This window comes from Engystomops pustulosus, chromosome 7 (assembly GCF_040894005.1).
Source record: "Engystomops pustulosus chromosome 7, aEngPut4.maternal, whole genome shotgun sequence".
NCBI classification, from domain to species: Eukaryota; Metazoa; Chordata; class Amphibia; order Anura; family Leptodactylidae; genus Engystomops; species Engystomops pustulosus.
In genome coordinates, this window is record NC_092417.1 from 147,609,201 (window position 1) to 148,158,529 (window position 549,329).

A 549,329-nucleotide genomic window follows, 5' to 3' on the forward strand; every position below is an offset into this window, starting at 1 on the left:
ACTAGGTCAAGACAATCTCCTGCAGTTCAAACCGAGCATCAGTATGGGGAAGAAAGGTGATTTGAGTGCCTTTGAACGTGGCATGGTTGTCGGTGCCAGAAGACTGGTCTAAGTATTTCAGAAACTGCTGATCTACTGGGATTTTCACGCACAACCATCTCTAGGGTTTACAGAGAATGGTCCGAAAAAGAAAAAACATCCAGTGAGCGGCAGTTCTGTTGGCGGAAATGCCTTGTCGATGCCAGAGGTCTGATGAGTCTCGATTTCTGCTGCGACATTCGGATGGAAGGGTCAGAATTTGGCGTCAACAACATGAAAGCATGGATCCATCCTGCCTTGTATCAACGGTTCAGGCTGGTGGTGGTGGTGTCATGGTGTGGGGAATATTTTCTTGGCACTCTTTGGGCCCCTTGGTACCAATTGAGCATCGTTGCAACGCCACAGCCTACCTGAGTATTGTTGCTGACCGTGTCCATCCCTTTATGAGCACAATGTACCCTGTAACATCTGATGGCTACTTTCAGCAGGATAATGCGCCATGTCATAAAGCTGGAATCATCTCAGACTGGTTTCTTGAACATGACAATGAGGTCACTGTACTCAAATGGCCTCCACAGTCACCAGATCTCAATCCAATAGAGCATCTTTGGAATGTGGTGGAACGTGAGATTCGCATCATGGATGCGCAGCCGACAAATCTGCAGCAACTGTGTGATGCCATCATGTCAATATGGACCAAAATCTCTGAGGAATGCTTCCAGCACCTTGTTGAATCTATGCCACAAAGAATTGAGGCAGTTCTGAAGGCAAAAGGGGGTCCAACCCGTTACTAGCATGGTGTACCTAATAAAGTGGCCGGTGAGTGTAGATATATATATATATATATATATATATATATATTGTGGGAGATTTGGCCCAGTAGAGACCGTGGTAGCGGGGTGCTGTGATGCAGTTCAAGACAGTGACACCAAGGTACAGTCCAAAACAGGTCTCGCCTGCGTTTATTGCAGCAGCAAAATAAAACAGCCTTTACATTCAGGCATTAAACAAACAAAATCCTACCCGTCAAGGTGCTAACTAAACAGAGTTTCTCTAACTCACCACTAGTACATAAAATAAGTCGCTGCTCCAGGCACAGAGGTCAGGGCTGTGTGCTCTCCAGCCTCCTTTCAGAGAGACAACACTCTCAGCTCTGCTCAGCCACTTTATGCAGACTGATTAGGCTGCTCCCATCACCTGTGTCCAAGGTGCTGGACAACACAACCTCAGTACTCAGGCCTTGCATAATAGGAAAACCTAGGGGAAACATACCGCCCATCCACAGTTAACCCCTTCAGTGTCTCACAATATATATAATTCTTGAGCAGTTTTTCTTAGAACTCTGCCTTGTTACGGTTCTGTTTCTTCCCTTTGAGAGGATGTTTGGTTGCACCTGGTTGTCAATATATTGATTTCTAGGACTAAAACCAAAAGGACTTTCCAGTTTATGGTTCCCGAAAACAGTTTTTTTTATTGGGAATTCAGATAATTATTTATTCAAACAGGAGAGGTGATGGTCCACTTTAAAGGAAACCTACCACTTGAAGTGGCAGGTTTCCGATGGCAATATCGGGCACCAGCTCAGGGTGAGCTGGTGCCGGAGCTTATTTTAGTTAGTGTTTTAAACCGCGGTATCGCGGTTTAAAACGCTTTTTAAACGTTGTAGCCGGCGCAGGCAGGTACGCGCTGGGCGCTTACCGTGCGCGCGGCTACATAGGAAGTGAATGAGAGCCGCGTGCACGGTAAGCGCCGAGCGCGTACCTGCCTGCGCCGGCTACAACGTTTAAAAAGTGTTTTAAACCGCGATACCGCGGTTTAAAACACTAACTAAAATAAGCTCCGGCACCAGCTCACCCTGAGCTGGTGCCCGATATTGCCATCGGAAACCTGCCACTACAAGTGGTAGGTTTCCTTTAAGGTTGTGACCAACACGTTCAGTTTTTCAGATGCAATTTTTGATGCCCAAACCTGGAATGTGGAGTGTAAAAGTAAGAAGAGGAGCAGCACCTTTCAATTATTTGTCTCCACCGATTATCATCCACACCTGTTTTTGGCTTCAAAAACTGCATCTGAAACACTTAACGTGTGGCTGCACCCTCAAGGTAACCTGTCAGGTTAAATTGGGACACTAAACCACCCACAGGTGGATGCGTGATGCTGCAAGTGTAAGGCCTCTTCCACACTAGCGTTGCGTTTCACGTCAGGGTGCAATGCGTGAAAAACTGACGTTTTTGGCTGCGTTTTTGTTCCATTTTTCCTTGGAGTAATTAGCGTTTTTGCGTTTTTCACGCGCGTGTTGTTAGCGTTTTTTTTGCGTTTTCGCCGCATTTTTCACGCGCGAGTCAATGGGAGAATCGAGCATTTTTCAAAGGGACCATGGTTTGGGATTAAAATGGGTTATTTAATTAAAAAATAATGTCTTCTGATAAGTTGCAAACATCTGCGATCTATTCTTCACTGTTCCGCGTGTATATTATCTCCCGACAAGTTAGCAGATGTGAAGAACAGTGAAGAATAGAATAAAACCAGTGAACACAGTGAAAACAGTGACCACAGGATCATTTAAGAGAAAAACACAGTGCAGAACACAGTGCAGAATAGATTACAGATGTTCGGCACATCTGCTTACTTGTCGGGAGATACGCGCGGAACTGCGCGAACAAAATAGCATGTGAAGAACAATATATATGTGTGTGAAGAACACATTGCAGATGTTTAAATACATCTGCAATGTGTTCTTCACACATATATATTGTTCTTCACATGCTATTTTGGCCGCACCGTTCCGCGCGTATCTCCCGACAAGTAAGCAGATGTGCCGAACATCTGTAATCTATTCTGCACTGTGTTCTGCACTGTGTTTTTCTCTTAAATGATCCTGTGGTCACTGTTTTCACTGTGTTCACTGGTTTTATTCTATTCTTCACTGTTCTTCACTGTGTTTTTTTAATTAAATGATCGTTCGCGAGCAGGGGAAATACTGTTATTCTGGTCACCTAGCAACCCTTACGTTTAAAACGCATTGCACTCGCATTGCACTTGCAATGATTGCGAGTGCAATGCGTTCTTGATGCATCTCCATAGACTTGAATGGGGCGTGAAAATTGCGCGTGACTCGCAAAAATAGAGCATGCTGCGATTTTGACGCGCGTGCAAACGAACGCAAGCACGCGCGTCAAAAACAACGCTAATGGAGAAAGAGCCATTGAATACAATGGGACAGAGTGCAATGCAAGTTCTGCGCGTCAAATGCACGCGCAGAACTCGCGCGTGAAAAACGCCAGTGTAGAAGGGGCTTAAGGGTAGGACTGTGACTTTGTGAAACTGGCCCAGTCAGTTTTACAATGTAAAGGGGAATCGGCTCCTGGAGTCACAGTATTTCCCAGGGGATCCTCTTCCTTCCTAATACTTATGTTCCGGACACTTAATTATAATATAATCACATAGTGCTATTGAGAAAATCAAGTTCAGCCAAGGAAGGGAGATAAGGGGTGTAACTACAGCAGTTGCAGCCATTGGGGCTACTATGGGGCCCACAAAGTTAGGGGGCTCAGGAATCAGACCTGATACACTAAATAATGGAGGAGGTGCACCATTATATACATATTATGCTGAATATAGTACACTATAAAATGTAACAAGGGGACTAGGAAACTCTCCTCACTACTTCCTGCCATCTACTGGAACAGTACTGTGTAAATGAATAAATGTGTGTAAGAGTGTATACAAGGAATATGTATATTTGTTGAGGGAGAAGGGGGTCCCATTCAGAAGACTGCTATAGGACCCTGCCGCTCCTTGTTACACCCATGTATGTAAGGGAACACAATTCTATATTATAACATAACCATCAATGTTATTTTGATATAAGGCGGCATTTTGAAGCGCTCTGCTGTCCCTGCCATGACCAGCTCCTGAGCTTTGCTATTTCACAGTTCTTATAGTAAAAAAAACCTTGTTTTCTCCAGACAGAGACAGCCCCCCCTTTTCTTTTGATGTAATTTATATAACTGTCACAACTTGTGAGCAGAGGAAAAATCTTCCTCTGCTGAGAATTGAGGCCACACATCCTCCAGCGTAGCAGTAAAGGACTCTGCACCGCACATGCACAGTAAGCTGCTCTTTCTTCACAGTTGTTACCCCTGCAATGTGACACTAGCTGCAGTCAGAACTGAGCACAGGGGAGGAGGGGATGCTTGGAGGTTCTGCTCTGTTCTGGGCTCCTCTTGCTGCCCTCTAAGAGATGTGCTCCACTGTTTTCCTGGGATGGAGGAGTATTGTGTGAGTTGTGTGTGTATATATACGTTAATAGCTCTCTTAGAGAAATGTATTATATCACGGACAGGAATTGCTGATTTTTTCCCCTCATGCCAGCTCAACACTAAAACGGCATGCCCGCGCCAATTTCTGCTGCAGGTTATAGTGCAATTCTATAGCAGGCAAGGGCGGCACTGCTTAGTTTATCCAGTGTGACCTGCGGGACCGTGTTGACAACAAGAACTTGATTAATTCCCCCTATGTGTGTAGAGGGAGCATGTTTGAGCATTTTGTTTTGTGTGAAAATAAGTAATATGCTTGTATGCAGAGGTTGCAATGACTCCTGTACAAGTGTCATAGATGCTTGTACAGACCGTTTTATGAATAGAAGAAAAATCTCATGGGTGGGGGTGGGGGGGCATTATTTCAGCTTTCTGCCTTAAGGTAAGCAGCCTTGTGCTTAGCAGTCTGGCTATGGTTTACAACACCTTGAGAGGGATTAATGCACGTCAGGCAGCTATAGCTACCGGCTCACATACGCTATATCACAATGACAAAGTCCAATACAATGTATCTGATTCACATTGCTATAATGTGACCCAGGTAATTATTACATGGCGTATCCGTGATAAAGAAAAATAATTACCACTAGCATCGGAGGCTGTAAAATAAAATAATTTTTCTCCCCTTGATTCTCTGCCCCATCATAGCCCCATAGCTCCCAGGGCCATCACAGGAGCTGTGATGTGATGCTTTACAAATGTAGAAGCAAGAAGAGTAAAAGTAATTTTTTATTTCACAGCCTCTCCTGCTATTGTTAACTTTTTTAACCATTTAAAGGGATTGGCTAAATTTTTACTTAGCATTTGCTGTGTTTTTACCTTGTTTTTTTGGACACGTCCAGCTTGAACACAAGGGTAGCTCCCAATGTATGTGTGAATAGACATATACCAGGGGGCAGAGCCACCCTTTTGGCTTCCATCTGCGCAGTATATGTTGCATAAAGCAGCAAAGATTAACCCCTTAACGCTCTGCGCCGTAGCTCTACGGCGCAGAGGTATAAGGGATGTATGAAGAGGGCTCACGGGCTGAGTCCTCTTCATACAAAGGTGGGGGTTTTTGCAAAATGCATAAAACCCCCACCGCTAATAACCGCGGTCGGTGCTAGCACCGATCGCGGCTATTAACTCCCCCGTTGCCGCCGGCAAAGTCACCGGCGGCATTTAAAAGACGGCGGCGCGTGGGCTCATCGGGGGGCGGCGATCGGTTGCCATGGTAGCCTCGTGTTTTCTTTTGACACGAGGCTATCTGGCAGCTGCAGATTCGTTACAATGAGCCAGTGGCTCATTGTAATGAATGTGCTGCAAAAATGCCATATATTGCAATACAGAAGTATATGGTAGCAGCGATCTGACCATCTAGGGTTAATGTACCCTAGATGGTCTAAAAGATAGTGAAAAAAAAAAGAAAAAAAAAGGTTTAAAAAATAAAAAAAATTAATAAAATATTAAAAGTTCAAATCACCCCCCTTTCCCTAGAACGGATATAAAACATAATAAACAGTAAAAATCACAAACATATTAGGTATCGCCGCGTCCCAAAATGCCCGATCTATCAAAATATAAAAACGGTTACAGGCGGCGGTGACCTCCGAGGCGGGAAATGGCGCCCAAATGTCCGAAATGCGACTTTTACACCTTTTTACATAACATAAAAAATGAAATAAAAAATGATCAAAATGTCGCACAGACCTCAAAATGGTAGCAATGAAAACGTCGCCTCATTTCGCAAAAAATGACCCCTCACACATCTCCGTGCGCCAAAGTATGAAAAAGTTATTAGCGTCAGAAGATGGCAAAAAAATTTTTTTCTTTTTTGTACACACGTTTAATTTTTGAAAATGTATTAAAACACAATAAAACCTATATAAATTTGGTATCACCGCGATCGCACCGAACCAAAGAATAAAGTAGGCGTGTTATTTGGAGCGAAGAGTGAAAGTCGTAAAAACTGAGCCCACAAGAACGTGACGCACGTGCGTTTTTTTTTCAATTTTTCCACATTTGGAATTTTTTTTCAGCTTCGCAGTACACGGCATGTTAAAATAAATAACATTACGGGAAAGTAAAATTTGTTACGCACAAAATAAGCCCTCACACAGGTCTGTACACGGAAAAATGAAAAAGTTATGGATTTTTGAAGTTGGAGAGCGAGAAAGGAGCCGAAAAACCCTCCGTCCTTAAGGGGTTAAATGGAAAATTTCACTGCATCATCCTGATTTCGGCTGCCAACAAAAAGTATTTGTCCCTCATTAAAGGCAATTAGGAATGGATGTCACTATATTGTATCCATCTCTGGCATCTGCTGACCGTATACTGTGGGTGTGTAAATGCTGCTGTCCATGTTCACTCCTCCACTAACAACTGCTGTCCCTCTCCTGTACTGGCATAGTGGTTCCCATTGCTAAGATATCATGCCAGAAGGTGCGTAATGTATGTCTTAAAGGGAACCTGTCACCAGGAGTCCCATTTTTAGCACTCCCCCAGTCCCCACAGAGCATAGTACATACACTGCCAAAGTGTTTTTGTATTAAAAATTGGTTTTACAGAAAAAAAGATATGTTATATTGTACCTTTCATTAGCATCTGCTGTGTGACTAGGCAGTTGCCAATTGGGAGGGGCTGGAAAGGAGCAGTTTCCCCCCCACCCTTGAGAAACATGTGACCTTTTCAAATACATGAATAACTACCCACACTCGGGATTGGCTGTAGAGGAGCAGGGGGCGTCGCTAAGCCAAGTGATGGGTGTTTTCATATATTTGAAAAGTTCACATGTTCCCCAAGGGTGGGGGGAACTGCTCCTTTCCAGCCCCTCCCAATTGGCAACTGCCTAGTCACACAGCAGATGCTAATGAAAGGTACAATATAACATATATTTTTTTCTGTAAAACCAATTTTTAATACAAAAACACTTTGGCAGTGTATGTACTATGCTCTGTGGGGACTGGGGGAGTGCTAAAAATGGGTCTCCTGGTGACAGGTTCCCTTTAAGCTTGGTTCAGTTGTTGTTTCTATGCAGTAGATTCCAGTAACAAATCTATAATAATCTTGGTACTGGTCTGGAATCTTTTTAGTAGTCTTTGTTCTGGTCCTGTATCTATTTAGTAATCTTGCTTCTAGCCCTGAATCTATGCAGTACTTTTGGTTCTGATGCTGAATCTAATTAGTAATCATGGTTCTGGTGTTGGATCTATGTATTAATCATGCTTCAAGTTCTGAATCTATGTAATAATCTTGGTTCTTGTCCTCTATATATGTAGAAATATTGGTTTGTGTCCTCTATCTGTGTGGTAAGCTTGGTTCTGGTTCTGTATCTACTGTATATGGTAATCTTGGTTGTGGTACCATTTTTTATGTTGTACACTTGGTTCTGCACTATGTTGTAAACTTGGGTCTGGTGCTATATCCATGTAGTACGATGGGTTTTGGTACTGTATAATATGTTTATTAGGTTATAGTTTCTATGTTTGAAGTTTTGCTTTATTATTGTTTTTATCCACTGTAGACTATTTCGGAGACCACAATCTATTTAGGTCTAAGTGCCTGTGATAGCCTTAAACTTATGACAAAAAACGAAACACAGATGGCGATTGGCCAGCTCACCCAGTGTGTGGATTCTCTGTATTCATGTTGCATGTTACCAAACCAAGAACCATCAGACACAATATGCACGTGAACAGGAGTAAGACAGTGCTCAATGGGACATCTTTGGATCGTTAAAACTAAGTCTTCTTTATTCCCATGTGTAACAGTGAACATAATGCAAGTACGATCAACACCTTTCAACGCTCCAGGTCGTGGTCATGATCCCTAGCACAAGTGATTACAAGTAACATTTAAATCTCCCGCTAATTCATCACACAGGGAGGCAGTTCCCTCTCCATGTGGTCACATGACTCGCATTGTTACTCCTACCACCTCCAGGAAGACAACGGAACGGGTAAATATAAAAACATTAAATAAAAGTTACATGCAACAAACATTAAAATGTCAGTGGGATACATTGTACATGATAGGGGTGTAACTACAGTTGTAGTGGTATACTGTGTGTGTATATACTTTGGGGTTATTTATATTACGGTCGTGCGCCGGCATATGTTAGTCCCTCCGGGACTCAGGCCTCTTAATGTATCCGGTGTGTATCTACGCCATGTCTTATTTCTATGCCAGGTCCTACGTGCTGGCTGCAGCGAGTGTGTCAGCATAAGGACAGGAACGCATGGAGGTGGTGGAAAGGGGACAGGGACAGGACGATTGGTTTCAATTGAAGAAAAGATGAATGTGGCCAAGTACAGAGATATCCTGGATGAAAACCTCTTCCAGAGGCTCTGGACCTCAGACTGGGCTGAAGGTTCATCTTCCAACAAGACAATGACCCCAAGCACACAGCTAAAATATCAAAGCAGAGGCTTCACAACAACTATATGACCACTCTTGACTGGCCCAGCCAGAGCCCGGACCTAAACCCAATTGAGCATCTCTGCCATGAAAATGGCTTCCACCAACATTCACCATCCAACCTGAGGGAACTGGAGAGGATCTGCAAGGAAGAGGCAGAGGATCCCCAAATTCAAGGGTTGAAAAACTTGCTGCATCTTCCCATGAACACTCCTGGCTGTACCAGCAACAAAGCTGCTTCTACTCAACACTGAGCAAAGGGCTGAATACTTATCACCATGTGAAAAATGTCAACATTTCTATTTTTATTCTGTCTGGTGCAGAGTGCACATTAATAAGCAAAAAAATCACTTTTTTTGATCTTACCAATTGGATGCAATTGAACAAAGTGGGAAAAATACTTTTGTACACCCAGTATATCACATTGTTGTTGTTGCAATTCAAATACATCCTAATGGTGGAAAAACTCTCTCCTGTAACTGATGAGCAGAATGTGGTGAGATGGTAAACTAATGATCGCAGGTTGGAGGGGGGACAGAAAGATCATCGGCCCCGAATATCCTAGTGATGGCCCTGGCTGTGCCTATTGACATACATGGGCTGGTGTTCTAGTGGCTTGTGTGCATGTAGCCTTAGAACAGGCTTTTGCATACCAATACCAATATTGCCTTTTCCAGCTGCATAGATCTCCATAACCCGTGGTCACTAGTCTCCTGAGTTTTGTTTGCCCTGATGCGTGTTCCTCACCAACCAGTGAGCGCCTGTAACACCCACAAGTCTAATCTCATCCCTGTAATAGAGACATCATTCCATAATTATTTTTTCAAAAAATCATTAACACAGAGGTTCACATACTTTTCTTACCCGTGGCTGAGGATAGTAAATGAATGTACTCAATGATAGACGTGAATATAAAAATAGATTATTATTATTATTATTATGAAAAAAACAATTGGATGTCTTCTTGTAGATACAATGGGGCATATTTATCAGGACCTCTGCGCACCGCCACTGGCGCAGAGGCCCTGAAATAATCGCAAATGCTAGCTTATTGCTAGCTTTTGCGATTATTTTCCCCAATCCGCCACCTTCACGCCAGTGGGGCGTGAAGGGGGGGCGCGGCGGCCGAGCGGGGGGCGCGGCCGGACGGGAGTGGGGCGGCGCGGGGCGTTACTGTCCCCGCGCCTGCGCACTCGCTGCTCCCGGCGACTTTTCATACGTGAAAAGTCGCCGGTTGCGTTTTTTTCTACGGAGGATAAACGCTGCGCAACTGGCAGCCCGATTCATGAAGAGGCAGAAGCCTCTTCATGTATCGGGCTGCGAATTTGCAGCGGCGGGGCTATCATACGCTGGCGCACGAGCGCCAGCGTATGATAAATATCCCCCATTGTTTCTATAATTGTGGCTCGCATAGTAATCACTGTACATTTTTTTAGGAATAGATTTCACATGGTTATGGCATAGGCCGGTGGCACGCATGACGTTTTGGACCTGTTTGTGGGCCGATTTTTAAGCAGTCCGTTAAAAACGCATTTGTTTTTGACCCATTTTAATTAAGATAATTGGTAAAACTGGTCAAAAACTGATGTGTTTTTAAACGGACTGCTTAAAAAACGGACCAAAAACGTTCACACTTGAAATTTACAATGTGTTTTGAACAACAGCTGAGGGAAGGAGATAACATTCCATTAACATTGTGTTTACAAAATGTTAACATAACACTGACATTGTGTTGACATTTTTTTTGTAAACACAATGTTAACGGAATGTTATTAGAAAAATCTCCTTTCCTCAGATGTTATATTGCGTTACAAAACGCATTGTAAATTTCAAGTGTGAGCACAGCCTCAGTCTGGTCACAGACAAGACGATTATGTACAAACAAGACAATTTATGGTAATATAACTTGAAGCATGGTCCAAGACCAAAATGTAAATGCAAATCTCCTCCCCTCAGCCTGTTTAAAACGCAATGTAAAAGCCACGTGTGAACGCAGCCTAAAGGGGTTGGCCAATAGTATTACGGCAAGTAACAGACTCTAACAGGGTCATATTGTACTTATCTTAGTAAAGATCCTTTCAGTCCCCGGGAGCTACCGACAGGGTCGGCTACAGGTTTCAGTAGGCCCCTGGGCAATAGAGCCTCTGTGGGCCCCTTTGCCGTGAACTCACCTGGCTCCCTAAAATATTCCCTAATTTATCATCCCAAACAGCCCGACATCGTTATTTTATACACAGCTCCCTTCACATCTTATAGATTCATTGGATACAACCCTCGGATACCTTATGTACAACCTTATGTGCTCCCCCCTCCCCAGTACTTGCCCAGGTATGCCCAGTGCTGGTGCTGGCTCTGGCTACTTGCAGCAGAACTCTGGACCTCCTGTGGCGCCCATATCCTCCTGGCTTCCTGGGGAAGGGGGGGTTGTAGTCATTACTGTAGGCACATCCCCTCCTTTATGACCCCTTGGTTGTAGGTACATGCCAAGGCTATGCACACCCCCCTCCAGCCACGCATTACAGAGGGGGTTGTACATACAGGAAAGTCTGCATGGTTCCCTCCATTCACCAGAAGCCGACATGGCATCACAGGAAGTCCTGCTGCCCGGGTGTCACTTGGCCCACCGTCGCTACAAATGAAACTAGAGAAGTTTTTACCAGGGTAACTACAATATGGGAGACCCTATTAGGGTCCTGAAGTTAACCAGGAAATGTTTCTTTTAGTGGCCAACCCCTTTAATTTGCATTTCAAAGGCCCTACATAAAGGGGCGGGGTCGGCAGTCCGTTAATATCCAGTGATGTTGTCTTATGTAAGGTGCAGCATAGCAATGTGTGTAGCGGCCATTAGGTAGGAGTGATCTGTGTGTCATTCTCTTACCTAGAGGGCTTGTCTGTAGATACCATCTATAGGCTATTACTTTCTGGCAAGTTAGGTGACTTCTCAGTATAGCAGTTGAGTCGGCCTTTCTTAAAAGGAATTTACTACATGATTTAACCTCTACAAAGCTCCACCATAGCAAGTTACAGCTTTTCATCCTGCCAAGCGACATAATATGCTCAGCGGAGGCAACAGAAGCCTAAGGACATGTCACTCAGCAGGAGCGAGGACGCTGGGGATATGGGGAAACCCCGTACATTGACAGCAGCCAATCACCCTCCACACATTCAGTGGATAGGAGGAGTCACCGGGCAACGTATTCCACCATATAAGTATACAGTATATGTTGTAAGGGTACGTCTGAGCAGATTGTACATAGTGTCCTATCTGCAGGCAGCATGTTATAGAGCAGGAGGAGCTAAGAAGATTGTATATAGTGTTATATCTGCAGGCAGCATGTTATAGACCAGGAGGGGTTGAGAAGATTATACATAGTGATCTATCCGCAGGCAGCATGCTATAGAGCAGGAGGAATTGAGAAGATTATACATAGTGATCTATCCGCAGGCAGCATGCTATAGAGCAGGAGGGGCTGAGAAGATTATACATAGTGATGTATCCGCGGGCAGCATATTATAGAGCAGGAAGAGCTGAGAAGATTATATGCAGTATCCTATCTGCTGGCAGCATGTCATAGAGCAGGAGGAGCTGTAAAGATTATACATAGTGCCCTATCTGCAGGCAGCATGTTATAGAGCATGAGTAGCTGAGCAAAATCTCAGTATGTTTTCCCCAGTATACGACTATTGAATAAGTGCATGCAGCCTCCTCTGTGGCCTCAGTCATACGGCACATAACTACTACAGGACTGATGTTTGTGCCTGGTAGTGAGGGAGTAGTAGGTCCTCCCCTGTGCGGGCTCACACATTCCCTGCACGTAGTGTAATTTGTACAGGCGGGCCCTGCCAGGATTGATGGTCCACTTGGATCGTAATTCTCCCTGCCAGTGTCCTTGCTACACCATCGCTTCTTTCTGCTCTGCTGCTGAGCAATCAGTTTCTCCGGCACTAATGCCTAAGGAGTTTAACCTCTACAATGCCATAAAGGTCCTGGAATAGCAATTATATAGAACAGTGTAACATAATTATAATCCCTTGCAGGCGCCAGCGTTTATGGAGCATGATGCAGCCGAGGGGGTAAGTTACAAAGCATTGGAGATACCAACCTGATGAGCTTACACTCTAATGTCTGCATATCAGTTTCATTTCCATGGATGATGAGAGCAGTGATGACAGAACATTTATACGTATGCTGTTTATTTCTGCTGGACGTGTGATATGACCCATTGGTTGCATTGGTCACACTCCGGTGGTTGGGATCTCCTCCAGAGCGTAGAATAGACTGGTCTATAAGGAACGTCTCATGTCTGTCATTTCTGCTTCAATGACCAGATGAAAGACTGTAGGAGAGAAATATGATGGGTGATATTGACCTAAGGTATGTATGCGCGAGAGACTCAACACTGAGGTCTGGTCCCGCAGCACCGGAACAGAGGAACCTATTGGGGAGCCATTTTTCTCTTAGTAGTAGGACATTTTGTTATTTGTAGAAAAATATAAAGAAAATCCTTTGGCATGTGAAACAGTTTCATCTTTACACTGATCTGTGTGTGAGCTGATTCCGACTTAAGGTGCGGTCACACGTGGCGTTATGTGAGGGTAGGGCCGTTCACAGATGTGTGATGAACAGCACAGGGGACATTTATATGAAGTCTGGAAATGTGTGTCTAGTTTTGGTGCGGTCAGTAACCAGGGTGCAATTGGAAACGAGGACCCTGGGTCCTAATAGAGACAATACAAGACACTGGGTTCTGGTTACCGATCAATTTTGTTTCCATAGAAAAGCATATGCAATCGGGCCGAGGCCTGTCTCTGTATGTAGCGCTAGCGGTATATTTGACCGCACCCTTAGGCTGGTGGGACATATGGCGTTATGAACCCGTTTTTGGGCCACATGTGCTGCCGGCCTTAGGGCGCTGTCACACTGGACGTTTTGGCTGCGTTTGCATTTGCAAACGCAGACCAAACCGCACCCATCGGGGCGGGCCGCGGCCCCATCGCTTCGGCGTTTCTATGGAAATGCCTGTCATCGGGACCGAGCCGCCAGTGTTTTGCATTAAAGTAATGGGTGGGGTTTGGTCTGCAGCCAAAACGTCCCATGTGACAGCGCCCTAAGGTTTTGGGATTGCCTGATTTATCTTAGTGGCTTATATATATATGAGGCAGGTGAGTCTGTTATGACTTTTGTTTGAAAAGTTGCACAAAATGCTCAGGACTGGAGGTTATTTGCACCAAAAATTGTGCAAAAATTTGTCTAAAGATTTGACCCTCCGGTATGTTTTTCATAGTTTATATGCAAAACATGAAGCTTGTTCCTGATCGCAAGCATTTCGATGGAAACGCATATACAATAGCGCAAGCAAACAAATGCTGTGTGTGAACACAACCTCAGGGCTAGTGCAACTCTGCACTAGCGCAATGGGGGCGTGCCTCGGCCTGATGTAGAAGGGTCGGACTCCACAGTCATATTCTGCACCAGATATATCGCTCTGGGTGGTGTATCTGGGGTGGTTTACGATTGTGGAGTCTACTTTGGATCAGCTATTAGTTGGTCTAGTTTGCAAATGAAATTTCTGCTGTTCAGACTGAATTTACTGGTGGCCAGACTAGGCCTTGCCCCTTTTTCGGACAAGTTGTAAAAACTCCCTAAACATGGTCTAAAACCTTAATAATTGTGCTGCCCGACATTTCAGGTGCAAATTAACGCAATGTGAAACAACTAGTTTCTGAATACACTCTAAGGCCCAATGCACATGTCCCCCATAGACGGCAATGGGCGCATGGAGCGATACGGTACAGCAACGTAGCGGTCCGTACATGGAGAAAAGATAGGACATGCATCGCTGTGGAGAGGGGAGGGGGTCACCACTCCTCCTTTCTATCATGGTGAACGTATGCCGTAGACCGGCGGCATACATTCCTGTGCATTTAGGGTGATGGCACACGTTCCATTTTGGCTGCGTTTTTAAACGCAAACGCAGACCAAGCCGCACCCTCCGGGGCGGGCCGTGGCCCGTTCACATCGGCAGCTTGGTCTACGTTTGCGTTTACAAATGCAGCCCGAACGGAACGTGTGCCATCACCCTTAGGGTGTTGTAACGGCCGATGCACTTGAATGCAAACACGTATGTGATCCGTGGCTCGATTGTAGACTGCATACAATTATAGCAGGGAAGAAAAATGGTTTGTATCAGTTTTCGTCTGCTTTCACACAACTGAACTTCAGCGTAAAGCACTGCATCCATTTCTGATGTGGATTAGGCTCAGTATTTTTCTTTACATAGAAGATGAAAGACATTGGTTCAGATACTGCAGCAAAAGAGGCCTCAAAACTGAATGCTGAGTCTAAACTGCAGCCTTCAGCCTCCGAATCGTCCTGTTGCTTTATATACTAGGATGTGTCCAGGTGCTGCAGCTCCTCATATTCTGTCCGGGCTGGAGCTCATCCCGTATTCCATGTGGATACAGACAAATGTGAAGAGCAGAATCTTCTCTGTGTACATAGTGAAGGTTAGCAGGAATAATGAGGCCTGAAAGCATTGATCACAGTGCAGTGTGAGGAGTTTGTCAGATGAAATGCATCTCAAACACACCTCGCAAACGTTTAATACGCCTGTCAGCCGCTGAATAAACATGTCTCCTCCAACCCAGAGGGATTCAGCACCTCCCTATGCTGCCAGTAACTCCTTCCCTCCTCCTCCGATGCAATGTGCCTTTCCAGGTGATTTCTGGGGAAAGTTTGGTTTAAGAGCAGGGAGGCAGCGACTTTGGGGTTAAAGCGCAGGTAGAAGAAAGGATTTGGTTTGTGCTTGACAAATATGCCGTCCAGATGGCTGAACATCCTCTATTTTCTGAAGCCTAAATACCACAAAGCTTTGTCTATGACAGCTTGTGCCCTATTTGTGGCATTCAGAATAAAGGCACCAGCAGGTCCCATTATTCTCCCACTCCTATCACAATGTTTCCGAACAAGTATTGTTTTCCCTGCAGTATCTACAATGATTCTAGCAGACGTGTTTGTCCTGTGTGAAGTGGAATACGGTACTGGTGGGATTCATGGATTAGTATTTTGGATCTTACTTGGATGTTGTGATCACAGACCCCCCCTCTCCATAAAACCCGGACATCACGCTGACTCGGCAGCCAAACTCGATAATGACGGTGGCGGGAGATCTTTGTGGACATTCTTCATTTTCCATCTTAGCGGCTTTTATTTATGTAGACGAGAATCCGCCATGGCACCCAGACTCTAGTGCCTGTATTTATAGAACTGGAAATAAATTAAAGGAGATCCGTCACCATATTTCGCAATAATAAATTAAGTAGTTTAATTATATATTCAACTATAAATTTTGTTAGCATTTCTTATACCTTATGAGGCCTTTGTATTTAGCAGCCTCATTCATGTCACGTTAGACGTTAAAATGAGCGAAACTCAGTTTCAGCCGACAAAACATCATCTTTTTTTCATCCGAGGGGTTTTTCAGGACTGTGAATGTTGTGTCCTCTCTAAGGAATAGGGCTTGAGTATTAGATAACTGGGGCTCCAACACCACCATCTCTGCCAGTTTTTAGCATGTGACCATTAAATGTGATATCACCGTCCTGAGAAGAAGGGGTTCATGCCCAAGTAACGTATCTTCACTAAACATGGTCATTTATATTTTGGCTTGAAATTGATGAAAAGTTACCAATATTTTAGTCGTGGACCTGACATTTATTCAAAAGATTGTCCAAAGTTTTTAAAAAGATGCTTCTTTCTTCCAAAAACAGCGCCAAACCTTACTGTGGTCAGTGCAGGTATTGCAGCTCAGTTATATAGAGTTGAATGGAGCTTAGTTGCAATACCACACACTACCTATAAGTCAGGAAAGGAGCTGTTTTTGTAAGAAAGCAGCCATGTTTTTAAACCTCTGGACAACCCCTTTAACCACCCTGACTAATGTTCTTGGCTGAGTGGTGACCCTCGTGATCTAGGGCACGTTTTCCGCCACCCTATGCTCTATGGCAAGAGATTTCTGACGCATGTCTGTACTGATGTGAATGGGAAAACCTGACTGATGGCTGCTGCTAGAATTTGTCATTTTTAGAAATTCACCGCCTGTTAGACCAAGATAATTCTAAAACTCTCCTGTAGGTAAAAGCACAAATATCTGAAAGGTTTTAGTAGCAGGTGAATACAATAGCAAAATAATTCTGTGGTTGGCACGGTCCAAGGACGGCATAATTGTAAGAACGCTGAACGCCAAAGTGGAATTAATAAAAGTCGGCAGCGTGGGAAGGGAAAAGGTTATCGAGAGTGGAACATTGCAGAACCGGATTTAGTGGGTAATACCAGCAGATAAACCTGAGCTGTGTATAATATGCCAATTCAGCCGCATTCCCCTGGATCTACCTCTCTGGAGTCAGCCCAACAGGGAGGAGAAGGCGGGCGGCTGCAGATCACTATCTTGGCAGATCATATCCTGCATTTACATCTCCTCTAATCCTTTCAGCTGCCAGCCTTGCATGTTTTGAATATATCCGCTCAGTTTTAATGTGGAACATAAATCTCTTTCTGTTTGATGTGTTTTAAGCTTTCACCAGAGAGTATCCCATGACTGGAGTTGGGTATTTCGTTCCCGGCCCCTAATAAGCAGTAAGATAGCGGAGGGCATAGGAAGGGTTTGCATTAATTCCGTGCACATAGGCACCGGGGTCATTATCATTGCCTGGTTTCACGCTGCAGACAAGACAGTTAAGTGCTGAGTGCACTGGGTAATTGGTGCGGCAGTATAAAGCCGTAATGAGAATATCCGTACCCTTCGCCTCGTGACATCACACCGGAACAGACTCCGGAGCGCGCCTTTTACTACCAATCACAGTATAGATTGTGGGATTTAGGAGAAAAGCTTCATATTAGATGTCTGTAAGCGATGCATCTATCTGATATCTGGCTGCGGCACGTTCCTCCTAGGCCTCCGCTCTGTACTCATTACCTGTCAGTAGTATTTACACCGCTGCCGCTTTCATCTCCGTACTGTATCCTCACTACAACTTCCATCTCAGCGAGGTCTCCAGAGGCGGCTCTCAGTAGATGTGGTTGTAAGTCCATTAAGTGCGGCTCCTTCACCACACTGACCCATGAATGTACAAGATTGAATAACCCTTTTCCCGATCTCAGGCACAGAAGATATCAGTATACGGGTGAGATAAATACAATTCACAATGTTTTCCCGTTGCAGTCAGTTGCCCCCATATTATTTTTTTACTGCTTCAAGACAAATCGACTGTAGTGCTGCAGAAATGGCTATGTCAGGGGTGGTAGATTTTAAGAAATGAGGCTTACTCTTGGTTAAATAGAAACATGTTCAAATTCACACTATAAAAGTCTATGAATTCTTCATGGTTTTTGTTGTGTTCAGTTCATTTTGGGAATCTCCTATAATGCAGCCAAAATCAGATCAATGTGGTTTTCCGGCCACACAGTCTATAAGGATGAGGATTATTGAAGCATGTGCTTCACCTGTTTGGCTGCACAGTCAAAAATGTCTCCTATGAATATACCCTTAGGATAGAAACACATAAATGTGCTCAGTCTGTTAGTCCAGGACCATGTAGTGGCCAGATTTCATGGAACAAACACGGTGCAAGAAGATTCCAAGCAGTTTATGTTGTCTGTAAAGTTCATCAATTCGGAAGTTATGATCAAAATCACCACTTGTGGCAGCCATAGTGTAGACTTTCCACACTGTGCTCCTAAATGTGGCCATAAATCCACTGTGAATCCCTCCAAACCTTTGTTGGATTCAACTGCATATTACACAGGAAATATCACTTCTGACATTCAGAAAAAAAAAATTAGCAAATTAAAGCTATCCACGATCTTGGAAACCTGGTACATGTGGTGGACGATTCGGAACTCCAAGCATCAAAGTAATATATGATACAAGAAGCCCAACATGACATTGTCTGGAGGTTTTGTGGTTTCTATTTGCATCATATATGATGCTTGGACTCTTGTCTCTTCCACCGTGTTTGGTCCATGAAATCTGGCCAGTGACAGGTTCTTATAGAGCCTAAATGACACTCTTCTTTTAGCCAAAAATTTATTCCCTTACATCCCCAAAAATCAACTTTATTTTATGTTACCTTCTTCTTCTCAGCATGTCATGTGACCAGGGTAATGTCATCTAAGGTCCTTTACTCAGTTACATTTGCTGCATCTACCCCATGTATTATCTGACAACATGGCGGTACATGGCATGATCACATCAGCTTCCATGGACTTCTACTCCTCCCCATCCTCCATGGAGGCTGCTGTTTTTTTCATGTGATCAGATATGTACATGAGGTAGACTGCGCAAATTTAACAGGACCTTAGATGACATCACCCTGGTCACATGACTTTAAGTGGCCAATGATGTAACAGAGCTGTCTCTGAACATTCCACGTGGCAGCCTGTTCTGTAGCAGTAAGACCTGTAAATCAGGAACAAGGAGTCAGGGCAATGCGGTAACCACTGAATATACAAGACCTCATTGGTCTTACAAACTGATTTTTTACCATTGCAGTAATGGAAAGGAACCATTTAGAGATTAGGGCAAAGCTTTTTAGTCATAGTTTTTAATGAAGTATTTATTTTGGGTTGGTTAATTTGCATGGCAGGTACTCTATAATGAAGAAGTATATAATGTAGCGGCTAATTCTGATGTCCAATGATTGTGGTATATCTGCAGCTCTACCAGGCTTCTTTAAATGTACTTACTTGTAGGCTGCATGTAGAGACCATGTTTTCTCAAGGATATGATATAACTTTATGATCTGTGGGGGTGCAATCTCTGGGACTGTTACCCCCTTATGCAGCAGCACTGGGCCTGTTGAAGTGAATGGGACCAGCTGCCGTACCCTACGTAGCCTGCTGGATAGGTGCACCCCTTAGAATAAGAGCCGCTGCTGAACCAGCACTACTACCCTTTCATGCATGAGCCCTTGGGCTGCTGCTACACTGCGCTGAGCAGAGTGTTCGTTGTAAGTGTACATTAGAGAGAAAGCTTACTAAGTGCTGAGTGTAATTTCCCTGTAGATCCACAGTAAATCAACCCTTGACTTCCATAGCTCCGCAGCAGCCAGCGATAGAGTCAGTCCATGCACTCAACACACACAAGGCGTCTGATAAACATTTTTATTAGAACAAATTTTCACTATACTTCTTGCATAAATTATGTATATAATTATATACACTGAAAATAGGGAAACAAAAGTGAGAAACTCTGCAGGGATCTTACCAGGAAGCAGTCATCATTGAACTCACAATGTAGGTTAAGGGAATGATGTTCAATGTAAGCCGTACCCCTCAAAAAAGGAGCGGTGATCTACTGTCTTGCTTGCGGGTGAGACAGGGTTGTGCCTTTATATAAACTGAATCATAAGTGCTCTAGTAAAAATGGAAACATTGAGAAGGAAGGGGAAGTCTCATGAGCTGCCTTTATGTGTCAGGATAGTGCTGTCTGCTGTCACTCCAGGTCTCCTACTGGGAGAGGTGACATCAAGTGTGAAGACTCTGCTGAAGGTGCAGAGCAAAGCTCCACAGATACTTGGGGAAGAGTCTCGGCAACAAACTGCATAGTCTTTTCTCTATTTTCTGTAACAATCTTTATACAGATGTCTCTGTTCTTTTGCTAAACTTTGTTTCTATGTACATATGTAAATCTGGCAGCCTCCCAGGGCGCGGACGCCTCAACAACTTCCTTTAAACTTGCCAACGCCGGCCAAAAATGCCTGTTCTAGTTGTATAAATATGTGATTGCTCATCACAGCCTATAAGGAAGATGGATATTTTAAGAAGGGGGAAAAAACTACTCAAAAAAAATTACAAAAGTAATGTTAAAGAACATAAGGGATGTTGGGATAGCTAGAGGAAGATGGTATGGTCCAGCCAATGGCTTTCCTATCGAAATCTTTCTCTGGGTTATCCATTTAGTCTTTACTCTCTAACAATCTGTGGATGAGTCACTGCATCTAAAGAATAATAGGACTTTCAATACTATAAATATTGTCCATCTGATCCATACATTTACCGCCATATGGCATGGCAGTGACTTTTGGTTAATTATTTGGCAGCGTTCACTTTTAAGCGTGACACATATTTGATTTCCCAATCTTGGAATACTAAATATATGGTAATGATTTATAGACCCGTAGTCCATACAAGTGTATATTCTTTTGGCCTTTTGTTATGTAAGCTTGTATAACTCAACCAGACGGAAATCACTAAAGGCAGTACAGTTCTTGTGTAACACGATATTGGCTGGAGAGAACAGGTAAAGATGTGCTTCCTTTGATCATGTGGTGATCAGTATAAAACCCGCTGCTCCCCCAAAAAAGCACAGAGGGCCCTCCCCCAAGTCTTGGCTTCCACAGACCACATGGCACTGTTCTGCCTCCATCGTCGGACTCTGTTGTAGGGTTGTCCACTTCCCACCCGCTGTCTGTCCTCCATACCTGGAGAAAGTCAGGATGTTTCATAGGGCTCTTGTGCTTTTCGAGGCTGTCTGTGGTGGCTTCAAAAAAGGAGGAAGAACAGAACTAAGGAAGATCTGCTTTGAAAACCACATAGGTTCCTCCCGGGTACATCTCAGTAATGAGAGCAGGGAGTCGACGGGATGGATGTCTCAGGCGTAGTATGTGTCAGTCTTTGCCATCTGGCAGTACATTGTCATGGCAAATGTAAGTCCAAGGATCTACAGGAAAGAGAATTAGAACAAGATGTTCTGTCATCATTCAATTTTGTAGTTAACATTGGAACCCAAAATAATTAACATTTCTTTGTATACTATGCAAACATATATTACTGAAATCTTGGTTCTTCATAATATTTATTGGGGTATTTTTAGGATATAATAATTTGAAACAGTTGCATGGGCCTAAAAAGATGCACATTAATAAGGTGGAACTGCAATACCAGACCTGGCCTTATGTGGCGCCATTTGTGGCTAAAATAAGATAATCTTTTTTCTTTTCCTTAGTTTCTATAACCAATTTAATCTCTCCTATTGTCAGAGATGTTACATTCATTGTTGGTGTTGTTATTGGAAAGTGTTGAGAAACTTTGATATACGAGTTACTTAAAGTGCAGAGCTGAAGCCTCCAATGTTTTTGTGTATTTTTGTAAAACTGGCTTGTTACTTGAATGCAAGCATAGCATTTCTGGGACAATTGGCAAGTGACATTATTGCCTAACATAAGCTGACAACCAATTTATGGCCAGTACTTGCCATATGCCATCACACTATACACTAGGATTTCAGCTTCCATAAGCGATCTGCTTCATACATAATACATCCATTCACTTTCATCCCCATCTCGTCTCCTGTGGAGGTCACATTCTTCATACCACATGTCTGCATCTGCTGTTAACCTTGTCTATAGAGGATACAGGCCCATTAGAAAGATGTCATTGCTGGAATGGACATCAGGTGAAGCATCTCATACACATTAAGTGCCTAGAGCGTGTTCTCCATATCTACCACTGACCTGTACAAGAGCAGTGCAGAGTCCAAATATCCCGACCGCCAGAAGATTCTCGTGTAGCCAGATCTTCACTGTCTCATAGCAAGGCTGGAATAAGGGAAAGCACATACGTGAGGAGTGGGACTACACCTACAACGACCTTGTGGATATATCATAGGATAGTCTTGACTTTTGATTAAAAAAAGGGGCAAAATAATGTCATAGGGGTTTTATTTTGTGATTTTTCAGTGGTAAAAATCGCAATGGCCTTTTCCCAACTCTTAGAAATAGTAGCTGAAACATAGGACCACTGCTAGTGCAAAGCCGTGTAAAGCCAGATTTATGACTTGAATTTTTTTTTTAAAAATCGCAGTCAGTCAAGCATCCTGCTGTATCTGCTTGCAATTTTTATTTTACCGTATATACTCAAGTATAAGCCGAGGCACTTAATTTTACCACCAAAACTGGGAAAACATATAGACTCGAATATAAGCCTAGAATGGGAAAGGCATTGCTCACATCCTCCACCCAGTATATAGCCAGCAAGCTCCCAATAGTATATAGCCAGACAGCCCCCCAGTAGTATATAGCAAGCCCATTTAGTATACAGCCAGCCTTCCCCCTGTAGTATATAGCCTGCCTGTCCCCTTTAGTATATAGCCAGCCCCCAGTATAGCTAGCACATAAAAAAAATCTGTGTCAGGTCCGCGCACACGGTCTGGTAGGCGCAGAAACTGTGATGTCAGCCGCCACTGAAAAAAGAGGAGCTGCCTAGGGTGTCGGAATGGTGTATACTCCATTTATTTATTTATTTATTTTTATTTACCTAGGTATAAGCCGAGTGGGGAATTTTCAGCACAAAAATTGCACCTTTTCTTTCCTCTTTCGGGTATTTACAGTAATCATCTTCAGAAAAAGTTGCAGACACTTTGGACAGATTTATTTCAGGGCCAACGCCACTTTAATAAATCTGTTTGTCTCCCACCCTCTATTCCTTTCTCCCACTACTTTACCACCCCCTTACCTTTCCATAATTTACCTTCCTGTTCTTACAGTTAGTGATTGCCCTGGGGAACCCTCTGTGGATACTCTACTGAGTCCGGGTACTTCCCGTGGCCTTGTTTTTTAAAATACTATAAAAAAAGGCAGGAGTGCAGGAGGGACTGAAACACGAGCTTGTAATAGTCATACCTGATGTGATTTTATGCAATGTGTATCATTCTATGTGACTCCTGTTTGATTTGTTTATTTGAAATGCGATAAGCACTGCGTTCATGTTCTTCTTTTTGTACTTTGGCTACTAATAAAAGGAATTTTAATAAATAAATAAATCTGACAGATAATGGAGCTCCAAAGGCAGTCGCAAGGAGGCGGCCTAACGATAAGTAACCCCAAATTACTCTATAATTCATTATTGGATCAGTCGTTATATATGGGGGAAGGGATAATATACTTGGATTGATTTTATGCTACAGCAAAATAGTTTCATCACAGCAAAACAAATCCCTATGGTGTTCAGTTCTCATCAACAAGGTTAAAGATGACGACCTGTCACCCATAAAAAAGTAAGCAGCTCCTAGCGCTATTCCATTTTTAGCAGTGTTAAACTGCTAGATTTATCGGAACCCTCCAATAAAACTAGCAGACACTGCAGCGCCATAGCCTCAGGACCCCAGACCAAGCTTACAGCGGTCCGGCGTATTCATGAGGGGGCGGTCCGAGGAGGCGGTGACTACTAAAGTAAGCAGCTCTTAGTGCCTTTTTTTACGGGTGACAGGTCCTCTTTAAGCTCTATGATAATTGTGACAATTACATTGGAAATTTTTTAGGAGGTCGTAGAGCCCATATGATTTGTAAATGGTGAAATTACATAAATCATTATGTAAGTGAACATCTCTGAATCAGCAGTACAGGTGTCAGCACTTCTCTAAATATCGGAGAAGAACACAAAGTCCACAGCTCTAAGAACTGGCATTTCCTAGTCTAAAATGGGATATGGAACAGGACTGCCCTGCCCAATGAAGAACCCAGGATCAATGGGGCAACAAAAGTCCCAAACTTGAGAAGTAAGTAAATGTTGTGAAGATACTGGGCTTGAGAAATAGAAGTGTTTGCTTGTAGGACAATCCCTATAATAACAGGATTCTATCTGAAAACGTTAATGGGTGGAGCTTACTTCAAGCCACTCCCATCGAAGTCACACTTTCACATATCCAAAAGACCACTTTACTATCCTGATCCTCTTGCATGGGCCAGAATTTGCTTCCTACTTGGCATCACCGTAGACCTGAATTTTGTGTGTTTTTTTGTTTTGTTTTTTAAAGGGATCATTGTATATCTGTATTCAGTAAATTCCCTTGCATGGAGCTTTGTTTCAGATAAATAGTGATTCAACTTCTGTAGAGAAAATAACCCGGGCCTCAAGTATAAAGGTAAAGGAGTATTCCTCAAGTTATAGGAGGTATTAGAAAACTCTTCCTCTATTCTTCAGGATCTGTTCATTCACATGTTAGAAAGACGTTGTATCAGTGTATAAAAGACCACATACCGCTTTCCACCATGTCCCAGGAGAGTGTAAGCCGCAATTCTCACTGAACTCCAAGCAACAGGAATCCGGGACCCGACTCGTGTTATACACCTCAAACCAGTCTGTGTAGTTTGCCACCCCACAGCACCGAAACTGCAGGAGCAAAGAGAATATTATATGTTATCAGCTTCTTAATCATCTCCATCACACTGGTATCTCCAGCCTGTAGAATATGCACTGTATTACCTGAACTGAACACACATAACCCAAGGATTTGAATGTGAAATGCTTTATTACACCTGGGGTGGCGCTACAGGGAAACACCTCACAACAGTCCTAACCAGGGCCGCCACTAGGAAGCTGGGGCCTTTGGCAAATTTTGTGATAATTCGGTGCTGTGTGCACAGTGAGTTCCCTGAACCTAGGAAGGGAGGAGAGTTTTCTGTGACTTGGGGCCCCTTCTCCTCAGGGCCCACTGAAAACAGTCACACTAAACCTTCTCTGATGGTGGCCCTGGTCCTTACGAAGGGACAGTTTATTATCAGAGAACCAATCTAATAAGTAAGAATTATTTAAAGTGGAGTGCCCCTTTAACTAGAAACTAGGGAAACCAACACTAGGCAGATGTTTGTATGCGGTGTAATGCCAGGAGTCCTGTTGTCAGTTACAGGGCAGGACAGTATCATCTCTCCATAAGGTGAAGATATCTGAACTATGGATGAGGATATTGGATACTTACATCAGTTTGGATGATGCTCCATGCGTTGGTGAGGCCAATGTTTCCTTCAGTTCCGTACAAGTGAAGACCCTTCTTCAGATCTTGTTGTGCGTACCTGTCAATCTGGGAAAAAACAACACCTCAGTGAACAGATGTAATGGAATCCAAAATCAAAGCTGTACCTTTCTGTGATCTGAGGAGATATCCTTGTGCGACTAATCTCCTGGAGTGATGAAATGTACCAGACAGCAAAAGGACGAGTTACCATGAGTCTGTCTGGTTATTAATGCAGGCCTCACATTAATCGCATGGGCTTCACACGGTGCCTGGACGCTAAGAGACCATCAATGCCTTCCATTATTTATCATACTCAGTACTAAGGGTATAACCTACAACACTTTACATAAATAGTGGTTCCCAAACTTTCTGAAATTTACTTTGACAAGACTCTTGTTTATAACAGCAGACAAATACCCATCAGAGAGTTAGTCCATGACCAATCAGCAATACCCGTCACTTACTAGTCCATAGTAATTATTTTAGAATTCTTTATTTCTATAGCACACACAGATTACGCTGGAGAACTCGGAGAAAACCCACGCAAACACAGAGAGAACATACAAACTCTTTGCAGATGTTGAACCCAGGTCCCCAGCACTGCAAGGCCATAGTGCTAACCACTAAACCACTGCGCTGCCCTCAGAAATCGCCGATGTTCGTCACATACTCAGTCCATAAGCAATCGGCGATACCCTTCACATACTCAGTCCCTCGGCAATCATTGTCACCCTTCACATAGTCAGTCCATGAGCAATCGGTGATACCCGTAACATAGTCTATCGGAGAGACCATTCATATACTCAGTTCATCGGCAATCGTCGATACCCTTCACATTACGTAGTCCATTGGCTTTTATTAATAGGTTGGGATTTTTCCTTTGCTTCGTCAATGGTGTGCAATTCACCGTTCATTATCCATTTATGTCAGTCCCCCGTCTAGCTTACATTATATACTTTCCACTCATCCCTTTATGTTTCATGATGCAGGAGAAGAGGGAGATTTCTTAAATGAGACATTTGGGAAAATGTTGTGAAGTGTAAATGGTGGACACACGTGCTGCAGAGCTGGGAGCACCACGTAGCTGTGTGGCCGCAGATAACACACTGTTATCATCAGGTAGGATGTACAGGTCTGATCCGAGCAATATCATCCAGAACAAAGGCCGCATGAAAGACAAAAGCTGCACGTGGCAGCATGAAGGGAAGCGGATCTGATGGTGATGGGGAATCAATGCGCTTTGTGTGGAAACAAACAGAGAACAACCATTTAACCACTCAGCCCTAATCTCCTGTCACATCTGACACTGAACTCTCTGCTATTATCAGCTCCTGGCCTTGGACCAGATCCACACTGTACTATGTATAGCACATCAGCGTATGCTTGTGATTTGCAGCGGTGCAAAATGGGCCTGGGATACTGTAGTAAACAATACATCCATGATCAGCTCAGCTACAAGTCAAAGGGCCACATTTATCAAAAGTAGTGCAAAAATAGTCTGTACTGTGCAGTTCCTGTGGAGGTGCAGGGACTTCATGAATCTGGCACCCCTGCACTGCTCGGGAACTGCACTAACTATTCTTGATGTACCTTTAAAGGGGTTTTCCCACAAATACATGTTAGGCCCCATCCACAGGATAGGACCTAACTTGCTGATCGGTGGGGGATGAGACCCCCACAGATCACGAAAACGAGGGGTCTGATTGGGTCCCGCGTACCTCAGTCGGACCCCTTGTTGCTCCATGAGAATAATGGAGCAAACAGCCATGCATGACCGACCGTTCTGCTTCATTCATCATTTCACTAGTTGATGCCTATTTAATATACTTATATTTGTAACTGTGCACAGGATATTTCTGTGTTTTATCACTTTATACATTTTATATTTTTTATTAGGGATCAGGGCCGGCGCCAGCACAGGGTACTACTGTGGGGGCACACATAAGGCTGTACATAAGGAATCCATGGTGGTTCGGGGAGCTGTATCTAATCAGTCCATACCATGTCGGAGGAATAAAATATATAGCAAGGGGCTGTTTGGTATGAGAAACTAGACAATATTTTAGGGAACAGGAGACTGTTGGTTTCTGAATTTTTAATGTCACCATATGAGTTCACTACAAAGGGGCCTATGGAGGCTCTGTTGCCCAAGGGCCTAGTGAAACCTAGAGCCGACCCTATTAGGGATGTAGGGCACCATTTTAATGGATGGTTATGGTTATGTTATGAATTAATGGATGGTTATGTTATCTCTTTGTGCCCCATGGAATTGAGGGGTTAGTCCTCTGTGTATGGGAGTGGGCGCAGTCCAACTTGACTGGTTCCCTATTGACAGTATTTCATTAAAGGTAATGTACCTATGTGAAGTTTTTAACTCTTCATAAGTGGTTCCAAATGTATATTAAACCTTAAATATGTGATCTTTCATATCTCAAATGCCATGAATGGTATAGAGGGGCATCATCTCATACCGTATATGCTACTACCATATACCTGCTACTACAACAACCACTGCACTAGTTCAAAGACATTATATATATACACTAGAGAGATTGAGAATGCTTATTAGGACACATTTATTCATGGTAAATTTCTTGCATAAACAGTTCCAAGCATGTGAATAATTCTGTTTCTGCAGCATGAACAAGGTTTCCTGCAAACCCCTTCTTAGGTCAATGGAGTCCAGATCCCTGGGGGCTTAGTCCACCAGTATGGATACTGGGGGGCTGCTTGGTCTTGGTCCCGGCTGGTGCCACGTTGCAATGATGTTGGACGCCATGTGCTGCCACTAGTGTAGGGACCCACTAAAGCCGTGAAGTGTTTAGTGGCTTATACAATTTGATCAAAATGTGAACTAAGAACCTTTAGTTTGTGTTGTTAATGTGGCCCTAGCGACAATCGATTATTGTATAATGTGTGGATGTGCAGTCGGTATATAACTTATACATCTTCCCTGTGATCCGACCTCAAAGTGTACTGGGCCAGCTCTTAGATAGATACTGTGACACAACAGTTTTGACATCACTAGAGGGTTTTTTGATTCATCTATTTCCTGGCAGGTGGGTTGTAGGTCTTACACTTCAGTATTATGATATCACAACATGTTGTGACATTACAAATATGTTACTGTACTATATAATAAGTTATTGTTACTGTACAACTGTGACGTCACAACCCTGTTTCTTCCAGGTAAGCTACAGTGACATCAGAAGTTCACATTATATCTGTGTTTCTGTGGCATTGTGAAGTTGGGTTCAGGCAGGTAGATGAGGGTGAGGATATGTTATAAATACATAATAGATGCAGGTCCCACCTCTAGGACCCAGACCTATCAACTGAACTTGGATCTGCATTTGCCGAAAATTGCATAGTTCGTTTTAGGACCAACTTTTTTTGTGGTAAAGCATGTACAGTAATCTCCTTCAGCCCACCCATGAGAAGTGGTTTAGTGGACCCCTGTTCCTGAAATAAGTGCGATTCCCAAAGGAGGAACCCACAACTATCATGTATTTATGACATATCCTATGAATATGCCATAAATACTAAAGATGAGAACACCCCTTTAGGGTTGTATGGAGAGAACCCTTTCCATACACAGCAGGTGTCTGCTCTACTATACCAGTCGCATAATAAAAATTACAGTGGAACTAAGGAGAATCAGAGGTCACTGCCCCAAAATGAAAACAACCGGTCACAAGATTCCAGCAAATGAAAAGAAATATATGCAGAAATATATTAAAACTTGTATAAATGTGGGATCTTTGTGATAAAACTGACCCATTTGGACTCCACGAAAACAGGTAAATAAAATCCCCTGTATTTGGATGTTTTGTTGCAGCTTCCCAGTACATTGTGCAGAATATTAAATAGTTTCACAAGGATGCCCCATTCCTCATGCCGATAACAAGCGCTTTTACTGTTACGTTAACAGAAAACTAAAAAATGTGTGGCTTTTGGAAGGTGGCAAGTTAAAAACTAAATCACAAAGCCAAGGCTGCAGCACTGAGGACTTTTGAACTTTAGGAGTTTTAAAGGAAACCTACCATTTCAGATCGTCGGTGTAAGCTGTAAACACCGAGCACTAGCTCAGGGTGAGCTGGTGCCGGTGTTTAGTTTCGTTAGTGTTATAAACCACGGTATCACCCTGAGCTGGTGCTCGGTGTTTACAGCTTACACCGACGATCTGAAATGGTAGGTTTCCTTTAAAAGTGGGATAATTACTTTGGCCTTTGCCAACTATCCCTAGATATTGGGAATATTATTGTCCTCTTTTTAGTCCTAATCTGCTATGATAAAATTCTTAGCACAACTTTGCAGATTCAGCTTTTTGCTTGGCCTTCAGCTCTGCTATTTATTCCTATCAATTGTATGCATAGGTGAACATGCCCCAAGCTGTCACGGTAAGCTGGAGGGCCCATCAAATACAAGCAGCTGCTGAGCATTACACACAATAGACTAAGCACAGCTCAACAGGCCGGTGAACCTGGAGGCAAGGGATTGCTGTCATAAACAACATGCACTTCAAATCTGACTAAGCGCTAAACACACATCCAAGACCCCGCGGCACCGACCCTTATGATTATATAGAGACATAAGGAGAGCACTTCATGCACAGCGTGGGAAAACGGTGGATTTTATACACATGCATTGTCCCGCTCCAAGACACAGCTCACTTCCATATACAAACAATGTGAGTGTAAACTCAGACAAGCCAAGTCCATGTACAAAAGATACAACCTCTGAGATTGTAATAGATTGTATGGTCATAAGGGCGGGTATACCTGTTCAGGGTTCACTTCCCTTACTACTGACCGTATAATGAAGTTATCAAAGGAAAAGGAGAAAAAAAAACAACTAAAATAGCCATTTCTTAAAAAATAGAGGAGCCCAGTTTGGCTTCCCCAACTCATCAGTCCTAGTAACCTACCCACTGGTAATGGTGCTATTCTCCTTTTAAAGGAGCCCTCAAACCGCAGGGTAAAATGGGAAGACACCTGGTGCCCATTTCCTTTATGCTGCCTCTTTGCTGTGCTAAACTTTGTCTAGTAAAAAGAATACACTGTGTTGTTAATTGAGAGGGTGCAAACACCTTAAAGTGTAACTACACAAAGTGTAACTACAACATTTTATTAATGACTAGTGCAGATGATTATAGTCAATAGATAACTTAATCATTAAGGGAAATCTAGGTATAGAAAGAGTTAGTCATTAGCCTCCTTATCTGACTGAAGTGGATGGAGCTCAGAAGGCTTTCAAATAAACTGCTCACTACAGGAGAATGAAGCAGAACTAAGGCACAGAAAATCTGCTTTACTAAGTGAAGTATATCACAAAGTTTACTTTTGTCACACAGGAGACCACTGCTATACATGATATGTCATAATTGATGGCCCAGTCACTTGAATGGGAACAAACACACTGAAAGCTCCTGAGAAATACAGAAATAAAATACCTACATCATTAACTGTCATTAACTTGAAAGGCTTTCTGTCTGCACACAATTGAAATATTATCAAGAAACAATAAATCTGCTTTTCTTTCAGCCTCCTAAAGTTAAAATGGCTAAAATGCCTATGTGTCATATAGCATTAATGGAGCTATGACTCTACAGGTGGTAGTTGGATGAAGACATTGGACCCAGGGTTTTAATTTGCCATAAATGAATATGCCAAATGAATATGATATGGCCATCTAGCTAGACATATACCTTAGACAGAGCACTAGCCTTAAAGAGGACCTGTCACCCCATTTATCGGCACTAGGAGCTGCTTACTAAAGTAAGCAGCTCCTAGTGCTTGAACAAACGCCGCAGTGTTAGAGTGATAGCGTTACCTGGAACCTCCGGTAACGCTATCTAACACTGAGCAGGGTAAAGTGTAATTGTATTCATGAGGGGGCGGGGTTGGGGCGTGACTAGGGGCGGTGACTGCCGCCTAGCGCGCGGCAGTCAATGCCGGCCTATGGAGCGAGCGGGGCGGTCCGGGGTAGAGGCAGCGCCTCAGACCGCCCCCCCTCATGAATACATCGGACAGATTTGCAAGCTGTCCGATGATTACACTGTACCCTGCCGCAGTGTTTGATAGCGTTACCGGAGGTTTTTGCGGCGTTTGATCAAGCACTAGGAGCTGCTTACTTTAGTAAGCAGCTCCTAGTGCCGATAAATGGGGTGACAGGTCCTCTTTAAAGCTTAACTGTAAAATTATAATGACTTTCCCAAATTATTATATGTGAAAGTTGTTTTACATCCCAATAAACTTTACAGTTACTTTTTAAATGAAGACCGTACAAGAGCCTAAACCCTAAATATATCCCTTTTAGGATTATATGAATATAGAGAGTATATAAGTAACCAGTTCACAGTGCGGCCAATGACTCCCCTTGCAAATATTAATCTTTCATCCGGAGCTTACATTCCAGAGGCCGAGGGCCATTCTGCAGAGGGCACCTTCCTGGTATGGGAACAAATGCACTGAAAGCTGCTTCTGAAACAAGGTCCATGTAGGAAACACTTTTAGTGCGCGATGATGGTGATCCAGGCTGAAGTGCAGTCAATTATTCATGGAGGTCATTTCTAAGGCAGCTCTGACAGACGAATGCCTCCTGCGGCTGCCGTGTGCTACCTGATACTCTAAGGGGGATTTTATCATGTTATTTCTTTAGAATTATTACTAAAAATATCTATTTGTAATTATTGTTAATGTAGAAAATACAGAATAATGCAAGTTGTAGCCAGAAATGTCTCTAAATGCAGAAAATATCGAGTATCAAATTCATGGAAAGAAAAAGCCTGAGGTCTAATCTCTCCCTCTGGAGTGGCCATTTTCCTTGGTGACCCTGTGTGATGTGTAATATAGTGATTGCCTGTAAGCAGGAAAAGGTAGCAACAATAGCCAGATGTCAGGGGGGAACTAGTGATGAGATACTGAGCTAAACACATCCTAAGGTATCACATACATAACAGTAAGCGCGCATTACATGTTATCAGTAATACTGTCCTCCTAGGGCTCCATGAAAGTGAACAGCAAGACATATGTAATAATAATTATGGAAAGAACATAGAAAAGAATAGGCTATTTCTCTCGCTGCACGGTGTGGAAGAGTTAATATGGATATTTTTGGAAAATGCTATTGTGCATGGATTACAACCATTTTTCAGGAATAGAAATTTTGCAGTAGGATTGACGGAGGGCTGGGGAGAGAAAAATAAGTTCCCTCCGAGCAATTGATCTCTGAGAAAATATTGTATTTCAACCAAATATTTAAATATTGCCCTTTTAGAACACATGAAGAAATTCTGAAACTTCCATGTAAATCTGGCTCCACACTGCCAGGAGGGAGTTTGTGTGGCTACTACTAATTGAGGGGATACTGCATCACAAAGAATTATTAGACAGTTTGGATTAAAATTGACACATTTGGACAGATGTATCATTAGTCAGGATATTACTGCAGTTTTTTAAAGGGGCTTAGGAGCTCTTTAGATGTCTTTTGCACATCATAATTATTATAGTGGCTTAGACAGCCTGATGATTGGGACGCATGAAATGTTAATGTCCGCAGTGGCTGTGTTTATTTTAACATGTTGCAAATTTGTCGCAAGTGGTTCCTAAATGTTTCCAACTTCAAAATGGAATTGAGTAGATTTGTGCCTAAATTTACGACTTTCTGAAAAGCCTCAGCTAATCTGTAAGGCCTCATGCACACGGCAGTATGGTCTTTTCTGTTCTGTATGTACGGCTGTATTCTGGCTGTAAATTCGGGACGTATTGCAACAGTATGGCAACTTATTGCACCGTATCCATATAAAATACGGTGGGCTGGCAAATGATGATTGGCTGACTATTGGCTGGCTGACAGAATGCACCTCCCACTGGTTCTGGATACTGCACGTATATAAGGAAGCAAGCGGTGCACAGCTGTATGCAGCAAGTACGGGCCGCACAGAACGGAAATACGGTGGAAAATAGTTCATGCTGTATATTTTTATACGGCTCGCTTATGGTACTGTGGACAATTCAGCCATGTACATGGATGGCAGTATTGCCCATTGGAAAGCATGGGGCCTAAAACTGTCTACCGCAGCAGAATTCACATGGTGAAACTGCAGTAGGTTGTCTGGGGTAAAAAAAAAAAAAAAAAAAGTAGTCGATTGGAAAAAAAAAGTTGCAGAAGGAAAAACAAAAATTGGGCAATTCGACAGATTTGACAATCATCAGACAAAATACAAACATTACTGTACTATTTTACATCTAATGGGGCCTAGTCTTAAAATGGACTCCATACACCCAGTCGATACTAGAAGAGTGTCCTTTCAGACTTGGCTTTGGTTGGGTGTTGATATATATTATACACACACACACTTGTACTGACAAGCAACTAACTAAAAGTAAACACAAAAACTATATAAGGTACAGGCATCATATGTTTATACAGGAACATTTCTGCACATACACATAAAATTTGCGTCCACTGACTGTAACGTAAAACCATATAGCAGTAAATATGGAGGTCACTGGCTTTGATCATGATACACTCTGAGCTAAATCCTAATAGGTGCGTATGGGGCATAATGCCGCCTTCTTGATTTTTCACAGTAAATCCGGATGAAAATGTGTAGAGTTACGGGAATGTTCAGTACAGAACAGCGCTGGTTAAATGTTGCGCTTTTCCACAGATATCATCTGGTAATTATCTAATGAAGAGAAGCTTAGTGATCCTGGTTATTAATAGTTATGTGGCTGCAGTAAATTGCACGCGTGTTCCTGAGAGGGTAATTAGATGTTTGGGATTTGTGTGGGCATGAAGTGGATGGGTAGCAGTCAGCCTCAGTCACACCGTGAGATAATATTTCTCCGCAGTGCAGACTGGCATCTCCACCGCAGATGGTTAGGCCCTGGCAGGTCCTCCAGCATAGAGGTCAGTCCGGAGAGCAGAGAGGGGTGAAAATCACCTTACATCTCACGTCGAAATCTGCGTCATCAGATGAGCATGACCGTGACTAGAAACATTATGAGGGGGCAGCGCGGTGACACAAGAGGCCACTTCACACACTACTCCAGTATCATGTCTAATAACATGCTCATATCTAAACAGTTCTACACCTTGTATACAAACTGTTTACAAATCCAGCTTCATTAATGAAGGTAATTTTGTAATAATTCCTTGACAATTTTACGTGAAATGTACAAATCCTAATGCTAAAGATCTGTCCTGATCATGTGTAGTAGACACAGGAGCCAGTCCTAGCGCCATAGCTCCCAACCATCCTGGATTCAAGGGGACAGTCCCAGATTTTTAGGTCTATCTGCATCCCCTGAAGTAAAAATGGTGGCGCCTGTTATGATTAATGGGATTATCCATCAATTTTGTGTTACTGGGTGGGTAAGGGGGGTACTGTTACATCTAAAGTTACCACAGATATTTGCCACAAATCTGCCAAGTGTGAATATACCAATACAAATTTTCTATACCCAAAGGGTGAAATTGCTTTCTGGCTGCAGACATCTTTGTCCTTCTAGAGCCATTTTATATAAAGATTGAATAATTATATTTTCTACTGGGGCCTCAGGTAGCCTTATAATCCGGATGGCTCACGTGTGACCTCTTCTACCCCCTGTTAAATGTAAGGCGATTAACTCCATGTCTGGGGATTTTCTTTATGTACCAGGTTGATCTCATTGAAAATAATAGATAATTGATGTGGATAATGGGATGATCCTGTCTAGAGAGGCCCCGGCTGCCATGTATTGTGTGCACTACATCCAAAGCAGAACAGGCTTTCATTGTGAGGTGGCTGTAAACAAAGGCCGCACTTTAGGGTTTCTATAGAAAGGATGTGAGCTGCCAGTGGTAAATCAGTACTATAAAACCCTCGGTCATTATCTCCAACACCTTACCTCACCCCCTCCCTTCCACCTTTCCCAATCTCGGAATAGAAACAAATCAATGTACTGTTTTTATTCCTGTCCCTGAAGAGGGGGCAACCTTGAAATGTTCTTCCCTGACAACAAACAGCCATGAGCCTGGTTCACACTACAGAGAGGGGTGTATGGGACACGCTCTACACCTGTATCAGGCCCCAAAGCCGTCCATGAGCCGAGTCCTCACACATTCCCCCTGCAGTATGCCTGTCAGCACATCTCCCATTGTTCTTTGCGCTGTTAATCTGCTTTCTTTATGCTATCCTCTACAGAGGAAACAAGCTGCTTTTTCTGAGCCGAACGCTTACACAGACAGGAATTCTCAGTACAATTACTTTTGCTTTTATCAACAATCGGTAGGAAGAAAACAAAAAATCTGCTGGAGTGAATAGGTGAATAGAAAATATCCATCCAAACCAGAATGCACTCAAGTTCAGATGGTTTGGATGTTTGTGAATACCTGCAGGTAATTGATGAATTTATTACATTTTCTTCACTGAAAATAGCTTGGGAGAAACAAGGGGTTTGATTAACAAATTCCTTAAAAATGATCACATATGTAGACAAAAGAATCTATAGTATAGACCAGCGGTGGCGAACCTATGGCACGCGTGCCAGAGAGGGCACGCAGAGCCCTCAGTGCTGGCACGCGGGTCCTTTGAATTTAACTTAGGTTTAAGCAGTATCGGAGCCGCGCTCCGAGACTGCTAAAATCCATGACAGAGCAGGGCGCTGACACTGCCTGCTCTGTCACACTGATGACTGCAGCGCACAGGCGGGAGGGGTCCCAGCGCTGGCAGCATAATGATGTCATTATGCTGTCAGCGCTGGGCACCTTACTGTGTGCAGAACAGAAGAAGCCGGAGGAACGCGGGTTTCCTGCCAGCTCCCGCCCCTCCCCTAAAACTTCGCCCGCAAGCCGCGGAAACTCCCAGAACACCCTGCCCACTACTGCAAATCCCACCGCCCGGCGGAATTCTGCCCGCTACCACAAAACCCACCTCGGCCCAAACCTCGCCTGCTACCGCAACCGACTCCGAACGCTACCAAATGGCCCCGCCGCCCATACTCCGGCCGCTAGACCCTCTGCCCGGACTCTGTCCGCTCTCCGCCCACTACTGCAATTGAACTCCGGCCGCTCTCGCTCCCCCCCCTCCCCAACTCCGGTCACTGCAACCCCCCATCACCCCCTCCCCTGGAACTCATGCCTCATAAACCCACTGCCCAGATCTCCAGATGCCGCATTACCCCCTCCCCCCCCCCCGCAGCCCTAACTCTGGCCGCCCACCCTTTGCCCATCTACCCTACCAACCTTCCCCCCCCTGGAACACCAGACACCTGAACTTTTGCCCACCTTGGACAACCAACCAAAGAGCAAGTAATATATGTATTTATATGTATGTATTTATGTATATACATGTTATATTATATATTTATATGTGCATTTATATATATATACCTGTGTGAGGGCTTATTTTTTGCGTAACTCCGTTATTTATTATTCCATGTCGTGTACTAGGAAGCTGTAGATTTTAATACTATCGCTGTGCGCTCCAAATCATTTGTCTCCTTTATTCTTTGGTTTGATGCAATCACAGTGATACCAGATTTTTAGGTTTTATTGTGTTTTAATACTTTTTCAATAATTAAAACAGTATACGAAAAAGAAAATAGTCTGCCATCTTGTGACGCTAATAACTTTAGTGCACGGAGCTGGGGAGGTGTGATTTTTTCTTAATGAGCAGTTGTTTTCATTGCTACCATTTTGAGGACTGTGTGACCTTTTGATAAATTTTTATTACTCTTTTATATGATGTAAAATGGTGTAAAAGTGGCATTTCAGTGTGTATAGGACTGCTGCCTCTTCCTCAATGTCACACGAATGAAACAAGTATAGGAGTTTTGAAATGCGAATAAAACGCAATGGGAGGGAAGCTGCCTCTGATTGGGAATGTATCATTTTATTGATTCTAAACTAAACCGTCAGTTTTCTGGTTAAATTGCCGTACTGGCACTTTGCGATAAGTAATTAGGTTTTGGTTTGCAGTTTGGGCACTCGGTCTCTAAAAGGTTCACCATCACTGGTATAGACAGTACAAATATTCTGGCGATTCTTCCAATTCCATTGGATGGCTAAGGTTGTTTTCCAGGATATATATTTTTATGACATTTCCTACAGGTTAAAGGGATTGGCCACTTTTACCTCTCTACCGGTCCATGACCTTAATCTTATATTAATGAATACTATCATAAGGTCCTGGCAGGGCGATTGTTCATGGACAGTTAGAGATCACATGACCCTCCATCTGAAGCCATTTTATGGACAGGAATGTCTGGCTGATGAGGTAAAAGACAGGAGGCTTCACTTCACATATCAAGAAAGCGGCGCAGAACTATTTATAGATGGATATTGGTCTATGACCTAATATCCTGCCCCACACTTACACACATTACAAAAAACATAAGAAAAGTGACTAACCTATTTAATAACCATTATTGGATTACAGGAGGACATACACCTAGTTCCATAAGATCAGCTGTATGCTTGTGGCAATTCCTCTATATGCAATTAAATTATTATAGTCACACAATGCCAGGACACCAAAGTTATTGCCTTACCAGTAAGCAACTGTATTTACACACTTAGGCTACATTCACACACATGTATGGGGGACGTATATACGGCCGACGTATATACGGCCGATATACGTCCCCCATACATCGCTATGGACTCACGGCCCTGTACGGGAGCGGTACGGTGCATCACACGTGCGGCACCGTCCTATATTTCCCCGTATTACGGCGCCGTGCGCCATTACTTCCTATGGAGAGGGGCGGGGGTGAGCTGTGCTCACCTCCTCCTCCTCTCCCGTGCTAAGGTGCGGCGGGCTCACGGCAGTGTGAATTTAGCCTTAAAGTGTAACTAAACCTTTGAAGCATTTTTTGGTTATTTCAGAAATGAATTGCGAAACAGTCAAAGGATAACTTTGTCAATATACTTCATTAAGTAAAGAAGCTTCTTTGTGGCTTTTTTCTCCTGTAGTGAGCAGTGTATGTACGCTTCAAACAGCATTTGCTGGTGGTCCCAAAAGTCATTGATCAGCTTGTAGTCCCCAATTATGAGCAAGAAGGGACTCCTCTAATAATATACTATATCCCTATCTACTGTCCCCAGCTTTGTGGTCGGTCTGTGAGATCCTGCCAGTGCCATTCCATTATTCATGGTCCAACCATGGTTGTATGTTTTAGCCCTAATGTGCACATTATTCACAAATCTACCATATTGCTTAATATATATTATGAAGATTGGGTTCTTTGGAGTATCTATCAGAGGTAAAGGGGTGTGGGGGGGGGGATGATACCTCGTGTATCCCCACTTTTGGGACCATCAGCAATCTGGAGAATGCTGACTGAAGCGTACATACTTACTTCACCATACAGGAGGAATAGCTACAGAGATAGGGAAACAGAGATAGTATAGACTAATATATTCATAAGTAGAGATGAGCGGTGAGCGGACCCAATGTTACCCGCTCAGGGTTTGGCTGGAAGGCCTATCCACTTTGCCGGATTGGCAGCCGAACAGCCAATTGGGAAAACTGACACTCCTAATAATCAGCCATGGCTATGATTGGCTGGAGAAGACCACTAGCCTTGGCTAGTTGCTAAGCACAACAGTTTGCCGGATTGGCAGCCTAACATAGAATCCCGCTATGTTTCCGGGTTGCATGGCCAGACCCTGAACAGGAACATTGAGTCTGCTCATCTCTATTCATAGACTACAGACCTTCAATGGTTACCTGTTACCCCCCCCCCCCCCTCCTCCTATAGGACTTCGGTACCACATATATGTTTATCAACTTGAATCTTCTTCCATCCTTTCTCCGTGTTGTATATGCACCAGTAATCTTTCACTACAACAGGGAATGATTATGGAAACAATATTACTAATGTGTACATCAGCATTCACACCACAATATGGCAGCACATCGGCCGTAAATAAAACCACACATTGGATTGGGCATTCAGATTAAAGTCAAATGACCTCCTGCCTGGAAATCTGCCGACTCGTCACTAAATTACCCAGACGCATCAATTTATAGTCTTCCAGGCACTTGTGAAGTAAATGTTGAGTGGCAGCTACTGATGTGCTCTGCATATTCAGATAAAGTGACGGGTCACTACAACCAGAGATGGGTGACGGGCCACCAACGTACCAGCGGGCGTCCTGCTGCACCTCACACGTAACTTTGTAAAGGGGAATTCATACTCAGCAGATTTGCCATCAACTCTATGGGAATTACTGCCAAATCTATAAAGTCATTCTACCACAAGTAATCGAGGACTTTGTGGATTTTACAACTTTGTAAACTTGGGCACCGAAGGGAAATTTTTTGTCTAATATATTCTGCGTAGAAAATATTCAGCCGAACGGGAGTGACTCACTTGTCTGAAAAATGAAATTCTTCATTAAAAATCTGATAATTAACATCTGTTAGACTAACCACATGGATAAATATTACTGGGGAAAGAACAATCCTCTGTGCTCAGTAGGGCGTGGAGAAGAGCGAGGAACAATAATGAATATACATATAGAACAGGCCGTCACGTCGCTTACAAACAACAACTTCCGATATGATTAGCAGAAGCAAATTCTCACAGCAGTCAAGTGAGGAGAGTAGCGACAGTAATATAATCTGCTCCGCCTCATCAAACCAGTAAGAAGTGAGCGTCATGGAACAGGACACATACATCTATACGCAGACATGTCACCGGGATGAGAAAAACAGCGCTGCCCTGTCATTGGATTGTGTAGTAACCGGTACTGTGCTGCAATACCACAAACAACCTGTGGGCAAGGGTGGCACCATTTCTAGAAAAAAAAGCTATTTTTTTTTTTAACGGACAATAAGCTGATGCAGATTTTTTTAACATCACTCTCAATTGGAAATTTTAAGATGGGACTTTTGCGTCTGGATTGCAGATTGCATTTGCATATGCATTTGACATGTGGATTAGTTATGGTGCAGGCAACTCTACACAATTGGGTACCCATTAAACGGGGTTGTACTAAAATATGAAGTTATCCTACAGGATAGGATAGGTGATAACAAGGTGGATGTTGAGGGTCTGACTGATAGGACCCCATAAATCCAGAGAATAGGGGACTTGTTTTCAATAATGGGTGGAACATGGAGGATGAGTTTACTGTGGGAATGGTTGGAATAAAGTGCTCCACCTATTTGTCAGAACAAGAACACATGTTGGATTGCTGGGGGTCCTGCTCTCGTCCTACCAATCAGACCCTCACAAAATGGTGATATGCAGGTGTCCGGTTTTTTGTGGACCGAGATTGCACACGTTCATTAAACTGATGACCAATGGAAGACTAAACCAGTTGAGGTTATGGCCCTCAGGGTCAAATGTTACACTGTCCCACCTCCTCTCCCACTCACTTTACATTGTAAGTTACTTAGCTCAGGCTTTCGTCTACTCTACAGTACAATAATTGCTGCTTATCCAATCTGCTAATATTTATGTACAGTATCTCCAAATCAGACATAATCCTTATCCTAATCCCAAATAACAAATCATACTACAATTGTAACCGGGTGTGAAAAATCCCGGAGGGGACCCGGCAGTCGTAATGCGTCTTTCATGGCCTCAGTCATTTACATAAACCGTTTCCAGAATTCTAAATCCATATCAGCTTAATGTAGTTAATAACAATAATAACGTCCCCCCTTCCCTCCTATTACTGCGGGTGCATGCGAAAATGAGCTGGTAATATGGGTCTGTACGCAGCAGGACGCGGGCGATGGTGAGAGATGGCCTGTCACTGGTAATGTCACAGAAAGGGCTCGTGCATTTGTAGTCAGAGAGGAAAATTAATGTTGTCTACTATGTCAGTCCATAATTCACAGCTGAATCCTTTACGTTGCGCAGCGGCAGATAAACCTGATGGATGTTTCGGCAGAGGGACCGAGGTCTATATGACACTAGAGGACTTTGTCTCCCCTGAGTTTAATTGCCAACAAAATATGGCTCCTGCCTCGGAGTGGCTGTCCTGCTGCCATCTGTCTTAGTTATACTGCAAATAATTGGAACAGGGTTTAAGGGCCGAGGGTCCCAAATTATCTTTACTATTTCAAAACTCTATGAGCATTCCAAATGGGAAAATGGAAAAAGCACAAAAACCTATACGATGAAATACAGAGCACACGGACATGCAAGAAGCTGTGTGGGCATGTTATCTTGACTCTCACAGAAGACCTAAGTTCAAGGCTAATGCCTGTCAGCAAGTTAATGACAGGACCCCAGGAAAATGTCAGTCTGTGGCAGAGGCTTGGAAGGTACCACTGAAAAAAAAAAAATGTCCGCTACATTTCCAGAGTTTGCACAATGGTGGGCACCAATTAAGGATTTATATGACTGTAGTACTGGGTGAAGGGTTACGTCAATATCTGTGCTTATTGTGTAGGGAAGGACTTTCTATCTCTGTAGAGCCATGTTACATTAGTTGTAGCATGTATTGCCTATGATTGTGGGGATCCACCAACTGAGACTGAGAAAAATCTGCAAGCCACACGTCCTGCTCCCTACCAATTAGACTTTTGAGTTTTGGTTGGCTTGTTATCCGAGTTTTATGAAAGTTTATCACTAGAGTGATAAACTGAGGTAGGTCAGGGGGACTGTCATTCTCCCCATTGTAATACATTTATCCCTTAAAAGGGTATTCCCACAAAGACAGGTTTCTTAAATGCATTCTGGATAACAATATAACACATTCTCTAGTTCACTGTAATTAACAAAAATACAGCATTTCACAGATATAATTCCAACCTGTCTCTATCAGTCCTGGTGTATACAATTTCAGTTGCCCTGACTTTGGGTCGGGGAAGCCATCTTGCCTCACTGTTACACAGACATGTGTGTAACTGACATGCAGCAAGAGCAGGAGAGTGTCATTGTGTGTAATGTGCATCTCATGGATCTCATCATCTCTCATCCATCTCATCTCTCTTTCTATTTGTCAGATGCTAGTACAATGTTCAGAAGGTAAATGGAATTGTATATAAACCTTGTACCCTGATAATCTAAGCACATTGTCAGCCCACAGCATCTCATAGCAATAGAAGGATCATAAAGTGTCTGCTTAGAGAGTCCCCGCCCACACCCTGGAATATTGCACTGACCATCACTAATCATCAATAATACTGAGTAAAATTGTAAAGTAAGGGGTTAAAATTATCTTTACTGTGTAATCATCACTACTGTGTAATCATCACTAGGGGATTGAAATATGAGACTATTCTTTCATATGCAAACCCCTTTAACCCTTTTATAGGGTATTATGGTTGGCGTGATTAAACCCTTGATAAACTTGCTACAACCCTATCAAGGGCAGTGAGGGCCATGTTCCTGTAAACCTACTTTATATACAATGGAAACTTTCCAACAATGAGACAATCTGGACTTTGACCATTTGCAAATGTGTACTTGTAGCAATCAGAAATAGCTTTGTCCAAATGGCTACAGATCCCTGTAAATGGAGAAATAGGCTCATTATACCAGGCTGAATGTGCTTTCCCTGCAGATATATGCACGGAGCACTTACCTGCCTTGTGTTTTATGATTTTTCTCTTTGCAGAGTAAAACTATTTTAATCCATCTGAACTTGGCTCACTGTTCAATAAAATATGCGTTATTGTGTTTCATATATTCAAGGCTTGATTCAATTTACTCCTTTATGTTCTTTTTATACCAGGGAAGGTACTTTCAGCAGTAATCCAATTCTGCAGGGTTTTTTTTTCTCATGTTAGATGAAGGGGGAGGAATATCTCCATCAGAGGAAAATAGGGAGGAAAAACACCTAACCTGTCAGCGAGGTTACAACATGCTATATGGGAGGCAGATCACATTTGCATCTATATATTGAGTAGATACACACACAATACATAGGATGAATGATCTTTCCTGCATCCAGAATTTTATCTGCATGTGATGTTATCACCATCTCTGATTTTTTATGATGGGATGGATCAGGAGAAATTCTTCCATGACCTTTAAAAATACACATGGATGAGTGCATATCAGGGCTTTAACTATTTCTATCTTATAAAGCCTCCTTCCTTTGAAGGAAGTTTTTTTTTACTTCTGAAATGAATAGAGCAGACGAGATTGTAATATACTTTATTATGGAAAGCAACTTCTTTATGTCTTTTCTGCTGCTTCTTTCTCCTGTAATAAGCAGTGCATCTGCAAGCCTTCAAAGCTCCTTCCGACAAACAGAGGGTAAAGATTAACTCTTTCCATACCTAGAGAATATCTTCCTCGATGATTCAGCTCTCTGAGTTGATAAAACTATCCAGAGACTGGAAAGAGTTATGTATCGGGCATATCTATCTCTTTGAGCTGATTAATAAAAACTTTTTAAATACAGAAGAAAGGCAGAGAAACAGATTTATTTAATAAAGTAAATTTCAAAGTTTATTATCCTACTCTTCACTATTAATTTACAAAATGGTGTGGAAAGATTAATTACGCTTGAAACATAAAATACTATGAATATTTATTAGGAAGTTCCACCACTTAAGGAGTTATCTAGTCCTAATCATCCAGAACCAATACCGAGTGTCTACTCGATGGATGGAGCTGGAAGAACACAACTCCATTGTATAGTGACATCCCAATTCAATACAGGCTCTGTTCTCATTCACTTCACTGAAAGAGGTGCCTGCAATGGGTGCTGCCCGCTTCTGCCTATGTCTGTAGTGTAAATCAGCAGATTTTTGTAAATGAATAAGATGGTGCCCTAATAGATCCATAACAAGCATGTCACAGCGCCTGCACAGTTTGTTGCCAATTTCCAGTTAATAATATAGTGTTTTGTGCCCTCCCTTGTGAGCCCCATGATGTGACCAGGAACTATTTTTATGTTCTTTCCAACTATCATGTGTTATTCATACTATTAGTCTCTTCCTATAGGGACGCCACAGCTTATGAGCCCCCCTCTAGTTCTTATCCACTTATTCATTGGATTATACAATACAGGTGGCCCCCTACTTATGAACACCTGATTAACTTACGACCCCTAGTTACAAACGGACATCTATATGCTGGTAATTTACTGTACTTTAGCCTTAGGCTACAATGATCAGCTGTAACAGTTATCAAATATGTCTGCAATTAAACTCTATTGTTAATCCTGGTTCTTATGAAAACCTAAAAGGTTTAAAATCCAATTATCAAAGAGACCAAAAAAATTGTAAAATATACAGTTCCAACTTACATACAAATTCAACTTAAGAACAAACCTAAAGAACCTATCTTGTATGTAACCTGGGGACTGCCTATAATTCATAGAGGTTTAGCACTAGGACTAGGACTATCAGGGCAAATACCCCAGATGCTGGTTGCTCAGTTCAGCATTAAGCCTGCCCAGGGTATTTATATACAGGGCAAGGAAAGAACAGAACCTCTGCCTTGGTAAAGGAAAGCCTAGCAATGGCTCAGTTACTTCCTACCCCTCTATCTTATTTGAGTCTTCAAAGTTTTCATTACACACAGCTCCATAAATAAAGGCACTGACAAAATGTCTCCATACATTAGGATAACTGCTCCATTCATCATCTGGTGTAAACCCAATGCACTCTCTCACGTAGTGAAATCTTTCTCCCAAAGCTGTACTCTGTGGCACTATAAGTCTCCTTCTGTATGTTCGCTGGCCTATATCACAGTATCCGCCGTCACAATGATGTATGTCTACACTGTACATCAAACCCATTTTACATTCCTCTTAAAGGAACACTGAGACGTATAAATATCCTGGCGCTCTTCTCTTCCTCCTGTCATCGTCTCCTTTTCTCAAGTACTTTCTTCTCTATTACAATTAAAACTGAGGTAGAAATGAGAATGGATCAGATGAGCAATTCTGCATATACCCCTTGCTACACGTGAAGCGTTCTGCGGCCAGAGCAAACACGGTGGGGCTCATTTACTAAGGGTCCCGCTACTCACTTTTGTCGGATTGTTTGTATTTTTCGGGGATTACACAGCTTGGACGGGTATTTAACGGTCTGCGCTGGGATTTTGGCGCACGTGATAGTTTTTTGCCGCACGGACTGATTCAGACTGAGTGCGGGATTTAACTTTCAAATTGTGTTGCAAGCCCAAGCACTTAGATCCACCACAAAAAAAAAAAGTGAACTCCATCGGATCTGAGCGGGGAAGCGACACATGCACGATATCGGACACACAGTGCATTAACGTCGGACAATGCACTTTCGGTGAACTCCAGCGGACGGGTAAGTAAACGTGCCCCAATGTGTGCAATCCAAGGAGAAGTTTCGTAGCTCCGCGTTTGCTGCCGGCCGGGGCGCGTTTAACGCCTACCGTTGTGAGTTTATCTCTACAATTCTATTCGGAGATGAAAATACCTACCTTCCAAATGGATACTTGCTTTCCTTAAAACTTGGAAGACCAATAGAAGGACCGTTTGTTTTCCTGTTTTGCTCACTAAACACGATTACATCGTCATAGCTACTAGATATTTCTTCATTAATACATTGAATATTAAAGCCGATAAAGTTATCTATTACACAACATTGACATATAAATATTTGGAAGGTCCATTTAGCCTTGTATATGTGACCATACCACTTTTAAATAATAGATGGTTTTATATACTGTTGGTTGCCCTACTGTCAGTAGTTAGTAAAAGATCCGCATGCTTTTGGTGGCCAATTGTTTACTACCTATAGTTATATTTGAGGGTAGGCGCAGGTGTTTTGTTATATACCGTATATACTCGAGTATAAGCCGACCCAAGTATAAGCCGAGGCCCCTAATTTTACCACAAAATACTGGGAAAACCTATTGACTCGAGTATAAGCCGAGGGTGGGAAATGCATGGGTCACAGCTTCCCCAGTATATAGCCTGCAGGACCCTGTCCCAGTGTATATAGCCTGCAGGACCCTGCCCCAGTGTATATAGCCTGCAGGACCCTGTCCCAGTGTATATAGCCTGTCAGACCCTGCCCCAGTGTATATAGCCTGCCGCCGCTGCCGGACAGATCGCACAGAAGATATACAGGGGTTGCCGGAAAGGTGAGTTTAGATATATTTATTTTTTTGACTCGAGTATAAGCCGAGTTTGGGTTTTTTCAACACATTTTTTGCGCTGAAAAACTAGGCTTATACTCGAGTATATAAGGTAATATATAAGGTCCACTTTGGTGAGTGATTTCTTGTATTTGGGTGCAGGTCACCAAATTACACCAGCGATTTCCCCTCATTATCACTCTATATCCCTTAAAGGGAACCTGTCATCAGGATCTCTTTTTCTGGCTCCCCCATGTCCCCATAGAAAATATAGAATATACACATTGATAAAAAGAGATTTTATAGTAAATCTGGCTTTTTCCAAACAAAAGTTAAGTAAACTTTGATCTAACTTATCTGTATGCAGTCCCTAGTCCCATGGGAGTGCCCCCCCCCCATTCTCGGGAAACTGCTCCATCATGCATTGGTTTCAAACTCCCATGTCCCCCATATCTCCCCCTTCCCTGTTGCTTCCCCCTTCGGAGGGTTTTACATGGCTGCTCCACTCCTTACTGACCACGCCCATGGGACTAGGGATACAGTACTAAATACAGAAAGGTAAACTTTCATCTTACTTCTCTTATTTTTGCAGACAGTTTTACTATAAAAACGCTTTGGCTATGTGAACACTATTCTCTTTGGGAAATTGAGGAAGCCAGAAAAAGGGCTCCTGATGATAGTTTCACTTTAAGTTGTGCCAGTATATAGTTTTTTCTATTATTATAATTTCATTATATCCCTGTACCCCCAATATATAAAATTCAGTTCTTTGTTTCTATCTGAAAATTCCTGGAATCCTGCCCTTCAGTTGGGCCTTGTGTTCTCATAGAGAACCCCTGTGGTTTTTCCATTGCCTCAGGGGGAATGGGTGCAGGGCTGGCGTCAGCACCCGGCATACATACGCAAGTGCCAGGGCCCAGAGCTGCTGGAGGGGCCCAGATGGCCCAATCTCAGTCCCTGCCAGCCTACGTGGGGCTTAATATAAAATAACCTATGAGGGGGCTCTTTGGGATGATAAGCTAGGGAATATTTTAGGGAACAGAGGACTATTTTAGTGTCTGATTTTTTAATTCTGCCACCTGAATTTTTAATTCCACCATTGCAAAGGGGCTCACTGAGGCTCTGTTGCCCAGGGGCCTACTGAAGCCTGAAGCCAACCCTAAATGGGGGGTTACCTTTCTGGTACCAGGCCTTCTGGATGATGTATTTGCTGTGATTGTACCTACTTGGCTCTTTGTAGGGGGGGGGGGCTTAAAACAGACGGCTATCACAGTTACCTCTGATGATCAGACAGGCTCCTGGCACAGAGTTGACTGTGACTGTGTAATAGCAACTGTTTCACTGCCCCATGTATTTCTATGGGCTCATGCACACAGCCCCATGTATGAGCCACGCATGTGCCAGAGCTGCACTTTTCGGGAAGGCTCATAAACAGGAATATAACAGTCAAGCCTCCATAATGAATACTTATGGTTTCTAAGATTTTTAGCTGTATATAAAGAGAAGGATAACAACATTGTCCTCCCAAATGGTTACAGTCTCTTTAGTTTCTATATTTTCATGATCCTTCTACCGAGGCTTACTGCCAATAACCCGGGCTTGACATATACTAACAGCCATAAAGGTCAGGCGTCCCCGCAACATGTTCACTGTCATTTCATTGCCACGTACTCTACTTGTAAAATAAATGTGTATAATAATCCGCGCCCCCGTCCATGAATGAACATACTGGAGCTACATGAGGCTCATTGACTATATATTGCATTATATAACATCCTCAGAGTCTTTCCTCGCTTGCTGACTCTGCACATGTTTTTCAATACATTTTTTGTGATGCTCAATTGGCCTTAAACTGACAATTTTCCTTATTTGTATCCAGCAAATGCCGGGCTTATTTCCATTTTCCTGAGGTTTGCTGAATTTATGCAGATCAGCCACTTATGTCTCTGTGTTTGACTAATGCCGGCTACATAATTACTTTGCAAACAATGAACGACATGAAAAAAAGAGAGGAAAAAAAAACAGCAGCAAAAAAACAACAACATCAATTTACCTGAAGAGGGGAACATAAGAGAGATGAAAAGGGACCTCAGTGCCGTGTAACGCATTAGTTTAAGGTGTCAGATACTGGAAGCCAAGGAGCTCGGAGCTGCAGCCTCTGCAGATTTCCACTGCTATAATGACATGTGACAGATGAAAGCTATTCCCATCGTGATGACATATGTCCAAAGCCAGAGAGCAAACACAGGGACTTAACACCTACTTTATGATGTCAAGTGAGAACATTCATAGGACGCCACTGCAAGGCACTGCTGTGGATGCCGGGTTATACAAGTCCCTATACTTCTCACAGATGTTCATAGCGTCTGTTTGGTGACACAGTCATTGGACGACAAGGGACCATGACTAGTTAATAAGATAAACCTTAAAGCTCTGAGGCCCCTTTGGTGCTGGAACCAGGAGACAGAGTCATCTTGTATATCAAGGAACCTAGAAGCAGCAGAAGACATCAGGGTATTGGCCATTACTTATGACCTTATGTTCTGTTCTCCACAATTCCCAAATATGGAGCAATATTAACATAAAATAATTCCATAAAGGTGGAAGGATTTTGCAGCGCCACCTTGTAAAATCCAAGATCTAGCGCATGAAACAGAACCTACAAGTCTGGAATTCACTTCCTACATACGGTACTAGAATAAAGGTTCTTGGGGAATGGAGGATGTGTTCCTTCTCATTGCTTTCAAACTGTGGATTCAGGACCAGTGACCAAGGACCCCCTAGAAGGTCCGGGCCCTGGGCTACCGCCAGGTCATGCCACTGTAAATTTAAAAGCTATCATACTAGGCAAGTGCTTGCTTGTTCTACGTCTTCTCCAGATCCAAGTTGAAAAAGGACCTCTGCCAAGGATAGGAATCCTCATTGTTATATGTTTACCTACAGTAAATACAGATGTATTGTCTAGGAAAACAGATAGCCAGAAGGAGTTTTATCTCCCCAAGTGTGAAGATCCATGCACATGGTTTTAGATTCACATATAACACATCTATTGATCTTTTTTTAAGGAAGATTAAATCTTTTATTCTTGTGCATTTGAGTTCATTTAAAAAGTTAACATAATTGTGACCTTAAAGGAAATCTGTCTACAGCGCTGGATGGGCAAGTTATCACGAACAAGTGGGACTGTTCCGAGCCCAGGCACATCTTATCACAGCGCTTGGGGTCAACAGAGAGAGACTGCCTTTAAAGATGCCCCTTCAGAAAAAAAATCCCAGAGGACCCTGTGCTTTGTCACCATTTAAAAAATTCTGACCAAGGTGATACAGACCTTTTCTCCATCGGAGACACTAAGTTTTTGACATAGTGATCACACACAGTCATCAAAACAATAGGGATAGTTTATCATTGGTTTTCCTGGGCTTTCTTGGCGTAAAAAAAGGAAATCTACCATTTGATTTGATGCATTATGAAGCAAACATACCTTGAGAATGCTGTAGCTACACTGATGCAGGATGATATCTTGGTTAATCCCTGTGCTGAGTGGTTTTGCTGTTCTAAAATTCTAAAATTATGATAATGAAGCTGTCTCGCTTCTTTGGCTGGTTCAGCGCTTTTCCTAGCACATTAGTTATTCAATGCAGGATAGGATGATGTAATCACTGGGTTGTGCCTGAAGGCAGAATCAATTGTTGCGCCATCCCCCAGCTGCTGTGCATAAGTCATCCAGCTCAGGTTGATTAGTCAAGTCTTGACTAACCTCTTTGTCTAATGACAAGCTCCGAGTGTGATGTGTTTATGTAGGCAGCCAGCCTGACCCAGCTTTTCCAAGGGACTGAATTTTATCATTTTTTTCAGCAAAACCACTCAAGTCAAGAATTAACCAAGATATGATCCTGCATCAGTGTAGCTACAGCATTCTCAATATATGTTTGCTTCATAATGCAACAAATCACATTGAGGGTTTTTGTGACTTTTCACTGATAAAAAGTCTCACAGGACTATTCCCACCTCTTCATTAATCTGGCATAAACATAGAACTATTGCTAGTGCAATACAGTGCAAAGCCAGATTCATGACTTGGGACTTTTTCTCATAAAAAGTCTTATAACTACGCCAGTCCCCTGCTGCTATATGTGCTGGGACCTTTTATGTATTTTGAGACTTTGTGAAAAAAACACGTTCCAAATTCACTCTTATTAACAAAAAATACAGCATTTCACAGATATAATTCTGACCTGTCTCTATCAGACTTTCAGTTGCCCTGGGATCCGACCCTAAATCAGAAGTCTAGGGTTAGGCAGGACATTTTGTTCTCCTGTCTGAGGCTGCACTGAGCTCCTCTTTGCACTCCAGCACCCACCCTTGCATTCCAAGACAAGCTCACACACACACAGACTTCCAGACAGCAAACAGAAGCATGAGGAGAGTAAAGCTACAGGCAGATAATGTCCTTATTCCGGGGAGGGGGAGGTAGGCACTGTATATGTTATGGCTGTGATATAGCAGAGCCGAGAATGTAATTGTGTGTTATATGCATCTCATGGATTTCATCATCTCTCATTTCTGATTTTTCTATGTTGCAGGTACTAGTGATATTCAGAGGGTAAATGAAAGTGGATATAAACATGTACACTTATAATCTAAGCACATTGTCAGCACTTACCATCTCATAGCCCAGAGGGCTCATGAAGTGTCTGCTTCAAGAGTCCCCACCCACACTCTGGAATTTTACACTGATCATCACTGAGTGATAGGAGCTAAAACCACAATAAAACTGAGTAAAATTGTAAATTAAGGAGTTCAATTACTAGGGGATTGAAATTTGAGAATTTTCTTTCATGGGCAAACCCGTTTTAAGAGGTTTCCAAGAATTCTAAAAAGCTCTATGGGGGCTTGGGGCAGTTTTAATAAACAGAATTGCTGCTCTGACTCCAGTGTTGTTTCCTAAGAACTGCTCACCACCATTCTTAGCTGGATGGGAAGTGTTGGCATCTATGGAACCCGCTATAACCAAGCAGTGGCTTTTATCATGATACAACTTATTTGATGTCATTGGGGATCGTTGAGCGTACTGATTGGCCACATTGGGTCATGTGACTGCAGACATTTGAGTTGTAGAAGACACTGTTGTTGAACAAGTAGAAGAAACCGTGCTGCAAGTGGGAGCAAGTACAAGGTAAGTACACGTTGGGGTGCATTTATCATACGTTCCGCCCCGGTGCTGTGCTGATGGGGCATTACTATTCCAGCTCTGACATGGTGAAGTTTTGCGCCATAGTCTGTGTTCACTGAACTAACGCCTACACCCCCTTTATAGCCCTTCCGGCCATTTGTCGTGGAGATGGCGAAAGGGGGAAAATAGGTGTATTTACCAACATACGCACAAGTCGTGATTAATGCACTAGCTCCTGTGAGGTTCTCCAGAATTCCTGGATATCCCTCTAATAGTGGCAAATGATGACTGATTATCTTCACAGCAATCCTCACTACCCCTACGGAGGATGCAACACTAAATCGTGTGTTAGTGCCATTACCAAGTGGAACAACTAGTATTAGGAAATTACATCAATGAGGGTCAAACACCTTGTGAGGGTCCGACACAGAGACAGAAAACAGCAAGGATCTATTATATCATCCCATACCTAAAACTGAACGTGGATTTACTGTACCTTGTAGGATTGATGGTTAATGCTTTTTTGTTGTCTTTTTATGCTATGGAGATAGAGAACAGCGCTGCCTCTGGCTCGCTTCTGCACCAGATGCAGCCGCTTACAGATGGTGTCAGGACCCCACCAAATTGATATTGATGACCTATCCTATGGAGAAATCATCAATACCAATAACCCAGAAAACCCTTTCAAATTGACCTTTAAAATGTTTGCTTTGCCTCATGGCAGAATTCTAGTAGGTCGGGGAAATATAAGGGAGGTTTAGTAAATGCCGGTAAGGATAAAATTGTTATGGACATTATCTTTGTGGGTAAAATATGGAATCAGTGACAGATCACTGTACTGCTCTTACTAGGTAAAAATAGTAGGGAGTATGGATTATACGATGGTGGACTGAAAATTGCATTGTATTTATATACAAAAGAACTGAACCACTTAGTGGGATGCACATTGAGTTATTGGGCATAACCACAGGCGTTTCAATAGGGCCCAGAGAAGATGGAGTCATGTCGCTCGGTTCATGGAGGAGACACCACAATAAGAATGTTAAACTCATTTTTGCTGTGGTCCACATCAGCCTCGTCGCTGCCCTTAAAGGGCCAAATGTCAAAAATGCCAAATTATTACTGTATAAATGTATCTACTGTTTAGTAGTTATATTTATACAGTGTTCCATTTTAGGGCCACCACAAAGCTTAACCAGCAACACAAGCATAGCCAGTATGTGCCCATAAAATAATCACGGTGCGAAAAGCCAGAAGTAATAGTGCCCCCACAGGAAAGCCAGACGTCACAGTGCCCCCACAAGCTAGCCAGTAGTCACAGTGCCCCCAGAGCAAAGCCAGAAGTCACAGTGCCCCCAGAGGAAAGCAAGAAGTCACAGTGCCCCCACGGGAAAGCCAGTAGTCACAGTGCCCACATGGGAAAGCCAGTAGTCACAGTGCCCCCACGTGAAAACCAGAAGTCACAGTGCCCCCGCACAAAAACCAGTAGTGACAGTGCCCCCACGGGAAAGCCAGTAGTCACAGTGCCCCCACGGGAAAGACAGTAGTCACAGTGCCTCCACGCAAAATCCAGAAGTCATAGTGCCCCCACACGAAAGCCAGTAGTCACAGTGCCCCCACGCAAAATCCAGAAGTCACAGTGCCCCCACATGAAAGCCAGTAGTCACAGTGCCCTTCCACATGGAACCAATAACAACAATGCCGCCATCAGAGGTTGCGATAACGCAATTTTACATGTTTGGAAGTTTGATAGAAAAGGACCACAGTTATTAAAGAATTCCCAATTTCAATGGCCTACTGCATGGACCTCCAGCAACCAACATGCCTAAAGATAGAGGTCCAGCCCTAACTCAATTTCATAATGATAAAATACATGACCAACAGTGGGGTCATAGAAGATAGATAAAAATATCATCAAATTGGGAGCACAGCTTACCTTATCTGTGTAGATAAAGAACAGGGTCACCACAATGAGCTCCAGTAAGAAGATGATCAACAACAGGATAAAGAACTGGAAGAAAAAAAAAGAAAACATAAGTTATGGAGATTTGTAAAAATTATTTTTACATATTTTAAATGGATGGTAATAAATTCTTATAATCTCATAATTTCAAACAATCATTCCTTCAGATTACTCTAGTACCTTTCTGAACATCATTGAGGAATTTTATGGGTTAAAATTATGATATAGAACGAGTCTTTAAAATCAGATTGTTGGTGGTCCAACTCCCAGCACCCCCACAGACCATCTGTTCTCAGCACCTGGTGACAGAGAATGACACAGGAAGCAGATAGCGCTGTTCTCTGTGTAGTGGTCAGACTAGGTAACTGCAGATCTATATGAATATGTGCTGAGCTCCAGTGCAGTGACTGGCTGCGTCCTACCCCATCATTCTTTCCGCCGCTGATACAAAGTGGTGCTCGGGTCTTGGACTCCCATTAATCTAGTTTTCAAAATTAAACCTTAGCGTAGGTCATCAATATTTTTATGCCAGAATACCCTTTTATGTACCTATCTCTCCACCTTATTAACCATCAATTTTCCAATGACCACCTAGAGCAGTGGTGGCACCCAGACCTTCATCCCAGCACAGCGTTTCCCAGAGAGGACTCAAGGCTTTCTCCCGTAGCCCAACACAGCGAGGACGCGCCATACTCAGTGCTCAGTGCTATTATAAAGTGACACATCCTTGGCTGCCAGGACTACAGGAGGAGCGAGAAGGTTTGATCAGAGATGGATTATCGTTGGAGTTCCTGCTCTGGGTCCCTTGATTGTTCCTTTTCAGGGGACCCTGGAAGGAAGATAAAATCCAAAGTTCTCCATCTTCTTTTTATTGTATTGATGTCCTCAGGATGGCAATAGGATACAGAAGGGATCAATACTGCTTAAATTGTCATGTTGGTACTTTGCGACGTAAAAGTGGGTTTTGGTTGTAGTTTGGGCACTCTGTCTCTAACAGTTTCTCCTTCACTGACCTAAAGGATAAAACTACGGTTTTATTAAGCTGCATTTCATAACAAACCGATATGTATACTGTATGTTCATCTTATCCTTCTGCAGTATGTATTTCTCAGTGTAGAGACTAAATATACACCACAAATGTCCTGTAGATATAGAGACAAAAGTCTTTTACCCTGTCCCTAGACAATGCTTTAGTTGTATAGTTTTTCATTGTACCATTGAAATACAATTGTGGGATGTGGAGGGGTTGTCATGGTAGCTGGGGCCTAACAATGGTCCCTGGATCTCTTACAATATGTAGAGTAGCGCTCACAGCGCATGGGCCTGAGATGAATGGCGCCTTTGGTTTCTGCTTGTGTCATGTCCTTTTTCTCTCTGCTGGTCATAGTATGTATTTGCTGCCTGTAACATATCTCCGAGGTGTAACTTGAGGCGTATGGTTGCCCATTGGCACAGAAGATTTAGGGGGCCCAAAAGGAATCTCTCTCCAACATGAAGACACTAATATGATAAACAATACATTATACTGTAGTTACATGTTACATTGGGGCCATGAAGCTTCAATTTACACCTCTGTCTATGGTGCTGATGATACCTCACTGTAAACTTCTGTCCATGTTACTTCTAATCTACTCTATCCATAAACCCCAAAATGGATCACCATCTCTACAGTAACTTGACATCATATAATATCTACGTCTCCGTGCCGGAGCTGTACACCCTCTCTCCTGGGGTTATGCATCTCGCCAGTCTTTGTTGACCCTTGTACCTGTACTTTCCAATTTGCAGATAGATTCTATGTATCTTCCCCGTTATCACAACCTTCCTTTCCTGTCCATGAAGAACCTCTTGTGATGCTCCTGTGCTCTAGAATGCACTTTCTTGCACAACACAGGACACTTCCACTATTCAATATTTTAGCTATGACCAAGGCTTTTAGGGACAAATCAAATGTCTTCAGCGCAAAACACCCCACATCAGATAATTACTACAGTTCTGTGTTTTTGCTTATTGTTATACAACTGAAACCAAACATGGATATAATGGAGTTACATTTTACAACAGGCTGGGGGGAGGGAGGTTTCAGGCAACCCAGCACAGTCTGTTCCTGGAAAGCAGGCAGGGGATTTTCTACATGATTATATTAGGTAAAAAAAGCAATAAAGACATAATATCTTTTCTCAGTACCCTTGTTCTCTTACTTCTTCCCTCTAGAAATTACATTTCCACAATGCGAGGAGTTTCATTAAGGGAGGAATGAAATCAGCAATGTGCTTCCTTAGTCCCAATAACTAGTGGTAGGCGATTAGATAGCTGGAGGTGCACACAAAAAGATCCTTCTGTGTAGAGGGGACAACTATTTATGAACTAGGAGAAAAGATAGAGGCCATTAAATGACCAAGAGCTTCCCTATTGTAGACAGCGTGGTACCGGAGGAAGACCTGCTGTGCCACACAATACATGTCATAGTGCTTATGCCATCCGACTTCCCAGACAATAAAGAAGACTTTGGAGGGTGATAATGAGGATGTTCCTCAGGGCACCGCTCAGACTTTATTGCCCTCCATTTCCCAACTCTACAGGAAATATAGATATGACTTTCATAAAGTTAATCGCTCTTGATAATATATTGAAGGATATAACACTAATGGCCAAGAAAAGGGATATTTTTAGGTACAGTAACTATACTGAAAGATCAATGGTCATAATGTTTAGTTCAAACTGAGAAAATAGAATGTATTCCCAGTGGGGACAACAGATTTTGCAGAGAAATCTCAACATTTAAGGTGTTTTCCCGAAAAACCCCATGGGGACTGGGGTATGTGGTGGCTTCAGCAAGCTCGGTAACATAGAACATGTAAAGTCACTGGGGCTCACTGAGATCACTGATAGGCCGCAGTGGGGTAGGTGAACCATGATTTTTGGGGTTTTATAACGTTTACAAGGCACTTTAAACAAATGGTGTTTGGTGCGATGAGGAAAGGCACAAGGAGTTATTATTACACACAGAGAGCAATTATTGGAACACAAAGGAAATTTTTTTTACTGTTGCGCAGGTGATTTCAAAGTAACGATTTGCATCAAAGTCCATACGCCTTTAGCTATTTCCCTGCACAACTCATATTTTACATTGATGGCTTGAACCCACAAGTGCCACGTTCTGCTCTTCAAGGGGAACATGAACAACGTATACATGTTACTGTCCTTCATGTGATCTTTGATAATGGGACCTCATCTATCAGTACAGCAGACCTGGGTAGTGAAGGTAGCAGCACTCCAAAACTTATCAAAAGCTACGGCACAGAGTTTCAGAAGAATTGCTTTGCACCATTTTGCTGGTGACCCTTTGCGACTCCTGTCTTGCGAACCGCTGAGAACAGAACTTTAGATTAGAAAATGACATTGTTCCATGTACTTTCTAACCACTGATGGCTTTGAAACCAGAAAATGAAATGTTTCACGGAGAATAAGGTGGAAACTGCGCTGTGGTTATTAAAAGATGTGTCACAAGTTATAATAGAAATGTGCATCCGTAATCCCCACCTCTTCCTCGGATCCATCACAAAATAACCGCACTGGTGCCGCTGCCATCTCTGCGGTACGTACAGAGATAGTAAAATCAATCTAAGTTCCCGCTTGAAGCCTCCTGGGCCAGCTGTAAAGTGTGTTTTTATTTCCTGCTCTTCCCTCAGCTCCTGACTTCTCCTCTGTAATATTTCATGCCGCAGTTGCTCGGCGTTTGAGCTGCGAGGATTGAATGTCACACAGCTGGCATCCTCTGTAAGATCACGGTTAACCTTTCTGCTCTCTGTGCTGACACACTGCAGCTAAAGGGGCAAACTTTGGGTAAAGGAGGACGATTGTCTCTTTTATAAGTGGATCAATACTGCAAAGATAAAGGACTTTATCAACCTGAACGAGCTACAAACCTCCAGTTATATTAAGAAATATTGTGCCGGAGGAGGGCGAGCGGTCTAGTTTTTGTGGTTCACAGAACTAAGGCATTAAATAAAAACAAAATGTTTGTAAATCTCTTAGAAAGGTGAAGATGTATACACAGGAAGGCATTAGTGCATCATATGGGATGATCCGAGGGCCCTACAGCGAAGAATATTTCAGTAGAGCTATGCTACATATAATGGATCCTATGAGACTTCCCATAGGGTTCTGGAATTTTGAATTTGTGCAAATTGTACTGTGGATAGAAAAAAAAAGAACCTTCACAGGAAAAAGCTGAAAAAAAGATGGCACAACTATCAAAAACGTTAAGAAATGTGCAATGTAAAGTAGCAGCCTTGATGCTCTCCTGCCATATGGGAAGTAGATTCAATCAGTCAGAGATTCATGACCTCTGTAATGATGGGGAATGTGACATCACAAGAAGCCACTGGAATGACATTGCTGTTCTCTTGTCCTCTGATCTGTACATTTTTAACCTGTCCAGTGATCGCCGGTGGTCTATAAAAAATAAGGTCATTAGAGACAGATGTCATTGTAAACTGAACACCATACATCTTACAAGGACAACAAGGCCCGGCTCCTAATGACCTCATTTACTGGATTGTCAATACAGGAAATAGATAGATTAGAAAAGAGAGCCACTAAAACAAGGTCACCATGAAAATTTAACCAAAATTTTATAACGTTTGGATGTGCAGTCCAGATCTCTTTTCCCTAAACACTGGCATATACTGAGATATTGGTGACCTGATGTGATGTATCAGTCTACTGATTCTGCTCTCTGTATCTGTCACCAGAATTCGCAGAAGAAAAGCAGACACCATCACACAACAGCACCTATCCTAAACACAAACCAGACCATATCATACTTCCAAACATAGTGGCCTGGATGGTAATACCATATAATACTTGGTAATACATAGTCATCGAGTGTCATACCTCCGTCATAATTATATTTCTTATGCCTCAGCCTGTATTCAGTTTGTACCAGCAATTACCAATAATTCAATACAGATCACCAGACTACAATCAGATGACCCGGTTCACATGCGTTGGCCGTGTATGCTGTTAATGTACCCACATACATAGGGCATCTAAGTTTCCATTCCTCTACTGATATTTTGGAGCCAATCAAAGTTTAATATAGGGTCTCATACACTTGGAGCTATTAGGAATCCTTGAAGCGTAACTCTGAAGTTGTAATAATTTTACCAAATTATCATATGATTTTTCCCTTTAGAAACAGAATGATGCTCATATTGTGTTTCTTGCAATTTTCTTTCCAGACCTAAGGATTTTTAGTTCTGAAAGTGTTTGATAAAAATCTTTTTCACAAGTGGTGGAGCGGCAGATACTAACCTCTTCCTGTATCTTTCCTGAAGCTGATTCCAATTCACTCTGCCCACAGATCCCATGATACATTGTGTTCTCTCATTGTGTAATTTAGCAGCAAATCTAGTGAGATTCCTACAAGTAAATCCACTGAACACTGCATAGTGTAAATGCAGGATGTACATGGGGAACAGCCTGGCAGCTTCCTTCACATGGAGGAGCAGGGAACATGTAATAAGTAGTAGAAATTGTAAGTAAGATAGTTACATGAAGTGTATAGTCTGTGCACTGAGTACTAAGGGTTAATAGCTTCTCTGCACCAACTGAAGACTACAAAATGAGTGAGCAGCATGAGGTGGAGAGAGAGAAAGTTCTGTAGAATCACAGACTGGCATGGAGGAACGGGTAGAGAACAGGGGAGATACCTCACTATTTTGTGTAGGAGACATCCGTATCCACAGTCCTGAACATATACAGAGAGCACTGTCACATGACCTCCTCCTCCTTCCTCCTCGTGGGCAGGGAGCAGCAGCCCCTTCCCAGCTGTGAGTCAGTAGATTTTTCAGCTTTATTTACAATAAAGGACTTACAGGACTTTTCAGCACAGGAAGGGGAAGCAGCTACTTCCGGTCTGTACTACACTGAGGAGGATAGCAAAAGAACTGCTGGGTATAGGTAACAAAGTAATTGGCAATGTAGTTCTGCATCCCAAGAGCTATTGATTTGTGAAACACAAATCTTACAGTTGTGCTTAAAACCCATAGAATTGATGCTGTAAGAGTCCTAGTTTACCGCTTTAGGGCTCATTCACATGGCCGTCTGCAGGGACATACATGCAGCCGCAAATTTGCGGCCGCATGTACGTCCCCATAGACGGCAATAGCGGCGTAGATACGGTGCCACACATGTGTGGCACCGTTCTGGCCCGCACACTGCAAAAAGATAGAGCATGCTCTATCTTTTGGCGTGTGTGCGGCCGTGCGCCGCTATTCTCTATGGAGGGGGGAGGGGTCACCTCCTCCTCCTCTCCAGCACACGGCGGTATGCCCGCACGGCGGGCATACCGCGTGTGAATGGACCCTTATACCTCCAGATCCTGATGGATCCCATTTGAATAATAGATCTTTTTTCATAAGACTATACTTTTAGCTGCTAATATTCTTATAATATGGTGCTATACCTAGTATTGGCTGTAGCTTAGTGTTATGGAGCTGTAGGCACTCAAATATTCATTTACTTTTCTATGTCAATGGACATTTGTGTGTGTGATACCAGTTTAGGTATATCCGAAATTTCAGTTGTACTCCTTGTTTTCCTCTATTACCAGGAAGCCCACTACTATACAACTCCCACAGCGAGACGTACTTACACTCAGCAGTAGGTATTTGTTCTCTTTAATAGCACCGATGCAGCCCAGGAAACCCACGATCATCACGATAGTTCCTGTAGCTATCAACAAGTTGGCAGCAGACAGTGACGGGAAAGAAGAGGAGAGCGTGGCAAAGTTCCCCTGGGTGACTGCCAACCAGATACCGACTCCAAGGATCCCACATCCTCCCAGCTGCCAAGACACAAGAGAGAAGCATGATGAGGAACAGCCAGAAACACACATTGCATAGTCATTGCACAGAAGCCTCTTTTTTAATCTTTTATAAGAGACAAGTCATCAATACAGAATTTTTTTTTTTTTTTTGAAGAGAAAAATACTGAAGCGTTATCATGTGAAGTGAGAACAGTGCTGCAGAGCAACATGCTAAATCCCGAGGCATGTGCCATAATATTTACTGCAGAACAAAGTGCCACAGGGACTTGGCACTCATGTACATGCACTTTCCAAGGGGTTTTTCCAGCTGTCTACTAAAAGTCAAGGTGATCGATACTGGGCTGTCCAGATACATAGCGAGGAGGACTGCTGACCCCAAGGGGGGGGGGGGGGGGGGGGTGTGGCTACATGAAGTTTTAGAGCGAGAAATAGAAATTCAAAATAAAGGCCGTAATGTTGTCATACAGCTTTCTACCCACTATGGCTCTACACAAAATTATATATATGAGCTGAGCAGATTTTACATAGTGTCCTATCTGTAGGTAGCATATTATAGAACAGGAGGAGCTGGGCTGATTGTACATATTGCCCTATCAGTAGACAGCATGTTATACAGCAGGAAGAGATGGGGATATTGTTCAGTGTCCTATTTGCAGGCAGCATTTAATAGAGCTATATGTAGAGTGTTATATGTACAGTCATCTGTGAAGAGCTATCATATCACTGATAGGACCTCCCCATAACTAGACGGCACGCTTTTACTGTCTTGTCAGACACAGTGCTGCCGCCACACAAAGCTGGCGGGAGCCAAAGATGTTCTTTCTAGTGTAAAGTCAGAATAATATATCCGGCCCAGTATCTCCAGTTTATTGTTTTATATCCATATTTACAGTACATTATGGATGTGCAACACCCCTGCCAATACATAGGCAGGCAGGTAGTTGCAAATAGCGCCCTCTCCAGGTCAGAAGCTGTTAGGGGGAGTTGCGAACCCACTATGAAGGTTCTGGAACCTGGTCATTATGTAATAGCAGCTGTAGATCCTGCCTGAACAGGCAATAGTTAAATGGGTGTAAGTTATTATCCAATGATGTGGCTGTATTTGGAGAGGTGCTACCACCTGACCACGAGGACACCTCGGTGGTCAGTACAGGTGGTCAGTACCTTCAGTACTGACACGTAAACTAATCCCAGGACCAGAATCAGGAGACTCAAATCCAGAGCTGCATCTTCCACTGCTTGGACACAGCTCCATCCCATCCTGCATCTACTACCAAGCTGGTGCACTATTCCTGAGGACCACTCTCTATGACCACTCCAGTACCAGAATCTGCTGTTGATTGTGTGGCCCGTTGCCTGCTACCTGTTAAATAAAGAACCGTCAGGTAATTTGCACAACGTTGCCTCCGTCTGATCCCTGGATACGGCTGTCTACCACCTCGGGCTCTCCATCCATTACCCAGAGACTTATCTACCAGACACTTAGGGGTTGCCCCAGGGAGAACCAGTCCATCAGCTTCTCCCTCCATATTTCTTGCACACACCACCTGCTGGAGACCTGCCAGGCTGTAGGACAACCCTTTGGTCTCCATACCAAGCACCGTGACATCAGTGTGCCGTAGGCCGCAACCTCTAAACACTCCGGTATTCTGGGCTCCAGCTGCCTCCAGGCCCCAAGAAAAAGCTAGGCCCTGGTGGGGGATGTTGCAGATGGCCCATAGTAAGCTCTGCTGTGTGCACACCCCAATACATTATGTACATAGATTACAAATTACAGAAAAACAAATTATGTGTTTACACAAACCATTTATCCCCTTCAAATACAGACAGCTGAGATACAGACATCGCTGACGGCAAGAAGAACAGCTAATTGCATGTGCTAACACCCGACGCATTACTGGCTAATCCCCCGAGGCTCCGCACAAGAGGACATGGCTACTGTCTGCATCTAATGCCAGGATTTCTTCTTCAGTGAGATTTTCATGAAAAGGATTATCGATAAATCCGAGATATAAGCAACTAAAGTAAGAGAGAGCCTTGGAGACAAAGTGGAGAAGAAGCTGCAGCAAACTACTAAAGACAAAGATGAGCGATTTGTCTGGGATGCCTAAAAATCACTTTGGAAAGCGTATAGCAGAACTCTTGATCGCTAGGCATCAAAATGTAATGTGCCTTCAAACAAGTAAAAAAGTGGGAAGTAAGAACATTATGCCCTAAGCTTTAAAAAATCATCTTTGGTAATCTTTATAAAGTGACTTTGCCAATGCGGAAGGGTAAAAGGAAGGGCGGAAAATTGGGAAATACAACAGGGCCTCCTGACTAGATGTGCTTAACAATATGCGTAAAGAGCGTGACCGTTCAGGGTGGTGCATTCCATAGAAACGGTGTAGCACATGAGAAGAGTGGAAGGTTTGATTATAGAAGATGATAGATTTGGATAGTTGGTGGAACATCAACATCATGGAAGGTCATAGATGGTGGTGTTGGACTACTGTGATTTGATGCTGAACAGGTCACCAGTGTAGTGACTGGCACAGTGCAATGGACGGACATATACATTCAAAATAAAGGGAAAAAAAAAAGAGTTTAGTGAGGAGAAGATAATTAGCAATGAGTTACTGAAATCAAGTGGAGAATAAATCTGAGGAACAGTATTTGACGTAGCAGACAGCACAGACATAACAGGTTTTATACCACTTAATAGCTGCAGTCATAGATGTGCCTAGATGACCACCGAGGTCAGTGATTGGCCACGGCAGTCATGGCAGCCTCATCGCTTATTCTATTGGAAGCAGAGTTGTGGTAAGGGAATTGGATGGATGGCATAAGTGGATGAGTATCTCATATTTTTTATTTCTCAGCTCCAAGGGTTTGTCTTGTCGGCTTGTAAATCACTTTAAGGGCTGTATGAGAATCCATGTCAATACATCTTTTGCATCTCAGCCAAAGTAGATCTACCTAAAGTGATCTTTATAAAACAAATAATGGTCAACTGCATCCATAGAATATATAGGGGCACTCATCATGGCATTATGGTGGGAGACACAAAGAAAGTGGACAGTGGACACCCCCTCACCCCTATGGATTAAATATATACAGCCTCCTTACTCCCCATCTCATGGAATAATTATGTAGAGCACGGGCCCCCCTCACCTTCCATAGATTAATTATATGCAGTCCCCCTCCACTATTTGCAGCCCCTCCTCCCCCCTGGATTTAATGCAGCCCCTACTGAATTCCATGGGTTATATGCATCCCACTCACCCCCATGGATTATATGCAGCTCCTCCTCACTCCCCATGGATTTTATGCAACCCCCTCTCATCATCCATGGAATATATGCCTACCCCTCAACCCCATGTATTATATGCATCCCCATTACCCGTGTGGATTATATGCAACCCCTCCACACTTCCCATTGAGTATTTGCAAACCCTCCTCACACCCCATGGATTATATGCATCCGCCTTCACCAATGGATTATTTACAGCCCCTCCTCACCCAATAAGGATTTTACACAGCTCCTCCTCAACCCCCCCCCCCCCCACATTGTTTATATGCAGCCCTGGTATACCGGGTGCTGGCCCGGCCATTACCTATGTTGCTACTGGTCCCTGGATCACTACAACAAGTCAGGTCTTTTAGGTTTTTACTCCTTTAAGATTTCCCACATTGTAAGGCGCCTGAGAACACAATATATTATTATATCAGTCCTATAACCAGGGAAGCAGATAATCAAATCAGAAAAAACACAAATTGTTAAATGAAGAAAAGCCCGATGGTACAAATATTGAACACATGGCACATAATGAAGTGAGAATTAGATGAAAATTAAATTAACTCGCTGGTTGAATTGCGAGCGATAAAATGTATTGATGTGCACTAAATGCACTAATTCTATGTCTCATGAAAGGTATGTGGCAGCATCAGAAAACAATCAGGTAAAATATCCAGGTTAAAGGCCAATGAGATAGAAGTCCTGCCTATAGACATTAGAGCGGTGGAAAGTGGATCAGTGGTAAATCAGGGATTAAGAGGCTAGAGGTTTGAGGCCATCGGGGCCCCATTATAAGAAACACAGGTCACCGAATCTCCTCTGTGAGTAGTATCATGCACTCACAAACCCTCCATTCACCTCTATGAGACTAACAGAGAGATTATCACTTCATTCCTATAAAGGACTCAGGAGCTTCTCATCGGACCTGGCCTGATCTGTTTGGTCTCACTATCCCCAATTCCATGAGTCATATCAGCATCCAAAAGTGTTGATAAGTGATCACAACTTAAAGCGTAACTGAACCTCTTAGCCTCTTTGTCTGTGATGGACGGATCTTAGGCTTTCAGATGCACTGCTCACTACAGGAGAAACAAGCAGGAAAAAGGGACCGAGAAGCTGCTTTACTTAATGAAGTATATCACACAAATTGTTATTTACCAAAGTATCTATGTTTTGTGGGGTTTTTCTAATTCCTATTATTTTGCTACGACACACAAAGCCAACTAACCTACCATTATGTATTTGGCTTTATATCCAGCTTCACAGGATGACCATGGGGGTGTTGAAATACCCTAACACTCACCAGTGTTGTGACTACTCACATATCAGAAAGGAGTTGATATATGATTAGTCCTAAATGTCTGGAAGTTACAGCAGGAGACAAATAATCTTCACTATAACATTCTGAATAGGTCAATATCTATTTTATTATCCTTATAAAACAGTTTCCTTTAGACAACCAGAAGCTCCTGACAACATGAACCCAACGTGGGTGCAATGCATCAGAATCAGATCATTGGCAGACAGGTAAAAACTATTCCTTTGTCTCCGCGCCTTCGCACAATACAAGGACAAAACCATAAACCAATGAAGACTACAAACTTGGCAGAGCATAAAAACATGGCAAAACTGCACAGACTCCGCTGCTGCCATGATTTTATTAGGACTGCGGTCAGGGTTTTAGAGAACGCTGTAGTGTGCCAGGAACCTGGGAAGTTGCACAGTATGAGGGCTTCTATTATCTGGATGTAAATCATGATCTTTCTATTCACTGACAGCAAGTCGAAGAGTGGTAACACTTTATGTATGTCATGCTTTATGTGAAATACATAACGCATCAAGGAAAATAACTGGGACCTGTCTGATCTGCTCCAGTATAATCTCACACACGGTGGCCGCTGTCCTCGGTACTGATCCTGATTCAGATTCATATAAAAACATTTCACTTATTGCTGAAAACAAAACCACTATAAAATTGTTTATGTTTCTTAAAGGGGTTTAGCATTGACAACACTTGTAAGTGTCAGGGTTTCCAAGTCCAGAAAACGGAACATTTGTTACAGGCCATGGTCAGGGAGAGCAGAATTTGTTATTAAGGTCAGAAGAAGTTGGTTTGGGTACGGTTATGTAGGCTAGGGTCTAAAGATGAACAAACATGGGAGGTCTACTTATGCAATAGAAAAGTCTGTCCAACAGACCCCTGTAGGAAAAGGACCTGCTCTAAATTATGAGGCTTGGACAGATGGATCTTACACGGGTAGTGGAAACCACAATCCCATCAAAAGACATGGGTCGATGTGCCATTCATGGAAACAACTGATAACACATGGCCAAAGACAACGCTTGTGTGCACGTAGCCTAAATGGATGACACATTTATGTAGAAGTGCTAGGAAGCTTCAATTTTCCATTTTCCCAGAAATAGTCTCATGGGATTCCTTATATAAGCCTTGATTGGCAGCAGTGGACTGCTCACTGGCCTGTTAAGATGAAACTGTCAATTCTAATTAATTTTTCTTACCATCCAGTGGTTATAATCCACAATTTAGCATTGAGTTTTAAGAAACAATCAGGTTCATCAGATATCTGACAGTGTATTAGCACAACCACTTTACAGCTGACAGTAAGTCAGAGCAGTGAAGAGAAGCTGACATTCCGTCTTTGAATGAAGGTGTTCCAGGTTCTTGGCCTAGTTCCTGCTTCCCTTGGAGCACAACCCTTTTATAGCTTACATCACATGGTTTTACAGAGCACCTTCTGCCAAACTTAAAGGTTTAGATAATTCACAGAGTGAAAATGCAAGCTGGAAGCCACCGCTGTACGATCACGGTAAGTATGGTTATGGGAGGGGGGACGTGGGCCAGAATTCATGGCGCTACATCATTTTTAGACAATTATAGTGGATGACCGATCAGTGATGATATATTAGGGGGAGGGGGATTTATTTTGCTTTCTCCGGCAGTTTTCTGGTTGAGAAGGCACATAAATCTCCCCATCCTTACCAGTTGGGATTATTTTTGGTTCGACACCCACCCACTGCATTTACTATGATCATAGCTGGTAGAGATTGCGTCTGGATCTACTGCAGAGCTGGACCCACTTAGGAGACTGATTTATCGAAATGCAAATATCATAAATACATAATGTACCCAGATACGTTAATATGTCACAGGTTGTGTCTGAGAAGACACTGGGTCTTGCCAAAAGGTGGCGTCATAAAAGTGCATCACCCCTTTCCCTATAGAAAGGCCTCAGAGGCTTTGTTTGGGCAGTGGACCTCTTGGTGAGAGATTGTTAACTACTGACCATGCCATTCAACAATACCGATTCAGAGATTGTTCATGCATTGAGCTTGAATTTAGTTCTAAATCCATCATTATTCGGAAGTAGCTCCTCCACAATGTACTTCACTAACGTTTCAAGCAAAACTTGTGAACGTGGCATTAAGGTGAGAAAGTAGGAATCCTATCAATTTGTACTTTTATCTCTTGCATTCTTCCACCTACACAACGTGGACAGAACTGTGGTGCCTCCTGTATTGCCCTCTTTTAATATCCCCACTCAACACTTTCTTTTTATCAATTCTGGTGCACATCATTACATCCACCATCTGACTATTTCATAGGTCCCATTGTGCCACCAAATTAGATATGAGCCATCAAGGTATGGACTCCCCAAGGCCCTGAAAGACTTTAATTGACTGTATCTGGTTTTCCAGAATATGGCAAAGATGTTCTGTTGAATTACTCTGTTATGTTCCTCAAACCATTCCAGAACACTTTTTGCAATGTGGAAGGATCTATTGACACTGCAAGTAGGGAATAAAGCTACCAGCAAGAGAACCTTCAGCAATGTTTATATAGGTGGTAGAAGTCTAAGTAGTATCCACATGAATGTCAGAGCTCAGTTTCCCAGCACAATGATGCACAGAGCATTACACTACCTAAGCCAATGTGGTTGCTTGCCACAGTGGTAGGTATATTACATATCTACCTGGCTGTCCACATGATATCAAAGAAAATATCATTCATCAAACCAGACCACATACTTCTGTTGCTCGACAATCCAGTTCAAATGGACATCTGAAGGTCGGCCATCAATAGCAATTCTTGGCCAACCCCTTTAAACTCATGAACTTCAAGAACTGATATCATTGATTGCATTCCCTTCAATGTTCTAGCTGATGGGTACAGTTTTGAGACATACAGTAGACAGACAGGTATGACATAAGATGTGTGAAGCATAATCAGCCACAATAATACAGTCCTAATTTCTCATCTATCGGAGCTGCACATTCATTAAAACCTTATCATTTGATTAATGCTTCCATCTATGACGGGATTTCAGATAACATCTGTATGCAGAATCTATGTTCTTAGCGAAGTCTCAGGGGAGACGTAGGATTCTTGCTTTCTCAATCTGTTCTGCACACCTCAAGGCTCTATAATTCCCAACTTCCCTGCAGTCCCCCCACCCTTCTAAGCGGTCTCATTCTTGTCTCTCCTCCGCTCTTCCTCCCTCTCCTTCTTCTTGCCTCCTCCGTATTGTCTTGCTCCCTCGTAGTAGTAGTCGTCCCTTACCATGATTAAACTTTCTGCTGCCTGCAGAGCTCCGAGGCTTCGGGAATAATATTTATTTATATGAGGTGGATGTCTCCACAGTCTGCGGTACAGAACGGGGACAGATACAGCTCCGAAAACACCAACAGGGGGAGAAGAATAGTTACACAGCGTCTGATGCATCCATATTCATGGCACCATGCTGCAAGGTATATTAGATTGTGAGCTCTGCAGGGCAGGAGTGAACTGTGTCAGGCATACATAAAAGGAATCAGATACTCAGGAGGAAGGAGGAGAATACTCAAAGTGGAACAAAAAAGCTGAAACAATATCCTCAGGTAAAAACAAAAATCTCAGCTCCTGATAGAGAATAAAGGTGACGGCTCATATACTATGTGTCCTCTTCACCCTTACAGCTCCATGATGCCTCTCTCTTTGTTAAGACTATTCAATAGGTTTCACTGCGGATGTATGACAAAAAACTGGGAACATCATTGTACAGGGAACAGATAAACTTAGCTCCGCTCTTTCTATATATTCAGCAGAGTTAAAGGTGCCAGTACCAATGCCTGCAAATTGTATAATCTGCTCAGCTCCCTCTGCTCTATAACATTTTGCCTACAGATAGGACACTATGTACAATCGGCTCAGCTCCCCCTGATCTATAACAGGCTGCCTGCAGATAGGAGACTGTGTACAATCTGCTCAGCTCCTCCTGCTCTATTACATGCTACCTTCAGAAAGGACACTATGTACAATCTGCTCAGCTCCTCCTGCTCTACAACATGCTGCCTTTAGATAGGACAATATGTACAGTCTGCTCAGCTCCCTCTGCTCTATAACATTACGCCTGCAGATAGGACACTATGTACAATCTGCTCAGCTCCTCCTGCTCTATTACATGCTACCTGCAGATAAGAGACTATGTACAATCTGCTCAGATCCTTCTGCTCTATTACATGCTACCTGCAGATAGGACACTATGTACAATCTGCTCATCTCCCTCTGCCCTGTAATATGCTGTCTGCATTTTTTAATTACTCCTTTAGAACCTGTGCCATGTCATGTAATGTGAGTGACACTCCACACTCTAGTCGCACTCATATATCATCCCTACACTGTATACTCGGCTTTTATTGCACATTTCAGCACCCGTCTATGTGTCAGAGGCTTGTACCGTGTAAAATCAATTAAAACTGTTTACTCGGAAGGATCGCTTATTGCATGAACACCAGAAACTTATTGTTAAGATGTCACCATTTATAGGAGAAATGGTGACAAAGAATTTCTCCTTTATAATGGATTTTTACAGTGTGAATGTGTTGCTCTGATACAGTATTAGGCTGGGGATTCATGTAGTGATTCTGATCTGATATATCCAGAACAGAAATGGATGTTATGGGTGAATAACTCTGCACGCGCAGCCTCTGATCCTCCAAACACCTACTTCCTTCTTTTACTCTTGCCTTTTCCTCATACAATTGTATTTAATGTTTCTTCTGTACATCACTCATGCTCTTGAGTGTGATACCCCAACACATCTGGCTGTCCCCCAGCTATTACAAACCTCAAAAGCCACTAAAATCCTACTAGAAAAGAAAAAGACGTTCCAACTGTACCTACTGTCACCTATTATTTCCCCAGGATTGGGAGGTAAGCTCAAAGAGGATTGACTTTTTTTGCTCTCAAATAGTTGATTCATGGAGGTTTCCAAACATCAATAGTTCAGTCCCACAAAATATAATATTCTTTATTGCGTCAATGGGGCAGTGGTATCTTGTTCCCCAAACATAGTCCAGTTGTTTTCCCCCAGCTACACCCCTGTCTGGGGAATTGGCGCCAATGTGTGAGGGTTGGGGCACTGACCATTTATTAGATTGTGGGTAAGTGACACTATCAGGGACAGTTTCATGTACTTATTCTGTCCCTCTAAAGAAAATTAAAGGGATGGGCAAGGGTGGCTAAGAAAAATAATACTTACCCAACTTTGTCTTCTGGTTCCTCCTGTACAGTTTTCAATCCTAATTTGGACGTTTAAGGGCCCACTTTGGGCAATGAGTGGCCTCCTCGAGCATGGTGACAACAAAGTAAGGGACTTCCCGTAGTCAGGGTAGATGCTGTCCCATTGTCCCAGGAGGCCATTGATTGGCTAAAGTGGGTGCTATATCAAACCACCTGCTGAGCCTCCAACACCGCTCAGGTCAAAAACCTGAAAACACCAGAACAATGTGAGACAAGGGAGCCGAAGCTGGATGAGTAAGCAGCATTCTTTATTTTTACCACCCAACTACCACAGGGTTTTTAAGAATTCCTGGAAACACCCTTTAAGAAGTAAAACAGAAACAGTCAGTATTCGAAGCTGGTGAATCTACCAGTTTCAAAGATGAGTCAGCATTACCAGATGTGTGAATAGTGTTCAATGGCAAGGGCACTCAAATGCATCGGGTGTTACTGAAGACTTAGTGTGTTGCTTCAGAAATAAGCAGATCAAAAATTGTAAAAAAAGAGACCAGAAAGCGGCACTCACCAAAAAAGTCTTCTTTATGTTGGGTCAGGGAGGCAAAGCAAGGCGCTAACATTGATGACGGACCGTTTCACGCACTCCTACACTTCATCTAGCCGTGTCACGTGCAAAATGGTCTGTCGCCGACGTTAGTGGCTTGCTTTACCTCCCTGTCCTATGGCTGACACAAAATAAAGAAGACTTTCTTGGTGAGTACCGCTTTCTGGTCTCTTTTTTACTCTTTAAGAAGTTATGACAAGCCACCTACCACCAATATATGTTTGACAAAGGGGGTCCGGTACGTTACATCGCCGCCAATCATCCATTGACGGATAAGTCAGCAATGTGTATATAGCCATACAATATCTATGGAACGGTCCTCCAGAAGGGGCAGCATTCCCTGACACATCCATTATTACCGAGGAGCCGCTGACCCCATGCCCTGTGCTTACAATCAGCATCGGTGATATATAGGTAAAGCAATGTCATTTTTACTTCTCGCTGTTTGCCCAACTCAGTGTGTAAAATTCTTCAGTGCTGCTTATTGCACAATTATCTTTGCCTGAACAATTTAACTATGAAACTGTTGAACTAATAGGATAATCTCCCGGCTCCGCAGCGTGTGTTTTCATTAAAGTACATTTGGTGCAGCGGTGGGCTCTGACATACCATCTATTACACGAGCTCCACGCAGACAATATATGACGGAGTCTCCTGAAGAAACAGTCGCGAGTAAACTGGGAAAAATTAAGCTGGCTTCCTTTGTTTGCAGAGACCAGACAAAAAAGGAGCAGTGATCCATCTGCAGTACCCTGTAGGGGCATTAATTCTGGCACATGGCAGAGGCGGCTTATAGCCGCGCAGTTATAAGGGAAGCCCTGTGCATCGCTGTTGTGGAGCTCATGAGAGGGCTGCACAAGGGAGTAACACATTGCTAATTTACACACTACTAAGCTATCGCTATTCAGAACAGGCACATCTAAAGGTAAAGGTCTGGCTGCTAAGTACATATTGTGTGTCCCTCTGTCCATATGATATTAAAGAACAACCCTGATAATTTTATTTTTCACAACTCAATATATCTTGTGATGTAAGACAGCTTTGCCTATTACTTTAATTACCTATGTCCAGCAGTTTCTTTGCTATCCTCCTCAGTTTATCCTGTCCCTGCTACAGCTGTCTCTCCTATTCTAACTGCTGAAGGGAGGGGCAACTACTCACTGCTTACTCTGGAGGTCATATGTCTGTTCAGATCTGTAGCTATAAATATTATGCAAATAATTGTGAATTATTATTGTGAATACAAGAGCTCAAGTGTTCCCTATCAGTCTCTCCATGCCAGACTGTGATACTGCACAATTTTCGGAATCGGAATCTACAACTCAAGCTGTGTTGTAGACTCCTCTGTGGTAGCCCATCACCAAACTTCTGCTTTTTGGACACTATCTACACAGCAAGTATTCTGTTTAGCCCTTATTCCATGCGCCATGTGATGAAAGCTGCAAGGCTAGTCTCTATACATTCCAGTATGTACACACCATGCAGAGCTCAGTAGATTTACTTTTAGAATCTCACTCTGCTACTACATTCCTTCATGAACACAAAGAATCATGGGATGTGAGGGCAGCTTATTACTGACTCAGCTTTAGGGCAAAGACAGGAAGAGGTTAGTCTCTGCACACTTAAATGGATTGTCCGATGACAACAACTTAGCTCTTATTCACAGGATAGGGGCTAACTTGCTTCCATCGGTGGGGGTTTTAGTGATGGAGCCCCCAAAGATCACAAGAACGGAGGTCCATTGCACCACGTTGTACCCCAGATGAACACAGCAGCCAGTTGCACATGAGTCATCTCTACAGCACTGACGGATATAGGTTTTTACGGTGCTTGACTATCTCCCTCACCACCACAGAGATTAATAAAGCAGGCAACACATGTACAAAGGAATATGGGCATGTTTGTGTTTATTTTTGAAAGGGGGAATTATATATGACAATTTGGGGAAAATCAGTATGAAATTGGAGTTACACCCGTTTTGAAGAAAATTTGCATAAATTCTACCAAACTTTCTGGTTCTAGGGATAGACACAATACAGACAAACCCAACGATTTTTTCCCCCAGCTTAAGTTTATACATATAAACTATTTATTTTTTCAGATCTTACTTTAACCAAACACAATGATAAGGACCAGGGAAGCAAATGGGGCACAGGTGTCAAGAAACAGGGGCAAAAAAACTTTTTTTATGTTATTTTTGCCATGGTTTAAGGAGAACCTACAGTACATCTCTGCCCAGACATGCGTTTCTTTATAAAAGAAAATTATTTTGATGTGATCTCCTGGTTTACTGTGGAGTTGATTTTGGGTTAGACATTAGGGCTCAGTCTAAGATATTGCTATGTATTCATAGAGGACCTGACAGATTGATTTAGGACCATATGGCAACTACAGGTCTGTATGAACCTGTGCTTTAGGGTCCAAAATCGACCTCCATGGAGGCTGTAGATGGGTAAAAATAGAAGAAATAAATGATTTTACTCACCTAGATGTCAGTGCGATGAGAAACATCAAACTTATATCTGCAGATCCCGTGCCAGAAGCCAGGGTGTAATAATTACACTCACTTACTAGAATGCGTCAGTAGAGGCCAAGGCAGACAAGGTCCAGGGACAATACTGTGTCACATGCAAAGAGCAAACACTTCTGTAAATACTAATATATAATAAATATTTTAGTCGGACACCAATGTATAGGAAAAATGTCTTAAATAAACTGGGAATTGTTTGGATAGGATGTGCTTTGGCACGTGCTGTTCCTCTAAAGTTCTCAGGAAGGGGACAGTGGCAATGGGAGGACCATGGCAGCTGTGGTGAATCTAAGGATCCAGCAGCAGTCAGTAAGTAGACAGCGACCAGTATTAATTGCATGTGTGTTATCATCATATATAAATAGTAATATACATTATAAGTGGACTGGATAATTTCCTTCTGGCAGGTTCTCGCCACATAAAATTGCTGTTGACAAAAGTCCTTTGACTTTGTTGACTTTCCATATTAGCCGCTTCTATGAATAAGCCACATAGTAATCAGGTAAAGAGCCGGATAAGTGACAGTGAAGGGGAAAGAGGTAAAATGCTAATTTCTGGCTAATCATCTCCTTTTGATAACACTCACGTCTGTATCATGTGAACCGGCCACACTAATAATTATAGCACACGTATGAAAAATATATGGAGATTTATTAATAGGAAAATACCCAAACCTAATTTGTATGGTAATGAGAGCTGTGTGTTCAATACTAAGCAGAGGTCCCTTCTGCCGGTCATCCTCTGTACCCTCTCCATCTGTGTGTCTTTTATGGATTATAGCAGAGAAACAATTTAGCCCTGGGAAGTCAAAGAGTGAACTTTATTACTAATCCCATAATGGGGCAGATTTATCAACAAGACTGCTTCATAGAACAACCAGTACTCCAAAGATGTTCTAGAATTAGGTGTGACTGTATGTGCTATGTGTCAGAGGACTGAATTTTACATATAATTGGAGCACATTTACCATGCATCAGGACTAGTAATTCCTAAGCAGGGAATTGGGATAAGCAGGGGCGTAACTTGAGGGGGTGCAGAGAGGGCTGTCGCATCCGGGCCCAAGAGGCTTAGGGGGCCCATAAGGTGTCACCAGAGAGTGCGGTCACATCCAGGCCCAAGAGGCTTAGTGGGCCCATAAGGTGTCACTTTCCCATATGAGAAGACTAGTACTATAAACCATGCATATTTGGGGGCCTGGCACAGGCTTTGCACCAGGGACCATCAGCTTCAAGTTACGCCACTGGGAGTAAGGCTTTCTTTCATGGGTTAATTTAATTTTTTCTTTGGGTCAACCCTAGCACAGGGGATTTTTGGAAAATGTATTTAATAAACAGAATGGACATATACTGTATACAATAGTTTATATCTTAACCCAACACTGCATGAAAATGTCTACCCTAGGATGAGCCACAATGTCTATCTCAGGGTGAACCACAATGTCTGCCACAGGGTCAACCACAATGTCTACCACAGGGTCAACCACAATGTCTACCACAGGGTCAACCACAATGCCTACCACAGGGTCAACCACAATGTCTACCACAGGGTCAACTACAATTTTTACCAATGGGTCAACCACAATGTCTTCCTCAAGATCAACCACATTGGGGGTTATTTCTCTTACACCGGTTCCTTTGCGCTGTTCTATGATAATGTCGCAGTTCCTCCTGCGCGACTCTGGCCTCATGATGTATCAGGTGGCCAAATGCCCACCTTTGAAAGTGTGCATGCTGAAGCTTGTGCACACTCCTCAGACAGCCTCACCCCCACCCCCTTCATGCCATTCCACACTCACTTAGCAGGTAGCTGGTGTAAGGGGGGAAATTATCATAAGCACTGATGGATTGATAGTTTTCCAGTGTAGAAGCATTGATAAATTATCCCAATTGTCTACCAAAGGGTCAACCACAGTAACATGTCTCACATCACCTACATTAAAGGTAACATTATCTTTTATTCAAGACATTCTCAACCGGATTACAGCCAAATTTCATCAGGTAGACATCCTTGTGGACACTCCCATGTAGGAATAAAGCCTTGAAGAGGTGCATCAATAACATAAGTGCTGGGTGCTTCTTCAATTTGCCTTCTGTAGCTACCAACTTTGACTTGAGCATACAAGATTTCACATGACCCATATTCACATTTCCACATCTCATAAACAGTAGCTACCATTGGCGCTGGTGTCTATATTTTTAAAGTAGTGCAACAATTTTCGGTAGAATACTACCATGATAGATACACTTGGAGGGTAGGCGAGTGCTATCGGAGAACATCTCCAGACAGACCTGTACATTGCACATACATTCTTTCATTAGCAGGTCTATGTGCACCAAGAGATTACTACCTTTAGTTTACATCTCCTCCGTTTATCTCTATGACAATTAGAAGCTTGTGAGGAGCTAACAAGGACATCACAGTGATATGAACATTCAGTACAGCCGGGGGGATGAATATGGGTGGTAATAACCTCATTTTCCCAAAAGAGATGATTTTATAATAATCTCTGGGATATTTGCTATTGTATTAATCTCTGTTCATTACTTGAACAATTGCATTTTAATTTGCACCATTATCTGACAGACCTTGCCAGCGAGTTTCTTGTTGGTTATTATCACTGTGTAATTGCTCCACATACTGATAACTAGAAATACGTATCGCAACGTGTAACACTAAAGGGATTTGAACACATAAAGCCCTATGCATTAGTAGGGATATCAGCTCAATGGGAACTATACTGAACTTTGTTGGGTTGCTCAGGGCTGTATGATTTAGGAAACCCATTTCTCAACAGTGGTCACTGTCTACTAGGTAATTGATAGAATATCCCATCACATGATTGATGGGGATCTCACCCAATCCGAAAAGTGAAGATGCAACAGCACCGCAGCCCCTATCACACACTTCAAGTCAATGGAGCCAATAACTTTTCTATTCTGCTGGGATACACTGTGCTTCTAGAATCAATGGCTTTCCAGGTGTCTGACCACCACAAGTGATTAATACTGCCATCACCACTGTTAATTATGGGAGTAATGAAAGACTAATGAACATCTCTCGTTGTGGAGCAGCAGGCACATCTGTGTTTATCAAGGACATCCTATTGATTTCAATGGTTACCATGTAAATGTCTCCATTTTCTTCACAATGTAACAAAAAAAAAAACATGGATATTTTGAAACAAATTCCTCAACACTGCTCTTTGCTTCCAGGCCATGCTGAAAACATGGGCAATCCTTGGCTGCAGCTCGGATCTTCAGAATAGGTAAGTAGTGTGGGAAAAGGGTCATTTCTGAATTACATGCCGTATACCCCACCCCCATCTTTTTTTGTTATATGTTTTGATTTTTTGACTTTAAGATTCTATTTCTCACCAACCACTACACCACTGAACACAAGACTACCGTCATTGTATAAACAATAATTTTAGCTATCTCATATATGAATTTGACTTTCAACCATTTGGTAAAAGTTAAGTTATGCAGTTTTGTGTCATTTAATTACATTATTACTGTTTTTCACCTAAGAAAAAAATAAAAATTTACATTTTTATCCATTTGTAAATCTACCTTTGGTTTTTAGATTAAAGCATTATTCCCCACCAAATTCTGATTCCAGGACTCTTCTACACTTCCCAATGTTGGAACATAGTGGTCAACTCACATGGGTACAAATACAGTTTTAGCTATAATTCTGTCCAAAAGTGTTTGATTGGGTTGAGGTATGGGGAATTTAAGGGTCAATCCAACAACCCAACATTTAAATATTGCTTCACCAGTCTTGTAATCGAGTGTGAGAAGTAACTGAACTTGTAGGATACACACATATACCCCAGCAATATGACCACCATCAATCTAGGTCAAGTATCCAACACCTTTGGCTGTGAAACAATCCCGTATCATCATATCTCCCATTGAACCTGACAGTTTCTTCGATTTCTAGACCTGTTAGTCCGTTTACCCTTCATTCTTTCAGAACCATTTGAGCCATCAGAGCCAAGTCTATCGACTTTAGTCTCATCGCTCTAAATCACCTGTTTCCAATCTTCTATTGTCTACGCTTCATACTCCTTTGCAAACTAGAGCTTCTTGTTATGATATTCACTTTTTTTCCGGGCCACCATTCCAGAGTTCTGTAATGCATGTCACATGATGTTTGAACGGACACCTTTGATCAAGCTATTATAAAGTTTACACCCCATCTCCATTGCCCTGTTTATGGCACCAAGGTGATAGACCTTGTAATTTGCCTGAATGTCCACCATTTGGCATTGAAATGGGTAGAGGGAGTTAATTTAATATTCTTAAAGCTGTCATGACACTCACAAGATACAGTTTGGCAATTTTCTTGGCTGAGATACCACTATGATAAATATGGTAGACCATCCACAAATGGCTTATTAGAAAGGACCTATCACCACCAACTATTTAAACTCTCTAACCGGAGTCTCATCACCACAACCAACGCTGTAAATTTTGGTAACCAATATGCTAATTGGGGGCCTCTACTGCTATTGAAGATACTATTTAGCATATTGGTTGCTGACAGAGTCGGCTCCAGGTTTCATTAGGGCCCTGGGCGACAGAGCCTTAGTGGGCCCTTTTAAGTGCATTCAAAATTCAGAAACTATAGCAGTCCCCTCTTCCCAAATATATTCCCTAGTGTATCATTCCAAACAGTCCCCTCATGGTTGATTTATATACAGCCCCATCACAGTTTAATTATATACAGCCCCACATGATTCTATTACATACAGCTCCCTTATAAGTTATACTATATACAGTCTCCCTCGACCTCCATGGTTTCATTTTATACAGCCCCCCTCAACCCACTTTGTGGTGCCGGGCATTGCCAGGCTGCTGGGTTTTGAGATTGGGATGTCTGGGCTCCTCCAGCAGTTCTGGGTCCTGGTATGCTTAGTGTTGGCATCAGGCCTGGTCGCCGAATAGAACTGTTTGCCTGGATGCAGAGTTGGTGGAGGTCTTGAATTGTCCCACTTACTAAAATATATATAAACAAGGCATACACCTACTATACACTTTTATAATAGCCTATGATGCACTGCATAAGCAAAAAAAAAGATTTGCCAAAGCGCTTCTATAACCTCAAGCCTACAAAAAAAAAAACTTTAGGCTTTGTCAACGAACAGGTAACTACGGGGGAACACAAGTGTTTTTCTCATCTCTACGGTTTCGGATGAAACTAGAGCAGCCCGCTGGGCAGCTGTGTCACAGAGAAGCATTATAATACTGTATGCCTATAATAAACCAAGCTGGAGACTGTCAAGACATTTGAGATGTCACGCAGGGGTGTTGATGTGTACATAGCTGTGACCCAGACTTCATTACTATTGATGGCAAAATATCTGTAGGCATTTCTTGCCAAATGTTAGTGAGCAGGAGCAAACTGAATGTTTTCACCGAGGCTGTGGTCCCACAGAGAATACACAGTCTAGTGCATGGATCACTGCATTGTAATTGAGTACAGGCAGGAAGACTGGATTTCCTTTAGGGGTTTGGATTGTATTATGGCTGCACCGAGTGCACACATGTAAGTACTATGTCACGGATTTTGATATGCAATAGATTAAGATACAGACCAATTGGTTGTAATGGGCACCATTGGCAGTTTTGGATATTGAGCCTCTTTTAGCTAGTTGAAGGGGGTGTCCAGTATTTTACAAATAGAGAGAGGAGAGCAATTTTCACTTTTAATGTTTTCTCTTGCTGACATACCAAGAATAGCGTCAGTGCCATTTTGTCCATTGGTCCGAGTGGTTACATGATTATGATCACCGGGACACAAGGTCTAACTATGGCAGCTCTTCACTGCCCGTATCTCACCCCTTCAGACAGTCATTGCCATCAGAATACTTGCTGCCTCAAGTGGGTAGCCAACATCTCACTATTAAAATTGCTGACTGATTCCTGAACTTTGAATTTTCTGGTTGTTTTAAAACTTGTGGGCTCAGATCTTATTTTTGAGAATTACTTTGTGCTGCCTGCCCTGACCTTGGCTTGTTCCTTGCCATTTTATGCCTAACCTTCTGGTGCTTCCCACTGGCATCACTATTCCCTGTTAGAGTGAGTCTAGATCCCAGGGGTGGGGGGATGAGGTATCATCAGGACATTGGGGGTCATTTACTAAGGGCCCGAGTCGCGTTTTTACGGCGGCTTACCCGATTTTTTCCGTTTTGCGCCGATTTTCCCTGAATTGCCCCAGGTTTTTGGCGCACGCGATTGGATTGTGGCGCATCGGCGCCGGCATGAATGCAACGGAGATGGGAGGCGTGGGCGAACAAAAACCTGACGGATTCGGAAAAACCGCCGCATTTAAAAAAAAAAGGGTCGCTGGACACCGCTTACCTTCACCCAGCAATGGATCGTAAACTCCGGCAGACCTGGGCGGACTTCAGCGCAGCAGCGACACCTGGTGGAGGTCGGAGGAACTGCCTTAGTGAATCGCCGGAAGACCCGAATCCACCGCAGAGAACGCACCGCTGGATCGCGAATGGACCGGGTAAGTAAATCTGCCCCAATGTCCTAGTTAATAGCCAAAAAACCAAACAGATAAGGTGTGTCCACGAAACACTAGTGGTATACTTTACACTAGCAGTTTCTAAAACAGTCAAACTATAAGGGCTTAAAAATATACCCTTACGTACAGAATATATATATATATATATATATATATTGGTTGTAGCCGTAAAAACTAATGTATCCGAAAAAAGACAGAGAGTGAACTAAGGTACCCTGTCCTCATCTTCTTAATGAACAAAGCCCAAAATACTATGATGCAAAATGCACTAAAAACAAGTGTCACCCCCTAATGTTTGGAGTTTGTAATGCAAGGCAATCTGGGAGCGTTATATTTTGGGCTTTCTGTAGTCAGATGCCGAGTGATGGGTAAATGACTATTCAGTGATGTTATTACGCGGCTCCTGACAATTACAGAACTTCCTCTCCGTTATCTTTTCATTAGATGGATGCAATGAAGCATAAAGTGTAGTCTTTATCCACTATACCTCATAGATCATAATCAGGTTTGTTTTCATTTTCCACTTGATGTTACATGACAGCCATGATGTGACAGCTTAGTTCTAGTTACAGTATATTTGTACACATGTCATTATTATAAAGAATACACCCCCGCTGTCTATAATAGTCTTATACCTGGGCTGTACAGTACTGGTATATTGCATAAAGGAACTGATTGTATAAAGGTGTCCATATCCGTTATGCTCTGTAGCCTATAGCTATCCCCTATGATTCCTCCAAGCACATGCATTCATGGCCGATCACTGTTTTAGGAAACGAGGAGATGAATGGAAGATCTTCTGTTCGATGTATGGAAGGTGACTTTCTGTTATTAGTAGAGGGACTGCTGCGATATTTTTTCTGCTATTTGATAACAGAAGGAGGAGCAGAACCTGAAGAACACAGGTGTGAACTTAGTCTAAGAAGGGCTTACAGTGGTAGAGGGCTATGCTTACAGACCTGGCTAAATAACATGACAAAGGTGTAAAAAAAAACCTAGGTTACAATCTGAAGCACACTGTAGTTTATATTTAGATGCCAAATTCTGGAGAATATGATTGGAGAAATTACATAATATTAGCATACTTTAGGGAACTTTCTGACAATACCTAGCAGATAAGTCATTGTTTCGAGAAATTGCGGAAGACAACAACAGCTGTCACGTTTATACCAGAATATGGCAAATTGCCTACTGGTGCTTAGTATATACAAGACAGAAAAAAAAAACCTTTAACCATTGTTTACTAAAATTCTATAGTAAAAACATTAGAATTTCCTGTAACTCTATTGCCTTTAGAATCATTGGCCCCAATTTCTAATACATAGCAACAGCACTTTCCTTATAAGAGCCCCTCAGGTCCATCCAAACAAAGAATGTATCCCGTCTGCTGGTCTGCAGTCCATTACGTGCACCTGGCTTAACTTTTGGTGCATTTTGATGTGAATTCCCTGTACAAAGTTGGTAGAGGACGATATAGGGGGTCGGTAAGCTCCAACAATTTTCTAAGTTTCTTCTAAGACTTCAAACGGCATTAACTTCTGTACCGTAACTTCTGGTGTCATTTTAAAGAGGAGAATCTCTCCTTTAATACTGCATAAGGATTTTGTTTGTAGGGACCACAGAACCACAGCTATACACTGTTAAATTTACACTCTTGACTGTAACACAATTCCCATGTGATATTAAAGGGAATATTGTCATCATTAAAACGACACCAGAACCATTTCCAGGTTCCACTTCTTGGAAGATATAGTTGTTTGTAACCAGGACTATATTTTCAGGGAAGAGCTTATATTTTATCCTTCATAGACTGTAAGCTCTTGTCAGCAGGGCCCTCACTGCTTATTGTTCTATATGACTGTGGTACTCTGTAATGAAATATATTTGTATGTGCCCCCTATGATTTTTAAAGTGCTGCTGAATTTGATGGTGCTATAAAAATAAAGATGATGATTATTATTATTATTACTCTGAAAAGGCATTCATTAAAGGTTTCATTTTTGGTCTGAGCCTTATTTTTTGAGAAACAGGGTATCAATTTGTGATAGGATATCACAAAAAAACATTCTCTTGAAAACCGGGCCAATCAATTGGGCAGGAAAGGAAAGTCACATTGGAAATATTTCCTCGGAATTTATTTTGTAGGAATAAAAGGAATTTTTTTTTTTCAGTCGGCAGAGGTATATTCTCTATACTCTCTCTATATATGCATGGGTGTATGTAATTTCAATCTATTCTCACTGTACAGGGTAAACAATAAATCTGAAGGCATTGTATTACCATGGCCAACAATTGCTATACGCTCCGGCTTCCTGTTATAAACTATTCCAGAGCCTTTTAACTGAAGGAAATGAATATGTTGAATATCTAAATGGATGAGACGCACAACGAGTCTCTGGTGTGTTAGAGGTCAATGTACAATGCACTTTTGGTAAACAATTTAATTTAGTCAGAAACATGCAGCGCTCCTATGCGTCTCATCATAGAGAAGGTCCTCAAGGAAGAGTAAACTCAGTCTGTGAACGTGGGGAGATCGGCTGCTCCCCCAGACGTGGGAGGATGGAGAATAAGGCACAGACATAATTGGGGAATCTACGGTGATAATGTCCTACGGCACCGTCTGCTGTAAGTCCTCTCGACCTCATCGTGTACGAGTTCTATGCCTGTTCTATGGAAGATAAATCAGTCTTTTCTTTTCTTCCTGAATAAATAAAAGCTTTGAGGATTGTTAATGAAATGGTGTGAGGGCCCAGATGACCCCCTTCTTATCAACGCAGCACAGACACTTTATTAAGAAAAGACAATAATTGGCGAAGGGTCTCCCTCAAACCCGTGGTGAGATATAAATCACTACACCTCTCCGCTGCACAATATAATCTGCTACATAATTTAATTCATTTAAAATCTGGGAAATTCGCATTAGAGTAATATCAGTACGAGACAGGTATCAACAGGAGAGGTATTAGAGATGTCTGATTTATCATTGGCTCTGGGTGGTTTAAAAAATAAAAGGACCCATAATTTCCAGTGTCTTCATCTCTGGTGCAGCACTGCGCCTCCCATTACCGCCAGTTTCTGTTCTTGTACTTATAAAAGGTCAGGAGGATTCTCATTTACTAAGGGTCCGTGGACCGCACAAACGTCGGATATTCTGACGATTTTGGATTTGCGCCGCATTCAAAAGGGTATTATGTCCCACGCGATCGGATTTTGCCACTGGCTTTCATGCGACACAAATTGGGGGGCGGGCCGCTGGACGATCCGACAGATTCGGACAAACTGTGGGATTTAACTTCAAAATTGTGTCGCAAGCCATGCACTTACATGCACCAGGAGGAAGATGCTGAACTCCAGGGGACCTGATCGGGGAAGCGACACATTCAGCAAGTCGGGTGCACAATGTAAGTGAACCGCCGCACAGTGCATTGTCGTCGGACAATGCACTTTCGGAATCTCCTCCAGACCGGGTAAGTAAATGTGCCCCAATATACTTAGTGTGGCTGATGGTTATGGGGTGAAATAAATACAAGTTCTTTTGTTTTGTTTTTTTAACACCCCAGCACCATATTAAAAAAAAAAAGATGATATCGGACAAATCCTTTAACAGAGACATCAAACAAGCATTCATATACGAAAAAAGGGTGTACCGGGGCGCATGCTTCACCGTCCACACCACCCATTAGTGAGAATAGGACTCTAATTCTCCGAATTGCTAGGGGTCTCGTTTTCATGATTAATGGGGTTTCAGCAGTCGGACTCTTTACAATCAGTTTGTTATCTTCTATCCTATGGATACGGAATAACTAAAATAGTTTTTATATCAGAACTACTGATGGAATGATGATTTAGAGTTTAGAAAAAGCTGATTGCAGCTTATATTTGTGAATGGACTCAAACCTTCCCTGTATGCTTATTCATATAAAAATGTTGGTCAGTCATTGGTTAGGACCGCCCACTGGACTCCAAAACAAACAAAAAGACGGAATGGCAATCCACAGGTGTACGAGCTGTGCTGATTATTTTCTGACAAAACTATGTATCATGCTCCGGCTCTATAACACGATGATGATAAATTGTATAGATTTTGTGGTGGTGGGTCCGTTTCCTTTTAAATCCTTGCAACTTCAGGTCATAATGATTACACGGTATTCCTGGGCCATCCAAATCATAAAAGCTAATCTGAAATACGATCTATTGAAAGAAAATACTCTGGGAGCTGAGCAATAATGCAACGTAGAATTAGAATTATTGATCAGAGTTCACATTGTGCTTCAGATTTATTTCTTTTAAATAATAATCCTTTTTATTGGGACGAGGCCAGAGCCAAATCCTGACTTTTATCGATTTTATGACAACTCTATGATGATTAAAGTACAAGTATAGGCAAAAAAAAAGTTAAAATATTCATACTTGGGGCCTATTGTGCACAACAAAAATCACACTAAAACTGAGTCTTGAATGTAGAATCCTGCAAGAGTGGAAAAGTAACATTGTAAACCATTAATGGTTCACTAAATGATTAACCTGTTGCATGAATGTTTCCCTTACATGAAATAACAGAGGTTCCATAATATCAATTACACATGTATAAGGCTACAAGGTGACCCAGTGTCCTTGAGATGACAAGGACTGCAGGGAGTCTAATGATACTGAATGAAGCTGTAAAGAAATCCAGCAGGAATAGATAATTTGTAGGTTGCAATGGAAACCACATTTACTATCAATGTGTGCAACGCAGTAAAGAAATCATAAATGGATCCAAAACACAGAAGAAATTCAATGTTCTACCTTTTCTCTATACATTCCTTTCCTGGTTTTGGTTGGGAAATCATGATGTTATATACTAGAGAACGTTTGGAGGTTGTATTGAGGAGATAAGCAAATCCATTCCTTATTGTGTAGATCTGGCATGGATCTGTTACTTTTTACGCATCTTATAATAAAAAGCTTTATTTATATAGCGCCATCCTGTACTGTAGCGCTTACAAATCATACAATACAATTTAAAAATGACATTACCAAGTAGAAACGTAAGCATATGGAACAATAGGAGTGAGGGCCCTGCTCACAAGAGCTTACAGTCTATGAGGATGAGAGGGACACAAGAGCTTACAGTCTATGAGGATGAGGGGGTGACACAAGAGCTTACAGTCTATGAGGATGAGAGGGACACAAGAGCTTAAAGTCTATGAGGATGAGGGGGTGACACAAGAGCTTACAGTCTATGAGGATGAGGGGGTGACACAAGAGCTTACAGTCTATGAGGATGAGGGGTTGACACAAGAGCTTACAGTCTATGAGGATGAGGGGTTGACACAAGAGCTTACAGTCTATGAGAATGAGGAGGTGACACAAGAGCTTACAGTCTATGAGAATGAAGGGTAACACAAGAGCTTACAGTCTATGAGAATGAGGGGGTGACACAAGAGCTTACAGTCTATGAGGATGAAGGGGGTGACACAAGAGCTTACAGACTATGAGGATGAGGGGGTGACACAAGAGCTTACAGTCTATGAGGATGAGTGGGTGACACACGAGCTTACAGTCTATGAGGATGAGGAGGTGACACAAGAGCTTACAGTTTATGAGAATGAGGGGTAACACAAGAGCTTACAGTCTATGAGAATGAGGGGGTGACACAAGAGCTTACAGTATATGAGGATGAGGGGTTGACACAAGAGCTTACAGTCTATGAGGATGAGGGGTTGACACAAGAGCTTACAGTCTATGAGAATGAGGAGGTGACACAAGAGCTTACAGTCTATGAGAATGAGGGGTAACACAAGAGCTTACAGTCTATGAGAATGAGGGGGTGACACAAGAGCTTACAGTCTATGAGGATGAAGGGGTGACACAAGAGCTTACAGTCTATGAGGATGAGGGGGTGACACAAGAGTTTACAGTCTATGAGGATGAGTGGGTGACACAAGAGCTTACAGTCTATGAGAATGAGGGGGTGACACAAGAGCTTACACTCTATGAGGATGAGGGGGTGACATAAGAGCTTACAGTCTATGAGGATGAGGGGGTGACACAAGAGCTTACAGTCTATGAGGATGAAGGGGTGACACAAGAGCTTATAGTCTATGAGAATGAGCGGGTGACACAAGAGCTTATAGTCTATGAGGATGAGCGGGTGACACAAGAGCTTACAGTCTATGAGGATGAGGGGGTGACACAAGAGCTTACAGTCTATGAGGATGAGGGGAGCACAAGAGCTTACAGTCTATGAGGATGATGGGGTGACACAAGAGCTTACAGTCCATGAGGATGAGCGTATGACACAAGAGCTTACAGTCTATGAGAATGAGGGGGTGACACAAGAGCTTACAGTCTATGAGGATGAGCGTATGACACAAGAGTTTACAGTCTATGAGAAGGAGGGGGTGACACAAGAGCTTACAGTCTATGAGCATGATGGGTAACACAAGAGCTTACAGTCTATGAGCATGATGGGTAACACAAGAGCTTACAGTCTATGAGGATGAGGGGGCGACACAAGAGCTTACAGTCTATGACCATGAGGGAGTGACACAAGAGCTTACAATCTATGAGGATTAGGGGTTGACACAAGATCTTACTGGCTATGTGGATGAGTGGGGGGCACAAGAACTTACTTTATAAGTGTACAGAATAAAAAAATGTAATAAATAGGTTGAACCAGCCATCAGCCGCCATCATATATACAAAGTCCAGGGTCAAAGAGACTACAGAGAACCCTGGAGCTTGGTATCTATCTGGTGGTTACTGAATAACAGTATACAGGATGGGTTAGTAAAGAAAGAGTTGAAGTTTTATGCAGTTTTGGGTTTTAAGAGCACGTTCGAGACTTTGGAGGTTTGGTATAAGTCTGATAGTCCAGGGTAGAACATTCCAGAGAACTGGTGCAGCTCGGGAGAAGTCCTGGAGACGTGAGTGGGAGGTTCAAATTTAGTAAGAGAATAATCTAATATCACTGGCAGATCGAAGAGCACGGGTTTGAGCGATAGACTGAGATAAGAGGAGAGGTAGGGAGGTGACGCATTACGCAGAACTTTGTTGACAAGGGTGATAAAAACTTTTTTCAGAAGCAGACAGGCAACCAGTGCAGTGACTAGAACAGACTGTTGGCATCTGTGTAGCGTTTGGTTTAAAGATTGGAAAGGAGAGAGGTTAGTGTGTGAAAGACCGATGAGTAGGGAGTTACAGTAGTCTAGACGAGAGTGATTAAGCGCAACAATTAGCATTTTAGAGGTTTTAATTGTGAGAAATGGGCGGATTCTGGAGATGTTTCTGAGATGTATGCGGCAATAGTGTACAAGTGATTTAATGTTACGAAGTGGCAGGTATTGCAGTTTTATTGGGATCAGCATGGGTAAAGCACAAGCCTGATCACATGACTTAAACAGGAAATAGGGGGCGGGAGCTTGCCCTTAGTGGCTCAACTATAGCTATGTGTGTCAGTGTTATTCTGACATGATTTTCTACTGCTGTCATTCATACCAGGGATGAACTTAGGGAGGGGTGACAGTCAAGGGAAAATTAAAATAAATTTGATGGGAGCTTTTCACGAAAAATTTGTGTTTTAGAGGATCAGAAGGTGTCACATACTAATTTCCAGTGCAACTAGAGCAACATTGGTTTGGACCAAAGTAATTCAGGCATAAGTCAAATGGCTTGAAAATTTTGGTGACAAATCAGCAAATTTGGATGACTTGCTCATCTCTAGTCTGCTTCGATTCAGCAGGTTTGGTGCAAAATAAATTTAAACCAACTGAACGAGATCTGCACAAAGCCATGTGCGATGTAAGATGAATGGAAGCAATCTTCAGTTTCCACAAGGCTACCTCGCTTTTAACTTTTGCACTAAAAAGGCTAAAGGGTAGGACATCAGTGCCGATTCCCACATATGTACCACAGTCCTCTTTTTGCGGCAAAAGCATTTGGCCAAGTTCACACACTGTAATTGATATGCATTTCCAAATGCAATTCAAGCACATTAGTTACTCCAAAATGCAGATACTTTTAGATGTAAATGTTTGTGTTCAGGAACTGGCAGCACAAGTTTTGCTGGTTAAAAGGTAAGTCCTAAAAGATAAGTCCTGAAGTCATAGTGGTTATAGTTTTTATGGTTAAAGCTGGTGTACTGTAGATAGCATTGATAGTATTATGGAAGACTCTGGGCTTATAACATACCTGGTTCATAATGAGACCATGGATGTTTTTATAGTCGTGATATACAGACAGTTCCCGGGTTACGTACAAGATAGGGTCTGTAGGTATGTTCTTCGGTCAAATTTGTATGTGAGTTGAAACTGTATACTTTATCATTGTTACCCCAGCCAAATTTTTTTTGGTCTCTGTGACAATTGTATTTAAAAAAATGTTTGGTTGTCATAAGAACCAGGATTAACAATAAATCTTAATTACAGACACCTGTGATAACTGTTACAGCTGATTATTGTAGCCTGGGACTAAAATAAAGCACATTATCAATATCCAGAGGTCCGTTTGTAACTAGGGGTTGTCTGTAAGTCGGGTGTTCTTAAGTAGGGGACCGCCTGTAGAGGGTACAATAGATTTACATTTCCTAAGGAACCAGAATATATGGTAGAACTCTGAGTGCAGAAAACTATACCTGCCTTATTATAACAATATGCAAAACCTCTCTCCAGATATGAAAAGTAAAGTTGATTGGTTTACCCAGATTTGGCAGCTCTTAGAATAAGCTGAAGTTTCTTCAATCCCCTTGAGAAGCTGCTGCTACCTATAATCAGATTGTCCCCTCGACAGCTTTAAGATGGTGTGTGTTTCCTCTTGGCAATCCTCGATTAGATTTTTTGTTTTGTTTTACTATTTAACTACTTTCTGGTTGTGTTTTATGATTCTGAAAACTTCAATGCTATATAAAAATCTAAAAACTCAATAAAATGTTTATGGGAAAATGAGATGATGGAACCCATAAACATTTGATGAATGACCAAAATTAAGACTCTGCTTTTTGTGTAGATCCTGAGAGTTACTCTTCGTTTTGTTAGGTAGAGATGAATGTGGCATGCGATAATCCTTCTGGGACCGTTCGTGGTGTTGTGTCATTTCGGTGCCAATTAAACCCAGATGTACAATGCATAAAAAAATAGTGCCAGTATATAAGATAACTGCAGGGGAATATCCATGGGAGGATTAATTAAAGGAAACTTCGAGAAACGAGAACTAGCGGGGGTAAAGGATTGTCTTGAAATGTGTCTTGGTTAATATTGCTGAAAAGTAGAAGTCTGTCTCTTCTGTATTCCAAAATCAGATTCTAGGCATCTAGCATTACCGTATTTTTCGGACTATAAGGCGCACAAAAAATCCTTCGATTTTCTCAGAAATCAAAGGGGCGCCTTATAGTCCAGTGCACCTTATATATGAACCGTACATACAGACAACAGCTGCCTTGAACAGTGCACAGGTCTGCCACCTGCTGGTCATTCATGCTTATAATAAGGTGCTCCCTATAATCCGGTGTGCCTTATACATGAACCTAGACGTTTTAACAGGCATTTATTGATGGTGCGCCTTATAATCCGGAGCGCCTTATAGTTCGAAAAATACGGTATATTATCTCCAAAATTTAAAGTGAAGATAACCTACAAAAATATTTACTTTTATGAATGGTGCTTTTGGATGATGCAAAGACTCAGGATCGGGTCCACATCTGATACATGACGATTTACAGCATAATTTAATGACAAATGATTTGTCCTTTTTGCATGTGTGGATTTAGGAATTCTATATTTACTGTCTAGTTTTAGTATCAGAAACAAACTGTGTTGTTTTCTATCACATATGCTGGGTTCCAGTAATAGTAGTTTTGTGTAGTAGTTATATATGCAGATTAAAAGTGATAGTACTCTACATTGCCCACATATATAAACAGAGTTATTACGAAGTAGTGCACATTTACTAAGGTCCACGGAACGCATTCCCGGCGGGTTTCCCGAATTTTTCCGTCTTGCGCTGCATTTAACTGGGGTTTTTGGCGCATCGGCGCCGGCTCTCACGTGACACAAATCGGGGGGCGGGCCAAAGGACGATCCGACATGCACTCACATACACCAGGAAGAAGGTGAACTCCGGCGGACCTCAGCGGGGAAGCGACACATGCAGGATCTCGGGCGCACGATCTTGGTGAATCACCCCGGACTTCATCTTTGTCGGACCATCCAGATCGGGGACCAGGTAAGTAAATGTGCCCCAGTTTTGTGCCACATGTGCAGCGTTTAATAGTAGTAGTTCTTCTTAGTGTCTGTGTTTGCAGTATAAAAGTAGTAGTACTGTCCAGTGACAATAGATACAGAACAAGAGTAGTAGTAATTTGCTGTGTGCATATATGCAGGATAGGAGTAGTAACAAGGAGATGTGCTGGGCTACATATATTTATTATTATTAGGATTTTATTCAAAGCTAAGAGTTTCAATAGTGTTACACTGTTATTAAAGCTTAATGCACTGGTATAGAGAGATGTACATTCTAAAAAATCTCTCTTTATGTGTCACTTCATTGTCATTTTATTTTCCTTTTCTTTTATTCATGTAGCATATAGTTAATGCAATTCAATGTAATTAATAAAAATGTATAACAATAAATTATACATTTTATAACGTTACCATGACAACCTTTACAATACAGAATAAAATAATATTTATTGCAGTTTTTTAAATTGAACATATAATAAACTGTGATAAATTAAAAGCTATGTTATAAAAATTAAAGCTCACCTCGCAAATCATGCAAAGATCTGTTCAAGTTGCGTAACAAAGGACATCTAGCATTAAATTTATTTCACCCGAGGCTCAGCCTCTTGCTTACATATGCACGCCCCCTCCATATTTATGGCGTCAGGCCCTGCCCAACAATTGTGACATCAGTGGATTGGTGGGTGGGCCAGGTGAAATGAACATTGAGAGGTGGTTTGCGTAGGAGGCAGAATCGAGAGAGGCCCTGATCTCCTCCGGCTCATTTGGATACATTTATAAAGTCTTTATTAGAACAATGGCAATGTCCCAGGACTTCATAAAAGCGAGATCATACCCTGACAGATGGGGCGAGCAAATAGGTTTGGGGCATCGACCATCAGGAGATCTGATGGTAGATGTCCATTAAAGTCAGATTTGCCGAACAAGTACTTCTGTGCTGCAAATATAAATCTATTCATGACAATCCCGTACACACATTGACAAATCAAAAAGCACTGATTTTTTTTATCTGTAGCAAATACTGTATATACTTGTATATAAGCTGAGCTTTTCCGCACAAAAAATGTGCTTAAAAACCTCACATCAGCTTATACACGAGTCAATAAAAAAAAAAAAACCTAACATACTCACCTTTCTTGGCGTGGCTCCTCTTCTGTCTTCTCCACGATGCTCCGGTCCCCGCTCCTCTTTTGTCTTCTGCTGGCTGTTACAGGAGACAGAAGACGAGACCGGAGCATCGGGGGCCGCACAGAGCATCAGGACGAAGGTGAGTATGTAAGTTTATTTTTTTAAGTGATGGGCAAAATGGAGGCTGGCTGTATACTAAAGGGGGCTGGCTGGCTATATACTACAGGGGTGTGGCTGTATACTAAAGGGAGCTGGCTATATACTAAAGGCGGCTGGCTGTATACTACAGGGGGATGGCTGTATACTAAATGGGGCAGGCTGGCTATATACTGGGAGGCTGTGAACAATGCATTTACCACCCTTGACTTATACTCGATAGGTTTTCCCAGTTTTTGGTGGTAAAATTAGGGGTATCGGCTTATACTTGGGTTGACTTATAATCGAGTATATAGGGTAAGTGACATGTCACTTATACCCAAAAATGCCTATGTAGACATCAACCTTTGCAATTGCAACGCAAAACTCTATGGATTTTCTGCATCAGAATCCAGCTGGCTGTGGGGTTACCACTGGGGTAAATCCTGCAGCCTTTCACTACTGTGTGCAGATACCCAAAAATGTTTTTCTTTTTCTTTCATGGCAAAGTATCGTCTTGGTACTGAATATTGTAAGAAAGTATCAGTATCGAATTCCAAATTCCCGTATTAGTGAAACTCTAATTGAAATCTGTATCCCCTGCTAGGAGAAGGAGCATCTCACACAGCACATGGAGCAGGAAAGCCAGCACTGAAAAGTTACATGAAGTAGTATTGTCTAGGTCTAGATGCTACATGTCACTATTTCTCTTCCCACTGTACTGTACTGGTTCCTTTACAGACAACCCCCAGCTACAGACAGACCTCTCTGACCACTGTGACGTCTGGTGAAGCTCTCTGGACTCTTTACTATAGTCTCGGGCTGCAATGAGCAGCTGTAAGGCATCTGTAATGGAGCTTTATTGATTACCCTTGTTCTTCTGAAATTGTGAAAATCTGATCGTCACAGAGCAAAAAAAAAATTATCGGGCATTACAATTAGAAAATATACCAAATTCAACTTAAAACAAACCTAAAAAAACCCACTATCTTGTTCTTAACTGTCCTTTGGGGGTTCACAGTTAACGCGGTGAAGCTACTTCCCTGCATCTTCCATATGATCACAGCTTCCACTCTCTTGGTGAGGTTATTCTTAAAGGGGTTGGCCACTTTTCATGTTCATGCACAGTCACATGTGTCTTTGCCTCCTGTGAGAGCTTCAGACTTCCCATGTTCTCCCCATGCTGCTTCCTGTTTCTCACTCATTCAAGGGGTTGTCCAAGAGCGTGAAAAAAACCATTGGTGGCTGGGAGGCGGCTGGTTAAAAAAATACAAACATTTACCTACCGTTACAGTCCCTCCTAGTGTCCCACGATGCCATCTCTCCGGTTCAGCTTCTCGCCATTCCGTTTCTGGCTGCCCAAGGTGGCCGGCCATGCCCGTTCCTATTCTCAGCACGGCTTCCGTTCCCCAGCTTGGCAGCTTGGGATACTGGGAGGGACCGCAGAGGTAAGTAGATGTTTAATTTTTTTTTGTAGCGACGTGGCAGCCAACAATGGGTTTTTTACGCTCTCGGCCAACCCCTTTCAGTCCATCCTAATGGCAGTCTCCAGTGTGGCACGTCGAAACAAGGAGAGGGGAGGGAGGAGCAGGATGAGTCATAATCTCCTGCTACTGGTCCCTCCTATTTATCAGTGTTCAGACATGTAAACAAAGATCCCACATAGTGCACAGAGAGTCTGCACACAGCACTAAAGAAAGCATCATGGATGATGAATCAATTGGTGAACTTTCAGGAAATATTATTAAGGAAGTAAAGGCATATTGGCATTTTACGTTTAAGAGTGGCCAACCCCTTTAACAACCAGTTGTACATTTGTTTATAGATTTCCAAGCAATGGGATTATAACTTCTCCAGAATCAATTTATGAGGAATACATTTATTTATTAAAATAAACATGTCCAGAGAGTTAACAGGTCTTCTTACATATAAAACCTAGTGTCCTCATGGAGCCATATTTTACAGAAGGACAGAAAAGAGTATTATTGCTGGTCTTTCTTAACATGTAGTGCTCTAAGATGGCGCGTTACTGCTTCCGGATGCTTTCTGATGGAAAGAAATCGACTTCTCTGGCTGCCATAAAATGGCACTTAGACTTTGAAAAACAGCTGGAATTGCTTTTTAACTATTCTGCACACAGACAGTAAAACAAGGAAGCCACAAACATACATAGATTACACCTAATGGATTGGCAGGATAGGGAAAGGCTGGAGATATATTCAATTTTCCTGTCACTGACTAGAACAAATCAACGTAAAAGGGGTAAATTTGTGGAAGATGCCTGAAGCGAGTGACATAGTGATACAATTCAATATAAATGAGCCTGGATAGTGAGAGCTGACAGTGCAAAGAGAACATACAACCAAAACCTAAGACAAACTGTGTTCTTGGGAGATGAGACCAGTAATTGAATGTGCTTATATTTCCCTACGAAAGCTTCCGAACCATATTCCAGCCGCTCATGCACTAAGTAAGGACATTGTCTGGATACAGAATTCCAACCACATCACAAACAATGACCAGCTGTATCTGGTTGTCCGTACGAGTGGAGATTAAGATCCGTAAAATATCTTGATAATAAGCCTGAAAATCAAAATAGGAAGTGTTGTCGTAGGGATGTTACAAGAGGCTTCAGACCTATAACAATCCTATCACAAATTATTTCAAACATGCTAAAAGTTTCCTAAATGCAAACTGTGGTAAGGAATTGGGCACCCGAACCATCATGTAGAAAAAAATTAATAAATTTTAATCAAGTAAAATAATGTATTTTTATTGAGGGTGCAAAAGTCACATTCTTGGCTTGACTGATGTTCCACAGGCCAAGTAATCCATCACAAGCCACATGCAATGTATATATAGTGATGCACAATGCAGTGACCCTGACTTCATGTGCACATAGGGGCAGATTTACTTACCCGGTCCATTCGCGATCCAGCAGCGCGTTCTCTGCAGTGGATTCGGGTCTTCTGGCGATTCACTAAGGTAGTTCCTCCGCCGTCCACCAGGTGGCGCTGCTGCACTGAAGTTCCCCGAGGCCCGCTGGAATGCCCTGAAATTCACCGGCCTATACCTGGTGAAGGTAAGTGCAATTTTCGCGCCACATTTTTTTAAAAAAAATGCGGCGGTTTTTCCAAATCCGTCGGGTTTTTGTTCAGCCCACCCCGATTTCCGGCGCATGCATGCCGGCGCCGATGCGACAAAATACGATCGCGTGCGCCAAAATCCTGGGGCAATACAGGGAACATTGGCGCATATCGGAAATATTCGGGTAACACGTCGGGAAAACGCGAATCGGGCCCTTAGTAAATGACCCCCATAATGTAAATGATCTCCAAATATGTACTCTTCCTACATTTTTTAGGTGCCCTTGCATGTAATATGTTTATTTCAAGAGCATCAGGAATGCTCTAAAAATGAAGCCATTAAAACGTCCAACTTGATAAAGATGATTAGTAGAATCAGAGTTTTAAAACCCTTTTTGGGTCTGGTCACAAGTATACTCATGCTTGTGTCTAGCAGCCGCCTCTTGGTTCCTCCTTTTTCCACTACTCTTTCCGATATCTCACTTGGCTGTCTCGCCGAATTTTCGCGCATGTGCATAAACCACTAGACAGCTGCTAGACTCAAGCGTATATATACGCCCAGTCCGATTCTATGGCAACCTGTCAAAATGCTCATTTTTTTTTCAAACAGCAGTGACAGAGTCCGTTTAAATAAAAAAAACAATAAAAGATATCAGCTTCCGCTTACAACTTATCTTTTACTTAAGCATAGTATGCCAGCATAAAAACATCTCATAGCCAAACAATTTGCGTATATTCACACTTGAGTCTAGCAGCTTATGCGCATGCGTGAGAATTCGGCGAGACAGCCAAGTGAGATATCGGAAAGAGGAGGAACCGATGATGTGCCGAGGAGGCGGCTGCTAGACTCAATTCTGAGTATACGCCCAGTCCACCTCGCTGGATTCTCTGCCTGGTTACCAGGCAGAGAATCAAGGTTCATTTTCTCCACTTGTGTCCATCGATCAACTAAAAAAAAGGGTCCCCCTAGGTATATAAGGCTCTGTGGCAACCTGTCTAATGCTCATTTTTTTCAAACAGCGGTGACAGGTTCCCTTTAACCAAAATTGGAAGGCCTTTAAAAGAGGTAAGACACCATTTCCCACAAGAAGGTGCCTAGGAAAAAGGGTCCCAGTCTTCTGGCCTTCGTGCAAGGTTATATACTAGCTGGCCTCATCTTTTCAATTTTAGACTTTGTTTTCAACCTGTTTAACGGCACACAAACCTGCCATGACAAATAAGCCAGAACTACACCTATACTGACCTTAGCTTATCCACTGACTATAGTAAGTTCCCACTTGTCTCTTCATCTGTACATCTATTATTTCATTTGGGATTTCTGCCACTAACCTAGGAATAACTAAGGGTGATGGTTCAATGCAGCAAAGTCTAGACACCTATATGTCACGCTCAAAGAAGCCCTAAGTGGATTCACACCGGAATTAACAATAGATTATGTTGGTAAATAACTTCATGTGAATCAAGAGGAGAGATTAGGGGATTGGTCATGTAAAACAGAACATTGTTTGGGAATAAAGATATTTTATGCTCTCCATATACTATCCCAATACAAGCTTTGAAAGAGGGGCATCATTTAGCGCTACACAGAGCTTGCCAAAGCAGTCCCTGTCCCTAACGGGGCTCACAATCCAATTGACCTACCTGTATGTTTTGGAGTGTGGGAGGAAACTGGAGGAAACCCCATGCGAACAAGGAGAGAACATACAAGCTCTTTGCAGATGTTGACCAGGATGGGAATTGAACCCAGGAACCCAGAGCTGAAAGCTGTTGTGCTAACCATTGAGCCACTATGCTGCCCTTTCTCTCTCAATGTGCATTCATTTTGCAGGAAAAATTGTTATTTGGGGATTACATATCTAATGTAGTATTGGAGAATATGAACTCTAGATGAATAGCAATTACATAGATCATTTATAAAGGAATAAAAGGTTGCTAGGAAATTTAGAACACATGAAAATTGAGAAAATGAAAATAAAAATAAAATGAGGTTTGAAAGGTATATAGAAAGCCCAGGTGGCTCAGGCAGTAAGGCAAAAGGGTAAGGTCAAAGCATTTATCGAGAGAACAAAGGGAGAATATCAGGGGCACAGACAAGAGAAGATATAAAGAATTAATGAAAGCATAAGAAATTCTAAAATTCCATGGATGTGGGCATAGAATAGGCTTGATACAAGGCGATAGATGTCAGTAGAGGTTAAGCTCTATACAGGTGAGGAGAGACTGGAGATGGATGTGATTAGCATATAATGACTATAGGACACATGTAAGCACAAAGCAATAGGCGAGCATAATAAGGAATATCAGGTCCGGTAGTAACCAGAAATGTGACTAAAAAGCAGAGAACTCACTTAGAGGATGGATGACAGTAACATTGTTATTCAATCATAGACATTACAGAGTGTTATATGCCTGACTACTGGACAAAAGGAGAGGGACATGAACTTTGTGCCTTACAATATAAAATATTCTCAGTTTTATTCTTCAGTAGAAACTACATTTCCTGCATCTTCTTTTGTTCCCATTACGGGAGTAGCGTAATAATCACAGTTCCTAATGCTAGAACATGGGCAGAGGGGCTTTGACATGTCTAGACAACAGTGCTGACTGTGCTTGTGATCTCTATGGCCTCTTAGATACCCTTTCAATTGGGCAGTAGGATGGCAGATGGACCGTCCAGGGAAGGGGACTATCCTGTAGACACCATGGGGCACATTTACTTTCCTGCCCATGTCACAATACCCGATCCAGAATGTCCAACGATCATGGATTGTGCCGCAATATCCTGCATGTGTCACTCTCCGCTCACGTCCGCCGGAGTTCAACATCTTCTTCCCAGTGTATGTAAGTGTATGGCTTGCGACACAATTTAAATGTTAAATCCCGCCCTTAATCCGAATCAGTTGGATCGTCCAATGGCCGCCCCCCAGATTTGTGACACATGAAAGCCGGTGCGATTGCGCCAAAATCCCATCGCATGCGCCAAAAACCCCTGCTGAATGCGTCACAAAGCGGAAATCGTCTGAATATCCAACAATAGTGCGGTCCACGGACCCTTAGTAAATAAGCCCCCATACGTGTTATCCACCACTATCAATAGCTAGTTTACACTTATATCTGTAATAGAAGCCATAGTTTTACTAGGCAAGGGGCACTTCTGCTCGTCTCAGAGGGACTACAAAAGAACATGATTCTATAGGGAACAAAATTAATTTTTGATGGTCCAATGCTAAAATTGGTGGGTTTTATGGTGAAATGAGCTTGGTGTTTCCCAAGACATCCAATCTTATTCCAGTTTAGATAAATTCTAAAATTACAGACAATTCAGGATTATCGGTAATTCATTCCTCTAGATAGGTATGGTTGGTCTTAACTTAAAAATAATTTTCAAAATATGCAGCTATTTAAGGGCTGTTATTATAATTTACATTTTTTTTTGTAGAATGCTTCTCAAAATTCTCAACATTTCCTGTTGAATATTCTGTCACCGAATACAAATGTAATAAGTCACTCTATAAATAAGTCTTTGTACAAAGATATCGGTCATGCTTTACTCTGAGTCATATCTGGAATATTTCAACAACCCGCAGAATTTGGTTAGACTATACTCGTAGTATTTAAACCCAGCAAGGCATTGCAGAGTCTCATATCTCAAAGTCATCTTCAACTGCGAGTAACATGTCAGGAATGAAGCTTTCAAGTAGAACAAATAAGTAAGACAACCAGGAGCCCATCCGAGAACAGAAAATGCACAGCACACAGGTTATATATTATGCATACAAAATACAGAGCTGCCTGAAGGAAGCAAAATCCATATGTTTTCCTAGTTCCTTTTTCATGAAATAAGAGAAGAGGATAGACCCGAGCGGTCATGCGTCTTATCGATCTGTATTTCAGGGGAAACAGACACAGGAAAGAGTAAAGTCAGCCTTAATCATGCACAAGGCTATTTGCTTGTAGCTGAGTAGTACAAGGCCATCAAATATTACCAATAAAAAATGGTAATGGTCCCTCTGAGGGAATAATGATGAGGGGACCGTTAAAATTCCATTTTGGCTAAACCCAAATTTTAAAATCCTGTTTACCCGTTATTGGTGTTTGCATGTAAACTACTATGTGCCACCGTTTTGGGGGGGGAGGTCGTCGCTCCCCCTGCAGAATTTGTGAATGGTATTTAAAGAACTAATGCCCGCAATCAGTGCGATCATGGGGCGTGACCACCAAACTCGTCCACAAACTTCTAATGAAGATCTGGATCCGCCGCGGGGGACTCGAAGTTCAGTACACATTAAAATTTTGCAGTTTGGGTCCACTCAACACTAATCACTCCAGATAACTTTATTATGAAAAAGTTTCTAAAAAGGTATTTGCCTTGAAAATATGAAATATCTTTACCGGTCTGTACTTTGCGCTCTTGCTCTATTATTCCACTGTCATTTCCAGACACGTCCCTTTATACTATGACATTGGGCGAATCCAGTTGACCAACAGCTTTCTGTGCGTGATAGGCTTAATATATATCTAATTTTTCAAAAAGCTTTGGCGAAATTATACAGAGCATCGTGTTTATCAAAACTAGTGCAGCCTGTACTATGTGCAGTTTGCTTGTGGCGTGTGCAGAGTGCGCCAGATTCATCAAAACTGGCACACAGTCTTCATTAACCTGGCGCCCCCTGCACTGCTCGGGAAGTCTGCACCATTTTATTTTAGTGCACTTTGTTCATGCTGCAGAATTGTGGCGCACATGAGTAATAAAGAAAGGCAGAGCAAAAATAAAGGAAACTACTTTTATCATCTGCGGTATTTATTTAAAGGACATCTTCTATCGGTCTTACTGGTGGTTTTAATAGATGGTAGTTGTGTCCGACTAACCACTTCCTGGGATACTGTTTTCCTCTTAAATTATAACTCTATACGCTGAGATTCCGGCAGTATAGAAAAATTATGTGAATCAGTCTGGGCCGCTCTGGCTACGTCTTTTAATCTATTCATTGCCCGATTACGATACAAGTCCCTCCTGGTCTCGCCTGTCCACATTGCATACAGCTGGTTACGTCAGGGACCAGACTGGACTAAAAATTTAGAAGACGAGTAGCACTGAGGCTCTCCAGTGACGTAGCTAGAGCCTCCCAGACTGATTGGTATAATTTTTATAATTCCACATTATACTGATGGTAGATGTCCTTTAAGCAATTTTGTCAAAAGTTTAGTTTAGCTTTAAGGCTATATTCACATGAGTCAATTGTTGGCTGTGCAAAATTATCACTGTCATCCATTTTCCTTGGCTGATTTGCATCTTTGTAGCATTCATTATTCACTGATTCTAGGTTATGAATGAATCAGTGAAAAAACATTTCACCCCTATTTTGAGGGAAACCGCCCAGAGGGCTGAATTAAGAAAGAAGAAAAAATACTTGCCTTGCTCCGACTCCCAATTCCATGTTCCAGTTTGGAGCCTGACTAGAAGTCACTGGGGAATGTGGGGTTTGTCAATAAAGAAAGAACATTGGAAATGTTCTGGTAAACGGAAATGATGTCCCACGTCTCCCATGTCCAAGGCAAGCACCGCAACTTCTGGTTAAGCAGTTACACCAGATGTATTGGAGTGACAACGGACCCGGAAACAGGAGCAGGTTAAGTATGAGGTGGTTTTTTTTTTTAATCACCCCCTGCTGATTTTCCATATTCATACACCTTTAAGCTACAAAGAAATTTAGTGTTCTGTTTTTATGGGAAGTGCACAGTACTAGTACTCTTATTCTTGGTTTCTGGGCACAGCACAGTACTCTTTTACTGTGTATATTGGCACTGCATAATGCTCTACTACTATTCTGGGCACTGTGCAGTTCTTGTACTCTCAATATGTATATATGGGCACTGCAGTACTAGTACTCTCATCATCTATATATATGGGCACTGCACAGTGATGTATACATGGGCAATGCACAGTGCTACTTCTCTCGTCCCTTTTTCACAGCATAGCAATCTCATTCTATGTATATCAACAGTATTAGTATTCTTGTCCTTTGTATATGAGAACTGCACAGTACTAGTACTACTCTCATCCTGTATATATGTGCACTATAAAGTACTGGTACTCACATAGTGTATATATGGGCACTGCACAGTACTAGTAGCATTTGCATCCTGTATATATGGGCACTGTATAGTACTAGTACTCTTATTTGTTAGGGGTACAGGATATTACAACTACTCTTTTCCTGTATATTTGGAAACTGTGCAGTACTAGTACTCTTGTCCTGTGTATATGGACACAGAAAAGTACTAGTACTCCTATCCTGTATATAGAGTCACTCCACAGTATCACTACTCTTATCCTGTATATATGGACATCGCACAGTACTACTACTCTTATCCTGCATATATTGGCACAGTACTACAACTTATATCCTGTATATATGGGCACTGCACAGTACCACTACTCTTAGGCCTAATTTACACTAATGTAAGCCCACCTGGCTACGTCCGGCGTGCTGGAGAGAAATGCACAGTGTATGCCCGTGCACACGGAGTAAGATAGGACATGTGTGTGGCACTGCATTGCTCTGTCCGGCCATTGCCATCTATGGGGGACGTATGTACAGCCGCAAGCTTGCGAGCGTACATACGCCCCCCCATACATTCGTATGTATTCTGCCTTATCCTGTATATATTGACACAGCACAGTACTAGTACTCTCTCCTGTGTATATGGGCATATCCTGTAAGAGAGGACCTACCCTGTACAAGAGGGCCCAGAAATGTGTTAAAACATCCCTGATTGTAAGTCTTCAGATCACACAAAGAGTTAGTTGGTCTGGTCTTAATAACATGTGTTTACTTTCCTCATTGAGGAGATATTTTGGACTACATTCATCATAATAGAAGGCGAGTCCTCCCAGTAATGGGTACACATTGTCCCTGTACAGAAGCTCTTAGCGTCCGGATCTCCATGTCTTACCTGTGTAGATGTGTGTAAGATGCGGCTAAGTGCTCCTGATGTATAATAATTGAAGAACCAGAAGCTGCAGAGTCTTTTGTGTTGTGCAGTAAGGTAACCTCCACAGCTTTTAATCTTGTGCTACATTAAGTGACTTGTTACTCAGTCATACTTCACTGTGACAGCGTCTTACGGCACATGGGTCTCTATAGAGGCATTATGAATGTGGGCTCTAGCGCTCACAACCTATACATTGTATGCGTGGTAATATGTTCCGTACAACGGAATGAGTAAAATGATAAAAGTTGTGATTGAACTTCATGTTGAACAGTTTATTTTGTCTCCTTTACACCATACAGGGACTAATATCCCCTCCTCCCACCGAAGAAGCTCTCCATTGGGTACTTAAAAGCTTTAAGAGTCAATTAAGCTCCACAATCAAATCAGTTGGCTTCATGTGTCACGACTCTCAGCAGGACGGGTGTATGGGAAAATCTCAAGCCATAGGGTGCATTCACAAGTGGCGTTGAACGCATGCGTTTCAAAATGCAATGGATCAGCTGAAGAGAGATTTGCCTAATTAAATGGATGTTAACATTTGTGTTTACAAAATGCAACTGCTAACGTGATGTTAACATATGTGTTAATTGTTGTTTTTTGTAAACACAAATGTTAATGGCTATTTAATTTGGCAAATCTCTCTTCAAGCGTTGAACGCCACGTGTGACTGCACCCTTAATGATTCCCGCCTGCTCATGTGAACTGTGGTTAGTACTGTTTTCAGCTGAATTTGTTGCCATCGAACCGTTATCAAACCGCTCTTAGTTATGTATCACCCAAGCTTGTTATTGTATTATTTTTGAAAATACTAATAAACAGCTATTGTGAACTATATTCCACCTTTGTTCACATCAGATCTGGCACAACGCAACAATAATTATGTGGTGTCACCTTGTACTTACAGTGGTGGTTTCTCATGAAATACTAAAAAAGCATAACTCAACATACTGCCCCCCTTGCAGAAGTGGATTATAGTACGGGAAGTTTGAGACAAACTATCCCCCTGGCTCTTCAGCCGTCAATCCGGTAATGTGTCCAGGTTGGGCAAGACGTATCCGAACCCGAACTTAGATTTACGCTCTGCTCATCTCTAGTCTCCAGTCCTGAATTCCTCATACATTAGCGCTAATTTTTGACACATATGTACTCAAAAACCCTCCCAGGATATTTGAAGGTCCTCCAAAAGTTCTTAAAGTGCACAACTGAAGGTCAAAAGAAAGGAACCTCCCTCCTTTCCCAAGAAAGTTCTGTTACTGTATGACAACCCTTATACAGCACAGGGCCATGAACTCTAAGTCTGGCCCTGCAACCCCTCCACTTGTGAGTACTGATCATAAGATCCCTACTTGACTCATCTTTCCAGTGCCACCCTGATACACATAGGAACTTCTTGACAATTTACTCATAGGTCTAGTGTTTTGCTAAAATTGAAGTCTGTATGTCTGTATCATCAATCTTGTGGATACTAGATGCTATAAAAGATTACTCTACATATTAATAAAACATGTTCTCCATTCACTCTTTGTTCATCTGATTTTACTATTTTACAGTTCAGCTCATTAATTTATTTTCCAAAATGTTGATGATTAATTTTGCAAATAGTTTATATTATGTTATATACAAAATGTACGGTATATTGACTGCTCTGAGTCCCTGCCGCCCGCAGAGGAAGCATAGCTTATTACAAGGCCTGCTGATGAGAGTTTGTCTACTGGAATGGCGGAGACGCACTTCATGTGAGCAATGGAGGGATGAGCGCCTGAGAGCAGTGTTCAGGCATTTGCTCAGAATTATTGCAGGTTTGCAAGTTGGCTTCAGCTCGCAATTGGAACTTAATGGATATCGATCGTTCCCAATGACAGAGAGACACGAGAGGTAATGGAGCTTGATGCTGCCCAATTGGGGGCGTGATATATAAAATATATATGACCTGAAGAGAGTTGTTTAGATTCTTTCAGGTATATTTAACATTTTACTTGGCTGTACCATCAATAACATGATTAAGACGTTATATTGCTATTAAACCGAACTACAGTCTTTAGTGACACCGTGCACAATATAAATCGATAGGAGGCTCCGGGGTGGAGGAGAATGACGGAAACTGAGTTTATCTACAATAGTATGACTGGAGGTGAGCCGCAACACAGATTTTTGAGGACATCGACAACCTGTCTTAAGGTTTATTGGTTTTATATAGGTTTATATTTTTTTTTAAATTGCTTATAGTACTGTAATATAAATACTTTAATAGTACCTTAATAGTATTATATATATATATATATATATAACACACACATGCACAGTGCCTTGCAAAAGTATTCGACCCCCTGAACTTTTCTACCTTTTGCCACATTTCAGGCTTCAAACATAAAGTTATAAAATTTACATTTTTGGGTGAGAAATCAACAAGTGGGACACTATTGTGAAGTAGAATGAAATTTATTGGATACCATAGATCCTGAAAGCAGACAGAAGGAACAAATCCTCTATTCTCCAATAAGAATGATTCTAATACAATATGTAGGAAGTGGCTTCGAGGCTTGTAGGGGCTGTAATATTCATACAGCCCAGGGCCCATTGCAGGCTTAAATCGGCCCCTGGCTGGTAATGTACTAAATAGATCAGTCATGTTACTACAAATTTTGTGCTCTGCCTCAACGAAGAATACTTTTTAGAAATGCTATTTTTACATTGCCAGAAAAAATTTGTGCAACCTCTGCACAGGATTACAAATACATACAAGTCGAACCCTAACTCATCATGTACGTCCCCTTATAATGCAACACAGCAGAATTAAACTACTATATTGTCACAATATTGGGATGAAAGCAGTGGCAGCCACACATCTTCAATCCTGTACAACCCCTTTAACCTATCAGTGGAAATGCAAGAATAGAAAGCGGAGAACCCAGAAGACGTTCAAGCAAATCCATTAGAGAATACAAACTCCAAGGCAACAGAGCTCGCCGCTGACATGAGATAACTAAAAAGCAATATAAATACTGTAACACAAAATATTAGCTAATTTACTTAAAATATAGAAAAAAGACAGCAAGTGACTGAGGCTGGGTTCACATTACGTTTTTAGCCTTACATTGTAAGAGCTCATTCACACGGATGTAATGGGGGCCTATATGCGGCTGCATTGTGACATCTATGGCGCCCGGTCACTCCGCGGTGAGCACACATTGGGGCACATTTACTTATTCAGTCCGTGGAGTTCACAGAAAGTGTATTGTCCGACAATAACACTGTGCCTAAGATTGTGCGGCCGATATCCTGCATGTGTCGCTTCCTGCTCAGGTCCGACGGAGTTCACCTTTTTGCTGGTGCATGTAAGTGAAATGTCTTGCAACATCATTTGAAAGTTAAATCCCGCGCTCAGTCCGAATCAGTCAGATCGTCCAATGGCCCGCGCCCCGATTTCTGGCACATGTAAGCCAACGCAGCTGCGCCAAAAATCATTTGTGTGTGACACATTCCTGGCACAAACACCTGTCAAAGCCGCACAAATCCCGAAAACGGCGAACAGTTTGACGAAAGTGCGATCCGTGACCCTTAGTAAATGAGCCCCATTGTCTCATTGTACCGTGACCATACATAGCAAAATATAGGACATGTCCTGTGAGGGAAAGGTGAGATACTGTAACAGGCTGTGTAGCTGCAGCATGGGGGAGTTCTGGTAAAGTTGCCCAGAGCCCTTCTTGCTCATTAGAATAATTTTTAAAGTTGATTTTTATTTAAAAAAAAAAAAACATTTTATTTGATTTTCAATATATATCAGAAAAAGGAAGCAGAGTTGACGCGCTAATATCGTTGATCATGATACATTCTCCGGTATAACAGGTGGAGAAATCATACAGAATAATACATGAAATGACATGCGATAACATGTAAGTAAAGACTGCGGATATCCCTGGGGGGGGGGGGGGGGTTGTTTTATTTGCGCTTATCACTATATTGCTAGGACCCACTGCTTGGTCTATCGTGGAGGGGGGGGGGGCGGAGCACTGTTCCTCTGTAATATGATCACCCTAAATATTATATTTGTAGAGCTCCCAATGTGCCTTTGAGAAATTGTGTGTTGTACCATTCAGTTAGACGGAATGGTGTGACTAATTCTATAATTTCTGCCCTTGACATATGTGTGGTAATAAACGTTTTCCATTTTCTGAAAAAACCTTTGGCCTGCTTTTCTTTATGCCGTAGGGTTTCCAGTCGGTCTAACCTAACCAAATTTCTCATTTGTGATACTACATCCGTAACAGTGGGTATGGACGATTGAATCCAATGGTTCATTATGCATTCATTTTGCTACTAATAGTAGGGCATGAATGTCTAAGCGGATGTTGTAATCCTCTTCTTGATCGTCCCCTCCCTCTTCAATATGCAAGAGAAAAAGCAGCGGGTCCATGGGTAAGTTAACTTTCCAGTGAGTATAGATATGTTCTTTGATTGATTGCCAGTAGTTTAGCGAGTGGTCGTATTGCCATAGGTCATGCCAAAGGCCTGTATTTGGTTCTGAACACTTCGGGCATGCTGTTTAAAAGTTGATTTTAGAAGAAAGGAGGCCATGGATAACAAATATAACAAGATTATCACAGTCACAGTGCTTGGATCTTTGAGTAAGTGTCCCTGATTTACCACAATGGATTTTGAGGTTAGATTTCCTTTAAGCATTTTAATATGCCTTTTTTATGCCTCTTCAACCTTTAGAAAACAGTGGTCTTCTGAGGTCAGTCCACTTCAGTGAGATAAGGAGGCTAATGATTAACTCTTTCCATACCTTGAGAATATTTCCCTTGATGATTAAAGGGAACCAGTCACTAGGGACATCATTTTCACTAAAGACAGGTGACAAAAGCCCATGGCACCTGCATTGCAAATATGCCTTTCGGCCTTCTCTAAGCATTTGCATTACAATATAATTGTGTGTTTTAACTTACCTTGCACCCTGACAAAATCCTCTGTGTAGTCACAGGGGCTGGGCTTTGGTTTGGATGCATTTCAAAAAACAACACGTGACTTGTCTGTGCTGCAGACTCCTCAGCTCTCAGCCCCCACCTTTGTGCTCCTGTACATCTCCTCCCTCCCCCACTGATGGCAGCTCACCAGGCTGTGAGCTCTGTTCCTGTGAAGGAGCAAAAAGGTGGGGGCTGAGACCTGAGGAGTCTGCAGCACAGACAAGTCGTGTGTTGTTATTTGAAATGCAGCCAAAAAAGGCAAACCTCTGGGACTAAACAGAGGATTTTGTCAGGTAGCTATGTAAGTTGAAACACACAATTATTTTATAATGTAAATGCTTAGAGAAGGCAGAAATACATATTTGCAATGCAGGTGTGATGGGCTTCTGCAACCTTTAGTTGTATTTAGTGCAAATGAGGACCCTGGAAACAGGTTCCTTTTAAACTCTCTAAGGTGATTAGACTATCCAGGGTCTGTCTGTGAATAGTTAAAGGGAACCTGTCACCAGGAGACCCATTTTTAGCACTCCCCCAGCCCCCACAGAGCATAGTACATACACTGCCAAAGTGTTTTTGTATTAAAAATTTTTACAGAAAAAAAGATATGTTATATTGTACCTTTCATTAGCATCTGCTGTGTGAATAGGCAGTTGCATTTTGGGAGGGGCTGGAAAGGAGAAGTTTCCCCCCCACCCTTGGGAAACATGTGACCTTTTCAAATATATGAATAACTCCCAACACTCGGGATTGGCTGTAGAGGAGCAGGGGGCGTCGCTAAGCCAAGTAATGGGTGTTTTCATATATTTGAAAAGGTCACATGGAGTAGCTGAATCCCAAGGGTGGGGGGGAACTGCTCCATTCCAGTCCCTCCCAATAGGCAACTGCCTAGTCACACAGCAGATGCTAATGAAAGGTACACTATAACATATCTTTTTTTCTGTAAAACCAATTTTTACTACAAAAACACTTTGGCAGTGTATGTACTATGCTCTGTGGGGACTGGGGAAGTGCTAAAAATGGGTCTCCTGGTGACAGGTTCCCTTTAAGTCATCAGACATTTTATCAGGTTCCTTGATCTCTCAGTAGATACAGGACAGAAGGCTTATTAACATAAACTGCTTAAAGAAAGGCAGGAGAAAAAGAAGGACACAGGTACACATTTATGTAATAAAAAGTATTTCATTGTTAACAATTATTATCTGCACTTTTGATTCATACAATTTAGTTGAAAGTTTAGTTGAATTTGAATTCTCTAATTATGATAAGAATTATCCATAAATCTTCTACAAATCTTTCCCGTTTTCTGCCTTAGGCTCAGTACACTTACCACATGATAGCGTTGTATCCTATAGCCGAATATGCATAAAGTCGTGAGTCATAAGCTTTTTGATAGACAGCTATGTTTCCACAGAGGACACAATCTTCCTACTGAAAAAGTCACATTGCTTTGATTTCCCATGTCTCTACAGGGAATTCTACAAATATTGCAGGTCTTGTCATGATTGTATTAGGCTTAGATGGCGCCTCCTGTTTCTGAACCAGTCTATGTTATTGGAGGACAAATGCCTTCTCACAAGCTGCAGAAGTTTTCAGATACTGTTTTCGACACAATGATTTTGTAAGCTTTACCCTTGAGCCTCGATTTTCTCTTTACGTTGAGGTGAGAAGGCCAGACAGACGCTAATGGGCAGATAATCCCATTCACAGCATTGCCAATCTGAGAGCAAATAGAGTCCTAATACTCTGGGGCTGAGTGAGACGATCTCTGAATAAGCCAAACCTTTTTGGCTCCATGTAAATGCAGTGCAACCGAATATTTTACCCAGTATCGATCCCCCAACAGTCCATTAAGATCTTGTATAAATTATTGTTGTCAGAGGCCATGAAGAGTTATGTAACTTTATATCAATTTAAGTTGTTTCAAGCCATAGTGTTAACCTATTGTGATACAGAACTTGGTAGGATTTGTTAAATTGTATTAACACTATAGAGTCAGTGATGTTTCTGCACAAAATGTAATTGCTGAGTTCTCCAAAATTATTATTGTTTTTTATGCACTGTGGCATCACTGCGTGTATTATCTATGTACTGTGGCATCACTGCGTGTATTATCTATGTACTGTGGCATCACTGCGTGTATTATCTATGTACTGTGGCATCACTGTGTGTGTTATCTATGTACTGTGGCATCACTGCGTGTGTTATCTATGTACTGTGGCATCACTGCATGTATTATCTATGTACTGTGGCATCCCCGTGTGTGTTATCTATGTACTGTGGCCTAACTGTCAATAATTGTCATAACTGTCTTTAGTATGTCTGCATCATGAAAGTGGGACTGAGGGGCTACCAATTACACTAATGGGGGCATGCACACTTTCGGTTTTTCTGTGCAAAGGGGTAAACCTAAACTCTCTGTTGTTGAGGTGAGTTATAGAACGGCGCCCCTCAGCCCCATCCTGTACTAATATATTTAGTAAGTGGGTTCCCCATGCTGCCATTAGGTGTGATAAAACACTTGCCCACATTTATCAGTACTAGTGCAGTCTGCACAATGGTTGTTTGCCTGTAGAGTGTGCACAGTGCACCAGATTATTGAATACTGGCGCAACGTCTTCATCAGGGGCATAACGATCGCAGCCGCAGGGGATGTCACCACGACCGGGTCCTTAGGGCGGATGGGGACGCTGATGCCACAGCTCTGTGCCGATACAGAAAGAGGACAGTATCGGTGCACTGAATTGAACACATTGGGGCAGATTTACTTCCCCGGTCCATTCGCGATCCAGCGGCGCGTTCTCTGCGCTGGATTCAGGTCCGGCTGGGATTTATTAAGGCAGTTCCTCCGATGTCCACCAGGCGCTGCTGCGCTGAAGTTCCCTGGAATGCACTGGAATACACCGAGCCGGGCTGAGTGAAGGTAAGTGCAAGCTCCGCAACACATTTTTTGTTTTAAATGCGGCGGTTTCGGAAATATTCGGGTAACACGTCGGGAAAACGTGAATCGGGCCCTTAGTAAATGACCCCCATTGAATTGTAACAGCCCTGGCCCCGCTGTCAGTGTGACACTGCTCTTGATGAAAGCAGTGGCAGAGCAGGTAGTAATAATATGTGCACTGTGACTGGAGCAATCTCTGGGTGAGCAGTCCTGCTCTCTCCCTCTCGCTGCCTTTCCGACACTTTCTCATACAGGACCTTCAGTGATGTAATTGGGTCATGTGACTGTCCAAAGTCACATGACCTGAATCTTACACTGGATGCCAGGTGAGTTATACTCACATTGGGGTATTTTACAGAGAGAATTAGCACTAATAGTGTGTGTGGGGAAAGGCTGAGCGAATATGGGGCTAATAGTGTGTTTGGGGGGGCTGAGGGAATGGGTAGTTGATGATGTGGGGGGGCTGAGAGGTTAGGGAGCTGTTGGTGTGTGGGGGGATTGAGGGAATAGGGAGCTAACAGTGTGGGGGGGGGGGGCTAAGAGGTTGAGGAGTTGATGGTGTGGGGGGGGGGGGGCTGAGGGGATGGTGAACTGATGGTGAGAGGGGGCTGAGGGGTTAGAGAGTTAGGAGCTGAGGGGTTAGGGAGTGCTGAGGGGAGCTGAGCAACGTGAGGAGTAACTGGCTGCATGATACATCCTAGCGGTGGCTTCTCTGTGAGCAGCCGGCTATGTGATGGGGTAACAAGTACAAAAAAAAGAAATGGTGCACACTTCCCGAGCAGTGCAGGGGCATCAGATTCATGCAGACCAGTGGCGTAACTAGAGTCCACTGTGCCCTGGGCAGAATTCCTAAAGGGACCCCCAACTACCAAATTTTAGCTAAAGGTGTTTTCCCACGCAGCAAAGTTAGGCCCCCGCAGACCATCGCTCCATCAGGTTAATGGAACAGATGGACGCGCATGACTGTTCTGCTCCATTAATCTCTATGAAGCTGACGGAAATTGCCGAGCGCCCACCCTCACCGGTCTCCGTCAGCTCCATAGAGATTAATGTAGCAGAACAGTCATGCGTCTTCTCCATTGATTTGACAGCGCAACGAACCTCTCATTTCCGCGATCTGCAGGGGTCTCAGCATTAAGACCCCACTGATCAGCAAGTTTGGCCCTATCCCGTGAATAGGACCTAACTTTTCTTTGTGGGAAAACCTCTTTAACTAAAATTTGGTAGGTGGGGGCCCCTTCCGGAATTTTGCCCCAGGGCCCAGTGGAGTCTAGTTATGCCACTTATGTTCATGAATCTGATGCCCCTGCACTGCTCAGGAAGTGTGCACCATTTCTTTTTTTTGTGCACTTTGTTCATGCGGCAGAATTGTGGTGCAGACAGAATTGTGCCGCACATCAGGAATAAATATTGCATATTCAATATTGCAAATATATAACTCCGACTAACCACTAGCACAAAAAATGGTTCATATTTTTTCATTCTTATGACACACAGTGCAGCTGCGAAACAAAACTGGCGCAGATACGTTATAAATACACGTGGAAGGAGTTTTCACATTCTTCAGTGCAAATTTACACAGAAAACTGGCGTAAACTCTTTAGTAAATGTGGGCCACTATTTTTAAGTGGCAGGTCCAGTTTTGTAGCTGGTGACTGTGCCCCTGATGCTGCCCCCATATTTCTACAAGAAGCGCTGTCTGAGGCAAAAGGCTTAACTCGCACCATGGCTGCTGCCTGTTTACCCTTGGAGCACAGTAGCCCTGAAGTTGGCACAAGCAAGAAATTAAAATTGCCAATCTTGGTTGCTATGTGATTTGCTGATGACAAAGTATGTAAAAAGAAACATGGGCACCAGCGATGATACCTGCCTGAGTAATAGTACTGTACAGTTCATTTGTAAATGACCTAGAAATTGGAATACAGGGTTGGGAAATACAGAATCCCTGTTGTGAATGGATTCAATCTGTAAGATGTAACATAATTGCATTGCTCGAGCTGCGGTGGATGACAGTAATGAGTCTCGGTGAGTCTATGACAAGTAGCCTTGCCACGTCCTCTGGTGTTGAAGCTTCCTGCATCTATGGGCATAGAGGAAACCTGCGTTTCAGTATAGTGCCAGCAGGCGTTAAAACATTTTAGCAGGTAAATTGCTTGCCTAAAAGGGCGGCAAGAAGCTCGGTGTGATTCTTTTATGGGGACTGTCAAAAAGATAAAAAATATTTAGAAGGGGGAACGCAGAGTGCTTATCTAAGCCTCAGGGGAAAGCGTCAGAGAAATGGCGAGGAGAGGACACGGAGACCGGAACGTGAAGAACGCTTACAGAATTATCCGTATATTCTGTGTATGTGCGGCCTCCTGCTGAGTGTCTGTCCCGGAGCAATATTGGCTAATGAACTGTAAGATGACGCATCTGTATAATATAAAATGCATGGAAAGGTTTTGTGCCATGTAGAACACATTTGGCAGAGCCATTTTCTGTCATTGCAAAATTTACCGGCGATAGTACAAAGTACAGAAGCGTGGGGATGGAGGAGAATCTGTAGTGGAGTATACTCACCGAAGCCTGAGATATGCCTTGATTAATAAAAATATAATATCTTTGATATATAAAGCTTCTCTGGCCTGGTGTAGGGTGTCTGAAGGTGTTGATTCAGAATATGGCGCACATTCGTTGTAAAGTAGGCACATACTTGTAAGAGATAAAATGATGCTCTTAAAAGGTGTGTCGCCTAAATACAAATTCCTAGGGCTGGATCCAGGTTTACATAGGACCTAAGGCAATATACTCTCACAGAGAGAAGTTAAAGGGAACCCATCATCAAAAATTTACCTAATAAACCACTACCAGTATGTTGTAAAGCAGCTTAATACCTTCTAGATCATGTTTTTTTCATGGCCCAGTGTGGTGGCATCCCCCAAAAAATCAATTTTGAAGTGAGACGTAAATTGCTTGTATAAAGTCATGGAGGCTGAGAGCTCTCCCTACCTCTGAATGCCTCCTCCCCGGTGATTGACATCATAATTCAGACTTCAGGAGATCTGGTAAGTGATGTGTTTGGATGTAGGACCATCAATTACAGTAAAGGGGTATTCTGAGGTGAGGAAAGCTTGACTTCAGTTTTAAACTCTCCGCCTCCTTGACGTCCAATAATCAAATTACATCTCACTTCAAAGTTGTCTGGATGATGCCACCACGTTGGGCCATGAAATAGACGTGATCTAGATGGTGTTCAGCTGCTTGATAACATACTGGTAATGGTTTATTTGGTCAATTTCTGCTGACAGGTTCCCTTTAAGGCTGTAGCTTACAATTCCTTTCCTCCGCCGTGGCATAACTACCGTGAACTGCAGGGGTCCAGGCAGCAGCACAATTACAATGTCTGTAGATTGCTGCGCTGCATGTTTCAACCCAGTTAGACCGCCGCCCGGGCCCTGCTATGCGGCGCAACACGGTAGAAACAATCATAACGCTTCCCCTTTCTGTTCCTGAGCACCCCTCTGTTCCTGACTGCCCCTCTGTTCCTGACCGGCCCCCCTGTTCCTGACCACCACTCTGTTCCTGACCACCCCCCTGTTCCTGACCACCCCCCTGTTCCTGACCGCCACTCTGTTCCTGACCGCCCCCCTGTTCCTGACCGCCCCCCCTGTTCCTGACCACCCCCCTGTTCCTGACCGCCACTCTGTTCCTGACCGCCACTCTGTTCCTGACCATCCCCCTGTTCCTGACCACCCCCCTGTTCCTGACCGCCACTCTGTTCCTGACCACCCCCCTGTTCCTGACCGCCACTCTGTTCCTGACCGCCACTCTGTTCCTGACCACCCCCCTGTTCCTGACCACCCCCCTGTTCCTGACCGCCACTCTGTTCCTGACCACCCCCCTGTTCCTGACCGCCACTCTGTTCCTGACCGCCCCCCCCTGTTCCTGACCACCCCCCTGTTCCTGACCGCCACTCTGTTCCTGACCGCCACTCTGTTCCTGACCACCCCCCCTGTTCCTGACCACCCCCCTGTTCCTGACCGCCACTCTGTTCCTGACCGCCACTCTGTTCCTGACCATCCCCCTGTTCCTGACTGCCACTCTGTTCCTGACCGCCCCCCTGTTCCTGACCACCCCCCTGTTCCTGACCACCCCCCTGTTCCTGACCGCCACTCTGTTCCTGACCACCCAGCCAAATGTTTGCTTTGGGGCCAACTCATTCCTAGTTACGCCACTGCTGCACCGTGACCATGCACAATAGACCTCATGAGCTAGCCGCAATTTGTGTGGCTAGCTCACAGCATCAAAATATATTCGTGTTCATGATGCCTAAGCCTGCAACTCCAGTCCCCTCAAGGACAAGGTTAAAGAATAAGCCTAAACTTATTGAAACAGATTATAAGGTCCTTTTCCCACTGTTTGTATGTCCAGACACAAGTCTAGTCACAAGTATGTAACTAGATCTCTGGCCTCTGCTTTTCTGTAGGACCAACGTCTATTTTGGCTGGGAATTCCTTAAAACAGAGCAATATCTTCCTGTTACACTTGTTGGTACCCATATTTGCCCGAGCTTGCATGACCACGTCTACATACTACACTGAATGTACATCATTAAGAGGTTACCACTGGAGGAGTGGTCCTTACTCTTACCCAAGTGACAACAGCTCTGTCACACTTTGTTTGCGGCCCGTGTGTCAACACCAAGTGAGGTCCTTACTCTGTATTCTGTTGTTATATATTACTATTCCCTTCCATTTTTCATCTAGCCTCAGATGAGTAATTGATGTAAATATTTAATTTGTATATTGTGCCATGAATTCCAACCCTGCCATTACCATTACACCGCGTTACGCAATGGTTTTATTACTTTATATTATTTTAGCAGTTCTTTGTGGAAGTACACAGAAAATTATCCAGTACTGCACTGTAGATAAAGATGAATAAGTTTAATGACTTTTTATTATGTTGACTATTATAGCTCATCTACTTTAATATACTTAGATGAAATTTTTTCTTTCAGCGGGCAGCAAATCTGCATTTAATATAAGTTCTGTATAAATGCACAATAACTTTAGAAAACATACATAAAAGAAATAGAGACGTACAAGAAGGCATCAGACTCTACTAGGTAGTAACTTCAGGCTGATTCAACATTGGTACTGAAGATGCCAACTAAACTGTGGGATTATAGGCCACGGCACATAACATTAATACCCTGTTTCCCCGAAAATAAGACAGTGTCTTATATTAAATTTTGCTCCTAAAGAGGCACTAGGTCTTATTTTCAGGGGATGTCTTATTTTTCTATGAACAAGAATTTACATTTATCGTTGAACAAAAAAAATCTACTTCTCTTACATCCTTATAACTCTCCAAACTCTGAATTTCATGCTGTATTTCTTTTGGCTCCATTTCTATTAGAATCATTGCCCCCAATCTCTCATATTTAGTAAAAATTATTTCCGTAAATGACCCTTCTTATCCTTCATATCCCCATGTCACAACCTTCTGCAACATCTAAAAGATTTCCTAATACTAGTGTATGACGTGGGGGGAGCCGCTGCAATGGCGGCCGCTAGGTCTTATTTTCAGGGGAAGCCTTATATTTCTAAGCCCGAACAAACTTGTACTAGGTCTTACTTTCGGGGGATGTCTTATTTTAGGGGAAACAGGGTATGTACCACAAAACAATATATCATATGGTAATTTGGGTAGACATTTGATGTTCACATAGCATTTCAGCATTTTCCAAAACTAAAAGTTGGTACTTCCATATCTTCCACCACAGAGAGTTCCTGGGTACCAATACCATACCTGTAACAGGCCCCCAACTACCATATGCCCTTTATTATGGGGGGCCCACACTGATGTCATCATGAGACCATTATATTAGACTTTTTGCTCTGCTATTCAGAGTGGAGCTACGCATTAGGGGGTCCCATCAAACACTGCTTTGTGTGGGGCCCCAAAAATACCAAATCCATCCCTGATGGAAAGTGACAACCACTGCTGCATACCATGACCTGTTTTAGGAGGATCTCTAGAACTATGACAGTCGAGACGAAAATAAATTCTAGGTAACACTGACTTAAAGAATGGCTTTTTGCACTCCATACATAATAACCAAAATTAAGGCCATGGAGGACACATACTGCAACATACCCTTGGTAACATTTAGAGACATTTGGTAAAGGTTAAACATAGGACACACATGACTTCTTTCCTAGGACACAGAATGGGTATATATGGGTCACCTGCAGTGTGGAGAGCTCAAAGCCAACTTGTATCAGTTTGTGGCGCTGCCCAAAAATCTTGGCCTTTAGTTTTCTAGAAGTCCAATGCGCTATCCATTGCGCCACAGAGCCGTGTGCTGTGTAATCTTGGCCTTTTGGAAACAGAATCAATTTGTTTGTACACATCTTGCATAATAATTCCCTTTTGATGCTATCTGGGTGGTCGTGGGTTGGACAGTCTGTGATAACTCTGGAAACAGTAGGGGTGATGCACATATACTACAGGTGGTGGTAGTGGCTGTCAGGAAGGCCAACAATTGGGGACTACTCATCAGCTCTTCCTGGTTAGACTCTCCGTTATTACGAAGATTGACTGGGTAGAATCAGCGCAATGTAAGGAAGTTATGTTCATAGACTATGACAGACTCTGGTCCTGTATCCAGCCAATGATATGGTACCAGGAGCAAATTCTTTCTGGGTCCCACTGATGGACAACCAAATCTGGCCATGTACATAGTCTTGGAGGGCGGGGGGAATTTTGTTTGGACTCGCATCTTGTTTTACTACGGGAACTTAGAATCATATGAGTTTATTGATTTCTTTTGCCCAAAGGAGTCCATAGCTTTTAATATAAAAGTCTATATTGGTCAACAAGGAACTTCTTTGTTCAGTTCAAGGTACTGTTCAAGGTAGTGGATTCATTTATAACTCAACTCAAAGCCAAAGGAGTCAAACCCACCTGTCACCCAGTTTAGTCTGTAATGTTGATGGCGTCATTTCTACAAATTACTCCATGGTCAACTGCTTTGAGGCATTGTGGCCAATTCTTTAGAATGACTGTTTCTAAGGTTATTTTCTTGTAAGACAATTCATCATATTTGACTTGTAGGAGTAATATTTGTGCCATCATCCCCTCAACAGCTTTATGAATCATGCTGCTTTAAGTAAACCACATGGGACAATGAATATGAACAGATTTGAAGCAGAAGTTGATGGACATATGCCATTACAACTGATGAGTCAACACATCTGTTCTTCAATGAAGAAGAAACACCAGACTGAAGACTTGAGCAGAATTCCTCAAGATGACTCAATACTATTTTCTGTGTATTCCCGGCTAAAATGATTGATAATGTACCCATAGTATAGAGCCACAATATCAGATAGGTGGAGTTCAAAATCAAGCCCCCTCCCCAAAGGTCAGCTTTTCTCAGCATCTGATAAATAGAAGAATTATCAGGAAGCTCCAGTCCCTGTGTAATGGTAAGAACAGGTTACAGACCAGCTCCCAGAAACCGGTGCTATACTCTTCATGCTTCAGGCTCGGTTTACCAACTTATATGTGGGGGGTTTCAGTAACCCCACCATTCAGACATCAATGATCATTCCTCAGGATAGGTCAGTGTTACTTTTAGGGAACCTGTCACCAGGAATGTGATTTGAGCTGGTGACAGGATCCAATAGTCCATGCTATGCTAATTTTAAAAATGCCTTTTTCAGCATTCTAAATAATTTCAGTAGTTTAAATAAGTTTGATTCACATTACCTGGTTCCCTGCCAGCACCATGTAGTGAGTCCCAGAGGGGAAGGGGGCAGCTGCAGCCTGTGTGTGCCTGTGTCTCAGTCTCCTCTCCTCCACACTCAGCTCCCTTCCCACTTCCTGTAATGTGCATTGAGCAGGCAGGGGAGGGAGGGGGATGGTGAGAAGAAGAGGAAGAATGCATGAGGAGATACAGGCACACACAGGGGATCGTCTCCCTGGGACTCATCACAAACAGTCAATGAAGTCAATGAGCCTTCAGCTTTACAATGATTTTTATATCTGAAGCCATAAAGAAATGTTTTCTTTTATACAGGCATTCCCCGGGTTACATACAAGATAGGGTCTGGAGGTTTGTTCTTAAGTTGAATTTGTATGTAAGTCGAAACTGTATATTTTATAATGGAAGTTCTAGACAATTTTTTTTCTTTTGCCCCAGTGACAATTGGAGTTTCAAAATTTTTGGTGTAATTGGACCAAGAATTATCAATAAAGCTTCATTACAGACATCTTACAGCTGATCATTGCAGTCTGGGACTATAGTAAAGCATCCAGAGAGCTTCACCAGAGGTCACAGTGGGCAGAGGGGTCCGTCTGTAACTATGGGTTGTCTGTAAGTCGGGTGTCCTTAAGTAGGGGACCGCCTGTATATGACCCAACTTGATTTGAACGTAGGAACCATATTAATATTCATTGTTTTCTTCAGAAGGCGGGATTCACACAAAGATATCCAGAACTACAATGTTGCCTATAGTAACCAAATCCCAACAGACAAGTAAGTAAAGTTTACAAAATGCAAGATATTCTCTCTGAGGTTTTTTCTTTGTGCTCAATCTAGTCGATAGATAACACATATATAGGTAATGAATTCACAGAACAAAAAAATTCGAAAGACATTTTTTTGTCCTTAAATCCTCTTATAATAAGAGGAAGCAATTAAGGAAATGGTTTATGTATTTTATTTTAGTATATACGGAGAAAAATAAAAAATACCTAAAGTTGAAAAGAAATAATGACACTATTCTGTCTTTTTAAAATGTTGGGAAAATGTAGCAGGATTGTGTTAGACAGAAAAAATGAATTTTGTGATGTTAGAGGGAACCTGTCAATTTGGGACACTAAACCACCCACAGACCTGTAGTTTAGTGTTATTTATCAAGCTATATGGGCTAGGTCTGTGACTGCATTGAAAAAAACCTTTTTACTCAGCTCAGTCCAGAACTCTTGCACCTGAGTGATTTTGGCAGCATAGTGCACCCCCACATAAATATGGCACATGCGTGATGAAGCCTGGGTACTATGAGAGGAGGCAACTGGGCCAAAAACTACAGATATGAGTCCGATGTGCCTCCCCCTAATCACGTCCAGGTAAGTATAAATGTTTTTTTAATTGCATCCATGGACAGAGCTCATATAGGCCAATTGGGGACCCTAAACCACAGGTTTTAACTATAAAGACAGGTTGTCATAGAACTCTTCTCAATGCTTCCCATTCAGTTTTTATTTAAAAAATCCATATCTTTATTTAAAAAAAATAAACAGAAAAGTATCTGGCTCCTTGCACGCAGAGTCACAATGGGCGTGTTTTCTCTTCTCCACCTTCTCCATTGGCTCCCTCATTCCTTGGGAGGGGATATTAGTGAGTCACATAGTGACTTAAGAGAAATTGCTGAGGGAGGGGGGAATGATGGAGTTGAGGGAGAGATGTTGGCAGAGTCACACATTGGGGCAGATTTACTTACCCGGTCCATTCGCGATCCAGCGGCGCGTTCTCTGCGCTGGATTCGGGTCCGGCCGGGATTTAATAAGGTAGTTCCTCCGCCGTCCACCAGGTGGCGCTGCTGCACTGAAAAGCATCTGCACGCGCCGGAATTCACCGAGGCCGGCTGAGTGAAGGTAAGCGCGTCCTGAGCGACACATTTTCCGTTTTTAAATGCGGCGTTTTTTCCGAATATGGCAGGTTTTCGTTCGGCCACGCCCCCCTGATTTCCGCCGCGCGCATGCCGACGCCGATGCGCCACAATCCGATCGCGTGCGCCAAAATCTTGGGGCAATTCAGGTACAGTCGGCACAAATCGGAAATATTCGGGTAACACGTCGGGAAAACGCGAATCGGGCCCTTAGTAAATGACCCCCATTGACTGCTGAAGAGAAATTGCTGAGGGAGGGGAGGTTGAGGGAGCTGAGATAGACACGTTGGTTGAAAATAAATTCCCGAGGAAGGGGGTAATAAGTGAACTGAGGGAGATGGCAGAAAAAAGTCTGTTGTGCAAGGTTATAGATTATTTTATAAAATTGAATTAACAAAATCAATAAAATAAAATGGATTTTTAAAATAAAGCCTGAATGGGAAACAGTGAGAGGACTTCTGTGGGAACATGCCACTAAGTTTAATGATGAAAACCTGATGACAGGTTCACTATTTTATTTATTGCCAACATCATTCCTGGGGTGGCCATATTGAAGGCAGTCAAATCCCAATTGCTTATATGACAAGTACAGTAGAAATTGAAATTAATGACATGTGTAATTCCACAGTCAATCAGAACTGAATATATCACTGAAGATATTCAGTGATTGGCTACAGTGGCTGTAAAGCACATCTTTGCTGCAAAGAAAGCTAAACAAAGATGGACAGGGTAAACTGACAGAAGTGATATTTGGTTTGCTACTTTCAGCTTCTAAGATGTGCCCTACAGGAAAGAGTTACAACATGAAAGTGTCCTGTAGGAAGCTCGCAAACACAAAAAAATGTGTCTAGATACAGCAGAATTTGTCAATTTTATGTAAATGACAGACTCAGAATACTTGGATATTCTCTTGAGTTCTCGTTATGGAATCTGGGCTAGATACTCATATACTCTGCTAGGTAATCACTTCCCTCTTCAGATCACAAATGTCCTGTTCTAATATTAAAAACAGAAGGAGAGGCGGAAAAGAATTCATTACCTGAATCTTGTGGCAAATATGTATGATTAGCAACTACAATGATCACATTGATGCACTGTACATACAGACGGTCCCCTACTTAAGAAAACCCGACTTACAGACGACCCCTAGTTACAAACAGACCTCTGGATATTGTTAATTTACTGTACTTAAGCCATAGGTTCCAATGATCAGCTATAACAGTTATCAGAGGTGTCTGTAATGAAGCTTTAGTGTTAATCCTGGTTCTTATGACAATCCAACATGTTTAAAATCCAATTGTCACAGAGACCAAAAAAGTTCTGGCTGTGGTTACAATTATAAACTATACAGTTCCGACTTACATACAAATTCAACTTAAGAGCAAACTTACATAACCTGATATGCAACCTGGGGACTGCCTGTATATACCACTTCTGTATGCACATACTGCATTTAATCCCTTAGTGACGCGGGCTGAAAAGGTTTTTCATAAGCGCCATAACTTTTTTTTTTTTGCGTGCTACCTTAGCACCTTTGTTTTTTTTTTTTGGGACAAATAGGGGCACATTTACTTACCTGTCCCGTCCCGACCACCGAGGTGCGTTGTCCGACCAGGATTCGGAGCTGCCGCGATTCACTAGGATCGTCCATCCAATTTCCTGCATGTGTTGCTTCCCCGCTTAGGTCCGCCGGAGTTCACATCTTCTTCCCGGTCTATGTAAGTGCATGGCTTGCGACACAATTTTGAATGTTAAATCCCGCGCTTAGTCCGAATCAGTCGGGTTGTCCGACGGCCACACCCCCGATTTGTGTCGCATGAAAGTCGGCGCGATTGCGCCAAAATCTGATTGCATGCGCCAAAAACCAGAGTTAAATGTGGTGCAAAATGGAAAAAGTCAGGAAACCCGAGGAAAGTGCGGTCAGCAGACACTTAGTAAATAAGCCCCATAGAGATAGTTAAAAAGGTAATAAAAGTTTAAACTTTTTTTTCCATTTTTATTTTTATTTAGGGTTAGAAGTGGAAACCCCTTTACACCTGGCAGTCACGTGACCGCCGAGTCTATGGAGCCGGTGGCTCTAACACACTCCTCAATGCATTGTGCTCATTCAGCGCAATGCTGTGAGGAGCGGAGAAGGGAGAAGCGGTAAAATAAGATCATGTGATCGTATCTGTCCATGAACAATCGTCCTGCCAGAAGGTCCTGGCAGGGAGATTGCTCATGGACAGTTAGAGATCATATGACCCTCCATCTGCGGCCATTTTATGGACAGGAATTTCTGACTTTGGAGGTAAATAATAGGAGGCTTCACTTCACATATGAAGTGGCGCATCATTTTTAATAGATGTATATTGGTAAATTACCTAATATCCTGCCCCCCCAACCTAACAATCACTACAAAAAAAAACGTGGCCAACCCCTTTAACATCATTATCTTCAGTAATTCTGTATATTATATATATTTTTTTTTAATCTTCAGTTTTATCACACAACAAAAATTGTTGGCTGTTTTTTCAAACATAGTAAACCTTTTGAAAGGAAATTTTGTTTTATTTAAGAAAAGTATAGAGCAGGCAGTAATAGTAATTTTTGTAATATAGTTCATAAAAGTAAAGCAGCTTTAGTCTGCCTTTTTCTGATTCTTCTTTCTCCTGCAGTGAGCAGTGCATCTTAGGTCCTGCAGACAACACACATATTTATAGGCTAAAGATGAACTCTTTCCATCCCTAGAGAATATTTCCCTTCATTATTCAGCTCTGTAAGGAAAATAAACTATCCAGGTACTGTCTATACATAAGTCATTACACATTTTATCAGATTCCTTTAAGTTTCCGCTGTCAGTGGATACTGGACAGTAAGTTGATTTACAAAAGCTGCTTAAATAATGACTAAAGGCATAAATTTCTTTAATAAAGTCTATTACAAAGTTTATTATCATCATCTGCACTACTGATTTATGTAATGTTAAAAGTATAGCTACACTGTAAGCATATTCCTGATGGGGCTGAATACCAGATACATTGCAAACAAGAGTGGTGCTGTTTCTGGGAATCAATAAATGAAATCTCACAATTTTAAAGGAAATCTACCATTTGCTTTAATGCATTATGAACCAAAAATACCTTGAGAATGCTGCAGCTACACTGATTCAGAAACATATCTTGTTTTATCCCTGAACTGAGTGGTTTTGCTGTAAAAACAATGATAAAATTATGATAATGAGTCTTGGTCGCTCCTGTGCCTGCCCTGGTGCTCTCCTCACTTTACTTATGCACTACTTCAACCTTGTCATGCCCAGCATAAGCCGAGAATACGTCATCAATGTGTTGTCCCTGACAGGCAGAAGTAGTCAATCACTGCACCATCCTCTCAGCTGCTGTGTATGAGTCATCCAGCTCAGGTTGATTAGTCCTGCCAGTCAGCCTGCACCCAGTTTTCCCAAGGTCCTGAATCTTATAATTGTTTTTTGAGCAAAACAACTCGGTTCAGGGATTAAACAAGATATGTCTCTGCATCAGTGTAGCTACAGCATTCTCAAGGTATATTTGGTTCACAATGCATAAAAACAAATGGTAGATTTCCTTCAATAATAAAAATTCTACCATTCACATAACAGGAGCTTCTCATCAACATCATGATGCTGTCATCAATATAATCGTGCTGATTGAAAAGCAAAAGTTAGCAAAAAAAATTCCAAATCATTTTGCTCAGAGGCCAAACATGCACAGTATGAACAACAGAATTTGAGAGACAAACATATGTGACATCAACTTAGTCACAGTTTGTGCCCATGGTAAAGGTTCTCTTGCAATCTTAAAGTAGTATTTTTCCAGGAAGAACACCAGAGGAATATAAACACATATGGTAATAGAGCCATCACTTTGAGAAAAGTCAGCCATTGTCACAGGTAACATTCATAAGGCAATAGTCCGTAGGACTTCCGATATGATCTTAGTCCAGCATTTCGTACACTCTTCTGCAGACCTAGGACCTATCATGGTAAGTGATACCCAGTGGATTAGCCTAAATTGATTTCTCAGACCATACAAGATATAGCGGATCAATTCACTAAGCTGTATTTCTTAGTATTGTTAAGTATTGTTAAGATTAAGATGGCTCAAGATACACTTAACTCCTTTGGGATAAACGATGTAGAGTCTGTACAATGTCCACAGATAGTGAATATCTGCCACATGAAATGATGCAACCAGTAATCTATACAAGGGGCTTCCATTATGTAAGTGATGTAGTTATCAGTACATATGTAACACATCATTAATAGAGATGAGCGAACACTAAAATGCTCGGGTACTCGTTATTCGAGACGAACTTTTCCCGATGCTCGAGTGCTCGTCTCGAATAACAAACCCCATTGAAGTCAATGGGAGACTCGAGCATTTTTCAAGGGGACCAAGGCTCTGCACAGGGAAGCTTGGCCAAACACCTGGGAACCTCAGAAAAGGATGGAAACACCACGGAAATGGACAGGAAACAGCAGGGGCAGCATGCATGGATGCCTCTGAGGCTGCCTAATCGCACCATTATGCCAAAATTATGGGCAACAGCATGGCCATGACAGAGTGACAGAATGAAGCTAGATAGCATCTAAAACATCCAATAATTGACCCTGACACTATAGGGGACGGCATGCAGAGGCAGCGGCAGCAGGCTAGAGAGTGGCATGGCGACATACCCTAAATGGACTCAGGCTTCAAACCAATGGGTGTCAGAGAGGAACCAAAGGAGGTGAGCAAGAAGCGCTCAAATAATATCGGTACATGATAAAAGTTTGCCAGTATATTTTGTGGATTACACAGCAGGGTGGCGACAAAGTTAACATGGAAGCCATGAAAACAACCCAAAATTCTGCCTGACACAGCTCGTTTGATAAGGGGACCATGTATGCTTACAGTTCATGCCAGTCGCTGCACTGGCTGCCAGTCTCCTTTCGAATACAGTTTAAAATAATAATAACCCTCATCCATAAAGCTCTGTATAATGCTGCACCCCCCTACCTCTCCTCTCTTATCTCAGTCTATCGCCCAACCCGTGCTCTTAGATCCGCCAGTGATCTTAGATTAACCTCTACCCTAGTGCGGACCTCCCACTCGCGTCTCCAAGACTTCTCTAGAGCTGCACCAATTCTATGGAATGCTCTGCCCCGGACTATCAGACTAATACCTAACCTCCAAAGTTTCAAACGTGCTCTTAAAACCCATTTCTTTAGGCAAGCCTATAACACTCATTAACTGCATGAAGTTTTAACTCTTCTACTAACCCGTCCTGTGTCGTCCTCCCATCTGTTATCCAGCAACCAACAGGCACCAGACTTCTCTGCAGTCCCATTCACCCTGGACCTGGTATATAAGATGACGGCTGAGTGGTTCAAGCGACAGCAATTCCATTTATTATATTTTTTTCTATTCCCTAAGAAGAATGGCTTGACCATTAAATATTCTTTTACCTCGTGTTACCCCATCATCTTCATAAACCGTAAGCTCTGGCGAGCAGGGACCTCACTCCTGTTGTTCCATACAAATGTTGTGCTCTGTTACATTACATTTGTATTTGTTTCCTATGATTTGTAAAGCGCTACAGAATATGATGACGCTATATAAATAAAGATTATTATTATTATTATGGAGGCAGTGAACTAGTAGTAGATTAAAGGTGCTGCAACTATGTTAGTTGGATCTTGGGATGGAGCTGGCGCTCTGCAGCCAGGCGAGCTTTCGCCAATCCAAGCCCCTGTCTCTAGGCTACTCCCCAAACAGCACTTCTAAGAACCTTTTGTATAAGATCAAGTGTAGTAGCGTTCTTATAAGTTTAGGATATGGCGGGTGAGGGGAATGTAAACAGATGCGCAAGAAGCGCTGAAATAATATCCCTAAATGGTAAAAGTTTGCCAGTATATTTTGTGGATTACACAGCAGGGTGGCGACAAAGTTAACAACTTTGATGTGGAATGCCCTGTAATAGCTCTTGGGCGGTGTGCCTTTTATCGCCTAGGCTCAGCAGTTTCAGCACCGCCTGCTGTCGCTTAGCGACGGCACTGCTGCTGTGCCTAGAGCTACCGACTGATGGCGCCATGCCCACGGATGGTAATTCGGAGGAGGAGGAGGTGGAGCTGCACTGAAAACCCGCTCGGACAAGACGCTAGCGGCAGGGCAGGCAAGAACCTCCAAGGCGTACAGCGCCAGTTCGTGCCACATGTCCAGCTTTGAAACCCAGTAGTTGTAGGGAGCTGTGTGATCATTTAGGACGATGGTATGGTCAGCTACGTACTCCCTCACCATCTTTCTGTAAAGATCAGCCCTACTCTGCCGAGACTGGGGACAGGTGACAGTGTCTTGCTGGGGTGACATAAAGCTGGCAAAAGCCTTGTAAAGCGTACCCTTGCCAGTGCTGGACAAGCTGCCTGCTCGCCTACTCTCCCTCGCTACTTGTCCCGCAGAACTACGCACTCTGCCGCTAGCGCTGTCAGAAGGGAAATACTGTTTCAGCTTGTGCACCAGGGCCTGCTGGTATTCATGCATTCTCACACTCCTTTCCTCTGCAGGGATGAGAGTGGAAAGATTTTGCTTGTACCGTGGGTCCAGGAGAGTGAACACCCAGTAATCGGTGCTGGAATAAATTCTTTGAACGCGAGGGTCACGGGATAGGCAGCCTAGCATGAAATCTGCCATATGCGCCAGAGTACCAACGCGTAAGAATTCACTCCCCTCACTGGCCTGACTGTCCATTTCCTCCTCCTCCAACTCCTCCAACTCCTCTTCTTCTGCCCATACACGCTGAACAGTGAAGGACTCAACAATGGTCCCCTCTTGTGTCTCGCCAACATTCTCCTCCTCTTCCTCCTCATCCTCCTCCACCTCCACCTCCTCCGATATGCGCTGAGAAACAGACCTCAGGGTGCTTTGGCTATCAACAAGGGAATATTCTTCCCCCGTCTCTTGTGACGAGCGCAAAGCTTCCGACTTCATGCTGACCAGAGAGTTTTTCAACAGGCCAAGCAGCGGGATGGTGAGGCTGATGATGGCGGCATCGCCACTGACCATCTGTGTTGACTCCTCAAAGTTACTCAGCACCTGACAGATATCAGACATCCACGTCCACTCCTCATTGTAGACTTGAGGAAGCTGACTGACCTGACTACCAGTTCTGGTGGAAGTTGACATCTGGCAGTCTACAATCGCTCTGCGCTGCTGGTAAACTCTGGATAACATGGTCAGTGTTGAATTCCACCTCGTGGGCACGTCGCACAACAGTCGGTGAGCGGGCAGTTGGAGGCGGCGCTGCGCTGCCCTGAGAGTGGCAGCATCTGGGCTGGACTTCCTGAAATGCGCACAGATGCGGCGCACCTTCGTGAGCAAATCAGACAGATTGGGGTATGTCTTGAGGAAACGCTGAACTATCAGATTTAACACATGGGCCAGGCATGGCACATGTGTCAGTCTGCCGAGTTGCAGAGCCGCCACCAGGTTACGGCCGTTGTCACACACAACCATTCCCGGCTTGAGGTTCAGCGGTGCCAGTCACAGATCAGTCTGCGCCGTGATGCCCTGTAATAGCTCTTGGGCGGTGTGCCTTTTGTCGCCTAGGCTCAGCAGTTTGAGCACCGCCTGCTGTCGCTTAGCGACGGCACTGCTGCTGTGCCTAGAGCTACCGACTGATGGCGCCGTGCCCACGGATGGTAGTTCGGAGGAGGAGGTGGAGGAGGGGTGGGAGGAGGAGGAGGCATAGTAGGCCTGAAACACCTGGACCGAGGTAGGCCCCGCAATCCTCGGCGTCGGCAGTATATGAGCAGCCCCAGGGTCAGACTCGGTCCCAGCCTCCACCAAGTTAACCCAATGTGCCGTCAGCGATATATAGTGGCCCTGCCCGGCAGCACTCGTCCACGTGTCCGTGGTCAGGTGGACCTTGTCAGAAACGGCGTTGGTCAGGGCACGGATGATGTTGTCTGACACGTGCTGGTGCAGGGCTGGGACGGCACATCGGGAAAAGTAGTGGCGGCTGGGGACCGAATACCGAGGGGCGGCCGCCGCCATGAGGTTGCGAAAGGCCTCGGTCTCTACTAGCCTATAGGGCAGCATCTCCAGGCTAAGCAATCTGGAGATGTGCACATTAAGGGCTTGGGCGTGCGGGTGGGTTGCACTATATTTGCGTTTCCGCTCCAGCGTCTGGGGTATGGAGAGCTGAACACTGGTGGATGCTGTGGAGGATCGTGGAGGCGACGATGGGGTTTTTGTGGCAGGGTCCTGGGCAGGGGGCTGACTATCAGCTGACACAGGGGAAGGAGCAGTGGTGTGCACGGCCGGAGGTGAACGGGCTTGTTGCCACTGAGTGGGGTGTTTAGCATTCATATGCCTGCGCATACTGGTGGTAGTTAAGCTAGTAGTGGTGGAACCCCTGCTGAGCCTAGTTTGGCAAATGTTGCACACCACAGTCCGTCGGTCATCCGGTGTTTCCTTAAAGAACCTCCAGACTTCTGAAGATCTAGCCCTCGCCGCAAGAGCCCTCGCCACGGGAGCTTCACTAGTTGACACATTTGGCGCTGATGCACCAGCTCTGGCCCTGCCTCTCCGTCTGGCCCCACCACTGCCTCTTCCAACCTGTTCTGGTCGAGGACTCTCCTCCGTCTCAGAAGCACTGTGTTCACCCGGCCTCTCAACCCAGCTTGGGTCTGTCACCTCATCATCCTCCGATCCCTCAGTCTGCTCCCCCCTCGGACTTCCTGCCCTGACAACAACTTCCCCACTGTCTGACAACCGTGTCTCCTCATCGTCGGACACCTCTTTACACACTTCCACTACGTCAAGAAGGTCATCATCACCCACAGACTGTGACTGGTGGAAAACCTGGGCATCGGAAAATTGCTCAGCAGCAACCGGACAAGTGGTTTGTGACTGTGGGAAGGGTCCAGAAAACAGTTCCTCAGAGTATGCCGGTTCAAATGCCAAATTTTCCTGGGAGGGGGCAGACTGGGGGGGAGGAGGCTGAGGTGCAGGAGCTGGAGGAGTGGCGATTTCGGTGACATGGGTGGACTGCGTGGAAGACTGACTGGTGGTGGACAAATTGCTCGAAGCATTGTCAGCAATCCACGACATCACCTGTTCGCACTGTTCTGGCCTAAACAGTGCTCTACCACGAGTCCCAGTAACTTCAGACATGAACCTAGGGAGTGTAGCTCTGCGGCGTTCCCCTGCTCCCTCATCAGCAGGTGGTGTCTCCCCCCGCCCAGGACCACGGCCTCTGACCCCTGCAGTAGTTGGACGCCCACGTCCCCGCCCTCGTCCTCTACCCCTAGCCCTCGGGTTAAACATTTTTAAAATGAGAGTTATAACTTTATTTTTTTTTTAAATTTTTTTTGTTTTTTTTTGTGTTTTTTGTTTTTTTTTGTGTTTTTTGTTTTTTTTTGAGTTTTTAAAACCAAACAATGCTATCCTATTGCTATGGCTATTTTCTAGCCAAGTATCAAAGCACACTACTATGCCAGATGAGATGACACTGAGTTAGTGCCTAATTGAAATCCAACCCCTACTAAATTTTCCCACTTCGGTCTTTGCTATGGATATGTGCGTCACTAAGCGCAGAACACAGCGGTCGCAAGTCTCACTACAAATTGCTCAGAATTGGCTAGTACATGCACTGCAGAAAGTACAGCCACCAGCAGATCAACCAGAAATCAAATATATAGAACGCTACTGTAGGCGTAAGTAAGCTGTTTGTATTCTCCTATGGCTATTTTCTAGCCAAGTATCAAAGCACACTACTATGCCAGATGAGATGACACTGAGTTAGTGCCTAATTGAAATCCAACCCCTACTAAATTTTCCCACTTCGGTCTTTGCTATGGATATGTGCGTCACTAAGCGCAGAACACAGCGGTCGCAAGTCTCACTACAAATTGCTCAGAATTGGCTAGTACATGCACTGCAGAAAGTACAGCCACCAGCAGATCAACCAGAAATCAAATATATAGAACGCTACTGTAGGCGTAAGTAAGCTGTTTGTATTCTCCTATGGCTATTTTCTAGCCAAGTATCAAAGCACACTACTATGCCAGATGAGATGACACTGAGTTAGTGCCTAATTGAAATCCAACCCCTACTAAATTTTCCCACTTCGGTCTTTGCTATGGATATGTGCGTCACTAAGCGCAGAACACAGCGGTCGCAAGTCTCACTACAAATTGCTCAGAATTGGCTAGTACATGCACTGCAGAAAGTACAGCCACCAGCAGATCAACCAGAAATCAAATATATAGAACGCTACTGTAGGCGTAAGTAAGCTGTTTGTATTCTCCTATGGCTATTTTCTAGCCAAGTATCAAAGCACACTACTATGCCAGATGAGATGACACTGAGTTAGTGCCTAATTGAAATCCAACCCCTACTAAATTTTCCCACTTCGGTCTTTGCTATGGATATGTGCGTCACTAAGCGCAGAACACAGCGGTCGCAAGTCTCACTACAAATTGCTCAGAATTGGCTAGTACATGCACTGCAGAAAGTACAGCCACCAGCAGATCAACCAGAAATCAAATATATAGAACGCTACTGTAGGCGTAAGTAAGCTGTTTGTATTCTCCTATGGCTATTTTCTAGCCAAGTATCAAAGCACACTACTATGCCAGATGAGATGACACTGAGTTAGTGCCTAATTGAAATCCAACCCCTACTAAATTTTCCCACTTCGGTCTTTGCTATGGATATGTGCGTCACTAAGCGCAGAACACAGCGGTCGCAAGTCTCACTACAAATTGCTCAGAATTGGCTAGTACATGCACTGCAGAAAGTACAGCCACCAGCAGATCAACCAGAAATCAAATATATAGAACGCTACTGTAGGCGTAAGTAAGCTGTTTGTATTCTCCTATGGCTATTTTCTAGCCAAGTATCAAAGCACACTACTATGCCAGATGAGATGACACTGAGTTAGTGCCTAATTGAAATCCAACCCCTACTAAATTTTCCCACTTCGGTCTTTGCTATGGATATGTGCGTCACTAAGCGCAGAACACAGCGGTCGCAAGTCTCACTACAAATTGCTCAGAATTGGCTAGTACATGCACTGCAGAAAGTACAGCCACCAGCAGATCAACCAGAAATCAAATATATAGAACGCTACTGTAGGCGTAAGCAGGGCCGGATTATAGGCGGGGCTCCCGGGGCTCAAGCCCCGGGGCCCCCACCATCTTGCCCCCCCTTGGGGCCCCCACCAGATCGCACCTCCTGCGCGCCCGCTCCCCCCCGCCTGAGATGCCCGCTGCATGGAGGAGCCGCCCGCCCCCCTTGGCATGAGTGTTACTAACTCCTCCTCAACGGCCGCCATCACCCCCCGGCACAGTTGACACCGCCTCCGGGCCCGCCCCGGCACAGGTGACACCGCCTAAACCCTGGCACAGGTGACTCGCCTCTCCGCCGCCGCCCCCCCCCCCCCGCAACACAGGTGACCGCCTCTCGGCCCGCCCATCCCCCGGCATGCATGGCCGAGCTACCAACCCCCGCCCAAACAAGCAACCTCGTTCGGCTAGAACAAGCACCCGCCCCCCCCCCCCCGCTAGAACAAGCACCCGCCGCGCACCCCCCCCTCCGCCCCCCGCTAGAACAAGCACCCGCTGCGCACCCCCCCCTCCGCCCCCCCGCTAGAACAAGCACCCGCCGCGCACCCCCCTCCGCCCCCCGCTAGAACAAGCACCCGCCGCCCCCCTCCCCCTCCCCGGCCGGACAAGCAACCCCCCCTCGAACAAGCACCCACCGAACAAGCAACCGAAAGACCCACCCGCACGAACAAGCACCCTAAAAGGTAAGTATATACATATCAATGTATCTGTGTGTATATATGTATATACATGGCATATGTGTATACACAGGGCATATGTGTATATACAGGGCATATGTGTATATATGTATATACTGTGTATATATGTATATACTGTGTATATATGCATATACTGTGTATATATGCATCTACTGTGCATATATGTATATACTGTGTATATATGCATCTACTGTGTATGTGTATATATGCATCTACTGTGTATATATGTATATACTGTGTATATATGCATCTACTGTGTATATATGCATCTACTGTGTATATATGTATATACTGTGTATATATGCATCTACTGTGTATATATGCATCTACTGTGTATGTGTATATATGCATCTACTGTGTATGTGTATATATGCATCTACTGTGTATATATGTATATACTGTGTATATATGCATCTACTGTGTATATATGTATATACTGTGTATATATGCATCTACTGTGTATATATGTATCTACTGTGTATATATGCATCTACTGTGTATGTGTATATATGTATCTACTGTGTATATATGCATCTACTGTGTATGTGTATATATGTATCTACTGTGTATATATGCATCTACTGTGTATATATGTATATACTGTGTATATATGCATCTACTGTGTATATATGTATATACTGTGTATATATGCATCTACAGTGTATATATGCATCTACAGTGTATATATGCATCTACAGTGTATATATGTATATACTGTGTATATATGCATCTACTGTGTATATATGTATATACTGTGTATATATGCATCTACTGTGTATATATGTATATACTGTGTATATATGCATCTACTGTATATATATGCATCTACAGTGTATATATGTATATACTGTGTATATATGCATCTACTGTGTATATATGTATATACTGTGTATATATGCATCTACTGTGTATATATGCATCTACTGTGTATGTGTATATATGTATCTACTGTGTATATATGCATCTACTGTGTATGTGTATATATGTATATACTGTTTATTTATGTGTATATACTGTGTACATGGTATATATGCATTTACTGTGTATATATGTATGTACAGCGTATATATGCATCTACCGTGTATAGATGTATATACTGTGTATATGGACATAAAAGAAAGAAAGGCAGATGTATAAGGGTGAAAAAGGTAGCAAATTTTATACAGACTACTGTGTATATGGGTATATATGCATCTACCGTGTATAGGTGTATATACTGTATTTATACATGCATATATTTATATAAGCATATATGTGTGTACATTTAAATATGTTTATGTTGTATGTGTGTGTATATACTTTATGAGTTTATATATACTCTGTGTATTAGTGTATAAATGTATATGAGTGCATAAATGTGTGCATAAGTGTATACTTGTGTGTATATATGGGTGCAAGTATACGAGTGTAGAACTTTATTTGTGTGTATATAAGTATATAAAGATGTGTATATATCAGTGTGTAATTGTATAAACATGTCTGTATAAGGGAACATGTATGGGGGACGTATATCTGGCCGCAAATTTGCTACCTGATATACTTCCCTCATAGGCATCTATAGTGCTTTGGTATGGTGAGCACAACGAGCACTCACTGTTTCGTGCTGTGGCCGCAAGAGAGATAGAGCGTGCTGTATCTATGGCCATAAGAACGACCACATAGCTCTATTCTCTATGGAGACGGGAGGGGTGAGCTGCGATCTTCTCTCCAGAATGCCCGACGTGTGCCTGCCAGGCTATAGTCAGCGGTGTTACTGAGGGCGAGGCGGCTGTATGTAGCTGTGTTACTGGGGACGAGGCGGCTGTATGTAGCTGTGTTACTGGGGACGAGGCGGCTGTATGTAGCTGTGTTACTGGGGACGAGGCGGCTGTATGTAGCTGTGTTACTGGGGACGAGGCGGCTGTATGTAGCGGTGTTACTGGGGGTGAGGCGGCTGTGTATAGCTGTGTTACTGGGGGCGAGGCGGCTGTATGTAGCTGTGTTACTGGGGACGAGGCGGCTGTATGTAGCTGTGTTACTGGGGACGAGGCGGCTGTATGTAGCGGTGTTACTGAGGGCGAGGCGGCTGTATGTAGCTGTGTTACTGAGGATGAGGCGGCTGTATGTAGCTGTGTTACTGGGGATGAGGCTGCTGTATGTAGCGGTGTTACTGGGGATGAGACGGCTGTATGTAGCTGTGTTACTGAGGATGAGGCGGCTGTATGTAGCTGTGTTACTGGGGATGAGGCTGCTGTATGTAGCGGTGTTACTGGGGGTGATGCGGCTGTATGTAGCTCTGTTACTGTGGATGAGGCGGCTGTATGTAGCTGTGTTCCTGGGGATGAGGCGGCTGTATGTAGCGGTGTTACTGTGGATGAGGCGGCTGTATGTAGCTGTGTTCCTGGGGATGAGGCGGCTGTATGTAGCGGTGTTACTGGGGATGAGGCGGCTGTATGTAGCGGTGTTACTGGGGATGAGACGGCTATATGTAGCGGTGTTACTGGGGATGAGACGGCTGTATGGAGCTGTGTTACTGGGAGTGAGGCGGCTGTATGTAGCTGTGTTACTGGGGGCGAGGTAGCTGTATGTTGCGGTGTTACTGGGGGCGAGGCAGCTGTATGTAGCTGTGTTACTGGGGATGAGGGGGCTGTATGTAGCTGTGTTACTGGGGATGAGGCGGCTGTATGTAGCTGTGTTACTGGGGATGAGACGGCTGTATGTAGCTGTGTTACTGGGGATGAGGCGTCTGTATGTAGCTGTGTTACTGGGGATGAGGCGGCTGTATGCAGCTGTGTTACTGGGAATGAGGTGGCTGTATGTAGCTGTGTTACTGGGGATGAGACGGCTGTATGTAGCTGTGTTACTGGGGGTGAGGCGGCTGTATGTAGCTGTGTTACTGGGGGTGAGGCGGCTGTATGTAGCTGTGTTACTGGGGGTGAGGCGGCTGTATGTAGCTGTGTTACTGGGGGTGAGGCGGCTGTATGTAGCTGTGTTACTGGGGGTGAGGCGGCTGTATGTAGCTGTGTTACTGGGGGCGAGGCGGCTGTATGTAGCTGTGTTACTGGGGATGAGACGGCTGTATGTAGCTGTGTTACTGGGGGTGAGGCGGCTGTATGTAGCTGTGTTACTGGGGGTGAGGCGGCTGTATGTAGCTGTGTTACTGGGGGTGAGGCGGCTGTATGTAGCTGTGTTACTGGGGATGAGACGGCTGTATGTAGCTGTGTTACTGGGGGTGAGGCGGCTGTATGTAGCTGTGTTACTGGGGGTGAGGCGGCTGTATGTAGCTGTGTTACTGGGGGTGAGGCGGCTGTATGTAGCTGTGTTACTGGGGGTGAGGCGGCTGTATGTAGCTGTGTTACTGGGGGTGAGGCGGCTGTATGTAGCTGTGTTACTGGGGATGAGGCGGCTGTATGTAGCTGTGTTACTGGGGATGAGGCGGCTGTATGTAGCGGTGTTACTGGGAATGAGGCGGCTGTATGTTGCGGTGTTACTGGCGGCGAGGCAGCTGTATGTAGCGGTGTTAATGGGGATGAGGCAGCTGTATGTAGCTGTGTTACTGGGGATGAGGCAGCTGTATGTAGCTGTGTTACTGGGGATGAGGTGGCTGTATGTAGCGGTGTTACTGGGGATGAGGCGGCTGTATGTAGCGGTGTTACTGGGGATGAGGCGGCTGTATGTAGCTGTGTTACTGGGGATGAGGCGGCTGTATGTAGCGGTGTTACTGGGGATGAGGCGGCTGTATGTAGCGGTGTTACTGGGGATGAGGCGGCTGTATGTAGCGGTGTTACTGGGGATGAGACGGCTGTATGTAGCTGTGTTACTGGGGATGAGGCGGCTGTATGTAGCGGTGTTACTGGGGATGAGGCGGCTGTATGTAGCGGTGTTACTGGGGATGAGGCGGCTGTATGTAGCGGTGTTACTGGGGATGAGGCGGCTGTATGTAGCGGTGTTACTGGGGATGAGGCGGCTGTATGTAGCGGTGTTACTGGGGATGAGGCGGCTGTATGAAGCGGTGTTACTGGGGATGAGACGGCTGTATGTAGCTGTGTTACTGGGGGTGAGGCGGCTGTATGTAGCTGTGTTACTGCTAGGATAGTGGAAAGGAAGCAGGAAGACATGTGTGTACGCTACACTCAGTGGGGGCCTCCACAAGATTTTGCGCCCAGGGGCCCCCACCAACCTTAATCCGGCCCTGGGCGTAAGTAAGCTGTTTGTATTCTCCTATGGCTATTTTCTAGCCAAGTATCAAAGCACACTACTATGCCAGATGAGATGACACTGAGTTAGTGCCTAATTGAAATCCAACCCCTACTAAATTTTCCCACTTCGGTCTTTGCTATGGATATGTGCGTCACTAAGCGCAGAACACAGCGGTCGCAAGTCTCACTACAAATTGCTCAGAATTGGCTAGTACATGCACTGCAGAAAGTACAGCCACCAGCAGATCAACCAGAAATCAAATATATAGAACGCTACTGTAGGCGTAAGTAAGCTGTTTGTATTCTCCTATGGCTATTTTCTAGCCAAGTATCAAAGCACACTACTATGCCAGATGAGATGACACTGAGTTAGTGCCTAATTGAAATCCAACCCCTACTAAATTTTCCCACTTCGGTCTTTGCTATGGATATGTGCGTCACTAAGCGCAGAACACAGCGGTCGCAAGTCTCACTACAAATTGCTCAGAATTGGCTAGTACATGCACTGCAGAAAGTACAGCCACCAGCAGATCAACCAGAAATCAAATATATAGAACGCTACTGTAGGCGTAAGTAAGCTGTTTGTATTCTCCTATGGCTATTTTCTAGCCAAGTATCAAAGCACACTACTATGCCAGATGAGATGACACTGAGTTAGTGCCTAATTGAAATCCAACCCCTACTAAATTTTCCCACTTCGGTCTTTGCTATGGATATGTGCGTCACTAAGCGCAGAACACAGCGGTCGCAAGTCTCACTACAAATTGCTCAGAATTGGCTAGTACATGCACTGCAGAAAGTACAGCCACCAGCAGATCAACCAGAAATCAAATATATAGAACGCTACTGTAGGCGTAAGTAAGCTGTTTGTATTCTCCTATGGCTATTTTCTAGCCAAGTATCAAAGCACACTACTATGCCAGATGAGATGACACTGAGTTAGTGCCTAATTGAAATCCAACCCCTACTAAATTTTCCCACTTCGGTCTTTGCTATGGATATGTGTGCCACTAAGAGCTAAACACAACGGTAGCAAGTCCCCCTGCTAATTCCTCACAAAATGGTACTAGATGCAAATTAAAATAAAAAAAGTAGAACGTTATTGTAGCCCTAAGAAGGGCTGTTGGGTTCTTTGAGAATCACTCCTGCCTAACAGTAAGCTAATAGAACACCCTAACGCTTTCCCTGACCAGCAGCAGCTCTCTCCCTAGCGGCATCCAGACACAGAATGATCCGAGCAGCGCGGGCAGCGGCTAGTCTATCCCAGGGTCACCTGATCTGGCCAGCCAACCACTGCTATCGACGTGTAAGGGTACCACGTCATGCTGGGTGGAGTGCAGAGTCTCCTGGCTTGTGTTTGGCTCTGTTTCTGGCCGCCAAAAAGCAAAACGGCGGGAGCTGCCATTTTCTCGAGCGGGCGAAGTATTCGTCCGAGCAACGAGCAGTTTCGAGTACCCTAATGCTCGACCGAGCATCAAGCTCGGACGAGCATGTTCGCTCATCTCTAATCATTAAGTAAAACAGGGCTTTAACCTTCACTAAATGGATAACTGAAAATAATCCATCTGCTGTGACATCTATAGCATGTATACAATGTATAAAAGATAGGAAATCACCACCATGTAATTGTAATTATGTAATTAACTTTATGGGGACAATACATATAGTGACCATGTAACACGTTAGTAGCAGAGACAATGCAAAGGTCTTCCCAGAACCTGTGAGACGAACCATCAAGGCTTATTTGTGCTGTGATTAGAGAAACTAGGACAAGAAAGAGTGGATATCAAGCGTAGAGTCTGGCGCTGTGCTCAGCTCGGTGGAATCACAGCCACATATCAGTAATCCAGGTGGAAGAGGAGGATTACAGGGAATCTACCATCAACAACAAGCATCATAAACACTTACATCCAGGAACTGTGATTGTGGGAATTATCTTATATTTGCTATCCGTGGCCTCGTTCCTTCTAATATCAAATTCAAGTGCTCATAATGAAGTGGACAAATGCTGAGAGAGTAGGGAAGGGATGAGACAGTGTAACAGCCTGTAAAGCCAGATCACAGGGGGCTAGGGTAGCCATAGAAGGAAGGCCATGGATTACAAATATAAGAAGATTACCACAGTCACGGTGCCTGGATCTATGAGTCTATAGATCTATCCCTGGTTTGATATGATGGATTTTGATTTCCTTTAAAAAAAAAATGGAAACTAGAGAATACGGTGACCCTACGTGGAATATGGACACAGAGTAATTGCCTTTAACCAACCATGCATAGAACTGAGAGAAGAATTAATCTGCAACCCATTTGTGCTAGGGTTCACCCAATGGTCCCTAATATAATCCTGTGCGCTTAAAAATGTCTTTTTTTTGGATTTTGAAATCAGAAAAGCTGTGACATCATCTATTGTCAGTAGTGATGTAATGACGGGTCAGTGTTATCTATATAGAGGTCATTGTACAGGGAGGGGGAGGAGATAAGCTGTGACATCATCTATTGTCAGTAGTGATGTAATGACAGGTCAGTGTTATCTATATAGAGGTCATTGTACAGGGAGGGGGAGGAGATAAGCTGTGACATCATCTATTGTCAGTAGTGATGTAATGATGGGTTAGTGTTATCTATATAGAGGTCATTGTACAGGGAGGGGGAGGAGATAAGCTGTGACATCATCTATTGTCAGTAGTGATGTAATGATGGGTCAGTGTTATCTATATAGAAGTAATTGTACAGGAAGGAGGAGGAGATAAGCTGTGACATCATCTATTGTCAGTAGTGATGTAATGATGGGTCAGTGTTATCTATATAGAGGTCATTGTACAGGGAGGGGCGGAGATAAGCTGTGACACCATCTATTGTCAGTAGTGATGTAATGATGGGTCAGTGTTATCTATATAGAGGTCATTGTACAGGGAGGAGGAGGAGATAAGCTGTGACATCATCTATTATCAGTAGTGATGTAATAATGGGTCAGTGTTATCTATATAGAGATATAGAGGTCATTGTACAGGGAGGGGAGGAGATAAGCTGTGACATCATCTATTGTCAGTAGTGATGTAATGATAGGTCAGTGTTATCTATATAGAGGTCATTGTACAGGAAGGAGGAGGAGATAAGCTGTGACATCATCTATTGTCAGTAGTGATGTAATGATGGGTCAGTGTTATCTATATAGAGGTCATTGTACAGGAAGGAGGAGGAGATAAGCTGTGACATCATCTATTATCAGTAGTGATGTAATGATGGGTCAATGTTATCTATATAGAGGTCATTGTACAGGGAGGGGGAGGAGATAAGCTGTGACATCATCTATTGTCAGTAGTGATGTAATGATGGGTCAGTGTGATGGATCAGTGTTCTATAGGTCATTGGGGGCGATTTTTATATTGTTTTTTTTATAAAGGTGTTGCTTTTGTTAGAAAACAAATTTGATGGTCCAGCCAACAGCAGTGATCTTTTAGACTTTTATTTCGTCAAATTGCAAATATCCACAGTGTTAATCCATAATTCCTACGCGATTCAAGCGAACTTGTCGCTCTTAGCCATGACTAAGAGCGACAAGTTCGCTTGAAACGCGTAGGAATTATGGATTAACACTGTGGATATTTGCAATTTGACGAAATAAAAGTCTAAAAGATCACTGCTGTTGGCTGGACCATCAAATTTGTTTTCTCTCAGTACGTTGCCTGTGCAAACAAGGCGGGTTCCGTGCCGACTCCAACGTGATCAAGGAGGTGAGCTGGAAAAACCCTTTTTTTCTTTTCCTAATGTTTGGATTGGTTGCTTTTGTTATCCTGTCTAATAATATGATAGGATGATAATGATATGAAATAAAATAATAAGGCAAATCCTGTCTATAGGATTAAAGGTTCACTTATGATCACATATTAGGATGCCAGTGCCTTTCTGCTATTTACACATTAGCACATGGTGCTATCCTTCTCAATGATGCAGATGTCTGGTCTGCTGTTATTGTAGTGTATGCAGCTGAAGCAATCTGTAATGTCACAGAACAGAAGGGACTGCAATCTCACAATTACAAGTTGCCAAGATCTTAAAATAATTTCAAGGGACATTGCAGTAGAGTTAGTGAGTGTAAACATATCCTGCACAATACTTTCTTGAAGAGCTCTTGAACACCAAAAATCCCTTAGAATTTTAGGTGCAAACTGCCTGCAAAGGTATTTAAAGAAGACCTGTCACCAGATTTTGACCCCCCCTGACTAACAATGCCTGCTGATAAAGGGATACAAGTCCTTCCTATATCACCTAAAATTAGCTTCCAGTGGTGCATTGTACCTTAATTACATTTTTCTGATATGCAAATTAGCATTTCTGACTCATGTCTGGTATCTGTGACTCCTCTCTCTCTCTCAGGCTGGCAGTGAGCCACGCCCCATTATTGTAACTGACAGCTCGGTGATTCCTCAAATCACTGCTCTGCCTTCTTGTACTTAGGGCCCATCTGCTAATATTCAACGACAGACATATAAAGCTTTATGTACATGGGAAAATATTGTGTCAATCTTTTTACACGGCGCCTTGACCAGTGACATCATCACAGGTCTCTCAGCCTTCTAAGAATAGCAAAAGGTATACCATGTATGTGATAACATGAAATCACTGCAGCCTCCATGGAGGATGGAGAGGAGTAGAAGTCTGTGGAGGCTGCTGTGACTTCATGTGGTCAGATACATGCATGGGGTACAGTTTGCTATTATTAAGAGGCTAAAGGGCCTGAGATGATGTCACTCTGGTCACATGACATGAGCTGTGACCAGTAAGGGAGCATAAGGCATGGGGAGGAGTAGATGGGAGGGGCCAGTCGAGCAGGACACGCCCCGGGTAATATAATATTAATATGTAATATGACAGGTAATATAAGATAAAAAGTGACCTTGAGAAAGGCTTGGGATACAAGCCGAAACACGTTCCACTGTCGTTTTGATTTGCTTTATGATGCAAAATAAATCTACATGCTGAAATACGAGTGCCGGGATCTTTACTTTTGAATCGTATATTGGCTTGATCCTGACCCAGAGCACTGTGACAGCGGAGTGCCGTCTACCTGTGTTTTTGTATAGATAGCTAACAACTATATTGCAGAGACCTGTAAGTCACTAGATGTAACTCTACTGTAATCAGATGAATTTTTTGTATAACTCGGACCATTATTTAAAGGTTGTGACCGTTGCATCCAAGCGTGTTATAACAGCGGCCTTTGTAGATATTCTGACACTACCGTAGTTCGGGTGCTCACCTTATAATCTTTAGTATCATTCTTTTTTATTGAACAAAATAGGAAATAAGTACAAGTTTTGACATTTTGAAGCACAGAGATCATACAAACAACCGCTAGTGCATGCAGGCGCGGGGCCTTAAAGGTGGAGATGGATACAGTTATATGAAGCTTACAGTACTTAAAGAACAGATAAGATACAACTTATTAAGTCATATGTCAATTTAACATTCTTAATATAATCATACAATAATGATTAAGATAATGATTTGTCTATAAGTGAAATAATGGGGGTCATTTACTAAGGGCCAGAATCGCGTTTTTCTGTCGTGTTTCCCGAATATTACCCTGAATTGCCCCTGGTTTTTGGAGCATGCGATCGGATTGTGGCGCATCGGTGCCAGCATGCACCCAACGGAAATGGGGGGGCATGGCCGTCGGATTCGGGAAAAAAATGTGTTGCTTGACATGCACTTACCTGCACCCAGGCTAGCTTGGTGAACTTCAGTGAACTCCGACGGACTTCAGCGCAGCAGCGACACTTGGTGGACATCGGGCGCACTACCTTAGTGAATCGCGGGAAGACCCGAATCAGCGTCAGAGAACCCGCCGCTGGATCGCGAATGGACCAGTTAAGTAAATCTGCCCCAATGTTGTCATAGTAGGGTGCAATTACAGAATAAGTCCATTGCTACACTTGAGTCGGTTTCATAACTAGCACCACCATGTAGACTTATAGTCCCCTCTTATTGTTGGGGGGGATACACCCCATCACTAAGGAGGGAGGGAGGAAAGAAGTAGGGAAAGAAGGGATGCTAACATCAGCGAGAAACGTCTCAGGTTCAGAATCTGTATTGTATATGTACTAGATAACTTACGAGAAAGTCCTGGACCTTCCCTGGTCCTGATAACCTGCATTAAGTTTAGGTAGAAGGATTATTTCAGTACCACTTGGCAGTATTATTTGACTGTTATAAAGAAGCGCTTGGCTGCTTTGGTTTTATTATTTTTTTTCATGAAGAGTGATATGTAGCAGTATTAGTTTTGTACTAGTACAGTAGAACGTGGGCTGTGTGCTTTTTTTATAGCTATGTGTAGCAGTAACAAAACAATTTCAGATGATTTTTCATTAAAAAAAACTATATGGCTTCTTTTCATTGAAATTGTGAGGGCGTGAGAACATTATTATGTGTACTGTATGTATGTGCTATTATCTGTATATAATGTTGTAGAATAAGAGTACTGCATATTGGGTAAACAGTAGGTGTTTTCAGACTCAATGTGCGAGCAGCATAAGCTCAGAGGATATATACAGACCTGTTGATGTATCCCACCTATGTACATGAATTGTAAGTGCAAAAAATACATTCCATTGAACTGCAGCATCTGACTTGTAACAGAAGTGATGTGGAGCACGTCTAGGCCTCAGCTACTTCCGCTAGATTTATTACCCCCCTATGAATTCTTCAGGATACAGCACTAATCTGACAACCAGAGTAAAAAGTAAATTCAGAATAATGGCAATAAAATAAAAAATGATATTGTAATATTCTGAAATAACTCACGTCTACAAGTAAATCCAAAACATATACACATACAAGACTCATCCACGCTAAATACTTGGAAAATACACTACAGTCATAAAAGCCCTGCTGGGGTAATTGCAGTGCAGTCCTGTTACCTCCTACACACCAATTAAGACGAGATGAAATAATAAAAAATAAGCCGCTAGAATTACAGCTATACCCAGAAGAGACATATGGGCGTCAATGGCAAACATTATGAGTCCTAGATCACGGATGAAAGATGTTGACGTTCAGAGTGATCACAAGATACATAGTCATCTACCATAGTAGTGATGAAAGTATGACTAAAAAGTCATCTACATAGTACAGAACTTAAAAATAGAACTCCAAATTTGCCTTTGTTGTTGCTTCCCAAGCGTCTCCTTGCATACTACTATCTAATGGTACATTCACACTATGCATGTTTGGCCGGGCCGTAGCACGGGAGGACATAAAACTGCGTGCTGGAGAGGAGGAGGGGTGAATGCTCCTTACAACTCCCCTCTCCATAGGGAGGTAAGCGGCCGAGCGGCAAAACAGCGAAATATAAGACAATATAAACAGACATGTCCTATATTTCGCTGTGCACAATCACGTTGCGGTGAGACAATGGGGCACATTTACTTACCTGGTCCTGTCGCGCTCCCGCGGTGCGTTTTCCGACGAAAATTCGGGTCTGCCGCGATTCACTAACCTCGTGTGCTCAACTTCCTGCATGTGTCGCTTACGCGCTGAGGTCCGCCGGAGTTCACCTTCTACTTCCTGGTGCATGTGAGTGCTTGATCTTGCGACACAAATCCTTTTTTACATACCGGGGTTTGCCCGAATCCGTCGGGTTGTCCGACGTCCACACCCCCTGATTTCTGTAGTGTGCAAGCCAGCGCCATTGCGCCACAATCCCGGGGCAATTATGCGTAAAACGGAAATTGTCGGGAAATGCGTCCGACAGACCCTTAGTAAATGTACCCAAATATGTGCTCACCGCGTAGTGACTTGGTGCCATAGATGTCGCAAATGGTGCGACTGCATATCAGTCCCCATTACATTTGTTTGAATGAGCCATAAGGCAGCGTTGACATGTGGCTTTTGAAATTAAAGCTCAACTCAAACGCATTGGGCAGGGCTTTTCCCGATGGCATATGCATTTACAGGGCAAACAAGGGGGGGGTCTATTAAGACTGACATTTAAAATGGCAGTCTTAATATTCCCCCCTCCCGTTGCACATTGCGCTGTATATAAGAGGCTACTAGGGCATGGAGTAACCGGTGCTGAGGCTACACAGTGCTGCTACTCCACACCCCAGTAGCCTATTTGAGTCTCCTACCAGAAATCTTTGGCGCACAGCTATGCAGCTCACGTCCTATAGGTAGATCCGTGGTGGTAGGTTTCCTTTAAAAACTGGCATAGAGGGCATTGTAAATGGGCATTGTAATCTCACACACTGTAAACGATACCAAATATGCCAAGCTCTTTTCTGGTCGCATGTGTTTTAGTGATCAGGCCAAGCCCCTACGGTTGTGTTTGAATTGTGTTTCACAACATAATTAATAAAGGGTTTAAAAAAAAAAAAAAAATTCTCTATTCTATGTTTAAATATGTTTAACTTAAATGTTCTGCTACAGTTTAAGTAGATCAAAGCAATGCCCTTCTTTACATATACAATTCCTTCCCCTGCCCCCAATCCTAGGTATACCCCAGCGCACAGTCATAGAGAATGAGTTAGGAGGAAACCCTTTTCTCCATTTTATCCTCTGCGTGTCTTCTTTTATCTGCGAGGGGAAGGAACGCCTGCTCCTAAGCAAACATTACTTGTTTCCTAATGTCACTGGCAGGCTGCAGCGAGACACATCCCTTTTCATCTGCTGCGCTGGTAGAGAGGTGTTATGACACCTGAAGGAAACAGTTTAAAGACGGCAACACATACACAATCCTCCCACACTGCACCCTTATCAGGGTGCCCTTTACATGCCATTATAGCACGCACAAGCACAAGAAGAAACAATATGAAAGAGAAGGGAAAGGATGAATCACATTCTGTTCATGAATATTGTCTATAACTAACATAAAGGAAAACATTGATCCAGGGGTCTGTACATGATACCACTGCTCATTTTATCTGACATCCGGGTATAATTTAAATTGTAAAAACTAGTCTTTTACAGCATGACCAGGCAATGGCCGAGTTTGGCACTCAGGGAAAGACCTACCATACCCTTAGCCTGACCACCACCCAACTACAAATAAAACACAGACTTTATTTATTGATTGGAAAAGTGAATGGTCACAGCTCTTTATTACAAAATGGATATAAATCTGAAAAACAAGAAACATTTATTAACAAAACAATAAAATACATAAACTTTAAATGACAGCAAAGTTCTTGGCAACAACCCTAATTGGCATGAAGTTATTGTCTCCATAAACCATAAATTTCACGCACAGCGCATGAGAACCACACCCCCAGCTCCACTTTGCCGCCAACCTCCTAGCAAAATGGCGAATGAAGATGTGGCCCTTGACCAATCAACTTGGAGAAAATGGGGCAGATTTACTTACCCGGCCCATTCGCGATCCAGTGGCGCATTCTGTGCTGTGGATTCGGGTCTTCCGGCGATTCACTAAGGCAGTTCCTCCGATGTCCACCAGATGTCGCTGCTGCGCTGAAGTTCCCCGAGGTCCGCCAGAGTGCATCATCCTATACTTGGTGAAAGTAAGCGCGTGTCCCGCGACACTTTTTGTTTTTTTTTTAAATGCGGCGGTTTCTCCAAATCCGTCAGGTTATCGTTCGGCCATACCCCCCGATTTCCATCGCATGCATGCCGGCGCATCGGCATCCGATCGCGTGCGCCAAAAACCTGGGGCAATTCAGGGAAAATCGGCGCAAATCGGAAATATTCGGGTAACACGTCGGGAAAACACGAATCGGGCCCTCAGTAAATTACCCCCAATGACACCAACCATTCCACATGGATAACGATCCAGGGGAAAAACCACCAACACCTCACTTCAATAACATCACCTTACTGATAATTCGTGGCTATCTTTTTAACCACACTTTTAATGCACCACTGGCTGTTTCCAAGAACCCGCCGCCTTACAACAATACTGCCTAACTTCCTGACCTAACCCCAACCTGACAAAGAATCTTTTATCTACTTGTATCCCTTCTCCCCCAAAACACACATGTGTTCCCTATATAAACAAAACTACGGGGAGCGTGGGTGGTCCAATTTTTTCTAGCCAGAATGAGGCCACCCCTTCCTGCCAGCTACCTAAATACCGTCTAACTCCTCCCCCCATTTTAAATCCCCCTATCCCTGACACTGTCATTTTCCTCCCCCAATAGAAAACCACCCACGTATTATACGTCCCTCCCTGCCAAGCCTGTCATGCCCGCTCTCTGCCCAGCTCCGCTCTCTCAGGACTGTTGTATTGAATTTCTTGTAAATCTTGTAAATCAAGTAATGCCCTATCTGCAGGTTAGGGGATAATTTGCTAATTGGTTGGGGTATCAGTGATGGGACCCCTGTGGATCACTAGAACTTGCGCCATAGAGATTAATAGAGTAGCCAGCCGTGCATGTGCAACCAGCTGCTCTCTTCACCACGGGGGTATGACGGGGGTACATCGGACAGAAAACCATTTACTAATGGTTGGAGTGGCAGGACAAGCACATCGGCTGCTACTCCATTTACTTGTATGGGAATGATGGAAACAAGCACAGCGTTAAGCAAAGATTGGACAGAATCACTGTGAAATACCTGCAGCAGAGAGATGAGATTCTTATCTTTAACCCCTTAAGGACCAGGCCCTTTTTCGTTTTTGCGTCTTTATTTTTCACACCCCACCTTCAAAAATCTATAACTTTTTTATTTTTCCATGTACAGAGCTGTGTTATGGCTTGTTTTCTGCGTAACTAATTGCACTTCATAGTGATGGCATTTAATTGTCTATGCCATATACTGGGAAGCGGGAAAAAAATTCTGAATGCAGTGAAAATGGTGAAAAAACGCATTTGCTCCGTTTTCTTGTGGGCGTGAATTTTACGTCTTTCACTGTGCGCTCCAAATTACATGTCTAATTTCTTCATTGGGTCAATACGATCACATGGATACCAAATTTGTATAGGTTTTATAATGTTTTCATACATTTACAAAAATTAAAACCTCCTGTACAAAAAAAAAATTCTTCATTTTGCCGTCTTCTTGCGCTAATAACTTTTTCAGACTTTGGTGTATGGAGCTGTGGGTGGTGTAATTTTTTGAGACTTTTGATGACGTTTTCAATGCTTTTATTTTTAGAATTGTACGACCTTTTGATCACTTTTTATTGAATTTTTTATATTTTTCAAAATGGCAAAAAAATGCCATTTGCGACTTTGGGCGCTATTTTCCGTTACAGGGTTAAACGCAGTAAAAAAACATTCTTATATTTTGATAGATCGGGCATCTTCGGACGCGGCGATACCTAATGTGTTAATGATTTTTTTTTGTTTACTTATATTTATATCAGTTCTAGGGAAAGGGGGGTGATTTGAATTTTTAGGTTTTTTTAATATAATTTTTTATTTTTATTTTTTTAAATTTTTTACTATTTTTCAGACTCCCTAGGGTACTTTAACCCTAGGTTGTCTGATTGATCCTACCATATACTGCCATACTACAGTATGGCAGTATATGGGGATTTTGCACACCATCTATTACAATGTGCAGATCGCACATTGTAATAGATGGCCTAAAACTTGATAGCTTCGGATCATTGTGTAATCCGAGGCTGTCATGGCAACGGATCGCCACGGGGAGCGGCGATCGGAGCCAAGATGGCGGCGCCCAAAGCTGCCGGCGGCGAAGAAAGAGTTAACACCCGCAATCGGTACAAGCACAAGTACAAGCGTGTATGAAGAGGGCTCAGCCCGTGAACCCTCTTCATACTACCCCATGCGCAATAAAACGTACAGGTACGTCTTATTGCGCTATGGGGTTAAAGGGAACCTGTCAGCAGATTATCAGTATTATTATCAGTACAAAGTGAAGCAGCTAAACACATTCCATATGACACTTCTTTCTTTCTTTTTTTGGCCCATGGTGGTGACATAATCTAGAAAATCAACCCTAAAGTGAGATGTAAGTTTGTTGCATAAAGTCACAGAAACTGAGAGCTGAGCACTGAGTGCAAGCTTTCCCAATCTCAGCATGTCCCCTCTACTTAATATTTTCCAGATTTCAGGAAAGCCATTTACCAGTGTTCATGAATGCAGGGCTGTCAATTACAACGAAGGAGGCCTTTTACAGCAGGGAGAGCTTGACTTCAGTGCTAAATTCTATACAACCAATTACCATCTCACTTCAATGTACATTTTCTCAAAAATGTCACAACGCAGTTCCATAAAAGGAAGCTTCTCTTGAAGCTGTTAAGCAGCTTTACAACAAACGGATAGTAGTTTACTAGGTCAATTACTGCTGACAAGTTCTCTTTAATATGCCACTAGAAGCAGCTTTCTATATACTACAATGCCAAAGATAGATATGTCTAAAGTGACACTTCCCCTGCAGCCTCTAAACTTGACTCATCTCAGGCAAAAAACGACCCTTCTATGGTTGATTTCATAGGAATTTGAATTTTATTTTATAGATAAGCAGGAGTGAATTCTAGAAAGGACATTTCATACCCTAGCTGAGGGGGCTAGTAGTTTAGTGGTGACAGGTTCCGTTTCAAGTAAAGACAGAAGTAGAGTACAGTAAAGAACAGAAGATCTGTGCAAGTGTTTGTTCCCAAAAATACTGCCAACTTTTACTTTGGCAAAACTGTAGGCATTGTTTCAGAAATGGAATGTTCTCATATTCATTCTTTTTATCACAAAAGGATAATAAAAAGATATATACGATATAATGTTAGGCATAACAATGAGCCAAACTGGTAACTAGGATACAGTAGAGGAAAGATAGAAGTGAGATTTACAACCACCAGTGCATGATACGCATAATACATGTTACATCCAGGACGTATCTAATAAACACTGAAAAGAACAATGGAGGATGGATTCAGATCTTTATAAACTTCTCTCTTACTTTAGCAATATGATATACCAGTGACACGAAAACCATGCGCCAACAGTATTTTTATGATCTTCTTACTAAATAATAGAAATATGTTCCAGAATTCTAATGTAAGTCACCCATTACACTGCAGTCACTCTATGTAGGCCATCGCCATCATCCTCTGTATATGCATTTATCATTTGGCTACTCGCTTGGTTTTGCTTTGGGAGTAAAGGTTAGACCCCTATGAGCGATGCGGGCAGCCAGGGGTCGCTGCGCTTTGCACACAGAGACAGCGACTCAGTACAGCTGATTGTCGGAAGCTGGTGGGGGCCCCTTAAAAAGTGAAAGTGGTGGGGGCCCCGGGGCTCGAACCCCAGGAGCCCCTCCTTTAATCCGGCCCTGCTTGTCGGTGCTGCAGAATGATCAGCTCTCGGCTCAAATCTTTGTGCTACTGTACAGCTCCTCCCTCCTGCTCCTTCACAGAGGTCACAGACTGAGGAAATGACATCAGTGGTGGAGGGAGGAGCTGTACAGAAGCACACAGGTGGGGCCAAGAGCTGAGCAGCCTGCACCACAGACAAGTCACATGCATCCAAACCAAAGCCCAACCCCTGGGACTTCACAGAGTATTCTGTCAGGGTGCAAGGTAAGTTATAACACCCAATGATATCGTAATGCAAATGCTTAAAGAAAGAATAAAGTAAAGTTTGCAATGAAGGTGTTCTTTCATGACCACCTTCCTATTGGAAAAACTTGCTACTGATATGGTGACAAGATGGCGGCCATGTTTCAGACATATCCTAAAAGATAGGCCCATCACATGTATGATATATATGTCATTTTCCCTTTTATTTCTGAAATTAAAGGATATCCTGGCACCCTGTGTTAAAGCGATCAGTAAAGATCCATTTGTACTGAACATAGGAAACATTAGAGGATAAGCATTGAGACCCTGGTGACTTTTGGTCATGCAGCAGTTATAATCTGTCAGGTCCTCTATCAAGACAGTACAGTGTAGTGACAGATGCGCTGATTTCAGCAGTAGTTTTGCAGATCCCTGTTGTAGTATTTGGGCATTTATATGTTAAACACTGCAGCATACAGCCATCATTGACAGAGCTTGCCATGTGCTGCAGATTTTGATGGTTTTTGAATACATGTATTCAAAAGATTCTACCATGCCAATTCACACACATGACAAAAAAACGGAAATTTGACTGGAACATGTGGCTAATTATTTGTCTACAGGGCTCATTTATAAAGCTTGTCTTGGCAAAAAACACAAAGGGGTTCATTTACTAAAGGTCCAAACGCCGCACTTTTATGGGGTTACACAAATAGTTCCGTTTCATGCTGAATTGCCCCGGTTGTTGGACAACCCGACGGATTCGGAAAAACCAAAATTTTATAAAGCTATTTGTGTCGCAAGATCACAAACTTACATGCATCAGGAAGAAAAAGGTGAACTCTGGCGGACCTCGGCACAGCAGCGACACCTGCTAGATATCGAGCACATGACCTTAGTGAATCCCGGCAGACCCAAATTCTCGTAGGACAACGCACCGTGGGACTGTGACTGGACCGGTTAAGTAAATCTGCCCCATTATGTTTCTGTTTTACCCCACTAATTCACCTGTTGCAGGGTGGCAAAGAAAGGTGGCTCTGAATTTGCCTGGAAAATCTCAAATTTTATACTTCATGTTAAAGTGTTTGTTTAAATCTGACCTGAAAGTGGGTGTTCCTAGGATGGCTGGCAGGTCTTATAGGTGTTGCTCTAGTGCCCACAAATTGTATATATTTTGTTACATATAGCAGGTGAAATAAATATTGAACAGTACATAAATTTTCTAAGTAGACGCATTTCTTAAGTTGCTATTGACATGAAATTCTTACCAGATTTCAGTAACAACCCATTCAGTCCACAGTGGCAAAGAAATCAAGAAATTCTACGTGTCCATAAATCAGGTTTAATGATGAGAAATCACATAGGGAAAAAAGTATTGAACACACAAAGAAAGAGAGGTGCAAAAAGCCAAGGAAGGTCATGACACCAGCTGAAATGTATCAGTAATTAGAAAGCAATTCCACTTTGTGAGAAATATTATCAGCTGGGTCAACTGAAAGATGCCTATAAAGGATGTGTCATCGCTATCGAACCACACAAGAAAGATCTCATGGTGGGTAAAAGTACCTTCACAACTTTATTGTTGCCAAAAAAAAAAAACTAATGGCATTGGTCACAGAAGAATTTTTTAACTATTTCTAAATATCTTAACTGTGCTTCGACTGTTCCTCTATTATTCCTCCAAGGCACTGTACAAATAAATTGGCAACTGGGAGAATATTGAGGCCCAGTTGTCAATTTATTCATAGATTTCTAAAAGGACTACCAGAGAAACAGAACAATTCCCAATTAAAATAGAAAAATTATTTGATATTTAAGGGTACACAATACCTCCAACCCAATAGACATTCCAGTTGTGTGTACACCATGTTATAAAAGCAACAGCCTGAAATGAATACAGGTCTTTGTATATTTCCCGCAGGGCCAGCAAACATGGGTGGAAATTGCACTTTGAAATTTGAGCGTCTGTATAAAAATTGGAGAGGTGGCAAGGAGCAAGAGACCATCAGTTTACCAATCCTCTGGGCTCCGTGCCTCAGTCTCCCATCTTATTACATCCACATTAAGGACAGCGACACATCTGCTCTCTGCACATTTGGCTTTATTTCGATTTCTTCCTTCCCAAATACAAATCATTTCCCAAACGTCTGACAGCGAAAATTACAGGAGGATAGGAGAACAAAAAGACCTATTTGTCCTAGGTTTAGAAAAAAAAAATCAAAATTTTTCATGCACCGGATAAAGAAAGGAAAAAAACTATAGGAATGTGACAGTGACAATAGATCAGTGTAATGGGACCGCAAAGAGGTTTTTATTTATCTGTGTATGTTTAACGGGATGCCTTAGGCGAGAGGCACAACGGAAAGATACCGGAGGAAGGTTTTGGAAGTGCAGTTTCTTTGGGGCTCAGAGGAAAATGAGTTTGCTAATTAAATGCCACATCTTGATCCCTGATTCAAAGCACTTGGATCTGCGGGCATGTCAATGCGATAGGGGAGGGGGCGCGTAATAGCTTGTCAGTGATTAAACTTCCTCCACAGATAGAAGAGTGTATCTGCTTGTTTTATATGCGGGGGCTCCAAGGCAAGCAAAAGAGGCATCACCTAGTGCAAAGAAGCAAAAAATCGATAAGCGCTCCGAGTATAGTATTGTCAGGGAGGATGGAAAGGGGGGAATGAGAAATATAACATGCCTAGTCTGTAATAAATACACACTGTTTGTAGTCAGCAACAAAATATGATCATTACTGGTCAAATACAGATCAACAGGCCGCTGGTGGAACTGAGCGTACATCAATCCCGATGTCTACATGAAGAATATGATAGTGCCAAATGGAGACACAAACCAGTAGTAAGTGCCAGCCACTGCCATTGTATAAAACTAGTCTGAGCAGCTCATAGAAAGAAACTGCTTGCCAGTTGGTCAACCACATAACCTATGTGTGCTGTTTGTTTTTTTATCCAGGGCTCCAACAACCCGCCCTAAGTTGTAAGGTGATCTCCAAATTATATAGGTCTTTGTACCCAGAGCTAGTCATAAGCTGCACTCAATCACACTTTATTCCAGACTCGCAGCTGTGCATATAGAAAATGCTTAGCAAGGGCCGTGGAAATTTGATAAAACACTGAGATGCTATAGGTTAGCTTGAATATACTTTGAGCACCTCCCCATAGGCTGCTTTTCCCAAAATAATGTTAAGGAACTCTACAGGAGTCAAGGACAAGCAGGCAGATTACACAAAATGGTATTTGCATCATGAGATTGGCTGACAGTGAACAAGATGGCATCTGGAGAGAAATATGATCTCTCTCACAGTAACTTAAAGCGAATATGTCACCATGATCCACCAACCTGAACTAACTACTGTGTTATGTACATCTCGTTTTGGAATGAGAGGAGCAGCTGGAAAATAAAAACAAAGCTACAGGTGCCATGTGTGGGCATAGCCCTATATAACATGGTATTTAGTTCTGGTAGGTGGATTGTGGTGACTGATTCCCTCTAAAGTGAATCTCTTTTGAGAATATATTTTGAGGAATAACAGAGGGACAATAGTGAACTCAGATGTCCAAACATGGTGATTGCAAGAAAATTTTAATATGACAACATCTCGTAGATGTAAAACGTTGGTAGCTGTTTTATTAATACTGTGGATAGGCAACAACTACCTGCATTCAGCAGCCTAGTAATGTTAGAGATGATGCATACAGTGCACCTTTCAGTAACCCTTTGTGTCCCTACCTTGTTGCATTTTGTAGCTAATGTAGAACTTCTCAACTTCTTAATGTAGAATTTTACTGTTGCAATACGTAAATCAATACGACAAGTAATAAATACCCCTAGAAATATTCCATCTTTTTTTTTGCAGAATGTTGCCTCCATCCGGAGGAGTTCACAGAAAGTGCACTGTCCGTGTAAAATGCACTGTGCCGCGATTCACTAAGATCGTGTGCCCGATATCCTGCATGTGTCGCTTCCCCGCTCAGGTCTGCCAGAGTTCACCTTCTTCTTCCTGGTGCATGTAAGTGCATTGTCTTGTGACACAATCTGAATCTTAAATCCTGCACTCAGTCCGAATCAGTCGGATCGTCTGACGGCACGCCCCCCGATTTGTGTCGCATGGAAGCAGCGCAGCTGCATCACAAGCCGATCGAATGTAACACAATCCCTTGCTAAATACCTGTCACAGACAGGCAATTCCTGAGAAACTTGGAAAGTCAGATGAAAGTGCGGCCGCGGACCCAATGTAAGCCCCAATGGGTTATGACTTAATGGGAAACGGCTCAAACGACATGCACCAAATTATGGAGCAAGTTTTTAGCTCCACCTAAATGGGTCAATATTTAGGTATGACTTTAGGAAATGAGAAAGAGGTGCAACCATTATAAAAAAAATTGCATCATTAGTTTGCCCGGTTTTAGTCCACAGAGCCCGATCTAAATGCTAGAGAGTCATTCTGCCCCAATTTTTTCTCCATACTTCTGCTAAAATAGTTATCTACATCCCGCCCATGGACCTTCACTCAAAAGCCAGACCCCCTAAACCAGACCCCTTAAACCAGACCGCTCATTTTATTGTGGGGTTACATAAGCCTTGTTCCCTTTTCAGACTAGTACATATTGGGAATTCTGTTGACAAGTGTGTTTTTCATTTGTGGCCATTTGGAGAACCTACAAAGTAAGGCATGGTAGCGGAAAAGTGCAAATGTGGCTTTGCCCATCACATTGAGTCAAGGTCATCACCTTTGCCCATTATCTTGGGTCAAGACAAGGACCTTCTGGGATGTGTAAAAAAAAATGAATGCTTTTTTTTTTATTCATCCTCCTCAGTAAAACACATCCAGTAATGTTAAACCTGGCTTTATACAATGTCAGTTTTGTGATCGGGAAAATTGTTATGTATACAAAGCGGCACATGTCATATGGCAAGACTCATCCAGATCTCTCCGGTGGTTCACATCACCAGGCTGCCTGCACAAGGCGTCCAGAGTATCTTATCAGAACAAATATGATTATCTAAATCTCTGCACGCAAGGCTTTCTGGTAATGTCCCAGAGAGAAGATTAACAGCCTTGCTAATTGAGGTTTTGGGGCTAATCTACTTAGAGTCTACCAATGTCACTGACTCAGACAGGATTGACAGTCGTATAACCCTTGCTGTCGGAGGTGCCAGCAGCACATTGCAGTCAATTAACCGCTACACCTTGACTCCTAACTCTATGCACTTGGACGTATAGTCTTCATAGAGTATTAGATAGTCTGCGGTAAGGATCAGGGTGGGCCAATGATCAGAGATATCTGTTATCTGTTAATATTCATGTATTGTTGCAGATAAGCTTTAATTTCTTGGCTGCCATAGATGCTCCAACATCGTAATCAAGAAATACTTAAATTATAGAGGCAGTTAACAATTAAGATTAAGATATTGTTGACCTATCCTAAGACTATGTGAGATTGGTGGGGGTCTCACCTACCACCGCCACTAGAACTTAAACAATGGGGGAAATTTATTAAGACTGGTGTTTTAAATGCCAGTCTTAATTGTCCCCATCGGTGAACTGCTCACTGGATTTACTAAAAGACTCTGGTCTCTTAGTAAATTTGTAAAGGGCGATCTGCCTCTCTCCCATGATCTTAGTCAGGTTTGACTAGTTTAGATCAAATCAAACCTGGTCTAAAGTTCAGTAGTAGGCTCTGCTGTTTTCTGGCAGAGACTTTAGTAAATTTTTCAGGATGGGGCTTCCACGCTCCCACCTGCCCGGTGGTTCTGGTAGCCCCCAAAAAATGTAACTGATGTGACGCATGCCAACGTGGATTCTAAGGGACTTTTTCACGCCTATCCTCGATCCTATGTCTTCAGCGGGATAACCTCTTTAATCATAAAGGTAAACATGAAATATTGCTGACCACACTATGTTTTTAGCATTTTGTACACAATGACCATACAAACTTGTAGAACAGAGGCTCTAACCACCTGCTAAGCTGCTCCATCTAGGGTCAGGGCTTAACTGATGGTGTGTTTAACACTCTTCTTGTCCTACTTCAGACCAGATCCTGTTCCAGCCAGTTATCTTACAGTCAGATTTATCGGTATACAGGCAGTCCCCAGGTTACATACAAGATGGGGTCTGTAAGTTTGTTCTTAAGTTGCATTTGTATGTAAGTCGGAACTGTATACTTTATCATTGTAATCCCAGCCAGAACTTTTTTTGGTCTCTTTGACAATTGGATTTTAAAAATTGGGTTTTCATAAGAATCAGGATTAACAATAAAGCTTCATTACAGACACCTGTGATAACTGTTACAGCTGATTATTGTAGCCTAGGACTAAAGTAGAGAAAATGACCAATTACCAGAGGTCCGTTTATAACTAGGGGTCGTATGTAAGTCGAGTGTTCTTAAGTAGGGGACCGCCTGTACTGTATTTTATATACATATGTATTTTATATGGAACAGTATATATTTTTTTGGTGTAGCTGTCATCTTAGTTCATTCTTGGGTCACTGGTGTGCATTAGAAGGGCATAACAGAGAATAAATATGGGGGGGGGGGGGGGTTGAGCAGAATGCCTTCCATTCACCCTCAGTTCTCCATAGAGATGAATGTACAGAAGGTCACCTTCCTTTGCACCTCAGGAATTTATTACGGAAAAATTAATGAAAACTGTTGTCTATTTAACAGAAATTCCGGATGGAGCCTGACGAATTTAAATGTCGTCTTATAGAAAGTAAAGGATAAGGTGCAGGGATGACAATCTGGCATATTTTATATTCAATATAGTTCTGGCATATTTTTATGTGAATTTTACTCTACAATTAGGGTAGACATACTGCTATGCAATGCTCCGAATGTCGTGCAGCCAACATTATCTGCTTATTTATCAAGGTTATTCCCTACAATGACTCATAAAGGCTTATTATTTGTGCTCTCTGATGTATACGTGCCCATTATGTTGGTGATTGCTAGCGATCGGTTCCAGCACCCAACAAGCTCATTGCTTTTACAGTTACATTGATTCGTGTTTATGTTTATGAGTACATCACCACCCATAAATCCTGAGTGCAGGATCTGGGATGCCAGGTCCTATTATCTTAACAACCAATTGTCCTTCATTGGATTTCCTTTCCAAATCGAATAATGACAAAAGAAGATCTATGAATATTTTCCGCTTTTCGCTCTGGTTTCCATCCAGAATAAATATGTCTCTTGACCTTTGTGGCTATTAAGGATCCGTGGTGTGTGCAAGCAGCATAAGACCCTTGTACACTATAATTGACCTTTCCTCTGTCTGCTGGAAGTAATCTGCATGAGGTACACAGGCAGCTTCTCTTTGGACATGACATCTCATATTCCCTCTTCCATGCAGGTGTCGTTTTATCCAGTATTATGTAAATTGTTGCTGTTAATAGGGGAAAAGAAAAGACGTCTTCTGGAATATCAAATGCTGACAACTGTATAGATCAGCAGAGTGCAAATATTCTTAAAGGAACACTCCAACAGATGTAGAATTGAGCCTTAATCCAGATATAGGTCCTTCCTGTGGAGTGGAGTCCAGAATCTGATCTCCTTGCACACATATGATGTCTGAGACATGGTGAATTTTACGTATAGTTATGGGTGTAATGTAGTTGGTTGATTCAGATTATTTATATCTGGGTTTTTTTTTAACTTAAAGAGAACCTGTCATTTAAATTAACACCCCCCCCCAAATAAATACTACAATTAAAAACCATTGTCCTTATCATGGCTCCTTTCCATGGCTGCAATGTTAAAAATCAGTTTGTAAACATATACACAACTCACTTGATGTGGGTCCAATGACACTAAATGAGACTTGCATATTATATTTTACTTGCATTGTCCTGACTTCATGTACCTAAATGACAGCTCTCGCTACTAGAACATGCTGATGTGTGCAACATAAGCTTTGTTACATCATTGGCCACTTCATATGAAGTGACCGGGGTGATGTCATCTAAGGTCCTTTACCCAGTAAGATTTGAAATTTCTACCCCATATATGTATCTGATCACATGAAATCACAGCATGCCTCAATGGAGGCATGGAGAGGAATACAAGTCTATAGAGGCATGCTATGATTTCATGTTTTCAGATACATACATAGGGTATACGTTGCAAATCTGGGTAAAAAACCTTAGATGATGACTCAGATGATGACAAAAAATGTCAAAATGTCCTCTGCATATTGAATATGGGTGCAGCAGCTACACTTGATTTTCATAAGGACAAATTATCCTGTTTTCAGTGCCTTTCTGCAACTAGATATAGACCATGGGATTGGAGACAGGAGGCTAAACCCTGGATGATTGATGTATGATGGGCCTACACAGGGGGAGACACAAACTAAGGTCGCTAAGGCTTCTTGGCTGGGTCCAACAGCACCTTCCGAACCCCCTTAAATAATGCTCCTGGGTTTGAGGACCTCCAATTCAAAATCCCCTTCCTTTTTTTATGCCTGACTTCCATAATACTGAGATATGTACCCACAGATAAGAAAAATGAGTAAAGTCTGCTACTCAACTAAAGGCACTCAACTAAACTAAAGCCATATAACATGAGGGCTTTACTAAGAGGGTAGATTGGTATTTGGATTCTCAATTGTATAGCATTTAGGTTTTAGACATAAAAGCTGAATTTTGCATATTTTGAAGCTGGACAGCAGCTGGCAGTGAGTACAAAGACTCTGACAGGTAAATAATTTTTGGTTGTCATGATTTCTTATAAACGACAGAGTAATAAAGATAAAGTCACCGTAGTTTTTATAAGTCATGTATGCCATTACGATACAGAACATGGTATAATTATCCAGTGACAGCGCCACTACCAGCTAATTATCTGCCAAGAAACAAATCCATATTGCAGCACCATAAAGCAATGCTCAGATGATGGCTCCAAACTGTAAGAAAATGCATCCAGGACATGGCCCAACTATGAATCCCAAAAACCTCCAACCTGAATTGTGCAGGTAAATGACGGAGGTCAGACAGGACCTAGCATATGGCTGCCATGAGTAGGATTTAGAGTAGGACTGTTAAGAGTTAATTTGCTGAATGGGAGAGCAGTCAAGAGGGGGGGGGACTTTAAGGGGTGGGAGTCTCTTCCCCATCCTCTTACGGAACTGCACACACAAGAAGGGGTTTCCCTGCCTCTCCATGCTGTTTTGCCGGTGGTTGGTTTTCCAAGTCACGCAGCTATGGGGGCAAGTTCTTAAAGTGGATGATGTGTTAGAAGTTTAGTAGGGGGATATATCATCCATCCCAACAATATACAGTTGGGATGGATACGGTGCACCGGGGGGAAAGATACAGAAAGAGAAGTTCAACTCACCGCTCTTGGACATTGGCATTTTTGCACTTCAATTGTCATAATGGGGGTCATTTACTAAGGGTCCGATTTGCACATTTTCGTCGGGTTTCCCGTATTTTTCCGATTTGCTCCATTTTTCCCTGAATTGCCCCGGGATTTTGGTGCATGCGATCGGATTTCGGCGCCGGGTTGCATGGAAATAGGGGGCGTGGCCGTTGGAAAACCAGACGGATTTGGAGAAACCGCGGTATTTTAAAAAAAAGTGTCGCTTGACACACACTTACCTGCACCAAGAAATAGAAGGTGAACTCCGGTGAACTCCAGCGGACCTCGGCGCAGCAGCGACACCTAGTGGATATCGGCACACGGACCTTAGTGAATCCCGCCCGGACACGAATCAGCGTCGGAGAACCCGCCGCTGGATCGCAACTGGACCGGGTAAGTAAATGTGCCCCAATGTGTTAAAATCTTAAATTACTGTCAAATTACTGCTGTGGGCAGCAATTTTCCAACAACAGATACTGTAGGACACTGCTTTTTTTCTACTAAAAGTGACGTACAGCATCCAAATTAATGCACACGTTGTCAGAAAAGATCCTACAGTATACTGTTGCGATCACAATGGCTTTAGTTCCTCTCCATCTTTTGATGTTATATATATGTGAACAAGCCCTAAAATATATTGTTTTGCTTTCATCCAGTAGATCAGTTCCACAGCAGAACAATTTTTCTATCTCCAAAGAAACAGAAGTGCTATGCAAATTGTAGGTGCCATATAGGAGTTTCACTCATTAAGTTTCAATCTGTGCATATATTACGTCTGCCATGTGTTATCTGCACATAAAAGCTTCTGTATATATGCCAGGGCTATGCAACATGGTGGATATGAGGGCCTCATACTTGCAGCTTATACTAGCTGAACAATGATTATTAATAATGAATCACTTAACGTTTGGACATATTTAACGATTGTATAATTAAGCTTTATTGGTGCATCTTGTCCTAAGGGATCATCAGGTTTTAACACGACGACTAAATGTCAGGATGCTATAACTTACTACACAGGGCACCTAAACCTACTTTTCTCAAAAATGTCCTGAGCTGCATACCTAGCTCCTTGCCAAAGAAGTCCAGAGTCATGGGCATCACTGTGCCATCTGTGTCATGGAGGTATCCTCAAGAATACTCTTCTTCTCTCCATACTCGCCTTCTCCCTTATATACATGTGGTCAGCATTGCTGATGAAATCTGTACACACAACACATAAATGCAGTCTTCTCCTAGCTTCAGAGAAGAGCATTCGTCACCATGGCTTATTGATCATGTCTGGTGCCAGGAGAAGACCAAACTCTTGCGTGCATTATGCCTAGAAGTGCGGAAAGAGAGAAGACATCTGTGGATGAAGCTCCATGAACTACTTACATCACTCCAAGGACTTTTCTTTCCAACTCGGCTGCGGTCTCCAATTTTAGAGAGTATAGTCAATGTGGTCTAAACGTTTTTGGATGGGTAGAACCACCAATAAGAGCCAGCAGAGACAGCTGTGAACGTTCGGAGAACTTCTTGTGACTGTAGGATTTCCTACACCAACCAAGCCAAGATGAACTCTGCTGACTACAAGCCATGATGAGCCTGACCATGCCTCTACAGTTCTCTACTCACTTCTTAATTTACAGGGCAGTATATCTATGGTCGAGTAGGAAATTACAGTATCATATATCACTATAATGAATTGAGCTCAGTCCTGTGCCATGGCTAGTTTATCCACTTTAGTCCTTAAATTAGAACCATTTCCATTGGTAGTAGCCCAGTCGTGGGAGTCCCATCATTTTAAGCAGAGTAATGGCCACACAGACCGGCTACTGTACATGTATGCCGGAGATAGGCTTCTATAATGAATTTCCTAGCCATAAAACATCCAGCGGAGCCTATACATTGACAATGTCCACATAGAATGAAGAATAAATAATTACGGTGCAGAATATTTCATGCGGCACACTTGCTATACTCACGTCTACATCACACCAGGCCTCCTGAATAATTTATTATTTCAGCTTTTATGTGTCACCATACCATGCTTGGCTTCTGGACTTCCAGTCTATTACTCCAAATGCATAAGAGAATGGACAGCCCTGATCTGCCGCTGCTAATAAATTCTGTGAGTGCAATTCTTAACATTTCTCCTCGAAATCTCAGCATCTGTTCTGATTCAAAGCGTGCTATTTCTTCCTCTGAGCAAGATGTCTTACTGTATTTCCATGACTTTTCAGGGAGAACTATCTGCAGAAATAAGCAGCATTATGTGGAATAAAGAATACTAGATTACCCTGCATTGTCATATTCACATTCAGGCACAGTCGTGGCTATTGTGAAGGAGAAACTTATATATTCAATTTCATGATTTCCTAGGCTTGATTCTCTGCTAAGCTGCCATCTATTGCTGATTCGGAGCCGTAAGATTTCATGTTTCCACTTTCCATAGCATTCTAGGACATCTTTTGGAAATCCAGATAATAGATGTGAGTCATCAACCCAATGCTTACATGTAAATATAGAAAAATTAACTTTCAAACCCAAAACTGTCACATATTTCATTGGGATTTGGATGTGAACCGGCAGTTCTGTCTCTCTCCTGGTTTGGGATGGTTCCAGGCAGGGCCTGCACTAGCACCAGGCATTCAAGGGCAAGTGTCGGGGCCCAGAGCTGCTGGGGGGGCCCACACAGGCAGAATCTCAGTATATAGTATGACCATGTGGGACTGTTCATAAATGAAACTCTGAGGGGGCTGTATATAAAATGAACTTGAATGGGCTGTTTGGAATGATAAACTAGGGAAAATTTTACGGAACAGTGGGCTGTTTTACTTTCTCTTAATGCCACCACATGAGTTCACTGCAAAAGGACACCACTGAGTCTAAGTCGCCCAGGGGCCTACTGGAACCAGGAGCCGGCTATGGTTCTAGGATTAAGGTGAGTGAGGTTAATCATTAAACATTAAAGGCAAGAACTGTCGAGAGAACTTTCCACAGAACTGTCAAATGCTATAATTTATTGAGTTTCTTCTCATATTATGGATGTCAGTGCGGGAGACAGCCTGGAAATGTCAAACAGAGATTTAAGAGAAGCTCTATCTCAGATTACCATTGACTATAAACTCAGTAGATGTAAAAATCCTTCTTCTTTGTAATATACCATCTGACTTTTTTATGCCGTTTTCAGCCCAAAGCAGTGTATATAGAGATCTGATGTTGCCAGGAAACTGTCAACAATCAGGCTAGTTTCTGCTGATAGATTATATTACAACATTTACAGCATATCCCTTCCTCCTATCAAGGATTTATGTCACATACACCTTAAGGTTTCATGCACATTAGCGCCAGAGCTTTCCATCATAGTTTCTATTGAAAAACTAAACTAAAAAATAGCAAAATTACGGAAATTAGAAGGACCCTATGAGTCAATGGAGTCCATCAGACACCAATGGAGTCCATCAGACACCACTGGAGTCCATCAGACACCACTGGAGTCCATCAGACACCACTGGAGTCCATCAGGCACCACTGGAGTCCATCAGGCACCACTAGAGTCCATCAGGCACCACTAGAGTCCATCAGGCACCACTAGAGTCCATCAGGCACCACTAGAGTCCACCAGGCACCACTAGAGTCCACCAGGCACCACTAGAGTCCACCAGGCACCACTAGAGTCCACCAGGCACCACTAGAGTCCATCAGGCACGACTAGAGTCAATCCGGCACCACTAGAGTCAATCCGGCACCACTAGAATCCAACACATGGCACTATAGGGTTTTTTTTTCTTACTAGAAACCAGAATAACAGTGCACATGTACGTAGCCTGTGAGAGCAAGTATAGACCAGGAAAGGATTTGCTGCCGTCTGTTCTCATATTTGTGTTATGGTTCTGCACTGGCGAATTTGCAAGAATAGTATCTAGAAATTGAAAAACTACATAAACACCTGTGATGGAAGTGTTACCAACCGGAATATTACTTTTTTGAAGCCATCAAAAACTTGGGCAGAAAACATTGTTAAGAGGAATGTGAGAATCTGATAATGAATGGTAGAAATTGTCCATTAGGCACATAATATACCTGACAAGCCTATAGTAGAGGGGAAGCTGCAGGCATGTGATGGAGTAATGTAATGCTTAGCATTGGCACTAATTGTACCCGGTCAGCGGCAAATCTCCTACCCAATGCTTCTCTCTTGTATCCCTAGGTCCTAACAGTAAAGCTATGTAGGATTTGTCTAGTTTATATGAACAGTTTGAGGGGTCATCCATACTTCTTTTCTCAATCCGCACATTGGAAATTTCTGTGAAAAACAACTGTGTGCTGCCCTAAGCTCTGCAATCAAAAACAGAAGTGTGAATATGCCCTAAGCACTGATGTATGATGTAGGCGCGCTTTGGTGCAGGAGCCCGAGTAGTGGTGTGTACAGCTGGCAAGAGGTCTCAAGTATTATGGGGTCTCCAATATTATTTGCTTGCTCTGGTGTCTCCAGTATTTGTATTGTCTATACTGGCCTCTCTTATATTATTTGTCTGCTCTGGGGTCTCTCCATTATTATTATTATTATTCTCATCATCTGCTCTGGGGTCTCTCCATTATTAATATTGTCTGCTCTGGTTTCTTTTAATTATTATAGTTGTATGATATGTGGTCTCCATTATCATTATTTTCTGCTCTGGGGTCTCTCCATTATTATTACTATCTGCTCTGGGGTCTTATTATAGTTGTATGATATGTGGTCGCCATTATTAATATTGGTGCTCTGGGTTCTCTCCATTATTATCATTAACTGTTCTGGGGTCTCTCCATTATAATAGTTGTTTGATCTGTGGTTACATTATTATTATCTTCTCAGGGGGATCTCCATTACTAACGGTCTGGTTTGGATACTGTATGCTGCATTTCATTGACTGGTCTAGGATCTGAATTAGTTAGTGTCTCAATACAGTATTTGGTTTCTGGGGTGGTATTTCGTGCTGTGTTGTAATTGTTGGTGCATCTAAGGTGCTAAGGTTACTAGAATGGCCCCTGGAAGTAGAATAGTATGACAATTAGGCTCTCAGACTGATAAAGGTTGTGCAGCCCTGTACTACTTGAAGCTATAATAATTTTGGATGACCTGTATAGTATGGACAAGAAGTGACAACTATTTTGAGTAAAATTATAGCTGACAAAAGTGGTGTCATACTACTTACTGACAAACTAGGGTTACAACCTTTACTATATCACTTCTGTCCATGGAAATATATAGGACAAGGAGTATATGAGCAGCCTCCCCCTAAACATAGCACAAGCTTATTCACCTTCACAGTATCTTCTCACTTGTGTGGGAGTTTACAATAGGAGGATTGATTATTTTCCACACATGGTCAGTTTTCCGCCTTCCATGACATCACATTTTGCACTCTACATTGACATGATCTAGTGTGCTTTGTATAATATTTTCCGGATAGTTAAATATATATTAACGCTGAGGACATCAAAGCAAGCGACAGAAGTGAAATGAAAGGAGTTGTCTGGGATAAATGATTTTTATATTATGGGGAGGCCCTGCTGTCGCACCAATACTTTCCTCTATTCTTACCTCCCCTCGCTGCCTTTGTTGCAGCAATGCTGCGTCAACAGAGTGCAAATGATGAAACCTAATACTGACCGCAGCTACAGGTGCAAATGCTGACCGCAGCTACAGGTCCAGCTAGTACCCCATGTGTATGGGATGTCACTGTATGGGACTGGCATTTTAGATGCCAGTCTTAAAGTTACCCCCTGTGGAAGTAACCTGATTAGACCAGGTCTGAACTGCTGAAGATTACTGCTACAGTCTCCACCAGTTTTCCAGCGCACCACCCCAACATGCCCAAAGTGGAGTGGAAAACCCTCCAAACTGGTGGAGATGGAGAGATTTATGTTCCTTGTTCTGTCCTCTGCAGAAATCTAGCTGGTTAGGTTTCCGTCTGCAGTGTAAGGCTGGTAACAGCGCCATCTACTGGTGGTTTAGCACATTTCCTAGTTTGTAGTTTTCAATGCACTATGGGAAATCTTCTAAGCATTATGGGAAATCTCCTGAGGCATTGTGGGATTGCTTATTACTGTAGTCTGTAATAACAGCAGCCATCTTTCCTCATGTCTGACAGTGTGAGGAGCCACTTCACATAACTTGTTTGTACCTCAAGTTCATTACAAACAGCCTGTTCCTGCATAGTTGGTGAGCACATTATCCATGTAAATGCTGACATGTTTGTAGCTTTAGTATGAGTGATGTATTACCTCATGTTGTTGTGAATGACAGATTTTCTATTCCATGTACCATATCATTTGATGTATTCTGAATATCACTGTTATTCATCCTATAGTTTCACCTTTTCCTGTCTACCATCAATAAAGAGAAGATTTACAGTTTTTCTACAGTCTTTTCTTAAGAGGACAGGGAGGTTTAGCTACATGTCAGATTACACACCGTGCTAACGTGTAAGAGGACAGTATAGTGAAACAACTGCTACGTACAAGCTCTTGAGATCAGACTATACGGAGTCCGCCATTATCCACGCAGAGCCTGCATACGGATATCGCAACAGTCTCCAAACAGTCGCACTATGTCTCAAAGTCGAGCATCTTCGGTCAAGACAAGGTCCCTCACAAGTGGCTCTAACAGGTCATCGATCAGAGAAGCTGCCGCCATTGCCCGCGCTAAAGCAGAAGCGGCAAAAGCGAAATCCAGCTTCGCAGAGCAGGAAATAGAGATCAGGTTAAGAGAAGCTTCCCTGAGTATGGAGAAAGCACGCCTTCAAGCAACCCTAGAGAAACTTGCTGCTGAGAAAGAGACAGCAGCCGCCATAGCAGAAGCAGAATTTCTAGAATCATTAGAACTTCCAGAAACTAAGAAGTCCCTCCCACCAGAGCTTGAACACCAGGATCCAGAATCACGTACCTTACAATACGTCTATCAACATTCCAAGTCAGACGGCGACTATTATTCACAACTTGATGAGGAGCGTCTTAACAAGCCAAGCCACCGTGATTATTCGGACCACCAGAAAGTCCACTATCAGTCTCCTTGCTGCAAACAAGAAGATTTGCATCCAAGTAAAGCAAGCTACAGCCACCTCTCTGCAGAACAGAAGGTCAAAAACCCACTCCAGCTGAGAGAGATGCCCTTTGCTTCAGAACACTACTACGCAGGTGGGACAAAATCAGAGACTTCCAACAGGTATGATTGCACACCACACATGTACTCTGACAATACACCACCAGCCAGGTTCAGTGCAAATCAAGCCACGATGGACTTTGCCAGGTTCCTTGCTCGACGTGAGCTGGTCACACAAGGACTTGTCAAGTTCAGCGATCGTGCTGAAAATTATAGAGCTTGGCGAGCTTCATTCCAAAATGCCACCAGAGACTTAGATCTGTCATCTAGTGAGGAACTGGATCTCTTGGTAAAATGGCTAGGCAGCGAGTCTGCTGAACACGCTAAAAGAATCAGAGACATTAATGTAAATTATCCAGACATTGGTCTTAAAATGGTCTGGGATAGACTAGATGAATGCTATGGCTCACCAGAAGTCATAGAAAATGCCTTGTTCAAGAGAATTGAGGACTTTCCTAAAATAGCAAACAAAGGCTATGCAAAGCTTAGGGAGTTAAGTGACTTGTTAATGGAGTTGTGTGTTGCAAAGCTACAAGGGGATCTGGTGGGATTGACATATCTTGACACTGCTAAAGGTGTGAACCCCATAGTGCAGAAACTCCCCTATAACCTGCAAGAAAAGTGGCTCATTATTGGGTCTCAATATAAAAAGACTTACAATGTACAATTTCCTCCATTTAATGTATTTGTACATTTTGTCTCTGAACAAGCTAGAATTAGAAATGATCCTAGCTTTGATTTCACATTGTCATATGCCACCACCCTGGTTAGTAAACCTCGCAGGGATATGGTGGAGGTGCACAAAATTAACGTTTCCTCCACAGGTTCAGCCCATGAAGGGGTCAGCACCCATCAAGAAGGAGATAGAGTCAAGGACCCAAGCAGACAGTGTCCTATACACAGGAAGCCACATTCCCTACTTAAGTGCAGAACCTTCAGGGAAAAGTCATTAGAGGACCGCAAGGCCTTCCTTAAGGAACATAACATCTGCTTCAAATGCTGCTCTTCAACACTACACTTTGCCAGGAATTGTGAGGTCAGCCCAAAGTGTACTGAATGTGATAGCACAGAGCATAACACAGCCCTACACCCAGGACCACCATCGAGGACTTCGCCCCATACCCAAGTGCATAGCGGGGAGTTGAAAGATACAAATCCTGATTCTTCAGAAGTAACCACAAACTGCACAGAGGTTTGTAGAGATTTCATAGGAGGCAGGTCATGCTCCAAAATCTCCCTAGTAAGAATTTACCCAGCCAACGAACCAAACAAAGCCATCAAGGTATATGCTATTCTTGACGACCAAAGTAACAAGTCATTAGCCAAGTCTGCCTTCTTTGATAGCTTTAACATCAGAGGCCCCAGTGCCCCTTACTCTCTGAAAACTTGTGCCGGTACCGTAGGGACAGCCGGAAGAAGAGCAAGTGGCTACGTAGTTGAGTCTATAAATGGTCAAGTGTGTCTGCCCTTACCAACAATAATGGAGTGTAACCAGATTCCTGACAACAGGTCCGAGATACCTACACCAGAAGTAGCTGCAAACCAACCCCATCTGAAGTGTATAGAACACCTGATCCCAAATCTTGATCAAGAGGCTCAGATAGTCTTGCTCCTTGGGAGAGATATCCTACGAGTCCACAAGGTTAGGCAACAGATCAATGGCCCTCACAATGCCCCGTATGCTCAGAGACTCGACCTAGGATGGGTCATAGTTGGAGAGGTCTGTTTAGGAGGTGTACACAGGCCAACTACAGTCAACAGCATGCTTACTAGTACACTCGAGATTGGACGCCCATCTCTCCTCCAACCATGCGAAAATCAGTTCTTCATAAAAGATCTGCCACACAACACTTCATCACCTAGTACCTTTGATGGCACTGCCTATGACAACTGCATCTGGAATGAAAGCCGAGATCATCTAGGGTGCACAGTTTTCCACAAGACAAAGGAAGACAATCTTATGGCAATGTCATTTGAAGACAGACTATTCCTAGACATAATGGAACAGGGAATGGTGCAGAACGAAACAAAGAGCTGGATTACACCTCTACCATTTAGGCCTCAGAGACATCGGTTGCCCAACAACAGAGAACAAGTTTACAAACGATTTGTCTCTCTAAGACAGAACCTACAAAGGAAACCAGAGATGAGGGATCACTTCTTTGCCTTCATGGAGAAGATATTCCAGAACGGTCATGCAGAGTTAGCACCTAAACTTCTGGATTCTGAAGAGCGCTGGTACCTACCCATGTTTGGAGTGTATCACCCGAAGAATCCAGGTCAGATCCGAGCAGCACAGCTTGAGACCTATGCCAAAGAAATTGACTGTGTAATCAGTCAAAGACCAGTACCTAAAGACGGTGTTCTGAGGAAACTTGACCCAGTCATCGATGATGATGGATTGTTAAGAATACGAGGACGTATTAAGGAAGTCAAAATGGATTTTGCAGAGAAGCATCCTGTTATAGTTCCCGGACAGCATCATATAGCTACTCTCCTTGTCTACCATGAGCGGACAAGGCACCAAAATGCAAGATCGTTGCCTCCGATATCCAATGATCCTGATGACCCAACCGTGCTTACCCCAGCCATACTTCTTACACAGAAAATGGGCACTGTTTGCACCCCACCTGCAGAATTTGATGATAAAGACCTTTACAGAAATCAATGGAGACAAGTTCAGAGTCTCTCCAATACTTTCTGGGACAAGTGGAGAAAACAATACATTCCCACCCTTCAACCAAGGAGAAAGTGGCAAACCATGAACCCTAACCTCCAGCCTGGTGATGTGGTGCTCAAAGATTGCCTGTCAAGAAGAAATGAGTGGCCGTTAGGTCTCATTACCAAGACATTCCCAAGTAAAGATGGAAATGTACGGAAGGTTGAAGTTAAAATACGGAAACAGAGTGAGACAAAATTGTTCCTAAGACCAGTAGGAGAACTTGTTCTACTGTTTTCACCCAATGAACATAATAGTGACGTCGGCCGACGTCAAGCGGGGAGTGTTCTGTCCTCTGCAGAAATCTAGCTGGTTAGGTTTCCGTCTGCAGTGTAAGGCTGGTAACAGCGCCATCTACTGGTGGTTTAGCACATTTCCTAGTTTGTAGTTTTCAATGCACTATGGGAAATCTTCTAAGCATTATGGGAAATCTCCTGAGGCATTGTGGGATTGCTTATTACTGTAGTCTGTAATAACAGCAGCCATCTTTCCTCATATCTGACAGTGTGAGGAGCCACTTCACATAACTTGTTTGTACCTCAAGTTCATTACAAACAGCCTGTTCCTGCATAGTTGGTGAGCACATTATCCATGTAAATGCTGACATGTTTGTAGCTTTAGTATGAGTGATGTATTACCTCATGTTGTTGTGAATGACAGATTTTCTATTCCATGTACCATATCATTTGATGTATTCTGAATATCACTGTTATTCATCCTATAGTTTCACCTTTTCCTGTCTACCATCAATAAAGAGAAGATTTACAGTTTTTCTACAGTCTTTTCTTAAGAAGACAGGGAGGTTTAGCTACATGTCAGATTACACACCGTGCTAACGTGTAAGAGGACAGTATATTCCTTCTCTGGAGGATAAGTGCCCATAGGCACTTCCCCTAAAAGCTGGGGGTCCCTGAGTCTGAGGCTGTGTTTACATTGTAATGTGTTTAAAGGTAAAACACGTGTTGCTACTTACTGAGTGCAAGCATTTTGGTCTGAACACATTTGTGTTTCGGGAGTTTAACCCGATGCGCTTGCAATGTGTTTCAAAATGCAATCCAAGCCCATTGTGTGAACGCAGCCTTAAAAGGGTATCTCCACAAAGACAAGATTCTTAAACTCAGGATAACAGAATAACACATTCTCTAATTAACAGAAATACACAATTTTGGTTGCCCGGGATCTGACCGTAAATCTTCTGACTATGGCCGGGCAGGGCAGATTCTTCTCATGAATAGCTTCTCCTATCTGCACACTGCTGTGCTCTCTGCCTCTGGTCTTCCCCCCTGAATTACAAGATAAACTCAGATATTTCCTTCCGGCAAGTAGCAGTGTGCAGAGATTTACTCTACAAACGACAGATAAGATCTTTATAGCAGGGAAGGAGGTATAGCAGAGCTGACTCTTTGTGTTTTATAGCTGAGATGTAGCAGAGCTGAGAGTGTCATTGTGTTTTATATCCATCTCATGGATCTCATCATCTCTGATCTGTCTCTTTTCTCTTTTTCTATGTGTCAGATACTAGTGAATGTTGAGAAGCTAAATAAAAGTGTATATAAACCTGTTCCCTGATAATCTAAGCACATTGTCAGCACACAGGAATCATGAAGTGTCTGCTTAGAGAGTCCCGCCCACACTTTGGAATCTTACACTGAGGATCACTGATCACCATCACTTATAGGAGCTAAAACATCAATAAAACTGAGAAAAATTGTAAATGTATACCATGTGAGATGTTGCAGTCGAGCAGATCCTTTGCTTCAGTGCACAAGAGCTCTGCACACCTGTATCCAGGGGGCCTCTGGTAACACCCCACAAAGCACAACAGACTCAATAGACTCAATAGTAATTTTTCTGTATTCCAGTACTTGGATTTGGCTTGTACAGGAACTCGTCTCCTTCTCCTGATGCTGTTTTTATTAGATTTCCATGATGACTCTGGCTCATCCTTCAACGTGATTACAAGCTACCTGTCCTGAACTTGTGTTGGCAAGATACAATAAGAATAACCAAAAATGATAATAAAACATTATCAAGTGTCTATACGCAACCAAAAAGTATGCCATAATAAAAGAGCCCCTCTCCATAAACCATGGAGGAGCTAATTGCCAGTCATTTTCCTTGTACTGTAGGGGCCGCTGCAGGAGAGATGTATAGTCACATAACCAATGACTCCTATAATATACTTCTAGCTAATAAGGTTATATCTTCGTTTAGGCTTGTAATACTTAGCACAATGTGAATCACTTTGAATGCATTGTGCAACCGGCAGTCAAATCATCAGGTAGTGTTAAAAAAAAGTTAATTATATCAAATTAAATAATTCATGCAAAAAAAAAGGTTAAATATTACAATTCAACAAAATAAATCTCCTACCTGGGATGTTTAATCTCTGCCCCGGATCAGAGGAAAGTTAATTAACAGCAATAATAGGGAATGCAACAAAGCACAAGACAACGAGTTACGTCCTGAGCAAAGAGCACAAGGCTGCTATATATCATGTGAAATCAATATTACTGCCATGCGAAATATATATTTCAGTAATCCGGACTGTATCAGAAAGTTTACACTGAATACAAATGTGTACAAAAGTTTACAAAGTCGGCACAGTGACGTCCATCACCCATACATGCTCTTATCAGGGGCATAACTTTAGGTGGTGCAGAGGATGTGGTGGCAATGAGACCCAAGAGACTAAAGGGGGCACATAAGATGTCAATCTCCCTTATGAGAAGACTAGTACTATAAACCATACATTATACTTGGGGGCCTGACACAGACTTTGCACTGGGGCCCATCTGCCTCAAGTTACATCACTGGTAGGTAGAGTCGCTGTGACGTCCATTGGTCACTGCCATCAAAATCCATCATGATAAACCAGGGACACTTATTCACAGATCTAGGGGCCGTGACTGTGTTTATTTTCTTATATTTCTTATCCATGGCCTCCTTCCTTAATAATATTAAGGAAATATGCAAATAAGCCAGAGGGGCTAAACCAGCCTTTCTATTTTGTGGCTTTACATGTTGTTACACTGCCTCCCACTTTCTCCCCCCCCATCCCCCTTGTGCTGTGAGCACTTCCCGGTGAGGGAGCAGAGGGGAGAGGGATACAGTGTGATAGCCCGTGAAGCTACAGCACAAAACTGTATGCAATGGGTTAACCTTTGTATTGCGATATCGCTGTTAATACATTTTCAGATTAGCCATGGCTGAGATGATAGAAGTGTTCCAGATTTTCATTGAAATCAACGTAAACACGATCACTTTTGGAAATTAAATAAATTGATGGGGACCGTCATGAGAAGCTCAAAAACATTAACTGTATTACCCCAAAATGTACGGTACACCCCACATTGTCACTGACTTCTGACTACTTCCTCAGCTCCTACCAGTAGCAAAAGCATATGGCGCATGTGCAGACATAAGCAGGATAGTCTCTTTCTCTGCACATTAGCTGAATGTAGAGGAGGGAACATCAGGTGAATACATTGGCTTCTGCCATCTTGAAAAATATGAACTTGCTGTGTCTAGTGTTTACATAGAGGACCTACAGGCATCAAAGGGGTTGGCCAAATTACTTAGTATTTTTTTGTAACGTGTGTGTATGTGTGGGGGGCAGGGTATTAGGAAATCTACCAATTTACATCTAGAAACAGTTCTTCTCCATTTTCCTGATATGTAGAGTAAATCCTCCTGTCTTTTACCTCATCAGCCAGACATTCCTGTCCATAAATTGTGTGATTTCTAACTGTCCATGGGCGATCATCCTTCCAGGACCTTGATCTTATCTTGGTCATGAATAGTATCATAAGGTCCTGGCAGGGCGATTGCTCATGGACATAGATCACATGACCCTCCATCTGCAGTCATTTTATGGACAGGAATGTCTGGCTGATGAGGTAAGAGACAGGAGGCTTCACTTTACATATCAAGAGAACTTTTATACATGTGTATTGGTAAATTACCTGATATCCTGTCCCCACACATTACACACATTACAAAACACCTTGGGTATAGTGGACAACCCCTTTAAGGCTACACTATCTATGCTACCATATCTTTCACACTGATGTATGCCCGCCCACGCTGCTTACCCCTCCCCTCTCCATAGCCATCCACGTCGCCCGGCCGTATGTACGGGGAAACACAGAGGATGCTCTATCTTTTCTCTGTGCACTGTTATAACTGTCTATAGGGGATGTATATTATATGTCCCCCACAATGGCAGTGTGAAAGGGGCCTACGGAATTACTCTTTTAGCATTTGAGGCACCACATTGGTTTGTTTCATTTAACAATTTCTTCATAAAGTGGGCGACCAATTTATGGGGGTATGTGGGGGGGGGGGGGATTAGAAAGAAGTTAATGGGAGCAGACATAAGAACACACAAGAGAAGAAACACCAAAGTGCAGCAAACTTTGAGCTCCAGTGTTCACTCTCTATATATTGTTACAGAGACGGACAAGTCTAATCTGTAGTCTGCCTGTCCTAAATTCTGGAATATATGAGTTATATATGAGCAATGACAATCTGAAACAGGTAGCGGAATAGGTAAGAGGATGCTGAAGCATTTACTGCATTACACATCTAGCGGCTCGGTTCTTGTTACATATGCTAAGACTTATCTCAATCACAATACATTACGGGCCGCATGATCCGCCACGCAAGGTTACTCATAAACCGAAATGACAGCTTATAGAAGAAAAAGACATGTACTATTTTTGATAGGTGGAATTCAACATTCATAAGCTCTAAAAACCCCAGCATTAAAACCCTGACAGCTCTTATCACGCTGGTGCCAATCCATCTTGTATATGTATCACAGCCCGGAGAAGACATATTACTTGCCTGATATTGCAACATAAACAGCTTTGGAATTGAAGGGCAGTAAACTCATTTACACCTAAATGTAGCCGAACACTCAAGGCTACGGCACAGCGGTGAATGCATCGCTTATTATACACAGGGAGTCTCTGCCGGGGCAGGTTTATCTGACACACACAGGAATACAATGGATGTCGCTGATAGAAGCAGGAGAATATTAGCTGGATAGCGGGCACACGGGGTTAGCGGCAGTGAAAGCAGAAGTTTGGAGCATACAATCTATAATAATAGTGCTCTTACAATGGATGCAGCGATCTGACACCTCCGTCCCTGGGGGATTCAGGTTTATATTCCTTCTATAGAGAAGCTGCTATTATAACTTTTAGTCATAGTCACAAGTCTAGGCTGCAGTAAGGACCTGTCCTGATCTTCTCGGGCCACCAGGCAATGAATATTTACAGCTTATTGCCCTGGAGCATGTGCTGAGACCCGACATCTGAGGACTAGTCGTGTCTTCTTATCCGTTTTATAAGAGGATCATAGAAATTTGACGCCATTTACATGGAAATAGAGACGATTAATGACAGCTTGAAGAAATTATCATGCACCAATATCTGGATCTAATCCAACTCTACATCTCTCTCTTATCACCTTCTTTAAGACAGTAAACCTGAGCATAGAGATAGGGTCAGAGAAACACTTTATTAGGTCCAGATATGTTCACATCACAGAATGCCGGCACTGGTCACACTCCACATAACCTCAGATACATCTTAGGACAAGCACATCTGTCTACTTTAGAGACTTGGTCCGTTACCAAACATCCTAATACACTCCATCATGTGGTAGCAAATAGACATTTTGAGTAATGTACAATCTAGGCACAAGTAAATTACAAAGTACAAGATTGATCACATTTAAGAACATTCAATACCCCCCCGCCCCCCGCCAACCTCAAATTTTTCCAAAAGTAACTTACCCAAAAGAGGAGGTTGAAGACGAACATGAGATATTTCATACACTGCAGGCAACTCTGTGCCATCCTGCACCTCTTCAGCTCTAGGAGGAAAATGAAGGAGAGATCCAGGTAAAACACCACGTACTTGTTGCCCTTTGGGGATGTGTACTTTGACTTTGTGGCTTTCGGACCAGGGTTAGTGTGAAACCCAAAAAAAGAGCCACCTGCAGATGCCCCAAACTGCCCCCCGTAGAGGCTGCTATATCGCCGGAAAGCACCACCCTGGGGGAGAGAGTAGTCTTTGCTGTCCAGGGATGGACTGCGATGGTACGTAGATTCATCCGTACTCGACCGTCTCATGGCGCAGGTGAGTGTACAAGTTTAGGGGGCAGGGTAGGGGAGGGATAAAACTGGCAGGTAGAAGGGTTTTTTTCCCCCCTTAAACTTAATTGGCAGTATTAATCCATCCAATGGCAAATCTGTAAAGCAGGTGAAGTAGGCAGAAGCACTTTTTGTGATAAGAGTTAGGATTCGGAGTGCCGCTCTACCCACCAGTCTTCAGCAAAAGTGGCCATGCCAGCAGATGCCCCAAACAGAGAAAATCCCTAAAGCAGTGACTTAGGAGCATCCCCTCTGGCCTCCACCACATGTCTGCATGCAGAGCAGCTGTGCTGTTGGGTGCCTGGTAGGTGCAGGTGGCATGTCCCCGGTGCCCTGCTCCAGCAGGCAGGACTAATCTGCTCTTCCCGGGCACAGTCTTGTCTGATCCTCTCTCGCCTGAGCTTCATTCACACTGCTCTCTTCTCTCAGTGATAATGCTTCACTCTCTCCTTGTATCGCCCCCTCCCTTTTGACATTTCCCTGTCTCTCTCTCCGTTTTGCATGCACAGAAGCAGTTTCTCTGTGGTCCACTCAGGAGAGGAGGAGAGAGGAGGCAAGCGATTGCTCCTACAGCCTTATTTATGCATGCTCAGCACTCTCACTCTCTCAAGGATGCTTCCCCTTCCCAACCAATCACAAATTTATCTTGGTCCATCATCACAGTTTCCAGCAAGGGGTGAAAGAAAGCAATGAAGCTTTACAGCTGACCCCCTCCTCCTCCTCCTTCTACAACATTAATTGGTTAAGAAATCAATAAGGGTCCCTGAGCAGATTGAACTTGAACCATCCTCACTTGCAGACATCTCTTTCTTATATGACATAAATATGAGGATGAGGACTAAAGCCAAAGTTATGCATCTCTCTACTGGCAAGACTAAAACAAGAAATCTGCACTTACGCTTCAGAATACATGAGTCTCATAGATAATGTATACATGGTAGAGATGATAATATAACATGTGTGGTCACTTTTTATATTATTTTGGTATTTGAAGAACCTCTCTATATGTATACTGTAAATATAGTATGTTGTTGACATTGTTACAAATGGGCAAAAATGGACATATACCCTTGAAATTCAATAAGGGTGTATCAAGGATATAGATGAGGCAGGTGAATTGAGGAGTTAAGTTAGATTTTGTTTGGAGAAATATTTACCATAGAAGCATTTTGAAAGCCCGGATCTATAGGAATGTTTAGAGATGCCTGGTGTGTACAAATCAATACATCTGTAAGAAATCAGTCATCAAACATTGCAGTCATTCTGTAGTACAGGAGGAAATCAAAGGAAAGCTGAGGTCAGACAACAGAAGTGGTTATTATAACAGGGATGTCACAGAGACCCCTCATTCACTTTAAAAAAATATATATTCTGAAGACCCTGGTCTTCTCCTTTGTAACCGTCTAATTTTTTGAGAGAACTCAGCTAACTATATGCATACTGAAAAATGGTAGTCGAAAACAATCCCCTTCTGATCCCAGATCATCAGTCGTGGTATAATATGAGTCATTTAACGTATTGCCTTTGCTATTGAAAAGCTCAACTAAGAGCAGGGGAAGAGTCTTAAAGGAAATCTACTGTCAGGAATTTACTAATTTATTGGATTCCTATGTAGGTTTCCTAAATGTAACTAATCTCTAATCATTTTTTATTATTTTCTAAAACCTAACCCCTGGTTTTATTACTTTATTGTATCTTTAAGTTATTTATCTGCAGAAAGTACTGGGGCATGGAGTAGCGTCTGTTTACTTGGGGACTAAGGCTCCTCCATGCCCCGAGTAGCCTCCACAGAGCTGCCCCTCTGCGCATCCATGCTGCCTGTGAATGCGATGGCCGGCACAGGCAAAGTGGTGCCAACGCGTTGCCTGCCATGAAGGCGAACAACTAGATGTCCATTGAAAAATATCATTATAGGACTTAACCATTACTTATACGTTTATTGTGAATTTTTCTTCAACTTTTGTTTTCCTTTGGAGGAAATCTAACATTAAAATGAAGCATGACAAATAAAAGATGATTACCACAGTCACAGTGCCTGGATCGATGAGTAAGTGTCCGTCATATCATGCTTTATTCGGAAGGTAGATTTCCTTTAAGAAAACCTTTTGTAATGAATATTCTGAGAAATCCGCAGGCAGACTGTTATAGAGCAGGAGAACCTGAGCAGTTTGTATATAGTGCCCTATATGTAAGCAGCCTGTTATAGAGCAGGAGAACTTGAGCCGATAGTACAGAGTGACCCGGCATGTTATAGAGCAGGAATAGCTGAGCAGATTATACATAGTGTTCTATCTGTAGGCAACCTGTTATAAAGTAAGAGAACCTGAGCAGCTGGTACAGTGTGTCCTACGTACAGGCAGCATGTTATACAGCAGGATGAGCTGAGCAGATTGTACATAGTGTTCTATCTGTAGGCAACCTGTTATAAAGTAAGAGAACCTAAGCAGCTAGTACAGTGTGTCCTACGTACAGGCAGCATGTTATACAGCAGGATGAGCTGAGCAGATTGTACATAGTGTTCTATCTGTAGGCAACCTGTTATAAAGTAAGAGAACCTAAGCAACTAGTACAGTGTGTCCTACGTACAGGCAGCATGTTATACAGCAGGATGAGCTGAGCAGATTGTACATAGTGTTCTATCTGTAGGCAACCTGTTATAAAGTAAGAGAAGCTAAGCAGCTAGTACAGTGTGTCCTACGTACAGGCAGCATGTTATAGAGCAGGATGAGCTGAGTAGATTGCATATAGTGTTCTGTCTGTATACAGCATGTTATAGAGCAAAAAGGGCAAAACATATGGTATCCTATCAGCAAGCAGCATGTTATAGAGCAGGAAGAGCTGAGCAGATTTAACACAGTGCCCTGTTTTTAGGCAGCATGTTATGTTAAAGCATGTTTATACATACAACAATAATAAAACCCTACATAAGGAGAGTCACACAAAAGTTAATAGCAAATAGAAAATACGAGACTAGAAAGAATGATATCAAACAAAAAGAGCAATGAATTAACCAGGCATCATACTGTCTGAGTATTTAAAAACCCACCCAGACAATGGTGCGGGCAGTATGTTGGATCAAGTCAAGATAAGCAGATTGCACATACTGGGGGTCATTTACTAAGGGCCCGAATCGGGTTTTCCCGACGTGTTACCCGAATATTTCCGATTTGCGCCGATTGTACCTGAATTGCCCCGGGATTGTGTCGCATGCGATCGGATTGTGGCGCATCGGCGCCGGCATGCGCGCGACGGAAATCGGGGGGCGTGGCCGAACGAAAACCCGACGTATTCGGAAAAACCGCCGCATTTAAAAACCGAAAAAGTGTCGCTTGGTGACCGCTTACCTTCACCTGGTCCGAGGTGGTGCATTCCGGCGCGTGGAGATGATTTTCAGCGCAGCAGCGCCACCTGGTGGACGGCGGAGGAACTGCCTTCATGAATCCCGGCCGGACCCGAATCCAGAGCAGAGAACGCGCCGCTGGATCGCGAATGGGCCGGGTAAGTAAATTTGCCCCACTGTCTTATCTGCAGTCAGCATGTTATAGAGCAGAAGGAGCGGAGCAGACTGTGCAGGGTATCCTATCTGCAGGGAGCATGTTATAGGGCAAGAGTAGCTGAGCAGATGGGGGCAGATTTACTTACCCTGTCCATTCGCTAGCCAGCGGCGCGTTCTCTGCGGTGGATTCGGGTCCGGCTGGGATTCATTAAGGCAGTTCCTACTATGTCCACCAGGTGGTGTGCTGCGCTGAAGTTCCCCGGAATGCACTAATCTTCACCAAGCCGGACGGAGTGAAGGTAAGCGCAAGTCCCGCAACACTTTTTTTTTTTTTTTTAAATGTGCGGTTTTTCCGAACCCGTCGGGTTTTCTTTCGCGTGCGCCAAAATCCCGGGGCAATTCAGGGAAAATCGGCGCAAATCGGAAATATTCGGGTAACATGTCGAAAAATGCGAATCGGGCCCTTAGTAAATGACCCCCATTATCTTCTCTGCAGTGAGCATGTTATAGAGCAGGAGGAGCTGAGCAGATTGTACACAGTGTCCTATCTGCAAACAACTTGGAGTCCTCAGTGCGTTCTGTAACTTTGTTCTCCTGTAGTCATATATTTTATTTTGCCAGAAGAGTCAGTACTGGGAAAGTGCACAGTACACACCGCAATAGTAAAGCTGGGTGTACACTCAATGGCCTCAGTTACACAGGGTGCATGTGCAGGAAACTGCTGAAGAAAAGTTATGATTTGTCTTTACCTTTCTCAATCTAGAAACAGTCAAACGGAGCTGCTGGTATGAATGGGTCACCAGAACTAGGGTCCCAAACCCAGCAGAATAGAGACTTGTTGCTGGTTATGTGGCCACAAAACCAGTGATAGCTCCTCTTTACATGATATTTTATAGCACTAAAGTATTGCAGGCAGCCACAGCATGGAGTATAGGAGCCACTTCCTATTTCTGTATGTTACACTAGACAGAGAACTGACATCATGATAATCAAAAGAACCTGCACTGATACACTGTAGCACTCCTAGCACAGGGCCTGAGGGGGCGCCACATGGCACCGTATACTTTCTTTGAAGTTCCATGAACTCTTGTATCGCGCATGGCCCCCTCAGGTCCTGTACACACAGTATAGCAGATTTGCCCGGAGCCACGTCTTTAATTTGAACATAAAACTTCTGCTTACGTGGGTCGGATGTGACCTAAATGTAAGAGGTGATAAAACTGTAATAAAGATGGATACTGATCCCCTAACCTAACTGCAAGCCAAAGAATAAATACTGTTCTGGAGCCTGGTAAGTGGCGACAGCTAGAGCATATGCCATAAGTGTCATGACTACAACGTTAAAGTAGTGATGTCATCAGAAAATGACCTATTAACAAAATTTTTATGTCGAAAATATCTTTTTAGGAATTCATAATGTGCAGCAGTCACCTCATTTTCATCATACACAAGAGAGACAGGATTACAATGGAAGATAACCCAACATTACATCACTACTGACAAAAGGTGATGTCACAACTTATCTCCTCCCCTCCCTGTACAATGACCTCTATATAGATAACACTGACCCATCATTACATCACTACTGACAATAGATGATGTCACAGCTTATCTCCTCCTCCTCCCTGTACAATGACCTCTATATAGATAACACTGACCCATCATTACATCACTACTGACAATAGATGATGTCACAGCTTATCCCCTCCCCCTCCCTGTACAATGACCTCTATATAGATAACACTGACCCAACATTACATCACTACTGACAATAGATGATGTCACAGCTTATCTCCTCCCCCTCCCTGTACAATCACCTCTATATAGATAACACTGACCCATCATTACATCACTACTGACAATAGATGATGTCACAGCTTATCTCCTCCCCTCCCTGTACAATGACCTCTATATAGATAACACTGACCCATCATTACATCACTACTGACAATAGATGATGTCACAGCTTATCTCCTCCCCCTCCCTGTACAATGCCCTCTATATAGATAACACTGACCCATCATTATATCACTACTGACAATAGATTATGTCACAGCTTATCTCCTCCCCCTCCTTGTACAATCACCTCTATATAGATAACACTGACCCATCATTACATCACTACTGATAATAGATGATGTCACAGCTTATCTCCTCCCCCTCCTTGTACAATCACCTCTATATAGATAACACTGACCCAACATTATATCACTACTGACAATAGATGATGTCACAGCTTATCTCCTCCTCCTCCCTGTACAATGACCTCTATATAGATAACACTGACCCATCATTACATCACTACTGACAACAGATGATGTCACAGCTTATCTCCTTCTCCTCCCTGTACAATGACCTCTATATAGATAACACTGACCCATCATTACATCACTACTGACAATAGATGATGTCACAGCTTATCTCCTCCCCCTCCTTGTACAATCACCTCTATATAGATAACACTGACCCAACATTATATCACTACTGACAATAGATGATGTCACAGCTTATCTCCTCCTCCTCCCTGTACAATGACCTCTATATAGATAACACTGACCCATCATTACATCACTACTGACAATAGATGATGTCACAGCTTATCTCCTCCCCCTCCTTGTACAATCACCTCTATATAGATAACACTGACCCATCATTACATCACTACTGACAATAGATGATGTCACAGCTTATCTCCTCCCCCTCCTTGTACAATCACCTCTATATAGATAACACTGACCCATCATTACATCACTACTGACAATAGATGATGTCACAGCTTATCTCCTCCCCCTCCCTGTACAATGCCCTCTATATAGATAACACTGACCCATCATTACATCACTACTGACAATAGATGATGTCACAGCTTATCTCCTCCCTCTCCCTGTACAATGACCTCTATATAAATAACACTGACCCATCATTACATCACTACTGACAATAGATGATGTCACAGCTAATCCCCTCCCCCTCCCTGTACAATGACCTCTATATAGATAACACTGACCCATCATTACATCACTACTGACAATACATGATGTCATATCTTATCTCCTACCCCTCCCTGTACAATGACCTCTATATAGATAACACTGACCCATCATTACATCACTACTGACAATAGATGATGTCACAGCTTATCTCCTCCCCCTCCCTGTACAATGAGCGCTATATAGATAACACTGACCCAACATTATATCACTACTGACAATAGGTGATGTCACAGCTTATCTCCTCCCCTTCCCTGTACAATGACCTCTATATAGATAACACTGACCCAACATTACATCACTACTGACAATAGGTGATGTCACAGCTTATCTCCTCCCCCTCCCTGTACAATGACCTCTATATAGATAACACTGACCCATCATTACATCACTACTGACAATAGATGATGTCACAGCTTATCTCCTCCTCCCTGTACAATGACCTCTATATAGATAACACTGACCTATCAGTACATCACTACTGACAATAGATGATGTCACAGTTTATCTCCTCCCTCTCCCTGTACAATGACCTCTATATAAATAACACTGACCCATCATTACATCACTACTGACAATAGATGATGTCACAGCTAATCCCCTCCCCCTACCTGTACAATGACCTCTATATAGATAACACTGACCCATCATTCAGGGCCGGCGCTATGGGTAGGCAAAGGTGGCAATTGCCCAGGGCCCCCACGGAGAAAGGGGAGAATCTCTTCTTTCAAATGAATCTTGAATTTTGTTTCTAGGTGCTATGGATCCAGAGATATTCAGGTTTAAAGTGAGAATATCAGGTGCCATTTTTATATATAAATATCACTTCCGACGGCAGTTTAACAGTTAATATCTCCGTTTTTCTGCATTTTAGAAACACAAATTTAGATTCATATAAAAGAGGAGACTCTCTTCTTTCATAGGAAAAAAGAAGTGAGGCTCTATGAGTCACAGAACCAGAGATACAGCCCCCTGAAGTGTAGCTACATCCAGATTCTTAGCCATCAGGCTGCAGGGAGAATTTGCTGCACACAGGAGCTGCTGCACCTCACAGATAATGGAAATATTCACTTTATATGTTACTACATTTTGAGAAGGGATAATATCAACTAATATTCATGTTTTTAACCCTTCTCTATGCAAATCTAAGAACACACTTTGGGCCACATGTATCAATCGTTTTTTTCTGTTATTTTTTCATTCAGGCTCACCATTTTTTGTGCCCTTTTTGCGACTAAATGCTAGCTGCGCAGCAAAAAATAACCAGCTTTCCCTCATTTATCCTAGCAATCCAGATGTTTTGATGCGCCTAATGATATTCATCACTTGCGACTTTTCATTTAGGCGCAAAAACGGGCGCAAAAACACTCCAGCCCGGAGCTGGGGTTAACTGAGAAGAAAGCACTGAGCCCCTTTGCAGAACAGCTCATTTCTAGCAGAAAAGCTCATCCAGACACTGCAGACACTAGAACAGATCATACAGACATGAGATACTCTGCAGACACTAGTACAGATAATACAGTCATTAGATACTCTGCAGACAGGAGCTGCAGACTCTATTTACACTTCATCACCTTCTATTTACAAAATATTCTGCAGAATCCTGAGCTCAAAGCAAGAGAGAAGAGAACGTTACACAATGTTGCACATAGTACTGACAAGTGTCCCCCATGTCATTCTGCACAGTATCACCGGTGTTTCTGAGGGGGATACTGTGCAGAATTACAGGGGTGCAGCAGAAGATCGGCACTGGGGGATCCCCTCCAGGAGAAGCCCCTGCTGAGGAGGTCACTGGGTGCTGGGTGTCACACACCTGGGTGCTGCTGTGAGGGTTATCTTCATTCTGGGATGTGGGAGAAGCAGAGAGGAGCTTGTAGCAGGATCACATGTAAGTGCCTGAATCTAACATTGCGCCTAAACTGCGCCAAAATTGCGCCTAAACTGTGTTAAAGTAATTTGATTAATAAGAGGCAGAAAATATACTTATCACAGATGGTTGTAGCTTGTGATAATTCTGGAAAACAGTGCGCCAGAATTTAGGCGCAACTACTACACCTAGACGCACAAAAGTGATAAATGTGGCCCATTCTCTCTTATTCCCTTTTATTTTGTGATAGTTTTATTTTTTGTTGGGAAAATTGACTGATACGATGAACATTCAATCCTCTTCGCCTAATGTGACTACACCGCGACCAGAACATGTCCATGAAGTTACATGTAACACCAAAAACACACACGTGTCCTGGAATAAAGTTTTTATTTCCCATCATCCTCCATTATGTCCACCGATGTTATGACATTCTCACTTTCATTCTTATGAAGCGCGGAGGGTTCTCTTATTGTGATAATACAATGGCGCACATCTAAACGTGACTTTTATTATCTCATTAGAGAGGTTTATGGATATACAGTTATGTATTTGGGTTACCATTGTGTAAGGAACAGACAATGATACATCTGTGTGAATTTTCTGCAGTTCCATTTGCTGCATATTTTGGTGAATATACACATGTGGGGTATGTATGCTCTCCTCACATCTGTTTTAGGAAAGTAGATTTTCTTTATATAAGTATTCTGGATTTGTACATATTTTAGAGGAAATTTTGAATGTTAATTGCCAAATGCATCGCCTGGTTGTCTGCTTTCAAAATTCTATAGGTTTTATGGCGCCTTTACTTTTTATTCTGTTTTATTGATATATTTTGCAGGTTGTGACTGTCTAAAAATGTCTAGCTGAAAAGCAGATATCTAGTTATTACAGTTTTAGTGATATTATGTGGATTTATTTACGTGAACATATCAATAGGGCACATTTGTGAACTCTACAAATGTCCATGTATTACATTTAGGAGATGTGAAGGTAAACATTTTCTGTTTGGATCAAATTTTTTGCCATCAAGGTCAAATTCTATCTATCTATCTCCTATAAAAATCTCCCATATTACAGTTTGTTTTACCATACTAAAGGAGCCTCTTACTGACTGTAACTGGTCATAAAATAGTTTTATTTTGGGGCCCCACTTTTAGTTTTGCCCAGGGCCCCACTTTGTCTAGAATCGGCCCTGCCATCATTACATCACTACTGACAATAGATGATGTCACAGCTTATCTCCTCCTCCTCCCTGTACAATGACCTCTATATAGATAACACTGACCCATCATTACATCACTACTGACAATAGATGATGTCACAGCTTATCTCCTCCCCCTTCCTGTACAATGACCTCTATATAGATAACACTGACCCATCATTACATCACTACTGACAACAGATGATGTCACAGCTTATCTCCTCCCCCTCCCTGTACAATGACCTCTATATAGATAACACTGACCCATCATTACATCACTACTGACAATAGATGATGTCACAGCTTATCTCCTTCTCCTCCCTGTACAATGACCTCTATATAGATAACACTGACCCATCATTACATCACTACTGACAATAGATGATGTCACAGCTTATCTCCTCCCCCTCCCTGTACAATCACCTCTATATAGATAATACTGACCCATCATTACATCACTGCTGACAATAGATGATGTCACAGCTTATCTCCTCCCCCTCCCTGTACAATGACCTCCATATAGATAACACTGACCCATCATTACATCACTACTGACAATAGATTATGTCACAGCTTATCTCCTCCCCCTCCCTGTACAATCACCTCTATATAGATAACACTGACCCATCATTACATCACTACTGACAATAGATGATGTCACAGCTTATCTCCTCCCCCTCCCTGTACAATCACCTCTATATAGATAACACTGACCCATCATTACATCACTACTGACAATAGATGATGTCATATCTTATCTCCTCCCCCTCCCTGTACAATGACCTCTATATAGATAACACTGACCCATCATTACATCACTACTGACAATAGATGATGTCACAGCTTATCTCCTCCCCCTCCCTGTACAATGACCTCTATATAGATAACACTGACCCATCATTACATCACTACTGACAATACATGATGTCATATCTTATCTCCTCCCCCTCCCTGTACAATGACCTCTATATAGATAACACTGACCCAACATTACATCACTACTGACAATAGGTGATGTCACAGCTTATCTCCTCCCCCTCCCTGTACAATGACCTCTATATAGATAACACTGACCCATCATTACATCACTACTGACAATAGATGATGTCATATCTTATCTCCTCCCCCTCCCTGTACAATGACCTCTATATAGATAACACTGACCCATCATTACATCACTACTGACAATAGATGATGTCACAGCTTATCTCCTCCCCCTCCCTGTACAATCACCTCTATATAGATAACACTGACCCATCATTACATCACTACTGACAATACATGATGTCATATCTTATCTCCTCCCCCTCCCTGTACAATGACCTCTATATAGATAACACTGACCCAACATTACATCACTACTGACAATAGGTGATGTCACAGCTTATCTCCTCCCCCTCCCTGTACAATGACCTCTATATAGATAACACTGACCCATCATTACATCACTACTGACAATAGATGATGTCACAGCTGTACAATGACCTCTATATAGATAACACTGACCTATCAGTACATCACTACTGACAATAGATGATGTCACAGCTTATCTCCTCCCCCTCCCTGTACAATGACCTCTATATAGATAACAGTGACCCATCATTACATCACTACTGACCATAGATGATGTCACAGCTTATCTCCTCCCCCTCCCTGTACAATGACCTCTATATAGATAACAGTGACCCATCATTACATCACTACTGACCATAGATGATGTCACAGCTTATCTCCTCCCTCTCCCTGTACAATGACCTCTATATAAATAACACTGACCCATCATTACATCACTACTGAAAATAGATGATGTCACAGCTAATCCCCTCCCCCTCCCTGTACAATGACCTCTATATAGATAACACTGAGCCATCATTACATCACTACTGACAATAGATGATGTCACAGCTTATCTCCTCTCCCTCCCTGTACAATGACCTCTATATAGATAACAATGACCCATCATTACATCACTGCTGACAATAGATGATGTCACAGCTTATCTCCTCCCACTCCCTGTACAATGACCTCTATATAGATAACACTGACCCATCATTACAGCGCTACTGACAACAGATGATGTCACAGCTTATCTCCTCCCCCTTCCTGTACAATAACCTCTATATAGATAACACTGACCCATCATTACATCACTACTGACAATAGATGATGTCACAGCTTATCTCCTCCCCCTCCCTGTACAATCACCTCTATATAGATAACACTGACCCATCATTACATCACTACTGACATTAGATGATGTCACAGCTTATCTCCTCCCCCTCCCTGTACAATCACCTCTATATAGATAACACTGACCCATCATTACATCACTACTGACAATAGATGATGTCACAGCTTATCTCCTCCCCCTCCCTGTACAATCACCTCTATATAGATAACACTGACCCATCATTACATCACTACTGACAATAGATGATGTCACAGCTTATCTCCTCCCCCTCCCTGTACAATCACCTCTATATAGATAACACTGACCCATCATTACATCACTACTGACAATAGATGATGTCACAGCTTATCTCCTCCCCCTCCCTGTACAATGACCTCTATATAGATAACACTGACCCATCATTACATCACTACTGACAATAGATGATGTCACAGCTTATCTCCTCCCCCTCCCTGTATAATGACCTCTATATAGATAACACTGACCCATCATTACATCACTACTGACAATAGATGATGTCACAGCTTATCTCCTCCCCCTCCCTGTACAATGACCTCTATATAGATAACACTGACCCATCATTACATCACTACTGACAATAGATGATGTCACAGCTTATCTCCTCCCCTCCCTGTACAATGACCTCTATATAGATAACACTGACCCATCATTACATCACTACTGACAATAGATGATGTCACAGCTTATCTCCTCCCCCTCCCTGTATAATGACCTCTATATAGATAACACTGACCCATCATTACATCACTACTGACAATAGATGATGTCACAGCTTATCTCCTCCCCCTCCCTGTACAATGACCTCTATATAGATAACACTGACCCATCATTACATCACTACTGACAATAGATGATGTCACAGCTTATCACCTCCTCCTCCCTGTACAATGACCTCTATTAAAGTTACTATAGACCTCAGTGAGTTGGATCCAGACCAATGCAGCCATGAGTCTGCTGTAGAGCATATCACTAAATGCTGTTACAGGCTGCACCATAATCATGGGCAGAAAATAGTTGAAATAAAATCTATACTTCATTTTATTGATAAAAAATGATATGTTTTATCCGTTTTTAATGAGTCAAAACAAAAATTAAGGATGGATTTCTTTTAAGCAGGAACACTAAGAGCGACTTCAGCACCATGGAGAGTGATAGTCACACTGCTGGGTCCTATCCTGCACAGAAGATGCCTGGTTGGTTTTACTCCTGAGATAACATCACGTAGCTGAACAGAGGATCTTAGTTTGCTGCTAAAAATGAAGATCACTGTAAATCCAGAAGCTTCACACATAATCTGCCTCCATACAGTCCTTATTATTCTCCATACGGTCTTATTCCCATCACCCGGACTCCTTGTAGAGCACTTCAAGGTGAATACACAAAGAGCGTCCACAAATCCCTGATCAGTATGAGAGCCCCGTATCCATCCCTCCACTTATCACCCTCTGATGGTTTGACCTGAGGATATGATCTTTGTAGCCTGCAAATGGGAATTGCATCCCAATACATTTACATCTGTGATCAATAAATGGATTAAACGTTCCTTGACGACTTTTGTCATTCTTCTGTCATTGAAGATTACTCTCCTGGTACTTTTCCTTCCTTTTCTCAATTGCAATGCAAAGGATAATTTTTAGTTTGTCCCATTTAACAAAAGGGGTAATAAAACCCCATCTAAACCCTGCTGTGCACCTGTGTGACATGTCATGACCAATGATATAACGAGCCTTGTATCTGTGCGACACCACATGACCAATGCTATAACGAGCCGTGTTCCTGTGTGACATCACATGACCAATGATATAACAGTATGTGCACCTGTGTGACATCACATGACCAATTATATAATTAGCCGTGCACCTGTGTGACATCACATGACCAATGATATAACGAGCTGTCTACCTGTGTGACATCACATGACCAATGATATAACGAGCTGTCTAACTCTGTGACATCACATGACCAATGATATATTACGAGCTGTGTATCTGTGTGACATCACATGACCAATAATGTACCGGCTCGTGCACCTGTGTTACATCACATGACCAGGGACAGATTTCTATATGCAAGTAAATATTGATGCTTCCTATAGAATGACAGCAAGCAGAGATCTAGAAAACTACAAGAATTGATAGAGAAAGTATATTGGAAAATTGTATAACTTTTCATCATACAAACAATAACATGTATTTGCTAAAATGGGAACAGCCCTTTAAAGGGGACCTGTCACCAGGAGACCCATTTTTAGCACTCCCCCAGTCCCCACAGAGCATAGTACATACACTGCCAAAATGCTTTTGTATTAAAAATTGGTTTTACAGAAAAAAAGATATGTTATATTGTACCTTTCATTAGCATCTGCTGTGTGACTAGGCAGTTGCCTTTTGGGAGGGCTGGAAAGGAGCAGTTCCCCCCCACCCTTGGGGAACAGCTTCTCCATGTGACCTTTTCAAATATATGAAAACACCCATCATTGGGCTTAGCGACGCCCCCTGCTCCTCTACAGCCAATCCCAAGTGTTGGGAGTTATTCATATATTTGAAAAGGTCACAAAGGTTTCTATTTATCAGTAAGGAGTGTCGGAAATTGCTGAGTACAGCGGTCAGGTATTTCTGACACTTACATAGCCTGTGATTGAGAATGCTGGAGATACCCCTAACGCATGAACCACCACGTCCCACCAATAAACTAGCAAGGGTTTTGCACCAGGAGAATTTTCCAGGTTTGTTTATAATAATTAGGGGTCATCCCACCATACTGAGGACAGTTAACACCTATGAATGTGAATTCCACCCTACAATTTGCTGTGAATTTGCAAAGAAAAATCTGCAATAGAACAAAGTCGGCTGTGTCTGAACTAAAGCTTTTGGGCAATGCTAAAATTGCTTTAAGTAAAAAACGGTAAATAAAACATGGGAAGAAAAAGTTATAAATCTTTTCATGGCTGTAATGCCCAGTGTGCACAGGGTGCTGACATTTGAAGCATATAATAAGAAAGGTGGCATAAAAAATTCTGGCATTAAATGTCACTCCTGAAACATCTTTACAACCCGGATTATTTCTTCATAAATTTAGATAGTTAAACTCTTCTCTGGCCTAAAAATACATTCTGCATTATTTACGGATTTTATGTCTGCAGGCGGCTGCAGGGAAGGCAGGATTTAGGATGCATGGCTTTAGGGTTATTAGCCACCTCCATTCCCACCCAAATAAATATTCACAATCGGATAATTGCTGCTAATAGCTGATAGGAAGGGAGAGGAAAATTAAAGGGAACCTGTCAACAGATTTGACTCCATTAAACCACTAGTCCCCTTGGGTAGAGTATGAAATGTCCCTTCTAGAATTCCGCGTGTTAACTGAAATCTCACATATTTACACAAATTTACATATAAAAAGTGTTCCAAATGATATATGCAAATGAGCAGAGGAGAGTCACTTTTTTGCTTGAGATACATCAAGTTAAGAGGTTCTAGGGGGAGTGTCACTTTAGATACCCTTTTCTTTGGTTCCATAGTACCTAGAAACATGGTTCTTTTGGAGTCATATTTAAGATAAGAATCTCATCAGGTTTGTGGTTCTGTAAGCTACAGAACCACAGAGAAAGGCAGTTAAACACAAAGTTGGAAATGTCAGCTTTAGATAAAGTTCCAATACTTTTTTCTCAGGCAAAATATGACTCTTCTCTGCTCATTTTCACATGACTCGGGGGGAGGCGGAGTTGTAGTTGGAAACTGAAGAAACTTAGAAATAACATAAGAAAACACTATATTTTAGGCTGAATTTTGACTATGAACGTATTCACTCTTTGAAGGAACACATCAGTTTTTACCATGGTTTAAAAAAAGAAAAAAAAAATCTATGGGACTTTTGCAGTGATTTCACAAAACTGCAGCAGAAGACGTGCACTCATTGCTACGTGTGAACAGAGCCTGAGAATTTTTGCAACGCCATTGATCGATTTATAGCTATTGAGCTACTGCTGCAGTACAAAGGAATTAATAGAGTTCTGTGCAATCTCGTGGTCCGCTGCTGTGACTCAACAGTTAAAAAAAAAAATCAATGGGCAACAAAAAGTCTCAGAGCAGTCGTACACTTAGGCCGGGCTCCTACGGGATATACAAGCAGCAAATTATGTGCCGCTGACTTGCCAACAGCTAATTCCCTGCGATGTACAGTAACAGGGACAAGCCAATTCCGGTTTCATTATATGATATTGTAATATAGATTTTTTTTTAACTTTTGCTAAAAAACCTTTATTATATCAGTGCAGTAGCTTGTCTCTAACAAAATGGGGTCCTGTCAAATGTATCCATAGGACAACTAAAACAGACTGAACATGGGGTCACCAGCATGACCCCTGGCATTTAGTTAACTGTTATCTCCCCTGAGTGTTATGTTTAGGTTTTTTGTTTTTTTTTACACTAAAAGGGGTTGTCTAGGCTATTTCAAATACAGGGCTTGTGGGGGGGAGGGGGTGTTGGTTTAAAAATAAGAAATGCCCCCCCATGCTGTTGTGTGTGGCGCTGCACATCACCACCTCCCTGAACTCAGACAACCATATTAAACCATATATAACTTTCCCAACAGGCTGCAGAAATAAATAATTCAGTGGGGGGGATTTATCATTACAATTTGTCTTTGACTTGGTTGTCTATGTTCAATGCCATTTGTGTTTTATCTGAATTCATTTATCTGAGTCTATGGGGCATATTTATCAGGACCTCTGCTAGCTTATTGCTAGCTTTTGCGATTATTTGCCCCAATCCGCCACTTTCACGCCAGTGGGGCGTGAAGGGGGGGGGCACAGCCGGCGCTACTGTCCCTGCGCATGCGCACTTGCTGCTGCCGGCGACTTTTCATACGTGAGTAATGGGAGTAATACTGGTTCTGGTCATTGTGTAACTTTTCCAATAGCTCTTATCTATGCCCTCTGCAATCTACTAGTTTGCAGTTGTTTTATAGCTGCCTGGAAGAGACCTAGCTGCCGAGATTCATTGCTCCCCCTCTCCACAGAACTTCTTTATAATCTGACACCTCAATGAGATTCTGTGCCTCTTGCTAGCAAAACGGAATTCAGGACTATTTCATAGTGCATAAATGCATAAATCACCTTTCAACAAACTTTTCTTCTGATTATTAAAGAAAATCTATCATCAAAATCCATCATGATAAACCAGGGACACTTACTCATAGATCCAGGCACTGTGACTGTGGTAATCTTCTTATATTTATTATCCATGCCCTCCTTCCTTCTAATATCAACTTTTTAAAATCAAGCCAATGAGCCTGAAAGGCTCAGAGCGCATTACCAGAGCCCCTCCGTGCTGCAGCTTCAAAGGTTGTTACATTGTGAAGGAGCACTCCCCCTCCACTTTGTGAGATTACAGGGGTCAGAGGGAGGGGGGGAAGTGCCAAGGGAGCAGGGGGAGGGTGAAAAAGTGTTACAGCCTGTGAAGCTATAGCGCAGTGTGGATTTGGTGATGCCTCCAGAGCCTTCCAGGCTCATTAACATAATTTTAAAAGTTGGTCATGTATAACAAATATAAGAAGATTACCACAGTCACTGTGCCTGCATCTATGAATAAGTTTCCCCGGTGATATTGATGGTAGATTTCCTTTCAGTGACTTGTAATCTACATTTTCCACTGTGCAATCTCTGACTTTGCAGGTAGTCTTAAAGTTGCTGGGAAGAGGCTTAGCTGCTGTGACTCAAAACTTTTTAGAATTCACTTACCATGTGCATCGAAAAACCATGACCCTCTTATGGGATCACTAGTTGTCCATCCTTAAAACCACAAACCCCAGACCGATTCTCTTTAAGAACCCCCTGACTACATTGTCAGCCCATTGTTTTTGTTAAAGCCATGTACAGCCTTACATTTGTCCAATTTTCTGGATACTGGGCACCAAAGCAAAATCTGCCCCCCAACTATATTATCTTTTATAATATTGGGGCACATTTACGTACTCTTCCGGGGAAATTCCCCGAAAGTGCATTGTCCGCCGATCATGCACTGTGCACCCGATATCCTGCATGTGTCACTTCCCCGCTCAGGTCCGACAGAGTTCACCTTCTTCTTCCTGGTGCATGTAAGTGCTTGATCTTGCGAAACAATTTGAAAGTTAAATCCCGCACTCAGTCCAAATACCTGTCAAAGCCGCGCAAAACCCAAAAACATCAGAAACCAAACCACCCCTCAAGTAACACAATTGTGAGGACTGATACACTTTCTATTCTGGATTTCTCTACATTACAATATATGCTGACATTACATAACTGCCCATAATTGACATCTTTTCAATAATGAATTGGTCCTGGGTAAGTCACTTCACACATTGGGCTTTTCTCTTCATAAAAAAAACATCTCCTTTGATTATTGAACCTAAGAAATATGAAGAGCGGGTGATTTTAGGACATTCTGGCCTCGCGGCCCCACCACATGTAATATGTAACAATGAGAAGCAGACTCCATCTATTAATAATGAATAGACCTGCTCATTTAATATGACAAAGGCCGACACTACTGGTGTTTATAGCTGGAGCATTAGATGGGCTCTAGCCAAAGAAAGCACCTGGCGGCAGACCTCTGACGCTGATTTATCACCCCTGATGACCAATCCTCTTTATATTCCTCAGTAATACTGACTGGTACCAAGGGGGGGGGGGGGGGGGCACACCAGATATTACCCGGTTGGTCGGAAATGTTGGGACTTCATTCTGCAACTTAATGTAGGAGGAATAGGAAACCATGAAATAAAGTGCCAAGATGTTTTTTTTTAGGAAAATCGGACACATACATGAGCACGATGGTAGCCCCCCGACGCTGTCAAAACATCTCAAGATGGACACTTATATTCATGATGATAAGAGATCTAATTCATATGTGAAATAAAAATTTTCTTTTAATTTATGTTTGCGCTTTTCCTTTGTTGTTCCACCTAGACATACCGTATATTATTACATTAATAACTAGATGTTACCACTCCCTTAGGTAACTTGCCCACAATCAATTTCACCTACGAGTCCTGTCAAAGTCTATAACAGACAGAACTCTGACTCATAGTCTATTGTACTATATTGTTTTTCCCAGTCCGATGAGACACTAGGGGCGTAACTATAGAGGTAGCAGCCATAGCAGCTGCTGTGGGGACCACAATGTTAGGGGGCCCGGTCAAACAACTTGCTACACTGAAGAATGGAGGTGCACCATTATATACATATTATGCTGAACATTGTACAGCATGTTATGTTTATAACATATTGTACAGCATAATATGTATATAACATATCTGTGATGTGTACCGTATTTTTCGGACTATAAGGCGCACTAAAAATCCTTTGATTTTCTCAGAAATTAGAGGTGCGCCTTATAGTCTAGTGCGCCTTATATATGAACCTTACTTACACACAGCTGCCTTGAACTGTGCACATGTCTGCCACCTGCTGGTCATTCATCCTTATAATCAGGTGCACCTTATACTCCGGTGCACCTTATATATGAACCTAGGCGTTTTAGCAGGCATTTATTGATGGTGCACCTTATACTCCGGTGCGCCTTATAGTCCGAAAAATACTGTATATGATGTAAATGTATGTGGTGTATGGTGTGTATGTTCCGTATCTGTGTATACATGCTGTATGTCTGTATACGGCACCTAATGTGTATTTATGATATGTGTATGTGCTCTTTGTGTGTGCACATGTTTACAAAGTGCATAAAAGTATATAAATGTGTGTGATTGTAACTCACACTTGTGGGTATACAAATATGGATATTTTATAAGCTGGAAGGGGGGCCCCATTCACAAGTGATAGAAGACATATCTTGACTGGTAATATTAATTTCCAGGAGGAATAATAGAGGAGCTGAACAATGCAAAATCCTGCGAAAAGTTGAATTTATCCTTTCATGCAGAATATAAGCACAGATGAGACGGTCCCCAACTTAAAGAGAACCCGTCATGCAAAATAACCCCCCTAAACTAAATATATTAAACTGCCATTAGAAAGCATTGCCTCTATCCCTTCATTGTCCCTCTACATGCCCGTAAACCCAAGCATTGAGGTCCTAAAGCTGTATGCAAATGACCTGTGATATGTCCAATGAGTCATTAGCATATTCAAGCTGTCCGGCTTATTCATGAGTGGGAGGCAAAGCCACACCCCCAGTGCATGACTGACAGCCTGTATAATGATGTGAGGCTGTATAATGATGTGCTTCCTGGTGCTGCCGGCCCCTGCAACCTATGTGTGTATATGAGAGATACAACAGCTCCAGGATGCAGCCATGTTAATATTGCAGAACATGTCAGGTATATCTGTAGCTGATGTCTGTGCCTCACACATGTGTATGGGAGGATGCAGCATGTCAGCAGATGCAGCACAGACACTAGCAATGCTTTACTATACATTACACACAGACATGAGCAGGGGGAGGAGAGGGGAGGGGTAACAGGAGTGACATCACTGCTTCTGACCATGTGACCAGCCTCAATTAAATAATAAAGAAATGATGATTTTATAATGATTAATGTATGAATTGACTAGATAAAGGCTGGGATGGGATCCTTGTGATCTGCTCCAACATGTAGTAGTGACAGGACAAGTGACACAGACCTGATGACAGGTGTCCTTTAAGGACTCCCGACTTACAGACGACCCCTAGTTACAGACGGATCACTCTGCCCACTGTGAACTCTGGTGAAGCTCTCTGGATGCTTTACTTTAGTCCTAGGCTGCAATGATCAGCTGTAAGGTGTCTGTAATAAAGATTTATTGATAATCCTTGGTCCCATTACAGCAAAAGAATGTAAAAATCTTTGAGTTGTCACTGGGACAAAAACAAATAATGTCTGGAGCTACAATTATAAAATATAGCTGTTCCGACTTACAGAACCCGGGAACTGCCTGTATATACTGAACCAGACAAGTCATGACATCGGTGTCACGACATGACATATTCATTGTAAAGATCATTCTACACCAAGTGATTGAGCTATGGTAGAGCTTGGGTTAATAAAATTACTTTTATTTCATTCAGGATGCACTTGACAGTGTAAGTGTAGCTCTCCCCTAAGGGGCAAGTGGATAATATACCAGGTCAAAATAATAATAAAAAAATTATGAAATATTGAAAATGAACAGAAAAAAAATCTTGCATATGCCACACACAAAAAAAAACTAAAATAAAGAAACTAAATAAATTAAGAGAGAAAATGTCACCTGTTCACATAAATCTTCAGCACCCCCCGGACATAGAGAAGATCATCAGATGACGCATGACTGCCGTGGCATATGGCACCCTTTCTGTGTGGCACATGAGGATCACTGAGGCATCGCTAACTCCATACCTTGACCATATGTTTCCATGTTCTAGTTCATGAAGTGTAATAACACAGTTAAACACCAGGTGGTGCACAGCAGAGGAGCAGAGTATATGGTATATGATACCAAAGCCGCTTTCATACTTGTGTACTGTAGGTATAATGCATCATATCCGGACCTCACTGTCTATTTATCCAATTATAGCCCACATTATTCTGTTTGTGGTGTCTTCTAATCTACTAAAAACACATACACTTAGTATATATACCCCATAGCACTCTATTATAACCAATACTACTAGAATCCGTACATCCTGATCACACAGGGCTTTGCATTTGCCAATTTTTGCAATCCATATCCTGTAGGTATCAATGTAAATCTATAACCACTAGAGAAAATCTGATCTGGCAGCGTGATATAAAGCACAACCTACTGAGTGCTATAGGATTAGACCTTGGGAAGACTCGCAATAAGTCTGAATTCAATCGGACTTCATTTGTACATGAAGGTCGGTGCTAGAATCTGATAGAATGAAGTGCAGGAAGCTGCCAAATAAAAGGATATTGGAATATAAAAAGCAGAATGATAGCGGTTTTATATGAAACGCTTGAAGACAGACACTTCACTGCTACAGGGTTATAAAGCCATCACAAGTAATGTATATAGACAGCGAGATATATCAGTCAGGGGGTCACATCCTGGGGTAGCACCACAATTTTCTAATAGCAGTAAATAGAAACTTCTAGTTGTAGATTCCTAATGGTTCCTTTCCATGGCTGAAATGGTACAAAAATCAGTAAATTTATATATATCGGGGACAGGCAGGAGGTCAGGACAGGCAGCACAGGTGATCACTCACCTGATGTGAGTCCTGCATATTAAATTTTGCTTGCATTGCCTTGTTCCTGATTGACAGGTCTCACTGCCAGGACATGCTGACGCATGGAAAATTGAGAGGGAGAGAGAGCCCTGTTACATCATTTGCCACTTCAAGTCATGCCACCAGGGTGATGTCATGTATGGTCCTTTACACAGTTACATTTGCAACCTTTTTCCCATGTATCTGATCACATGAAATCACAGCATGCTTCCATGGAGGCATGGGGTATAAGTATATTCTATAAGTAGAAGTCCATGCAGGCATGCAGTGATTTCATGTGATCAGATACATACATGGGGTAGACATTGCAAATGTAACTGGGTAAAAGAGCTTAGATGACATCACCCCAGTCACATGACATTTAGTGCTGAATGCTGAAAATAGGCATGAGACATGGGGTGGAGTAGATGGGAGGGGCCGGCTGAGAAGGACACACATCTGATGCCAGGTAATATAAGATAAAGTTGATTTATGGGGATGTAAGGGATGTAAATGAAAAGAAGGGTGTCAGTTAACAGGGCTCTATGGGGACCTGTCACTAGCTGTATTTGGGAAAACGTCTTATATAATATTTTTGGATAACATTACGTTTTTTCCAAACGTACGGGCTTGTTAACCTTATTTTTATTATTCTGACATACTAAGAAAGTCTATCCAGTGGAAATCAATTGCCAATCTGAAACACACCATTACACAAAGCTCAGAAACATACAAGAATACAGACTATACCTGAACAGTCATATACAACATTGTATTAGACCGGCCTCGAATTTCTGACATCTTGGACATGTGTTATCGGTTCTATATAGTAATTCATTCTCAACACCAAAAACTTCCATGTGTGTAACATCTGGTAGTGCGGCGCATACACGGGCACATGTTGCTGGTACCTGATTAGCATATCGAGGACACAAGCTGCCATGCAACTATAATTTATGGTTGTAATTATCTATTTCAGCTCGTCAAAGAGAGAAAAAAAATCTACACCACAAGTTCTGTAATCAAAGAAATCGCAGAGCGTGCCAAGCGGGGAGATTAACACTGATTTTATGGGCATCCACTGCCTGCCAATATGTAAGGATCTTATTAAAAAAAAAAGAGCTCAGGAAGATGCTAGGAATTGAAGAAGCGCATCTTAGAGAAAGAAGGAAAAAAAAAAGGAGAAAATAAAAATAGTAATAAAAATCAGTACAGAAATGAGACATAGGGGCATTGTGGCACATGAGGGTCCAACTTATCTTCCTAACTTAAATCATCAAAATGCATCATGATAAACCAGGGACACTTACTCATAGGTCCAAGCACTGTGACAGTAGTAATCTTCTTATATTTGTTATATATGGCCTCCTTTCTTCTACAATAAACTTTTAAAAATCATGCTAAAGCACTAGAAGTGCTCCAGAGGGTATAACCATTGATGCAGCTTCACAGGCTGTTACACTGTGCAAGAGGACTCCCCCCCACTGTGTGCTGAAACTTCTACCGTTGGACTAATATTATAGCAGGAAGAGGGAAAATGTTGAGGGAGCAGCAGGAGGGGGAAACAGTGTAACAGCCTATGAAGCTGCAGCCGTTGACTGTACCATAAAAATAATATGTTATTTTTATTCTATGGATCACTACAATTATGATGATGCCTCATTTATTTTTTTATATATTTTTACAATTTCACTGAATAGAAACTTATATATAGAACAGCTCATTTGTTTTAGTATTGCCATTTTTTTGCTTATTTTTTGCGTGATGACTAGTTCTTTTTTCAGTGGCATAGTTATGGAGTTTTTACTGAAGGGAAAATTTTAGAAAATTATTATATATTATATTATTTATTTTTATTTTACGACCTTTACTGAGTGGGTCCAATTTATTGTACATCTCAATTGTAGAGGTGAATGCTACACGGGCACAGCCAGCGTGGTTATCAAACGGCACGGCACAAACAGGAGTAGTGGATGGGTAGGTGCGGAGATCTGTGCTGTCACACAAGGTTGTGCTCGAACTCCCAAAATGAACAAGTAAAGTCCACAAGAAAAAAAGTGGCACTCACCAGTGGTGTAAACAGTTTCTTTATTCATGCGTTCATACAGTAAGTACACAGGGGGGTGTACTTACTGTGTACTTACTGTATGAACGCATGAATAAAGAAGACTGTTTACACTACCGGTGAGTGCCACTTCGTTTCTTCATTTCTTGTGCAATTTATTGTACATATTGGTGCACAATTATCAAAAACCCTAGGTGCACAAGTGTGCAGGTTGCGCAAGATTGATGAATCTGGCACCCCTACACTGCTCCGACAAAGTGCACCAACTCTTTGGGGGTCATTTACTAAGGGCCCGATTCGCGTTTTCCCGACGTGTTACCCGAATATTTCCGATTTGCGCCAATTTCCCCTGAATTGCCCCGGGATTTAGGCGCACGGGGTTGTGGCGCATCGGCTCCGGCATGCACGCGACGGAAATCGGGGGCGTGGCCGAACGGAAACCTGACGGATTCGGAAAAACCGCCGCATTTAAAAAAAAAAATGTGTCGCGAAAATTGCACTTACCTTCACTCAGGCAGAGTACAGAGTACAATATACGTCGCAATGTACAAATTGTTTTACATAGTAATTTGCTTCATTACAGTAAATTATCGCTTAACGTACAGGGTGTGATTTTGTGTTTTTTGTACTTAATTAGATGTGTATGGGAAATCGTGGTGTTTAGGGGACTTTCACTTTTATTTTAAAAACTTTATCAATTGTAGAAAGTGCTGAGCGTCTTGTACCCCGCGTCCTATCAGCATGCAACATGTCATTAGTGTTAATGTCATTATTTTTATAAGAGAATAAAAAATTGATATTGGGATGTGTAGCTTAGTGCACAGCTTAGCAGGGAATTATATTTTTTCCAATATTTTCTTAAAATCACCGTTTACTACATGTACAAAGCTGCATGATGCTGGCTGTGTATTAATAATTAAGCTGCATTTTTATACACACTGTGCTCCATGCTCTGACTATTTGGGTAGGATAGTACAGACAGTCCCCGGGTTACATACAAGATAGGGTCTGTAGGTTTGTTCTTAAGTTGAATTTGTATGTAAGTCGGAACTGTATACTTTATCAATGTAACCCCCAGCCAAATTTTTTCTGGTTTTGTGATGTAAACTAAATTTTCACAGGTTGATCTACTCGAATTGCCTTCAGTTGAGAAAAATGTATCACTGAATGCAATTGTTACTAGTTTGTTACAAAGTTACATGAAGTTGGCTGTGACTTTTAATAACCTGCCAAGACAACTGCCATTTTTAATTTGTTTCGTTACACGGAAGGTGTGGGGGGGGGTCACTTACTTTTCAAGGTATGTGATTCTTGTATTTATATTAGGCTTCATTCAGACGTCCGTGCCCCCTGTACTGTAGCACTGCTCACTTCGCCCCTCTCCATAGTGATATATGGCGCACGGCGCCGTATGCCGTGAAAGGATGGGACATGTTCTATCTTTTCACGGGGTACGGAGCAGTACCGTGCCGCACGTATGTTGCACCGTACCACTCCCATAGGGCGTTGTGCGCCCATTGCCGTCTATGGGGGACGTATATCGGCCTTGTATATATCGTCCCCCAAACGGCTGTCTAAATGTAGCCTTAGACAAGTACAAAGTAGGTGAGTAACTTATTTAAAACTTAACTTTTAATTTATCCATTGTACTAAAAACGGGAATATACAATATTGTTTGAAATTATAGCCCCACGAAAGGGGCAAGTCATTTGCCAGCCGTCAATGGGCTCAAAAAGGTACGTGCTTTCTTAAAAACGCTAACTCCTACCCTTAACGTGTATCCTAATTGGCATAGGGATCTATATGGTCGGCCACATACCTGTCCACCCGAAACACGTTAAAAGGATTTTATATTTAACTTTTTAAGGATTTTAATCACTTTATTTTATGTGTTGTATGATATTCATAAAAGTGAATTTTTTCATTACCTTTCTGGAGTTGAGTCAGAGTTCACTGCCGCAGATACTCCTATACCGGTGGCCAACACCCATAAGGTCTAGCCCACTCACTCCTATATACTTTACACGTCTGATGTGGGTGACCAATGAATGCGTCTTAGATGTTACAATTCTTCAGTTTAGGACTGCCGGTATTGACCATCATTAGAACCATTAGAAGAAAATGAGAGGAAACCACCAAAGGATAGCACATAGGTAGTTAGATGATTGAGGCAGGGATAAGAAAAGGTGCACCTAGAATGTATCATGGATGCCCGAAATAAACCCTACTCACCCCTAATTATAGGGAGGGGGTCTAAATACACCCTAATACCTCACCACGGGACCACAACACTAATCAGCTGCCACCCCGTCTGGAACCTCACCCTACACTCAGCCTTCTAGCCCTACAATAATTGACATAGGAGGGAGGGGGAGAGGTGAAAGATATTTATCTAATAACAACATGTTCTTGTACGCATTGCTCTTATGCTTTATAGATGTTTTTTTTTTTTTTATCCCAGCCTAAAAGTAGATTTTTGGACGTTCTCATGACTTAATGAAGATAAGGTATGTACATGTAGCCATAGGCCTAGAAAACTGCCCATGTTAATCTTTTATATCTTTTTTTTATATATATTTCTTTGCAACATTCTTTCAAACTTGCAGCCCTAAATATAAAATGTTTTGCATTTCCTGTGAAAAATTCCACTTTGATACAAAATTGCACGAAGGTGCTGGTGCATAGAAGGCTGGGTTCACATCACGATTTTTGTATACGCTAAGCATACGTCGGGAAAGTAACAGATGTACACGCTTAGCATATACATTGACAAACAGTGGAAGATTGAGCCATAGTTGTTGCCTCTGTCTGACCACTATTCCTCCCGTACGCCAAAAAATGCCGGATGGAAAGGCGCACCAAGCTAAGTCTTTTCATTCTGCCGCCTCTGCCGGGGCGATGTATGCACTCAGCGAAGGCAAGAGATCGCTAAGGGGACCAGATATAGCGTGTTGCATCTTTCCCCATAGCCCTGCTGAGTGCATTCGTTGCTTGTCAGAAGGGAGGACCATATTAGGACAGTGACATAGCAGGGGGAACACCACATTCATTGGTAACAGCCAATCCCCGGCTGCTGCCGATGTAGACTACTCCCCCCACATTCAGTGGGGAGGGGGGTCCCCGGGCGAATGCTATACATCTGTGCCATACGGTGTGAGGATACGTCAGAATCCTCCTGACGTGACCTTACAACGTATGGCACAAAACATGATGTGACCCCAAGGCCCAAGTCCTGAGTGGCATTCTGACAATAAGGTAGACATCTTTATGGAAATAGATGGAAAGGGAGGGGGTGGGTTTTTGTGAATTTTTATTTGTTTTATTTGCAAATGTTAAAATTGTGAAAGTTTTCATCTTTTTAAAAAACTCCAACCCTCCTCACGAAATTGAATCTATATAAACAATTTTTTTTGCATTTCAGTAGACAGACACACTATATAATACATAAAAGGATAAGATGTATTTTTAATGAAGATCTGAAAATCATTTAAGTTATTTGTACAAAGTCGTAGAGAGGCGCGTCGTCTGCTGGGTAATTTATACCATAGTGATAACACTGTCACTGTAACAATTTGCCAATGAGCTTTACTACTTAAATTGATGACTTTTTATTAAAAATTCAATTGATAGAAGTTGCTATTTTGTTTATCTTTTCCTCTTTAATACATTGTATAATTTGGAAATTTTAATTAAATGTGTGCTCACAGCAGCAGCGGGTTAGGAACCAGAGCATCAGCGGGCGCAACAACACTGTTCTTTCATTATTAAAGGGGTTTCAGACAATTTCTGATGGATAGAAATAGAAAATAAGTGTCTGATACCTGGAGAAGCATGGGTGGGATATAGGACCTCTTGGAAGAGAAGAGGGGCTTACAGTGTCCCCAAGTGGTTTAGAAGAGTATAACCCTGATACAAATGTTCAAGCAATGAAAGAAATAAAGCACTGGCCAAGTGTGCACAACGCACAACCGCACTACATCTTCATGTATAATTCAAGGACTCTTACCTACCCTCAATATTGAAAGCACAAGGTCATTGAGGAAAACTGTATAACAAAAAGAAGGCACTAGGACCCTGTTGGGCCAACTGTAGCCTGGGTACAAAATGAGATACAATTGTATATGAAGCCTACAAGTTCTATAGAGTCTAGGATATCCTACAGCACATTGCAGCTAGGCCTGTAGATCATAAACACTCGTATGAGAGGTAACACCTATGGCCACATGATGTCTTCTGTGTAAGTGTCCCTCGTATCACTAGTAGGGTTGATCAACTATATGTGATGACTATCCAGAGGTTGATCAACTATATGTGATGTCTATACAGATCATCACATCAGCAGTTGTACCATTCCATGGCAAAGGGAAATAGTGCTCAATGATACAGTTCCAGTTTATACCTTTCCATGTATCCCATTGGTAACGAAAATGCAAATGATGGTGATGGTGGCCGACTGTCAATGGAAGGACACATAATGGGCGCATTATTAGCAAATTTTGTTCCCCTAAGAACTGGGAAATGGTATATATCATGTATATCTGTATACACACCTCATAGCTCACAGTGAATTTACCAGCTGCCAGAGGTAGGGGGAGACTGATTCTACTATGAGCCCACCCCTTAGTAGGATATAATGGCAGCCAAACCATGGAGAACACATGGAAGCATAAATATGTGGAAGATTTTAATTATCAGCTACTAGAGAGAGAAGGAGACTAAATAAACCCAAAGCCCACTGGCTAGTAGGAAAAACAAGTGACACATAGCTAACTATGAGAACACATGTTAGAAAAATTACGTGGAAATTCAATTATGCTGTGAGAGGAAGCTGGAGACTGATTGTACCTAGAGCCCAGCTCCTAGCAGGAACACATGGTAGAATAAATATGAGGATAAATGTTTATTATCAACTGCAATGGATAGACAGAGAGTGATTCTAATCAAAACCTGTTCCTTAGTAGAATAAATATGTGGAAAATTATTTATTATCAGCTGCCAGAGGGAGAAGGAGACTGACTCTAACTAGAGCTCACCACCTAGTAGTTACAACTAATAGCCAAAGTATGGTGAACACATAGTAGAAACAATTTGTAGAACATTGCTTATTTATTATCAGCTGTATGAGGAGAAGGAGACTGATTTTACCCAAAACATGTACATGGTAGGAAACTATGGAGAACACATAGTAAAATAAATACAGGCGGTCCCATACTTAAGAACACCTGATTTACATACGACTCCTAGTTACAAACGGACGTCTGGATGTTGGCAATTTACTGTCCTTTAGCCTTGGACTACAATAAACAGCTGTAACAGTTATCACAGGTGTCTGCAATTAAGCTTTAGTGTTAATCCTGGTTCTAATGACAACCCAACATTTTTAAAATCCAATTGTCACAGAGACAAAAAAAAATTGGCCGGGGGTTACAATGATAAAGTATACAGTTCCGACTTACATACAAATGCAACTTAAGAACAAACCTTCAGACCCTATCTTGTATGTAACCCGAAGGACTGCCTGTATGTGGAAAACTCTATATTATCAGTTGCCATTGTGAGGAGGAGATTGATTCCACCAGAGCCTAGTCCCCTAGTAGGAAAGCATGGAGAAGACATAGTAGAATAAATATGTGGAAAATTAATTTTTATTATGTGGCAGAGGTAGAAGGAGACTTATTCTACCTAGAGCCCAGCCCCTCTTAGGATACCATGGCAGCCAAACCAAGGAGAACACATTGAAGCACAAATAAGTGGAAGACCGTTTATTATTAGCTGCCACAGAGAGAAGCTTCTGCCCAAAGCTCGTCCCATAGTAGAAAACCATGGAGATTATACGGCAGAAAAAAATGTGGAACTGCCAGAGGGAGAAGGAGACTGGTTCTACCCAATGCTAAATCAGCTGAACCAAGGAAAACAAATGCAAGCATAAAAATGTAGAAAATTTTTAATTCTGTAATTTACTATCTTTACGTAAAAGGCTGCCAGGAATGCTCCCCCTTCACCCTCACACTGCGATCCACAGTATTTCCAAAATGACTTCATACATATAAGCATTACTGTCAATCACTGCATGTAGACAACGTTGGAAGGAGAAACATCTATTTACATATAAATAGTGTATCATACCATACTGTACATACAGAATAGACAAACAAATGATGTCCTGAATGAGAAAGCTGGGCTGCTGCAGACTAGATCTGTATCATCTTCAGTGACAATTCCAGGTTCTGTTTGGGGTCCTGTGACGGAGTCAGTCAGCTCTGCTACATGTGTACAAGTCTTAGTGCGCTGGGGGGGGCATACACTTGTAGTTAGTTATATTCTTAAGAGAAATCTTTGATTCTATTGCAGATGAGAATACATTGAATATTATTATTCTTCTATCATGCACTTTAAGCTTTTAATTAGTCAAAGCTAATTTAATTTGTTCATTCTTTGATCATCTTAATTGGCCACTAGGGGGAGCAATGAGTAAACGCTGCTATAATACAGTGTTTGATTGACAGTGAATTCATGTACACAGGGTTCCCAGCAGATGGGAAACAATGTAAGGACTTTCTTCTTTTGTGTACTCCCTTCTTTTCTTGTTATAGATATTTTTACCTAGACTCTTATGCGGGAATACGAGGGACATTGTATGGATACACCACATAGATATCAGGACCCGAGTTCATGGCTGCATTGATTGGAGAATAGGACACACATATACAGTCTTTCCATTCACTTCTATGGAAAACTAAGAATACCCAAGCACAAAGACAACACCTACTCCTGTAATAGGAAAGTTTTTATGAGATCCATTGGGGGGCATTTATCAGGAATTGTATGTCAGAGTTCCATTGTATCACAATTCCTAGCAAACTGCCAGGAATTGAGGTTATTTCCCCCTTTATGCTGCCTCCATGCCAAGTAAGCGTATAGGGGTGCAAGGGGAGGTGGGGGCAGCAGAATGGGCAGAGTCCGCGCCCTTGGTATAGCCTATGACTGTTGGGCATCGGATACATCACGAGTCCTGTACTATCCGGCGCTGTGGAGGGGCGGGGCTTATATCATACCCCGGTTTTAGTAAGCAGCTCCTAGTGCCTTTTTATGGGTGAAAGATCTTTTTTAAGTAAGTATTCAGACATGAAATTAGAATGCACCTTTCCCATTTTCTGTCAATTAGGGCTATTAAAATTATTTATATTTGCCAAATACCAGAAAAAGACAGAGACTTTTAAAGCATTTTTCTAACTTTCTGCAAAGTCAAAAGTTTACATACACTAAGATGACTATGTCTTGTCCCAATATCAATTTGGGACAGCCCGTAAGATGATGTCATGTCTTTGGAGGCTTCCTGAAGGTGCCTCATTCATCCGTTTAAACAATTATACCAAGTACAAATAAGATGAGAATGTCCAGCTATCATACCGCTTTGGTTCGAAATGTGCAAATCAAGCCAAAAATAAAATCAAAAGGCCTTATGAAGATGTTGGGTGAAGTTGGTAAGAGTGTATCATTATCCACAGTGAAGCTGGTAATATGTCGACACGGGATGAAAGGTCATTCTGCCATGAAGAAGCCATTACTCCAAATGAAACATAGAAAAGCCAGCTTCATATTTGCAAAGACCTTAATTTTTGGAGACAGGTCCTGTGGTCTGACGAAACTACAATTGAACTGTTTGTCTCCAATGTCCATCATTACATTTGGAGGAAAAAATGAAGAATCTCGTCTGTGAGGCACCGGGGTGGGACAGTGTCATGTTGAGGGGTTGTTTTGCTGTGGGGGGACTGCTGCACTTCACAATATAGATGGCTTCATGAGGAAAGAACATTATGTGGCAATACTAAAGAAACATGTCAGGACATCAGCCTGGAAGTTAAAGCTTGGGTGCAAATGGGTCTTCCAAATGACCCGCAGCTACTGACAAACTAGTTACAAAGTGGCTAGAGATAAACAAAGTCAATGGGGCTTATTTACTAAGGGTCCGAATGCCGCACTTTCCCGAATATTTCCGTTTTGCGCTGAATTGCCCCGGGTTTTTGGCACACGTGATCGGATTGTGGCGCATTGGCGTCGGATACACAAATTGTATCGCAAGATCAAGCACTCACATGCACCAGGAAGAAAGTGAACTCCGGCGGACCTCAGTGCAGCAGCGACACCTGCAGGAACTCGGGCGCACAATCTTAGTGAATCCCGGCAGACACGAATCCTCCTCAGACAACGCACCGCGGGATCGCGACGGGACCGGGTAAGTAAATGGGCTGTTTTAGAGTGGACATCACAAAGGCCAAGTCTCAATCCTATTGACAATTTATGGCCAAAGCTGAAAAGGCAGGAGCGAACAAGGCGGCTACAAACATGGCTCAGCTATACCAGTTCTGTCAGGAGGAAGGGGCCCAATTCCAACCAAATATTGTGAGAAGCTTGTGCAAGGATGTCCAACATGTTTAACCCAACTCATACAGTTTAAGGGAAACGATACCAAATTTTAATGAAATGTATTTAAACTTTTGACTTTGCAGAGAGTAATAAAAGAGCCGTAACTCTTCGGTTATCCTAATAGACCAAAAATGGGAAAGGTTTTTTCTGATTTCATGTCAGATAGAGAGTAAATCATTATATGTATCTTTTGATATGGTTAATGTAAACTCTGGTTTCAACTGTACATATGTCAATGCCTAACAAAAACACAGCAGGTTTACTGGGTTAATATGGTTAAATAATAGAATTGATTCCACTCAGCAGAATACAATGTTTAATCCTTTCTCCATCTTTGTGATCCTTAGTGTATTACTTGAGGATTCTGGTTCCTATTTGCATTTATTTTCCATACATTTGGCTTCCTCCTTTATCTTACATCAAGGTTTCTGTGTAGCAGATGTTGGTCGGGAAGGTTCAGTAAATCATACAGTAAAATCTACCATTCTCTAGGGTAGGCTGGGAGGTTTCAGCGCACAGTATTATATTCTCCATTGAAGCATACACTACAAATCCTGCACCCATGACTGTAAACAAAATCATAAATATTATGTAAGCTCTTATAATGATCTACTATGAAGAGGGGCCGTAAACCTCAGCACCACAGTAAAGTGCAGCCAGTGCACAACAACCAATTCCCCTTATTAACATATTCATGGTCAATTCTGAACTGGGCCAAGTAGAACCAGTTTATGACTTGGGCATTATCCTCTTATGATGGATTTCAAAGGACAGAGAATTAATGGCCTATTCTTAGGCCGTGTTCACACTTTGAGCTTAAACTGCATTTTTTAAACGTGATTCAAGTGCATTGGGTAGTAGTCACTCCTGAACACAGATGGGTTTAGACCCCAACGCTTGCATTCAGGAACAAGCAACATGTGTTTTGCTGGTTAACAAGGCAAAGCACTTGCCGCACAAATGTAACTTTTTAGATGCTTATCGGTTCAGGAGCACGCCTGCATTTGGAAATTACTACCCTTCAATGCACTTGAGTTGTGTTTTGAAAACCAATTTAAGCACAATGGGATTAATGTATCATACCCTGGAGCTCGTGCGTCGGTATATGATAAAGGCCACTCCCCGCTAATACCGGCATATACAGGGCAAAACTATGCTAGGCTCGACCTGGCGTGGTTTTGCCTAAAACCTGCAAACAAATGCCCGTGCTGGCCCACTCTGCTGGTAGCCTCGTACTACATGATACTTATACCTAGATCTTCTGCTGAGCATCGCAGGCTGTGTGGACTATAGTTTTGTGCCAAGTTAATTGTGCCTCCATTTGTAGCGGTCCTGCAAGACATTGGCGTCTGGACTGTGCCGATCCTATAAATTTGCTCTTGGAGTGGACTTCGTGTTTTGTATTGAAATTTGTTGCAGGACGCAAGTAATTGTGATTATTTAAGTGCTTCTAAGTCAGAAAACTTGCGTGAAAGCACTGATAAATGTCCCCCAATAAGCAAATGCAGACTCAGAATGGGTCACTAATTCAAGATTAGATCCAACAATGATCCACAGTGATCAGCAGAACATAGAAAGCTGGAATCGTACTGTGGCAGCACGATTGCATCTCATCGCCCAAGCGATAGGGAGCAAAAGAAGTAAGACCAACACTGATCTCCAATTTATGACCTTGCCTTAGGATTAAATAAAGTATTAGATCCCAACACCCATCTGGCTTCCTTAATGTTGTCAATGGGTGTATCTAGAAACAAAAAAAAAGAAAATGTCAATGGGTGTATCTAGAAACAAAAAAAAAGAAAAAGTAATTTAAAAAAACAAAAAACAGAAAAAGTAATTTTTAACCCAACCCCCATTGCAGCCCAACTGATCTCCTATTACGATCAGAGCTCCACCTCTGCAGCCATATTGCCTCATCTCCAGGGACTTCATCCGCTAAAATGGCAATAATTTGTTCAAAGTCTTATAAGTCTTAGAGTTTTACTGTCTTTTGAAAGGTAATTCCAAGGGATTTCCAACGGACAGCGAAGGTCATCTTCAGAAAGTATTTTTAAAGATGTAGTTGCCGTCAGGGCGTTGAGCAGCACTGACATCAATTTACCCTGGATTAACCTTTCAACACATTTCCAATGCATTTTTACAATCGAGCACAATAACCGAACCGAACAGATTGTGAGAACCAGGTCATCATCTCCATATATATATATATATATATATATATATATATATATATATATATACTGTATATGAGCGGTCAACTTCATATTATTAGCTATGGATTTAGAATGTAGTTTCCATACAGTAAAATGTAGCAGTTGTCCTTCTTTTCTTCCTATTCTCTGCCAGTAGAGATCTTAAAGGGTTGAGTTCTGAATACTAATTCTGCTAAATTATATAAGTCACTTTGATATATACCCTGCATCCACCAAGTTCATTATTTGCATAGAGTAGGCACAAAAAGTGATCAGATCCCTTTAAACTTTTCACTCTTTGTTTCATTGCAGGCAATTGGTAAGATCAAAAAAAGTTCTTTTTTTTGCTTATTAATGTACAATCTACACCCAATCCTGACAGAAAAAAAATGAAATGTGAATATTTTTGCCAATTAATTTAACAAGAAAAACTGAAATATGACATGGTGATAAGTATTCAGCCCCCTTTGCTCAGTGTTGAGTAGAAGCAGCTTTGGAGCTAGTACAGACATGAGTCTTCTTAGGAAGACACGGGTGACCGCCTCCCCGCATGACAGAGACGCCCCGTCACAGGTGACACCGCCTCCACCTCCCAGGCTGTCCACTTCGCACAGGTGACACCGCCTCCAACTCGCGGACCACCCCCCCCCCTCCCGCAACAGGTTACCGCCTCCCGGCCCGCCTATCCCCAGCCATGCACCCCAGCCATGCATGGCTGAACAACCAACCCCCCGGTGGCCCGCCTGAAAAAGAAAGCCTGCTCGATCTCCCGCCCCCGCTCGCCTCCCCGGCCGAACAAGGGTGCCCCGGCACACAGGTGACACCGCCCCCCGCCCGGCCCCCCGACAAAGGTGACAGCCTGCTGGCCCACCTATCCCCCGCCATGCATGGCCGAGACAACAACACCACCACCAGCCAACCCCCCCGCCCGAACAAGCCACCGCGCTTGACTCCCGTCCACCCCATGCCCGCTGCTCAAAAAAGCACCCGTCGCTCCCCCCGCACCCTGCTCGAACAAGCACCCGCCACCACCCCCCTCCCCGTCCGAATAAGCGACCCCCCCTCCGCGCCACCCCTCCCCCCCCGCGCTCCGCTTGAAGAAGCACCACCGCCCGAACGCCTGCCTGAAGCCACGGCCGGTCACCCTAAAAGGTAAGTATATACATATGTATTTATCTGTATGTGTGAATATGTATATACTGTGTATATGTGTATATACTGTTTATTTATGTGTATATGGGTATGGGTATCTACTGTGTATATGTGTAAATACTGTTTATGTGCATATACTGTGTATAGGCGTGTATATGTGTATATACTGTGTATATACTGTGTATATGTGTATATACTGTGTATATATGTATGTACAGCGTATAAATGCATCTACTGTGTATATGTTTATATACTGTTTATTTATGTACATATACTGTGTATAGGTGTGTATATATATATATGCATCTACTGTGTATATACTGTGTATTAGTGTATAAATGTATATGAGTGCATAAATGTGTGTGTATAAGTGTATACTTGTGTGTGTATATATGGGTGCAAGTATACGAGTTTAGAACTTTATCTGTGTATATAAGTATATAAAGGTGTGTATATATCAGTGTATAAATGTGTGTAATTGTATAAACATGTCTGTGTAAGGGTACATTCATAAGAACGTATGAGGGACGTTTATCTGGCTGCAAATTTGCTGCCGGATATACTTCCCTCATAGGAGTCTATAGCCTGGGCTTGATACGGTGAGCACAATGAGTACTCACTGTTTCGAGCCATGGCCGCAAAAGAGATAGAGCCGGTTCTATTCTCTATGGAGAGGGGAGGGGTGAGCTGCGATCACCTCTCTTCCTCTCCAGCACGCCAGACATGTGCTTGCCAAGCTCTAGCTTGGCGGGCACACGTTAACATGTAGCTGTGTTACTGGGGGCGAGGCGGCTGTATGTAGCTGTGTTACTGGGGCCGAGGCGGCTGTATGTAGCTGTGTTACTGGGGGCGAGGCGGCTGTATGTAGCTGTGTTACTGGGGCCGAGGCGGCTGTATGTAGCTGTGTTACTGGGGCCGAGGCGGCTGTATGTAGCTGTGTTACTGGGGGAGAGGCGGCTGTATGTAGCTGTGTTACTGGGGATGAGGCGGCTGTATGTAGCTGTGTTACTGGGGGAGAGGCGGCTGTACGTAGCTGTGTTACTGGGGGTGAGGCAGGTGTATGTAGCTGTGTTACTGGGATTGAGGCGGCTGTATGTAGCTGTGTTACTGGGGGTGAGGCGGCTGTATGTAGCTGTATTACTGGGGGCGAGGCGGCTGTATGTAGCTGTGTTACTGGGGATGAGGCGGCTGTATGTAGCTGTGTTACTGGGGGTGAGACGGCTGTATGTAGCTGTGTTACTGGGGGTGAGACGGCTGTATGTAGCTGTGTTACTGGGGGTGAGACGGCTGTATGTAGCGGTGTTACTGGGGGTGAGACGGCTGTATGCAGCTGTGTTACTGGGGGCGAGGCGGCTGTATGTAGCTGTGTTACTGGGGGCGAGGCGGCTGTATGTAGCTGTGTTACTGGGGGTGAGGCGGCTGTATGTAGCTGTGTTACTGGGGACGAGGCGGCTGTATGTAGCTGTGTTACTAGGGACGAGGCGGCTGTATGTAGCTGTGTTACTGGGGGCGAGGCGGCTGTATGTAGCTGTGTTACTGTGGGAGAGGCGGCTGTATGTAGCTGTGTTACTGGGGGCGAGGCGGCTGTATGTAGCTGTGTTACTGGGGACGAGGCGGCTGTATGTAGCTGTGTTACTAGGGACGAGGCGGCTGTATGTAGCTGTGTTACTGGGGGCGAGGTGGCTGTATGTAGCTGTGTTACTGGGGATGAGGCGGCTGTATGTAGCTGTGTTACTGGGGATGAGGCGGCTGTGTTACTGGGGATGAGGCGACTGTATGTAGCTGTGTTACTGGGAACGAGGCGGCTGTATGTAGCTGTGTTACTGGGAACAAGGCGGCTGTATGTAGCTGTGTTACTGGGGATGAGGCGGCTGTATGTAGCTGTGTTACTGGGGTGAGGCGGCTGTATGTAGCTGTGTTACTGGGAACAAGGCGGCTGTATGTAGCTGTGTTACTGGGAACGAGGCGGCTGTATGTAGCTGTGTTACTGGGGGAGAGGCGGCTGTATGTAGCTGTGTTACTGGGGATGAGGCGGCTGTATGTAGCTGTGTTACTGGGGCCGAGGCGGCTGTATGTAGCTGTGTTACTGGGGCCGAGGCGGCTGTATGTAGCTGTGTTACTGGGGGAGAGGCGGCTGTATGTAGCTGTGTTACTGGGGATGAGGCGGCTGTATGTAGCTGTGTTACTGGGGGAGAGGCGGCTGTATGTAGCTGTGTTACTGGGGGTGAGGCAGGTGTATGTAGCTGTGTTACTGGGATTGAGGCGGCTGTATGTAGCTGTGTTACTGGGGGTGAGGCGGCTGTATGTAGCTGTATTACTGGGGGCGAGGCGGCTGTATGTAGCTGTGTTACTGGGGATGAGGCGGCTGTATGTAGCTGTGTTACTGGGGGTGAGACGGCTGTATGTAGCTGTGTTACTGGGGGTGAGACGGCTGTATGTAGCTGTGTTACTGGGGGTGAGACGGCTGTATGTAGCGGTGTTACTGGGGGTGAGACGGCTGTATGCAGCTGTGTTACTGGGGGCGAGGCGGCTGTATGTAGCTGTGTTACTGGGGGCGAGGCGGCTGTATGTAGCTGTGTTACTGGGGGTGAGGCGGCTGTATGTAGCTGTGTTACTGGGGACGAGGCGGCTGTATGTAGCTGTGTTACTAGGGACGAGGCGGCTGTATGTAGCTGTGTTACTGGGGGCGAGGCGGCTGTATGTAGCTGTGTTACTGGGGGAGAGGCGGCTGTATTTAGCTGTGTTACTGGGGGCGAGGCGGCTGTATGTAGCTGTGTTACTGGGGACGAGGCGGCTGTATGTAGCTGTGTTACTAGGGACGAGGCGGCTGTATGTAGCTGTGTTACTGGGGGCGAGGTGGCTGTATGTAGCTGTGTTACTGGGGATGAGGCGGCTGTATGTAGCTGTGTTACTGGGGATGAGGCGGCTGTGTTACTGGGGATGAGGCGACTGTATGTAGCTGTGTTACTGGGAACGAGGCGGCTGTATGTAGCTGTGTTACTGGGAACAAGGCGGCTGTATGTAGCTGTGTTACTGGGGATGAGGCGGCTGTATGTAGCTGTGTTACTGGGGTGAGGCGGCTGTATGTAGCTGTGTTACTGGGAACAAGGCGGCTGTATGTAGCTGTGTTACTGGGAACGAGGCGGCTGTATGTAGCTGTGTTACTGGGAATGAAGCGGCTGTATGTAGCTGTGTTACTGCTGGGATTGTGGAAAGGAAGCAGGGGGACGTGTATGTACACTACACTCAGTGGGGGCCTCCACCAGATTTTGCGCCCAGGGGCCCCCACCAACCTTAATCCGGCCCTGGGAAGATGCAACACGTTTTTCACCCCTGGATTTGGGGATCCTCTGCCTCTTCTTTGCAGATCCTCTCCAGTTCCCTCAGGTTGGATGGTGAATGTTGGTGGAAGCCATTTTCAAGTCTCTCCAGAGATGCTCAATTGGGTTTAGGTCAGGGCTCTGACTGTGCCAGTCAAGAATGGTCACAGAGTTGTGATTGGTGTCTTTGTCTTGTTGGAAGGTGAATCTGTGGCACAGTCTGAGGTCCAGAGCATCTGGAAGAGGTTTTCATCCAGAATATCTCTGTACTTGGCTGCATTAATCTTTCCTTCAATTGCAACCAGTTGTCCTGCCCCCTCCATAGCATGATGCTGCCACCACCATGTGTCACTGTTGGGATTTGGATTGTATTTAGAGGGCGATGAGCAGTGCCTGTTTTCTCCACATATACCGCTTAGAATTAACACTTAAAAGTTTTTTTGCCTCATCAGACCAAATTTTTCAAACTTCTACTTCTTGCCACAATTCTGTATCTGGGCTCCTAGGGCAGTCCATTAGACCTCATGATTCTCATGTGCTCTGACATGCACTGTGAGCTATGAGGTCTTGTATAGACATGTGTGTGCCTTTCCTAATCAAGTCCAATCAGTTTAATTAAAGGCAGCTGGACTCCAATGAAGGAGCAGAACCATCTCAAGGAGGATCAGAAGGAAATGGACAGCATGTGAGTTAAATATGTGTGTTACAGCAAAGGGTCGGAATACTTACTCTCATTGACTGTAAGCTGTTGTGAGCAGCTCACTACTGTTGTTCCATATGACTGTTCTTTGTACTCTGTAATGTAGTATTTTGTCCCCTATGATTTGTAAAGCACTACAGAATATGATGGTGGTATGCAAATAAAGATTATTATTATTTTTACTTATGACCATGTGATATTTCAGTTTTTCTGGCACATACTAAATAAGCAAAATACCCACATTTGTTTTTTTTCTGTCAAGATGGGGTTTTTGATCTTTTTTGATATTTCCAACTGGCTACAATGAAACAAAAAGTGGAAAAATTAAAAGGGTCTTGAATTCTTTCCGTACCCACTGTAGACAATTTTTCACAATAGAACTTAATTCATGTATTGCTACTTTCTTTTTAGGCACAAGTTTTGGTGCAAATGTAATCCAGTCCCTACCCTGATCTGTGTGCTGCAACTTTTGATGGATTTTTGCTACTTTTTATGTGACTGTCGCAAACAACCCCCATAGCATAAAACACTGCCAGGAGATTTATCAATGGCCAAAAGTCACTTTAATGAATCTGACCGGAGCAGAGCTCGAAAGGTAGTTGTAAGGTCTAATGAAGATTTTCCCCTATTGTGTCACTTTGCTTCTGAAAGAACAGAAAGAAACCACTGGTCTCATAGTATGAATCCAGCTGTGTTCATTAGCAGAATACCAACTCAGCCTCTTCTAACCTTTTAGTGCCCCAATCTCCACCAGTTTTCAGTTTTTTGCCTCCCTGATTGCGACTTTGGGAGTGTTGGGGTAGAGAGCGTGAAGGTGGGCGGTTGAGAGCGTAAACACCGGGCCCGCCAGATTTCCTACAGTCTACACTGAAAATGCATCAGAGGCTACAGCAGTAAACTCCACCTGATCTAAGTAGGTCTGACCTGGCAGAGACTGCACCCTCATCTACTAAAAGGCCGGAACCCGCTGAAACGCCACCAGGGAGAAGACACCAGTCTTCATAACACAGTGCTGTCACACAGTTCGTTCTTGGAGCATTTTTAAAAGCACTGAAAACACGTGTGTTTTTGCATGTTTACCATGGGTTTGGCTGGTTTGAATCTGTTTCTTCATTTCTAGAAGTGTAAGCAGCTATAAAACGGATTAAAACCAGCAAAACGCATGGTAAGCATACAAAAACGCATGCACTTAAAAATACATGCGTTTTCAGCATGTTTTTGCTAAATAATGTAGATTATGCAGGTTTTTTTTTGCACGTAAATTGTTGCTCAATGCGGAAAATAAAATAATGATCATTTAACTTTTCTTCTTGTGGGTCTTCAGTGATTTTTGCATGCTATTTTTACATTGTAGTCTATGGGAGAGTGAAAATCCACATGAAATCTGCTTGACGTGGTTATCATGTAATTTTCTACTTGAAATGACGTCAGATCAGGTGAAAAAAAACCACATGTAAATCTGGATGAAAAACGCACTACTCGCAACAGATATCCGCATAAAAACCACACATATCAGATGCAGATTTTCCACGTAACAATTTACAACGTGTGCAGATAGCCTAACAGTCCCTGGCATAGAGAGATGAATGTCATAACGTCCATAGAAAGTCCTTCTAGGCACCAAAGAAAGAGGATGTCCATGCAAAAAAAACCCTTTAACGGTATTATTACCTCCACTTTTAAGGAATCTAGGGTATAGAAATATCTTTAGGATGAGCTATATAAACTTAGTCTCCCCCAAAAATTCCTCAGAACAGAACATCACTGCACGAATAGAAAAACATTTGCCATTGAAATGTCCGGACATGGCGAGTCTAATCTGGCATCAGTAAGTAGTAGCAGCTCTGGCTTCCCATGCCATGCTTCCCATGCTTTGTGCTCACGCTGTAATGTTCCCACTGGTGCCAAGATGACGGCTGCACACCATCTGTTGCCTAAAGCACTTGGCCACAGGCAGAAATTGAGCTGATGCACAAATTTACAGATCAAGCAGGTATATATATATATATATATATATATGTTATGTATACATAACAAAACCTTCTTTTCTCCGTTTTTATATAGTTACTACATGAGTTGGGCTTCCCCTTCATGCAGAATCTAAGATCTCTCGAGATACAAATCAAGAATGATTGTCACCATGCCTGACAAGACATATTCACTACGTGCAACTGTTTTCAATGACCACAATGAGAGCGGTTGCCCCCTTACTCACTTAAACCCTTAGTGCCCTCATAATAAGAGTGAACCCATGAGCAGGAATAGCCGAACAGATAGTGGTAGCCAATCGTACCCTCATAATGACCAATGGTGAAGCAGTGGCTACTCAAGGTTCTCTCACAGAGAAGGATCATCCACAGTTCCTTAAACGTCAAGTTCATACACACTTGAATCTGCCCCTTTAATACCCCCTCCCCCCCAGGTAGTTGACTGTCCAAGTTGTTCTCACAGATGGTGATCGGTCAGGGGGCTCCCATGGTCAATAAGTTTTAAAGTGTCCTGAATATGACAGCCAGGGTGGCCCCATAGTCAAATGAAAATATTTGGTCCCATAATAAAACCAGAGAGCCCCAATAGGCAGTGACTTCAAACCCCCTCAAAAAATATCCTGAAAAAATGCCTTATTTACATTAGTTTTATAGGCTCCAGCATCAAGTTGTCACCAATATTAGAATTTATTTGTCCCGTTTTAACACAATCCTTTAACCATATCAAATCTCTCTACCTATCTCATATAAATTATCAGCAGTCCAGGTATCAGGTGAAATAAGCTGTGAACCTTATTCCAAGCTGTAAGGTTTCGGCTGAGAAGCCTTTTTCGTGCTTGAAATGTTGCAGCTTATTTCACCTGATACTTGGATGGTTCATAAAATAGTTTTATTTAGAGGCCTCACTTTAATTTTGGCCCAGGGCCCCACTTTGACTAAAACGTGCAAGAGGGCGACTCTGCAGGGGCTACTGTGGTGTGAATTAGTCCCTAGGTAATTTACATATTACATTTATAAAATGTTTTTAAAGAGGACCTGTCACCCATAAATTGGGCACTAGGAGCTGGTTACTAAGTGCTTAAACAAACGCAGCAGTGTTAGAACAATAGGGTTACTGGAAACCTCTGGTAACGCTATTTAACACTGCGGCGGAATACAATGTAAACGCCGGACCGCTCGCAAAGCACTCCAACGTATCCATGAGGTAGCGGTCTGAGGCGATGCCTCTTCCCTGGACCGCCACGCTCACTCCATAGGCCGGCAGTGACTACCATGCGTCATGCGGCAGTCACCACCCCTAATCCAGCCCCATCCCCGCCCCCTCATAAATACATCGGACAGCTTTGCGAGCGGTCCGACGATTACATTGTACTCCGCCGCAGTGTTAGATAGCGTTATCAGAGGTTTCCAGTAACGCTATCTCTCTAACGCTGCGGCGTTGCTTTAAGCACTAGGAGCTGCTTACTTTAGTACTCCAAGTGCCCAATTTATAGGTGACAGGTCCTCTTTAAAGCTACATTCAGATGGTAGGTTTCCTTTAATGACGTATACTACAAAGTTTACGATAATTATTTCACTATTAATTTCTATTAAAAAATAATTTCTTAAAAAGTGTAATTATGCTTCAACATCATAAAAAGAACATGAAACTTATGAGATAAATCGAAATTTAGATAAACAGATATATACGATAGAAAGATCATTTTTAAATTCAGGAATACTTTGTTCTGCCTGCATTGCCTCTCTAATGTCTCAATCTCTGCACATAAATGCCAACACAATACCCGCATTATGACTGGCGTGGCGCACAGACAGAGAAGGAAGAGCCTGGTGCCCGGGCTGCATATGTTGCCTGAGCTCTTTCCACAATAGACAGGTTGAAGCTAATCTGCCTCTTATAAGCCAACAGCCTGGATCCTTCTATTTTTTTGGCTGCATTATGGAGATAACCTATAAGCTCAGATAGAAACATGCATCCCTCCCAGCATGGCAGCCCGCTGCAGTAAAGTGAGGGCATGCTGGGCACAAAATGACATCATAAACCGTCCAGTTATTTTATATAGACTCATCTGATTGAATATACAAACAACCATATTTAAAGGAGATTGTGAATGATAGATATAGTGAATCATATGCAATGTTCCATAAATCTGGTATTTGATCAGTTTGGGACTGACTTTACATCCCCTTGACCCATAAAAGTGTGGCCAATTGATGCCCCTAACAAATAGCCATGGCTATGATTGGCCAAGGTGTCCAGGCACTGTGGTTGTGGTAATCTTCATATATTGCCTCCTTCCTTCTAAATTCAACTTTTTAAATTATGCTAATTATCCAGAAGACCTCTGGGGGCGTATAGTATACTGGGTTCACTAAGCATGCGTCATACCTATGGCGCTTGAGCAGTGAGGCTGGGCAGTACTATGCAAACTTCAGTAGCCATTACGCGCAAGCGCTGGGAACTCTGGAGAAAGGTAAATGTAAATGTTATGGTTGTTTTCTGTACAACCATGTAGAGGGCAATTTGGGACATTAAACCATGAGTCCATAAGGAACTGTGGGTTGTTTAGTGTACCAAATTGCCCTGACAGGTCTGTTTGTAGCCAATTAGTATATGGGAAGGGGGAAACTTTTCAAGATGAGTGTAGACCATGGCGACCATTTTGAAGTCGGCCACTTTGGATCCAACTTTTGGTTTTCAAATGGGAATAGGGTCATGTAACACATCAAACTTATTGAGAATGTCACAATAAAAACAATTGTGTGATAGATTTTAACAAAACTTTATTCTTTCATAAGTTAATTGCAACTTTATTATCACTTATAAAATGTGTTCAAACTGCTGCCCATTGTGTTGGATTGTCAATGAAGCCCTCTCTCACTCTTGACCCCAAGAGCATACCTACATGAACAGTTCCTTGGAAAGTGGATTGGTCCTCATGGGCCTGTTGAATGGCCACCAAGGTCTCCTGATCTGACTCCCTTAGAGTTATCTTTGGCGTCATCTGACGACAATTGTCTATTTTGTGAGGGTACAAGATGTGCAGCATCTGAAACAAAAGATACTGGAAGCCCGTGCTAGCATTTCTTCTTTGGTGTTGCTACCAGTGTGTCAAGAGTGGGAGAAGAGGGTTGTATTGACAATCCAACACAATTGGCAGCACTATGAACACATTTTCATAAACTTGTAAATAACTCTAGAAAGAATACAGTTCCATCAAAATCAAGCACACCATTGTTTTTCATGTGGAATTCTCAATACCTTTCATGTGTTACATGACCCTTTTCCAATTGGGAAAAAAAAAGTTGGATCCAAAATGGCCAACTTCACAATGGCCGCCATGGTCAACACTAGAGATGAGCGAACATGCTCGTCCGAGCTTGATGCTCGGTCGAGCATTAGGGTACTCGAAACTGCTCGTTGCTCGGACGAATACTTCGCCCGCTCGAGAAAATGGCAGCTCCCGCCGTTTTGCTTTTTGGCGGCCAGAAACAGAACCAATCACAAGCCAGGAGACTCTGCACTCCACCCAGCATGACGTGGTACCCTTACACGTCGATAGCAGTGGTTGGCTGGCCAGATCAGGTGACCCTGGGATAGACTAGCCGCTGCCCGCGCTGCTCGGATCATTCTGTGTCTGGATGCCGCTAGGGAGAGAGCTGCTGCTGGTCAGGGAAAGCGTTAGGGTGTTCTATTAGCTTACTGTTAGGCAGGAGTGATTCTCAAAGAACCCAACAGCCCTTCTTAGGGCTACAATAACGTTCTACTTTTTTTATTTTAATTTGCATCTAGTACCATTTTGAGAGGAATTAGCAGGGGGACTTGCTACCGTTGTGTTTAGCTCTTAGTGGCACACATATCCATAGCAAAGACCGAAGTGGGAAAATTCAGTAGGGGTTGGATTTCAATTAGGCACTAACTCAGTGTCATCTCATCTGGCATAGTAGTGTGCTTTGATACTTGGCTAGAAAATAGCCATAGGAGAATACAAACAGCTTACTTACGCCTACAGTAGCGTTCTATATATTTGATTTCTGGTTGATCTGCTGGTGGCTGTACTTTCTGCAGTGCATGTACTAGCCAATTCTGAGCAATTTGTAGTGAGACTTGCGACCGCTGTGTTCTGCGCTTAGTGACGCACATATCCATAGCAAAGACCGAAGTGGGAAAATTTAGTAGGGGTTGGATTTCAATTAGGCACTAACTCAGTGTCATCTCATCTGGCATAGTAGTGTGCTTTGATACTTGGCTAGAAAATAGCCATAGGAGAATACAAAGAGCTTACTTACGCCTACAGTAGCGTTCTATATATTTGATTTCTGGTTGATCTGCTGGTGGCTGTACTTTCTGCAGTGCATGTACTAGCCAATTCTGAGCAATTTGTAGTGAGACTTGCGACCGCTGTGTTCTGCGCTTAGTGACGCACATATCCATAGCAAAGACCGAAGTGGGAAAATTTAGTAGGGGTTGGATTTCAATTAGGCACTAACTCAGTGTCATCTCATCTGGCATAGTAGTGTGCTTTGATACTTGGCTAGAAAATAGCCATAGGAGAATACAAAGAGCTTACTTACGCCTACAGTAGCGTTCTATATATTTGATTTCTGGTTGATCTGCTGGTGGCTGTACTTTCTGCAGTGCATGTACTAGCCAATTCTGAGCAATTTGTAGTGAGACTTGCGACCGCTGTGTTCTGCGCTTAGTGACGCACGTATCCATAGCAAAGACCGAAGTGGGAAAATTTAGTAGGGGTTGGATTTCAATTAGGCACTAACTCAGTGTCATCTCATCTGGCATAGTAGTGTGCTTTGATACTTGGCTAGAAAATAGCCATAGGAGAATACAAAGAGCTTACTTACACCTACAGTAGCGTTCTATATATTTGATTTCTGGTTGATCTGCTGGTGGCTGTACTTTCTGCAGTGCATGTACTAGCCAATTCTGAGCAATTTGTAGTGAGACTTGCGACCGCTGTGTTCTGCGCTTAGTGACGCACATATCCATAGCAAAGACCGAAGTGGGAAAATTTAGTAGGGGTTGGATTTCAATTAGGCACTAACTCAGTGTCATCTCATCTGGCATAGTAGTGTGCTTTGATACTTGGCTAGAAAATAGCCATAGCAATAGGATAGCATTGTTTGGTTTTAAAAACTCAAAAAAAAAAAAACACACAAAAAAAAACAAAAAACACAAAAAAAAACAAAAAACACAAAAAAAAACAAAAAAAAGTTAAAAAAAAAAAAAAGTTATAACTCTCATTTTAAAAATGTTTAACCCGAGGGCTAGGGGTAGAGGACGAGGGCGGGGACGTGGGCGTCCAACTACTGCAGGGGTCAGAGGCCGTGGTCCTGGGCGGGGTGAGACACCACCTGCTGATGAGGGAGCAGGGGAACGCCGCAGAGCTACACTCCCTAGGTTCATGTCTGAAGTTACTGGGACTCGTGGTAGAGCACTGTTGAGGCCAGAACAGTGCGAACAGGTGATGTCGTGGATTGCTGACAATGCTTCGAGCAATTTGTCCACCACCAGTCAGTCTTCCACGCAGTCCACCCATGTCACCGAAATCGCCACTCCTCCAGCTCCTGCACCTCAGCCTCCTCCCCCCCAGTCTGCCCCCTCCCAGGAAAATTTGCCATTTGAACCGGCATACTCTGAGGAACTGTTTTCTGGACCCTTCCCACAGTCACAAACCACTTGTCCGGTTGCTGCTGAGCAATTTTCCGATGCCCAGGTTTTCCACCAGTCACAGTCTGTGGGTGATGATGACCTTCTTGACGTAGTGGAAGTGTGTAAAGAGGTGTCCGACGATGAGGAGACACGGTTGTCAGACAGTGGGGAAGTTGTTGTCAGGGCAGGAAGTCCGAGGGGGGAGCAGACTGAGGGATCGGAGGATGATGAGGTGACAGACCCAAGCTGGGTTGAGAGGCCGGGTGAACACAGTGCTTCTGAGACGGAGGAGAGTCCTCGACCAGAACAGGTTGGAAGAGGCAGTGGTGGGGCCAGACGGAGAGGCAGGGCCAGAGCTGGTGCATCAGCGCCAAATGTGTCAACTAGTGAAGCTCCCGTGGCGAGGGCTCTTGCGGCGAGGGCTAGATCTTCAGAAGTCTGGAGGTTCTTTAAGGAAACACCGGATGACCGACGGACTGTGGTGTGCAACATTTGCCAAACCAGGCTCAGCAGGGGTTCCACCACTACTAGCTTAACTACCACCAGTATGCGCAGGCATATGAATGCTAAGCACCCCACTCAGTGGCAACAAGCCCGTTCACCTCCGGCCGTGCACACCACTGCTCCTTCCCCTGTGTCAGCTGCTAGTCAGCCCCCTGCCCAGGACCCTGCCACAAAAACCCCATCGTCGCCTCCACGATCCTCCACAGCATCCACCAGCGTTCAGCTCTCCATACCCCAGACGCTGGAGCGGAAACGCAAATATAGTGCAACCCACCCGCAAGCCCAAGCCCTTAATGTGCACATCTCCAGATTGCTTAGCCTGGAGATGCTGCCCTATAGGCTAGTAGAGACCGAGGCCTTTCGCAACCTCATGGCGGCGGCCGCCCCTCGGTATTCGGTCCCCAGCCGCCTCTACTTTTCCCGATGTGCCGTCCCAGCCCTGCACCAGCACGTGTCAGACAACATCATCCGTGCCCTGACCAACGCCGTTTCTGACAAGGTCCACCTGACCACGGACACGTGGACGAGTGCTGCCGGGCAGGGCCACTATATATCGCTGACGGCACATTGGGTTAACTTGGTGGAGGCTGGGACCGAGTCTGACCCTGGGGCTGCTCATATACTGCCGACGCCGAGGATTGCGGGGCCTACCTCGGTCCAGGTGTTTCAGGCCTACTATGCCTCCTCCTCCTCCCACCCCTCCTCCACCTCCTCCTCCGAACTACCATCCGTGGGCACGGCGCCATCAGTCGGTAGCTCTAGGCACAGCAGCAGTGCCGTCGCTAAGCGACAGCAGGCGGTGCTCAAACTGCTGAGCCTAGGCGACAAAAGGCACACCGCCCAAGAGCTATTACAGGGCATCACGGCGCAGACTGATCTGTGGCTGGCACCGCTGAACCTCAAGCCGGGAATGGTTGTGTGTGACAACGGCCGTAACCTGGTGGCGGCTCTGCAACTCGGCAGACTGACACATGTGCCATGCCTGGCCCATGTGTTAAATCTGATAGTTCAGCGTTTCCTCAAGACATACCCCAATCTGTCTGATTTGCTCACGAAGGTGCGCCGCATCTGTGCGCATTTCAGGAAGTCCAGCCCAGATGCTGCCACTCTCAGGGCAGCGCAGCGCCGCCTCCAACTGCCCGCTCACCGACTGTTGTGCGACGTGCCCACGAGGTGGAATTCAACACTGACCATGTTATCCAGAGTTTACCAGCAGCGCAGAGCGATTGTAGACTGCCAGATGTCAACTTCCACCAGAACTGGTAGTCAGGTCAGTCAGCTTCCTCAAGTCTACAATGAGGAGTGGACGTGGATGTCTGATATCTGTCAGGTGCTGAGTAACTTTGAGGAGTCAACACAGATGGTCAGTGGCGATGCCGCCATCATCAGCCTCACCATCCCGCTGCTTGGCCTGTTGAAAAACTCTCTGGTCAGCATGAAGTCGGAAGCTTTGCGCTCGTCACAAGAGACAGGGGAAGAATATTCCCTTGTTGATAGCCAAAGCACCCTCAGGTCTGTTTCTCAGCGCATATCGGAGGAGGTGGAGGTGGAGGAGGATGAGGAGGAAGAGGAGGAGAATGTTGGCGAGACACAAGAGGGGACCATTGTTGAGTCCTTCACTGTTCAGCGTGTATGGGCAGAAGAAGAGGAGTTGGAGGAGTTGGAGGAGGAGGAAATGGACAGTCAGGCCAGTGAGGGGAGTGAATTCTTACGCGTTGGTACTCTGGCGCATATGGCAGATTTCATGCTAGGCTGCCTATCCCGTGACCCTCGCGTTCAAAGAATTTATTCCAGCACCGATTACTGGGTGTTCACTCTCCTGGACCCACGGTACAAGCAAAATCTTCCCACTCTCATCCCTGCAGAGGAAAGGAGTGTGAGAATGCATGAATACCAGCAGGCCCTGGTGCACAAGCTGAAACAGTATTTCCCTTCTGACAGCGCTAGCGGCAGAGTGCGTAGTTCTGCGGGACAAGTAGCGAGGGAGAGTAGGCGAGCAGGCAGCTTGTCCAGCACTGGCAAGGGTACGCTTTACAAGGCTTTTGCCAGCTTTATGTCACCCCAGCAAGACACTGTCACCTGTCCCCAGTCTCGGCAGAGTAGGGCTGATCTTTACAGAAAGATGGTGAGGGAGTACGTAGCTGACCATACCATCGTCCTAAATGATCACACAGCTCCCTACAACTACTGGGTTTCAAAGCTGGACATGTGGCACGAACTGGCGCTGTACGCCTTGGAGGTTCTTGCCTGCCCTGCCGCTAGCGTCTTGTCCGAGCGGGTTTTCAGTGCAGCTGGTGGCATCATCACCGATAAGCGTACACGCCTGTCGACTGACAGCGCTGACAGGCTGACGCTTATTAAAATGAATAAAGGCTGGATTTCTCAGAATTTCCAATCTCCACCAGGTGAAGGAAGCTCAACCTGAATAATTGATCCACTCCTCCTCCTCCTCCTCATTTTCCTCCTTCTCCTCCTCTTTGTACAGTAAAGCAGAGGAAAATGGCTATTTTTTGACAGGGCCCACTGGCTCTTGCTATAGTACTTCATGCATTTAATTTTTCTGGAGGGCCACCTACCCGGTCCTCTGTTTTAAAAAATTTTTGGGACTGCCACATACAGGCACTCAATCTATTCCATTTTACTGGAGGGCCACCTACCTGCTCCTCTGGTTTGAAAAATGTTTGGGACTGCCACATACAGGCACTCAATCTATTCCATTTTACTGCAGGGCCACCTACCTGCTCCTCTGGTTTGAAACATTTTTGGGACTGCCACATACAGGCACTCAATCTATTCCATTTTACTGGAGGGCCACCTACCTGCTCCTCTGGTTTGAACAATTTTTGGGACTGCCACATACAGGCACTCAATCTATTCCATTTTACTGCAGGGCCACCTACCTGCTCCTCTGGTTTGAACAATTTTTGGGACTGCCACATACAGGCACTCAATCTATTCCATTTTACTGGAGGGCCACCTACCTGCTCCTCTGGTTTGAACAATTTTTGGGACTGCCACATACAGGCACTCAATCTATTCCATTTTACTGCAGGGCCACCTACCTGCTCCTCTGGTTTGAACAATTTTTGGGACTGCCACATACAGGCACTCAATCTATTCCATTTTACTGGAGGGCCACCTACCTGCTCCTCTGGTTTGAAAAATGTTTGGGACTGCCACATACAGGCACTCAATCTATTCCATTTTACTGCAGGGCCACCTACCTGCTCCTCTGGTTTGAAACATTTTTGGGACTGCCACATACAGGCACTCAATCTATTCCATTTTACTGGAGGGCCACCTACCTGCTCCTCTGGTTTGAACAATTTTTGGGACTGCCACATACAGGCACTCAATCTATTCCATTTTACTGGAGGGCCACCTACCTGCTCCTCTGGTTTGAACAATTTGTGGGACTGCCACATACAGGCACTCAATCTATTCCATTTTACTGGAGGGCCACCTACCTGCTCCTCTGGTTTGAAACATTTTTGGGACTGCCACATACAGGCACTCAATCTATTCCATTTTACTGCAGGGCCACCTACCTGCTCCTCTGGTTTGAAACATTTTTGGGACTGCCACATACAGGCACTCAATCTATTCCATTTTACTGGAGGGCCACCTACCTGCTCCTCTGGTTTGAACAATTTTTGGGACTGCCACATACAGGCACTCAATCTATTCCATTTTACTGGAGGGCCACCTACCTGCTCCTCTGGTTTGAACAATTTGTGGGACTGCCACATACAGGCACTCAATCTATTCCATTTTACTGGAGGGCCACCTACCTGCTCCTCTGGTTTGAAACATTTTTGGGACTGCCACATACAGGCACTCAATCTATTCCATTTTACTGCAGGGCCACCTACCTGCTCCTCTGGTTTGAAAAATGTTTGGGACTGCCACATACAGGCACTCAATCTATTCCATTTTACTGGAGGGCCACCTACCTGCTCCTCTGGTTTGAAAAATGTTTGGGACTGCCACATACAGGCACTATCCAAATTAAATTGTCTCCATAGCAGCCTCCACACGTTGTCTCCATTGCTACCTCCAAAAGTCGTCCATATAGCTGCCTCCATACATCGTCCCTTTATCAAACGAGGTGTGTCAGGCAGAAATTTGGGTTGTTTTCATGGATTCCACATCAAAGTTGTTAACTTTGTCGCCACCCTGCTGTGTTATCCACAAAATATACTGGCAAACTTTTACCATTTAGGGATATTATTTCAGCGCTTCTTGCGCAGCTGTTTACATTCCCCTCACCCGCCATATCCTAAACTTATAAGAACGCTACTACACTTGATCTTATACAAAAGGTTCTTAGAAGTGCTGTTTGGGGAGTAGCCTATAGACAGGGGCTTGGATTGGCGAAAGCTCGCCTGGCAGCGGAGCGCCAGCTCCATGCCAAGATCCAACTAACATAGTTTTAACTGCAGCACCTTTAATCTACTACTAGTTCACTGCCTCCATACATGGTCCCCTTATCAAACGAGCTGTGTCAGGCAGAATTTTGGGTTGTTTTCATGGCTTCCATGTTAACTTTGTCGCCACCCTGCTGTGTAATCCACAAAATATACTGGCAAACTTTTATCATGTACCGATATTATTTGAGCGCTTCTTGCTCACCTCCTTTGGTTCCTCTCTGCCACCCATTGGTTTGAAGCCTGAGTCCATTTAGGGTATGTCGCCATGCCACTCTCTAGCCTGCTGCCGCTGCCTCTGCATGCCGTCCCCTATAGTGTCAGGGTCAATTATTGGATGTTTTAGATGCTATCTAGCTTCATTCTGTCACTCTGTCATGGCCATGCTGTTACCCATAATTTTGGCATAATGGTGCGATTAAGCAGCCTCAGAGGCATCCATGCATGCTGCCCCTGCTGTTTCCTGTCCATTTCCGTGGTGTTTCCATCCTTTTCTGAGGTTCCCAGGTGTTTGGCCAAGCTTCCCTGTGCAGAGCCTTGGTCCCCTTGAAAAATGCTCGAGTCTCCCATTGACTTCAATGGGGTTCGTTATTCGAGACGAGCACTCGAGCATCGGGAAAAGTTTGTCTCGAATAACGAGTACCCGAGCATTTTAGTGTTCGCTCATCTCTAGTCAACACCCATCTTGAGAAGTTTCCCCCTCGCCACAAACAGGAAGTTGATATCACCCACCATTCCCATTTTATTTAGGTCTATCCATATAAATGGCCCATCCTGTATGTATATAAAATGTGTGGTTGGAAGTTTGCAAATCACTGCACATCCACAGGACTTAGGGAAAACTAAAAGGATCTCAAGTTTTTACAAACTTCCGAGCCGGAAACGGCTGTGTAAAAAGTCTTCTTTGGCTCCTCTGGAGAGGCTTAACTAGTGTGAACACTGGACTAATAGGTCATTTGGTTTTGCCTCTTCAACATCTGCTTTTGCATTGATTTGTTTGTGGTCGTGTCTGAAGAGTCTTTGCAGGGACCACTTCACTTCTCTGTGCACTCTCGCCAGAAGAGAAATTATTAAACATTTTAGCTGTAAGTACCTTCTGAAGAGCCGGCACACAACTGCTCTGCATCCCCTGACCTCACATCTACAACTTACAGCAAAGTAACGCCGCTAATTGGCAGTAATGTTCCAAACTTGTGTGTGCTACAGCAGCCTCTCTACATCATGCTGCTTCCACAAGAGTTTATCAGTGCTAATTTTAGACAATTACGTGGCCAGGATTAATAGAAAACTGCCTGACAAAACATACAAGGAAACAAAATTAATGGAAAGTACATAAGTAATAAAATATAGGAGGAAGTGTATCCAGGTCAACTGCAATCTATATATCCATGCCATCCCCAGGGCTGCCATCAGGGGGGTTTAGTGTGACTGTGTTCAGGAGGCCCCAAGGAGGATAAGGGGCACCAAGTCACAGAAAACCCTCCTCCCTTCCTGGGTGCAGGGAACTCAATGTAAACAGAGGGCCGGATTATCATTCTATGGGCAATGGGGGCCAAGAAAATTTGCCAGGTAGGGGCCCCAAGCCTCCTAGTGACGTTCCTTTCTCCCCACACTTTGTAGAACCCACTTCAACCTTTAGATCCCTGTACAGAGTTGTTCAGTACCCTAGACAATCAGGAACATTAACATGCTCAGCACTCCAGACCACAAGGGATACTACTATTTTCACCACCATTTTGAGGGTGCGATCACACATGATGTTTGCGATACGTTTTTTTTTGTTCTAGAATCAAGCTTCTTAGTGAATAGAGACTGTGTCCCTTCTGCATGCTTTCAAACTGCAGTTTCAGGACCTTTGGAGGACCTTCAACGGTCCTGAAATGGATCATGTGTACATGAGTATTGAGTGCAGGAACACATGTATGAGAATTTCAAGGGTGAAGATCCTTCTAAGTATAAAATTTGGTGGGTTATTTGGGCGGCCATGGGCCCCCTAGAAGGCTTGGGCCCTGGGCTACTGCCTAAATGGCTTTTAATATATTCCACTCCTGATCATAACTCTGAGTTCAGACAGAAAAGGAAAAGAATTTACAATACTCAGAATGCCAGACTTCAAATCAGATCAGTCTGATGTGAAAGGGTCTTGTGGGGTCATAGAGGTATCATAACTGTGGCCCCAACCATTGATTATCCACACATGGGCACATATGGTATACACATACTATGCAAAACGTATGTGATCCAAAAGCCTCTTACAAGGCATCCCGAGAGGGAGGACAATTCTCCTCCCAAGTCAAAATATTAGGAATTCTGAAGGCAAATACTGTACTGCTAACTCATGGAAAGGGCAATGGAATGAGTAATGCAACAATAATTTTAGCAACCTGGAGGCGTAACAGACTCTGGTCACCTATAGATCATCAGGACCAGGGCTGCAGATTGTGCTTTTGCAGACTTGCAATATGCAAATAGGCGCAAACCTTTAGCAGCTTGTGTGTCAGCTTATTTCCTTACAGGCGTCTTATGCTGCTATATCTCATCCTCCTCCTTAATATCTGCGCTCTCTTCCTGATCACATGGAAATGGCACCAAGGACTTATGTTAATTACAACAGAAAGGAAAATCATTTACTGCGCTGCCACAGGGTGGGGATTTGCAAATCGTTTTCTCAAATAACTGGATTTGGGTGCAGAGCTGCCGAGACAGAAAGCTAGATTCTGGGATATGAGTTTTAACCCAATTTGGAAAATCCATCCATTTGGTTTTGCTGAGCATCTGGGCGAGAAGGTGAGACACATAAAGAAAAGAAGAGGTCTTTAATCAAGCAGGTGGGAACTATAGGGCATATTCTTAGGTTTTGTGGAGGCCAAAGTATGAACAATGGAGGGGGACACAATGGGGGTCATTTACTAAGGGCCCGATTCGCGTTAACCCGACGTGTTACCTGAATATTTCCGATTTGCGCCGATTTTCCCTGTATTGCCCCGGGATTTTGGCGCACGCGCTCGGATTTTGGCGCATCGGCGATAGCATGCACGCGACGGAAATCAGGGGGCGTGGCTGAACGAAAACCCGACGGATTCGGAAAAACCGCCACATTTAAAAAAAAAATGTGTTGCGAAACTTGCACTTACCTTCACCAGGAATAGGCCGGTGAATTTCAGGGCATTTCAGCGGGCCTCGGGGAACTTCAGCGCAGCAGCGACATCTGGTGGACGGCGGAGGAACTTCCTTAGTGAATCGCTGGAAGACCCAAATCCACAGCAGAGAACGTGCCGCTGGATCGCGAATGGGCCGGGTAAGTAAATATGCCCCAATGTATGAAGATGATGGAGGAGGGGCGATAATGTAGGGAGGAAGAGGAGGGGGGACACAGTGTATGTAAAGGGAGGAGGAGGGGGAACACAAGATGATGGAGGAGGGGCCAGAATGTATGGAGGAAGAGGAGGGGGAACACAGTGTATGAAAGAGGAGGAGGAGGGGGAACACAATGTATGAAGGAGGAGGGGGGCACAGTCTATGAAGGAAGAGGAGAATGGGAAACACTGTGTATAAAGGGTCAGGGGGAACACAGTGGAGCACATTTACTTATCCGCTCCAGAGGAGTTCCCGAAAGTGCATTGTCCGTGTCCCGAAAGTGCATTCAATAACATTGTGCGCCCGATTTCCGGAATGTGTTGCTTCCACGATCAGGTCCGCCGTTGTTCACCATCTTCCTTCCCGTGTATGTAAGTGCATGTCTTGCGACACAATTTTTAAGTTAAATCCCGCAGTTTCTCCGAATCGGATCGTCCGACACCCTGGCTCCCGATTTGTGTTGCATGAAAGTTTGCGCTGCTGCAACAAAATACCTTTCTAAATCCCCGTCACAGCGGCGCAAATCCAAAAACATCAGAATATCCAACAAAAGTGAAGTCCGAGGGACCCTTAGTAAATGAGCCCCAGTGTATTGAAGAGGAGGGGAACACAGTGTATGAGGGAAAACTGTATGAAGGATAGGGAGGAAACAGTGTATGAAGGAGGAGAACGGGAAACATGATGTATAAAGGAGGAGGGGGAACACAGTGTATGAAGGAGGAGGAAACTGTATGAAGGAGGAGGAAACTGTATGAAGGAGGAGGGGGAAATTGTATGAAGGAGGAGGGGCAAATTGTGTATGAAGGAGAAGGGGGAAACTGTGTATAAAGGAGGAGGAGGAGAAGGGGGAATACAGTGTATAAATGTGGAGGAGGGGGAACACAGTGTATGAAGGAGGAGGAAACTGTATGAAGGAGGAGGAGGAAACTGTATGAAGGAGGAGGGGCAAATTGTGTATGAAGGAGGAGGGGGAAACTGTATGAAGGAGGAGGGGAAAATTGTGTATGAAGGAGAAGGGGGAAACTGTGTATAAAGGAGGAGGAGGAGAAGGGGGAATACAGTGTATAAATGTGGAGGAGGGGGAACACAGTGTATAGAGGAGGAGGAGGGGGTCACAATCTTTGGGAGAAGAGGAGGGGGAGCCACAATGTATGAAGATGGAGAAAGCAGGGGCTCACAGTGTATGGGAGAGGAGGGGGGACATGATGTGAAGGGGAGGTGGTACAGAAAGAGAGGGCATAAAAAGTCAGAGGAAAGGGAATAAAAAAGATGCAAAGGCCGAATTATTTACAGGGTGGGGTGTCACAGGAAGTGGGCATTATACTATATAGGTGCCACTAAGGGGGCATTAGGGTAGGTAATATACTGTGGTAATGCTAGGGAGTGCGATAAAGGGAGGGACAAATGGTGAAGCTAAAGTCACAAAAACGTCCAACTTCATCCAATCTTGGTTGGTATAACGATCGCCAAGAGCAGAAATCTCACCATTTAGGCTCCACTAGAGGGGGTAGTCCTATCTGCCCTGTGGCTTGGCCATACAATACCACCACCTGTCCCTATATATAGGTATATCAGCACAACCCTCATATACCCCTATACATAGATAGCATTTATGTTAGAAGCCTCTGTATTTGCCAGGGGATGATACAGCCGTCTATTATATATATACATATTTTCTCCTTATAAGCAACATTTATCTGTACTAATAGGGGCACAGTTATGTAATACTGTCCATTCATTTTACATAACTCTAATTTTTAACTCTCATTATTACTTTTATTTCTTTGAGTGTTCCTTACCAGTGTAAATTTGCATTTCCTAATTGCTGAAATTTTGTGTAACGGAGCTAGTCACGGATTTAATGGCATGTCTCTGCATAATTGGGCACTCCAAGGTCAAAGCTATTAAAACTTGGTTTCCTATATGAAGCCTATGGATTTCTAATAGCTTGAAATGGCTCCAGTAAGTGTTACACTTTTGTTTGATTTGAGATTTGCAGTGACTATGCTGGGTGTTGGACGTGTTTGGCTCAAATAATATTCTAGATGCCTTCATTCTTTTCAGAACAGTTATTAGAACCATTGCTGCTTACTTCTAAATGCAGTGACACACCGAAGGTTATACCTGGTATTGCAGCCGAGGACCAGTTCACACCACTGTTAGGCTACATTCATACGAAGGTAGCTTACAGCCAAAGATGGAGCATGCTCTATTATTTGTGCAGGCACAGTGAGCACACTTGGGGCACATTTACTTACCCGGGACCCAGCGGCGCATTTTCCAACGAGGATTCGGATCTGCCGGGATTCACTAAGATCCGTGCGCCCGATGTACACCAGATGACGCTGCTGCGCAGAGGTCTGGCGGAGTTCACTTTCTTCGTGCTGATCTTGCGACACAAATTCTTTTTTAAATTACGCGGTTTTTCCAAATCCGTCGGGTTGTCAGACGGCCACACCCACCCGATTTCTGTCGCGTGAAAGCTGGCGCCGATGGGCCAAAATCCGATCGTGTTTGCCAAAATCCCGGGGCAATTCGGCGCAAATCGGAAATCGATGGGAAACACAACGAAAGTGCGCGATTCAGACCCTTAGTAAATGAGCCCCATTGTGCTACCCATGCTTACAGCTAGTCTGTTCCTATTGTCATCAGTGCATGAGCAGCCGCACATGCCAATGACGCATGGACTAAAAAACAAGAGTTTGCTGCCCGCAATTGCACCCCTAATTTTAGACAACCTAAAAATGGGCCGCTATCCCAGTCCACCGCTACTCTGGTCTGCCCTGTTCCTGCAGCCTTATCATATCATTCAGTGTGTATGCGAGAAATGTATCACTGTCACCATCATGTGACTATCGAGAGACATCATTGCCCCCAGTTGGTGCATAATTAAAGTCACCGCATTACTGCAGGACCGGCTGGGAATGGACATACAGCACTGGAAAAGACGTTACAATGGAAGGAAATGTTGTATACTGTTAAACAATCCCTTTAAGTAAAACATTGGACATCCCCTTTAAGGCAAAAGAAAGCCTTATACTGCAAGTTCATAAACCATAGGTTGAGGCATATAAACAGCAATACAATGGGATGTACACAGAGCATTTTCCAGCACACATACAAACCTACCCTAGATATTAGTACGGGCTAATGGCGTTTGAAAGCTGGGGAAATATGCCGTGAAAGCACTTATCAAAACGCGGCCTGCTCTCCAGATATTAAAAGCATTACTTATCATTAGAACAGCCACTTCCCTGTGGAAATTGAGAGTGATTTTACCACTTTGCAACATGGCAATATCCTTGGGCTTTGATCTAGAGAATCACCCCACCCCTCCAGCAAAGAAAAGAGAGGAAGACATTCTTCAGCTTAAAAAGTCCCAAAACGCGCAGAAGACTAAGGTGTCGGCAATTTATTTCTTACCAATCTTGCTAATGGCACCTATTATATTCTGTCTCTTGAATGTACCACAAGAACGTTTGATAGTTAATCGAAGGACAGCGAAATGTAAAAAATACAGAATATGCTCTTCACAACAGGTGGGCGTAAAAATTAACCAAATCTACTACACACACCTACAGATGCTGACCTATATGTAGAAGGCCTGGTTTAAAGAGATCCTTAAAGTAACTTCTGCTGCTGCCTATAACGGGTTCTCAGGCCTCATGAACATGAAATGAGGCCGCAAGCTACAAATTTTTGCAGTGGCTAGCACACATCCCCATTTAGATCAGATTAACTTTATTTATCCAAAAACTGGAAATCTTTGTATGGGCTCATGCCCACCGCTGCAAATTACACGGGTCTGTGTATGAGCTAACAGTCTGCGCCACAAAATATAGAGCAGCTCCTATTGCTGTCCGTTTTTTTGAAATCCAGGCAGTCATTTTCTATTGTCATAGGTGTCACTTTTTCGTGACACAATCCTGAAAAAGGTCTATGACACTGAAATTCTGCCTAAGGCCCCATTTATACGACCATAATCTGGCCAATTTGCCCCATAGATGCCTATGGCACCCAATCATGCTATTAGAGAAGGGATGGGTGAGGAGCAATCTGGCCGAGCACAAACCATGTGTATAAGGCCTAAAAAGGGTCTTCCAGGAATGCTGGGAAACCCGGTGAGCACCAGGGTGGCAAAAAAAACATACTTACCTTGCTCCAGTAATTCCCGTTAGGGCTCTGCGGCCGTGGGGGTCAGAGGACCCCATTCGGCCAACGAGAGGCCTCCTCAGACACTGAAGGACGTGACCTCCTGTTTTCAGTGGGAGTGAAATCCAATGGCCCAGTTACAAGAGCTCTGGGGGAACCAAGAGCCAGAGCAGGGTAAGTACACTTTTTTTTTACCACCTCTGTCCCCATGAGGATTTTCTGGAAAACCCCTTTAAGTATTTTAAACCAATATACTTTATCACGATACTCGGTTTTACCTCCATTTTTCTTATCCTGCTTTAAGACATAGTGGCAGAAATCATCCGTCACCTACATGATGGCTGCACTAAAGGCTATCCTTTTTAATGGATCTGCGCCCGCAGCTGCTATTTAAATGGACCGTGCGACCGACCCGTTAAAAAGAAGAGCGTTTTCCATGCGTCACTCAGACCACAGTTCATGAGGATTCGTGAAAAACCGATGACAACCAGCTGTAAAGAAAAAAAAAATGAAAAAGGCTTCCATTTTTCACGACCTAGAACTCTACGTGCCTAACTCTTTGGGATTAGCTTCTTTTGTGTATTTGTAAGATAAAGTGATAAGTGAACTCAAACTCTGATGTAAATCCAATGGATAAATAATTTCGCTTTGCTACGTATAGAGCAATAACCATCTACAGTACTACAGGCGTACAGACAGGCTGTGTCGCATTTCAGCTAAATAGCCAATCTTATGAAGAAATGCATCTTGTTTGTAGTTGCGGAGCTGCAGAGCGCAGTGTAAAATATATCCGTCCTGTCCCTCCCCCACCCTGCCTGGTATCTGTTCCGCCGCTGCCGCCTGTGTGTGAAGTTTAATTAAACCATAATGCACAGTTACAGTGTTCTGATCAGCAGCACCGGAGAAGTGGCAGGCTGAAAATTAAAGAGGGTTCCACTCTTGGAATTTCATTATCATCGTAAAAGACTAACAGCCTTTCTGGTATAAAGGGATTCTGCAAACTCGACACGGGTACTGAGGCCACCTTTAAATATGCTTGTTATAAGGTCTCTATATTACACCGGCTATGGCCCAACAGCAGGCGGGCGTGCGGAGCGGCGTTAATCCATAAAATGCAAACTAACGCTGCAGAGAAAGGAGGAATATGTTTCAGAATAAAGCCGGATAGTCTTAATGGCCCATTCACTTCATAAGAGACATAATAAGAATATTACTAGGTGCTTCTTCCTCAATCTGATTATTACTAGGGAACAGCTTCAAGAGAAACTATACCGCCATCTAAATTTTACTTTATTACCTTGATAAAATCTATGGGTTATTCTATCGCCATATGGGATCCCCCGAGACTGATTACATGAGGTTACCAAGACATCCATTTAATCTCGCCTGCAGGTCCTGATCTTGAAAACTCATCTCCTTTTTACATTGTATAAGGGAAGCGATTTCTATAATGATCTTCCACAGATGATACCTTACAGCCAATCGCTATAATAAACATCATTTTATTTGCATTGCTTTAGAAAGGCCCTTTCGGCAGATAATGCAAAGAATGGATCGATAACAACTAAAGAAAAATACCGGTTACGTGAATACTTCCCGCTGAGATGTAATTCTACTTGACATGGCCATAGACAACAAGGACAAAAACTGCTTTACTGCATGCTGCAATGAGAAAGCTGCAATTGAAATAATGAGGGCTTGCACATCACACATTTCCTATTTCAACCAGAAGAGACAATGATTGATATATTTCTAAGGGGTATTTGTAATCTGGCCGTTTCAGGTAAGTGGCCTGCGCACCTTTAATCTTCCAGGAAGTGGTAGAAGAAATTACATTGGGATTACTGGAAGTCGTTGTTACTCACAATTTCAGCCTTCAAGTGGCAGCAATTCTACAAATTCCCTTGTCATTTGGATGTGACCTTGGAGATGTCATTTCATTTCCCTATATAGAGGTTACTTGAATTAAATTAGAAGAGGTTCTGGATAGAACATCACAGGTTACGCAGGTCACAGCCGCCAATTGAAGCCATCTTTTATAATCCTTATTACTAATGGCAGTAAATATCAACCACATCAGCATGAAGAAAGAAGGCCTATCAGAAGTATTAAGGCTTGTCTTCAGACATAAATGGATTCATTTTTTCTATGTTGTGGACAGATTTAAAAAAAACTATAAAAAATTCTTCTAAAGGAAAACTGTACGTTCTCTGGCCACATGTAAACAAAATGTATATTTCCATAGGCAAAGTGACCAACGTCATGAGTAAATTGTGGCCACAAAGGGGCTAGCCACTAATAACAAACTTAAACAGGGTAATTTCAAGACCCTAATATGGTCTCCTATATTGTGCTTACCCAGGTAAAGTTTGACTATAGCTCGCAGGAGCAGCAGTTCACGTGACCCGCCGGGAGCAGGACTCTGGACTTCATGTGACGTATCCTGCAGGCTCCTAGTGGATGGAGGAGACCATGCAGACATTACTGTATGGCGATCCCCCCCATGATAATCAGTGGTTGGAGGGGAGTGCGGATGTCCTAGGCGTGTAACTCCAATCACTGATATGGGAGTCGTGTTTACAGAGGGGGGCATGCTCACAGTAATGTCCATCAACTAGAAGCCAGCAGATGACACAGAAAGTCCCATGTCCTGCCGCCTGGCTTCATGACGGCAGGTGCATGAAAACTCTCATTTGCATATAATAAAATTTTAGATTTCTGTGCATTCAGGCCACAGATTTTCTGGAGTAGGAATACTCTCAAATCCATAGTTTTAATTCAAATGTAACATGGGGCCTGAATGGGTTTTCTAGCAGGGAAAAAAATGGTGGCTGTGGTTTACCAAATTTATATTAATGTTACTTATCCCCTTCTGCAGATCCTGTTGTGATATTACAACAAAAAAACTTCAAATGTCTGCTCGACGGTGACCCACCATAACATGTGATTGGCTGGATGGTATCCTGTATGTTACAGGCAGTGTTACAAGAGGGTCGGCAGTCAACTCTGAACCTACTACCACCAAGTTGTTTTTGCTGTTGTAAAATCTCTTTAAGCTCTATTCACATTGGTGTTAAGGGATGTGTTTTTACAGAATCCTCCCTTCTCATAGTTACTAACAATCCCCAATTGTCTTGGATTGTCCAAACATTTTTAAAGTTAATTAAAGCTTATCTACAAGAGGTGGAGTTTTAAAAGAAAAAAAAAGCAACCAAAAGTGGGTGTTATTATTTGGGTTGGACTGTCCCATTTTTTTGCAGATGGAAAATTTTTCACACTTTTCTCCCCAGCATAAGCAAAAGAAATAATATGTTGTCTATAGTATAAACACTCTGTAAGATTAACATTCTGCTTCATCTGATTTTATGAATTTTACAAGGAATAGCGTCATTTTCAATTATCTTGATATATATTCACTGACAGTTAAACAAGGAGACAAGGAAACAACATAAGAGACCCCATCCGGCCTCTGTGCACACACACACTTTGTCTGCACTCCCACTGCACTTATGATTCAGCTGTTTTGCAAAGTAACCTGTGACATTTACTACAGCAATGTAAGAGATGTGCTTTATAATGGCTCCAGTGATATTTCCAAACATGCAGTATTTGGGTACAGCACATGTCTTGGTTGCCAAGTACTAAGTGGCAAGCAAAACCATATCTGACACCCGTGCCCCAGACATTGCCCATAAGTGATATAAATGCCCATCCTGGTGACCGGGGCCACAGTTCACATTTATAGATTTCCCTTTGGATATAAAAGTGTTAAATACCACAGCAAAATCTCATCACCTCTCTATAAATTACCATTTCACTCTCGCGTTAACGCCTAGAGCCGGCCTCCCGAGTCCGCAGTTTATTCATGGATGAGCTTGGAGTAATTTTCGAAGCAGGTGCATTTTCTATTCCGAGGCGGCTCAGGGGCATAAAGTGAAATCACAAAATTATGCAGATACTGCAGTCATTAAACTTGAATATTTGCTTGTAGGATTAGGAGGGGGGGGGGGGGGCACAAAATCAAGCTGTCACTTTTTATGAAAAGTTGGTCGTCCCAAGCGAAGGCCTAAAACTAATATAAAAATGGCAACAGCACTGACTCCAGTAACAGCCTCTAATTCAAGTACAATTAGTGCCTTATGGATGATTTATACCAATGTACATATCACATTTATACATCTAGAATAGGCACACAAGACAGTACAGAAGTAATAATGTGCAGTGTCCATATATACATGATCGGAATAGGAATAAGTGCAGTGCCCATATATACAGGATAGTAGTAGTAGTAATAATAGTGGTAATCCATCCAACACCTACTTAAAGGGGTATTCCAGGAATCAGCATAATTCATATACAAGTGGGCACTCAAAATATGAGTTAATGTGTAATTGGTTGTTATTTAAAATTTTGCTCCCCTTAGCAGAAAATGCTGATGACATATACTGTAATGAAGAATTAAAATGTTACTGGCCCTTTAACCAGTCCGTTAATTTCCTCCGCGCGGTCCGTTGCAGGACAGAAGATGGCCGCTGGTCACATGCCCACATCACATGTCCTGCACCTGCCTGGGCAGGTCATGTGATCACCGCTAAGTTTGGCTGTTGTCGGTTGGTTGCGGTGCATCCAGTATGGCCAGTGTTGTGGTGATGGCAGTTACACATCATTACTATGGTAACAGAGCAAGAAAGTCTGTTACATCATCACCAGGAGCAGAGCATAAGTGGTAGGAGGAGTTACTGAGAACTAATGGATCATGGGACTTGTAGTTTCCAGTGCCGGCCATCTTAGTGATAACTCCACCTACTTTAGAGAGGCCATAAATTTTGTAAATCATAAAATCAAATTATTTAAGCTCCGTTTTGTGACTAATGACATTTAGTATTGTTGTACTCATTTATTTATATCATCATGGGTTTTTGTGTCAGACGTTCATATTCCCGGAATACCCCTTTAAGTATGGGTGACTGTGTGAGGACTCCCGGAAACCATGGCCATGTACAAGCCATTGACCTTATTATATTACTAATAGTGACCTCAGGGCATAGAAAATGAAAGAATTGCCCTCTGCACCAGTGAGGAAATGTGTTTCATTAGGGCACATCCCTGCCAGGCCTGAGCTATTTGTGATACACGTATTATCTGTCAGAGCAGGAGAGACAGATGATGGAGAAGAGCCAAGCACCAATCTGACTTAAAAAACTTAAAGTATGTGCTAGGAGTCTTCTGAACACAAGGGGACGTGCTGGTAGCATTGCCTGCTAAGGATATATTCCTAGAAAAAACTATAGTAGCATGATATATACAGCAGGACGCCTGCAATTGTAAATACAAGAAGCACAGTCTGAAATATATTTCTTATCCAAGGTCCTTTCAAGATGACCATGACTCTCTGCTCCTTAGAAATATTTGCAGAAATAAATCTGATTTGCAGAAAAAAAAATCTGATTTACAAGTATTGATATACTAGGAGACTACGAACCATTTAAAGGTTCTGTCCAATCCATAAAAAATAGTTTGGCCAATAGTGTAGAAGTAAATCATATGCCATTCTCCAGGATCCCTGTCGCCAACAGTACCCAGGTGCACTCCTAGTCAATTTATCCCCCCCATATTGTGTTACTTTCATGTGACCATGTACCCCAAACACCAGTTGTGGTGGTCAACACTGAAGACATGACCATGTTAGTACACCATTGCTTCTTGACTGCCATATGGTTATATACCTCCTATTTACACTTGCTCTGTGCAGAATGTACATATATAAAAGTCCCGACAGTGCCCAACTACAAACGGCTATATCTCCTGAACCCTGGCACCTAGAAACACAATCTAGGTGTTATATTAAACAGGAGAATCTCTTCTTTATAAATGATGTACAAATGTACATCATGTACATTATGTACAGCTTTCTATTTCCAATCGAACTTTAAGAGTGGATCCATCCTTAGATCATATCAAAGGGGAGACTCTCCTGTTAATTATGACACCAAAATAGGTGAAAGGGTTCAAGAGATATAGGCGTCTGAAGAGCACCCCACTCTAGACTGTCATTTGAAGGCAGAAGGTAGAAGAAGCTGAAGCACTTTCACTTTGCAAAAGTACATGCAACCTCTGCATCTGTAGCTGAATCTGGGAAAGGGTGATGGTGTACATTTATATAATATATTTTGCTATAAGTTGCTACTTATACAGGCAGTCCCCGGGTTACGTACAAGATAGGATCTGGAGGTTTGTACTTAAGTTGAATTTGTATGTAAGTCGAAACTGTATATTTTATAATTGTAGATCCAGACGAAAAAATTTTGGCCCCAGTGACAATTGGAGTTTAAAAATTTTTTGCTGTAATGGGACCAAGGATTATCAATAAATCTTCATTACAGACACCTTACAGCTGATTATTGCAGTCTGGGACTATAGTAAAGCATTCAGAAAGGTTCACCAGAGGTCAGAGGGGTCTGTCTGTAACTATGGGTTGTCTGTAAGTCGGGTGTCCTTAAGTAGGGGACCGCCTGTACTATCCTATCAAGTTAAATTTTCACATGTTATAAAAAAAAAATTGTTATGAAATGTAAATCTTTTCCGGAGATATCGTCATTTAAAGAAGCGCATAGCAGAACATCAAAAATCAACCTGGACATTCAGTCATCAATGATCATCGGTCACAAAGGGGTAAAGGAAATCTACCAACAAATTCAAGGATGATAAATCAGGGACACTTACTCATAGATCCTGGCACTGTGACTGTCACTATCATCCTATTTGCATAATTTTAAAGGTTGATTTTAGAAGGAAGGAGGCATTGGATAACAAATATAAGAAGATTACCACAGTCACAGTGCCTGGATCTATGAGTAAGTGTTCCTGGTTTATCATGATGGATTTTGAGGGCAGATTTCCTTAAAGTGTCACCAGGATTGTGATGTTTAGCTGGTGACAGATTCCAATAGCCTTTGTCAACATTATGAATCAGTAGTTCAGAATATTTTGATTTACCTGGCTCCTTGTCAGCAGCATGTGGTAAGTCCCGGATGGGGCAGCTGTATCCTGTGTGTGCCTGTGTCTCCTCATGCAATCCTTCCTCTCCTACACACCATCCCCTCCCTGACTGCTCAATCCACATGACAGGAAGTGGGGAAGAGTGAGAGAAGACGGACACAGGCACACAGGGGCTGCAGCTGCCCACCACCCCACCAGACTCACAAATGCTGCTGGCAGGGAGCCAGGTAATGTAATAATTCCTTTATTTATATAGCGCACACAGATTACACAGCACTGCACAGAGTTTGCCAAATCAGTCCCTGTCCCCAATGGGGCTCACAATTTAATCAACCTACCAGTATGTTTTGAAGTTTGGGAGGAAACCCGAGGATCTGGAGGACACCCGTGCAAACACGGAGAGAACATACAAACTTTTTGCAGATGTTGACCCTGGGACTTGAACTCAGGTCCCCAGAACTGCAACGCTGTAGTGCTAACCACTGAGCCAATGTGAATTAAACTTATATAAAGTACTGAAATGCTTCAATATGCTGACAAAGGCATTTTTAAAATCAGCATAGCATAAGGTATAGAAACCTATCACCAGCTAAAAATCACATTCCAGTAGAAAGGTTCCCTTTAAAGGTTCTTATGCGATACCCCCAACCTTATTCTAACGTTACTGTGTGCATGCCTCTGTATGTTCTAGCTTTTTCCTTGTAAAATGTTGGACTATCTCTGTGTGAATTGGAAGCTACAAAGACCGGAGTACAACAGGACACTGCTGCACCAAAGAGAGAGCTTTTCATCATGGCCTGTCCTTTCCTATATGATTCTACTAAATGGCTCTATTATTTAGGTTGACATGACTTGCTAATATTGTCTTTTTTGGGCTGTCGCTAAGCCTTCTCTATAAATCACTGCTGTATCTCATTTCCATTACCCCGCGTCTAAAAGCAAAATATAATTTAGCAACTATTGCTAACTGCTGATATGTGAACATGCAAAGCTGTAGATATCTGTATTTATGTAACGCTATGATCCTCTATCTGTCACGGGGTCAGTAACAGCCCCATAAACAAAGGCGGAAGACACAGCGGCACGTATATAATGTTTAAGGAGAAAATGGATTTTGAAGTATTTCATTATCTTCTGACGGAAAGAAATGCATTAAAATTTTTTCCCGTATTTTCAAGTACGCCTTGATAACACTGTTGCACAGCAACTGGTAAAGGCATTATTATCGCTATATGAATAAACAAGAAGGTTTATAAGACACACTAGTGTCCCGCATAATTTTGCATTATTTTATACATTCTTTACTGGTGCCAGAATTATCTATTTTATTCCACCACATACAATGAATAGAGTCTTGCAGACTAAAGAACACAAGTTTTAAGTCCTTACTATACTACCCAAGGCCACTAGGGATGCTGATATGTATCCCTTCACTACCCTAGACCACCAGGAATTACACAAACTTTCTCTGGTAATTAAAAATAACATATTGGCTGATGATTCTTATGAAAATGGGAAGATACTATCTACTATTTTTATATATATGAGAGTACAGGAAAGATTATGGGGCACATTTAAAAAGCAAGTTTAAAAAGAAAATTGTGTCGCAAGATCAGCACTCACATACACCTGGAAGAAGAAGGTGAACTCCGGCGTACCTCAGCGGGGAAGCGACACATGCAGGAAATTGGACACAAGTTGTTAGTGAATCGCGGCAGCTCCGAATCCTCGCCGGACATTTCGGATCGGCGGTGTCAACGGGACGGGTAAGTAAATGTGCCCCTATGTGTGCTGTGTGATCCACACTCTGTTCTATCACAGGAGACCTGAGCTGTTTGTACAGTATCTGCTCCTATATGATTTTTTTCAAATTTTTTATGGATCCAGACTGCAGATTCCTCAAATATGCCCTATCCATATGAAGTTTTTACTATTTACTCAAATGAAGCCTATGTATATAAGCTTGTATATGCCAATTAGCTGCAGAGGCTACTCGGAGCATGTAGTTGCTTCCGTGAACTCCTCGGGCTATGGCTACTCCATGCCCCTAGTTGCCCCAGGCGTGTTCATGCCACCTAGGAACACGGCGGCAAGAAATAAACTCCTCCGCAGAAGCTCATGGTCCCCTCCCGGCTTCAATGAACACCGAAGACACTGGGTCTGCATGAATTCAAGGCTAGAGACCTGAAAATGCTACTTGGGGAAGAAATATTTGCTTTCTACTCTGAAGTGCTCCACAGCACCTCCCCTGTCTTAATGATAGTTGCGGTATCCAATTAGGGGTCCACTACAGCTTTCACTCTGAGCAGAGGGGAGGAGCTGTTGAGCAGTTCAGTGTAGAGAGCAGAAAGCTCTTCCGTGTTTAGTACTTCTCTAAGTAGCACTTAGTAGCTGATTTTTTTTTCACGTTTTACAGTCTTGCTGCAACTAACTACATGGTGGCGCTCAAAACCCTCTCACTGGGCACACAGGCTTTCACTCCAGCATTGAACATAGAGACTCAAGGCCTCCACCTATAACCCCAGGTATCCCAGAACATGCCATCCTCATTGCTATTTGATAGCGACAAATCCTGGGACTGCAGAAAGAGTGAGAAGGTGCGGAGAGGGTCAGATTATCATTGGAGCTCCTGCTCTGGACCCCCAATTCTTGATGTTTGTGGGGCCACAGAGAAATTCTAGAACTGATACAATGAGAATTCTGAGATTCTGATGTTATCTGTGGTAGTTGACCAGTAGCCAAGTGCATTAGACATGGTTCTGCTGCTCTCGTAATTCGCTCTACAACAAAAGGAAGAAGAATGATTGTAAAGGTTGAATTCTACATCGGCAGTTCCCATTTAATGACCTTGAATGAAGATAAAAGAGAAAACGTACAAAGAATCTCATTTTCAATCTCAAAACGGAGAAGAAACAATTAGACCAGTTATTGAAACTTCTACACATTACAGAGCAAAATATTTCATAATCTTTAATAAAAAGCTAGTTTTTCCACAAAATAAACGTTATTAATAACAAACAAAATGGCTCTAAAGATAAACATTTCTTTAAACCAATAATATCTTGGGCCTGGAATTCATAGTTTCATAGTAGATAAGACTGGAAAAAGACATACCCCCTCAGGACGGCTACAAAATGTCCTTTCTAGAATTCCCTCTTTATGAGAACTTTCACCTGTCTACCTACAAAAAATCTCAAATAAAAATGATTCATATTTTGCCTGAGATGAGTCAAGTTAAGAGGCTTCAGATGGAGTGTCACTTCCGATCTTTGTTTCTGTAGTACCTAGAAATATATTTAAAATAAGAATATCATCTTTCAGATCACATCTTCTGGTTCTGTGTTCTATATGAGCAGAGATACAGCCAGTAAAAAAAAGGAGGGATTTGGAGTTTTATCTGCAGCTAGTAGTTTATTTGGATAAAATCTGGGGACAGGTTCTTTTTAAAGAAATTCTCGGCTATCCATAACAATTTAGGATACGTGGATAAAGAGTGGCTAAAGTACTAAAGCCCTTTTTTCAATCCTTCTATAATGGATCTGACGTTTCCTGGACCTCTGCATTCACCTATAATAGCAGCTTCACAGACTGCCAAAGGACAGAGAGTAGTCTGATTTCTGATTGGCCAGAGAGACATTTTTATGAATGTCAGATAGTCGCTTTAGGGATTTTAATGTTTAATGTATAATTATTATGTGTTTAGGACAATTTTGGCACTTTCTTTGCTATTCACAGTTGATGTACAATGCAATTATGATGTATATGTCCTGCAGGTCACTTTATTATTAAAAGGAACCTGTCATCAGGATATGGCATTTTCACCTGATGACTGGTTCCAATATCGATTGGATTAAAGATTCCAATAATGTGTTTATAGCCCTGCTAAAAAAAAGTTAACCTGGCCGCTTTCCAGCAACCTGCAGTGAATGACAGGGATGTCAGCTTCAATGGACCAAATCCTCGTCTCCTCGAGTCATCCTCCATCCTCCTCACTCATCTCCCCTCGCCTAAGTAAGCAAATCTCGTGCTTGCACATACAGCTGCTCATTCAGGTAGCCATGTGCTTGCCCCGACCGGATCCCGAGTGAGCACAGGGATCCCTCCATTGATAGATGAGTGGCCCGACTTAAGTCACAATGCAAACCGCATTGTAACCAGGAACCATAGAGGTCTGGGGTGGCCGTGATCTGGCGACCAGATCAATACCCCCATAACGGCCATCTGAATGAGCCCTAATTGTCATGCACAGGGTGCAGTGAAGATAGGTTAACCAGTCTCCACTGTCATTGCTCACGTGTCACTTCATTTGGAGAGTTGCTGGTCAGTGAGCGGATGCGCAACCCACTATAAAGACTCGACAGTGAGGAGTCGGGGGTACACAAACTCCAGTAGAGTTGCCTAGCAGCAACCTGAATAGAGCGACGCATGCGCAGTGAGAGTGAAGATGGGGCAACCTGTTATAACGAGCTGTAACTGTGAGAATTGCACTCATGTAGGCATGCGGGAGGGTGGGAGGAGAAAGGGGGAGGGAGCATGACCCAAGGAAACAGGGACTCGGTCCTTCGAAGCTGATGCCCCTGTAACTCGCTCAAGGTTGCTGGCAAAGGTCAACTTTTATAACTTGCTGAAAAAGAGCTATAAAAACATATTTGGAATCTTTATCCCAATGTCTATTGAAACCTGTCCTCAGGAGAAGCTACCACATCCTGATGACAGGCTCCCTTTAATAACATCATGGTGAACAGGTGACAACGTTTGTGTTGCCCTCCATGAAAAGTGTACACTTTGTAAACAAGAAGAGTTATAAATACATTGAGGTTACAGATGGCGGTGTAGACACCGCTGCAGAACCAGGAGTGACAGATAGTGCTATATATCACAGGCAGAGGGCCTAAGAGAGCGTCTGGCATTATATACCATAGTCAGGGTATTAGTATGACAGACAGTGATGCAGGTCACTGTCTGGAAGGGAAAGAACAGGTGGGAGATGGCGGTGGGTGTCCCTGTGTGGAGAACAGGATGACAGATGACTGTGAATGTCCCAGTGAGTGTCTCGGTGTGAGAGATATCGGTGTGTGTCACAGAAAGATTAGCAGCCATTAAAAGAGCAGGTTACGGGGTGACAGATAGCTCCACATTGCCCCGTTACCAGCGTGATAGACGAGTGTTGACGTCACGGTGAAGCACGATGCAGGTAGCCTAATGGGAAATTGCTGTGATTGGTAAGTGGCACACAGAGGCACGCTCACATCTGTCATTGCTTTGTCTGACCGGACGTGCTGAGAGGTGACAGTCACAGCTGTGCTACCCTCGAAGCAGAGCGCCTTCATGGCATTCACGCCGTTCATTAGCGCACCCATGAATAACATGGCACCAGCGTAGTGTCCTGTGTCTCCCGCCGCCTTTTTCAGGCAAAGGCTGACCACAAACATGTACATGACGAATAAAGTTATAGAAAGATTTATCATAGCTTCTTATGTTTTGGCTAATTCAAAGCAAGAAACAAGAACAGAGCAGTAGAGGAAAGATTATATATGATCGGCCATAAACCTAAACATCACAACTAAGCAAAAAAGAAACATTAAAGGGAAATTTCATGTCTAAGCATTTTTGCACACTAGGCTCTGTGAGTTTGGTAATACTGTAACAAATCAGTAAAAACCTTTGAAAAAAATTTAATTGATTCATCCATCTATGTGATTTATACTACTAGAAGCATTTCTTCTTCAAGTTACTATATATTTAATCACCTACTTATGGATTAAATAAACATGAAGAATAAAATTTCAGAAATGAATAGAGCAAAGGATAGCAATGAACTTTGTAATACACTTCATGAAGTAAAACAGCTTCTCTCTGGCTCGTTTCTGCTCTTTCTCCTACAGTGAGCAGTGTATCTGAAAGCCTTCTGAACTGCATCCACTGCAAAGCGATAAAAAGGCAAACAATTAACTCTTTCCATGCAAGAGAATGTTTCGCTTGAAGATTCATTCTGTAAGGTGATTAGACTATCCAGGGACTGTCTGTAAAGAGTTATGAGGCTCTTTATCTCTCAGCTGTCAGTGTTGTATGGAGACTGGGATTTACCTAAACTCCTGAAGAAAGGCAGGGGAAAATGAAAGACACAATTCGTTGTTATGATTTACCCAGCCAAACTAACTGCTATGTTATTTCAGGTTTTGCTTACACATGCCTCAGCTGCTCCTTCCATGCCAAAACTTCACTTTATAAATATGCAAATAAGGCTAAAGTGCTTTGGCCGAGCACCTGAGGGCTCCAGGTCTACATCTCGCTGGATAAATGAGTGACCAAGCCGAAGATAGTAGGTCCTGGGCAGTGGAGGTATAGAAGGGGGCATTGATACTGCCATGGGAGTGTAGCTCTTGGAGATGTGCTCTGCTAAAGCCACTAAAGCACTTCAGACTAATTTGCATATTTCTACAGTGAAGTTTTGGCAGGGAAGGAGAAGCTGGAAATAAAACAAAGGTAGGGGTAAAATGTGTGGGCATAGCTCTAAGTAACATAGCAGATAACTCAGGTAGGTGTATCGTGGTTACAGATTCTTTTCTGTCATAATCTGCCCTATTCATTCATTACATTTTGTTGAAAGTTTAGTTCTACTTTAAGCCAGTATCCTACTCTGTCTCATCCACTGACAAAATGTCTGCCTAGCTTTCTAATTTTCAAAGTTTTTTGGGAAATATAGAAAATATGTGCTTAATACCCATAGCAGAAACCCACAAAACATTCAGCCTAGTGTGATTATGTTAAAAAGATCACTGCTGTTTTGCACCTAGTGACAGGTTAGAGATCACCCAAGTAAGACAGAATATGCGCAAACAGCAGAGTGTGATCAGTACTCATACTTCTTGCTGTTGCAGTCTGCCTGCTCTCATCAATCCCATCCGAGACACAACTGTGTCAGGCATCTCATAACGTACACAATCCTTGTGTATTTAATGAGAAGAAAGGAGGGGGGAAAATATGGCTTAAAAGTAACCAATGTTATAAATCAGGGCAAAGTTTTTCTTCCTACTGCTACATGATCCATGACTATGAATTTGACACTAGAATACGGATGGCAGCAGGGGCGTAACTACAGTGGTAGCAGCTATAGCAGCTGCTATGGGGCCCGCAGTGTCAAGGGCCTCCGGCATCTGACCTGACACACTAAGGAATGGAAGATGTGCACCATTATACACATATTATGCTGCACATTGTACAGAATAATAAGTCGGGAGATGGAGGGGACAGCAGAAGGACAGGACTAGATTTGTAAAGAGTCACAGAATTTGATGGCGCTATATAAAGATTATTATTTTTTATTATTAATATTATTATTATTATTATGTCTCATCTCAAATTCCTGCCATGTGGTCAGCATCATAAATGTGTGCTCATGAGTGTATACATGTGTGTATATATGTGAGTGTGTAGGGGGGCCCCATTCTGAAGCCTGCTATGGGGCCCTAGCTCTCCTAGTTACTCCCCTAGATGGCAGGGCTAGCTTTAAAGGGAATCTACTGACAGGTTTCCACCTATAAAGCTACTAGCAGTGTCGTGTAAGGGGAAGGAGGAAGTTTGTGTTTCATCATGTAATTTCATTAGGAGGTTTGAGAGGCTAAACTTTTGTATGAAAATTTTTCCCTGCAATAGTACAGGTAGATTTCTATCAGGTTTGTGAGAAATACCTATTAGGGTTAGTGCTGACTGGACAGATTTGCATTGCTTAGTAACAGCTGCTCATAGGGTCAGGTTGGGACCAACATCTGCCCAGTTATAAGTTTGGCTAGCCAAAATGTACAGTTTAAAGAGAAATTTTACAGTCTCTTACGGACACTAAATAAACTATAAGATACAGGTCCTTATGGACCTATAGTTAAGTGTCCCAAATCACCCTGTTAAATTTGGTCTGTGGTCATTTTAAAAAAACACAAAAAAACTACGCAATGAAGATGGCGTTACACAACCCAGCTTCACTGGGCCGGAGCCGGACCTACAGCACGTGAGCACTGAAGCCGGGGTGTACTACGCCAGGATTTACAGCATCACAGCGCAGACGCTGAGAGCTCCAGACCAAGGTATGGGTATATGTGTGTTTTTCTTTTGTTAGGGAAAAATACAGGGTGGTCTGGGACACTAAACCAACTGTCCATAAGGATCTGTGGTTGATTTAGTTTCCAAAATCACCATGACAGGCTCCCTTTAAAGGACATCTATCATCAGGATCAAGGATTGTAAACCAAGCACACTGACATACAGGTGTGTGCCACCTCTGGCAGGATTTGCTATTCTTTTAGCTTCTTATGCCCTGGTTATTAAAAAAAGAAGGCTTTAAAATTGTGAAAATGGGCCTGGAGGCCCTCAGGCTCATTTGCATCATTTTAAAAAGCCTAATTTGTAAAAAACCAGAACATAAGAAATGAGAAGAAGAGCAGATCCTGCCAGAGGGGGCACACACCTGTATGTCAGTGTGCTTGGTTTACAATCCTTAATTTCTTTTTTCATCAATGCCTTAAGCTAAAACTCTTTTATTTCTTTGTCACTATAGCTGCATGGTGTCCTGATTTCTTGAAGGACAAAATGTATGGTAGGTTTTTAATTAAAAAAAAAAACTATTTTGGGATTCAAATATCCTAAAAATATGGGTCAAACATGATGGGTTTACGTACATGATGGGTTCCTTTGGTTTGTACTTAAATTGAATTTGTATGTCGGAAGTCGGAACTGTATTTTTTATAATTGTAGTTCCAGACAACATTTATTTTGTCCCAGTGACAATTGGATTTTCAAAATTATTTGCTGTCATGGGACCAAGGATTATCAATAAAGCTTTATTACAGACACCTTACAGCTTATCATTGCCTGGGACTAAAGTAACATCCAGAGATCTTCACCAGAGGGCACGGGGGGAAGAGTCTGTAACTAGCGGTCGTCTGTAAGTTAGGTGTCCTTAAGTTTGGGACTGCCTGTACCAGTATAGTTTTCTAGCTTGGGTTTGTATGGGAGTACAAAATGGTCTTCCTATTTTTTTTTTTAAAGTGGTGAGGTCTTCTTGTGTTTTCTTTGGAACACATGAGATTATATGAGATCGGTTTCATCTTTTATATAATACAGTGCACTACTTAAGTAGTATATACTTACACTGTGTATTATACTGTCAGCAACTAGTTAGTACAAGCAGCCCTGACTCACTAATGACATCATCAGCACCCACAACTACGTTCAAGGAGGAGCTCCATCGCTATTCACCCACTTAGACAGCGGGGTCCATGTTTGACCAAGGTTTTTAAAGAGTTAAAGGAAACCTACCATGAGAAATCTACCATCAGATGTAGATCTGATGGTAGCTTCCTCCTGCCTATCTCTGCCCTACGAGTAATCTGTAATTTAATAATCCTGGGACCTAACCTAACTTGTCAAAAACCTGGAAAGCAGAAGGGAATCTGTAAAGCTTATACAGTGTTCTACACAATGCTGGCAAGCTGTACAGCAAAAAAAATGTATGGATAAATTCTGATAAGTAATGTATAATACAATGTATTTCTCACTAATATGTGGAAAAATCAGATCCACTGCTCTAGCATTATAAAGCTTTTATCCTCCGTGTTGTAGTGCCCAATAGACTCAGAAAAAGCAGGTGCTCCAGGATTTATGAATAGAATCTATTTTCCTTGTAATAACCGAATGTTGTTCCTATTGAATGAACGATTTATTGGAAACCTTATGCACTAGAATATGCGCAAGTGGTTTCACCTGCCATGTAGGAATTCACTTTTTATTGCCAATAAAGATTTTTTTTGTTTTAGCGGACATCAGCTCCTACAGTAATCAATAATCATCAGCCGATTCCCAAGTCATTAATCTTATTAGGGTTTGATTTCAGCTAATAGGACAGTATGTAATGCAGCACAAAACACGATGGACAAGTTTATCTGTAGATGATGTACTGTATGGACAGTAAATGGCTATTGAATATCACTCTAGTCACATAACAGCTATATATGCTTACAGCAAAGTAACATAGTATTATATATTTACAGTGATCAGGGATGGATACAGAGGTCTACTAGGAACTTACTGTCTCACTGATTACTTTTATAATACTTATCACCCCTTTCCCTTCAATCAGAGAATTTCTTTAATTGATAAAATTCTCCCTTCCTGAAGCCACCACTAGAGGGCACTGAGGAGCTAATTGTAGTATACATAATGGAGCTAAAGAGAACTCCTACTGAATCATAACATGCTGCCTGCAGATAGGACACGGTGTACAATCTGCTTTGCTCCTCCTGCTCTATAACACATTGTCTGCAGATAGAACACTATGTACAATCTGCTCAGCTCCTACTGCTTCATAACATGCTACCTGCACATAGGACACTATGTACAATTTGCTCAGATTCTCTTGGACTATAACATGCTGCCTGTAGATAGGACACTATGAACAATACAATCAGCTCCTCCTGCTCTTTAAGATGCTGCCTGCAGATAAGACACTACAATCTGCTCAGCTCCTCCTGCTCTATAACATTCCATTTGCAAAGAAGACACTGGGGCTCATTTACTAAGGGTGCCCGGACCGCACAAATGTCAGATATTCCAATGATTACCATTCTGTGCCGCATTTAATAGAGGATTGTGGCGCATCGGCGCCGGCTTTCACGCGACAAAGTGGGGGGCGGGTCGTCGGACGATCCAACGGATTCGGACTGAGCGCGGGATTTAACATTTAAATTGTGTCGCGAGACAATGCCCTTACATACACCGAGAAGAAGAAGGTGAACTCCGGCGGACCTCAGCGGGGAAGCAAATCATGCAGGATATCGGGCGCACAATCTTGGTGAATCGCGCCGGACTTCATCTTCGTCGGACCGGGGATCGTGACAGGACCGGGTAAGTAAATGTGCCCCATTATGTACAATCTGCTCAGCTCCTCCTGCTGTATAATATACCGCCTGTAGAGCAGACTGCATTTTCTTGGTAAATAGTTCACTTTACAGGAAACCTACCATCTCGGATGTACCTATTGAGGTAAATCCAGTGGTAGGTTCCTCTAATAAATTCCATTGGAGCCCTTTTTAGAGCTCATCCTTCAGTGCCGATTAGTTTGTAAATCTTTTATTGCCCTAGTATGCAAATAGTGAAAGAGGCTACTGGGGTGTGGAGTAGCTGGAGCTGAAGCTACACGGCACGGCTACTCCTTGACCCAGTAGCCTCTTTCGATCCTCCTACTATATCTTCTTCGTGAGCTCCTGGTAGCTGGGCGCACTCGTCCGTGCTTGAGCTGGCGGCTTCGCGTGCTGGGTTCCAAATCCGGAGCTACTGCGCATCCGAGTATGCTCAGCTGCTGGCTCTGCACACATAGTCTATGTAGGGCGCATACGAGTGCACACAGCTACCAGAAGCTACACACAGAAGATCTCAGGAAAGGAGGATCTAAAGGGCATGGAGTAGCCGCACCATGTAGCTCCAGCTTCAGCTACTCCACGCCCCAGTAGCCTCTTTCACTAATTTGCATATTTGGGCAATAAAAGATTTCCAATAATCGGGCACTGAAGGATTATCCCTAAAAAGGGTTCCAATAGCATTTATTAGAGGAACCTTAATAGGTAGATCTGAGGTGGTAGGTTTCCTTTAAATACAGTATTTTCAGTATGAAAAGTGAATAATCTTCTGTAAATATAACTCCCCATTATACAACAGACATTATTTTTTGCCTGTTTGCCAAAGAAAATGATTGTCTACAATTCCAGTACCACTTGTCATCCGCAATCACAGGAGTGTTCAGCGTGAGCCGCCGCTATGTATATGTATAGAGTCCTAGGTAGGTAGGCACAGTTAGCACTAAAAGCCTTGAGGGTATAAAAACCTTCCATTGTTTAGAAGAAACTTTCTATGATTTATTGAAGTAAAATGCCATCTGTATAGTAAATTAATCACAGCAATGTATTCTACACCGAAAATGGGTCAGATCACACTATGCTGCATTGAGGACAGATCTTTATAAAAAAAAGACTATTATAAAACTGCAAGGGAACCGACATGTAATGATCTGTGGCCAAGGTCAGACGGCTATTTCACAGGTTTACTTTTCTACACGGCAATGTGAGTAAAGACACCAGAATAGAACAAATTAGGCAAAGGATCAGATTTGCACAAATGAGGTGTCAATAGATCATACAGAATTCACTGGAGATTTCCCCACAGCAAATGGGAATTTCATGATGTCCCCATTATATTCCTTCACAGAGGGTCCACATAAAGCGAATCTGTCATCGGTTCCATCCATACAAAGCTGCAGACTTTGTTAAGTATTGGCCACAGAGAGCTATGTAACCTTACCATTGTATATGTGGTAAGTAGCAGCAGGAGTCTAGGTTTGCAGCTCCTGTGAGGGCTCTGGTGCATCTTCCAGTCTGAAGAGCTTTCTGCTCATTGAAATGAACTGTTCCACAGCTCCTCCCCTCTGAGTGACTGCTGTAAGTATCCAACAAAAATCTTCTACTCCCAGCAGAGGGGAGTAATGGGGCTTAATGGGCCATTTTTGTCTTCTACTCTGCACATTATCTACGGTTCCTTTGGATACCGGTTTCTTGGAGTGCTCGGGAGCTGCTGTTCCTACCAACGACTTACATCGGACCACCAACTGACTCTTTCCCCTTGGTTGTCGCCATTATACAAGTCACCTGATGGACCGTTGGAGGCCCGATGTAAGTCGATGTAAGAACTCTCAGCTACCCACCTGGACCCATTTCTAAAACGTTATCCCGCGAGGTGCCGTCCTCCTCTGTTGTCGTTTCTGTTTTGTTTCTCTGTCTAGCAGAGGGGAATGGCTGAGTAGCAGTACAGAGAGCAAAAAGCTCTTCAGGCTGAGAGACCTGTCCAGAGCCCTAGTAGGAGCTACAGACCTGGATTCTAACTTTACCGTTCACAGTCCTGCTGCTACTAACTACAAATACAAAGGTTACTCAGATCTTACAGGACAATACCTGCCATTATCTGCAGCTTTGTATGCACTAAACTGCTGACAGATTCCTTTTAAGATGTTGAAGGTTGGTGACCGAACATGCAAACTTGCTTAGATGGCTGTAATCCTATTTTATATGCACAACTAAAATTCCTGATAGTCATTAACTGGTGCACTAGAAGTGGTTTCTTATTCCAACCATTACCGGACACATGAAGAGCAGAGTTTTCCCATGTTTTTTGAGAGCTCTAGAGATGAGCGAATGTACTCACTGGTCCGTAGATTCGGTACAGTTCTGACATTTTCCGGCAACAAATTGCATCCGAATATTTTGTGATTCGCTTTGGAAAAATCTTTGTAAATGGCCAATAACTTACACTGTCATTCATCCGAAAGCTAAAGAAGGAGAGGGATGTGCGAACCAAAATTGAAAAATTGTAGAAAATTGGAAAATGAGATAGGAACAAGTGCTGTATATGATCAATATGGTTTTTTTTTTTTAAACGTCTCTATTATATGGTGTTTAAAATTAACTATGCAAAAAATTTCAAATGAATACCTCCATCTGCTGTGTAATATATTCACTGCAGTCCTGGCTCCTGACCCTCCCCCACCCCCAACATTCTCTTCTGCCACTAAGATGCCAGAGGGAGAGATTGTCTGCAGTGAGCCAGCACATCATCAGGGGAAGGGCAGGAGCCAGGAGGGACCAGGAGTGCAGTGAATATATTATACAGCAAACGGAAGTTGCCATTTGAAATGCTTCTCCCCGGGACTCAGGCTGAAGCATCTGGCAGGGAGCCATGTAAAGTTTCACATACCTTCATTCTAACACCATATAACACAGACATTTTTGGCATATAAAGTACCTGTCTCATGATAAAAAATAACACTCAGGTGACATGTTCCCTTTAAAGCATCAGAAATTATTTTTTAGAAAACCTGCCACCCCTTTGATGGCAGGAATTAAGTCTTTATGGTTTCTTCATGCATGCAGTCAGAGAGCGAGCGCATTCTCCATCACTCACCTGGCAGTATTTTGCGCTTCTCTAACTGAAGTTTTTGTAAAGGAAATAATTTCCCGAACCATCGCCAGTGTGAAATTAATTCATATGCAAACGGCAATAAATAATTCAGGATTATATAGAGAAATGTACTAGAAAATGCATTTATATCCTCTCCTGTCCCTATCCAACCCAAGATTTAATACATTTCTAAGCCACTGAATAGGATTTTGTGAACTAAATGACTGCTAAACATTTATATTAAAGTTAGTTTTTTGCACATTTTAACAGTAGTACGTGCTGATCTGAGTTGTAGAATTGTATGTCACATTTGCTCACTTCCCTGTACTTGTACAGTGAAATTGCCCATCCAAAACTGCATTAAAAAATCCAGTGATTGGGTTAACAGCAATTTTAATTTTTTTTTGCGTTTGTTGCTTTTTTCACTACTGTCCTTCCACAAGCCGTAACATGATTTTTTTAGTTTACAAAATAAAGTGTTCTTTCTATTGGTAGCATTTAATATTCTCTGCCATGCACTGGGATGCTAGAAAAAAATTCTAAACTTAATGGAATTGGCAAAAAACTGTAGTGTGATATTCTGATGGGCTTTATTTTTACAGCTTTTAGTGAGCTTTTAAAACAACACCTCTCCTTTATTCTATGGATCAGTAAGATCGCAGAGATACCAAATTTATATAGTTTAGTTATGTCTTTGTTGTCATAATGGGATTAAACCCTTTTCTGCGTCGAGAGATTGAGACCAGAGAAGAAGAAGCTGGGCCTGTGTATCAAGAAGAGTTCTGTGTGAACGGATGTAGTAGTGCTGACTGTGTTCATGTGAGTGAATATATATAGCAGTCCTGAATGAGTGAGGGTACCAAGAAGTGTGTGAGTGAATGGATGTAGCAGGCTGTGAGTGAATAAATGAATGAATGTAGCAGAGCTGTGTTGAGTGAATGGTTGTAGCAGGGCTGTATGTGAGTGAATGGATGTAGTAGAGCTTTGTGTGCTGTGCTGTGTGACCAACAGGGAATCTTCAAAAGGTATCAAATATGTATTTCCTTTTTTGGATGCTTGAATCTGGGGTGGGTCTTACAGTAAGGTGCGGTATCAATGTGGTATATTTTAGCACTAATACCCATCATTATTTTTGTATAACTATACAGCAATATTATTTTGAATTGAAACTCCAGTTAATTGTGCACTGTTTTATGGCAATATTTATGCGCTCTATGTTAATATTTGGGGATTATACCTCTTCTGCTGTAGCCTGTTTGTGTCCATAGCACTCCCAGGCTGACATCTCTTCAGACGGGAAGTTTGATTTGTGTTTATAGAGCAGCTTAGTGTAAGACTTTGTTCTCAACTCTAATCCATGTTCACTAAACAGATTGACTAAGAGTTTCCTCAGCTGAATTAGGGGGATCGTGGTTTAATTACAATTAAGTCTATAAAATCCATACACCTTAACATACAAGAGAATATACCAAATCAAAATAAACAAATTACAGAACCAGTAAGTCAAAATTGTATATGACAATGTGGCGGCACCTCCAATAGGATGAGATATGGTTAATTAAAAAAAACTATAGTTTAGAGACAATATTATATGTTTTTCAAGACCTCTGCTGCAATAAACTAAAATCAATTTAATAATCAAAAAGAGGAACAAAGTTGACTTAAAAGGCAAGGAGGCATTGCTTAGAGGGAAGGGTATGACTTAAAGGGAACCTGTCAGCAGAAATTGACCTCCCAAACTACTACCTGTATGTTGTCACACAGATTACCACCTTCCAGATCATGTTTCTTTTATGACCCAGTGTGGTGGTATCATCCAAAAAATCTATTTGAATCGAGATGTAAATTGGTTGTGTGAAGTCAGGGAGGCAGAGAGCTCAGGACTGAAGTCAAGCTCTCCTCAGAATTTACTTTTCACTGTAATTTAGGTCTCTGCATCCAGCAACATGACAATAAGTCTGAGTCTTATGTAAGATGTAAATCACAGCAGAGGGGATTTTCTGAGGCGGGGAGATCTTGACTTCAGTTCTTCCACCATCATGACATCATACAAGCAATTTACATCTCACTACAAAGTTGATTTTATGGATGATGCCAAACGCTGGGCCATGAAAAAAAACATGATGTGTAAGGTGTTCTGCTTAACAACATACTGGTAGTAGTTTATTTGGCAAATTTCTCCTGACAGGTTCCTGTTAATAGGAATAAAAAAATGTTTTGGTCTTTTGGCTTCCTGTTGCTCAGTTTTTTTCTGCTGTCTGTTTAACCACTTCATGTCTAGTGCAATGATGATGCCATGACCTGCTGCCTTTAGCGGGTCACTGTCAATAACTGGTTATAGGAATTTACTCCTGTGCCGTGAGGTCAACACTGAACCAAGAAGTAAAATGGGGTCAATAAATGGACAGCTGCAGGAACGGAGCAGCAGATAAACTGTGAGGTAAGTACTGTAAATATATTTTATTTTCATACAAGGGCCGGACCACTTTTTCTTATTGTTTTTTCCTTTATTGGAAAACCCCTTTTGGTATTCTGGTATTCTAAATGTATCCAACCAAGAGGTGGCATAACATTAGATGGGCAAATAGGTGCCAGATTTATCATACAGGAAATACCACTGAGACAAATTGTGTAGATTTGCTAATACTTACATTGGCTTAGTAGTTCCTGCTGTAGCTCTGGACAACGCTTCTCGGCAGGCAAGTGACTTTCTTCTTTCTATACAGAAAAGAGAATGCATATTGAGTCTAAATAGTAGATCTGCAACTTTTAAAGCAAGATTCCTGCAGAAATAGATAACAGGGCTGACCAGGGGCCCATAGCAGACTTCTCAATGGGGCCACCGTACCCCCGTAGAAAATATACATATTTCTTCACACATTTATACACTTATGCACACACATTTATGCACTGATATATACATTGCTATACTCACACAGATCTGTCCTATTAGCTGTATACTGTGGAAGATGTGCACTGTTATATACATATTATGTAAATTACAGTGCACATTCTCCATTCTATAGTGTGTCAGATCCAATGCCGGGGTCCCCCTGACTCTATGGGCCCCATAGCAGCTGCAATGGCTGCTACTGCTGTAGTTACGGCGCTGGCTCTGACATCTTCCATTAACAGCACAACCCTGGACGAAGCCTCGGAGTGAATAGGTACATCTGTAATACCAGACGCAGTCTATAAATAAAAGTGGCACTGTTTCCGGAAGAAAGCAGTGATATCATCTCACACAACCGTTTTTAAGTTCCAGTCTGCGTCTTCCTCGATTTGCACTAAACGGTTGAGGAAACCCTGACTCTTCCTGTGGTATACTCCCATCAGGCAGTGTAAACCATGTTCTAATGGCTGGCTGCAAATTGGATTCACCACACCCATTTCTTACCACACCCATTACTACCACCTGGGACAAAGTTCCTCCTCATTATAAATATACTGCACACAATTCATTCATTGCAGGTTAAATTCATTTGCTAGCTCTGCTAAGGAACAGAATTGCAAACAGCAAAGAAAAGTCACAAAAACAAGCCAGGAATCAAATACCTGGAATAAAGGAGTAGTGAAACAGCAGAGTAGAGTTCACTACTCTTGTATTTCATGTATCTGATTCCTGGCTTGTTTTTGTGACTATTATTTGGTGTTTGTGCTTCTGTTCCTTATACGCTCTCTTAGTTGTGACCTGGTTTGTTTACTATCCCTTATTGTGTTTTTCTTTTTTCTTGTCTTGATACATGTCCGCATTGTGACCTAGGGAGGGACTGTCTTCGTGGTTGTCCCGTATCAATAAGATAAGAAAAGGCACACAGGCAGGGCTGTTAGGGGACTAGAGCATAGAGCTCAAAGTCCTGTCTGCTATCACCGATTACAGTGTCCCCATTACAATCACTTAAGCCCTGCAGGTCATAGAGCCCCTAGTGGCAACAGTATGCTAACACCCTGAGAGGAGAAAAATGCTGAGCCATATTGACCAATTCTATATAATTACAGACAGCACAGGTCAAAAGCACAGAACACTTGTAAAATCTCCAATTATATCTAAATATATCAGGGCAGATTTACTTACCTGGTCCATTTGCGATCCAGCGGCGCGCTCTCTGCGGTGGATTCGGGTCTGTCCGGGATTTATTAAGGTAGTTCCTCCACCGTCCACCAGGTGGCGCTGCTGCGCTGAAAAGCATCGGAACGCACTGGAGTTCACCGAGCCGGGCTGAGTGAAGGTAAGTGCAAGCTCGGTGACAGATTTTTTTTTTAAATGCGGCGGTTTTTCCGAATCCGTCGGGTTTTCGTTCAGCCACGCCCCCCTATTTCCGTCGCGTGCATGCCAGCGTCGTTGCGCCACAATCCGATTGCGTGCGCCAAAATCACGGGGCAATTCAGGGGAAATCGGCGCAAATCGGAAATATTCAGGTAACACGTCGGGAAAACGCGAATCGGGCCCTTAGTAAATGACCCCCATTATGTGGAGGCTAAGCCTCTTTTTTAGTCTCAAAAAGCTGACGTGTGAAAAGGTCTAGACTTTGCCTATATCTCTGCTAGAAATATAAACAGAATAAAAAGTAAAATTCCAGTGGGAACCCCTCATGGAACTCAGTAATTATAATGTGGTCTGAAAAGTTTAGTGACCATGTCCTTCAAATATTAATGGACAAAAAAGTGCTGAATTAATAAATATTTCCATGATTTTGAGGGAAATAGATAAATGTTATTCTTTGAATGATGTAAAGTTCTACAATTTTCCAATATATTTTCTATATTAATTCCTCACAGATTTCTAGATCTCTGCTTGCTGACAATCAATAGGAAGCTTCATTGTTTACTTCCTGTGGATATAAAGCGGTCCCTGGTCATGTGATGTCACACAGGTGCACGGCTCGTTATATCACACAGCTCTGATTACCCAAGCACCTGTGTGTTCACACGAATAGAACAATGAAGCTTCCTGGAGACAACAAGCAAACTTCACCTGAGTGAAGTTGGCCCCCCCACCTTGTTCAAATCAAACAAAATTGGTGTCAAACGTTTGTGCTACGTTTGTGCTGGTTTGTGCAGCAGAAATTTTCGTTTGTGCCACTATTGTTTTTAAGATTTTAATGAAAGTTTCCAGAGGTCATCAGAGGTCAACCAGCCCCCCCACATTGCCCAAATCAAACAAAACTGGTGCCGAACAATTCTGCTACGTTTGTGCTGGTTTGTGCTGCGCAAATTTTTGTTTGTGCTGCTTTTGTTTTGAATATATGAACAAAAAATTAAAGTTCAAAAGTTCAAGCAGCCCCCCCACATTAACCGAGTCAAACAAAACTGGTGTCAAACGTTAGTGCTACGTTTGTGCTGGTTTGTGCAGCAAAAATTTTCGTTTGTGCCGCTATCATTTTTAATATATTAATACTTTTTTGCAGAGGTCATCAGAGTTCATTTCTTCCAAAGTACAATGGGGGACATTTACTTAAAGTGTCGGTGTCTGCATTGGCTTTGTTACCGACCTGCTCTCGGAAAGAAGATACACATTTAATATTGTAGAGCTGTGCAGAGACATTTCTGGCGCCGAGACCATTTTCTGTCCCCGAGACCATTTTCTGTCCCTGGGACCAAAATCTGTCCCGAGCACCAGAAATGTGTCCATCAGTCCCTGCTAGACCAGTTTTCTTTTGGTCTACTTTCCGCCAGTTTACAGCGCCCAAAAATGGCTGTGACACATATTAATTGTGTCTGAGTTTCCACTCCGCCAAAGCCACGCCCCTTTTCGGAGAAGAGTCGGAGCAGACGGAAAAAGTCATTTTTTCTGTCCCCGACAGCTAATAAATAGGTAGGAGAGCAGAACATGTGGTGAGAGCACCACAAAACTGGGGAAAACGCCATAGTAAATGTCCCCCAATGTGTTTGCTAGCTCCCCCTGGTGATCAAGCCAGGGAAGTGTCACTAGGTTTGTTTTTTACCAGTTCATCCTAAACACCTCAAACACCTGAACATACCTTAAAAATTATAGCGGCACAAACAAAAAATTTTGCTGCACAAACGCAGCACTAACGTTTGACACCAGTTTTGTTTGATTCGGTTAATGTGGGGGGGCTGCTTGAACTTTTGAACTTTTGGTGTCAAACGTTAGTGCTACGTTTGTGCTGGTTTGTGCAGCAAAAATTTTTGTTTGCTATAATTTTTAAGGTATGTTCAGGTGTTTGAGGTGTTTAGGATGAACTGGTAAAAAACAAACCTAGTGACACTTCCCTGGCTTGATCACCAGGGGGAGCTAGCAAACACATTGTACTTTGGAAGAAATGAACTCTGATGACCTCTGCAAAAAAGTATGAATATATTAAAAATGATAGCGGCACAAACGAAAATTTTTGCTGCACAAACCAGCACAAACGTAGCACTAACGTTTGACACCAGTTTTGTTTGATTCGGTTAATGTGGGGGGGCTGCTTGAACTTTTGAACTTTTGGTGTCAAACGTTAGTGCTACGTTTGTGCTGGTTTGTGCAGCAAAAATTTTTGTTTGCTATAATTTTTAAGGTATGTTCAGGTGTTTGAGGTGTTTAGGATGAACTGGTAAAAAACAAACCTAGTGACACTTCCCTGGCTTGATCACCAGGGGGAGCTAGCAAACACATTGTACTTTGGAAGAAATGAACTCTGATGACCTCTGCAAAAAAGTATGAATATATTAAAAATGATAGCGGCACAAACGAAAATTTTTGCTGCACAAACCAGCACAAACGTAGCACTAACGTTTGACACCAGTTTTGTTTGATTCGGTTAATGTGGGGGGGCTGCTTGAACTTTTGAACTTTAATTTTTTGTTCATATATTCAAAACAAAAGCAGCACAAACAAAAATTTGCGCAGCACAAACCAGTACAAACATAGCAGAATTGTTCGGCACCAGTTTTGTTTGATTTGGGCAATGTGGGGGGGCTGGTTGACCTCTGATGACCTCTGGAAACTTTCATTAAAATCTCAATAACGATGGCGGCACAAACAAAAATTTCTGCTGCACAAACCAGCACAAACGTAGCACAAACGTTTGACACCAATTTTGTTTGATTTGAACAAGGTGGGGGGGCCAACTTCACTCAGGTGCAAACTTCTAGAAAAGGAATTAGTTTGTTTACGTTGTTCCAAAATTCTGTTTGTTATATTTGTATACTCACACATGCGAGTTACAATCACACATTTACACACTCATGCACACACATATAGAGCATATACACACATACAGTGCCATATACAAACATACAGCATATATACACACATACAGTATATACACACCCCATACACTGTATCTACATTCAGCATATACACATCACAGATACGGCATATATACATCACGCATATGTTAATATACAGTACACTTTATACGGTACAATTGTACAATGTCTAGCATAATGGGGCAGATTTACTTACCCGGTCCATTCGCAATCCAGCGGCGCGTTCTCTGCGGTGGATTCGGGTCCGGCCGGGATTCACTAAGGTAGTTCCTCCGACGTCCACCAGGTGGCGCTGCTTTGCTGAAGTCCGCTAAAATGCACTCAAGTACACCGGCCTATTCCTGGTAAAGGTAAATGCTAGCTCCGCGACACTTTTTGTTTTTTAAATGAACCTTTTTTTCCGAATCCGTTGGGTTTTCGTTCGGGCACGCCCCGCTATTTCCGTCGTGTGCATGCCAGCGCCAATGCGCCAAAACCTGATCACGTGTGCCAAAACCCGGGGCAATACAGGGAAAATCGGCGCAAATCTGAAATATTCGGGTAACACGTCGGGAAAATGCGAATTGGGCCCTTAGTAAATGACCCCCAATATGTATAGAATGGTGCACATCCTCCATTCTTTAGTGTCAGGTTGGATGCGGGGGAACCCTAACACTGCGGGTCCCATAGCAGCTGCTATCACTGTAGTAACGCACCTTCACATATGCTAGTGAATACACGTGCCATGTAAAAAGCGGGTTCTGAACCCTATGGGAGTTGAAGGAGCCAGAGACCCAAACTGCAGGCAGAGGACAGGATGTGAGTACGAGGTAGATGTCTGTAAGGACATAATTGAGCAAGGCACTGAAAGTAACTTTGTGGTGAAGCACGCTAGCGCCACCAGCATTGGAGTATATTCACACGTCATGGCACTGGAGAGGAGGAGGGATGAGCTCTGCTCACTCCTCCCCAATCCGTAGAGCAGGGCAGGGCCAGCACTGTAACACTGTGAAATATAGAACATGCCCTATATTATGGATTGCATGATCAATATGTGCTCACCGCAGGGTGACATGGCACCACAGACATCAATGTGGCTGCATATCAATTCCTATTACGAGAATGAGTACTTAAACTGTATACCTGCCCCGTAAAAACAGGTTCCAATGACATGCCACCAGCAGAGACTGGCTCACCTGTCAATTTCTGGAACTTCTTGGGTGTTGAAACAGGACCAGGAAGTAGAGACCATAAATATAGGAAAAAGATGGATGGGGAGAGGGGAGTACGGCTTTGTAGAATACTTTTGAACATCTCAAACCCCATTTAATAATTAGGTAACACAGGGTTCTGTATGGTGACTAATAAGAACCTGCAGTCCCAAAAAAAGCTGCTCTCTCTGCCAGCCATTGCACATTTCTGAAAATAGTCAGCCCCTGTATATAGCTTGCGGGTTTGTTACTATGCATTGCTGTTTACAGACAGAGAACATCTATAATGTATAGCGCAGCATAGCTCCAGCAGTCAGGGTAGTAACAGGAGGTGGTCACGTGCCGCACCGCCACTGCTAGAGGAAAGGGATTCAAAAATTAAGCTGGAAAGGGGGAAAAAAAATATAAAAATAGGATGTGTGCTGAAGAAATGTCAAGAACATCACATGCTGCATTAACGTGGAAGGAAAAGCCTACAAATTGAGGAACGCCGAGTGATATTTTGTCACTTTGAGACAGGAGTGCAATTAATGAGACGTGTTCCAACGGCAAGAAGGTCTCTACAGAGCGAAATTCTCACCAGCATAATGGATTAACGTAACGCTATTACGACCTGCAAATACATCACATGTGAGACTGACATGTCTTTATTGCTTTCAATGCCAGTGCTATAGGTGAGAGACTACTCTTTTCTATCTGAACATGTGAAAAATGTACAAAATATTCACTTTCATATATTCATATGAAATTAATTTCATATATTCATCTAATCAAATAGTACGCCATCCGAAAACTCATAATCCCAAAGCGAAATAAAGAGCTCCTGGACCCTGTTGCCACGTGACCTTAGTAATAGTGAGGTTCTAAGTGGCAGTGAGGACTTATAATGCACCAGAGTAGGCAAAACTGCAAGATCAGGCTTGTTGTCCCAAAATAGTTGATAAAATCTCACGAATAAGCTATAGACCTCCATAAGTAATTATCTATACATTGTATCTCATACTGCAAATAATAAGCCATCATATGTTTGCATTTCCAAAAAAATACAAATTTTATAGCCTGTACAATGTGACAATACAGATCTGCTGTGAGTGTCACATTCCATTCTATGCCCAGCCGTGCGCCTGTACAGCAGTTACCATCACATATTGGGTATCGGTACTTGGGAGAAATTGGGCATCAAACTTTGATGAAAATGATTTCATCATTTAATTCTTTGCGAAAGTGTCATGTTTGGCCTAAATGAATGTATTTTCCAAAAATAATTCTAAAGTTTCTAAATTGCACGTTCATATTGTTTTAACCCCTGTGAAACACTTATGGGGTTAACGGCCTTCGTAATAGTTGTTTTACATACGTAAGGGGTGTAGTTTCTATGTGTATAGTATGTGTATAGTATATTTAGGCCTCTCAAATTCACTTGAAAGCTGAGTTGTCCCTCAAAACATGAGTCTTGGCGATATTTATGATAACAACATGGTAGAAAAATTAAAGGACGCATAAGAAACCATGACATCAAGCATAAGCATACATTCTAGAAATGTCAGTTATCAAGCTATTTTCTGTTTTCAAAATTTTAATTTTATTTCAGAACGAAAAAAATGAAAAAAACGTATCACTTAAATTGTTAAACCAACATGAAGTACAATGTGTCACGAGAAAACTATTTCAAAATCAGCTGAATATGGTAAAGTGTTACGAAGTTATAACTAGAGATGAGCGAACACTAAAATGCTCGGGTACTCGTTATTCGAGACGAACTTTTCCCGATGCTCGAGTGCTCGTCTCGAATAACGAACCCCATTGAAGTCAATGGGAGACTCGAGCATTTTTCAAGGGGACCAAGGCTCTGCACAGGGAAGCTTGGCCAAACACCTGGGAACCTCAGAAAAGGATGGAAACACCACGGAAATGGACAGGAAACAGCAGGGGCAGCATGCATGGATGCCTCTGAGGCTGCTTAAACGCACCATTATGCCAAAATTATGGGCAACAGCATGGCCATGACAGAGTGACAGAATGAAGCTAGATAGCATCTAAAACATGCAATAATTGACCCTGACACTATAGGGGACGGCATGCAGAGGCAGCGGCAGCAGGCTAGAGAGTGTCATGGCGACATACCCTAAATGGACTCAGGCTTCAAACCAATGGGTGGCAGAGAGGAACCAAAGGAGGTGAGCAAGAAGTGCTCAAATAATATCGGTACATGATAAAAGTTTGCCAGTATATTTTGTGGATTACACAGCAGGGTGGCGACAAAGTTAACATGGAAGCCATGAAAACAACCCAAAATTCTGCCTGACACAGCTCGTTTGATAAGGGGACCATGTATGGAGGCAGTGAACTAGTAGTAGATTAAAGGTGCTGCAGTTAAAACTATGTTAGTTGGATCTTGGCATGGAGCTGGCGCTCCGCTGCCAGGCGAGCTTTCGCCAATCCAAGCCCCTGTCTCTAGGCTACTCCCCAAACAGCACTTTTGTATAAGATCAAGTGTAGTAGCGTTCTTATAAGTTTAGGATATGCCGGGTGAGGGGAATGTAAACAGATACGCAAGAAGCGCATGATGCGCATGGAGCTGGCGCTCCGCTGCCAGGCGAGCTTTCGCCAATCCAAGCCCCTGTCTCTAGGCTACTCCCCAAACAGCACTTTTGTATAAGATCAAGTGTAGTAGCGTTCTTATAAGTTTAGGATATGCCGGGTGAGGGGAATGTAAACAGATGCGCAAGAAGCGCATGATGCGCATGGAGCTGGCGCTCCGCTGCCAGGCGAGCTTTCGCAAATCCAAGCCCCTGTCTCTAGGCTACTCCCCAAACAGCACTTTTGTATAAGATCAAGTGTAGTAGCGTTCTTATAAGTTTAGGATATGGCGGGTGAGGGGAATGTAAACAGATGCGCAAGAAGCGCTGAAATAATATCCCTAAATGGTAAAAGTTTGCAAGTATATTTTGTGGATTACACAGCAGGGTGGCGACAAAGTTAACAACTTTGATGTGGAATGCCCTGTAATAGCTCTTGGGCGGTGTGCCTTTTATCGCCTAGGCTCAGCAGTTTCAGCACCGCCTGCTGTCGCTTAGCGACGGCACTGCTGCTGTGCCTAGAGCTACCGACTGATGGCGCCATGCCCACGGATGGTAATTCGGAGGAGGAGGAGGTGGAGGAGGGGTGGGAGGAGGTATAGTAGGCCTTTGAGACCTGGACCGAGGTAGGCCCCGCAATTCTCTGCGTCGGCAGTATATGACCAGCCCCAGGGTCAGACTCGGTCCCAGCCTGCACCAAGTTAAGTGTAGTAGCGTTCTTATAAGTTTGGGATATGGCGGGTTAGGGGAATGTAAACAGATGCGCAAGAAGCGCATGATGCGCATGGAGCTGGCGTTCCGCTGCCAGGCGAGCTTTCGCCAATCCAAGCCCCTGTCTCTAGGCTACTCCCCAAACAGCACTTCTAAGAACCTTTTGTATAAGATCAAGTGTAGTAGCGTTCTTATAAGTTTAGGATATGCCGGGTGAGGGGAATGTAAACAGATGCGCAAGAAGCGCTGAAATAATATCCCTAAATGGTAAAAGTTTGCCAGTATATTTTGTGGATAACACAGCAGGGTGGCGACAAAGTTAACAACTTTGATGTGGAATCCATGAAAACAACCCAAATTTCTGCCTGACACACCTCGTTTGATAAAGGGACGATGTATGGAGGCAGCTATATGGACGACTTTTGGAGGTAGCAATGGAGACAACGTGTGGAGGCTGCTATGGAGACAATTTAATTTGGATAGTGCCTGTATGTGGCAGTCCCAAACATTTTTCAAACCAGAGGAGCAGGTAGGTGGCCCTCCAGTAAAATGGGATAGATTGAGTGCCTGTATGTGGCAGTCCCAAAAATTCTTCAAACCAGAGGAGCAGGTAGGTGGCCCTCCAGTAAAATGGAATAGATTGAGTGCCTGTATGTGGCAGTCCCAAAAATTGTTCAAACCAGAGGAGCAGGTAGGTGGCCCTGCAGTAAAATGGAATAGATTGAGTGCCTGTATGTGGCAGTCCCAAAAATGTTTCAAACCAGAGGAGCAGGTAGGTGGCCCTCCAGTAAAATGGGATAGATTGAGTGCCTGTATGTGGCAGTCCCAAAAATGTTTCAAACCAGAGGAGCAGGTAGGTGGCCCTCCAGTAAAATGGAATAGATTGAGTGCCTGTATGTGGCAGTCCCAAAAATTCTTCAAACCAGAGGAGCAGGTAGGTGGCCCTCCAGTAAAATGGGATAGATTGAGTGCCTGTATGTGGCAGTCCCAAAAATGTTTCAAACCAGAGGAGCAGGTAGGTGGCCCTCCAGTAAAATGGGATAGATTGAGTGCCTGTATGTGGCAGTCCCAAAAATGTTTCAAACCAGAGGAGCAGGTAGGTGGCCCTCCAGTAAAATGGGATAGATTGAGTGCCTGTATGTGGCAGTCCCAAAAATGTTTCAAACCAGAGGAGCAGGTAGGTGGCCCTCCAGTAAAATGGAATAGATTGAGTGCCTGTATGTGGCAGTCCCAAAAATGTTTCAAACCAGAGGAGCAGGTAGGTGGCCCTCCAGTAAAATGGAATAGATTGAGTGCCTGTATGTGGCAGTCCCAAAAATGTTTCAAACCAGAGGAGCAGGTAGGTGGCCCTCCAGTAAAATGGAATAGATTGAGTGCCTGTATGTGGCAGTCCCAAAAATTTTTTAAAACAGAGGACCGGGTAGGTGGCCCTCCAGAAAAATGGAATAGATTGAGTGCCTGTATGTGGCACTCACAAAAATTGTTTCAAACAGAGGACCGGGTAGGTGGCCCTCCAGAAAAATTAAATGCATGAAGTACTATAGCAAGAGCCAGTGGGCCCTGTCAAAAAATAGCCATTTTCCTCTGCTTTACTGTACAAAGAGGAGGAGAAGGAGGAAAATGAGGAGGAGGAGGAGGAGGAGTGGATCAATTATTCAGGTTGAGCTTCCTTCACCTGGTGGAGATTGGAAATTCTGAGAAATCCAGCCTTTATTCATTTTAATAAGCGTCAGCCTGTCAGCGCTGTCAGTCGACAGGCGTGTACGCTTATCGGTGATGATGCCACCAGCTGCACTGAAAACCCGCTCGGACAAGACGCTAGCGGCAGGGCAGGCAAGAACCTCCAAGGCGTACAGCGCCAGTTCGTGCCACATGTCCAGCTTTGAAACCCAGTAGTTGTAGGGAGCTGTGTGATCATTTAGGACGATGGTATGGTCAGCTACGTACTCCCTCACCATCTTTCTGTAAAGATCAGCCCTACTCTGCCGAGACTGGGGACAGGTGACAGTGTCTTGCTGGGGTGACATAAAGCTGGCAAAAGCCTTGTAAAGCGTACCCTTGCCAGTGCTGGACAAGCTGCCTGCTCGCCTACTCTCCCTCGCTACTTGTCCCGCAGAACTACGCACTCTGCCGCTAGCGCTGTCAGAAGGGAAATACTGTTTCAGCTTGTGCACCAGGGCCTGCTGGTATTCATGCATTCTCACACTCCTTTCCTCTGCAGGGATGAGAGTGGAAAGATTTTGCTTGTACCGTGGGTCCAGGAGAGTGAACACCCAGTAATCGGTGCTGGAATAAATTCTTTGAACGCGAGGGTCACGGGATAGGCAGCCTAGCATGAAATCTGCCATATGCGCCAGAGTACCAACGCGTAAGAATTCACTCCCCTCACTGGCCTGACTGTCCATTTCCTCCTCCTCCAACTCCTCCAACTCCTCTTCTTCTGCCCATACACGCTGAACAGTGAAGGTCTGAGCAATGCTCCCCTCTTGTGTCTCGCCAACATTCTCCTCCTCTTCCTCCTCATCCTCCTCCACCTCCACCTCCTCCGATATGCGCTGAGAAACAGACCTCAGGGTGCTTTGGCTATCAACAAGGGAATATTCTTCCCCCGTCTCTTGTGACGAGCGCAAAGCTTCCGACTTCATGCTGACCAGAGAGTTTTTCAACAGGCCAAGCAGCGGGATGGTGAGGCTGATGATGGCGGCATCGCCACTGACCATCTGTGTTGACTCCTCAAAGTTACTCAGCACCTGACAGATATCAGACATCCACGTCCACTCCTCATTGTAGACTTGAGGAAGCTGACTGACCTGACTACCAGTTCTGGTGGAAGTTGACATCTGGCAGTCTACAATCGCTCTGCGCTGCTGGTAAACTCTGGATAACATGGTCAGTGTTGAATTCCACCTCGTGGGCACGTCGCACAACAGTCGGTGAGCGGGCAGTTGGAGGCGGCGCTGCGCTGCCCTGAGAGTGGCAGCATCTGGGCTGGACTTCCTGAAATGCGCACAGATGCGGCGCACCTTCGTGAGCAAATCAGACAGATTGGGGTATGTCTTGAGGAAACGCTGCACTATCAGATTTAACACATGGGCCAGGCATGGCACATGTGTCAGTCTGCCGAGTTGCAGAGCCGCCACCAGGTTACGGCCGTTGTCACACACAACCATTCCCGGCTTGAGGTTCAGCGGTGCCAGCCACAGATCAGTCTGCGCCGTGATGCCCTGTAATAGCTCTTGGGCGGTGTGCCTTTTGTCGCCTAGGCTCAGCAGTTTGAGCACCGCCTGCTGTCGCTTAGCGACGGCACTGCTGCTGTGCCTAGAGCTACCGACTGATGGCGCCGTGCCCACGGATGGTAGTTCGGAGGAGGAGGTGGAGGAGGGGTGGGAGGAGGAGGAGGCATAGTAGGCCTGAAACACCTGGACCGAGGTAGGCCCCGCAATCCTCGGCGTCGGCAGTATATGACCAGCCCCAGGGTCAGACTCGGTCCCAGCCTCCACCAAGTTAACCCAATGTGCCGTCAGCGATATATAGTGGCCCTGCCCGGCAGCACTCGTCCACGTGTCCGTGGTCAGGTGGACCTTGTCAGAAACGGCGTTGGTCAGGGCACGGATGATGTTGTCTGACACGTGCTGGTGCTGGGCTGGGACGGCACATCGGGAAAAGTAGTGGCGGCTGGGGACCGAATACCGAGGGGCGGCCGCCGCCATGAGGTTGCGAAAGGCCTCGGTCTCTACTAGCCTATAGGGCAGCATCTCCAGGCTAAGCAATCTGGAGATGTGCACATTAAGGGCTTGGGCGTGCGGGTGGGTTGCACTATATTTGCGTTTCCGCTCCAGCGTCTGGGGTATGGAGAGCTGAACGCTGGTGGATGCTGTGGAGGATCGTGGAGGCGACGATGGGGTTTTTGTGCCAGGGTCCTGGGCAGGGGGCTGACTAGCAGCTGACACAGGGGAAGGAGCAGTGGTGTGCACGGCCGGAGGTGAACGGGCTTGTTGCCACTGAGTGGGGTGCTTAGCATTCATATGCCTGCGCATACTGGTGGTAGTTAAGCTAGTAGTGGTGGAACCCCTGCTGAGCCTGGTTTGGCAAATGTTGCACACCACAGTCCGTCGGTCATCCGGTGTTTCCTTAAAGAACCTCCACACTTCTGAAGATCTAGCCCTCGCCGCAAGAGCCCTCACCACGGGAGCTTCACTAGTTGACAGTGGCACTGATGCACCAGCTCTGGCCCTGCCTCTCCGTCTGGCCCCAACACTGCCTCTTCCAACCTGTTCAGGTCGAGGACTCTCCTCCGTCTCAGAAGCACTGTGTTCACCCGGCCTCTCAACCCAGCTTGGGTCTGTCACCTCATCATCCTCCGATCCCTCAGTCTGCTCCCCCCTCGGACTTCCTGCCCTGACAACAACTTCCCCACTGTCTGACAACCGTGTCTCCTCATCGTCGGACACCTCTTTACACACTTCCACTACGTCAAGAAGGTCATCATCACCCACAGACTGTGACTGGTGGAAAACCTGGGCATCGGAAAATTGCTCAGCAGCAACCGGACAAGTGGTTTGTGACTGTGGGAAGGGTCCAGAAAACAGTTCCTCAGAGTATGCCGGTTCAAATGCCAAATTTTCCTGGGAGGGGGCAGACTGGGGGGGAGGAGGCTGAGGTGCAGGAGCTGGAGGAGTGGGGATTTCGGTGACATGGGTGGACTGCGTGGAAGACTGACTGGTGGTAGACAAATTGCTCGAAGCATTGTCAGCAATCCACGACATCACCTGTTCGCACTGTTCTGGCCTCAACAGTGCTCTACCACGAGTCCCAGTAACTTCAGACATGAACCTAGGGAGTGTAGCTCTGCGGCGTTCCCCTGCTCCCTCATCAGCAGGTGGTGTCTCACCCCGCCCAGGACCACGGCCTCTGACCCCTGCAGTAGTTGGACGCCCACGTCCCCGCCCTCGTCCTCTACCCCTAGCCCTCGGGTTAAACATTTTTAAAATGAGAGTTATAACTTTTTTTTTTTTTACTTCTTTTTGTTTTTTTTTGTGTTTTTTTGTGTTTTTTGTTTTTTTTTGAGTTTTTAAAACCAAACAATCCTATCCTATTGCTATGGCTATTTTCTAGCCAAGTATCAAAGGAAGCACACTACTATGCCAGATGAGATGACACTGAGTTATTGCCTAATAGAAATCCAACCCCTACTGAATTTTGCCACTTCGGCCTTTGCTATGGATATGTGCGCCACTAAGCGCAGAACACAGCGGTCGCAAGTCTCACTACAAATTGCTCAGAAAAATGCAAATAAGTTTTCCAAGGTGTTAAATGGAAAACAATACCTCCTGTTGCTACCTTGAAAGGCAGCCCCCTTAACATCAAGTATGACCTACAAGAAGTCTAAAAACATGATGTGGGATTAAGCCAAACCAGTATATCTATTCCATAAGGAACAGACTCCCAACTGTAGACAGCACTGTTTCGACCTGGTTGGGTCTCCTCAGTACAGTGTAGGGAACTGATTTGGCTATGTGAGAGGCTATTGACTAGGATCAGACAGTAGGTGTTCTCCTTAAGGAGACAATGCCAATTAAGGCCACCTTAAAGGGATGTGGAGACTTAAAGCCATAGATGCTCCACCAGGGAATTCTGGGAAAAATGCAAATAAGTTTTCCAAGGTGTTAAATGGAAAACAATACCTCCTGTTGCTACCTTGAAAGGCAGCCCCCTTAACATCAAGTATGACCTACAAGAAGTCTAAAAACATGATGTGGGATTAAGCCAAACCAGTATATCTATTCCATAAGGAACAGACTCCCAACTGTAGACAGCACTGTTTCGACCTGGTTGGGTCTCCTCAGTACAGTGTAGGGAACTGATTTGGCTATGTGAGAGGCTATTGACTAGGATCAGACAGTAGGTGTTCTCCTTAAGGAGACAATGCCAATTAAGGCCACCTTAAAGGGATGTGGAGACTTAAAGCCATAGATGCTCCACCAGGGAATTCTGGGAAAAATGCAAATAAGTTTTCCAAGGTGTTAAATGGAAAACAATACCTCCTGTTGCTACCTTGAAAGGCAGCCCCCTTAACATCAAGTATGACCTACAAGAAGTCTAAAAACATGATGTGGGATTAAGCCAAACCAGTATATCTATTCCATAAGGAACAGACTCCCAACTGTAGACAGCACTGTTTCGACCTGGTTGGGTCTCCTCAGTACAGTGTAGGGAACTGATTTGGCTATGTGAGAGGCTATTGACTAGGATCAGACAGTAGGTGTTCTCCTTAAGGAGACAATGCCAATTAAGGCCACCTTAAAGGGATGTGGAGACTTAAAGCCATAGATGCTCCACCAGGGAATTCTGGGAAAAATGCAAATAAGTTTTCCAAGGTGTTAAATGGAAAACAATACCTCCTGTTGCTACCTTGAAAGGCAGCCCCCTTAACATCAAGTATGACCTACAAGAAGTCTAAAAACATGATGTGGGATTAAGCCAAACCAGTATATCTATTCCATAAGGAACAGACTCCCAACTGTAGACAGCACTGTTTCGACCTGGTTGGGTCTCCTCAGTACAGTGTAGGGAACTGATTTGGCTATGTGAGAGGCTATTGACTAGGATCAGACAGTAGGTGTTCTCCTTAAGGAGACAATGCCAATTAAGGCCACCTTAAAGGGATGTGGAGACTTAAAGCCATAGATGCTCCACCAGGGAATTCTGGGAAAAATGCAAATAAGTTTTCCAAGGTGTTAAATGGAAAACAATACCTCCTGTTGCTACCTTGAAAGGCAGCCCCCTTAACATCAAGTATGACCTACAAGAAGTCTAAAAACATGATGTGGGATTAAGCCAAACCAGTATATCTATTCCATAAGGAACAGACTCCCAACTGTAGACAGCACTGTTTCGACCTGGTTGGGTCTCCTCAGTACAGTGTAGGGAACTGATTTGGCTATGTGAGAGGCTATTGACTAGGATCAGACAGTAGGTGTTCTCCTTAAGGAGACAATGCCAATTAAGGCCACCTTAAAGGGATGTGGAGACTTAAAGCCATAGATGCTCCACCAGGGAATTCTGGGAAAAATGCAAATAAGTTTTCCAAGGTGTTAAATGGAAAACAATACCTCCTGTTGCTACCTTGAAAGGCAGCCCCCTTAACATCAAGTATGACCTACAAGAAGTCTAAAAACATGATGTGGGATTAAGCCAAACCAGTATATCTATTCCATAAGGAACAGACTCCCAACTGTAGACAGCACTGTTTCGACCTGGTTGGGTCTCCTCAGTACAGTGTAGGGAACTGATTTGGCTATGTGAGAGGCTATTGACTAGGATCAGACAGTAGGTGTTCTCCTTAAGGAGACAATGCCAATTAAGGCCACCTTAAAGGGATGTGGAGACTTAAAGCCATAGATGCTCCACCAGGGAATTCTGGGAAAAATGCAAATAAGTTTTCCAAGGTGTTAAATGGAAAACAATACCTCCTGTTGCTTGGAAAACTTATTTGCATTTTTCCCAGAATTCCCTGGTGGAGCATCTATGGCTTTAAGTCTCCACATCCCTTTAAGGTGGCCTTAATTGGCATTGTCTCCTTAAGGAGAACACCTACTGTCTGATCCTAGTCAATAGCCTCTCACATAGCCAAATCAGTTCCCTACACTGTACTGAGGAGACCCAACCAGGTCGAAACAGTGCTGTCTACAGTTGGGAGTCTGTTCCTTATGGAATAGATATACTGGTTTGGCTTAATCCCACATCATGTTTTTAGACTTCTTGTAGGTCATACTTGATGTTAAGGGGGCTGCCTTTCAAGGTAGCAACAGGAGGTATTGTTTTCCATTTAACACCTTGGAAAACTTATTTGCATTTTTCCCAGAATTCCCTGGTGGAGCATCTATGGCTTTAAGTCTCCACATCCCTTTAAGGTGGCCTTAATTGGCATTGTCTCCTTAAGGAGAACACCTACTGTCTGATCCTAGTCAATAGCCTCTCACATAGCCAAATCAGTTCCCTACACCGTACTGAGGAGACCCAACCAGGTCGAAACAGTGCTGTCTACAGTTGGGAGTCTGTTCCTTATGGAATAGATATACTGGTTTGGCTTAATCCCACATCATGTTTTTAGACTTCTTGTAGGTCATACTTGATGTTAAGGGGGCTGCCTTTCAAGGTAGCAACAGGAGGTATTGTTTTCCATTTAACACCTTGGAAAACTTATTTGCATTTTTCCCAGAATTCCCTGGTGGAGCATCTATGGCTTTAAGTCTCCACATCCCTTTAAGGTGGCCTTAATTGGCATTGTCTCCTTAAGGAGAACACCTACTGTCTGATCCTAGTCAATAGCCTCTCACATAGCCAAATCAGTTCCCTACACTGTACTGAGGAGACCCAACCAGGTCGAAACAGTGCTGTCTACAGTTGGGAGTCTGTTCCTTATGGAATAGATATACTGGTTTGGCTTAATCCCACATCATGTTTTTAGACTTCTTGTAGGTCATACTTGATGTTAAGGGGGCTGCCTTTCAAGGTAGCAACAGGAGGTATTGTTTTCCATTTAACACCTTGGAAAACTTATTTGCATTTTTCCCAGAATTCCCTGGTGGAGCATCTATGGCTTTAAGTCTCCACATCCCTTTAAGGTGGCCTTAATTGGCATTGTCTCCTTAAGGAGAACACCTACTGTCTGATCCTAGTCAATAGCCTCTCACATAGCCAAATCAGTTCCCTACACTGTACTGAGGAGACCCAACCAGGTCGAAACAGTGCTGTCTACAGTTGGGAGTCTGTTCCTTATGGAATAGATATACTGGTTTGGCTTAATCCCACATCATGTTTTTAGACTTCTTGTAGGTCATACTTGATGTTAAGGGGGCTGCCTTTCAAGGTAGCAACAGGAGGTATTGTTTTCCATTTAACACCTTGGAAAACTTATTTGCATTTTTCCCAGAATTCCCTGGTGGAGCATCTATGGCTTTAAGTCTCCACATCCCTTTAAGGTGGCCTTAATTGGCATTGTCTCCTTAAGGAGAACACCTACTGTCTGATCCTACAAATTGCTCAGAATTGGCAAGTACATGCACTGCAGAAACTACAGCCACCAGCAGATCAACCAGAAATCAAATATATAGAACGCTACTGTAGGCTTCAAGAAGCTGTTTGTATTCTCCTATGGCTATTTTCTAGCCAAGTATCAAAGGAAGCACACTACTATGCCAGATGAGATGACACTGAGTTATTGCCTAATAGAAATCCAACCCCTACTGAATTTTGCCACTTCGGCCTTTGCTATGGATATGTGCGCCACTAAGCGCAGAACACAGCGGTCGCAAGTCTCACTACAAATTGCTCAGAATTGGCAAGTACATGCACTGCAGAAACTACAGCCACCAGCAGATCAACCAGAAATCAAATATATAGAACGCTACTGTAGGCTTCAAGAAGCTGTTTGTATTCTCCTATGGCTATTTTCTAGCCAAGTATCAAAGGAAGCACACTACTATGCCAGATGAGATGACACCGAGTTATTGCCTAATAGAAATCCAACCCCTACTGAATTTTGCCACTTCGGCCTTTGCTATGGATATGTGCGCCACTAAGCGCAGAACACAGCGGTCGCAAGTCTCACTACAAATTGCTCAGAATTGGCAAGTACATGCACTGCAGAAACTACAGCCACCAGCAGATCAACCAGAAATCAAATATATAGAACGCTACTGTAGGCTTCAAGAAGCTGTTTGTATTCTCCTATGGCTATTTTCTAGCCAAGTATCAAAGGAAGCACACTACTATGCCAGATGAGATGACACTGAGTTATTGCCTAATAGAAATCCAACCCCTACTGAATTTTGCCACTTCGGCCTTTGCTATGGATATGTGCGCCACTAAGCGCAGAACACAGCGGTCGCAAGTCTCACTACAAATTGCTCAGAATTGGCAAGTACATGCACTGCAGAAACTACAGCCACCAGCAGATCAACCAGAAATCAAATATATAGAACGCTACTGTAGGCTTCAAGAAGCTGTTTGTATTCTCCTATGGCTATTTTCTAGCCAAGTATCAAAGGAAGCACACTACTATGCCAGATGAGATGACACTGAGTTATTGCCTAATAGAAATCCAACCCCTACTGAATTTTGCCACTTCGGCCTTTGCTATGGATATGTGCGCCACTAAGCGCAGAACACAGCGGTCGCAAGTCTCACAACAAATTGCTCAGAATTGGCAAGTACATGCACTGCAGAAACTACAGCCACCAGCAGATCAACCAGAAATCAAATATATAGAACGCTACTGTAGGCTTCAAGAAGCTGTTTGTATTCTCCTATGGCTATTTTCTAGCCAAGTATCAAAGGAAGCACACTACTATGCCAGATGAGATGACACTGAGTTATTGCCTAATAGAAATCCAACCCCTACTGAATTTTGCCACTTCGGCCTTTGCTATGGATATGTGCGCCACTAAGCGCAGAACACAGCGGTCGCAAGTCTCACTACAAATTGCTCAGAATTGGCAAGTACATGCACTGCAGAAACTACAGCCACCAGCAGATCAACCAGAAATCAAATATATAGAACGCTACTGTAGGCTTCAAGAAGCTGTTTGTATTCTCCTATGGCTATTTTCTAGCCAAGTATCAAAGGAAGCACACTACTATGCCAGATGAGATGACACTGAGTTAGTGCCTAATAGAAATCCAACCCCTACTGAATTTTCCCACTTCGGTCTTTGCTATGGATATGTGTGCCACTAAGAGCTAAACACAACGGTAGCAAGTCCCCCTGCTAATTCCTCACAAAATGGTAAAAGATGCAAATTAAAATAAAAAAAGTAGAACGTTATTGTAGCCCTAAGAAGGGCTGTTGGGTTCTTTGAGAATCACTCCTGCCTAACAGTAAGCTAATAGAACACCCTAACGCTTTCCCTGACCAGCAGCAGCTCTCTCCCTAGCGGCATCCAGAGACAGAATGATCCGAGCAGCGCGGCCAGCGGCTAGTCTATCCCAGGGTCACCTGATCTGGCCAGCCAACCACTGCTATCGACGTGTAAGGGTACCACGTCATGCTGGGTGGAGTGCAGAGTCTCCTGGCTTGTGATTGGCTCTGTTTCTGGCCGCCAAAAAGCAAAACGGCGGGAGCTGCCATTTTCTCGAGCGGGCGAAGTATTCGTCCGAGCAACGAGCAGTTTCGAGTACCCTAATGCTCGACCGAGCATCAAGCTCGGACGAGCATGTTCGCTCATCTCTAGTTATAACCAATTATCGGGACACATGTCAGATTCTAAAAATCGAGTCTGGTCATTAAGCTGAAAACAAGCGTCAGTGATAAGGGGTTAACCACAGGAAGTAAACAATGAAGCTTCCTGTTGAGTGACAGCAAGCAGAGATCTAGAAAACAGGAAGTATAGTGGAAAATTCTATAACTTTTTACTACACAAACTATCTATTATTTGCTGAAAGTGGACAACCCATTTAAGGAGTTTGACCTAGAGTCTGAGTCTATCCTGGGTAATGGATATAATAATTCCTTTATGTATATAGCACCCACAGATTACACAGCGCTGCACAGAGATTGCCAATTCAGTCCCTGTTCCCATGGGGCTCACAATCTAAACACCCTACCAGTATGTTTTGTAGTGTGGGAATAAACCCACGCAAACACGGAGAGAACATACAAACTCTCTGCTGATGTTGACCTGGATGGGACCCAGGACCCCAGCGCTGCAAGTCTTTAGTGCTAACCACTGAGCCCCTGTGCTGCCCACTGAGCCACCGTTTGTCCTGTTATTTCTATGGAGTCAACATGACAATATCTTTAGAGTTACTGCACACATTGGCTATGGGATTTATCCCAGTGGTAATCCTGCAGCCATTTCAAGCATATCGGAAATCAACACAACACTATTTGGCAGCCAAATTTAGTGGCCTTAATCAAACTCTGCACAATAGTTTGGTTCAGCTCAATCTGAAGAGCTTAGATCAAGTTTGAAATACAGCAACATGAATGAGTAAAGTTTACCTGCAACACCGGACGCTACATTATTTCCCGGGAATGACATTGATCGGGCTCCGCTGCTGCCATGCACTTATTTCTATGTGAATGGACTGATCTATACACAGCGCCGCTGTTCTCCCCGGATAGTTATTATTAGATGCTTCCAATAGGTTATTTTCTGATTTGTAGCAGCAAAATGAAGAAGTGATTAAATCATTCAGTGGGGGCGGACTGATGGGACTCCACCTCTACAATAAGACGCTGGACTGTGCAAACATTGGAGAAAGCATTGATTTCTATGAAGAGTGGAAAATAACAGGTTTTATCATAATACATCCCGTGGTCAGTTTATTTGTAAGGATCTTGTCTATTCACTTATTCATTCCATTGCCTGAGGTGACAGCTGGTAATGAGCCCATTTCAATCACGTTATAAAATAAGTAGCCAGAAATCACCAATTAACTGTGCGCTGCCCTGCCATTATCTGCCACCTAGAGACACAGGCCGCCATGTGCCTCATCTTCTTGACACGTAAAACACTGTATAACATTTCTCAGAATTCTGTGTATTAACATAAAAAGCACATACATATTCCAATATTTACACAAGATGCATCCACTGATGGCAGCCCCAGTCTATAGGAAATGTAAACCATTTGGTGCGATTTTGGAGTCTACCAACTCCTAAGTCATCCTGCCAGTCGAAAACTAGTATCGCTTAGGGCATTTTGTCAACGTTCCCGGACATATTATCAAAGAAAATACTGATTTGAAATTGATGTATATTAGTTTTTCAGTGCCGTAGGACCAACCATTCATACAATGATTGACACAGAGAAGATAATTTGAATATAAAGAAAGGTCTCTTGAACAAACAGATGACTAAAAGTAAATTTAAAAAGTAATAGTAAGTTGAAAAAAACTCTAAATTTGAGTTTTAATTTATAAAAATGTGAGAAGATAAGGGAGATTACAGATGGACTGGACGTTGAGGGTGCAGACAGACGGTGCATTTTTGGACCGTTTTTGGTGCCTTTTTAAACTTGCATTTTTAAATTTTTACCATGCATTTGGCTTGTTGGAATCCATTTTCCTTCAATTCTGGAAGTGTAAGCAGCTGTGAAAATGTTTATACAGCTGCTTACACTTACACAAATGAAGAAAAACTGATACAAACGCTACAACGCGTGCTATAAACAAACGCTATAAACATGCTACAACGCATGCCTTTTCAGTGCGTTCAAGAACTTACCAAGAACGGTCCAAGAACGCCCCGCATGTCCGCACCCAAACAAGGGAGGGGCTGAGGATGTGGGAAGACACCAAATATGAGAGAAGTATTTCTGATATATCAATTAATTGGGTTTTTAAAATTTATATTGGGGTGATTGGAAATGTGTATTTATATGAGTAGAAGGAACACCAACACGTCCTGGAAGAAGCCAGAAACGTGAAACGCCCAATCACATGTTTGGGATATGAATTCTGTACTTCATATTAACATGAATGCACAATATTATAGCTTGTTTGTGAGTATATAATATAATTAAACGGTCTCCTTACATCACTATTCCAACCACAATCTGGATTGTAGATGCCACAGAACTGATGAGTGGGGATGTCCCTGGATTCTCTTTTGAAGACAAAATATACCAGTGGTGGATGAGTCCCAAACTAAGGTTGGATTCACACTGGGGTATGAGTTTTGTGTTTGGTGCACATCTGATGTTTTGGCTCTGTTTTGTTCTGTTTTTTGTCCAGGTTCGCAAAAAAAAAAAACAACCTAAGTTTTAACATTTATAAAGGGGACCTGTCATCAGTATTTTTGCAGAACTCTAGGGCCATATTTACATACCCGGCCGCTGGAGTTCACCAAAAGTGCATTGTCCAACGATAACGCACTCTGCCGCGATTCACTAAGATCATGCGCCCGATATGTGTCGCTTCCCTGCTCAGGTCTGCCGGAGTTCACCATCTTTTTAGTGGTGTATCGAAGTGCTTGGGCTTGTGACACAATTTGAATGCTAAATCCCGCGCTCAGTCCTGCATGGAAGCCAACGCAGCTGTGCCAAAAATCTGCTAAAAATCTAAATACCTGTGCAAGCCGTGTAATCCCCAAAAAGGTGCACAGTCCGACGAAAATGAGCAGCGCGACCCTTAGTAAACGAGCCCCATAGTCTTCTACTGCCTTCCGTTCTATTTTTTCACAGACAACTGATCAGTAGAATACAAGTGAAATGTGAAAACACACATTGCAAACAAAAGGCATCCATTAAAATCACTGAACCACAGACATGAAAAACAATGCAAGTGTGCGTGAGCCCCAACTTCTGTTCCTTATAAGGAGGAGTGATGAGACACTCTTGATCAAATTGCAAGGCTTTCAGGGGGATCTGGTAGCTCCTCCTTTTGGACCTTTGGTGGGGATACATAGCAGCACAGAAGTGCCTGAGCCCTTTACAAATAGCTGTCTGTGGCAGTACCAGTAGTGGATTATAATATAGGCCAGTGATGGCAAACCTTTTAGACACAAAGTGCCCAAACTATAACAAAAACCCACGTATTTTTCACAAAGTGCCAATGCAACAATTTAAGCAGCAACTTATAAGTACCTGAGGACACCAATACAGTAGAAAGAAGAAGAAGAAGTTTCGGAACATCATTTTAGCTTCCTTCCAGGGTCATGGGCTGCTTGGGACTGCAAAAGGCCTTGAGTCCTGTCTGGTGAACTCTGCTCGGGTGACGGTGTGTGTGCCCATAGAGAGGGCTCTGAGTGCCACCTCCGGCACCCGTGCCATAGGTTCGCCACCACTGATATAGGCTGTTTGGGCTGTAGCCCGGGGCCCAAGGTCACACAAACCACCTGCCAAATTTTATACCGAGAAGAACCTTTACCCATGCTCTCAATTCACATGTACACAAGAGCCATTTCAGGACCTTTAAAGGTCATCCAAAGGTCCCTAAACCACAGATTGAAAGCAGACAGAGAAGAAGCTTGAATCTAGTACCTTATGTAGGAAGTGAGTTCTAGACTTGCAGGGCCTATAATATTCAGGGCCCATGGCAGACTTAATCCACCCAGTGTCAGACTCTAATCTATCTGATATTGATAGACTATTCAAACAATCTGTTGAGCTCAATAACCCATTATATATGTGTTTTGTTGCTGTGTACAGTAACATTCCAAGCCTTCAGTAGGGAATATTTTCCTACTGAAATGACGCAGGTTACAGCATCTGACAGCTCGTCATTCATTTATTCCGTCCTGAAAAATGACCATCTTAAGCGGCGTCGGAGCCCACACAGAATACAATGCTTTCTAAGATCAATCCGATTAGAAGCAATCAATGCTGCGGCGGTGTTTAAATACTGAACTGCGGGCGCAATGAGTTAAACGCTAATCCCTATTTATGTTCACTATACCGCAGAGAAGAAAAGAATTTCATTAGAAAATACAGCGTCAATTAACATCAAAGCAATCAAATATCAGTCACTGGGATTTAATGAGAACACTGCAGGTACTAATCTCCACCTCATATGACCTTGCGACTACTTCATGAAATCAATAGCTCTGTATTACTGTATCACTAATGTGCCGAGAGTCCTTCAAAGTTGTCAAAAAGTTTTAGTCTCAAAGAAACAACAGTTTTTGGCTTTCTATGTTTCTATATAGTGAGTAGATCCTTGCAATAAAGCAATGTGTATGCTCACATACCCGTCACTATGAAAATGCAGTGTAGCATGTTATATGTGATATATACTTAAGGACACCTGACTTACAGATGACCCCTAGTTAAAGATGGACCTCTTTGCTCCCTGTGACCTCTGGTGAAGATCTCTGGAGGCTATTATTAGGCTACTTTCACACAACCGTATGATTTCTCCAGTCCCATATTTACGGGCCGTATGAACCCGTATATACGTGGCGTTTTTCATCCGTATGCAGCACGTATTTAACCTGTATTTTATACGTCACCCATAGACTTCTAGGGCATACGGAACTGAAATACAGGAGAAAATAGGACATGCTCTATATTTTTATACGGCTACTATACGGTACAGTGTCAAAAACAACAATATAAGGCTATATTCACACTGCCGTTGCCCGCCCGTACCGTACCGGGCAACGGCAGTGTACGTGGAGAGGAGGAGGAGGTGAGCGCAGCTCACCCCCGCCCCTCTCCATAGGAATTAATGGCGCACGGCGCCGTACTACGGATAAAGATAGGACAGGTCCTATCTTTTTCCGGGTACGGAGCGGTACGGTGCCGCACGTGTGCGGCACCGTACCGCTCCCGTAGGGCGCCGTGCGCCCATTGACGTCTATGGAGGACGTATATCGGCCGTATATACGTCGGCCGTATATACGTCCTCCATACGTCAGTGTGAATGTAGCCTAAATGGTTGGACGTATTGTTCATTGAAATTAATGCGGCCGTATGTAACCCGTTAAAAAACTGTACGGATACGGCTGTTTTCATACGTCCGTGTGAATGTAGCCTTATAGTCCCAGACTGCAATAATCAGCTGTAAGGTGTCTATAATGAAGCTTTATTGATAATCCTTGGTCCCATAACAGCACAATATTTTGAAACTACAATTGTCACTGGGGCAAAAAAAATTTTTTGTCTGGAACTGCAATTATAAAATATATACTTTCGACAAACAAATTTAACTTAAGAACAAACCTATGGAACCTATCTTGTACTTAACCCGGGGACTGCCTGTATAGTTTTGTTGATAAATATTCAGTATGACTTGTGATTTTTTATTTACATCTCTGCCCATTCTGTTCTTAAAGGAAACCTGTCATCAGGAGCCCTTTTTCTGGCTCCCGCATGTCCACAATAGTGCACACATTTCCAGAGTCCCTAGTCCCATGGGAGAAGCCAGTGAGGAGTTTGGCAGAGCGGTTTCCCGAAGGTTGCCACCTTTAAATATCCGTACACTGTAAACAGCATGTATATATCACATATATGCTATATACATATTATTCAGTACAATGTGCAGCATAACATATATATTATAGTGCACATCCTTCACTCTTATGTGTGTCAGGTAGAATAACAGGCCCCTGGAAACGACGGGTTCCATAGCGTCTGCTTTATCACTGTAGTTATGCCCCTGACTGTAAGGTACATATGGATGCCACTATATCTCTAGGCAGTCCACTTTTTGTTTTCACAACACAATACATTGTGCGCATTTTTTACAATGTAGACCCAGAGAAACCCATATACAAATGTATGGAGCCTTATAATGTGGAAAGTCTTCTGGGATCTTGAGCCACTATGATATTATTAGAAAAGGATGGCACAGTTCAGTATCCAATGTTCTCAATACTGACTATTGTATTCACAGCGAAATTCTCCTCCCTCTATACATGTACCTGCAGAGAACATAAAAAGGAAGATTCCAGGACAAACTAAAGATGTAGGGAAGATATAAGCACTTTAGGTGACTGTAAGCATTGGAGCTGCCACTATGACAGACGGGATGCCATTAATCTGTAATTACAAGTCACCAGGGGGCCACCAGCCTGTGCAGAAAACTCATCCCACACAAGCTAAATGTAGTAGTGTTTTTTCTTTCTTCTTTGTTTGAGAATTCACAAAGAACAAAACAGAAAAATAATGGAACAAAGAATGTGATAAATCTAGTCAAAAGGTGGACTCCCTTAAGTGAATATTACATATCTTCAACACTAGTGTCCAATGTTTAGTTCTCTTCATGGACCAAAAAGACCAAAACAAGAACGGCCACAGAAAAATTTCCGATTGTCCTTCCCCTAACCCACACACACAGTATAAAAGCCCCTTTAGTGATCCCCACACTGTATAAACTCTACTTAGTGGCCCCTACATAGTATCATGCCCCCATTTCTAAGGCCTCTGTATAATTACCCCCTCGTTTAGGCACCATCTTTATAATGCCCTCTTTCCTGAAGCCCATCGACTTATAATAATGCCCCAATTTGTGGACTTTACTTAAACTGCCCTCCTCCTCAATTGTAGTCTACCACATATAATGTCCCCCTACTTTGGTTTCCCTACTTTATAGGATGCAGAATTCTGGAACTGTCTTCATGAATTCTGAGGTTGGCACTATGGCACAGTGGTTAAACTATCTTGCTACAAGTTTCCAGTGGATTTTGTGCTAACAGGAAATCTACCATCAAAATCAAGCACGATCAACCAGGGACAATGAGGCCCTTTTCACATAAATGTATGATACTCCCCAGACAGGACCTGGCCGTAACCCTCGGCCAGCTGTAGAAGGAGAGGTATGTGCTCTCCATAGGGAGCTATGCAACCAGGTCATATATGAACGGCGAAAGGTAGAGCGTGCTCTATCTTTTTTCTGGTGGCGGCACGGTATGATGACACGCATGTTCTCACTGTACCAGGCCGTACACAATGCACTTCAATGGCGACCTTATACCACAGCCATATACGGTTGCGTGAAAGGGACACTTACTCTAAAATCCAGGCACTGTGACTGTGGTAATCTTCTCATATTTGTTATTTACGGCCTTCTTCCTTTTAAAAACAACTTCTATAATTATTCTAAAGAGCCTAATGGGCTCTGGTGGGTGTTTCCAGAGCCCCTCAGTGCTGTAGCTTCACAGGCTGTCACAATGAGCAGAACAACTCGCCGTAAACCCTGCAGTTCCTGCTGTTGATAGACTACACAAATGAAGAGAGAGAAAGCATGAGACCGGAGAGACATGTTCTGCTCATTGTTACAGCCTGTGAATCTGCAGCACTGAGGCGCTATGGAATCTCCATCCCCCCTCCCCCCGACCTGTTTAGGCTCATTAGCAGAATTTTGAAAGTTTAGAAAGCAGGAGTCCATGATTAACAGATATAAGAATATTACCACAGTCACGGCGCCTGGGTCTATGAGGAAGTGTATATATATCATGCTTGATATTGATGGTAGATTTCCACAGTACAGAATTTCAAGGTGAACTATAACTACATCAGTGTAAAATCTGCACAAATGTTATAGCATTTCTAGCTCTACTGCAGTGAATAAGAAGAAATTTGAAGGAAAAAAAAAAATCAAAAATATGAATACATTTAAATGTGATGCATAAGATTCTTACAGTGGCCAATAATATATTCATGGTCAGAATAAAAGTACTACACTACTCCATAAAACCACCATGACAAACTGGCCTGATTTAACGCAGTGCACTACAAAGACAAGACTCGAAACAGACGTCCCTTGATCAGCCAGACAGAGATGCTACAGAAGTTGACTGTCGATGACCAAGATGATAACTCTAGTTGGCATTTAATTAGCCGATGGTTTAAGAGAGACATTAGTCCGCTCTGAATTATCTCCTCGCTCCAACAATTTAACAAATCCATTCTTCTTCCCCTACAACAGTAGTCATGTCATTAAGATAATCAACATCAAAGCTGGATAGAGTAGAAGAAATATATGCCACTAACAAAGTGCTTCTGTACCAGGGTAGTAGGGCTGCTTTGCCTTTCCAAAACCATTAACGATAAATGTGCTGTGAATTGCTTTCCTAGTTCTTTTTACTTGGACCGGCTCCAATTTTTACTTTTCCCAAAAAGAGTAAAAAAAAAAAAAATACACAAAACATATAACAATATATAACAGCAGTATAATAATACATTACCACGAGTGGTAAACACAATGGACTTGAAGAATCAAAAATTTTACTCAACTTCCTACTTCCTCTGTATTTTGGTTGAAGCTGGCAGGAACAAAGTTCAAGCATAGATGCTAAAGACGAAGAACAATGGAACATAATTAGATTGGGACATACTGTAGTTGCTTGTGTGCTGCAGGCTGTCCATATACTGGTGATCTATCCGATTCATTTTAGGAGTTTGGTTATGGTTGTTAATTAATATTTTTGGGTTTAAAAAAAGCCAATCCTTTAAAAAGTAGAGCATGTCCTAGTCAGAGCCATTCACCATGGATCCTTCATAGAGTATAGTTTAGGAGGATTTGTGAAAAATGAATTCCAGACTGAACCGAATCAGCAGTGAAAAACGAATGAGTAGAACCGTAATTTATAAGAGTGCATCTATGTTCAAAAGTAACTGCTGCTTTAAAAGTCTTAACATGTGTTTTGTTGGGTAACAATGCCAAAGCCGCATTGCTAGTTCTAGAACGAGGTCTAATTGCATCTGCGTTAGGGAGTAGCTCCTCCGTGCTGCATATATCACTTCTTTCCGTTCACCTTCTGGCGTTCCTCATCTCCCCTCTTTTATCTTCTGCATTAGCGCAATTTAGCTCTGTACACTCGTCGCAAACTATGATGTCAGGAGGGCGCCATGTCATAGTGTGCTCGGGGGCAGAGTACAGGGAGCTGGGTCACGCTACTGCAAAAGACAAAAAAGCAGCTGGAAAGTGAGTAATTTTTTTTTTACTGTAGGCAGTTGGCCATCGCCAGCCACGGCCAGTGGAAGAAACGGGCCTGTATGTGCTACCCGTACCTCTAAAAGTATGGGTTGCTTGAGGCCACATTCCATTTAATGGGCAAAATGGGCCTCCATCTCAGAGCTCTGCTGCAGCATGGCCTCCTATGGAGAGAGGAGGGGTGAGAGCGCTCACCACCCCTCCCTCCAGCAACCTGTCCATATGCTAGGCCTAGGTACGGCCCAGGTGAGCGCATGACTGTGTGCAGGGGACCTTTAAGTTAGAACAAAGTTAGACGTGAAAGCAGACCCTTAATAAATCTCATTGACCACCTATGCAGTTGGCGAAAGTTCTGCTCTTCAAGTAAACATATCATTACATGAAAATATATAAAATAGCTAAATGAAAGAATCAAACAGTGATATCAGGCAGAATTAAATATATGACCTGAGTCACTTTTCATTCTTTCTTTTGTCCGATTCTGTGTATTAACACATTTATATGACTAACATCGCAGTTAATAAGTGGATAACACAGTGTTTTTTACCAACAGCGTCCTTATATTCTGACCTTGTGGGAACGAGCCACTCGGTTTCTATGGTTATCTGTGATGCTAGGTATGCATATCCATATGGCTATGTTTTCCTATTAACATGTAACGCTGTTTTCATTGTGATCCATTATACATCCACTTGCCCTTTACTGTCCTCGCCAACACATTATTACTTCTAACCAAGTGGCATATGCTCTGCTCATTCTCTTCTTTCCTTCATACAAGAGCCATTTCATTACTGCGGGGTCATAAGTGCCACTGTTGAACATACCGTAGGTGCAGTGGCGTTTAGCCGCTTGACCTTGAAGGACTTTGCTCCATTTCTTCACTCTTTGTTTTTAACTAACAATTTGCCTCCAGGAATCCAACACCAATGGAATTTATAGAACTGTTGTGTTGCTGTAATATAAAGTTGTGGGTCATAACTACTGAACTGAAATATGTCCCACCACAATTATGTGCGTCCACGTTTAGTACTAACCTAAAAGTCATCCCAATGGGGTTTTACAAAATTCGAAAAAACTAAGGTAAGAAAAGGTTACCTCTCCTAAATTGCTCTTCACTCTCCCTTTGCTCCAAAGAAACTAAGGGGCTAAATTAAAACGTTTGGTTTTCAGAGCCCTGTAAAACCCCTCTAACAACATAAATTAAATGAGCATTTGAGGCACTAACATAAAATTGGAACATTTCTCACAAATAAAATTTTGCAAAAAAGCAAGATAATCCACAAACCTGAATTCTCAATTGCTCTATTTACAATTCCCAGAATTCCCAGGGAGAGTAGGAGACAGCTCTGATAAAGTTGGAGACCTCATCACAGTACGGTCCCATTGAATGAAACACCGGACAGTTTCATAGTAGATGAGGTTGGAAAAAGAAGCAAGTCCATCAAACCCGACCTATAAGTCATGGAGAGGGCGGAGTTGCGACTCCCCCCCTTTGCACCACTTCCACACCAAGTGACCATGGAGGGGTATGTAGCAGGGCGTGCCTGTCCACGGCTGATACAGTGCAGGTCATTTTCTGTCAGAAGTTAGAGCGAAATACTACGCCAGGCTGGACTTTGTGTAGAACTGTCCAGCGATGCCGCTGTCCGCCGGATATATCAGGAACCTTAAGCCTCTTGATATATTAGGTGCAATGCAAAGGCATGGGGTTGATTTCAAGGATGTTGATCAGGAGGAAGACAAAACAACATTACAGAGATGATGACAATTGTCCCAAATTAAGAAAAAATTCCTTCCTGACCACAATGGACCATCTCACAGATCTCACAGCTGCTTGTCCAGAAAATCTGGAGCTAGCCAAAGTGAAATCTGGAAACTGATATACATCCTAGCAGGTGGTGCCCGGCCAAACAGAGGTCAATACACTTCTTGTCCCCTCACATGTTCTACACACCAAAGGCTGAAGTGTAATGCCCAGATCTGGAAGAAGGACAGCAAAAATTTAAAGGAGTTTGGACCCTAAATCCCAGCTGCATATCAATCTACTGGTGATTTAGTAATCCTAAATAAATTAAGAGGTTCTGCTTGTACATCTCTGACCTATTCTGACCACTTTCTTCCCCTTGTTGCCTCTTCACATATTCAGCTCCAGGATTTTCACCGTGGAGTATCTACTCATGACCTCTACAACTTCAAATTTCCCTTTAAATCAGCCTCAATAGCCATCCATATGGTAAAGCCTATTACCGTCAAGGTGCCCACTACAATACCATCTTAGGAGCTGCGACCCACACCAACTATTTCCTTCCCCCCTTGCCTTGTAGATTGTAAGCCCTTGAGCACAGTCTCCATGCAATGTACATGGTGCCGGTACACTATACCAGCACCTCACTCCGGTGTTTGCAGGAAAGATTCATGTGACATATTATTAAACTGAACTTCCATGTATAAAGTCAGAACAAAAGAACCTTCCAAATACAAACCATTGTTTGAAGTTCACAATTATACAGGACGGGCTTTGTTGAAAGAGCAGAAATCCAAATTTTCGTTGTGCCTTTCTAGGTCTGATCCTTTTTGGAGATGATAATCGTCCCCCCGAGACTTGCTTCTTGATTATGATAAATGGACTTTTCTTTTAACTGTCTTCCAGGAGTCGTGAGTAGTGTAGTACATTTTTATATAGAATGAAGCTTCGAGATGTCATTACAGTGTGACGATTCATTCTACCATCTATTCGGCAGAAGAAATAAGAGCTCCAAGAGAAGGTTGTGATACTTGATAGTTATTCTTGGCTGATATGTATGTGGCAGAGAATAGACTTGCATATTATAGACTGAGGATGGTTTATTACTGAAAAGGTATTGTCTGGACTACACATGGATTTATTACAAGGAATCCATCAACCTCAAGAACTATTGATCAGAAAAATGATACTGGCTGGAGGGCCACCTTCCCGTATTTACCCAGGAGCAACAGTGTGTAACTGTGTCTGGCACTACTACCGGCCCTAATTCACATGAGTAGAGCTGAAGCACCTGGCACAGAGTCACATACCACTGCCTGGGTTCTGGATACAGAAAGTACGCAGCTCTTTCTTTTTATTCGTCACATTTAGGGTACGGTGTTTAAACCATCAGTGGGAATGGTTTCACCTATTTTCCATTGAAATTAATGTGGCAGTATTCTACCCGTAAGGGATATACGGGATGGTACAGGTAGCATATGGCCGTTTTCACACATTCGTGTGAATGCAGCTTAAAGGTGTCTTCTCGTCTGGGCATTCACATTCAGTTTCATTAATTTGCCATATATACATTTCTTCAATTAGATGTTATTTAAAAAAATGTTCCCGTGAGAAGGTAATTTCTCATAAATGTAGTGATATGGTCCCTTAGAAACAAGACTGTGTCCTTGGATACGGCCCCCTCTGCTGGAGTGATTGCACAAGGAAACAAAGAGTTTCTTAATATTAAAATGTCCAGGAGTTACTGCATATCCCGCAGCCGTCCTGTAGTAATGAACCCGGAATCCAGGAGGTCAGGCAGGGCTCAGTAGCGCATCTCTGGTCACTGCTGCCAAAATGTGAGGTGGTCGTATCTGAGGAAGCTATCTCGTTTCTAAGGGTCAACATGGCAACATTTATAAGAAATTATCTTCACACAGGAACATTTTTTTTTTTAAAGGGGTTATCCTTATAGTCCCCCATATGTAAGTGTGAAGGAACCCTAAATGTGAGATAAATTACTGTCCTTCCTTCTGATAACTAAGCATGTGTCAGGATCGGTCCTCCAAAAATTGCAGTGTTGATGGTCTATCTGAAATATTGATCCTGGAAACTCCCTTTTAATTGTCTATTAGCTACCTGACATTTTAGAAAAAGTTTAGTTTTTATCTTAACACAAATTATTTTCTTGTAAACAATATCAGGGCATGAACATTCTATAAAAGTCTATAACTTAAATATATAAAACAAATGCAGATCCAGGGGGCAAAGAACAGGTAGTAGGACCCTTTTCCTGAGTGACAATAAGTGAGGTCACTACTTGTATATATAGTGATGTTTACATAACATTACAATATCCATGTTTTATGTTATTCTATTTTTATGAGTTTTTTTTGTTTACTTCGGAATTACAATTACCTTATATACTCGAGTATAAGCCTCCGGCAGCGGCGGCGGGCTATATACACTGGAGCAGGGTCTGGCAGGCTATATACACTGGGACAGGGTCTGGCAGGCTATATACACTGGGACAGGGTCTGGCAGGCTATATACACTGGGGCAGGGGCTGGCAGGCTATATACACTGGGGCAGGGGCTGGCTGGCTATATACACTGGGGCAGGGGCTGGCTGGCTATATACACTGGGGCAGGGGCTGGCTGGCTATATACACTGGGGCAGAACCTGGCTGGCTATATACTGGGGAGGCTGTGACCAATGCATTTCCCACCCTCGGCTTATACTTGAGTCAATAGGTTTTCCCAGTATTTTGTGGTAAAATTAGGGGCCTCGGCTTATACTCGGGGCGGCTTATACTCGAGTATATACGGTAATTGATACCGTACCTACAAAGTGTTTCAACACTATATTGCAGGTTCTACAGGCTAGTGCCCATGAATTTCTACAATTATTTCTCTAACCCGTTCTTCTCTAGTTGTCATAGTATTTTATGAGCACAGCCCATAGACCCAAGACAAAACAGGTGCACCACATTCAATACAATTTCAATTTTATTCTTTTACAAATTAACTTATTATTATTGCATTAACGACAAATTTGATGGTACAACAATTTTCAGTCAATAGGACAGATATATTATTGTGTCTGCTCCAGTTGTTTGTCCATGATAGCATGAAAAAGGTGTTTTTGGAGCTTGAACATGTATTAGTTATGTTCGTGCTCCACATTTGTGTCACGGTTGCATTTTGACCAACAATTTTCAAAATCTGTGCACCTAAAGGGGCGTATTGGTGTGTGTTTCTAGTTTAGGGACATATTATTCAGTCACAATAGCATGAAGCAAAGTGCACCAAGAAAGAATAGGTGCAACTGAGCATCCTGGAATCTGACCAGATAAACTAAGAGCGTGCAACACTATGGCCCACATTTACTAAGGTGATTGTGCCAGTTTTCTGTCGGACTTTGTGCATCCTTTTCCGTGCAAACTGCTTGCACAGATATTTAAGAAGTGTCTGCACCACAGATATGTGTTGCATATCTGGAGCTCAGTCGCACCGTGCACCAGATTTATCATGCAAAGTATGACAGAAATGTGTTGCATGCCCCATGTTATAGATCACCCAAAAAAAAGTTGGTGTGCTCATCCAGAGCCGTGCAGGGAGCGCCAGAATCATGAAGAACGTGCACCGCAATCCTGAACTCTGCACACTACACAGGCACACTGCAATGTTTTTAGTAAATATGGGCCAATAAGAGAGAAATAAGTATTTGATCCCAGGATGATTTTGAAAGTTTTCCCTCCTACAAAGAATGGAGAGGTCTGTAATTTTTATTGTAGGTAAACTTCAACTTCAACTATTAGAAACAGAATGTAAAAAAACATTGTATAATTTTTAAGTAATTAGCATTTTATTGCATGAAATAAGTATTTGATCCCAATTACCAACAAACAAGAATTCTGTCCCAGTGCCGATACTTTTTCTTTAAGAAGCTCCTTCTACTCTGCACTCATTAGCTGTGATAATTTCACATGTTCCAATATGTTTTCTGAATCACCCTTTCACACCCTTGCATACATGTATGCTCACGCGAAAAGCCCTCTTCATACAAAGGCATATTGCAGCAAATACCCACCACTTATACCCGCAGTAGTACTGCAGTATATGGTAGGAACGATCAGACCATCTATGGTTAAATTACCTCGGAGGGTCTAAAAAAAATTGTAAAAAAAAAAAAAAAAAAAGAATAAAAATTCAAATCACTCCCCTTTACCTAGAACTGATATAAAATGTAATAAACAGTAAAAATCCAAAACATGTTAGGTATCGTTGTGTTTCCATTGGTCTGTTTACCATTAACACCAGAGGGCACGCGCATATCTTCCTTAAAATTAGTTACCCACCTGGTGGTAGCAGCAAAGTCGCTGATAGCTTTGTATTTTCTCCTGGAAGGAAAAAGTCTCTAAAATATGTCATATGGAAGAACTTTTGAGTTGTTCCTCGCCTACACATGAACAGTTCTACAAAATTTGTACCCTATCATGCCTTGGTGCATATGTTCTAAGAATTTATACCGAAAATAGGGATTATATAATTGTGTTAACACCCCCACTTGAGGAGTTAGGCGATACATATATGCCGTTCTTTTATGCTAGTACATAGAGCATTTTGAATCGCCTTAGACGGAGCCACATGGTGGCAGCGGATGAGAGATTCATTCACCAATCTCCCCCCTTCCCTTTTTCCCTACCCGCCATTCTCCTTCCTTTATGTCTAGTTAAGTTTTATTTTGTTCAGGCCCTGTATTTAGTGTCAAGATTATGAACATTGATGCTAATTGTATGACTTTGTCATTTATTTACCACTGACCTACTGTCACATTGTATCATCAGCCTTTTGTGTTATTGTTTATTAAAAAACAATAAAAACAGAATTGACAGAAAAAACTTTTCCTCAGTCTGGGGCTGCATGCAAGATCTCACCTCGTGTGGTAAGGATGATTTAGCGAAAGGTCAGGAGTCAACCCAGAACTACACTGGAGGACCTGGTCAATGACCTGAAGCCAGAGGGAACACAGTCTCTATAATTACCGCTAGTAACAAACTACGCTGTCATTGATTAAAATCATGACAAGCTTGTAAAGTCCCCCAGCTCATGCCAGCACATGTCCGGGTCCGTTTAAAGTCCCCTCCTGACCATCTGCAAGATTCAGAAGAGGTATGGGAGAAGGTCATGTGGACAGATGAGACCAAAATAGAACTTTTTAGTATCAACTCCACTTGGTGGGTGTGGAGGAAGAAGAAGGATGACTACAATGCTAAGAACACCTTCCCAAACGTGAAGTATTTAGGATTTAAACATCATATTTTGGGGGGTGGTTTTCTTTGAAGGGGACAAGGTGACTGCACCATATTAAAGTGACAATGGGGCCACGTATCGCAAGATTTTGGACAAAAACCTCTTTCTCTCTGGAAGATTATTGAAGATGAGTAGTGGTTGGGGCAATTAAGGAGTGGCTCTGTATGAAGCATTTCAAGGTCCTGGAGTAGTCTTGCCAACCTCCAGACCTGAACCCAATCAGAAACCTTTGGAGGGAGCTGAAACTTAAAGTTGTCCAGTGACAGCATCAATATCTGAAAGATATAGAGAAGAACTGTATGGAGGAGTGGGCAGAAATCCCTACTGCAGTGTGTGCAAACTCTGCTAAAATGCTAATTAATTATTTAGAATTCATAGAATGTGATTTTCTATATTATTTTATAGATTCTCTCACAGAGTTGCAGACTTCTCTATTCATTGTAGGTGGGAAAACTTGCAAAATCGGCTTGGGATCAAATAACTTTGGATCCCTGGCACATAGAACCTTCTGAAAGAGGAGACTCTTTAATATGAATTTAGGTTTGTTTTTCGGTTCCAGGGAACCAGAGATATGGTACAGGGACAGTCTAGAGTGATTTATATATAACACTCAAAACTGCCACTGTAACTGTGCATATCAACCAATCCCTGGTACCTAGAAACATAATCTTTAATTCATATGAAAGAGGACACTCTGCTCTTTTAGAGGAATAAAATGACATTTTATGCCAGGAATCAAAAGTTATGGCTCCCAGAACCCTGGGAGTATCTTATATGTGCTTGGACATATAGATTTCACCCTGTTAGGAAGATTAAATCCTTGGTGAAAAAAGGGTTAGAATTGGGGAAAAAAATTAACACCAATAACGTTATACACTATTGTGTTTAAGGATGTCTGTACAAGCAGTCCCCGGGTTACGTACAAGATAGGGTCCGGAGGTTTGTTCTTAAGTTGAATTTGTATGTAAGTCGAAACTGTATATTTTATAATTGTAGCTCCAGACAAAAATATTTTGTCCCCAGTGACAATTGGAGTTTAAACATTTTTTGCTGTAATGGGACCAAGGATTATCAATAAAGCTTCATTACAGACACTTTACAGCTGATTATTGCAATCTGGGACTACAGTAAAGCATCCAGAGAGCTTCCCCATAGGTCAGAGGGGTCTGTCTGTAACTATGGGTTGTCTGTAAGCCGGGTGTACTTAAGTAGAGGACCGCCTGTATGACTGTATATTCCCACGTCCTATATAATTACACTTCGGTGGAAAGGTTCAATGTTGATCAGAGCCATCTGCTGATTATTAAATATGATGTGATCAATACAATGTCTCCATATATTTCACAATGATTTTGGTCTCCAGAGTTCATAAAAGACAGTAATTTCAATCTAATTTCAGGATGATAAAATTTATGGCGCAACCTGCATCTCTTGTCCATCCTTGACCCTTGCTAGATTTACAGATCGCAGAGGACTTAAAGACAGAGTTTATATGTTGTTTCCTTCCGATGCAGCAGGCAGCTATGATAAATTAGAGGAAAGTAAATCCTTGCATTTTGGCCATCCAGCTGTGCGCACTAATACTAGGTAATCCTCACAGGAGGACAGCACAGTCCAAAGGCATGATTTATGGCACACTGCATCTGTCTTTGGTATATACCACTGTGTACTGTTCAAGCTTCACTCAATACACGGCATAACTCTTCTATTCTTGGAATTTCATTAATAAATTATGTTATATATACATAAATTACATTATTTTGTCCAAGCATTTGTTTATCTTACAATAGTGGATTATAATATAGGCGGTTTGGGCGGTGGTCCAGGGCCCAAGCCTTCTAGGGGGTCCATGGCCACCCAAACCATCCACCAAATTTTATACTGAGAAGGACCTTTAACCATGAAATGCTTGTACATCTCTTCCTGCTCTCAATAAACATGTACACAAGAGCCACCGCAGGACCTTTGAAGGTCCTTCAAAAGGTTCTAAACCCTCAGATTGAAAGCAGGCAGAAGGGACGCATCCTCCATTCCCAAGAAGCTTCATTCTAGTACCATATGTAGGAAATGATTCCAGACTTGTATTCATAAAGCCCATAGTCCAAGCATCCTTAATCCACCCAGGAATAAGTAGTGCAGTGTGTACATGAGGAGTAACACTGCCTCTGGTCATTGTGGGGCTTATTTACTAAGGGTCACGGATGGCTGTTTCATCGGACTGTTGGCCGGTTTCGAAATTTATGCAGCTTTAACAGGTATTTAACAGGGGTTTGTGCTGGGATTGTGGCGCATGTGATCGGATTGTTGCACAGCTGCGCTGGCTTTCAGAAATCGCGGGGGCTGTCAGCCTATCCTGATGCATAGGCTGACATAAAGGGGCACATTTACTTACCTGGTGCTCCGGAGTTCACGAAAGTGCATTGTCCAGCGATAATGCACTCTGCCGCGATTCACTAAGATCGTGCGCCTGATATCCTGCATGTGTCGCTTCCCTGCTCAGGTCCACCGGAGTTCACCATCTTCTTATTGGTGCATGTAAGTGCTTAGGCTTGTGATACAATTTGAAAGTAAAATCCCACGCTCTGTCTGAAAATCCGACGAAAGTGCGGTCGCGGACCCTTAGTAAATAAGCCCCAATGCCTGTAGGGTCCTGTCTGTGACAGCCTGTAAATCGGCAGCACAGTGGGGCTCTGAAAACCACCCCAGAAGACTTTCATGCTCATAACCATAGTTTTGAAGTTGATTTTAGAAGGAAGGATGCCATTAGTAACAAAGATTTACTACAGTAACGGTGTTTGGATCTATGAGTAAGTGACTCATTTATCATGCAACACATTATCATAAATTAAATGAAACAATGGGGCTTATTTACTTATTTGCAAAGGGTCGGGGATCACACTTTCGTCGGATTGTTCACCGTTTTAGGGATTTGTGAAGCTTTGACAGGCATTTAATAGGAGTCTGCGCTGGGATTGTGCTGCACGCAATGGGTCTTTGGCAGTTGCGCTGGCTTTCGTGCGACAGAAATTGGGGGGCGTTCTGTCGACTGATCCGACTGATTTGGACGCAAGTCCAAGCACTTACATGCACCAGGAAGAAGGTGAACTCTGTCTGACCAGTGCGGGGGAAGCGACACATGCAGGATATCAGGCGCACGATCTTAGTGAATCGAGGCATTTTGGTCGGACATTGCATTTTCTGTGAACTCCTCGGACCAGGTTAATACCGTAAATGTGCCCCAATAAGTAATTTTCTCATGTCATACTCCCATTAAATGACAAAGCAAGATCTGCTTTATGTTGAGAACTTGATATTCTTCTCAACCGAGAGAAGATGAGGACAGAATGTAAGAAAAAAAAAATTCACCTAAATTTTACATCATGGGGTTCAATTTTTACAGTACAGCATCAACAACGCCGTCTCAGAACAGACGAGGCTACCAGGTCTGCTGGCATCCCAATATCTGGCAACAGCTTGCCAGGGACAACACCTCTGAGACGTGGCAAACGCTAACAAAAGCCTTTTTCTGATATTGTCAGAATCTGTGTTGTGGAATCAGAGAAATGAATTTTAATAGAAGCACATAAATTCTATTGAAGCGAACAGAAGAGAAATTAATTTACATAAAAGAGTCTGCGCCTGCTGTAAAGCCAATCCAGAGACCAGAGCTATGTAAGGCTGCTGGCACCAGCCTAGGCACATAGCAGACAACACAAGTGGCTAGTCCGCTTCCCTTAACCTCAGCTATCGGGAAATAGCAGAGTGTAAAAGCTGACCTTGTGCTGCCCCTACAGAATTAAAGATATGGTCTCATAAGGCTTTCAGTTCTGTTCTTTACTGTATGACTAGCGTAAGCCAGCCATACACAAGATAAATACCAGCTAAATACTCATTTGGCCAACAGCTATCAATAGGGAGAAAGGAATAAGTGGTTGGCAGACACCTCCGGCACCGGCTTCTCTCCCAGAGAAATAAAAAACTGGGAATGATGAAATCCATATTACCCAATCCTTCTTTCCACAGTCAGGCGGCCTCCATAAACTTTAATTTATTAGGGGGTTGTTCTCACATTTCCCTTTATATAGTGATTCTGGTTTATGAACAGAAAAGTTCTCAGTGCGTACGTCAAACATGTACAGTACTGTGCAAAAATGGAGCTGTGGAGTAAAATGCTGCACAGTAAGGCCTTGATTGGGAAGGCTACGTATATGGTGTGGTGCGCGCACCATGGGGCAGACGTATTTATCATGAGGCTAGAGCACTCCGCCGATAAGGCATTTCTATGCCAGGTCTGGCCAGGTGTTGAATTGCGCCACAGCCTGAACGCACACTGGGAACAGGCAGTGCACAAAAGGATTGAACACAATGGCCACTGGTCGGCAGGGCGCACCCCCTGCTCGCCCACTTGTCAAGGAGGTAGCGAAATGGGGGAAATAGATGCATTTTCTAGCAGTGTGCCAGGAATTGTGCCCTTTTCAGGGCTTGTACACCAGTTTCTAGGCGTATAAGGACTGATAAATTGTTCCACCCCCCCCTTGCTTAAAAGGAAATTCTCAGCAGCTTTTCCCTTACTAATTTACCACGTATTGAGGTAGGGAATGAAATATCCCTTCCAGCATTCCTATGTTAAATCTCTCCTTAAAGACTACTCCAAAGTCATATAGGCCAAGAAGTGTCACTTTTTGTCAGAGATGAATCACTTTAAGAGGCTGAAGGGAAAGAAACACTCTCTATAGTAGCTACAACCATGCTTCTGTATCCGAAAGAGCAGAATTGTCACCTGTAAGTTTCTAGATGCCACTGACTAACCTTCTGGTGTATGATGAGCCAACATTCAGAATAGCATGTCATTCACCGTGTGTCAGTGAGCCAAATCTGCCTTCCGGAGTGATGGGGTTGGGGTGATTGTTACCAGTTATAATTTATACTTGGAAAGCAATTATTATTATTATATGGACAAGGTGTTTTAGGGGTCATGAGCTATATATATTTTCACCATGCCCACAAAATGTCTCTCTGGTAAACATGGACACCCACCATATCTAGTAATATCTGAAAATCTATTCCCACTGTGTTTACCTGGATGCTGGAGTACAATTAATGGCTATTCGGGAACTGCTTGTTCTCTGTCTATGCTGTCATTTTGCTGCTGATTGAATTCAATGTTCTACTAGTAATTGTTAGTATATTGTACACTATGTACTTTGAACCCCACAGGGAAAAGTCATTATTTAACACAATTGTACATACAGTGCTCCGAAATATACATTTACAGAAAGTGCGTATAAAAGATGTGCAGGCTACACACGTGACTGCCAAGGAAATTGGGAATTTAGATGGAGTAAAAAGTCATAAATGAAACGTCAGTGTGTATGAATGCCGCCCCCAGATGCAGAACCTACAATGCACCTTTATATTTTGTGTTCAAACATAGCATCTACTTGTCACTATAGAATAAGTAGTTCTTCATTACGGGACTTCTATCCATGCTTACCTAGTCATAAATCAATACATCACAGCTAGTGTATTTTTGTCTTCTACTACTAGTCAACCGCATCTACACTTCAGACTTGGGGATTTATGCCTTCAGAGCAACCTGCTCCCTGAGACTTTTCTTCATAGGAAGATCGTAAATCCTGACATAGAGAAGTGAGAAAAGAAGAAGCGAGAAAGACAGAGAGGAAAATGAAAACCCCAGATATATATGGAGTGACTGAGGCTACCTGTACACCTGGACCTGTGTGTGAGGACCACTCCTGTATAGATGACAGTAGAAAAGAACTGCCCAAGCTGCAAACACGTGTAGGAATAAGACCTTGCTCCAAAAATTGTGGCTTGGGGAACACGGGAGTTGGATTAAACGCTTTGTAGGATCACTGTAAGCCGCAATGACAGCTTTAAATCTGTTAGGGTTATGTGTATACCTACTTTGCACATCTAGAGGCTGGAATTTCAAGGAAATGTACCAGCACAATTAAGATATATAAATTAGCATCACTTACAAGTTCCCATGGCCTAAATCTTCTTTTTGTCCTCATTTCTGTTAAGACATTTTTTAAAAGATATGCTAATGTGCCTGAAGGGCTATGGGGGTGTCATCAGAGCCCCTCAGGCACCATCATTACACACACTTATGCATGCCCCCACATCCCTTCCTGCCTGCCTCCTCCTTCCGCCGGTATGGTCTTTAAGCTGGGGACGTCGCCCAGTCTCTCCAATTCCCGCGCATCTGCAGTCGGATTCTAGTAAATCTGGAAGTTGCTTTGTTTACAGAGGATCTTGCCCCCTCCGCTGCGCAATAAAGAGCTGATAATGCGTGCACAAGAATTGGAGAGAGTGGTTGACATCACCAGCTGAAAGGCAGGGCCAGAAGAAGGAGGATGTGGGCATGAAGGGCTGCTGGGGGCGTGGATAAGTGTGGATGATGGAAGCCGGTGGCCCCTGAGCCCCTCAGGCTCATTAGCACAAATTTAAAAAATTATTTAAAAAACAAAAAAGAAGGCTATAAATAGAAAAACAAAAAGCAGATTCAGATCAATGGAGCCCACAGAAAAGTGATGCTGCTTTACATCATGTTATACTGCTGGTAGATTTCCTTTAAGCCTATTTTTCTCAGCAAAATATCTTTAGCTCAGTCATATTGGTTAGAGAACCGTGACGTTCAAATACTCCGTGCAATGTTCTGAGCTTGGGCTATTTTTAAAACCTAACAATACTCTTTGCTATAACTTTATCCCTCAGCGCAGGTGTGTTCCTTGGTTTTCAAATGAATGGGAACATCTGCAGTAACCTGGTCTGACCACTAAACATAGAATGGAGCTGTGTAAGATCTGTGTGTTGTGTGTAAATAATAGCAGGAATGGATACAAGGATTGATGTAACAGTCACTACATGTATCTGGTGGTATGGAAATAATTCACATTTCCACAATGACAAGACCTCTACATAACTATTTAGTTTTATCTGACTGACAGCACACATCAGATTTCTGCTAAGAGCCCCAGAAGTTAACAAGATGCCTGTTTGCCTGTCTTAAGATCCTTCCCATATCCAGAGGAGGAGGCCAGCCGCACTTCTGCTCTGCTCCGCCAAAAATTCTATTAAGAAAAGAGACGGCCCTCTCCACGCTTAATTTACATTTAAATAGAACTCCATGGCGGAGCAGATTACGTGTTGGTCGAGTTTACTGTATTATTTCCATCCCTTTTATGACTTGCTGATTTCACGGAATAAGTTGTTTTTTCTCTATGCTCATCACCTTTTTTTCTAATTAAAAACTTTATTTATATATTTCTTTCTTACGCAAATTAAATTTCCATCCCGTAATCGGGGCAAAGCGAGTTTAACCAGTAAAACCAAGGAGGGGAGAGAAAAATACTAAATGCCAGCTGTGGAGGAAATAACACTCAATTTGTGGCACAGAATATATCTTATCTATGTAATAATTTCTAGATACTAAAAAAAGGGCCTCAATTTGGGCAGTGGGTGCTTCAGATGGAGATACCTCTTATACAGGAGCGGATGGAGTGCAGGAAGGAAAGAGAAGAGTCAAATGGCTCCCACCGGGGAGTACATAAAGTCCTACACTGGGGGAGAAGAAATAGCCCTAGAATAGAATTACTCACGAAATGTCTATTTAGTTTTTCGTTTTTGCATAATGGAAGAGTGTAACGGAAACTGCTACACTGATATGAAATGGACCGAACTTGGTCTGCCCCAGGCATGTGTATAGAGAATACTGCAGCAGTTGTAGCTGCATTCTTCTCCACTGCCTCCCATACTTCATTATATTGTACAAAGAGACATAGGCTGGCAGACATCAAAGGACATCAACGTTTTGTGAGCCCAAATAATGTTACCACATCTATAACACTATTTTCATTAATAAACTGCCTCTTTACATAATAGGAAATAATAAAGCTACTGATTTTGTACTTATAGTCGTGTAGTAGCCCTCACTGAATAGGCTTTTCCCTGACTCTAAACCTCTACCTACCTGCACTGTTGTTTTTTGTCCCATTTATAGAACTGGCATTGGTTTTATGAAACCAGAATGTAAATCTGACAAAATTGCATCAAAATGGAGTTTAAATTATAGATGATTAAAAAAAAAACATATGAAAAAGAGCTACTTATCCGAAATGGAATCACCTGGAATATTTCTTATACGGAGTCAGATACCTTCAACCCGATGACACTTGACTAGACTCACAAGCTAAACAACTTCTTTCATCATCTTTTGAGACAATTTGGAACAAGATGTTGCTCCTGTCACCTGATTCCAAACATGATGTTGTTTGGCAAGAAGATACAGGACTCGTATCTGTAATTCTAGATTCATAGCCCTGGAACCTTTTTAGATGTAATGGGGTAAGGATGCCTTCAAGGCACTGAAATGTAACACAAGTATCAGACTGCTGAGTGCAGGGATATTAGTACAGGAAAGAAATACATACATACATAACCCCTCAGGAAATGCCCGGAGGCCATAGTGATAAGCCATTGCATAATTTAGCAGCAACTAGAGATAATCAGATCGGACCGAAACTGCTCAATCACAATCCGTCCACGATAATACATCTAGAACAATTATAAACCGCAAGTTAAAATATTAATCTTTTCCAAGACGGAGATTGGTTACAGAAAATGTTGTACCTTCAGGCAATACCTCCATGGAAATTTAGTTCCTAGTTCTTAAGACCCTCAAAATGTCAATCCCAAGATGGGGTTTATGTCTTTCACTATGAGGTTATTCTTAACAGTACGATCACAGATACCAAATTTAGTTGTGTTATGATTTAATTTTAAAACTGCTAAACAAAAAGTTCTTGTTTTGCCATTTTATGACACTCATATTTTTTTTAGTAGATAGAGTACAAAGCTGTGTAATGTGATGATGCTTTCATTGAAAAAATCATTGAGGTAAGTATGTTTTATCAGAGAGGGGGGACTGCTGAACATTTAATTAGTGTGGGGAGGCTGCTGCTGGACATTTCATTGATGAGGGGAGGCTGCTGGACATTTTATTAAAGAATAGTGACTTATAATTGAGTCAACAAGTTTTCCCATTTTTTGTGGTAAAATTAGGTTTCTTAGGCTTATACAGTCCCCGTGTTACATACAAGATAGGGTCTGTAGGTTTGTTCTTAAGTTGAATTTGTATGTAAGTCGGAACTGTATATTTTAGCATTGTAATCCCAGAGAGAACTGTGACAATTGGATTTTAAAAATGTTGGGTTGTCATAAGAATCAAGATTAACAATAAAGCTTCATTACAGACACATTTGATAACTATTATAGCTGTTTATGGTAGTCTAGGACTTAAGTACAATAAATTACCAAAGGTCCGTTTGTAACTAGGGGTCATATGTAAGTCGAGTGTCCTTAAGTAGGGGACTGCCTGTACTGGGGTCAGCTTACACTTGTTTATGTGCAGTATGTACATTTTATTTTCTTACAGTGAAAAGGCAAAAAACAAGTGGACATTATAGGTGTGTGTGGGTGCTATAGAAAAATGGGTATTATAATGTCCCCTTTACTGTAGCCCCCTTCTTACAAAGAGAGTTCCCGGATACAATAAGATTGGGGACCACTGATCTATGATTATGACTGTTTAGGATTATTTTTTAATTTTATCATCATGGCAATATGTTGGCATCTCTGTTCTGCTGTTGTATAAGAGCTGTGTTTCAAACACGGAACTCAACAGGTTAACTGCAGTGATCAGTGCCAGCAAACTATAATATAGTATAATATAGCTGATACCTGTGCTATATGGAGACAACTCAGCCCATGAGCTCTCTCTATACACCCCCTACCTCACCATGACGTTGTGCGTGTAGGGGTTAATCAATTGCACCAGTGAACATAACAATTTCTATAGTAGAGTAAAACTTATAACAGAAAAATTGCTTCTTTCTTCGTTCACTCTACTGTTATTATACTCAATTCCTTCCTGACACCTTGACTATGCGGATAAGGCGCAGTTCACATCTCTGTTAGGCATTTCCTTCAGCTGAGTTGCGCTTTAAGTGGCAATTTACTTTTCTCCATCTGTCAAAGTTTATTTTATTTTTTTTATACTTCCAGAGTGATTATTATTATATTATAACCTTTGGAAGGCTTGGACCCAGACAATGTCCAGTATATTACGGGTCATACATGGCTACATTACTATGACATTGCACTCCGCCTGTAGCAGCCAGTCACTTTTGCATCCACTTTCTAACTTTTGCAAACTTTTTATAAGCCTTGGCCACAGTTTGAGCACAATTAAGTCTCCAAACATCTGTTGGACATCTCAACATGTTATCAGCACTGAATGGTCGCCTGGTGAACATCCCCAATATACGCTCCAGTATTTTCCATTATAGCGGTCTTTTTGCTGTGAGTAGAAAACCCTCCCCATCCTCTCATGTGTTACTGGGATAAAAATGTAACGCTCTGTGAAAGCTTTTATCGCAGCCGAGAAAGAAAGCAGCGCACAAAGAAGCCAAGGGAGCGGAAAAGCTGAGAGCAGCCCTGCGATTTAGATAACTAGATAGCAGCGGCTGCCAGCAGTTTATTGTCAGACTGTCCATAGACACACAGAAGCTACATGGCAGCGCAGAAAAAATACACAGCAAAATCCTGATCTACATATCTGAAATAAGATGCATGTGTCCCAGGAGCATGTGCATGGACCAGAAGATACATATAGAGGGGGGGCATTTATCTGGGCATCTACACTAGCACTAGAAAACTGGTGTAGATGCCCAGAAATAATTGCAATGCCTCACAAACCTCCAGGCACTGTGATTATTAACCCATTTATGGAAGCTCTATGCCAAAGGGGCATGAAGGAACGTAAAGGGGGGGGGGGGCTGCGTCAGAGTGGCCTACGCACTACCTAGATCAGTGGTGGCTAACCTATGGCACTGGTGCCAGAGGTGGCACTCAGAGCCCTTTCTGTGGGCACTCAGGCCATCACCAGAGATGACTCCAGGTATCTTCCTGCAGTCCCAGACAGCCCAGGGCTTGCTGTGCACAGAGCTATTTTAAAGTGACAGCTGTACCTGGGACTACTGGAGGGATGGGAAGGTGTGGACAGATCTGAATTATCATTGTAGCTCCTGCACAGAAATTTCTGTGTTGGCACTTTGCGATAAATAAGTGGGTCTTGGTTGTAGTTTGGGCACTCAGTCTCTAAAAGGTTCGCCATCACTGACCTAGACCATATAAATGTTCACACAAAACGTTTGCATGGTTTTTGTACAAAACTATGCCAGCTAGCAGTTGTGACCACTGGCGAAGCCACCACTGGATACCGCAGTAGGACGAAGCCTCTTGATGTATCCAGTGGTGTCGGAATCGCGCGTCTTACATCAGACACAAGGGTGGTGAATAGAGCAAGTGGGTAGATAAGACAAATAGATAGTTATGTTAGAAAAGAAAAAAAAACAGCAAAGTAATAGGAATGGTGAGTGCTATCACAGGACACAATCCAACAGGTTCACTTGTAATAGGACAAACAATAGGCACTCCATCTTTGAAAAAAGTCAAAATGTGAAGGTATATTCAGCTATATCGGTGAATAAACCTTCACATTTTTACTTTTTTCAAAGTTGGAGTAGTGGCTATTTTTTGCCTTTGATAGTTATGTAGATAGATAATAGGTAGCTAGTTAGATAGATATATACTCTCCGGCCACTTTATTAGGTACACCATGCTAGTAACGAGTTGGACCCCCTTTTGCCTTCAGAACTGTCTCAATTCTTTGTGGCATAGATACAACAAGGTGCTGGAAGCTCCTCAGAGATTTTGGTCCATATTGACATGATGGCATCACACAGTTGCCGCAGATTTGTCGGCTGCACATCCATGATGCGAATCTCCCGTTCCACCACATCCCAAAGATGCTCTATTGGATTGAGATCTGGTGACTGTGGAGGCCATTTGAGTACAGTGACCTCATTGTCATATTCAAGAAACCAGTCTGAGATGATTCCAGCTTTATGACATGGCGCATTATCCTGCTGAAAGTAGCCATCAGATGTTACAGGGTACATTGTGGTCATAAAGGGATGGACATGGTCAGCAACAATACTCAGGTAGGCTGTGGCGTTGCAACGATGCTCAATTGGTACCAAGGGGCCCAAAGAGTGCCAAGAAAATATTCCCCACACCATGACACCACCACCACCAGCCTGAACCGTTGATACAAGGCAGGATGGATCCATGCTTTCATGCTGTTGACGCCAAATTCTGACCCTACCATCCGAATGTCGCAGCAGAAATCGAGACTCATCAGACCAGGCAACGTTTTTCCAATCTTCTACTGTCCAATTTTGATGAGCTTGTGCAAATTGTAGCCTCAGTTTCCTGTTCTTAGCTGAAAGGAGTGGCACCCGGTGTGGTCTTCTGCTGCTGTAGCCCATCTGCCTCAAAGTTCGATGTACTGTGTGTTCAGAGATGCTCTTCTGCCTACCATGGTTGTAACGGGTGGTGATTTGAGTCACTGTTGCCTTTCTATCAGCTCGAGCCAGTCTGCCTATTCTCCTCTGACCTCTGGCATCAACAAGGCATTTCCGCCCACAGAACTGCCGCTCACTGGATGTTTTTTCTTTTTCGGACCATTCTCTGTAAACCCTAGAGATGGTTGTGCGTGAAAATCCCAGTAGATCAGCAGTTTCTGAAATACTCAGACCAGCCCTTCTGGCACCAACAACCATGCCACGTTCAAAGGCACTCAAATCACCTTTCTTCCCCATACTGATGCTCGGTTTGAACTGCAGGAGATTGTCTTGACCATGTCTACATGCCTAAATGCACTGAGTTGCCGCCATGTGATTGGCTGATTAGAAATTAAGTGTTAACGAGTTGGACAGGTGTACCTAATAAAGTGGACGGTGAGTGTATAGACGGCAGCACTCCACTATAGTGAAAAAAGCACTTAATAAATAAATAGATAGATAGATGAGAAAATAGAAATATATACTCTCACATAGGCAGCAGTTTGGTGGACTGTGCCTTCACTTATATGAAGCCTACAAACAATGTTGCCTTTGTAGTCCACCCACAAACGCATCACTCAGCTGATCTATTCATCAAGTCTACCAACAAACCATCAGCACAAGAACCTAATTAGATTTGCCTACTGCGCTTCAAATGGTCCAAAACATTGGCTTTAAAGGGGACCTACCACCATGATTCTACCTATAAAGGTAGAACGGGTGGTAGGTTGATGTATGGGATGTGAGGATAGCCCTTTTTTGGGTTAATCCTCACGTCCCGGCTATCCTTTTGTAAACTTTATTGCTTGTACATGCTAATTTTCTTAAGCCAGGTAAGCCCTCGTCCAAATACCAGCACGGCCGTAGCTCCGAGGCCGGCACTACTGCGCATGCGCAGAACGCCGGGTGCTCGGATGATGGAACGCAGCTATGAGGAGCTGTGCGCCGAAGATTGCCTGGTAGGCAGTGGAACGAGGCTACTGGGGCGTGGAGTAGCCGCGACTAGTAGCCTCATGTCCGGCTTCTCCACACCCCAGTAGCCGCTTAAGAAAATTAGCATATACAAGCAATAAAGTTTACAAAAGGATAGCCGGGACGTGAGGATTAGCCCAAAAAAGGGCTATCCTCACATCCCATTCAACCACCTACCACGCGTTCTACCTTTATAGTTAGAATTGTGGTGGTAGGTGCCCTTTAAAGTATCAAGACACCTAGACTGCCCAGAACTCAAGGTAAAACTTTAGAACTTCTATACAATCATGTATGAGAGCAGAAATGTCCAATTACAACTTCAGAAGGCCAAGGCCTGAACATCTGCTACGACAAAAAGTGCAAAGTCCTACTGAAAATTCTCAGACGCATTCAACAAAAAGCACAGCGGTTTTTGCACAGCTGCTAATATCCCTTAACTCGTTGATGAAGCCCCACTAGATATAATAATATTATCAAAAAGCACAGAGACCCCAACAATGCTACTCCGAGGTAAGCCTACAACAGCATACAACATCAATAAAAGTCAATACTCAGAATGAAGAAAAACAAACACATCTCCAACAGCCACACCCAGCTCCAAAACACCCTCCAGGACACCTCATTCTTAGAACTATGGCACCACATGGGTAGTGACGGGAAGCAGAGCAGCCTTTATATCCAGCATGATAACATCTCCAAAAAGATCTCCAAAACCCTCTAGATGCTCTTATAACCCTGCAGGAGATAACAGAGAGCATCTCCTCAAAAAGATGTAAAAAAGCTGGTGGTCCCGACAGCATCCTACTAGAGATGATAACATGGAGCTTTCCCGAAATACAGGCACAGCAACTCTTCAACTTTGTGTTAAGTGCCAGCTACTATCCTAAGACCTGGCCTTATCACCCCCATAAACAAGAGCGGGGACATGCATGACCCTGTCCTACTACTGAGGAAACTGTGGGAGCAGTAACCTGGAAAATCTGGGAAGGCAGTTTTATAATGTCCTGAATAGGAGGCTCTCCAGCTTCTTTACACAGCACCATGTCCTCAAAAAGAGCCAAGTAGTGTTCATTCCAAACCATCACACCACTGACCACCTCTATTCCCACCTCAGGCTCCACCAGGACCATGTCCACACCACTGACAACCTCTATACCCTGTACAGGCTCATCTAGGACCATGTTCATAAGGCAAAGCGGGAAAGTATATACACCTGTTTATGGACTTTAAAACTGCTTTCAATTCAGTGTGGCACCAAAGATCTCAACCTGAAACTTGACAGAGAGTGGAATATGTGTTAAAGTCTTCAATGTCATCAAGATTTTTGCACCGAGAATACCTGCAGCGTGAAGCTAAAGGAGAACGGCATATTTCCATCAGAGAAGAGGGGTCGGACAGGGTTGCAGCCTAGGTCATCCTCCGCCACAGGACACATCTACTATGACATTGAGGTGAAATTTCTCCTATATGCAGATGACCTTCTGATATTGTCACCAACTGACAGAGGTCTCCAGGAAATTTTGCACCACCTGGGCACTACCTATCCATCTACATAAAACCAATATTATGGTATTCCAAAGGAGATACAGAAGAGTAGCCAATGATACAGCTACCCACTGACTGACAAGTACACTTACCAGGGCCTGGAAATAGAACAATCGGGAAGCTTCCAGCTAGCCACCCAGGTGCTCAGAGACAAGGACTGCAGAACCTAACATGCAATCAGGAGATGATTGTACATGCTCAAACCTTCGGTGATGGTCAAGACCATCCTATCTCCCATCCTTCTGTATGGCAATGAGCTCTTGGGTCCACACACATACCCAGACTGGTCATGGTCGTACTCCAATCCAACCAAAATATTCTACCTAATAGAGCACCATTAGAGCACCTAAACAGTGGATGTAAGGAAAACTGGGCAGATTCCACCTACAAATTACAGTCCAAAAGAGGGTGCTATCATTCCTGGATCGCTTATAGAGCAGCAGCCTAGATTCCTTTCACCATAGGGCATTGGTGAAAGCCCGACAAATGCAAAAATCATGGCGATGGTAAACAAGGCCCATGAGGAATGTATAGTTGTCAAATGAGGACCACTGTAGAGACATCCCAGAAGCTGACCATCTACCAAAGTCTACAGAGAGAGTGCAGACTGGTCCCAAGAGGTTGACAGATTCTGAGCCCCCCACACCCTGGCCATGGATTCCGGGTAGCAAAGGCTGCTTCCAGGAAAATTCCAGAACCAGATGAGGTCTACTTCCTGCTACACTGCTCCAAATACTCAGCAGCCAGGGACACTCACTTCAGGAGACTCTCAGATTCTCCTGCATTTCAGCTCCATGAAGGACAAATAGAAGATGTCCCTCCAGCTGGAGGAAGGGGAGACCACAATGGCCATAGCGACACAATATCTAATTGCCTGCCATACACAGGACACCTATAACCCCCCCCCCCCCTAGCACTGCACCCACTGTCCGCCATCCCGTTTCCCACAATTCCCTATTCTCTAAATGCTTTGGCAATATTATTTGTATTTCTTCCTGCCAATAAAACGTATTTGAATTGATATGAAACATATGGACAGAAGACAGATATGAAACAGATAGATATGAAATAAATAGATGTATAGACAGGTAGACAGATAGACAGGTAGACAGGTAGACAGATAGATAGATAGATAGATAGATAGATAGATAGATAGATAGATAGACAGATAGACCATCCAACATGAGAAATAAGAACCACTGCAGATATTTCTTCTAGCAGTGCAAATAATAAATGTAGCAGAGGCAACATATTAGCATAGAGCCATAAACTGGGAATTCATTACATCTCAGCAATGTTCTCTCTTTCCAGAGCGTAATAATTTGTGGTGTGTTTAACTATGCACGCACGATTACCAAAACATATAGCATTAGTAAAAAGTTATACCCAGAGAATACAGGTTATTAAAAAAAAAGCTAACAAGTGAGCCTGGATAGATTGTAAGCTCATATGACATCCCTTTACATTTCATTCTTTATTACCGTCTCCTGCAATGCATCTCAGGGAAGGCAGTGGGTTGATAATTAATATTAAATCCTTGTTATTCTACTCCGTGGAAGTGGCTTAATACAGATGAAGAAAAAAAACTCTCATCCATTTCTGGCACTCAACAATGTGATTTATCAGATGAGGAGCTCAGTGAAATTCTTGCAGTAAATTCTCATTGTAAGACGCTCCATTAGAAGGAATAGGCCAGGAAATACCGCCATCTACTGGTGATCAACAGGAAATCCAGCATGAAAGTACAACAAGGCAAAAGTACAACTGAGAGGTTGAGAGGGCAGAGAAACCTTGATGTACTGGATCATAAACACTCAATTAATTGCTTTTCTAAAACCATTATAAACAGTAGGACTGTACAACTAAGAGACCTTGTCATCAGGTCCATTAATATATGACTGCATACTGCAGGGCATTATTCACTACTCATATAAGAAAGAACACATAAAAAACAGCTCCTAAATAGCAACATTGCCAAGACATTTTGTGGGGGATAACTAATAAGTCTGTATTTGGTGTGTCGCAATGTGGAAATTTCGCCCCAATAAAGTAGGCAGGGTATGAAATGTCCTTTCCCTTCTTTTATGTGAAATCTTGCCTGTTTATCATATCCTGGAGTCATATTTTGAGTCAAGTTTAGAGGCTGCAGGGGGAGTGCCACTTTGATTGTACAGAACCTAGTAATTTGCTGCTGGTGCCATATTAAAGATAAGAATCTACTCTTTCAGATCTGTGGTTCTATGATCTACAGAATCAGAGATAAAGAATGTTAGAGAATTAGGTAGGAAGTGGATTTTTATTTGCAGCTCATATTTCCAGCTATCTGCTTCTATAGAACCACAAGCCAGATGCAATCTGATTGATGAGATGGGATCTTATTTTTATCTCCTCTCAGACTTTAGACATCAGCGGGCGCAAGTCCGGAGTCTGTAGCGACGTCTATAGAGACACCCGGAGACCTAGGTGGGAGGCAGAAGTGGTTTATTACCGCTTCTGCTTTCTCTGTTCCTCAAAGCATCACGCTGAAAAGGGGTTAATCAGACCTGCTGGGTCTAAATAGACCCCATACAGCTCTGATCAGCATCACAGGGGGTTGTTTACCCCTGTAACTGGGGCTCCTATAGGCCTCATTCCTATGACTCTTCCCTGTGCATTTTCGAATAACTTTGGTGAATTACAGGTAAATTGGAGAGATTTTACATAAAAGACTGAATTCTAGGAAGTACATTTTATACCATTAAAGTGCTCGGGTTAGGGGTGGGCCCACAGTGCTACCCTGGGTCTGCTAGGCACGGTCGGGGTGTCACCACGTGTTGCTGCTCTTAGGATGTAATGGTAAGGCTTGGTGCAACCCAGTGGGAAATAAGTCTAGAGAGTCTTGTTCTTTAACAGTCAGCTTCTTTACTGAAGAAATTCAGGTACAACGCAATACAAGCAAAGCATAGGGCTAGCTTCTCCTATGTCTCAGATGGCTGGTACCCAGGGCACAGGCTAGGAGCCCAAGGTCTATGGCTGAGTATCCCTGTCTCAGCTTCTTCTTCTGGTTGTTCAGGTAGATTGTCAGTCTTCTCCTCCAAGCTCTGTTCTCTAACTGCCAGATTCTAAGGACTATGACTGTTCTATTTATACACCTATATTTCAGCACAAAACATTGATTCCCCATATTATTGTAAAGCGCTATGGAATATGATGGCACAATATGAATAAAAAACATGATTATATTCTATGGCAGAAAGATTCTAAAGTGGTAAACAACTTTCCAGACAGCAACTGTCACTCTAAAGATCAAGTTGTCTGCTTTTCTGTTAAAGAAGTCTGAACTAAAGAACTTCTCTTTAGTTAAGAGATACACAGTCAGAAATGTCTCTCAGTGTTCATTAAACCTTTCTACAGGTCTTTACAGATATAGTACTAAGAAACAGAATGTATATAACAAAACACTATAGATTAATGCAAGTTAACCCATAATGTGAAATAAAGTAAGAGGTGCTAACTTCGTATAAGGGAAGTATTTAAATTTCCACAAATGTCCAAAGTTCATTGCTCCTCTGATCCAGGGCACTATACAATAGCTGAGGGGGATAATAGTTTGAAGGGGTCAAATTTATTGACATGTTCTCTTTAAAAGGTAGATGCAGCAGTTATAACATGAAGCAGTAAGATAATAATAATTCTTTATTTATATAGAGCACACAGATTAGGCAGTCCCTGTCCCCAATGGGGCTCACAATCTAATCAACCTACAAGTATGTTTTGGAGTGTGGGAGGAAACCGGAGGACCCAAAGGATAGAAAGCAACAGTATTATATATGGAATATAGTTGGATGAGGGCTGTGAAACTAATTGCAGATTGATTTACAGCAGTGTTCCCACAAAAACAGGATAGGGGATAAGGGTCTGATTATCAATAGTGGCTTATAATGGGCCGGAAGCCGGGAGCCCATGGCCAACTGAACCAACCAAACAGTGTGATATTGCCCTGTAGAGATAACATTTGTTCCTGCTCTCGACACACATATATACCAATGATCTATAGGGATCTTTGAAGGACCTCCTCAAAATGCAGAACTGAAAGCAAACACTAGAGAACCATCCATCCCCTAGCTTGATGTAAATGTCAAACCATTACAAAAATTAGACTTGTGGGGGCCCCGCTGTGCTGCTTACTAATGTAGCTGGGACCTACACTCATCGGCCACTTTATTAGGTACACCATGCTAGTAACGGGTTGGACCCCCTTTTGCCTTCAGAACTGCCTCAATTCTTCGTGACATAGATTCAAGAAGGTGCTGGAAGCATTCCTCAGAGATTTTGGTCCATATTGACATGATTGCATCACACAGTTGCCGCAGATTTGTCGGCTGCACATCCATGATGTGAATCTCCCGTTCCACCACATCCCAAAGATGCTCTATTGGATTGAGATCTGGTGACTGTGGAGGCCATTTGAGTACAGTGACCTCATTGTCATGTTCAAGAAACCAGTCTGAGATGATTCCAGCTTTATGACATGGCTCATTATCCTGCTGAAAGTAGCCATCAGATGTTGGGTACATTGTAGTCATAAAGGGATGGACATGGTCAGCAACAATACTCAGGAAGGCTGTGGCGTTGCAACGATGCTCAATAGGTACCAAGGGGCCCAAAGAGTGCCAAGAAAATATTCCCCACACCATGACACCACCATCACCAGCCTGAACCGTTGATACAAGGCAGGATGGATCCATGCTTTCATGTTGTTGACGCCAAATTCTGACCCTACCATCCGAATGTCGCAGCAGAAATCGAGACTCATCAGACCAGGCAACGTTTTTCCAATCTTCTACTGTCCAATTTCAATGAGCTTGTTCAAAGTGTAGCCTCAGTTTCCTGTTCTTAGCTGAAAGGAGTGGCACCCGGTGTGGTCTTCTGCTGCTGTAGCCCATCTGCCTCAAAGTTCGACGTACTGTGCGTTCAGAGATGCTCTTCTGCCTACCTTGGTTGTAACGGGTGGTGATTTGAGTCACTGTTGCCTTTCTATCAGCTCGAACCAGTCTGCCCATTCTCCTCTGACCTCTGGCATCAACAAGGCATTTCCGCCCACAGAACTGCCGCTCACTGGATGTTTTTTCTTTTTCGGACCATTCTCTGTAAACCCTAGAGATGGTTGTGCGTGAAAATCCCAGTAGATCAGCAGTTTCTGAAATACTCAGACCAGCCCTTCTGGCACCAACAACCATGCCACGTTCAAAGGCACTCAAATCACCTTTCTTCCCCATACTGATGCTCGGTTTGAACTGCAGGAGATTGTCTTGACCATGTCTACATGCCTAAATGCACTGAGTTTCCGCCATGTGATTGGTTGATTAGAAATTAAGTCTTAACGAGCAGTTGGACAGGTGTACCTAATAAAGTGGCCGGTGAGTGTATACTGGGCATGCGAAGCAGCACCATCTCTAAGTACGCTATGTGGATGGATTGGTGGTGTCGTGCTTTCCATTCCTTTTTGGCAGGATTTCTCTACTAAATGGTTTGCACAAATTAGCACGAAAGATGGGTCTGGACAGGGCTTAAAATAGTGTTATGGACAGCCATGCAAATTTTAGGTGATATGGTATTGTGAATGTGTGACTGGCCAAATTAGCAGAGTACACAGCTCGATCAGTCCGATAAGAGTGAAAGGAAATCTATCACATGTGTGCAGTGCTTCTAGACCAAGCACACTTACATGCTTCTAATAGCTTAGTCTTTTAGAAAAACATATTTTCAAATTATGCCTCAGGAGCTACGTCACACAAGATCCTTCTGTCTTTGTCATCTGCTAACTCCTACCCATTAGGACGCTTGAATAGTTAGCAGATGACGGAGCAGGAAGGGGCTTCTGTGGCATAGCCAGGAGCCCCGGTGGCTGATTTGCATAATTTTAAAAGCTGTTTTTCTCAAAAAACAAGAAGAATGCATCCTGTTTAAAGAATCACGTCAGCATTTAATTGTGCTTGGTTTAGATGCACTGCACAATGTGGTAGATTTCCTTTAATAAAGCAGTGGCTAGACATACACAATACCATTTCCTTCACACAGGGATTTGGGATCAGTACGGACTGACAAATTATCCATAATAATAAGACAAGCCCTCCTGCTTCATTATTCCTTTGTCCACTATTACAGCTCTGGTAAGGGTTGTCATTGTATAAGTATTTGTGTGCCATAATAGGAAAAATGATAATGATATCCATGCAAGCTGCTACCCAATTTTCCCAAAAGTAGTTGTATATGAAAAAAATGGCTTCTATACAGCCCAACATTATAAATTGCTATGTATCTGTTTTCTGTGCTATTGAACCTGTAAGCTGTGCTGGAGCTGCACTGCATAACTATGAGAAGTCAAATAAAGTATTCAAGAACTTGTATCATGCATAATGTGTAAGAAATACCCATAACTTCCACACGAAAGACAATCACAGCACTGTCGGGATCCATAAGCAGCAATCTACAAAGTCGCCAGTAGGGAGCCTAAGTAACACTATAAAGTTTCACAGCGGGTCACTCCAAACCACAGCCAAATAACAGGAGCTTCAATTAAACAACTCAAAAGCCGGCGATACAGTAACAGCAGTTCCCCTATTGGCAGACATTACCATATGCAATGTGTCCACTAAAATCTAACAGCAATTTTATGGCCGACAGAAGCAACGGCAGAAGCTTCAAGCTCAATTCAGATGGATTCGCTTTTTTGTGACTAGTTATTTAACAAAAAAGTACTGAAAATAGAGGTCAACACCCCTGGTTCAGTATTTTATAACCTTTTTTTTATTATTACATATATAACAAATGATGCAAAAAGAAGTGGCCTACAGCATTGCCCTCTAACTGAGCACCATCCAGACTGGATATATTCCTGGAGAAGTAGACCAGGCATGACCAAGGATAGACAAAGAGGTCTACTTGCTGCCTTTGCTACATCTGCTAACATCAACACATGCACTAGCTATAATAAGCCCAGCAAAAGCTCCCAGCATAAAGCTTATCACCTAATACCATGTAGATACGGTGAGAATAGGTGCTTGAGGACATGGTGGGAGAAGGTGTTTGCAGAGCCGGTAGGAGAAGGTGCTTGTAGAGTCGGTGGGAATAGGTGCTTGAGGACATGGTGGGAATAGGTGCTTGCAGAGCCGGTGGGAGAAGGTGCTTGTAGAGCCATTGGTAAAATTGTGTTGATGGAACAATTGGTATAAAGCTCCTCGTCAAACTAGTAGGCGAAGGTGTTTGTAGAACCAATGGGAGAATGTGTTTGCAAACCTAGTGGGACCCAGACCCAGTTTGCAGTCTTCAGTTCACAATAACCTAACAAGAGATGTGAACTGGGCCTTTTGTGGATGGTGATCCTCTGTACACAACATAATGGTGCTATACATGCAGCAAGAAAGAGAGAAGGCACAAATGCAAATTTATAACAGATCTGGAAAATTGGAACACAATTCTTCTTCAATCGGCAGTAAGTGGTTTGGTGTGTAAATCTAGACCAGGCGGCTTAGCAAAGTGAAATTATACCAATACTCATCACTAAGTAAATAAAGTATGAAGCTTCTATGGTAAAAAGGTGGATATGAGGTAGCTGGGGCTACAGTTAGACTCTATCATACATGATCCAGTCAATATTAAAATGTATTATATTTCACACTGCTCTACACACACTGTCAGTGACAGAACCATCATCACATATAAGCAGTCATCTTCGCCATGGCCATATGAGATAAGATGCGGTGTCTGCCTACAGAACACCAGCAACATGGTCCCATTTTCCTTCTCTGCTCCCCTCTGGATAGAATATCTTAGATGAACATGGAAAGTTCACAGCTTTTCAACCTATACCCAACCACAAACTGATATGATAGATTGGGGCACATTTACTTACCCGTCCCGTCGCGATCCCCGCTGTGCATTGTCTGATGAGGACTCGGATCTTCCGTGATTCACATAGCTCGTGCACCCGATTTCCTGCATCCGTTGCCTCCCCCGCTGAGGTCCGCCGGAGTTCACCTTCTTCTTCCCAGTGCATGTGAGTGCTGATCACGCAACACAATTTCGTTTTTAAATTCCGCGGTTTGTCTGTATCAGTTGGGTTGTCCGACGGCCACGCCCCACAATTTGCATCGCATGCAAGCCGGTGCGCCATAATCCGATCGTGTGCGCCAAAAAACCCGGGCCAATTCAGGGCAAAACTGAAAAATCGCGAAAACCGACGGAAATGCGTCCGACAGACCCTTAGTAAATGTGCTCCATTATCTGTAGACTCTAAAGTTGAATCTTCTCATACAAAAATTGAGTCTTCTCAGCTCAATTGCATATGATTTTGGAGCTGATTTTTTGCAAAAGCTGGTGACAGGTTCCCTTTAAGATGACTTGTCACACCTTTAGAACACTGGTGGAATTCTGTGTTATCACGGTCTCCAAAACTGTGCTCATTTGCTCCTCCCCTTCCTTGTTTGGCCTCAATCGGTGCAGTAGTTGTCAGTGCCCAATACTGGAAATGTCAGCTTTACATTTCTCTAGCATTAGGACACCAAAACCAATGACACTTGTTGTGTCTAGAAAATAGAGAGAAAAACTGTTGTGAATTTAGTGCGTATTTGAAGGTATACAACAAGCTAAATTTTTGGATGGATGTAGTAGGTCCTCTACAATAGCAGTTGTAGTTGGATATTAACCATCCATACATTTTTCGTCTATTATTAAGCTATATTTAGGATATATGTAAAGCAGCAACATTTATACCACAAGAAAGATATATCCAAGTACACAAGAAAAAAACAGAATTGCTTTTGTTCTCTTGCTCCTAGCTTGCCCCGGCTCTACTGACAAGGTCATCTTGTAGAAAAAACCTTAATTAAAGTCTCCAACCCCAAATGTCATCGATTTTCTTGTCCCTTCTGCTCCTCTTGAATATCATATGAAATAGAATATAATAAAAGCATCTTTGAATCAGATAATTATACAGTGTATCAATATTTTTTAATAGCTCTAATACTCGACTTGTGTTTGAGGCTATATCTGCAGCTTAATGGTTATTGATCAGGAGAAACGAGAGCTGGGGTAAACAGAGAAACCTTGTAGATTCTCTAATGAGGGAAGTTATACTGGGGCGCTTCAACACCGGTCATATTGGCCATGTCAAGTGGTGAGAAGCTCAGGAACTTCCGGCTTATTAAACTCTGTTATATATTGGAAAAATAACTTTTTTTTTTACACTTAAGATTCTTGTTAGATCTTCCTGAACATTCTGGAAGCCTCCAAACAAAGACCTCATGGACTCCCGGAAAAGTTTTTATTTTATATCTGTGTAGTGTCCCTGCCGTAATACCAGTCTCAGCCTGGTAGCCAAAGCCAAGTTCAGAGGGCAATGTTGCAGCAGTAGGAACAGTCTCTCTGTCCTATTCTGGGTTGTGCACAGCAGGGAACCCCTTATAAATCCAAAATGTTCTCCAGTGTAGCAAGTGTACCAGGCGGAGGACAGCAAAGGAAGGCAGCCAATGCCAGGGGGGTGGATGTCTCACTTAGGCTACATGCCCACCATCAAGGGCTGCTCTTTGGCTGCAGACCAATCGTAAGTGTGCGAGATCTGCTCACAAGAGAACGATCACAATAAAGAATTAGGCAGATACTGCAGCTCATATTTCCAACTGTATCTACAGCCCCTTTATCCCTTGCCGCAAACCAACATAATAGTAGGTTGGCGTGTGGCAAGGGATGTATAAAGAGGGCTCACAGTCTGAGCCCTCTCTACAGAGAATGGGAGTTTGCGGGATATTGCAGATATTGCCGGATATTGCAGATCAAGGGCAACACCCACAGTTAACAACACTTAACAACCGCAATCAGTGCTGGCACACACAGCAGGCAGTGCATGGACACCGCTATCGTAGTTGTGATTACCCCAATATGACGTTATATCAGTCACCTTGATAGCCTCGGGTCTTTATAACACTCTATAGACTTGACATTCAAGCAAATATAGCAGAATATGGCGTTTTTGCTCATGATCTGTTACAATCTGCCACCCGCACATTGTAACAGATCATGAGAAAAAACTCCATATGCTGCTATATTGTAGTATAGCAGTATATGGTGAAATCTATCAAAGCACCTACGGTTAAAGTATCTTAGGGGGTCTAAAAAATTTTAAAAAAATATTTCAAAAGATTACAAAATAAACAAAAACCGAAAGGGTTGAACTCACCCTCCCCTTGACCTAAAAATCAACAGTAAAAATCAGAAACATCTTGGGTATCACCGCACCCAACTATCAAAATATAACAACGGTTATAACAGACGAGGAGCCCCGTAATGGAAAAAAGTTCCTAAAATGTCCAAAACACCACTTTTTGGTCATTTTGCAAGTCATAAAAATTCACATAAAAAGTGTTCAAAAAGGTTGTACAGTCCCACAAACGGCATCAATGTAAACTTCATCATGTCCTGCAAAAAAATGACATGTTGCACAGCGCCACACATCAAAGTTTGAAAAGTTAAGTGTCAGAAATGTATTAAGTGTCAAGAAATTTTATTTTGTACAAAAGGTACAAAAATAAACCAAGATAAACTTGGTATCCCCATAATCATAAGGACCCAAAGAATAAAAGGGAGCAACGTACGGTGAAAGCCATAAAAAAAGAGCCTACAAGAAAATGGCATAAAAACAATTTTTGTCAAGTTCACAGTTTGGGAATTCTTTTTCCCCACTTCTCAGTATGTATGATGGAAACTGAAATACAGCCACTAGGAAGCACAATTTGTTACACAGAAAACAACCCTTTATAAGGCTCCATACACAAAAAAACAAAAGAAATTTAAAAATGGAATTGCAAAAAACGAAAAAGGTCATTGTCTGGAAGGGGTTAAAGGGAACCTGTCATCAGGGACCTCCTTTTCACTAAAGACAGGTTGTAAAAGCCCATGACACCTGCAGTGCAAAAATGCCTCTCTGCCTTTTCTAAGCATTTGCACTACAATATAATTGTGTGACAAGCCACATGTTGTTTTTTGAAATGCATCCAAACCAAAGCCCAGACCCTGTGACTACCCCAGGATTTTGTCAGGATGCAAGAATAAGTTATAACACACAATTATATTGTAATGCAAATGTTTAGAAAAGGCATATTTGCAGTGCAGGTGTAATGGGCTTCTGTAGCCTGTCTTTAGCGAAAATGAGGTCCCTGGTGACAGGTTCCCTTTAAAGACAGGCCATTTTCGATTTTTGCTTTTCCATTTTCAATCCCTGGCTATAAAAATCCATAACATTTTTATTTTTCTGTACACAGATCTGTATGAGGGCTTGTTTTTCGCATTACAAATTGTATTTCCTGGTGGTGGTATTTTCGATTCCATGGTATCTACTAGGAATCTGGAGAAAAAATTACAAATGCAATTAAAAAACACATCTGTGCCATTTTCTCGTGGAGACTGGTGCACATACTTAGGACCATGCGCCAGTTTTCTGTCGGACTTTGAACGTTCTTTCAGTGCAAACTGCTTGCACAGGTATTGAAGAAGTGTCTGCGCCACATCTGTGTCGCATGCAACCCTTTTGTGTCACGGCTGCACTATTCTTCATGTGACACTATATTGACGCCAATAACTTTTTTATACTTTAGTGTATGAGGCTGCGTAAGGTGTTATTTTTTGGGGGACTGTACGACCATTTGATCCCTTTTTATAAAAAGATTAATATGTTGGTGAATTGATAAAAAAATGGCCTTTTAAACATTTGGGTGCAATTTTCACCAGCAGGAATCACTTTTTTATATTTTGATAGAAATATTTTTGGGAATGCGGCTGTTATACAACACAGACTGGAAGAAAACAACCACATTTACTATGACTGCCTCAGCTGGTGATTTTATACCATCCAAATTAGGTCAAGGATCAAAATATAATAACAGGGGGGGCGTGGCTAGCAGCCAAGATGGCCAGACGTGTTTAGCGGAGCTCCGTGGAGACCCTAAGAATCCGCAGGTTAAATCCTGAATTCCCCAGGCTAACACCGGCAGTAAACAGTGAACCCACTTACCACAGTCACGGGAGACGCCGGGAGCAACTCCAACGCCGTGGGAGCCCACAGGGAGCGGAGACCGGACAGGCGCGGGCCAGTGTGCGGGCCGGAACACTCTGCCGCAGGAGACCGTGAGGAGCGGGGACCGGTTAGACGCGGGTCAGCGTGCGGGCCGGAACACTCCACAGGCGCCAAGAAAGTGACTGGAGCGGTGAGAGGCCCCGCGACACAGCTGCGACAGTCAGAGCCCGGGAGTCGGACACGGGAGCCACCGAGCAAATCGGCACGGGCTGCGCGCCTTCACACGTGGCCGGCGCCATCTTGCAAAGAAGAGCCCTGATCCTGCTCCTCGCTGACCGGAGGAGGCAGCGAGAACAAAGGCACACCAGCATCTGCCCACACACATTGAGCGCCGTCGCTCCGATACACGGAGGACTAAGGCAGCTGAGGTAATCGGCACACGGCTGCTGAGAGGGAGGTCCGGAGACGCGCCAAAACAGCAGCGCCATTTTGGGGACAGTCAACAGCGCAGAGAGGACTGACTGCAGAAGATAGCAGCACCCTAAGAGCATAAGATCCACACAGGAGCAAGCACTCAGCAGAGGCTTCAGAGATACCCACAACTGACTGTAAGTTACACTAGCATTAAACCCTGCATTACTATCTGCACAGTGGACTATTACTGACAAGAGTACATATTGAGCAATAGCCTGCCAAAGAATTACTGCCTTGGCTACATTGCGTGAATCCTTCTGATATACCAAAACTGTTGACTATCTGCAGGCAACATGAGCCCCCCTAAAGCGAGTGCCATTGACAAGCTCAGGGAATTTGCAAGGGGAGACTCGGCAGAACCTGCACGTACTCCACAACCACAGCGCACGGTGCACACCAGAGCTAAACCTAATGCGACTGCCTCAACATCGCAAATAGAAGCAGAGGAGGATGCAGAAGAACCTACTCTGAAACAAGTAACCCTACAAGTGCTAGCGGCAATAGACTCCTGCAAAAGTTCTCTCACAGGCAAGCTTGATGAAGTGAGAGTTGATGTGGGCCTGCTTCGCCACGATTTGCAAAACCTCAGAGACCGTGTCAAAACCACTGAGGAAAGAATATCGCAGGTGGAGGACCACACAGCCAATGTCCCGAGATCCCTCTCCTCTCTCAAGTCAGAGTCTGATTCACTTAAACAGAAGGCGGACGACTTGGAAAATCGGCTCCGCAGAAACAATATCAGAATAATTGGCATGCCAGAGAAAACAGAGGGCAGAAGTCCAGAAGAGTTTCTTGAAAAATGGCTGCAGGAACTGTTCCCCGCTGCAAAATTCTCACCGGCCTTTGTGGTGGAAAGAGCGCACAGGGTGCCGGCTAGAGCGCCCCCACCAGGAGCGGCTCCGCGTCCACTTCTTGCAAGAATGCTAAACTGCAAAGACCGGGACATGATCCTCCAACAAGCACGCAAACACCCGAACATCTGTGTAGATAATGCGAAGATCTCCATTTTCCCAGACTTTTCCCTGGAACTCCAGAAACGACGAGCAACCTTCACAGATGTGAAACGCAGGCTTCGAGAAAAAAATGTTCCTTACTCTATGGCCTATCCAGCTCGTCTGAGAGTCATAGACGGCGACAAAGCTATCTTCTTCACCTCTCCAGCGGAGGCCAGTGAGTGGCTGGACCTCCGCAGAAACGCGTCGCCGAGACAACGCTGAGCAGAGACAAGCAATCCTCAACCCAACATCTAGGAGGAGCACGTGAGCACGGGGACAGTGTTTAAGAAAGGGAAGCATAATCATTATAGCATTTATGTAAATTTGGATGTTATTCGTCCATAACGGGTTACTAACTACTGTAATTATAACTGTGTTCATATATGTTGACAGTTCAGAACCTTTAGCGAGAGTTTATACTCGATAAGATATACAATGATCTGCAATAGCCTGGGGACAAATGTCTAAGTGTCTGGGTCCTAAGGAAAACCGCATATACTCTTTGCCTATGATCCACCAGGAATGGCAAGAGTATCCCAGTTTCCTAGCCAAATCTGTCGGGAACGCCTCACGACCTTCACGACCATGGTTAGGCCGGAAGGACAGAGGGGCGACCCGAATAGTTGTTTGTAATGTAAGTTACATTAAGTTTATGTTTAAAGTTTGTCATGTATACCAACCTGAAAACCAGTTGAAGGATGCTGAGGAAGAGAGATTATTATTTACACAGTCTAGGTTGGGGGCACTAGCTGACAAGCCTAGGACCCACCCTCATAACACCCACCCGCATTATGTCTGAAATACGCCTTTTTTCATGGAATGTGAGAGGATTGGGCACTCCTAGGAAGAGGATTATGGTGTTTTCACAGATTACTAGACAAAATCCGCACATAATATGCCTTCAGGAAACGCACTTGATCCCATCCAAATCGCACACTCTACACAAACCTTGGGTGCAGTGGGGACTGCATTCATACCATGGTTCAGCCTCTAGAGGGGTTTCAATCTTAATACATAGATCCCTACGATGGGAGGATAAAGCCCAATTGGTGGACACTGAGGGCAGATTTGCTTTTGTTCATGCCCACATTGATGGAGTGGCATATAACATCTTAGGGATATATAACCCTCCACCCGCTTCTCTGACGGTACTGCGCCAAGCCGCAGTATTCGCCACAACATACCCGCATGCCCTGAACTTATGTATGGGAGACTTTAATGCCCTGTTACACCCAAACCTAGATAGATTCCAGAACACTCAGGCCGCATTGTCGGACCCCAGGCCCACGCCACTGTCTGCTCTGTTAGCCGAATTAGGCTGGACGGACCTATGGAGGTACCGGAACCCCCAGGCAAAAGTATTCTCCTGCTACAGCGCAACCCATAAATCACTCTCACGCATCGACTATATAGTGGGCTCCACTACGTTGATCCCACACATACAAAATATACAGTATCTCCCCAGGGGAACTTCGGACCACTCACCAATAACTTGTACACTGGGCACAAGAACGACATCCATTATGTACAGACAAGCTATACATCCCTTCTGGTTAGGGTTAATAAGTTCCCAAGATAGAACTCCTGAACAATTGGCCGCTTTTTTTCAAGCCCACGCAATAGAACAGGACCGCAGAATCCAATGGGACGCCATGAAAGCGTATATACGCACATGCATTCAGTCAACCATTTCTCACGTTAAAAAAGAGTCGAGGCGCCAAGAAACTGAACTAGCAGAGCTATGCCGCAACTTAGAGCAGCGATATATAGAGAACCCATCCGACACTAACAGGGAAGCCTGGCTACAGACAGGTAGATTATATCTCCACACAATAAAAGAGAAGGCAGACAATAAAATGTTTTTTTACAAACAGACCGCCTTTGAACTGGGCAACCAATCAGCCAAACTACTTGCCCATATAGCTAGACAACACTCAATGTCACCCCCTATCCTACGCATTCACTCATCAAACGGGACAGTGTTACAGACACACTCAGAGATCCTAGCCAGGTTCACAGAATTTTATGAACATTTATATAGCTCATCCCTGGCACGGACTGATGAGGACATAGAGCAGTACCTGGACAGGATAACGCTACCGACTTTGACTCTCGAACACGCTGACCTTTTAGAAAGACCAATAACACTAGAGGAGGTGGAAGACGCAATAGACCAATTAAGTAACAACAAATCACCGGGCCCAGATGGACTTCCCAAAGAAATATACAACAAATACAAAGACCTGCTCCTTCCCAAATTACTGGAAATGTATGAAACTACCTTTACAGAGGGAGAACTCCCGAGATCGCTGACTGAAGCCACAATTATCCTGATCCTAAAACCTGGTAAGGATCCGCTGGACTGCGGATCCTACAGGCCAATAGCGTTACTAAACACCGACTATAAGGTTCTTACCAGGATACTAGCTTCCCGACTCAACCAGGTTATCCTAACTTTAATCCACCCTGACCAATGTGGATTCATGCCGGGGAAGTCTACCTCGGACAATATCAGGAGAGTCCAGGTTATAGCCCAAATCGGACAGACAAGGGGAAGGGACTGGGCACTGGCGTCCCTAGACACAGCAAAGGCATTCGACTCGGTGGAATGGCCCTTTCTCAGCCGTTGTCTAGTGAAATTCGGTTTCGGGCCCCGATTCTGTAAATGGATAGGTATACTGTATTCAAACCCCAACAGCAGACTACTGGTCAACGGAGAATTATCCCCAACTTTCACTCTCCACCGAGGAACACGTCAGGGGTGCCCACTGTCCCCACTATTGTTTGCCCTTACCATTGAGGTGTTGGCTGCCCAACTCCGACAGGACCCCATATATACAGGAATCGTGTTGGGACAGAGGGAGGATAGAGTGGGCCTGTACGCCGATGACATGATCCTGTTCGTATCCAACTTCACCACATCCCTACCACACGCCATAACACTCATCAATAACTTTGGCACTTATTCAGGATTACAGGTGAATTGGACAAAATCGGTATTCATGCCACTGGGCACTCAGAACTGGGAGGGCCCAGCAATAGTGGAGGGACTGGCAGTAGTGACAGAATTTAAATACTTAGGTATAATGATTACCAAAACATATCAAGACACGCGTAATCACATCACAGGTCCACTACTCTCCTATATAAGGGAGAAATACAGGGTTTGGAAAACACTTCCACTCTCAGTAGCGGGAAGAATTAATTTGGTCAAACTTATAATTCTCCCAAAGTGCCTATATATTATACAACATGCGTCAGTTCCACTACCCAAAAAGTTCTTTAAAGAATTGCACTCACTGACAGGGGTTTTTATATGGGCCACCTCTAGAGCCAAACTTAGTCTCCAAACGCTACAGCGACCAAAAGATGAAGCTGGGATGGCACTCCCCGATTTCTACAATTACTACCTAGCGGGGCAGCTTAGATACTTAAACAGCTGGATGGGAGGGCAGACCCTACCTAACCCAGAACACCACCTGCAACACCACTTGAATCTCAAATCCCTATGGCCGGTTCTTGAACCACCCCGAGACTTAAACATGTCTTTACTACTCCTGCATAAGATAGCTAGACAGGTCTGGGAGGCAGCCAAGCAAATAGCAGGCTTTTCAGATATAATTGCCGAGACTCCACTATGGCATAACCCTACACTCTCCCAACTACACACTCTGGAGGGACAGATACACTGGGAACAGAAAGGCATAGCAACATTAGGAGATATCTACACAACAAACATCCTCTGCTCCTATCAAGAATTACAAACTAAATACGAGCTAGACAGAAGCTTCTTCTACAAGTATCTGCAGCTCAGACACGCATTGGACGCTCAGTTCCCGACACCCCGCCCACCCATATCCTCCTACCCTTTAATTGGTATCTTCAGGACACAGGGGCCCAGGGGGCTGGTTTCAGCACTCTACACCCACCTAATCCGGGAAAAGACTCTTAAATCTCCAATCACCGCCATAAATAAATGGAAATCACGTATTCCCTCACTAGAGGATGAATCAATTTCAGATATTCTCTCATCACACCTCAAAGTCTCCCCTTCAATAAATAATAGACTCATCCAACTATACTTCACACATCAAGCATACCTGACGCCTGTGCGATTGAGACATATGGGTCGAGTACTTACCACGGCGTGCCCCAGGTGCGGAGACCTCAATGCAGACTTCTGGCACATGAGCTGGAGCTGTGCTCCAATCCAAAAATTTTGGAAGGAAGTAACAGATTTCCTATCAACCATCCTACCGGTACCACTAACACATTCCCCTGAGACATGCTTATTGGGCCTAATTCCTGATGTAGATTGGACTCATTACCAAATAATATTCTTACAAGAAACATTGTTTATGGCCCGGAAATGCATAGCACTAAGGTGGTACTCCCCCAATACCCCTACCCTAAGTATGTGGAAGCTACAGGTGAACCAAATCCTTCCGTATGAGAAAATAATTTACAAGCACAGACAAAAACCAGACAAGTTTAGTCACATCTGGGGGGACTGGTGCGACACGCCTAGAACCAATTACTCACCGCCTAGACTCAGGATGGCCATGAGAGATTTGTAAAGGGTAGCCAAGAGTTGGATCCCAACCGTATGGGAAGGGAGGGGGTGGAGGGGACTAGGGTACAGGCGCTGGGAACATATGTAAATTCAAACATACTCAAACTATTTGAAAGGAGCGGAATCAAGGTGCACCCAATCACAAACATAATACTTTCACTCGAATATAAAGAACACCCAGTTAACGCAGAACAAGATAACTCAACTGGACAATGGTATACTTGTTGTTTATTATGATTTTATTGTTATATTGAAACTCAGACAAAGCAATGTATGTAATATCATATAACATTGTAAGCATGATTTGATTGAAAGTCTGATGTTTTTGTTTACTTGATTATATTGCGTTTTACAATAAAGAAGTTTAAAAAAAAAAATATATAATAACAGTAGAGGAGGAACCCAATTATTTGTTTTAACCGGTCAGACAAATTTTGATCCAATGCAACATAATAATCCTGTCATTTTTAGTGAGCGTGATGGTGATTAGCAATCATAACGTTGCGTAGACTTCAAAAAAACTGAACAAAGTTCTTTATTGCAGCCCACAGCCTTCTTCTGGGAAAATAATTGCTTCTTCTGCAGAGACTAGTATACAAGCTGCTGTTCGGGACTGAGCATAACTGACAAGATTTCTGGTAAAAGCCCCGTCTAGTCCATTGTTAAATAATAATAATAATTCCTTTATTTATACAGCGCACACAGATTACGCAGCGCTGCACAGAGCTTGCCAAATCAGTCCCTGTCCCCAATGGGGCTCACAATCTAATCAACCTACAAGTATGTTTTGGAGTGTGGGAGGAAACCGGAGGACCCAGAGGAAACCCACGCAAACACGGAGAGAACATACAAACTCTTTGCAGATGTTCACCCTGAGACTTGAACCCCCAGTGCTGATCACTTACTTTTCTACAATTGATAGTACAAGTGACTGCTATAAACTTTGTAATATATCTGCAGAAGCCAAGACAGACTGAAGCTCACTGAGGGGTCAGATTACAGGAAAGCTCAATGGAGAGGGGACGAGGATCAGTAAGTCACAGGAGGATGGTCTCAACCCAGAATCCTTTATGGGAATGTAAGTTTACATATAGGGGGACATTTATCATAATAAGCAATATATATTACGCAGTATCTGGTAGGCAGCTGCACTGGCACACAATTCTGCGACAGGCCCTGCCTGGCATAGAATTACGCTACTACCTGTGACCATGCAGGGTATATAGCGAGTGTGCAGAAACTTCCCACGCTAGCCCACTCAGCCGATAGACACCCCCTTTCACACAAACAAGTTTCAGGTCCAGCTCTTGGGAAACTTTGAATCTTTCTTTATTAGTGCATATTTAAACATCCCGGTTGTAGTAAAATCCCAAACGCCAATGCGTTTCCAGCAGATAACCTGCTCTTATTCTTCTTTAGTCATGAAAAAGAGCAGGTTTTCTGCTTGAAACTCATTGACGTTTGGGATTTTACTGCAACCTGGATGTTTTAATATGCGACAATAAAGGAAGATTCAAAGTTTCCAATGAGCTGGACCTGGAACTTGTTTGTGTGCTGTTTAGCCCTTGCAGCGGGTTCCATGCTTGAGTGTAAGCAATCAAACAGCAGGATGGTGAGCTGGATCGTATCATCATTTAGCCCCTTTCACACCGCTCCATGCCCACCTCATGTGTAGATGACATAAGGGGGGAATAATCTCAATTCCCGGTGGCTTTAAACTGACTTACAAGACCTGTGGAGTCTAGTGATGGGCTCTTTCTGCATCATTTGGAGGCCTAAGCCTCTTGATGTATCCGGCACGACAAGGGGTTCGCGGGCGCAATTCTGCACTGGCGTATGATAAATCTCCCCCATAGAGTACTATTACTGCTTAAAATGGGGAGGGGGCTGGAAGAGAAACTTATTATCGTATTGTTTGTAAATATTGAAATGTTATAAGAAATAAGAAATTGATGGAGCGAGCGGCTCCAGCCAGGAGACATGTGATAGTAGATGGCTTCAAGAACAACACAACACTGTAAAACAGCAGAGATTCACACAATGCCCAGAAACTGTGTCAAGAGTGTGTGTACACAGCGGTCTACGGATATCTACAAAGTTTGTTGCAGGTAGGCTTTGAGCCCAACACCAAGCTGCAGCTTGCCTATAGATTTGGTTTATGTATACATAACACTCATCATGTAGAAGGAATGACTTTTCTCTTGCTCTCATATCACACCTGTCTTACAGCATATTGGGGGCAGCTGATTCTGGTAACAAAATAGAAGCTACGGATTATTGTTGTTGTAATGTTGTGCTTATGTATAGACATACAAAGCAAATAAATGAATTATTGGCTTAGGAGGAAGGCGTTGCTTGTTCATGTTAAAGTCCACTAGAGCAAAGCAAGCTCCCGGATTGTTATAATGCAAATACTGATAGTTTTCATGCCAATAAATAATGTTAATTATAGCTTTTAGCATTGAAACATCAATGACCATCATCAGACAAAAAGATCCTTCAGTCATGTTTATGCCCAAAAAGCAGGATATGGTACTTGATATTTCCATCGCTCCCGAAATTAACATTTTTTATGAGAGGCTTTTCTCTTGTACAGTACAGCTTTGTACAGCTCTAGTACAGCTTTGACCTTGATAAAATGACCTGGCGAGAGATCTGTTGCTTAACAAGTGCATTTAACAAATTGTAGTAAATAAACTAACATCCGCTAATAATTCCAGAGCACGAGTGGCATCAGGAGGTGCTCCAGGGCCACAAGCAGCGGCTGCGGCTGTACTCATTTATTCCATAAAGCTAATAACCTAATTGGACTCTGAATGAGGATTTCGTATGACAGAACTTCACCCAACTTCTATTAGATGTTGACAAAGCGGATTAACTCTTTAAACATCAAGATAAATAAGTATAACTCTTTTAGTGTTCTTTAGCCTTAAAGGAATTGTTCAAGTTAGTTTTTTTTTAATATGCACCAAACGCTGGCCACTAACATATTAAAGAATACTTCCATTATTATTAATTACCCCATTATTATTATTACCTCTCTCTTATCTCTCATGTGCTGCAGCAAGCATGTGATCCCAGGGCTTCTTGTACCCTGATTGGTTGTAGTGTTCACATATTGGCTTTTATATCCTGTAGACAGCCATGTAAAAATCCCCTACTTGGCCATTTTTCTGGAGGCATTGGTGGCTTATAGCTAAAATCTATGCCAGGCCAGACCTGGTCTGTATAGGTTTGACCGGGCGGGCTTCACTTTCAGATCTACAGGGTGGGCCATTTATATGGATACACCTAAATAAAATTGGAATGGTTGGTGATATGAACTTCCTATTGAAAAAATAACATAACCCAAAAGATAAAAATCTAAGGGGGTCATATTGGGAGATCTTGGTGGCCATTTAGATGGCACAGGACCACCAACTTTCCAGGACATTGTTCATGTAGGAATGCTCGAACCTTTGGGGTCATCTGAAGACAATATTCTATGCTGTGAAGAAATGAAATGTGCAGCATCTGAGAAAACAGACACTGGAAGCCTGTGCTAGCATTTCTTCTGCGGTGTTGCTATCAATGTGTCAAGAGTGGGAGAAAAGGGTTTTATTGACAATCCAACAGAACTTTGAACACATTTTAAAAGTGGCCATAAACTGGCAAATAACTCATGAAAGAATAAAGTTATGGTACTTTAAATGAAGCACACCATTGTTTTTCTTGTGACATTCTCAATTAGTTTGATGTGTTACATGACCCTCTTCTCATTGGAAAAAAAAGTTGGATCCAAAACTGGAAATTTCAAAATGGCCGCCATGGTCAACATCCATCTTGAAAAGTTACCCCCCTCCCATATACTAATGTGCCACGAACAGGAAGTTGATATCACCAACCATTCCCATTTAATCAGTATAAATGGCTCACCTTGTATTATGAGGCCAGAACCTCTTAGTAGATCCAATAGCAGTATGTTGGGGTGGGGATATCGTTAAGCGGATTTTGTGCACAGACTGATGAATACAAGTTCAACATGTTACAGAATTGCATAAATGAAAAGAGTAGATGATAATAGTAAACTTTGTAATATAGTTTATTAAAGAAGTTCCTGTGTCCTCCTACCATCAATATCCATCATGACAAATCAGGGACACTTACTCATATATCCAGGCACTGTTATTAGGCTAATCTTCTATATGCTATCCATGGCCTCTTCTTCTAAAATCAACTTTTAAAATTATGCCAACACTATCAACCTCTGACTGCTATAATCTCATTGCAGTGGATGAAGTTTCAGAACACAGTTTGGGCCTCTTGCACACTGTAACAGTCTGTGAATCTGCAGCGTGGATGGTAACATCTGGCTCATTAGAATAATTTTAAAAGTTGATTTTAGAAGGAAGGAAGCCATGGATAACAAATATAAGAAGATTACCACAGTAACCCTGCTTGGATCTACGGTAAGTGTATGCTAGATTTTGATGGTAGATTTTCTTAAACTCTTTACAGTGTGTAATCTCATTCCTTCAGAGAGCCGAACTATGAAGGGAAATATGCTCTAAATATGGAAAGAGTTAATTATTGCCCATCTTTCTGAAGTGGTTACAAATCCGGAGGTTTTCAGATACACTGCTCACTACAGGAGAAAGAAGCAGAAAACATGTACAGAAAAGCTGCTTTGCAATAATTTTAATTACGTAAAGTTTACTTTTATCAGCAGGTCCTTTAATTTCTGATTTCCTGATGAAAATTTTCCTGCCACAAAATCCATCACGGGAACATACCCTCAATGTTCCAAGTCAATTAGTTGCTAAGCCTTGGGTTGCATAGAAGCATGTAGACACACAAATACGTGTGTAACTGCAGCTGCATCCCCCCCCCCCCCTCCATGTTTTCTGTAATACTACTTTAAATAAAACTTTCCACTTTTGGTTTATTAGAACAAGACAGGGGATGCTTTGTAGTATTTACAGATCTAACAATCAGAAAAAAGAGGCGTAGAAGACTAAGATTATGCGGTTTACATATTTTATAACGTTTTATGCATCCCCATGTACTGAGGATTAACATTTAAGATAATAAACATAAAACAAACAAGAGCCGCAGTCTCCTTTACAATACGTGTTATAGGACTATTGTGTAAATAGTCTTAAGTGAGTTAGAACCTTGTGTAAAGTTTCCTGAACGCCATAAATGTCACGCATTAGATGTATATTCGGCGCCTGTCACTTTTATAGGTTTAATATTTATAAGCATAGAATAAAAATGAATCATGAGTCAGAGATTCCAAAAATATGACGATTATCTGATGTGATTCATGTTAGATTTGTTTGCAGCTTTTCACTATGATATGTGGCCATTTCAATATTATGGGCTTAGCTGCAGATAAAGGCTTCCCTAAGCCTATTTTTTTAAATTGTTTAATATTGTAACCCCTTCACTGCAGCATGAAATCTAAAACCTACTCGGGGGCAATCCATCACAAAATGTTAAAGGGAATGATGAAGTAGTATATTTAAGGATTTGTAGCAGCCACAGATTCAACGAAGGCTGCATTCACACAACTGTTGGGGGCACGTATGTACTGCCACAATGTGCGCACGGAGAAATACGGAGCCGCACATGTACACGTGTACCACTCCATACACAGGGAAAATATAGGGCATGTCCTATCTTTCCCCATGTTACGGCACCATGCATCGCAATGGAGAGGGGAGGGGGTCACCTCTCCTCATCTCCGTTGCGGGGAATGTATTCCTGACAGGCATACATTCGTGTGAATGTAGCCTAAGAGTAACTTGCAAATACACATGTATTAAAGTGCCCTCACACTCAGCATAACGCTTAGTTTTCTTTTCTATATATAAGTATAGTTATATTCTTTATTTTTCTTTAGATGTACATGCTTCAAATACAAATTTTGAAAACTTGGGAAACAATATTATAGCTAGTGCACATAATTTTATTTGCCTCTGTTGTGAGAAGGATTTCCGACATTCCCTTACAACGCAGGTCTAGGATGTAACCCACTCTATCCATGTACAGTGGAATATGTCATCTTGTTCCACATTCAGTAGGAAGAGGAGTGGACAACGGCAGCAGCCAGTGATTGGCTGCTACCAATGTTCAAGATGTTTCCCCCGAGTAATGTAACGCTCAGGGTACGCTCAGTGGAGGCAGCGGATGGATGCAATGCTTTGCATCGGTCCACCATAGGCTCCAATCGCCTCGACTGAGTGTATACATTGTTTCCCACTGTATACAACGTATACTCTGCAGAGGGAAGCAGAAAGGATGCGTCTGTCTTAGAGTATAGGTCTACGGATAAACTCAGTGTATACGCCGGGGCTTAACCTTACGTAATCTTTTTCAGTCTTATCCAGTGAATCGAGGGGCACTAACCTCAGCTTCACTTTCCACATTGCGCATATTCCAGGGATCCAAAGTAGACTGAAATCTCCAGACTCTCCAGATAGGTGCTCAATTAGTTTCAAGACTTAACTCTCACATGTCTCTAGAGTGATTTATGGTATATTTCGGAGGCCATACTTCTCCTGTGCAGTCCCACTCATTATTTCATAAAAGTGCTAGGAACTGTAAATCAGTAATCATACAAAACTGATTTATAATGGAGGCATAAATTAAGGTGATATAGAGAGGGTGATATTGAAACTGGGCCCAGAAACCTTGGGAGCCCAAAAATATAAGAAAAATGTCTCTTCCCCATATAAGCAGACGTGCTATAAATAATGTATTATTGTTGGGGGGACCTGTTACCCATTTTGCATTGAGACCAAACATCTCCAAGTTACAATTCTGGGTTTGTGAATTTTTGTACCAGAAAACTGAAGTAGAGGGCACGTTAATTCCCCACAAAGTATCGAATACCAAATATGTGTTTCCATTAAAGAATAGGATCATTCACAAACTGAACTATATAGAAACAACCATGCTGTCAGAGAATTTCCTATACATTACCCATATGCCACTTTAGCTATATTATTCTGTAAACGTTTCCTTCACCTCAGGTAATTTTAGAATAAATTGAACAGCCTTCATTAAATATACATGACAGCAGCACCGCTAAGTCTTTTCTAACATTAGAATGTTCTTTTTAGACAGGACATCGGAGAGATTTTAATACCCCCTTTTTGTTGGCATATAAATCATGAATATTGTCCATTGGGAATGGCTTCTGAGGTAGATAACACATATTATCTAAACAAACAACTTAGTCTGAGTTCACATCCATGTTCCAAATGCCAGACAAAACAGCGCAACATGCTGGGTAGAAATGCGCGAATCAGTCAACATTCGATTGGCTAAAGCTTCATCAAACTTTTTGCCAATACGATTCGATAATGCTCCACTTGCTCAGTAATTTGCTATATAACCCCCTTTAGTGCTCTAAAATGCATTTTTTACATTACTTTTGTATGAATTTATTCATAGAAACTGGAACTCTAATGAAAACATTTGTAGAAAATTAATGAGGACTTAATGTTTTAATTCGTTTTGGTTTTTACGGTCTGTATAGTTTATTGTTTATTTGTATCCATACACATTTCCAAAACATTTAGAGCAACATCAGATTGTCTGAGACAATTCAGAAATTTGTGGATCGATTAGGTGCCACAAAATCGGCAGATTCATACCAAATCTACAACTCGATTTACTCATCTCTAATGCTGTGCTATTTAGTTTGGTGAAATGCTGGACACCATGGCAGATACTCAATTGCTTATCTGAGTGGGAATCACAAAATCACAGTATTTGGTGTGCTTTGAAGTCCATAGGACATGGGATGCAGCAGTGGGGGAACAGGCAGCCATAAGTAATGTTTTATTCTGTAAGGAGCACCTATGTTGAACCACTTTAAAATATCTAGTTTCCTCCAAAAGTGGTAGACCATGAATCTTTACATACAGCCAAGCTCATCAATTAGTGGCTCCTTAATATGCCCTATTTGTCATGGGTGTCATGCCTCGGTTTGCAGGCACACCCGTGCCCCTCTCCATGGCGGCGCTACCCTGTCCCTCGGCCCGTACTCACCTCTCTACGCTACCGCTCACGTCCTGGCTAGGCCATGCGCGTCTCTGCTCCCTAGGGCGCATTGCGTGTCGCCACTTGGAGATTTAAATGCCCAGTGCACCGCTGATTGGTGCTGGCCACTTCCGTGTTTTCTATTTAATCAGGCGGCTCTCATCACTCCCCGCTGGATCTTTGAGCTTATGGTGAGAAGAGAAAGCTTCTTTATGTTTCCTGTGCCTGTTCCCGTTCCTTCCTTGTCTTGATCTGAACTCTGACCTCTGCATCTCTGCCATATGACCTGACTGCCTGCCTGTTTCTGACCACGAGCCTGGACTGTGTTTCTGTACTGCAACCTTGGCTGCCACCGCGGGCTAGTCACACCAGTGGAAGGACCTGATGGAACCCTACCACAGCAAGTCCATCCAGCATTGCGGAGGGCTCTGGTGAAGACCAGGGGCCACTTAGACTCCGGTCCCAAGGGGTCCATTGACTCCGAACCCTGACACTATTCAAGTATACAAATGTCAGCAAGGGTAATCCTGACGCCCCTTTATTTCCATGATCTGTTCAGTAAGGTACCAACATATAGCATCTCTGACTCCGGTGGAAAGGTTCTATCCATACATAACAGGATTAGACCGTGTATATTTTTTTAAGGATTGTACCATATTTGATACATGAAAAGATAAGAAAGAAATTGATTTCCATCACTGAACGCTTCAACATGTGCCAACTTACAATTATAAGAGATCATTTTCAGGATTCTTAAAGTGCAGAGCTAAAAATGTCAGAAGGAACATCCTCTACCTAGAAACTTGGTTCTTGTAACGTATGTAGGCAGTAAATGTCAAACACAAAATTTACTGGTTAGGGGTGAAGGGGGGGGGGTGTCACAACTTTCATACAGGGCCTATGGCTTAATGTTGTAATCTGGACCTGGATCAGGCATTCAAAACAGAAAAGGAATGGCCTAAGAGGTGTCTCTATGTTGATAAAATTATATGTAAAACTTAAACTACCAATCCCCCCAGAAATGTGTTCAATGCAGTAATGGCAGCTGAGGACCAGACAGGATTGTATAACTCACAATTGCAGCCAACAGTAATTATATCACTTTATATCATGTGCCTTGCGTATGGGCCAGGGATTTTTTGTGGGAGTCTTAATTCAAGCTTTTATGATTCAATACTGTAAGAAGCCTGAAACATCTCCAAGTGCTTAAAACCCAAACTATCCCATTAGCATTTTGGATACTAAGATTTTCCTCTTTTACGCATTTTATACAAAAAAATGGGAGTGGTTCACAGCCTGTGACCTATAAAAGTGAGATAAAACAGAAAAGAAACACAAAAAGACTTTGAAGTAAATTGAAGTAAAAATTTTATCTCAATATCTCTAGTCAAATCTGAACATTAAAAAAGGAACTTTAAAGTCCATTCTTTTTACAGGATAATATATGTTTTCAAAGCTAATTTTTCTATGCATGAAAAAAAATCAGTATTACAGTAGTTTTAATTAAAAAGTTGTGAAAAATTTAGTAGTTTATAGAAGTTTAATTCACATTACCTGGCTTACTGCCAGCAGCATGTGGAGGGGGGGGGGGGCAGCTGCAGCCTATGCGTGTCTATGTCAGTCTCCTCTTCTCCACACTCAGCTCCCTCAAAGAATATATGAGACACAGGCACACACAGCACACAGGCTGCAGCTGCCCTCTTCCCCTGGGACTCACCACATGCTTCTGGCAGGGAGCTAGGTTATGTAAATTGAACTATTATAAACTACTGAAATGATTCAGATTGCTGACAAAGGCATTTTTAATATCAGCATAGCAAAGACCAGGGGTCAGGAACCTTTTTGGCTGAGAGAGCCATGAATGCCACATATTTTAAAATGTTATTCCGTAAGAGCCGTACCATATGCACATTCCCCCAATAGATAGGTAGTCCCAATGTCACGGGTGCCCCTGCGATCTTGGTCTCGGATCGCGGGCACAAACATGCCCCTCTCCATAGCGGAGCCCCTTTTCGAGCTCACTCAACTCACCACTTTCTGTCTCCCATCCCGGCTGGCCAGTGTGCGCCGGCACTCGTGGATTTAAAGGGCCAGTGCGCCGCTGATTGGCGCTGCCCACATTCCCCATCGGATCTTAGTACTTCATGCCTATGAGGAAGCTTTCCACAATGTTTCCTTCCAAAGTGTTGACCTCCTATTGTGACCCTGGACCTGTTCCTGATTCTGCTCCTTCACTGCCAGCCTCAGCTCTGTCCCCAACCACACATCATTGCCGAATGCCTTGACACTCTGCCTGTTCCTGACAACTAGACTGCCTAGTGATCCTGTACCTTGACCTTGGAAGCACCGTGGACAAGTCGCGCCTGTGGAATGACCTGGTTGTACCACACTGTAGACTGGCGGGATCTGGTGAAGACTCGGTGCCACTTAGATTTCAGTCCCAGGTGTCTGCTTACATCATTGTCTGCGGTAGTCCAGGGGGCTCCCTACTCCAAATCCTGACACCCACCACATGCCTCCTAGTAGATAGGTAGCTACAGCACATACTCCCAGTAAATAGGAAGCCACAGCACATGCCACCAAGTAAATAGGTAGCCACAGCACATGCTTCCCAGGAGATAGGTGGTCACAGCACATGCTTCCCGGTATACAGGTAGCCCCAGCACATACCCCCAGTAGATGGGGAGCCACAGCACATACTCCCAGTAGATAGGTAGCCACAGCACATGCCCCCAAGTAGATGGGTATCCATAACACATGTCCCCCAGTATATAGGTAGCCACAGCACATGCCCCCAAGTAGATGGGTAGCCACAGCACATGCCCCAATTATATAGGCAGCAACAGCACATACTCCCATTAGATAGGTAGACCCAGCACTTACTCCCAGTAGATAGGTAGCCCCAGCACATATTCCCAGTAGATAGGTAGCCACAGTACATACTTCCAGTAGATAGGTAGTCACAGCGCTCCCAGCAGCCAGCTCCACATCGCTCCCACGCTCTTCTCTTTGACCAAGGCTTAGGCGATGGCGCCTAGGCTGTACAAAGGACGTAGGCAGCGGTAACATCGCATCCTGTGTCCAGTGATCAGTCTAAGAGACACACAGCAGCCGTCACTATTTATTAAAGATCTGTCTGAGAGCCAGATGCAGCCAACAAAAGAGCCACATCTGGCTCCCGAGCCATATGTTCCCTACCCCTGGCATAGACCATTGGATGCTGTCACCATCTAAAAATGACATTCTTGGTTACAGGTTCTCTTTAAAGATTAGTGTTAAAAGAAATACAGCAAAACCATCTGTAGCAAATCCATCAGTAGCAAAAAGCTGCCTATAGAAATAATGGCTATATCAAACTATGCCAATGAATGAAGAATTTATGGCTTTTGTGAAAAAATACTTAGACGCAGATAGGAAAGAATCAGTAGGACAAAAAACACAAGAACCACGTCCTTCTTCCACAAGGGGAGGAAATGTATTGTAGCCCACTTAAACGGATTTTCCCACCAAACAAGTTAGGCCCTATCCACCAGATAGGGCCTAGCTTGCGGATCGGTGAGGGACTCTGTGATGAGACCCCCACAGATCACGGGAATGGGAGGGGTCCTAACTTGTTTGTTCTGAAATACACACATTGATGACAATGTGGTATAACACAGAACAGCTTAGTGGGAACCTAGACCACCAGGCTTCCTAGGACAAAAACATGAATGCGAGGAGGGATGCTCTGTAGATGCAGATAACTAATATTGTTAGTTAAGGATAATGTCTAAGAAAAGTAAACATTTCATCTGAGAAGTCAAATTTGGGCACTGGCTGTCCCACTGTAAAGTCTTCTATGGGCCATCATAGACAAGTACAGCCCTCATATGGGTAAATTTGGGATCCTAAACCATGGATCCATTAGGACTAGAGATGAGCGAGTATACTCGTCCGAGCTTGATGCTCGTTCGAGTATTAAGGTACTCGAAACGGCTCGTTGCTCGGACGAGTATTTCCCCTGCTCGAGATCGAGCATTTAATTAAAAAAACACAGTGAAGAACAATGAAGAATAGAATAAAAACAGTGAACACAGGGTCATTTAAGTAAAAACACAGTGAAAAACACAGTGAAGAATAGATTACAGATGTTCGGCACATCTGCTTACTTGTCGGAAGATACGCGCGAAACGGTGCAAACAAAATAGTATGTGAAGAACACATTGAAGAACACGGTGAGCAGGACAGAGACACCAGGGAGCAGCACAGAGACACCAGGGAGCAGCACAGAGACACCGGGGAGCAGCACAGGCAGCGGCAGGCACGGAGACATCGGGGCAGCCGCGGGCACGGAGACATCGGGGCAGCGGCGGGCACGGAGACAGCGGGGCAGCGGCAGGCACGGAGACAGCGGGGCAGCGGCAGGCACGGAGACAGCGGGGCAGCGGCAGGCACGGAGACAGCGGGGCAGCGACAGGCACGGAGACACCGGGGCAGCGACAGGCACGGAGACACCGGGGCAGCGGCAGGCACAGAGACACCGGGGCAGCGGCAGGCACGGAGACACCGGGGCAGCGGCAGGCACGGAGACAGCGGGCTGCGGCAGGCACGGAGACATCGTGGGCAGCGGCAGGCACGGAGACATCGTGGGCAGCGGCAGGCACGGAGACATCGTGGGCAGCGGCAGGCACGGAGACATCGTGGGCAGCGGCAGGCACGGACACACCAGGGCAGCGGCAGGCACGGAGACACCGGGGCAGCAGCAGGCACGGAGACATTGGGGCAGCGGCACAGAGACATCGGGAAGGGCAGAGAGATCGGGGAGACTTCAGTGGAAGAAGAGGAGCGGATCCCGGAACAGCGCATCTCCGAACATCTGCAATCTATTCTTCACTGTGTTTTTCACTGCGTTTTTCACTTAAATGATCCTGTGTTCACTATGTTCACTGTTTTTATTCTATTCTTCACTGTTCTTCACATCTGCTAACTTGTCGGGAGATAATATATGCGCGGAACAGTGAAGAATAGATTTTAGATGTTTGCATACATCTGATAACTTATCAGAAGACATTCTTTTTCAATTAAATAACACATTTTATTCCCTAACCATGGTCCCTTTGAAAAATGCTCGGGTCTCCCATTGACTTCAATGGGGCTCGTTATTCGAGACGAGCACTCGAGCATCAGGAAAAGTTCGTCTCGAATAACGAGCACCCGAGCATTTTAGTGCTCGCTCATCTCTAATTAGGACCTGCAGCTGGTTTAGGGTCCCAAATCGACTGGACAGGTTCTCTTTTATAGTAAAAAATTGCATAGAAAATGCCTGCAAAGCCAGGCAGTCAGGAGATTTCACAGCGGGATTGATTGGCATCCACATAGATTTTTGCCATTCTATTTTTAACGTAGTAACTTCCAAATGTAACCACTGAGTTCCTGGGGCATAAAAAATACATAGGATGTAATTTTCATATACGCCTTATCTCCAAACTCTAGAAGGCAATAGGTAAGTACTTCTGTCAATATAAAATTAACATCCCTATCAAGTAACTGTATATAAGGGAAAGGAAATTAGGCAAAATGCATATAGCATTTTATCGATAAAGCTCAGTGAATGAGCCGGAGATATGGCAAGCGTTTGTGCATAAAGTAGCCCAACGCTCTTCCCTTTATTAGATTCTTTTATAGAAAAGGTTCTGACACAATAGAAAATTCTTAAAACGGTGGTTTATGACCCGGGTGGCCACTTTGCGTTTTTTTCCTTTTATCTCTAGAGAAGAACTTTGGACTATTTTATACACATCTTAGTAGTCAATGTAGTACCATGGCCTGTCCCTCCATCTATTCGAGACTACGGGATCCCATTCTCATCACTGGTGCGGGTCCCAGCAGTCGGACCCCCACTCACCAGATTGTTCTGTGGATAGTAGATAACAATGGAACTTAAATCTGTGCCCATTTTGTGCCTTTAGAGCGGAGTGGAAAATTGAAGAGATTTTCCATTTGAGAGGCCCTTGGTTTTATTATACAATGAACATTCTGATCTCTCACCTTCCAAATGTTTTTGTTTTAAAAAATCCCTATTCTATTGGACTCCTACGTCCTTAGGCTGAATTTACAGGAACATATGTGTGGCGGTGTGCACATGGGGAAGGATAGGACATGTCCTATCTTTTTTCCGTGTCCGGAGTGGTACGGTGCCACATGTGCATACCGTATCGCTCTGTGTGGCCATTGCAATCTATGGGGAACGTATGTACACCCGCAAGATGTATATACGTCCCCCATACGGTCATGTGAATGCAGCCTAAGTCTGCAGGGAATCAAATAATTTATTCAAGTCTTATGCTTTCCACTTCTGACAAACTACATTTGTATCTGCTCACATCCTCCTGCTCCGTTCACACTACATGTTCAATGTGACTGGTTCTCCACTACATTTTTCGGACAATTTTGCTCCTGTATCACTATGAGAGGAACTGGCTTACATACTACGGATATCAAACTCATATAGGGATAATTGGAGCTATCTGCTTAGGGTTTGCACATCATATGCTCACAAGACTCTGTTTACCCAACTTGAAACAGGTGCGCCGATAGTTTAGTATATGAATATATGCAAATGAGATGCACACCTGCTAAATATTTAGGTTCTGGTGTCGCAAAGTAGAAACTAACAGCACACTGATAGCGTAATTACGGCGGCGCTGTATATCGCACCTTACTCTCTCTTACATATAAATATTAAGGAAACTCACGGTGCTGCGCTCCAGCTTCCCTCTCTCTAATCTATATATTTACTTACTTTAAGCTTTAATTGCTTTAATTATATTCTTCACTGTCTTCATTTTCTGTCTTTATAATGGGCTTGATTCACAGGTGCTAGTAAAGATCTTCTTCCCGTATCCCTCCAGATCTTCTCTCTATCAAACCGGTCATGTTATGTCCGCTGCCTACAGGTATTTCATATTTATTACTGGATTTTCCTATGAGATTTGGCTACTCTAGGTAAACAAGAAGCAAAGGTGACTGAGTCACAATCCATCACGATTTATGAAATCTTCAGAGGGACTTGGGTTTGGAAACAGATTACTGGATCATGAAGTGATTTAGGACCCGGCTGTGTCACGCAGCTGGCCACATGTGACGGCTTAGACTCCTAAGCGCCAATGTTACAGCAGCCAGGAGACAATGAAATAGACAAGGAAAGTGTTACATAAGAACTGGGCTTATTTGCACTTAACCATGTATGTGACACAACTTTTTCATATGACTCAGGTTCCATAACCCAAGTGACACAGATTATAAGGTCAGTAACTTCTCAACAAACTATGCATAAATCAATAGTAAAGTGAATACATGAAACTTGGTAGAATATCTAATCAGATAAGCAAAGCGTTTCTTTCTATATTTATCATTCTCCCCCTTTTCCGTATTGCAATGGACAGGAGCTCACAGGGTGTCCTAGCACCATGGTCTACACTCCCCAGCTTTGAGACAACACCAAAATCACAGGCAGTGCCACTTCTCATGTTGGTGATTTTTTGCAAAAATTGTTTAAAAGTTCCATGTGTTTAAAGGTACTAGATAGTACTACATAGATACAAAGCAGCGTTAATGTGGTAATTTTCTTATATTTGTTATCCATGGCCTCCTTCTAAAATCAGCTTTTAAAATTATGCTAATGAGTCAGAAGTACTCTGGGTATTCAGTGGGAAGAGGAAAGTGATCCAAGAAATATGCAAATTAAGTTGAAGTGCTTTGCCAGAGAACCTCAGGACTCCAGCTCCACATTTTGCTGCATCTATGAGTGATGTAGCTGAAGAATAAGGATGAGAAAAGGTGCTGGGCAACGGAAGTATAGCAGGGGGTGTCGGTATTCCTGTGGAAGCCTTGAGGTGCTCTGCCTGACATAGCAATTACTTCGGGTAGGTAAATACTGTTGACATATTCTCTTTACTCTACTTTCAGCGAATTATTGATATAGTTTGTGTAATGTTACAATTATAATTTTCCAACATACGTTCGTGAACGACCCATCACTAGTGAGAAGGACTGTGAGAGAGACACAGTGGGAGATGTGGGAGCTATGTGCTATCAATTAAGAAAATGGAAAGTGCATGTGTGTGCAAATAAGTTTGACACGCAAGTGAAGATGACAGAATGTCAAGAAAAGTCCCAGCTTGGGGCAAAACCCGGATACTACTAATGTCAATGTTTTTACAACTTAGTAGTAATCCGCCTCCATCACAAGGTCTTTACCATTCTGTCTACCCCTGCTATAGATGCTTTGTGGTACACCAGACACACCTAGTCTAAGCATTGCCTCAACTTTGAACATGGGGTCTGTCCATTTTTGTAAAGTGCCAAATGGCTCCACTAAAAGTCCCTGTAGGAAATTCATATAAACTGGGTGCTGTCAAAGGACCACTGCAGGCACCATGTACAGCAATTAGCCATGTGCATTAGATCTGTCACTTGCTCAGTGGACCCTCTCAGGTAATTTAAGTCTATATTAACCAACTTGAAGCCTTTGTGGAGAATGCTTTAGGTTACATGCTCATGACCATGTGCACAAATGGGCCACAAATGGGATTGCTTGCGGCCCATTACGGCTAGGTGGACATACTGAGGGGTGTTTGAGCCCCGATCACTCCTCCCATCTCCATAGGAGTGGTGCAGCCGTTCTGCAAATCGGGCAGGAAAAGGACCTGCTCTATCATTTGTGGTCATGCTCGGTCACGGTGAGAAACAGTGTGTTCAGCTCAATGAGACCGTGCATAATAGACCTCAATGGGGGCTGTGATCGAGCTGCTGATTTTGAAGATAGCTCCAGGTCCTCATTTATGTTTTGAGCACAAGTGAAAGTGGGAAATACAACACCACCCGTAAGTGATAGTCAGAAGTGAATCTAAGCATAGAAACCTACAATTAAGGATCTGTCTAAGGCGCTCTTATACATTTAGCCAAGAACTAGATGATTCAAAAAGCAAGAAATTGCAGACCAGATTGGAGTGACCACATCAGAGAACAAGAACATAAAGTTTTGTCCAAGAGACAACAGTAACCTAAGGGCAGATAAAAATACTAAAAAAAGAATAATATGGTCCCAACACGTACTGTCAAATTAAGGTTCTTAGTGGTGGTCTCAATGTATAACTAGAGGTCTCTACAACATTCCAAGGAAGGGAAACCTGGTCAAATGCTTGGCATGGCGAGGTCTCAGACATACCAGCAATACTCCAATACATCCAATTTACTGATGTATCCAGGTATAAGATTAATGGCAGCAACAGCAAGGCTCTTGCAAGGAGAAAAATGGAAAAAGAGATTGATGCCACAATGTATACACAACGGACTACACGATGAGATAGGAAAAAATATCAAACACTCCATTATTCAGATTTATACCATACCCGCTGGTATTTATCTCTGTGGTGAAAGATTCATACAGAAAAAGTACCAAAGGTGTATATAAAGAAAAATACATAATTTTGGAGAAGTTTCTTTCTTAAATATAAAACATACATTTCCAAACTCTTGTCAACCAATGAGCACCCTGATTCCTCTGATTTGCCTCCGCAGGTACAGAGTATTTCCAAGGTTTAGTTACATGCATTGTCTGGTAGAATTTTCTTTTGTAGGCCCCATGCACATGTCTACAGCAGCGGATATGTGACATGAGCCGCAAGCCAGATAGAGAAGGAGGGGTACAGCTCACCCCTCCCCTTTCCATAGGGAAGAAGAGCATTGGCTCAAAAGTGTGCTCACCGTGCCCGCATGCAATGCATGTCTATGGTAGTCGTGAGTTAGCTGCAGATTTTGGGGCTAGCTCAATGCTGGCACCATGTGGACATATGCATGGGCAAAATGGGTGCTAAATAAAAAATTGGAAAGAAATATACTATTCTGCAGAATGTACTATATTATACCTTGTGCAGCCTTGAGGGAAATTGCATAATGCCATTCCCCAAGTACTAGGTATTACATTTTAGGGTAGATCTATCAAGCATCTACTCCTACACTACATTTATCGTGTCTTTTAGACCCTAAGTAGTAATGACCTTCTATGGTGTCGTTCTACACTAAGATCTTAGGCCAGAGGCATGGAAAAATGTACTGTGTGTTTTTGAACAGATGGCATGCGCCTGCAATACATTTTAATGGATCATTGCCCATGACCATCATTTTACCAAGTCCTGCGACCGATCCGTCAAAACGGATAGCATTTCCAGTTATTGTATCTGCATCAGTTTTTTTTTCACGTTCATATGGCATCCATTTTTTGCAAAAAAATCAGATGGCAAAAAAACTGGGTCCCCATCATCATCATCTGAGAAGTGATGATGTTTGCAGCATGTGGACCCGTGTGCTGTACATTTTTAGGGTGGATCTATTAACTTCTATAGCAGTGTGTGGTCCACATGCCTTAAAAAGTAGGGTATTCTGCGCTTTATATCTCATTGTTAAATGGTCCATGAAAATAAAACAAATGTCTGAATAACCCATAGAAAATAATGGGTCAGTACATCATCAAGTAAATCATGGATAGAATATGGATCTGTAAAAACTTGTCTGGATAAGCCTTAAACTTCATATAATTTGGCTGGCAACTCAGGAGGACATCAGCCTGATGTCAGATAGCGAGGTACATAGGTGGGCATTTATTAAATTGGGCAAAAGGCGGCGCAGGAAGCACGCTATAATTTTCAGTGGGATGTAAGTTTCATGAAAGTGAAATACAACTCCCTAGACCAGCTTTTTAGCTAATTGTGGGCCAACAAGTCGGAAAAATAGAAGCGCCAGAAAAGTGTCGGATTCATAGGCAGCACCAATACTGTGGCACCACCTCTTCAAATAAGACGCAAGAGGCACAGCAAGGGGAAAAAAACTGTTTTCCGTTTAAAAGGTGATAGTAAATGCCCCCCATAGCACTCACAAGTCAATGATTGCATAATTAAATACAGTTCCTCCCCTTTGACTAGTTACAAGGAACACTCCAGTCACAACTGTTTCATTCAATTATACCTGGTGCAGAGACTGAAGGGAGGAGCAAGACTCTAGGTTCTGGCAAGCTACCAAGAATACAATGGGGCACATTTACTTACCCGGTCTCTACGCGATCCCCGAGGTGAGTTGTCTGACGAGGATACTGCATGTGTCGCTTCCCCACTCAGGTCTGCCAGAGTTCACCATCTTGTTCCTGGTGTATGTGAGTGCATGTCCTGCGACATAATTTGAATTTTAAATCCCGCGCTTAGTGTGCGAATCAGTCGGGTTGTCCGACAGCTACGCCCCCCGATTTGTGTTGCATGAAAGTCGGCGCAAAAATCCGATCGCGTGCGCCAAAAACCCGTGTTAAATGCGGTGCAAAAAGGAAATAGTCGGGAAACATGACGGAAATGTGGTCTGCGGACACTTGGTAAATGTGCCCCAATGAGTATCTGATCTGTCCTGCTCCTCCCTTCAGGTCCCGCACCATGCATTATTCAATGAATTAGCTTACACAGGGGTGTTCCTTTTAGGTAAAATTGAATATGTGGCTCCAAGGTTTTAAAATTGTATATATTTATATAGCATAAAGCTTAGTGAAGAGCACCATAGGTCAATGCTTGAGGCTACACAGAGCCGGATGAAAAAGCACCTGACAGGTTCCCTTTAAGATGCAAAAGTGTTGCGTATAAAAAATTCTGATGCTCATTTTTGTAGTGAAGTACCATATTTTTCGGACTATAAGGTGAACAAAAAAATCCTTTGATTTTCTCAGAAATCAAAGGTGCGCCTTATAGTCCAGTGTGCCTTATATATGAACCGCACTTACAGACAACAGCTGCCTTGAACTGTGCACAGGTCTGCCACCTGCTAGTCATTCATCCTTATAATCAGGTGCGCCATATAATACGGTGCGCCTTATATACAAACCTAGACATCATTTTAGCAGGCATTTATTGATGGTGCGCCTTATAATCCGGTGCGCCTTATAGTCCGAAAAAAATGGTAAGCTAACTAACTGTTTGTATGTACTTAGTATAAAAATTACATAGAGAAAATAAAATGTACTGCCTGGTATCAGTCAGTGTCAAAAAAAAATTGGATCGACTGGATAGAAGTAAATCCGCTCCACTGTATCAGTTTAGCCTGGAGTGTTCCTTTAATGACTGTTTGCTTTTCTGGAATCGAGAATCCTACAAAAGTCATCTAGTGGAATAAACATTTTTCTAATTGGGTGAAAATTAGATTTAGCTAGGGTTGATTTGCTCTGGATATGAAAATCTTATGATTAAACTGCAACAAAATTGAAAGCAACTAAATCCCAGTCAACATCCAAAGAACACAGCTCATCATCCAGAAATGCAGCAAAGCGTCACGTTCTAATACGAAAATAAGGAGAATTTAAGATTACCTAGTGACAGCATTGATCACGGTTATTTGGAAAAGTGAAGAGATGGAATGTCATCCTGCCCCAGCATCCAGCGTGGAGAAGCTGTATGCTCTGTGCCAGCGCTGGGATTTCAGGCTGAGTTGAATAACTGAACTCAATCTCACTTTGTATAAAATACTGTATATTATGATTTTACAATGATGGATTTAGTGTGGTGTTTTTTCAGTATAGACAGAGCAAAGGCTTTACAGTTTTTGCTGTACTTTTAGTACAATAAAAGTTGTGTTGGGGGTTTAATGGTCAGCACAACTATGGGCAAAGAGGTGACACAACGAGCACTTATAGAAAACTGTAACACCCATTATATACTTACCCTGTTAAAGTAACCCCAGAGAGCAGCGGGTCACGCCCGAAGACCAGATTATGGTTGACACCTCTGACCTCCCCAGAACATACTATGGCTGACTTTGTTGACGCCCGTCCCCAACCTGACTATGGCTGACACCCATCCCCCCAACCTGACTATGGCTGAAGCTACGGACTCCCACTCAAATCCAGATTATGTCTGACAGCACAGATTATGGCTGACCCACTCCCCACCCACAATATGCGATTGATGCCACTGACCTTCCTATGCCACAGAGTAAGCTACAACATGGAGGGGCTCTGGTAATGGCACTTCAGGATCTATGGGTAAATGTCCCTGGTTTACCATGCTTGATTTGATGGTACAATACCTTTAAAAGAAATCAACCATTGAAAAAAAAGGCTACAAATACCCCTTACCCTATCATTTGGATCCCAGAACTGTCCGTCACTAGTCTTGACAGGCTGGGATCAGCTAGAAAAAATAATTAGCAGCAAAGACTAATTGTCAAGTGCTCTGGGCTGCTAATTATGCATGCCTCCGCACCTCCCCGCGAGGCAATGTCATGTAAGGGGAAGGGCCTGCATAATTAGCATCCTGGAGCACTGGACATCTTATCCCAATGCTCCATGCTGCTAATTATAAGTTTGTTTTCTAGGCGATCCCAGCATGTCAAGACTAGTGGAGGACAGCACCAGGATCAACATAAAGAGGAGTGGAGGTGAGTATTTGTAGCCTTTTTTTGTTTTTTGTCAGTGGTTTATTTCCTTTTAGAAAATACATAAAATAAGATGAACCATAACTGGTCTGCCTGGTAGCCCAGCACACAGACATATGTGTTAGGCCTCACTACACTCACCAGTAACATACGCACTGTTTAATTTCCTATCACGAATGCAGCTCCAGGTCCGATTTTATACCTCCGCGCCATTTCTGCCCTGGAGATGTAGGAGCTCATTTTCTCTCAGTAAGATGGGCTTGCTGCTTCACACAGGACAGTCAGACTCCTGTCAGCATTTTGGCTGAGAACCTAGAGCCTGCGGAGAGGCAGCTGTTAAAACACAGAGCATGTAGTGAGACGGGAACAAGTAAACACCTCACATAGCGGCAATGGAGGAGATATTAGAGGAGCCTGATGTTGCTGCTGTCTCAAATATCCTTCCTGTTATCTGTAAAATGGTTCTGTGCCCAGAGAGAAACAGCCATATAAATATTAATAGCACCCTGACAAGGCAAACCTGTAGAGAACATGCACACACCTTAGCTGGCCAGGGTAGATTTTAACTTTAATGTATAGGTAAAATCTATTGCTACCTATATCCAGAACTCACAAAACTTTAATTGGGGCTCATGCACACTAGCACAAAGCCTATTCAGCTCTTTCAGTACCGAATGGTAAAGCAAATGTAGATGCTTCAGTGAGTTTTGTTTGTGGGGAAATACCTTAATACTAAAGAAAAAAACTTCTGGAGGCCTCTTTATGTAACCAAAGACATGGATGATTGAGCTGTATCACACTGAGCTTTCTCCTGTGAGATGAGAGGGGGCGTGGCTAAGATGCAGAACTTACTGGAGCTTGATGCTGAATCTCCTGTATGAGAGGACAGAAGGATCCTAGAAAGGTCTCATGCACAAGACCAGGGCATAGAACACAGCCGGGTGCAGAAGAGGGGGGGGCTTCTCCTCACCTCTCCGTAGGAACCTCATGTCCTATCCTTTGCAGCTTATAACCCGGTGCCATAGGCCTCTACTACGGCCAGATCATGGTTGCAATCGCGATCATGTGCATGGGGCCTAGGGAAGCAGCAGAGAAACTCTGCTGGGGGCCTAAGTTCCTGTATGCCTAAAGAATAGTAAATAAAAATTCTATACATTTTTTAAATGGCATTTCAAATTACTCCCTTTGCGCATAAATTAAAAAAAACAAATAATTGTAAACAAGCTTATCCCCACTCTCTAAAATGCCTGATTAAATTAAAAGTAAGGGTGCATTCACCCTTGCGTGACCCCTCCACCCTCCATAGAAACGGTGCACGGCCGCACACACGGGGAAGCGCATACTGTGGCACCATACCGCCGCCGGGCCGCCATTGCCGTCTATGGGGACGTATATGCGCCTGCAAATATACATCCCCACAGACAGGTGTATGAATGCACCCTAAACCTGAAAAAAACAGGCAAGAGTCTAATGTAGTTCACCATTTTACCACCCATATGAATATAATAAAGTGATCAAAATATCCAACAGGTGCCAAACTAATATCAATAAATAATTCAGCTGGCCCTACAAAAATGACACCTTACACAGCTCCATACACTAAAGTATACAAATCGGACAAAAATGTTGAATGGTTTTACTCTTCAAAAGAAAACAAAACAAAAAATAACAAGAAAATAAAATTTACATAAACTATATATCTTTGTGATCGTGCTAATGGAAAAAAAAATGATGGGTCATTGGGAGTGCACAATAAAAGCCATAGGAACAAAGGGGGTTATTTATCATACGCCGGCAGTCGTGTGCCCCGTTGTGCATCCGTCGCAGCCACACATATACGACGGGATCCTGCACAGCCAGGGCCAAGGGCTGGCATAGAAATTAATGCAGCAGGCGAATTTTCACAATAATTCTAGCAACTGCGATTATTTCAGGGCTTCTGCGCCTCGGCAGTGACAAAAACCCCCCAAAGCCTGTAGAAATTGCCACAATTGTATTTTTTGTCAATTTCCCTGCATTAAGAATTTTGCATTTTTGCCACAATGAAGAACAATTTGTACCATGGATAATGAGTCTCCATAGAGCTCTGCAATAAAAGAAAAATAAAAAAGTTATAGTTTGGAAGGAGGGATGTTAAAAAGCAGAAACAGAAGATAAGGTAAAGGTTATGGTGTTAAAAGGTTAATCTATATCCTGAGGAAAATCTGTTTCTCCGTATGATGAATTATTAAATGGAACTTTGTGGACACAAAGTGCTTGATACAATCTTATTTCTGAGAGTACTATGCATATGTATTACCAGGCAATGTATGGACACCGTACACAATGTAAGGATTGTGTCATCTTTTTGGTCCAAAGAGTGGGGTACAATGGATGACTAATCTGTGCCAAGGGCAGTGCCATGAAGCCATGATCATTTTACAAAATCTTGGTCTTGTGTTTGTCATGGGTCTCGGTACACCAAGGCTACATGCACATGAATGTTTGCGGTTCTCAAACCCAAACAATGGGTCTGTGGTCTACTTTTGTGGTCGACGTGTCATCAATTTTTGTGGATCCTCCCAAGAAAAATGGAAGCTCGGTAGTTTGTCCCTGACTCATTTGTCACTGTAAAGATTACGGTGTTGGCTTTGCTGCATATTGGGAAAGCATTGATCATATATAGAGATGAGCGAGCACTAAAATGCTCGGGTACTCGTTATTCGAGACGAACTTTTCCCGATGCTCGAGTGCTCGTCTCGAATAACGAGCCCCATTGAAGTCAATGGGAGACTCGAGCATTTTTCAAGGGGACCAAGGCTCTGCACAGGGAAGCTTGGCCAAACACCTGGGAACCTCAGAAAAGGATGGAAACACCACGGAAATGGACAGGAAACAGCAGGGGCAGCATGCATGGATGCCTCTGAGGCTGCTTAAACGCACCATTATGCCAAAACTATGGGCAACAGCATGGCCATGACAGAGTGATAGAATGAAGCTAGATAGCATCTAAAACATCCAATAATTGACCCTGACACTATAGGGGACGGCATGCAGAGGCAGCGGCAGCAGGCTAGAGAGTGTCATGGCGACATACCCTAAATGGACTCAGGCTTCAAACCAATGGGTGGCAGAGAGGAACCAAAGGAGGTGAGCAAGAAGCGCTCAAATAATATCGCTACATGATAAAAGTTTGCCAGTATATTTTGTGGATTACACAGCAGGGTGGCGACAAAGTTAACAACTTTGATGTGGAATCCATGAAAACCCAAATTTGTGCCTGACACACCTCGTTTGATAAGGGGACGATGTATGGAGGCAGCTATATGGACGACTTTTGGAGGTAGCAATGGAGACAACGTATGGAGGCTGCTATGGAGACAATTTAATTTGGATAGTGCCTGTATGTGGCAGTCCAAAAAAGTTTTCAAACCAGAGGAGCAGGTAGGTGGCCCTCCAGAAAAATGAAATAGATTGAGTGCCTGTATGTGGCAGTCCAAAATAGTTTTCAAACCAGAGGAGCAGGTAGGTGGCCCTCCAGAAAAATGGAATAGATTGAGTGCCTGTATGTGGCAGTCCAAAAAAGTTTTCAAACCAGAGGAGCAGGTAGGTGGCCCTCCAGAAAAATGGAATAGATTGAGTGCCTGTATGTGGCAGTCCAAAAAAGTTTTCAAACCAGAGGAGCAGGTAGGTGGCCCTCCAGAAAAATGAAATAGATTGAGTGCCTGTATGTGGCAGTCCAAAAAAGTTTTCAAACCAGAGGAGCAGGTAGGTGGCCCTCCAGAAAAATTGAATAGATTGAGTGCCTGTATGTGGCAGTCCAAAAAAGTTTTCAAACCAGAGGAGCAGGTAGGTGGCCCTCCAGAAAAATTTAATAGATTGAGTGCCTGTATGTGGCACTCCCAAAAATTGTTTAAAACAGAGGACCGGGTAGGTGGCCCTCCAGAAAAATTTAATGCATAAAGTACTATAGCTAGAGCCAGTGGGCCCTGTCAAAAAATAGCCAGTTTCCTCTGCTTTAGTGTACAAAGAGGAGGAGAAGGAGGAAAATGAGGAGGAGGAGGAGTGGATCAATTATTCAGGTTGAGCTTCCTTCACCTGGTGGAGATTGGAAATTATGAGAAATCCAGGCTTTATTCATCTTAATAAGCGTCAGCCTGTCAGCGCTGTCAGTCGACAGGCGTGTACGCTTATCGGTGATGATGCCACCAGCTGCACTGAAAACCTGCTCGGACAAGACGCTAGCGGCAGGGCAGGCAAGAACCTCCAAGGCGTACAGCGCCAGTTCGTGCCACATGTCCAGCTTTGAAACCCAGTAGTTGTAGGGAGCTGTGTGATCATTTAGGACGATGGTATGGTCAGCTACGTACTCCCTCACCATCTTTCTGTAAAGATCAGCCCTACTCTGCCGAGACTGGGGACAGGTGACAGTGTCTTGCTGGGGTGACATAAAGCTGGCAAAAGCCTTGTAAAGCGTACCCTTGCCAGTGCTGGACAAGCTGCCTGCTCGCCTACTCTCCCTCGCTACTTGTCCCGCAGAACTGCGCACTCTGCCGCTAGCGCTGTCAGAAGGGAAATACTGTTTCAGCTTGTGCACCAGGGCCTGCTGGTATTCATGCATTCTCACACTCCTTTCCTCTCCAGGGATGAGAGTGGAAAGATTTTGCTTGTACCGTGGGTCCAGGAGAGTGAATACCCAGTAATCGGTGCTGGAATAAATTCTTTGAACGCGAGGGTCACGGGATAGGCAGCCTAGAATGAAATCTGCCATATGCGCCAGAGTCCCAACGCGCAAGAATTCACTCCCCTCACTGGCCTGACTGTCCATTTCCTCCTCCTCCAACTCCTCTTCTTCTGCCCATACACGCTGAACAGTGAAGGACTGAACAATGGTCCCCTCTTCTGTCTCGCCAACATTCTCCTCCTCTTCCTCCTCATCCTCCTCCACCTCCTCCGATATGTGCTGAGAAACAGACCTAAGGGTGCTTTGGCTATCAACAAGGGAATCTTCTTCCCCCGTCTCTTGTGACGAGCGCAAAGCTTCCGACTTCATGCTGACCAGAGAGTTTTTCAACAGGCCAAGCAGCGGGATGGTGAGGCTGATGATGGCGGCATCACCACTGACCATCTGTGTTGACTCCTCAAAGTTACTCAGCACCTGACAGATATCAGACATCCACGTCCACTCCTCATTGTAGACTTGAGGAAGCTGACTGACCTGACTACCAGTTCTGGTGGAAGTTGACATCTGGCAGTCTACAATCGCTCTGCGCTGCTGGTAAACTCTGGATAACATGGTTAATGTTGAATTCCACCTCATGGGCACGTCGCACAACAGTCGGTGAGCGGGCAGTTGGAGGCGGCGCTGCGCTGCCCTGAGAGTGGCAGCATCTGTGCTGGACTTCCTGAAATGCGCACAGATGCGGCGCACCTTCGTGAGCAAATCTGACAGATTGGGGTATGTCTTGAGGAAACGCTGAACTATGAGATTTAACACATGGGCCAGGCATGGCACATGTGTCAGTCTGCCGAGTTGCAGAGCCGCCACCAGGTTACGGCCGTTGTCACACACAACCATGCCTGGCTTCAGGTTCAGCGGTGCCAGCCACAGATCAGTCTGCGCCGTGATGCCCTGTAATAGTTCTTGGGCGGTGTGCCTTTTATCGCCTAGGCTCAGCAGTTTGAGCACCGCCTGCTGTCGCTTAGCGACGGCACTGCTGCTGTGCCTAGAGCTAGCGACTGATGGCGCCATGCCCACGGATGGTAGTTCGGAGGAGGAGGTGGAGGAGGGGTGGGAGGAGGAGGAGGCATAGTAGGCCTTTGAGACCTGGACCGAGGTAGGCCCCGCAATCCTCGGCGTCGGCAGTATATGACCAGCCCCAGGGTCAGACTCGGTCCCAGCCTCCACCAAGTTAACCCAATGTGCCGTCAGCGATATATAGTGGCCCTGCCCGGCAGCACTCGTCCACGTGTCCGTGGTCAGGTGGACCTTGTCAGAAACGGCGTTGGTCAGGGCACGGATGATGTTGTCTGACACGTGCTGGTGCAGGGCTGGGACGGCACATCGGGAAAAGTAGTGGCGGCTGGGGACCGAATACCGAGGGGCCGCCGCCGCCATGAGGTTGCGAAAGGCCTCGGTCTCTACTAGCCTATAGGGCAGCATCTCCAGGCTAAGCAATCTGGAGATGTGGACATTAAGGGCTTGGGCGTGCGGGTGGGTTGCACTATATTTTCTTTTCCGCTCCAGCGTCTGGGGTATGTAGAGCTGAACGCTGGTGGATGCTGTGGAGGATCGTGGAGGCAACGATGGGGTTTTTGTGCCAGGGTCCTGGGCAGGGGGCTGACTATCAGCTGACACAGGGGAAGGAGCAGTGGTGTGCACGGCCGGAGGTGAACGGGCTTGGTGCCACTGATTCGGGTGTTTAGCATTCATATGCCTGCGCATACTGGTGGTAGTTAAGCTAGTAGTGGTGGAACCCCTGCTGATCCTGGTTTGGCAAAGGTTGCACACCACAGTCCGTCGGTCATCCGGTGTTTCCTTAAAGAACCTCCAGACTTCTGAAAATCTAGCCCTCGCCACGGTAGCTTCACTACATGACACATTTGGCGCTGATGCACCTGCTTTTGCCCTGCCTCTCCGTCTGGCCCCACCACTGCCTCTTCCAACCTGTTCTGCTATAGGACTCTCCTCCGTCTCAGAAGCACTGTGTTCACCCGGCCTCTCAACCCAGCTTGGGTCTGTCACCTCATCATCCTCCGATCCCTCAGTCTGCTCCCCCCTCGGACTTCCTGCCCTGACAACAACTTCACCACTGTCTGACAACCGTGTCTCCTCATCGTCGGACACCTCTTTACACACTTCTGCCACTACGTCAAGAAGGTCATCATCACCCACAGACTGCGACTGGTGGAAAACCTGGGCATCGGAAAATTGCTCAGCAGCAACCGGACAAGTGGTTTGTGACTGTGGGAAGGGTCCAGAAAACAGTTCCTCAGAGTATGCCGGTTCAAATGCCAAATTTTCCTGGGAGGGGGCAGACTGGGGGGGAGGAGGCTGAGGTGCAGGAGCTGGAGGAGTGCCGATTTCGGTGACATGGGTGGACTGCGTGGAAGACTGACTGGTGGACAAATTGCTCGAAGCATTGTCGGCAATCCACGACATCACCTGTTCGCACTGTTCTGGCCTCAACAGTGCTCTACCACGAGTCCCAGTAACTTCAGACATGAACCTAGGGAGTGTAGCTCTGCGGCGTTCCCCTGCTCCCTCATCAGCAGGTGGTGTCTCACCCCGCCCAGGACCACGGCCTCTGACCCCTGCAGTAGTTGGACGCCCACGTCCCCGCCCTCGTCCTCTACCCCTAGCCCTCGGGTTAAACATTTTGAAAATGAAAGTTATAACTTTAATTTTTTTTTTTACTTTTTTTTTGTGTGTTTTTTTTTTTTGTTTTTGTGTTTTTTAGTTTTTAAAACCAAACGATGCTATCCTATTGCTATGGCTATTTTCTAGCCAACTATGAAAGCACACTGCTATGCCAGATGAGATGACGCTGAGTTATGAAAAAATAAACGTAAAATAAAAAGGAAATGGCAGACTGTGCCTAATTGAAATCCAACCCCTAATAAATTATCCCACTTCGGTCTTTGCGATGGATATGTGCGTCACTAAGCGCTAAACACAGCGGTCGCAAGTCTCACTCCAAATTCCTCACAATTGGCTAGTATATGCACTGCAGCAAGGACAGCCACCAGCAGATCAACCAGAAATAAAATATATATAACGCTATTGTAGGCGTAAGTAAGCCGTTTGGATTCTCCTTTGGCTATTTTCTAGCCAAGTATGAAAGCACACTGATGAGATGACGCTGAGTTATGAAAAAATAAACGTAAAATAAAAAGGAAATGGCAGACTGTGCCTAATTGAAATCCAACCCCTAATAAATTTTCCCACTTCGGTCTTTGCGATGGATATGTGCGTCACTAAGCGCTAAACACAGCGGTCGCAAGTCTCACTCCAAATTCCTCACAATTGGCTAGTATATGCACTGCAGCAAGGACAGCCACCAGCAGATCAACCAGAAATAAAATATATATAACGCTATTGTAGGCGTAAGTAAGCCGTTTGGATTCTCCTTTGGCTATTTTCTAGCCAAGTATGAAAGCACACTGATGAGATGACGCTGAGTTATGAAAAAATAAACGTAAAATAAAAAGGAAATGGCAGACTGTGCCTAATTGAAATCCAACCCCTAATAAATTATCCCACTTTGGTCTTTGCGATGGATATGTGCGTCACTAAGCGCTAAACACAGCGGTCGCAAGTCTCACTCCAAATTCCTCACAATTGGCTAGTATATGCACTGCAGCAAGGACAGCCACCAGCAGATCAACCAGAAATAAAATATATATAACGCTATTGTAGGCGTAAGTAAGCCGTTTGGATTCTCCTTTGGCTATTTTCTAGCCAAGTATGAAAGCACACTGATGAGATGACGCTGAGTTATGAAAAAATAAACGTAAAATAAAAAGGAAATGGCAGACTGTGCCTAATTGAAATAAAACCCCTAATAAATTTTCCCACTTTGGTGTTTGAGGTGGATATGTGTGTCACTAAGAGCTAAACACAACGGTAGCAAGTCCCCCTGCAAATTCCTCACAATATGGTACTAGCTGCACTACTAGTGCCAGCAAGCCCAGCCACAAGCAAACAAAAAAAAAAAAAGTATAACGTTATTGTAGCCCTAAGAAGGGCTGTTGGGTTCTTGGAGAATCACTCCTGCCTAACAGTAATCTACCTGCACACTAACGCTAACCCTGACCAGCAGCAGCTCTCTCCCTAGCGGCATCCAGACACAGAATGATCCGAGCAGCGCGGGCAGCGGCTAGTCTATCCCAGGGTCACCTGATCTGGCCAGCCAACCACTGCTATCGACGTGTAAGGGTACCACGTCATGCTGGGTGGAGTGCAGAGTCTCCTGGATGTGATTGGCTCTGTTTCTGGCCGCCAAAAAGCAAAACGGCGGGAGCTGCCATTTTCTCGAGCGGGCGAAGTATTCGTCCGAGCAACGAGCAGTTTCGAGTACGAGTATGTTCGCTCATCTCTAATCATATATCAATACGATGAACGGACATCCATTGCAGGATATGTAATTGTAACGCACATGAGCATATTTTGTGGTGATGTTCAGTGTATGCTTTGTTCATCCAATTGTATTTTACAGATTTTACCCTACATTGAACCAATTTTCACGGTAGAGTGACGTCAGATTCATATTTATGTGCACGGTATAGTGACAGCAGGAATATATATTCCTGTACAGCGTATAATGACTGCAGAGTTTTATTGATGTGTGCAGGCATATAAGTATGTGTGTGGTATATTGATTGCAGGAATATATTTACTTGTGTTGTAAGTTTATTGCTAGTATTTTTATTTATTTTTTTACAAAATGTGAATGTGAATTCCTTTATAATATAACAATGGCGGTTTGACGATTTAGATTCCTTTTTTATGATTTTTAATAGGGGTGGCGAAATTTATTTATTTCTCACCTCACCTCCGTGGTTCCACAATTGAGTTTACAGCTTGGCAATGTGGGGTGTAGCATTAATTTCTTTTGTCTGCCAAGGGCACCAGAATGCCTTGTCCTGGCTCTGATACCTACCTTGTAATATAATGGTGTAAACATACCTGTTTGTACAGGACTTGCATAGGGTGTAACCCTTGAAAGCTGTTTAGTAGGGACATCTGGAACCCAAAAACAGCTACAGGCAGGGCCAGAGTCAGCACCTGGCTTACCCGGGCAAGTGCCGGAGCCCAGGGCTGCCTGGGGGGTAAGCTTACATAAGGCCGTACCATAAGGCATCCTGGGGATGAGGGGGGCTATAGCTAATAAATCCATAGGGTGTGAAGTGGGCTTTAAATAAAATAACCATACCATGAGAGGGGTGTTTACAAAATAACCATGAGGGGGATGTTTAGTACAATAAACTAAACATTGAAACCTGGAGCTGGCCCTGGCTACAGGTCCTCATGGATCAGTGGGCCCAATGCGAATCACTGAACTCTAACTGCTTTTTTCCCACCACTTTACCAATGGTCCATTGGATCTTGTTGGTAGTTAAAAGGAAATTTCCCACTAGGATCATGGATTGTAAACCAAGCACAGATATGTGCTGGTATGTGCCTCCTCTGGCATGATCCGCACTTCTTTCAGTTTCTTATGCCCTTTTTTTTCTTAAAAAAAAACTAGGCTTTAAAAATTATGCAAATGCGGCTGAGGGATTCTGGGCTCCAAAACTGTTAATAGAGCTTGGAGCCACACAGCTTATTTGTATAATTTTTAGAGCCTTTTTTTTATAAAAAACAACGGCATAAGAAGCTAAAAGAAGATTGGATCCTGTCAGAGAGGGTGCACACCAGTATGTCAGTGTGCTTCGTTTACAGTCCTTCATCCTGGTGGTAATTTCCTTTAATCTTCTGTATCCCCGTAACAGGTTTCCTTTTAAATAGCCACTGCATAATGGAGGCATCCAGCCAAGAATCTGATCCATGTATTATTTTGTTTTCCATGTCCACCAAATAACATGAAGTAAATGAGTGTAAAACAACAAATCTAATCACCAAGGGAATGAGCTCCTCATCAGGATATTTGCTTACCCAATCTGTGGCTAAGGTATAAAGTCCTGCTGATGTTCTCTGCAGATGTTATGCATGATCTGCATCCTTAGTTAGTAATTTAGACGAGAGATTTTAATGTATGCTCTGTGTTCTATCATTAAGCAACAGATAAAACAACTTGTACTCACAGCAGGTTAATAGCGAAAAAAAAATTGTCATTCCACTGGATTGTAAAATATATGTGTTATGTGTATCAGTACATACATGCATGTATACAGCATATGTTTATATAACCAGGGATTTATGGTAACTTTGGTGATTGTTGACAAGCAGAACAGTCTCTCAATATAGTCTTACAATTGGTTAAGCCCCATGGGTTCCAATTCTAAAAAAGCTCTGGACCTCATCTGTAAACCTAGTTGAATGCCTAACACAGGGTGTTGATTGATTGCTCAGGCATTGTATTACATCATATACATCATATTTATCCATATTTGCAGGTATCACTTTAAATGTAGGCCCCAATATCATCAGAAGCTGGACGGCCTGTTCTGTATCAATGATGACCAAAGTAAGTACTCTTGGTTTGTAGTGTTGCCTTGGATACAGAATTATCTTCAGCATCTCCCACTGGTAGAGTCAACCTCTTCACCCAAAGTGACCTACATTTCCTGTATGTTATCAGCGGGTGCCCATGCGATCACCTAGAGTCTGTGATTTAACAGCAGCAGTCCTGAAAAAAACAGCAGGGAATCTGTCTGGGAATGCGGCTATTCTGTGACTCTGGGCCAAACCATTGTAGTATCACATGATAGGTACATTCTTCTCTACCTGATTGTAAGTTTCTTACAGTAACACTCACTGCAGGTATCCAGAATTTTATCTATATTTGAAAGGTAACTTGTCCATAGACTCATTTATTTTATTTTGTTTATTTAGAATCCCGAGATGTTGCCGGAGATTGGGCATGATTGATTGGAGGTTAATCACGTGATCTCATATACTCTGAAATATAAAGCCTAATTGGGAAAGATTCCTCATTGCCGCAGTACCTATTACAACTTTTTGGATAAAACATGGGTCTTCATATTCTAAAATAACAGTTTCACTGTCCTGTGGCGGTCCTGTGCTCTTGTGGCGGTCCTGTACTCCTGTGGTGGTCCTGTACTCTTGTGGCGGTCCTGTATCCCGGTGCCCATCCTGAGGTCCTGCCTACCCGCGGTCCTGCCTACCCGAGGTCCTGCCTACCCGAGGTCCTGCCTAACCTGCTTCCATACCTTGGCTGCCTCCGCTGGCCTAGTCACACCCGTGGAACGACCTGGTGGCTTCCTGCCGCAGCAAGACCATCCCGCTTTGCGGCGGGCTCTGGCAAAGACCAGGGTCCCAGGTTGCGGCTAGTACCATCATCTCCCGCGGTGGTCCAGGGAGTCCACAGACTCTAGCCCTTAGAGACTCTCCCACACCCCCGTGTGTGACAGATGCTTTCTCTTATGCTGGTCCTGGTGTGAAGAGCATTGGGCACGGAGATTGGTGTGTAACAGGCAAGCCTGTCCAAAGTCAGGGCAGGCAGCATACACTAAATATCTGGTAGCAGGCAGAGGGTTGGGGCAAGAAGCACAGGATCAGAAACAAGCCATGGTTATAAACAATACAACACGGATCAGGAATATGCTCACAAAATAAACCAAGGGTTAATCACGAGTAGTCAGCAGAAACAAATATATTGTAAGGTAGGAACTGGGAACATTTTCTCAGGCACTCTAAGCTATATAGACCCAGATGAACAGTGAAATCCTGGTAACACATATGCAGGTCCATATACTTTCCCTTTAAGAAGCCTGTGCCTGCACCCTATAGAGATGGAGGAGCCTGACTAGACTCTGAGGAGTGCATACAAGTGTAAGATAGAGGCAGCTGTAAGTAACTTAGCGGCAGTAAATTCTATAAGCAGAACCCATCAGCAGTACAGATTTCCAAAACCTCCTTAAACAATTCCCAACAGGGCCCCATGCATACCATATAATATAACCTCCAAAGTATATACTACATGAACCGACTGACACGATGAATACCACGACTACAAATATACGGGAAGTGAAAAAACGCCCTTGTAAGAACGTAACCTCCACATACAAGGAATATTTTATCCAGTCCAGGAATAAGACTGGTGATGTTTACTTCATCTCGGACCAATAACCCGGCAATCCTTCTCTTTGGACTGTGGGGGGGGGGGGGGGGGGGGGGGCAGGGGAATCAAATGCCTTAAATGGTAAAAATGTCAAAAGCTTCTGAGGCTGAGAGAGGTCAACAGCAAAAATGCAGGATATAAACCTCATAAGCCAAGATGTTCCCAGCCAGACTAAGACTTTATTAACCTGTCACTGAGACGTCCGCGCTGAGCAGGTTGTTTGAACGCAATGTTGTCATACAGGAGGTGATAAAATAAACCTGTCAATGGGGTTGGTGGGTTTGGAGAGATCAAATTACATTTCATCCCCTTTTATTAGGTCACTTTACACTTGTATGGCCTTTTATCTATTTGAAAGGATCTTGTTATAGGGGGATATGGGTCCTGGCTGACTTAAAATAATTTGTGTTCTTATAGTCTTTACATTGAGAGTCTGGAATAGAACTGAGCACAGTTGGCTTTAAAGATCTTAAAGTGAACCCGTCTTATGGAAAATGCAGACTGATCCAGAGGAAGCATATTATAGAGCAGTAGGAGCTGGTCAGACTGAACATAGTGGGCTTTCTGCAGAAGCATACTATAGAGCAGGAGGAGCTGAGCAGACTGTAAGTAGTGTGCTTTCTGCAGGTAGCATGTTATAGAGCAGGAGGAGCTGAGCAGACTGTACATAGTGTGCTTTATGCAGAAAGCATATTATAGAGCAGAAGGAGCTAAGCAGACTGTACATAGTGGGCTTTCCGCAGGAGCATATTATAGAGCAGGAGAAGATGAACAGACTGTACATAGTGTGCTTTCTGCAGGCAGCATGTTATCATCCTGCCCTCTACCTATTGGATCAACCTGGATCCCAATTCAGCAGTCAGACCCCCACTGATCATCTTGTTAGCCTGTATCCACAGGATAACTTATTAACACAAACCCACTTTAAGTTGACCATACACTTTACATGATTGTCAGCTGAACCTGGTGATTTTGGCAAAACTGGCCAACAATATAAGGGGGGCTTCTCAATTAACTGACAATCCCACATAAGCAGATTCTTTCATTTTTTAGGGCACATTGGAGGGAATATACCTACGTTTTTAGATTTTGTTTCTCTTTTATTTGGGACTTCTTACTGCACTTGCACCACAATTTGCTACTTTTTCAGTGTCTCGCCTGGTACATCTTTCGAATCTTAGAGTTCATTCACACACGGTATGCCCGCCGAGCTGGAGAGGAGGTCGCCCCTCCTCCCTCCACAGATAACAGCGGCGCACAGCCGCACACTCAGAAGAAGATAGAGCATGCTCTAGCTTTTTCCGGTGTACGGCACAGAACGGTGACACATTTGCAAATTTGCAGCCACACATATGTCCCCCTAGACGGCCGTGTGAATGAATCCTTAATGTGGACATGAGAAATTTTGCTGCAATTGTGGTAAAAGGTCACTTTTGGACTCACCACACACTGCTGGCAGGGAGCCAGGAAATGTGAAATAAAATTTTATAAAGTTGTAATGAACCTGTCCAGCAACAGCACAACCACAACCAGGCTTGGCGCTAGATGTCAGATTGGCTACGACCCTGCAACGTCCCTGCGGGCTATGGCCCTGCGTCCCTGTCCCTGAGTGACCCTAAAAAAATAACAGGGAAGACTTACTTTGTCTGGCGGCTGCTGGATAATGGAGCAGACAGGTAACAGGAATCCAGTTTTCACACTGGTACACAGAAACCGACTCAAGTATGAGACAGGAAAAGCAGGGTCACACTGGGAGATACACGGCCCTGACGGACAAATAACAGATACAGACAGACAAGCGGAGTCAGACAAAACTGGGTCAAAACCAAGTTGGTGGCAAAGGTACAGAATCGTATAGCAAATGGAATGGTCGGTAGGCAAAGCAGATACACAGAATAGAAAACAACACAATAGCAAGAGCACTAGAAAACAAAGGAGACTGAATAACCAGCAATGTTTGATGGGAGTAGACAGGTATATAAGGCAGTTCCCGGGCATGCCTTATTTCTGTGTTGCCCTGCACCACCCTTTTACACAATGATTCTGTCTCTCCTAATAAAAAGACATAGAAAATACTAAACATTAGCAGGTACAGCCTCGCCCCTGGAGAACCGAGAAGCTCTTTTGTATAAAAATACATTTTTCCTTTACATAACAGATTGCTGGGAAATTGGAAAGGTAGGTCTGGGTAATGTACTGTGTCCTAAACTATGTTGGATCCATTGTAGGGGTATTTGGAAGCCGGTAGACCTCTTAATTTCCATACTATGTAACACTTTATCTATTCAGTGCAATGGCTCTCAGGAAAACAGCTACATATTCCTACTTCTAAGCAGAGAATAAGAATGATTAGGAAGCATGCAACTCCTGGCCGGTGGAAAGGAAAAGACAGATTAAGTATCACGTGTCCAGAATCTATGAGGGGTACAGAGAATGTGCAGAAATCTGAGCCTCTCTAGAGACCTGGGAATAATGTATAGAACTAATGACCTCTCTTACAACACTCAATTGGAAGATTATTTGAATTTTGAGATAATTTTGCTAATTTATATTACACACTTTACTTAATATGGCTATATGCAGAAAATCATGTGTACCTAATAGGCTACATACAGTGGAAAGTGTTTTGGCCTGGTGGGAATCAGCAGGTGAGCAGCACTTATCCCACCCATGTCCATTGATAATGAGTGACTGCATTGCAAATCGGTGCAGGAATAGGACTCCATAATTTGCATCCACCCTACCTGACTTGACACAGTGGACCTCAATGGGGACGTGAATTAGCTGCCGTTTTTGCAGAGTTTTCATGGAGTCGTAACTGCATGTTCGCACATGACACCCATGCAATCGGGATATCCATAACATTTGCTTCAGTAGCTCAAGTAGCAAAAAGCTGTCCACGTGCAACGAGATAATAAGGTTGGATTGTTACAAAATTCAGCAGATAATTGTGTCTCAGATAGATATATAAAAGATTCCAGGTGTCATCGGACGAGACATTGGATCCTGCCAGAAGAGGACATAAAAGTACATGTTCTTGGGAGAGGCCTTCACCAATAAACACTTATAGACATTTTACCTAGTTGACACTTTGAAGAGGGAATAGATCATTGCACTGAAAGAAGCATCTAGGGACTTTTTTATCTAGTTTTTAGTGTCAGATGGGACCACCAAAGTACCAGAGGATCCTCCGGTGGGCCAAGGATCTAACCTAATACTGAACACTACAGCAGAAGGCAAGGTTAGTAGGGTTTATTTCCTGGAGGATGATGAAGGGTGGGCCCCAGAATTATTTTATCTGGTGGACCCAAGATGTCCAAGTCCAACACAGGCAACAGTGGTTACATTAGGGCACAAACACAAGGTGAACAGACTCTAGACAGCCCAGACAGACCAACAGAAGATAGAAACAAGTCTCATTAGCTCCCATAGTTTCATTGTCTACCAGATAGACACTGATGACACCTTCATTACATTCCCCTTTCTCTGCATAGACCATTTCGAGATGCCTAGTTGAAGGAAACTTTAGTGTCATGGCATCACCTAGTGGACTTACTGTAGGGTACATGTCCCTTAAGGCCAGTGATTGGTTACAGCGATCAAATTAATGATTCACCATAGAAGTGAGTACGACAATGCTGGATCAGCAGGTGGATTTAATGGGTGAGAACATTTGTTCACAATTTCATGCCCCTGGGCCCAATGCACATAAATGTTGTTTGGGGACATGTGCTAGCGGTTTCCATGACTCTTCCACTTGTATGAGCAGACTGCCCAAGCTGCAGACCTCAGAGTAGGTCCTATTCCTGCCCAAGTTTGTGGTATGGGTAATCTTTTCTCCTGTCATCAACATGTAAGTGGACCTCACAAGCTGATGACAAATGGGTCTGTTTGTGTGCATGTTACTTTTTCTGAAGGGGTTGTACCAACTTTTTAAGATAACAAGCTTAAAAGTGAGGATTTATTTGATGGGGCCCTCAATGATCACAAGAAAAGACCGCCAGCAATCCAGGGAACAGGGGTGAGAGTGTCAGGACTGTGAATAGGGGATATCTTAAATCTACCATGAAAATCAAGCATAAACAAGGGGGTAATTGGGAGAGGCTGGGCTGGGCTGGGCTGGGCTGGGCCATCACCATAGACAAAGGTTCTTTACTGTAAGAGCAGTGAGACTATGGAACTCTCTGCCGCAGGAGGTTGTTATGGCGGACTCTATGTACATGTTCAAGAGAGGCCTGGATGACTTTCTGGAGAGAAAAAATATCACAGGTTATGTGGATAAAACATTTATTTAATTCTTGAAGGTTGGACTTGATGGACTTGCGTCTCCTTCCAGCCTTATATATACTATGAAATAGCAGACTTCTACATGGGACACCCTATTCTTCTAAAAATATATATATATATTACTACACACACATGTGTATGACATATTGGGGCAGATTTATCAAGCAGTCTGAAAGTCAGAATATTTCCAGTTGCCCATGGCAACCAATCACAGCTCAGCTTTCATTTCACCAGTGCTCATGAATATTTTAAAGGGGAGCTGTGATTGGTTGCCATGGGCAATTGGAAATATTCTGACTTTCAGACTGCTTGATAAATCTGCCCCATTATGTGTATTACACATTTATACACTCATATATCATAGTATCATAGTATATAAGGCTGGAAAAAGACGTAAGTCCATCAAGTCCAACCTTTAAGAATTAAATAAATGTTTTATCCCTATAACCCGTGATATTTTTGCTCTCCAGAAAGGCATCCAGGCCTCTCTTGAACATGTACATAGAGTCCGCCATAACAACCTCCTGCGGCAGAGAGTTCCATAGTCTCACTGCTCTTACAGTAAAGAACCTTTGTCTATGGTGATGGTAGAATCGCCTCTCCTCTAGGCGCAGAGGATGCCCCCTTGTCCTGGTCACAGGCCTAGGTATAAAAAGATCTTTGGAGAGATCCTTGTACTGACCGTTCAGGTATTTGTACATTTTAATGAGGTCTCCCCTCAGTCGTCTTTTTTCTAAACTGAATAATCCCAAATTTTGTAATCTGTCATTGTATTCTAGTTCCCCCATTCCCCTAATAATCCTGGTTGCTCTCCTCTGCACCCGTTCCAGCTCTACTATATCCTTTTTATACACTGGTGCCCAAAACTGTACACAATATTCCATGTGTGGTCTGACCAGGGATTTGTATAAGGGCAAAACTTTATCATGAGAATCTATTCCTCTCTTGATACATCCCATATTTTTATTTGCTTTAGCAGCAGCCGCCTGGCTCTGGTCACTAAAATTAAGTTTACCATCAACCACCATCCACCACTACCCCCAAGTCCTTTTCAGTTTTACCAAGTAATTGACCGTTTAGAACATAATTATACTTCTTGTTTCCATGGCCCAAGTGCATAACTTTACATTTATCTACATTAAACCTCATCAACCATTTCTCTGCCCACTCCTCAAGCTTCCACAAATCCCTCTGTAATGCTAAACTATCGAACTCAGTATTTATTACTTTACACAGCTTAGTATCATCTGCAAATATTGAAACTTGACTGTGTAAACCCACTACAAGGTCATTAATAAAAATATTAAAAAGAAGTGGCCCCAATACTGACGCCTGTGGCACTCCACTGGTAACGTCAACCCAATCTGAGAATGTGCCATTAATGACCACCCTCTGTTTACTTTTACCCAAATACACAGATTTTCTCCTATTCCCAGCAGTCTCATTTTATATACCAACCTTTTATGTGGCACGGTGTCAAATGCCTTTGAAAAGTCCAGATATACAACATCCAGAGCGTCCCCCAGATCCAGTCTTGAACTTACCTCCTCGTAGAAACCAATCAGATTAGTCTGACAGGACCGATCTCTCATAAACCCATGCTGACGCTGGGTTATAAGGTTGTGCACAGTGAGATACTCCAGGATAGCATCTCTAACAAACCCCTCAAATATTTTCCCCACCACAGCAGTTAGACTCACGGGTCTGTATTTTCCAGGATCGCTATTTGATCCTTTTTTTTGTATTTTTTGTATATATACACACATTTATATACTTAAATACACACACATAAAGTTCTACACTCATCCACAGACATTTACACTCTTGCATAGAAACACACATTTATAATATCATGAAAATACGTTTATGCACCCATATATACATTTATACATACAGTATATACATACTCATACAGTATATACACACACAGTATGTACACATCCATACATTTATACACATATAATGTATAGCACGTACACATTATATACACAAATATAGTATACATACATCATATACTTAGACATATAGTATAAACACACCATATATACACACATACTGCAGATACATACATTCCAAAACTAATTCAATACATATTACAGTAAGAATGATAAATGTTGTAGATGTCACAGTCATCCAAATGTTGGCAAAATTAAAGAAAGAAAATAAAACTTCAAAGCCTCTAGCGATAGCAGTTGACGATGCCTGTGTCTAGACCCTTATCTACATAATACACCATTTGTTAGGGCAGCAGTTTGTGCTGTTTTCCTGGTAGGACAGGGGCAGGAAATTGCAACCAGTCAGTTATCGAAATGCAAAATTAAGATGAGATATCTGGAAATATGATTCTAATGGGTAGCCATTTATAGTATAGAGTGTATCTATGCACATACCAGGTTTATTTACAGTATTTATGGCTTACTTGAGGGTCAGACATAGGAGCATTAGGGTTAACTGTAATTTACGTGCGTATCACTGTGCAGTGACATTGATAAACTGGCATTAATTAAGAAATGATTCACTCACAAGATGCATTTTATTGGGGAAGGGGGCAATATTTCATCTGGTCTATCGTATTTCTCATCAGAATATTCATCAATTTTGAATAGACGCTGCTATATAACACTCGCTCCTTCACCCTCCTCCAGGCTGTGTTCTTTACCCATTCCTGGTAGGACGGCTGCCAACAAATGTTACAGTGCAAAGTAATGTGAGAATATTTTACAAGCTACATGCTAGAAATCAGAATTCTCTATTATGTTCTCTATTAATGGAACATTAAGCCGCTACAAGCTCATGTATTAGTCCAGTTTTACTACTGAATAGATCCAAAGTCATAGTCACATTCCAGTACATGACCATATATTATGTTAGTTATAAGCTGGAATGTACTGTGCCTACTGGGGAGAGGCATTTCTTTGGCAAGCCACTCTTTATTCGGATTCTTCCTGACTTTATCATGCACTGTTCACATAAATATACATCTGGCTGAAATTGAAGCAGACCTCACCTTACAAACTTTGTACAAAGTCAGTAGTACATTGTGTATATGAGGAGTAACACTGTTACTGGATATGTGATTTGTTAACCAACAGCTTTCCTCTCTGCAGTCTCGGTGTGAGTTCTCTCTGAGCTGCTGGGTGGAGACCTAGCTGCTCAGAGAGGACTCACACCGAGACTCCACTGCATGCAATCTGCCTCACTAAAGTGCAGTGTGCGCCACATTCATGAAGACCGGAGCTTAGTGAAGCCTATGGGGCTTATTTACTAAGGGTCCGGGCGGATTTTTTACGTTTCTGGGAGTTGCGCCACAGTGACAGGTATTTAACTGGGGATTGTGACGCATGCAATCAGATTGTGGCTGGCTTTCATGCGACAGAAATCGGGGGGGGGGTCGTTCCGTCAGACGATCTGACTGATTTCGGGATTTAAGATTCAAATTGTGTCGCAAGACAATGAACATGCACCAGGAAAAAGAAGGTGAACTCCGGCGGACCTGTGCGGGGAAGCGACACATGCAGAATATTGGACGCACGATCTTAGTGAATCGCGCAAGAAAGCATTATCGTCGGACACTCTGTACTTTGTGAACTCCTCCTTAAGAATAGGCGTTTTGAAACGATAAACCGAACATTGTACTGCACTTTTTTTGTGCCTATTCATGGATATGTACTATGTACTATGTATTAAAAACTGCAATAAAAAATATTGTAAAAAAATAAAGTGTAACTAAACATTTTATAAATAGTGCAGATGATAGTATTTAACTTTGTTATATACTTTATTATATAAATCTTCCTGATAAAGTTCCTGTGTTCCTTTTTCAGCTACCTTTCTTTTTTCAGCTACCTTTACAGTTTGTGTAAATTAGCTTTCTGGCCTGTATCCACTGACACCTTAGAGATAAGGGAACCTGATAAAGTGTTTAATAATAATAATAATTCCATTATTTATTTAGCGTACACAGATTACGCAGCGCTGCACAGAGTTTGCCAAATCAGTCCCTGTCCCTAATGGGGCTCACAATCTAATCACCTTACCAGTATGTTTTAGAGGGTGGGAGGAAACCAGAGGCAAACAATGCAAACATGGAGGGAACATACTAAACTTTGTGGAGATGTTAACCTTAGGACTTGAACCCAAGTCCCCAGCGAATGAGCCTGAGGGGCTCCAGGCTCCATAGGTGTTAATGGAGCCTGCAGCCCCACAGGCTCATTTGCATAAAAGCTTTCATCCTGGTGGTAGATGTCCTTTAAAGTCACTGAATAATATCTCCTTAAAGAGCTAAATCAGCAATGGAAAAGGTATGGAAATATGTTTTCATTAGCCTCCTTTCCTTATACATATGCTGTGTACAAAACTTCAGATACACTGCTCACTAAAGGAGAAAGAAGGAGAATAAAAAAGCCACAGAGAACCTTAATGAAGTACATTACTAATGTTACCATTATCATGAGCTGCTCTATTAATGTCTGCAACAAAAAAGTGAATTCAAAGGATTTGTTACGCTTTAAACAAAGCGTCCTATGTATCCAGAAAAGGGGTCAGGGGTTGGCCAGGGTTGGGGAACATATGATCTGTACTTATCATGCATTTCTGTCCTAACCTGTAAATATACCGTACATTTCTAATCTTTACCTCTTTAATAGTTATACGTGTGGCTCAGACATTGAATAATAATCTCAGAATCCTCTCACTTCTACAGCTACATTTCTTATTACATGACTTTACACAGGATTACCATCAGCCCCACCACCAGCACCTAGAATTAGGCTAAACTCACACCACAGTCTATGTTTATGCTCAGCGGGACACAAACAGAATGGACCCAAGTGTTTTCATACATGTGGGTACAACGTAATAACACCTTATTATAAACCCCGAGCTCACAAATTACAACATCGCTTTACTTCAAAGAGCAGAAGGTCTTCTTGTCTTTACTTTCTGACTGCAGCTGCTGTTATTTTTTGCTGTTAACCATCAGCAAACATTCTCTGTATTTACATTGGGAAAAAAACTGCAATTTTCAATTTCAAAGACTTCTCAGCCCAACCTAAGACACCCCACACAGAGGCAGCAGGCCGTCTGATGGATGTTACAGTATTTGCTGTGAATTCTTTTATCCTGTTAGAATTTTGAAAGTGAATATTACCATAATTGGTCATATTGGGAAATGTATTATTTCAAAATCCTATGGCCCACATTTACTAAGGTGCTTGCGCCAGTTTTCTGGTGGACTTTGCACATTCTTTTCAGTGTAAACTGCTTCCACAGAAGTGTCCGCGCCGTATATGTTTCGCACGTGACCCTTTTGTGGCGCAGCTGCATTATACTTCCTGCAAAAGAAATTTCTGCACATAAAAGGGGCGTTCCGGTCGGACAGTGCGCCACTTGTATCATGCAAAGTCAGACAGAAGTGTTTCTCAAGTGTTTCTCAAGCCACATGTTAAAGGTTCACCGCAAAAAAATGGTGCACTCTTTCGGAACAGTGCAGGGGGTGCCAGATTCAAGAAGAACAGGCAACAAAAATCTTGAATCTGGCGCCCCCTGCACACTACACAGGCACTCCACACTCCACATAGTATAGACTGCACTGTTCTTAGTAAATGTGGGCCTATGAAATTATCAGCTATAAATATATATATTTTTGGATATACGGGAGCCATAGATTAAAATTCTAATAGGAGAAACTTGAAGCTGTCAGACTCCAGTGCAAAATGTGGCCCCCAATTATCATGTACAGACAGTCCCCGGGTACCAGATAGGTTCCGTAGGTTTGTTCTTAAGTTGAATTTGTTTGTAAGTCGGAACTGTACAGTTTATCATTGTAACTCCAGACAATTTTTTTTTTACCTCTGTGACAAATGGATTTTAAAAATGTTGGGTTGTCCTAAGAACCAGGATTAACAATAAATATTCATTACAGACACCTGTGATAACTGTTGATAGCTGTTTATTGTAGTTTAGGGCTAAAGTACAGTAAATTACGTTGGTACGTCGGGTGTTCTTAAGTAGGGGACCGCCTGTATTGTTTATAGTTCTAGCCTTCTCATATAGGAGAGGTAAAGTATATGGGCCCCTAGGCTTCTTGGGCCCGGTTTCAACTGCTCCCTCTGTACCCCTTAAGTTATGCCCCTGAGTAAGAGGTAGTGGTGAACCTCGTGGGGTACTTCAAGAGGTGACACTTTTAGCTGATGCTAAAAGTCTCAACAATTTTTGACCAGATTTTGGGCAGAAGCTCCAGACAGAGTATGCAATGCAGAAATGAACATAAGCTACACAAAAAGCTGACTGAATGTGTGCATTCGCAGGCTGCTGATCTGCGGTTTGCGAAAAATGTCTCATCAGAGGGTGCAGTCCGCTCACAGAAGATAACAGGAGAAAACGCTGCTCGCACAAGTGGTCTGTGGAACCAAATGCCCATAGCAAAGCACATGTCCGTGTGCTATCCATCAATTATCCAATAGCACTCAAACTCTACTTTTGTGTCCGTGATCTGTCAGAATAACGAGATTCCTTTGCTGACCTTGTCCTTGTCTAAACAGTAAAGCAGAAATGTGAAGTACAGAAAACCAGAATTCTCAGGTCACTGTTAAAAAATGGCCTAGACAGTCTTTATATATGCACTTTCCAATAATGTTACTTATCATTTGTAGCACTTTATATAATATTCAGTAAGTAATCTAAAAGAATAATAATCTGTGCCTCTTTCAACTGAGCCATACACCTTCTTACTAGTCAAATCATTTTCTATCCTTTAAAGGGAATCCATTATGAGTATTGACCATTAAGAATTGCAAACAGTGCGGAGCACGGACCTTGGAGATCTGTGCAACCATACCTTTGTGTGTGTAGTAAGTAGTAGCAGGAATGTGAAAAGTGAAGTCCAAATCTGCAGCTCCTGTAAGTTCTCTTGGCGGATCGCTTAGCCTGAAGAGCTTTCTGTTCTTTGAACTGTTCCACAACCCCTCCCCTTAGCCCTGAATGACTGCTGGCAGTATCCAATGTAAATTCTTATAATAATAATAATAATAATAATAATCTTTATTTATATAGCGCCATCATATTACGTAGCGCTTTACAAATCATAGGAAACAAATACAAATATAATATAACATGACAGAGCACAACATTTGTATGGAACAACAGGAGTGAGGTCCCTGCTCGCCAGAGCTTACGGTTTATGAAGATGATGGGGTAACACGAGGTAAAAGAATATTTAATGGTCAAGCCATTCTTCTTAGGGAATAGAACAAAATATAATAAATGGAATTGCTGTCGCTTGAACAAATCAGCCGTCATCATATATACCAGGTCCAGGGTGAATGGGACTGCAGAGAAGTCTGGTGCCTGTTGGTTGCTATATAACAGATGGGAGGACGACACAGGACGGGTTAGTAGAAGAGTTAAAATTTCATGCAGTTAATGAGTGTTATAGGCTTGCCTAAAGAAATGGGTTTTAAGAGCACGTTTGAAACTTTGGAGGTTAGGTATTAGTCTGATAGTCCGGGGCAGAGCATTCCATAGAAGTGGTGCAGCTCTAGAGAAGTCTTGGAGACGCGAGTGGGAGGTCCGCACTAGGGTAGAGGTTAATCTAAGATCACTGGCAGATCTAAGAGCACGAGTTGGGCGATAGACTGAGATAAGAGAGGAGAGGTAGGGGGGTGCAGCATTATACAGAGCTTTGTGGATGAGGGTTATTATTTTAAACTGTATTCGAAAGGAGACTGGCAGCCAGTGCAGTGACTGGCATGAACTGGAGGCATCCGTGTAGCGTTTAGTCTGAAAGACGAGCCTGGCTGCTGCATTAAGAATCGATTGGAGAGGAGAGAGTTTGGTGAGTGGAAGACCGGTTAGTAGAGAGTTACAGTAGTCTAGTCGAGAGTGAATCAGAGCAACAGTTAGCATTTTACAGGTTTCAAATGTGAGAAACGGTCGGATTCTGGAGATGTTTCTGAGATGCATCCGGCAAGAGCGAGCAAGAGATTGAACGTGTGGCTCAAAGGAGAGGTCGGAGTCCAACACAACCCCAAGACAGCGGGCCTGCTGCTTTGGGGTTATGGTGACCCCACAGACTGATATGGAGAGGTTAGGATAGGCTCTGTTAGTGGATGGTGGAAAGACAAGAAGTTTGGTCTTAGAAAGATTAAGTTTCAAGAAGAGAGAGGACATGATGTTAGAGACAGCAGAGAGACAGTCACTAGTGTTCTGGATTAAGGCAGGAGTGATGTTACGTGCTGAGGTATACATAGAGCTCCTACTCATAGCACAAGGTCGGGACTGTGGAGACAGCAGAAAGCTCTTCAGGCTGAAAGACCCACCCAGAAACCCGCAGACCTGGATTATGACTTCACTTTTCATAGTTGTTTTATCAAGCGCTATGGAATCTGATGCCGCTATATAAATAAAGATTATTAATAGTCCTGTCACTAATAGTACCATACACAAAGGGTTGCACAGATCTCCCGGACGACTACTGTCACGGTCTCCAGCTTCTTTGGTAAAAACTGCTGACAGATTCCTTTAGGTTCCTAATTAAAATTTCAAGATAATTTGTGAATTTTGGATGCATTGCCATAAGAGGACAACCCTCCCTGGCCCCCACGATGGACACATTCTTACAGATATAATGGAATGAAGATGGCTTTTTCCACTAGATATCAGGACAGACATTTCTCTCTAGTAATATCTAAATGTACATGTGAAAGAGGCGATAACGGAGTAGTGTAATATCAGAGTGAGAGCTGAAGGACTCTCCAGTGCATAGTATACAAGCCGGCCTCACATGTAAGCGTTATATAGCCTGCGGAAGATTCCTATAAATACAGCCAGCTCCGACTTAGGAAAATGGTCTTTTGATTGTCTATTTTTGCAGGAGGCATGAACATTAATTAATTCGGGTCTTTATAAGTAGAAGGACGCGCTTACGTCGCCGCTGCACCTGCACAGTTGACATTTTGCTCTCTTTTCGCAGAATTATGCTTCCCCCCTGCACGTTAATGAGCCATTTAATGCATGTAAGGATCTAAGAAGCACAGCCTGAAGATGATCCATTGTATTATTTAAACTTTCATTTATAAAGTGTTAAAATTACATGTAGAATTATGAAAAAGGCTGTGGCATGAAATATTGTACTTGTAATAGAATATCCTACCTCGGTCTAGAAGACAGCCGCGGCTATGACCAATGGACCATTTAGTAAGCAATTTGCTCTATTCTACATATTCTAGTGGAATTATTTCTACAATGCTACTGCAATACACTGAGGCTTTTATTGTACAAAATGACTAGATCCTCAGTAAATGTAAGAATGGTAGCGAATGTATGAAGTATATAGGGTAGCTGAAGCTGATACTGCCTAGATCAGTGGTGGCGAACCTATGGCACGGGTGCCAGAGGTGGCACTCAGAGCTCTTTCTGTGGGCACCCGGGCCATTGCACCAGACAGGACTTGAAGAATCTTCCTGAAGATCCAAGCAACTTAAAAGATGCTGCTTTCAGTAATATTTCGATAAGTACTTCACTACTTGGGACTGTAGGAAGAGGGAGAATGAATAGACAGGGCAGAATAATCTTTGGAGGACTTCCTGCTGGCCCCTACAGGTCTACAGAGGAACACTGGAAAGAAGCTAAAATGATGCAAATTTTCCATCTTTCTACTGTGTTACTGTCCTCAGGAGGCCAATATGATTGTTGAAGAACAGGGAGCAGTAAGATACTGCTTTAATTTTTGGTTGGCACCTCGCGATAAATAAGGGGGTTTTGGAGTCTTATTGGGCACTCGGCTGTTAAAAGGTTCGCCATCACTGGCCTAGATGAATCACTGACTGGGGCAGATTATTACTGCCATTCCACCACCCACAAGGCTCTTTTTCTCATGGTTTTACATAGACTGCCTCCATATGGTACCAGAACCATGCTTCTTGAGACAGGATGGGGGATCCCTTCTGCTAGCTTTCATGACCATCAAAGGTCCTGAAAGGGCTCTTGTTTACATGTGTGTGGAGACCTTCAAATGTAAGAGGATTTCAGAGATCCCTCTCTTTATTATCACTATAGAATGGTATCAAACTTAGTTAGTGGTTTGGGTGGCCGTGGGTCACCCAGAAACTTTGGATACCCCCCTTCCCATATTGTAATTGTTCTAGGTGACAGTTAAGACACCCGGGAATGTATTGATGGCTATTAAGGAAATGCTCCCCCTTTGATCTCTGTCATTTAAGGGCATCTACCACCAGGATGAAGGACTGTATGCAAATGATCCTGAGGAGCTCCATGCTCCAGAGGTGTTAATGGAGCCTGGAGCCCATGAGGCTCATTTGCATAAAGTATTTCATCCTGGTGGTAATACAGGGACTCTATGTTGTGTAATATAGTTTTTTCCCAGAGATGTGAAAACCGGAGAGAGATTTTCTTGGAGTAATAGTTGGTCAACAATTTGGCAAAAGTGGAAATGGCCATCAAAAGAGGTGACAGCAATCTCTGTATGTAAATGTTATAAATGGGAAGCTCTCAATCCCTGTTAGCACTTCCTTCTTGACTTGCACAATGCAATATAAATTTTCAAAAAATTGTCAATACAAAAATATAAAAAAGAAAGTTATACTACTAAAACAAAAAAGAGTTTTACAGACAATTGTCGTATTCTGATTTGATTCGGATTGCAAAAGTTAACCTGTTAAGTGCCGTGGGTTATTCAACTACAACAGCTAAATTATTTTGCCATTGATTGGAACTGCACATGACATCAAGGGGAGGCGCCAAACTGTTGCCATGATAGTCAGGACTTTCTCAAAGAGTCCCATGCCTTTCACTGAGCTCAAAGGTGAACATTCACTGTAGTTCAATGAAAGTGCATTGTCCGACGATAATGCACTGTGCTGCGATTCACTAAGATAGTGTGCCTGATATCCAGCATGTTTCGCTTCCCTGGTGTATGTAAGTACTTTGGCTTGCGACACAATTTGAAAGTTAAATCCAGTGCTCAGTCCGAATGAGTCAAACCGAGCAATGACATGCCCCCTCAATCCAATCAAGCCAGCGCAACTGCACCAAAAAAGGGTCGCATGCACCAAAATCCCAGTGCAGACACCTGTTAAATATCTGTCCAAGCCGTGCAATCCCTGAAAATGGCAAACAGTCCGACAAAAGTGAGCGGCGTGACCCTTAGTAAATGAGCCCCAATCTGTTACAGTCTGCTGAAGAAAATAGTGATCAAAAAGTTGCAGTGTTCCCGAAATGGTATTAATAAAAATGTCAGTTGAGCCTGCAAATAATTACACCTTAACCCGTTCCGTACAATAAAGTTTCAGGCATCAGAATTTGACGATGCAAAGAAATTTTATAATGGTATTAAGATATAACAAATATATAACATATATATAAATGTGGTATCTCCTTTATTGTACTAAACCAAAGAATAAATGTGAGGTGGCATGTGGAGCGCACAGTAATAGCTGTAAAAAGAGAAAACCTAAGCCCACGAGGAAAAGGTACAACTGCAGATTTTTTTTTAAATTTTACCACTTTTGGAATTTTTTTGCCAGCTTCCTTGTATTCTACACAGAATAATAAATGGTGCTACTATGTGCCTTAATTTTAGCTTCTTATGTCCTTTTATTTATGAAAAAAGCTTTAAAGATTATGCAAATGAGCCTTAGGGGCTCCAGGTTCCATTAACAGATATGGAGCCTGGGGCCCCTTAGGCTCATTTGCATAATTTGTAAAGCCCTTAAAAAAAAACAAGGGCATAAGAAGCTAAAAGATGAGCAGATCCTGCCAGAGGGAGCGCACACCAGCATGTAAGTGTTCATGGTTTATAATGCTTGATCGTGGTAGTAGATGTCCCTTTAAGGACATCTGAGGCAAGGGGCTAAACAGCTGTTTATGTACAATATCCCAGAATTCTACCAAATTTTACTACTTAGTTACTTGCATTAAGTTACTCTCCTGAATTTCGACGTCTCGCAAAACAGTGTTCCTCATATGGCAGCCAGCACTTCCCTTCATGCACAATAGTCACATTGTTACAGCAGGCAATAACAGGCTTATTATAGTATAGGATGAATAATGCAGATTCCCAAATATTTCCTCCCAGGAATGGGATAAACGAATTTTTATTTCATGTTGTGCTCTGCTTTGACTTTACATTTTAATGCCTTTTTTTCCCCAAAGTAATATAATGTCTCCCATTTCTATGTGGAAATGTCTGCCTGCAGCACAAATGTCATTTTGAAGTTGAGCCAAGTTGTGTGCTGCGGGAGGTAAATAGAAATTATGTCAAAATTAAAGAAAAAATAAATGATATGTGCAAGGATGATAATATTACACTACATTGCTTTTTGGCAGTATATTAGTTAAACTACCATCTAGTTGTCTGTATGTTATGATCTAAGTGGCGTTTGTCACTTCTTCAGCTCCCAGGGGCGACCCAGAGGGACCGGAGCCGCAGCTATGAAACTGCCTGGTACTGATCATGTGGGAAGAATTTCAGTTCTGGGTGGGGAGAGGATTTCATTTTACTGAGATATGAAAGCACCTTTAGCATCTGGAAAATGAAGCATTAATTTGTCTTTCGTTTAGACGTCGATGTCACCAATGGGCCTAAACTAAAGGATTTTAGCAAGGAGGCTTTATTGACGTCTGGGGGTCGCTTCGCAGTAAGAATAAAAAAAATTATGGAAAAAAATCCTTAATAATCACACAAATCTAAGGGAATGCAGAGAGTTTAACTGTGCCTAGAAGCAGATTTCCCTAGCAATAAAGGGAGGACTTACAGATTCTAGAAAAAGATAGAAAATAGAGAATGACAAGAAGAATATGAGAGATGAAGAAGCAAAATGAAGGAGAGGGAAGGTGAAGGAATCCTGTGAAAAGGGAAATGTAGAAAGTATCTTATGCATATTTGTATGTATCTTATTATATATGTTTTAGAATCATTCACAGAAGGATATGGTCTCCTGGATATGCTTTATTCTACATAGATAGGAGAAACAGATAGATAGATAGATAGATAGATAGATAGATAGATAGATAGACTTTAGAAGACCTTCCAGCATATGGTCAGTAAAGAATTGGAGCTGGGTTAGAAGATGATCCAGAACAGTAATCATAATGGCTGACTTGATGCCGAAAAACTAAGGACTCCAACAGAACGCAATGCACCCCGTAGCCCAAATCCAATTGTCTTATTCATATTTTTAGCAGTAAAAATCCAGCTACGTGCTGCGCAATACTTCCGGTCATATCAGACAGCATTGTCAATGAATCCCAAGAAGTGTGAACTCAGGCTACATGCACATGACTTATGTTTTGGTCTATGTGCTGTCCTTTGATTCAACATCTAGCACACGTCCCGATGGGCTCACACAAGCAGCCATGGTTTTTACAGTCCAGTGTGTTAGATGGCTGTCTAGGAATATTTTCTACTGCCCATTCTACACACAGGCTATGTATCCATTTTTTGCAGCTTAAAGGGGTATTCCCGCAAAGACAAGTTTCTTAAATATACTCAGGATAACAAAATAACACATTCTCTAATTCACTGTTATTAACAAAAATGCAGCATTTCACAGATATAATTCCAACGTGTCTCTATCAGTCCTAGTGTACACAATTTCAGCTGCCCCTAGACACGACCCTGTAACTTCGGACTTGGGGTCAGGGGGACGCCATCTTGAATTTCTGTGTGACAGCCTTGCTGCTGAATTTCTCTCTCTCTGCTCTGGAACCCCGCCCCCCTGCATCCAGGACAAAGCTCACAGACACTAACTTCCTGCCAGCAAACAGCACATCGAGATGGGAGAGAAGTTGCAAGCTACAGACATAGCAAGGGGAGGCAAGGGAAGGGGGAGGCAGGCACAGGAGATCTCATAGTGTGAGAGCACATATGCAGAAGAACTGACAATGTGTAATATGCATCTCATGGATCTCATCATCTCTCATCGGTCTCATCTCTCTTTCTATGTGTCAGATACTAGTACAGTGTTCAGTAGCCAGATGAAAGTATATATAAACCTGTACCCTGATAATCTAACCACACTGTCACCTCACAGAACTAGATGGATCATAATGTGTCTGCTTAGAGTCCCCTAAAATTTACTTTACGCTAAAATTGTAAAGTAAGGTGTTAAAATTATCTTTATTGTTTATTGAGATGTGAGATTTTTCTTTCGTGGGAAAACCCCTTTAAGAATTCAGGCATTCATTGGCATGTAGCCCGAGTCTAATGAAGATGCAACCTGTCCCATACATAAGCCAAATAACTCTTCATCATAGTTGTTAGGAATCAGACCAGGTGGCTTTCATCGAGTCATTATTTTGATATGTCCCCACTGAAAAAGAGCTGTGTTCATGAGACCACACCAGAACCCACCCACATGATAAAACCACCTTTCCATTGCATTCCCTTATACTCCTTTAGTGTTGCTTCTTACTCTTTTAGCTGCAATCACATATACTCTTGAGGAAGAGTAAACATAATGTGACCTTTTCAGCTGGCAGCTACCCCTAAATCTGGGTCTTATGGCAGGTGCTTAGTTCCTATGGCAGGTGCTTGGTACTCTGGGACAAGACTCTCAGCCTTTATGTGAACTGTAACAACATCGGCCATGAAGCAGTAATGTAAGAAGACATTTGCAGGTCATCCCCTGTGCCTGCCTGGGCTACACATGATTTTGTTTTATATCTGTCTGACGCCAAGCCCTGAACGTTCTTAATACTACGGAAAAATAAAGCCAACTTCTGGGAAAAACAGTTCACCAGATGTTTGGATATGTAATTTTTTTCTTTTCAACTTCTCAAGAGCCCATTGGCAGATCTTCTAAAAGAAATAAAGTGTGACTGTTACAGGAAAGCAGTATACAAGCCCGGGGCAAGCTCTTTACCCATTCTTAACCAGTCTCCAGCTGTTAAGGGAGAGGCAAAATCCCATGAGAATGAGACAAGTTGTACTTCCAAGTCTTCAACAAATGTGACCCCATCACATGTATCCACAGGACAGGCCATAGATGTCTGAGAGGGAAAGGTTCCACCATAAGGAGCTTTACCCAACCTGAGAAGGGGGTGTCCTTGTGGTTTATTAATATCCCAGGTCGCACTAACTATTTTCTGCAAAAGTAAAAATGCTCCTCTTAGCATTTCTGAGGATTACTTTTAGTCGAGGGAGAGTATGGAATTTGTAGTAATATTTATTCAGAATATTACCAGCAGCTTTTTAACCACACCCTTTACATAATTAATCCTAAAAAACTTAGGTCACATGCAAAAGAAAAGTCATCCATTTCATTTAACCCCTTCACGACGCGCGCCGTACTAGTACAGCGCGGCGGGAAGTGACTTCCCGACGCGCGCCGTAGTACTACGGCGCGCGATGTACCGATCACCGTGTCTGCAGACACGGTGATCGCGGCAAGATGGCGGCTGTCCCTGACAGCCAGCCACCTCGCCTCGTGGACCAGAGGGGTTTCGTCGCACCCCCCGGTTCACGATCGATGCTATCGGCTGGTCAGTTCAGACCAGCCGATAGCGCTGGAAAGGTGCATGTCACAGCTATTACCAGAGGGGTTTCGCGCCCCCCCCCCACCTCTCGTCCACGATCGCTGTTATTGGCTGGTCGATGCGACCGACCAATAGCAGCAGTATACGTCACCAGGGGGTCATGCTAGTTAACACAGGATGATGATTGGTGCTGTCTAGGACAGCACCAATCATCATCATTAGGGGGCATGTCTGGTGGCATCATGCCACCTCCCTTAGACATCCGATTGGCAGATCTGTACAGATCGGCCAATCGGATATCAGGTGAGAGGTTCAAATTAGTGATCACTGTTCTGCACGTCTCATTCTAGTGTGAGACAGCGTGCAGAACAGTGTATATCACCCACCTGTGTTGCTGGACCCTCTAGAATTGCTGGCTGGCACCTTTCTGGGCACCACCAGTGTGATCCTCAAATGCTGCTGTGACTACTTCAGTAAGATCTCACTTCTGTGTGATCTTATTTTTTTTTTTGTGTGTGTGATCCCTAATTTCCCTACATCAATCCCTGTTCCTGATCCCTTCCACCCCTTCCCTGTGTGCGTCCTACGACGCCGAGCACGTGTGCTCATTTTTTGGTCGCAGTTTTTTTTTTTTCTCGTATTTTCCCCTGCACCACCTTCGTGGTTGCATCCTGTAAGCTGGGCACTGATCAGTGACTTGCATCACTGATCAGCTTTAGCTTCAGCTTTTTTTTTATACAGGAGGGTTTTCTTTTTGTTTTTTGCTCAGTTTTGTGTGTCCTGTGACCGCCAAGTGCAGATCGGTGACACACATCACTGGTTGGCACTTGTGCTTGCACAGTGCCAATTTTTTACTGCTGCTTTTTTTTTAATAGTTTTTGCACACACAATCCATCTTGTGAGTGCGCTGCGGCAACCGAGCGCTGATCAGTAGCATCTTACTGTTCAGCACTTGCTCCTTTTTTGTCGCTTTTTTTGGTTGTAAAAAAGAGGTGTTTTTTTTTAATAATTTTTGCGCACACAATCCATCTTGTGAGTGCGCTGCGACAACCGAGCGCTGATCGGTAGTATCTTACTGTTCAGCACTTGCTCCTTTTTTTGTCGCTTTTTTTGGTTGTAAAAAAGTTTTTTTTTTTAATAATTTTTGCGCACACAATCCATCTTGTGAGTGTGCTGCGACAACCGAGCGCTGATCAGTAGTATCTTACTGTTCAGCACTTGCTCCTTTTTTTGTTGCTTTTTTTTTTATTGTAAAAAAGAGGTGTTTTTTTTAAATAATTTTTGTGCACACAATCCATCTTGTGAGTGTGCTGCGACAACCGAGCGCTGATCAGTAGTATCTTACTGTTCAGCACTTGCTCCTTTTTTTGTCGCTTTTTTTTTTATTGTAAAAAAGAGGTGTTTTTTTTTTATAATTTTTGTGCACACAATCCATCTTGTGAGTGCGCTGCGACAACCGAGCGCTGATCAGTAGCATCTTACTGCTCAGCACTTGCTCCTTTTTTTGTCGCTTTTTTTTGTTGTAAATTTTTTTTTTTCCTGTAGTAAAAGTTCTAGTTACGGTTACGGTCTATTCTTTCATCGCCCCACACGTGTTGAAGTACAACATACACACCCCCTTGAATAAAGTTTACACGTGTTAAAAGCACAACATTTATACACGCCCCCACCCCACCCCAATAAAAATGTCCAATACATCCCAAAGATCTTTTTCAGCAATGGAGGCTTATGCCTTCCTTGCCGAGACTGATTCAGAAGGGGAGGATGCCTCATTTCTTTATTTTTCATCCTCCTCCTCCTACTGCCCTTCCTCTTCCTCTGGTGATGAGGGGCCCTCAAGAAGGCGCCCCAGGACCACCGCCGAGCATGTTCCCCAGCCAGCAAGTGATTCATCATGGAACCCACCCCCTGAAAATTATGAGCCCCAAATTCCTGAGTTCGTGGGCAGCTCAGGAATTCATTTTGACACTGATGGCCTCACTGAAATTGATTTTTTCAAATTCTTTTTCTCTGAGGACCTCCTAAATCTCATGGTGTCACAGACAAATTTATATGCCCAACAATTTTTTGCACAAAACCCCACTTCATCATTTTCTAGGTGGACCCCTGTAGATGCAGTAGAGATGATGAAGTTTTGGGGTCTTGTGCTCCACATGGGCATTGTTAAAAAAACCAGAGGTTAGGCAGTATTGGAGTACTGATGTTTTCTACAGTACTCCAATTTACCGCACCGTAATGACACGGCCACGCTTTGAGGCAATTCTTAAATTTTTGCATTACAACGATAATGCACAATGTCCACCTCAAAGTGGCCCATCATTTGACCGGCTATATAAAATTCGGCCAATCCTCGACCATTTTGGCACAAAGTTTGCCGAGGCATACACCCCTTTACAAAACATCTGTGTAGACGAGTCACTGGTACATTTCAAAGGCAGGTTAAAATTCCGCCAGTACCTGCCCAGCAAGAGGGTCAGGTACGGAATTAAAATGTACAAGTTGTGTGAGAGTACCACAGGGTACACCCATAGGTTTAGGATTTATGAGGGAAAAGACACCCGAATTAGCCCTCCAGAATGCCCCCCTGTCCTAGGAGTTACAGGGAAGCTTGTGTGGGATTTGGTGCACCCACTTCAGGATAAAGGTTACCACCTCTATGTGGATAACTTTTATACCAGCATTCCACTTTTCCAATCCCTAAACTCCAGAGGTACTGTAGCGTGCGGCACTGTACGCAAAAACCAAAGAGGCCTCCCGGGATCCCTTGTTAGGCAGCCACTTAGAAAGGGGGACATAAAGGCACTCTGCAATCAGAACATGATGTTGGTAAAGTATAAGGACAAAAGGGATGTCCTTGTTCTGACCACCATTCATGGGAACTCCAGCACCCTCACCCCTGTACGAAGTACCACCACCACTACCCCTAAACCAGACTGCATCCTGGCTTACAATAAATACATGGGTGGGGTTGATCTGTCAGATCAAGTGCTGAAGCCGTACAGTGCTCTACAGAAAACGAAGATATGGTACAAAAAGCTGGCTGTGTACATTGTACAGATGGCACTGTACAACTGTTACGTGCTGTTCCAATGTGCAGGCCATGCTGTATCATTCCTCCATTTTCAAGAGGTGGTGATTAAGGCATTAGTATTTGGACAGGAAGGACAGGTCCCCAGTACCTCTGGATTAGATGTCCCCCGTGTTGTGCCAGGGCAACATTTTCCCGGTGAAGTGCCCCAGACTGCATCTAAAGGAAGGACTCAGAAAAGATGCAGAGTCTGTTCCAAAAGAGGGGTTAGGAAAGACACTATATACCATTGCGAAACCTGCCCTGAGAAACCTGGCCTCTGCATGAAGGAGTGTTTCAGGATATACCATACAACTCCTGAGTAATAAAATTTTAATAAAAATTCTTGGGCATCCATAGCACATTATATTGGGAAAACCACCTGTATGTTCAAAATGCTCACTACACCACTTGCATTACACTACACAACATATTACACCTTGCTCAATTCTTCAAGGGGTCACTTTTTAGGTTTTACTCTGTTTTGTACCACTAGGGCTCTCCAAATGCATCCTGACACATGTAAAGGATTTCTGGGTTCACTCTTTTCCTCTACTTTGCACCCAAATCACATTTCATATGCACATGTGGGGCAATTCTACATTTGGGAGAAATAGTCTTACAAATGTTGGGGTATTGTTTCATCTTTTATCCCTTGTGGCTTAGAATAATTTGGGGTAAAAGTGACTTTTTTGGGAAAATTTTCACCTTTTCCCTTTTGGGGTCTAATTGGATCATACACCTTTAGGGGTACATACACATATTACACCTTGAAACATTTTCCAAGGGTGTATTTTCCAAAATTGGGGTCACTTGTTGGGGTTCTCTTCTGTTTTGGTAAAACTAGGGCTCTCCAAATGCACTCTGACCCATATATAAGATTTCTGGGTTCTAAAAGACATCCCCCATTCCCTCTACATCGTACCCATACCTTTTATCTGCACATGTGGGGCGATTTTACATCCAGGAGAAATAGTTGTACACATTTTGTGGGATTGTTTCATCTTTTGACACTTTTGGCTTAGAATAATTTGGGGTAAAAGTGACTTTTTGGGGAACATTTTCACCTTTTTCCTTTTTGGGGTCTGATTGGCTCATACACCTTTAGGGGTACATACACATATTACACCTTGCTAAATTCTCCAAGGGGTTTACTTTCCAAAATGGTGTCACTTGTTGGGGTTCCCTTCTGTTTTATACCACTAGGGCTCTCCAAATGCACCCTAACCCATGTATATGATTTCTGTCAAATTTGGCTTCTAAAAGACACACATCCCTCTTTCCCTTCTGAGCCCTACTGTGTACCCATACAACATTTTATCTGCACATGTGGGGCAATTCTACATCCAGGAGAAATAGTTGTACACATTTTGTGGGATTGTTTCATCTTTTGACACTTGTGGCTTAGAATAATTTGGGGTAAAAGTGACTTTTTGGGGAAAATTTTCACCTTTTTCCTTTTTGGGGTCTGATTGGATCATACACCTTTAGGGGTACATACACATATTACACCTTGCTAAATTCTCCAAGGGGTGTACTTTCCAAAATGGTGTCACTTGTTGGGGTTCCCCTCTGTTTTGTACCACTAGGGCTCTCCAATTGTATCCTGACACATGGAAAGTATTTCAATAAAATTTGTTCTCTAAAAACTGAACAGCGCTGTTTCCCTACCAAGTGCCACCCTGTGCCCGTACAGCAGTGTATATTGACACAGTGGGTATTGGAATACTCAGGAGGAATTGCACCAAACATTTTGAGATGCATTTTCCTTTTTAACCCCTTGTGAAGGCGCAAAATTTAGTGTTCAATGAATATATTGTTAAAAAAAATTAGATTTCCATAATTTCACGTTCATTTATTTTTCACGCTCGTGAAATGCTCAAAGGGTTAACTAACTTTCCAAAGGTTGTTTTGAATATTTTGAGGGGTGCAGTTTCTAAAATGGTATCACTTGTGGGGGGAGTACTATCATAAAGTCCTTAAAAAGTGACTTCTAACTAACTTGGTCACTGCAAAAATAGGTTTTGACGATTTTTGTGAAAATCTGAAAAATAGTACCTAACGTTATAAGCCTCCTCACATCCAAAAAAAAGGAAATAATGTTTGAAAAATGATGCCAAGTTATAGCAGATATATGGAAAATGTTAGTTATCAAGTAATTTTGGTGATATGACCAACTTTCCAAAAAGTGTAAATTTTTGAATTTGGAAAACATCATTTTTTTCAAAATTTTGACCAAATTTCCATTTTTTTTTATAAATAAATACTAAACATATTGCCTTAATTTATCCACTTACATGAAGTACAATGTGTCACGAAAAAACAATCTCAAAATCACCCAGATATATTAAAATGTTCCAAAGTTATTACCAGATAAACTGACACATGTCAGATTTCAAAAAAAGGGCCGTGTCAGGAAGGTGCAAAATGGCCAAGTCGTTAAGGGGTTAAAGTATGGCACATGGCTGAATTTTAATAGAGCAGTGCACAAGGTCATAATTTTAAGGGCCATCCCAGGAAATCTCATGTGACCACAATCGTCCATGCTACAGCACCAGATTCTTACAGATCTGTCACTGACTATAGTGTTCGGCCAGCCTTGTTCAGGTGTTTATGTGACCTCTGTCAACAGTATAAAGATTGATACTGTAAGAGATTTTTATCTAGGACTCAAAACAGTCCTTATCATTTGTAAGGTGACTTTCAAATGAACCCTTTATAGACAAAAATGGCTCCCAGGTAGCGGGACGGGAGCACACACTAAGACACACCAGTCTCTTAGAAAAATGCAGTTTATTAGTGCGCAGCCGCATATCTCAGAGAAAGTCATCAGCATAGGGGGCGTGAACAGGTGATAAAATACTGCAATGCTATTGGCCATAATGAATTTTACTTGCATTTGCATGAGCATGAAATAAGGTAATTGCAAGGAGGACTTTATGAAAGAGGATAGCCCCTAGGCGTATAGCCGTTGGGCTACTGACTGCTCAAAGGTGGCTAGCAGTCAGAATAAAATAGAGTGTGTGTGGTCCCTTTAAATAGTGGTTGCTCTTCCCTCTCTCATCTTCATGTATGAGAGGGACATGTACTGGGGGCGTGGCTAGAAACGTGGGCGGTACAAGTGGTGAGAATATGCTTGAATACCCTACACAGGGGTACCCTCTTTCCCCTTTTTATATCATTTTTTATTTACTTTTGTCACAGTGGGTGTTTTTTTAGGGGTATCACTGCCCTACATGCCCTTAGATAAGGCAGGCATACAGGGGGTTATCTGGTGGTATATAAAGTGGAATGACTAAAAAGATTGATGACTAAAAAGATTGAATATATATATATATATATATATATATATATATATATATTCAAAAAAAGAAATGGTTAAATAATTTATGGTTTCGATAAAGTTGTGGCCGACCCCGAGTCAATTCACAATTGAAAATGCTTAAGCGAAGGTTTTCTGTGTGGTTATTTATGTTTGGACTATGCAGTATAAAGGGACCAATCCTGCTCCAGGTTAATTGGCGTTTATTATTTGAGCAGTCTCCACTTTCAGCAGATAAATGTTATTATATGTATGAAACGAAAACTCATTTAATTTTTCAATATACTCTCTAAATCGATTTCTTGCGGCTTTCTAGATCTCTGCTTACTGCCATTCTGTAGAAAGCTTCTAGAGTATGCTTACTTCAGAACAGACATCTGTCCCTGATCATGTGATGTCACACAGATGCACGACTTGTTACAAGATTACTCTATGTGATATAACGGGCTGTGCACCTTTGTGACATCAAATGACCAGGGACTGTTTTTTATCCACAGGAAGTAAACAATGAAGATTCCTGTAAAATGACAGCAAGCAGAGATCTAGAAAACCGTGAGGTATATTGGAAAATTGTATAACTTTTTATCATGCAAACAATAACATTTGTTGACACAGGAAACCCACTTTAATAAATAACACCTCTGTTATTGGATCTACCATTCACAATAAGTGACCTCACAGCTTATCTCCTCCCCCTCCCTGTACAATAACCTCTATATAGATAACACTGACCCATCATTACATCACTACTGACAATAGATGATGTCACAGCTTATCTCCTCCCCTTCCCTGTACAATGACCTCTATATAGATAACACTGACCCATCATTACATCACTACTGACAATAGATGATGTCACAGCTTATCTCCTCCCCCTCCCTGTACAATAACCTCTATATAGATAACAATGACCCATCATTACATCACTACTGACAATAGATGATGTCACAGCTTATCTCCTCCCCCTCCCTGTACAATGACCTCTATATAGATAGCACTGACCCATCATTACATCACTACTGACAATAGATGATGTCACAGCTTATCTCCTCCTCCTCCCTGTACAATGACCTCTATATAGATAACACTGACCCATCATTACATCACTACTGACAATAGATGATGTCACAGCTTATCTCCTCCCCATCCTCCTCCCTGTACAATGGCCTCTAGCTTTTCACCTCCTGCACAATGACCACTATACAGATCACACTTCTGTGTTGATGGCCTACACGGCTGCAGCTAATCATATGTCTATATATCTTTCGTAAGATAGCTTTCCTAATAACTGTGTACAGAAAAAAGAATTTATAAAAAAATTCTTCAACCAGAAAATAAAAAAACAGATGAGAACAATACTGTTTAATTACTGATATGTTCATTATGATTTTGATTCATTTTTACTTTAAACACCAATGTCTGCCATGTCCACTTAAGGTGCACTGACTGCTTGATGGTGTATCTTTTATCTTCCTAAAACTAAACAAAGTATAAAAAGAGCCAAAATATGTAAAAACAAGAGCCTTTAACAAGTTTTTTTTAACAATTGTAGACTGACAAAGCCTTAATAATTAAACTGTAAATAAATCATTTAACACACGTCTGAATTGTTGTCAAGCAGAGATCAAAAGAACAAGTCTTCAGCTCTACTTTTGTTCATGATAAGAGGTATTGAAGTGAGAGAAGAAATGACTGGTACGTAGCAATGTTCAAGACTGCAGTGAATAGATAAACAATAGGGAGAACAGACACTAACAAGAACAGAATATACCACATGGGTTGTCCGATGGAACAATTAAAATATAGTCAGGTCTTGGACTTTATTGGATCTTTCCGAATAACAAAATGTAACCCCCATCCACAGGATATTGAATATCTGATTTTTGGAGTCTAACTGCCCCATACCATGTAAAAAGCCAAAAATGTTAATGATTTTTTCTCATTCCTTCCTCCAGAAAGAGTTAAAACGATTCAATCAATGAGTTTCCCAAACCCCACAATGGCGCCATTTAAATCTATAAGTCATCCTGCAAAAACTAAGACCGTATATGGATAATATGACGGAAATATTAAGTTATAGGTCCAAAATGAGCCGTCATGACGGAGTTTATGGACTACTTATTAACGCTTCTTTTTTCTCAGCATTCTGTTCATGATTTTCATAGATATCATTTAACCATTTATTTAACAGATCCGTAAGTCCGTTACCAAATTTTTTTAAAGCCTTTCCTATTTTTTTTCACGTTTGCAGACAACAATAGTAGTCTATGGGTCCGCAAAAAAGACTGATGTGCAGAACTCGCAATCTTTTTTTTTTTTTTAATTAGGAGTCAGAAGAAGAACTCTGGTTGAATGCTATTATAACCGAGTTCTGAAGCAATTGATATTATCAATGTCCAACTAAAAAGGAGCATCAGGACTTGTACACAGCATGCTAAATGCTATGCCCCGGATTACTGCAAAACGGTGGCTTCTAAAGCATCATATAGCTTTAGGGACACATTATCAAGACGTGAAAGGTCAATAATCTCCACATTAAACCAAGTGTTCCTGCTCTCAAAATTTGATGGTTTTCCTTGTGGAGATCTCTCTTGCAAATCAGCTCTCCACTATAATACCAAAAATGAGTCTCTCTCTAGCGCCATCTATACCAAATAATTTAATTAGAACAGCAGAAATAAAAAAATATCTATAGCTAACACAGAAAAAAATCCCTGGAAGACTCCACTTTCTATGACATTATCTGTCCTCCCCCTTATCTCTCTTGTCATAGATAAATTGGATTTCATTCTTAGACCACGCATTGCCTACATAATTACGGCTACACTATGCCTTCTATGAGATTTTCCACCGTGACTCTCACATAAAGTTGTGTCGCCTCTCGCACAGCATTACACATAACATTAGGGAGTTTTTCTGAATTCCAGTCATGTTGACATCACAAATTGTTCCTCCTCGTCAGGAGATCTGGTTCAGAGATGACATTAAGTGTTGGAGGCTCCGGCTCTTTTCTTTCTGCTGAAGACTTCCATAAAAAATGGCTTGCAGTAGAATGAAAATAAGTGTTACATCTCCTTCTCTGCTCGACGCGAGATTACAATCTGAAATACAGTTCACATTTTAATAAAGTGTCAGGAAGCGACGCCACTGCCCTGCGTGACAGGATCTTTTTAATATTTTGCATTACAGCAAGAAGGGCACAGCCGATGTAATGGTACGATATGAAAGCCTTGTATATTTGCCGCTTAACTCCTTTGTTTGCCAATTAAATAATATTTGGAGGGAAGGCAAAAATATTTCCGCAAGCATGACCCAAAGTTCTCCTAACTTAAAGGGAAACGGTTGCTTCAAATAAGAAGCCTAATCCCCCAGCAGAAAGAGGAGCAGATATCATTTATAATTTTAAGGTGAAAGTCAAACTAATGCATTTAACTATGTCCTCATTATGAATTTAGGATTCCAATAGGTGGTCCTAATCAGTGATTGACTACTAACTTTTTGTGAATATAGCCGGGAATGTCAGTCACTGATTCACTCCACTCTATTGTACAGGGAGGGGGAGGAGATAAGCTGTGACATCATCTATTGTCAGTAGTGATGTAATGATGGGTCAGTGTTATCTATATAGAGGTCATTGTACAGGGAGAGGGAGGAGATAAGCTGTGACATCATCTATTGTCAGTAGTGATGTAATGATGGATCAGTGTTATCTATATAGAGGTCATTGTACAGGGAGGGGGAGGAGATAAGCTGTGACATCATCTATTGTCAGTAGTGATGTAATGATGGGTCAGTGTTATCTATATAGAGGTCATTGTACAGGGAGGAGGAGGAGATAAGCTGTGACATCATCTATTGTCAGTAGTGATGTAATGATGGGTCAGTGTTATCTATATAGAGGTCATTGTACAGGGAGGGGGAGGAGATAAGCTGTGACATCATCATCTATTGTAAGTAGTGATGTAATGATGGGTCAGTGTTATCTATATAGAGGTCGTAGTACAGGGAGGAGGAGGAGACAAGCTGTGACATCATCTATTGTCAGTAGTGATGTAATGACGGGTCAGTGTTATTTATATAGAGGTCATTGTACAGGGAGGGGGAGGAGATAAGCTGTGACATCATCTATTGTCAGTAGTGATGTAATGATGGGTCAGTGTTATCTATATAGAGGTCATTGTACAGGGAGGGGGAGGAGATAAGCTGTGACATCATCTATTGTCAGTAGTGATGTAATGATGGGTCATTGATATCTATATAGAGGTCATTGTACAGGAAGGGGGAGGGGATTAGCTGTGACATCATCTATTGTCAGTAGTGATGTAATGATGGGTCAGTGTTATTTATATAGAGGTCATTGTACAGGGAGGAGAGGAGATAAGCTGTGACATCATCTATTGTCAGTAGTGATGTAATGATGGGTCAGTGTTATTTATGTAGAGGTCATTGTACAGGGAGGGGGAGGAGATAAGCTGTGACATCATCTATTGTCAGTAGTGATGTAATGATGGGTCAGTGTTATCTATATAGAGGTCATTATACAGGGAAGTGGAGGTGATAAGCTGTGACATCATCTATTGTCAGTAGTGATGTAATGATGTAGTGATGTCTAGTAGCCAAAGTGAAAATAGTACGTTATATTACTTTTATCAAATACAGGCAGCCCCGGGTTATGTACAGGATAGGTTCCATAGGTTTATTCTTAAGTTGTTTGTATGTAAGTAGGGGCAGAACATTGGCTTAGTGGTTAGCATTACAGCCTTGCAGTGCTGGGGACCTGGGTTCAAGTCCCAGGGTCAACATCTGCAAAGAGTTTGTATGTTCTCTCTGTGTTTGCATGGGTTTCCTCCGGGTCCTCCGTTTTCCTCCCACACTTCAAAACATACTGGTAGGTTGATAAGATTGTGAGCCCCATAGGGACAGGGACCAATTTGGCTAGCCTTGTGCTGCGCTGCGTAATCAGTGTGCGCTATATAAATAAAGAATTATTATTATAAGTTGGAACTGTATATTTTATAATAATTTATAAAAATTCTTTTTGGTCTCTGTCACAATTGGATTGGATTAAAAATGTTGGATTGTCATAAGAACCAGGATTAACAATAAACCTTAATAACAGACACCTTTAATAACTGTTAAAGTTGTTTAATGTAGCCTAGGGCTATGGTACAGTAAATTGGCAACATCCAGAGGTCTGTTTGTAACTAGGGGTCGTCTATAAGTTGAGTGTTAAGTAGGGGACCGCCTGTATAGCTAGGGACATGCAAAAAAACTCCTCCTAACCAAAAGGTAAAAATAGGTCACATTTCCCTGCCAATGTCCATCTGCAAATCAGGATAAATCAGACGCTACCGCCGTGTATTCTGTGTCCCAGGCATTGTACTGAAATCCAGCACATCACAGAGCATTACATTACAGAAGCAGAAATCTAAATGCAGCAGCTATTATGTAACTAAAGATCAGTATATCACAGTAAAGTATTTGAAGATCTATTACACGGATGATAGTTTTGCATTTGCTGAGAATGGAGCTAATGTCAATCAAATGTGGAGCTTCGCTCTCAGCTGTAGACTCCATGGTTTTGCTTTGCAATTATGAGACTAACTTTTTGCCTTCCCTCTTATTCTTGGTGAAAAATTCACAAAATATAGCGCCATTTGCAAATTACATTCGTGGAATCGAGGAAAGTTGGTGAAAGTACCAAATTTTAGCGCTACTTAAAGATCACAGATGGGTAGGAAATTATATGCTTATTATAATTGCATGTACTGCGATTGCAATGTACTCTTTCATATGCTTGAAATGATTATATACAATTACGGTACAGGGAATAAACCTAAGTGAAAAAATATAGTACTCATGGAGAAAGGAGGTACGGCTGGAGTGGTATCATGAATGGCGCAGTAAAACACAGGGGCATAAATACAGACACGGGAATTACTGTACATTGCTTGGCCCTGGAAACCAAAAATGTAAAGCATGTAACGCATATTTGGAGGGGAAATATGAGGGGCCATAACAACCATCAACAATAAAGTATGTGCGCCTATGATTATCACCTGCAGAGTGAAGAAAATTCCACTTCCCGGCTCAAACAGGACAAAGTGACCTGTTCACTTGGATGTGTTGGTGCTGAATTGTGTATGTGGATTTATGCAGGTTCTGGTTATTTTACTGCACTAGGTATTTTTTATTTATCACTTCTTAAAGAGGTTAAAGAGGTTTTACCAACTATTATCCCCTGTTTACAGGTTGTGTGACCAGGTGCGGATTATGACTGCCATGGGCCCGGGGTTGTAGGAATATTATAGCCCCTACAAGTCTGGAATCACTTCCTACATATGGTACTAGAATCAAGCTTCTTGGCGAATGGAGGATGTGTCCCTTCTATCTGCTTTCATCTAGGGTTTCTGGACCTTCAAAAGTCCCGAAATTCCCGTTATGTACATGTGTATCAAGAGCTGGAGCAGAGATAAGTGGATTTCAATGGTGAAGGTCTATGTCAGTATAAAATTTGGTGGGTGGTTTAGGTGGTCATGGGCCCCCTCAAAGGTTTGGGCCTCGTGCTACCTCCCCAACCACCTATATTGTAATCAACTACTGGGTCTGCCTGCTGGAAATTCCCCTTCTTTCCCTGGTAATGAGACCTATAGCAATCCAGTGAACACCAATAGGTGGAGTGGCAAGACAAGCATGTGTCCTGCTGCTCCTTTCAATTGGAAGTGTCAGAAATTAGTGAGTACAGATTGGGCTACCTGCAGCACTCTCATAGATAGTAAAGATAGCCAAGGATTGTGCTAGCAATTTCCAACAATACCATAAATGAATAGACTCTTGCAACTCATGCTAGGTTTGCCCCTCCATCAATTACCCCTGCTCTCTGGATTGCTGGGAGTCCACATGGGGGTTCACATAACTATACCTATCCTGTGGGCATCAGAATATTTAAATACTTGGCAGAACCCCTTTAATGCAATTTTGGAAACTTGTAGTTCCAGAGGCTCCGGTCCTCGATGAAGACCATTTATTTATATATCAGTTACGTTAATTAGTATTATTTAACTCTTAAAGGGTCTTTTCATTAATCACATTTACCCTCCATCTTGTGAATAAGAGATAACTGAGTCTGGGTGTGGAAGTCACAGAAGTCAGACCCCCATAAATCTTAAATTTATCCCTAAGCACATGATAGGGAATGAATATATTTAATGAGAAAATCCATAAACTTCAATGGAGGCATGATGAGTTTATTCAGCACTTCACTGATATCTACTGGACCTCCAGTAGGGGATAGATGCCGGCCAGGGGCGCACCACCCATGAGGTGATTTGAGGCGGCAGTAGGGGGACTCCGCTGTGGACATTTTATTAAAGGGGTTACGTTGTGGACTTTTCATTAAAGGGGGGCTCCACTGTGGACTTTTCATTAAAGGGGGGCTCCGCTGTGGACATTGCATTAAAGGGGGGAACTGCAGTGGACATTAAATTAAAGAGGGGGTTCTGCTGTGGACATTACATTCAAGGTGGTCTCCGCTGTGGACATTGCATTAAGGGGGGGCTCTGCCGTGGACATTACATTAAAGTGTGTGTGGGGGGGTATCTTTCTATAATTTGCCTCAGGCAGCAGAGAGGCTGGGTAATCCCAGAGCCATCACAACAGACAATAGGACAGGAAAAAGGATAAAAGTTTAACCATTTAAACTATGCTACAAGGCAATGAGGCTAAATTTCTGGTGATACAATCCATTTAAATACAATGTGGCACTGATCACTTACTTGCCAGTTTCAATGTTTTCCTAGCAAGTTATTAGTTTGCTGTTAAACATGTGGACTTCATAGTGTTCTTCTTACCCTGACAAGTAAGGCATCACAGCCGCTACGACCTGCTGGTTGTTCTTAAAAAATATGTTGACATCATTCAGAATTTTGTTGTTGTTTGTTGTGTTTTTTGTATGTATTTTGTATCACAAGTCCAAAATGGTCACCTAGATGGCCACCTACACCTCCCCCCCCACCAGCTCTGATCCTCAGATCCCTTTAAATTCAATAGTACTTGACCAACCAAAGAATCCAACTTAATAGTCATAGTACAGAAGCAAAAGAAAGAAAAATGTGTTCTCTAATAAATAAAGCTTAATTTAATTGTCCTTACCTTTCTAAGCGCCTGGAATGGCCGGGTGCGTATATAATCCAATAAACACACTGATCCCACAGCAACTTAGACAGAGTTTATGGTCCTGAGGCAGTGAGATGAGGAGACAAGACTGCAGCAAGGCGTGTGGTTTACAGGAGGGGAGAACGGAAGAGAGAGTTCATCGCCCGGTTTAATGCCAGAGCACTGAACGGAAGGGGTCAGGCACAGACCCAAAATAGGAACTTGTAAAAGGCCCAGGAATAAATTACCTTCTGCTTCTAGACACATTAGTAAGTGTCCTCTAATAGCAATAACATAAAAGCCATAGAAAAAAAAAAAAACCAACAGCTGAGACTTTCTGATTGCTTTATGAGAAAAAAACTTTTTTTCTCCCTTTTTGGTTAACATTATCGTGACCAGACGATGATCCAATAAAGGTTACAGCGGTGGAAATGAATGTGTCACATCTATCATCTGTAATAAGTTTGCCATAAGACGCAGAGTCGGGGAGAAGGAACCTCTAAGTATTTATTCTCTGCAATGTGGAATTTTATAGTCATGCATAACGCGGGAAGGTCAGCATTGATTCTGCGGCTGATATAATAATTCAGGGCGATGTGACAGCACTCAGCACAGTCGTATATAAAACCAGAGAGAACGGCTGCTGAAATGCAGATCAGAGATATAATCGGGTACACGGAAAATAGAGGATATACATTGGACAGCCAAAAGTTTTAGAATATTCCCATATATACCGTAATCCGTATCATTATGCACTGTGGGTAATCAACGAAGATCCTCATTGACTGCAAGCAGAGATATTGAAAACATTGACAAAAGTAATTACGTGTGTGTGTGTATACACAGTATATATATACTGTATATCATAACTTTGTTGAAACTTTAACAACCATTAATAAGTTCTTCCTTAGTCTTATCCATAGGAAAGCTCATATACAGCATTTGGTAGATGACCAGCTCCTGCAGCCCCCATTTCCCCCAGCTGATTGCAGGGAAGATGCATGGGGGCTTGTTTTATGCAGGACAAGTTGTATTTTGAAATGGCATAATTTTGAGTTACGGAAAAGTTTTTATTATTGTTTCTAAGCTACTGGAGGTAAATTTTGTTTGCTTTGTCCCTTATTGGTTGGGGCTAATAATAAGGGCTAAAATCACAAACTGTGCTATGTCCTGTTTCATGCACCAACCACAGTGCTGGGGATGGGTCTTAGAGCATCATGGAAATATATATTATGCATGGAGGCCTTTCTACATGCAGAACAGCAGTGCCATACTGTGGTCATGATGATACTTTGGCACTACTGGTTTTGCAGGACAGAAGAGACTCTGTGCATCATATATCTCTATGAGGGATGGAGTCCAGACCGTAGGAGTGTGGTTGGTCCGTTAAACAACACAAATGTTTCTTTTAGCCATAACTGATATGCAAAAAACTGAGATGCAAAGTGGCTCTTAAAGGGGTTGTCCACTTTATCAAATAATTGATTGAGGGTTTGTGTAAGGAAAAGTTATTCAGTTTTCCAATATACTTTCTTTATCAATTCCTCACAGTTTTCTAGATCTCTGTTGCTGTTCTGCTATAGGAAGCTTCTATGTTTACTTCCGCTGGATAGAAATCTGTCCAAGATCATGTGATGGACATGCAGGTGCACGGCTCGTTAGTATCGCAGAGTAATCACAGAGTCAGGGTCGCATTTAACACATGCGTTTTAAAAAAAGCAACAGCTTAAGAGAGAGATTTGCCTAGTTAAACAGCTGTTAACACTTGCATTTACAAAATGCTAAATGTTAACACTTGTGTTAACACTTCATCACGAAGACTGTGACGGACCAGGAGCCGCGATGGATGCCGGGGAGCGTCAGAAGGTGAGTTCACTTTTTGTTTTTTTCCTTGACTCAAGTATAAGCATAAGCCGAGTTAGGGTTTTTCAGCGCATTTTTTGTGCTGAAAAACTAGGCTTATACTCGAGTATATATTTGCTGAAAATGGACAATCCCTTTTATTGTCTACTTGAACATGTAATTGCTTGCACAATACATTGCAAAACGCTGGGTTTGCAAAAAACTATACTTTTTGGAGTAAGCCTATCAGGCCCTCTTGTGCTGAGGCAACCCCTTGGCCCCCTGCATTCCAGGAGGGGAACTTCCACTCTCTCTCCACTTGTCATGATCAGTATTGATTGAGTAATCTGAGGGGTTAAGCTGCTGGCATCAGCCCTCTCTCCAGCAGTGAGATGTATAATACTGTGGGCATCTGGCAATGATGATGCCTCGACAATTTCTCAATCCACAGTATTACATTGCTGCATTGTTAAGATGCTGAGCATTAACTACATAATATGAACAAAGAAAGAGTACAGTGTCCCGGCACCAAACGAACCCACACTCCCAGTCCGGTATCCACGGGTGTAAGTCCTGGCAGGTACGGTAAGCCTAATCGCACGGTCTATTCGGTGGTGCTCAGCTTGGAGCAACACAGCAACCCAAATCAATAGTATAAGAAAGCGGAGCGGCACTCACCGGTTGCGTGCGGAAGTACTTTTATTCGTGGTGTGTACAGAGGCAGAACGGGGCCAGGCGACGGGCCGTTTCGCGCTGTTCTAGCGCATCATCAAGCCAACTGACGTCACCTCTATGCGTCGCGCACAATATATGCGCCCGGGCCGAGAGGTGGCGTCATGGCAACAAGAACAATACAATAAAAACGTGACAGTGCAATTAAAACACTACCTAATACATTTTAAAAACATAGGCAGGATCTGCCAAATCAAGGAAATACTTAGACTTTTATATCAAATGAAAAGAGTAATATCTAGTTTATACACCGGAGTAAGTGAGTAACAATGGACAGAAAATGTAAATGCGGTCGTGGGACAGCGAACAGGGGGGATAGGTGACTGTGAGATAGACCGAGTGTAAAGGGGTAACGATTTATAGGAAGACACTCAGGTCATTCCTATCGTTCAACCCCAAAACACCGGTGGCGTCAAACTGGATTATGTATTTTGACTCTTGCATAAGCAATAGTTGACCCCTGTCGCCCCCTACTGGACTAGCCTTAACATGCTCAATCCCCGCAAACATCAACACTCCAGGGTCTCCCCCATGCTGTTGTCTAACATGTTCAATGAGTCGGGGGCACCCCTCCCCTGTGCTGATCGAATTGTAATGTTCCCTAAACCTCACATATAGTTTACGTATAGTCTTCCCAATATAAAAGAATTTACAGGGACAAAAGATAATGTAGACTACAAATGTAGATTTGCAAGAGATGAAAGTTCTTACTTTGTGTGAGACCCCACCAAGGCAAATATCCTTAAGTTGGCTATTGTGGTTGCAGAATCTGCAAGAACCACATCTGAAGTTCCCGATCGGGACACTCTTCTCTAGCCAAGTCTGATCATGGGAAGAAAACTGACTGTGTACAAGTGTCTTACGTATGGTGGGGCAGCGTCTAAAGGCAACAACCGGACGTTGGTGGGTAACCTCCTTGAGGTGTGGGTCCTGTTTTAGGATGCCCCAATTCTTGGTGATAGCTTGGCGTATCGCTGCTTCACATGGGTTGAATTCAAAGGAGAAGGTAAATTTTTTACTTCCATTAGCCTCACCTCCGTCTCTATAGCCCCTAACACTCCGCTTGGTCCTCTTCCTAGTGCTGTCACCTAATAACTCTTTTTGGGACAACGTTAGAACCTTTCCGTAAGCTTCAGAGACAATAGTGTTCGGGTAACCTCTGGCTACTAATCTATCCCCTAATTCCCTAGCCTGCTGATAAAATCGGTTGTCGTCACTATTAATACGTCTAAGCCGTAAGAATTGTGCATAGGGCAGTCCCTTTTTTGTATGGAATGGGTGATAGCTATTAAAATGAAGGAGGGAGTTCGTAGCTGTCTCCTTCCTAAAGGCCGAGGTGTGTAGCTCACCTTGTGTCTCAAAAACCCTGACATCTAAAAACTCGAGGGCTTTCTCACCGTAAACTGCGGTGAAGTGCATATTCATCTGGTTATTGGCGTTCAGATAATCCACGAACTCAAAAAACACCGACCTAGTACCCTCCCAAACAATAAAGATATCGTCCACATAACGATGGAATGCCTTCACGTTTGAGGCAAAAGGATTGTCCAGAGAGTAGACAAGGCGGTTCTCGACAAACGCGAGAAACAAGTTGGCAAAGGTACAGGCAACAGGAGTGCCCATCGCCGTGCCCACTCTCTGGACAAACCAATGGCCATCAAACATGAAGGCATTGTGGGATAGGACGAACTGGAGACCCTCACAGACGAACTCCACAAATGGGGTACTTTTGTTGGCATTGGTAAGGAGGTGGTGGATGCACTGAACGCCTAAGTCCTGTGGGATGCGGGTATATAAACTCTCCACATCGATAGATGCCAAGGTGTAGCTGTCCTTCCAAGATATATCCCTTACTACTTTAAGGAAAGAGTTGGTGTCCTTAAGATAAGATGGCATGTCACTGAGTGTGGGTCGTAGAAGCCAATCTAGGTATTGGGATAGAGGTTCAGTAAGGGAGCCGATTCCTGCCACTATAGGGCGGCCAGGGGGATTGTCCGACGACTTATGTACCTTAGGTAGGAAATACCATACCGGGTACTTTGGGTTAGCGGGTAAAAGTTTGATGGCCGTCTGTTCAGATATAACACCTCTTTCGACGTTCTTCCTAAGGAAAGAACGTAAGAGGGTTTGATACTTCAAAGTAGGGTTGGATGCTAACGGGGTATATGTAGTAGTGTCCTTCAATTGTCTATCTGCTTCCCGCTTGTAATATTCCCTAGTCATAAGGACCACGTTGCCACCCTTGTCCGCTGGCTTCACCACAACATGTTTTAAAGATTGGAGCCAGCGCAAAGCTTGTTTTTCACCTGCCGATAGATTCTCGCGAGCCGTGGGATAAACGAGAGCAGTAACGTCATTTTTAACGCAGCGACAGAAAATGTCAATGGGTGAGCCAGCGGACAAGGGGGGACAAAAAGTGGACCTAACTCCCTTTTTAAAAGCCTCAACCTCAACTTCCAAATCCGGACATCCGTGATCTCCTCCCTCTACAGACTCGGGGGTATCCTCAAGACTTAGCAGACATTCAATGACCGGTATATCCAGATGGGAGGTGGCATCCGAGGGAGAGAATCCCAGAGGGCCAACCATGACTGGGATCTCGCCCTCTTTGCGGCTCCTTGTAAACCCACCGGCGCCTTCCCCGCTCTGAAAGAATTTATGCAGATTCAGTTTGCGCATGCTCTTAAACAGATCAATTTCAAATTGAATAGGGTCAAACACATTGGTCATAGCAAAGTTCAGACCTTTTCTCAAAAGTGACACACAATCATCTGAAAGGGTAAGGTTAGTAAGGTTAATAATATTATTGTCCTCAATGTCCTCAGTGGTGAAGGGGGAACGGAGGGGACATTGGAACCCCTTAATGTTAGGGGGATTGTGGGAGGCGAGGCTGGACAGTTGGACGCCACCGGTGTTTTGGGGTTGAACGATAGGAATGACCTGAGTGTCTTCCTATAAATCGTTACCCCTTTACACTCGGTCTATCTCACAGTCACCTATCCCCCCTGTTCGCTGTCCCACGACCGCATTTACATTTTCTGTCCATTGTTACTCACTTACTCCGGTGTATAAACTAGATATTACTCTTTTCATTTGATATAAAAGTCTAAGTATTTCCTTGATTTGGCAGATCCTGCCTATGTTTTTAAAATGTATTAGGTAGTGTTTTAATTGCACTGTCACGTTTTTATTGTATTGTTCTTGTTGCCATGACGCCACCTCTCGGCCCGGGCGCATATATTGTGCGCGACGCATAGAGGTGACGTCAGTTGGCTTGATGATGCGCTAGAACAGCGCGAAACGGCCCGTCGCCTGGCCCCGTTCTGCCTCTGTACACACCACGAATAAAAGTACTTCCGCACGCAACCGGTGAGTGCCGCTCCGCTTTCTTATACTATTAACTACATAATATCATAGCTCGTGGGGAGAAAGGGCCTCTGAAATGCGCCCATTTAGACAGGGGAAGGAATAAACCTCACCACATTTCAAATTTGATTTGTGGGACTCATTTGCCAAAATTGTTGACATGTAGGTTTCCAAACACTAGGACAGGGGTAGGGAACCTATGGCTCGGGAGCCAGATGTGGCTCTTTTGTTGCCTGCATCTGGCTCTCAGACAGATCTTTAATAACTAGGAATGGCTGCTGTGTCTTAGACTGATCACTGGACACAGGCAGCGATGTTACCGCTGCCTACGTCCTTTGTGCGACCCAGGTGCCATCACCACTATTGTCTAAGACTGGGTCAAAGAGAAGAGCATGCTGTGATTATCTATCTTCTGGGGGGCATGTGCTGTGGCTAGCTATGCACTGGGGGGAATGTGCTGTGGCTAGCTATGCACTGGGGGGCATGTGCTGTGGCTAGCTATGCACTGGGGGGCATGTGCTGTGGCTACCTATAAACTGGGGGGCATGTGCTGTGGCTACCTATAAACTGGGGGGCATGTGCTGTGGCTACCTATGTACTTGGGGGCATGTGCTGTGGCTACCTATGTACTGGGGGCATGTGCTGTGGCTAGCTATCTACTTGGGGGCATGTACTGTGGCTAGCTATATACTTGGGGGCATGTGCTATAGCTACCTATCTACTGGGGGGAATGTTCTGGGGCTACAATCTACTGGGAGGCATTTGCTGCAACTACCTATCTACTGGGAGGCATGTGCATATTGTAGGGCTCTTACAGAATAACATTTTAAAATATGTAGCGTTCATGGCTCTCTCAGCCAAAAAGGTTCCTGACCCCTGCACTAGGATATGTATATTTACATTCTTAATTTTTAACATAAGACATATTCTAAAAAGCATCTCAAAAAAGTGAATGTAGTCTAAAATCAAGTTGTGAAATGTGTGTCCATCTAGTGGTGAGCAGAAGTGGGAAATACCAAAACTAGGCTATTCCAATCATAAAATAATATTCTGGATCTATAGAGACCACCATCCTCCTACAGATGTGCTCTGTGAGAATAGATACTGCAAGTATAGTAAGGGACAAAGCAATAGTCGCAAGGGCAAATCCTGCACTCGTGGCTAACCTTTTGGTTGCTTTAATAAACCATTTGTAGCTAGTCATGCTCTTAGGGTACATTCACACGCGGTATGCCCGCCGTGCAGGCATACCGCCGTGTGCTGGAGAGGAGGAGGAGGTGACCCCTCCTCCCTCCATAGAGAATAGCGGCGCACGGCCGCACACACACCAAAAGATCTTTTTGCGGTGTGCGGGCCGGATCGGTGCCACACATGTGTGGCACCGTATCTGCGCCGCGCCGCTATTGCCGTCTATTGGGCCGTACATGCGGCCGCACGTACGGCCCCACAGACGGCCAGGTGAATGTGCCCTTAGATGAGAAGGGGATACAACTATATCCCATCCAGGAAGTGTAAAGAATGTGCTTGTTTATTAATACAGCAATTAAAGAGAACTCTTAAAGGAGTTTTACCAAGAAAGAAAATTCTCAAATTTCAGTCTCCTAGTGATATATACAATAAAGATCATTTTAACCCCCTTACTTTACAATTTTACTCAGTGTTATTGCTGTTTTAGCTCCTATCACTCCCGTGGCTGCTCAGTGAAAAATCCCAAGGTGTGGGCGGGGACTCTCTAAGCAGATACATTATAATCCATCTAGTTCTGTGGGGTGACAATGTGGTTAGATTATCAGGGTACAGGTGTATATGCACTTCCATCTGGATGATGAGATTCTCAATCTTTTCCCCGTGTACAGCACGGAATGGTGGGGCCACATATATATCCCCCCAGATGGCCATGTGAATGTACCCTTACACTGTTACACTGTGAGCTCTGCCATATCTCACAGATATGTGCCTGTCTCCCCCTTCCTCCGGATCACTTATCTCCTTGTAGTTTGAAGTTCGCAGCCTCTCTCTCTGCTCAACATGTGCTGACAGGATGTGATCAGTGAGTGTCTGTGAGCTCCGTGTAGGGGGCGTTGCTACAGGCACACAGCAGAGACAGACAGAAACTCAGCTCCACAATCTCATCCAAGATAGTGGCCCAAAGTCAGAAGTTACAGGGTCGTGTCTAGGGGCAACTGAAATTGTGTACAGCAGGACTGATAGAGACAGGATGGAATTATATCTGTGAAATGCTGCATTTTTGTTAATAACAGTGAATTAGAGAATGTGATATTTTGTTATCCTGAGTATATTTAAGAAACTTGTCTTTGTGGGAATACCCCTTTAAGCTGCAAGAAATGGATACATAGGGGATATTTATCATACGCTGGCGCTCGTGCAGAGGTCCTGATAAATATCCCCCATAGCCTGTGTGTAGAATGGACAGTAGAAAATATTCCTCAAGTACATATAAGAAACTTGACCTATGGATCTGTTTATGGTGTTGGGAGATATGAATTTTTAGATTTTTTTTAGATTTTTATTTAACTTTTTTCTTACTTTTATTTTTAGTGCTTTTAAGAGCCCCAAGGCTACTTAAATACTACGTCACATGCCGGGTGCATGAAGAGGGCTCATGATATGTTGTTTTAGTTATCAATTGCTACTAAAAGTGATCACAAAAATGATTACTGCTTATAGGATCCCAAGCATCCAGATTCTAGTCAGTAGCAAAACTGATCACTAGCACAGCGGCCTGTAACACGTAGCTTCTATCCCAAGGTATTGTTTTTCAAAGCAATTCAAGGAAATGCATTTTGTAAGAGCTTCTCCCCCTTTTAAGCACATGTACTTTAATCTTGTGTTGCAGAATCTCAGTTTTCTGCTTATCTGCCTTGTTGTCAATACACAAAAGGAAGGAAATAAATCATGGATATTGCCAAGCTGGTCAGCGGATACACAAAGCTCAAGATGAAGTAGAAGACAATAAGTTGTATTTGTCTAAGTAACAAAAAGTAATTTTCTGAGGCTCCTGAATTCGGTTTTTCATCTTGTCTGCAGCAGCCCCTGCTCAGAGTCGGGTTAGATTAGGTGAATGAAGGGCCACCATCAGGGGGGGTTTAATGTGACTTTGTCCAGGGGACCCGAGGAGGAGAAGGGGCCCCAAATCCCAGAAAACCCTCCTCCCTTACCAGGTGCATACAAGGAGGTCCCTTACCTCCTCCCTTACTAGGTGCAATGGGATGCAGAGGATAAATTGCACATTATGCACCTCAGTAAAGGAAGACACCAGGATGGATACAGGGGTCCGATAACGCAGAGCACGCTACTAATTGTCAGCAAAAGGCTCTCTGGGGAAAGAGTTCTGCAACAATACAGACAGGTGGGGTATAAGGAATTCAGCTCACGTCTTCCCTCCCCGCAGATCGATAGGTGAAACATCTTATGATAGACACAGACCTGTTGCTCTTTTATGCTCAGATTCAATGACCTACGGTTAACAGCTTAACACAGATTTGTTTGACAAGGAAATGTGATTAGACTCATGATATGAAATGCAAAGATTCTAAGTACACAGACGAAAGACTGCTACAAGAAATAACATTCTTTAATTAAAAAAAACAGGGCTCTGGAGTCGTGGGTCACAGTTGGGAGTCAGCAACAATCTACCAAAGCCAATTCCTGCTTCTAAATTAGATTATTCTAAATTACATATTTGTAATATGAGTCATTTCATTAGTAAATATATAGTTTGCTACACAACTCATTTCTTAGAGAATTAGGAAGTTTTCTGCATTACTCCACATCCCCTCCCTGAGCAAAACCTGTATCAGGTTTCTGGTTGAATATGACAGCAGTTACTCAGAGCACAGGGGAGGGGATGTGAAGCAGATCAATGTAGAGAGCTGAAGGAATGTAACAAGATACACACATGTATGATTAAATAACACAAGAAGTTTTGCATGTACAGAAAGCTTTGAAATGATGGCTTGTTGTCTTTAAAACAACAATGAATTTCAGGTGCAGACTTTCAAGTTGATGGATCAATGATGACACTGATTGATGTTGTCGCTATCTTTCATGTGGAAGATTCCTTCCACTATGCTTTCCTTTTGGAACAGGAATGAATGTATATTGGGGAATGAATGTTTACAGGTGCATAACAGCAGCTTAACAGAAAAGCAAAGCCTGAAAATGTACTATATTGTGTTTTTTCTCCTTCCTATTTATTCTCCATCCAACCCCGATCACCATGAGAACTCCTCCTTACCCCGTCAAGACATCTTTCGCCACTCACTTCTACAGCCCTGCCTAGCCTCATTAGCAACTGAAATAAATGAATCCCCCCAAACCTCCTAAATTCATTAAATAGAGATATAAAAATAGACCTCATCCTATGAGTATATGCAAACCCGAGAGAGAAACTGATTTGTGTGATTTAAATGGTTACACAGGAGGGAATTTATCATGGGCGCACTGTGGCCCAGTCGTAGTATGGGGTGTGATGAGCCCAATATACTAAGAGGCTCCTGTGAGGAGATTCATTCTATCCCAGGTCCTTCTGTAACCTACACAAGATATAGCAAATGCACCAGGATGGAGTGTCACCAACCTCGCCCAGCATACTCACAATGTAAAAAGTCACAATGTAAATGAAAAAAATAAGTACGGGGAGAAGAAGCTGCAGTGTGGAGCAGGGAGAAGAGCCAGGAAAGAGGATTTATTTTTTCGGGGGGGATCTCCAGTATTATTAGTTTTAAGGGTCTCCTCTGGGGGTCTTCATTATCAGTATGTGTCTGTTCTGGGGGTGTCCAGTATTATAAACTGCTATGTGGTCTCTAGTATTATTCTTATCTGCAATGGGGTCTGCACTATTATTATGCTCTGAATGCAGTATTTGGTGTGGTATGTATTGCTGTACTGTGGTATTTATAATATCTAGGTTAGATTTTGGTACTGTACATTGGTTGTTGGTGCATCTTGTAATGGGACACAGACAACGGAACTAGAGTCTCTGTTGGAAGAGTCCGGAAGAAGGAGTCTGCAGAGAGGTGAACCCCCTGGACCACCGCAGGAAATGAGGATGATGGTACTAGCCGCAACCCGGGACCAGAGTCTAAGTGGCACCTGATATTCACCAGAGCCCGCCGCAAAGCGGGATGGTCTTGCTGCGGCGGAGTGCCACCAGGTCAATTCACGAATGCATAGGACACAGTCCAAGCCTGGGGACAACAGCAGGAGTGCGGCTTGGAAGGATGAGCTGGAACTCACGGCAGGCAAGCAGGCAGCAGATGGCACTGGACCCAGGCAGACAGGAATGGAGAGGTCCTTGGAGGAGAGCTGGTGGCTTGGAGACGTCTGGGAACACGGGAGCCACCAGGAGGTGGAGGCATCTGGAAATGCTGGAGGACAGGAAACACGGAGGCGTCTGGAAATGCTGATGGGCTTTCTCTTCAACAGGAACCGCTGTGGGAAGTGACGTGTGGAAACCTTGGAAGTTCCTTGTAGAATGCTGAAGATCAGGCGGGGAGTGAAGGGAGGGGGATTTTAACGGCGAGCTGGATAAACAAGCTCCAATCATGTGGACGCTGGCCCTTTAAATCATGAAGAGCAGGCGTGCGCACGCCCTAGTGAGTGGGGATGCACGCGGCCTAATCAGGAAGCAGGAGTGTTGGAGATGTGAGTCCGGGCCGGGGGGTTGCCGCGCCACATGGAAGGACAAAGATGCACCCGTGATCTGTACCGAGGACACATCTAAGGTGCTAATTACTTATGTGGCCCCTTAAAGTTGAGCAGTCTGACAGAACGGCCCTTGGACCAATAAATGTTGCTCACCACTTGCCTAAATCCTTGGATCAAGAATAGAACAGACATTTAAAGGACCTGTTAGCTCAATAAGACAATCTAGCTGCACATACTAAAGGAAGAATCTCCCTAGCCTTCCCCCATTTATCGCACTGTTAAATTTCTAGCTTTCTTGGAACATACCTAAAAGCTGTGAAACACTGAGGTACATAGCGATCTGATTGACGGACCTAGCTTCAAGCGGTCCAGCGTATTCATGAGGGGGGCGGTCTGAGGCCGTCCGAGGAGGTGGTGGCTGCAGCATCAAGCCTTGAAGTCACCGTCAGCATCTGGTGTGGGAGTGGTGGCCCGTCTGAGAGAAGCTGAAGAGAGGGGTGTGGCTAGGACCACCCCCACATAAATACGCCGGACTGCTAGAAGTTAGGTCCACCGATCGGACTGCTATGTACCTCAGGGTTTCACAGCTTTTCGGTATGGGGCACACCGCCCAATATGGGGCATTTTTATAATTTGTTAGATGTTTGCGGATTTGGATTCGGTCCATTTTATCACGAGTCCACCAAAATTGTCACCGGCAGCTCTGGCTACAAATAAGTTACCTTTATATATATATATACTGGAAACATTTTATATAGGTATCCTTACGTTTATTTTTTTGCCTTTATTTAGAAGCGTTATAAAGCAGACACATAAAACAATACTTGGGATTCTCTATTTGCTTCATTGCTGGGACAACAGCAATATATTTTCTGCAGTATTGCACAACTCACAAGGAAATAACAAGTAAACATGACACAGAATGCAGTAAGAGCGATCATAATATGATGAGATAACCAGCTACACAAACACACAGATGGCGGCCGACACATATACACATGTAGAGTCCAGCAAACATTAGCATCGTGTGGCAAGAAAGCGGATCAGCTGGCTGGGAAGTGAAGCCGCGCTACCCTATAATCTCACTGACAAAGCTTTACACAAGTGAGACTCAGACTTGCTTCACTTCCTCACCCGACTGACAGCTTCACATTTGTTCTACGCCCAATGCCGGATAGTAATTACCATCCAAACTCTGTAATAAGAATATTAACTGTTACCGGCCTGGGAAAGAGTGAAAAATGTCTTATCGCTGCCCACACCAAAAGGCCTTGTGTATGGTGGGCGCCAGCCATTAGGTAAAGAATCAGCTATAAAAAGAAAACTAATAAATCGGCATATTTCCCCTAGTAACCCAAAGGTCTTTTATATCAAATTTACAGTGCCCAAGGATCTAAGGGTATTAAAGATATTGTAGGTCAGTGATGGCAAACCTTTTAGACACCGAGTGCCCGAACTACAACCAAAACCCACGTATTTTTTTCGCAAAGTGCCGATGCGACAATTTAAACAGTAACTTATTACTCCCTGCTCTGTCACATGTTTAAATTGTATAGGCACCAGAAGGACACCAATACAGTAGAAGGAAGGAGTAGAAGTTTGGATTATCATTGTAGCTTCCTTCTAGGGTCCTGGGCTGCCTAGGACTGCAAGAGACCTTGAGTCCTGTCTGGCGAACTCTGCGCTGGGGTGATGGCGCAGGTGCCCATAGAAAGGGCTCTGAGTGCCACCTCTGGCACCCGTGTCATAGGTTCACCACCACTGTTGTAGGTCATACTACACCCACAACTATAGTTTGCATTTTGGTGGGGGTCCTATGCACACCTTCAGTTATTGTTATTGTTTCCTGTTGAAAGAATCTCATAACGTGTTTCTCTGAAAATAAGACCTACCCAAAAAATAAGCCCGACCATGATATTTTAGCCTTATTTAAGAACAAGGCCCCGAAAATAAGACCTGGTTATAAACGGCTATATCTTCTGAACCATGGCACCTAAATACACTGTTCTGATTCCATTTTAAAGTGGAGAATATCACAAGGGTTGTGTTTCTAGGTGCCACGGAACTGAATATTCACTGTTAAGGTGACAGTTGGGAGTGTAATTTTTATTTGCACAAATTAAATTAATAAGACATCCTCTAACCGATTTCTGTCACCACATTTTTCACAAATACAGCTAGTGACATGTTCCCATAGAGCCCTAGTGACTGAATGACACCCTTCTTTTAGCCAAAAATTGTTCCCCTCAGATTCCCATATATTCAACTTTATAATTTTACCTGGTATCCAAGGATATCCATAACTAGTCGAGGTGGGCGTGGCCTCCTCGGGCTGATTCTAGCAGCTCCTCCCCATGCTTTCTCTTCATACAGCAGTAATGTCATGTGACCAGGGTGACATAATCGCCGGTCCGTTAGCCTTCTAACATTAGCGAGCTGTACACCAACCATTTATCTCATGAAATCACAGCATATCATATCACATGACATCACAGCAGCCTGCATGGAAAGTAGTAGAAGTCTATGCAGGTATGTTGTGATTTTGTATGTGGTCAGATAAGTAAATGGGGTAAAGTTTGCTAATGTTTAGAGGCAGAAGGACCTGTCACCCTGGTCACATGACATTAAGCCACAATCCTCGATTTGCTCTATAGCTCCATAGATACCAGGCAACAATTTTTAGGTAAAAGATTTGTCAGGAACCTGACACTAGCTGTATTTGTGAAAAATGTGGTGACCCTTTAAAATTTCCATATAATAGTCTTGTCTATTTGTATACTTTGTCTACATGAAAGATCATTTATCCTTCTCTTCACTTATCAAGTAGCATGAAGATCTTTCCACCATTAGATTTGGTTACATTCTCTCATGAAAACATTCCAATACAATATCATTCTAAGACCTCATGAACACGACCGTTTAGTTTGGACATGTGCTAGGTTTTTTCCAGCTAACTCATTGGGCTAGATCGCGTCAAGGTACGGTGCGGTGATCAAGCTGACTGCCCACTATGCAAATTATAGAACGGGTCCTATTTCTTCCCCTCTAGGTGGCAACGACAATCAATTTTTAGCATGTTCCATTGCTTTGGGCCCTAAAATGTATAAAAATGGCCAAATGCTAGCCTTGCCATACAATTTTCACAAATGTAGCATGTAGCCACTTTCATTTCAATGGGCAATATGGCCATTCAATTACATCCACCGTACCGTATCAAGAGTGATATAATAGAGCATATCTGATTTTTATAGTATTTCTGTTCCGTATGCACCATAGAATATGTGTTGCATATGCTTGTGGACTGTATATATATTATATATATATGCATGTATATATATGCAGTATCCAGAACCAGTCGGAGGTGCATTCTGTCAGCCAGCCACCATTTGCTAACCCGATGTATTTTATACGGACACAGTATGGATACAGTGCCATATGTGCACATACAGATGAAAAAGTCATGTATATATGGATGTATACAGTGCAGCCTTGCTTCAAAGTAACCAGTTGACTGGTATGTACAGAATGTGGACATTTAATTGATACATTTCAGAGAAATTGCCATTTTATAATTCTCACTGCAGCTCCATCCTTTGTCACTAAACCTAATAATACATTGTTCTCCACTGCCATAGTCTTCTCTATGCTGTGGTCTTCTTCGGCAGATGATCCATGGAAGGCCAATGATGGACAACTACTGCACTCAGAGAAAGATGAATGGTGCCTGTATAGCAGTACTCTTCTTAAACCCTTTTTTCTTATGGCATTCACCGTACGGGTTCAGTGACAATTTTATTTTATTGTACGGGTTGTTACGGACGTTGTAATACCCAATATGTTGCGGTTTTCACTTTTTTATATTTTGTTTGATTATTGCATGGGATTCAGGGGACTTTTATTCTTTCTGAATAATTTTTTTAAATTGCACTTTAAGAAAAAAAACTTTGTATTGCTGTTTTATTTTGTCTCATTTGATCACTTGTTCATTATTATATGCTGCAAGGGGCTAATGTGTATTATATCAAATAACAGAACAATTGTAGTAGCATAGGTCATAGATCTCTATGCACAATGTGAGATGGTTTGGCCTAAATAGTCATTTAATTTGCAATCAAACTAAAATAGGAATAAACAGTACAAAATAATACAGCACAAAGGATTAAGATGAAAGAGAAGAATTAATGTCTTATTATATCTGGAAGAATTTCTTATTGAAAATTCATCAGCGGACGTATTAGTGAAATAATGTGATTATTGACATGGAATACATTAACCTTTTCCACGGTCCGGACTGATTCCCTGATTGAGTCTTTAAGCAGATGTCCACAATCGCCCCGCCGAGGCTCCTTCATGTGTGCCAGTAACATGATAATTCATTTTTAGAATATTTTTTCTCACTAATGATTTGGTGGCTTACACTGAGCTCATTTATTTTTTCTACATGCCGCCAATGTGAAGAAGCTGAGATGTAGTGTAAAGGATGGCGGCGGAAAGCATCACAAGTGTAGATTTCCATTACTTTAGAGTTATTTCGGGATGCACAGTCATAAAATCTGTGTCGGCTTCCTCCTCTGTCCGTGAAGTGCGGCTGAGGAGGTGCTGAGTGTGTCTATCTTGAACACTGTCTTTCCTTACTTACTTATCTCCACACACAACTCTCTCCTGCAGCTACACTCTGATAACCCACTGTGACGGGCAGCTTCTCCCTATACTCACATTACCTCTTTGCACTCTGTTATGTCCGGACCTCAGGAGTCCTGACCCAATCTCTGTTGAAGCTGGGACTGTGATATCACATAAGATTTCTGCCCACCCATGTAAGGGTACTGACCAAAGCAGTTCCTTAGTTGGCTTTGTACTGTTCTTGTGATTCTGATCTCTGTCTTCTGGTACTGTTTAATGGCTTGTGTTCTGACTATTCTCTGCTCTCGTCCTCTTCATACTGACCTGGATCTGCTGACTTCTCTTTTTCTGTACTGTCTTTTTCTTTCTTTGTGTTTGGTGCAGAGAGGGAATGTCTCCTAGTTGTCTCCCCACTGCCTAGGCAGGGAAAACTGGGCAGGTGTTTAGTCTTAGGGCCCAATGTCTCTGTTTCTGTCTCTGTCAGTTCTCTGACCCTGCATTACAACAGTGTTAAGCTTGTTCCCTTTATTCAATTACTGCAACCCTGATATCTTCAGGAGTGAAAGGAAACCTGTCTTGATGTAAATACAGTTCAGTTTATGTACTGTATTTTTAGTACAGGAGGAACTGAACAAATTAATATATAGTTTTGTTGACAAAATTCAGTATAACTTTTAGTTACCGTAATAACTTAATCATTTGAATTCTATTCTGAGGCAGTTAGTGACCATTCTTGCTGATTTATCACTATGATTGTAGTAACTCTTAAAGAAAACAGAGATTTAAATTAATAAAGTAATATTACAAGATCCTATTACATAAGACCACACATCTATCTGCACAACTCCTCCTGCTCACATGCGGACACTATGTACCTACAATCTGCTCAGCTCCCCCTGCTCTATAACATGCTGCCTGCAGATAGGACACTATGTATAATCTGCTCAGCACCTCCTGCTCTAGAACATGCTGCCTGCAGATAGGACACTATGTATTCGGCTCCACCTGCTCTATAACATGCTGCCTGCAGATAGGACACTATGTATAATCTGCTCAGCACCTCCTGCTCTAGAACATGCTGCCTGCAGATAGGACACTATGTACTCGGCTCCACCTGCTCTATAACATGCTGCCTGCAGATAGGACTCTATGTATAATCTGCTCAGCACCTCCTGCTCTAGAACATGCTGCCTGCAGATAGGACACTATGTATAATCTGCTCAGCACCTCCTGCTCTAGAACATGCTGCCTGCAGATAGGACACTATGTACTCGGCTCCACCTGCTCTATAACATGCTGCCTGCAGATAGGACACTATGTATAATCTGCTCAGCACCTCCTGCTCTAGAACATGCTGCCTGCAGATAGGACACTATTTATAATCTGCTCAGCACCTCCTGCTCTAGCACATGCTGCCTGCAGATAGAATACTATGTGGGAGATTTATCAATGCTTCTATGCTAGTTTTTGGCGTAGAAGTGTTGATATAATTGCAAATTCATGCGCAATGCAATTTGTGATTATAAGAGCAATTACTAAAGATTGCATGCTTTTGAAAGACTAGGACCTGGCTTAGTATCGTCTGAGGACCGCCGCCCTCCTACTGTGTCACAAGGCTTAAGTCTCTTGATGTATTCGGCGGGGCACGAAGGGACATGGCCGCTATCATGTGATATTTAATGGGAGAGATGAAAGTAGGGGCACTATCCTGTCTCATTATAATTCAACTGCAGGTCGTCATCTGGGATGGCAGTAATGTAAAAATAATGTCGGTGGTGATCAGCCCGTAATAGAATTCAACATATAAATTGCACGGCAACACAAAAAAAATTGCGGCACTCACCATAAAACTTCTTCTTTAAAATCTTCTTTATTTTATCCAAGCGTAAAAAGGTTAAAGGGGTAGAGATGGGAGCAGGGGTATATATGCAACAGCCTTTTCAAGCTGTCCAGCACTTTCTCTAGCCTTTTGCTTATCATGTCATTGATATAATCACGTACAAGATAGGTTCTGTAAGTTTGTTCTTAAGTTGAATTTGTGTGTAATCCAAAACTGTATATTTTACAATTGTAACTCCACACAAATTTTAAAAATGTTGGGTTGTCCTAAGAACCAGAATTAACAATAAAGCTTCATTGCAGACACCTTTGATAAATGTTTATTGTAGCCTAAGGCTAAAGACTAAGGCTAAAGTACATTAAATCACCAACATCCAGAGGTCCGTTTGTAACTAGGGGTCATCTGTAAGTCAGGTGTTCTTAAGGAGGGGACCGCCTGTATATATATATTTGTGATATTTAGGATACATTTCCCCAATTTAAATTCTGCTCACCTCCTCCGGCTATACAACATGCTGGCTGCAATAAGGACACTATGTGCAATCTGCTCAGCTCTTCCTGCTCTATAATATGCCGCATGCATATTCAGCAGCATATCAGATTTATGGGTGGGACTGGATTCAATTTACACCCAAACTTGAGCCTAAACAGGAGTTGCAAATTCATGAATTCAGTCCTATTGTGAAATCTTGGCTATGCCAAACATAGGGTAATTTATCATTAGGCGGTTCCTTACGACAGTTCTATGTCTTTCGAGCTCCGCTGCTGTCAGATTCCTTAAAGTGGCTTTGGCCCTGGATAAATCTTCTGGGAGTGTCTTTTGGGGTTGTTTGTGACAGATGCATAAAAAAAATCAGAACACAGAAAAGAGTAGGGACTGGCGTCAATTTGTACAAAAACTTACGCCTAAACGTAAAGTCATCAATCATAAATTCAGTCCTATTGTGAAAACTAGTCTATGCAAATAATGAATTGGATGCAAGCGGGGTCTATGTCAAAGTGATTTAGCACAACGGAAAGATTCAAAACAGCATTCGTATAACAACTGCGCCAAAACAACGCCAAACATAGACAAAAAAAAACTATGATACCCCCAATTAATTTGGGGCAAGCAGGGTCTATGCCAAATTGACAAGTCCTCTGTTGATTTGGCAAAAAGGAAAGATCCAAATGCTGCGTAAAAAATATCAAGTATAGAAATGGAATAAAATCGTATCCGTTTTCGGCTAGTGCAGCATCGCTGAAGAATTATCGCTATGTAAATTCTGCTGTCATTCTGCTATGTACTGTATGTAGCTAGCCTAAGAACATAAGCCATATTTCTGCTATTTCTATATGATGTCTATATGCCCTACTAAAACATACATAACATGTAAACCCTACACAACTATACCGAGTATTAGCTTCATGCCAGTTCCAGTCACCAGTAGTCAGAGGAGTTAAAAGTGATATAATAAAACACTGTAAAACTGTAAAGAAAATGAAGAATTCAGAATAGAAAAAAAAAACTGCAATCACATAAAAGTGTCACATACAGCTTAGGAAGCAAGTTTCATCGCATTCATTCATCAGCCATGTACCTTTATTCCTGTAAGCAGAATTTTTTTCACTTCAGAGGGAATTTTCTAATGTGTTGAAAAGTCAAAAGATAAATCCAAAAGGTCACCGAGGGAAGCTGACAGTGAATGATCAGAGGTAATAAATGTTTGCAAGTGTCAGAAATAATAAACAGGGAGAATGTCCGCTAGTTGGTATTTACTGCGGAGGACAATAGGAGGATTTAGTAAGAAAATATCCCTATTATACAGATGACAGAAGTTGTACAGTATTGGTGAGCGCAGCAGGGAGGGGAAGAGAGGGATTTCTATTGCATGTTAACGCATAACTCGCTTTGATCCTGTTGATTTATCTTACTGACGTTAAAGCTTAGAGTCAAAAGACAGTACAGAGCCATCATCTGTACAGAGTGAGACAGGACATCCATCAGGGCGCTGTGTAATCCGCTCCTAAAGCCAACTAGCTGTGCGACTTAACGCTTTCACTGCGGCCAGGAATGCCCTGGGCAGCAGGAATATCCATTCCAAAAATTGTGGTAAGAATTGGAATTAAATTTCCACTACTAAATTTATAACACATATTTACACATTGCAATAGAACAATGAAATAATTCCATTTCTCTTAATAATAATTGCTCTGGTTGGTTAAAAGTTGATTTTAAAAGGAAGGAGGCCATGGATAACAAATATAAGAAGATTAGAGCAGTCACAGTGCCTGGATCTATGAGTAAGTGTCCCTGGTTTATTAAGATGGATTTTGATTTCATTAAATAAAAATCTTCAAGTCAACCTACAAATCCTGAGTCTACTTACTTCCTACAACAATAATGTTGCATACACGGTGATACACCATTTATTTGACCTCTGGTCATTGGTCTCAAGAGTGAAATGCCAGTTATCCCCACTGAGGCCTACAATACAGTATGTAGCTGCAGTTATATAAAAGATGCAGGTGACTTTGTCTCTGTAGAAAGGAGGCAAAGACTGTATAATGTATAACTGCCTGCAGAAAGTAGAGGGGAATCTGCTCCATCACGCTGACACATCTTTTACTTTGATGTATCAGCAGGATCACTAAGGTCATAGGAGAGAAGCACTGAGCGACAATGGTGTGAATTAAAGCACTTGGGGTAAGAGAGAAACTTACCCCCTCATCCTCATAGCCTGCAAGCTCTTGAGTTACCTCCTTCATCCTCATAGACTGTAAGCTCTTGTGTCACCCCTCATCCTCATAGACTGTAAGCTCGTGTCCCCCCTCATCCTCATAGATTGTAAGCTCTTGAGTTACCTCCTTCATCCTCATAGATGTAAGCACGTGTCCCTCCCCCATTCTCATAGATAGACTGTAAGCTCTTATGTCACCTCCTCATTTTCATAGACTGTAAGCTTGTGTCCTCCCCTCATCCTCATAGACTGTAAGCTCTTGAGTTACCTCCTTCATCCTCATAAATGTAAGCACGTGTGCCCCCTCATCCTCATAGACTGTAAGCTCTTGTGTTATCCCCTCATCCTCATAGACTGTAAGCTCTTGTGTCACCCCTCATCCTCATAGACTGTAAGCTCTTGTGTCACCCCTCATCCTCATAGACTGTAAGCTCTTGTGTCATCCCCTCATCCTCATAGACTGTAAGCTCTTGTGTCACTTCCTCATCCTCATAGACTGTAAGTTCTTGTGTCATCCCCTCATCCTCATAGACTGTAAGCTCTTGTGTCATCCCCTCATCCTCATAGACTGTAAGCTCTTGTGTCATCCCCCTCATCCTCATAGACTGTAAGCTCTTGTGTCACTTCCTCATCCTCATAGACTGTAAGCTCTTGTGTCACCCCCTCATCCTCATGGACTGTAAGCTCTTGTGTCACCCCCTCATCCTCATAGACTGTAAGCTCTTGTGTTACCCCCTCATCCTCATAGCCTGCAAGCTCTTGAGTTACCTCCTTCATCCTCATAGACTGTAAGCTCTTGTGTCACCCCTCATCCTCATAGACTGTAAGATCGAGTCCCCCCTCATCCTCATAGATTGTAAGCTCTTGAGTTACCTCCTTCATCCTCATAGATGTAAGCACGTGTCCCTCCCCCATTCTCATAGATAGACTGTAAGCTCTTATGTCACCTCCTCATTTTCATAGACTGTAAGCTTGTGTCCTCCCCTCATCCTCATAGACTGTAAGCTCTTGAGTTACCTCCTTCATCCTCATAAATGTAAGCCAGTGTGCCCCCTCATCCTCATAGACTGTAAGCTCTTGTGTTATCCCCTCATCCTCATAGACTGTAAGCTCTTGTGTCACCCCCTCATCCTCATAGACTGTAAGCTCTTGTGTCACTTCCTCATCCTCATAGACTGTAAGCTCTTGTGTCATCCCCCTCATCCTCATAGACTGTAAGCTCTTGTGTCACTTCCTCATCCTCATAGACTGTAAGCTCTTGTGTCACCCCCTCATCCTCATGGACTGTAAGCTCTTGTGTCACCCCCTCATCCTCATAGACTCTAAGCTCTTGTGTTACCCCCTCATCCTCATAGCCTGCAAGCTCTTGAGTTACCTCCTTCATCCTCATAGACTGTAAGCTCTTGTGTCACCCCTCATCCTCATAGACTGTAAGCTCGTGTCCCCCCTCATCCTCATAGACTGTAAGCTCTTGTGTTACCCCCTCATCCTCATAGACTGTAAGCTCTTGTGTCACCCCCTCATCCTCATGGACTGTAAGCTCTTGTGTCACCCCCTCATCCTCATAGACTGTAAGCTCTTGTGTTACCCCCTCATCCTCATAGACTGTAAGCTCTTGTGTCATCCCCTCATCCTCATAGACTGTAAGCTCTTGTGTCACCCCCTCATCCTCATAGACTGTAAGCTCTTGTGTCATCCCCTCATCCTCATAGACTGTAAGCTCTTGTGTCACTTCCTCATCCTCATAGACTGTAAGCTCTTGTGTCACCCCCTCATCCTCATGGACTGTAAGCTCTTGTGTCACCCCCTCATCCTCATAGACTGTAAGCTCTTGTGTTACCCCCTCATCCTCATAGACTGTAAGCTCTTGTGTCACCCCCTCATCCTCATAGACTGTAAGCTCTTGCTTCACCCCCTCCTCCTATTGTTTTATATGACTGTTATTACTCAGTAATGTCTTTTTATTTGTAAATGTTCCCCAGAAGTGCTATGGACTGTGATGTTGTTTTATAAATAAAGATTATTATTATTTATCTGTAACTTCTATGTCTCCCAATCAGAGCAAATTCAGAATGAAAGACAGGTTAGCAGGAAGGATGGGTCTAGGGGGGTAGGGATGGGAAGTCTGCCTCTTTTTAGCAAGCTGGATCGTTAGGCTCCGCTCACTAAGAAGAGCCGGCTCTACTGGTTCCTGAACAACTCCCTATTAAAGGGCACCTACCACCACAAATCTACCTATAAAGGTAGATCGGGTGGTAGGTGAATCAATGGGACGTGAGCATAGCCCTTTTAAGGGCTAATCCTCACGTCCCCGCACTGTTTTATAAACTTTTATTACCCTAATATGTTAATTTACTTATGCGGCTACTGGGGCGTGGAGTAGCCGCATCTGAGGTTACACGAGGCGGCTACTCCACGCCCCGGTAGCCACATTACCCCTCCTACTCACCATGTTCGGCGCGCAGCTGCTCGTAGCTGCGCGCCCTCGTCCACCGATCCTGACGTCTGCGCATGCGCAGAACAGCAGGCCCGCGCCTGCGCGGTCACTGCTCTGAAGCCGGGGCTGCGCAGGCGCGGGCCTGCTGTTCTGCGCATGCGCAGACGTCAGGATCGGCGGACGAGGGCGCGCAGCTACGAGCAGCTGCGCGCCGAACATGGTGAGTAGGAGGGGTAATGTGGCTACCGGGGCGTGGAGTAGCCGCCTCGTGTAACCTCAGATGCGGCTACTCCACGCCCCAGTAGCCACATAAGTAAATTAACATATTAGGGTAATAAAAGTTTATAAAACAGTGCGGGGACGTGAGGATTAGCCCTTAAAAGGGCTATCCTCACGTCCCATTGATTCACCTACCACCCGATCTACCTTTATAGGTAGATTTGTGGTGGTAGGTTTCCTTTAAATATATACATACTTAAGAACATCCAACTTACAGACGACCTCTAGTTACAAACGGACCTCTGGTCTAATTGGTAGTTTACACTCCTTTAGCCTTAGGCTAGAATAAATATCTATAACAGTTATTAAAGTTGTCTGCAATTAAACTTTGTTATTGGGACAATCCAACATTTTTAAAATCCAATTGTCACAGAGACCAAAAAAAAATTAGTCTGAAACTACAATTATAAAATATACAGTTACGACTTCAATTCAACTAAATTCAGAATAAACCTATAGAACCTATCTTGTACATAACCCAGGGACTGCCTGTAATACCATAGGAAGCCACAGTCCAGCTAGTCACCCCACTCCACACCACTTTTAACCGGATCAGGTTAAAGGGGACGTGGTGAGTTGGTTAGGGGAGGGGCTAAGTAATCCATCGATACACTGTAGGGAGCCGGCTCATTTGTGAACGACACACCACTATAGGGAAGAATCCGGATAACAGAAGAAATTTCTCTACTAAAATCGGTTATAACATTTGAGTATTACGTTGATTTATGCAAAGTTTGTACAAATTTCACAGATATACTATCCTTAAACATAATACACCACTAATAGCTGCATACATTTCCAAGCTATCATTTAATAGCAACAGCTGCTACATGTAAAAATGAGGAATTCCGTGAAAAAATAAAAAAAACAAGGAAGTTCAATGATGTAAATCGCAGGTCATGAACCTCAATGTGTTTAGAATTTCATTCAATAAAACACATCACACAGCAAAGTGGGTCTTCTATATAAACTCCCTTTGTATATTAGATTTCCATCCACTTCCACAAAATAACAAACTATGATTCTCTACAAGTCAGCAGGGATTTATTCCAAGTACAAATAGACATTGTGGCCAAATTAACACCATTGCGCTTGTAGTGTAGTTATCTGGAGTTATGCAATGTGATCCGTGTGAATGACGCAGCCGCAAATGGCCATGGATACCAATGTCAAAACAACAGATTATCTCATGGAGATGTTACATGAGAAGATAATAAGTTTAAGACACATTAATGTACAATTATCTTCTAAAATCTTGAGAAATACAACATAAAATATAATTACGCAGAGACGCGGCCTCCTCCCACGTTCTATCAGATACCAAGTGCAACCTACCCTCTCCCATCTACCACCTACATGGATCATGATATCTGGCTATAGTTATCACAAACTTCAGATTTTCTCCCAATAAAGGAGGTTTGGAACATATGGCGTTGATTTACAAAGGATTTACTATCTGATCTATTTTGTGGGGCAAGTTGAACCGCTTGGGTTATTGTGTCGATCCATTTGCATTCCATACAGGATGGGATTTGTTGTGACAAGACACTTTTCAAGGGTTGTCCTAAGTATTTGGGACCATCAGGGACCCTTCTGCTCCATTCAATTGTATGAGAATGACAGATACAGCACAGTACTCCACTATCTCCGACACCTCCCATAGACAGTGAGTAGAGCAGGAGGGCACATGCCCTATAAGAATGGGATTCCTGTTCTATGGAGAGCTGGGGGTCTTGGACCCTCACCAATGAGCTAGATATACTTAAATACTTAGGACAGCCCCTTTAAAGAGTTGAAGCTGTAAAACTTGGCTTTAGAGTGGGATTTCTATACGTCCCCATATATTTTAACTTACAGGGGTATTCCGGGAATATAAACATCTGATACAAAAGCCCATAATGCAATAAATAAGTGTATACAAGCAGTCCCCGGGTTATGTACAGGATAGGTTCTGTAGGTTTGTACTTAAGTTGAATTTGTATGCAAGCCGAAACAATATATTTTATAATTATAGCTCCATGTATTTTTTTTTTTTGCTTTCTGTGACAATTGGATTTTAAAAATGTTGGATTGTCATAAGAACCAGCATTAACAATAAAGCTTAATATCAGACACGTTTGATAACTGCTATAGCTGTTTAAGTACAGTTAATGACCAACATCCAGAGGTCCGTTTGTAACTAGGGGGTCGTCTGTGAGTCGGGGACCGTCTGTATAACAAAACTCTATTTTATTAATCATAAAATGGAGCTTAAATAGTTTTCTTTTATGATTCACAAAACTTTATGGGCTTTCTAAAGTAGGCGGAGTCATCTGCAAGTTTGCCGCCATCTACAACTACAACTCCCATGATCCCTCAGTTCTCAACAGCTCCTACCTCTTATGCTCTGCTCCCAATGATGATGTAATAGACTGTCCTGCTCTGTTACCATAGTAATGATGTGTAGCTGCCATCACTGCACATTAACTCTCTGAGGTGACATCTCACCACAACACTGGCAATACTGGATGCACTGCAACCAACCGACTACAGCCAAACATATTGATGATCACATGACCTGCCCAGGCAAGTGCAGGACATGTGAGATGGACATGTGACCAGCAGCCATCTTCTGTCCTTTGTCTCCTCCACAGGTGCAAAATCATTGGACAGATTAATGGGTCAGTATGTTTACAACACGTAAGGGGAGCAACATTTTTAATAAAAACTAATTGCATATTAGGTTATATTTTAATGACCCATTAGAATATGAATTATGCTTATTCCTGGAATACCTTTTTAACTCTAGCTATTTTTCTGGACAATATACATCAAAAATAAATGGGAATGGACTACAATATGCAAAGACTTTGCTAAGCCAGTAACGAAGTATAAATCAGAAAGACACAAAACCAATAGTTAGAAGGCTAAGAAGGTATATGCCGGCCAGTACCGCTCTTGTGCGGTAGCAATGAGTCTTCAGCTATGTAAATCTGGGATTGCTGAAGCATAGTGGGGTAAGCAAGGTGAATGGAAAACACTTGGGGTGCATTAACCAAAAACATAGAGACATCCAATTCTGTGAGCAAAAACAGTGAAATGGCAGAACTCAAAAAGATGTGTTACATCTCTTTATTATAATTTTTGTTAAAAGGGAATAAGGTAGGACCTCATTCACGTCACATAATGATGGCCATTTCACGGTTTCCTCCGACCTCAGGTCACAACGGCCAGTCGTTGCGTGGTGTGAATGGCGTCCTACCTTCTCCAAAAATTGAAATTAAGAGAAGTCACAAATCTCCGTGAATGATGCTGTACAAAACCATTAGGACTGGTTCATATCATACTAAGTGATCTTGTTCTCTAGAGTCTCCACTTTGATGGGAAGGCTAAAAGAGGGACCTTTAAAGGACATCTACCACCAGGATCAAGGATTGTGCACCAAGCACAGTGACATACTGGTGTGTCTCCCCTCTGGCAGGATCTGCTCTTCGTTTAGCTTCTTATGCCCAGGTTTTTAAGCATAAAAGGTTTTAAAAATTATGCTCCAGGCTCCATTAAAAACTATGGAGCCCGGAGCCCCACAGGCTCATTTGCATAATTTTAAAATCTTTTTTTTAAACCAGGGAATAAGAAACTTAAAGAACAGCAGATCCTCCAGGGGCCTCACACCAGCACGTAAGTGTGCCTGGTTTACAATCCTTCATCCTGGTGGTAGATGTCCTTTAAACATCTCTAATGATAGTATGTACAAGAATACTTTTTTATCATTTCCAAGTTTATTACAGAAAAGCTCTAACTAAAGGCAACACAGCAAAAGGATATTAAAAAACGTGTAGTTATCTGATGAAACCCATAGCAATTTTACACTGAATATATATTAAAAGAAAATAGATGTGCTCTTGACAGAAACAATTTTTTTCAGAGAAGGAAAATAATATACAAGTTAACAGATTGACGTGGAGAAAACCCATCAATTTACTATACCCTAATGACCTACTAACTGGACATATTACGAGTAGTGTAAGGGCCGGTGCTCATCTGTGTTTATGCTTCCAATTTGCAATTTCCGGAAGAAAAAAAAAATCAGTTTTAAAAAAAAAAAACAGATTGTAAACAAGATGTCAGGAAGGATCCATTAAAAAGAAACAGATATCAGTTAGTATCAGTTAGTTTCTGTTTTCCATTATTATTATAGACATCCGTTTTTATATGTTCGTCTGCTTTGGCCACTAGAGGTCGTCTTGAAATTCTGGAATGTAAAATCAGAGCATGCTCAGTATAAAATAATAATGCATTAAATGATGGTACAAACTGATACACATCAAGATAGTCCATCATCAATAGAAAATGTTAAAAATAGGACAGAAAGAAGTCTTTCTTTAACATTCCGGAACTTCAGAACTAAGAAAAACTGCAGCTAAACTCTCTGTTCAAATAACAGAAGGCCTAACAGAAGAGATAAAAATAGATACTAATGGACACCATGGCCCCAGTCTAATCCCTGTAACATGGACAGCCCCTTGTGGAGGTTGTGCTATTATCGAATTCCTAAATTCCTGACATTGAGTACGACTCTGCTTTTGCTCTGAAATTCCTTATTAGGGTTGTGGTGATGACCACGGCTGTCCACCTTGACCTCCTGCCTGTACCAGGTACACTGCCTGATGACTGCCTATTTTGAGCTTCATTTTAAACCATGGTCTATGCCTTACTGCTGCATGCTCGACCCTGGCCGGTCTATGCCTAATTTCATACACCAGCATCCTCCTACCTGCCTGGCTCAGATGCCACCGGTACCAGAACTACTTCATGATTTGGCAACCTGGTGATCATGTCACAGCGAAGTCCAGGTGTCCAGGTTTCTGTTTGTTGATTAACGGGTGAATACCAACAAGGTCACTTGGATAATACTTTAGGATTAGCCCTAAGCCAAACTGGTCTGGTGGCACAGTTGGTCCAAATCTCACTACATATACAGGAACAATTTATGGGGCCCAAAAGGTTCTTGAATGATCTCTCACTGGGAAACTAATCCATAAGGAATTACAGAGAACCATGGGAACAAGTGCTCAAGTATGATGTGGTAGGCAGTACATTTATTCTGCTACTACAATAGTCTTGGACTACATTGACAGCAACTACTACTTTTGCTAAATATATAGGAGGACATTAGTGCAATAATGTGAGTTAAATTGTGAAATTATTATCGAAATTGAGATTATTCTTGCGACTACGAAATCTACACGTCCACATGGCGCGAAGGGGCACGGTGATCGGCAGAGTGGGCCGGCACAGGGAGTCCCTGCTGTTTCTAAAAGCCTCGGAGCATTCACAGCTAAATGTTCACAGGCTTTTACCCAAAACTACACCCACCAGGTATCTTTGTCCACCAGCACAACACGGCCGTCAGATACATCATCAGGTCTAAGCCTTATTATATATCTGCCGGGGCACTGGGGGTGGGACTTTATTATATGCCAATCCATGAATCGCTGGCTGTATGCTAACTCTCCCCTATAGTGTTCATACTAACAAATGCCACAGGATGGTGAATTAAAAGGCAACCGGACACTAAGATGGCAAAACAAAAGCCCTCAACAGTTTAGGGTGTATTCCTCAAACTTTTTATCTTTAATCTCAAGTTGAATGTGTAGGTTTTGGAAATTATTTAAAACAATCTATTCTCAAGCATTTAGGCAAAGAACAAGATACACATGACTGAGACTTCAGAAAAGAGAGTTGGTATGATGGCTTGTCCCCTTAGATGCTGGTAGTAAAAATACAAACTGAAAAGAAGGACAAAAAGAACAACACCAGCACTTGAAATAAAAATTACATAATTAGCATAGCAATGCATACACTGGGATATATTTAAGTGCAGAGTAAGAAGAAAAGGTAATCACATTTGCGTAATCACAAAAATACTAGTACCTGATATGCACAAATAATAACAATGGCCATCATATATTACCTAAAAATCAGGGTATTTCTAGTTTTTGAGTTTAACTAGCAGTTAATATTACTAAATGTGTCCTTAAAGGGGTTGTTCACTTTCAGCAAATAATTGATATGGTTTGTGTAAGGAAAAGTTATACAATTTTCCAATATACTTTCTGCATCAATTCCTTATGGTTTTCAGAATCTCTGCTTGCTGTCCTTGCTTTCTTGCTATAGGAAGTTTTTATGTTTACTAACAGTGAAAAGAAATCTGTCCATCGTCACGAAGGTGCACAGATCTATATATCACACAGCTCTGATTACTCTCTGTGATACTAACGAGCCCTGCACCTGTGTGACATCACATGACCATGTGCAGGATTCAATCCAGTGGAAGTAAACATAGCAGCTTTCTATATCAGGGCAGCAAGCAGAGATCTAGAAAACTGTAAGGAATTGATACAGAAAGTATATTGTAAAATTGTAAAACTTTTCCTTACACAAACCATATTATTGGCTAAGAGTGCATAACCCCTTTAATACCACGCACTTGCATTGATATGGTTATTTCCTAATTCGTTTTGGTTTGGTAAGTTGGCAGTAAAAATAGCACGGAGACACAGGGGTTAATAAAATACACTTACCACTGTGACACAGAAACAAGAATAATAACCATCTTTACCAATGGACAGGGCTGTGGGCTGCAGTCGAGGCCTTGGCCCTGACATTTCGGTGGTGATTGTACGGGGCAGTACATAGCGTATTCCAAATCAAGTGATTAAGGAGAGAAGAACATCCGTTGTACTCAACTTAACAACTGATCATTATAATATAATGTCATAAAAAGCATCAGGCTTTTTGTTTGTTTCTTTTTATCGTTATTTTAGATTTTTGGCCTTAATATAGTCCAAAAAAGCAATTTCAGCACATTTAACACCTATCAGAGCTTTTGCAGATGCAAGTTGATGGACTCTGTGCTGCGTTGACTATTGCTTACTATTTAGAGAAGGAAAACAAAGTAACATACTCTGTAAACCACAACCGTAGCACGTCAGGGATTAGTGACTAAAGGACAATGGGCCACATGTATCATAGTTTTGTCTCTCCGAGGTGAATTTTAGAGACATTTGGCGGCTCTTTTTTGCCCTTTATGTATGATCCTGTCTTTTTACTTGTGATACATGTTGAGTTTTTCCTATCCTGGCAGGAGCAAATTTTGGCTTCTTTTTGAGACTTTTTGTTGCAAATGTCTCAAATCCACATGGACACAAGCCACGTGAGGTGGTTATATATAGGAGTGGACACAAGCCACGTAAGGGGGTTATATATAGGAGTGGACACAAGCCACGTGAGGGGGCTATATACAGGAGTGGACACAAGCCACGTGAGGGGGTTATATACAGGAGTGGACACAAGCCACGTGAGGGGGTTATATACAGGAGTGGTCACTACTGTTAATTTTGGATTTAACATGTTGCATTTTTAAAGCATCTTGAAACCTTTTACAACAGCTGAGGAGGGGATTTGCCTTATTACATTACTGTTAACATTTGAATTTACAAAACGCATAGTAAAAGCAATGTTAACACACGTGTTAACGTGGCGTTTATATTGCGTTTTGTAAACGCAAATGTTAATAGTAATTAAATAAGGCAAATCACCTCCTCAGTTGTTGTAATTGGTTTCAAAATGCATTAAAAACACAATTAAACCGCTACGTGTGACCTCACCCTTAGAAGTAACCAATAAAATAAAAAAAACAAATGTAAATGCAAAATTTCAGAATTTTGACAATGACAAAAGAGGTTACAATGACAAAAGAGGTTTACATGTTAAAATAGGGTCCTTGAAAAAAAAACCCTTCCTTTGCACCTGCCCTGGACCAGGTGCAGATTTGCACCAAAAAAGTTGCCAAAATGGTGCTAAAAAGTGAAACCTAAGTGAAAAGTCACACGGAACATGTGGGAAACAATTATACATAAGGCATACTGCACAAAGGTGCAGCCAAGGCATACTTGAAAAAAGACAGAGTTAAAAGTGGCAAAAATGGCGCAAAACTGCAAAAGTCGCTAAAATTAGACAATTTGCCTAGCAGAAATAATAATACATGTCCCCCAATGGCACATTTACAATTTTCTTTTTTTAAATTAAAAATTGTGTGCTGATAATAAAGTGTTTGACCACTTAAACCAAACTTTAACATGGTAAGTATAGGATAATAAAAGAATACTAATTACTAATACTAATCCCTGTTAAGGTGAATTGTTCGTTGCTGGAAGCGGTAGGTCACATGACCCCTGTACTTGCAACCTCCTGTGGCATCCTGGGTCCTGCTGCCTGCCCGAATGGAGGAGGCTGTGCAGTCTTCCCCATCTACACACCTCCTATATCATAACCACTCCCATATCAGTGGTTGGAGGGCAATGGGGATGTCCTTGGTGCGCCCCTACAACTATTAATATGAGAGTGGTGTATACAGTAATCACCCCTCCAACCACAGGACATGGAACTTCATAGAAAGTCCCGAGTCCTGCTGCCCGAGGGTCACATGACCAATCGCTTCCAGCGGAAAATGAAAAGCTTTAACAGGGAAAGCATAATATGTGTGACCCTATTGTGGTTTTATAAGCACCCTGATAAAGTTTGATAGAACTTTTGTACAAAAAAATGGTCTTACTTTTGCCCTATTTTGAGGCTAATAACTTTTTGATACTTTGGTGTACGGAACTGTGTAAGGTATAATTTTTTTCAGGACAAGCTGATGTTTTCAACACTACAATTTTGGGGACTTAATGACTTTTTGATTACTTTTTTATTAAAAATGTAAAATGTTTAAAAAGTGGTGATACAGAACATTTGGGCGCTGTTTTCTGTTATGGGATTCACCGCTGGGTTTTTATACTTTAATAGATCAGGATTTTTGGGAGACAGTCAATAGTCAACATGTTTATGACTTTATCTGTTTATTTATTTTGTATGTGTTCTAGTGAAAGGGGATGATTTGAGTTTTTACTGTTTTCTATGTTTTTTTTTTTAATTTTTTATCTACTACTTTTTTAAGTTTAAGTTTAAGTTTAAGTTTGAAAGCTTAAGTTTAAGTTTGAAAGCTAAGGGGTCTGATCGCTCATGCAATATACTGCAATGCAACTGTAATGCAATATAATGTGAATATACAGAGCTTTTATTACAGACTGCCTCCAGCAACCAATCAGCAACCCCCGATGATGTTGTAATGTTGTGTGTGGTTAGCTGTAATATGGCTGCGCCAGTGTGAAGCTACTGTTTATGTGAAATGATCAGCTTTGACCACTGCAACAAACAAATTAACTGCCACAAATTTTGCCAGCACCAACCGCAGTAGTTATCTGCAGGTGTCAGCTGCATAATACATCAGATACCTGGCCTGCATAGAGAGGGAACAGCTTATGAACCTTCTCCATTTAGCACTAACCTTTTTATGATGTATATTTATTATTATTATTATTATTATTATTATTATTATTATTATTATTATTATTATTTGGCAGTCTGTAAGAAGTTAAAGCCCTGCCCTTACTGGAGCTGCAGCTCTTCACAGTCCTGCTGCTACTAAGAACACACATAAATGTATGCAGGTTGTGTCATCTGACTCCATAGTCCACATATTGAAGCAAGACATTGGTATCTGCCTTCTTCTTTCATTCTTGAAAGATAAAGGTAGACACTTGGGAAACGTAAGGAAAAATGTGCTTTTAAAGAGATGTGGAATGGATGAATGAACAATAGAGCAGATCTATTCATCTTAAGAGTGCTCCTTACATCTGCATTAAACTTGAAAGAAAAGAAAAGATTAACCAGCAATAAATTGATACTTTACATACCTTTTTTATTCTGCTCCTTGATGAACGCCTTTTCCTTCGGCACTCTCTGCCTCTTCACATCAAATGCAAAATCCACTTACAGTCTGCACTCACTTTGTCAGGGTCCAAGATTTCGGAGATTTCTTTATCCTTCACGTTTCACAGATTCTATCAAAAACAGAAAAATCTGAAATTCAAAATATGTAGAGGAAGGAGCTCAGATTTCAGTGTTAATCCATGATGTAGTGCAAAACGCTAGCAGCTGTACTGGTCTCTCCGAGGGTGATGTTCCCCTGCACAAATTACAAGATTTCCTTATAATAGACCAAGAATGGGACTCTTTATACAAGTATGGGGGAGGATGAGCAGAACAAAGAGGGGTGTTCAGTGATCAATTATATAGAGAATAATGGAGAGCAGTTACCCGTAGACTGTGGTTATATCGGAGATATAGATGTATACATCCCCCATCAATTTATAGAAGTAATGGACATACACAATAGGTATTCAGCCTATAGACATGGCCTACGCATAATACAAGACAATCATCAAGTTTCACAAAGAATATAATACATCATTGGTCTACAGATCAATCATCCCACAAAACGTCAGATTCTTACAGTAAGAGGCATAAGCTGTTAACACTATGGTACTAGAAGAGATGCAGCCACTCCACTCATGGACCATTCATCTTATAGAAAAGTGTCTATCCTTAGGTCCCTCCAACTCTCCAAATATGGGAATTTGTCATTGCCTTTTTGACATAGAAAAAAAGGTGCAAAACATTGGTTTGGATCTTAATCTAATCCATGTGCGCATAAAGTTCGCCCACCTTCAACCCTTGCCAAAAGTGAACACATTTGAGTGCATCTATGAATAGAGCCTGCCCTATTCATTGTTCTTCTCACTCACAAGAACAGAATAAAAAATTATCTAAATGTTTGACCCGTCATATAATGGACAACCTACAGTATAACAGTAATAGAGCTGATATGTTCTCCATCTCGCTGACAAATGGGAAAACAGCTGAGTTCACCAGGGTCCTAGACCCTTAAAGATTCTAGACTGTAGAGGCCAATGAGTTCCACCTCCACACCAAAGACGTTGAAGAGGAGGTAGAATGAACCATATTGTCTCAAACTGGTGAGACTGTGAAGGGCTTTGCTGATTTGAATTTTGGAGGCCACAGTCAGAAGTCTAAGGGGAGAGGCCCCTGAAGTCTGAGTGGTAGAGAAGCTAGGACCTGCAATTTCAGAAGCGGGCTACTACAAATGCATTACAGCGAACAAGTAGAACAATGTCTGGGTACCAATCTCCTTTAATACACTCCTGAATGGACTTTGAGTATTAATGAGTGATGATGCATAAGTTGGGTTTATTCTATTGAGTGCTTTTACATTTTTTGAGTTTTTTTAGAGACTTGGTAAGACCCACTGTTCCAAACAAAATAAAAAAAGGGGGCTGCAGAGCTATGACAGGGGGAAGCTCTAGTACAATTATCTGGTAATGTACACTGCAACTTTAACAACACACAATTTCCTACATGTTAAGGTCATTGTGTAGCCCTATGTGAATATATCCTGAGTAAAATAGCAGTATTCTAAGTTTATTTAATAAATTGTATTGTATAAAAATGTAAATGAAAATGAAATGAAAAAGATCACTGATCAAAATTTGAGAACACTTTCAGGTACCTGTAAGTTATAGGAGTATATTTGGCACCTGGTGCTAATTTTTTTTAAATTATCTGACAACCCCCATTTACTGGCAGCCTAATTTTCCAGTTTTCAAAAAGGGTGCTTCAAAGTGACTGAAACCCTCCAGCAGGTCAAAGTGGTGACCCTATCAGTCATAGCAAGAGTCATTGGGCATCCCAGATTTCTAGAATATTGCATCTTTACAACATCGGGGACCAATTTGGTATGCTTTGTGCAGGACTGTGTAATCTGTTTGCGCTATATAAATAAAGAATTATTACTCTTATTATTATTATTAACATCACAAACTGGTTATAGTCCCCTAAGAAGGCAGGTCGCCCTCGAAAAACAAATGCAAGAGAGGATTGGATAATGCAGAGAATCTCCATGGGTAATTATTCCCACACTGTAGCTGGAATTGCTCACCTTCTAGTTCAAGACCCAATGTTCTCTTGTAAGAGGGTCTTCTGCATATTCTGCATTCTATGTTAGCTTGCATCCTGTTCCAGATCAAGACCTCGCTCCCCTATTTTAAAGTATTCAAACCTACATTTATTGACCTAGTATTACAAGTTCATTGTATAACAGCAATGAAAGGGTGTATCTTTCGGTCTTCCATAATTATGTGCATGGTACCTTAAAGGAAATCTACCACATAACTTAGGCGAAAATGACCTGAGCGCATCACCCTCTGGCTCTGGATTTTATAATATATGCAAATGAGTCTCCTCACCATCAATTAATCTCTCGCAGCCGGCAGCTACACACACACACATATATATATATATATATATATATATATATATATATATATATATATATTCGACTGCGCAAGATTAAGTGATGGTGCATGCATGAAAAGTGCCTAACTCTTAGGGCCTAACTTGCTGATCAATGGGACCTCCCACAGATTATGAGAACAGGGGGTCCAAAGGGGTTAGAGGTACCGCTGTTGGACCCATCATTCTCGTGATCTACCACTTGACTCAGGCTGAAAAGACTTAAGCACAAATGAAATGACCTCAACTCTCAGCATCAGGAGGAGGACTAGAACAAACATAGAGGCGTGCATAATTAATTATCAGAGGTGCTTGGAACCGACCTGATGACATAAGTGGAGTGCCAGAGCCTCATTTGCATATATTCTAAAACTAAACTATCGGTTTTTGTACCTAACCAAACTATGTGCTGAGATCAGTAGTAGAGAGCCCGGAGGGTGGTATGCTCAGGTCATTTGAGCCTGTGTCAATTGGTAGATCAGGAGAATGGCGGGGAAGGGGAGGGGGGTACCTCAAACCCCATCGGACCCACTGTTCTCATCAATCAGCAAGTTAGGCCCTACACTGTGGATATTTGGTGGGAAAACCCCTTTAAAGGATTTGTCCAAATAGCTCATACTATTTGTGTAATGAAAACATATACAATTTCCAATATACTTTCTGTATTAATGTCACGTCTGGTTGCTGAGCTTACTACAGGTCTATGAAACTAAGCAATACCCCACCACTTGTGGAAGGGGGTGATATACCTCTTGGTGGGCATGCCAATGATTGTATGATATTTACTGCACTGATTCCAAGATTACTCTTTATTTCGTTTAAGAGGCTCAATCTATCTCACTCATCTTGGGCCCTTGTTGAGCGTAAGCAAATGACTTAGACTTTGTGCATATCTTATATTGTATGTTACGTGCTTATTCGTACAAGTTACAATTGTTGTGTTGTATTTTGTGATTTGCTATAAAATTGATTCAACATACTTTCTGTATCAATTCCTCACCGTTCTAGATCTATGCTTTCTGTCATTCAACAGGAAGTTTCATTGTGTATTTCCTGTTCGTAAAAAACAGTCCCTGGTCGTGTGATGTCACAGGTTCACGGCTCGTTAGAACACTCAGCTCTGATTACTCTCATACTAATGAGCTACTAGTGATCATTTAACAGTGAATTGGCTGGAATTTGTTATAGCAGAGGAAACACTAAATGATGAAAATGGGGACTATCCAAACTAATCATACACAATGCTCATATATAATAATGCTAAACAGTCTCCTTCCATGGTCCTTCATCATTTGCTCCTCTGCAGGACTATAACTCCATCGCATGACATATAATGAAGAAGACACTTATACATGAATATATTTCATACTTATCTCCAATGGATGCTGATTTAATTTCAAACATTTCTGTGGGGCAAATCTAAATGATTGCCCATTATGGATTGGCTCTGCTGCATGTGTAATTTTGTGTTTCTGGAGGATCTCCAGGGGACAGTAAACAAGTCCAGCGAATCTTCGGTCTGCGTCGCACGCACAATGTTGTAGTGTGGAGCTGGGCTCACAGAATAACTAACAGTAACAGCCTATGATTAGGATTGTATTTGGCTCCGTTACAGGCATTCAGTGTGGTTTGTTTGGCTCCGAGCCGCGGCTGTAAAGATGCTGGGGAAGATGATATAAGCATTAACTAGTTTATGGCTGTTTTATGCACTGCAGAAATCTCTGCACAGAAAGAGAAGAAAGCAGAGATGTGAATTTTAGTAGAACTGTATAAAAATGACTTCATATGCTGTAGGTTGCCTCGTATAGGCACATCTGTTACATGAAGAGTACATTCAGTGCGTGTGACTTCGTAAATTTTTAGTCTTGTCTGGAGGCTATTGCTTTAAAGGAACCATCTAATACCTTTATGTATGGGCATGCCTCCACAGGGGTTTATGTAACCAGGGGATAACCTGAAAAACCTGGGCCAAGGAGCAAAACCTCCAACTAGCCTCACAACCCTGACAAACAGATATACAGGGGTAAACGTGACTTCTCTGCTGCCTGAGGCAAGCTATAACATGGTGCCCCCATGCCCCGTCCAGTGATAATATATCAGAATATTTTTAGTGAGTGGGTTCTCCATGTAGTGTATCACACCTATGCTAACATCAGCTGTAAAGGGACAATATTTTTAACCCCTCATGGGTGTTTAACCCCTTACATGCCGCGGTCAAGCATGACCGCAGAGTGTAAGTTTGTCCCACCCAAATCGGAACCCCCGGCATGTGCCCCAAGGCTGCCGGCTCCTCTGCCCCCCAGGTTCTGTCTCCAGGCAGGATTCCGCTGTAGCTAACTGATCATACGTCGGCGCACAGGAGAGGAGGGGGTGAGCGCTGCTCACCCTCTTCATAGAGATAAATGGCACATGGCGCCATAATACGAGAAAAGATAGGACATGCCCTATCTTTTCCCGGATACAGAACGGTAGAGTGCCGCATGTGTGTGCCACCGTACCGCTCCATACCGCTCTGTGCGCACATTGCCGGCCTACGGAGGGCATATATAGGGCGGTTGTATATATGCCCCCCAGCGGTCATCTGAATGTATTACTTACATTATAAACTGCAATACAGGCAGTCCCCAGGTTACATACAAGATAGGGTCTGTAGGTTTGTTCTTAAGTTGAGTTTGTATGTAAGTCGGAATTGTAATTATTGTAGCCCCAATCAAACTTTTTTTGGTCTCTGTGACAATTGGATTTTAAAAATGTTGGGTTGTCATAAGAACCTATATAAATAAAGAATTATTATTTTTGTTAACCAGGATTAACAATAAAGCTTCATTACAGACACCTGTGATAACTGTTAAAGCTGTTTATTGTAGCCTGGGACTAAAGTACATCAAATTACCAAAATCCAGAGGTCCGTTTGTAACTAGGGGTCGTATGTAAGTCAGGTGTTCTTAAGTAGGGGACCGCCTGTACAAGTGTATTGCAGTAAAAGGGCTTGAACAAGCAATCAGATGAACACTTGTTCAACCCAAAACGTCGAAAAATTAACAAATATAGAAAAAAGTTAAAATCATTCTATAATAATAATTAAATAATTTACATAAAAAAAACCTGACATATGTGGTATCAGCACCTCCGTATGAATCTGTACAATAAATCTAAATCAATATTGAACCTGCTCGGTGAACGACGTAAAAAAAAAAAAAACTTCCTGTAATATACAATTTTTCATCAAATAACCTCACAAAAAATGTTCTAAAAAGTGAACAAAAAAGTTACGCAGCCTAAAATGATACGACTGAAAAGAACAACTCTTTTCGCAAAAACTAAGCCCTCAACCAGATTGGTCAACAGAAAAATACAAAAATACAGACGTTGTGGCCCTGAAAAGTTGTCTATTCTCCAATATTGGTTTTGCTCAGTAAATTTGAGCAAACATAAGAAAAGCTATATAAATGAGGTGTCATCGTAATTGTAGTGAACCAGAGAATAAAGATAAATATTATTTTTATGTTATGGAGAGCAGGAAGAAAAAAAAGTGCTAAAAATCCAAATGAAAATTGATGATTTTGTTTGTGTTCCCCTTGAAATAGTTAATAAAATCTCATGAATAAGGTATAGACCCCGATTATTAATTATCTATACATTGTATCCCACCGTGCAAATAGAAAGCCCTCATGTGTTCGCATTAAAAAAAAAATAATAATTTTATAGCCTGTACAATGTGTCAATACAAACCTGCTCTGAATGGCGCTGCTTCCATTCTATGCCCGGCTGTCTGCCCATACCGCAGTTTACCACCACATATGGGGTATCAGTACACTCGGGAGAAATTGGGCATCAAACTTTGCAGTGCATTTCATCATTTAATTCATTATGAAACTGTCATTTTTGGCCCAAATGAATTTATTTTCCAAAAAAATAAAAATAAAAAGTTTATAAATCGCACTTCCATTTGGTTTTAAACCTTGTGAAACACTTAAAGGGTTAATAGACTTAATAGAAATAGTTTTACATACATTGAGGTGTATAGTTTCTATAGAGGGGTAATTATATGGGGTTTTACTATTATTTAGCCCTTTAAAAGTCATTTGAAAGCTAGAAAAATTGCACCTAAAGTTCTAAGCCTCATAACATGCTAGAAAAATGAGAGGACGCATAAAATATCATTCCAATATTAAGCAGACATTCCAGAAATGTCAGTTATAAAGTTTAACAATCTGCCTGATAAGCAGAACATTTCAGACTTTGAAAATGAAGAATTTTTCTGAACTTTTGCCAAATTTCAGGGTTTTTTTTAGAACAAAACAAAAAATGTATCACTTAAATTTTACAACTAACATGAAGTACAATGTGTCTCGAGAAAACAATCTCAAAATCACCTGGATGTGTTAAAGTGTTCCGAAGTTATCAACAATTATCCTGACACGTGTCAGATTCTAAAAATTGAGTTTTGTTACTAAGCTGAAATCAAGCGTCAGTGATAAGGGGTTAAATGGTAGGTCCTGCTTTGCAGCAGATAACTGCCCCCATCTTGCTGCAATTGGGGCTGCCTGAGGCCAGATGCTCAACTCTCCTCATGGCTTGTGCACCCCTGCAGATATATATTAGTTATATGCAGGTTCATACTGTGATGGGGATGCTGGACTCAGGGACAACTGATAAGAACCCTATAACTCCAGCTCCCCCTCCCCCAACAGCCCTGTCAGCTAGCCTCAGCATATCCTCTGCAATACTGGAATACTATGAAGTTGGTACTTCCCTTTGCCAAAGCGAGGACATGTAACAGGACAAACAAACAATTAACACAAAATGAAGATCAGTAGTCCTGGTAACAACAGAGATGGCTGACAAGGCACAATATCACAAATACAAATAATAGTCAAGAACAAGATATGGCCAACTATCAGAAGTACATAAGTAGAGTAAATCACGTACAGACAATATAGCTAGCAAGAAGAAATAACCAGCAAGGAGGATAGCACACAAAGCGTATTTATGAGAGTAGGACATCCCCTCTAGGTGAAAGGTGCAAACCTCCGAGTCTGAGCATTTTAACCCTTGGTAAACCCTTGCAAAGCCTGCAGAGAGACGGCACGGTAGAAGCCCAGCCACTACACCACTATTCATACTGCAGACTGAAGTGAACCAGAATAATTCAGCATCTTCTCTGCCTAACTGTACGAACAGAGGAAAACTCTGTCAGACTATATCTGACCCGAATGTAACATGCATGCTCTGGCATATAGCAGGATAGAACAAACCATATTAACACATACTTGGGTGGTCATCAATATAGTCTGCGGCAAATATTTGATGGCAAGTGGTATAGTCGTGCAATGGGTAAATCATACTTAAAGTGAACCTAATATAAAACTAATAAATCACTAGCAGTATGTTTGTCACGCACTGGGGTGCGGGAAGAGTCTCTGGGGCTAAAGTCTGTGGACTCCCTGGACCACCGCGTGGGATGCTAGCCGCAACCAGGGAGCGGAGTCTAATTGGACTCCTGGTCTTCGCCAGAGCCCGCCGCAAAGTGGGATGGTCTTGCTGTGCCGGGGAGCCACCAAGTCGCTCCACGGGTGTGAGTATGCCCGCAGTGGCAGCCAAGGTAGGGACACGGGAAGGCAGGACCACGGGAAGGCAGGACCTCGGGAAGGCAGGACCTCGGGATGGCAGGACCTCGGGATGGCAGGACCTCGGGATGGCAGGACCTCGGGATGGCAGGACCTCGGGATGGCAGGACCTCGGGATGGCAGGACCTCGGGATGGCAGGATCTCAGGTAGACCACTGGGATACTGGACCGCCACAGGACTACAGGACCGCCACAGGACTACAGGACCGCCACAGGACTACAGGACCGCCACATAATAACACCACAGGAACACGGAGGCATCTGCAAACGCTCAGGAATCACGGAGGCGTCTGGAAATGCCCAGGAGGCTCTCTTCAGCAGAATGACCTGAAGATCCGGCAGGGGATGCTGGGAGTCACCAGGCTATATAGCAGAGCCAGGAATGCCAGCGCCAATAAGGAGGACACTGGCCCTTTAAATTTCAGTTTTGTTGGATACATAGGCAAATACAGTGTTAAAATAAACAGTAGAAGAAAGGGAAAGGAAAGACAAAAAAACAAAGGGGAGATTCCGAGGGGAAGGTCCCCTTCACGTCTGTGTGTTTGTTTTAATAAAGCGCATGGAAAGCTGTCATACAGGTTGATTCGGGTACCTAAACCACATGTTGGCACTGACCTGTAGTTGGTTCAGGATCCCAAATCGACCTGACCGTTTCTTTTTGAGTAAACATAAGTAACCACAATCACTTCATAAAGTCTATAAAAATATCCTTAAAACTCCCAAGATAATACTTGAAACTTGTTGAACTTACTATTTAAAGATTACAGTTATACAGCCATGTTAAAAAAAGTTTCATCAAAAGGTAAAACTCACCATACTCATACATGCTGCCCAATTCTACAACTTCCCAAGAACTCTTGGGAATTCTCACCTCCAGTGATGTTATTTACATATGGCCTCCTGGGGGGGGGGGGGGGGCGATCTACTGTAACATAAGTGTATCCAAATACTGTATCATTGTTGCAGGATAGGATACATGGAAATACGTTTTCTAGGATGAGATTAGGAAAACTTTGCCTCTTTTGGTCTAGAGTTGGGTATTTGTTCCTTTTGGAATAGATATACTGGTTTGGCTTTAATCCCACATCTTGTCATGAGGCCTTTTCAAAGTCATTCTTGATGCTAAAGAAGCTGCCTTACAAAGTAGCAAAAGAGGCAATGTTTTCCTTATCCCATCCTATAAAATGCATATTGCATATTTCCAAGAAACCCTTAGTGGAGCATCAATGGCTATAAGTCTCTATACGCCTGCATGGTGGCTTTAATAGACATTTGAGTTTCTGTAAGCAGAACCCTTACTTCTGGAGGCTAGTATAGAAAGACTAGTAGTGGACCAAAGAAGATGTAGCATGGAATTGGTGAGAAATTGGTAAGGGAATTACTACTCATTTTAATATTTTTGCATAATTATAAAAATAAACCCCTAATATATAATATATAATTATAATTCACTTGACCCATGTTATACGTTTCAAATGTTAAACTATAACTCTATAAAGAGCGTTGTAGCTTATTATGTATGTATATATGTTTACTTCTTGGAAATACCTATGTACCAGTCATTCACCAAGAAACACCATGCAGTCTCATACAAATAGAGTAGTAGTACAGAAGTACTTCATAAATGACATTATAAACCCACTCTTACTGTCCATGCTCGTATGATTCCCCCTACCACCCAGATACAGCAATCTTCTAACAATAAAAAAGCCTATTATCATGGTTTATGGGATGATCCCTACCACACAGATAATTAAAGAGCCTCTGCTGTCCATACACAGTAAACACTACTATTTTGTGACCAGAATACCAACAATTCACTACAAAGGGAAAATGCCACGTGCATACTGGCACATACCAGCGAAATGGTATGCAAGTCCTGTAAAATATGTGCAGCCATTAATTAGAGACTGAAAACACTGATGGGAAGAAGGATGAGTAGATGCAAAAAAAAGTGAAATCCTCTGTAATAGACTGACTTATGCAATATAAAAAAAAGACAAAAATGTAATTGTGATAAAACTGTTGTTGAAAGTAATGGAGAAAAACAGGACAACCAGTATTTTGTCATCAGGTCAACTACCAATAGAAACAGTGCAATCCGTAAAAGGAATGATCAAGGATATGTCTGCCAAAAATTCTAAAAATGTCATCTAAATATAAATGTAAGTGTAACCCGAACCATCTTCTGGCCATAAATGGGGAAATTGTATTTTCTGCTTTTATTTGCGATATAAGAATATAATGGGTGAATGAATTAAAGCCCTTTCACCAGATTTCTGGACTGATCAAAGTCACTTTTTTGCCCACAGATGACATGAATTTGACTTTCTCGCACATGGAGGGCCAGAGATCTGCCTCATACCTCAGAATACATGAGGCATTAATAACTCAGTGCTGAGTATGATAGGCCAGTCCTGAGAATTTCCATCACAGCCTAGTACAGCCGGGTCAAGAAGATATAACATTTCTGTTCTCCCATCCATCCAGGCAAGGAGTTAAAGAAACAGAACGCAACTGTCATAAACAATTGTAACACCTATAGAGATGAATTGGAGATATGGTTATTCTCATCTGGGCTTCGAATGGCCGGCCATGCCCAACCGTCCCTATATCTCAACACCTGATATTTGGTCACATTTATCGTCCATCTAAAAAAAATAGCTGCAGTCCAGGTATTAGGTGAAATAAGCTGAGAACTTTACTCCAAGCTTTAAAGTTTCGCTGAGTAGCCTTTTTTCATGCTTGAAACGTTGCAGCTCAGTTTACCTGATACCTCATAGCTTTATTTCAGGGACTCACTTTTAGTTTTTCAGAGGGCCCCACTTTGTCTAAAACTGGCCCTCACTACTGGGGACATTTCTGTGACTACTGGCTACTAAAGGCATCACTGTGACTGCTGGGGGCATCTATGTTACTGCTGGCTACTAGCGGTATTACTGTGACTACTGGCTACTGGGGACATTCCTGCTACTACTGGGGACAGGCACTGTGACTATGATTAGGATCCATAGCAGTAGCAAAATTACAGTTATGAAGTAGCAACAAAATAATTATATTGTTAGGGGTCACCACAACATGAGGAACTGCATTAAAGGGAACCGGTCATCAGCAATTGGCCCAATAAACAACTACCAGTATATCATCAAGCAATGTAACACCTTCTAGTTTTTGTTTCTTTAATGGCTCAGTGTGGTGGCATCATCCAGAAAATCAGCTTTGAAGTGAGGTGTAAATTGGTTGTATAAAGTCAAGGGGGAGGAGAGTTTAACACTGAAGTCAAGGTGGGGAACTCTGAAAGCCTCCTCCTCTGTTATTGACATTGTACATCGGACTTCAGGAGATCTGGTTAGTAATGCAGGACCATCATTTACAGTGCAGGGGGATTTCAGAGGCAGGGAAAGCTTGACATCAGTTTTAAAATCTCCGCCTCCTTGACTTTATACAACCAATTTACATCTTACTTCAAAGTAGATTTTCTGGATGATGCCACCACACTGGGTCATGAAAGAAACATGTCCTGGATTGTGTTCAGCTGCTTGGCAACATCCTGGTAGTAGTTTATTAGGTCAATTTCTGATGACATGTTCCCTTTAAATGGTTGCAGCATTAGGAAGGTTTAGAAATACTGGTCTAGAAATATAAAGGTATATAAAGGAAAATATGCATACAGTTCAATCCATGAGCATCAGGTTATAGATTCTTTTTAAATGTTGTGGATTTTGTATCCTATTGGGATGGCTTTCAATCGCTGCAGTGAAACACCTAATGGACTCATACACTATCCTGTATACTTTTTGTATACATAACATTTTATATCAAACTACTCAACTCCCCCTGCTCTATGGCATGCTGTTTTGAGAACAGATTTAATGTTCAAAATACATTATAGGATTATCAGCTATCCACAGGAGAAGGTGATTTGTAAGGGTCCGACTACTAGGACCCCCACTGATCATGAGAACGGGACCCCTGTGGTCTGGAGAACGGGGATCCTATTCTCATTAATTGGTGGAGTGGCAGGACGAGCGTGCTCTGACTATGTAAGTGCCAGAGCGCTGTGCTCAGCTATCTCTGGTAATCCCATAGAATAGAATGGCAGGGAACATGCTCAATCTGCCAACCCCGCACCCATTAATGAGAATGAGATCAAAGGGGTACCATTCTCATGATTGGTGGGGGTACCAGCAATTGGACACACATATTGATCGCCTCTTTATCCCTTATCCTGAGGGAAAGGGAAAACTACTATACTTGGGGCATCCCCTTCAAAGGGTTTGCACTCACTAATCTGTTGTATGTGTGGGCCCCAGCACTGGGGTTGCTGTGATTGGCTGAGGGGCAAGTCTGCAGTATATTGAAACTCTCTGAAACCCTTCTTAAAACTTTATCTTCTTGTGAAATCTGTTACAGTATACCAGGCAGACTAAATATTCAGAATCTGACTAAATACATTTGAACATTAAAATATGGTCTGAAACGCTGGAACGGCTCACAATATATTTCAATAATAGGATTTTATGCCAACTATTAAGAAACAGGAATAAACGGGCTTCTCAGAACGTGGGCTGCAGAACATCGCGGCGAGATTCTGACAAATGCGTATTTATATCTCCTCACATACAAATGATCTGTGCTTTATGTACAACAAATGTTTACTCCTGGCAGCTAATGAATGGCTCAGGGAAAAAAAATGGACAAGCATAGGGAAGTATTGCCAATTTTTGAGTATTTGAAGAAGTTTGCAACTAAATAAAAAAAGGCGGCAAGAGAAAGTTTAGAGTCCAACATAAAAAAGGACACAAGCGTAGTGAGGTAACCCCGCACTTTTGGGCAGATTTACAATTACGGTCTTAGATTTAGGCTACCTGCAAACAAATCTATGCAATATCAGGCCCCAAATAACGAGCCTGAGTGCCCATGTGTTATCAACATTTGAAGTCCATTCATGCACAGATGACAGTAGAAAAAACTGCCCCATCTATTTCGATGACCGTCCAAGCCAATTTTGGACTACTGGGCTGGCTGTATACTACTGGGGGCTAGCTGGCTGTATACTACATGGGGCTGGACGGCTGTATACTACTAGGGGGTGGCTGTATACTACTGGGGACTGGCTGTCTGTATACTACAGAGGCTGGCTATATACTACTGGGAGCTGGCTGACTATATACTACAGGGGGCAGGCTGTATACTACAGGGGGCTGGCCTGGCTGGCTATATACTGGGAGGCTGTGACCAATGCATTTCCCACACTCAGCTTATACTCGAGTTAATAGTTTTTACCAGTTTTTGGTGGTAAAATTAGGGGTCTCTGCTTTTACGTGGGTCGGCTTATACTCGAGTATATACGGTAAGTAACCAGATATTTCTCAAGATAGCAGCAATTTTGTTCGTCAAGATAGCGACAATTGTTGAAAAAGCCGCAGTTGTTGTTATTTTATTTACTTTTTGATGTATTTGATATATTTTTTAATTTAGTATTTTTTTTATAATTTAGCATTCTGTTTTTTATATTGCACTTACATAAATGTAGGGGAGATAATACATACTATACTGCCTACTATAACCTTGCAACAGTAATAGGGTTTGAATATTGGTGCTCTGGACAATTCCTATTAGCCGCAATGAAAAAACGCAACGCAATTGCAGAGCAGAGAGATTAATGGAGCAGAATGGTCATGCGCGACCGTCTGCTTCATTAATCTGAGGAGCGGCCACGGATCCCTCATTTTCACGATTTGCGGGGGTCTCAGCACTGAGAAAACAAGTTAGGCCCTAACCCGTGTCTTTGTGGGAAAACCCCTTTAATCTAATTAAAAAGAGAAAAGTATATGTGAATAGCCACATAAACAATAAAAAGTCAGTATTCTTTCCATGTAAATCCCAATAACATAATTAGAAGAAAACACTATGTGTGAATGAGCCCTTAGGCTGTATTGTGTGTGCGCTGTCAAGCAGACATCACATAACAACAGACCAGAGTGCCAGAGATAGGTATGACTTCTTCATTATATTTACACCCCTTAAAGAAAATTCTTACATTTCTATCCCCTAGTGATGGTAACACAATAAAGATCAATTTAACCCTTTATTTTACAATTTTACTCAGTTTTATTGCTGTTTTAGCTCCTAGCTCTCCCTCAGCTGCTCAATGCAAAATTCCAGGGTGTGGGCAAGGCCTCTCTAAGCAGATACATTATGACCCATCTAGTTCTGTGGGGTGACAATGTGGTTAGATTATCAGGGTACAGGTTTAAATACACTTTCATCTGGCTTCAGACATTGAGAGAGAGAGATGAGACCGATCAGAGATGCATGAGATGTTTACACAGAGGCTGATAGACCATTACACTGTTACACTGTGGGCTCTGCTACATCTCACAGATATGTGCCTGCCTCCCCCTTCCCCTGGATCACTTATCTCCTTGTAGTTTGTAGTTTCTCTCTCCTCACATCTCCTGGCAGGAAGTAATCAGTGAGTGTCTCTGAGCTCCGTGCAGGGGGCGTGGCTACACAGGATGGACAGACAGAAATCTCATCTGCGCAATCTCATCAAAGATGTTGTCCGACCCTAAGTCAGAAGCTACAGGGTCGTGTCTAGGGGCACCTGAAATTGTGTACACCAGGACTGATAGAGACAAGTTGGATTATATCTGTGATATGCTGTATTTTTGTTAATAACAGTGAATTAGAGAATGTGTTATTATGTTATCCTGGGTACATATAAGACACTTGTCTTTGTTAGGAATACCCCTTTACTGCCCATACTATAAAATAAAAAAGGGGTTGTCCAGTTATAACAAATAAACGTTAAAGCTTATATAATGAAAATGTATACAATTTTCCAATATACTTTCTGTATCAATGTCTCGTTTATAGGAAGATTCATTGTTTACTTACCGTGGATAAGGACCTGTCCCTGGTCATGTGATGTCACACAGGTGCAGGGCTGATTATATCACAGAGAGTAGTCAGAGCTGTGTGATATGAGGAGCTGCGCACCTGTGTGACATCACATGACCGGGGTCAGGTTTCTATCCATTGGAAGTAAACAATGAAGCTTCCTATAGAATGACAGCAAGCAGAGTTTTAGAAAACCGTGAGGAATTGATAATCATATATTCTTTTACCATATATTCAATAACATTGATTCGCTATAACTGGACAACTGCAGTCACTATAACTTGTGAGCAGAGAACATTTTCTACAGGTTCTGATGCTGGAGGTGTCGGGCCGGGATCACAGGTGCACAGCGCACAGAACACTTGGAGAGGATTTATGCTAAACTGCGAGAAACAAAATGTTGATCGTGTACTTGAAATACAGATGAGAGAAAAGTTTAACAAATACAATCTGCAAATTCGAAAGAAACCAAAAGGAAGCTGAGAACAGTGGCTTCACCGCTAGAGAAGAATTTTTGCTGGGTGGAGATATATCTATATGATACAGTGACCCCTTTACAGATTTATAAATTATAAGTCCATCCACTGACATAATAACATTTTGTTACACACGTCAATAATGATGATTTTTATGTGCAGTTTTTAGATACATTATTGGCAGCAGAGGTCGCATTAATGCATGTACAAGGATCATATATGCTTGTACAGGCAGTTTTATTCTTTCAAAAAAACCCTGATGCATCATAGTAGCTTGCAAAGACAGTTTTATTCCTTCAAAATTGCTTTTCCCTGTTCTTGCAGGACAATGAGGACAGTCCGTGCGGCTCCTGACACACAGGCATAATTGACAGAACAGAGGTGTTAGCTTTGCATGTTCCTTGTGTGCCCCAGCAGTGCACAGCCACCACTTTCCCCTGACTGCTCCCAGGCTAATACTGTTGGGTGAAGGTGGAGCTAACCAAGGCCACTAATGATTACCGATTCCTCAGAACTGCACATGCAGATCATGGAGGCTAGGGCTGTACTAGAGGAAAGAGTGGTCACAAGAGAAGCCAGGGGACTGAGTTCAGGCTGGCTGAACACTATAGTAAGAAATCACATTGGTGACAGTTTTGAAAGGATGCATTCACATATGGCACTTTTTGGATGCGTTTCTAAATGCATGCCAGAAATGCATGCAGTTTTATGGGTGTCGTAACACATAGGGGCACATTTACTTACCTGTTCCTCGGAGTTCTTAAAAAGTGCATTGTCTGACGATAATGCACTGTGCCGCGATTCACTACGATCATGCGCCTGATATCCTGCATGTGTCGCTTCCCCACTCAGGTCCGACAGAGTTCACCTTCTTCTTCCTGGTGCATGTAAGGGTGATGTCACACACGGTGATTTTAGGGCGTTTTTAGTTTGTACATTTTCAGATCGTAAAAAACGCATGCGTTTTTGTCCGATTTTCTGAATATGCGCAATTAAAAAGGGACAAAACAAATGCGTTTTCAAAACCTGCATGCGTTTTAAAATAAAAAGGATGCGTTTTTTACAATCTGAAAACGCACTAACTAAAAACGGCCTAAAAATGCCATGTGTGACATCACCCTTAGTGCATTGTCTTGCGACACAATTTGAATGTTAAATCCCGCACTCTGTCCGAATCAGTCGGATAGTCCGCCGGACTGTCTCCCCCTTTTCTGTTGCATGAAAGCCAGCGCAGCCGCGCCACAATACCCTGTTAAATACCTGTCTCAGCCGTGCAATCCCCGTCAGAAAATCCAACGAAAGTGCGCCGCAGGCCCTTAGTAAATAAGCCCCATAGTGTTTGTGATGCATTTTTTTCAGTAAGCAGCTGTGAAAATGTTAACATAGCAGCTTACACTTCCAGCAATGAGGTTATGGTCACACGTTACGTTTTGTTTGCGTTTAACTCATGCGTTTTCAAATAGCTGAAGAGGAGATTTACCTAATTACATTGGTGTCAACATAGCGTTTACAAAACGCATGTGTTAGCGGGATGTTAATATATGTGCTGTTAACATTTGTTAGCATTTTGTTAATGCTTGTGTTTTGTAGACTCAACACAATGTAATTAGGCAAATCTCTTCAGCTGTTTGAAAACGCAGGTGTTAGACGCAAACAAAACGCCACGTGTGACCGCAGCCTTAAGACAAAACTTGTTCAAACCAACCAATAGAAGTGCATATGAGATGGCGCCTAGGCCTGCCCCAGTATGCTAGCGGTGAGTTTGTAAACGCTGCTTGTGAACACAGCCTCAACAACTTCTGTAAAGTTCTGTAAAGTTTGCCTGTTCTGGTGACTCTCATGGATGGATACTTCCTGTGACGTCCGTGTTTATCCGGTTTCTGGACATTACTGTATACACTCCCACTCAATGGTAACTACTCCCACAGCAGAGGTTAAGGGGGGGACATGGGGATGTTTTTGGCAAACCAAGGGTAGCGCTGGATCCACATAACAGACTATAATGGCCTATATTTTCATCATGCTAAGCGTCATGTTATTAGAAAACCATAACACAAAGTCTTCCAGCCATTTTGCCAAAAGCTAATGGAGCCTCGAAATAGTCAGAGGCATAACTTGAAGCTGATAAGCCCCAATGCAAAATCTGTGTCAGGCCCCCAAGTATAATGCATGGTTTATAATACTAGTCTTATCATATGTGAAAGTTACCTCTTATGGGCCCCCTAAGCCTCTTGGTTGTGACTGCAGCCCCTGCACCCCCTCATGTTATGCCCCTTGTAGACCTTGTCTGCTTTCCGGGACATATTTGGAGAACTTTAAACATCCTTTTACTTCTTAAAAACTACCTTTATACAAATACACACGAGAAATTTTAAACTGCCTTGTGTTAAGAGACAGACGCCTATTGGAGCCCTAGGGCTATATTCACATATGCTGCGCTTGTTGCAGCTTATGCCGTGATTTTAAGGCAAGGTTTTGTTTTTTTTTAGGAAATAGCAGTAAACTATTGTAATGTCTTTTATAAAGGATAAAGAATACAGCAACAAGACCAGCACCTGAAAATAAAGGTTACACACATCTCTGCTTCACAAAATGCAAGTTTTTTACATTACCCAGAATAAAAATGGATGTCACAATGTAACAAGAATCCTCCTCCCACAAAATTGACAAACAAAACTTCAAAAGGATTGCCCTGGGAACTTAACTTAAGAGGACCTTTCACCACAGGTGGAGATTAGCATGTCATACTTTGGGGGCTGCTACGCAGATTCAGGGGCACTTTGAATTTTCTTTCTAGCCCCCACGTTTGAGGAGATATCAGTCCCAGTATCTGACCATGTAATCCTCTCTACTGTCAGAGAGGAGGATCTGGAGCGGAGGAGGGGTGTGTGTTATGATAATCATCTACTTGTCAGAGAAGATAAGCATAACACATGTCCCCCCCAGCACCTCCTCTCTGACATAGATCAGATACCAGGACTGATATCTTAGCAACCGTGGGAGCTAGTGCAAAATTCTGTGTAACGGCCCCTACATAATATTATGTTCATTTTTGTGTGTGAAGTGGTGAAAGGACCTCTTTGAAGGGGTTGTACCAAATTTGGAAGTTATATCTGTAAAACAGGCATCCCATTCTCTCTAATGGGTGTAGCGTCAGGTTGATCATGTGTACTGCCGCTCCATTCAATAGTATGGGAGCGATGGTGATTGGCTTGGCTATCTCCAACACTTACACAAGGAATGGGAGAGCAGGAGATAGCCAAACACTGTGATTGGCGTTATCAGAACACTCTCATGCTCAGCCGCCGCTCCACCCAATACTGAGAGTGGGACCACCAATCTCTGGATTGAAGGGGGTCCCAGATCCCCTCTCCTGTGAATAGAGAATAACTTCCTTACTAGGTACAACCCCATTTAATAACTGAAGTCTAGGAGTGGGTCGACTACCTAAGCATTCACCTTGAACATTGACTTTTTTTTGCGGAAAACTACGCCAGCTAACAGGGGCGGGGCTTCTAACACCCCGGTGTATGATAAATCTCCCCCAGGGGGCGTTGGAAAAAAACCCTCAACTTTGGAGGCAGTTTTCAGAGGCAAATATATATACATCCTCATACTTCTTCTTCCTCCTTCCAGTTTAAGGAAGTTTTTACTCAAACTTCCTTAAAAAATATCACCATGACAATTTTACCGAAAATGCTGTTTATGAAAAATGACCATAAAGTAAAATTCCTGAGTGCTAAGGGTTTGGAGAAAGAAATGACTGGATTCTGCTGACCTTACTAGATGAATATATTGTAATGCTCCCTTGATGCATCAGATATCGCAGATATTATAACATTTACTGAAGTTTTTAAGGTATCCAAAATCCATCATGATAAACCAGGGACACTTATCATAGATCCAGGCCCTAGGACTGCTGTAATCTTCTTATAATTATTATCCATGGACTTTTAAAATCTACTTTTGCAATTATGCGTTACCAGAGCCCCTCTGTGCTATAGTTTCACAGGCTGTTACACTGTGCAAGGAACACTTCCCTCTCACACTGTGTGAGTTTACAGAAGGCAGAGAGAGGGTAGTGCTGAAAGAACAGGACTGAGAGGCTCTGGTAATGCCTCCGGTAGCACTTTAGGCTCATTAGCATAATTAAAAAGTTGATTTTAGAAGGAAGGGGACCATGAATAACCAATCTAAGAGGAGTGTCCCTGGTTTATCATGATGGCAGATTTCCTTTAAAGGTCATCTACCACCTGAATGAAGGATTGTATGCAAATGAACCTGAGGGGCTCCAGGCTCCATTAACATCTATGGAGTCTGGAGCCCTTCAGGCTCATTTGCATACACTCCTTCATTCTGGTGATAGATGCCCTTTAAGGCCGTACTTATGTTAAATCTACATTTTTTCATGAGAGGAAACTTCATCATCAACTCTCCAGAAATATTTTGGAGTTCTGAAATTATAATAAACATGTTTTCTCAGAACTCCACGTTGTGCTGTTCCTCTGTTGTTTCTCTTGGTAATTCATAAATAAATTGCTAACCAAATGTTCTCAATTTATGGAGAACAAGTAAAAAATTGTATAGAATGATCACCGTATGATGAACACAATATTTCATTACAAGTAACTTCTCCTCTTTTATGATGAAACGGCTAAATAACTTTTTTTCATTTGTTATAAAGACCATGATAAAGGGGTGGACCGATGTTTTTAAGAGGTTTCAGCGATCCAGTGAGCGCCGCTTCAACTTCCAGACCAGCGACAACCTGGAGTGCCCCTTCAAAGGGCATCTATCACCAGGATGAAGGACTATATGCAAATGAGCCTGAGGGGCTCCAGGCTTCATAAGTGTTAATGGAGCCTGGAGCCCCTCAAGCTCATTTGCATACAGTCTTTTATCCTGGCTTTAAAAACACATTACGCCCTATATTTGGACAACTTTGGAAACTTTTTTGGAAAAATAGCACCTCAACAAACATAAAGGCAATATTGTGACACCTGCTGCACCCGCCACCTTGTCCAAGACCCCTCTAAGCACCATCACCCACCCCAGAGGTGCGACAATAGCTGCAAGGGGTGTTTTCACCACAAGACTTCATATAACATGTCCTAATATAGGATCTATATGATAGATAAATCTGATAACAATGAGAAAAATGAAAAAACTTAGATAAAAAGGCAATACATTGTATCATCTATAGGATCCTGTGTATACAGACATGGAATATGGATCCCTGGCTGTGGTTATATAGTAAGGACATGTTCACACCTGGCTGATTAGTTTTCTCTCAATTTTCTCTCATTCCCAATACATGGAGATATTCAGTAGAAGAAAGCTGTGTAACTAAGCCGCACTGTGTGAACACAACGTAATGGATGCAACAGCTGAGACTATAAAGTGTAGCATCTACGGCACCTGCATCTCCTGTGATGTATCTAAGGCACTGAGGGGCGGCTTAGATACACGCTGTAGTATCTTCTGCTTTCTGTGTGAACTTGTTGATTCATGCAGGATGGAACTTACGCTTGAGCTTAGTGATACAGAGTCAGAAGGCATGCACTCACACTCACACTCACACTGACAGTACAGAGAATAAGAGTATATACACAGGACACTACCTGCTGCTGCTGTCTGTCTCCTCCGTCCTCTCGCTGTGATCTTCCCTCAGCAGCGCTCGCCGCTTCTATTGCTGTACCCCCTCCCGTACACAAGAGGGCGCTCCACCATTACACAGCTGCCCGGCACTAAGCGGAGGGAGCTGAGACCCGGAGAACTCGCCGCTAGAGGAGGGCGGGGCGTAGCGAGTCACGTGGTGAAGGAGAGAGTCGCGTGTGTGAGCCGGGAAGTGGCGGAGAGGTGAGCGGCCATGTATATACTATAGATGTGTAGGGATTGTCCTGTACTCCGGTGCTGGGACCTCCCCCACATTATGTGTCCCCGTTATAGAAATAAGTGCTGCTGGTCACACTAAGGATTCGTGGGGGGTCCCAGCAGCCGGAGTTATCACATCCCTGTTCACACGTTGCGTGTGAACTGCAGCAGCGTTTCCCTGAAAATAGGACACCCCCTGAAAATAAGACCTAGTACAATTTTCTTTCAAGCTTAGAAACATAAGGCCTCCCCTGAAAATAAGACCTAGCGGCAGCCATTGCTGCAGCTTCCACCAAGCCATTCAATAGCAGTAGTAGGACCTGAACAAGAATGAGTCAATGAAGGAAAGTGCTAAACATGAGAGATTGGGTCCAGTGATTCAAATAGTAATGGAATCACAAGAAAATCGGCATGAAATCAGAGTTTGGAGAGTTATAAGGATGGTAGAGAAGTTTTTGACATGGTTCTTTCTTATTGTACATAAATACAAGGATTGTCAATAGGGTTTTTAACCAATACGTTAAACCTCCGTTCTATATTTTTTGTAACTGAGGTTAGGAATGGAGGTTTGAACTGTAGTGTGAACATAGGTTTATACGCAAGCTTTTGGGGGGTTTTCACACGTAATGCAAATCTCTTGGCCTGATCACTTTTGTTTTTCCAGCGAAACAAGAACTCTGCTTGCTAGCGACAACAGCACAGAGTACCTGTTAGATCCGCTGCCGCGACATGCACGAGGCAGACCGGCCGCCGATGTCGCTAGAAAATGGCACATGTGCAGTGTGTTTCTCCCTACACAAAGGGAAGGAGACGGGGGTTACTGAATGAGACGGCATTGAGGATGGCCGCCTGCTTGTCTGCAGCTCCCCACCCCCTGACTTGTCGCTGTACAAGAATAAAATATTATTTTTCTAGATGAAGGCATGGCTGGTAAGGTTTGTTTGGTGGTTTATAAGCAATGGCGCTGGTGACAGGATCCCTTTAAAAGGACAGTCTGGTGCTGGATCTGGTGTAGTCCATGAATATGGGGGATCGGGCGAAGAGAAGACCCACAAGTTCCAGGGGTGTGGGGGGATCACAGGACCTGCTTCATTTAATGAGTTGTCTCCTTGGACCAGGGGACAACATGGGAGGATGTTACACAGCAGAACATCCACAAATACCCTCTGGAGCCTATTTAATCTTTGGGGGACGCAGAGGTCCCCTGTGACACCTACTGTGTTTTTTTTTTTTTTTATGTTCTATCTTTCCTTATGTACAACTTTATGAACAGGGGTGCACAGCGCTCGCCCCTTTTCATCTCCAGCGTGCCTCCCTTTAAGTGTGCCTGTAGCCTTAAATATACGAACAGTCGTCAATTTTGCACGAAATAAGAGCCCAGCTGTCTCCAGCTATGGCATAGAGATGTGGTGGCGAACCTATGGCACGGTTGCCAGAGGCGGCACTCTGAGCCATCTCTGTGGGCACCCAGGCTGTTGGCCCAGCACAGCATTTGTCAGACAGGTCGGGTGATTCAAGGCTTCCTGCAGTCCTGGGTAGCCCAAGATATGATGCATTAAGGGCAATTTTAATGTAACACCTCCTGGTCTTTTAGGGACTGCAGGAGGAGTGCAGAGGTTTTGACAGAGCTAGATTATCATTTGAGCTCCTGCCCCATGATTCTTTCTGTTCGAGGGAGGGAAGCTACAATGATAATCTGAATGTCCTTTCCTTCTTTCAATTCTATTGGTTTCCAAAAGACGGCAATGCGATTGAATGCTGTGTCAGAGCAGGGAGCCATAAGTTGCTGATTAAATTGCTGTGTTGAACTTTGTGATAAGTGGGTCTTTGGCTGCAGTTTGGGCACTTGGCCTCTAAATGGTTCACCATCGCTGGCATAGTCTCCTCTCCATTAATTAGTTGAACAGGACCCCCATTCTCATGATTGATTGAGGGTCCAAACACTGGACATTCTTACACACATCCTGTCTATGCAACTTATTGATACATAATACTACAGACTCTTCCTGGAATTCACAAAAATGACACTTTAGCGCCAATTATAGATTTGTGTGGCTGCTACTGATGCATGTCCTGGTGATCTAGGGGGTACTTCACGGGTTCATGTCACCTTTTCTTATTCTGTAGGCAAGGACTGGTGGTCTCAGGTAGTGAGAAGGAAAAAGCAAACGTTTTGGAGACAGAGTGCCCAAGCTACAACCAAAACCCACTTGTATCCAACATGACAATTAAAGCAGTAACTTATTGATCCCTGCTGTATTCCTGTTTTTAAACGTATGTGTCCTGAGTTCACCAATACAATAGAAAGATGGAGAAATTTGGATTGTAGCTTCCCCCCAGGGTCCCCTGAAGAGGAAGAATCGGGGGGACCCAGAGGAGAAACTCTGATGACAATCCATCTCTGTCCACACCTTTTCGCTCCTCCTGTAGTCCTGGCAGCCAAGGATGTTGCTTAAAAATAGCGCTGAGTATGGCACTTTCTCTGCTGTATTGGACCGCAGGAGGAAGCCTTGAGTCATATCTGGCAAACTTTATGTTGGGGTGAGGGCTTGGGTGCCCACAGAAAGGGCTTTGAGTACCACCTCTGGCACCCGTGCCATAGGCTCGCCACCACTGTCCTAGGTCATCTAAGAGAATGGAAGGAATGTGAACTTCCCCCAAAGCAGCTCTCCAGGGATGTTTAGAGTTTATTTGCTCTGCTCCATTTCTGCTAGAGTTAAATATTGTACAAAGTGGTGTATTTGGTGACAGTACGTGTGTCTAAACCCTTGTGCAGATGAACGCTTTCATCCATGTGCTATTCTTCACATGATCTGTGTGAAGAATGTAGAGAACTCAGAGCAGGTCCTATTCCTGTAGGTGATTGCATCTCGAGCCTTCACATAGAAGTCTATGGACACGTGGAAAAATTAGTATGACACACAGGATCCTATGCATGCGGTCCATATTTGTGGATTGTTTGCTAGGTAATCCCCTTCAAGGGGTTGGGAGAAGCTAATGATATAATTTGCTAGCCTTCCCCTTTTTTGGGGGGGAGAGGTGGGCACAAGAATGACATTTGGACAGTTTTTGAAGATTCACAAAATGGCTTTTCCCGAACTCTTTATTGGTCTCATGATTGTGTTACTTGATAAGCATTTATGGGCCACAGGCTGTTGACAAACCGCTTAGCAAAGGTATTACATATAAAGCGTGCATCGGGTGAACGGACTATGGATACATTGCTTAATCCTGTAGGTGTCATGCTTGCTGCTGGTTGAAGGGGCGGTTTGTTAAACTCCTACGATATTTAGCGGGTGTGATGCGTCCAGAGTGTGCGGTCTGCAACGTCCAGCCCTAAAGCGGACGACCTGACCTGACCTGAAGCGCTGAGTTCAGTTGAGGCCGGATATTCCAGCCAGAACATGCTGCAAGTTTTATGCATTACACTCGACATCATTGTGTCCATATGAGAGGAAGGGTAAATATTTTAATAAACTGGAATGGATGAAAATCTCACTCATTTTTGGCTATGCAGGAATGTTCCTGGCTATGATCGTCTGCATACACAATGTCCACCACTGCTGGCTCCTCTTATACCTCTGTGTCTCTTCTGGATCCTGCGGGATCTCCTCGCCTGTAATTGTGAAACTAGCGCTGCTCCGTTGTAAGAATGTGGAGGCCCGATTCCCAATCACGTCTTATTTTCATTAGTACACATTGTTTTACTTATGTCATTCCTTCCGTAGTTAGGACTTTTCTCTGCTAGTGTCGCTGTATCTGTAATTGTTCACTTTGATCCTTTAAACCTCATATAAAAATATCCATTTCTGGAGAATTCACTTCTTAATCCAATCAGTACTGCCAGAGCTAGTAAATGATAGAGCATGGAGAGCAGCGCGGCGATCTGCCGCACATTGATCACGCCATTACAAGCTGATACACTGGCTTATTATCTTTTAGCAGTCTTGTCTCCAGAGCACTCCATAGCCCAGAGCAAGGGCACCGAGAGGTCCCGGCGGAGCATTTGTTATTATTTAGCCGGATCTTATCATGGCTTGTGACCCAATTTCATGTCCTTTCTTTCTTCCCCTCCAGAAATTCAACAAAATGATTATCCCTGTCAGATGCTTCACATGTGGGAAGATTGTGGGAAATAAGTGGGAGGCATATCTCGGGCTGCTGCAGGCGGAGTACACTGAAGGGTAAGTTCTCTCTATTCAGGACTGCCAGGCTGCATGTCTATAGAGCAAGGCCATGTGTTCATTTTATAATTATTCTTGCACTCCGATTCCGTAAGAAATTTGGGTAAAAATAAGAAATCATTGATTTGTTCTCTTCTATTAAGAAATTTCTTATTGATCTAAAATCTCTTTATGAAAGTGGTGAAAAAATGCATTTGCACCTTTTTCTTGTGGCTTGGATTTTTTGTCTTTCACTATGCACCCCAAATGACATGTTACCTTTATTCTTTGGGTCAGTAGGATCACGGGGATACCACATGTATATAGGTTTTATTATGTTTTCATATATTTACAAAAATTAAAACCTGTACAAAAAAGAAAAAAATCATTTTCCATGTCCTGACTTTACGGAGCTGTGTGTGGAGTTTTTTTTTTTTTTTGCAAGTTTTGATGACCTACCTTATATCAATAAACTGTATGGCCTTTTGATCACGTTTTATTGAATTTTTTTATATTTTTCAAAACGACTTTGGGCGCTATTTTCCTTATGGGGTTAAACACCGGGAATAACAGTTATTATATTTTGATTGGACATTTTGAGACGAGGTGATACTTAACATGTTTATGATTTTTGCTGTTTATTTGTATCAGTTCTGGGGAAAAGGGTGTGAATTTGGATTTCTAGGTTTTTTTAATTTTTATTTTACAATTTTTTGCAGACCCCTTTGGGCACTTTAACCCCAGGTTATCTGATTAGTCCTACCATATACTGCCCTACTACAGTATGGCAATCTATGGGGATTTTCTATTACAATGAACATATCACACATTGTAATTGATGGTGTAAAACAAAACTGCCTCAGGTCGCTGTATGACCCAAGGCTGACATAGTAACCAATTGCTGTCCCCTGATGACGTTACAGGGGGCGGTGATAAAATCCAATATGGCTGCGCCCACGCACCACCAGGCTTTAAATGTTTCCGGCAGCTCAAGGTCCTGGCAGGGCAATTGTTAATGGACACATAGAGATCACATGACCCTCCATCTGTGGCCATTTTATGGACAGGAATGTCTGGATGATGAGGTAAATGACATGAGGCTTCACTTTACATATCAAGAAAGCGGAGCAGAACATTTAATATATGTACATTGGTAAATTACCTAATATCCTGCTCCCTGCACTTACACACACACACATTACAAAAACATGAAGTAAAATGGCCAACCCTTTAAGCTTAAAAGTGCCTTCATCTAAAGAAATGAGAACAATGTAAACGTACTATTTAGAGAACAATGAAGATCCTGGGGATAATTGAGGGAGACATTTTACAAATAAGTAGCACAATTGTGAAGAATTAGAGGGGTACACAGGGAGGAAAGTTAAATTTTTTCTGTATCCATGTTGCTCTACATCTTGTGATGGCATTGATCCAGTCATCCTGATTGTTCAACGTAGCCTTATCCACAATCTTATCCCTTGCCGATTGGCCCATAAAGTGTAGAATACATGGAGCCCCGGCTTCTTATGCTGAACATCTTGATTATGGTTATGTAGATTATATGTGCTCTGTGTTTTCAATCACTTTAGGTTCTTATATGTTCTTTTTATAGCGATGCACTGGACGCCTTAGGTTTGAAGAGGTACTGCTGCCGACGTATGCTTCTTGCTCATGTGGATCTGATTGAGAAGCTATTGAACTACGCCCCCCTGGAGAAATGAGAGGACATGGGGGTACCTGACACTTTCCAATGGTGGGAGAAGATCATCTGTCCACAGCTGAGTGTAAAGATGGTGACAAGAAGAAGCAAACCAGGACATTCCTAATCACTGATACATCTGAAGTAGCTACATTTTCTCGTTTTGTATTTAATAAAGGTATTTTTTTTTTTAAATCAATAATGGTGTATGTGAGATTTATAGTAAGAAGGCTTTCTGATACAATGCTACAATAGATTTCCTGAATGTAGGACAGGGGGTGGACTGAATCGGGCAGGGGGTGTATATAACACAGTGGACTCTGATGCAGTCGTCTGAGAACAAACCACACAATGCACCTTCTCAGAGACGGCTGAAGCACCAACTAATGATAGGGATGAGCTTGGTCCTAGTAAGCAGTGGCCTATCTTTCATGTTTCCATACATCCTTATAATAAATACATCTGATCTCCTTCAGGCTCTAGACCTTGTTTCATTAAATCTGACTAATCTGCTTCATCTGAGATCAACCTGGACAAAAACAGTGGGGATGATACAGATCCTGTCGAAGGTTTAGACTTGGGCCAATTTGGTCCATCTATAGTCCTAAAATGTGCCCAGTTTACCATTGGCTGATAATGGGTGCCTTTGGTGCTTCTTTATGGCCTAGATTAAATTTAATTCTGTATCACATGTGCACTGCATTTCTGAAACTCTTCCAAATAGTCAATAAAAGTGTCCTTTTAACATGTATGTAGAGTTATGGGGTTCTGGTGCTTGGGGAAACATCTGTACATGATGCCATGCATTTAATTACTGCCTTTGGGGAAACCAATTGGCGAGGTCCATCTATGAATCAAAGACTAAACACTGGGTCCAGGACAGGACTCCATACATGCAACAATTTCAGTCTTTGCTATTTACACTTTTGTGAAGGGGGACATAACTAGGAAAGGTTGGGGCCTCTTCCAGCTATAGGCTTTATTGAGGCCAAAAACTATTTGGGTATCTGCACACGCTGCTGAATGGCGGCAATATTTACCCTAGCAGTAATCCCGCAGCCATTAAAGCTATCAGAAAGAATAGGCTTCTTCTAAAACAAACAGATGGTAAAAAATAATGAAACTGATCTGTTAAAGGTATCTGTTTATTAGCAAAAAAGTTTTTAGTTTTTTTTATCCATCCAGACATCTGGTTAAATTAAAATTCATGGCGTAGTTTTACACAGCTGACCACCAGATCCATCAGGAGGTCTAAGGCCCCATTGTATATTACCTGCTGATTTTCAGCCTGGCATTTGTGTTCAGTAAATCTGCAGCATAACACAATGGTAGAAAACTACGAGATATATGACCAGTCCTGGTAAATTTCCCCTAACATGTATATGAACACTAAGAGTGTCTGTACATGATGCAGATTAGGGCCAGTTCCCATCTGCATTTAGGCTTTCGTTTCACAGTTTCTGTTTAAAAAAGGATTGAAATTTAAAAATGGGTAGATCCTAGATGGCAGGTTTCTCTAATAAATGCCATCGTAGCCCATTTTACGTGCTAATCCTTCAATGCCCGATATGTTTGGAAACGTTTTATTGCCCTAATATGCAAATTGGTGAAAGAGGCTACTGGGGTGTGGAGTAGCCAGAGCTGAAGCTACACGGCGCGGCCACTCCACGCCCCAGTAGCCTCTTTCACCAATTTTCATATTAGGGCACTAAAACCTTTCCAAACTTATCGGGCACTGAAAGATTAGCCCTAAAAAGGTCTACGATGGCATTTATTAGAGGAACCTGCCACCGGATCTACCTTAATAGGTAGATCCGAGATGGTAAGTGTCCTTTAACCCCTTCACGCTCTGTGCCGTACATTTAATGTTTTATAGTTTTTTTTTAATTATTCCTACTATCCGCTAAAATAATGGAAGGTCTAATTGAAGAGGTAAAAATGGATACGATGGGACACCATTGCAGGTCCATTGAAATCAAAGGGAAAAAACGGATCAGTTATCTGTTATTTTCACAGCACACCCTGTCCATCCGTCTGTCACACATTTCGTTCTGCAGGAGTCTCGGCAGTGAGGTGGAGGAAGGGGGAGACTCCTATGATTGTGAGCAGAGAGTGACAGCTACGCGCACTAGGTTGTTCCATAGAAAGAAGTGGTTCAGTTGTATATGATTATATTATTATTCATTGCATTTCAGAAAGTAATTGTTCAAACATCTGTATTGCTTTAACGCGGTTAGTGCGTCAAACTTGCTCCATATGTTTTTGTGATTTACTGGACTGAACCTAGAATCTCTGAATTGAACGGACCTGCTGAGTTCAGTGATTCACAAAACAACCACAACAGTGTGAACTTCGCAGAACTGTTTGAGCACCAGGTGAATTGGTCATAGGACTCTGTTCACACTGACATTGTAACTTAGCCGGTGTCTCCCACAATGGGCAGAATAGAATATCTACATAATTCTTCGGCATGGGATCAGTTGTCAGTGGCTGAGTTCTTACATATTTACATAGAAGAGAAATAATAAAGGCTGAGTGTCCGTCTGTCCGGGCTTTATGAGATCAGCTTAGACGAGCAGCAGAGGAATGGAGAAAGCGTCTCTTTACAGCAGATAATGGAATGGACTTTTCGAGCATTAGACTCTCTCTAGCTGCGGGATTAATTGTTTAATTCCTTTTCAGTCATATGTTTGAAAGGGATTCCCCTGGGTCTTTAATACGTCAGATAAGATAATGCATCAAACTCTTATTTAATGAGGTGTTAGGAGGATTGTGCCGCACAATGTGTATTTAATCTTTCTGTGACATGATGGAGGACAGGCCGGGCTGAAAGCAAAGCGATAACTCCTGCTAAGCCAACGCGCTGTACACAGGATCACTTCTCTCCGCTTACATGTGGCTTTACGGTGAATTGGTGCTAGTTTTAAATAGATTGTGAATGGCGTCTGAGAGTGAAAGCCTTGTGGATATTAAAGAAAACTTCTCATGACCTTTTCCCCTTAACCACTGCCTAAAACGCAATGTATTTGTCACTTCATCAGTTTGGTATTCCTGCATTATCTTAAAGGGGTATTCCAGGAATAAGCATATTTCATATCCAAATGGGTCATTAAAACATAAGCTAATATTTAATTAGTTGTTAAAAATTTAGCATCCTTTAGCAGAAAAATGTTGTGGAGGTGACACAGGACAGAAGATGTCCGCTGGTCACGTGTCCTACACCTGCCTGGGCAGGTCATGTGATCGTCACTATGTTTGGCTGTAGTCGGTTGGTTGCAGTGCATTCAGTATGGCCAGTGTTGTGGTGAGACCCATCTCAGTGAGATAACGTCCATTGATGGCAGTTGTATATCATTACTATGGCGAAGCAGGCTGTCTCTTATATCATCACTGGGAGCAGAGCATGAGAGGGCGGAGGAGTTACCGAGAACTGAGGGATCATGGGAGATGTAGTATCCTGTGTTGGCCATCTTGGAGTTTACTCCGCCTACTTTAGAAAGCCTATAACATTTTGTGGGTCATAAAAGCAAACTATTTAAGCTCCGTTTTGTGATTATTAATTTATTTATAGCATCATGGGTTTTTTTTAATCAGAAGTTCATATTCCCAGAGTACACTTTTTACTGTTTAAAACTGACAAATGCAAGATGCAATTTACTTGGCGGTAGTACGTTAAACGGTCAGATTAGCCGTCCTCTTTCTGTATGGTTAGGATTCGTGATCACAAACCAATCCCCACCCAGAGGGACTTCAATCAACCAGAGGATTGGGTACAACAAGATGATTTGTAATGGTCTGACAGTTGGGACCTCTACTGTTCATGAAAACTGGATCTCCAGGGGTCCTGTTCTCACTAATGGGTGGAGAGGCTGGACGAGCAGTTGTCCTGTCACTCCATTCAATTCTATGTGAGCAATCAGATATTGTTGAGCGCAGGAGATAGCCTAGTTCTTTGCTCAGCAATTTCCGGCCCTCCAATAGAATTGAATGGAGTGGCAGGACGCATGCTTGTTCTACCACTCAACTCATTAATGAGAACAGGACCCTCCTTCTCCAGGTCCTAATCATTCCTGTTGGTGCTGTTACATTTGCATCTCTATTGTCAGATGGGCAGGGCCAGGTCTTCTGCTCCACCCAGGACCTCCCCTCTGACAGTAAAACACTTAATTACCATATTGGGTACTAAAACTACCCTAAAACCATGCTAGTTAGACTCTTCAGTGATATGGTAGTCATAGGCTGGAGCAGATTGTCTGGTGACACTGATAGTTGCCAAAATCAGTGGAACGATGCCTAATAATGGGTGCCAAGAGTTGGAGTTCAAAGACAAGGTGGTCAAGTCCTCTTTAACTGTTGACCTGGTTGACTATAAACATGGCCTATATCAATAACAATATGCCCTAAAGAATAGAAATATTAAGGAATATTATCTTTTAATATGTCTTAAAAACTTGTTATATTGATTAAGTATGAGACCTCCAACTTAATGATTCTCAGTAGCTTTAATAGAAGCTTTTAGATTTTTTTTGTTTTTAGTAGCTTTAAGCTTGAACAGGTTTAAACACTACAGAAAAAACACATTAGTCAGCATCACCTAACCCAGTGCTATAAATGTGGAAGTGCTAATCTGCAGCTGTACATAAGCAGACATGATGCTAAGATGTGTGCAAACACTGAATATCTAAATAGCTCTGTATTACTCTGATATTTACTGTACTACAAAGGGTCTGGATGCTATACATAATGCACATCCATCTAGGGACTTCAGGGGATGTACAAAGATATCCACAGGATAGGCCATAACAGGATGAGTGGTGAAGGTCCGACTGCTGAGACCCCTACAATCACATGGGTGGAGGGGCAGGACATATGTTCAACCTGCCGCTCCACCCATTATTGAGACCACAAGAACAGAACCCAAATAATCCGGAGGTTGAGTATGTGTCCTGCCGAACCACCCATGGGATTGTGGTGGTCCCAGCAGTCGGTCAATCATAGATCAGCTTGTTATCCCCTATCAACACGATAGGAATAACTTGCTAACCAGGTATGACCCCTTTAAGAATTGGAAACCAAAAGAGGCCGTATGTGGTATTTGGGTATGCACTGGCAACAGATGGGGTCGACAAGTGAACAGGGTCAGCAAATAATAAGTGTAGTTGTGATGAATGTCACTACTTCCTTGAGTCAACGGCCAAAATTCACTTTGGTATGAGTCGTTAGTGCACTTTAATTCTTTACCTTTGTAGAATTGCAGTTTGAGGACCTTCAAAGGTCCTGAAAGGACCCTTGTATTAGTATGTGTTGAAAGCATAAGGATTTCATGGCTGGAGATCAGTATACATGCCAGTATCAAACTTGGTGATTGGTTCAGGTGGCCATGGGCCCCCTAGAAACCTTGGGCCCCAGGCAGCTTCTCAAACGCCAAATTATAATCTGCTACTGACTGGCGGTTGTGATGTGTCCAACTTGCATCACACTCGCAGCCTGTGTTGGCTGTAACGTCCGATCGGAACGCTGAGCAACTTGAACTGGATTCAGCGTGTCAGTACAGTTCCGGCTTTCAGTGTTTACAACGGACTTTCCAGACATGTGCAAAGGTGATGCAAGTTGTACGCATCACACTCACTAGTTTTTAAGGGGCTTAAGGGGTTTTGATACCTAAATTGTTTTGTGACTCCACTGAATCTAAATAAAATCAATTGGGACATCACTCATGTGCTGTTACTTTGCATTTAATTGGAAAACCAAATAAAGACTTGGCAGCTGCACAGGGGACCCAATGTCACCGTAAAGCCACAACCTACTGTCTATTAGATAGTATGTTAATGTCTAAGCCGTTGAATTTCATGGCTGACAAGTACTGTACTGCCCCTGCATGGGGCAATGTCTGTGCCTGCCTCTGTAATTGGCTGATGCTTTGAATATACCTTAGTATAGTAGCCAAGTACATCACTTCATGGGACTATAGAAGTGTATGAAATAGTGGCCTTTATACAATAGAACACGACAAATAGGGTCGGCACCAGCACTGGGCATACCTGGGCAAGTGCCGTGGCCCAGAGCTGCTGGGGGGGCCCCCCACATAAGGGAAATCATAGAGGTAAGGGAGGGCTGTAACTAATAAATCCATAGAGGGTGAGGGGGGTTTTATGTAAAATAACCATGAGGGGGCTGTTGTCATGATAAACTAGGGAATATTTTAGGGAACATTTTCTACATTTGTAATGGCGGCATATGAGTTCACTGCAATGGGACCTACTGAGACTGTGCGACCAATCTGTTAAAAAGTAGCGAGTCTCCTAGTCAGCGCCGCTTTTCACAGATCACTCATAGACTATATAATGTGGATGCAACATTGTTGCAAATCAGCAAAAAGAAACAGAAGAAAATATCAGTTTTTCATGCTCTTGTAGGTAATATTACATAAAGAAAATATACACATGACACATGAATATAGGAAAACCTTGTTAATCCAATTCTGGGGATAAAGCTGTGGTATAATAAAGTGAGACGCCGTAGAGATGGCGTGCACACAGCGGAGGGAGGGATTTAATAACTCACAGATAATCATTTCTTTTTCTGTTGTATATTTTCATTGCTGAGCAATTACATTCAGCAAATGAGCCAATATAGAAGCCGCTAACAGATTGGGAATGACCGCGAGAAAGATAGGAAAGCCATTCGGATCCATATATCACTCCTTTGTGGTTAACACAATTACAAAACATTGCACTAGCAAAGCACCAATTGGCTTATAAAATCGAGGAAATCATAATTTAGTTCATTTGTCAAAGGCACCGGGGAGAACAGCTGGTAAATAATCATAGGCGCTGCTCCGGGATGTTTAATAGGAAACTGAATTTAGGATATTGATTTAAGGGACGCGGTCAGCGTAAGGTTATGTGTAAGTATCTGCTTCATTACTGAGGCTGCAATTCCACATGAGGCCATAACCGGCTGTGCCCGGCCGTGTATTTCCCGGTATAACCAGTTCTTATTAATATTATAGTAACAGTAGATGCCATTGCTTGGCCTCGCTGCATCCCTATAACAGAGCCGCATGTTATACGACAAGAAGGAATTCATTTGTCTGCAGAAGCCGCACGCTATTTACTAAGAGTGCGTTCACACGGTGCGTTTTGGTGATTTGCCCAATTACATTGTTGACGTTGTACGTGATGTTATTACATGTGTCTTTAACGTGATATTAACTGTATGTTAACTAAACACATGTGTTAACATTGCTTGTACAGACTGTGTATTGTAAACGCAAGTGTTAAAAATAAGGTGTACGTTATGAAAACGCAACCAAATTGTAGTTTGAACGCCCCCTAACAGCGGGGCCTGGAGATTCACAGTTATATTTTCTTGATGTGCAGCGATGTGTAACAATTCTTACAGTACCGGCACTGCAGTTCGGCTGGCAGATAGGGAGTCTCTGCATCATATTTCTGTATGATGCAAGGACTCCCATCCTATGCAATGTGATGGAGCCTCACTCACGCGGCCATGTGAGGCTCCCTTCCTGCTTAGAAAATATACATATTTGTATACTGAAACATATTTATACAGTCACACACATTTATACACTAGTGCACACTGATACACATTATATATAAACACATTCAGTGCCATATACAGAGATATAGCGTATATATATATACACATATATACTACATATACACCATATACACATCCCATCTATGTAATATTCATATTGTGCTGTACAATGTACTGTATATAATGGTGCACATCCTCCACTATTTAGTGTGTCAGGTCAGATGACGGGGCCCCCAACACTGCAAGCCCCACAGCACCTGCTATAGCTGCTATCCATGTAGTTACGCCCCTGCTGTTGATCAAGGTCCCTTCTTATAGATCCCAATCTCCATTATGGAAAACCCCTGCAGAATTCAACCTTTGGAAATGGATTCTGCAAGTGGATGTCTGTTATCTGAGTTTTGATATTTCATTGATTTGCTTTTTATAAATAACCCTTAAAGTGCTGGCATGGGTCTTCGTAGATTTTGAGGATACTTAGGGTACAGAAAAGATCCAGATACAAGTGAAGGATGCAAGAGCTGAAAGATCAGGAGTTTCAGGCACAAAATCTGGTGACAACAAGTGACTAGTAAAACATAATGTAGATTAAAAAAAGGCTATTGATTTTTATAGCAGCGTACTAATTCATAGTTTGGCAGCAGATGCACAGGTTACTACTATACAACCCAATATAAGGGTCATGCGGAGGTGAAGATGGAATCTGCTGTAGCAGGGAGAGGTGAAGCAGCTGTGCAGGATGAGCAGTGGAGCCCTGGCGCCCTCTTGTGGACAACAGTATAATATAACATGTAATAAGGAGACAGATGTGAGCCGCAGATTAATAGCTATGGAAACTATTAAATAACATCAATAATCCTCACTAATACTTTGTCAAGAAAACCACACAATATGAAATGTTTGCTGAGATAACAGGCAATGGGGACATGTGGTTTATTATAGTCACTTGTAGCTGGTCTTAACCCTTTAAAGGGCTTGTCCAAGTTATCCCTTATCAATAGGAAAAAGGGGATAAATTGCTGATTGGTGGAGGTCCCAGTGATCGGACCAAATGGATTAAGAGTACCCAAATCCATTGGACCCAAAATGAATGGAGCGGCAGGTGGAGCATGTGCAACAACACCATTGGGTGCAGGGGCGTAACTAGGAGAGGCAGGGCCCCATTGCAGAATTAGCATTTTAAAAAATATATACATACAGTAAATACACACCATTTATACATACAGCATATACAGAGACATACAGCATATTCACGCCCAATACCCCAGATGCAGGGGCCCCCTGACACTGTGGGCCCTATAGCAGCTGCTATATCTGCTACTCCTGTAGTTGGGTGTCTATGACACTGACAGAAGTAGTTTTGTCTGTAACTATTAAATTGCTGTATGCTTTTTGGAGCACAATGGCCCCTCAGTCCCGTTATCATTGGGGGGGGGGGGGGGGGGGGTCACATAAAACAGCAAGTTATAACTTGTTTTGATCAGAACAGCCCTTTAACGAATTCCATGAGGCACCCATTCTTCCTTTCTGCCAAGACCTCTTTCAGGTAAATAGGATAAAATATCTCAATAAAAAGGTACTAAGAAAAAGTAATTGTAAACGTGCAACCATGTAGCCCTTATCCACGAATGGGGGGGACGGGCTTCATCTGAATACAGCATATGATCACCCTTATAGCTTTAAAAATAATAGGGAGTTAATTTATCATTCTAGTTTAACACATAGGGTGATGGCACAGCTGGCATTTTGAACGCGTTTTTGGCCCGTTTTTAAGCAGTCCATCAAAAAACGCATGCGTTTCAATTAAGATAATTGGTCAAACCTGTCAAAAACTGATGCGTTTTCAAAAAATGCTTTCGTTTTTCAAAAACGCATGCATTTTTTGACAGACTGCTTAAAAACATGCCAAAAACGCGTTCAAAACGCCAGGTGTGCCATCACCCTATGTGTTAGGGAGTTAATTTATCATTCTAGTTTAACACATATGGTGATGGCACACCTGGCGTTTTCAACGCGTTTTTGGCAAGTTTTTAGGCAGTCTGTCAAAAAACGCATGCGTCTTTGAAAAAGGAATGCATTTTTTGAAAACGCATCAGTTTTTGTCAGGTTTGACCAATTATCTGAATTGAAACTGGTCAAAAACGCATGCGTTTTTTGACAGACTGCTTAAAGATGGGCCAAAAACGCATTCAAAACGCCACGTGTGCCATCACCCTTATGGGTTCAGATTTTACAATTTTGGTTGCAATTCAACTTTTGAGCTAAATGCTACAAAATCTGATGGCAATTTGCCCTTTTTGGTACCTTTTAGCATTACTTTTTTTTTTAATATTCTGCTTGAAAAGGCACATGTCATTGGGAAAAAATTGTGTATGTCTTAAATGCACAAAAACGAATCTTTGGGCTACTGTCCTAACACTGCTGTGTTGTCAGATCTTTCAATGGAACTGTTCTACAGCCCCTCCCCTCGGCTTTAAGCGACTACTGTAGTAACCAGAAGCTTGTTAGATTTATCACCCTGCAGAGGGGAGGTGCTCTTCAGCCGCTCAACACCCGGAGTGCACTTAAAGGAAATTTACCATCAAAATCCAGCAAGATGGGACAACCAGGGACACTTACTCATAGATCCAGGCACTGTGACTGTGGTAATGTTATATTTGTTATCCTCCTTTCTAAAAATCAACTTTTAAAATTATGGTAATGATAATAGGATCCATACCATGTTGTAGCTTCACAAGTGTTACATTGTCTCCCCCTACCGCTGCCTGACATAATCTCCAAGAAGGAAAGGACGTTTCAGCACACAGAGGGAGGGGGAAGTGCTCCTACACAGCCTGCGAATCTGCAGCACTTAGGGGCTCAGGTTACACCCCAAGGAGCCCTTCTGGCTCATGAGCATAATTTTAAAAGTTGACTTTAGAAGGAAGAAGGATGTGAATAACAAATATAAAATGATTACCACAGTCACGGTGCCTGGAACTGTGAGTAAGGATTCTTAGTTTATCATGATGGATTTTCATGGTAGATTTCCTTTAAGTAACAACACTGAAATATAAATTGATTTTCACATTTCAGTTCATACTTCCTTTTCATACATAACTTAGCCCAATTAGATAAATTGCTCAATGATCAAGCTCTGAGATAGAACACAAGCCAAAAATCCATGTCACATGACTTATTATTTTGCATCAACTGTGACTGTATGATCACACAAATTCCAAATCATTTAGAATTTTTTAATCCTTGTATAGTTCTCATGACCCTTAGGCCCCTTTCACATGGTCAGGATTTTACATCAGTATTTGAAAGCCAAAATCAGAAGTGGAATCTACACAGAGAAAGGGTGTAATGGAAAGATCTGTATCTCTTCCACATTATGGGCCCAGTCCTAGATTTATACCAAGGAGAGATTAAATCTAGCGTACAACATCCACAAGTGTTAAAAATGGTTGTCTTTATTTTGGATATGTGATCCCATGTATAAAATCACTGCTGTAGTCATAACATGGCATATTACAGAATATAGGAGATAGCCGTCTCTGGCTCACCCTCTTTGGATTTTGGATTTGCCAAAATACTGAACAAATACTGATCGTGTGAAAGTGACAGAATACCACAATTTATCACAATACAAGGCTACATTCACACTAACGTATGGGGGACGTATATACATCCCCATACATGGCAATGGGTGCACAGCGGTATGGTGCCGCAGTTCTGTAGCCAGGAGATAGGACATGTCCAATCTTTCACTGAAATACAGTGCTGTGCGCAATGTTCCTCTATGGAGAGCGGCAACGCGTTTCTCTCCCCGGCTATAATAATAATAATTCTTTATTTATATAGCGCACACAGATTACGCAGCGCTGCACAAAGCATGACAAATTGGTCCTATGTTGGCACACGTTAGTTGCCTTAGTCTAAGTTTAGACCTAGTGATGTATTTACGGACTCTTAAAACTGTATGGAAAATTTAGACACTTCTATATCCACCCCCATTTTTCAAAGCTTTTGATACTAAAATGTCAAGCAATGTGCAAACTATCAAAAAAATGGCACCAAAAAGTGCAAAAAAAAAAAAAAGAAGCCGTCTAGTGTCTTCTCTATTCTGCCTGTCAGGATCCAGTCAGGTGCCTCGAAATCTTCATGAAGTGAGAGATATAAAAGATGAATAATAGGATGGTGATGTAATAATAAACCCATAGCTGCCAGGCAGCGCTGTATCCCAGGTCTGTGGAAGGTAACACTAAGCACCTATTACACAGGGTGATTAACACTCTGGAAACATTTGCACAGCCATGAGTCACAAAATAACAGTGGCCGTAATCCTGGCATGTTCTGTCAGACATATTGTAGTCTGTGAAGCTTGTGCTCACAGGTCCCAGACAGCATATAAGACATTGTTCCATATACAGAGAGCAGATTATGACATATGTGCTGGGGGAGAAGGGGGACTTGGTATTCTAGACCCTAAGGGTGATGGCACACATGGCGTTTTGAACGCATTTTTGGCCCGTTTTTAAGCAGTCTGTTAAAAAAACACATGCGTTTTTGAAACCGCATCCGTTTTTGACAGGTTTGACCAATTATCTTAATTCAACAGAGGGGTTGTTGTGAATACGTCCCACCATGTAGCTTGCAGCCTGTGTAGGGACTGATCAGCCCCACAGCATGTCACTACATAACAACTACATAACACAGATGAGCACTGCAGCGGTAGAGTAAGGCAGGAGTTAATTACTTGAAGTGATGTGATTGGATGACACATATTACATGTGTTATACCTTGTATCTGTAAGCTGGGATGCAATTGGAGGAGTAGCCACCACCTGACCAGTGGGAGTAATAAAACCCCTGGTCAGTAAAGTTCTAGAGTTCACTCTCAGATCAGAGTTAGCTGAGGAAGAGCTCAGTCAGACTCAGAAGAGTCAGTGCAGCCAGCACACCAGACCAGAGCAGGAGAGCTCAGCTCCCTGCCTGAGTGGAGTGAGTTAGTTAGAGGAAAGGGGTATCACCCTACCTTCTGAAGCACTCCAGGACAAGCTGAATCATCCTTCCAGGACATAGCTACCTCCCAGCCTGCCCTTGCATCCAGGCTGATGATCCATCCTGTGGCTCCCTCCAACTACATCTCCAGCATTCCACCATTCTGTCAAGGTACGTTGCTACTGTTCCTGTCGGTTCCAATAAAGAACTAAGTTATTTTTGTTCAACGTCTGCCTCCGTCTGGTCCTTGCTACTACGGCTGTCACCATCACGGGCACCCTATCCACTACACTGGGACTCATACTCCAGACCCCAAAGGGTTGCCCAGGGAGAACTGCTATAGCAGCCTCTCCCTCATCATTTCTTGCCAACACCACCTGCCAGGCTGTAGGACAGCCCTCCGGTTCCCCATACCAAGCACCCCCACTAGCGTGCCTAGGCCGCAACCGCCAGCCACTCAGTTACTGCGGGCCCCAGCTGTCTCCAGGCCCCAAGAAAAGGCTAGGCCCCGGTGGGGGATGTTGCACATGAGTTTTCAAAAATTGCATGCGCTTAACGGACTGCTTAAAAACTCGCCAAAAACGCATTCAAAACGCCCTGTGTGCCATTACCCTAAGGAGCACAGTTAATACCTGGTGCAGAGTTGTGCTTTGAGAGGACCCCAAGATTATTGCTCTGTGCTCTATCATAACTTTAAATTATATTGGCAGCCAGAGGATGCTGATAAAATTTTACAGCACATTCTTCATCTCCACTTTGGGATTTGTTATAGGCAGATCCAAATCCATGTTATTGAACATACAAAGAATACACTGCAGTTGAAGTATACAGAAAAATCACCATTTTATAATGCCACATTTTCACATGGCAGCCACATGGTGTATTGTGCGGCTGAGAAGTTACTGAGATAACCACATACAGCTTGTGGCAGCAGCTACAGGTGAATCATGTGAAAACTCTCAGGCGGAGATTTATCAGAAGTGTCTAAAAGCAAAACTGTTGTAGTTAGTAATGTCTCGTTCGCGAACGAGACAGCTCACTTAACCCTGCCCTTAAACGGTTCACCACTCCCCATTTAACCCGATACAAGTGGTGTGACCGGCCTGCAGCTCCCTATTATATATTTAGTAGGGAGCCGTTCAGGAGCCAGGAGTGCGAGCTCACTAAGAAGAGCCGGAATTCCCTTCACTAGTTCTAGTTTGTCATGGAAACCAATCAGAGCTCAGCTTTCATTTTATAAGCTTCTATGGGAAAATGAAAGGAGGAGTTATGATTGGTTGCCTTGAGCAACTAGAAATGTTTTGCTTCAGGCACAGCTGATAAATCTCTTCCATAGAGGTTGTAGGAAATGTAATAGAGAGCACATATATAATATTCATGTAATATAGCTGGTATTGCTGCTCAGTCCTGTTCATCTCAATGTGAACAGGATTAGGGTGCGGTCACACGGTGCTTTTTTTGGTGTGTTTTTAAATCCATTGAAAAACGTTTGACACAATAACATATATGTACAACACAATACGCTATTAAAACATTCTGTAAGGGTTCTAGCAGTACCTATAGGCCCCTCCTCAGTAACAGAGACATCACAAGGTTTGTGTTCGGTCACTATGACGCATTTTATTAACACTAAAAACATAATAATTATTTAAAACGAGACATATCAGGTCCATGACAAGATTTCAGTGTGGTGTGAGAAGCAATAGATAATATTAATGATAGATACATACAGTGCTCATGTGAGGTTACAGGTCAGTGCCCATGTTACCCGCTGTATCACTGAATACATAGTATATATACTGAAGCAAAAACCTGCAGGACATTCAGATGCACTTTAATAAAAACGTAATTACTCATTAAAATGTTCCCGTTATATTTGGAATCTGCTTCTGGTCAGTAATCTAAATGCAAACATAAGGGATGTTCAGGCCATGTTCACACCTGCTTGAATTGCACTTTGAAGCTCATCAGGGAACGTAGACGTATTTAGACCTAAACGATATTGTTTGCAAACAGGTTACAGGTCAATAAGGCAAAATACTTGTTGCTAGTTCCCGAACGCATGTGAACGCAACCTCAAGGGATTGTCCGAAATTACAAAGCCCCCCCCCCCCCAATTTAAGGCAAACACTTTCTGTCTATGTATACACTTTCTATAGACATCAGCAGGTCACTTGGTTTCATGGGGCACTATATTGGGAGAGGAGTTGGGGGGGCAATCTGCCAGGCATTGATTGGACAGATGGTTGGGTTGAAGCAAACTCAGTAAATTTTCCTCCATTGATAAGCAAATTGGTAAAACCAGCTTTATTCTAACTAGTTATAGGGGTATTCCCTTAATAAGTTATCCAGATACATTAGACCAGGATCAATTGCAGACATGGTCATGGTACAGGGTTTGGCAAAGAGGTTGCCTAATGTGGCAATGTAAAAAAAATCCATAAAATGAATGTAATCTGAAGGTTTTAGCTTTCCATTGGTCAACAAGATCAGAGCCACCATTAAAGTAGCATACAACTTCTAGGGATAAGAAAACGAATCTGTACATGTATAAAAAAAAAAAAAAGTATGTATAATAAACTTCATTATACTGTATATATCAATAAAGAGCCAATATAGAGGACTACTATATAAATGTGTATCATCCACCTTCAGGGCTTCTAAAATGATGACAGATTCAGTAGTTGTTTCTGTATCAGTAGTAAGCACTCATATTACTATACAATACATTGTGTATTACTATACTGTATATACAATGACATAAGATATTATTTAATACTCAGAGGTCACCCCCAGCCTTTGGGGGGGGGGGGGGGCTCTCCTTCTCTTAACCCAACTCCATGTTAGTTTTTATTCAGCATCTTGTCTCCTTCAATGTTAAAATAAAATGATTATTTTGTATGCGATTTAATGGTTTCTCCAAAGAACAAGGCCTCCCTAGTGTATGGGCCATGTCTGGTACTGCAGCTACACCTGCAGATCGCCCCAGACCTGGCAGATTGGAGAAGTACACTACCAAATATCCAAGTAAGGCTACATACACACTGTCGTGTGTCCGCAGTACCGCAGCACGGCGGGCACACATCGGTGCCGAGGAAAGGAGGAGGAGGTGAGCGCTGCTCATTCCTACCCGTCTCCATAGAGGAGCATGGAGCACGGCGCCATATTCCGAGAAAAGATAGGACATGTCTATCTTTTCACGGGGTATGGAATGGTATGGTGCCGCACTTGTGCTGGGCCGTACCACTCCTGTAGGGCGCCATGCTCCCATTGCCAGCTATAGGGGGCATATATATGTCAGTCGTATATATATATTCCCCATACGGCAGTGTGAATGCAGCCTAAATAAGGTCTTGGATATCAAACTTGGCCTCGTCCCTAACATTCCTGTGTATAACACGGCACAAGGCACAGTATGGTGTAGAGCAGCTCATCTATACACAGGCAGGGTATTGTGTAGACTGACTTGATATTCATGTTCTGGAAGGTTACAATCCCTCTGGTTTTAGAGAAGAAATTAAAAGTGGGTGTCCCTGAATAGAGGGCCCCACAATCCATTTTAAATGAAGCTTTGGTTATGTGCTCAGTGGCTCCATTGAACTCAATGGGGCAACTGAAAAGTAGATATGTAATCCTCACCATCTCCTGTAGCCCAAAGAGTTATAATCGAGTCACATACAGAACTCCTTCTCCGTTTCATGAGTAATAGGCATGTCAGCAGTCACTAATGTTGTGGATAGGTAATCCCCTTTAATATGTTCGCTAAAAGATATTGAGACTTCAATATCTTTGATAAATGCAATATTGAATGTGTCCGATCATTGAGATTACACAGTGTCATGAGATTTATCAGAAGTGTCGGAGAGCAGAACTGTTCTAGTTGCCCATGGCACAGCGATTTATAAAATTCAAGCGGAGCTCTGGTTTTTATGGGCAACTGGACCAGTTTTACTTCTGATAAATCTACCCCAAAATTGTCACTATGATAAAACAACCTTATCCCAGCAGTTCTCTCTACACATAAACCCAGTATAACTTTTGGCTTTGGATCTTCTGTATCATAGATCTAAGCTGTGGAGCTGGGCACTGGTCCTGCACACGTATGCATTGTGTCTGCTTACAGACCACTGGGTTAGATAGTGAAGAGGCAGCAGTGTAACAATGACAGGTCAAATCCTACCTATAATCCGTTATTACAGCGGCACTGAGTGTTTTGTTCCTCGGCCGCCACAATCAATGCTCGATGAAAGCGCGCGGTAAACTTAGCCAAGCAAACTTAATTACTTGGCAGAGGCTTTTATTTCGGCGTGCCAGCAACACTGTTTTCTTTTCAGTGACATTTAAAGAACTTTATGTTAAAGATTAAAGCAGGAAGAAGAGGAGGAGGAGAGATCAGATTCCAGGGATCTTACATTAACTCCAAAAATCTGTGGTTTCTGTTCCATCTTTATCATTATTTCCAATTGGAAATATAATATAAACATAATAGGATATTCATTATATATTATAATAACATATCTGAATATCAGGATTAATTTGACAAGTACAGGATGAGTAATACCAAATCCATCATAAAATTACAGTAGATCTGTCAGATGATGTTACAGACCAGAAAGAGCTAAGGATTCTAAGTTTTTGGAAGAAAAAAAAAAAAAATACAATTTAAATGGGTCGTTTACTTTCAGCAAATAATTGATATTGTTTGTGTAATGAAAAGTTTAACAATTTTCCGATATGCTTTCTGTATCTATTTCTCTGCTTGCTGTCATTCTATAGGAAGCTCCTATGTTTACTTCCTGTGGATAGAAACTAGTCTCTGGTCATGTGATGTTGCATAGGTGCACAGCTCGTTATATCACAGACAGTGATCAGAGCTGTGTGTCATAACGAGCCGTGCATCTGTGTGACATCACATGACCAGGGACCAGTTTCTATCCACAGGAAGTAAACATTGAAGCTTCCTATACAATGACAGCAAACTAAGATCTAGAAAACCATGAAGAATTAATACAGAAGTATATCGGAAAGTGGACAACCCCTTTAAACTTGTAATTTTTTTTATATAAGGGCAGAGACAGAGTGCAATAAACCCTATATTGATTCTTTTCTTATAAACTTCATAATCAATCCACTAATTTTCTCCTCTATAACAGACTGTTGCCAGAAAGTGCGACACGTTCAATATAATCGATCAGCGTCATGACACTTTATTGCACAAGGCATTAGTTAAAGGGACACTAAAGAATGGAAAAAGATGTAGAGAATTTAAAAAAAAAAAAGATCCCTATAGAGGTTCTTATGTTTTTTAGATAGGAAACAGATAAATCTTAAAGGGTTGGTTCCATCCAGGGACATATTGGGAGTGGGGTGGCAGCCGTATAGAAGTCCCTAGTGCAGGTTGTCAGAAGGTACAACCAAAAAAGCCACAATTAATGTATTTCGATGTAGAGTGGGGGCAGTGAAATGCACTTTTGCCTCTGTTAAAGTATAATACACCTAAATATCTGCTTATACCACTTGCAGGAGCATTTACAAAGATTTGAGACATATGAAAATTTTTACCTGTCTTAATGTCCCTACAACCATTGCCCAGTACAATACTTTGTTAAAAGGTCTGCAATATAAAAACTGGTGAATAAAAGCACAAAATACACAAAAATAAGCTTAAAAATTCAAAACATAAAACAGACTATTAATCATAAAAAAAAGATAAGTTGTGATGATAGGACAATACTTCCTGCTTGGAGAGTTGATCTGCATAGAGCTTCATATTTGGCATGACATTTTGGTTTTAAGGCAATGATGGTGATTTCCAGAAGGCAGAGTTGGGATAAGGAGACCAAGGATACTGCATCTCTAGTAGTTTACATTCAAGGACCACAGTGCCACAATCCTGCACGGAGGTGACCCACAGGATCAATCAAGGCATAAGGTGTATAGGATAATGTCCAGGAGAAACTACGGCTTCTGATATTTCACTTATTACCTTGGCACAAATTGATAGTCATGATGAAGCATTGGGATGTGTGGAGAATACGTGTATGGTACAAAGCTTGGCAGCCGGGTATAGGAGGAGGCCGAAGACATCTGGTGTCATGAGTTTCTGCTGCATTGGCAGCGGATTAGGCGAGCAGGATGAGATGAGTGCAATAATACAAGTCCTTAATATGGCTCTGACTTTAGACTCTTGTACAGGCAACAGGTAAAAATCATTCCAAATACCTAAGAAGCAAAGACAGAATAACCAGGTATTAACAATGGCGCCTCTCTACACAGTCACATATGATGGCAGAAATTAGCTGGACTTTTGGTTTTCAAAGTTTTCCCACTTTAACTTGAAATCTTGGAATTTGGAATATGTTTACGCACAACAAATACCCAATTATTGTCTATGTGTGGACAAATATATCCTTGTACTAGATATCAGATATTTAAGTTACCTGTACAAAGCCAATACCCAGGCCCACAGCTCCAATAATAAGCAGATGAGATCGGATGAAGGTTTCCAGTTTAGTGATGCAACCGCCCTGCGAAGAAGAGGAACGGGTCAAATTTATCAGCTCATGCTGTGTATATGGCCAATACATAAACATTTAATTTCCTCATTGAATCCTCACCTCCACTTTGTAGATATTTGACGGATGTTCCCGGATCCCACATCTGTTGCTCATAGTCTTACAGCAGCTGTCGGGAACCAGACGCCCCTCGGATTCTGGAGACCTTATCCAAGCACTTTCCTTCCAGTCCTGGGAATTATTACTGCCGCAACACTTAAACTAAACAAGAGAGAAAGCAAAAGTCAGGAAGCTCAAAGGAACAATACAGGTAGTCCCTGAATGCTTGTATATCCCAGAAGAGCCAGGAAAATGGCAAGCTTCATAAGATTTGTGTGTATGTTTCTGTAATTTTATAAAATATTAATAAAAAAATCTGATATCTGAAATATTTTTTTTCTAGCATTACGGGAAGTATGCAAATATGTTTTATAAAGTGTTAAATGGAAAACAATACCTCCTTTTGCTACCTTGAAAGGAACCTACTTAACACCAAGTATGAGCTACAAGAAGTCTAAAAACATTATGTGGGATTAAGCCAAACCAGTATATCTATTCCATAAGGAACAGATTACCACATACATCCTAGCCCAGTGAAGGTGAACCTTTTAGAGCCCGGAGTGCCCCAACTACAGCCAAAAACCCCCTTACTTATAACAAGGTACTGGCACTGCAATTTACTGCTTTACTAATGTATTGCTCCCTGCTTAGCCACAGCTTTCAATTGTAATGGTGCCTTTAGGGAGACATTGAGATTGAACTGGAAGAATGACGGGACAAGAATGATTATCTATTGATAATTCAGCCCTGTCAACACCTCATTGCAGTCCCAGGAAGCCCAGAAGTGTTGCTTTATTATAGTGATGAACATAGCACATCCTGGGTTACTCAGGACAGCAGGCATGCCTTATGTCACTCAACCTGTCTGGCAAACTCTGTGTAGAGTGAAGGCCATGCCATCGGTTTGCCACCACTGTCCTAGCCTTTACAATGTGAACAGAGTGGCAGGGTGAATGTGTCACTTTTCATTGGACTGATGGAATCGCTGGACTTCATAAAAAGTGAAATGAATTGAAGGGGACACATACACACCACTGCCGTATTCAGAAGGGATTTCAAGGACCCACATATTCTTTTTTTTAATTAAATCTGTCTACAGCGTTGTAACTGAAAGTTTTAGGTAATGACCCTGGAGATCTGTGTAACCATACCTTTGTATGTCTTGTTAGTAACAGAAGAAGTGTAAAAATGTTTTTATATTCCAGGATTGTAGCTGGACTTGGAGCACTAGTGTGTGTGAGTCTCTTCACTGAGCACCACACAACCACCCCCTCTTCTGCCTGAGGGAGGAGCTGTGCAGCAGAATAAATGAAGAGATCTCACATTCCAGTGCACCAAAGTGCTCAGAATCCAGCTACAATCATGGAATATAAATGCATTTACCGCAGCCCTGCAGCTACTAACACCATACACAAAAGTATGGATGGTCAAAACTGCTGTAAACTCCCACGGTTCACCCCTCCCAAATGATCAGACACTTAATAGGGTTCTCACAAGACTTTGCTCACCTCCTGCTGCAGTTTGTCCACTGCATTGGTCACTTTGTCCTCTCCTGGCTGTTTGTATTTCATGGTCATGGTATTTTTCAGGCTTTGCTTCAGTTCATCGTTCAACTGCAAAGACAAAGGGACAAAACAATCTTACAATACACTCTTCAGTTTACATATAGCCCATTTATAGGGTCTGGAGACATGTGTATATTTATTCCATCTCATGCAACATTCACAGAGTAAAGTGTACAAGAATTTATTACATACATTTTAGGAACAAAATAATAATTATCATAAATGCAGTAATAAAAGGATTAATAATACATTTATAAAAGAGGTTTGTTAGAAAAAGATTTATCCAATAATGTTGGATCACTGGGGGCCCCACTGATCACCAGTACACCCCACAGTACCGCAGTGAGGAGGGGTGTTTATTTAGTGTCTATGAGGCTGCTGATGGTACTCATCGGCCTCATAGTCATTGACTGAAGCAGCAGGGTGCATGCACATTGCTCCAAACCTAATCCATGGATCCATCACTGCCATAAGAGTGGGATCTGGTTTTTAGTACTAGTCCCCTTCATACATAGGTGCACAATAATTCTAAGTGTGTCCGTAGGCAGGGGTCGCTGCCATTGAGGAAAGTACAAGCGTTACCTGTGAGCAGAAGGGAGCGCACTGCGGCATGGAGAGAGAGACAGGGACAGAGCAAGTTACACACAAGTATATGCAATGTACACACACAAGCAACATGCAAGTGCAGGGAGTGGGGAGACGCCGGATTATGTGGTGGGGGGCACATACCACTATCTTGTAACTACCATTTTTAATTGAAAGTTGAATTGGCAACTTCTTCACCCAAGCGCAACAAAAAAAAAAAAGTTCATCCATTGTTTAATTTACCTTCTCCCAAACAACATATATGTCCAATCAAAGTAATGGAAGTAAGACTGGCTGGGGAATGTGACAAAGTGTAGTGGGTGCCAATGAGTAATTGGAAGAGCTAGAAGACAGATGGCACTCCGAAAATTCAATGCAAAATATATATCGATCTATTTCTTTAATGCAATCTAATCTTTGGTCCCAGCCGCCCCCATGGGTCTTGAAGATGAGCAATGTATAAATGTGGTGACATAGCTAGACATCTCTTGGCAGGTGTGGGTGGGTGTGCAGTCAGGAAAGCCTGTCTCGTGCTTTGTAATTACGGATTTACCATGCGTGAGCGTGCCGCCACATGTGCCCTCTTACTTAATCAAATAAAACAGAATTACACCCTTACTACCCCGGGGCGGTCTGCAACCAGGACTCCAACTATTAATTAAATACAAGAGCTGAAGACATACAAGATGAGAAGCGATAGTTCAGATAAATCATCGGCCTCTTATACGGCTTTACACTTTATTTTTTTTTTTACAAAAAAATTCTCTTATTATGTTACATTATGAGGCTGAGCTCACACAATGCTATTGAATTGCAATTAAAGTGCATCGGGGGCTGTAACCCCCAAACCAGATGAATTTAGACCTATGCCATGACACACCTTTTATATGAAAAATTGAGCGACTCCTATAGGTCCACATCTTTCTGCACAGTACCCCCAGCTATATCAGGGTATAATTCATTATGGGAAACCCTATTTCCAGTAAGGGACACTTTTTAAATTATTTTTTTTTATTTCCTAAATGCTAAAAAAGATGTTATTTCAATACAACTGCCCCGTTCGATACACAAAATAGAAATCAAAAGTTGGGTATTACTGTACTACTTGCCACCTTTGCATATTTATTTTAAAAGAAATCGATCACCAAAATCCATCATGATAAACCAGGGACACTTACTCATAGATCCAGGCACAATGTGGAAATCTTCTTATATTTGTTATCCATGGCCTCCTCCTTTCTAAAATCAACTTTTAAAATTATGTTAATAAACCAGAAGGGTTCAGAGGGTTGTCATAGGAGCCCCTCTGTGCAGAAGAATCACAGGCAGTTGCAGTGTGCAAGGAGCACTTCCCCCCTCCCACTGTGTGCTGAAACTTCGTCTGCTGCAGTGAGATTATGGAAAAATATGCAAAGTTTTCCAGGATGGGATAAGGAAAACCACTACTCCTTTAGCTACCTTGTAAGGCAGCTCCCTTGACATCAAGCATGACCTACAAGAGGCCTTATGACATGATGTGGGATTAAAATCAAACCAGAATATCTATTCCAGAAGGAATTGTAGACAGCGCTGTTTCGACCCGATTGGGTCTCCTCAGTACAGCGTAGGGAATTGGTTTGCCAGGTTGAGGCTTGTGACTAGGGTCGGGAAGCAAGAGTTAGGAATTAATGTCACCATGTAGGCGTGTGTAGTATTACAGCCACGGATGCTCCACTAGTGAGATTACATCAGGCAGAGGGAGGGGGAAGTGCAAGAATGTAACAGCCCATGAAGCTGCAGCACAGAGGGGTTTGGCAAGAGCCTCAGGAGCTCTTTAGGCTAATTAGCATAATATTCAATGTTGATATTAGGACCAAGGAGGCCACTGATAACAAATATAAGAAGATTACTACAGTCATTGCGCCTGGATCGATGAGTATGTGTCCCAGGTTTATCATCCCTGATTTTGATGGTAGATTTCCTTTAACAAATTTATATTTTAAAACAAGAGGAAAACCAAATTCATGGAGTTCATGAGTAGTCTAGTGTAAGCAGTCAACTGCTGTGCCTTCGATTTTTAAAAGAGGTATATAAATACTGCCACGCCTGAGCACAGGCTGTGTGAGGTACTACAGCTCTGCCCTAATCTATACGGTCAAGATGTGCTGTACATTGTGATGGTGAACACTCACACAGGGATGTGATATAATATACTAGTGGATGATTTCCGGTATTTTACTAGTATCTTTTTATATATTTATAATATTATATGAACACCTAACCATACTGTGATATTCCAGGGAGCTCATGATGGCAACTTTTGATTACACTATCACTGGAAAGACCAACCTTTCATTGCAGGGAAAGTCAAGAATTACACAGCGCCCAGTAAAATTAATAGGGAAACCACTAATCCTTTACAAAGATTGCACTGCACCTCCTAAGCATCCACCACAAACGGCAACAAAAAAATTCCAACCTTGTTGCAGGTAATTAAATGAACAACCATGTGCAAACATAGAACAATACAAGTCAGAAAAACTTGTATGATTTGGCTGTGTTTTTTTTTTTTAACAAATCACCGCAGCAAGTCGTAGACACATGGGTTTTTTACATGTGACCTGTCTGACACCTGCCATTTCCAAGTATCCCTGGCCTAAAATAGCGCAATATCAATATGTAGTTTTCTCTAGGTTACCTACCTACAGTCAGCAAAGAGGCAAAATTACAATAATTAATACAGAACATTAGACCCAATTGTACGCCAGAGCAACCAGACGCCGGATACAACAGGAGGCTCTGGCCGGAGCATGGCGGAGCTTATATCATACAGCGGTGCACAATACCCCGGCGTATGATAAATGTTCCCCTATGTCTGGGCACATGATGGAGAAGTGTCATCAGTCAGCACTTACCTGCTGGTAGTAAATATAGGCCAGGATCCCTGCCAGAACCTCCAAGATGAAGATGCAGAGTAACAGGATAAAATACTAGAATGAAAAATATATATGTTAATAAAAGATCATGGTATACACTAGATTGGAGTTCTGCATATAAGAATTCCTGTATACAGTGTGGCCATCACAGAACTAAGACCCAACACTTTTTACAGCCATTTTTTAAAATCTATTATGTTGTTTTGTCCACACTTCATGGCCTCATACACACACAGCTATCACACCTGCTTGGTTATACTACAGTGACAGCCCTCTCTTTCTGTCTCTCTCATACACAGGAAAATAGAAACAAGAAAAAGCAAACATATTAAACATAGAGAGAAGTTACAGGTGGGACTGGAATGGGAACTCTCCATCACTCACACATTAAAGGGAACCTTTTTTGCAAAGATGACAGGTTCCACTAGAGACAAAAAAGTGCTTATCACACGTGTTATGTTTTAACATCATCTCTAAGTTCACTAAGCAATTTGCATACCTCACCAGGGCTAATATTACTAAAACAAAGCCACTTAGAGATGATGTAAAACATGGGTGATAAGGACTTTTCGGTCTCTATTGGAACCTGACACCTCCTAAAAATAGCGCTTTGTGTAGAGTAACTACAGTGATCACCAGAGCGCTATATATATGTATATATACATACATATCAGGGTCGGCTTCAGGTTTCAGTAGACCCCTGGGCGACAAAGCCTTAGTGGGTCCCTTTGCAGTAAACTCTCGTGGTGGCATTAAAAATGTTCCTTAGTTTATACCAAACAGCCCCTTATGGTTATTTTAGATAAAGCCCCCTCACCCCATGAATTCATTAGATTCAGCCCCCCTTTACCCTTATGTGGGCCCCTCCAGCAGCTCTGGGCCCTGGCACTTGCCCAGGTATGCCCAGTGCTGGCGCCGGCCCTGATACATATACTCAACCGTGTGCTTTGCCCGGGCCAGTAAAAAGCAGCCGCTCCACAAAGTAGGGCAAGAGTAGGACCTGCTCCATCCTTTGCGGTGCGGCAGCATGGCTCAGTTGCAATCCAGCGAGACATGGTATGCTCCAGATTACAGACCCCAATACAGTCGTTTAGATCCAGGTACTAGAAATTCTAAAAGCAATTTCTTAATTTCATATGTTATCTTCTTTTTAGTAATCACTTGTACTCTTCTACATGTTGTGCTGTTTCTTTGTTGTTCATCCTAGCAACTGATGACTAGGCGTTACTTTTGTCAGAGGGTTATGCTTTTTTTCATATATATGAGTAATAACATAATACAGTATACAAAATAATATATACAATTGGTATTTCACATGGGGGAATATACCTGTCTAAAGGTCATAAATTAATCGTAAAAGTCATGATCTTTGCCCACCCCTGCAATCTCTTTTTAAGGCACCCTTGGTTGATACATAAATACAGCAGGTGAAATATGTAGAAGAACAAGTCACCAAATATTTTTCTGAAGGTGCTATTGAGATTAAATTCTCAACAAATATCGATTTCATTTGATTCTCAGTGGCAAAGAAATCAAAACATAGATGTCCATAAATTATGCATAACGAGAAATGACACAAGGATTGAACACATGAAGTAATAGAGATGCAAAAAAGCATGGAATATCATGACACCGGCTGAAATCTATCAGTAATTAGAAAGCAATCCTGACACTACTATCAATAAGTAATACTCTCAACCTCCATTGCATGTATACACGCTCACCATGCAAGACTGCATTGCAGAACAAAAAAAAGTCCAACAGGATATACTGTAGTCTGGTCAAATGAGCGCAAAGTCCATGTTTGGAAACCAAAAGGCCCTGCATTACCCCCAAAACTAATCGGCATTAGTGAGGTTTTGGAGGGGAAAACATCATGGTGTGGGGCTGTATTTTCAGCATATGGTACTGGCAAACTTCATATGATTTAAGGAAGGATGAATGGACAAATGTAACAATGTGTTCTTAATACATTGGCTGCATCTACCTGGATGGAGGCGCCTAAACGAGGGATCTCTCGATTGGTTTCGGAGAGAAAGAAAATAAAGCTGATAGAATGGGCCAACCGAGCCCCTGACCGGAATCCAATAGAAAATCTATGGAAGGAATAAAGGCTCAGAGAAGGAGCCCACAGTAACGTCAGGATATGAAGAATGCTTGTGTGAACGGGCCAAAATCGCGGGCCAGGATATGAAGAATGGCCTGGATATGAAGGATGAAGAATAATGCAGGATATGAAGAATGCTTGTGTGAACGGGCCAAAGAACGGGCCAAAATCGCACCTGAATAATGCTTGTGAATAGTTTCTCCATAGAAGAGGCTTCTGTACAAATACTAAATACATTTCAGTAAGTGAATTCATTGTGTGTATATTGTTAACATATGGACAGGACATCTATGGCTTGATTTCTTTGTCCGTGTATTGGATTGATTTTTACCAACATCTGGTGAGGATTTCATGTCAATGACACCTTGAGAACTATATGTACCAAGAACATTGATGAAGTTTTCTGTACTTTCTTTACTCACTGTATATAAGCAAACTTTTTACGCAAATTATTTTGCCTGAATTCCTTTGTAAACTGACCTGCGAGAAGTTTCCTTGTGTGCATAGATTCTTAAAATGTAATAGGCTGAGGCCCACATTACTAAGATATAAAGGTAGCCAGTAGGCATAACAAAGGGTGGCTTCAGTCATACCAAAATGAAGCACAATGAGTAAGTTTAATACGCTGCCCTCCCTGACTCTAAAGAGAACATAGTGACGCACATAGTCTGTACACAGCCTCCTCTTTCCAAAATACAGAAAAGAATGCTGAAGAGGAAATAGAATGCTGAGCCATGTCATGCTCATTTCTACCACAAGGCGGCAGTGTAGCGGGATAAAACAAGTAAGCAGTCGGAGGAAAGAGTGACTAATAGTAGTATATGGGAAGGAGAGGAGACAGACAGGCACTGCTCACATTCCTGACATTACACAGACCTGCTCAGGATACAGACTCACTGTGCAAACACACTCACACTTCTATCCCCCTTACCAAATGCTGCCAGGACACACCTCCACCCCGATTCTACGGCTAACTTGTTGCTTATAGTAAAATTCAAGTTATCTAAAAGAGGCTTAACTCTTATAGTAGAGTAAATTGTTAACATAGTATATAACACATATAGCAAATTGACACAATACGCAATTATAAACTACAATTAAACTACTAGTCCCCTCAGGTAGGGTATGAAATGTCCTTTCTAGAATTCTCTCTTATGTGAAATCTCACCCATTTACCAATAAAAAAAATCTTCTCCAAGAAGAGTCATATTTGCCTGAGATGAGTCAAGTTAAAAGGTTCAGGCTTGTGGTTCTGTGAGCCACAGATTCATAGATACAGAAAAGAAAAAAGGTGGGAATTCGATTTTTAGCTGCAGCTCACATACACACAATGGTCTGCATCTCCAGTTGTGTAACTTACAGAACCACAAACCCGGTGTGATCTAAAAGATGATATTCCTATCTTTAATATGAGCATGTTTCTAGGTGCTATAAAACAGAAGATAGGGGCACCTAGAGAGACACTCCTCCTACAGCTTTTAAACGTGACACATTTCAAACAAATTTTACTCCTCTCTGCTCATTTTCACATGACTTTGGAGGAGATACATCTACCTTCTATGTCTTCTGAGCAGCTATAACTATTTAAGAGGGATCAGGCCACCTGCTGTGATGAATAATATGGGGCACATGGACAGCCCACAGGGTTGTTGTACATTAACCTATAGCAGGTTAAAAATCTTAAAGGGGTTTTCCCACGAAGAAAATTAATTTGTTCATCGGTGGGGGCCTCAGTGTGAGACCCCCACAGATCTCAAAAACTAAGGATCCATTAGACCCCTCGTCGCTCCATCAAATGAATGGAGCAGACAGTCGCGCATGACCGTTCAGCTCCATTAATCTCTATGGATTTGACGGAAATTGCGATCTTTGTCAGCTCCATAGAGCATTGAGAACCCCATTGATTAGCAAGTAAGGCCCTATCCATGGGATAGGGCAGTGATGGCGAACCTATGGCCCTTTCTGTGGGCACTCAGGCTATCAGCCCAGGACAGAGTTCATGAAACAGGAACAAATCCATTAAATCTTCCTGCAGTCCTAGGCAACTTATGAGATGCTGCGCTCAGCACTATTTTACAGCAACACTTCATTGACTGTTTGGAACTGCTTGAAAAGTGAGGTGTTGAAACTGCATTATCTTTGGAGGTCCTCATTCTGGACCCACCATTCTTCCTAAACAGAGAGAACCTGAAGAGAAGCTACAATGATAGTCTGGATTTGCACACCTTGTTTCAACTGTATTTGTGGCCTCAGGCGGCCGATACAATTAAAGAAGTGGAAGACGAGGTAGCAATAAGTAACTGCGTAAAATGGCACATTGGCACATCAGGGTAAATAAGTGGATTTTGGTTGTAGTTTGGGCACTCGGTCCTTAAAAGGTTCGCCATCACTGGGATGGGGCCTAACTTTTTTGTGGGAAAACCCCTTTAAAGCATGAGCACCTTACAGCTGGTTATAGGTTTTACATTCTTTAATCTCTGGTAACTTGTAATAGAAAATAAGCATGCCACAGGGAAGTCAATGGCCACCCCAGAAATATATTGACAGCTTCTGCCTAGAAATCTCTCATCCGCTTGACCAATTCCTTTCTTGCTCCACTTCACAGTATTGATCTTCTGAATTCTTGTCGGACAAAGACTACGTAAAGGATAAAATATATACAGTCCGTTGTGGACACATATGAATACTCACTACTTTAAGCAGACTTTTTCTTTCCTTAAAGGTTGCGCAGCATCCGAGGAAGCCGGTCACCATAACAACAGCCCCAGCAATGACAAGGATGTATGCGGTGGCGGCGTACATGCTGGACGGTAGGAGGCTGATGTAGTCACTTTTCTGGACCAGTGTCCATACTCCTACAGCCATGACCGCAAGGCCTGCCAGCTAGAAACACATTGACAAACATGGAGAATTAGACAGGTCTAAAAACCTTGGTGCTTTAAATTGAGTAATACAATAAATAAACAGTATATAACTAATAAGGTGTAAGGCCAGGATGCAATACAAGAATCCCATGCGACATCTAAGACTCGGCACAGAGTAAATGAGAAATGCTGCCAATATGCTGCCAACTGTGATGGCCGGTCACATAGATTGTAAGCTCTTGTGGGCCAGGCCCTGACTCTTATTGCTCCATATTACTCTGTAATGTCTTATTTTTTTTGTATATGTCCCCCATGATCTTATTAGGCTACATTTACACTGCCATATGGGGGGCGGGCGTGTATACGGGCGTTATACATCCCCCATACAGGGCAATGGGCGCACAGCACCCAATGGGAGTACCGCTCCGTACCCCGTAGAAAGATAGGACATGTCCTATCCTTCGTCGGAATACGGCGCTGTGCGCCATATATTCCTATTAGAGAGGTGGGGGTGAGCGGCGCTCTCCCCCTGCTCCTCTCCCCGGCACTGCCGTGTGCCCGCCGCGCTATGGTACGGCGGGCAACGGCAGTGTGAATTTAGCCTTAGGCTAGATTCACATCTCGTTTATTCCCTATGTTGTAAAGATACGTCAGGAGGACGTAGCCTACTGTGTAGTCATACAGTGGGATACGTCCTCTGGTTCAGATTCTCCCCCCGGAGAGCAGTAGAAGTGAACATGTGCACCAACCAGGAACTAGCTGCTTCCGATGTTCCGACTAGATCATGAGTGACGTAATTGTCCTTATAAGGGTAGCTACATCACTGGGGAAACACCATATATGCTCAGCGAAGGCCGGAGATGGGTGCCATACAAGGACATCCATCTGTTATTGTCTCCAATGGCCTCCATTACTCGTATACTGCGCTCTCCAGAAGTGTGGTGATATAGCACAGTCTGCTGTGTTTTTCAGTTCTGTGTTTCCCGCTGGATGTGATGTATACTGAACAGATGGAGGCAAAAAAGCGGCTTTCGGCTACATTCAGACGGCTGTATGGGGGACGTATATATGGCCGAAGTATATATACACTGTATATACGTCCCCCATAGACAGCAATGGGCGCATGGCGCCGTACGGGGAGCACCGTACCGTTCCATAGCCAGTAATGATGTTAGGCGAAACTACAGATGTGGCGGCCATCATACACTGGCACAGGAACGCCGGAGTATATTAAATCTCCTCCACATCTTTAAATGTATAAGCAGCGTTGCCATCAGCAGTGACTACTGTTATCGTGTAGTAAATGGGAATATGGTGGCAAAACTGATCCGGTTACTTACCCAGAAAAAGAAATTAAAAGTGAAAAGCAGGTACTTCAGACATATCGTCCCGCAGGTTTCCTTCTTCTCGTTGTACTCGCCCATGGTGACTCTGAAAGACACAAATGATGGTAAGTATAGAAATTGATTAATATGGGATCATTGACAGGACTCTCTGAGGTGATAAGGTAACAAATAGTGGATTCAGACTGTGCAAGTTTACATCTTAGCACACCACGTACATATAGTACTGGTACACAACATGTTTTGGAGGTAACATTATTCACATATAGTTAATGGACAATCCCATTAATGTAGAAATATAGAGACGTGAGTAACAATCGTCTACCAGCAGGAACCATATATCTCTTCCCTCCTCTGAGTCACCACATCTCTTGGGTGAATCACCCCAGCTGTCCCGTACAATGAAGTAGTCAGGAAACAAGATGAGACAGCACGTGGCCCTCGCTCCCACAGAATAACTAATTTATGTCTCTAATCCAATCCAAAGCTAATTCACAGAGGAAGAAGTCCAATTTAAGCGACAGAGATGTGTATGTGCATCAAGGCGTTGCCATAATACAACTGGCCAACAAAAGACCAAAATACAGTATATAGTAACAGAAACCCATTTCGGTTTATGCGCTTCTGTTATGCACCCAAAAGCTATAACTTTTTCATACCTTACGTTTTCATTTCTACCATTTTGGGGACCTTTTTTATTCTGTGGCGCAATGGCAGAAATTCAGACATTATTTCCTGTTACAGGGTTCACCATAGGGAATAATAATTTTCATTTTGTGATGAATCAAGAATTTTGGGATAGCCATGTTTAAGTTTGTTAATTTTTATTTCTATTCTTGGTAAAAGGCTTTGAGCTTTTAGATGTTTTTTAGTTGTTTAGTTTGTTTTTTTTTTTACTACTCTTTAGGTCCCCTCAGAATCCACTTAAAGGGGTTATCCGGGTTTAAATTTTTTTTTATGGCCGGGCTGGGGAGGGCTATTTAAACATAATAAACATGTACTTACCTCCTCCGGTGCTGCCGATGTCCCGCGCCGCGGCCCGTCTTCTCCGTGCGCCGGTTTCAGTACAAGGGCGCACAGGGAGCTTCCGGCCGGCCGGATGCTCCCATGCGCACCATCTCCCAGTGCTTACAACGCTGAGAGATAGGGACAGATGGGAGGAGCTGTCCACAACGCGGACCGGAAGCTCCCTGTGCGCGGCTTCTGTGCCCCTGTTTGTTTACAGGGGCACGGATCGAAGTGACCGCAGCGCGGGACATCGGCGGCGCCGGAGGAGGGAAGTCCATGTTTATTATGTTTAACTATCCCTCCCCAGCCCGGCCATTTAAACCCGGATAACCCCTTTAAGAGGTTGGCCACTTTACACAAACAATATCAATTACTTGCTGAATGAAAAGCTAGACCATTTTCCAATAGAATTCCTGTATCAATTCCATGCGGTTTTCTAGATTTCTGCTTGCTGTCATTATATAAGAAGCTTCTATGTTTACTTCCAGTGGATAGAAATCCGTCCATGATCTTGTCATGGACATGCAGTTCCAAGAGCTGTTATTATTACTGTCATATTATAAAAATCAGAGTCGTGTGATAATAACAGGGCCAGAACCTGCGTGTCCATCACAAACCCGCGGACAGATTTCTATCCACTTGAAGTAAAAATAGAAGCTTCCTATAGAAGGACAGCAAGCAGGGGTCTAGAAATCGGTAATGTATTGATACAGAAAGTATATTGGAAAATTGTATAACTTTTCCTTACACCAACAATATCAATTATTTGCTGAATGTGGACAACCCCTTTAAGTGCCACATTTGAACACAGCATGAAGTTAACATCCATGTGTAGTACCAGGGTGTTGGTGGAGGGTGTGTGCTGCATTATGCTCAAGAAACATCTCCGTAGGTCTCTGACAACACTGGCGTAGTATCCCATCATGCGTCATTAAGGGGTAAAGTCAACATGTATATGATCCACTAAAGGACTTTATAGACCAATGTGTAGTGGGAACACATTGGTGGCACAGATTTTGTGTTCCTGTTACATATGGCTGCCCATATAATATATAAATCTGTCCCTATGCTGACCATGCTTGTGAGAGATCCCATAAACGGCTCACTCTCTATCCTGAGAACAATGCTGGAGTATCATTCTGTTTTTGCACAAGGGAATTTGACTCTGTTGGGCAAATATTGTCACACAATTCATGGTCTCCCCCCCTTCCCATTCCTGACATTCAATATCACACAGAAAATGACTACATTCCTGGGGGAGTACAGACATTTGTCAGAGAACAAAGCTTGTTGTGCTCCTTCTTGTGTGCCAACATGGAACTAGAGGGACTGGCATACACAAGAGGAATTGCTGAGGGCACGCCGATTTCTCATACAACAATGAGCTCACTATTGTATCCTGCCAATTTAGAAAAACGGGACAAACCTGGCATTATGTTGATATACAATGGAGATAAAATACGTCATTCTTACCTAGATGTGTCAAAGCATATTTTTACATTCTAATATATGGCAATCCTATGTGTAAGAAATAGACACACCCAGAGGGGCCCTTAATAAACTTATTTTAGGAATCGGATTAATGTCATGAATGTATAAATATAGTTTACCATACTAGCAACAACATTGTAACAACATTATCTTTTCTAGGAATGGTCCTTCCTAAAATTCAATATTGTCATGCAAAATATTGCCGCCAAAAAAGACCTAAAGCAGAGGGACATGACTGGTCGGTCTGTGAAAGACTGTGCCCCAGTTGGATTCCATGGACGGACTACAGTACATTAGACGGGACTCTGAGCATCAGTAGTGATGAATACTACAAGGGGTCCCTTCCTCCTGGAAAAACAGAAGCTGTAATCCCGATAACTGCAGGGAAGCAGAGATTCCGTGTATAATATATCACGTTGATCGGTCCAGTTCTCTGCAATGTTAACGTGCTGACGCATTGTCCGTTTTGCATGCACCGATCATGGTTGTGTAGGTGCCCTCTACTGATCACCCAGATTAACACACACATGTTTTGTTCCCTTAAAACCATACTCCTGATACCTATCACTTATTTTGAGGTCACAAACCTACAATCAACTTAGTTCAAATAACGCAAACCGGTAACTTGCGGCTTTCAGGAGGCAAATCTGACAAACTGAACCCACCCCTAGGACACTTGCAGAGTATTTCTTAAATATAAAGCTCTTTAAGGGAGCCTGTCAGCAGAAATTGACCTAATAAACTACTTCCAGTATGTTGTCAGGCACCTAAACACCTTCCGGATCATGAGTCTTTCATGACCCAATTGTGACGGCATCATCCAGAAAAATCTACTTTGAAGTGAGATGGAAATTGGTTGTATAAAGTCAAGGAGGCAGAGATTTTAACACTGAAGTCAAGCTCTCTCTTCCTCAGAAAGCCCCCTTCACTGTAAGTGACGGTCCTGCTTCCAGAGACATCACTAACCAGGTCTCCTGAAGACAGATGCAAGATGTCAATCACAGAGGAGGAGGTGTTCCGAGATTCCCACTTTGACTGCAGTGTCAAAGTCTCCGCCTCCTTGACTTTGCAACTAATTTACATCTCACTTCAAAGATGATTTTCTAGAAGATGGCATCACCAAGGTCCATGAAAGTAACCAAAGCTAGGAGGTGTCATAGTACTTGATAATATTCTGGTAGTGGTTTAATAGGTCAATTCCTGATGACAGGTTCCCTTTAAGGCTTCTTTGAAAATATTAAAGACTTCTATACCTCAGTGCTATGATTTGGCTGAGACTGATTCTCTACATTTCAAAATATATTACAGTACAAATCTATTTTGTATCATCACTTCACACACATTTTCTATCATGCTAGCAAATGATGTATTTCTGCTTAGATACGTTCATTTATAATTAGCTCATGCAAAAAACAGGAACATGGTGTGTGCTGGGAATAGCAATAAAACTAACAGAGAGAAACCAAATTTATGGCCATTGCATCTTGTGGCAAAAAGTGTTGTAGAGTTACATGTTCCTTTCCCCACCCAGATAAATATGTTCCCTATACACAGATTTACAAGAAATTTATGGATGTTCGTAAAAAAAAAAAAAAAAAAAAAGGATGGAAAAGCCCAATAGAAAACGAAGTCTTGACAGGATTTCCATCCTGTAGCAAGCGATTTCTGTCTATGAAAGGAAATCTTTCTAAAAAAAAAAAAACACTATTTTGAAGTTCTTGTGGTGGTGGCAGTGGTGTATCTAGAAGCTGATGGGCCCCAGTGCAAAGTCTGTGCCAGGCCCCCGACTATAATGTATGGTTTATAGTAATAGTCTTCTTATAAGGGAAAGTGATATCATAAGGGCCCCCTAAACCTCTTGGGCCCTGGTGCAATCGCAACCTCTGCGCCCCTGAGAAGAGAATAGCGGTGAAGGAGTCGTCCCCCATGGACCAGCCCTTACGCCTAAAAATCCTCATTCTATTCACTGGGAAGTTCATATATTGTGGCACCATTTAAGTGTCTACTATCAGGCACAGCTTGAGTAGAAATGAAATTATTTATATTAGCAAGGCCTAAAAATTAGATTTCCAAGGTATCATAACAGTCATCATGGAAACTGGGCACAGGAACAACATTTCCCCTCTTTTCTCCTGGGATTTCCTACTTAAATCAGATTCATTCTAATAGTTCAAATAATAGGCGGTACAAATACAGTAAATTTCCTAAAGTTTAAGAGATGAGTCACAAGGGGCCAGGGGTGTAACTTGAGGGGGTGCAGAGGTTGCGGTCGCACCAGGGTCCAAGAGGTTTAGGGGGCCCTTATGGTGTCACTTTCCCATATAAGACGACTATTACTATAAACCATACATTATAGTTGGGGGCCTGGCACAGACTTTGCACTGGGGCCCATCAGCTTCTAGTTACGCCACTGAGGGCAGCTGAATATTTGAGATATGGCCCCCAACATTCCCCCCCACATAGTTGATTTTGCTGGGGAGTGGTGCAGCCGTGACCCAGAGTATTACAAATATGAACATCTCTAGTAATTTATAGGACCGCATCTGTTTAAGTAGGGGATGAAGTCACAGGAAAGTGCCACAGCCCCTTCATTATTTGTCATAGTTCTACCTATTCTGTAGTGGTTGTGCCTGGTACTTTACATCTGTCCAATTCACTTAAAAGAGACGGAGCTGCAGTACAGAATTTAATCTGGTAAGGAACATCAATTGCAGATTACATGTACCTTGTTATAGATGTGAATACATAGATATTGCAACCTGTGGACTCTCCCCATAAGTGTGAATGGCTGATAGTATGGGGACTGATGCTTGTCTAATCATAAAGTAATGTAAACCCAGCCTCAATCTCACAGATTTTTCTGCCTAGTCCTGCAGCCTAAAGATAATATCTAGACTCCTGGCTATGTCTGGCTGATTTCCCAACATGATGCTATTTGAGAACCTAGGGGGGGGGGGGCCCAGGAATAGTCTGTAGTAGGCACCATGTTTATTGAGGGAAGTGTTTTATGAATCAACATACCACTGAATATAAGGATAGGTTCATATCAACTAGTTTTGTACCACACAGATTAAATTTTAAAAAGGGACACAGCACAATGCTACTATTCTTACTGAACTCTTATTATCTCAACCCTGTTTAGATGGCGAACTGCACAGTATAACTACCGTACTCTCACCCTGTATAGATGGAGCCTGGCACAGTACAACTACTCTCAACCTGTATAGATGGAGCCTGGCACAGTACAACTACTCTCAACCTGTATAGATGGACCATGGCACAGTACAACTACTCTCACCCTGTATAGATGGAGCCTGGCACAGTACAACTACTCTCACCCTGTATAGATGGAGCCTGGCACAGTACAACTACTCTCACCCTGTATAGATGGAGCTTGGCACAGTACAACTACTCTCACCCTGTATAGATGGACCATGGCACAGTACAACTACTCTCACCCTGTATAGATGGAGCCTGGCACAGTACAACTACTCTCACCCTGTATAGATGGAGCCTGGCACAGTACAACTACTCTCACCCTGTATAGATGGAGCCTGGCACAGTACAACTACTCTCAACCTGTATAGATGGAGCCTGGCACAGTACAACTACTCTCAACCTGTATAGATGGAGCCTGGCACAGTACAACTACTCTCACCCTGTATAGATGGAGCACGGCACAGTACAACTACTCTCACCCTATATAAAGGAGGCATGGCACAGTAAAACTACTCTAACCCTGTATAAAGAGGGCATGGCACAGTACAACTACTCTCACCCTGTATAGATGGAGCACGTCATAGTACAACTACTCTCACCCTCTATAAATGGAGCATGGCACAGTACAAATACTCTCACCCTGTATAGCTGGAGCATGGCACAGTACAACTATTCTTTTCCTGTATAGATGGAGCATGGCACAATATAACTAATCTTATCCTACATAGATGGAGTATGGCACAGGTCAACTACTCTTATCCTGTATAGATGGGGCACGGCACAGTACAACTACTCTTACCCTGTATTGATGGGGCACAGTACAACTATTCTTACCATGTATAGATGGTGCATGGCACAGGTCAACTACTCTTATCCTATATAGATGGCACATTACAACTACCCATACCCTGTAGACTTAGAGACTCCACACTTAGAGTTGACTAGACTAGAGCACTAGTTTTACGGCCAGGTTATCTGCTTAGAGCAGTGGTGGCGAACCTATGGCACGGGTGCCAGAGGTGGCACTCAGAGCCCTTTCTGTGGGCACTCAGGCCATCGCCCCAATTTCACCAAACAGGACCACATCCACCAAATCTTCCTGCAGTCCCAAGCAACTTAAGAGATGCTGCTCTCAGCGCTATTTTAAAGACATTCCCCTGGCTGTTTGAAACTGCAGAAAAAGTGAGAAGGTGTTGACTAAACTACATTGTCTTTAGAGGTCATCCTGCTGGACCCACCATTCTTCAAGGAGAGAAGCTACAATGATGGTATGAATTTTCCCACCTTCTTTCAACTGTATTGGTGGCCTTAGGAGAGCCAATACAATTGAATGATGTTGAAGAACAGGTAGCAATAAGTCACTGCTTGAAATGCCATGTTGGCACTTCATGGTAAATAAGTGGATTTTGGTTGTAGTTTGGGCACTCGGTCTCTAAAAGTTTCACCATCAGTGGTCTAGAGAATTCCAGGCTGTGATCCTGGCACTGGTGTATATCCCACCGTCAGGAAATGGAGCTATTGCAAATGAGTTGCTATCAACAGAGGTGGGAGCACTACAGAATCCATATTCAGATGCGCTCTTTTTAATAATGGGCTATTTTAATTGGGTAATACCTGTACTACCAAAATTTGTGCAATATACAACGCTGGCAACACATGGAGAAATTGTGTTCGATCTTTTGTTTGCGAATGCTATTAATGCCTACAGGCCAGTTTTGATGGCACCGTTGGGTCGCTCGGATCATAACTTAATATATCTTCGACCAATGTATTGTCCAGTAAAGTTGCGGTGCCCTGTTGCCACAAAAACTGTATGCCAGTGTTCAGACTCCACTATTGAAGAATTATGGTCTTGCTTGAGAACACAGATTGGGACTTATTTCTGGATAGTGGTAGGAAGAACATTGATGGTTGTGTGGATACCATTACAGACTACAGGCGGTCCCCTACTTAAGAACACCCGACCCCTAGTTACAAACGGACCTCTTGATGTTGGTAATTTACTGTACTTTAGTCCTAGGCTATAATAACCAGCTATAAAACAGTTATTAAAAGGTGCCTGCAATTAAGCTCCATTGTTAATCCTGGTTCTTATGAGAACCCAACATTTTTAAAATCCAATTGTCATAGAGACCAAAAAAATTCTGTCTGGGGTTACAATGATAAAATATACAGTTCCGACTTACATACAAATTCAACTTATATCAATTTGTGCATAAAAAATATAGTCCCAGAGAAATTTGTAAAATTATATCAAAATTATATAAACCTTGGGTGAATTCTGAATGGAGAATGGCACAGCACAACTATTCTTATCCTGTTTCGATGGGGCACGGCACAGTTTAACAACTTTTATGCAGTGTAGATGGGGCACGGCACAGTACTAATATTATCTTGTATACGTGATTTTCCCTTTGGGAGAATGTGGGGGGCATCATTTACCCTTTGCACTAGGTCCACCAATTTGTTAAAAAAGCACCTCCCTTTTAGTAAACTCAGATGACCATATACTGAAGTGTAACCTACTCCTTTCCATGTCTGTATATGTAATTTTCTTGGATTAAGGGACAGAATACAAATGTTTTTTTAGCCATCCCGATGTACACTGTGCTGAGCACACAGACAGATCAGTGTGAATATTTACTGTGGTAGAGGAAGAGCAGGGGTGAGAAAGTGAAGAAAAACTATGAAAACTAAACACGGATAACCAGAAAACAAGGGGAGGAGGCGATAGGAAAGGGCAGCGAGATAACAAAACCTAAGGGAGAACAGAGGGAAGCTGGAGAGAGTTGGCAGCGTTGGGTGGGTAACCAAAAGCAATTGTGAAATGCTGAGGATTTACATAAAAACCCCATAATGTGCCTTTGTATTCTTATGCTGGCTGCCCCACATGAGACAATATACTGCAGGTACAGGCTTGCCAGCTGTCTACCGCATTCAGAGGAGAAACATGTATACAGCACTACCCAGTCACACACAGCCCTGCGCCACCAGCTACTCACACACATTCTTATCCGGGTAGGAGGAAAATGTTTGTAGACAGGGAATATAACAGAAGTTTTTAACTTCTATTATGCAATGAGTAAACATTATTCACCAAGAATTGATACTTTTTTTTTTAGGCCATATTGCATATTATCAGTATGTTAATGTATATAACGGCCGATGACTGTGTCAAGCAATAGCACTATTTAATATATATATATATTATATTATCTTATGAAGAATGGCTGGACCATTATATAAGCTTCTTAACTCTTGTGTCACCCCATTCTTCCTTATAGACTGTAAGCTCTTGCGAGCAGGGAACTCACTCCTTTTGTTCCATATGAATGTTTGTCATGTTTTATTATATTTGCATTTGTCCCCTATGATTTGTAAAGCGCTACGGAATATGATGGCGCTATAGAAATAAAGATTATTAATGTATGGAGATATTTTCTTGTAGAGAAATAAGCCAATAAGAAATCATAAAATTTTCCATGACTTTACAGTAATGATTTCTCCAAGTGATTCAGAGGAGTCGCTATTCCTGAGAATACCTTTTGTGTTCTACCATGTGACATTTCATTACCTCTACACAGGGCTAGATGTGTTAAAGGAAACCTGGCATCAGGAATACACTAAGTGCGGTATTCCTGATGGTAGATACCTTTCTGGTTACTAAGTCATATACTGCCTTTAACTAATTCTTTTCTCCTAACTAACCGAAAACTTTATCTGTCTTTTATGCAGATGAACTTCAGAGGCTACTGGACGAGGCTACTCCACGTGCGGCTCCCCAGTTGTGTTCAGTTTTCAGCTCTGCCCACGCATGCGCAGTAACTTGGCTCAATGAGAGAAGAGCGCAAGTGCGCATTCGTGGGCACAGGCTGTATAGCCGAAGAGGGCTGCAGAGCCACACACAGAGGTAACTCTTCAGAGGCTACAGGGGTGTGGTGAAGCCTTATCCCCCGGTGCTCGGCCAGGCTACTCCACCCCCTGTGCACTGAGGCGGTGTATACACGTTCTGTTGGAACAAAAATGGAAACAGGGAGATGGAGCTTATACCGATCAGATAGGCATTTCATAGGCATGTAAGCAAAGCAAAACAAGAGGTGCTCTTTACTGGTCTTATGCGTTTTAGGTGAAACTCATTTGCAAGGCAGTCAAGCCCCTCTCCGTTCTGACTGGATTGGGTTTCTAAACGCAATCCAACTGGAATGTGTGAACTGTGCCTCATCACCACTAGTTTTAGTTCCCAAGGGTGGTGGCACAAGTGGCGTTTTGAACCCGTTTTTAGGCCGTTTCTAAGCAGTTCGTAAAAAAATGCATGCATTTTTTTTTAAAATGCATCCGCTTTTTGACCAGTTATCAATTATCTTAATTAAGGAATTTGGAAAAACTGTCAAAAACAGATGCATCTCCAAAAATGCATGCATTTTTTAACAGACTGCTTAAAAATGGCCTAAAAACGGGTTCAAAACGCCACGAGTGCCACCACCCTAATATGCTATATAGACTCTCCTGTCAAATGGGAGGTCCTCAGCTGGAACCACTCACCTGACAGTAGAGAGTCTAATTAGCATATTGCCAAAAAATGGTGGTACTGACTTCTCAGGAATGGTGGCTGAATCAGTGGAGCAGCAGCTATTAAAGGGATCAGGGTTTTTTTTCATATAGGTCTAGGGAGGGTATAATAATAACAACATGTAATACTCTACTCCAGTGGTGGCGAACCTATGGCACGAGTGCCAGAGGTGGCACTCAGAGCCCTCTCTTTGGGCACCCAGGCCATCGCCCAGGTCAACATTCAGGACTCAAAACCAGAATCAAGAAGGTGTGGACAGAGCTTGACTATCATTGTAGCCTCTTCTCTGTACCCATAATTAATCCTGTTGAGGGGACTTTAGAGGGAAACTACAATAACAATCCAAATTTCTCCTTCTTTCCCTTGTTTTGGTGTCATCAGGGCGCCAATATGTTTGAAACCTGTGAATTACTTTAAATTGGCATTTGGCACTCTGTAAAAAATATCTGGCTTTTGCTTGTAGTTTTGGCACTCAGTGCCTAAAAGGCTTGCCGTCACTGCTCTACTCCCTCCCTCAGTACTGTGCCTCCTGTCACCGCCGGCAGGAGAGGTACAGCGACAATATGACACTAACATCCGCGCTTCTACAACAACAAGCAGTCGGCAGTTACAGGTTGAGTTCCTGGCTAATATTTTTTTTTATACCCCCCAAAACTTATATACAACCCATTTAAGGGTTTGAACTTTGCTTTGAACCACAATTCAAGCACCTTGGTAACGCAACTAGGAGTTACTCCTCACTAATGCACATGTCTTGAGGTTTAAACGGAGCGTGTGAACATGGCCTAAAACACATAATATGACCATTAACAACACATACATGTAACACAGACGTGTGCCTGAAGTCTTGTACAGTTCTTTACGTCTGTGATCAGAGCGGTTGTGCTGTAGACATAAAGGTCCTTTGTATTCAGGGCTATTTGCTTGTGCACTTTCTGCTGCCACCTGCTCCTACTTTCGAGTACACCCCCGCCCCCCGTTTGGCCATGAAGGGGTTACTTCTTTACAAACAAAACTCGTTAGCTCTTCTGTCTTCAGCAATTAATTAGACCCAGGAATTTAGTACTCAGCAAACTCTGGAAAATGCTCCAGATACAGAACTCCCAGGAGAGACCTCTGGGAATCACAACAGAGCCGTGTTCTCACTAAGCTGCTTTCACTGGAATTTCTCTGAATTTCTCTGGAATTTCACTGTATTTCTCCAGTCCTGTATCTACAGGCTGTATTTCTGTATAAATACATGACGTTTTTCATCCGTATGCAGCACGTATTTAACCCGTATTTTATACATGCCCATAGACTTTTAGGGCATACAGAACTGAAATACGGGAGAAAATAAGACATGCTCTATATTTTTATACGGCCAGTATACGGTCCGTACACTCCAGTGTCAAAAACGGCAATATAAATGGTTGGACGTATTGTCCATTGAAATGAATGTGGCCGTATGTAACCCGTAAAAAAACGGTACGTATACGGCCGTTTTTATACGTCCGTGTGAATGTAGCCTTACACGGTATAATACATACATATACAGGCAGTCCCCGGGTTACATACAAGATAGGGTCTGTAGGTTTGTTCTTAAGTTGAATTTGTATGTAAGTCGGAACTGTATATTTTATCATTGTAATCCTAGACAGAACTTTTTTGGTCTCTGTGACAATTGGATTTTAAAAATGTTGGATTGTCATAAGAATCAATATTAACACTAAAGCTTCATTACAGACACCGGTGATAACTGTTACAGCTGTTTATTGTAGCCTAGGACTAAAGTACAGGAAATTACCTATATCCAGAGGTCCGTTTGTAACTAGGGGTCGTATGTAAGTCGAGTGTTCTTAAGTAGAGGACCGCCTGTACATATATATTTTTTTATTTTTTTAAGGGGGGGGGGGCGTTAAAGAAATTGGAATATATAAGTTTCTTTAGAAAACCGTTAGGGGTTATTCACACAGATATTTCAGTTTTTTTAATGACCATTTAGTATTTTATATATGCAAAAAAACTCCATTCATTAGAAGTCACAACATCCGATTTTGGTGGAGGTTTGTTTTTAATAGTTTGTTTTTTGTTGTAAAACTAAAACAAAACAAAATAAAAAAATATCCGATTTAAAAAAAAAAAAAAAAAAAAATAGTAAATGGACGGCATCACTTTTTCTTTTGGACCCATGGACCTGAATTGTCTTCTGTGATCCACAAACATGAAAAAAATAGGACAGGTTGAAAAAAACCTGGAAATGTGGAAAAACCGCAGAGAACGGAATGATTCAGTAAAGCATCATGGAAAATCATTCATGGCATGCGGAGAAGAAAAATAAAACCTAAGCATGCCGAGTGTTGGGAAGAAGAATTATACCAGTCACACCCTCAGCATATGAAACACAACACCCCAAGTGGACTTTGGATATGGCTTAGTGTTCATGCGCTCAAGAACAAAGAGAAACTTATCTCGGCTGGAAGACAATACTGCCAAGACCTGCATTAACACAAGGCAATCCAATACAGCAGGGTCTGCCAGAAACAGCAGTGAAATAGCAGAAACACCATTTAAAGAGATTTTGCAGGTTGAAAATATTGATAACATATAAATAGAATAGGTCTTCAGTATGAGATTGATAGGGGTCTAACACCCAGCGACCCCACAGATCAGCTGATGGATCCGGAAGCAGACCGCTCCATTCTCTTTGTAGTGGTCAGGCAGGTTATTGGAGCTCATCATCATAGATAGGAACTGAGCTGCAGTGACTCCGTTCTGCCACTATATAGAGAACGGAGCTATCATCTTATCTAAAACTATGGATATACTATCTACAATTTAGACTGAAAGACCCCTTTTAGATGTTCAAACCTGGACGTTATTATCCGTCACTATGATAATAATAACTGGAGTCTAATGGATCTGTTAAAAACTCTATTGATTATAATGGACTTTTACCATTTGTAATGTAATGTATTAGGCTTCCGTTATCCGTGATGGAAAAAAATTTTTTTTTTTAGCTCAAATATCGGAAACGGAAGTGCTACAAATGGACACTAAGAGAAGCCATTAAGGAAAATCAAAATCCATCGTTATGAACCAGGGACACTTACTCATAGATCCAAGCAGCGTGACCATCCATGGGCTCTTAAAAATTGTAAAATCAACTTTTAAAATTATGCTAATTCCAGAGCCCTTTCATGTTCTGCCTTCAAAGACTGTTACACTGTTTCACCCTTCCTCTGCTCCCTGAGTAACTCTCCCTTTCTTCTTTCTGTGCTGATTGAACAGGGGGGAGGGTACACACAGAGGGTCTCTGGTGGAGCCTTTCTGGATCATTAGTATTATTTTAAAAGTTGACTTCAGAAAGGAGGCCATAGATAACAAATTTAAGGAGATTACCACAGTCACGGTGCCTGGGTCGATGAGTAAGAGTCCCTGGTTTATCATTATGGATTTTTATGGTAGATCCATTGAAATAATTGAAGAAAAGTCACTGATAGAGGCTCTTGATCAGAAAACAAATCCACATAAGCCAAGCCCAGAGCTTATGGATATAAGTAGTTGTCACCGAAAGGATCTCCTCCACAGCTTCACGAAGTGTCTCCTAAAAACCTTCCGCGCACTCAATGGTCAATTCTAAGTTTCTCATCTCTACCTGTCACCTACTGAACTCGTCTGTAGGATCTGGAGACGCGGGACCCACCTATATGACATCACTATCTGAAGAAATCCGCCTCATGTAATAAAGACGTCTCCATGTAGGACAGGATCCTCTGTTCTCATTACTTCAGAGAGTCCTGGGGCGACATATTTTGCCTGTTACCTGGCCTGTTATAGAGGAATGCCCTGAGGGAAGCCATTGTAGTGACAGCCACCAGTCATAGCATTCCTAGCATGCCTCCAACCTCATGTCCTGTATCCGTATACTCCACCGGGTTTAACCATCTCAGAGCCGGGATTTACATTAGAGATATCCAATCACGTCAATCACAATTCTCTACTCTGTGTAATATACATGTCACCTGCCACCCGTGTACACTGTCACTTTAGGACACATGTACAGTCATGGGGGCTTTTTTGGCAGATTGGAGAAAAAAAATGTAAAAAATAGGTGAAAGAACCGATGATGATTGAGGATTCAAAGTAACAAGTAAGTTTCACTGAAGAATGAGAAGAAACAAAGTACCCATGATGCATGGCGTGCAAGTCACAACACGCACCTGAAAGTCACCAACTAAGCCCTGGGATTCGAGCTTGTACAACCAACCAGGCACAACGAGGTTTAAACAAAGATAAAAGTAATACAAATTTGGCCATGGACACATCTGGACACATAACTGCCAAATTCTACAGAGGGAGCATTCACATCTAGCGCTTTGTTTGCGTTTTTGAAACGTTATGGAAAGACACCCCCCCCCCCTGCCCGATCACACATTCAGTAAACATTGCGTTTCAGTAAATGTGCAGGTAACGCAATGTTAATTCAGTGAATGATCGGGGATGGAACGTTTCAACTACGATTCAGAACGCAATGAAAACGCCAAGTGTGAACGCGTCCAGAGAGGTTCTAACTGCAGTGAAACCCGGATTCAAACAAAGCTTTGCATTGCAAATGGTAATAGTTATAGCCTGGACTGACATAAAGTGGAATCAAAACCGCAGCGTTAATTATTTTGTTCTGTGGACAGGATCCGCTACAAACTGTAAATTATTGGGGGGGGGGGGGGGGGTTCTACGATTTTTTTTTTTTCCAGCTGTAGAATATTTCCACTGCTCTGATCTAAAGCCGCGTTCACATGGTGCGTTAAATTCACTCAGACGGGGAGGAGCTTGGCCCGATCATGTGCATTTACACATCGGAACAGGAATGAGCAATGTGTGTTTTGCATTGTTTGCCAGTAAAACAGACGTCGGCAGTTCCAGAACACAAGTATTTAAGTGTAAATACATCTCCGCTTGGAAGTAACTGCTCTACAATTGTGTTCTAAAACGCAATTCAAGCGCAAGGTGTGAACGCGGCCTTACACTGCCCCCCTGTAGGTAAATCACAAGCGATGGTTAGAAATGATAGGAGAATAAGAGGCTTCTCCCCAGGTTATGGATTGTTCTGCATTAGCCCCATACAATGCTCCCTCTCTCCTATGGAGGCGCTGCAGGGTTCCCCCATAGATGACAGCTGATGGCTGGAGATCTATAGAGCGCTATACACAGGTCTATAGAGCAGCGTGTAATATACAGGATACATTGTAGCCCCCAGTCCATGCACATGGCCGCCTGCAGCCGCTCCCTGCACTCACCCGGTCTCCTCGCTCCTTGTAGGGTGACAGCGGATAGAAATCTCCCCGGACACTGAGAGCAGGACAAGCCCGGAGCTAGAGGAAGGGCAGCGGCTCCCTGACAAAGCCACACCCACCGCCCAGGCCGCTTAACCCTGCACGAGACAGGAGCGGAGCGGCGCGGCGCGGCTGAAGGAGGGCGCCACCTGCTGGCCACTGCCCGCACTGCACAGATCTGTGCCTAGTGTTCATAGTGTATAATCTATACAGGGAAGGAGGAGTAGTAGTACTGTGCTGTGCTATATATACACAGGAGAGGAGTAGTACTGTGCTGTGCTATATACACAGGAGAGAAGTAGTACTGTACTGTGCTGTGCTATATATACAGGAGAGGAGGAGTACTGTGCTGTGCTATATATACACAGGAGAGGAGTAGTACTGTGCTGTGCTATATACACAGTAGAGGAGTAGTACTGTGCTGTGCTCTATACACAGGAGAGGAGTAGTACTGTGCTGTGCTCTATATACAGGAGAGTAGTACTGTGCTGTGCTCTATATACAGGAGAGGAGTAGTACCGTGCTGTGCTATATACACAGGGGAGGGGTAGTACTGTGCTGTGCTCTATATACAGGAGAGGAGTAGTACTGTGCTGTGCTATATACACAGGAGAGGAGTAGTACTGTGCTGTGCTATATACACAGGAGAGGAGTAGTACTGTGCTGTGCTCTATATACACAGGAGAGGAGTAGTACAGTGCTGTGCTATATACACAGGAGAGGAGTAGTACTGTGCTGTGCTATATACACAGGAGAGGAGTAGTACTGTGCTGTGCTATATATACAGGAGAGGAGTAGTACTGTGCTGTGCTATATACACAGGAGAGGAGTAGTACTGTGCTGTGCTCTATATACACAGGAGAGGAGTAGTACTGTGCTGTGCTCTACATACAGGAGAGGAGTAGTACTGTGCTGTGCTCTATATACACAGGAGAGGAGTAGTACCGTGCTGTGCTATATACACAGGACAGGAGTACTGTGCTGTGCTGTATATACAGGAGAGGAGTAGTACTGTGCTGTGCTGTATATACACAGGAGAGGAGTAGTACTGTGCTGTGCTATACACACAGGAGAGGAGTAGTACTGTGCTGTGCTATATATATACAGGAGAGGAGTAGTACTGTGCTGTGCTGTATATACACAGGAGAGGAGTAGTACTGTGCTGTGCTGTATATACACAGGGGAGGAGTAGTACTGTGCTGTGCTATATACACAGGAGAGGAGTAGTACTGTGCTGTGCTATATATACACAGGAGAGGAGTAGTACAGTGCTGTGCTATATATACAGGAGAGGAGTAGTACTGTGCTGTGCTATATACACAGGAGAGGAGTAGTACTGTGCTGTGCTATATACACAGGAGAGGAGTAGTACTGTGCTGTGCTATACACAGGGGAGGAGTAGTACTGTGCTGTGCTTTATACACAGGAGAGGAGTAGTACTGTGCTGTGCTATATACACAGGAGAGGAGTAGTACTGTGCTGTGCTATATACACAGGAGAGGAGTAGTACTGTGCTGTGCTCTATATACACAGGAGAGGAGTAGTACTGTGCTGTGCTCTATATACAGGAGAGGAGTAGTACCGTGCTGTGCTATATACACAGGAGAGGAGTAGTACTGTGCTGTGCTATATAAACAGGAGAGGAGTACTGTGCTGTGCTATATATACAAAGGAGAGGAGTAGTACTGTGCTGTGCTGTATATACACAGGGGAGGAGTAGTGCTGTGCCGTGCTATATACACAGGAGAGGAGTAGTACTGTGCTGTGCTATACACAGGGGAGGAGTAGTACTGTGCTGTGCTATATATACACAGGAGAGGAGTAGTACTGTGCTGTGCTATATACACAGGAGAGGAGTAGTACTGTGCTGTGCTGTATATACACAGGGGAGGAGTAGTACTGTGCTGTGCTATATACACAGGAGAGGAGTAGTACTGTGCTGTGCTATATATACACAGGAGAGGAGTAGTACAGTGCTGTGCTATATATACAGGAGAGGAGTAGTACTGTGCTGTGCTATATACACAGGAGAGGAGTAGTACTGTGCTGTGCTATATACACAGGAGAGGAGTAGTACTGTGCTGTGCTATACACAGGGGAGGAGTAGTACTGTGCTGTGCTTTATACACAGGAGAGGAGTAGTACTGTGCTGTGCTTTATACACAGGAGAGGAGTAGTACTGTGCTGTGCTATATACACAGGAGAGGAGTAGTACTGTGCTGTGCTATATACACAGGAGAGGAGTAGTACTGTGCTGTGCTCTATATACACAGGAGAGGAGTAGTACTGTGCTGTGCTCTATATACAGGAGAGGAGTAGTACCGTGCTGTGCTATATACACAGGAGAGGAGTAGTACTATGCTGTGCTATATAAACAGGAGAGGAGTACTGTGCTGTGCTATATATACACAGGAGAGGAGTAGTACTGTGCTGTGCTGTATATACACAGGGGAGGAGTAGTACTGTGCCGTGCTATATACACAGGAGAGGAGTAGTACTGTGCTGTGCTATACACAGGGGAGGAGTAGTACTGTGCTGTGCTATATATACACAGGAGAGGAGTAGTACTGTGCTGTGCTATATACACAGGAGAGGAGTAGTACTGTGCCGTGCTATATACACAGGAGAGGAGTAGTACTGTGCTGTGCTATACACAGGGGAGGAGTAGTACTGTGCTGTGCTATATATACACAGGGGAGGAGTAGTACTGTGCTGTGCTTTATACACAGGAGAGGAGTAGTACTGTGCTATATATACACAGGAGAGGAGTAGTACTGTGCTGTGCTATATACAAAGGAGAGGAGTAGTACTCTGCTGTGCTATACACAGGGGAGGAGTAGTACTGTGCTGTGCTTTATACACAGGAGAGGAGTAGTACTGTGCTGTGCTTTATACACAGGAGAGGAGTAGTACTGTGCTGTGCTATATACACAGGAGAGGAGTAGTACTGTGCTGTGCTATACACACAGGAGAGGAGTAGTACTGTGCTGTGCTCTATATACACAGGAGAGGAGTAGTACTGTGCTGTGCTCTATATACAGGAGAGGAGTAGTACCGTGCTGTGCTATATACACAGGAGAGGAGTAGTACTGTGCTGTGCTATATAAACAGGAGAGGAGTACTGTGCTGTGCTATATATACACAGGAGAGGAGTAGTACTGTGCTGTGCTGTATATACACAGGGGAGGAGTAGTACTGTGCCGTGCTATATACACAGGAGAGGAGTAGTACTGTGCTGTGCTATACACAGGGGAGGAGTAGTACTGTGCTGTGCTATATATACACAGGAGAGGAGTAGTACTGTGCTGTGCTATATACACAGGAGAGGAGTAGTACTGTGCTGTGCTGTATATACACAGGAGAGGAGTAGTACTGTGCTGTGCTATATACACAGGAGAGGAGTAGTACTGTGCTGTGCTATATATACACAGGAGAGGAGTAGTACTGTGCTGTGCTATATACACAGGAGAGGAGTAGTACTGTGCTGTGCTATACACAGGGGAGGAGTAGTACTGTGCTGTGCTATATATACACAGGGGAGGAGTAGTACTGTGCCGTGCTATATACACAGGAGAGGAGTAGTACTGTGCCGTGCTATATACACAGGAGAGGAGTAGTACTGTGCTGTGCTATACACAGGGGAGGAGTAGTACTGTGCTGTGCTATATATACACAGGGGAGGAGTAGTACTGTGCTGTGCTTTATACACAGGAGAGGAGTAGTACTGTGCTATATATACACAGGAGAGGAGTAGTACTGTGCTGTGCTATATACACAGGAGAGGAGTAGTACTGTGCTATATATACACAGGAGAGGAGTAGTACTGTGCTGTGCTACATACACAGGAGAGGAGTAGTACTGTGCTGTGCTATGCTATATATACAGGAGAGGAGTAGTACAGTGCTGTGCTATATACACAGGGGAGGAGTAGTACTGTGCTGTGCTCTATACACAGGAGAGGAGTAGTACTGTGCTGTGCTCTATATACAGGAGAGTAGTACTGTGCTGTGCTCTATATACAGGAGAGGACTAGTACCGTGCTGTGCTATATACACAGGGGAGGGGTAGTACTGTGCTATATACACAGGAGAGGAGTAGTACTGTGCTGTGCTCTATATACAGGAGAGGAGTAGTACCGTGCTGTGCTATATACACAGGGGAGGGGTAGTACTGTGCTGTGCTATATATACAGGAGAGGAGTAGTACTGTGCTGTGCTATATACACAGGAGAGGAGTAGTACTGTGCTGTGCTATGCTATATATACAGGAGAGGAGTAGTACAGTGCTGTGCTATATACACAGGGGAGGAGTAGTACTGTGCTGTGCTCTATACACAGGAGAGGAGTAGTACTGTGCTGTGCTCTATATACAGGAGAGTAGTACTGTGCTGTGCTCTATATACAGGAGAGGACTAGTACCGTGCTGTGCTATATACACAGGGGAGGGGTAGTACTGTGCTATATACACAGGAGAGGAGTAGTACTGTGCTGTGCTCTATATACAGGAGAGGAGTAGTACCGTGCTGTGCTATATACACAGGGGAGGGGTAGTACTGTGCTGTGCTATATATACAGGAGAGGAGTAGTACTGTGCTGTGCTATATACACAGGAGAGGAGTAGTACTGTGCTGTGCTCTATATACACAGGAGAGGAGTAGTACAGTGCTGTGCTATATACACAGGAGAGGAGTAGTACTGTGCTGTGCTATATACACAGGAGAGGAGTAGTACTGTGCTGTGCTATATATACAGGAGAGGAGTAGTACTGTGCTGTGCTATAAACACAGGAGAGGAGTAGTACTGTGCTGTGCTATATATACAGGAGAGGAGTAGTACTGTGCTGTGCTCTACATACACAGGAGAGGAGTAGTACTGTGCTGTGCTCTACATACAGGAGAGGAGTAGTACTGTGCTGTGCTCTATATACACAGGAGAGGAGTAGTACCGTGCTGTGCTATATACACAGGACAGGAGTAGTACTGTGCTGTGCTATATATACAGGAGAGGAGTACTGTGCTGTGCTGTATATACACAGGAGAGGAGTAGTACTGTGCTGTGCTGTATATACACAGGGGAGGAGTAGTACTGTGCTGTGCTATATACACAGGAGAGGAGTAGTACTGTGCTGTGCTATATATACACAGGAGAGGAGTAGTACAGTGCTGTGCTATATATACAGGAGAGGAGTAGTACTGTGCTGTGCTATATATACAGGAGAGGAGTAGTACTGTGCTGTGCTATATACACAGGAGAGGAGTAGTACTGTGCTGTGCTATATATACAGGAGAGGAGTAGTACTGTGCTGTGCTATATATACACAGGAGAGGAGTAGTACTGTGCTGTGCTATATATACACAGGAGAGGAGTAGTACAGTGCTGTGCTATATATACAGGAGAGGAGTAGTACTGTGCTGTGCTATATACACAGGGGAGGAGTAGTACTGTGCTATATATACACAGGAGAGGAGTAGTACTGTGCTGTACAATATATACAGGAGAGGAGTAGTACTGTGCTGTGCTATATACACAGGGGAGGAGTAGTACTGTGCTGTGCTATATACACAGGGGAGGAGTAGTACTGTGCTATATATACACAGGAGAGGAGTAGTACTGTGCTGTACTATATATACAGGAGAGGAGTAGTACTGTGCTGTGCTATATATACAGGAGAGGAGTAGTACTGTGCTGTGCTTATATACACAAGGGAGGAGTAGTACTGTGCTATATATACACAGGAGAGGAGTAGTACTGTGCTGTGCTGTATACACAGGAGAGGAGTAGTACAGTGCTGTGCTATATACACAGGAGAGGAGTAGTACTGTGCTGTGCTATATATACAGGAGAGGAGTAGTACTGTGCTGTGCTATATACATAGGAGAGGAGTAGTACTGTGTTGTGCTATATACACAGGAGAGGAGTAGTACTGTGCTATATATACACAGGAGTGGAGTAGTACTGTGCTGTGCTATATATACAGGAGAGGAGTAGTACTGTGCTGTGCTATATATACACAGGAGAGGAGTAGTACTGTGCTGTGCTGTATATACACATGAGAGGAGTAGTACTGTGCTGTGTTATATATACAGGAGAGGAGTAGTACTGTGCTGTGCTATATATACAGGAGAGGAGTAGTACTGTGCTGTGCTATATATACAGGAGAGGAGTAGTAGTGTGCTGTGCTGTGCTATATACACAGGAGAGGAGTAGTACTGTGCTCTATATACAGGAGAGGAGTAGTACTGTGCTGTGCTATATACACAGGAGAGGAGTAGTACTGTGCTGTGCTATATATACAGGAGAGGAAGTAGGAAGCACTGTGCTGTGCTATATATACAGGAGAGGAGTAGTACTGTGCTGTGCTATATATAAAGGAGAGGAGTAGTACTGTGCTGTGCTATATCCACAGGAGAGGAGTAGTACTGTGCTGTGCTATATACACATGAGAGGAGTAGTACTGTGCTGTACTATATATACAGGAGAGGAAGTACTGTGCTCTATATACAGGAGAGGAGTAGTACTGTGCTGTGCTATATATACAGGAGAGGAGTAGTACTATGCTGTGCTATATATACAGGAGAGGAGTAGTACTGTGCTGTGCTATATACACATGAGAGGAGTAGTACTGTGCTGTGCTATATATACAGGAGAGGAGTAGTACTGTGCTGTGCTATAAACACAGGAGAGGAGTAGTACTGTGCTGTGCTATATATACAGGAGAGGAGTAGTACTGTGCTGTGCTATATACACAGGAGAGGAGTAGTACTGTGCTGTGCTATATACACAGGAGAGGAGTAGTACTGTGCTGTATATACACAGGAGAGGAGTAGTACTATGCTGTGCTCTATATACACAGGAGAGGAGTAGTACTGTGCTGTGCTCTACATACAGGAGAGGAGTAGTACTGTGCTGTGCTCTATATACACAGGAGAGGAGTAGTACCGTGCTGTGCTATATACACAGGACAGGAGTAGTACTGTGCTGTGCTATATATACAGGAGAGGAGTACTGTGCTGTGCTGTATATACACAGGAGAGGAGTAGTACTGTGCTGTGCTGTATATACACAGGGGAGGAGTAGTACTGTGCTGTGCTATATACACAGGAGAGGAGTAGTACTGTGCTGTGCTATATATACAGGAGAGGAGTAGTACTGTGCTGTGCTATATACACAGGAGAGGAGTAGTACTGTGCTGTGCTCTATATACACAGGAGAGGAGTAGTACAGTGCTGTGCTATATATACAGGAGAGGAGTAGTACTGTGCTGTGCTATATATACAGGAGAGGAAGTACTGTGCTGTGCTATATATACAGGAGAGGAGTAGTACTGTGCTGTGCTATATATACACAGGAGAGGAGTAGTACTGTGCTGTGCTATATATACACAGGAGAGGAGTAGTACAGTGCTGTGCTATATATACAGGAGAGGAGTAGTACTGTGCTGTGCTATATACACAGGGGAGGAGTAGTACTGTGCTATATATACACAGGAGAGGAGTAGTACTGTGCTGTACAATATATACAGGAGAGGAGTAGTACTGTGCTGTGCTATATACACAGGGGAGGAGTAGTACTGTGCTGTGCTATATACACAGGGGAGGAGTAGTACTGTGCTATATATACACAGGAGAGGAGTAGTACTGTGCTGTACTATATATACAGGAGAGGAGTAGTACTGTGCTGTGCTATATATACAGGAGAGGAGTAGTACTGTGCTGTGCTTATATACACAAGGGAGGAGTAGTACTGTGCTATATATACACAGGAGAGGAGTAGTACTGTGCTGTGCTGTATACACAGGAGAGGAGTAGTACAGTGCTGTGCTATATACACAGGAGAGGAGTAGTACTGTGCTGTGCTATATATACAGGAGAGGAGTAGTACTGTGCTGTGCTATATACATAGGAGAGGAGTAGTACTGTGTTGTGCTATATACACAGGAGAAGAGTAGTACTGTGCTATATATACACAGGAGTGGAGTAGTACTGTGCTGTGCTATATACACAGGAGAGGAGTAGTACTGTGCTGTACTATATATACAGGAGAGGAGTAGTACTGTGCTGTGCTATATATACACAGGAGAGGAGTAGTACTGTGCTGTGCTGTATATACACATGAGAGGAGTAGTACTGTGCTGTGTTATATATACAGGAGAGGAGTAGTACTGTGCTGTGCTATATATACAGGAGAGGAGTAGTACTGTGCTGTGCTATATATACAGGAGAGGAGTAGTAGTGTGCTGTGCTGTGCTATATACACAGGAGAGGAGTAGTACTGTGCTCTATATACAGGAGAGGAGTAGTACTGTGCTGTGCTATATACACAGGAGAGGAGTAGTACTGTGCTGTGCTATATATACAGGAGAGGAAGTACTGTGCTGTGCTATATATACAGGAGAGGAGTAGTACTGTGCTGTGCTATATATACAGGAGAGGAGTAGTACTGTTCTGTGCTATATCCACAGGAGAGGAGTAGTACTGTGCTGTGCTATATACACATGAGAGGAGTAGTACTGTGCTGTACTATATATACAGGAGAGGAAGTACTGTGCTATATACACAGGAGAGGAGTAGTACTGTGCTGTGCTATATATACAGGAGAGGAGTAGTACTGTGCTGTGCTATATACACAGGAGAGGAGTAGTACTGTGCTGTGCTCTATATACACAGGAGAGGAGTAGTACAGTGCTGTGCTATATATACAGGAGAGGAGTAGTACTGTGCTGTGCTATATATACAGGAGAGGAAGTACTGTGCTGTGCTATATATACAGGAGAGGAGTAGTACTGTGCTGTGCTATATATACACAGGAGAAGAGTAGTACTGTGCTGTGCTATATATACACAGGAGAGGAGTAGTACAGTGCTGTGCTATATATACAGGAGAGGAGTAGTACTGTGCTGTGCTATATACACAGGGGAGGAGTAGTACTGTGCTATATATACACAGGAGAGGAGTAGTACTGTGCTGTACAATATATACAGGAGAGGAGTAGTACTGTGCTGTGCTATATACACAGGGGAGGAGTAGTACTGTGCTGTGCTATATACACAGGGGAGGAGTAGTACTGTGCTATATATACACAGGAGAGGAGTAGTACTGTGCTGTACTATATATACAGGAGAGGAGTAGTACTGTGCTGTGCTTATATACACAGGGGAGGAGTAGTACTGTGCTATATATACACAGGAGAGGAGTAGTACTACAGGAGAGGAGTAGTACTGTGCTGTGCTATATATACAGGAGAGGAGGAGTACTGTGCTGTGCTGTATATACAGGAGAGGAGTAGTACTGTGCTGTGCTATATATACAGGAGAGGAGTAGTACTGTGCTGTGCTATATACACAGGAGAGGAGTAGTACTGTGCTCTATATACAGGAGAGGAGTAGTACTGTGCTGTGCTATATACACAGGAGAGGAGTAGTACTGTGCTGTGCTATATATACACAGGAGAGGAGTAGTACTGTGCTGTGCTATATACACATGAGAGGAGTAGTACTGTGCTGTGCTATATATACACAGGAGAGGAGTAGTACTGTGCTGTGCTATATACACAGTAGAGGAGTAGTACTGTGCTGTGCTCTATACACAGGAGAGGAGTAGTACTGTGCTGTGCTCTATATACAGGAGAGTAGTACTGTGCTGTGCTCTATATACAGGAGAGGAGTAGTACCGTGCTGTGCTATATACACAGGGGAGGGGTAGTACTGTGCTGTGCTCTATATACAGGAGAGGAGTAGTACTGTGCTGTGCTATATACACAGGAGAGGAGTAGTACTGTGCTGTGCTATATACACAGGAGAGGAGTAGTACTGTGCTGTGCTCTATATACACAGGAGAGGAGTAGTACAGTGCTGTGCTATATACACAGGAGAGGAGTAGTACTGTGCTGTGCTATATACACAGGAGAGGAGTAGTACTGTGCTGTGCTATATATACAGGAGAGGAGTAGTACTGTGCTGTGCTATATACACAGGAGAGGAGTAGTACTGTGCTGTGCTCTATATACACAGGAGAGGAGTAGTACTGTGCTGTGCTCTACATACAGGAGAGGAGTAGTACTGTGCTGTGCTCTATATACACAGGAGAGGAGTAGTACCGTGCTGTGCTATATACACAGGACAGGAGTACTGTGCTGTGCTGTATATACACAGGAGAGGAGTAGTACTGTGCTGTGCTGTATATACACAGGAGAGGAGTAGTACTGTGCTGTGCTATACACACAGGAGAGGAGTAGTACTGTGCTGTGCTATATATATACAGGAGAGGAGTAGTACTGTGCTGTGCTGTATATACACAGGAGAGGAGTAGTACTGTGCTGTGCTGTATATACACAGGGGAGGAGTAGTACTGTGCTGTGCTATATACACAGGAGAGGAGTAGTACTGTGCTGTGCTATATATACACAGGAGAGGAGTAGTACAGTGCTGTGCTATATATACAGGAGAGGAGTAGTACTGTGCTGTGCTATATACACAGGAGAGGAGTAGTACTGTGCTGTGCTATATACACATGAGAGGAGTAGTACTGTGCTGTGCTATATATACACAGGAGAGGAGTAGTACTGTGCTGTGCTATATACACAGTAGAGGAGTAGTACTGTGCTGTGCTCTATACACAGGAGAGGAGTAGTACTGTGCTGTGCTCTATATACAGGAGAGTAGTACTGTGCTGTGCTCTATATACAGGAGAGGAGTAGTACCGTGCTGTGCTATATACACAGGGGAGGGGTAGTACTGTGCTGTGCTCTATATACAGGAGAGGAGTAGTACTGTGCTGTGCTATATACACAGGAGAGGAGTAGTACTGTGCTGTGCTATATACACAGGAGAGGAGTACTACTGTGCTGTGCTCTATATACACAGGAGAGGAGTAGTACAGTGCTGTGCTATATACACAGGAGAGGAGTAGTACTGTGCTGTGCTATATACACAGGAGAGGAGTAGTACTGTGCTGTGCTATATATACAGGAGAGGAGTAGTACTGTGATGTGCTATATACACAGGAGAGGAGTAGTACTGTGCTGTGCTCTACATACAGGAGAGGAGTAGTACTGTGCTGTGCTCTATGTACACAGGAGAGGAGTAGTACCGTGCTGTGCTATATACACAGGACAGGAGTACTGTGCTGTGCTGTATATACAGGAGAGGAGTAGTACTGTGCTGTGCTGTATATACACAGGAGAGGAGTAGTACTGTGCTGTGCTATACACACAGGAGAGGAGTAGTACTGTGCTGTGCTATATATATACAGGAGAGGAGTAGTACTGTGCTGTGCTGTATATACACAGGAGAGGAGTAGTACTGTGCTGTGCTGTATATACACAGGGGAGGAGTAGTACTGTGCTGTGCTATATACACAGGAGAGGAGTAGTACTGTGCTGTGCTATATATACACAGGAGAGGAGTAGTACAGTGCTGTGCTATATATACAGGAGAGGAGTAGTACTGTGCTGTGCTATATACACAGGAGAGGAGTAGTACTGTGCTGTGCTATATACACAGGAGAGGAGTAGTACTGTGCTGTGCTATACACAGGGGAGGAGTAGTACTGTGCTGTGCTTTATACACAGGAGAGGAGTAGTACTGTGCTGTGCTTTATACACAGGAGAGGAGTAGTACTGTGCTGTGCTATATACACAGGAGAGGAGTAGTACTGTGCTGTGCTATATACACAGGAGAGGAGTAGTACTGTGCTGTGCTCTATATACACAGGAGAGGAGTAGTACTGTGCTGTGCTCTATATACAGGAGAGGAGTAGTACCGTGCTGTGCTATATACACAGGAGAGGAGTAGTACTGTGCTGTGCTATATAAACAGGAGAGGAGTACTGTGCTGTGCTATATATACAAAGGAGAGGAGTAGTACTGTGCTGTGCTGTATATACACAGGGGAGGAGTAGTGCTGTGCCGTGCTATATACACAGGAGAGGAGTAGTACTGTGCTGTGCTATACACAGGGGAGGAGTAGTACTGTGCTGTGCTATATATACACAGGAGAGGAGTAGTACTGTGCTGTGCTATATACACAGGAGAGGAGTAGTACTGTGCTGTGCTGTATATACACAGGGGAGGAGTAGTACTGTGCTGTGCTATATACACAGGAGAGGAGTAGTACTGTGCTGTGCTATATATAAACAGGAGAGGAGTAGTACAGTGCTGTGCTATATATACAGGAGAGGAGTAGTACTGTGCTGTGCTATATACACAGGAGAGGAGTAGTACTGTGCTGTGCTATATACACAGGAGAGGAGTAGTACTGTGCTGTGCTATACACAGGGGAGGAGTAGTACTGTGCTGTGCTTTATACACAGGAGAGGAGTAGTACTGTGCTGTGCTTTATACACAGGAGAGGAGTAGTACTGTGCTGTGCTATATACACAGGAGAGGAGTAGTACTGTGCTGTGCTATATACACAGGAGAGGAGTAGTACTGTGCTGTGCTCTATATACACAGGAGAGGAGTAGTTCTGTGCTGTGCTCTATATACAGGAGAGGGGTAGTACCGTGCTGTGCTATATACACAGGAGAGGAGTAGTACTGTGCTGTGCTATATAAACAGGAGAGGAGTACTGTGCTGTGCTATATATACACAGGAGAGGAGTAGTACTGTGCTGTGCTGTATATACACAGGGGAAAAGTAGTACTGTGCCGTGCTATATACACAGGAGAGGAGTAGTACTGTGCTGTGCTATACACAGGGGAGGAGTAGTACTGTGCTGTGCTATATATACACAGGAGAGGAGTAGTACTGTGCTGTGCTATATACACAGGAGAGGAGTAGTACTGTGCCGTGCTATATACACAGGAGAGGAGTAGTACTGTGCTGTGCTATACACAGGGGAGGAGTAGTACTGTGCTGTGCTATATATACACAGGGGAGGAGTAGTACTGTGCTGTGCTTTATACACAGGAGAGGAGTAGTACTGTGCTATATATACACAGGAGAGGAGTAGTACTGTGCTGTGCTATATACACAGGAGAGGAGTAGTACTCTGCTGTGCTATACACAGGGGAGGAGTAGTACTGTGCTGTGCTTTATACACAGGAGAGGAGTAGTACTGTGCTGTGCTTTATACACAGGAGAGGAGTAGTACTGTGCTGTGCTATACACACAGGAGAGGAGTAGTACTGTGCTGTGCTCTATATACACAGGAGAGGAGTAGTACTGTGCTGTGCTCTATATACAGGAGAGGAGTAGTACCGTGCTGTGCTATATACACAGGAGAGGAGTAGTACTGTGCTGTGCTATATATACACAGGAGAGGAGTAGTACTGTGCTGTGCTGTATATACACAGGGGAGGAGTAGTACTGTGCCGTGCTATATACACAGGAGAGGAGTAGTACTGTGCTGTGCTATACACAGGGGAGGAGTAGTACTGTGCTGTGCTATATATACACAGGAGAGGAGTAGTACTGTGCTGTGCTATATACACAGTAGAGGAGTAGTACTGTGCTGTGCTGTATATACACAGGAGAGGAGTAGTACTGTGCTGTGCTATATACACAGGAGAGGAGTAGTACTGTGCTGTGCTATATATACACAGGAGAGGAGTAGTACTGTGCTTTGCTATATACACAGGAGAGGAGTAGTACTGTGCTGTGCTATACACAGGGGAGGAGTAGTACTGTGCTGTGCTATATATACACAGGGGAGTAGTAGTACTGTGCCGTGCTATATACACAGGAGAGGAGTAGTACTGTGCTGTGCTATACACAGGGGAGGAGTAGTACTGTGCTGTGCTATATATACACAGGGGAGGAGTAGTACTGTGCTGTGCTTTATACACAGGAGAGGAGTAGTACTGTGCTATATATACACAGGAGAGGAGTAGTACTGTGCTGTGCTATATACACAGGAGAGGAGTAGTACTGTGCTATATATACACAGGAGAGGAGTAGTACTGTGCTGTGCTACATACACAGGAGAGGAGTAGTACTGTGCTGTACTATATATACAGGAGAGGAGTAGTACTGTGCTGTGCTTATATACACAGGGGAGGAGTAGTACTGTGCTATATATACACAGGAGAGGAGTAGTACTACAGGAGAGGAGTAGTACTGTGCTGTGCTATATATACAGGAGAGGAGGAGTACTGTGCTGTGCTGTATATACAGGAGAGGAGTAGTACTGTGCTGTGCTATATATACAGGAGAGGAGTAGTACTGTGCTGTGCTATATACACAGGAGAGGAGTAGTACTGTGCTCTATATACAGGAGAGGAGTAGTACTGTGCTGTGCTATATACACAGGAGAGGAGTAGTACTGTGCTGTGCTATATATACACAGGAGAGGAGTAGTACTGTGCTGTGCTATATACACATGAGAGGAGTAGTACTGTGCTGTGCTATATATACACAGGAGAGGAGTAGTACTGTGCTGTGCTATATACACAGTAGAGGAGTAGTACTGTGCTGTGCTCTATACACAGGAGAGGAGTAGTACTGTGCTGTGCTCTATATACAGGAGAGTAGTACTGTGCTGTGCTCTATATACAGGAGAGGAGTAGTACCGTGCTGTGCTATATACACAGGGGAGGGGTAGTACTGTGCTGTGCTCTATATACAGGAGAGGAGTAGTACTGTGCTGTGCTATATACACAGGAGAGGAGTAGTACTGTGCTGTGCTATATACACAGGAGAGGAGTAGTACTGTGCTGTGCTCTGTATACACAGGAGAGGAGTAGTACAGTGCTGTGCTATATACACAGGAGAGGAGTAGTACTGTGCTGTGCTATATACACAGGAGAGGAGTAGTACTGTGCTGTGCTATATATACAGGAGAGGAGTAGTACTGTGCTGTGCTATATACACAGGAGAGGAGTAGTACTGTGCTGTGCTCTATATACACAGGAGAGGAGTAGTACTGTGCTGTGCTCTACATACAGGAGAGGAGTAGTACTGTGCTGTGCTCTATATACACAGGAGAGGAGTAGTACCGTGCTGTGCTATATACACAGGACAGGAGTACTGTGCTGTGCTGTATATACACAGGAGAGGAGTAGTACTGTGCTGTGCTGTATATACACAGGAGAGGAGTAGTACTGTGCTGTGCTATACACACAGGAGAGGAGTAGTACTGTGCTGTGCTATATATATACAGGAGAGGAGTAGTACTGTGCTGTGCTGTATATACACAGGAGAGGAGTAGTACTGTGCTGTGCTGTATATACACAGGGGAGGAGTAGTACTGTGCTGTGCTATATACACAGGAGAGGAGTAGTACTGTGCTGTGCTATATATACACAGGAGAGGAGTAGTACAGTGCTGTGCTATATATACAGGAGAGGAGTAGTACTGTGCTGTGCTATATACACAGGAGAGGAGTAGTACTGTGCTGTGCTATATACACATGAGAGGAGTAGTACTGTGCTGTGCTATATATACACAGGAGAGGAGTAGTACTGTGCTGTGCTATATACACAGTAGAGGAGTAGTACTGTGCTGTGCTCTATACACAGGAGAGGAGTAGTACTGTGCTGTGCTCTATATACAGGAGAGTAGTACTGTGCTGTGCTCTATATACAGGAGAGGAGTAGTACCGTGCTGTGCTATATACACAGGGGAGGGGTAGTACTGTGCTGTGCTCTATATACAGGAGAGGAGTAGTACTGTGCTGTGCTATATACACAGGAGAGGAGTAGTACTGTGCTGTGCTATATACACAGGAGAGGAGTACTACTGTGCTGTGCTCTATATACACAGGAGAGGAGTAGTACAGTGCTGTGCTATATACACAGGAGAGGAGTAGTACTGTGCTGTGCTATATACACAGGAGAGGAGTAGTACTGTGCTGTGCTATATATACAGGAGAGGAGTAGTACTGTGATGTGCTATATACACAGGAGAGGAGTAGTACTGTGCTGTGCTCTACATACAGGAGAGGAGTAGTACTGTGCTGTGCTCTATGTACACAGGAGAGGAGTAGTACCGTGCTGTGCTATATACACAGGACAGGAGTACTGTGCTGTGCTGTATATACAGGAGAGGAGTAGTACTGTGCTGTGCTGTATATACACAGGAGAGGAGTAGTACTGTGCTGTGCTATACACACAGGAGAGGAGTAGTACTGTGCTGTGCTATATATATACAGGAGAGGAGTAGTACTGTGCTGTGCTGTATATACACAGGAGAGGAGTAGTACTGTGCTGTGCTGTATATACACAGGGGAGGAGTAGTACTGTGCTGTGCTATATACACAGGAGAGGAGTAGTACTGTGCTGTGCTATATATACACAGGAGAGGAGTAGTACAGTGCTGTGCTATATATACAGGAGAGGAGTAGTACTGTGCTGTGCTATATACACAGGAGAGGAGTAGTACTGTGCTGTGCTATATACACAGGAGAGGAGTAGTACTGTGCTGTGCTATACACAGGGGAGGAGTAGTACTGTGCTGTGCTTTATACACAGGAGAGGAGTAGTACTGTGCTGTGCTTTATACACAGGAGAGGAGTAGTACTGTGCTGTGCTATATACACAGGAGAGGAGTAGTACTGTGCTGTGCTATATACACAGGAGAGGAGTAGTACTGTGCTGTGCTCTATATACACAGGAGAGGAGTAGTACTGTGCTGTGCTCTATATACAGGAGAGGAGTAGTACCGTGCTGTGCTATATACACAGGAGAGGAGTAGTACTGTGCTGTGCTATATAAACAGGAGAGGAGTACTGTGCTGTGCTATATATACAAAGGAGAGGAGTAGTACTGTGCTGTGCTGTATATACACAGGGGAGGAGTAGTGCTGTGCCGTGCTATATACACAGGAGAGGAGTAGTACTGTGCTGTGCTATACACAGGGGAGGAGTAGTACTGTGCTGTGCTATATATACACAGGAGAGGAGTAGTACTGTGCTGTGCTATATACACAGGAGAGGAGTAGTACTGTGCTGTGCTGTATATACACAGGGGAGGAGTAGTACTGTGCTGTGCTATATACACAGGAGAGGAGTAGTACTGTGCTGTGCTATATATAAACAGGAGAGGAGTAGTACAGTGCTGTGCTATATATACAGGAGAGGAGTAGTACTGTGCTGTGCTATATACACAGGAGAGGAGTAGTACTGTGCTGTGCTATATACACAGGAGAGGAGTAGTACTGTGCTGTGCTATACACAGGGGAGGAGTAGTACTGTGCTGTGCTTTATACACAGGAGAGGAGTAGTACTGTGCTGTGCTTTATACACAGGAGAGGAGTAGTACTGTGCTGTGCTATATACACAGGAGAGGAGTAGTACTGTGCTGTGCTATATACACAGGAGAGGAGTAGTACTGTGCTGTGCTCTATATACACAGGAGAGGAGTAGTTCTGTGCTGTGCTCTATATACAGGAGAGGGGTAGTACCGTGCTGTGCTATATACACAGGAGAGGAGTAGTACTGTGCTGTGCTATATAAACAGGAGAGGAGTACTGTGCTGTGCTATATATACACAGGAGAGGAGTAGTACTGTGCTGTGCTGTATATACACAGGGGAAAAGTAGTACTGTGCCGTGCTATATACACAGGAGAGGAGTAGTACTGTGCTGTGCTATACACAGGGGAGGAGTAGTACTGTGCTGTGCTATATATACACAGGAGAGGAGTAGTACTGTGCTGTGCTATATACACAGGAGAGGAGTAGTACTGTGCCGTGCTATATACACAGGAGAGGAGTAGTACTGTGCTGTGCTATACACAGGGGAGGAGTAGTACTGTGCTGTGCTATATATACACAGGGGAGGAGTAGTACTGTGCTGTGCTTTATACACAGGAGAGGAGTAGTACTGTGCTATATATACACAGGAGAGGAGTAGTACTGTGCTGTGCTATATACACAGGAGAGGAGTAGTACTCTGCTGTGCTATACACAGGGGAGGAGTAGTACTGTGCTGTGCTTTATACACAGGAGAGGAGTAGTACTGTGCTGTGCTTTATACACAGGAGAGGAGTAGTACTGTGCTGTGCTATACACACAGGAGAGGAGTAGTACTGTGCTGTGCTCTATATACACAGGAGAGGAGTAGTACTGTGCTGTGCTCTATATACAGGAGAGGAGTAGTACCGTGCTGTGCTATATACACAGGAGAGGAGTAGTACTGTGCTGTGCTATATAAACAGGAGAGGAGTACTGTGCTGTGCTATATATACACAGGAGAGGAGTAGTACTGTGCTGTGCTGTATATACACAGGGGAGGAGTAGTACTGTGCCGTGCTATATACACAGGAGAGGAGTAGTACTGTGCTGTGCTATACACAGGGGAGGAGTAGTACTGTGCTGTGCTATATATACACAGGAGAGGAGTAGTACTGTGCTGTGCTATATACACAGTAGAGGAGTAGTACTGTGCTGTGCTGTATATACACAGGAGAGGAGTAGTACTGTGCTGTGCTATATACACAGGAGAGGAGTAGTACTGTGCTGTGCTATATATACACAGGAGAGGAGTAGTACTGTGCTGTGCTATATACACAGGAGAGGAGTAGTACTGTGCTGTGCTATACACAGGGGAGGAGTAGTACTGTGCTGTGCTATATATACACAGGGGAGTAGTAGTACTGTGCCGTGCTATATACACAGGAGAGGAGTAGTACTGTGCTGTGCTATACACAGGGGAGGAGTAGTACTGTGCTGTGCTATATATACACAGGGGAGGAGTAGTACTGTGCTGTGCTTTATACACAGGAGAGGAGTAGTACTGTGCTATATATACACAGGAGAGGAGTAGTACTGTGCTGTGCTATATACACAGGAGAGGAGTAGTACTGTGCTATATATACACAGGAGAGGAGTAGTACTGTGCTGTGCTACATACACAGGAGAGGAGTAGTACTGTGCTGTGCTATGCTACATACACAGGAGAGGAGTAGTACTGTGCTGTGCTATGCTATATATACAGGAGAGGAGTAGTACAGTGCTGTGCTATATACACAGGGGAGGAGTAGTACTGTGCTGTGCTCTATACACAGGAGAGGAGTAGTACTGTGCTGTGCTCTATATACAGGAGAGTAGTACTGTGCTGTGCTCTATATACAGGAGAGGAGTAGTACCGTGCTGTGCTATATACACAGGGGAGGGGTAGTACTGTGCTATATACACAGGAGAGGAGTAGTACTGTGCTGTGCTCTATATACAGGAGAGGAGTAGTACCGTGCTGTGCTATATACACAGGGGAGGGGTAGTACTGTGCTGTGCTATATATACAGGAGAGGAGTAGTACTGTGCTGTGCTATATACACAGGAGAGGAGTAGTACTGTGCTGTGCTCTATATACACAGGAGAGGAGTAGTACAGTGCTGTGCTATATACACAGGAGAGGAGTAGTACTGTGCTGTGCTATATACACAGGAGAGGAGTAGTACTGTGCTGTGCTATATATACAGGAGAGGAGTAGTACTGTGCTGTGCTATAAACACAGGAGAGGAGTAGTACTGTGCTGTGCTATATATACAGGAGAGGAGTAGTACTGTGCTGTGCTCTATATACACAGGAGAGGAGTAGTACTGTGCTGTGCTCTACATACAGGAGAGGAGTAGTACTGTGCTGTGCTCTATATACACAGGAGAGGAGTAGTACCGTGCTGTGCTATATACACAGGACAGGAGTAGTACTGTGCTTTGCTATATATACAGGAGAGGAGTACTGTGCTGTGCTGTATATACACAGGAGAGGAGTAGTACTGTGCTGTGCTGTATATACACAGGGGAGGAGTAGTACTGTGCTGTGCTATATACACAGGAGAGGAGTAGTACTGTGCTGTGCTATATATACACAGGAGAGGAGTAGTACAGTGCTGTGCTATATATACAGGAGAGGAGTAGTACTGTGCTGTGCTATATATACAGGAGAGGAGTAGTACTGTGCTGTGCTATATATACAGGAGAGGAGTAGTACTGTGCTGTGCTATATATACACAGGAGAGGAGTAGTACTGTGCTGTGCTATATATACACAGGAGAGGAGTAGTACAGTGCTGTGCTATATATACAGGAGAGGAGTAGTACTGTGCTGTGCTATATACACAGGGGAGGAGTAGTACTGTGCTATATATACACAGGAGAGGAGTAGTACTGTGCTGTACAATATATACAGGAGAGGAGTAGTACTGTGCTGTGCTATATACACAGGGGAGGAGTAGTACTGTGCTGTGCTATATATACAGGAGAGGAAGTACTGTGCTGTGCTATATATACAGGAGAGGAGTAGTACTGTGCTGTGCTATATATACACAGGAGAGGAGTAGTACTGTGCTGTGCTATATATACACAGGAGAGGAGTAGTACAGTGCTGTGCTATATATACAGGAGAGGAGTAGTACTGTGCTGTGCTATATACACAGGGGAGGAGTAGTACTGTGCTATATATACACAGGAGAGGAGTAGTACTGTGCTGTACAATATATACAGGAGAGGAGTAGTACTGTGCTGTGCTATATACACAGGGGAGGAGTAGTACTGTGCTGTGCTATATACACAGGGGAGGAGTAGTACTGTGCTATATATACACAGGAGAGGAGTAGTACTGTGCTGTACTATATATACAGGAGAGGAGTAGTACTGTGCTGTGCTATATATACAGGAGAGGAGTAGTACTGTGCTGTGCTCTATATGCACAGGAGAGGAGTAGTACCGTGCTGTGCTATGTAAACAGGACAGGAGTAGTACTGTGCTGTGCTATATATACAGGAGAGGAGTACTGTGCTGTGCTGTATATACACAGGAGAGGAGTAGTACTGTGCTGTGCTGTATATACACAGGGGAGGAGTAGTACTGTGCTGTGCTATATACACAGGAGAGGAGTAGTACTGTGCTGTGCTATATATACACAGGAGAGGAGTAGTACTGTGCTGTGCTGTATATACACATGAGAGGAGTAGTACTGTGCTGTGTTATATATACAGGAGAGGAGTAGTACTGTGCTGTGCTATATATACAGGAGAGGAGTAGTACTGTGCTGTGCTATATATACAGGAGAGGAGTAGTAGTGTGCTGTGCTGTGCTATATACACAGGAGAGGAGTAGTACTGTGCTCTATATACAGGAGAGGAGTAGTACTGTGCTGTGCTATATACACAGGAGAGGAGTAGTACTGTGCTGTGCTATATATACAGGAGAGGAAGTAGGAAGTACTGTGCTGTGCTATATATACAGGAGAGGAGTAGTACTGTGCTGTGCTATATATAAAGGAGAGGAGTAGTACTGTGCTGTGCTATATCCACAGGAGAGGAGTAGTACTGTGCTGTGCTATATACACATGAGAGGAGTAGTACTGTGCTGTACTATATATACAGGAGAGGAAGTACTGTGCTCTATATACAGGAGAGGAGTAGTACTGTGCTGTGCTATATATACAGGAGAGGAGTAGTACTATGCTGTGCTATATATACAGGAGAGGAGTAGTACTGTGCTGTGCTATATACACATGAGAGGAGTAGTACTGTGCTGTGCTATATATACAGGAGAGGAGTAGTACTGTGCTGTGCTATAAACACAGGAGAGGAGTAGTACTGTGCTGTGCTATATATACAGGAGAGGAGTAGTACTGTGCTGTGCTATATACACAGGAGAGGAGTAGTACTGTGCTGTGCTATATACACAGGAGAGGAGTAGTACTGTGCTGTATATACACAGGAGAGGAGTAGTACTATGCTGTGCTCTATATACACAGGAGAGGAGTAGTACTGTGCTGTGCTCTACATACAGGAGAGGAGTAGTACTGTGCTGTGCTCTATATACACAGGAGAGGAGTAGTACCGTGCTGTGCTATATACACAGGACAGGAGTAGTACTGTGCTGTGCTATATATACAGGAGAGGAGTACTGTGCTGTGCTGTATATACACAGGAGAGGAGTAGTACTGTGCTGTGCTGTATATACACAGGGGAGGAGTAGTACTGTGCTGTGCTATATACACAGGAGAGGAGTAGTACTGTGCTGTGCTATATATACAGGAGAGGAGTAGTACTGTGCTGTGCTATATACACAGGAGAGGAGTAGTACTGTGCTGTGCTCTATATACACAGGAGAGGAGTAGTACAGTGCTGTGCTATATATACAGGAGAGGAGTAGTACTGTGCTGTGCTATATATACAGGAGAGGAAGTACTGTGCTGTGCTATATATACAGGAGAGGAGTAGTACTGTGCTGTGCTATATATACACAGGAGAGGAGTAGTACTGTGCTGTGCTATATATACACAGGAGAGGAGTAGTACAGTGCTGTGCTATATATACAGGAGAGGAGTAGTACTGTGCTGTGCTATATACACAGGGGAGGAGTAGTACTGTGCTATATATACACAGGAGAGGAGTAGTACTGTGCTGTACAATATATACAGGAGAGGAGTAGTACTGTGCTGTGCTATATACACAGGGGAGGAGTAGTACTGTGCTGTGCTATATACACAGGGGAGGAGTAGTACTGTGCTATATATACACAGGAGAGGAGTAGTACTGTGCTGTACTATATATACAGGAGAGGAGTAGTACTGTGCTGTGCTATATATACAGGAGAGGAGTAGTACTGTGCTGTGCTCTATATGCACAGGAGAGGAGTAGTACCGTGCTGTGCTATATACACAGGACAGGAGTAGTACTGTGCTGTGCTATATATACAGGAGAGGAGTACTGTGCTGTGCTGTATATACACAGGAGAGGAGTAGTACTGTGCTGTGCTGTATATACACAGGGGAGGAGTAGTACTGTGCTGTGCTATATACACAGGAGAGGAGTAGTACTGTGCTGTGCTATATATACACAGGAGAGGAGTAGTACAGTGCTGTGCTATATATACAGGAGAGGAGTAGTACTGTGCTGTGCTATATATACAGGAGAGGAAGTACTGTGCTGTGCTATATATACAGGAGAGGAGTAGTACTGTGCTGTGCTATATATACACAGGAGAGGAGTAGTACTGTGCTGTGCTATATATACACAGGAGAGGAGTAGTACAGTGCTGTGCTATATATACAGGAGAGGAGTAGTACTGTGCTGTGCTATATACACAGGGGAGGAGTAGTACTGTGCTATATATACACAGGAGAGGAGTAGTACTGTGCTGTACAATATATACAGGAGAGGAGTAGTACTGTGCTGTGCTATATACACAGGGGAGGAGTAGTACTGTGCTGTGCTATATACACAGGGGAGGAGTAGTACTGTGCTATATATACACAGGAGAGTAGTACTGTGCTGTACTATATATACAGGAGAGGAGTAGTACTGTGCTGTGCTATATATACAGGAGAGGAGTAGTACTGTGCTGTGCTTATATACACAAGGGAGGAGTAGTACTGTGCTATATATACACAGGAGAGGAGTAGTACTGTGCTGTGCTGTATACACAGGAGAGGAGTAGTACAGTGCTGTGCTATATACACAGGAGAGGAGTAGTACTGTGCTGTGCTATATATACAGGAGAGGAGTAGTACTGTGCTGTGCTATATACATAGGAGAGGAGTAGTACTGTGTTGTGCTATATACACAGGAGAAGAGTAGTACTGTGCTATATATACACAGGAGTGGAGTAGTACTGTGCTGTGCTATATACACAGGAGAGGAGTAGTACTGTGCTGTGCTATATATACAGGAGAGGAGTAGTACTGTGCTGTGCTATATATACACAGGAGAGGAGTAGTACTGTGCTGTGCTGTATATACACATGAGAGGAGTAGTACTGTGCTGTGTTATATATACAGGAGAGGAGTAGTACTGTGCTGTGCTATATATACAGGAGAGGAGTAGTACTGTGCTGTGCTATATATACAGGAGAGGAGTAGTAGTGTGCTGTGCTATATACACAGGAGAGGAGTAGTACTGTGCTCTATATACAGGAGAGGAGTAGTACTGTGCTGTGCTATATACACAGGAGAGGAGTAGTACTGTGCTGTCCTATATATACAGGAGAGGAAGTACTGTGCTGTGCTATATATACAGGAGAGGAGCAGTACTGTGCTGTGCTATATATACAGGAGAGGAGTAGTACTGTGCTGTGCTATATCCACAGGAGAGGAGTAGTACTGTGCTGTGCTATATACACATGAGAGGAGTAGTACTGTGCTGTACTATATATACAGGAGAGGAAGTACTGTGCTCTATATACAGGAGAGGAGTAGTACTGTGCTGTGCTATATATACAGGAGAGGAGTAGTACTATGCTGTGCTATATATACAGGAGAGGAGTAGTACTGTGCTGTGCTATATACACATGAGAGGAGTAGTACTGTGCTGTGCTATATACACAGGAGAGGAGTAGTACTGTGCTGTGCTATATATACAGGAGAGGAGTAGTACTGTGCTGTGCTATATCCACAGGAGAGGAGTAGTACTGTGCTGTGCTATATACACATGAGAGGAGTAGTACTGTGCTGTACTATATATACAGGAGAGGAAGTACTGTGCTCTATATACAGGAGAGGAGTAGTACTGTGCTGTGCTATATATACAGGAGAGGAGTAGTACTATGCTGTGCTATATATACAGGAGAGGAGTAGTACTGTGCTGTGCTATATACACATGAGAGGAGTAGTACTGTGCTGTGCTATATACACAGGAGAGGAGTAGTACTGTGCTGTACTATATATACAGGAGAGGAGTAGTACTGTGCTGTGCTATATACACAGGAGAGGAGTAGTACTGTGCTGTGCTATATGTACAGGCGAGGAGTAGTACTGTGCTGTCCTTATATACACAGGGGAGGAGTAGTACTGTGCTATATATACACAGGAGAGGAGTAGTACTACAGGAGAGGAGTAGTACTGTGCTGTGCTATATATACAGGAGAGGAGGAGTACTGTGCTGTGCTGTATATACAGGAGAGGAGTAGTACTGTGCTGTGCTATATATACAGGAGAGGAGTAGTACTGTGCTGTGCTATATACACAGGAGAGGAGTAGTACTGTGCTCTATATACAGGAGAGGAGTAGTACTGTGCTGTGCTATATACACAGGAGAGGAGTAGTACTGTGCTGTGCTATATATACACAGGAGAGGAGTAGTACTGTGCTGTGCTATATACACATGAGAGGAGTAGTACTGTGCTGTGCTATTTATACAGGAGAGGAAGTACTGTGCTGTGCTATATATACAGGAGAGGAGTAGTACTGTGCTGTGCTATATATACACAGGTGAGGAGTAGTACTGTGCTGTGCTGTATATACACATAAGAGGAGTAGTACTGTGCTGTGCTATATATACAGGAGAGGAGTAGTACTGTGCTGTGCTATATATACAGGAGAGGAGTAGTAGTGTGCTGTGCTGTATATACAGGAGAGGAGTAGTACTGTGCTGTGCTATATATACAGGAGAGGAGTAGTACTGTGCTGTGCTGTGCTATATACACAGGAGAGAAGTAGTACTGTGCTCTATATACAGGAGAGGAGTAGTACTGTGCTGTGCTATATACACAGGAGAGGAGTAGTACTGTGCTGTGCTATATATACACAGGAGAGGAGTAGTACTGTGCTGTGCTATATACACATGAGAGGAGTAGTACTGTGCTGTACTATATATACAGGAGAGGAAGTACTGTGTTCTATATACAGGAGAGGAGTAGTACTGTGCTGTGCTATATATACAGGAGAGGAGTAGTACTATGCTGTGCTATATACACAGGAGAGGAGTAGTACTGTGCTGTGCTATATACACATGAGAGGAGTAGTACTGTGCTGTGCTATATACACAGGAGAGGAGTAGTACTGTGCTGTACTATATATACAGGAGAGGAGTAGTACTGTGCTGTGCTATATACACAGGAGAGGAGTAGTACTGTGCTGTGCTATATATACAGGAGAGGAGTAGTACTGTGCTGTGCTTATATACACAGGGGAGGAGTAGTACTGTGCTATATATACACAGGAGAGGAGTAGTACTACAGGAGAGGAGTAGTACTGTGCTGTGCTATATATACAGGAGAGGAGTAGTACTGTGCTGTGCTGTATATACAGGAGAGGAGTAGTACTGTGCTGTGCTATATATACAGGAGAGGAGTAGTACTGTGCTGTGCTATATACACAGGAGAGGAGTAGTACTGTGCTCTATATACAGGAGAGGAGTAGTACTGTGCTGTGCTATATACACAGGAGAGGAGTAGTACTGTGCTGTGCTATATATACACAGGAGAGGAGTAGTACTGTGTTGTGCTATATACACATGAGAGGAGTAGTACTGTGCTGTGCTATATATACAGGAGAGGAAGTACTGTGCTGTGCTACATATACAGGAGAGGAGTAGTACTGTGCTGTGCTATATATACACAGGAGAGGAGTAGTACTGTGCTGTGCTATATATACAAGAGAGGAATAGTACTGTGCTGTGCTATATACACAGGGGAGGAGTAGTACTTTGCTGTGCTATATACACAGGAGAGGAGTAGTACTGTGCTGTGCTATATATACAGGAGAGGAGTAGTACTGTGCTGTGCTATATACACAGGGGAGGAGTAGTGCTGTGCTGTGCTATATACACAGGAGAGGAGTAGTACTGTGCTGTGCTATATACACAGGGGAGGAGTAGTGCTGTGCTGTGCCATATACACAGAAGATGAGTAGTACCTACGGTGTACAGTGAGGAGGTATGAAGCACAGCAATGTGATAAGGGGCTAGTGAGGAGGTATAAGGGATAGCAGTGGGATAAGGAGTACAAAGGGGAGGTGTGAGGTGCAGCAGTAGGATAAGGGGTAGAGTTATGAGATATGAGACACCATAGCTCCCAACCATCCCGGATTTGGCGGAAAAGTCCTGGTTTTTCACCTCTGTCCCGCCGCCACAGGCAGCTGGGAGATTGTACTGGATATTTCCTCAAGGTCCCGCACTGGCTGGTGTTGTCCCTGCTCTGTGTCCACCTGTCAACACTGAAGATCTATGGAGCAGGCTATGGGCTTAGTGGTAATCTATAAGTAATCTATATTTTGTACCTAAGAGCTGTTAACTGTTACTGTTACACTGGGACACAGACTTAAAGGGAACCTACCACCACGAATCTACCTATAAAGGTAGATCGGGTGGTAGGTGGATGTATGGGACGTGAGGATAGCCCTTTTTAGAGCTAATCCTCACGTCCCCGCTAGCGTAGCATAAACTTTATTGCCCTAATATGTTAATTTAATTAAGCGGCTACCGGGGCGTGGAGTAGCCGGACACGAGGCTACCCGGCGCGGCTACTCCACGCCCCAGTAGCTGCTTTCCCCCGCCTACCCTGTGATCTTCGGCGCGCAGCTCCTGGCAGCTGCGCGCCCTCGTCCGAGAAGCCGGAGTTCTGCGCATGCGCAGTAACTCCGGCCAAGATGCGCGATCTCGGGAACGAGGCCGGAGTTACTGCGCATGCGCAGAACTCCGACTTCTCGGACGAGGGCGCGCAGCTGCCAGGAGCTGCGCGCCGAAGATCACAGGGTAGGCGGGGGAAAGCAGCTACTGGGGCGTGGAGTAGCCGCGCCGGGTAGCCTCGTGTCCGGCTACTCCACGCCCCGGTAGCCGCTTAATTAAATTAACATATTAGGGCAATAAAGTTTATGCTACGCTAGCGGGGACGTGAGGATTAGCTCTAAAAAGGGCTATCCTCACGTCCCATACATCCACCTACCACCCGATCTACCTTTATAGGTAGATTCGTGGTGGTAGGTTCCCTTTAATGCACTGGTATATAGAGAGGGATCTTCTCAGAGATTATTGATGTAATTGAGACAATTATTATTATTTTTATTATTATATTTATTTATTTGTATTATTATGGAGACATTTTTTATTATTATTATTAATAATAATACAAATAAAAATAATCGTCTCACAATGTAACAGTAAAGCTCTTAGTTACATAAAATAGCTCCACAAACATCCACTCAGTTTGTGGCCTAGCGAATTGAGACTTTCTATCTCCACTACAGGTGGAGTGTGGAGGTCCTTTGTTCAAATCCCAGCTGGGGCATACATTTGTTTAATATTACTATTGAGATGATGATTATTATTATTCTGATTTTATGGTAAATATTTGGGGCGTGGCCAGGGCGTGGCTTAGGGGGGATCGCTGAAGCACGCTACGCTTGCCACGTTTTTGTCCCTCTTTCTCATCCAGAAATGTTAGGTGATAAACAGCTATCTTTATCGGAACCCTCTGACCGGCCATCAGGAAATTTTAGCTCCTCTCTCCAACATTAAATAATGATGGAATTAGTTACTCCATATTTCCATTAAATCATTGTAGTGTTTTTATGTAGGGAAAGGTATAGACTGAATACAGTATATAGGTATTGGGTAGAACTGAGTTAAGTTTTAGTCCGGCCCTCTAAAGCCGGATTCCACATAAGAAAATGAATTGCCCACTCCTCCTCTAACAGTGGGGCTCAATTACTAAGGGTCCGAACGCCGCACTTTCGTCGGGTTTCCCGGATATTTCCGATTTGCGATAAACTGCCCCGGGATTTTGGCGCACCCGATCAAATTGTGGTGCATTGGTGGCGGGTTTCACGCGACAGAAATGGGCGGGGCGTGACCGTCGGACAACCCAACGGATTCGGACAAACCGCGGAATTTAAAAAAAATAATTGTGTCGCAAATCAGCGTCAGACAACGCGCCACGGGATCTCGACTCGACCGGGTAAGTAATTGTGCCACAATATGTCAGTGTGATCTTTGTTAAAGCAAATCAACAAGTACGACGTGTTAATACTATCGTAGATCAGCTCACCACATAGTCCAGACAATCCTCGTTTTCTTGGCTCCAAATGGCTCCAGCACGGACAACCTTGGCCACAGGTGCACACGAAGCAGCAATCGAGAAAGGGAACTTTTATCCAGCTAGATGCGGGGAGCCAGTAGATCGATAAAACCATCAAAATTTATTTAATCCATAAAACGGTAAAACATACACAGCACAGCATAATGGAGAAAAGAAAAGGGGGGGGGGGGAGAACATGAAGGCTACAAGTCTACGCGTTTCGGTACAGGACCTTATTCATGGCTTCATGTGATCTTTGTTGTATCTATAGTTGCTCTTTATGGGACAATCATAACCTAGCATACTTGTGTAGCTAGGAGACATCACACCAATTAAGATTTTATCCAAAGGAACCAATTATTAAAGGACATCTACCACCAGGATGAAGGATTGTAAACCAAGCACACCGACAGCCCCTCTGGCAGAAGCTGCTCTACTTTTAGCTTCTGATGCCCTGGCTTTTAAGAAAAAAGGATTTTAAAAAGTTTGCAAATAAACCTGACGGGCTCCATGCTCCATTAACTCCTATGGAGCCTGGAGCTCATTAGCCTTTTTTTTCTTAAAAACCAAGGCATGATTAGCTAAAAGAAGAGCAGCTCCTACCTGAGGGGGCACTCACCAGTATGTCGGAGTGCTGGGTTTACAATCCTTGTTCTGGTGATAGATGTCCTTTAAGAAAAAATGTATAGGTTACTGTCAGCAGTTCCTTGATTTCAGATGTGCAACCCTTAACACTCACCACTAGGTGGTGCTGCTAATGCAGAATAATTTTAGGATATACCGGAGGTACAGTTTTCTGTAGATGCATCGGGTGCTCCAGTTTTGCACTTTGCACCTATGTTTATGTGGTTGCAGATGGGATGTTACGTGAGACCCCGTGTGTGTGATCTGCAACTACAAAAGAAGTCCACAGCAAAATTGTAGACATGTGTCATCAGGGGAGTAATTTGCAGTAGTAATACATTCGTATGTATTATGACCATGTGAATATGGCAGCTTCCTGCTATTACAGGGGCACAGAAGCGACTGCTGATCAGTGAAGGAACTGTGAGGCCCATTTACTAAGGCCCCTGCGCCAGTTTTCTGTAAGACTTTGCATGTTCTTTCAGGTGCAAACTGCTTGCACATGTATTTATGAAGTGTCTGAGACACATTTGTGTCGCAGCTGCACTATTCTTCATGTGTAATAAATTAAGGGGACGTTCCGGTGCTCACTCAGACTGTGCAAAGACGGACATAAATGTGTTGCCCGCCCTATGTTAAAGGTGCACCAAAAACACACTGCACAGTTCTTAGTAAATGCGACCCTGAGTGATGATCCATCATAAGGATAGTAGTAATTCCTGGCAAATCCCTATTGCACGTGACTGCGTTAGAAATAACAAGCAGGGTCCTTGAGAACCACCCAGCAATCCCTGCTTCCTGTGGCACTAATATATCATACTCCCCTCTGCTGTGGGGACTCACATAGAAGCCTGCAGCAATAGTCATATAGAGCAGGTGGGAGGAGGTTTGGAGTAGATCAGTGCACAGCGCTAAGCAATATTTGATAATAATGTGGGTCGTTTGGGAAGTAGCCCGGGGCCCAAGCCTTCTAGGGGGCCCAAAGGCATCTAAACCTAATTTTATACTAAGAAGGGCCTTGAAATTCTTCTACAAATCTTCCTACTCTCAATACACATGTACACAAGAGCCATTTCAGGACCTATGAATTCATTCTTCACAGTCCCGCTGCTACTAACACCACACCCAAAGGTATGAATAAAGGAATTGTGTCAAGTTTGAATCTAATCATCTATTTGGTCCAGAAGATGATTGAGAGCTGCCAGGGAGAATTGCAGAGGTCCTGAAGAAGAAGGGACAACACTCCAAATATTAACTTGCTGCAGTAACTCATTCTAACTGTCAATAAAAGCTTTTGTTACACATAATATGATTGCACTTGTATTTCTGTATGTGATAAAAAAACACATCTGACAAACCAGAGGGCAACAGATCATGTGAAAATCTAATATTTGTGTAATTCTCAAAACTTTTGGCCATGACTGTATATAAGAAAACATAAGTTTAGTACTTACCTCTGGGTCTTCCCACAATTCCTCTTCCTTCTCGGCTTAGTGTGTAGCAGCGTGGGTAGGGTACTCTGCCCTCTCACACAGTAATAATGACAGCATAGTATTTGTGCAGGAGAGAGACACTAAGATCAAGATTCTAGGTACTACAGAAGTGTAGATAGGGGTATCTGAAATGGTGTTCCTACTGCAGCCTTTAAACTTGACTTGATTTTGGATAAAAGAAGGAATTCTAGAAAGGACATTTCATACCCTACCTGGGGGGCTGCTAGTTTGACCCCTTAAAGATCCAGCCTTTTTTCGTAAATTGTACAGAGCTGTGTGAGAGCTTATTTTCAGTGTAACAAATGTTACTTCTTAGTGATGGTATTTAATATTCCATGCTGTGTAATGGGAAGCTAGAAAAAAAATTCCAAATGCAGTGAAATTTTGTAAAAAAAGGCATTTGCATCAATTTATTTCACTATGTGTTACAAATGATGCGTCTCCTTTATTCTTTGACTCTGTACGATCACGGGTATACTTACCGTATATACTTGTGAATAAGCCGAGTTTTTCAGCACGAAAAATGTGCTGAAAAACCTCACCTCGGCTTATGCACGAGTCAATAAAAAATAAATGAATACTCAACCTCTGCCGCCCGGATCCTCAGCGTGGTTCCTGGTGGATCCTCTTCTTTTTTTTATCTAGCCGGCAGAGTCGCATCCATGTGATCTCCCCCTTGGTGCACACTATGATACATTATAGTGTGCGCCTGCCGGCAGATCGCAAGGACGCGACTCTGCCGGCTAGATAAGAAAAAGAAGAGAGAAGAGGATCCGCCGGGAACCGCCGTATTAAGTTTATTTTTTTTATGCGCTTGGCATACAGAGGGCAGGCTGTATACTAATTGGGCCTGGCTGTATACTACTTGGGGCTGGCTGTATGCTACATGAGGCTAGCTGTATGCTACATGAGGCTAGCTGTATACTACATGGGGCTGGCTGTATACTACTTGTGGTTGGCTGTATACTACAGGGGACTGGCTGGCTCTATACCACATGGTGCTGGCTGTATACTACAGGGGGCTGGCTGGCTGTATACTACAGGGGGCTGGCTCTATATTACATGGTGCTGGCTGTATACTACTGGGGGGCTGGCTGGCTGGCTGTATACTACTTGGGGCTGGCTGTATACTACTTGGGCTGGCTGTATACTACTTGGGGCTGGCTGTATACTACATGAGGCTGGCTGTATACTACTTGGGGCTGGCTGTATACTACTTGTGGTTGGCTGTATACTACAGGTGACTGGCTGGCTCTATACCACATGGTGCTGGCTGTATACTACAGGGGGCTGGCTGGCTGTATACTACAGGGGGCTGGCTGGCTGTATACTACAGGGGGCTGGCTGTATACTACAGGGGGCTGGCTGTATACTACATGGGGGCTGGCTGTATACTACACCCTCTAAGGGGTCTCAGCTTATACTCGGGTCGATATACGGTAATTTATACAGGTTTTAAGGCGTTTTAATACATTTTAAAAAATTAAAACCTTGTGTACAAAAACAAAAAAATGTTAGTTTTGCCATCTTCTCGCGCTAACCTTTTCATAGTTCATTGTATGAAGTTTGAGGTGTAGTTTTTTTTGCGAGATCAGCTGACGTTTTCATTGCTACCATTTTGAGGGCTGTGCTACCTTTTGATCACTTTTAGTACATTTTATATGTAATGTAAAATGGCGAAAAAGTGGCATTTCGGACATTTGGCTGCTATTGTTCTTTACAGGATTCATGTTTTTACATTTCACCGTTTTTATATTTTGATAGATCGGCCATTTTGGGATGTTTATGATTTCTGTAGTTTATTTGTATATCAGTTCTAGGGAAAGGGGGGGTGATGTGAACTTTTAGGTTTTTTCCTTTTTTCCCACTGTATTTATAGACCTCACTGTATTGCAGTAGATGGCAGTATTGGAGGGGATCTGTCACTGCCTGTGATAGGGTCGGGAAGTAAGAGTTCTCCTGCCAATTAAGGTCGCCTTGTAGGTGTGTGAAGACTTAGGCTGCATGCACACCTTCCAGAGACCCTGAGCTCCAACCAGCTACCTCTATCCAGCTGAAGTTTTGCTGCTGTTAAGACAGTTTCCTGTTCCAATAAAGAACTGTAAGTTATACTTCCCCATTGTGCCTCTGAGTGACCCCTGGACCCGACTGTGCACCATCATGGCGCCCCATCTTCCATCACCATGCATCCATATCTACAAACCAGGTTTGCCCCAGGGAGAAACCTACTCTGCCAACCTCTTCCTCTATTTTCTTGCACACATCAACTGCTGGAGACCTGCCAGGCTGTGGACAAGGTCTTCGCTCCTGATATCAAGCCCCGTGACATCAGCATGCCCTAGGCCGCACTAGCCAACCACTCCAGAATTCAGGACCCTGGCTTCATTCAGCCACCCAAAAAGCTAAGGCCCAGGTGGGGGATATTACACATATATTAAGGAAAAAATAAAATATTGACCCTATTCCCATAAGCACTGTCTTCTCTCCAGGGCAATAGAGACTTTAGCACAGGTGACACTTTATCACACACTCTGCCCATCTCCGTATACCGGCGGACGGATATTAGGAGCAGCGGGACATGGAGTTGTAAGCTGCCACAACTGAAAGGTGGGATCCGGCTTGTTCCTTGCAGCATCCCACCTCTGCACAACTGATCAGGGAGGGGGTGAATGCTGGGATTCAGGGGTCCAAACTTTTTGTTCTGGTTGGGTCTGTGTCTCTGGTAGAGTTAGAGATGTATGTTACATGGGACTGCTGTCTGCTGGGGGCTGAGATAGAATCAAGTATATATTACATGGGACTGTGTGTCTGGTGGCGGATGCAGTGACATGAGGTTTATATTACGTGGGACTGCGTGCCCTAAGCATACCCTACGGTCGGTGTCACGTAGGGCTGCCTGAAACTGACATATTGCTGGATTGGTGGTCGAACAGCTAGACGCCCCATAGCTACCTGCCATGGATGCTCTATCTTTCCCCAAGTGTGCAACTGTGCAGCTCTGTTTTCTATGGAGAGATGAGAGACCACAATATGAAAAAGAGATGAGAGACCACAATATGTGGGGAAGATGAGAGGCTACAATATAATAGGAAGGTGAGATAGCTCCTGCATGTGACCACTCAATATATAGATTGACCCTGCACATGCCCACTCAGTATATAGATAGCCCCTGCACATGCCCACTCAGTATATAAACAGCCCTAGCAGGTGCCCACTCAGTATATAGATAGCCCCTGCACTTGCCCACTCAGTATATAAACAGACCTAGCAGGTGCCCACTCAGTATATAGACAGCCCCTGCAAGTGCCCACTCAGTATTTAAACAGTCCCAGCAAGTGCCCACTCAGTATATAGATAGCCCCTGCACATGCCCACTCAGTACATAGATAGCCCCGCCAGTTCACAGCCAACTCCCCCTATTCAAAGCAGATGCCCTCTTTAATGAAATGTCCACAGCAGATGCCCCCCTCTAATGTAATGATCATCCCAGATGCCCCCATTAATGTCCACCCTAGATGCCCCCTGTATTGAAATATCCACCCTAAATGCCCCCTTTTAATAAAATGTCCACCCTAAATGTCCCCCTTTAATGAAATGTCTACCCCACATGCCCCCTTTTAATGAAATGTCCACCCCACATGCCCCCTTTTAATGAAATGTCCACCCCACATGCCCCCTTTTAATGAAATGTACACCCCAAATGCCCCCTTTTAATGAAATATCCACCTCTGATGCCCCCTTTACATAAATCCAACCCAAATCCAATCTATACTCCCTTTGGCTTCTTCTCCCCAGCCCCGTGGCTCTGACTTCTCCTTCCGTCCTGGGCACATAAAACATGACACGGCGGTATTGTGGCTGCACAACGTCATAGTGATGCGCCAGAAGAGGAGAAGATGGAGCCATATGGCTGGGGAGAAGAAGCCGGAGAGGGGGGGGGGGGGGAATAGATTTTTTTCAGACTGATGGCACCAGACAGTGCTGGAGGGTTTGAGCTCCTCGGGCCCCCCTTTTGATTGGGGCGAGGGGGTGGCCTTGAACACAGTCCAACAAGACCCCCCTCTGGTGGCAGGCATGTTTCATGACCAAAGCACTCAGCTTTGCTACATTTGACTCCAATTGGGGGCAGTAGGGTGCGGGAGTCAATTCTAGGGGCTTTCATGACATAAATCTGTCTAGAATGTTAATAGTTCTGATGGAACCTGATGTGGGGACCCATTTAAGAATTTTATTATGGGCCCAATAGACCCTAGTCACGCCACTGCCCATAGGGCCAGATGTATCTAAAGCAGTGCAATCTAGAAGTAGTGCAATTTGCCTCATTAATGTGTAGGGGGCAGCAGAATATTGAATACTGGCGCACGGTCTTCAATTATCTGGCGCCCCCTGCGCTGCTCGGGAAGTGAGCACCAACTTTTTATGGTGCACCTTTACTATACAGCGTCCGCCACAATTCTGTTGAGTCGCAGCCAAACTCCAACTAACACGCCCCTTTAGGTGCAATTTTTTTAAAATTTTTTTACATTTTTTCTTTACTCACTAAGAACAGTTCCACTTATTGCATAAAGAAAGACACACGTAAGTGCAACACATCTACCAACAGTGGAACTGATCGTGGATGTCCTTTTAATACATATGAAACCAGTTTACACGTTGTTTCTAGTGCAAATTCAGATAAAAAACCTGCGCAGCCAGAAAAATAGACCTGATCCGTAATTCCCTCCCCTCCCATATATCTGTGTGGTGTTATATATGGCCGTTGCCACGGGTTAAGAGCCTAGGAATGAATATACAGAATCACCTAAGAGTTATGTATCACTGAAAAATAACAGGACAAAGAACATGGAGGGTTAAACATGGTTTATTATATACAACCCTCTTCCTATACCTAAAGCTGTTGATCCAGAAGAAGGCGAAAAAAACCTGGACAATTTGCGCCTCAGGGAAAAATTCCTTCTTGACCCCCGGAAAAGGCGATCAGTTCTAAAATCCTGGACCAAAGCCACAATATAACATCAGTACTGCAGAACATGGGGGTGCTCCCGGTACCATCGTATCCTCTGGACCTCGCAGGCCGAACGTTATTCATCTCCACTGCTGAAAGAGAGAACATATACTGCCCTCTATAGGAGAGACTGGGGACTGTTACTAATAGTACCAAATAAAAGGATCAAATAAAGAGTTAGGGGAAAAATACATTCAATTTACATATAATTATTATTATGACTGTGTATGATTTCTAATTCTTTTGAGAGTGCTACTCTCCTCACTCACAGATTTGGCATTTAGGGGCTGAAGTTCACACAAACTGAATCTATAAAAGCCGGGTCACCCCTGGCCTTTCATAGGTTAGTAACCTCTGGAACATGAACAGCGTAATCTAGTCCGCACACTCATAGGATAAGAGACTTAGAGTCTCAGCCTCACACAATCGGGTCGCTTCTGGCCTGACCCACTTACAACCTTCACATTCAAAGAACGGGAGACTCGCAGCCTAACCCTCAAACAATTGGGTCACTTCGAGCCTAACCCACTTACAATCCGCACATTCAAAAGACAGTAGACTCGCAGCCTAACCCTAACGCAACCGGGTCACTTCTGGCCTGACCCACTTACAGACCGCACACTCACAGGACAGGAGACTCACAGCCTGACCCTCACACAATTGGGTCACTTCTGGCCTGACCCACTTACAACCTGCACATTCAGAAGACAGTAGACTTGCAGCCTAACCCTCACACAATCGGGTAACTTCTGGCCGGACCCACTTACAACCCGCACATTCAAATGACAGTAGACTTGCAGCCTAACCCTCACACAACTGGGTCACTTCTGGCCGGACCCACTTACAGACCGCACACTCACAGGACAGGAGACTCACATCCTGAACCTCACACAATTGGGTCACTTCTGGCCGGACCCACTTTCAACCCACACATTCAAAAGACAGTAGACTTGCAGCCTAACCCTCACACAATTGGGTCACTTCTGGCCGGACCCACTTACAGACCGCACACTCACAGGACAGGAGACTCACAGCCTAACCCTCACACAATTGAGTCACTTCTGGCCTGACCCACTTTCAACCCGCACATTCAAAAGACAGTAGACTTGCAGCCTAACCCTCACACAATTGGGTCCCTTCTGGCCGGACCCACTTACAACCCGCACATTCAAAAGACAGTAGACTTGCAGCCTAACCCTCACACAATTGAGTCACTTCTGGCCTGACCCACTTTCAACCCGCACATTCAAAAGACAGTAGACTTGCAGCCTAACCCTCACACAATTGGGTCCCTTCTGGCCTGACCCACTTTCAACCCACACATTCAAAAGACAGTAGACTCACAGCCTGACCCTCACACAATCGGGTCACTTCTGGCCGGACCCACTTACAGAACACACATTCAAAAGACAGTAGACTTGTAGACTAACCCTCACACAATTGGGTCACTTCTGGCCTGACCCACTTACAGACCGCACATTCAAAAGACAGTAGACTTGCAGCCTAACCCTCACACAACCGGGTCACTTCTGGCCTGACCCACTTACAGACCGCACACTCACAGGACAGGAGACTCACAGCCTAACCCTCACACAATTGAGTCACTTCTGGCCTGACCCACTTTCAACCCGCACATTCAAAAGACAGTAGACTTGCAGCCTAACCCTCACACAATTGGGTCCCTTCTGGCCGGACCCACTTACAACCCGCACATTCAAAGGACAGGAGACATGCAGCCTAGCCCTCACAAAATTGGGTCACTTCGAGTCCAACCCACTTACAACCCACACATTCAAAAGACAGTAGACTCGCAGCCTAACCCTCACACAATCGGGTCCACTTTTTGCCGGACCCACTTACAACCCGCACATTCAAAGGATTGAGAAATGCAGCCTAACCCTCACACAATCGGGTCACTTCTGGCCTGACCCACTTACAGACCGCACACTCACAGGACAGGAGACTCACAGCCTGACCCTCACACAATCGGGTCACTTCTGGCCGGACCCACTTACAACCCGCACATTCAAAAGACAGTAGACTTGCAGCCTAACCCTCACACAATTGGGTCACTTCTGGCCGGACCCACTTACAACCTGCACATTCAAAAGACAGTAGACTTGTAGCCTAACCCTCACACAATTGGGTCCCTTCTGGCCGGACCCACTTACAGAACACACATTCAAAAGACAGTAGACTTGCAGCCTAACCCTCACACAACCGGGTCACTTCTGGCCTGACCCACTTACAGACCGCACACTCACAGGACAGGAGACTCACAGCCTAACCCTCACACAATTGGGTCACTTCTGGCCTGACCCACTTACAAACCGCACATTCAAAAGACAGTAGACTTGCAGCCTAACCCTCACACAATTGAGTCACTTCTGGCCGGACCCACTTACAACCTGCACATTCAAAGGACAGGAGACATGCAGCCTAACCCTCACACAATTGAGTCACTTCTGGCCTGACCCACTTTCAACCCGCACATTCAAAAGACAGTAGACTTGCAGCCTAACCCTCACACAATCGGGTCCCTTCTGGCCTGACCCACTTACAACCCGCACATTCAAAGGACAGGAGACATGCAGCCTAGCCCTCACAAAATTGGGTCACTTCGAGCCTAACCCACTTACAACCCACACATTCAAAAGACAGTAGACTCGCAGCCTGACCCTCACACAATCGGGTCACTTCTGGCCGGACCCACTTACAGAACACACATTCAAAAGACAGTAGACTTGCAGCCTAACCCTCACACAATTGGGTCACTTCTGGCCTGACCCACTTACAACCTTCACATTCAAATAACGGGAGACTCGCAGCCTAACCCTCAAACAATTGGGTCACTTCGAGCCTAACCCACTTACAATCCGCACATTCAAAAGACAGTAGACTCGCAGCCTAACCCTAACGCAACCGGGTCACTTCTGGCCTGACCCACTTACAGACCGCACACTCACAGGACAGGAGACTCACAGCCTGACCCTCACACAATTGGGTCACTTCTGGCCGGACCCACTTACAACCTGCACATTCAGAAGACAGTAGACTTGCAGCCTAACCCTCACACAACTGGGTCACTTCTGGCCGGACCCACTTACAGACCGCACACTCACAGGACAGGAGACTCACATCCTGAACCTCACACAATTGGGTCACTTCTGGCCGGACCCACTTTCAACCCACACATTCAAAAGACAGTAGACTTGCAGCCTAACCCTCACACAATTGGGTCACTTGTGGCCGGACCCACTTTCAACCCACACATTCAAAAGACAGTAGACCTGCAGCCTAACCCTCACACAATTGGGTCACTTCTGGCCTGACCCACTTACAGACCGCACATTCAAAAGACAGTACACTCACAGCCTAACCCTCACACAATTGGGTCACTTCTGGCCGGACCCACTTACAGACCGCACACTCACAGGACAGGAGACTCACATCCTGACCCTCACACAATTGGGTAACTTCTGGCCGGACCCACTTTCAACCCACACATTCAAAAGACAGTAGACTTGCAGCCTAACCCTCACACAATTGGGTCACTTCTGGCCGGACCCACTTTCAACCCACACATTCAAAAGACAGTAGACTTGCAGCCTAACCCTCACACAATTGGGTCACTTCTGGCCTGACCCACTTACAGACCGCACATTCAAAAGACAGTAGACTTGCAGCCTAACCCTCACACACCAGGGTCACTTCTGGCCTGACCCACTTACAGACCGCACACTCACAGGACAGGAGACTCACAGCCTAACCCTCACACAATTGGGTCACTTCTGGCCTGACCCACTTACAACCTGCACATTCAAAGGACAGGAGACATGCAGCCTAACCCTCACACAATTGAGTCACTTCTGGCCGGACCCACTTACAACCTGCACATTCAAAGGACAGGAGACATGCAGCCTAACCCTCACACAATTGAGTCACTTCTGGCCTGACCCACTTTCAACCCGCACATTCAAAAGACAGTAGACTTGCAGCCTAACCCTCACACAATCGGGTCCCTTCTGGCCTGACCCACTTATAACCCGCACATTCAAAGGACAGGAGACATGCAGCCTAGCCCTCACAAAATTGGGTCACTTCGAGCCTAACCCACTTACAACCCACACATTCAAAAGACAGTAGACTCGCAGCCTGACCCTCACACAATCGGGTCACTTCTGGCCGGACCCACTTACAGAACACACATTCAAAAGACAGTAGACTTGCAGCCTAACCCTCACACAATTGGGTCACTTCTGGCCGGACCCACTTACAACCCGCACATTCAAAAGACAGTAGACTTGTAGCCTAACCCTCACACAATTGGGTCACTTCTGGCCTGACCCACTTACAGACCGCACATTCAAAAGACAGTAGACTTGCAGCCTAACCCTCACACAACCGGGTCACTTCTGGCCTGACCCACTTACAGACCGCACACTCACAGGACAGGAGACTCACAGCCTAACCCTCACACAATTGGGTCACTTCTGGCCTGACCCACTTACAAACCGCACATTCAAAAGACAGTAGACTTGCAGCCTAACCCTCACACAATTGAGTCACTTCTGGCCGGACCCACTTACAACCTGCACATTCAAAGGACAGGAGACATGCAGCCTAACCCTCACACAATTGAGTCACTTCTGGCCTGACCCACTTTCAACCCGCACATTCAAAAGACAGTAGACTTGCAGCCTAACCCTCACACAATCGGGTCCCTTCTGGCCTGACCCACTTATAACCCGCACATTCAAAGGACAGGAGACATGCAGCCTAGCCCTCACAAAATTGGGTCACTTCGAGCCTAACCCACTTACAACCCACACATTCAAAAGACAGTAGACTCGCAGCCTGACCCTCACACAATCGGGTCACTTCTGGCCGGACCCACTTACAGAACACACATTCAAAAGACAGTAGACTCACAGCCTAACCCTCACACAATTGGGTCACTTCTGGCCTGACCCACTTACAACCTGCACATTCAAAGGACAGGAGACATGCAGCCTAACCCTCACACAATTGAGTCACTTCTGGCCGGACCCACTTTCAACCCGCACATTCAAAAGACAGTAGACTTGCAGCCTAACCCTCACACAATTGAGTCACTTCTGGCCGGACCCACTTTCAACCCGCACATTCAAAAGACAGTAGACTTGCAGCCTAACCCTCACACAATCGGGTCCCTTCTGGCCTGACCCACTTACAACCCGCACATTCAAAGGACAGGAGACATGCAGCCTAGCCCTCACAAAATTGGGTCACTTCGAGCCTAACCCACTTACAACCCACACATTCAAAAGACAGTAGACTCGCAGCCTGACCCTCACACAATCGGGTCACTTCTGGCCGGACCCACTTACAGAACACACATTCAAAAGACAGTAGACTTGCAGCCTAACCCTCACACAATTGGGTCACTTTGGGCCGGACCCACTTACAACCTGCACATTCAAAGGACAGGAGACATGCAGCCTAACCCTCACACAATTGAGTCACTTCTGGCCGGACCCACTTTCAACCCGCACATTCAAAAGACAGTAGACTTGCAGCCTAACCCTCACACAATCGGGTCCCTTCTGGCCTGACCCACTTACAACCCGCACATTCAAAGGACAGGAGACATGCAGCCTAGCCCTCACAAAATTGGGTCACTTCGAGCCTAACCCACTTACAACCCACACATTCAAAAGACAGTAGACTCGCAGCCTGACCCTCACACAATCGGGTCACTTCTGGCCGGACCCACTTACAGAACACACATTCAAAAGACAGTAGACTTGCAGCCTAACCCTCACACAATTGGGTCACTTTGGGCCGGACCCACTTTCAACCCGCACATTCAAAAGACAGTAGACTTGCAGTCTAACCCTCACACAATTGGGTCACTTTTGGCTGGACCCACTTACAACCCGCACATTCAAAGGATTGAGAAATGCAGCCTAACCCTCACACAATCGGGTCACTTCTGGCCGGACCCACTTACAACCCGCACATTCAAAAGACAGTAGACTCACAGCCTAACCCTCACACAATTGGGTCACTTATTGCCGGACCCACTTACAACCCGCACATTCAAAGGACAGGAGACTTGCAGCCTAACCCTCACACAATCGGGTCACTTCTGGCCTGACCCACTTACAGACCGCACACTCACAAGACAAGAGACCCACAGCCTAACCCTCACACAATTGGGTCACTTTTGGCTGGACCCACTTACAACCCGCACATTCAAAAGACAGTGGACTCACAGCCTAACCCTCACACAATTGGGTCACTTTTGGCTGGACCCACTTACAACCCGCACATTCAAAAGACAGTAGACTCACAGCCTAGCCCTCACACAATTGGGTCACATCGGGCCAGACCCACTTTCAACCCGCACATTCAAAAGACAGTAGACTCACAGTCTAACCCTCACACAATCGGGTCACTTATTGCCGGACCCACTTACAACCCGCACATTCAAAGGACATGAGATATGCAGCCTAACCCTCACACAATCGGGTCACTTCTGGCCGGACCCACTTACAGACCGCACACTTACAGGATTTGATACTTTGAGCCTGAACCTCACACACAATCAGGTCACTTCTGGCCTGACCCACTTACAACCAGCACATTCATACGAAAGGGGCCTCATGGCCTGACCCTAACACATCCAGGTAACAGAACCCCTTTACCCCCAGAATATAGTTACAGAAACTTGACCGGTATTCATATTCGTTGTCGGGTGCAGATTCTCCGCTCCGTCACAGGCTCCCGGAATAACCGGCCACGTCTTCTCCAGTGTGAGGATTTCTGGGAATAAGAGCACAGGCATATTGAAGCAGCCGTACACCAGGCTTTATGTGACCCTATGAAAGATCTTCCTATCCCTATAAAACATGTGGGCGGGGCTTGATGGGTTATTATTTATTGTTATTCTGGCTGGTGCAGACACCTTATACACTAGATGAGTGAAGGGGGCTGTTATTTTACCATCCAGCCTCCATAAGGGCCATATACCCCAGTGTAACAGGTATACCCCCGGGTTATAATGGTCTACGCTAGATTATACCCCAGAGTATATTTTGGCCTAAGCCATTTTATAACCCCCATCATAAGCTTTGTGATATACACGAGAATTACTTTTACACCGGGATGAAATGTCTTTTCTAGAATTCCCTCTTTTATATGAATTCTCACCTGTTTTCCTTTAAAAAATCTCATCCAAAGTCAGTTAAATTTGACTCTTCTCATCGCATTTTCACTTGAGATGAGTCAAATTTAGTGGCTGGAGGGGAAATGTCACTTCAGAAGCCGCTATCTTCTGTGTTATAGAACCTGGAACTGGTGTTATATTAAAGATAGGGATCTCATCTTTCCGATCCCATCAGGTTTATGGTTTTGTGAGCTACATAACTAATGATACTGGCAACTAAATACAAACTTGGGAATGCAAACTGCAGATAAAGATAATGTTAATGCCTTTCTTTAAACTTCCTGTATGTCCAGTTCTGTAAATCACAGAACCATAAGAACAATAAGCTTCTACGGAACTAAAATGTGAGATTCTTATCTTTAATATGACACCAACAGCCTGTTTCTAGGTGCTATAGAGCAGAAGATAGAGGCTTCTGAGGTGAGATTTCACACAAAAGAGGGAATTTTTAAAAGGACATCCCACACCTTACCTGAGGGGTACAGTAGTTTAGTGGGTAAAAACTTGGTGAGATGTTCCCTTTAAGTGAAAAATTGACTTAAATCTTATGTCTCCAATCACAGAACCATCGCTGTTAGGCTGTGTTCACAAATTGAGGTTTTTTGATGCAGTTTTGTAGCAGGTGAGGACCCTAATGGGTGAGAACATATAATGGAGATGCTGCTCTTCCTCTTATTTTACTCCACTCCTAGTTGGGACATCAAAAACTGCATCTGAAACCTGAACGTGTGAACACAGTCTTAAAGGGCATCTACCACCAGACTAAAGGACTGTATGCAAATGAGCCTGAGGGGCTCTAGGCTCCATAGGTGTTAATGGAGCCTGGAGCCCCTCAGGCTCATTTGAATACAGTCTTTAATCCAGGTGGTAGATGTCCTTAAAAGGGGCGCACCAGTGGATAAAGCGTCAAGTGCTATTCCCATCCGGTTGCACACGTCATGTAATTCGTACATTTCTTCAATTCCATGTTAGCAAACAACACAACCCAGAACTTGTCCAAAAAGTTGCATGTAACACATATAACACACATTCCTGAATAAAGTTTTTATTTCACATGATCCCTTCCATTATTTATACCTGCCTTATGGCGTTCTACTGCTACTACAATGGCGCAAATATTACACCCATCTAAAAGTGACCTTTATTATCTCATTAGCTTGGTTTATGGATATATAGTTATTTTTTGGGTTACCCTTGTATAAGGGAATGTGCAGTAATATATAAGTCTGTCTCTGAGTGTAATACAGATTGGTGATTGATGGATATAGGAGCCTTAAAGGGGCTGTCCATTTTCAGCAAATATTTGATATTTGTTTGTGTAATGAAAAGTTATACAATTTTTCAATATACTTCCAGTATCAATTCGTTTTGGCTTTCTAGATCTCTGCTTGCTGTCCTTCTATAGAAAGCTTCCAGTGGATAGTGGACATGCGGGTGCAGGAGCCATTATTATCACACAACTCCTATAACTCTCTGTGATAATAACAGTTCATGCACCCGCCTGTCCAACACAACACTATGGACAGATTTCTATTCACTGGAGTAAACACAGAAGCTTCCTATTGAAGGACAGCAAGCAGAGATCTAGAAAACCGTGAGAAATTGATACAGAAAGTATATTGGTAAATTGTATACATTTTCCTTACACAAACAATATCAATTATTTGCTGAAAGTGGACAACCCCTTTAAGCAGGTACCCAGCTGTCATGGCAACTGATCGGCGCCCTCCCTTGACGTCAGTTACGGCGCCAATGGGCCACCAAGATGATGGCGCCTATCACAAGCACTGTTAAGTGGGGCTGTCGGCTTTGACCGCGGCACCTAACAGGTTAACTGCCACAATCGGTCCCGCCACGTATGCAGTGAGGCTGTGTAATTACCGCACTCACATTGCCTTTACATAAACATGACACTCAAATTACGTTTACGTAAACACGTTATATCAACATGATGTCAATTTTATGTAAACTTCATTTTATACACCCCCTGGTATAGCGTTTACTGCCCCTCGGTTATAATGTGGTCTAGGCCAGACTATACCCACGTTAGAGGGGTAGATTCTGGCCTGAAGGGGGGTTTAGTTTGGCGTAGGATATTTTATATCCTGGGGTAAATTATATCCCGGGTATAATCTGGGTTATTGTGTCCTGCTACACAAAGCTCGGCCATGACATGTAGAGGGTACTGGGCTTGGGTACTGATCCGATTCTTACCCTGGGGTGATGCAAGTTCCGGCTACACCCATGTCCTGTGCCCCCTGCTCCCCTATATAAGTCCTATATCTCTCTTAGACCCACTAACTACTCCGCCTCATCTGCTTTTATCCCTTCCCCTTTCTTCTATTCATCCTGAACTGAACCTCAAGCCCCCAGAATCTGACCTTTACGATTTCGGTGCGTTTTCGGCACATATTTGGGGGTGCAGGCAGGAGTCTCCTCATTGTAGCGGACGCTGAAGCTCGTCTGCTCCTTCTCCATCCAGGAGACAGATGGAAGAAATGGAATGTAGGGTGTGTCATAGACGACCATAGCAACCAATCACAGCGCTGCTTTCAATTGATGGAAATTAAAGCTGCAATATGATTGGCTGTAATAAAAGAAGGGAGGGTGTGAGGTACAGCAGTGGGATAAGGGGTACAGTGAGTAGGTATGAGGCACAGCAGTGGGATAAGGGGTACACTGAGGAGGTATGAGGCACAGCAGTGGGATAAGGGGTATAGTGAGGAGGTATGAGGCACAGCAGTGGGATAAGGGGTACAGTGAGGAGGTATGAGGCACAGCAGTGGGATAAGGGGTAGAGTGAGGAGGCATGAGGCACAGCAGTGGGATAAGGGGTACAGTGAGGAGGTATGAGGCACAGCAGTGGGATAAGGGGTACAGTGAGGAGGCATTAGGCACAGTAGTGGGATAAGGGGTAGAGTGTGGAGGTATGAGGCACAGCAGTGGGATAAGGGGTATAGTGATGAGGTATGAGACACAGCAGTGGGATAAGGGGTACAGTGAGGAGGTATGAGGCACAGCAGTGGGATAAGGGGTACAGTGAGGGGATATGAGGCACAGCAGTGGGATAAGGGGTACAGTGAGGAGGCATGAGGCACAGTAGTGGGATAAGGGGTACAGTGAGGAGGCATGAGACACAGCAGTGGGATAAGGGGTACAGTGAGGAGGTATGAGGCACAGCAGTGGGATAAGGGGTACGGTGAGGAGGTATGAGGTACAGCAGTGGGATAAGGGGTACAGTGAGGAGGTATGAGGCACAGCAGTGTGATAAGGGGCACAGTGAGAAGGTATGAGGCACAGTAGTGGGATAAGGTGCACAGTGAGGAGGTATGAGGCACAGCAGTGGGATAAGGGGTACGGTGAGGAGGTATGAGGCACAGCAGTGGGATAAGGGGTATAGTGAGGAGGTATGAGGCACAGCAGTGTGATAAGGGGCACAGTGAGAAGGTATGAGGCACAGTCATTCCATCTTCTCCCTGTTGGAGTCCGACTGACTCGCGGAGGGGGCGTGGCCAGTCTGGGCGGAGCTACCTCCTCACATGACTCGTGCAGACATCATGTGAGGAGGTATCAGGGGCTGGTCCCGCCTCCTCCCGGTCCCCAAGCCTCGGCTGCCCTGCAGCTCTAAACTATGGGGTCTGGAGGACGCGGGACAAACCGGGAAAAGTGGGCCCGGTACATTCTCCCAGCCGCCCGTGGCAGCGTGACAGAGCCCAAAAAACCCGGACTGTCACACTGAAACCGGGACGGTTGGGAGGTATGAAGAGGGGTGTGGACTGTGGATTTTGAAGTCAACCATTTTGGATTTTTCAAGGCAAAGAGGTTCATGTAAGACAAACTTATTGAGAATTTCACAAGAAAAACAATGGTCTGCTTGTTTTTAACATAAACGTGTAAATAACTTATGAAAGAATAAAGTTACTTATAAAATGTGTTCAAAGTGCTGCCCATTGTGTGCAGGGTCTAGCCTTTTCTTGTGGCCTGGAGGCAGCCGGG

General features: G+C 43.0%; 3 protein-coding genes across 9 annotated transcripts; 1 reads left to right on the top strand and 2 right to left on the bottom strand.

The window, feature by feature from the left end:
* Positions 1-19,897: 19,897 nt before the first annotated feature.
* TSPAN4 (tetraspanin 4) lies at positions 19,898-450,178 on the bottom strand. 7 transcript variants are annotated; one of them, XM_072118169.1, is made up of 11 exons: positions 450,067-450,178; positions 428,979-429,125; positions 363,008-363,132; positions 257,545-257,611; positions 173,629-173,708; positions 60,364-60,555; positions 53,676-53,750; positions 25,508-25,609; positions 24,790-24,921; positions 22,266-22,349; positions 19,898-21,472 (listed from the first exon to the last, which is right to left on the bottom strand). In XM_072118169.1, the coding sequence occupies exons 5-11, from the start codon at positions 173,689-173,691 to the stop codon at positions 21,404-21,406; spliced, it is 717 nt and encodes a 238-aa protein (XP_071974270.1). In that variant the 5' UTR covers positions 173,692-173,708; positions 257,545-257,611; positions 363,008-363,132; positions 428,979-429,125; positions 450,067-450,178; the 3' UTR covers positions 19,898-21,403. The 7 variants fall into 7 exon arrangements, with proteins under 7 accessions (XP_071974270.1, XP_071974269.1, XP_071974272.1 ...); XM_072118168.1 differs by lacking the exon at positions 363,008-363,132; XM_072118171.1 differs by lacking the exons at positions 363,008-363,132; positions 428,979-429,125; positions 450,067-450,178 and adding an exon at positions 415,344-415,489.
* Positions 450,148-456,372, top strand: POLR2L (RNA polymerase II, I and III subunit L). The gene is made up of 3 exons (XM_072118173.1): positions 450,148-450,304; positions 454,397-454,503; positions 456,095-456,372. The coding sequence occupies exons 2-3, from the start codon at positions 454,409-454,411 to the stop codon at positions 456,201-456,203; spliced, it is 204 nt and encodes a 67-aa protein (XP_071974274.1). The 5' UTR covers positions 450,148-450,304; positions 454,397-454,408; the 3' UTR covers positions 456,204-456,372.
* Positions 456,373-473,625: 17,253 nt separating this feature from the next.
* Positions 473,626-502,415, bottom strand: CD151 (CD151 molecule (Raph blood group)). The gene is made up of 8 exons (XM_072118175.1): positions 502,290-502,415; positions 486,720-486,810; positions 485,207-485,398; positions 480,388-480,462; positions 476,852-476,956; positions 475,347-475,505; positions 475,170-475,256; positions 473,626-474,951 (listed from the first exon to the last, which is right to left on the bottom strand). Exons 2-8 carry the CDS (start codon positions 486,801-486,803, stop codon positions 474,892-474,894), a joined length of 762 nt encoding a protein of 253 aa, XP_071974276.1. The 5' UTR covers positions 486,804-486,810; positions 502,290-502,415; the 3' UTR covers positions 473,626-474,891.
* Positions 502,416-549,329: the final 46,914 nt, after the last annotated feature.

Coding starts and splice junctions, on each gene's coding strand:
- TSPAN4 (XM_072118166.1), bottom strand. CDS start 173,967: ATGAGACGGTCGAGTACGGATGAATCTACGTACCATCGCAGTCCATCC. Junction 24,922..25,507: donor GGAGCATCATCCAAACTGAT/GTAAGTATCCAA, acceptor TTGCTCCTGCAG/TTTCGGTGCTGTGGGGTGGC. Junction 21,473..22,265: donor TCTGCACTGCTCTTGTACAG/GTCAGTGGTAGA, acceptor TCTTTCCTGTAG/ATCCTTGGACTTACATTTGC.
- POLR2L (XM_072118173.1), top strand. CDS start 454,409: ATGATTATCCCTGTCAGATGCTTCACATGTGGGAAGATTGTGGGAAAT. Junction 454,504..456,094: donor CAGGCGGAGTACACTGAAGG/GTAAGTTCTCTC, acceptor TTCTTTTTATAG/CGATGCACTGGACGCCTTAG.
- CD151 (XM_072118175.1), bottom strand. CDS start 486,803: ATGGGCGAGTACAACGAGAAGAAGGAAACCTGCGGGACGATATGTCTG. Junction 476,957..480,387: donor CCTATATTTACTACCAGCAG/GTAAGTGCTGAC, acceptor TTGTCTTTGCAG/TTGAACGATGAACTGAAGCA. Junction 475,506..476,851: donor TGGACAAACTGCAGCAGGAG/GTGAGCAAAGTC, acceptor TCTCTTGTTTAG/TTTAAGTGTTGCGGCAGTAA.